Source organism: Vulpes lagopus, chromosome 16, assembly GCF_018345385.1.
Source record: "Vulpes lagopus strain Blue_001 chromosome 16, ASM1834538v1, whole genome shotgun sequence".
Lineage (NCBI taxonomy): Eukaryota > Metazoa > Chordata > Mammalia > Carnivora > Canidae > Vulpes > Vulpes lagopus.
This window is the reverse complement of record NC_054839.1, coordinates 11,051,113-11,619,610: the sequence shown is the minus strand read 5'-3', so window position 1 is coordinate 11,619,610 and position 568,498 is coordinate 11,051,113. Positions and strand designations below refer to the sequence as shown.

The 568,498-nt window shown below is 40.1% G+C and overlaps 5 protein-coding genes, 1 non-coding gene and 4 pseudogenes across 11 annotated transcripts; 3 read left to right on the top strand and 7 right to left on the bottom strand.

Moving 5' to 3' along the window:
- Positions 1 to 28,179: 28,179 nt before the first annotated feature.
- On the bottom strand, positions 28,180 to 36,321 carry ZIC5 (Zic family member 5). The gene is made up of 2 exons (XM_041731219.1): positions 34,797 to 36,321; positions 28,180 to 30,550 (listed from the first exon to the last, which is right to left on the bottom strand). Exons 1-2 carry the CDS (start codon positions 36,280 to 36,282, stop codon positions 30,108 to 30,110), a joined length of 1,929 nt encoding a protein of 642 aa, XP_041587153.1. The 5' UTR covers positions 36,283 to 36,321; the 3' UTR covers positions 28,180 to 30,107.
- A 10,651-nt stretch (positions 36,322 to 46,972) lies between these two features.
- Positions 46,973 to 50,777, top strand: ZIC2 (Zic family member 2). 2 transcript variants are annotated; one of them, XM_041731237.1, is made up of 3 exons: positions 46,973 to 48,052; positions 49,871 to 50,034; positions 50,244 to 50,777. In XM_041731237.1, the coding sequence occupies exons 1-3, from the start codon at positions 46,981 to 46,983 to the stop codon at positions 50,589 to 50,591; spliced, it is 1,584 nt and encodes a 527-aa protein (XP_041587171.1). In that variant the 5' UTR covers positions 46,973 to 46,980; the 3' UTR covers positions 50,592 to 50,777. The 2 variants fall into 2 exon arrangements, with proteins under 2 accessions (XP_041587171.1, XP_041587172.1); XM_041731238.1 differs by having other exon boundaries at positions 50,207 to 50,275.
- Positions 50,778 to 95,737: 44,960 nt separating this feature from the next.
- Positions 95,738 to 105,111, bottom strand: LOC121476747 (annotated as a pseudogene).
- Positions 105,112 to 109,570: 4,459 nt separating this feature from the next.
- On the bottom strand, positions 109,571 to 110,188 carry LOC121477125 (annotated as a pseudogene).
- Positions 110,189 to 120,467: 10,279 nt separating this feature from the next.
- On the top strand, positions 120,468 to 515,127 carry PCCA (propionyl-CoA carboxylase subunit alpha). Its single transcript, XM_041731155.1, has 24 exons — positions 120,468 to 120,624; positions 130,659 to 130,736; positions 140,595 to 140,642; positions 140,749 to 140,817; positions 182,293 to 182,406; positions 184,634 to 184,687; positions 227,778 to 227,909; positions 245,447 to 245,483; positions 267,653 to 267,731; positions 271,800 to 271,902; positions 280,570 to 280,664; positions 284,286 to 284,436; positions 305,365 to 305,508; positions 306,925 to 306,999; positions 311,189 to 311,257; positions 312,734 to 312,809; positions 328,290 to 328,400; positions 340,076 to 340,184; positions 374,116 to 374,221; positions 420,091 to 420,189; positions 441,479 to 441,532; positions 500,509 to 500,649; positions 512,048 to 512,125; positions 514,783 to 515,127. The coding sequence occupies exons 1-24, from the start codon at positions 120,520 to 120,522 to the stop codon at positions 514,849 to 514,851; spliced, it is 2,196 nt and encodes a 731-aa protein (XP_041587089.1). The 5' UTR covers positions 120,468 to 120,519; the 3' UTR covers positions 514,852 to 515,127.
- LOC121477218 lies at positions 194,202 to 194,306 on the bottom strand. The gene has a single exon (XR_005984147.1). It is a non-coding gene; the product is annotated as a U6 spliceosomal RNA (small nuclear RNA).
- Positions 246,935 to 247,067, top strand: LOC121477194 (annotated as a pseudogene).
- On the bottom strand, positions 440,210 to 441,363 carry LOC121477168 (annotated as a pseudogene).
- Positions 515,128 to 516,519: 1,392 nt separating the features above from the next.
- On the bottom strand, positions 516,520 to 559,781 carry GGACT (gamma-glutamylamine cyclotransferase). 5 transcript variants are annotated; one of them, XM_041731151.1, is made up of 4 exons: positions 559,658 to 559,727; positions 558,592 to 558,769; positions 555,408 to 555,590; positions 516,520 to 517,492 (listed from the first exon to the last, which is right to left on the bottom strand). In XM_041731151.1, exons 3-4 carry the CDS (start codon positions 555,415 to 555,417, stop codon positions 517,008 to 517,010), a joined length of 495 nt encoding a protein of 164 aa, XP_041587085.1. In that variant the 5' UTR covers positions 555,418 to 555,590; positions 558,592 to 558,769; positions 559,658 to 559,727; the 3' UTR covers positions 516,520 to 517,007. The 5 variants fall into 5 exon arrangements, with proteins under 5 accessions (XP_041587085.1, XP_041587087.1, XP_041587084.1 ...); XM_041731153.1 differs by lacking the exon at positions 559,658 to 559,727 and adding an exon at positions 530,460 to 530,511 and having other exon boundaries at positions 558,592 to 558,987; XM_041731150.1 differs by lacking the exon at positions 558,592 to 558,769 and having other exon boundaries at positions 559,658 to 559,781.
- LOC121476986 (heterogeneous nuclear ribonucleoprotein D-like) lies at positions 517,499 to 527,548 on the bottom strand. The gene is made up of 3 exons (XM_041731154.1): positions 523,649 to 527,548; positions 523,190 to 523,445; positions 517,499 to 522,998 (listed from the first exon to the last, which is right to left on the bottom strand). Exons 1-3 carry the CDS (start codon positions 524,169 to 524,171, stop codon positions 522,851 to 522,853), a joined length of 927 nt encoding a protein of 308 aa, XP_041587088.1. The 5' UTR covers positions 524,172 to 527,548; the 3' UTR covers positions 517,499 to 522,850.
- Positions 559,782 to 568,498: the final 8,717 nt, after the last annotated feature.

Here is a 568,498-nt window from a genome sequence, read left to right as displayed (position 1 = left end):
CACCACGCACACATTCACACAAGCGCACACACACACCATGAAAAAATTAAATGGCACCTCACTCCCTGATAACACCCAAGCAAGGCAGAGACGGTGACACGCAGCCAGACCTGAAAGGACTCTTCCCAGTGACTCAGTTGTTCTGCGCTGACTTCTAGTTCCCAGAGTAATTTATTTGGGAAAGGGGGCCGTTTATTGTTGATATTTTATGAATGGGCCAGAATCATACAGACAATAGTGAACAATACAAACTGGATTTTGCAAAGTCTGAAAAACACTCCTCGGCTGCCCCTCTTTAGGATTCTCCTTTCTCCTCACCCAGAGTTGTTCTGTCTTTTATTGATTAGCATGCACGAGCCCCTTCTTAAGACGAGGGACTACATCTTTTTTTTTTTTTAAGATTTTATTTATTTATTCATGAGAAACACAGAGAGAGGCAGAGACACAAGCAGAGGGAGAAGCAGGTTCCCCGGAAGAAGACTGATGTGGGACTCGATCCCAGATCCGAGGATCACGCCCTAAGCCAAAGGCAGACGCTCAACCGCTGAGCCACCCAGGTGCCCCGTAGGGACTAAATCTAACAAAGATATCATGTTATTTTCATTCCCCTAGAATTTTTTTTAGGATTTTATTTATTCATGAGAGACGCAGAGAGAGAAGCAGGCTCCATACAGGGAGCCCGATGTGGGACTCGATCCCGGGCCTCCAGGATCACGCCCTGGGCCGAAGGCAGGCGCTAAACCACTGAGCCACCCAGGGATCCCCCCGTTAGGATTTTACAGGCAGGTTTGGGAGGCATCAATTCCCTATGGTGTGCCAGGCAGGAGCCATGACTGTCTTCCTAAGTGGTGGAAGACATTCCAGAAGCTTGTGCTGTTCACTGACTCTTACCCTTCCAGCACCGAGTCGTTCACTCATATTTTACCTAATCAGTGCCAACGTCAGTAACACACCTTGTAGGGAGCCTGTAAAACCGAGGGTCCTTTCAGACCCCTGGGTGAACATGGGATAAATCAACTATTAGGATAAAAAATATCTGGATGGTAAGGGGCACCTGCCTGGCTCAGCTGGTAGAGCATATGGCTCTTGATGTCAGGGTCATGAGTTTGAGCCCCGTGTTGGGCATAGACTCTACTTTTTTAAAAAGGATCTGGATGGTATGTGAGGTATATGTGTCTTCGAGTAGTATCACTGATCATCATCTCTTCTGAATGCTAATCTTTGTTAAAAGGCACAGTTATACTCTGACCAGCCTGTAACACAGGAGTGTTTGACGTAGTCATAATTTCAAAAGCAACCTGCTAGACTAGCAGGGCAGAATGGTCATCTTGTTAGGAAACTGAACTGCCCTCTGAAAAATTAAATGATGAAGGTGGTAACCAGAGCTCCAGGGACAGGGGAGCAGCTGTTCAGTAGGTGGAATTTCAGATTGCAAGGTACAAAGTTCTGGAGATCCGTTTCACAACAATGTGAATGCACTTAACACTAGTGAAATACACATTTAAAAGTGGTGAAGTTGGGAAATGTCATCTGTGTTTTTGCTGTAAAATAAATGCAGATAGTTTTAAAAATTAATGATGAAGATTACCACATGGAAACAAGTGTGGGATAAAGTGGAAATGGCTACAGGACAGCTTTGTTTGTTTGTTTTCATGGACAATGTTTGACACCTGTGAACTCGTGCCAACAAAACTCAGGAGTACTTTCATAAGAGAGGGGTTCTAGGGCAGCCCTGGTGGCCCAGCGGTTTAGCACCACCTTCAGCCCAGGGTGTGATCCTGGAGGCTCGGGATTGAGTCCCACGTTGGGCTCCCTGCATGGAGCCTGCTTCTCCCTCTGCCTGTGTCTCTGCCTCTCTCTCTCTCTCTCTCTCTCTCTCTCTCTCTGTGTGTGTGTGTGTGTGTCTCTCATGAATAAATAAATAAAAATCTTTAAAGATAAAAATCTTTAAAAAAAAAAAAGAAAGGGGTTCTAAAGAAAGGGTGCTTTCACTAGCGGTGTCCCCATAAATAAAGATAAGTGCCTTTCCTGACGGATGGCTATTGCCTGGCTATCCCTAAGCCAGGGCTCCCCAGCACGGCATCACTGTGATCCCCTATCAGAAATATCCATAGGAGAGGGAGAGGAAGGAAAGACTGGAAGGAAATACCAGTCACGCAGGCTGGTATTTATGAAGGGGCAGTTCTAGCTGCTTTATATAAACAACTGCATTTGTTTATTTATAAAGATTAATTTATTTATTTTAGATAGTGAACAGGGAAAGGCAGAGGGAGAGGGAGAGAGAAACTCAAGCAGACTCCATGCTGGGCATAGAATCCAACATGGGGCTTGATCTCACAATCCTGAGATCACAACCCTAGCTGAAACCAAGAGTTGGGTGCTTAACCAGCTGCACCACCCAGGCGCCCTGTAAACTACTGCATTTAATACAACAAACTTATGAAGTGTCTTCTCATTCTGGCCTTTTTAACTGTAAAGAAATTGAGCCGCAGAGCTAGCAAATACTTTGGCCAAGGTCACGTGACAAAGACCTGCTTTATGTGTTTTCAGAGCCCATGATTTTTTACAATCCTTTTGCCCCTTGACCTACAAAACTACAAAACAGAGAATCAACTATCCGGAACCCTAAAGGGAGCATTTTTTCCTGCATCCCATTTGAGAGTTTAATTGTAATGTAACCAGAATTTGGCTGAAAAGTGACCTCAAGTGTATTCCCTAGAGCTGAAGTCCACCTGTCCCCCAGGTGTGCTGTGGAAGTGAGTCACAGGTGTGCCAAGACCCTGAGAAGGCCCTCAGCCATCAGGGTGGCCAGGGTACCTCCTGGGACACAGCAGTCCCTGGGCTGAGGCCCTTCAGATTGTAAGCATCTGAGGCATTTACCCTATTGTGTCATAAAATGTCACTGCCTATGAGTGCCCTCTGGGACAAAAGTTGGGAGGCACTCTGCCTTGTGCTCTGAAGCAAACTGCCTGGATTAAATCCCAGTTCCAGCATTTCGTACCAGCACATGCTAACCTCTGTGTGCTTCAGTATCCTCATCTCACCATGAGAATGGAAATAGAATTTACCTCATGGGGTAAAGAAGTAAGTCAGATTAAAAGGCGCCTGGGTGGCTCAGTCGGTTAAGTATCTGACTCTTGATCTCACGGTTATGAGTTCAAGCCCCACACTGGACTCCACACTGGGCGTGGAGCCTACTTTTAAAAAAAATAAGTAAAATAAAATAAACAGAGCTGTCAGTGTACCTTCCAGAAGTGATCCCTCAACAACCATGAACTGAGCCAACAGGTAGAGTCCCATAGGCTGTGCGTGCCATGACACTGTGGTACCATTCACTCAGGCTAGGCTACCAACAGTGCCCCCCAGAGTTGTGTGACCATGCATCCCTCACTTTAGTCTCGCATTTTAACCTATAAGTGTCCTTCATGGTCAAACTCTAATTTATTTCCCAGCCTCATTACCTCCACTAGTTCTCAACCCTCTTCCCCACAGAACGTCAAACACAACAGCCCACTTACAACCCTGTGGATTTTCATGAATGTCCCTGCTGCCTGGAACATTCCCTCTACTCTTGCTTGCTTCCATTCTTATTCATCCTTTAACACCCAGCCTAGTCACCTCCTCTCTCAAGCTTTCTCTGACGTCCCCCACAGAGTTGGCCCACCTCCAGCGTCCCCAGAGCACATTGCAAATACCATAATAGAAGGATCATTTTGTTTTCGTGTGGCTCACACAGTTTACCTGCATACAGTCCTCCTCACTGAGCCATGAGTTCCTTGCGATCAGACAGTCTTACTCCCCTTAGCATGGACTGGAACTATCTGCCTGTCCGGTTGCCTGCATCTCTATCCACCTCACTCAGTAGAAGACAGGTCTGAGTGGGACCCAATATTGTCAAAGAAAGTTTGGAATACCAAGCACACAGACCCACTTCAGGATACAGAAGATACCCTTGACCATGTCTGAGTGGGGCCAAGTTCCCCTAAGTAAGGGCCTGAATACACCAAAAGGGAACGGGGCCTCCGAAGGCCTCCCGGCACCAGTGCGCAAGGTCCCTTGACAGAGCGAGATGGCAGACTGGCAGCGGCTTTGACAGGTGGGCTTTGTTTGATATGTGAGAGTAAAAACCAGGAAGCGTGGCCCACTTGCTCTTTCGAAATCCCTCCCTTCATTATATTTGAACCTCATGTCTCTATGCTTTGTTTCAAACTAAATTTCAAAAGTCTTTTGTTTCTGTTATCTCCCTGACAGTTCTTCAATATACTGTATCAAAAACTCTCCGAGGACCCCAAAATGCACTTTTCAAGTGATGTTTAAGAGCTTGCCACCCCGTCCCCCATCTGTCTTCATTTCTGAATCTCTGGGATACTGCATAAAACAAAGGAGAATGCACCAAAATGTGCTTCTGGACTATTTTAAATACTTTGAGAGATCTCCTCTGTCTTATAGAGAAAACAGTGCAGACTCAGATGTCTCGAAAGTCATATAATTCATACCTCATGCTGACGGGCCACTAACCATATCTGCACAAACTCTATCCCACATGGTACATGCAATCTCTGTGCATGGTGATTAAAGAAAATGGCCTGCTTCTTGTCAAAATGCCCTCTCCTTACCTGCCCACTCTACCAAACTGGGTAGCTACACGGCTTGAACTTTATTTTTTAAAGATTTTATTTATTTATTTATTTATTTATTTATTTATTTATTTATTTGAGAGAGAAAGAAAGCATGAGCAGGGAAGGAGGGGCAGAAGGAGAGGGAGAAGCAGACTCCCCACTGAGTGCAGAGCACAACCCAGCGCTCCATCCCAGGACCCCAGGATAATGACCTGAGCCTAAGGCAGACACCTATCCAGCTGAGCCACCCAGGCTCCCCAGGACTTTAATTTTATTAGAAAATGTTTTCTTTTGCTTTTCTCTGTGTATATAAACTCTGCCTGGGTTATCCAAATGCTTCACTGGTAAGTGTTCATTTGCTGAATATTTATTATCTACTGTGTACACCACATGATCATTGATTAAGGAAAGTCCGTATTCTGTGCCGTGTAGGGTATTTAGCGGCATCCCTGGCCTCTATCCATGAGATGCCAGTATCATCCTAACCCCTCAGTTATGATAATTAAAAATGTCACCAAAAATCAGTGAAAAGAGGAGCGGTCACCAGGAGTTAATGAGGATGGAGGGATGGAAAGGTAGGCATGGAGGGTTTCTCAGGCAGTGAAACTATGCTGAATAAGACCATAATGGTAGATACATGTCCCTATATAATCGTCAAAATCTACAGAATATACAACACCAAGAGTGAACCCTCTTCTTTTTAAAGATTTGTTTATTTTAGAGAAAAAGGAAGCAGGGAAGAGGGAGAGGAAGAGAGAATCTCCAGCAGACTTTGTACTGAGCACAGAGCCTGACAGGGGACTCGATCCTGCAACCGAGACCATGGCCAGAGCTGAAATCAAAGGTCAGACACTTAACAGACTGAGCCACCCAGGTGCCCTTTGTTAGATAAAATATTTTAAAAAGATTTTATGTATTTATTCCTAAGAGATACACAGAGAGAGGCAAAGACACAGGCAGAGGGAGAAGCAGGCTCCATGCAGGGAGCCCGAAGTGGGACTCGATCCCGGGTCTCTGCGACCACGACCTGGGCTGAAGGCGGCACTAAACCGCTGAGCCACCCGAGCTGCCCACTCCTAGATACTTTTAAATGCGATACTTTCCAGATCACTTCTTATGAGAGAACATGAGGTCACCGTGAATTATTCACGTTATGGTTATTCAGATTCCTAACACTCACAGCCAAAGACAATCATGATCTCTTAGATACCGAGTAAATCTAATTAAAATGATGTTATCTTACTTGAAAAGCTTGTAACTGATTAGTATGTCGATACTTCCTTTTCGGCCTGTCCCCTGTCACTCACTGCCTTGGGGAAGTGGCCCAGCTGCCTTACACATGTTTCCTGCTGTATTGGAAAGAGGATGATGAACACAGGCCCACCTCCCTGGCCTGTGAGTGAGAAATGAGGCACAGAGTTCGTGGATGGCCTGCACAGGCAGTGAAACTATGGTGGCGGTCCCATTGGCGCGGTCCCATTGGCACGGGCGTGAAGGAGTCACAGCGACAGACAGTCGCGGCCCAGGCAAGAGGCCCTGGCACTGGGGTGGCTCGGGCGGGCTGGACACGCTGCTGCCCAAAGGCTCATCCCCTCCCCTCTTCTCTTTTACTGAATCCCCACTGGGCTCAAGGGGCCACCTGCCCAATAAAACACTCCCCTCCCACATGCCCTGGCAGCTGGCAGTGGCTGTGCCCATGCCACTCAAGTCTAACCAAGGAACTGAAAGAGAAACTGGGTGAGGTTGCTCTTATCAACCACTTCTATATGTGAGGGTTAGGAAATCAGGCCTTTACGTATTTGAAAGTCAAGAGGGATGTCACCCCCACCCATCCCAGCCTTGTTCCCTTCCTCCTCTAGTCCTATTGTTTCTTTTTCCTGTGTCTCCCTTGCAAGTATGAGCAAGTCCGTGGGTGTGTGCACACAAAAGGATGCATATCAACACTATCTACGTTGATGTCTTCACTGTTCTTTATTTCCTATTCTTGTATCTTGGCGACTACCCCGTGGCTATATGTGTAGTACTTCCTCTTTTTTACTGCACAATATTATTGTGTCTACTATGACTTATCCAAACAGTCCCTCGTTGATGGACACTTGGGTTATTTCCAGGGTTTGTTTGTTGTTGTCGTTTTTTAATCACCAGTAATGCCACAGTAAGTAATCTTACCCATGAGTCATTTTGTATTATGCCTGATACCATTCGGGACAGATTCCTAGAAGTGGGATTGCTGGTTGAAGGGCATAGCGTGAGTAATTGTGCTGTAGCTTGCCAACTTTTGTGCCACGGGAGTTGTACCATATATTTTTAAAGGTTTTCTTTCTTTCTTTCTTTCTTTCTTTCTTTCTTTCTTTCTTTCTTTCTTTCCTTCTTTCCTTCACAGAGAGAAAGAGTGCGAGCAAGCAAGCCGGAGAGCACAAGAAGGGGGACTAGCAGTGGGAGAAGCAGAGTCCCCACTGAGCTGGGAGCCCGACCCCCAGAGGGGGTGGGACGACTTGATCCCAGGACCCTGAGATCATAACCTGAGCCAAAGGCAGACTCTTCCCCAACTGAGTCACCCAGGGGCCCGGAAGTTGTACCATTTTGATTTGCAAAGCTTTTGGTTTGCCTTCTGCTTTTTTTTTTTTTTTCTATCTTCCTTTTTTCCTGTCTAGGATCCAGAGCTGATTCTAAAAAGAACAGAAGCCTTCTCATAACCTTGAAGATGAAAGTCACACCACAAGGATAGTAAAACTAGAAGGTGAAAGAGTTCTGCAAGGCCCATCCTACCCACTGGTCCAGTCCTTCACTGCCCACCACTGCCCTTCCTGCCGTGGGAGAATATGAACCCACCTGCATGGCCCTGGTTATTCAGATTCCTAACACTCACAGCCAAAGACAATCATGATCTCTTAGATACCGAGTAAATCTAATTAAAGTGATGTTATCTTACTTGAAAAGCTTGTAACTGATTAGCATGTCGGTACTTCCTACAAGCTCCACTCCCGTATGGCAGCTACTAGTCTCATGTGGCCACTTAAATTCAAGTTAAATTGGGGGATCCCTGGGTGGCTCAGCAGTTTAGCGCCTGCCTTCAGCCTGGGGTGTGATCCTGGAGACCCAAGATCGAGTCCCACGTCAGGCTCCCTGCATGGAGCCTGCTTCTCCCTCTGCCCCCCCCCCTCTCTCTCATGAATAAACAAATAAAATCTTTAAAAATAATAATAAATTCAAGTTAAATAAAATTAGAATGTCAGTGCCTTGATTGCACTAGCCATGTTCCAAGAGTTCAGCAGGCACAGGACCCTAGTGGCTGCCACACGAGACAGCACAGTATGGAACATTGCCATTATTACAGAATGTTCTGCATCGTTGATACGAAATTTGACGTAGCCCTACAGGGTCTCTGTAGTGCCATTCTGATGCCCTCCTAGGTCTTCTAAAGTATTCCTGGAAACATTATTCATGTGAGATTAGGTTTGTCTATGAATCGCTTAATCCAGTGCCATGGTATCAGGTGACCTTCTTCAGCTTCTCCCATTGTGGAACAGCCCACCCCCTGTGTCTTTCTGCCTCCTCGTCAAGGGCATCTGGGTTATGGGACTGGCCTTCTCAGGTGTGGCCTTCTCAGGTGTAGCCTTCAACACAGTGCAAGTGCATCTTCCAGGAACAAAATCTGTAGGCCAAAAATATATATACATAGGCAACATCAGAAAACTCGGTCACCAGAAAGGTTGATTGGTGTATTGGAAAGAAGAGATTATTTCAGTCAACAATGCAGAAAACAGCCCAGGGCGTGAGAAGCATGGAAGAGGTGAGGTGTGAGGAGATGTCAGAGCAGAAAGCCCATAGAGTTTGAGAAAGGGCCTTTCTACCTCCACTTCAGTCTTGAGGGGAAAAGCATAGGGCGGAGATGCAGAAAGCAAGAAGGACGTTTGCAAGTTCCTGAAGCTTTGGGGGTTTTCACACAGTGCGGATGCCCATATTGTGTGATCAGATAAAGTGGAATCATCTGTCAGCCTGTCTGTTCACATAGCTATGCTATTCATAGAAAATGTACCTCTTTCCCCAAATAAACCCCGTATGTGTCTTCTCCTACCTAATTGGGTGCATGTGTCCTAGGGGAGGTGATGCTGGGTGCCTCAAGCGGCTACTTCGGGCTCTTGTGTGGAACATTCTTCAGGGGTGTCGAGCAATAGGGAACCATGTTAATTAATCAATTTGAAATGAGTTTTGACTCCTGCCATCTACGGCATCACAAGAAAGGAAAGGAAAGACGACAGCACCATCTTTTGGACTCCAAAGACATCATCGGTCACCTCTTCCCACCCTCTCAGCCTGGGCTTACACAGCCTGATGTACATGGTCCACCCCTGGCACCCCTGCCTCGCAAACCCCTATAACTCCCCTGCTCCCTTCTACCTCCCCAGCACGCCAGGTCACTCGGCTGGGCGCCCAAGCATGTCTGCACCCCAACATGCTGGGTAGGAAACATGTGCCTGCGGTTCCCAGGAGCTTTGGGGGGTGGGGGTTGGGGTTACTATTTAATGGCTGCAGAGTGTCGGCATGGGACAACGAGGCGAATCTGGAGAAGGACGGTGGTGACAGTTGCACACCAGTGTGAATATACCTAATACCGCGGAACTGGTTAACGTGGTAAATTCTTGTCACATATATTTCACCACAATAATGAAAGAGTTTAAAAACTGCTCAGTGTTGCTGGCTGGTGTCACTTTATTTTTCTTTAAGATTTATTTGTTTGACAGAGAGAGAGAGAGCTAGAGAAAAGAAGGGGCAACAGCAGAAGGAGAGGGAGAAGCAGACTCCCCACTGAGCAGGGAGCCTGACATGGGACTCCATCCGGAGACCCTGGGACCATGACCTGAGCCGAAGGCAGACGGTAAACTGACGGCCACCCAGGCACCGGCTGGTGTCACTTTAATTCAAAGAGACGAACAGCAAATGGACACGTGACATGGCCAACAACATAGTCTTTAGTTTTGCACTTTCCCACTCTTCAGATGACTCTGCACACTTTCTTCCATCTCTTCCTACACTCTTACCCCTGTGCTCACTCTCCAGCCTCAATGAGAAAATGTGAGCAATCCCCAGAGCCTCTCTTATCTGCCCGTTGACAAGACCACCAGCCTACCCTACCTCAGCCATAGTCCGTGCCTTCCCTCTTGTTATTAGGGCTAAGATGTCCTGCTTTTATCAAAACCTCTCTGGCCTTTTGGCTCACTGCTTCCGAGAGAGCAAGGTAGGTGACCAGCGGCTCTTCCTCTCCTCAGGAAGCCATCTGAGGAAATGTGACCAGGGTTGTCGTTCCTGCTGCCGCTGCTCAAACCATACGGTGTGAGGTCTGCGAATACGGCCTCAGGGCCTGGGTACTGGAACTCTGGGGGTTCTCAGCAGTGTATGGAGGATACAGGCTGCAGTAGTGAGACCAGGTCAACTTCCTTGAATAGGTCACCCAGGGCACCTGCCTTAACTGCGGATACCCAGGCTACCTACCTTAGTGTAACTCTTTGTACACAACATAAAAATACTTCAACTAATTAAAAACTCTCTTGGGGCACCTGGCTGGCACAGTCGGTTAGCGGCAGCCTCTTGGTTTCTGCTCAGGTCGTGATCCCGGGGATCTGGGATCGAGCCCCACGTCGGGCTCCCTGCTCAATGGAGTCTGCTTCTCCCTCTCCTTCTGCTGTTGCCCCTTCTTTTAAAGGCCTCACCTTCCTCATGGCACTGCTGCTTGCCCTGTTGCTGGATTCAAATCCTTGATGCTTCTCTCCATCATCTCCACCTCTTTCTGCTGGTTCAGCAAGTGCTACCAATTTGTCATCTGAGACATACCCTGGAGATAGCCGTCTCCATTCCCCCATTGCCCGGGCCATTGCAATGCTTGCTCCCCTCTTGCCCCCAGCATAATAGCCAGTCCTCCTACTGGGGACTCAGTTCCCAGAAAGTTACATCATTCCAGGCCGCAGCTTAAACCTTTGCACTGAACCTCTGGTAACATCTAAACATCTAAACTCCTCACCTGATCTGAGCCCAGCCTCTCTCTCCAAGCTCGTCTTGAACCACACCCATCTTCTTTTTTTTTTTTTTTTTTTTAAGATTTATTTATTCATGAGAGAGAAAGAGACGCAGAGACAAGGCAGAGAGAGAAGCAGGCTCCTCTCAGGGAGCCTGATGTGGGACTCAGACCTGGGAATCACGCCCTGAGCCAAAGGCAGACGCTCAACTGCTGAGCCACCCAGGCATCCCTACACACCCATTTTCCTAACCATACTCTAGCCACTTCAGCCGCCCTCCTGTCCTCTAACTTGGTGGTTCTTATTGAGCATGATTTTGTCTTCAGGGGACATTTGGCAAAGTCTAAAGATATTGCTTGATTTCTACAGTTTAGAGGGCAGTGGATTGCTCCTAGCATCTGATGTATAGATCAGAGGGAGGGAACAGTGCTAAATGTCCTACAAGGCACAGGAACCACCCCACCACCACCACCCACACACAAAGAATTACCCGGCCCAGAGGTCAATAGTGCTACCATGGGCTAAATATTTGCGTGCCCCCAAATTCATTTGCTGAAGTCCTAATGCCCAGGGTGATATTTGGAGGTAGGGCCACAGGGAAATAATTAGATTTAAGTGAGGTCACAAAGGTGGGGCTCCCTTGATGGAATGAGTGCCCTTAAAGAAGAGGAGGAGACTCTCGGCCATGGAAAGACACAGCAAAAAGGCAACTATCTCCAAAACAGGAAGAGGCTTTCACTAGACACCAGCTTTGCTAGAGCCTTGATCTTAGACCTCCAGCCTCCGAACTATAAGAAAATAATGTCTGGGGTGCCTGGGTGGCTCAGTCAGTTAGTGTCCGGCTCTTGATTTCAGCTCAGGTCATGATCCTGCAGTCCTGGGATTGAGCCCCACATTGGGGTCTGCCCCCAGGGGGGTGTCTGCTTCTCTCCCTCTCCCTCTACCCCTATCCCCACCCCATGCTCTCTCTCAAAAATAAATAAATAAATATTTTTTAAAAATGTCTGTTGTTTAAATCACCTAGTCCATAGTAATTTGTTATGGCAGTTCAAGCTAAGACACGTACTGAGGTTGGGAAATCCTGCAAATTGCTAAAGAAATTGGACAGCAATCTCCCTGCCTCAGGGCCTTTGCCTGAACTATTCCTTTATCTAGAATTGCCCTTTCTCTACTCTCTGCCTGTCTCACTCCTTCTAGTCATTCATAGCCTGCCTTAGATCTTATTTTCCTAGAGAAGTCCTTTCTCATCCCCATTCTGAAGTATCACTATCATATCCTATTTTAATTTTCCAATGTATTAGCTGATAGTTTTCTTGTTTTATCTGTTTATCATGTTTCTCTTCCTAAAATTAAGTTTCTTAATAGCAGAAATCTTATCTAACTTGCTCACCAGGGCCTAATAAGTGCTTGTTGCATAGTTGGTACTCATTGAATCCCTGAGGGACAGATGATTTTTCTAGCTGATTTAGCATGATTCTAAAAATATGTGTGAGTATCTATTATTACATTGTATAAGCAATAGGTACCTCAGGACATTTAAAGCTGATTAGCACAGTCTCCACTCTCAAGCAGCTTACAATTGCTTAAGAAGGATAAAAACGTGTTTTTACACATCTTGGGCAGAACAGTCAGTACATGCACTATACAGAGACAGTGTGGTGTCATGTGGGGAAGGGCGCTCACTGAGTTGTGAGATACTGCGTGTGAGATGCCAGCAGGAGGGGCACCTGGGCGGCTCAGTCAGTCAAGCATCTGACTCTCAGTTTAGGCTCAGGTCATGATCTCAGGGTCATGAGATCAAGCCCTACGCTGGGCTCTGTGCTCATCGCAGAGTCTGCTTGAGGATTCTCTCCCTCTCCCTCTGCCCCTCCCCTGAGCTCCTACCCCCTCCCAATCTCTCTGAAAAATAAATAAATAGATCTTTTAAAAAATACACAAAGATGCTAGCAGGGTAAGAGCTGAGAGGCAGCATTGTGCAGGATCAGGAGTATGGAGTGTGGAGCCCAGACTAGTGAGGCTCCAATCCCAGCTCAGCCACTTCCAGATGTGTAACCTTGAACTGGATTTTTCACTTCTCTATGCTTCGGTTTCCTCATCTGCAACACGGACGTAATGAAAGTACCTGCTTCCCAGTCTTGTTGTAGAATCAAGTGAGTTACAGTCGGTAGAGTGCATGGCTCCAGAGGACACACCAGCCTGGCCTCTGGGACTAGACAGAGATGGTTAAAGGGCTGACTTCTGAGAGAAGGTGAAGTTCAATGGAAAGGATAATGAGGGGCTTCTCCGTGGAAAAGTTATGTTCTACATCAGAGAAGACGCACCACGGCCTGGAGCGTTGCTTACAAATCGGGTCAAGCAAACATCCGTTTTCCCCATTCACTCATCTGTTTATTTTTTGAAGGAGAGATGATAATAGGATGCTGGTCATCTGCTGATCCTATTATATCAGAAAACATGACAGAGCTGGTCACCAAACCACAATATCACTTTCTACCTTATTCTTTTTTTAAATTTCTGTCCATTATGCTTTGGTTTATTTTTTTTAAGATTTTATTTATTTATTCATGATAGAGAGAGAGAGAGGCAGAGAGAGAAGCAGACTCCATGCAGGGAGCCCGACGTGGGACTCAATCCTGGGTCTCCAGGATGATGCCCTGGGCCAAAGGCAGGAGCTAAACCGCTGAGCTACCCAGGGATCCCTATGTTTTGGTTTAAAAAAAAAAAAGATTTGAACTCATTTGGTCCTACCCTTTCTACCATGTGAGTCCATCCACTCGCCCCTAAAATGATAAAGCCCGCCCACTGTCCTCTGGAGGGCTAGTGCCTGGGTTAGAACATGAGCAAAATGCCAAGGTTTGGGGAGATACCACATAGATGTCAGATGGATTTATTACTGTGGTCTTTTCCTAAAAACCCCACCCAGGGTTTTACTCAGAAATATCATATGCAGGGGCACCTGGGTGGCTCATTTGGTTGGGCGGCTGCCTTCAGCTCAGGTCATGGTTCTGGAGTCGTCTGGGCTCCTTGCTTGGTGAGGAGACCACTTCTCCCTCTCCATCTGCTGTTCCCCCTGCTTGTGCTCTCTTTCTCTCTCTCTCTCTCTCTCACTCACTTTTTCTCTCTCAAATTAATAAATAAAATACTTTTAAAAAGAGAAATGCAAAGCATTTTAACGTAGAGGAAAGAAATCAAAGAACTTGAAGAGAACTTTCTCTAGCTCTATGTTTCAGAGAAGAGGAGAGAAACCAGGACCCCACCTAAGAGCCCAGCTCCAGGGCTGGAGGCAGAGCAGCAACACCAGTGTCAAAGACCAGCCAGCACTGCTCCTGCCTCCCCAACTCGGGAGCATCTGCATCTACTCTTCTCCAAGGCAGAGCCAAACACAGGATCCATCCCCAGAAGGAAATACCAACAACACAGCCTCTCCTCATTTCTTGAAAGGAACAACTGATTTCCTTCCACTGTTTAGTCTATCGTGCAGGAATCTGGGAACCCCTAGGAAAATCCTGCAGGACTCGCAAGCCATCAAAGTAAAAATTGAGGGCAGCCCGGGTGGCTCAGCGGTTTAGCGCCACCTTCTGCCCAGGGCCTGATCCTGGAGGCCCCGGATCGAGTCCCATGTCGGGCTCCCGGCATGGAGCCTGCTTCTCCCTCTGCCTGTGTCTCTGCCTCTCTCTTTCTCTCTCTGTCTCTGTCTCTGTCTCTCTCTCTGTGTGTGTGTCTCATGAATAAATAAAATCTTAAAAAAAAAAGTCAAACTTGAGAGGAGGCATGACCCAGAATTTCTTTAAGTTGCAGAGACATTTCAGGACACATCAGTCCATCTATTTTGAGCCTCCCCGTCCTTACTTTTCTCTCGCCCCAAGGTCAGGACTAAAGGGCCACCACAATGCTCTCCCAAAAGAACAGGTGTAGGGGGTGGGCAGTGAAGGTGAGAGCAGCGACCATGGGAGGGGCTCCAGCCTCTCCAGCAGCGCTGTCCCTCCCAGAGAGGCAGAGGCGGCCCAGCAGAGACTGGTGCCTTCTCCCCTGGGTGTGGGGAGCACCCCACACGCTCTCCAACTTCCATTCCTGGCAGGGGCACTCGATAGAGTTCCCAAGTAAAGGGCCAAGGGCTCTGGGGCCACAGGGGGACCAAAGGCCATGGAAGACAGTGGGGCTCAGTGGGAAGGAAGGAGGGCCTTTGGGCCCCCAGGGTGGACCGGCCACGAGAGGCCAGGCTCCTGGGGTCTCATCAAGAACGAGATCAGAAAAAGGCATACGGTCCCATTTCTCCCAGCCCTGGGAGGTTGAGGGGGCGGGGTGTCCCTTCAGGGAAAGCTCCTCAAAAAGATGGGGGTAGTTCGAGAAAGTGTTGCAAAAACCAGAAACCAAAAAATCGAAAAACCCAGAGCAGGGAAGGGACAAAGAGAGAAGCCAAGATGGGATGGATGGGGAGTGAGGGGGCTGCAGAGGCCTAGGGGAGCGCAGGGGCAGGGAGGGCAGACAGGAGAGCAACCACTCTGCTCAAGGGGGTGGGGGCAGGCTGGCAGGGGGACGCTGCCCAGAAACCTCAGCTCAAAAGACTCCTTTGGGTTTAACCGTCCCCTAGGACTGTGGAAAGGGGAGAAAGGAAGGGAGAAACAAGTCAGAAGTCTCAGGAGGATGGAGCTTTGTGCTGTAAGGACTACCCCTTGGGCCTGTCCCCAATTTTCTGGTTTTTGTTCCTGGTTTAAAGGAGGTTTTATGTCACCCATGAGAGTCTGCATTTTTGTGGGATTCAAATATTCCTTAATTAGGTGTTGTCTCTTTACAGAAAGAAAAGACGCCTTTTATTTCATTTTACTTTGCCATTTTAATTTACTCCCTTTCGTGTTTAATAACTAGGTAGGGAAATGTTAAACAGCTGCTGTAAAATATTACAAACCCTGCTCCCTGAGAACGTTGAGAAGGAACTTTCTAGAGCTATCTCCCTCCCAGAGAGGAGCCCTGAGAGTGGACCCACAAATCCCAGCCTGGGTGGGGGGAAAGGTAGAAGAAGGGGAGGTGCGCTCTTTCCCCCTTCCACCAGGAGTCCCCCTACCCTGTCAGCCAGACCCCACCCCCACCCCCCAGACCCCCATCTCTGAGGTCTGAATGCAGAGGGAGTGAGAGGGAAGCTGAGAAACACACACATCCACCTCTTCCAGGTGCCCCGGCTGATAGGACCCATCCAGAGCTAGAGGATCTGCCCTGGGAAGCTCTGGAAATTCAAGAAAGAAAAAAAAAAAACCACAACAGAAAAGCAAAAGTGTCCAAGAAAACGTCTCTGTTTGGCCTTGGTCTACTGGATACTGGCTTTCTTATTCTGTCCTTATTGAGTCTGAGGACGACCACATACACTGGACCAGGCTCTAGTTTTTATACAGCTAGAAAAGTAAGGGGGGTGGACTCCCCATTTCTGGTGGGTAGACCCTTTGGCCAAGGGTCAGTAGCTGTCTGCAAACTGCCAAAGCTTCCCAAGGGATCTGGAACACAAATTTGTAGGGCAGCACAGGGCACCAGTTTCCATCGACTGAGCTGTGTATGATGCTTATACGCTCATTTTGCTGGTAAAAGAGCCTGTCATAAAATGTAATACTGACTATAAAACAAATCAGCGCTTTGAAACGACTTGCTTCAGATGTTTTCATAAATCCCTAATGACTCAGGCACTGCCTGCTATTGATAATATTAATGTGTTAATAGTTCCTCTGAAGCAGCAGCACTGGGTAGGCCTGGACACACACACACACACACACACACACACACACACACACACACAGAATACCACACTGGAAAACACAATGCTTTGGCTCTCCCTCGAATTCCAGCTGCACTTGATTGACCTCAGAAAGCCAGATCCAAGTGAGAAATCTGAGATTTCAATTATTGGCTGGAGCTCCCCTTTAGTTTAAAGTGTTTTACATCGGTTCATAAAAAGGTATATTTTTTATGCAAAAATATGCAAACATATAAAAGCATGCAGGCACACATCCCAGCAGCATTAGTCACAGCAGCCAAAATGTGGAAACAACCCAATGTCCATTGACAGATGAACAGATAAACAAAATAGCATATATCCAGGTGCTGGAGTATCACTCAGCCATAAAAAGGAATGGAGTTCTAACGCGTGCTACAACTCGGATGCACCTTGAGGACATCCCACTCGGTGAAATAAGCCAGTCCCAGAAGCCGTACGCATACTGCAGGGCTCCACTTACACAAGGAACCTGGAGCCCTTAGGTTCACGGAGGCAGAAAGTGGAAGAGGTTCTCAGGGGCCAGAGGAAGGGGACATATATCTGTTTGGGAAGATGACAAAGTTCCAGGGGGCGGGTGCTGATGGGTGCACAACATTGTGAATCCCCTAACGCCACAGAACCGTATACTTAAAGGTTCACATGCTAAATTTCATGTTACATTTACTTTACCAGAACTTTTTTTTTTTTGCAAATTCATTTTTTTAAAGATTTATTTATTTATTCATGATAGACATAGACAGAGAGGCAGAGACACAGGCAGAGGGAGAAGCAGGCTCCATGCAGGGAGCCTGACGTGGGACTGGATCCCGGGTCTCCAGGATCGCGCCCTGGGCCAAAGGCAGGCGCTAAGCCACTGAGCCACCCAGGGATCCCTACCAGAACTTTTTAAATGGGAGAAGAAAAGCGTGTAAGGGACATGAGGGTTTTCAACAACCTTCCACACTCTCCCTCCCCTGCTTGTATTCCTCTGCAGAGCCTGCAGTCTGTCCCCAGGCCCTGGAGCTCCCAGCACCACCCACGCCTGAACCAGCCACGTCTGGCATCCTTTGCCCTTAAGAAAATGGCAAGTTTTGGGGCACCTGACTGGCTCAGTCAATGGAACATGTGACTTTCGGTCTTGACGTTGTGAGTTTGAGCCCCACGTCGGGTGTAGAGATTACTTAAAAATAAAATCTTTAAAAGAGAGAGAGAAGGAGAGGTTTTGTGTCTACACTTCCCAAACGCCCAAGCAGCTCAGGGAAGCCTCTCCAGGAAAACCCAGTTCCAACCTGAAAAGGGAGCTTAAGGAATCAAGAATGACATTTTCATGATGCAATTTCTCTGTTCCTAACTGGCAGCATTCAGGTCGGAGGAATCTCAGAAAATCAATGCTCCAATCTCCCTGCCTGTGGCCACAGACACTAAAGTTTTCTCGAGGTATGTTTCTGTGGCTGGACCACCTCAGCCCCCTGTTTCCCGGGATGGACAGGAAGGGTCTAGAGAGCCAGAGTGACAAATAACACGGGGGGGGGGGGGGGGGGGGGGCGGGAGGGGAGGCGCTGGCTAGATGGCAGTGTTTTCCTAGACTCGCCTGTCTTTTGGGGATCCTCATTCCTGAGAAGCTCTTGCCTAGAATCATTTTGTGATTTTGCCCCCACACAGGTCCAAGAAGGGGAACCTGGGAACCCCCAAAGGTTGGATCTGAAGGCAGAAAGGGGAGGCCCAATCTGAGGCCGGCACCTACCTAGAAGTTCTCTCAGTAACATGGTAGACACTGGACGCAGACCACAGGTTTTTCTAACTTGTTCTTTGGGGTCAGTTTATTTAAGAAAAGGCCAGAGCATGGTGTGGCTCAGTCGGTAGACTATGTGACTCTCTCTCTCTCTCTTTTTTTTTTTTTTTAAGCAAAGACAGATCTTTTTCTTTTTCTTTTTCTTTTTTTAAGATTTTTTTATTTATTCACGAGAGACACAGAGAGAGAGGTAGAGACACAGACAGAGGGAGAAGCAGGCTCCCTACAGGGAGCCCGATGCGGGACTCGATCCTGGGACTCCAGGATCATGCCCTGGGCCTAAGGCAGGCACTAAACCGCTGAGCCACCCAGGCGCCCCGACCATGTGACTCTTGATCTTGGGGTTGTGAGTTTGAGCCTCGCACTGGGTGTAAAGATTACTTAAAAATAAGTCTTAGGAAAAAAGATGGCCAGGGCAGTCAAACCCTTGGCCCTCTCCCCCTGAAAGGAGAAAAATATTAGCATAATCCTTCCCATTCCAAGTCTCCCTGGGCCTTCCTTTCAATTTTCCCTACGCTCCATTACCCCAAGCCAGGCAGCCAAGAGCTCCTGGGTCCCCTCACACAGGCTTTGGCCCAGTTTTGCATCTACGACGCATCAGAGCCAGTCTTCTCCCTGCAAGTCAGAAAGATGACCCCCACAGCTGGTATGAGAAGCATGTTCAAAGCCCTCCATAGAGATGAGGACAGAACAGAACACGGTGCCTGTGAATTTTCAGGCTGATGGGCCCAAAGTTAAGGACCCCCTACAAAAAAGGGGAGCCCACCAGAAGGGCCCCACACAGTCTATAGGAGGAGCCCCACTGGAAGGAGGTGGCAAGCAGAGCATAGGGCTCCCAATATGGAGGGAGGGCCTCAGGTGGGATGGCCCCAGGGTGCAGCCAGTTCAGAGCCTGAGATGTGAGCCAGCTACTAAGTCAAACACTGTTAGGACTTGGAGCTGTCAGGACTTGGAGCCAGGAGAGATGCATCGTCTAAGTATCACTAAGAAAACTTCACAGCCAGCATCCAGATTTTCTAAATCCGCCACTTCACCAAATTACCTGCCAGCTCATAAAATGCTTGCCTGACTTGCCTTCCTTTCTCCAAATGATTTTATTAACCAGTGTGGGGGGTGTGGTGGGAGCAGAGAGAAAACTCAGGGGTGAATTACATTTTAATTTTATTTTAGGGAAGCCTGGGTGGCTCAGGGGCTGGGCGTCTGCCTTCAGCTCAGGGTGTGATCCCGCATGGGGGATGGAGTCCCACATCCGGCTCCCTGTGGGGAGCCTGCTTCTCCCTCTGCCTGTGTCTCTACCTCTCTGTGTGTCTCTCATGAATAAATAAATAAATCTTTTAAAAAAATTTTATTTTAAATGCAGTCTTTCTCAGTTTTGTTTCTTTCAAGGCTTTGCTAAATTTGGTTAAGTCCAGGATGTGTAGGCTCTGAGAATTTGCCAGCTTGGATTTAAATGTGACGTAATTGTGTGTGTGTGTGTGTGTGTAGACTTCTCTGATCCTGACCAAACATACACTTAATATGAACAGGTACTCATTTTAACAGAGCAGAAACATGTCAATTTCAAGAAGTGTTTATGCTTACAGTATTTGGAGATACATTTTTTAAAAATCGTATTTCGCTTTGTGCATACATATTTGCTTTTGCTTGTAATTCTTCTAGAAACCTGTAATTCTTCTGGAAGCCTGATTGTTTCAACTACTTCAGCATGGACTCACTGGAGGAGCAGGGAGGGTATGCAAAGCTGCAAAGTGCTTTCATATTTAAAAGGGCCTTCTCCAGGATTGCAGACCAGTGGGTCGATGGTTTTTCTCTGGATACATTTCCTGTTTTTCAGGCTGACCCAAGTTCTCAGACTTTCCGGGGTGGGTCGAAGCAGCTGGGGGGCTCAGCGGGATCTCTGCAATTCAAGGGGGCCTATTCCGGGCCAGGATCTGAGCCACCGCCTCTTTCTCATCCTCTGTCCAGCAGGCACTAGGCTGCCAAAGACCCTGGGGGTTGAGGGCCAAGTGACCTGTAAGTCAACTTTACAAAAGGGAGGCTGGAGAAAACAACAGGATGAGTTTAGGATCCTGAGACTGGAGGAAAGGAGGAGAAAAATGGAAGACTGAGGAAGCTGGACACCTAAGACACCCTCCTAGGAGCCCAAAGAAGGAGTTGTCATGGGTTTGGGCTCAGCAGACTGCAGGCCTCAGGAGAGCCCATGTCTGGGTCCCTGACAAGCTAGGCCTCCAGCCCCAGGAGCACAACCACAGCCAGCTGAATCCAGAGGCCCTGGGGCCACTCCCCCCAGGACAGACCCTGTCACCGTGCAGCCACCCACTGATGCACTCTTTGGGCCTGCTAGAGCACAAACTCCACACAACTGATTGAGTCTGTATTGAAACCACAGGTCAGAAGATCACCAACAAGGCAACAGCTACCTTTACACACTCACTACCTCCAAACAGTTAACGGGATCACACACGCCTGGCCACACAAACCAGTGGAGAAATCGAAGGCCTCCTTCTCACAAACACAGATCCACGGGGTCCACCTAGCAGAGCAACCTCCAGGCCCCCCAGCGGCTGGCTTCCCGGGGCCCAGAGGCGGGCTGTACTCCCTGGGCCTCTTCCTAACCTCGCGGCTGTCCCCACTCGCAGGCTCCTGGGAGACCCGGATCATCGGGGGCCCGCCTCTCCCCGGCCCTCGGTGGCCTCGCCATTTCCTGGGCTGGGAGCTCCCGCAGCAGGAGCGCGTTGCCCGTGCTGGAGGGACTTCAACTTGGAGCGCAAACCGGGCCCGGGGCAGGGGCGCGGGGGCGCAGGGGGGCGCCCACACCCCCAGGGGCCGCACCGCACTGGGCCGGCGCCGCGGCCTGCGGGGGGGGGGGGGGCGAGGCGGGGTCACGACCCCCCGCGGAGCCGCGGCGCGGGGCGCTCGGGGTCTGGCGGGGCCTGCAGCCGCTCCCCCTCCTCTCCCAGCGCGCTCGCAGGTTGTGGGCCGCCGCGGAGCTGCGCCCGGGGCTACAGCCCCCAGATGAAAGCGCTTCCGCGGCCTGGACACACGCCGCCCGCGCCCGCCCGCGCCCCCGCCCCGCAGCGGGGACGGAGGCGAGTCCACGCGCAGCCGCGCACACCCACGTGCGCACACACGCGCGAGCCTGGGCGCTTTCCCTTTGTGCCCGCCTCGCGGGAGATGCCTCCCGGCCCGGCCTCCGCCTTGGCCCTGGGCGGCCCCCGGGCCTGGCTCCTGCCGCCCGGGCCCGGCTCCCGTGCGCCCGCTCGGCCCGGGAGGAGAGCGGCCGCGCAGCCGCCCCGCGCGCCCTGCACCGCCGGGGCTGCGGGCAGCTGGGGCCGCAGGGCTGGCCTCGGGCCTGCGCCCTGTGTGTTTTCCCTTCGCCCCGTGAACGCTAGATTAAGACGTAAAGATTACCCGCGCCGAATAATGCCGGGAGTCAACACTCGAGCAAACAAAAGTGCTTGCACAAGTCGCCAACCCCGCTGGGACCCGGGCCGCGGGCTGGGGGAGAGAACGCGCTCCTCGCTGCTAATTACAAATAAATGATGATGTGCTCACTAAGTAATTGATTTAATGAAGTTCCTATGAAACTATTAAACCCGGGTGGAGGTCAGGCTGGAGGCGCCCCAGAGCGCCCATTGTGGGCTGTTTAACTCCACCAGGCTCCTCGGAAAGACATCGGGGCTAATAGGTGAAGTCACAGCTGCTCGCGCTGACTTCTCGGAGCGCCCGGCCGGCCGCGGGCACCCCCGCGCCCTCCTCCCGCCGCGCCCGCGCGCCCCGCCGCCCGCACCCCGCGCCGGCCAGCTTACCCACGCCACTCCCAGCCCCGCCGCCGGCTCCCGAGGGCCTCTCCAAAGGGATCCCTGGTCTCGTTAAGAGCGGGAAGTTGAGCGCTGAACTTGTGCGCACCGCCAGCAGTTGGCGGCGTCCACCGCGCCCACCCCTCCCTCCTCACCCCACCCCCGCCACTCCGTGCAGGAACTGCAGCCAGTGTGCCACGCAGGGTGCTCGCGCGCTCTTGGCAAGGTGCCTGGAGCCCAAGCGTGTGCCCAGTGCACTGGCTAGGGCGGGGGGGAGGGGGTTGAGTTGTACATGGGTGTGTGTGTGTGCGTGTGTGTGAGAGAGAGAGTTGTGTGTGCGTGTGTGCGCGCGCCCTTGCGTTTCAGACCTAGAGGCCACGTTTTTACATCCCTTACCCTGGCCTGCGGCCTGTGTGTGCCAAAAAGTAGTAGAGGCAGGGAGAAGGGGACCAAAGAAAAAGGTGCAAAAAAGATCACCCATGGGGGCAGTTGGGCATGGGAAGCCTAGTCTCGGGTCTTGCAGACCCGCCGCTGGAGGAGGGGGCTGTTCTGGCACAGCGCCCCGACCCGGCCTGAGGGTTCCGCCCTAGAGCAACGCCTCCAGCTCCCAGTGGGGCTGCCGTGTAGGCCGCAGGCCGAGGCTCCCGCTGAGAGATCCCAGCTCCCTCCCCAGGCCCGGCGCGCAGAGCCCAGACCCCGCGGGAAGGTGGCAACTGCTTCTGCTGCGGGATTGCTCTGGAGGGAAATGTAACCGCCCCTTAAACTGGAGCCCGAGGGGACCCCTGAGGGGACACAGGCCCTAGGTGGAGAAGCCGACATTGCAAACGGATCTAACGTTAAGGATGCTAACCCCCTGCCCTCTGCAGCAAGGGCACGAGATACTGCATCTCCCTTCACCTTCCGGGTACCTAGTAATGAAGGAGAGGGCCCATGTCCCTCTGGAACTCCACGCCAGGAGCCAGAGCCTCCAGTGGGGGTTCTGGCTGCAAAAGTCAATCTGCCAGGGTACCCTGCACACCCGCCCCCCCCGCCTCCGCCCCCCCAGCCAGCCAGGTCTTGTCTGTCCTGGTCAAGAACTGAGAGTTCACAAAGTTTCTTAAAGTACTCATTTCATGTATGTCACAGTTAGTTAGCAATAAGCTCCATTCCTTTTTTTTTTTTTTAAACGTTAGTAATTTCCAGCTGCTGAAATACACTTCCATTTGATTTTGAGTCAAATGATTGGCAGCGGGGAGGAGAGAGGTGTATTGGCTCGGTTCTTGGGGCCCTTAAAGAGAACTCCCTCTGTCTGGGTCTTCCCTTGCCTGGAAGGAATCCTGACAAACATCTTCCCTTGAGGCTTGCTTGAGGTCTCAGTTTCACCGTCTGTAAAATTGGAGTGGAGGAGGTCCTTGGAAAAGCTCCTTTGTGCTCTGGGAGAGGAGGAAGTCAGTAAAGATGCCTGTTTGCATCAAGCTTTCGGTTTTCCAGCTCCTTTGTAAAATAACACCTGGCCAGACTGCCTCGTGGATTTTTGCAAGGCTGGGGTTTTAATGTTCCCCACGCGAGCCAATGACAGAGAGCGGGTGTGCCAACTCGGCCGGTCCCCGCACGGCCCTGGTCCGCTGAACTGCACTCTCCCACCTGTGCCCAAAGCGGTGCCCGCCGGCGCCCTCACCTCCCGGCCGGGGCAGATGTTCCCAAGTTGTTCCCGCCTCCCCTCAGCCGAGCCCTCGGATTCCTTTAACGCCTGCTGAGGGCTGCATCCCTGCCGCCCTTAATGTAGGATGGGCCCTTCTCTTCAGCCTCCAAATGAGAAGTGACATTTGCACTCGGCTCAGCCACCGCGTGAGCACAGCGCGGGGACACAGGCCCATTGACCTAGTGGGGCCAAGGGGCCGGCGGGCTCGGCGGCATCCGAAGCTGCCTTAATTAATACCATCTTAAATAGTCCAGCAGCCACCGAAGACAAAGTTGAAGAAAGACTTTAAGGCTGAGTGCCCCTCGACAAGCTCTTTTTCCCCGTGTCATTCAATATTTAATGCGCCCGCTTCTAATGCTACTACTGGTGTTCCTTTCTCAGCGAGGACATTATTTTTTCACGGTGCCCATAGCCAGGGAAAGCCCTTTAGGCAAAGAAAATCAAAATGTTTGTTGTTTTGGATGACTTATAACTCTTGTTTAACACAAGCACTTTCAGCAAAGTATAACAGGCGCAGCCTCCAAAGCAAACAACACAATCCTTGTGACAGAGTCAGACACAAAAAGCGCATTGTCTTGCGGACTACCCCTTTTCTCTGGTGCTAGATGGGGGCCTGTCTCCGAGTGAACACCACGATGCCATTTCACTTTTGAACTATTGTTTTTGAGTTATGCCATGTGGTCAAAAGGAGCGAGAAGGGGGTTGTTTCCAGGCTCATAAGACAAACGAGTTGCCTTTTCATTGAAATCCCCCCGCGATCCTTGAAAACGGAGTTTAAATGTCACCTCCGCCTTTCTAATGGGCACAGGGCTGGAGGCGACCCTTCAAAGCGCCCGGGTGATAAACGACCCTTATTAAATATAGCCGGGACCGCTGGGAAAGTCCTGCGCCCGGCCAGCACGTGGGAGAGCGCCCCTCGCTGGAGCGCCCCAGGCAGGCCGGGCCTCCCTGCAACCGAGCGGCCCGCGGCCGGCCGTGGCCCAAGCCCAGGCTCGGGGTCGGGGTGGGGAGACCGGGGTGAGAGGGGCCGGTTGTAATACAACTTCTTATCTGCCGCCCCCAACACGCCGGTGCGCCCCCATCCCCAGAGGCTCGGCGTGAACGCTCCGAGCATTTCCCCCTGACTTCTTTTTGTCCGTTGCCGAGTGGCGTCTGCAAGTCTGAGCTGCAAAGTTACTGATTTGCAGGCTGCATGTTAAGGCAGTCCATGTAAGTAATTTCTGCGGGCACCCCGGCAAAGGAGAACAAATCGCTGACAAAGGCGAGCGCTTTCGATTCAGCGGCGTCGTTAAGGCAACCCCAAAGTATTCCTCCTATAATAAGTTCCACTTCAAAGGGTTTCTCATTCAGCGGTGACTGCTTCGCACTTTTATTAAGTCCGGGCTTTTTCACTCGGAGGAATCATCTGTTTGGTTATTTTTCATCGTGTTTATTTTTCACCATTCACACAGTACTTGTATTAAATAAACAAAGAACAATCGCTCTGCAAATAAAAGTACTTAGGTGGGGAGAGAAGGAAGAGGAACTGGAGCCCGGGCGCCCCTTGCTCTGTCCCCTCCTCTAACTGCACCCACCCCACCCCCACCCGGCTTTCCCTCCTCCTCTCCTATCTCCCTCTCCCTTTTCCGGCGAGCTCGGAGGTTCTATGGGCCACGTAACAAGTGGGTGGAAAGACCTAGGTTATTATAGGTCGTGCGTGTCATATTATATGGGTAATATTACGTGTAATACCTATATTTCCGGTGAGGTGAAAATTGAGTGAGCTACGTGGGCATGAAAGTGCAGGTCACTGCAACTGTATCTTAATAGAGTGTCTCGAATGGCTGTGGACCCTCTGCCAGAGACTCCCCTGGCCCAGCCCATTGCCATAGCAATTCTGAACACTCGGTGTGGGTGTACCATAAAAGCAGTAGTTTGAATTTCAAAGAACATGCCTTTGAACTTCTCCCTGCCTGATTAGGCACTTGTGCCCTGTGTGAATGCGTGTGCCCAGGAGTGTTTAGGCGTGGGCATGTGGGGGGTGATCTGTGAGTTTTTGTTCAGGTAGGGAAAGTGGTGTGCTGGCAACCCCAGGGCGGTGTCACTGTGGGTCTCCTTAGCCATCCCTCCAGCTCTGGAGGGTGGGTTTTCCTGGCCATGTGTCTATTTTGGTAGATGATGGGTCCTGTGATGTAACAGGCTGAAAGTATTAATAAGTGTCTAGATTGTTTGTTTCTCTTGTATTCAGCTATCTTTTCCTCTGACTCAAATGATCTCTCTAGAAATCAGGTTCTCTCCTCTCTCCCCCATTTTCTATTTCCTAACTGAACTGGGCTAAAAAATACTTCTGGGGGAACATCTCATCCCATTTCAGAGAGAAAGAGAGGATAGGTACATAGATGATAGATAAATAGATGATAGAAAGATAGAAAATAGAGAAATAGCTAGCTAGATTAGTTGCCAGGTAGGTAGGTAGGTAGGTAGGTAGGTAGGTAGGTGGGTGGGTAGGCAGAACAAACCACTCTTGTCTCAAAAAACTTCCACAAAATGCCGGATGTAAAAGACAAGAGTGCAGTACAAACATGTCTGCAGATAGTTGGGCCTTGCCTTCAAGGACTTTGGGCCCCCTCTGTTCCTGTCCCCCAGCACTATCCCTCTTGTGTGGCCATCTCCAACTCCTTAAAAGAATATAATTCCCACCCTCAAGCTATTCCCGGTGCTTTAGATTTTTGGAGCATTAGTTCTACCAAAGAATCATGAATGCGGGTAAAGATAAACATAAACCACAAATAACCATGTGTTTGAAGATTCTCCTAGCCTGGAAAACAAAGGTAGATGATTTAAAATGTTTGTGAGGGCCACAAGGGCCACGCTTTGCCTAGAAGAGATGAAGTCTTTGATGATAGCCAACTTAGTGTCAATAAGTGGCTTTCTTTGAGACATATTCAGATGGGAACGTCTTGCTTGCCAATTGCCATAGAAATCTTAACACACCATGAAGATTGTCCAAGCGCCAAGCCTTCCGTTCTGGACTAAATTACTTTGAAGTGGCGCAGGACGAGCAGTGGTCAATTTTAACTCTATAGACTGGACAGAGAACTCTGGGAGTGGGAGATTGTGCGTTTTAAAGCAGAAAATAAGAAGGGGAAACTTGTTTTATACACTCTATACAAGGTTCTGCTCATTGTCAGATATCTTTTATCTTTTATATTTCCCATGAATGATTCATGTCTTGGTGGCTTTGTGTCACCCCTTTCACGAGAAACTTCATTAGAGAGCTATAAGTTTTCCCATTGATTGGGGCCCTCAGCTATGAGTGTTTTTCTCCTTCGTGTGGTGGTTATTGTCTTCTGGCTTAAAACAACTCTTTGCAACGTGTTTCACCTTTACTACATTTAACAAATCTTTTAAAAACCGCCATAACCTTATGGAGAACTGCTTGTTGACATTACTACCAATTGTTTTCTTCTTCTTTTTTTTTTTTTAAACTATTTGCCTTTTATCCCTTTTGTATCAGCTAACCGAAAAACAAGCAGAGGATCAAGTGGACAGCCAATTACATCAGTTTGAGCTACTTGGATATTTTGTTGCCATTGAATCTAATTTCTAGCTAAGACATGCCTACTAAAAAAGCTGAGCTAGGCTTCCTAGATCAGCTCAACTTGCAAATAACCACAATCCAACTGGATGCTGCCTGCCCTCCCCCCTTCCCCAATACCTGATGGGAAGAGGTATCTGATGCCCACTATTCCTTCACCAGGTGTTTTTAACCCCACACCCATGCCAGCTCCTGATTTCACCTTCTTGTCTGGTAACCTATCACTGTCCCTCTAGCTTTTCCTCAGTCTTTTTACCCTTTTACGTCAGAAGCTAGGCACCAAAGAAATGCTCAAATTCACTTACCAGATTTTCACTGATTATGATCACTAAGGATATTAACAAATGGACGCAGTAACCCCTAAGACTTATGCTAGTGTTACACGCAATCTATAGGGCTTAGTATTCATAAGTACATTGTATTTTCTAGATTAGATTGTAAATTAAACCAAGCTGTAAAAATATTTTATTGCTTGGGAGAGGCTAAGAATAAAGAGCTCAAGAGAACCCAATGTTCACTAGTCAGCAACCTGTTCTGTTTGTAAAAGAATGGCAGAAAAATGCCATTAGGTAAAACATAAGCAATACATAGGAAGAATACCTTTATTAAATTTTTTACTTCATAATCATTCTTGCTTTCTTTCTATTGGAGGTACACATTTTAAGTTTTTATTTTAGGTGTATCAGGAACCAATAAATCTGTGGCAGAGTAAACCTATGCATGGCAAAATACATAAAATACATATTCCTTTGTTTCATAATAAATAAACCTGTAGCATAATAAAGAATAGTGCAAACTACCATTGAAAAAGTTGTATAAATAAAACAACTCATTATAAATCAGGAATATTTTGTTCTAATAAGTTTACGATACATAAATTATCCCCCCAAAGTTCATACCTATTTTATCCATTTGAAAGAGCTTTGAAAGTGAATAATATGAAAATCAAATAAACTTTAAAAATGTAGAATTATTTTATATTCAAGTTTTATGGTCTTTTTCTTTATAAAGGAGGGTCTGCATGTTTCATATTCACTGTAACAATCTGAAGACAACATTGAAAGGCTTTCAAAGTGACAGCACCATGCACTGTACTAGTAATATAATATATCTATAAACTATATAGAATCTTGTCAACACAATGCAAAAAAGACATGCAGGAAGAGTCCTGGTTTTCACATTACGTTGTTCATTCAAGTAAGCTTAAAAATATATTCCCCCATTTTCTTTCCTTTTTTTTTTTTTAAATAAACCGTGTGTCATAAACAATCCTTCACCAAAATGTATAATATAATTCTTTGGTGTGCTTTGAACTCTTCCAGGAAAAACAAAGGATGATGTCTGAAAATAAATTAATTCAACTGTACAAATAATAGTGTTCACATACAAGTTATTAACAATGACAAGACTACATCAACCACTCACAGCACACAAAACAAATTTCTACAAACCCTGGGGAGGGGGTGTCTTCAGGGTCTCTGAGGATAAATTAGTGCTCTTTAGTATATTTGTAAGATGTTTATGATGAGCTATATTTTGCATGAGATGTGTTGCACGAACTGAAAATAAATTGACTAAGAGTTATTGTCCTAGGTCCTTGACCTTTTTTATCCTAGCATGACAGCTCTGGCAAAGGTCACACATTCAACAATGTTTGGTGGTAACTATAAACCCTTAAAAAATTTTAATATGTATAGCAACTCCCTCCCCTCTTTTAATGTAAATCATACACTTCACACACTGTCATTTTTAAATGGGATCCAGTTGCGTGTGCTCAGTGCTCAGGTGGGAAAAAACTCATGAAAAATGCAGTTTCGGGCATTGAAAAATAAACACTTTTTTAAAAGGCTGATACAACAGTATAAAAGAGGGCTTGGCCTGTTTTAAAAACAACAGCTTTTCCCAAAAATAGGCATGTTGCCAACATCACACCTCCTTAGACTTGCCTGTTAATTTTGGCATCCCCAAAAACTTATCTAAGACTTATCTCTTTATTACACGAGAAGTTTGCACACAGTAAAGAGGCAGCATCTGAGATTTCAGATTAAAAAAAAGAGAGAGGAAAGGAAAGCACTTGAATTTCTTCTATTTCACAAAATATCACAGTTTCACAGTTGTCTACACAGCAGCCTTTTCTGTTCTCCACTTTTGCTGAAACAATCACAGTAGCACAATAAATGGAGACGTCTTAAGGCTGCTGCATCTTTTTCGTTTTAAATCATACAAGCGGGGTACCAAGGAAATAATCCTGTATAAAAATAGTGTGTTAGGATGAGATCAGTAAGAAAAGAGTGGAAATTTAAAATTACAATTATTAGAACTTAAAGGGTTTTTACAAATATTTTTGGACACATGTACAGTCTAAGATCTGTTGGCAATGCAGCAAGTGTGTGGTTTACAATCAAGGGGCCTTTTTTTGGAATTCGGGCCCAAGGAGGAGGCAAGGGGGCTCTAAAGAAGCCCACGTTATGGTGTTAAAGGCATTCTGGAGGCACTGCAGGAAATGCAGAGGGCCTTGTTGCTCTGTGGAGTTGACTTCAAGCTTTTTCTCACTCCTCTCAAAGTATACATATATTGCATTGGCAGTGTGTATCTCGATTAACCCTTGGTACATTTTGCTCCTAGCCCTGTCCCCCTGCAACATACAAGTCCAGCTTGGTTGGTTTTTTGTTTGTTTTCTAAGGAAAAAAAAAAAAGCCCAAATATCTTAATTAAATTAATTAAATGTACAAACACCATAGGGTTTCATACTGAATAAATAGGGCTAATTAGACCCGGTGGCAAGTCTGAGTCAAGGGTTTGTCTCAGGCTCGGCATTGTCCCAGGTTAGGATATGGTCCAAGGACTCCCACTTATGACTTATTTTTATTATGACTAGTAAATTCTAATGTATCGTCCGTGCAACTTCAGAGTTCCCATATATCTCCTCATCTTCAGACTCCGAAGTGGTTCCATTACTGGAAGGTGTGTGAAGGTGGCTGGGGGCTCCACTGGCCTGGCAAACGTACCACTCATTGAGGTTGGTCACCTGAGGGGATAGAGTGCTCGAGCGACTCCTGGTTGGGTCCAGCACAGGAGAAACGGGGGCACCCACTGGAGTCCCCACTGATGAGTAACCAAGGGCTCCTGGAGAAGGTGGTGGGGACTTGCAATGAATCTTCATGTGTTTCCTCAGAGAGCTGGGGTGAGTGTAGGACTTGTCACAGCCTCGGATCTTGCAGTAATAGGGCTTGTCGCTGGTATGGACATGGGAATGCTTCTTCCGATCACTGCTGTTGGCAAACTTCCTGTCACAGCCATCAAATTCACATTTGAAAGGCTTTTCCCCTGCAACAAAATGGAGGGAAGGTCAACAATTGCTTTTCAGAGACCCCTCACTTGATAAGAGAAATCCTGGAGCAGAAATGTGAATGCATCTTCCCATTCTCTTGAAGACCAACCCCAGGCCTGGCTTCTCTTCCTAATCCCTATGTTCCAGAAGGCAAAGGGGAAGGGATACTCCAGGGATGGGCCTGTCAGTCCCTGGGTTACCACAGGGCTCAGGGGCAGGAGAGCCAGAGTGTTGAACCAGCCAGTGTGCTTTGAACTCTTGGTCCAAGAAGCCACACTGAAACCCTACAAGTACCCAAATAACCGATCCTCACTGCCCTCAGGGTCTGTACCTGCAAAAACACAAGCAGATCCCCTGTCAAAATAAATGCTGATAAAATGATTCTTCTAAAGCTACAGCTTGAGTGAAGGATATTAAAAAAAAAAAAAAAAAAAAAAAAGTAAGCACATCCACTAAATTAAAAGTGAAGTGGGGGTAGTGCCATAAAATTACAATAATGGCATTTTGTGTCAGAACGGCCCCAGGATTCTACCGATTGGAAAAGAAATGAAATAACGCAAAATATCATTCTCTTCAGAAACAAAGGCACCTGTGAAACACACAATCCCATCACTAGATTTTGTATAAGCCTGGCAGGGCAGAGACTAGGCTGACGGCCTCTTCATTCTACCACCTTCCCTCCCAACTTGCAGGGCAATTGAGAGCCTCTGGAATAGAACCTTAGCATGTTAATAAGAAACCTCCACCAGAACCAAGCCCATACCTGATGCCCTGCAGGAACAGATGCTGACAGCTTCCTACCTTATTTAATAGTCAGAAAAAGGACCAGTCTTTGGCCCACTGCCCCTTGAAGCTGCTCTAACCACCCCAGGAACACAGTGTCTTTAAACACAAGGCCCCTAGAGCAGGAAGCGGAAATGCTTAATAAGACAACTAGAAATTCAGCCACCATATATTGGTATTAAAAAGGAAAAAAGGAAGACTGCAGGTAACAGTATGAATTTTCCCTCTCACTAAGTATCTATGAACTTGATGTATTTGAGTAATGATTGAACAAGTCATCTCATACATATTACTGTTTAATAATATTTCCCTCATATTTACAGGATTTTAAAAAATAAAGTTGAATTTCTCTACATTACCGCAGCTACTGGTGGCTTGCGAGGTATGGCTTTTTCCTTGGTTTGGGATAATATATTTTTAAAAAAAACGAACAACTTCTAAAACAGCTTAGCGTATATAAATTTTTGTGGTGAATTTTCTTCTGCAAATATTTCAGTGCAGGGTTTTCGGTGTTTTTTTTAATTTCACCAATGATAACTGCTTCAATGCCAGAGCATATTAACACAATCTGAAAGTATTCAGATGGCTGCAATATTACTTATCCTACCTAGAAAGACTGTTTAAACATGAAATTAGATATTACTCAAATATAGGTCCTGCACTGATCCAGAGAGGAGAAAAACACAACAAAACACAATAATCACAACCTTCTCTGCAGATGAGCTGCAACAACAAAAAACGTTAATTGTTTTTTATCAAAACATCAGTTATCTGTCCTGACTTGTGTTCTACTTTAACTCGAAGATAATACTAATTTAATACAACATAATTTCAAAAATTGTCATCATCAGCCTTTCTTCAATTGGTAGGCCTAAGTGGTTTTATTCACCCTATGTAAATGTGCAGTGTTGTTTTCTAGGCTGGCTATATATCCCGGGTTGTGAAGAACACACACAGCTTAGACACTGCTGCCCTGCCACTGCCCACGATAAAGAGAATTAGGCCCAGTGAAGGGAGATATGGAATGGGGGGGGGGGGGGAGGAGTAGAAAAGGAGGGCCAGAGGAGAGGTAGAGGAAGAAAGTAGAAGCAGGGGGAAAAAGTGGGGGGAAAAGTGAGGATGAAAGAATTGCCTGATTTATTCAGGGGGCCTAAGAGGGCAGTGAGCAAATTCTAGCTAACTGGAGAGGGTGAGACCCCAGTGTTTACATTTCAGATGCGGACAGAGGGGTCAATCAGAACTCAGCTCCTTGCAGAGTCTGAGGGAGTAAGGGGCGCTACGTGAGACACCCTCAGGTCTACCAGTTGCCTCTCCCAGGCAGAACTCGAGTCCGGCCCGGAGGAAGGCTACAAACCGAACTGGGGGCACGTGGGCCAGGAAATGGGCCTTCGGGAGCGACCGGGGGAGGACTCCCTTTGATCAATCTGTTCCGGAATCTCGGATAACCCCCAAAAGGGAGAGTGCCCGGATGGCCCTTCTCCGCACACAGCGCCCCGGGGCTAAGCGGCAGGGCCGCCAAAACGCCCAGGCGCGGGCTGGAGCACGACCGTGAGGGCCCGGAGAACCACGCGGCCCCGGGGAGCCGGGCTGGCGGTGCACCCCCGGCCCGGGCCCGGCGTCCCGGCGTCCCGGATCTCCGCCCGCCGCGCGCGCCCCTCCCCGGGGGCCTCCGACCGCAGGGCCGACCTGGGAGCCGGCGCTGCTCCCGCGCCAGCAGCTCCTGCCGCCGCGAAGGCAACGTCCGCGCCCTCGGAGGCCTGGAAAGGCGGGAGGCCCGAGGGCGCAGGCTCAGCTTTCAGGGCGCCCGCAGGGGAGCGCGCTGCGGAAAGCCTCGCCCCCTGCCCCGCGCGCCCCGCCGTCCCGGCCCCGGGTCCCTGCCCTGGCGGCGAGCGCCGGCCACGGGGGCGGGCCGCGGGCTCAGCGGGCCGGGGAGGTTTTCCAAGAGCCTCAGGGGGAGTTTCCTTTTGGAGAACTCTTGAGGGCGGTCTGCCCCGACCAGAAGAACGCGGCCGGCCACGGCAGCTCCAGGGGAGACTTCCTCCCAGGCCATCATCGGTCCCCACGCGGCGGCCGGGCGTTGGCCGACAGGCGCCAGGCCCCGGGCCCCCTTGGCCGCCCTGCCCCGGCCTCCCCCCAGGAGCCCCCGGTGCCCCCGGCCCCGGCTGCCAGCCAGGCGTTGGGCCCACGCGCGGCGGCTGCCTCCTCGCCGCCCAGCGCCGATAAATCAGCTAAGTAATTACTGAATGTAAACTCCAGTTACTTAAGTGTCCTCCGAGGGGTAATATTGTCTGTCCCTATAAATCCCGACTGCTCGCGCTCACCAGCGCTCCCCACCAACCCGCTCACCCGTTCCACCGAGGCACACGCCGCACAGGAAACACCCCACGGTCCCACGCCGCAGCCGCCCCCCCTGGGGGGTGGGTAGGGTGGGGAGCTGGGATGGGAGGGGTCGCCACCGCGCCGGGGGCGGCCCCCACGTTCCTGGGGGGGGCAGGCACCAACGACGGCAGGAGACTGGGCTCACCCAGTCCTCCTCCACCGAGGGCCTTTTTTGAAAGGACAGAGTAAATTTCTCGAGCAGCTTCTAGGACACGTGTGAATGTGTGACAGAGCTGTGTGCTGGCGCATGGGTGCGTATGAGTGTGCCTAAGTACAGGGGCAGGTGGAAGATGAGGGTGTCAGAGCAGACGGGTGTTCCCGGAATGCGGCAGAGGTGGGCAGTCTGAGACGCAGATGTGTGAAGTTGTCTGCGGGCGTGTGCACGTGAAGAGGCACCTGTGGGGTGCGTGAGTGTGTCTGTGTGTGTAGAAGGCCGGGGGGGGGGTGCTGCCCAAAGGCGCATTCCTTTGGCATTTCGCACCACGCCCCGGAGACCCCGAACCCCTCCCCTCCTGTTAGGGCCACACCGAGCCTGGCCTAGTGGCCCCAATACCGGAGTGAATCCCACGTGCCCCCTTGCACGCCTGCTCTTCCGCGTACGGCGACCGCGCGGGGTCCGCCACCGGGTGCGGAGGGAAGAGCCACCGGGGCGGCTTCGGCTCCAGCCCTCCTTCCCCAGCGCCCTCCCCAAGTTCCCGGGGCCGGGCGAACGTGGGCTGCCGACCGTCCTGGGCGCCTTCCTGCTCCGACTGCTGCTGCTTCTGCTCCGGGGCGGCGGCGGCGGCGGCTGGAGCGCGTTGCCGGTCCCGGCGAAGGGGCTGTGGACGCGCTGGAGACTCCACCGTGTGGGAACCCAGCGCGGGGCCTGTGTGTGCTATCGAATTACTTATTCATAGAAAAAAAAAGGGGGGGAGAGAAAAAAAAGAAGTCACATGTCCGGGTTATACGTATGCGAAGAGAAGCAGCAGAAGTAGGGAAAATTTAAGGCGAGCAAGAGGAGGAGGAGGAGGAGAAGCAGCGGCGGAAGCGGCGGCGGCGCGGGAGGCGGCGGCGGCGGCGCGGCCGGGGACAGACACCCACCTGTATGAGTGCGCTTGTGGATCTTGAGGTTCTCGGAGCGCGCGAAGACCTTGCCGCAGCCCGGGAACGGGCAGGGGAAGGGCTTCTCGCCCGTGTGCACGCGGATGTGGTTGATGAGCTTGTATTTGGCCTTGAAGGGCTTGCCCTCGCGCGGACAGTCCTCCCAGAAGCAGACGTGGTTGCTCTGCTCGGGGCCGCCCACGTGCTCCACGGTGACGTGGTTCACCAGCTCGTGCATGGTGCCGAAAGTTTTGGAGCAGGGCTTGGCGCCGCCGGCCGGGGGCGGTGGCGGCGGCGGCGGCGGCGGCGGCGGCGGCGGCCCGGCCAGCTCTTCGGGGTCGATCCACTTGCAGATGAGCTCCTGCTTGATTGGCTGCCGCATGTAGCGCAGGAAGGCCCCGGCCGCCCCTGGGAGGTGGGGGTGGTGCTGGTGCGGGTGCTGCGCGGGCGCCGGCGGCGGCGGCGGCGCCGGGGGCGGCGCGTGGTGCTGCAGGTGGGGGCCCGGCCCGGCCGCCGCGGCAGCAGCCGCGGCCGCCAGGTTCAGGTTTAAGTTCACGGCTCCGTAGCCGTGCAGGGCGGCGGCTGCAGCGGCCGCCACCGCCCCGTAGTGCGCATCCCCGGAGCGCGGCGCGAAGGGCGGCTCGGTGCGGCCGTACAGCTCAGCTGCCGCGGCTGCCGCTGCCGCCGCCAGCCCCAGGCGCATCTGGCCGTTGAGCGGGTGCGGGTGGCCGCCGGGGGCTCCCGGAGCGTCGTGCAGCGCAGGGAAGAGCGCCGGGCCCCCGCCGCCGCTGCTGTCCGGGCCCGCGTAGGTGCCGCTGGCCGAGATGAACATGCCGGCCGAGTGGGGAGGCGGGGCCGAGTGCTGGGGGGAGCCCGTGCCAGACCGCTGCTCCCCTCCGAGCGGGACCCCGTGCATGGCCGCCGCGGGGGCCGTGGCGAAAAGGTCCCTCCGGAGGACGAAGTCCCTGCTGTGGCCTTTGCCGCTGCTGCCGCCGCCGCCACTGTCGGTGGTGGTGTAGCCCGAGAGGGCAGGAGGAGGGGGAGGGGGAGGAGGAGAAGGAGGGGGAGGGGGCGAAGGGGAGGGAGGAAGAGGAGGGGCTGGGGGCGGGGGCGCGGAGGGCTGCGCGCGGCTGCTGCCCCCGCCACCCGGGTAGGTGCAGGCGCCGGGGTGCGTGTCCGAGGCTGCAGTACGGGCGGCGGCCGCCGGCGCCTCGGGCTGTGCGGGGAGAGCCTGGGAGGGAGAGCTGAGGCCGAGCGCGCTCGCCTGAGCCATGTGCTCGGGTCCGAGCGGAGTGATGGCCACGCCGGGGTCAGCGCTCAGGTCCCGAGGGCGGAGGTGCGTGGCTGTGGCGCGGCCTTGGGAGTGGGCGGGCGGGCTGGCCAGCGCCGGGAAGCCTGTCATATTCTGAAGCGGCCTGGCCTGAGCCGTTGCCAAATCCGCTAATCTCAGCGCTGGCGGGTTCCTCTTGCTCAAAGGGGGCTCCATCAGAACTACACAATCAGACCCACAGACCCTCACTGGGGGGACTTTTTTTTCCCTCTGCCCACCTTCAAAAACATGTATATATTAGGCTCTCTTTAACTTCTTTGTCCTGGCCTCCTAACTCTGCTTATTCCTGTTCCCACTCTGTCCTCCAGCGATTGGCAGAGCCAACACCACATTTGAGCTGCACAGTGGGACCGAGATTTTGGAAATGGCACGGGTGGGATTGGAGGGAACAGCGTGATTGGCAGCAGCCACGGCTGCCGGATTGGCTCCCGTTCAGGCCTCCGGCCCAGCGGGGATCCGCCCCCGTGCTCGCCGCCGCCTTCGCTTTCGCTTCGCGCCCCCTCCTCCCCTGGAGCCCTGCGTCCCCGCCTTCCAGCGGGATGCCCAAGTTGCACTTGCAGAAAGTTTGCGCTGGGCCTGCGCGCGCAGCGCCCCGCGTTCCCATGACGCTCCTTTCGGAGACCGTGCGCCGGCACGCGGCCGGAGGGAGCGGGGTGGGTGGGGGCTGGGAACCCCCCCACCCCGGGACAAAAGATGGAAGGGGGGATACCCCCAACTTCAAAAACCTCCGCCTCGCCGCACGCAGCGTCTCCACCAGCGTGCAAACACTTTCTACCTCCTCCATTGGAAGAGCACTGGGCTGCTCTCTGGAGGAGGAAGGTGAACAGAGTATAACCCGTCGTCGTACTTCTAGAGGTGATGCTAGAAACTTCTTATTTGGGAATGACACCCAATCTGCCGAGCGCTCACGTAGGGCGCAGAGACAGGCCCTCTCTGAGGACGTCCTATTGGTTGCAAAACAATTTAGGTGATTTGGCTCCGCAAGACACCAGGTGAAGTCAAAATAAATATTTCCGGAAAAGGAACCGTTTTACCTCGACTTTTTCGCTCATGCAGTCCTTTTCAACGTGGTTCAAAGGAGTTGGCTCGAAGTGTAATCTCACTGCTTGTCAGTTCTAGATCTGCCACTTCCAATTAGATCTACCGGACGGAGGGAGTTTGGGGGGGAACATCGGGTAGCGATTCTAACTTTTGCCTTTCTGAGATACAGTGGCAGGGCAGGCCAAACAGCATCTCTCCGGAGGGAAGTGGCTAAGTAAACAATATCCTTTACGCAGAATTTCTTTCCATCCCAGAAAGTACTCCATATGTGTGCCTCAGTTTCTTTGAAAGGACCATAAAATAAAATTGATCCAATAAAGTGAATATTTTAAAGTCAAGCTATTTATTAATAGAATACCTTTTACCTTGTCATCATTTTATAATAAACTGATATAGTAGGCGAGATGTCTTATTTGAAAACTATAAACTGGCCCTTTTTTTTAAGTGAGCCCCATTCTTTCCAAGCGATTTGTTACCACACCTCTTTAAAAAGAGAACTAGGTTCCTGCATCACTTTTGAGGGGGTGGAGAAATGTGGCATTCCCAAACTTTAGGGTTATTGCTGCCCAAGTGTCACTTCAGCTCTTAACAAGAAAATTTTGTGATGTTCTAAGATACTCAAAAATTAACGTCAGGGTTTTTAATTTTTATTTTGTTGCCCTGTATAAAATTACTTGTAAATAAAAAAAAAGGTGATAATGACTTAAATATGACCCCCCCCCTTGGAGATACAAAAAAAAAAAAAAGTTATCAGGTTAATTCGTTTGCAGTCCAAGTAAAAATAGACTGCGTAGAGCCATCATCTTTATGGTCCTGGGAGATAGATGGTCCTGAAAAGTGGTAAGAAATATTTTCAAAAGAACTGATTTGATAGCCCCATTTACGTCGGTGTGAGCAATGTTTAACAGGGAACTTCCCCGCGAGCCTTGGGAATGTCATTCCTCTTATAAAACTGACAAGCAAACAAAGAAAATACTACAATCAAATTTCAAATGGTTTTTTTCTTTAATTTCAGTGAAGTTCATATATGGGGAAATAAGAAAGGCATGAGTGCAAACACAACGAAAAAATTTAATAAACAACAGAGACTAAATCCGCATCTGTATTTGGAGAGGATGAGTCCTTTCACAATTTTCCTTTCAGAGACTTAAAACGTCTCTAGCCAACCAGGCAAAAGTGGAGCGAGGACTGCCATCTCTTTGGATGGTTTATGGGGGAAGCATCATATTTGGAATTGTCACCACTGTCTTCATCCTCTCTCAGAACATTTCAAAGGAGTTTCCCTTATTTGAATTCCTTGGCAATGAGCATCATTACTTCGATAATAGCTTTGCATTCAATCCTGCAGGTTATAAGTAAAAACAAACCCCAAAAAAATGAACGACTAAAGAAGAAAATAAACACAACCTACCTTTTAATATGGACTATTGAGCATTTTTATTGTGCAATAAAACGGGTACCTCCACCCCCTTCAAAATAGCTTTTCCTCAAAATTATAACTGCTTTGTTTTATTGAATTGCTGAAATTTAATGGTTTAATGGGTGAAGGCATGAAGGAAAGGCTGTAAAAATGTGAATAATAGTGCAGCAGAGCCGTGCGGAATCTGGAACCCGCCTCCTTGTACAACTCTTGTTAAACACAGCATGATATGTATCTGTCATCGATTTAATATGTCTTAATTCAAATATAGCTCCCTGATCAATTTCTTTTTATGGAAGCCTTAAAAAAAAACAAGACTTTCTTAGGAAATAATAGAGGTTTGGGTGGTGATTGGAAAGAGGGATATTTACAAAGTGCGTTTAATGAATATTTGCAAATTTATGGCCAAACCCAGACTCTAAAAAGATAATTGACTCAGGTAAATCGACTTGAGATGCTAATTCTTAAGAGAAAGAACTGAGAGCAAAATTTCAATCAACACCAATAAGGCGCCAATAAACCGCCTGCCAATTAAACCTGAGAATAGGCCTAGCTAGATGGTCACCAGGAAGGCTCGCAGTGGATTTCCGGGATTGCCTTTCTTTATAAAAGGGCTTTTTATTTTGTAGACGCGCTTTTTGTTATTGTGATGACCCGCCTGACCCCAGGTGCGCTGTTTCTTTTTCAAGCCATTTGTGAGCCAAATCAAACCCCTTAAATCCCGAGTTTCTAAGGACCCAATAACTGTGTCACACTTCCTAAATAAACACCAGCAATTTCCAGGGCGTTCAAGAAAATAATAATAATGGTTTCAAAAAAAAAAAAAAAAGAGAGAGAGAGAGGATAGAAGTCAGTTCCCATCTGTGGATTCAGCCCCATGTTTCCGAGGTGGTGCTGGCTGTCAGGGCCGACCCTAAAACTCGTGCCCTTGTCTGCGCTTTTGCAGCAAAGGTGCTGTGTAGGGGGGCAGCGATGTGGCAATCTATCGAAATGCCCTTTCTGGGGTCAACAGGTGCTCTTGGGGAGCATCGATTTTCAGACTTCCCTGTTGCACCCGGAATCCCAACCTCCCTCCAGAGCCAAACAAAGGCTTGAGGAGGCTGGGGAGGTACCGTAAACGCCGAGCTGGCCCGAACCCGGCGGCCCCGCCGCGCTCAGCTGCCTTGAGGCTATGGGACCGGGTCTTGGGGATGCCCAGGCTGGCCTGCTGGCTTCCCGCTGCGCAGGGGCGGGGGGGGGGTGGTGGTGGTGGTGGTGGTGACTGAGGCTCCCCGGAGCCCTCCCTCCGTTCGTCTCTGAGCAGAGCCAAGTTTCCTTGTGATGGGTGTGGGCGATTAATAAACTCTAAGGGAAGTGAATTGGACATTTCCTGGCTTTTGAGCCTTTGTTTGATTGTTTCTGCAGGCGGAGGGAGGGCATAAGCCGGGGACGGTGAGGTGGACAAGAAAGGATCTGGGGGACCCACTGAGCTGCCTTTTATTGCCTTTGCAATTGCTGTACCGCTGGCCAGTCCCGCGTGGTTTCCGCGAGGGCGGCCTCCTTGCAGACGGACTGGGTGCCTGGCGGGTTTGAAGCACCTCGTGCCATTTGGGCCGCGCCAGAGGCACGTTCAAGGGCGAACAGGGTGCCCGGAATTACTCCAGGGATCAAAGGACTTTCGGAGCCCGGCCCCAGGGCGCCAGTGGGACTCAACCGGGAGGGGGAGTCACTAGCCGCACCGGGAGAAGGTGGGGGAGGAGTACACTCAGACCCCTCGGAAGCCCAGGCAAAGTGGGCTCAGGAGCCCATAGAGGTTCCTCTTCATTGAGCTTTGTCACGCCGGAAGTGGTGAGGACTTTGGGTTCAAGGCTTTTCTCAACTCAGGCTCGCTAGGCGTCTAGGCAGTGAGGCACTCGGCCACTTCTCTTCGGCCCCTTGCCCGGCTTGGTCTCGGCAAATACCAGCTCCCCGCCCTCCCCGCCCTCCCGCCTTCACCACTCGCGGTGCAACCTCCTGGGAGCTCCGAGCCAGCCCTGGGCCTTGGGTGCTCCCCGACGCTGGGCGATTCTCAGCCCTCTAAGCGTCCCTCCGGGGCGGCTCTCCTTCTGCACTTCTGAGCTCGCCCTCTCAGGCTTCACAGATACCTGCCGGGCTAGGAGTAACCTAAAAATGTGCTTCTTGCTAAAGTTCATGATCCCTGTCCCATGTACCTGGACTTAATGAGGATTTTCTCTCCCTCCCTCTCTCTCTCTTTCTAAGGCACAAGACCGAGATTCTGTAGCTGTGCCTGAAAGGTTGGATTTGGGGTTTATTTTGAATAGTAAGAAGGGGGGGACCCATCCCATGTCTACCTGACCTTGGTGCTTAAAAGCCCTTGAAAAATTATGGCTCTCTTTACTTCCCCATTACTAAAAAAATAAGTTGGGTAAAAATGGCCTGTCATCAAATATTCTCATTTGGTTATCAATCATGTTTACCCTCTGAGATAGGGGTTGTAGGAGAATGGCCTTTGACCCACATTTAACCATTAGGTTTGGTAATTTCGTGGGAAACGCCTAATTGTTGCGCTAGAAAATATGCTTAGAAGGTCAAAACAGGAACCACAAAACCCCCTTACGTGTTCACGGTACCTATACCCACCCACGATTTATGTTGGATCCAAGATGTGCCTCTCTTCCCTTCCATTCTTTATCTTTTAGGATGTCTTTGGATGGGAGATAAAGGAGGAGTAGAGTTTGCATGGAGTTTATTGTTTTTTGATCCCAAATTATTGTGGGCACTTCCCCCTGTTCCACACCCCTTCCAATAACTATACTTCAATATTTGAAGAAGCTGTTGAGGCAAATCAAATAGTGACACGTTGACGGATTTACTTGTGGAAGCAATATGGTTGACATATGGCATTGTTATTTATGAATGACAGCATAAATTGTATTACAAAGTCTATTGCAATAATACTGCAGTTTATTGGAAAGCTGCTCCCCTGTCACCAGTATTCAACCTCCCTGGATGTAGTTCATTTAGGAGCCCAAAGGATAACGGTCCTCAAAATAATTAAACACATTCTTGTAAGCTAATGCCTCCCATTTTCTATTTTGTTTTTGTTTTGCTTTGTTTTGCAGCCGTAGAAAACACTCCCATCAGGAAAGAGGGGATGAAGTCAGGACAATTAGTTAGTTGTCTTCCTTTTTGCAAAACCACAATCATTGTCACGTAGAAGTGTTGACTTTTTTTTTTTTCCCCGAGTCCCTAGTGACAAATAGACAAACATTTGTATTCCTATCACTAAACTACTGGTGAGCATATATTTTATATAGAGACTTTTTATAAGTCCAGTTACAGAACAGTAAATTTTAACAGTAGGAAGAAGAGAAGAGTTTTTTTTAGCAGACTGGAGAGGGCCCTGTCCTATGATACCTCCCCACCTCCACTCAACCTCCCCCTTCTAAAAATGGCATTTAAAAGTTACAACACAGGCTGAGATTTTCATCATTTCCCCTTCTTTTACATTACAAATTTTCTCTCTCTCTCTCTCTTTTTACATTATGCTTCTCTAAAGCTCTGACAAAGAACTTTTGTTCGAGGTAGGTTTTAGAGAGGGGGCTTCCCCACCACACATGTGGTCCTTCAGGGTCAGGGGTCACCCAGCCCAGGAGAGGCTGAGAGGGCTAAATCAAAGGTATTCTGCAACTTAATATCCTGTTGATGATCTTGTTGAATTTATGAGTCTGTGATACAGAGGATGGTGCTAAAATCCTCTTTTTTTTGGGGGGGGGGAGGTATGGTGTGTATAGACAGTTGATTCCACATTTGTTTCTCCCATCTTTACCCCATTCCCATTTTTTTCCCTAAGAGGAAATTAAAAATTTAAATGATATGGCCACTGAGTGTTTCAGCTTTCCAATTCAAAGGTCAGTTTTGTTTGCTTGTTTGTTTTTTACTTCTTCTGGTCAGCAAGACACACCTATGTGTGTGTGAGAATGTGTTGTGTGTACATACACACTGTTTTTATATTTCGTGTGTATGTACACACAAAATACTGGTCATGCTACAAAAGAAGTCAGTCAACCGTTCAGAGGCCCTTAAACCGCAATGAGGTGCTCAAGAGTGCCCGGGTGTTTGAAGGGATTTGCCGTTTTTTGAAGACAACCTGAATTCTCTCTGGCACTGCGGGGTAAGGGGACACCAGCCCGTGCGCCGGGGCCAGCTATGCAGGGCCGTCCACAGACAGCAAAGCTCCGACTCTCGCCAGCCCCAGGCACCAGACCTGGCAGGGTCCATGAGATTATCAAAGAACAATTTTGGAAAATTTACAAAGAGGGGACATATTTGCCCGATGGAGACAGTCCTGAGTCCCCTGGGTCTGACATCGCCAAGGCGGGCCCTTCCAAAAACCTGTTGAAAAATTGATCACAAACAAGGTGCAGAACAATCTTAGCCGCTTTTTTCCCTTCGGCCAAGGAGCCCAAATCTACTTTTGAGGCAATGACTCTGAAAGCCTTTGCAGGGAACCCCCCCCCCAACCTTGCTTTCTTGCGTGCGCTCTCTCTCTCTTCCCTTTTTCTTCCTTAAAACAAAACAAAAAAACAACAAAAAACCGTGTCATGGGAGAAAGGCGTTTTGCGGTTTGTAGAGAAATAAAGCACTTCGAAGAGGGGGGACTGCGACATGACTTTGAACTTGGCTCAGCTCTTCTGTGTCCTGCAGAGAGAGGAGAACTGGAGCTGGGGAAGAGTAGCCAGGAGGGCCCAGCCTGCGGGCTCTCCGGCGGGAATTAAGGAGCCTGCCCACTACCCGGCCGCTCGCGGCCCCCTGAATCCAGCCTGAGCGAGCGCCCAGCCGCGCCAGCCTGAACGCGCGGACGCTGCAAAAGGGGAATCAGAGCGAAAAGGAGAGAATGGGGCAAAGAGAAGACTGAGGCGGAGGACGGGAGGGAAGGAGGCGACAAAGTGTGAAAGGAGGAAAACTTGAAGTCTGGTGCCTTGATAAAAGGGGGGAAATGAGGGTTTTAGATGTGCAGGTCTGCTATTTTCACGACCAATCTCTAAGAAAATTCTTTATTTAGTAAATATTTTCGGAGTAGGCTTTTCCAATTACTCCCACCCCCATAGAAATTGATGAAGAAAGTAAGCAAGTGTAAAGGCTGTGCTGTGGGCGATCTTTTTATTGATTCAATGTCCAGAGGCAGCCTTTCTCCTTGGAGATCTCTCTCTCTTTCTCTCAATGCCCTCTCTGCTTAGGGGGCAGTTTAGCATCTGCTTCCCCTCCCTCCAACAGAGAGGTGTGTGGAAATGAGGAACATTTCCTCCTTTCAGGTAAGGCGAGGATCTCCAGCTTTCAGACAAAAATCTCCGGCTTTCAGACAAGATGACCCAGCCTCCCTCCTTCTTGCCCCCCTCCAACCGCACGCAATTGGGTGGGGACAGCGGGAGGGGACAGGACATCTTTAAGCAAGGGGCTTCGGCCAGCTCCGACCTTCAGAGACCCGCTGAAGCCGGGAGGGGCTGGCTGCCGGCGGCGCCCGCGGTAGAGAGACCAGGTTTTCCCGGCAATAGCGAGCCTGAGTTGTCTTCCCGCGTTTTTGTTGATTCCATTTCACCATGAAAATTGTAAATGCATGTCGATTCTTCTCTATTCTTTGAATTTTATTTGAACTCTCAGAGATTTGTAAATAAAAGCAGTTCTCTAGCGAGCTGGGCGAAGAAAGGCGCTGGCTTGAGGCCTTTCATGCACACCTCTGCAGCCTCGCGGCCCGGCCAACCCTCTCCGGTTACCTCTGAGAGCGCAAGCGTTCCCCGGCGGGACGGGAAAGTCCCCAGCGGCCGACCAGGAGCCCGGGGGGCGGCTGCAGCCCCAGGGCCGCTGGGCAGGCCTGGAAGGGCCCTGGGTCCCGCCGGGTCGCGCCGGGTCCCGCCACAGCCCGAAGGTGGGGTCGGGCGTTCCCAGCTCCCGCAGGAGTGATAAATATCTTCCAGGAGGTTTGAGCCCTACAGTCTGGAGGCTTCTTCTCTGGGGGCCCTGAGCCTGACCCTCAGCCAAGCTCCAGCCTGAGCCCTGCCTCGCGCGCGCCTCCGGCGTCCCCACACTTCCCACCCCACCCACCGCAGCAGGCCGGGGCATCTGGGCATCCACCTCCAGGACAACACTGTCCTTAAAGGACTTCCAGTCCACCCCTCCGTCTCGGGGCCGCTGCCCAGTGTTCACTGCTGTAACCGGAGCAGGACGCGAGCCGCGGGGGGAGCGAAGCGCGCGGAGCCGCGAGCGGGGCCACCGCCAGGGCGGGGGGCGGTGTCTGGGTGAGGGTCCGGAGAGCGGGAGGCCGGGGCAAGTCTGGCCTCACCTAGGCCCGCCATCCGGCCCCCGTGCTTCCGAGGCCACAGAGTACGTTTAAAGGAGGGAGGGCGCGGGCAGGGCGTGCCCCTCGATCCCGGGGCCGTCCCCGGGCCGCTCCCGCCGCGAGCTCCCGACCGGGCCCGGGGCCCGTCGGATCCCGGCTCCTGCCACCTCCCGCCCGGCGCACCCGGTCGCCAGCCGCGTGCGCGAGTGACCGCGGCCGCCCTGTCGGTGCCCGCCGGGGCTGGCTCGGGTACCCGGGGAGCCGGTGGCCTCTGCAGCAGGGCGCGAGCGCGGGGGCGGTCTCCTCCGGACCCAGCCAAGGGCACGGTGACCCCGCGGCGCGGACCAGCAGCACGCGGCCCTCCCGGCTCCGGGGAGAGCCGCAGCGGCCGCGAAGGGGAGGCGCGGCGCCGGGCGCGCGGGCGAGGAGCCGCGGGCAGGCCGGGCGGGCGGCGACGGTCCGCGGGAGCCGCGGCTGCGGGGGCAGCGGGGAGCTCCGGGAGAGCCGCGGAGGAGGGGCAGGCCAGCCGCGGGGCGGGGGCGCCGGATTGACGGGGCCTCGGCGGCCAATGGCGGCGGCGGAAGGGCGGGCGGGGCGGGAGCCGCCGTTAAAGGGGCGGTGTGACCGGGAGTCCCGGCCTGGAGCGGGAGGGAGAGCGGGCGGGAGAGGGGGGGGAGAGCGGGGGGCAGGGGGAGGGGGCGGGAGGGGAGGGGGGCCGGGGCGGGGGAGCGGGGGCAAGCGGGGGAGAGGAGAGGAAAAGGAGGAGACAAAAAATCAAAAATAAATAAATAAATAAAAGGCTGCGGCGCCTGCTGCGGCGCCCACCGAAATAAGCAGGCGGAGGTGGACGGCGGAGCCCGGCGCAGCCCCAGAGTGGGGCGGGACCCGCTCTGGCCTCTTCGCACTCGCTCGGGTCTCGGACTCCGGTCGGTCCTCGAGAGCGCGGCGGCCCGCTCGGGGCCCGGCGCCTGGGGCCGACCGGCGAGCGGCAGCGAGGGCAGCGCGAGAGCTGGAGATTACTTTTTTATTGTTGTTATTGTTTTTCAGCCTAGCCTCCCCTCCTCCCCTCCCTCTGCAAGCTTCTCCCCTCCCACATCCCCCAGCTCTCCTCCTCCCCCGCCTCCTCCTCCCGCACAACTTAAAGAAAGAGGGAGCGGCGCGGCCGCTTCCTTCATCTGGGGGAATTCGTGGCTGCTGCAAGTTTACTACGCGAGGCACAGCCAATGCCAAGCGCGGAGGACGCGGAGGGCTAAACACCGCGGCCGCCGCGCGGAACAATACCCGCCGCGCGCGGGCGGCGCGAGCAGGGCCGCGGGGGAGGGAGCGGCCGGCCCGGCGCGCTGGGAGAGGGCGCCCGGCCTCCGCCCGCCGCCCCGGTGCCCCGCCGCCGTCAGGTGGAGCCGTGGGCGCGCTGGGCCGGGGCGCCCCGCGCGGAGCGCGCCCGCGTCCCCTCCTCGCCCGCCTGCCTGGCCGGGGCTCGGCCGCCGCGCTCGGGCCCCGTGGCCCCGCCGCTGCTGTGATTTCCTTCTGCGGGCGCCGCTCGGCGCTGCCGGGCCCCGGGTCCGCGGGGCTTGCGAGCGAGTGAGTGTGTGCGTGCGCGCGCGGGTGCGCGCTGGGGTGGGGGCCGCGGCGCTGCGCTCGCCCCCCTTTGGCCCCCCTCTCCACGCTGCTCCCCACACCTCCCTCCCGCTCCCTCCTCCCGCCCGCCCTCCCCTGCCCTGCCCGCCCGCCCCCGCCGCAGCTCCTTTAATACACTTTGGTTCTCCGCCTGGCTTTGGACTCTTCTCCTCCTCCACCTCCTCCTCCTCCTCCTCCCGCGCCTCCTCTGCCGCCGCCTCCTCCTCCTCTTCCTCTCCGCGCCTTCGCTCCGCGCCCGGCCGCCCGAGGCAGATCCAGGCGGCGGCGGCGGCGGAGGCGGCGGGCGCAGGAGCGCGGCTCCGCGGGCTGAAGGCGCCACCGACTCCGCCGCCTGCGCTCGGAGCCGGGCGGCCGCCGGGCGCGCCGCGCGCGGGGCGGGAGTGGGAGCGAGGAGGCGCGGGGCTCGCCGGGGCCGGCGGGGCGGGCGGGCGCGCTGGCCATGCTCTTGGACGCGGGGCCGCAGTTCCCGGCCATCGGGGTGGGCAGCTTCGCGCGCCACCATCACCACTCGGCCGCGGCGGCGGCGGCGGCGGCTGCCGAGATGCAGGACCGCGAGCTGAGCCTGGCTGCGGCGCAGAACGGCTTCGTGGACTCGGCGGCCGCGCACATGGGCGCCTTCAAGCTCAACCCAGGCGCGCACGAGCTGTCCCCCGGCCAGAGCTCGGCGTTCACGTCGCAGGGCCCCGGCGCCTACCCCGGCTCTGCCGCGGCTGCCGCCGCAGCCGCCGCTCTTGGGCCCCATGCGGCGCACGTCGGCTCCTACTCTGGGCCGCCTTTCAACTCCACCCGGGACTTCCTGTTCCGCAGCCGCGGCTTCGGGGACTCGGCGCCGGGCGGCGGGCAGCACGGGCTGTTTGGGCCAGGAGCGAGCGGCCTGCACCACGCGCACTCGGACGCGCAGGGCCACCTCCTCTTCCCCGGCCTCCCGGAGCAGCACGGGCCGCACGGCTCGCAGAATGTGCTCAACGGGCAGATGCGCCTGGGGCTGCCCGGCGAGGTGTTCGGGCGCTCGGAGCAGTACCGCCAGGTGGCCAGCCCGCGGACCGACCCCTACTCGGCGGCGCAGCTCCACAACCAGTATGGCCCCATGAATATGAACATGGGTATGAACATGGCAGCGGCCGCGGCCCACCACCACCACCACCACCACCACCCCGGTGCCTTTTTCCGCTACATGCGGCAGCAGTGCATCAAGCAGGAGCTCATCTGCAAGTGGATCGACCCCGAGCAGCTGAGCAACCCCAAGAAGAGCTGCAACAAAACTTTCAGCACCATGCACGAGCTGGTGACCCACGTTTCCGTGGAGCACGTCGGCGGCCCGGAGCAGAGCAACCACGTCTGCTTCTGGGAGGAGTGTCCGCGCGAGGGCAAGCCCTTCAAGGCCAAATACAAACTGGTCAACCACATCCGCGTGCACACGGGCGAGAAGCCCTTCCCCTGCCCGTTCCCGGGCTGCGGCAAGGTCTTCGCGCGCTCCGAGAACCTCAAGATCCACAAAAGGACCCACACAGGTAACTGCGGGCTGGGACGGGGATGGGGCGCAGAGAGGAGAGGCTGTGGTTGGTTGGCTGGGAGAAACGCGCAGACCGCCAGCTCCTGCTCTGGGATAGGAGGTGTTTTTGTGTGTGCGAGACAGCCAGCGGCTTGTTTTTGTTGGAGAATGAAAGAGTATTATCGGGCTGGGTTTTTCCACGTACGGAAATTGCGTTTAAAATGATCGGTGTAACATCAAATGTACGCTTTGGGTGATGCAATTGCTTCGTTTGCTCAGCCCCAGTTAATAATTTCCGATCTGAATAGAACGTACAAAATAAAACTGCTCTCCAACTCGGTGCCCGGGAATTGAGCCTAGAGAGGATTTTGCCAGCTTGTCTGGATGTGCTTTTCTGCTCCGGCTGTGTGTCTGTGTTTGGGTGGCTTGTGTGTTTTCCCACTTCTTTTACTCGCGGTCCAAAAGTCCTTCCAGGGACTCTTCCCATTAAATTAATCTGGTGTGAGCCGAAGCATTTCTCTTTAAAAAAAAAAAAAAGAAAAAAAAAAGAAAGAAAAGAAAGTTTTTTTTTTTTTTTTTTTTTTAAAGCCCATTTCGAGGTAGGTCGCAGGGCTTTACGGTGGGTTCGCAGTAGTTTGTGAAATTCTCTAATGGGCACCAGAGGGTTTTCAATTCCAAACTTGGACCAACAACCCGGTCAGAGAAAAAACCCTGGGGCAGCAGAGCCTCGGGGCGTAATCGCGTGAGATGAGGGAGCTGCAGAACGCGCCTCTCGACTCATAGATTATTCATCTCTGACCAGGTCCCAGCCAAAATCGTGCCAGACGATTTCCTAAAAGAAAGCCAAATGTTTTAGCAACTTCCCCCGTCAATATTTACTCCGAAGTGGGGATGAGCCAGCGGCCTATTGTTCTCTTCCGGGAAGGGAGGGAGCCGAGGTGCGAGACAAGCTTTTAACAAGGTTTAAAATTTGAGAAATTTATTTGCATGAAATGCTTTCGAGTCCTGTGTCTGAGCGGATGTCTTTAAAAAACAATTTAGGTGTTAATGGAATTTAACGTTAAATGGTCCCCTTTCCAAGAGGAATGATGTTTGAGTTCTCACACCTCTAAATGACTCCAAGCATTTGGAATTCTGGCAACAGGATGCAGGGACCGCCAGAAAATTAAACAGGGAGATTTTGAAAGGCTTTGCTGACGCCCCCCCACCCCCCACTGCCCAGCCTGTGCCTCTGCCATCGCTAGATGCTTGTCTTATCCCTAATATTTACCTTCCCCCCAACCCTCGACTTCTTTTTAAATGACTAGAAGAGAGACTAGAATAATGGTTTATTTAATTTGCAGAATTTTGGATGAAAAATACTGGCTCAGTTACGATCCACAGCCCCGTCCCCAAACAACATAGCAACTCCAAATGTAATTGCCTACTGGCTCCAGAGACAAACCGACAGCAGCCCAGCCGCCTGTGTGATTTTGATAATGCCCTAAATATTTTGTCATAATAACAGCTTCTCCATGGCGAGACCAATTTGTTAGAAGCTGCGAATCCAAGGAGTCCTATAGAAAGGTGGGCAGGGCCGGGTTCTACCCCAAATTCATTACAAATCTGAGGAAATGGTGTCAGTCTGGAATAAAATTAAAATATGAAGTAAATGAGCAGGACTGTCAGGTGGGAAGGCCGTTAATTTCATCTTAGTTCTGTGGCAGAGGCGATCCGACCTGTTAAGGGACCCAGGCCCTTCTGGTTCGCCTTGCAGCGGCCTTGCTCCCTCCGGGGTGGGTGGGGGCTCTGGGAAGCCCTGGGTGTGGGCAGCTAGCGCCAGTGTTTCTATCCACAGGGGAGAAGCCGTTCCAGTGTGAGTTCGAGGGCTGTGACCGGCGCTTCGCCAACAGCAGCGACAGGAAGAAGCACATGCACGTCCACACCTCCGACAAGCCCTATCTGTGCAAGATGTGCGACAAGTCCTACACGCACCCCAGCTCACTGCGGAAACACATGAAGGTACCACCGGGGAGGCCGGGAGGAGTGCGAGGTGGCTGGCCCGCGGTGCCGGGCCGGCCTGGACAACCCTTACCAGCCTGGGCAGGCCAGGGTTCCCGGTGCCGGGAGGAGGGCGTTTCTGGGCGTGCTCCCCCCGGGAGCCCGGCCCCACAGCAGCTGCACTCACACCCAGTCCCCTTTGGTCTCCCCTCCCGGCTTTTGTCTTGCAGGTCCATGAGTCCTCCCCGCAGGGCTCCGAGTCCTCCCCGGCCGCCAGCTCCGGCTACGAGTCGTCCACGCCCCCGGGGCTGGTGTCCCCCAGCGCCGAGCCCCAGAGCAGCTCTAACCTCTCCCCGGCTGCGGCGGCGGCAGCGGCGGCGGCGGCGGCGGCGGCGGCCGTGTCCGCGGTGCACCGGGGCGCAGGAGGATCGGGCGGCGGCGGCGCGGGCGGCGGCTCCGGCGGCGGGGGCGGCGGCGGCGGGGCGGGCGGCGGGGGCGGCGGCGGCTCCGGCGGGGGCAGCGGGACGGCCGGGGGCCACAGCGGCCTCTCCTCCAACTTCAATGAATGGTACGTGTGAGAGGCGGGGGGCCTCTCTCCCTCCCCCAGTCCCCTACCCTGGCGCAGCCCTCCCTCCCGGTGGCCAGCGCCAAGGGCACCCTGTCATGTGTTGTTAAAATTATGAATCTGATTTTTATGATGATGAAAATGATTTTACCAGCAGAAGGATTTTTAAACTTTTTTTTTTTTTTTTAAATAATCTAGGCATGAAAAGCAAAAATATCCCTTCCGGAGTCTCAGATGCTGAAAACAAAATAAAAAAATAAAAAATAAAAAACCCCATAAAAAATATTGAACCAAACCCCCATCCTCTCCCCCCTGCCCCCGTGTCCTCTTTCCTTCTCACCCAGTTCCCAGTCTTCTGACAAACTGTACATAGTGAACTCCTTCCTTCTCCAAGGTGGTTTTAATGGCTTCTTGGTGTATAGAAGTTTGTCCATTTGTAACTCTCCGGACTGCGTTCCTTCCTGCCTTTCTTCCCTTCCCTTCCTCAAGTGATGGGCTATTTCTTTTCTCTTTTTAGTTTACCCGGTTTCTTTTTAAGTAATGTGGAAGAAAATGGTTTATTTTGTATTGTGGTATTGAATATTGTGTTCCTTTTCATGAGGCAACTTGATTGTAAACTTCATGCAACTATAGACTGGAAAAAACCGAGCCGTGCCAAAGTCTCCCTTCTGTTTCTTCAACACGTTGATCCACAGCACACACGTACACCACCACCACCACCACCACCACCACCACCACCACCACCAATGCTTGTGAATGTATTTTTTCTGTTAGCTGGGTTTACATGTGATGTTTTAGTGCTTTTGCAAGTTCAATTCGTTAGTTCCTGTATGAAAGATTGTGGGGGAAAATAAACGTTGTGCCGTTAGCTTTTCCGTCATAACACCCTTCCTTCTGTAAATACCCGTTACCATATTTATCCATTTGTAATTAAATTATGGTATTAACTTGCTACAGAGGAAACAATATTTATAAAGAATGTTTCTTAACTATAAATATGTACAATTGTGGGCATAAACTGTTTCAGATTTTTTATTTGAAGGTTTTAAGTGGTTTGATCATTTCTCGTGATATGTTTTGAGAGTAATGCATACAGAAATATAATAAAATGTGTTGAAACTGCATGAACATACTATTTTTTTTTTCTAGCAAAGTTATTAAAGACAAGGGGACAGCTGAGGGTTGATGTGGGTATGGCTCAGCTGCCTAAATGAATGGGAGGTACCACCTTGCATCCTGGGGAGGAAGGTGTATGTATGCATAGAAACCAGGCCAAACTGCCCCTTTGGCAGAAAGTCTCAAAATTATTTTCTACGTCCTTTGTTTGTGGCTGAGAGTGAATTAAATTTTTGGAAAGGCCCTGTGAGGAATGGCGGCAGGAACCTTCAGAGTTTCTAATGGCTCCATTATCTGAGGGAATGCCTTTCTTTCAGCTATTTGGACTGGATTTAAGAGCACTAAACATTTCCTTATTCTTTGTTTCCCCCTCTTCCCTGCCCCCTTTCCTCTCCCTCCCTCTGAAAAGCTGAGGTACAGTTATTTTTAATTGCACATTTAAAACTGAGTTGAGTACTTTGTTTTTGAACTTGGTCCAGTGATTGTAGTTTAAGGGCCCTTTTCTACCAAGTTTTTTTTCTTGAAATTTTAGAGAGCCAGCTCAAGAAATTCCGCTTATCTGCACAACTGCTGCACCACCCATAACTAGGATGTTCAGGAAAAGAAGGAGATAGTACATTTGAATTTCAGAAAGCAACAAACTATTGGCCCCAAACAAGAGAATCTCTTTAAGAATTCAGTAAAACCGAATAAGATAAAGACTCAAATGGTCAGGTGGAAGTGAGGCAGAGCCCCAACCACCAGTTTGTGTATAAGGTTTGCAGCTTCACTCCCCTCCCCTGAAAACAATTGATCAAATTTCAAAGATGCTCTAAGGAAGAAGGTAAAGATAATTTTAATAATCAAAGGGTGGGAACGGGGGAAATTATTTTGAAATCCCTGAGACCTCAAAAACCTCTCCCATCTCTTCCTGACTATCCTCGAGAGTCCCTGGCAGACCCTGAGTCACCACCCCCCCCCCCACACACACACACCACCCAGTACTGAGTAGATATTCTGAGAGAGTACCGGCAGCGGCAGCGGCAGCGACACCTCCCGAGGATGGCCCAGTGGGCTCTCCAGACTCTGCGGGGGGAGACCCAGGGCGCGGGTGGCTGCTTCAGAGACAGCTGCTTCAGTCTCCTTCTTTCCGCAGTCCACTGAGCTGCAGGGCCAGGCAGGCTAGGCCAGAGGGCCGTTTGAAGAGAAGGGCAACCCTGACCTCCCAGAGACCACCTATCCAAAGGGGAGGGAAAGACTCCAGCCTGGTGTGTGTGTGTGTGTGTGTGTGTGTGTGTGTGTGTGTCCCAGAGGGTGACAGACACCTGGCTAGCCCTCTCCAGTGGCCCAACCAACTGCCCAAACACCAGCTCCTGAAGCAATCAGCCCCCTATTAAAGTCAAATTTATAACCCCTAATAATATTAAGGAGAATTATTAAAATAATTGGCATATGTTACTGATCCTTGGAAGATTTCATTGAACACATTATAAGCTATGAGGAAAGTGTTTAGTTTTTCAACCCCAACCCCCCACCCCCCACCTGGGGGGACCCCCCTCCGGGGGAAGGGTGAAGGAATTGGATGAAATATTTATCATCACTTGGGCAAGAATGAGATAGTCTATCCTAAATGTGTTAAACTTTTTTTTTTTTTTTTTTTGGTGGAGATTATTGGCTTTGAGACATCTTCCCAAATCTAAAGAGAAGGGTGGAATGGAGGGAGGTAGGCAACTTTTAGTATCAAGTCAAGGCTTGGGGCTTTTGCCCAACCAGAGGCAGTGGCTCTCTGTCTTGAGTGGGCTGGCTGGCTTTCCAGCGCGGAATGCCGGAGAGCTCCCGGAGGGCCCTGCAGGCCCAGGGGCGCTCATCCTAGTTTTCAGCAGATCAAAATGGGAAGGCTGCTGGCGTGAGAAGGGAGATCGCAGCCTGGGAGCGGGTACCTGGTCCTCCCTAGGACGCGAGGAGCGAGTGGGAGCGGCTCTCCCGCAAAATGGCTCCCGGTCCCCAGGGCCTGGCGTCCCGGCGCTTTGTCCACACTAGGCACCGACCCGATGGTGTGCTCCACTCCACGCCTCTCGCTCCGGCCCTCGAAGCCCGGGGACAGGATGGCTGGGGGGGGGGGGGGCGGGGGGCGGAGATGGCAAAAGTGGTCAGAGGCGTCAGAATAGCTCAAGTTGGAAAGCGCGAGGGGGGCTGGCGGTGCAAGATTCTGCATCGCAAACGGCGCCAGGCCCGGGGGTGGGGGTCGCGCGCGGGTCTGCCCACTGCCTGCACCGACCTGAATTCTAACCTGCCCTCTCCTGGACTCCAGGGCTACAAAACCGAGGCCCATCTTCGCTTCCCTCAGGGAGCCAGAGTTGCGGGAGGCTCGGCTGCCTGCGCCGCCCGAGGACTGTTTGCGCCGGTCACTGCCATCAACTTGAACTTCAGGGCGCCCAAGCTCGCTCCAGATGCGCGCCGCTCCATCCACCACCAAATAACTGCCCTCATGCTAGAGCCGCTTTATCCGGAGGCAGCTGGAGCCCCCTTGGGAGGCCCATCATTATTATTATTAATTATCACGATCCTCACTGCATTATTAATGATCACAATGATAACTGGCATCGGTATCAGCTCCTCCCGGTTCAGTGAAGTCCCCCAAGTCCCAGGCGGGGAGGAGGTCACTCCTGGAGCAGAGGCCGTGTTGATTCTGCTCTGGGCCTGAGCAAGGGGAGGCTGCTAAGGTCGAGGCCCGGTGGGACGGAGGAGAGGAAACAGGTCTCAGGCCCTGCACACCCTGGCCCGCTGTCACAGCCTCTTTCCTTTTGCGGGCACCTTCTCTCTTCCTCCTCCTCCCTACCCCCTGCCCCTTTTGTCTTTTTCAGACGGATGTTTTCAGTATTAAATGGTGCATTTTCTGCACAAAACTGTGAGATTAGGGCAGATTACAGGCTGGACTGGACTTTCAGGGTTTCCCTGTACATCCCCGCTGTTCTCTCGAATTCCAGGTGTGACCAGGAAGGCCTGGGTTTTCCAAGGGATCAGTGGCCGGCTGAGTAGGCAGGGCTGGTGGGGGGAGGTGGGGAGGTGTGCTCTGGTGGGTCCCTGGTGAGCGCACCAGTAGTACACCTGGACACGCAGGGGCCCACCAAGTACTCGTTTGGGACTGGGGTCCAACCCTCCCCTCTATCACTCCCCGGATATAACCCAAAGGGCGCCCTAGGCCTGTGTCCAAAAGCTAAGCAATAGAGGCCTCAAAATAATATCTCATCAAGACTTGGTTGAACCCTTGGATGCCTTTTTACTTAAACAGACCGGAAAGCGATGCACAATATGCGTTCAATAAATACTTGAGGATTGATTATATAGTCTGATATCGCTTTGGTTCCATAGAAACTTGGAGCTCCTTGCCAACTGCTACCCCTAGCAGAACGCAATAAACGGTTTCTATTTTTAACTGGCAGCTTAAAACAGGGCTGGAGACGCGTTGCCCTCCTCGCTCACCCCCCTCTCTAAGCTCCCAACAGATTGCTGGGGGGGGGGGGGTTTATTTTAGGGAAGAATCTAGATCCTTCTAGACTGGGTCCAGTGATGGGGCATAAACCCTCAGGTCGTCCCTCTGGGCTCCTGTGAAAGTAAAGGCAGGCTTGGCATTTTGAACAGGGTGTTGCGAATGAGAACTGTAAACCATAACCCGGGCAGCCCGAGGGTTGGAGTTGGGTTGGAGTTCACGGTCAAGGCTGTGGGGCTACTGGGGCCGCAGAGTCCACGCCCGGCTCCGCCCCTGCTCCTCCGCGGTCGAGATCGCCCTCAGGGCGCGCGGAGCCAGGGTCCTCCCACTCCCGCCCCGCCCCTCAGGGCCGGGTCCCCTGGACGGTGGGTCCTGGGGCCACTCCTCGCACTTGCACCTTTCCTTTTGTTCCCAGGGCTCAACGAGGGTTTTTTTTGTTTTTGTTTTTGTTTTTTGTTTTTTGTTTTTTTTTTTAAGATTTTACTTATTTATTCATGAGATACACACACACACACACACACACACACACACAGAGGCACAGGCACAGGCAAAGGACGAAGCAGGCTCCATGCAGGGACCCCGATGCAGGACTCGATCCTGAGACTCCAGGATCACTCCCTGGGCTGAAGGCAGACTAAACCGCTGAGCCACCCAGGGATCCCCTCAACGAGCTTTTCAAGAGGTGACACCTCGCTTCGTCTCCGGGGGACCTTGCATCCTGTCCTGGTCCCGCATCCCGCATCCTGCCTGCCGGGTCATTCGGGTTAAGGCTCAGCGCAGCCACCAGGCCAGAGCTGGGGGCACCGCATTCACTTGAGTGCTGCACACAGACACACATGCCCCCCCCCCCCCCGCCCCATCCACACAGTTCTCTCTCACAATCTCTCTCCACGGTCAACATACACACATACACACATGCACTCACATGCTCCTCTCCTTCGGCATCCCCCAGCCACCCACTCTCGGGCATGGGATAGACCGGAGCTGCAGAGATTGGGGGCGCATGGAAGCAATCCCAGCAAGAGATGATCCTCTCACCCGTCCACTCTTTCTCAGCTACCCCACCCCCTAAGGCCTCCCTCCTAAAGGGCCCGGCCTGCCCTGAACTCTCCATCCAACTTGGGTTTTGAGAGTCTTACTGCCTGGGCCTTAATTCCGAGACCCAGGCCCACAATTCCAAGTTGGGTGGGGGATCCCCCGCACACAGGCCGGATCCTTCAGGCTCACTCCCCGGGGAAGGTGATAGGCCCGACTGTCCGCCCCCCGCCACCCCATCCCCGGTGTGTGCGGGCGGGAAGGTCGCTTCCTCACCTCTCAGCTAAACCAGAAGGGAGGGAAAGAGTTTTCTAACCCTCGCTCCTTTCCAACCTCCGCCTTTATTTAGCCTCTTCTTTTCCTAACCCCCTGAAGCCAGTATTTTTCTGTCCCCGAGGCCAAACCTGGTGGCCCAGGGGAGCAGAACAGGGCTCAACGCCGCCAGAGAGGTTGGGGGTAGAAATAATAATAATGTTAATAATGTCAAAGATAATCATCCTAGTTAACGCTCCCTGACTGGGTTGCTCCTCAGAGGCCGACGGAGGCCTGGGGCGGATACAGACCGCGCCGGGCTGGGAGTGGGCGTGGGGTCCTTCATGGGGGAGGGTGCGGAAGGGGTTCTTAGGTTGTCTCCCCCCATCCCCCCATCCTGGGTCTGGAACCACGCCGAGCCAGCGACTGCTTGGCCAGGAGCCGCGCTGGGCCTCTCGCAGCAAACGCGCACGGTTCGTTCTTTTTCTTTTCTTTCTCTTGGCCCACTGGGCCCACAGTGGTTGGTGTGGCGGAGTGTGGTTTCTCGAAACTCTTTGGAGTCGTCTGAGTCTGTTTGCCCGACGCCCCCACCCCATCCCCCCAGCCCAGGCCTGCTCCCCCTCCCCCTCCCCGCCGGCAGATGAATGGTGGCTTTAATGATCCTGGGCGCGGCGTTGGCCCGGCGGTTCTGAAGATGCTCTGACCTGTAGGGAGGGCGCGAGAGGTCAGGCGCACGCAGGGCCGGGCTTGGGCTCCTCCCAGGCCCGCGCTGCCCCGATATTGATCTCGGGAGAAAGATAAACAGAAAAGCTGGACATTCGGTCATGAATACTAATGAGCCAGGGTAGGAGTTTTAATTGCTGTCGACTTCCTTTTTCCAGTTAATCTTTACTGCAGACTTCGGAGTCGTCTTTTCGAGCTTCGTTTTGTCTCCTTCTCTCCCCGCCCTCCTTCTTATACTTGCATTTGAAATGCCCAGGCGAAGGAGACCCGCGTCAACCTGACTTCATCCCTTCCCCTGTGCCCGTGTGTGCGCGAGAGCCCACAGCCCGCGTTCCCAGCAGGGCGCTTCTTCTGCTCACTAATTCTGGAAATGTAGGGGATCCTATAAAATAAATTGTTTCAATGTGGCTTTGGCGAGTCTGCTTCTTGACTTCCTCACCCTTATTGTTTCCAAGACTTCGTGTATTCTTGGCCTTTAAACTTCCTCTTGACGATCGCATCTTTTCTCCAGGCACTGAGCTCCTTTCTACTCCAGACGGGTGTATTCCATCCCCAAACGTTCCCGTTTCTCGAGTCTCCAGGATTTGACACTGGCTTTGCCAACCGCAGTGTCTAAGCGTTTCAATCTAGCAGTGAATTCTCAGGCAGGCTAATTCATCAGTTTACATAATTGCAGTGTTTTCTTTGGTACCTGTAAGCAACAGTGAAATCTGAGACAGGAACCTGAGGGAATTTCCAGAAACATTTCTGCCTCCATTCTTAATATGCATTTGATAACTTGGTTATACTGTCTTTCTTAAAATAGATTCATTCTTGATTTTTCTCTTGAAAATATATAAATTGACTGTAAATCCCCTAAAAGAGTTTCGGCTGTATGATCAGGAGAGAGAGAGAGAAAAAAAAAGCAAACCCGGTTTCTGCAACAGATTATGCAACTCAAGGCAAAACCAAAACCAGCCAAAACAACACACACACACACACACACAAACCCCAGCTGTATTAGAATAATTTCCAGTATTATTTTGATCTTCAAAGTTTGGTACAAAATAAACTGTATTTTACATCATTGTCAATAGCTCCCAGCATTGAAGTCTCCTGAGGATTCTGTTTCACTTACACTTTTCAGTTCAAACTTTTTTTCTTCACACAATGATTTATTATGTAGGTAATTTTAGGGGATACAGTTTACAGCTTGAATTATTAGACTGAACACCTCTGGCTGACACCACGACGCCTTTTTTTTCAGCCTGCAGCTGTGAGTCACAACCCCATTTTCATACCCAACCATTGCACATTCCTCCACAATGTATATTTCCTTCTTGCAAAGATCAAACATGCTTTGGTCAAAGTGTTTATTTTAAAATACAGGAAAATTAAAACTAAACACAGCTCTACCGAAAAATCCCCCAATGGATCATATTTTTCCTCCTTCTGTGCCCACAAAAAAGTAACAAGTTGTAGCACTTTCAGGAATAAAATTTCAAATCGAAGGGGAACACACAGGCACATACAGACTCGATTTTCATTTTATTATTGAAACACATCAGGAAACTTCCCACTTCTCTTCATATTTGAATCCTGTTTGGATGTCTTTAGTTTTTCCTATAAAAATATCAGAAGCAACAACAGCAACGGATCTTCAAGAAGATACTGGTAGGCATCTATTTTAGTCACAAACCTACACATTCATTATTTCTAGGATGTTTTTCTATCTCAGTATCTTTCTTTTAATTGTATCATCCAGAATATAACTTAAAGGAGAGGATATTTTGAAGTATTTGCCAACAGGAAGGAGGGAAAAAAAAAGTAACTCAGAAACATTTCACAAGCATCTGTGTAGGTTTTTGGTGTGTGCATGCGTTTCCTTTTTCCCTTAAAATTAAGGTGAAAAATTACAAGGTAAAATCACTGTTTTTCAGCACCTAAATCGTGTGAAGCGGATTTTAACTGCAGATTTTGATGGACAAGTTGTCCTTCTGCAGCTCACTATCTGCTGCTTTTTTCAAGCTTCTCTGAATTCCCATCTGACAGGGATATAGACCTCAGCCACTCCTCTCCCAGGCAGTTTACTCAGCTTCTCAAGCCACGCAGTTCTTTAACGGGGCAGAAACTGGTAGGCTGTTTTTAATCAAGTTTGGAAGCAGAATCTTTTCCCTCTGATGACTGTGCCCAGGGGTGGATCCGGCTGAATGTCTGGCACTGCGGGCTGCAGGCTCGGCCACCCCTTTTTCAGACACAACATCAGAGAAGGGTATTGAAATAATTGCGTGTGGCAGAAATGTTTAAAAAATAGTATTTAACCTCTCTTACTTCCCATACTTCTGAACTAAAAGGCAAAAGAAGCCAAGAGGAAATCTGAAATGATATTCATTTACCTGCCTAAGGCAGACAAGAAACTTGTAAGAACTTGATGTTTTGAAAATGTACTCTACAGAATCTTTCAGATTAGGTGCTGCTTAAGATCAACGGCAGTAAAAAAATGTTTAATGATTTGATTGGTTAAAACTTTTCTAGATATCAGTGATAATGAGTTAGGCTAGAAGTCTCTTTCTAGAAATAATTTGGAGGGCATATAGAAAATAATCTATATGTGATCCTCTTCTTCCTGTTCTTTAAGGCAAGATAAATTACAGTACATACTACTTGGACTTTTTTTAACTTTAGAGAAATAATAAAAATATCTAGCCCTCACATATTATACTATTGAGAATTCTTCGCAAGAGTGGAGAAACAAGGATTTTCAAGATGAAGAACAAAACAAGGAATCAGATTACAATCTTTCTCTAAAATACATGTCTTCCTCTGCTGGGTTTTCAAATGATATCTTTGGTGATTGTTTATCTGAACTATCTGTTCAAATTAAAATGAACTGAATATTTTCCCCTTGACAGTTTAACTGCTGACACACAAAATATTTCTAAAAGTTCTAAATGAAATTCAAAGATTTTTTTATTAAAAAAATAAAGCCTTAGTAACAACATTTCTTATCATGACCAAACCAATTTATCATGAACTTCCTTTCATCCTAGGTAAATCATCTGATACATCAAAATAAAAATCTCACCTTGAAAATATCAATTGTTCTGTCAATGTTATGAGGAGTTATTTTCATGATATGCAATTGGGATCTTTTATTTCATTTCCTTTTTTTTTTTTTTTTTGTTTTTTGTTTTTTTAGATCCAAAAGAATTAAGTCAAAAACTGATTTGCACTAGGGAGAAGGTATTATCAATGAAAAGTCCTAAAGTATAAATCAGACACATCTCAGCTATCTCCTACTACATACATACACACACCCTTCCTGAGAAAAGAAAATGTTTTAACTGAAGAGAGCAGTCATACCGTTGATCATCTGACTTCAAATGCCTTCTGGAAAAGTCTATCATAGTTATTTTACAATAGAGCAAAACTGTCATCTAAAGTTTCAGGGTGACATTTTTCTAAATCTTTACATGCTAATTTACTAATTCAGACATGTAAAAAATAATTGATTTTATCGGGCAAAGTATTGCATCATCTATCTGTTAACATAGATATCGCCCATAGAGTGCTATTGTAATTTATGTAAGTTCTCTTATTTTTGACAATTGAGTTCACTTGTAGTCTACTATTCACTTATGTCCCCAACATTTTTGCAGTTGAAAGTTAAATGCTGGGCACTCTGAGGTTGGAAACCCTACCAAATGCTTTCTGTGGAAGCAAAAGTATCTTCCTCTGACAGATGCTACTTTAGGTGTGTTTGCTGTCAAGCGGATCTCGGAATTAAATTAGCGTCATCACTTGCTACTATTTTTCCAAGGTTTGCGGTCCAAGTGGCAGCCCTCTCTGAAACATGCCGTAGGTTCTGTCACATGTGGCTCAGAGTCTCCTATTTCTTTGCTTCAAATTTCGTTTTGTGTTTAAAATATAATAAAGTCAGTGTGAAAATAATCTTTAAGAGAGCACTTTCAAGAAGCATTTCCTTTCCTACTGCCAGACAACGCTGCTCCCCAACCTCTTGGCTGGAACCCTTGCTTTCGATTTGTTTGTTTCACGCATTTCCCTAAAGAACCAGGCTCTTTGCGCTATTTAATTCTGCTTAAAAAAAAATGCGTAGAAACTTGTGCCTTGAATCCTAGTATGAAACAAATTGCTATCGAAAATGTGTCAGATTCGTTCCAAATATGTGATTTAAATCAATATTCCCATGCTAGAATATTTTTGAATTTAAGGAATATTTTTAAAATTGTCATTAGAATCCGCACTTTTGCAATGTATTTTCAATTGAAGAAGGCTTGCCTGCATTTCTCATGATAAACAAACAAAAGATAACGATTACCGTCTGCTTAGACCTTCCTTTATTATTATTTTTAGCCCGAGTATCATTACCTAACTGGTATGTGTTATTCTGTCCAGCTCTTGATGATCTAGTTGAATTCTAGACATTGTGCCAAGAAGTGTATTTGAAGCAGATAAGTACATATAATACAAATGCGTTTTGTTAGACCTGATGGATGCTATTTTTCTTTTAATAGGTTTGTAGCAAACTAACACAATAACACAATGTATTCCTTTTCAAGGTACATTGTTGAAACAGGTCTATTAAGAGCGCGTTGAGCTATTTCTCGCTTCTATTGAACAGTCTGTTGCTCAAACACAACAGCCAACAAACGCCAGCTGCCTCAACAAAAGTAGAAACCTAACCCTTTTATGTAATGTTTTAACAGAAAGGGTAGCTCTGTTTAATTAAAAACATTGATGATTCAGTGAAACAATGGAAACTCAAGTTCAAGTGGTGCTCTATTGATTTAAGATGATTTTTACTAGCAATGGGTATAATTCATTTTTTTTTTCCCCTGGCTCTCTCTTGTGTAAAGGGGTTCCTTCTTGTGGCATTATTTGGGTGAATAGGAAAAGACAGAGATGGCTATTGCCTTAGAAACCTGATTAACGCACGTCGCTTTGAGGCTAAGGTGTTTAATTTATAAGTGCACCCCATATTTTTTGTCAGTTTATTCGCTGTGGGGAAGCTTTGAAAGTAGCTCCTCTCAGCAGGTTAAAAAGTGAAGTCTGCGTCCTGGCATTTAAATGTCTTTGTTATTGTGTCAAGCAAGTTGTTGAAAACCGCATGCCCGGAATACTAAGGTTGGGCGGCTAGATGAGGCAAGTTGTGTGTGTGTGTGTGCGCGCGCGTGTGTGTGCGCGTGTGTGTGCGCGCGCGCCCACACGCGCCCCTGGGCTCGGGGCCGTGTGCGCTGGGACAATTATTTTCATCAGCTGCTTGCTGGCCCGCGCCCGACCGCTCCTCTTTGCAGAACCGACGGCCTCCGGGCTTGCAAGTCTGAAAGCGAGGCAAGAGGAATTCCTCCGAGGAGACCCCCTCCTTGGGAGCGTCGAACTCTCAGCTCCCCGGGGAGCGGGCCTCGGTCAAGGGTTTCCGGGTGCCCCGCCCGCCCCGGCAGAGGACACTCGAAGACCGCGACGTTCCGGGTTTGGCCCTCCGGGGACCTCCGCGAGGGCCGCCCGGGAGCTCGGGGCGGCGGCCGGGGGGAGGGAGGGGGGGTCAAGGTGGGCGGAGGCAGGTGCTTCCCTCCCGCCCCGCAGCCCGGCAGCCGGCGCCGTTCCGGCCGCGCTCGGCGGCCGCCCTTCTCATCCTTCCTCCCGGTCCTCCCCGGCCCCGCAGGCTGAGCTTCTCCATCCTCGGACCCCCCCCCGAGTGCGAGGGATTTGGGGACGCAGCTCCCATCCACATCCCTCCCCCAAAACAAGCGGCACGAGGCTCGGATGTCCGCAAAGCCGACCCACGTAGAGGCCACCCCCAGGGCCTCAGCGCGGGTCGCTACCCATAGGACGGCCTTGTCCGCAGCCCAGGGAGGGCGCGGGTGGGCCCCGGGTCGGGAGCTACTAGGTCCCATCCAGGGGTCGTACAAGTCCCCGGGGTAGGGCCTGCGAAAGAGCGCCTCGGCCACCGTTTGCTTGACGCGGCCGCTACCCTCGTCCGGGGCGGCGTCCTTAGAGCCGCTGCCTCCGGGCCAGGTCAGGCCGCGACAGGCCGCGACGGGCCTCGACAGGCCTCGCGCTGTCCTTCCGGCCGCTCCCGGCGTCCTGTGCGCTCGGGGGGTCAAAGGGCCCGGGCCCCTTCCGGCGCCGGGCCTCGCGCGCGTGCGCGGGCGCCTCGGGCCACGCGCCCCCTCCCCCAGCAGGCGGAGGACTGGTGGCGACGTGGCCTTGAGGCCGCAGGTGGCAGCCCGTCGGGGCCTCCTTCCCAGGTGAACCCCGGGGAGAACGTGGCCAGGAAGGGAACGGGGAGAGGGAAACATCCACATGGGCCCCGCAGGCCTAGACTGAATTATTTAAGCCGTTCCCGGTGTTTAAAGAGGTTTTTCAGTTTTTAAAGAATGTTGTAAAAAAATATCAGCCCTTGTTAACTCCCTCATTATATGCTTTTTTCTCCTCCGCTGAACAAGCCATATTTCCTGAAACTGAGGAGTTCTGTGTTTAAACACGTGTCAAGTGTCTTATAAATCATACGAATTCATAAAGAAGAGGAGGAAGTTTAAGGGATACCTGGAGGACTTGGCGTGGCGGCGTGTCCCTGTTGGGTTATTTTTGGCCGTGGGAGTGTCGTGAGGGGGCCCCTTAGGAGCCCGTCCCTTAGCTCAGCTCCCTCACCTCCAGTCCCTACCTTCCCGCTTCCCTCGGAGCAATGCCTTTGTCCCTTCGGTGAAAGACGTTAGAGCGCTCCGCGGAAGTCTGGAAAATAGAGAGGTGATACTTCACTCGGTACTTGGAGGTCACCTCCCTGCCTTTGCCTCTCAGCTCCCTCTCCCTCGGAGTGTCCAGTGTCCGCTGCTGTGACATTGCCATGATAGCCCGCACCCCTTGTTAGAATGAAGGTTAGGGCTGCTTCTGGGGGGGCAAAAGGCAGTAAGACAGATGAGATCTGACCTTTATTTATTTTGTTTTTATTTATTTTTGTTTAAAGATCTTATTTATTCATGAGAGACACACGGAGAGAGGCAGACACATAGGCAGAGAGAGAAGCAGGCTCCTCACAGGGAGCCTGACACAGGACTCGGTCCCCGCATGGGGATCACACCCTGAGCCAAAGGCAGACACTCAACCTCTGAGCCACCCAGGCGTCCCTATTTCATTTTTTTTTTAAAGAATTTTTAAACAACATTTATTCATGAAAGAGAGAGAGAGAGAGAGGCAGAGACATAGGCAGAAGGAGAAGCAGGCTCCCTACAGGGACCTGGGATCACTACCTGAGCCAAAGGCAGATGCTCAACCACTGAGCCACCCAAGGTGCCCCAAGTTCTGGGCTTTCATTTGGGATCTGGGCTAGGCTAGTGCATCATTTAAGTGTTTGTATTCATTCTCTTGCCTAGGAAAGCCGAAAAAAAGAGACTGCCCTAACACGATTTGAGATCCTCTGAGTAACACCTAAGTACAGAGTATTATTTCACAGTAAAATGACATATGTTGTTTTAGAATTAGATTGAACTTTAGAGTTACATCCATACTTCAGATCATCATTCCAGGAAAGATGTCTGTGGGCATTCTATTTCTAGCCATTTTCGAATGTCTTAACGCTGATCAGGCATCTCTTCTGTGTGCATTGTTGCTACTGCTTCTGGATATAGCAGGTGATGAATGTAATGATCATATGGAGATGCCAGAGCGCTGCAGTGTTCATTGTTGGCTATCCGTGATATATGTTGTCAGAGGTTCCCAAATGGTCTGCCAAAAATGGTTTTAATATAAAGAGCTATTTCATTGTTATTTATAGCCCCCTCTCTCCTTAGAACCTCACTTTGAATCTAAGGTGGTCTGAGCTGGGAATAATGCCTAGTCTCAGGAACTAAGATACATTAAAAATTCCTCATCTCCTCTAAGCACCAACTAAGCACTTTGTTTTAAGATCAAGCTACCTAACCTTCTCTTTGCTTAAGATAATGAGTTTACTCTCAGGAGGTTTCTAAGGCACTCATGTAAATAGATTTCAGATGGTCGTCTTACTGTTCTTTCAGAATTGCTCAGACATCTACGAACCTCAATGATGGAAACAGCTTAGACTGTATAGTTGGGGAATAGTTGGGGCTACTCCCCTTCCCAATAAATTCACTCAGAATCAGCTCTATATGCATACTGATAAATTCCCAGGTTGGCAGATGAAGACTTTGCTGAGCTTAACAAATACCTTTTTGATGTTTAAACAGCCTCTAATAAGAATGCCAACCATCTGTTGAAAGCCAAACAATAAATAGTGAGCAGAATAGTCAATGCATAGATAATTTACTCATTTGTTGTTTGTTCTTAAACATTAGCCAATTGTCAACAAATTGATATTCAGGCACTCTTTGAGCCAAGCCTCTGTTGCTAAACTCAGATAGGACATTTTGATCTTTTTCTTTGTGTGCCACTCCCCATTCCATAAGAGAACAGGGTGCCTCTTTAAAGGAAAAGATGTACAGCAGTTACTACAGTATCAAGTAGCTTGTTCTCTAATGGTAGAATTAAGACAATTATGTAAAATGACTAAATAATACAAAGTAAATAATACTGGAATATGGAGAATGACTAAATAAAGCACAATGAGTGAGTATTTTTTTAAAAAGATTTTATTTATGAGAGACACACACACACACAGAGGCAGACACAGGCAGAAGAAGAAGCAGGCTCCATGCAGGAAGCCCGACGTGGGACTCGTTCCCAGGTCTCCAGGATCACGCCCTGGGATGAAGGCTCAACTAAACCGCTGAGCCACCCGGGCTGCCCATGAGTGAGTGCCTTAAAAGAAATATTTATACATTGTCACAGAGTGTTCAAAGATGGATAAAATAACATCAGAAACTGTAAAAGGAACAACATTTAGGCTAGCAATATACTTCCCAACATCAAGAAGAGATGTCGAAGACAAAGGAAAGGTCTGAGAGAAAAATAAATGTAACCCAGAATGCCATACTCAGCTAAGCTGTTATTTAAAAATAAAAGCTAAATAAATATGTTTTCGGGGCACCTGGGAGACTCAGTTGGGTAAGCATCTGCCTTTGGCTGAAGTCATCCCAGGGTTGTGGGATTGAGCCCCACATTAAGCAGGGAGTCTGCTTCTCCCTCTTTCTCTGCCCCTCCCCACCCAGCTTGTGCTCACTTTAACTCTCTCTCAAATAAATAAATAAACAAACAAATAAATAAATAATATATTTTTTAGATTTTCATTTATTCACGAGAGACACACACAGAGAGGCAGAGACATAGGCAGAGGGAGAAGCAGGCTCTGTGCAGGAAGCTCCATGTGGGGCTCGATCTCGGGACTCCAGGATCATGCCCAAGCCAAAGGCAGACGCTCAACTGCTGAGCCACCCAGGTGTCCCTAAATAAAAATCTTTTTTAAAAATCCATTTTCAGGGCAGCCCAGTGGCTCAGCGGTTTAGCGCTGCCTTCAGCCCAGGGCCTGATTCTGGGGACTGGGGATCGAGTCCCACGTCGGGCTCCCTGCATGGAGCCTGCTTCTCCCTCTGCCTGTGTCTCTGCCTGCCACCTCCCCCCCCTCCCCCATGTCTCTCATGAATAAATAAATAAAATCTTTTTTAAAAAAGTCCATTTTCAGACCCAAATAGTGGGAATTTACCACTCACCTTTGGTAACAATTATAGGAAGTTGTAGGAGGTGCAGGAGGAAAAGAGTCTAAATCCAGAAGGAGAGAGTGGGCTGCAGCAGGAAATGGTACAAAGAAGTTGTTCATTGACATGCAGGAAATTGAATAGTTACTGCATGTATAAAATAATATGATGAGAACTAGTTCAGGTTGTTTCAAAACATGATGGCAACACAACTTACCCAAACTGAGAGAATCTGATATAGCAGTTCATGTAGGAACTCTTAGCAGACTAAGACCAGAAGGCATCTTCCTCTGCTAGATAAAGAGCATCTACAAAACCCACAGCTCACTTAATACTCAAAGGAAAAAACTGAATACTTTTCCCCCTCAAACTGGGAACAGCTGAAGGATGTTAGCTCTTGCCACTTCTATTCAACATTATACTGGAAGGCCTAGCCTTGTAGCTAGTTGCAGTAAGTCAGGAAAAAAGGAAAGGCATAAGGATTGATAAAGAAGAAATCAAATTTATTTGTGGAGAATGAGCCTGCATTGGTAGAAGATCTAAATGAGTCTACAAACTTTCAGAAGTAATAAGTGCATTTAGCAAGAATAAGTAGATACAAGGTCAAAATGCAAAATATCACTTGGACTTCTGTATGGCAGAAAGACACAAATGGGAAAGGAAATTTTAAAAATGCTTTTACAATGATATAAAAAAAAAGCTAGAGGAAAAAATCTAACACAGCTATGAGGAGGGAATTAAGTAATGATAATGAGTACAGAAGTGAACGCACTGGAAATAAAAGAAGCAATTGGGAGGCTCAAGAAAGTGAAAGTTGGTTCTCTTTATTAAATCTTTAATTTTTATTAAAAGATTAATAAAGTAGACAAACTTTTTTTTTTTTTTTTTTTTAAGATTTTATTTGTTTGGGGAAGCCTGGGTGGCTCAGTGGTTGAGTGTCTACCTTCGGCTCAGGGCGTGATCCCAGAGTCCCAGGATTGAGTCCTGTATCGGGCTCCCTGTGGGGAGCCTGCTTCTCCATCTGTCTATGTCTCTGCCTCTTTATCTGTGTCTCTCATGAATTAATAAATAAAATCTTAAAAAAAATTGGGGGGATCCCTGGGTAGCTCAGCGGTTTAGCGCCGCCTTCAGCCCAGGGCGTGATCCTGGATAGGATCAAGACCAACATCAGGCTCCCTGCATGGAATCTGCTTCTCCCTCTGCCTGTGTCTCTGCCTCTCTCTCTCCCTGTGTTTCTCATGAATGAATAAATAAAAATGTTTTTTTAAAAAAATTGGGCCATCTGAATGTGCCATAGGTTGGGCATCCAACTCTTAGTTTTAGCTCAGGTTGTGATCTTGGAGTCTTGGGATCAAGCCCTGCATCGAGAGCTCCACACTTGACCTGGGGTCTGCTTGGGATTCTTTCTCCCTCTACCCCTCCTCTCATGCTCTCTCTCTCTAAAATAAATAAATCTTTAAAAAATTAATTTTATTTTATTATTTTTTTTTAAATTTTATTTATTTATTCATGAGAGACACACACACACACAGAGAGAGAGAGAGAGAGAGAGAGGCAGAGACACAGGCAGAGGGAGAAGCAGGATCCAAGCAGGGAGCAGACGTGGGACTCAATCCCAGGTCTCCAGGATCCCACCCTGGGCTGAAGGTGGCACTAAACCACTGAGCCACCTGGGCTGCCCTAAAAATTTAATTTTAGAAGGCACAAGTGCACAATGCTAGGAATTTTTAGAGGTGACAAACTATAGATATAGCAGAGATGTTTTTCAAAATGATAAGAGAATTTAGGAACTTAGGTGGTATGGATAATTTCCTAGGATAATGTAACTTATTCAAAGTGAGTACAGCAGATACCAATTGACAATTCAAAATCCAGCCTTCTTCTTTATTAACCTAGTTCTGATTTTGTTTAGAGTAATGTGCCCAAATAAAAATACTTCCCTAAAATTCTTTGTGGCTAGATGAGCTTTGTGATATAGTTTTGGACAATGAGATGAAAGCTTTTTATTTCCCGATATGGGTGTTACTTCTTTCTGCTTCAGTTTCTTTTTCTTTCTTTCTTTCTTTCTTTCTTTCTTTCTTTCTTTCTTTCTTTTCTTTTCTTTTCTTTTCTTTTCTTTTCGATTTTATTTATTTATTCATGAAAGACAGAATGAGAGAAAGAGAGAGACAGAGACAGAGACATAGGCAGAAGGGGAAGCAGGCTCCATGCAGGAAGCCTGATGTGGGACCAGGATTCTGGGATCATGCCCTGAGCCAAAGGCAGATGCTCAACCACTGAGCCACCCAGGCATCCCTGCTTCAGTTTCTTTCTTACCTAAAAAAAGTGAGAACTGGAAATATAAGCAGCTATTCTGAGCCCAAAGTGTACCAAGCATGAGGTGCAGACCTCTAAGCTAAGGGTAGTGGAATGGAAGGTTAGAGGCTACTTTCCTGACAGCATCATTAAGGAGCTGTGTCTTCTCTGAACAGACTTTATCTAGGGGGAAAAAAGAAAAACTAAATGTTTTTTTTTGTTGTTGTTTTGTTTTGTTTTGTTTTTACAGAAAGTCAGTTTTTCTCTTATTTCTAGCCTAATGTATTCTTTTTAAAAAAGATTTTATTCATCCATTCATGAAAGACACAGAGAGAGAGAGGCAGAGACACAGGCAGAGGGAGAAGCAGGCTCCATGCAGGGAGCCTGACATGGGACTCGATCCTGGGTCTCCAGGATCATGCCCCAGGCCGAAGGCAGGCACTAAACTAATGAGCCACCTGGGCTGCCCTAGCTAAATGTATTCTTTACTTGAGGTATTACTTTAAGAGGAAATAGAAAACCCATGTGAACATATAACCGTTAAAAAAATGGAATTATTTGTTTTAAAATTTTCCACAGTAAAACATACCAGGCCCATAATACATGCATGTGTGTGTGTGTCTGTGTGTGTATGTATGTATGTATGTATTTCTCATAATGCTTTTAAACCTTTAAGGCTCATAATGACTTTTAACCTGCAAAGAACAGATAATGCCTATTGTATATCGACAATTTGCGTGTTTGTTTATTTTAAGTAAGCTCTGTGCTGAATGTGGGGCTTGAACTCATGACCCTGAGAGGAAGTCACATGCTCTACACTTTGAGCCAGCCAGGCATCCCATCAATTTAATCAGTTTTTATAAAAGAAGGAAAGTTTTCCAATTTATTTCATGAGTGTGGTAAAAGCTAATAAAGTATTAAGAAAAGAAAAAATTATTGTCCAGTTTCACTTATACACTTTATGTTTATAATTTAAAAATCCTAAATAAAACATGAGCAGATTAAATGTGGCATGTATAAAAAAATGCAATCTTGGTTAAGGAGGAATTTATTCCAGGAGTTCAAGGATGGTCTACAGTAGAAAACTTACTGATAACTGGTATAATCCACTATGTTTACAAGTTAAATAAAATGGTAAGATCATCTCAAAAAATTCAGAAAAAGTTTTGGTAAAATTCAAAACATATTTGTAATGCAAACTTATCTATGTAGGAATAATAAAGGAATTTCTTTTTTAAAAATACTTTATTTATTTATTCATGAAAAAGAGAGAGAGAGAGAGAGAGAGAAAGAGAGAATGGTAGGCAGAGACACAGGCAGAGGGAGAAGCAGGCTCCATGCAGGGAGCCTGACACGGGACTTGATCCCGAGTCTCCAGGATCAGGCCCTGGGCTGAAGGCGGTGCTAAACCGCTGAGCTACCCAGGCTGCCCGAATTTCTTTCTTTTTAGGAAAGATTTCAATCTATTTATTTGACAAAGAGAGCAAAAGAGCACAAGTAGGGGAAGCAGCAGGCAGAGTGAGAGAGAGAAGCAAGCACCTGCTGATCAGAGAGTTCGACAACGAGAGGCTTGATCCGAGGACCCTGAGATCATGACCTGTGCTGGAGGCAGATGCTTAACTGACTGAGCCACGTAGGCACCCCCTAAATTGTTGTTTTAATTAATTAATTAATTAAATTTTAAAAGATTTTATTTATTCATGAGAGACCGAGAGAGAGAGAGGGAGAGAGAGGCAGAGACACAGGCAGAGGGAGAAGCTGGCTCCATGCAGGAAGCCTGATGTGGGACTTGATCCTGGGACTCCAGGATTACACCCTGGGCCGAAGGCAGGTGCTAAACCTCTGAGTCACCCAGGGATCCCCGTAAATTGTTCTTTTAAATCCTATATAGAAAATCTAAGAAAGCCAAACCACTAAAATTAATAAGAGAATTCAGCAAAATTATAGGTTACAGGATTAGTATGCAGAGAACCAACAATATTCCTGTGTGTGAACAACAAATTGAAAATCCAGTTAAAAAAATACTTTATGAAAAAAAAAATACTTTATGAAGGGGCACCTGGCTGGTGCAGTTGGTAGAGCATGTGACTTCTGATCTTGAGATTATGAGTTTGAGCCCCACATTGAGTGTAGAGATTTTTTTGTTTGTTTTCTTTTTAAAAAGATTTATTTATTTATTTGAGAGAGAGTGAGAGTATGAGCAGGAGAGGCAGAGGGAGAGGTAGAGAGAATCTGAAGTAGACTCTGTGCTCAGCACAGAGCCCAACACAGGGGCTGATCTCAGCACCTTGAAATCACTAACTGAGCTTAAACCAAGAGTTGGACAGTTAACTGACTGGGCCACCCTGGCGCCCCTAGAGGTTACATTAAAAAAATTTTTTTAAATAAAAATTAAAAAATAACATATTAAATAGTGAAAAAGCTATAAGGGACCTTGGAATATATCTAACAAAAGATGTTGAAGATTTCTATGGAGAAAATTATAAGAATTTATTTAAGTACATAATGTATACACGTAACATGCTATTGAGTGGGAAGACTTGATTTTGTAAAGATGTAATTTGTTCCTGTATTAACTCATGCATTCCCTACAGTTCCACTATAAGTCCTAATACTTGTGTATGTGTGTAATTTGATAGGTGGATGTTAAAATTTATTTATTTATTTAAAGATTTTATTTATTTATTCATTAGAGACACAGAGAGAGAGAGAGGCAGAGACACAGGCAGAGGGAGAAGCAGGCTTCGTGCAGGGAGCCCGACATGGGACTCAATCCCAGGTCTCCAGGATCATGCCCTGAGCTGAAGGCGGCGCTAAACCGCTGAGCCACCGGGGCTGCCCAGATGTTAAAATTTAAATGGAAAAGTAAAATGTTGGGCAGCCCTGGTGGCTTAGCGGTTTAGCGCCTGCCTTCAGCCTGGGGTGTGATCCTAGAGTCCCGGCATCAAGTCCCACATCGGGCTCCCTGCGTGGAGCCTGCTTCTCCCTCTGCCTCTCTCTCTCTCTCTGGTCTCTCATGAATAAATAAATAAAATCTTAAAAAAAATTTTTAGTAATGATAGTGTTGTGACATTTTCACAAGCTTATAAGCAATGGAACAGAGGAGAGTCATGTACCTATAGTAATTTGGTATGACACAGGGGATATCATAAATCAATGGGATGGTATATTCAATAAATAGTGCTGAAACAATCAGCTAACTGCATATAAAAACTATAAATCTTTACCCTAACTGTATACAAACCATGTTCTAGTATTAAAACCTTAATCTTAAAAGCAAAACTTATGGGACGCCTGGGTGGTTCAGTGGTTGAGCGTCTGCCTTTGGCCCAGGGCATTATCCTGAAGTCCCAGGATTGAGTCCCGCATCAGGCTCCCTGTGTGGAGCCTGCTTCTCTCTCTGCCTATGTCTCTGCCTCTCTCTCTCTGTGTGTCTCTCATGAATAAATAAGTAAAACCTTTAAAAAAATAAAAGCAAAAGTTAAACATTTTCAGAAAAAAAAAGTAAGAGAATATCTTTATTATCTCAAGAGGGACTTCCTACTAGACATAGATCACCCTAAAATAACTATTTGTGTGTTATCTAAGAAATTCTTTTTTTAAAAAAGATTTATTTATTTATTTCAGAGAGAGAGAAAGAGAAAGAGAGAGAGAGAGAGAGTGCACTAGTGGGAGGGCCCAAGGGAGAGGGAGAGAGAATCCCAAGCGGATTCTGCATTGAAAGCAGAGCCTGATGCAGGGCTTGATCTAATAATCCTGAGATTATGACATTAGCTGAAATCAAGAGTTGGACACCTAACTGAATCACCCAGGTGCCCCATCTAAGAAATTATTATTTTTAAAAAATATATTTTATTTATTTATTCATGAGAGACACACAGAGAGAGAGAGGGAGAGACATAAGCAAAGGGAAAAGCAGGTCCCTGCAGGGAGCCTGATGCGGGACTCAATCTCGGGACTCTAGGATCATGCCCTGAGCCGAAGGCAGACACTCAACCACTGAGCCACCCAGGTGTCTCTAAGAAATTCTTCTTCTTCTTCTTTTTTTTTAAATTTTGTTTATTTGTTCATGAGAGACAGAGAGATAGAGGCAGAGACATAGGCAGAGGGAGAAGCAGGCTCCATGCAAGGAGGCCAATGTGGGACTCAATCCCAGGACTCTGGGATCACACTCTTAGCCAAAGGCAGATGCTCAACTGCTGAGCCACCCAGGCAGCCCCCTAAGAAATTATTCTTAATCATATTTGGCATTTTGGTTTAGTTTCTGTTAAAAAAAAAAGATGCCCAAATGCAGTAGCCAATTAGATAGCAATTTAACTCTCTTTCATGTAATAGTTCAGGGTAGATAGATGGACTTTGCTCCATGAAGCCATCCTAGAGATCTAGACTAGTTAGCTGACTAGACAGCTTTGTTATCTTCAACATATAGCTTGCAAGGTGCTCTAGTTTTAATATTTAACATGACAATGTGAAGGAAGATGAAGAAACAGCAATTGAACACGTGTGCCTAATATCTGAAGGCTTTTACCCAGAAGCAGTATACATTATTTCCAGTTTTTCCAGGCACATTCTGTTATTGGCAACTGAGTCCCACCAAGCTGCAAGGGAGACTGGGAAATGTAGCTTAGCTCAGTAGACCTATGTCTGGCTCCAGCTGTTACTGTGGAAGAAGAGGAAAATAGCTGTTGACGTCACTGGAGTGGATGAAATGCTCGCTGTGGCTTGTTATGATCTGGATAAGGCCTCCCTTTCTGGTCTCAGTGCTTGGTGGCCAATACTCAGTAGAATCTAAGGAGTAAAAATAGGCCCCAATGCAAGGTCTAATGTAGGCTTACCCTCAAGAACAACATAAAGAGCTTTTTTCTCTCCATACATAGGTATATAACTTTATGACCAAATAACATTTAAAAAAAACTAACAATTCTGGGATGCCTGGGTGGCTCAGTGGTTGAATGTCTGCCTTTGGCTCATGGCTCAGGGCATGATCTGAGTCCTGAGATCGAGATCTGCATCAGGCTCCCTGCAGGGAGCCTGCTTTTCCTTCTGCCTAGGTCTCTACCTCTCTCTCTGTGTCTCTCATGAATAAATAAATAAAATCTTAAAAAAACCCTAACAATCCCAACACTTATATAAACATTCTTTGGAAAAGTTAAGAAAAAGTTAAACTTGAAAGCAACACACTATAAAAAAAGTAAACACAGGGACACTTGGGTGGTTCAGTTGGGTAAGCATCTAACTTTGGCTCATGTCATGATTTTTTTTTTAAATTTTTATTTATGATAGGCACACAGTGAGAGAGAGGCAGAGACACAGGCAGAGGGAGAAGCAGGCTCCATGCACCAGGAGCCCGACGTGGGATTCGATCCCGGGTCTCCAGGATTATGCATGCCCTGGGCCAAAGGCAGGTGCTAAACCACTGCGCCACCCAGGGATCCCTCATGTGATGATTTTAAATTCCTGGGATTGAGCTCCCCACTTAGTTGGAAGTCTGCTTGTCCCTCTCTCTATGCCTCTGCCCCTGTTCCCACTCATGCTCTTTTTCTCTCTTTCTCAAATAAATAAAATCTTTAAAAAGTTTATAAATATTTTCCCACTACCAACAGTATTTAAATTATAATCTAAGTTAAAATAGTTTTGATGACGTATATTAGCAAAATTTTCTAGGCTATACAACTTCATTTTTGAGTTGCTTAAATTTCTGTCCTAATTAGTAGTAACACAATTAAATATTTATTTAAAAAAATTATTCTTAAGTAATCTCTACACCCATTGCATGGGGTTGAACTTAAAACCCTGAGATCAAGAACCACATGCTCTACCAACTGAGCCATGCCCCTGTTAAATGTTTCTTTATTGTGATCCTGAAGTTGTCTTAGTTCATTTTTAAAAAAAAATATTTTATTTATTTATTTAAGAAAGACACAGGTAGAGAGAGAGGCAGAGACACAGGCAGAGGGAGAAGCAGGCTCCATGCAGGGAGCCTGATGTGGGACTCGATCCCGGGTCTCCAGGATCACACCCTGGGCTGAAAGTGGCACTAAACCACTGAGCCACCCGGGCTGCTAGGTCTTAGTTCTTTTTAACTAAGAGAAAGAATGTATTTTTTTTCTTTTAATTCCAGTATAATAGTGTTATGTTACCTTTGGGTATTCAACAATTCCATACATCACCCAGTGCTCATAAAGACGAGTATAATCCTTAATCTCCATCACCTATTTCTTTTTTAAAAAAAGAGTTTTGTTTATTTGAGAGCAAGAGTGAGAGGAAAAGAGAGAGAGAGAGAGAAAGAGAGAGAGAGAAATATCACAAGTAGGGGGGAAGGATGGAGGGAGAAGTAGATCCCCTGCTGAGTAGGGAGCCTGATGCAGGACTTGATTCCAGAACCTGGGGATCATGACCTGAGCCAAATGTAAACACTTAGCCAACTGAGACACTCAGGCACCAACCCCCATCACCAGTTCACCCATCCTCCCACCCACCTCCCCTCTGGTAACCATCAGTGTTTTCTTAATAGTTAAGAGTCTGTTTCTTGGTCTGTCTGTCTGTCTGTCTGTCTCTCTCTCTCTCCTGTGCTCATTTGTTCTGTTTTTAAAATTTCACATATGAGTAAAATCATATGGCATTTGTCTCTTTCTGACTGACTTATTTTACTTAGCATTATATTCTTTAGCTCCATGTTGTTGCAAATGGCAAGATTTCATCCTATTTTATGGCTGAATACTATTCCATTGTATATGTATACTACATCTTCTTTATCCATTCATCTGTTTTTAAATTTTTATTTATTTTTTTAAAAGATTTTATTTATTTATTCATGAGAGACACAGAAAGAGAGGCAGAGACATTGGCAGAGGGAGAAGCAAGCTCCCCACAGAGACCCCGATTTGGGACTTGATCCCAGGACCCTGGAATCATGACCTGAGCCAAAGGTAGTCACTTAACTGACTGAGCTACACAGCCGCCCTTCATTCATCTATTGATGGACACTCGGGCTACTTCCATCATTCACTATTATAAATAACACTGCTAGGAGAATGTTTTGCCATAGATATACAAATAGGCTTCTCAAAAATAAAATTTAAAAGAATACATTTCAGGGATCCCTGGGTGGCGCAGTGGTTTGGTGCCTGCCTTTGGCCCAGAGCACGATCCTGGAGACCCCGGATCGAATCCCACGTCGGGCTCCCGGTGCATGGAGCCTTCTTCTCCCTCTGCCGGTGTCTTTGCCTCTCTCTCTCTCTCTCTGTGTGACTATCATAATTTAAATACATACATACATACATACATACATACATTTCGGTAAAAAACATACTCTTATAGGAGCACCTGGGTAGCCCAGTTGATTGAGCATCTGACTGGTGGTTTCTGCTTGGGTCGTGATCTCATGGGTTATGGGATCGAGCCCTGAGCAGGGCTCCAAGCTCAGTGCAGAGTCAGCTTGAGATTCTCTCTATTCCTCTCCTTCTGCCCCTCTCCCATCTTCATGTTTGTGCACCTGTGTGCTCTCTCTCTCAAATAAATAGATCTTTAAAAAATTTTTTTAAAATATTTATTTATTTATTCATGAAAGACACAGAGAGAGAGAGAGAGGCAGAGACACAGGCAAAAGGAGAAGCAGGCTCCTCACAGGGAGCCCGATGCGGGACTCGATTCTGAATCCTGGGATCAGGCCCTGAGCTGAAGGCAGGCGCTCAACCGCTGAGCCACCCAGGCGTCCCTATGAGGACAATTTTAAACATAAACTAAAAATAAATACAAATAATGAAAATTTATGCATAGCAATACATGCCACATGCAATGTGAAAAGACGAATGACTAAGTGGGAAAATATTTGTAATTCATATTACAAAGGGATAAGATCCCTAAAATATAAAGAGCTTTTAGAAATAAATCAAGACCAGAGCAACAACCCAGTCGAAAAGTGTAGAACATATTTTAACAGTTCAGAAAAAGAAATCCTTTATATTTTTTATTTTTAAATTTTTATTTATTTATTTTAAGATTTTTATTTATTTATTCATGAAAGACACAGAGAGAGAGAGAGGCAGAGACACAGGCAGAGGGAGAAGCAGGCCCCACGCAGGGAGCCTGATGTGGGACTATATCTCGGGACTCCAAGATTGCGCCCTGGGCCAAAGGCAGGCACCAAACTGCTGAGCCACCCAGGGATCCCCAAAAGAAATCTTTTGTTTTGTTTTGTTTTGTTTTGTTTTGTTTTTAGAAATCTTTTAAATATGTGAAAAGATGTTCAGTCTCACACATGAGTTAAAACCTTACTGAGATAAATACTTTCTCATCTAGGATATGGGCAAAAATTCAAAAGTTTGATAACACTCTTTGTTGGAGAGATGGTGGGAAAATATGCACATTGCTGGTAGAAGTACAAAAAGGTACAAACTTTATGGCGGGAAATTTGGCAATACACAGAAAGCTTACATTTGATTTACCCTTTGTTTCCTATTGCTGCTTAACACATTACCACAAACATAGTGGCTTACCCAACACAAATTTATTATATTTCTGGAGGTCAGAAGTCTAAGATGTGTCTGCAGGCCTGCATTCTTTCTGGCGACTCTAGGAGAGTATAAATGTTTATCCCTTCATGGCCAGGGATTATATAACTTTGAATCTCTCATGTGCATTGAGTATAAACTCAATAAATACTTATTATTGGTAATGATATAAATGCTAGTGATCCTTTAAATTAAATACTTTTATCTTTTGTTTTTCCCTAATTTTCTATTTTGGAACTTTTTTTTCTGTTTTCTTTTTCCTTTTTTTTTTTTTTTTAAGATTTTATTTATTCATTCATGAGAGACACACACAGAGAGGCAGACACACAGGGAGAGGGAGAACCAGACTCCCAGTGGGGAGCCAGATACAGGACTCCATCCCAGGACTCTGGGATCACGACCTCAGCCAGAGGCAGACACTCAAACACTGAGCCACCCAGGCATCCCTGGAACTTTTTTCTTAAGTAGCCTCTACACCAAATGTGGGGTTCAAGCTCATGATCCTTAGATCAAGAGTCTCATACTCCATCAACTGAGCCAACCAGATGCCCCTATTTTAAAACTTTTCAAACACAGTTGCATGAGTAATTTACCATCATGAAACTTCACCCCAACATGCACATGCTGAGATTTAAGGACATTCTCCAATATAGTACTATTATCACAACTTAGATACCATCTAATACCTAGTTCATGTTCAAATTTCTCCAATTGCAGTATGCCTGGGTGGCTCAGTGGTTAAGAGTCTGCCTTCAGCTCAAGGCGTGATCCTAGAGACCTGGGATCAAGTCCCATATCAGGCTCCTGCATGGAGCCTGCTTCTCCCTCTGCCTATGTCTCTGCCTATCTTCCTGTGTCTCTCATGAATAAATAAATAAATAAAATCTTTAAAAAAATTTCTCCAATTGTTTTTTTTTTTAAGATTTTATTTATTTATTCATGAGAGACACACACACACACAGAGAAAGAGACAGAGAGAGAGAGAGGCAGAGAACACAGGCAGAGGGAGAAGCAGACTCCATGCAGGGGGCCCGACGTGGGACTCGATCCCGGGACTCCAGAATCACACCCTGAGTCCAAGGCTGGTGCCCAACCGCTGAGCCACCCAGGGATCCCCTCTTTTTTATTTTTAAGATTTATTTATTTATTCATGAGAGATAGAATGAGAAACAGAGACATAGGACAGGAAGAAGCAGGCTCCCTGCAGGGAGCCCCATGCAGGATTGAATCCCAAACCCTAGGATCACACCTTGAGCCAAAGGCAGACACTCTACCACTGAGCCACCCAGGCGTCCCTTTCTAATTGTTTCAACAGATACCTTTTATAGGTTAAAAATCATACAAAGTTTTCTACACTGTTATATTCTTAGTCTTTTTTGGTCTAAAAAAGTCCTTCACAGGATGCCTGGGTGGCTCAGTGGTTGAAGGTCTGCCTTTTGCTGAGTGTGATCCTGGAGTCTGGGGATTGAGTCCCACATTGGGCTCCCTGCATATAGCCTGCCTCTCTCTCTGCCTGTGTCTTTGCCTCTCTCTCTCTCTCTCTGTGTGTATGTCTCTCATGAATTAATAAATAAGATCTTTAAAAAGAAAAGTCCATCACTTTTTTTTTTAAAGATTTTATTTATTTATTTGACAGAGCAAGAGCGCACAAGCCAGGGGAGACGCAGAGGGAGAGGGAGAATCAGGTTCCTCGCTGAGCAGGGAGCCCGATGTGGGACTCGATCCTAGGACCCCAGGATCACGACCCAAGCAAAAGGCAGATGCTTAACCAACTGAGCCACCCAGGCACCCAAAGTCCTTCACTTTTAATTTTCTTTTTATGACATTAATAGTAAATGTTTTTGAAAGGTCCAATCTACTTTTTTTTATTTTAAAGATTTTTATTTATTTGTTTGTGAGAGATACACACACAGAGAGAGAGAGAGAGAGAGAGGCAGAGACACAGGCAGAGGGAGAAGCAGACTCCACGCAGGGAGCAGGACTCTATCCCTGGACTGCAAGATCATGCCCTGGGCTAAAGGCAGGCGCTAAACCGCTGAGCCACCCAGGGATCCCCTCTACTTTTCTAATAGTGTATATCTCACATTCTGTGTTTGATTATTTCCTCATGGTGTCATTTAACCCGTTCTATCCCTTCTCTCTTCTATAAACCTAGAGGGTTTTTTTTTTCTTTTAAGATTTTATTTATTTATTTGAGAGGGAGAGAAGGACATTCTTCAATATACTACCATTAGTATTCATAAGCAGGGGGAGGGGCGAAGGGAGAGGTACAAGCAGACTCCTGCTGAGTAGAGAGCTTGATGTGGGGCTCAATCCCAGGACCCCGAGATCAGGGCCTGAGCTGAAGTCAGATACTTAATCGACTGAGCCACCTGGGCACCCCAAGTCTAGAGGTTTGATTAGACTCAGGTTGAATTCATGATGTCATTTAGTTCCATTATTAGTGATGCTACATTTGGTCACTTTGTTAAGGTGGTAACTGTCAGTTCTTTCTATGATAAAGGTACGTTTTCTTCTTTGGAGTTAAAAATAATATATAGAGTGATACTTCAGTATAGAGTGAAAATATCCCTTCACTCAATGAACAAACATTTACCTGTCTTATTTAGTTTGCTATGATGTAGGGTTGATTCATATTCATAGGCTCAAGATCAGAAGATACTTCCAATTAGAACAGTACTCACCTGGAGGTGATTTTGCCCCTCAGAGAACATTTGTCCAAAATGTCTGAGATGTATTTGGTTGTCACAACTGAGAGGGGGTGCATACTACAGGCATCTAGTGGGTAGAGGCCAAAGATGCTTTGCATATCCTGCAATGCACAGGAAAGCCCTCCTAGCAAAGAACTATTCAGCCCAGGATGTCAGTATTTCTACTGTTGAGAAACCTTGTCTAACCTAGATATAGAATTAAGCTGCTTTTTCATACACAGTTTATTTCAGAGACACTAGTAAAGTTTTAGACCCTATCTTCAGCAGTGGTAGAAACCAAGCAGATATTAGAGTCCATCATAATATTATCATGTTTCTTTCAAACTAGGCAGATTTTTACTGCCCACCTGTTCTGTCTTTCCTTTCCTTTATAGGTTATCTTCTCAAGAAGGATTTAAATTGCTTTTCTTTACTTTTTTAAAGGATTTTATTTTTAAATAGTCTCCACACCCATTATGGAGCCTAAACCCGCAACTCCAAGACCAAGAGTCACCTGCTCCACCAACTGAGCCAGCCAGTTGCCCTGCTTTTCTCTACTATTAATAAACTAACAACATAAGGATGGAAAGAAAAAAATACTATAATTAATACATTGAGGGATTTTTGTCTGCTTTTGTGTTTCCTAGAAGATTTTGTAATGTCATCTTAAAAGCCTCAGAACCAGAGAAGAGAAAATAGAAAAAGAGAAATATCAGGTTAGGAATTCACTGTTACAAAAATGGTCCAAAGAGAGTAACCGGAGTTCAAGAAGGGGCAGGAGAGTGCAGAGGGCATTTCCACTCTCACACCTGTAAGTTATTAATGACCTTTGAAGTGATTGTTGATGGAAGCACTTGTACATTTGAGCTGCTTCATATGTATACTTAGTGTATTCAGAGAACTGCCTAGCTCTGGAGCCCTGAAATACCTTCAAGCTGCATTAGAGATCAAACGGCAAAATCCATGACTTGGGAATATCATATAGCCATGTGACATGTGGAAGGGTCCAGAGTATGAGAATCAATGCATAAACAATCACACTGTATATTTTTAACTCTGAGAGATTTAGCATTGCTTCCATAACTTTTAAAATTGCAATCTCAGAAAATAATGTCCCATAGTTTCAAGATAAGGTGGTAAGAGGAAAAGTGTTTATACATTTATTTTGGGTTCCTATTCTTAAAAGGTTAGAATGTAAGTGCCTTGTTTTCATTCAGGTTGTCATTGGATACCTTGTACAGCATTTGCTTGTCTTAGGTTTTGAACTCCTGGGACAAGGCATTGCCTTTCCCTATTGAGGGCTGAGTCAGCAGTTTTGTTTGCACTTAACAAATAAGGAATCACTCAAGTCTGACTTTTCTGTGCCATGGAGTGAGCACATGAATGCATTCAGCAGCTACAGTTAAACTTTTGGAGAAATCAGCAAAATATCTAGGTCTGTGGTTTTATTTTGTTTTCCCTCAGTATTTCTTAAAATTATTTTTCATGATTTTTTACCACATACTTTCCAACTAGAATAACATAGCAATTGTCGGCCTGACATAGGATTAAGAAATAATCCTAGGGCACCTGGGTGGCTCAGTCAGTTAAGTGTCTGCATTTGGCTCAGGTCATGATCTCAGATCGAGTCCCACATTGGGGTCACTGCTTTAAAATCTTAAAAAAAGAAAAATCATCCCAAAGAACTCCATGGAAAATTACAGAACATGATTTACTTCTCAATTTATACTTTTTTTTTTTTTAAGATTTTATTTATTCATGACAGACACAGGGAGAGAGAGGCAGAGAAACAGGCAGAGAGAGAAGCAGGTTCCATGCAGGGAGCCTGTTGTAGGACTTGATCCCTGGACTCCAGAATCACACCCTGGGGCTGAAGGCAGACACTCAACCCACTGAGCCACCCAGGTGTCCTTACTTTTTTTTTTTTTTAAGATTTTATTTATTTGTTCACGAGAGACTCAGAGAAATAGGCAGAAACATAGGCAGAGGGAAAAGGAGGCCCCCTACAGGGGAGCCTGATGCGGGACTCAATCCCAGGACCCCCAGACCTGAGCCAAAGGCAGCTGCTCAACCACTGAGGCACCCAGGCATCCCTCAATTTCTGCTTCTTAATGAATAGGCAAGTTTTTCAGGTGAACAGTTTCATTAGAAATTAGGAATTAGGGGATCCCTGGGTGGCTCAGCGGTTTAGCCTGCCTTTGGCCCAGGGTATGACCCTGGAGTCCAGGGATCAAGTCCTACAACAGGCTCCCTGCATGGAGCCTGCTTCTCCCTCTGCCCGTGTCTCTGCCTCTCTCTCTCTGTGTCTCTAATGAATAAATAAGTAAAATCTTAAAAAAAAAAAGAAATTAGGAATTAAAATTTAAGAATCTAAATCCATTTATCATTTTTAATATTTTTTCCTGTATTTGCTCAATTTCTGCAAAATACACAAAATTGAAGAAATAGATGACATAGTATATGTTGTTATTCTTTTTTTTTTTAAATATTTTTAATTTTTTTAAACTTATTTATTTATGATAGTCACACAGAGAGAGAGAGGCAGAGACACAGGCAGAGGGAGAAGCAGGCTCCATTCACCAGGAGCCTGATGTGGGATTCGATCCCAGGTCTCCAGGATCATGCCCTGGGCCAAAGGCAGGCGCCAAACCGCTGCGCCACCCAGGGATCCCTGTCGTTATTCTTTTATATCATTCTCTGTAAGTGGGAAGAGGGAATAAGAAAGGAGGCATAGGGGATGCCTGTCTGGGTCAGTCAGTAGAGCATGTGACTCTTGACCTCAGGATTGTGAGTTCAAGCCCATGTTGGGTGTAGAGATTACTTAAAATCATAAAATGGTGCCTGGCTGGCTCAGTCTATGGAGCTTGTAACTCTTGGTCTTGGGGTTGTGGGTTTGAGTTCCACACTGGTTATAGAGATTACTTTTATTTTTATTTTTATTTTTATTTTTTTTAGAGATTACTTTTAAAAAATAAAATCTTTATTTAGAAAAATGAAGAAATAAGATCTTAAAAATATTTTATTTTATTTTTTTAAAGATTTTATTTATTTATTCATGAGAGAAAGAGAGAGGGGCAGAGACACAGGCAGAAGGAGAAACAGGTTCCATGTAGGGAGCCCAACATGGGACTCGATCCTGGGTCTCCAGGATCACGACTTGGGCTGAAGGCAGGCACTAAACCGCTGAGCCACCCAGGCTGCCTTTTAAAAAATATTTTAAAAAGAAAAGAAAAAAGGAATAGGAAGATGGTCAGAATAATTATTCTAATATCTGGGGTCTTATCTTTTGTCATTGTCAGTACCTTTACTTCTCTTTGAAATTCTCATTATCTTTATGATTAATTAATTAATTCATTAATTTAGAGAAACACCAAAGCTAACAAGGATAGTATAAGAAAATAAATTATAGGCCTATGTCATTCATAAATCCTAAGTAAATCTAAGCAAACTAAATCCATCAATGAGTAAAAGTGATGAAATACATCCTGACCAAATTGGATTCATCCCAGAAATGCAAGTTAGTTTAACATTTGAAAGTTGATTTTATTACAATTAATATATACAATTTACTAGATTAAGAGGCTAAAGGGTAAAAACCATATGGTCATCTTTTTTTTTTTAAGATTTTATTTATTTATTCATGAGAAACATGGAGAGAGAGAGTCAGAGACATAAGCAGAGGGAGAAGCAGGCTCCATGCAGGGAGCCTGACGTGGGACTCGATCCCAGACTCGATCCCACGTCTCCAGGATCACACCCTGGGCTGAAGGCAGGTGCCCAACCACTGAGCCATCCAGGGATCCCCTGGTCATTTTTTTAAAAAAAGATATTTATTTATTTATTTATTTATTTATTTATTTATTTATTTTTATTTATTTATTTATTTATTTATTTATTTATTTATTTATTTATGAGAACCACGCAGAGAGAGGCAGAGACAGAGCATAGACAGAGGGAGAAGCAGGTTCCTCACAGGGAAACCAATGTGGGACTCGATCCCTCCACCCATGTTGTTGTTCAAGAGTCAATGGTATATTTGCCATGAATTTTTCTAAGGTGGGCTTTATCGGGTATGGGAGTTCATTTATATTCCTAACTTGTTTAGAGTGTTCTCATTTTATTTTTCTGCATTTATTAAGATGATCATATGGGGTGGGGAGACACCTTAGTGGTTCAGTCAGTTAAGCATCTGCCTTTGTCTCAAGTTGTGATCCCAGAGTTCTGAGTTGGTCCTGAGATTCCCCCCCCACCCCTATCCTCAGTACCCCACCCCCCACATCCAGCTCCTTGCTTAGCAGGGAGCCTGCTTCTCTGTCTCCCTACTACTCCTTCTGTCTGTGCTTTCTCTCTGTCAAATAAATAAAAAAAGGGATGCCTGGGTGGTTGAGTGGTTGTGTCTGCCTTTGACTCAGGGCCTGATCCTGGGATCTAGGATTGAGTTCCACATCCCGCTCCTTGTGAGGAGCCTGCTTCTCCCTCTGCCTATGTCTCTGACTCTCTCTCTCTCTCTGTCTCTCATGAATAAATAAATAAAATCTTAAATAAATAAATAATATCTTTTAAAAAAAAAGGATGAGGGACCCCTGGGTGGCTCAGCAGTTGAGTGTCTGTTTTTGGCTCAGGATGTCATCCCAGGGTCCGGGATCAAGTCCCACATAGGGCTCCCTGCGAGCTGCCTATGTCTCTGCCTCTCTCTCTTTCATGAATAAATAAATAAAATTCTTTAAAACATAAAATAAAACCACCATTACATTTAAACATCATGAAAAATCTGTTAGAAATATATATATTTTTAAAAATTCCATTTGTTAGGGGTGCCTGGCTTGCTCAGTTGGTGGAACATGTGATTCTTGATCCCAGGATTGTAAGTTTGAGTCCCATATTGGGTGTAGAGATTACTTTTAAAAAATCGGTAAAAATTCCATTTATTATAGTACCGAAACTTTTGCGATACTTTAGAAAAATGTAACAAAAAGAATTTATTTTCAAGAGATCTAAATAAATGTAGAGCTACTTTATGTGAATAGGTGAGATTCAATATTTTAGGAATGCTAATTCTGCCTCAAGAGTTATTGGAATTCCAGTGTCCCCAACAGAGTTATTCTTTGAATTTAAGATGCTGAATCTATAATTGATATGAAGAAGCAAAGGTCCAATAGTATCTAAGACACTTCTAATGAAAAACAGTAAGGTTGCTAGAAGGTCTTAGAATTTTACTTTACAGATATAGTAATTGAGAGTGTTGAACTGACTCAGAAATAGAGAAATAGACCAGTGGAACAGAAGAGAGAATCAGACCCCTCCCTCCCCCCCCAGATATGACCATATTGGGACAGTAAGTATACTGGAAATCTGAGGGTAAAAAAGATGATTATTGAAAAAATGATCCAAGTACCATCCAATTAAAAGAAAAACAAAGTCTGGTTCCTACCTCAAACCATAAACAAAAATTAATTCTGAGTAAATTAAAGATTTAAATATGAAGGCAAAGCTATAAAATTTTAAAAAGGTGATAGGTTTATCACCTCAGGATAAGAAAGGATTCTGTTAACAAAACAAAATTTTCAAACCAAAATTGAAAGATTAATCAATTAGATTACATCAAAATTAAAGTTCTGTTTCTTTTTTAAAGATTTACTTATTTATTTTAGAGAGAGAGAGCATGCACAGGGGGGAGGGCAGAGGAAGAGAGGGAAGAGAGAGAGAAAATTCCAAGCAGACTCCCTGCTGAGCACTGAGTTCGACATGGGACTCTGTCTCATAACCCTGAGATCATGGTCTGAGTTGAAATCAAGAATTGGCACTTAACTGACTGAGCAACCCAGGTGACCCTTGTTTTGTTTTGTTAAAGATTTTATTTTTAAGTAATCTCTACACCCAATGTAGGGCTTGAACTCACAACCCTGAGATCAGAAAAAGTTCCGTTTAAAAAAGACATAAAAAAGAGCGAGAATATAAACTACAAACCAGGAGAATATAATTCTAACATATATAATTGAAAAATGAGGGGATCCCTAGATGGCTCAGCAGTTCAGTGCCTGCCTTTGGCCCAGGGCGTAGTCCTGGAGTCCTGGGATCGAGTCCCTCATGGGGCTCCCAGCATGGAGCCTGCTTCTCTCTCTGCCTGTGTCTCTGCCTCTCTCTCTCTAGTGAATAAATAAATAAGTCTTTAAAAAAAAAAAGAAAAAGAAAAAGAAAAATATATGAACAGGCATTTCATAGAAGAGAAAGACAAATAGCCCATAAGTATATGCAAAGACATCAAGCTCATTAGTAGTACAGGAAATGCAAATTAAACCATAATATCTCATTCATATTTACTAGAATGGAAAATGTTAAAGTTGGATAATAACAAATACTGACCAAGGTTATGGAACAAACATTTCTCATTGTAACATTGTAAATTGCTACAATCACAATCAATTGCTAAAACCATTTTAGCATTATCTAGTAGTAGTTAATAGTACTAGTCAGCAGTAAAGTTGAACCCTGGTGCATACCAGCAATTTCATTCCTAGGAATGTATCCTAGAGAAAGCTCATACATATGTTTATTAAGATACAAGTGCACAGGGGCACTTGGGTGGCTCAGTTGGTTGGGCATCCTTTGGGTTTAGGTCATGATCCTGGGATCCTGGGATCAAGCCCCAAGTTGGGTTGCCTGCTCAGCGGGAATCTGCTTCTCCCTCTCCCTTTGCCCTTCCCCATCTCATGCTTTCTCATTCTCTCTCAAAATAAATAAATAAAATCTTTAAAAAAAACTTTTAAAAAATGTAATATTGAGCAAAAAAAAGCATGTCGGAAAAATAAACATTATATCATTTTTAGTGCATTAAGCCTGCTGTAGCAGAATACCATAGAGTGGTTTAAAAACAGCAGAAAATATATTACTCACAATTCTAGAGGCTGAAAGTCCAGAATCAGGGTACTATTATGGCTGGGTGAAAGCCTATTTCAGGTTACATACTTCTTGTATCCTCACATGGCAGAAGAGTTCAGGGAGCTCCATGGAGCTCTTTTATATGGGCATTAATCCCATTCATTAGCATGGTTTATATGCCCATGTCCTAATACCATCACCTTGGCAGTTAGGTTTCAACAGATGAATTTGAGGGGGACACAAACATTCAGACCATAGCACATTTATTTGTTTAAAATGTAAAAGAAAAAAAAATGTAAAAGAGACACATTAATTATTTTTAAAGATTTACTTATTTGAGAGAGAGAGAGCACAGAGGGAGAGGGAGAAGCAGACTCCCTGTTGAGCAGGGAGTCTGACTTGGTGCTTGATCCCAGGATCCTGGGATCACAACTTGAGACAAAGGCAGATGTTTAACCAACTGAGCCACCCAGGTATCCCTAAAAGAGACTTACTTATTTATTTATTTTGATTTTATTTATTTGAGAGAGAGAAAGAGAGAGAGAGGTGTTGGGAGGGGCAGAGAGAGAGAGAGAGAAGCAGACTCCTTGCTGAGCAGGAAGCCTGATGCAGGGCTTGATCATAGTACCCAAAGATCATGACCTAAGCTGAAGACAGACACTTTAATCGACTGAATCACCCAGGCACCCTGAAACACATTTAAATTATACTTTTTTAAGTTCTACATAAATACGTGATAAAAACGTGTAGCAAAGGATTGAATGATTATAAAAGTCAGGATTGTGATTATTTAGGGTGGAGTAATGGAGTGTTTGAGAAAAGGCATTGTATGGGTAGGGGCTTCAAGGATACTGATAGTGTTCTTTTTTATAAGCTACATCCTGAGTACGCAGGTATTTGTGTTATTGTTTTTCAGACTGTGTTTATAATATACACTTGTCCATTTGTGTGGTATTTTCATATTAAAATAATTAAAAAGAAGAAGAATTTGTTAAAAAAATCAGATATATGACTCTCAGTCCCTTTACCTTTAGCAAGGATATAAATGAGTCATGTTTTTGGAGAAGACAGAGTTTTTTTTTTAAGATTATTTATTTATTTATTTATAGAGACACAGAGAGAGAGAGAGAGAGAGAGGCACAGAGACATAGGCAGAGGGAGAAGCAGGTACCATGCAGAGAGCCTGACGTGGGACTCGATCCAGGGTCTTCAGGATCACACCCTAGGCTGCAGGCGGCGCTAAACCGCTGCACCACTGGGGCTGCCCAAAGACAGAGATTTTTATTATTTATTTATTTTTTAAATTTATTTTTAATTAATTAATTTATTTTTTAAAGATTTTATTTATTCATGAAAGACAGGCAGAGGGAGAAGTAGGCTCCATGCAGGGAGCCCGATGTATGACTCGATCCCTGGGACTCCACTATCATGTCCTGGGCTGAAGGCAGGTGCTAAACCGCTGCTGAGCCACCCAGGCATCCCTATTTATTTATTTTTAAATATTTTATTTTTAGGTAATCTCTGCATCCAACATGGGCTCAAACTTAAACCTTGAGATCAAGAGGCACATGCTCCACCAACTTGGCCAGCTGGGTGCCCCTTAGGACAGATTTTCATTTATTTTTAAAGATTTTATTTATTTAATCATGAGATTAACGAGAGAGAGAGAGGCAGAGACATAGGCAGAAGGAGAAGCAGGCTCCTCGAGGGGAGCCAGATGTGGGACTCAATCCTGAGACTCCAGGATCACCCCCTGAGCCAAAGGCAGATGCTCAACCATTGAGCCATCCAGACGTCCTAGGCTAGATTTTTTAAATTAAAAGGGTTTTACTTGGAAATAATTTCAAACTCACAGAAAAGTTGCAAGAGTGATACAAAAGTACTTGTTTGGCTTTTACTCAGATTCTTTTATTGTTAACAATTTGTCATAAATTGCTTTTTTGTTAGAGGTTTCTCATTCCTCTTTCTCTATTTTTTCTAAATTAGTTAAGAATAAGCTGCATGCATTATTTCTCTTTGTCTCTGAATTCTTTATTGTATTTTTCCTAAGAAAAAGGACATTGTGTTCCGTGACCACAGGGCCGTTATTAACTTCAGGAAATGTTAACAGTAAAACAGTACCTTTGAAAGACTTATGGTCCACATTCCTGTTTGTCAATTGAATGGCATCCTTCACAGCATTTGTTTCCCTCCACTAGAGGTTGCAGTGTACATACTGCATTCAGCTGTTTTCTTTAGTCTCTTTCATTTGGAACAGTTTTGGTGCTTTTCTTTGTCTTTTATCACAATGATAGTTTTGAAGAATACTGAAAAAAAGTTTTTAAAAGAACTGTTCTTTTTAGTTTGCTTGCTATTTTCTCATGATTAGATTTAACTTATGACCCTAGTCAAAATGCTACATAAATGATGTATTTTTCTCAGAGTATCACATCTTGAGGTGTATAATATCTATCTGCCTTTCATTGGTTACGCTAATTTTTTTTTAAAGTAGGCTCCATGCCCAGCATGGAACCCAATGTGGGGCTTGAACTTTATGACCATGAGATTGAGACCTGAGCTGAGATCAAGAGTCGGACGTTCAACTGACTGAGACACCAGGAGCCCCTGGTTACAGCAATTTTGATAATTTGGCCAGGGTTTTGCAATTTCTCCACTATAAGGGAGAGGAATTTTTTAAAGGATTTCTTTGGAGAGAGCTGTTGGTAGGCTTTGAACCTTGCTCCCCTCTGATAAGGAGAAGTAGGTATGTGGTTTCCTTCTTACCTCAAGTCAAAAGTGAGCAGCTTCCACTTGGAAAGCCTAATGTATGTCCTCTGAATTTATCAGGTCACAGTTCACTGAGATCTGACTCTTTTTCAGAAAATCTAGAGATCAAGAGAAGAGCTGGCTTGCTACTTAGAAGTAGAGCAGGGGGGACTATCTAGTAGATTGGAATCAGCCCATTCTTCCAGAGTTTGTTAAGTAATCAGTGCATGAGTGTTTCCCATGAACCATATGTGAAAGAGAGGCTCTTTGGGGTCATTGCATAATCTGACTCAAAGGCCATGTAAATGAGGAGAAGCTAGAAGAGTCTCATTGAATTCCCAGTGTTTTGGAGTGAGTAAGGGACTTGGGATAGAGTGTATCCTTTCAGGTCAAAGGAACAGCAGCTCAGTCCAACAATGACTTGTAGGGTGTATCTCTTAAGAATCCACGAAGAGCCCCAAAAGAGAAAGGGTTGGCTTAAAATATCTGCAAGCACAGAAGTTATACAACCATCTTATGGTCCTACCAGTAAAGTAGGAACATTTCTTTCCTCCTGTTGGTGGAGGATGATGGGTCGGAAAGAGTAGTGGGGCACCTGGGTAGCTCAGTGGTTGAGTATCTGCCTTTGGCTCAGGTTGTGATCCCAGGGTTCTGGAATTGAGTCCCACATCAGGCTATCCACAGAGAACCTGCTTTTCCCTCTGCCTAGGTCTCTGCCTCTCTCTCTGTGATTCTCATGAATGAATAAATAAAATATATATATTTTAATAAATAAAATCTTAAAAAAAAAAAAGGGAAGAGCAGTAAAATGCCATTAAGGAATGGTAGAAGTTTGGAGAGGAGAAAGATGACTATGCTCCCTTCTGCCATTGATAGGAGTTAACTCACTGCAGAGCCCATCTGCAGGACAGGACAAGAGCTAGCATTAAATTAACCTTGAAGCTTTCATTCTTTTATGGGATCAAACATTTTTATTTATTTATTTTATTTAAAATGGAATTGAGGGGCACTTGAGTTTCTCAATATCTACCTTTGGCTCAGGTCATGATCTCAGGGTCCTGGTGCAGCCCCACATCCAGCTCCCTGCTCAGTGGGGAGTCTGCTTCTCCCTCACTCCCCCATTTGTGCTCTCTTGCTCTCTCTCAAATAAATAAATAAAATCTTTAAAAAATATAAAATGGAATTGAGTCTGTGTTTATTTAAAGTAACTATGTGACCTTTAATTATGTAAGAATGATTTAAAAAAGCAAGTGACTGGGATGCCTGGATGGCTCAGCAGTTAAGCTCTGCTTTTGGCTCAGGGCCTGATGCTGCTGGAGTTCAGGGATCGAGTACCACATCAGGCTCCCTGAGGGGAGCCTGCTTCTCCCTCCATCTATGTCTCTGCCTCTCTCTATGTCTTTCATGAATGAATAAATAAAATATTTTTAAAAATTAAAAAGAAAATAAAAAAGCAAGTGACTGCTTTAGTCAGAGAAAAGCCATATCTGAGTAAATGTTATTGAGTTGTTTGAAACATCTATTCATTTTTGAATAGGTAGTATATTACATGATTTAAATAAAAATGATATGAAGAGTGTACATGGAGTAATCTCACATCTGTGTCCATCCACACCATTCTCTTACAGGTAAACATTCATATATGTTTATTGTTTAGTATTTCTTTATGCAAATATAAACAAATATGAATGTTATGCCCCTATTTCTTACACAAAAGATAGAATACCTTTCAAAAGTTTTTTTAAAATTGTGGTTAAAATATACATAACATAAAATTTAGTCCCCCTCCCCTTTTTAAAGAGGATCATGGAAGGGGAGGGGGTTTGGGGGTGGACTAACTGGGTGATAGGCATTAAGGAGGACACATGATGGGGTGAGTGCTGGGTGTTCTACACAACTGATGAATTATTGCAAACTACATCTGAAACTAATGATGTACTATATGTTGGCAAATTGAATTAATTAATTAATTAAGAGAGGCAGAGACACACAGGCAGAGGGAGAAGCAGGCTCCATGCAGGGAGCCTAACATGGGACTCGATCCTGGGTCTCCAGGATCACGCCCCAAGCTGAAGGCGGCGCTAAACCGCTGAGCTACCTGGCTTTCCTGCAAATTGAATTTAAATTAAAAAAAAGGAAAAAGGAAAAGGAGTGGATGTGCTCTAAGCCTCAAAAGGAAGCAAGGCAGGAGGCAGCTACAGGAAAGGTGGCACCAACCATGTGGCCACAGGGAGACTGTGGTTAGAGGGTATACAGGCTCACAGAGAAGCCAAATAGTTGAGGGAGTTTGTAACTCCAGAGTCACCACAGAACAACTCTTAATGGCAGAGGCATCATGGTCAAGATTAAGAGAGTGAGAGCCCAGAAAAAAGCTCTGAGGCAAGGAAACTCCAGGAGGGCTGTGGAGGTGCTCGTGCCCCACCTGGGTCTCTGATGGGTACCCAGCACCAACAGGGTCAGGGAGAATGGCAGCCCTGAAATATCAAATCCCTGAAAGATTGGCTTCACTTTTTGTCTGGACCTTCTTTTGCCTCTGTCCCCATGTCCCTGTACTGGTCAAATGGATTCTGTTCCCTATGGTTTTATCTCAGTAGGATCCTTTATTCTGTTCTATTACTGATTTTGCCATTTTCATTTCTTCATGTTCATCTTCTATCTGCTTCCTCCCTCACAAATGCTAATATTATGTAGATCTTGTGGCCTTTCATCTTTTTTTTTTTTTTCCTACACACTTCTGTTTTGGCATTTTTGTAATATATGTCATTATATGATAAATGTCATAAGAGAGATCTTACCAGAATGAAGAGGAAGTAATAATTAATTCTGGCCCGAGAAATCTAATAAGGTTTTATAGAATAGATAACAGCTAATGTAGGTTTTGAACAACAGTAAGATATGCAAAATAACTTATTCAAAGAAACTATTGTAGAGCAGTTCCCTTGAGATTGGTTCATTTTTTCCTTCCCATGGCAATATTTCCCTATAATACAGCAACATATATTGATTTTAATTTTCTTATAATCACATATTAATGTAAATATAACTAATAGTAGTCAGGGGAGTATATAGTTTTACTGCTGGGAGTGATCAGTAGATTAAAAAGAGTAAATTAAGGGACTCCTGGGTGGCTCAGTGGTTGAGCGTCTGCCTTGGGCTCAGGGCGTGATCCTAGAGTTCCAGGATGGAGTCCCACATCGGGCTCCCTGCAGGAGCCTGCTTCTCCCTCTGCCTTGTCTCTGACTCTCTCTCTCTCTCTCTCTCTCTCTCTGTGTCTCTCGTGAATAAATGGATAAAATCATTTAAAAAAAATGAACTATCTCCTAGTTCCTGTGCAAATGTTTTAAAAAAAGTAAATTAAGAATGGAACTATCTAGGGGCACCTGGCTGGCTCAGTTGGTGGAGTGTGCAACTCTTGATATGCAGGTTTTAAGTTTGAGCCCTGCATTGGGTGTAGAAATTACTTAAAAAAAAAAAAAGAAAAAGAAAGAAAGAAAGAGGAAATGAGAACTACCTAGAACATGCAGTTTTTTTTTGTTTTTGTTTTTGTTTTTTTTTAGATTTTATTTATTAGAGAGCATGAGTGAGCTCGAGCGGAGAGGAGCAGAGGGAAAGGGACAAGCAGACTCTGTTCTGAGTGTGGAACTCTACTAGGGGCTCAATATGGGGTTGGGTCTCATGACCCCAAGAATATGACCTCATTTGAAACCAAGAGTCAGGTGCCTAATTGACTGAGCCACCCAGGCACCCCAAGAGCATGTAGCTCCTTTTTTTTTTTAAGACTTATTTATTTATTTATGATAGAGAGAGAGAGAGAGAGAGAGAGAGGCAGGCAGAGACACAGGAGGAGGGAGAAGCAGGCTTTTATTCATGAGAGACACAGAGAGAGAGAGGCAGAGACACAGGCAGTGGGAGAAGCAGGCTCCATGCTGGGGGCCCGACGCGGTACTCGATCCCGGGACTCCAGGATCGCACCCTGGGCCAAAGGCAGGCGCTAAACCACTGAGCCACCCAGGGATCCCCGCATGTAGCTCTTGATCTCAGGATTGTGAGTTCAAATCCCATGTTGGGCATGGAGCCTACTTAAAAAGGTGGGGTTAGGCACCTTGCTGGCTCAGTCAGTAGAGCATGAGACTCTTGATCTCACAGTTGTGAGTTTGAGCCCCATGTTGGGTGCAGAGATTTCTTAAAAATAAAATCTTAAAAAAGAAAAAAAAAAAAAGAATGGGAACTACTTATATTAAAGGCATAGGTAGGGATCCCTGGGTGGTGCAGCAGTTTAGCGCCTGCCTTTGGCCCAGGGCGCGATCCTGGAGACCCGGGATCGAATCCCACATCGGGCTCCTGGTGCATGGAAAAAAAAACTTTTAAAAAAATAAAAAATCCGGGATCGAATCCCACGTCGGGCTCCTGGTGCATGGAAAAAAAACTTTTAAAAAAATAAAAAATAAATAAAGGCATAGGTAGAAGATGGCCCTGTGAAGGATACTAAGAAGTGAAATCAGAGATTTATCAAGTAAACCAGGAAAGAGTGGTCTCAGAAAAGCCAAGGAGGGAGAGAATTTTTTTAAAATTTTTTTTAAAAAAATTTTTTTTAAAAAATTTTTAAAAAATTTTTTAAAATTTAAAAAAAAATTTTTTTTTAAATTCCCTGGGATCTCCCAGGGATCCCAAGGGAGAGAATTTTAATGTTGAGTCAATGGGGATGACTGAGTGGCTCAGCGGTTGAGCGTTTACTTTTGGCTCAGGGTATGATCCTGGGATCCGGGATCAAGTCCTGCATCGGGCTCCTTGCACGGAGCCTGCTTCTCCCACTGCCTGTGTCTCTGCCTCTCTCTCTCTCTCTTTGTCTCTCATGAATAAATGGGTAAAATCTTAAAAAAAAAAAAAAAAAAAGAGTCAGTGATCAACAATGTCAAATTATATAGACAGGTTAAGTGGAACGTGCCCTCAAGCAAGGCATCGGATTTAGTAGTTAGGTCATTAAGGATTCTTAGTGAGTTCATTTGCTTCATTTTCCTTTTGATATTTAGAAGTTGCTAAAATTTCATCTTGTTTTAGGCCTATGTAAAGTATTTACGTGGTTTCAAATTCAAGTATACAAAACATGTCTGGCTTTTATCACTGTCATCTCTATCCTGTTCTTCCTCCAACCTCATTAGTAACAACTTTTAAAAATTTTTATGATTTATTTTCCCTTTGTTTTTTAGATTTGAGACTTTTTTTTTCATGCTCAAGTATGTATGGGTGGATGTCCCCACCTGCCCCGAGTCTCACCACCCTTGACAGAAGGAACTTTTACTTTTGATCTGTACTTTAGAGAGTGCCTCAGCTTTGGTAGCTTGTAAGGGATCAGTGGCATTGATCCACTTGAGCATCCAATAACTGGTCAGCAGGTCAGCCTGGTCTGGGTAGCAGCATTCAAAGATTGGGGATCCCTGGGTGGCGCAGTGGTTTGGTGCCTGCCTTTGGCCCAGGGTGCGATCCTGGAGTCCCGGGATCAAATCCCACGCCAGGCTCCCAGTGCATGGAGCCTGCTTCTCCCTTTGCCTGTGTCTCTGCCTCTCTCTCTCTCTCTCTCTGTGTGACTATTATAAATAAATAAAAAAAAAAAATCAAAGATTAATGGTAATAATCATCTTTGTAAATTTGAGGAGTACTGAAGGAAATTTTTGTCTTGAAGTTACCATCATAGCATCATCAACCTGCTGTCAATATATTCCTGTAAAATCTTTTTGTAAATATTTTATTTTTAAGTAAAATAAACCCAACATGGGGCTTGAACTCACAACCCCGAGATCAAAAGTCATATGCTCACAGTCTGAACCAGCCAGGTGCCCCTATTCCTGTAAAATTTTAAACCAGAAATTATTGACTGAGGTTACCCCATCACTGAAGGCTCTGTTGGTCACCAGAGACTCTTTTAAAGGATTAGATTAGAGTCTTTGAATATCATCTCTCAGGAGATGTTTTTCTATCCCATTCTTTGGAATTTTCATTGCTGGTAGCAGAGACAAATAATAGGAAGAAAATCAATGATCCAAGAAAGGGACTCTCATTTCAAGTCCATAGGTAGCAATAGTTTGATCTATGTGGAGAACAACATCAAACAAACAGTTCCTTCAGAAGTTTCTCGCCCAAGTTGGATTTTTTAGAAAAAGAAGTTTTCAGAATGCCTGGGTAGCTCAGTAGTTGAGCGTCTGCCTTCAGTTCAGGGCGTGATCCTAGGTCCGGGGATCGAGTCCTGTTTTGGGCTCCCTGTGAGGAACCTGCTTCTCTCTCTATGTCTCTGCCTCTCTGTCTCTCATGAATGAATGAATGAATGAATGAATGAATAAATAAATAAATAAATAAATCTATCTTTAAAAAAAACAACAGAAAAATAAGTTTCCGTGAGAATATGTGTAACTCTATAGAAGTATATCTGAACCTTCTCCAGAGATCACCATGCTGTGTTCTTCCACATGTACTTGGAAGTTAAATACATATCTACTGAAGTGTGAACGGTTGTAAGGTCATAAGTTTCTAAGGAAAATATGACTTCATTCAGTATCTGAATGCTTTCCTCAGAGTTAAAAAAGACTTCATGATGTTCATTCCCAAAGTGATTTGCTACCTTTTCAGCAGCCAGTAAATGGGGACTGTCTTCCATGCCAGTTGCAAATGATTGGAGAACATACTGTACCAAAGCTTACTTTTTTTTTTTTTTTTAAGATTTTATCTTTTATTCATGAGAGGCACAGAGGGGCAGAAGCACAGGCAGAGGGAGAAGCAGGCTCCATGCAGGGAGCTGGATGTGGGACTCAATCCTGGGACTCCAGGATCACTCCCTGAGCTGAAGGCAAGCCCTAAACCGCTGAGCCACCCAGGGATCCCCAGTACCAGAGCTTCTTTTAGCTACTTCAACAGGGTGACAGCAACCAAGCTGGAATCCAAGCCCCATGATAAAAGGCATCCAGTCCTTCTGTCTATCATGTAATGTTTGTTTGTTTGTTTGTTTCTTTTTTTTTAAATCTTTTTTTTTTAATTTTTATTTATTTATGATAGTCACAGAGAGATAGAGAGAGGCAGAGACACAGGCAGAGGGAGAAGCAGGCTCCATGCACTGGGAGCCCGACGTGGGATTCGATCCCGGGTCTCCAGGATCGCGCCCTGGGCCAAAGGCAGGCGCCAAACCGCTGCGCCACCCAGGGATCCCTCTTTCTTTCTTTTTTTAATATTATTTATTTATTCATGTGATTGAGAGAGAGAGAGAGATTGAGAGAGAGGCAGAGACACAGGCAGAGGGAGAAGCAGGCTCCATGCAGGGAACCTGACATAGGACTCAATCCCAGGTCTCCAGGTCAGGCCCTGGGCCAAGGTGGCACTAAACTGCTGAGCCACCCGGGCTGCCCTGTAACATTTCTTAATAGCATTGTTAAAAAGGATCTGAAAAAAAAAAGAAAAAAAAAAAAAAAGAAAGAGGATCCAAAAGTAGGCATGTACATGAAGAGGAAAAAGAACATAAAAAGAACATGAATAAATCTGCTTCCCCAGGCAAACATTAATTACTTTACCACAGCGGAATTATAACAGGTTTGCCTTGAGTTTCAGTTTTAAGGATTGTTCCTCTTGTCTCATGCATCATCAGTTTGTCCTCTCTGCTGGACCATTGATAACATGTGCAAATCCACAGACACTGTACTATCTCTCATCTTGCATCTATCTCTCTCCTTTATAGCAAAAGTTCTTAAAAGAGTTGTCTATACTTGGGGTGCCTGGGTGGCTCAGTCAGTTAGGTATATGCCTCCCGCTTAGGTCATGATCCCAGAGTGCCGGGATAGAGCCCCATATCAAGCTCCCTGCTCTGCAAGGAGCCTGCTTCTTCTTCCTCTTCCTCTGCTATTCTTCCTGCTTGTTCTCTCTGTCTCTGTCTCTGTCTCTGTCTCTCTCTCTCTCTCTGTGTGTGTCAAAGAAATAAAATCTCAAAAAAAAAATTGTCTATACTTGCTGTCTCTAATTCTACTCACCTTTTCTCTACAAGTTCTTTGTCAATACCTGGGAGTAGGGGAGTCTACACTGCTGTAGAGGGCACGCAGATATTCATCTCTACAGTGATGATATTTAACCATTTTCACTGATGCAACTTTGTCACTTGACTTTAAGTCCAAAATTTGATAGTGTCCTAAAAGAAAAGCTCCACTATTTTTTTTGAAAAGGCTCTATTTTTTTTTTAAGGCTCTATGTTTTAAAAAAAGATTGTAGAGGCACCTGGGTAGCTCAGTGGTTGGGGTCTGCCTTTGGCTCAGGTCGTGATCCCGGAGTCCTGGGATCAAGTCCCACATCAGGCTCCTTGCAGGGAGCCTGCTTCTCCCTCTGCCTGTGTCTCTGCCTCTCTCTGTGCGTCTCTCATGAATAAATAAATAAAATATTTTAAAATAAATAAATAAACATTTTACTTATTTATTTGACAGAGAGAGAAAGAGCATGCACAAGCAGGAGGAGCTGCAGAGGGAAAAGGAGAAGCAGGCTCCCACTGAGCAGGGAGCCCAATGTGGGGCTTGATCTCTGGACCCTGGGATCATGACCTGAGCTGAAGGCAGACACGCAACTGACTGAGCCATGCAGGTATCCAGAAATGCTCCATTTTGATAAAGAAGTTGTGATGTACTTCAGGTTAACAAGACCTTTAGTTTCTAAATATACAGTCAAAAAATTGATCTTCTGTCATGGCTTTATACAAAGGCCTGACTCGACAGGTGTCTGTGCCCAGGAACACTTTCTAATTGGTGTAAAATATTTATAAAATAAATGCAAGCACCCCATCCAACATACAGATTATTTGCTCTGTTCCTCCTTTGTCATAACAATGAGGGATGATCTCACCATTAATTTTGATATAGTAATTAAATTCAAAATAAATTCAAAAGGAGAATTAAAGGGTAATTAAATTCAAAAGGAGATGTGTTTCATCTCCTTGTGGTTATAGATTTCACCATTGTAACAGAGCCACAAGTAAGGATGTTTCTTTGCCTAAATTGGCTGCATTCCAAACATTTGGTCAACCACTGCCAACCAGTAAAATCCAAAGCAGCAGTTCATGTACCTGTTGACATTCTGAAGATGAGATGAATCTGGACCTCTGTGTGTGATTTCAAAGCACTCTAACGCTGATCGGAGAGTCAATTGTCACTGCCAAAAGGGGCACAAATGCCACATATGGCACAGTAGAGCTACTGGCTCTCTGGACATGAGCAGGTCAGACTGACAGCAGGAATGGAGGCAAGGGCTATGGATTATCTCCATTGTTTTTAATATAAGCATTATCTATGTATTTATAGATAGTCCTCCTTTCTTAGATAAATGGTAGCATACTATACATTCTACCTTGATTTATTCCTTTTTAAAAATCATTTATTCATTTATTTATTTTAAATATTTTATTTATTTATTTGTGAGAGACACAGAAAGAGAGACAAAGACATAGGCAGAGGGAGAAGCAGGCTCCCTGTGGAGAGCTCGATATAGGACTTGATCACAGGACCCCAGGATCATGCCCTGAGCCAAAGGTAGACTCTCAACCACTGAGCCACATAGGCACCCCTCTTTTTTTTTTTAAAGAAGGCTCTATAGGGGGATTCCTCGGTGGCTCAGTGGTTTAGCAACTGCCTTTGGCCCAGGGAGTGATCCTGGAGTCCCAGGATTAAGTCCCACATCAGGCTCCCTGCATGGAGCCTGCTTCTATCTCTTTGTCTCTGCCTCTCTCTCTCTCTGTCTCTCATTAATAAATAAATAAAATCTCTTTTTTATTTTTTATTTTTATTTTTTATTTTTTTTTAATTTTTATTTATTTATGATAGTCACACACAGAGGGAGAGAGAGGCAGACACACAGGCAGAGGGAGAAACAGGCTCCATGCACCGGGAGCCCGACGTGGGACCCGATCCTGGGTCTCCAGGATCGCGCCCTAGGCCAAAGGCAGGTGCCAAACGGCTGCGCCACCCAGGGATCCCCAAAATTTTTTTTTTTTTAAAAAAGAAGGCTCTATACCTAATGTGGGGCTTGTACTCAAAACCTCCAGATGTAAGAGTTGCAGGCTCTACCAACCAATCAGCCATGCACCTCTGTCTTGATTTCTTTCTCTCAACAATATAGCCTGTTAATCACTCCATTGTTGTATATAGAGATTTTCCTTATTTCTTTTATAGGTATAGTACCCTATTATATGGATACATTTTAAGAATAAGGGTACTAGGTTAAATTTTGGAAGAGGAACTGTGGTAATTTTGCTAATTTATTTTTTATTTTGCTAATATTTTGCTAATCTGTGGTAACTCAAGAGTCCCAGAAGAGGCTTAGATGATGGTGCCAACAGAGAGATGGCTGAGCATTATTAACATAAGATTGCTGCTGGTCCTACATAGTCTCTTTGTTCTCTGAGCTGAAGAGAAACTGGAAGGGTTTGAAAAAAGAAATAAGCGTTTCCTCTTCTCCTATACTTCCTTTATTTATATACTATGTTATTCCATTTGGTTTATATACTCTGTTATTCCAAGCCTCGAGTTAACCTGGAGTATAGCTATCTCCCGCAGCAGAGGTATCTAACAGAGTACCAAGGAAGTCCTGCTTTCACCTTTGTGAAACCACTTTCCTGATAATTGTTATTTCCCCTCTGACTCTTTCAGAGTCAACTCATTGGGCAGATGAGGTGTTCCATTACAAGCCTTGACTTGAATAAAAAATGGAATAACTTAAGTCCAAAGCCCTGTTATATACTAGGTTCCTATATTCAATCTCTAGTCTTTTTCCCATCCCACATTATACTCAGCCATACTGTCTAGTAAAGCTTACGAAAGACAGTGTTTCAATGAGTGCTATATAGTAGCATAACTACCAACATACATGTAAGTAAAATCCTCAGTGGGGCTAACAGAACAAAACTCAGAGAGAGTAGAACATAGAAGATATTAGCTCTTCTGTTTCCCTCTCTCTCAGCTCACTTCCTAATCTCTCCTCAAAGAGAAGAGCTGCTACTATGGTTGACCATACTCTGTTGATCTAGTTACATAGATAATGGGAAACTCTGTGTTTTAAGAGATTATGGATCAGGCCTATATGAGGAAGATTTTGAAAGAGTCCTGAAAAATCACAAAAGTATGATTAAACAAAAATAGAAACACATTCCTTGTTCTTGGATAGGACCAATTAGCATCATAAATATTTTAAGTCTTTCCAAGTTAATGTATAAACTTAGGATAATTCCCCAAAAAGATGCCAGCAGAATTTTTCCTGGCATTGGATCCTAAACTTCATATGGAAAAATAAATAAGAATACTCATGAATGTCTTCAAAAGGAAGAGCAATTAGAGAGTTTTGTTTTACCACATATTAAAAATTATGGTAGAGACCCTATAATTAAAACAATGTGGTGTTGATGCCTGCTAACAGAGAAACCAATGGAAACAATTTCAAGTGTATGTGGAGATTTAGCATTTGACAAAGGAATCATCTTAAATCATCGAGGGGAAGATTAACTTTAAAAAAAAACAGGTATTAGTACAACTGGAGAGTCATTTGAAAAAATGCATATCTAGATTTATGTCCCTTACTTTACATTAAAATATACTCCAAATAGATCAGTTATTTCAATATATAAAAAAAAGAAAAGATACATTCAAGAATAAAATGTCAATTTCTTTATTACATGGACATGAGGAAAGCCATTCTATTATAATTGAAATTCTAGAAGCCATGGAGAGAGATTGGTACATTAAAGCCTATCTCTATCTATCTAATATCTTATGTATCTATCTAAATATACATACACATAGAAAGATAAAAACTTTTACTTGGCAAAATCATCATAATAAAAGTGAAAAGAAAAATGGAAAACTGGCAGAAAATATTTTCAGTTTAAATTACACAAAATAGTTAATTTCTATCAATAGGTAACAAAGGGGGTGCCTGGGTGGCTCAGTTGGTCAAGCCTCTGCCTTCTGCTCAGGTCATGATCCCAGAGTCCTAAGATGGAGTCATATTAGGCTCCCTGCTCATAGGGAGTCTGCTTCTTCCTCTCCTTCTTCCCATCCACCCATTCATGCGCTCTCTCTCTGTCTCTTAAATAAATAAATAAAATCTTCAAAAAATACATAAAGAATAAAGAAGAGTATTGATAGATGCTACAACATGGATGAACCTCAAAAGCATGCTAAGCCAAAGAAGCCAGTCACAAAAGATCACATACTGTGTGATACCATTTATATGAAACCTATACCTGTATAGAGTAGGTAAATCCATAGATATGGAGAATAGATTCATGGTCACCTAGAACTGGATGGGGCAGGGGTGGGGGTTCAGGATGAGGGATGACTACTAGTGGATAAGAGAATTTTTAGGGGGTATTAAAGATGTTCCAAAGTTGTATTATGGTGATGGTTGTATATCTGTAAATATACTACTGATTGAATGGTACTCTTTATTTATTTTTTTAAAGATTTTATTTTTTTGATGGGACACCTGGGTGGCTCAGCAGTTAAACGTCTGCCTTCGGCTCAGGGCATGATCCCGGGGTCCTGGGATTGAGTCCCACATCGGGTTCCCTGCACGGAGCCTGCTTCTCCCTCTGCCTGTCTCTGTCTCTCTCTGTGTGTGTCTCTCATGAATAAATAAATAAAATATTTTTTTAAAAAGATTTTATTTGAGAGAGTGAGAGAGAGAGAGCACAGGTGGGGGGGGGGTTGGTTGGGGAGGAAAGGGAGAAGCAGACTTCCAGCTGATGGGGAGCCTGATGTGGGACTCGATCTGAGGACCCTGAGATCATGACCTGAGCTGAAGGCAGATACTTAACCAACTGAGCCACCCAGGTGCCCTTGAATGGTACTCTTTAAATGGGTGAGCATCATGCTATGTAAATTATAGTATAATACAACTGTTTTTGTTTTTGTTTTTTTAAATTTTTATTTATTTATGATAGTCATAGAGAGAGAGAGAGAGAGAGAGAGAGAGAGAGAGAGGCAGAGACACAGGCGGAGGGAGAAGCAGGCTCCATGCACGGGGAGCCTGATGTGGGATTCGATCCCGGGTCTCCAGGATCGCGCCCTGGGCCAAAGGCAGGCGCCAAACCGCTGCGCCACCCAGGGATCCCCTCTGGCAATTTTCCTACCAGGTTTTTGTCTTTGTCTTTTTCTTTTAACAGTTGTATTATTAAAAAACAAAAACAAGGGATCCCTGGGTGGCGCAGCGGTTTGGCGCCTGCCTTTGGCCCAGGGCGCGATCCTGGAGACCCGGGATCGAATCCCACGTCGGGCTCCCAGTGTATGGAGCCTGCTTCTCCCTCTGCCTGTGTCTCTGCCTCTCTCTCTCTGTATGACTATCATAAATAAAAAAAAAAAAAAATAAAAAAAAAAAAAAAAGAAAATTGCCAGAAATGTTGAGATGGTTCACAGGAAATGAAAGGCAATTGCTTTTGAAACATTTGAAAAAGTGCTCAGCATCATTCTTCATGAAAGCAATGCAAATGCAATGGAGGGCAGATTTGTTTTCTGACTAGGATAATAATATCTTCCTTGGGAGTTAAGATTGGGTGGGTTTTTTAGCAGCTCCCTTATATAAGTTTGGTGGTTTCCTAGGCTCACTGTTCCTCTGGTATGATACACACTTACCTGGGCACAGCATCTACCTAGGCTGCTCCTCATCATCCCCATGGGACTTGAGGGGCAAGATGAAACAATGCCAACATGCAGCTCAGGCTCCTGCTCTACCATAAATAATAGATTCTCCTGTTTTTGACCTAAGAGTCTAAGGTTTTCTGGCAACACTCACTAAGGCTATCTTGTTATCATGCAAGGAAGGTAAAATCTCACACTCTTTCCACTTCTAGACTGCAAGAAGTCCCAAAGCTTGACATCACACTATGTTGGTAATCTTAGGGATAAACAGGTATTCTTTTTTTAAAGAAAGACTTTATTTTGGGGGTACCTGGGTGGCTCAGTTGGTTAAGCAGCTGACTCTTGATCTCAACTCAATCTTAATCTCAGGATTGTGAGTTTAAGCCGTGTGTTGGGGCTCTGTGCTGGCTTGGAACCTACTTAAAAAGATAATAGTAGGGCAGTCCAGATGGCTCAGTGGTTTAGCGCAGCCTTCGGCCCAGGGCTTGCTCCTGGAGACCCAGGATCAAGTCCCATGGCGGGCTCCCTGCATGGAGCCTGCTTCTCCCTCTGCCTGTGTCTCTGCCTCTCTGTCTCTCTGTGTCTCTCATGAATAAATGAATAAAATATTATTAAAAAATAAATAAAAAAAGGAAAATCTCTGTGATGATAACTTTGAGTCAGAATTGTCAATATCAACTCATTATATATAGTGCCTAGTATGTGAGCCAGGCATAGGAGATACAACAGTAAATAATCAAGGTAGAGACCCTACTGCAATAGAATTTATGGGAGATACATACATTAAATGAATAATTGCACAAATAATTAGTGGAATTAAGCCTGGCATTTCACAGGAGCTTAAACTATCACCGTTCAGCACATGAAGTTCCTCAGCCTGAAAAGTAGCCCAGCCTGAAATGAAGCATTCTTTTTAAGACAAAATACTCAGGGTCTGCTTTTTTTCCTTTTTTTTTTTTTTTTAAGATTTTATTAATTTATTCATGAAAGACATAGAGGGAGAGAGAGAGGCAGAGACATAGGCACAGGGAGAAGCAGGCTCCATGCAGGAAACCCGATGTGGTGGGACTCAATCCTGGGACTCCAGGATCATGCCCTGAGCCAAAGACAGACGCTCAACCACCCAGGCCTCCCTCAGTGTCTGCTTTAAGAAAGAATGTAAGTGCTCAGAGTGAGAGCAGCTTGTGCCAAAAGTGAAGAGTTTGGATCACTCCACATGTGTGGGTAGTTTTAGTTTTCTGTTGGCAGGAATGAAACAGGGCAATGCTGAGTTGTCTGGGCTTGTACTGACAAGCAGTGGTGCTTGCCCTTCTCAGACAAGATTGAGAAATACTCTATATCTTCTCATCTCTCTCTAGTAAGGAACATCTTGCCTTGAGCCAAACAAGGTCTGAAAGGAACTGGCAGCTAGTTTTCAGTGCAGCCCCCAATTTTTGTGGGCAAAGATGTCCTGTGGCACTTTGAGCGATTGTGTCACTCATCAAGATGAGTGCAGCATCAGTGACTGAATTTAGAGTGGAGAAATCAGGAGCTAGATCTAAAGTGAGAGCTCCAGGTTGAGCCTTCATGGCGTGCCATCTTGTAAGGTGTGCAGAGATGGGATGACCCCTGAGTGTACACCATCTGTTTCCAACTTTGTAAAGATCTGTGGCTGTGAAAGTTTCCTTGCAAAGACTAGCACTCCTGGAAGATTTATAAGTGAATATAGGACTCTTCCTTTCCAGTACAATGTGATAAGGAGTTTCAGATTCCTGGTTGCCTGGCCTATGAGGTGTTTGCCATCCAAAAAGTTGCTTCATGACTGCATCCAGTTACCTAGGGAACCAACCCAGACTGAAGGAATGGTCCCAAATGAAGCTGGGTGGTCTCCCAAAGGAAAGTGAATACAAATTCAGCAGTTTGACAGTGTATGTTAGCCATATCATCAGCAAACTGTCATCAGTTGGACATATGTGTGGGAGTGACTAAGGATGCAAAGGACAATATTAAAGGACAGGGACCTTCTAGGAAGTGGTGTGCTGGTAAATATTTAACGATAGATTCTCTGGGAGAGCAGGAGTCGGGGAGGCCCTGGTATGTAGTTTTCTGTTTTCCATGGCATAAATGTTTCCACAGGCTGATTTCTTTCAAGAATTTAACCAGCGAGGCTCCTGACAACTCAACAATTGATTCCCCTTAGCTGATTCTATTTGGCTCCAGCAAACCATTGCTTCTAGGTACCATAGTTAAGAGGTAACAAGCTGTCAACAATTCAGAACCTTAAACCCAAAGAGGTAAAGGAAAATACCTAGGAAAATTAAAACATGCATACAGATTGAAGCGTGACCATGTGTGGTGCCAGTACCCTCACTTCCCATGTTCTCTGGGTCTTGGGTGGTTGCCTTTGTGCAGTCATTAGTTTTTTCTGATAGTCTAGAGTGGAAGCTGTTTTCTTGCAGTTTTTGGCTTCTGGAGGACTCCTAAGAATTCTCCGGTTGAGGTCTATAGCAGGAACAGTCTTTCTGAGTCAAGGAGGGCGTCTTTCTCCTTCATTAACACACAGGAAGCAAGGATCAACATACTAGGGTGTAGGTGCTGTGTTAGTTATTAAGAATAGTGCCTGTAAGGCACAATTTCTACTGAGCTCAAGGGCAGTGTTTTTCTCATGTCTTTTTAAGATGACACCTCTGGGTTTTATTTTATTTTTATTCTTTAAAAGATATTATTTACTTATTTGAGAGGGAGAGCAAGACAGAGAGAGTGAGCAGGGAGCATGAGCCAGGTGGTGGGGAGCAGGGAGTGGGAGGGCAGAGGGAGGAGAAGAAGCAGGCTCCCCGCTGAGGAGGGTGCCCTATGCAGGGACTCATGGGTTTATGACCAGAGCCAAAGGCAGATGCCCAACCAACTGAGCCACGCAGTTGCCCTCCTCTGGGTTTTATTTATTTATTTATTTATTTATTTATTTATTTATTTTTAAAATTTTTTCCTCTGGGTTTTAAATGGTGAATAGGGTTGTTTTGAAGGATTATTTATTTATTTATTAAAATATTTTTATTTATTTATTCATGATAGACATAGAGAGAGAGAGGCAGAGATACAGGCAGAGGGAGAAGCAGGCTCCATGCCGGGAGCCTGATACAGGACTCGATCCCGGGACTCCAGGATTGCACCCTGGGCCAAAGGCAGGTGCTAAACTGCTGAGCCACCCAGTGATCCCCTTGAAGGATGTTTTAGATAAGCAACTCATATCTGTTGATAAAATTGTGCATTGATTCCATTTACATGAGCTACCTCGCATAGTTAAATTCATAGAGACAGATAGTAGAATAATGGTGGCTGGGGTTTAGGGGAAGAGGAAAAGGGGCAGTTTAATGAAAATGGAATTTCAATTTTGCAAGATGAGAAAAGTTCTAGCAATCGTAGAACTTTTGGTGGTGATGGTGGTGATGGTTTATACAATATCAATATACTTAATACCACTGAACTTAAAAATGGTTAAAATGGTAAATCTTACATTAATTATAATTGACCATAACTTTAAAAAAGTTAACTGAATATATCATGTAAGTCATTTGTAATATCTGGCTCTATCAGCCTGTAATAAGGCAAAGTGTATAACTAGGGACATTTACAGGTAGGTAAGATGCCTAACTTTAAATAGGTTGAGAGTCAATGGGCCAGCTATGCAGTTGATTTCATTGTCATTAGGACCAAAGGCAACAATTTAGGCCAAGTTCCAGAGTTTCTAAAAATTAAACTAGAGTTGAGAATTCTATTTGTCTTTTCTGTATTATCTGAGGATTGAGGATGATATGGGCAGTGAAGTATTGAGCCTTACAAAACTCATTAATGAAAATTTCTTTTTTTTTTTTAATGAAAATTTCAATGAAATTAATGTTTCTTCCCTGGAGAGAGAGGATGTTAAGATTCTTTAAGTAGGAAAGTCTATGCTGCTGGTAAAGTTGTGGCTCTCTGAAAAGAGAGAACTTGATTCCGATAATAAACACACAGTTACCAAAACACATTCATTTCCCGATGTTGGGGCAATTTTTTACCATGCATTTGGAGGTGCTCAAAGAAGCTTTGTTCAGGGCAGCCCAGGTGGCCCAACGGTTTAGTGCTGCCTTCGGGCCAGGGTGTGATCCTGGAGACCGGGGATCCAGTCCCACGTTGGGCTCCCTGAATGGGCCTGCTTTTTTCTCTGCCTTTCTCTGTGTGTGTCTCTAATGAATAAATAAAATCTTTTTTTTTTTTAAAGAAGAAGCTTTGGTTCTATTCTCTTTTCTGTTTTTAGTTTTGCCAGGATTTTGTTGCAAGCAGGTTAGAATATGTACTTTAAACATCCTTGATTATGCTTTGAAGTGTTTCCACATCCATTGTTGGAGTAAGGTGGTCACCAAACTGTCTTTGCTGTGGTAATAAGACTGAAGAGCTTGCCTACTAGGTTAATTACTAAGGATGGAAGAGGGTGGGATCCTCTCTTGACGTATGACATATTAATTTAGAAGAATGTAATCAATAGTTACTTTGGGAGAGAACATGTTATGGTCTGTAAGGACATCGATAAACCTCCAGCGCCTTTTAAGTCATAAGGTATACTATGATTGGTCTTTTTTTTTTTTTAAAGACTTTATTTCTTTTTTATATATTCATTAGAGACACACAGGGAGAGAGAGAGGCAGGCTCCATGCCAGGAGCCTGATGTAGGACTCGATCCCGGGACTCCAGGATCACGCCCTGGGCCCAAGGCAGGCGGCTTAACTGCTGAGCCACCCAGGCGTCCCTACTATGATTGGTCTTGATTGATAATGGTATTTAATCCTAGAAACAATAATTTATGTAAAACTGTACCAGTTTTAGTGCTTAGCCATTGGATATCTCAGCAATCTTTTTTTTTTTTTTAAATATTTATTTATTCATGAGAGGCACAGAGAGAGAGAGAGAGAGGCAGAGACATAGGCAGAGAGAGAAGCAGGCTCCATGCCGCGAGCCCAATGCAGGATTCGATCCAGGGACTCCAGGATCTCACCCTGGGCAGAAGGCAGGTACCTCTGAGCCACCCAGGGATCCCTTAGCGATCTTTAATAAGGAAGTAAGAGCAATGAAGCAGAGCTGAGGGGGTCATTGGTAAGTGTGCAGAAGAGAGTTAACACAGCAAGCCTGAAGTGATACTTAAAAGGGCCTGCTTGCATAGTTAGCCCTTGGCTGGATTTTGGGAGTGTTCCCACTGTTCCCCACTGGTTAGAGTGGCTCACTGTGCTCAGACTGTGCAAACAACGTGGCTTATGCTGAACACCTGCTTTCCTTCTGGGTATCTGGAGTTTTGGCACATGCTGAGCAGACGGTGGTTACATGACTAGCCCCTAATAGAAACATTGGTCACTGCATCTCTAATAGTCTTCCCTGGGCAGAAACATTAGAAGCATTCAGAATGTCAACAAAACAGCTGCAGCTTTTTTTTTTTTTTTTTTGCAATTACAGAGTGGTATTCAGTTAACAGAACAACAATTATTTTGTAGAAGCTGCATCAGAGACAACCAAAGATGAAAAGCTACCATCCTCTTATATAACTAATTTGTGCTGTGCACCAATAAGAACCTGCTTTAAATTTCCACGCCAATTTACAACCCCCATACTGTACCAGGCAAAGTTAGTGGCTATTGAAAATACCACCAGGACAGGCTATCTAAAGACACATTAGGTAGTGTGTTAACTATACAAAAAAAAGACACTGTATAGTTTAAAAACAAATCTTAGGGGCACCTGGGTGGCTCAGTGGTTGAGCATCTGACTTGGACTCAGGTCGTGATCCCAGGGTCCTGGGATCAAGTCCCATATCAGGCTTCTTGCAGGGAGCCTGCTTCTCCCTCTGCCTCTCTCTGTGTCTCTCATGAATGAATAAATAAAATCTTAAAAAAAATAAAAACAAATAAAAACAAATCTTACACAGCCTTACATTTCAATTTTCTTCTTTAAAAGGAGTGAGTTGTGTATAGGAGGGTTAAATGCTTTATAGACATGAAAAAAAAAAACTGCACTAGAACCTACTTATTCATCATCTTCTTCATTTTCATCTTCCTTCTCCTCCTCTTCATCTTCCTCTTCTTTTTCTTGCTCTTTTCAGCCTTGACAACTCCCTTTTTTTTTTTTTTCTGTGTTAGGCTTTCCTTTAACTTGGTATGGAGCAATATCCTTTTTGTATTTTTCCTTCAGCTTAGGAGCTTTCTTTTCATAAGTAGCTGCTTGTCATCTGCAGCAGTGTTATTCCATATCTGTCCAGTTTCTTTGCAACATCACCAATGGATAGGCCGGTATGCTCTCCTTTGATTTTTGGGTGATACTCAGAACAACACAAAAAGGCCGAGGGAGGCTTCTTGGGCACATTGGGATCATTGAACTTCTTTTTTGTTTCCCTTTATGGGAGATACATTCAAGAGTTTTCATTTCTCTTTCATGATGGGCCTTGTCTGCCTTAGCCATGTCTTCAACTTTTCCTCTCTCGTTAGCAGACACGGTCTTCCACCTTTCTGAGCACTTCTTAGAAAACTCTGAGAAGTTGACTGAAGCATCTGGGTGCTTCTTCTTGTGCTCCTCTCAGCAAGTTTGCACAAAGAATGCATATAATGACATTTTGCCTGTTGGCTTCTTAGGCTCTCCTTGGCTCATGTTTAATTATCTTCCTCAACAGAGTTGCCCAGTACCTGTCTGGCTCTCATTTGCCCCGGTGCTGTCTCTTTGGAGCTCTATGGAGCTCAATGGCTGTGAGAGCGGGAGCCAGATGCCACACATGTGAATTTTCATTGATGGGCAAAGAGGGTACTCTGTGTGACCCTTAATGGGACAGTGTTATGGGCTGAACGTATCCCCCATCCCATTCATATGTTGAACCCCTAACCCCCAATGTTACTGTATTTGGAGATAGGACCTTTATGGAAGTAATTAAAAGTTAAATGAGGTTATTAGGTCAGACTCTGAAATGACAGGATTAGTGACTTTAGAAGATCTCTTTCTTTTTTTTTTAAGGAGATCTCTTTCCCTCTACAAACACACAGAGGAAAGAGCATGTGAAGACACAATGAGAAGGCAGCTGTCTACAAGACAGGGAGAATTCTCACCAGAAATGGAATGGCCAGCACTTTGGTCTTAGATTTCTAGCTTCCAGAACTGTGAGAAAATAAATCTTTGTTGTCTAAGCTACCCAGTGTGTGGTATTTTGTTATGGCAGCTCTAGGAAACAAACACAGACTCCCTCAGGAAGGGCAACTTGTCTTTCAAAATTAAGACTAGTATTCCCATACACTGTTTCGTCCCTTTATTACTTACGTATGTGTTCTCCAATAATATGAGATTGTTTCACATATGTTAAAGCTTTTGTGAAAATAGTGTCCAAATATATATATTCTTCAGCAATTTGTTATTTATTTATGCATGCTGCATCTTATATTTGTGTGATTTATCTTGCACTAGTTCTAGAATAGTGTACTTTTTTTTTTTTTTTTTAGAGAGGGAGAGGGAGGAGAGGGGAAGAGGGAGAGAAGGAATCCTAAGTAGGCTTCAGGCCAGCATGGAGCCAGATGTAGGGCTCCATCTTACAACCCTGAAGTCATGACCTGAGCCAAAATCAAGAGTTGGACGCTTAACAGATTGAGCCACCCAGGTGCCCCAACTTTCTAAAATGCAAATACAGTATTGCTTCCTGGATTAAGATGCTTCAGGTTTTCCACCTCAAAAAACAGGGATGTAGAACACAAGCATCTAAACAGAACAAATAAAGGGCTGAGTGTGGCACACGGAGATGCCTTTGAATGTTTTCAGGTGGGAATCACTCCCTGCATTGTTAAATCTTTCAGTATCTCAAGAGAAGTAGAAAATTTGGAATTTCATTCGAAAGCTGCCATATTTTGAATATAGCTAACTAATTTTTAAAAAAGATTTTATTTATTTATTCATGAGAGACAGAGAGCACAAGAGAGTGAGGCAGAGACAGGCAGAGGGAGAAGCAGGCTCCATGCAGGAGCCCAATGTGGGACTCGATCCTGGGACTCCAGGATCATGCCCTGAGCCAAAAGCAGATGCTTAACTGCTGAGCCACCCAGGCGTCCCTAGTTAACTAATTTAATTTAACAAGCACACCCGTGTACACAGGTGTGCACAACACACACACACACACACACACACACACACACACAGAGGGCTAAAACCAAATATAGCCTTGTACCATATGTGGCCCACATTTTGCTCCATTGTGATTTCTGACCTTGAAGATGAAGACCCCAAACTCCATAGCATAATACATGCTTTCAGGATCTGGCCTTTCCTCTTCCTTCATCTTTGTCTCAAAACACCCTTTTGCTCAGAACAGTCTCTGGCATAGAGTGAGCATTCAGAACTTGCTTCCTCTTTCTCTGCTCTCCACTGTGTGAGGATAAAAGAAGATGGGCATCTACACACCAGAAAGTAGCCCCCAGCAGAACATGAACTTCTAGAATCCTGAACTTCCCAACCTCCAGAATTGTGAGAAATAGTTATTGCTTAAGCCACACAGTCTATGGTATATCTGTTACAGCATCCTGAACAAATACACCATAGACTGTGTATTGGGATATATACTTGAATCATTAGAAGATATCACAGAACTGTCATAGAACTCTCCCATGGTTGGCCAATTGGCACTGGTTCCTGGAGTGCACTTAGTATAGCACTCCTCTGTAGCAGAGCATACCCCAGGACAAATTCAGCCTCCTTTCTGTTTTTATAAGGATTACAAACTAAGACTTTAATTTAAAAATTTTTACATTTCAAAGGGCTGTTAAAGAAAGAAAAAAAAAAGAATATGCAACAGAGACTTATGTGCCTCTCAAAGCCTGAAATATTTGTTTTTACTTACACAGAAAAAGGCAACTCCTTCTCTAGAGCCTACTCTAATACTGAATTCTTTAAGATATCCTTGCCACATTTTTAGATACCTTGGTTATTATTCATAGGATTGATACTGTTCTTGATATTGTTAATGTATATTTTATTCTGACAAGTTTTTTTTTTTAAAGATTTATTTATTTATTTGATGGAGTTGCAGAGGGAAAAGGATGGAGACACAATCTGAAGTAGATGCCTCACTGAGCACAGAGCCCCTTACAGGGCTTAATTGCATGACCCTGAGATCATGACCTGAGCTGAAATCAAGAGATGGATGCCCAACCAACTGACCCACCCAGGCACCCCTTATTCTGACAGTTTTTTAAAATTTAAATTCAATTAATTAACATATAATGTATTATTAGTTTCAGAGGTAGAGTTCAGTGATTCATCAGTCTTATATAATATCTAATGCTCATTACATCACAAGTCCACCTTCATGTCCATCATTGAGTTACCCCATACCCCCACCCCACTTCCCCTAAGCAACCCTCAGTTTGTTTCCTATGATTTAAAAAAAAATATTTATTTATTCATGAGAGACACAGAGCACAAGAGAGTGAGGCAGAGACAGCAGAGGGAGAAGCAGGCTCCATGCAGGGAGCCAGACGTGGGACTCGATCCCAGGTCTCCAGGATCACAACCTGGGCTGAAGGTGGCACTAAACCGCTGAGCCACCCGGGCTGCCCCCTATGATTTTTTTTTTAAGATTTTATTTATTTGTTCATGAGAGACAGAGAGAGAGAGAGAGAGAAAGAGAGAGAGGCAGAGACACAGGCAGAGGGAGAAGCAGGCTCCCCACCAGGAGCCCAATGTGGGATTCCATCCAGGACCCTGGGATTGTGACCCAAGCCGAAGGCAGACATTCAACCATTGAGCCACCCAGGCGCCCCTGTTTCCTATGATTAAGAAGAGTCTCTTATGGTTTGTCTCTTTCTCTGATTTCATCTTGCTTTATTTTTCCCTCCCTTTCACTATGATCTTGTTTTGTTTCTTAGGTATTACATATGAGTAGGAGCATATGATAATTTTGTTTCTCTGATTGATTTACTTTGCTTAGCATAATACCCTGTAGTTCCATCCACATTGTTACAAATGTCAAGATTTCTTTCTTTTTTTTCTTTTTTTGGCTGAGTAAGTATTCCATTGTGTGTGTGTGTGTGTGTGTGTGTATATATATATATATATACATATATATATATGGTATATATATATATATATACCACCTCTTCTTAATCCATTCATCTGTTGGTGGACATGTGGACTCTTTCCATAGTTTGGCTATTGTGGACATTGCTGTAAACATTGGGGTACAGGTGCCTTTGGATCATTACATGTGTATCTTTGGGGTAAATACCCAGTAGTGCAATTGCTGGGTCATAGGGTACCTCTATTTTCAACTTATTTTTTAAAAAAATATTTTATTTACCTATTCATGAGAGACACAGAGAGAGAGAGAGGCAGAGACACAGGCAGAGAGAGAAGCAGGCTCCATGCAGGGAGCCTGACGTGGGACTTGATCCAGGGTCTCCAGGATCACGCCCTGGGCCAAAGGTGGCACTAAACCTCTGGGCTACCAGGGCTGCCCTATTTTCAACTTTTTGAGGAACCTACATACTTTTTTTAGAGTGGCTGCACCAGCTTTCATTCCCACCAACAGTGTACAAGGGTTCCCCTTTCTCCACATTCCTGCTGACATCTGTCATTCTGATAGGTGTGAGGTGGTATCTCATTGTGGATTTGATTTGTATTTCCCTGATGCTGAGTGATGTTATGCATTTTTTCATGTGTCTGTTGCCTCATTTGTATGTCTTCTTCTTCTTCTTTTTTTTTTAAGATTTTATTTATTCACGAGAGACACACAGAGAGAGGCAGAGACACAGGTAGAGGGAGAAGCAGGCTCCATGCAGGGAGCCTGATGTGGGACTCAATCCCAGGTCTTCGAAGATCATGCCCTGGGCTGAAGGCAACGCTAAACCTCTGAGCCACCGAGGCTGCACCCTGTATGTCTTCTTTGGAGAAATGTCTGTTTCATGTCTTCTGCCCATTTCTTGAATGGATTATTTGTTCTTTGGGTATTGAGTTTGATAAGTTCTTTATAGATTTTGGATATTACCCCTTTATCTGATAAGACATTTACAAGTATCTTCTCCCATTTTGTCGGTTGTGTTTTGGTTTTGTCGACTGTTTCCTTGCTGTGCAAAAACTTTTTATCTTGATAAAATCCCAATAGTTATTTTTTGCCTTTGTTTCCTTTGCCTTTGGAGATGTGTCTAGCAAGAAATTGCCATGGCTGAGGTCACAGAGGTTGCTGCCTGTCTTCTCCTCTAGGATTTTGATGGATTCCGTTTTACATTTAGGTCTTTTATGAACTTTGAGTCTAATTTTGTGTATGGTGTGAGGAAATGGTCTAGTTTCACTCTAGACCAATGTGGCTGTCCAATTTTCCCAATTCCATTTGTTAAAGAGACTATCTTTTTTGCATTGGATATTCTTTCCTCCTTTGTTGAAGATTAGTTGACAGTAGAGTTGAGGGTCCATTTCTGGGTTCTTTGTTCTGTTCCATTGATCTATGTGTCTATTTTTGTGCCAATTCTAACAGTTTTTAAGCAGTGGTCTACTTCATTGAGAGTAATGGTGAAAAAATATTTTCAGTACTTTGATTTTGAATAATTCTTGTCAAAATTAATGAAGTATATAATTTAGTATTAACTATTCTTTTTTAAAAATATTTTATTTATTTATTCATGAGAGACACACAGAGAGAGCAGAGACATAGGCAGAGGGAGAAGCAGACTCCCTGTGGGGAGCGCAATGTGGGACTCAATCCCAGGACCCCAGGAACATGACCTGAGCCAAAGGCAGATACTCAACCCCTGAGCCACCCAGGTGTCCCAGTATTAGCTATCCTTTTATTCCATTTTTGGAAAAGAAAATCTACTTTGCTTTTAAATATTACCTTTTCCCTTCTGATGTGTACAAAAGTCTTTTTTAGTCTATTTTATTTACTTCTATTAATGCTGTATTAGGCTGCGTAGACTAACTGTTCTAGTAATCCCCAAATCTCAGTGGCTTAAGTGAATAAAAAATTATTTCTTGGTCATGTCACAGTTTCGTGTGGGACAGCAAGAAAAATCCTAAAATAAAAATAACTTAGTTATTGAGATATCAGTGCTCCTTCTATCTAGCGCCTTCCAGCAGTCTCAGCAGATGAGAGGAGAAAGGGTGTGAAGGAATGCATGGAAGTTATGACTCTAGCCTGGAAGTTGGTATATCTCACTTTCACTCACATTCCACTGGCCAGAATGCAAGTATCTCACTGCATCTATCTGTAAAGGAGGCTAGGAAATGTTGCCTAGTAGTGTGCTCAGGAATAATGAACATATTTGGAGAGCAGTTAGTCAGTTTCTGCCATCTCCTCAACTCTCTTTTGCCTGCATTCTGGCAAGCTGGGAAGAAAAGAAGGGAAAGTGGAAGACATGCCTCTTCCTTTGAAGGACATAACCCAAAAGTTGTCCATGTCACTTTTGCTTACATCCCATTAGGCAAAACTTAGTAACCTGGCCACTCTTGCTGCCATGGAAGTCCTTACTTAAGGAAATGTAGTTCTGGGATCCCTGGGTGGCGCAGTGGTTTGGCGCCTGCCTTTGGCCCAGGGTGTGATCCTGGAGACCCGGGATCGAATCCCACGTTGGGCTCCTGGTGCATGGAGCCTGCTTCTCCCTCTGCCTGTGTCTCTGCCTCTCTCTCTCTCTGTGGGACTATCATAAATAAATAAAAATTAAAAAAAAAAAAAGGAAATGTAGTTCTTACCATGTACCCAGTTAAATTGTGAGAGTTCTTTTACTAATGAGAGTAAGATAGATATCAGGGGACAATGAGCTGTCCCTGTCACAGTCCACCCCTTCATCACTCAAATAGTTGTGCTGGATGCCTGGGTGGGTCAATTAGTTGAATGGCCGACTGTTGATTTCAGCTGGGCTCATGATCTCAGGGTCCTGGCACTGAGCCTGGGTCTCCACACTCAACAGGGAGTCTGCTGGAGATTCTCTCTCTCCCTCTTCTCCTCCCCTCTGCTCTCTCTTTCTCAAATGAATAAATAAATCTTAAAAAAACAAAACCAAAACAGTTGTGTCAAATTCTCTACTTTCAGTGGTGGGATACAATGGCATGTTGTGTCTCTATGAATTAGTATCACTTCAGAGCCAGCAATTCCTGAAAACTCTGGTTATTTTTCCTTCCTTTGGTGCATTTTCACATTAGTCAATGGCTATAGGCTCCTTCCAGAAGATCAGAGAAAGAGATAGGAAAATAATTTGCCTGATACATTGGCAAGGTAGACAAGTTGGAGCTAGAGGGATAGCTGAGAAGCCAAACATACCTGGTTGCCAAATGGAAATGAGAAGGATCCCCTGGAGGGGTCAATAAGAAGCAGTTACGTCTGAGAGTGCCTAGGTGGCTCAGTCAGTTAGGTGTCCAAATCTTGGTTTTGGCTCAGGTCATGGTCTTGGGTTCATGAGATGGAGCCCTGCTTCAGGTTCTGCACTCAGTGCAGAATCTGCTTGAGATTCTCTGTCTCTTCCTCCCTCTCTGTCCCTTCCCCTGCTCTCTCTTTCTCTCTCTCAAATAAATAAAGTTTTATTTTTTTATTTTTTTTTTTTTAATAAAGTTTTAAAGAAAAAAGCAATAGTTACCTCTGGATAGTTACTCATCTGTGGGTCTGCAGTCAAGCATCCAGTGGTGGGCCTTGAGTTGCTGGGGGTCATCAGGGATTAGCAGTTGGGAAGAACAAAGTGGATATAGGGTTGTGTCTGAGGACAAACTGAAACTTTGGAAAAGGAAACTTTCCAGGAAACTGTTCCTTATCTTACAAAGGAGATGGCTTCTGCTTTACTCCTCCCTTCTACGTATTTTACAAGTTCTTCTTTTGGTTAAATCTAACCAGGAACCATACAGGGAAGATGGTTTCAGGAAACATAGTTTCCAATCCAATATACCTGATCTACAGAGATACTCACTCAAAGAGAGCCAAATATGTGTAGCTCAAAGGTCAGGGTCTCTTGGTAGAGTAGAGACTTGCTATTTGTTGTGCATATTGGCTGCTCATGATTACATCATTTGCAACCCCGACTTATTCTCTATTCCATACCCACCACACAAGGCATAGGGGCCAGGTAACTGTAAGAAGGAAGATACATTGCATCAAGAATAAGAGCAACTCTGGAAGCTAGAAAATGATGTAAGGATACTTTCAAAATTCTGAGTAAAAGACACGCTTCTGGCCATTATGGGGTAACTGACTCCAGGCTGCTTCTGGATTGAATAACCATCACTATGGATAAAGTGGACAAAATATATGGAACAACTGTTTTCAGACATTTCAGCCAGGAAGTGGATTTTGGAGATCAGAAACATCCCAGATGTGTGGCACAGCTCAGAGAGGGTAGAACTATCTAACTTAAAATGCCACTGTTCCTTTGAAAACACCTTGTAAGAAGTACAGGTTGTATCAGCGATAGTGATAGCGAGATTGTCCAAAAGTTTGAAGTAACCATTTTACCAATGAGGTACCGTGGCAATAAGAGTGATCAGTTTTCAGCTTCTGCTTTGCTTTTGGGGGGTTGTCACTGTTATTACCATTCATTTCAGGTTTCATTATGTCAGCACCTCACTTCTAGATACTAAATTATGATCTGGTTAAGATACAGTTTTGGCTGCTATTGTAAAGCCAGAAATAAGTTCTTTAAACAAGATAAAACTTTATTTCTGTCCTAGAACCTTCTATGCATTATGGTAAGATGACTCCACAGTGTCAGGGTCCTGGGCTCCCCCCATCTTTTGTTCTGCTGTCTTCAGGATCCTGTCTTGGAGTTAAGATGGCTGCTCCAGGGCAGCCGGGTGGCTCAGCGGTTTGGTGCCGCCTTCAGCCCAGGGTGTGATCCTGGAGACCTGGGATCAAGTCCCACGTCAGGCTCCCTGCATGGAGCCTGCTTCTCCCTCTGCCTGTGTCTCTGCCTCTCTCTCTCCCTCTCTGTGTGTCTGTCATGAATAAATAAATAAAATCTTAAAAAAAAAAAAAAAAGATGACTGCTCCAGCACTCACCAGCATGTGTAATTTCAAGGAGAGCAGAGGAAATGGAGGGCATGCCTCTACTCTTTAAGGGCACAACCCTTACATTCCATAAGCCAGCCCTTAGTCACATGGCCACATCTTGTGTAAAGGAGGCTAGATATTGTAGCCTTTGGCTGGGTTGCTTGTGTATAGCTAAAATTTAGGAATTCTTATTAAAGGAATGAGTAGCAAATAGATAAGGGACAAGTAGTTTCTGCCACAAATGACTTTCATGAAAAGAACTTCTATAAGACAAAGCAGATAGGATCTAAGGTGAACCAATCCAAAGGTTAAAAATGGGAGAAAGAAAAAGAAAAAAAGAGAAGCAGATTTTTTGGTAGGAAATGATTCCAGGCTTAGATAAATTCAATGAGAACTACTGTGAAACTGATACTCCTTTTTGTCTGTCATGAAAGTTCCTACTTAATTTTACAGTTCCATTAAATGTCATGTCTCTGATATCCCCGAATATTTTGATTGTATCTTTAGGCATTTGCCATGCTGTAACATACTCTAGGTCATACCTAGCTTTGTAACTCTCTCAAGGTGACTCAGAAGGAGTATCAAAATAGTTAAGATCAGAGCCCCTGTTACTGGCCTATATGAAGGCAAGGTGACCTGATGTCTGAGATTTGCTTTAAAACACTCTAGCAAAAGATGAAAGAGGGGGAATTGATGGAGCATGATTTACAAAATGTTGATTTGTTGGAGCTGTGTAACGAGGGCCTGGGTGGTCATAATACTGTTTCTCTCTTGTGTATGTTAATAAATATTTCTTTTAAAAAGATTTATTTATCTATTCATGAGAGACACACACACAGAGGCAGAGACACAGGCAGAAGGAGAAGCAGGCTCAATGCAGGGAGCATGATACTCCAGGATCACACCCTTAGGCAAAAGCAGAAGCTCAATGGCTGAGCCACCCAAGCGTCCCGACAAATTTGTAATATGACAAAGCATAAGACCAGTCCCTGGAGATAGCTAGCTGCAGGTTTAAACCCTAGTGTCACCATTTACTATCTAAATGACTTGAACTCTATAAATTCAGTTTTTCGAAGTGGGAATAATGTATGGGCCTTTAGGATTCTTTTTCTTTTTTTTAAGATTTTATTTATTTATTCATGAGAGACACACACACACACACACACACACAGAGGCTGAGACTGAGGGAGAAGCAGGCTCCACGCAGGGAGCCCGAAGTGGGACTCAATCCCATGTCTCCAGGATCACGCCCCAGGCTGAAGGCGGCGCTCAACCGCTGAGCCGCCCAGGGATCCCCGGCCTTTAGGATTCTTGTAAAGATTAAATGAGACAGAATCTGAGACATCTAGCACAAGGTTTGGCCCTTTGTAGTTGCACTAATAAGGATGCCTGCTAGTAAGCAGAAACTGTCCCTGATTTTGGCTAATTCCCGACATGGACATGCAGATATTACCAGGCAGTGGGAGAACTTGAGCTCTGATTTCTGATCTCTAGACCTAGAGCGTATTCTCTTACCACACTCCTTCAACACCGTGCCTTGACTTGGTACATTGCAATTTATGCCTTCGAAGAAAAGGAATATAGTTTGGGCGCATATCTGGAATTTGGGACACTGGGCCCTGGGGTGGTGGGGGTGGGGTGGCTGCGGGGCTTAGGTGACTAAGTGCCGCAGAGTGGCCTGGCCCCGGGCTGGTAGCTCGGTGGACGCTGGTAAACTGGACCGGGTTTACCCCGAGCAGGCGCGGGCCGACTGCCTCCAGAACTCCTGCGCGCCCGCCCCGCCCCGCTCCCCCCGGGGCCCCGGCACGCGCCCGGCCGCCGGGCTACGGGTTTCCTGGGTTCGACTGGTCGCTCCTTCCTCCCCTCCTGCGCGGCAGGGGGCGGGGCCGCGGGTCCCGGCGCGTGATTGGCGAAAGCGCTGGCGCTCCCTTCTCCGCCCCTTAGGCGGGGTGAGAGGTCAGCGGAGCGCCGGTCTGCAGGGGCGACAATGGCGGGGCTCCGGGTGGGGATGGCGGCGCTCGTCGCGGCCGGACGGCGTGAGCGGCGATGGCCGCAGCCGCTGATGCGGAGCGCAGCGCTGTGGACCCTGAAGGTGAGGAGCGACCGGGCTCCCCGCGGACCTGGGCTTCGCTGGGCTCGCAGCCCCGCACCGCCTGGGGGTTGGCCGGCGCGGCGGGGAGCGGTGCGGCGGGGAGCACCGCGGGGGTCCCGGCCGTCCGCGCCCCTCGTCCCTCTCCCACCCAGGCCGCGCTGCAGCGCGCCGGAGCGGGCGCCACCCGCCGCAGCCCTTGCCGCGAGGCTCGCGGAGGGCAGGGGGCCCGCCGAGCCGGCGGCGTGCGCTTTCGGCGGGCCTGCCCGGGAGCGGCTGACAGCCCTGGGGCCGCTTTGGACGTGCATTCCCCACGCTCACGCTCACGCTCACGCTCGCGCTCGCGCCCGGCGGCCCTGGCTCGGCCGTCCGCTTCCTAGGGTGAATTTTTAAGGGTCCTTACAGTTTCCATTTTCTCTTGCCTCTTTCCTAATTTGCCTCTTGCCTCTTTCCTGACCGAATTGCTGCTGAAGTACAGCTAGGTTGTGAGTTCATCTCAACTTTTAAAGTATCTGCGATGCCAGGATTGCTACTGCCTTTTACGTTTTGGTTGAGAGCCTAGTTTAAATGATTACATAGCAGTATACTGTATATTCTGTGAATTTATTTTTCTTTTCTACGTAGTGGTTAGAAAGGTTAAAAAACCTTTTTGTACTGTTCTAAACACATTTTGCCACTGTTTGTGTATGCCCCAAGGTTTCATGGTGGCAGCCTTGGCACATATAGTTGGAGTGTTTCTGGGTGGCTGTTAACACTTTCTCTTGAAAATGGAGTCTCTTGCAGTTTCTGAACAGAGATAACCTTACTTTGTTAATAGGATTTATTATGTTATTTGAACAAATTCTTTAAAATAAAGATCTCCCTGGAAAATCACCTGCCATCTGGTTCAGTCTGCTTGTTAAACTTACCTAAAAAAAACTTTTTTTAAAATTGTCACATAATATGATTTATTGTCATTGAACTCTAGAATTGGAAGACATTTCAGAGATGATCTGGCCCATCCAACTCTTTTAAAGAGGAGGGAACTGAGGCCCAGGTAAGCATTGGAGCTGGAGCTGGAAATGGAAGTAAGCCTGCACCTGTACTAGCTTAGCGTCAACTTTGGAATGCCACTCTTAAAGCACACGATATTATGTTGCCACAAAATTTATTGTTTTTAAATGTTTTGTGTTTGTAATCATTTTTTGGCCACATCAACTGCAGTTTCCACAACTCTTAGCATTTACATAGGAGTCTGGAACTTGGGGTAGTGGAAAGGAATGGTCTGTGGAGTCACACAGATGAAGTTTTGTAGGGTATTAGATAAGTCACTTTGCTGGGCCTCAGCTTCTTCCTTTCAGCTACTTTTTTTTTTTTTTTTTTCAGCTACTTTTTTATTCAACACATCTTTATTGGATTATTCCTGTGTTCCATTGACAGGGAACAAGTATAGTTTCTGCTCTTTTAGACATTTTTGTCTGTTAGGGAGAGACAGATAAATGTAAAATGGTATTAGGTGAGAAGTCTTGGTGCTATAAGAAAATAAAATGGAAGGATTTGAGCAAATCAAGATTTTGAGCTCTGTGTCATAAATATTGTGGTGTTTACTTGAATTAATTTATTAAATCCTCACAACAGCTATATAATCTGTTTATACATGAAGAAATTGCACAAAGTGTTTTGTGACCTGCTCAAAGCTATGGAATTAGTAAATGGCAGAACTAGGATTTAGAACTCCAGAATTGGTGTCCTTAATCATGCTATACTGCTTAAGAGAAAGGAATGTTTTCCTTTGGAAGTGAAAACTAAAACAAATTTTGAAGGGTAAAGTGACCTTTTTGTAGGCAAAGAGAAGAGATGAGTGTTAAATGTGCAAGAACATCACATCCAAAGGTCCTATGGCCAGAGGGAATGACAAGATAGAAGCACTGGGAAAACCTGCTGAGGTGGTTTGTGCAGATATTAGATGGTGCTAGGAAGGTAGGTGTGAATCATATCATGCTGTGCTTTGTAGATCAAGCTATTAGTTTTGGTCTTTTTTTTTTTTTTTAAAGATTTTATTTATTTTTAGAGCGAGAGGTCAAGGAGCATGAACCAGGGTAGGGTATGGGGTGGGGAGAGGCAGAAGGGGAGGGAGAAGCAAACTCCCCGCTGAGCTGGGAGGCTTATGTGGGGCTCTGTCCCACAACCCTGGGATCATGACTTGAGCCGAAGGCAGATGCTTAACCAACTGAGCCACCCATGTGCCCCTTAGTTTTTGTCTTTATCTTTTAGTAATGTGAAGCCATTCATGTTGGAGGCAAGGGGGATTACACTGACATTTTAGATTGGTGAAGGTGAAAGATGTTACAGTATTTACTGCTAGATATTAATTATACACTGTTGTGTAATATGTAAACTTTGAATTTTTCTTTCCTGCTTTCTTTCAGTGTGTTGGCAGAGACTGCGAGACTGCATCTTGTCTATTTCTGTGTTTTGTTTTTTTTTTTTTAAAGATTTTATTTATTTATTCATGAGAGACACAGAGGGAGAGAGGCAGAGACACAGGTAGAGGGAGAAGCAGGCTCCATGCAGGGAGCCCGACGTGGGACTCGATCCCGGGTCTCCAGGATCACACCCTGAGCCAAAGGCAGGCACTACACCGCTGAGCCATCCAGGGATCCCCCTATTTCTGTGTTCTTAGCCCAGTATTTGATACAATAGATGCTGTATGTGTGATAGTACTGACTGGAGTAGAGTTATGTTTGTGACAGTAAGGAATTCCTTTTGCAGGTGGGAGGAATGTCCGGAGTTCACTGTCACTTCTGGGAAAGAGCTTGGAAGAACTTGAATAGCTGCTTAGCTTCTCTCTGTGCTTCTCTTTCATGAATTTGAAATGTGCTCCACTGAATCTGCATCTGAGGTAGAAGCATTTGAAGATTTTTTTTTTTTTTAAAGAATTTATTTATTTATTCATGAGAGACCCACAAAGAGAGGCAGAGACATAGGCAGAGGGAGAAGCAGGCTCCCTGCGGGGGAGCCCAACTCAGAACTCAATCCCAGGACCCCAGGATCACACCCTGAGCCAAAGGCGGACACACTCAACCACTGAGCCACCCAGGCTTTCCTCATTTGAAGATTTTATTCCTCTCATTCCTCTTTCCACTCCTGTAACCATTTGGTTGGTTAGAAAGCAGTCTGGCAACTTTAGACCCTAGTGTCCCCGTTCTTTTAGCCAGTTAACAGAATTTGTTTGCTTTTAGGGTACATGTTGAGTTTACCTTTTAGTCTTATTTGTTTTGTGTATTAGCTTTTTAAACACGTTCTGTTTAAATACCTAGTTTTTTCTCCTGTCTACATTTTCAGTGGCTCCAGGTTTTATGGTAATTGCTACAGTTGATTGAACTTCTGTGTGTCTTATATGGTTTTCATGTATTACATCTTATCCATCTGACAACTAGTTAAAAAGTTGCAGTTTTATGGATGAGGAAACAAAGCTCAGCAGTTAAGTGACTTGCTTTAGGGCACCATTGAGGTGGAATTTAAATCTTGGGTGGCATGATTCCCAAACCTTGCTTTTACAATTACAAATTGTCTTCATTTGAGTGATATTATATGGTGAATTCACCGAACTTAAATACTCAAGCTTTATGTTCCTTAAAATCTAAGAATTTCTTGTCTAGTCTTGAAAAAAGATGTTTAAACCTTTCTGAATGCTTTAGAATTGCATGGAGGTATATCTTTCCAATGTGCTAATAGATTTCTGACCATCACTTGGGAAGAACAGTTTCTAAGATTATTACAGATATCAGTTTCTGGTAGAATAAAATACTTCTGGACGTTTGTATAGTTATATATATATATATGCTTTTTGGATTTTATTCTGTTCTTAAGAGCTTTAGGGGGCACCTCAGTGGTGTAGTTGATTAAGCCTCAAACTCTTGCTTTCGGCTCAGATTGTGATCTTGGGGTTGTGAGATCGAGCCCCTTGTCAGGCTCAGTGTGGAGTCTGCTTGAGTTTCTCTCTCCCACTCTCTCTGACCCTACCCACCTCCTATCTCTCTCTCAAGTAAATAAATAAATCTTATGAAAAAAGAGGTTTAGAACCGAGGAATGATTAGTAAAAGGCTTTTCTAAATAAGGAGGAAAGTTAGGGGACAGTTTGATCAAAAGAGTGAGGGAAAAGGAGTTGTTCAAATGATTCCAGTTTTTTTTAAAAGATTTTTTATTTTTAAATTTTAGTTATTTTTTTTAAAGATTTTATTTATTTATTCATGAGAGACAGGGAGAGAGAGGCAGAGGGAAAAATAGGCTCCATGCAGGGAGCCTGACGTGGGACTTGATCCTGGGTCCCCAGGATCACACCCTGGGCCGAAAGCAGGCATTTAACCACTGAGCCACCCAGGTGTCCCGAGACTCAGGATTCAAACTAAAATCTGACTTCAGTGCTTTTATTATACCATATTAACAAACTTAATAAAGAGGATAAAGGGCATATTTATACATCCTGGGCACGAAAGCTAGTTTGAACACCATAGTAGCCATAGAGAAGAGGGAAGCAGTAGACCTTAGAGCTGTCCGTGTCTTAACAGTAAGGAACATTCCTTCATCGGGATGAATAAACTTTGTTCTAGCGTTGACTGCATAGAATACATTATATAAGGGCAACTAGCAATCCAGTAAATAACTGTGATACTTGTTTTACAAAAAATGCAGCACTTTCTCATCTCATAGTTGCCACTGATCTGACACTTTGTGAAGGCTGTAGTTGTGGAAAAACAGTTCTGTTGGAAGTGGGATGGTTAGTTTTTTTAGAAGCACAGAAAAGGGATTTTGTGCAGGTGGTGGTCAATAGATGTGTGAAGAAAGCAGGGTAGCACAGGGGATAAAAAGCTAAGCAAGGAAGGGACCCCAGCTAGAGACTAGCTTTAGTCTCACCCCACAGGGGAGGTCTGGAGCAGTGGTTCTCAAAGTGGGGACTCAGTTTACAGTAGAAGTAGCATTACCTGGGAACCTGTTAGAAATGCAGATTTTGTAGTTGTACCCCAGAAGAATGTCCAGTTAGAAGCTGGGGATAGAGCCCAGCAATGCTTTCTGAAGCCCTCCAGGTCATGTTGATGCACAGGAAAGTGAGAAGCGCTGCTCTAGATTAGTTCTGTCCAATAGAAATGTAATGTGAGCTGCGAATATAATTTAAAGCTTTCTAGCACTCACATTAAAAAGTAAAACAAGGGCTTGCCTGGGTGGTGCAGTCGCTTGAGCATCCAACTCTTGGTTTTGGCTCTGGTCATGAGATTGAGCCCTGTGGGGGCTCCACATTCAGTGCAGAGTCTGCTTGAGACTCTTTCCCTCTCCCTCTGTCCCTACCCACTATGCCCTTTCTCACTCTTTCTCTCTCTCAAATAAATAAGTAAATCTTAAAAAAAAAAGTAAAACAAGGTGAAATTAATATTAGTGTATTTTTAAAAATTCAATATATTCAAAATATTTCAATATATAAATGTAAAAAATATTAATGGAGACTTTTGCATTGTTTTGGTATTAAAGCTCCAGATTTGGAGTGTATTTTATATTTGGACTACATTGGAATTTGGACTGGTGTATTTCATTTCAAGTGCTCAGTTAGCTATATGTGGCTAGTGGCTGCCATATTGGACAGCCAGTTCTTAAAAACCAGATTGCAACACTGCCCCATATGGAGGTGAGTGGGGATGGCCTTTTGAACCCTCTTTGCCTACTCAATCATTGACTGTGGGCTGAGAAGTGGTAGCCTCCTGGCTTGATGGAGAACTGTCTGGTAAAGGCAAATTGGTCAGACTAGGGAGCAGGTGTGAACTGTGAGTAGTCAACACAGCAGCTGGGGATGCTGCGCTGCCTGCTGAAGAGGATCTGTATGAGCTCTAACAACATCTGCTACGGCTGGGGTGGCAAGAATGGCTTGGTAGGGGAGCTGGGTGGGATGATAAAATTTTAGAGTTGATGTATATAGTTTTCTGGTGCTCTGACTTTGTGGAGGTAGGGCCAGAGAATCTTGAGACTCGATCATTTCAAAAAAAATCTTTTTGATTTTTTTGTATGATCCTTTTGACAACTGTAGGGAAGCCAGGAGGTGTTTTCGTATTTTATTAAAAGGAAACAAGTCCAGAGAAATGATTTGCCCAGTGGTACATAACTGTGAGGCAGTGGAGCTAAGAGCTGACCCAAGTCTTGTGACTCTGAAGGTTCTATTGACTTGTCATGTGCCACACTATAAGCCATTTCTTTTCTAAGTGTGAAAAATATAGGAAATCTTTATCTTGAAGAAAAGAACCAATGGTAAGAGGTTTCTGAGAAGTCATTTTGTACATGTTGACCTTTCTCCTTTTGGCTGTGATAGGCTAAATGGTCTTTATAATTGGAGTTGATTTAGGTTTTTCCCCTAGAACTCCTGGTTTTAGGAAGTACCTTAAAAGATTTTGGACTGGGAGTGCCTCTTAGCTCAAGCTCAGCTCAAGGTCTTGATCTCATGGTTGTGAGTTCAAGCCCCTAGTGTGGAGCCTACTTAAATTTTCTTTCTTTCTTTCATTCTTTCTTTTCTTCCTTTTCTTTCTTTTCTTTCTTTCCCTTTCCCTTTCCTTTTCCTTTTCCCTTTCCCTTTCCATTTCCCTTTCCCTTTCCTTTTTGTGGTGGGCTTGTAGCCAGTGTAACAAAATATGCTTAACAAAAATGATAAAATTCTGTGTAGAGGTGCAAATAAGCAGGTTTCTACTAACTGTTGTCTGTATTTAAAAAAAAATTTAGGGGCACCTGGCTGGCTCAGTCCTTGATTGGAGCATGCAACTTTTGATCTTCGGATTGAGAGTTCCAACCCCATGTTGGGTATAGAGATTACAAAAATGAATTAAAATAGAAAAGAAATTTTATCTTGTATCTCTACAAAAATCTTCTGATTTTTGACCTATATTCTTTATAACTTTGACCTTTCATGAAGGTCTGCCAGGAGTAAACAGGAACAGAGAAAGCCTTTATGGGGCCAACTACGAACCAGTTCAGCCTCGCTGTGGAAATGGCCCAAACACTTGTTTCTTCTTTATAGTTCTGCTGTTGTAGTTCTGCTTGAGTCATTTCTACTTCTAGTTATTTGGCTAACCGGGGGAATCCATGCTTTTCAAAATTTTGCGCCACATTATCACAAATTCACATGTGTACAAGCTGTGTGTGTGTGTGTTTATATACTGGTGGTAAAATATAGTCTTAGATCTTCAGAATTAAGTATTTTAAATAGTAATAAAAAGATTCCCCAAAACCAGCTCGATCACAGTGCTATAGCTTTTACATTTTGGCCAGGTGTAACTTGTAATAGAGTGGATTTAGTTTTAGGAACTGTAACATAGACTTACTTTATTCTAGTTTTAGGCTACTGATAGTTTCCTGAAGGTAAGTATAGTTCATTTGAGTTAGCAGACCCAAATATTGCTCAGAGCTTGGCCACGAGATTTCTGAATGGTTCTGGGATAGAAACTCTTTTCTTTTGGGGTAAGTTTAGCTTATTCCTCATGGGCTCATCTAATGAAATAGAGTCCTGAGGTTTTTATTCCCAGAGGTAGCCTAGCAGCTTAATGCATAATTCATATTTATTAAAATCTATGAAATTGACTCTTACTTCCACCAAGTATCTGCATGTTTGTTACTCTCAGAGTAGTTCAGCAGTAAGATCTGGGTCACTACCTTCTTGGCCTGCTTGTTGACTTTGGATTTACTGCATATCCGCCCATGATCATCAGAGGTTTGTGCATGTTAGATATATTGTACTAAGCTCTTATTTTTTGGATAATAGTGGTTTAGGTTGGTAAGAGACCTTATAGGGGGAAGTCATCCAAGCTCTCATTTCTTAGCAGAGAGCAGGGTCATAGTGGTTTGCTCAAGTCCTAGAGTGAGGGGTGGAATTTAGATCTCCTGCTATCATAGTTCTTTGCTGGGTGGTAAGTTGCTTTTTGAAGTGTTCCCTTCCCCAGACATACACATCACTGTTGTTCTCACTCACCAAAGCTAATTAGAATACCTAAAATGTCTATCCCAGATTGTGTTTTGTCTCTGCAAGATGCAAATTTGGTTTTTGCCAGCAGGAATCAGTTATAGCCTTTATTTGTTAGTGATGAAAGACACATGTTTGATTTTTGTCTTTTGTAAAAGGATTATGTTGATTTGTTCATGCAACAGACCATTATGTACCTTACAGTATTAGGGAGAATTTGTAAAAATGTAAACTATTTTGTTGTTACATTTTATAAAATGGATAGGAAGCTGGTGTGCTATTTACTTTGTGTAAATATCCTAGTACTGCCTTGCAGCAAAATAAATATAAGAAATTCCCAGGGAGCTTTTGGTTTTCTTTATTCTCAGAATTTGTTTTCTTAGTTTGTCTTCTGCTTCGGCTGAGGCTTGTAAACACAAGATCTGATTTTCCCAGGGAAGAAGTATTACCTTTATCCTATTAAATCTGATGTAGGAGTAAAGTTGCTAAATTATAATTCTTCTGCTGAAGGCAGTAGAAGACTAAATTTTTGGGCACATAGAGTGGTTAAACACTCTTGGTAAAGTTTTTTTTTTTTTTCTTTCTCCCCAAGTCATATCTTTGCAGACACATTGGTGTTAATGTGAGGTGCCATTATCTTTTTATTCTCGAAATAAACTACAGAGTGCTTTGAATGATCTGTGCTTAAATTTTGCAACCATTGCATCCTAGCCCAAGGACGTTTGACCAACTAAAATTCTTGAGACTCTGTTTTTTGATTTTTAAAATTGGGCTAAAAACTCTTGAATTTACTGGGATGTCTGAAGTTGTGAAAGAGTGAGTTTTGGTCTTTAAAAGGGATGGAATACAGAGTGTTTCTCAGTCTTAGACCATTATCTTCACTAGTCTTTTACATGATAGTGTAGGCTTCGTTGTATAAAGTGTATCTTATCTATTACCTTTGCTTTTGTATTAAGATTACATTTTGTAATTTGGGGCTTGATGCTTTACAAAAATTATATGAATCTTTGAGTTTATTTAAGAATGGTGCTATAAAAACATTTGCTTATTTGTGTTGTCTTAGAAAGTTCTAAGAGGTATTACTGAAAAAAAAAAAAGAGGTATTACTGATTGCCTGATTGCCTTATTTTCTGGTCTCTTAAAATGGAAACTCTTTGAAGACCAAGACTCTTGTTTTATGTTGTATAAAGTTCTGTGTGGGATGTATCCTTATGATTTTGCCATGTCAGTCTGCATAATTAGACCTTTCTTCAAATTTTGACTCATTGGCTTTGTTTTTTAAAGTTTTAATTAATTCCAGTTAACATACAGTGTTATTAGTTTCAGGTGTACAGTATGGTGCGATTCAACAATCCCATGCATCACCTGGTGCTCATCACTGCTTAATTTTCCTTGCCTTTGGTAACCATCATTTCACTATAATTAAGATTGACCCATTGACTCTTACTTTACTTTCCTAGAGATCCTTCCGATGCCTTTTGGTTTCTTTTGTGCGCCAAAGGAAATGTCTGTGGTTATGATTTATCTTCCACAGTTATGGCATGTGGCTTAGAACTACATCTGTTTTTTTTTTTAAGCTTTTATTTTTTTAAAGATTTTATTTTTTATTTATTCATGAGAGACACAGAGCAAGTGAGCGAGGCAGAGACATAGGCAGAGGGAGAAGCAGGCCCCATGCAGGGAGCCTGATGTGGGACTCGATCCTGGGTCTCCAGGATCACACCCCGGGCTGCAGGCAGCAGTAAACTGCTGCGCCACCGGGGCTGCCCAGAACTACATCTGTTGATTGGTAAAATATTTTAGGTATTACATACTGGAAGAATTACCCTGAAAAAATATATTTTAAAGATTTTATTTATTTATTCATGAGAGACACAGGCAGAGGGAGAAGGAGGCTCCATGCAGGGTGCCCCATGTGGGACTCAATCCCAGGTCTCTAGGATCACGCCCGGGGCTGAAGGAGGAGTTAAACTGCTGAGCCACCCGGGCTGCCCAGAGAAAAATATTTTTAAAACCCATTCAAGTATCTGTAACTTTCTTTCTTTTCTTTCTTTCTTTTTTGTAGTATGTTCCACACTACTCAAGACAGCACTTAATGGTGACCCGTAGTTTCTGTTCAGCAGGATATGATTCCAATGAAAAAGTAAGTATTTAAATACTTTGAATAGCAAAGTTATAATGGTTTCACTTTCTTGTCCTCATGCTGTGTTCACTGGACAGATTAAATTTTATTAATGCTATATAATTACTGATCTAACATCATAGGTTTTTTCATTGTGGGCCACAATCTGAGTCATAAATTTTGTTATCTGTACCAAAAAGTTGAATACATTTTAGTATGTTTCCCTTGTTTTTAGCAGAATAACATAATATTGGGCATTTGAGAGATTTTGACTATTGATTTTTTTTTCACTTAATATTTGTGGGATTTTTTTTTCTTCTCAAAGATTTTATTACTAATTTGAGAGAGAGATAGTGAGAGAGAGAGAGAGAAAGAGAGAGCATGAGCACTCTTAACCGACTGAGCCATGCAGGCACCCCTATAGGATTAATTTCGAAAACTTATTTTTTAATTAATTAATTAATTTATAAGAAGATTTTATTTATTCATGAGAGAAACAAAGACAGAGAGAGACACAGGCAGAGGGAGAAGCAGGCTCCATGCAGGGAGCCTGATGTGGAACTCGATCTGGGGACTCCAGGATCATGCCCTGAGCCAAAGGCAGATGCTTAACTGCTGAGCCATGCAGGTGTCCCGAAAGCAATTTTATATATTGGAAATTTGGGGATAAGAGAATTCCAGTGAAAATCCTGATATAATAGCATAATGGTTGGGGCTTGTAATAGGAGAAAGAGCAGACCTAGAAGTGGCGATTGTGGAGATAATATGTAATTTGTGACAATGAAGGCCTCTAATAGGGCAGGAAGGAGTTTTGGTTAAGAGATGGTTCAGTTTGAATGTCATGAAGTTAAACTGGTGAATGGTTATTTGAGAATGAAGTAGCTGATGATCTAATAAATCATCTCTTGAAGTATATAAAACTCCTCAAAACAACAACAACAACAACAACAACAACAAATAAAACTCCTCAAAGGAATCTGGAGGTTTGGAGAAAGGATCTATACCATTGTAGTTGAATATTAATAAAATGTGGACACAATTGCAGAACATAGATCATTTTAAATTTTCTAATAGCCACATTTAAAAAAAACAGAAGAGGGGGATCCCTGGGTGGCTCAGCGGTTTAGCGCCTGCCTTCAGCCCAGGGTGTGATCCTGGAGTCCCAGGATTGAGTCCCACATCGGGCTCCCTGCATGGAGCCTGCTTCTCCCTCTGCCTGTGTCTCTGCCTCTCTCTCTCTCATGAGTAAATAAATAAAACCTTAAAAACAGAATAAATTAATTTTAGTAGTGTATTTTAACTATTATTTAAAGTGTTATTTCAATATATAGTCATCATAAAAAGTATCAGGGCACCTGGATGGTTTAGTTGTTTAAGCATCTGCCTTCGACTTAGCTCATGAGCTTAGGGTTCTTTTTTTTTTTTTTTTTTAAATATTTTATTTATTCATGAGAGACAGAGAGAGGGAGAGGCAGAGACACAGGTGGAGGGAGAAGCAGGCTCCATGCAGGGAGCCCGATGTGGGACTCGATCCCGGGTCTCCAGGATCACACTCTGGGCTGAAGGTGGCACTAAACCGCTGGGCCACCACCAGGGCTGCCCAATCTTAGGGTTCTGGGGTTGAGACCTGCTTCGGGCTCCCTGCTTGGTGGGGAGCCTGCTTTTTCCTCTACCTTTGGGCCTCCCTCCCCCTCCCAACTCATGCTCTCTTTCTCTCAAATAAATAAATAAAATCTTAAAATAAGAAGTATCAATGAGATACTTTTCTTCTTCTTTTTGTTTTTTTGTACCAAACTTCCTAAATCCAATGTATAATTTACAATTCTGGCATCCTGATTTGATTAGCCACATTTAAAGAGCTCAGTAACCTTATGTGGCTAGTGGTTATTTTATTGGACAGCAGTAGTCCAGATGAATTAGCTATAATACACTTCTGTTATGAAATCCATGATTTTAAAAAAGATTTATTTATTAGAGTGTAGGGGGAGGGGTAGAGGGTAAGAATCTCAAGCAAACTCTCTGCTGGGCATGGAGCCCTACATGGAGCTAATCCCAAGAATCATAAAATCACCATCTGAGCTGAAACCAAGAGTCAGATGCTTAACCAACTGAGTTACCCAGGTGCCCTGAAATCCTGGTTTATTTTATTTTATTATCATTATTTTTAAAGATTTTATTTATTCATGAGAGACACACACACACACACACACACACACAGAGAGAGAGAGAGAGAGAGAGAGAGAGAGGGAGGCAGAGACACGGCAGAGGGAGAAGCAGGCTCCATGCAGGGAGCTGGACGTGGGACTCGATCCAGGGTCTCCAGGATCACACCCTGGGCTGAAGGTGGTGCTAAACTGCTCAGCCACCCAGGCTGCCCAAATCCATAGTTTAATATGAAACTTCAGCATAGACAGTATACCTTGAGGTACATATAAGTCTGTGTGTTTCTATACACATGTGTTGAGTTCAATCTAGATGTAGTGAGCTGTGCTAACTAGAAACATTCTAGGGCATGGTTAGCTAGTATTTGTACTATAGGTCACGTTCCAGAGTGGGGGCAGTGTAGAACACTACAAAGAGTTCAGCTGTCTTTCTCCCTGTTAACTCTGGGAGCCTTTCTCATTAGCATAATAGGTGTTAGAAATGGGTTGTCATTGATGAAGTTAGTGGTATGCAAGATAGGTGTTCTGGCTATTACTTCATATCAGTTCTTAGCCACTGAATTAGCAGAATGTAACAGTCTGGTTGGCCTTCCATTCTTTACCTTTAAGGATAGAACCTAAGCTTGATCCCTAAATGAAGTCCTGTGTGCAGCTGCTTGTCTGAGGGTTCACCAAGCTTGAGTCTGACAGTATGGTTAACTAAATCAGAATATCAGTGTATTTGCCTCAGGTGAACCTTTCATGCAGGCTATTGGAGCATTACAGAGTGAAGGAAGTTGAGACTTCACTGAGCTTATCCAGCAGATTTTAAGATCCTCTCTATGTCTGTTTATAAATGTGTGTATGTGTGGCAGAGTTGGGTCTGAAATTTGTTTTTGCCATAACCTCATAGTGAGCTTAAAGTAATAGCTGATTCACCCCTCACATTGGTGGCCATTGCTAATTACTAAAAAATAAATGTGTATAACTATTTTGGTTTAGGAGACACCCCCTCTCTCCCCCCAGTCCACAAAGGTACATGTTTTGTTGTAAATGTCTGAAATCAGATCTGCCTACTATCCCTGCTGATGTGAGATTTCGGGGTCTGGGAGCGAATGGTCAATAAAGAATTACTGAGAAGTCTTCACTGCAAAAAAGATGGTTTTATTAAAGAACGGGGACAGGACCTGTGGGCAGAAAAAGCTGTAGTGGGGTTGTGAGGAGGGACTGATCAAGTTGAAAGTTGAGAGAGGGTCAGGGATAGCGCAAGTGCCTAAGGAATTTAGAAGCGAGGTTTTCTGGACCTTGAAGGGTCATTTATTACTGTCTAGTGTAACCTTAGTCAGAAGACCCTTCAGATGGATATCAGTGGGCGCTAAGTTTGGAGGATGATTGCTAACCTGTATCTTGGTGTGGGAGTAGTGATAAAGGAGGTTTCCAAAGAAGACTTACGGGATCCTGGAGGTGGGGTTCATGTTAAGCTGAGGTTGCCTTTTGCCTCTAGCAAAGTATTAATATTAACATAAAGGCTGTTGAGTCCTGGAGAAAGGTCCCTCTGTCCAGAGTACTTGTCAGTGGGACATAAGTTGTAAGGAAGTTTAATTTTTTCGATACTTTTGCCTTTCTTTGTTCCCCACATCATTTGCTTGAGGTAATTGTAGAGAAACTGTATCATGTTTCAGTTATGAAAAAGTCTGTGATACTTTTTGGCACCTAATGGTGGTTACAGGTGTTGGGTTTTGGGCCAAATTGAAGGCTTGCCCTTCACTTGAGGGCAGCATTTTTTTTTTTAAGATTTTATTTATTTTTATTTTAATTTTTATTTATTTTATTTATTTATTTTATTTATTTTATTTTATTTTATTTTATTTTATTTTATTTATTTATTATTTTTTTATTTATGATAGTCACACAGAGAGAGAGAGAGAGCAGCAGAGATACAGGCAGAGGGAGAAGCAGGCTCCATGCACCAGGAGCCCGACCTGGGATTTGATCCCGGGTCTCCAGGATCGCGCCCTGGGCCAAAGGCAGGTGCTAAACCGCTGCGCCACCCAGGGATCCCTTATTTTTTATTTTTAAAGATTTTATGTATTTATTCATGAGAGAGAGAGGCAGAGACACAGGCAGAGAGAGAAGTAGATTCCATGCAGGGAGCCCGATGTGGGATTCGATCCCAGAGACTCCAGGATCATGCCCTCGGCTGATGGCAGGCGCTTAGCTTAACTGCTGAGCCACCCATGTGTCCCAAAGATTTTATTTACTTGTTCATGAGAGACAGAGGGAGAAGCAGGCTCCCTGAGAAGCAGGGAGCCTGACAGGGCTTGATTCCAGGACCCTGAGATTACTACTGAGCCAGCCAGGCACTGAGGGCAGCATTTAATTGAGCCTTTCAACTTCTAGGAATTCTTTCTTATAGCCATTCATTAAATACTGTACTTTTTGTTGTTGTTTATTGTTCCTGTCTTAAGTACAGGTAATGTGATCTTTGATAAAATGTATTTGTTAAATAAATTGATTTAAAAAAAATTGATTCTCATCTGAACTTGCCTTTGACTCCTTTCTTACTCCACATTTTACCAGTGACTCACATTAGGTTGAAGTCAGGTAAAATTTAATCATTACTAAAAATACTGTTTTTTTGACTTGTTTTATAAAGCATGTCACCTTGTCTCAGGAATGTTCACAAGAATAGGGAAGGTTTAAAAGTAACCTGCTTAGAAAAAGACTAGGAGGTTTTAGTAGGCCTTAAGTAAGTGTGAGCCAGTATAGTACTATGGCATGCCTGGCATGGCAAATTTGATCTTATTTATTTATTTATTTATAATTATTAATGCAGTGTTTAAAGCTTGCACCATTATATTTTTATCATGTTACATCGTGGTGTGTTTTGACATGAATAGGTCTGTGAACTCTGGCTTTCCCCCTGTGAACTTTGTAAGTGACTTAGGCAAGTGATTTGGCCTCATCAAGCCTCAGCTTTCTCATTTGTAAATTGAGGATGTTCTCAACTGAACTCCTAGGACTATTGTGAGGATGAAATGGAAGAGTACACAGAAGGGATTTGTCCTGGTATCTGGCATAGAGAAAGTATGTGTCCTAAATATTAGCTACTTAATATTAGTCTTTTTAGGGGTGCCTGGGAAGCTCAGTGGTTGAGTGTTTGCCTTTGGCTTAGGGCATGATCCTGGAGTTCTGGGATCGAGTCCTGCATCAGGCTCCCCACAGGGAGCCTGCTGCTTCCTCTGCCTATGTCTCTACTCTCTCTCTCTGTGTCTCTCCTAGATAAATAAATAAAATCTTAAAAAAAAAGTTAGTCTTTTTTTTTTTTTTTTAAGATTTTATTTATTTATTATCCAGGAGAGACACACAGAGAAAGAGAGAGAGAAAAGCAGAGACATAGGCAGAGGGAGAAGCGGGCTCCATGCAGGGAGTCCGATGAGGGACTTGATCCCAGGTCTCCAGGATCACACCACCTGTGCTGCCCAAAGAATTAGTCTTTAAAAATTTTTTTTAAGTAGCTCCATGCCCAGTATAGAGCCCAGTGTGGGGCTTGAACTGACAACAGTGAGATCAAGATCTGAGCTGAGGATAGCCCGGGTGGTTCAGCCGTTTAGCACAGCCTTCAGCCCAGGGCATGGTCCTGGAGACCCAGGATCGAGTCCCATGTCGGGCTCCCTGCATGGAGCCTGCTTCTCCCTCTGCCTGTGTCTCTGCGCCCCCCCCCCCCCCCCCCCGCAAGTAAATAAAATCTTAAAAAAAAAAAAAAAAAAAGACATGATCTGAGATCAAGAGTTGGACACTTAATCGACTGAGCCAGCCAGGCACCCCTGCTTCATATTAGTCTTTACAACTTGGTTTTATACATTTGAAACAGGCTTAAAATCCACAGATAGTAAATGTAAGTGGGGTATAAACTCAAGCCTAGGCTTCTCCTGAGGCAGTGGATTTATCCACTGTGCTGGACCCCTTCTCAGAAGTGTTGGTAAGTGACTACTACCGTTTGGTGTTCTATGATTGTTCCTTCAAGTACCCAAGGGAATGGGCCAGCCTAGCCCTTCTCTCAGGCTCTGAACAGAGTAAAATGTCCTTGGTGGTTTTAGACACCAGCTGTGAAGATCTAAATATGTGGAAGGGAAAGAAGGAAGGAGGATAGAGAATGGAATAAAAGGAGAGAATTAAAGAATTACCTCCATGAAATCTCTAGTGTGTTTCTTACCCTGGGTGACATCATTAGCACACTTATAAAACAACTGCTGCAAAAATCCCTTCTTTATCTTGCATGGTACTTGATAGCCTCCTGATTTAAGGGTGGTTTTGTTTGTTTCCCTTAGAGTATCTTTAGAGTGTCTTATATGTTGTGGCTTTCCACATACAAGATAAAGTCCAGTTCCTTAATGGCATATAAATCCTTTCATAATCTGGCCCCTTTTACCCTTGTTTTGTTTGCTACAACTCCCCTGCACGTATTTTGTGCTTCAGCTATATTAGAAATTACTTGTTGGGGCACTGGGTGGCTCAGTTGATTAAGCAACTGCCTCTTGATTTCAGCTCAGGTCATAATCTCAGGGTTGTGATATCGAGCCTCATGTCAGGCTCTGCATCAGGGGAGTCTGCCTGGGATTCTTTCTTTCCCTCTCCGACCCCGCCCCCCTCAAATTACTTTGTGAAAAAAATTACTTGTTTTTCAGTGCCATCTTCTGCTTTCAGTGTCCCAGCCTTTGTAGAGAACTCTGTGCACATTCTTCTCTGCAAAGGCTGTATGTAGCCTTCTGGATGTAGTCATATTATAGCAATTACCACACTTTGTTGTGATTGTGCCATATTTGTACACTGACATTGTCAAATGCACTTGATGTTTCCCTGTAATTTTTGATGCAGAGGGGAATTTTAAAGTTGGTATAAATTTATTTGTATATTCTTTTATATGTAGAGCTTATCTGAAAGAATATATAGGAAATGGGTAATAGCAGTTGCCTTTGGGGCAAAGACCTAGGTGTCTCCAAAGTATATCACCTTTTGTACCTTTTTTTTTTTTTTTAAGATTTTATTTATTCATTTGACAGAGAGCACAAGCAAGGGGAACAGCAGAGGGAGAGGGAGAAGCAGGCTCTCTGCTGAGCAGGGAGCCCAATGCAGGGCTCGATCCCAGGACCCTAGGATCATGACCCGAGCCGAAGGCAGATGCTTCACCGACTGAGCCACCCAGGCTCCCCTCCCTTTTGTACCTTTTATTTATTTTATTTTTATTTTTTTTTCCTTTTGTACCTTTTAAACCCTGAACCACATACATGTGTTTATTTACAAGAATGTCTTATGTATGGAAAGTTGATATCATTAGCTTTATTTAGCTTGTGCACTAATTGGTATTAATAGTCCTGTATTAGTTAGGGTTCTTCAGAGAAAAAGAACCAGTAGGAGATATATAGAGATCTACTGGCTCACAATTATGGAGGCCTCATTTCATGCTCTGCCCCCTGCAAGCTAGAGACACAGGAAAGCTGGTGGTGTAATTCTAGTCTAGGTCCAAAGCCCTGAGGACATGGAAGCCAGTGGTGCCCCCAGGTAAGAGAAGACCCATGTCCCAACTCAATCAGGAGAGCAGAACAAACACTCCCTTCCTCTACTTTTTATCTTTGGGTCTGTTAATGGATGGGATAATGCTCACCCACATTGGGGAGGGCAGTGCATGGGGCTGAGTCCACCGATGCACATATTAGACTCATCTGGAAACACCCTCACAGACACACTCAGAAATAATGTTTCATCTGGGCACCCTGTGGCCCAGTCAAGTTGCACATAAGATTTACCATTATAAGCTCTGCACAGAGAAGGTGTGTTAGGTCAGATATTGGTTTTGATATAGATTTTTTCCTGTTAGGTTCACTCACACACCTAGATTTGTTACAGCTGGTGTGGTGTGTGGCCCAAAGGAGTGAATAATAATAGCTAACACCTCTTCAGAATATATTGTGTGCGAGGTACTATTTTAAACACTTTTGAGTGTTAATTCGTGTCCTTGCAGCCTCTTGTGGCAAGTGCTGTTATTACTCTCATTTTACATACCAGGAAATGAGGGTCATGAAGGGTAGCTTGCCCTGTTGTGATGAGCACTGGGTGTTAGATTAAGGGATGAATCACTAAATTCTCCTGAAACCAGTACTACACTATATGTTAACTAACTTGAATTTAAATAAAAACTTGGAAGGAGAAAAAAAAAGGCGACCTCCTCATACAAGAAACATGGTAGTGTTGAGATCCCAAACTGGGTACTTTGATTCCAGACTGGCTCTTAATCATATTCTTCCACTCAGATAAAAATTAGGATGGAGTTCTTTATCCCTATGATGTTATAATTTGTTATATTTGCTGTAACAGTTGCTGAATGTGTAACTTCATTGTTCTGTTTTTATCAGATGTCATCGCTTAATACCTATAAAAATGCACATTTTAAAATGCAGTTCAAAGAAGTATAAATACTGAAAAAAAAAAAAAACCCCAAAAGTATAAATACTTTTTTCTTCATATATTTTTACTGTTCAACAGGGATTTACCATGACCATTTGGGTATAGAATGGCAGATGATTTTGCAGTCTCAGGCTTGAGGTGAGATTAGGATATTTTAAGGGCCCATCTGCTCAAGGCTCTGAATGACTCAGGTTTCTATCAGATTAGGAGTTTACCCATTTTTAAGACAGAGGTTTGTCTCAATTTGGTGGAATAAGCCATATGTGACATAAAGGTTAAACCAAGACTTTGAAAGCCTTTTCTAATTCTGAGATTGTGACTCCGTGTTGGGTTAAAATATTGCTTTCAGTTACAGAAGAGTACTTTTAAGGTCATATATAGCTTTAACTTTCTTTTAGAAATATAACTAAAACTATTTCTATAGTTCTATTTAACTTATAACAGTTCACTTACCCAGAAATAATTCTGTACTAAAATGTCCAGATTACTTATAATGTGTGTTTCTTTAAAAGGATTTAGCCTGTATAATTTTGGAATAGAGAACCTTATGAAATAGTTTCCCCTTAGAATGCTATCAATTTATATGTGGGAGGGAAGACCTACAGAGATTGATTTGCTTCAACTCAGATAGGTATGGTTAGTGGGAAAGCTGGGCTTGGAATTGAGGTTTCTAGCTCCCCACAGAATGGAACTACTCTATTATGAGGCCTCAGCTGCTTCAAAATGTGGTTATTCAAACTTAACAGTGTATTCAAATAGCATAACCTGCGTGGTCTGGGAATCTTTAGATATAAGCATATTTAATTTTTATTCTGAATTACTGAAAGTATCATTTAATGCCCAACAGAGATGGCATAAAAATTGTATCAGACTTTCCTTTGATAATCAACTCATGACATTTAGAATTTCCCTGAATTTAGAATATAAATTATTGAGTAAGTGGCCAAGGAATTCTGTCTAAAGTATTTTAGCATTCGGAAATATCATTTGAAGTTTATCTTTGGGAAAGAGAATTTATAAATCAAATTTACAAATTTAGTCCACTTATGATTTACTAAACTTAATTTGTTGATGCTTTAACAGAGTAATTATAGGGATCCTACCAGATGAGTTTAGTAGCAACCTGGTTGTGGATGAACATATGTATGATGTTTAATACTACTGTAAGAAGAAATGTTTTTTTAAGGATAATGTCCAGTGTTGTGGGAAAACTTGTTTTCTGGTTCCAAAGTGAGAGTAACAATTTCTTATATGTGTTTTTTTCTCTCTTTAGACTTTTGATAAAATTCTTATTGCTAATAGAGGAGAAATTGCATGTAGGGTAAGTAGATTTTAATCTTTCATTTTACTTTGTGAAGTTTATTATTAGGAAATCCCTTTAAATCCGAATCTCTGTTAATAGATAACATTTATATATTTTAAAATAGGTTATTAAAACTTGTAAGAAGATGGGCATTAAGACGGTCGCCATCCACAGTGATGTTGATGCTAGTTCTGTAAGTATATTTTTGCTTTATTTGGATCAGGACTTATTTGGAGTAAAAAAAAAAAAAAGTAAAAATGTGGGTGTCCCCTCCCCCACCCAACTGTGTGGGTGTGCACAATTACAAAAAAATCTAATCATTCACTTGTATATTAAGCAAAATGGAAGTATCATAATGTCTTTATATGTCTTTTTTCTTCCCCCTGAGGTTTTAAAAACCTAGAGTTTAAAAGTTGCTGGACTGATTGCTGACCACCAAGTAGATTTGAGCAAAGCTGGAGGAAGTTTGATTCAGAGATCGATGAAATGTTTATATACTATGCTGCCTTATGAGAGCACATTTTCCCACAGATGAATTCTAATATTACTAAGGGAATGCTATAATTGTTTAAACTTCCTAAATGCTTTGTCATGTTCAGTGGATAGTTTGATAAATGAAAGATAGGCAAATAATAACTGGACATGAACACAAGGAATAGTATAAAGCAATGAGTGATACATAGTTTTATTGGGGATTTTTACCACAGCAGGCATTTTTAGCAGTAATAAACTATGAAAGAATAGAGAAAAATCCCATGAGAAAAGAATGTAAATTATTGGAACTTTAGGGGAGGAAATTAGTAGCTGTACTTTAATGTAAGTTACTGTTTTTCATTCTTGCTTTTGGTAACAACCTAATGGTAATGGCAACTTTTATTGTATAGTAATATACAGAAGATTTCCAATATTTGTGATTACTTGTTTTATCTAGAACTGTTGTTCATTTAGCTTTATTGTGACTTTCTTTTTTTTAAAAAAAAAAAGAACTGTTGCAAGCTACTCTAATTTCCTGAAAATAAAGGTTAAGTATTTATCTTTTTTATTTGACGGATATATTTAAAATCATTATCTTTTACTTAAAAGCAATTAAATCAAGCAATTAAACAAATTTATTTTGTGTCTGTAGTTTTTTCTTTTTTTTTTTAATATTCGTTTCTGGCCTTTAGTATTACTAATAATTTGTTTTAACTGACAGCTTCAATAGTAGTTTATATTCCTTACAAGATACTCATGAAGGGCAGCCCCGGTGGCTCAGCGGTTTAGCATCGCCTTCAGCCCAGGGTGTGATCCTGGAGACCCGGGATCAAGTCCCACATCAGGCTCCCTGCATGGAGCCTGCTTCTCCCTCTGTCTGTGTCTCTGCCTCTCTCTCTCTGTCTCTCATGAATAAATAAATAAAATCTTAAAAAAAAAAGATACTCATGAAATAATAAGAAAACTATTTAATCTCTTTCTTGTTTGGTAAACTAAGGCATTTATCAACACCAAACTCCTTTGCAGAAAAGTTTGTGTTGCATCAGACTAATAAGAGATTTAAAATTCTTTCTTTGGATGCCTGGCTGGCTCAGTCAGTGGAGTGTGCAACTCTTGATTTTGGGGCTGTGAGTTTGAGTCCCACGTTGGGTGGAAAGATTACTTAAAAAAAGAAAAAATCTTAAGCCCCTCTTTATTTTTATTTTTTAAGCCCCTCTTTTTGTCGTATTGTGTTTTCATTGTGTTAGCTCACGAAGTGTTTTCATTCATGGATAAATTGAGAGAGAAAAAGATTTGAATTGTGGACAATCGCTGTTTTTAGATCAAGTCTGATAATAACCTTTCACTTATTTTTCTTATATCAAAATAGTTAATTCTCTATTCTGTGTTCTCATGAAGATGACTGTTGGCGTGGATAGTCCAGAATTATTTGTATTTTGTTTTTTTTTCACATTTATATTTCAGTGTTGGTATTTTAACTCCCAATAGCATGACTGTCTCTTCCCATTCTTAAGTTTGAAGCTTTGTATTCTTGTTAGGTAGAAGCTAGACATGGCCAGTGGATGGAGAGCTCTGAGGCAGAGTCCCAGATTCTTCAAGAGGAATGATAGAGACAGGAGCTGCTGGAGGCAAGGATGGGGATCAAATGAGCTACACATTAAAAGTCCAAGAGTGGGATGTCTGAGTGGCTCAGTGATTGAGTATCTGCCTTTGGCTCTGGGTGTGATCCTGGGGCCCTGGAGTTGAGTCGCACATCGGACTCCTTGCAGGGGGTCTGCTTCTCCCTCTGCGTATATCTCTGCGTCTCTCTATGTTTCTCATAAATAAATAAATAAATAAATAATAAATAAATAAATAAATAAATAAATAAATAAATAATCTTAAAAAAAAAAGTCCAGGAGCACAACATCCTGACCTTGTGGCTTCCCCAAGACCTTGGGACTGACAGACCAAAGAGCCTCAGGTGGAGAACATGTGTTCTCCTCTTCCACTTCTGCTCCACGGTAACCCCATTATAACCTCATTATAATATATTTGCATTGTGGGTAGAGTGGCCCCTCCCCCCCAATGGAGAAAGGCTGCCTTGTTATATCAGGTACTAACCTTGTAGGGTCAAAAACTCCCTCTCCCAACTGCCCCCACCCATTAGAGACCATCCCACTGTCCATCACAGCTCCTCCCAGCCCAGAGGGACCCAATAATATCCAACCCAAAACAGCCTAGAGGCCGCTGGACCTCTGGGAGCCTGCCTGCTCTCCCACCTTGAGAGTGTACTTGCTGTTTAATAAACCAATTTGTGCTTGCTACTTTCTGTCTCTGTTTGAATGCAGATTCTCAGATGCAGGTGTTCACATAAATCTTTCTTGTGGGGAATCCAAGTACTGATGCATTCTCAGATGCAGGTGCTCACATAAATCTTTCTCTTGGGGGAATCCAAGTACCTCTATTCACAGAACACAGACTGTCACCCATAACATTCAGATCTGTAGGTGGACTGTTACTTTCCAGGCTTGGAAAAAGCTAGTTTTAAAAAGAGTTGGTCTAAGTTTTTTATTTTATTTTATTTTATTTTATTTTTATTTTTATTTTTATTTATTTATTTTGGTCTAAGTTTTAAGATGGTCATTCATATCTTTCTAAAGCAGGGATGGTTTAGTTTTATATTTTAAAGACTTCTAGTTACTTTTTTGGCGGCAATGGAAAAGAGTCTACAAGATACTAGGGTACGTAATTTAGATTAAGGTTTCCCAGGTCCCACAATTGAAGCAATGCAAGCTCAGAACTTCCTCTAAGTATGACCTGCTTTAAGTCCTTTACTAGAAAGGTACAGTTTTGGATGATAATGATAGTTGGAATATCCAAAGTTTAATTTAGGCCTCAGCAGTAGAGCCAAATCTGTTATTTGCTGTCTGTGTCAGCCTCGAGAAAGGGTGAATTCTTCTAACAGTTTATTTTGCTTCCTTAATATGTGATCAGAAAGATTACTATCTTATTCGTTTATTTATTTATTTATTTATTTATTTATTTATTTATTTATTTATTTATTATCATATTTAATCAGCTTTACAATATGAATAATATGAACCAGATGTGGTATTCAGATGTCTTGTTAATGTCGTAGTGTTTATTTTCAGGAGGCAAGCATCTATAATGTAACTTGTAGGGAAATCTTTTGTGCTTCATAGGTTAATTTCATAAATGGAAATGTAAATACTGCAGTAGGAAATTATTGTAACAGTTGTTTTTAAATGGCAAGTTAATAATTTTCACAACTAATTTTTTTAACAGTTAAGCAGGGGAAAAAGGCTAACAGTTACTCCAACTATTAAGTGATAAGTCACACAAATCTAACTACCTTGCAAACGATTAATGTGTAATGGAAAAAAATTGGCTTTTGAAGATAATTATGCTGTTTTATCACTGGTACCCTTTCGGCCCTGTCCTGTTCTTCAGTATTATCTTCAGTATTCTTTTTTTGCTCTTCTGTGTTAATCTTGGGATAATCTTATCAAATAATTAGACACATCCACTCACGAGTTTTTAGCTATTGTGAACAAGACTTCTTTAAACAATCTAGTACAAGTCTTTGTGTAAACATATACTTTCATTTCTCTTGGATAAATACCTAGGAGTGGAATTGCTAGGTCATAGGGTAGATGAGAGGCAAAGCAGCCTTTTCCTGTTTGGATAGTAAATCTGTTTGTCTAGAGAGTAAATATATTTTAGACTTTGCAGGTCTCCTTTGTATGATCTCCTTTGTATGTTCTTTTTTTTTAATGACCTTCCCTCTTTTTTTAAAAAAAGGATTTTATTTATTTGAGAGAGAGATAGCAAGAGGGACAAGTGGAGTACAGGGGCCCAGGGAGAAGTAGAAGCAGACTCCCTGCAGAGTTGGGAGTCCTTTGCAGGGCTCCATCCCATGACCCTGACCCTGGAATCATGACCTGAGCGGAGGCAGATTCTTAACTCACTGAGCCACCAAGGTGCCCCTTTTATGACCATTTAGAAATGTAAAAACCATTCTTAACTGTGGGCTATAAAAAACCTGTCCTTAGATTGGATTTGGCCTGTAGGTCGGTGGTATTTTGCTGATTCCTGGCACAGATAGATGCATGTTTAACTATAAGAAGCTACCAAACAATTACTCAGCCATTAGAAACGACAGATACCCACCATTTGCTTCAACATGGATGGAACTGGAGGGTATAATGCTGAGTGAAGTAAGTCAATCGGAAAAGGACAAACAGTGTATGTTCTCATTCATTTGGGGAATATAAATAATAGTGAAAGGGAATATAAGGGAAGGGAGAAGAAATGTGTGGGAAATATCAGGAAGGGAGACAGAACATAAAGACTCCTAACTCTGGGAAATGAACTAGGGGTGGTGGAAGGGGAGGAGGGCGGGGGGTGGGGGGGAATGGGTGATGGGCACTGAGGGGGGCACTTGACGGGATGAGCACTGGGTGTTATTCTGTATGTTGGTAAATTGAACACCAATAAAAATTAATTTATTAAAAAAAAATAAAAAGAAGCTACCAAACAGTTGCCCTTCATGGTCATGCCGTATTATGTTCACACCAATAACGTGTAAGTGTTCATTTTGCTCCATGTCCTTGCTATACTTGGTCTTATCAGTCCTTTTGATTTTTACTATTCTATTGGTCATTATGTGTTATTTTATTGTAGTTTAAATTCTCTGATGAATATTGATGTTGAGTATCTTTTCATATTAATGGACATTTATATTCCTGTGTTTGTTCAAATATATAATTAGGAGAGCAATACAGTGATACTTGTGTACCCTTTGCCTGGATTCACCAGTTGTTAACATTTTGATACATTTCCTAATATCTGTATCTCTCTCTCTCTCTCTATATATATATATATATGAGTATAAATAACTATTACGTTTCTTCTTTTTTCTTTGCTTTTAATTTTGCTAAAGAATTTGAAAGTAAGATATAGACATTGTGGCATTTCACCCCTAAATACTTCAGTATTTATTTCTAGGAAAAGGATATTTTCTTACATATACCTTATCAAAGCTAGGAAAATTACCAGTTCTATAGAATATTCTGATATGCAAACTATATTCACATTTCCCCACTTGTCTCCAAATGTCTTTTTTACTTTATTATTATTTTTTTAAATGTAAGCTCTACACCCAACATGGGGCTTGAACTCATGACCCCAAGATGAAGGTGCTCTAACAACTAGGCCAGCTATGTGCCCCTCCAAATGTCTTCAATATTTTTCTTTGATTCATAGTTCACTTAAGGTTCACGAATTATATTTGGTTATTATGCCTCTTTAGTATCTTAATCTGAAATAGTTTTCCTATCTTTCCTCCTTTCTTTGATTTTCATGGTACTGATATTTTGAGGAATCCAGGCTAATTGGCTTATAGATATTCTGGATTTGTTGGATTCTTTCCTCATGAGTAGATTTGGTTTAAATATATTTTTTAAAGGTTTTATTTATTTATTTGAGAGAGAGAGATACTGAAAGAGCATGAACAGGGGTTACAGGATAGGAGGGTGAGGAGAGGGGGAGGCAAGGTGCCTGACCTGGGGCTTGATCCCAGGACCCTGGGATCATGACCCGAGCTGAAGGCAGACGCTTTACCGACTAAGCCACCCAGGTGCCTCCAGTTTAAATATATATATATTTTTTGACAACAATACTCCGTAGGTGTTCTTATTATTCTTGTATCATATCAAGAGTTTCATAATGTTGGGTGTTTCTGCACTAAATTTGGTCACTTGGTTGAGGTAGCTGTTATCAGGTTTCTCCATTATAATGGTACCTTTTTCCTTCTTCTTCTTTTTTTTTTTTTTTTTTTTAAAGATTTATTTATTTATTAGAGAGTCAGAGACACAGGCAGAGGGAGAAACAGGTTCCATGCAGGGAGCCTGACGCGGGACTCGATCCTGGGACTCCAGGATCACATCCTGGGCCAAAGGCAGGTGCTGAACCGCTGAGCCACCCAGGGACCCCCCCCCCCCCTTTTTTAAAAATCTTTTTTCTTTTTTTTTTTTTTTTTTAAGATTTATTTATTTATTTATTTATTCATGATAGACAGAGAGAGAGGCAGAGACACAGGCAGAGGGAGAAGCAGGCTCCATGCAGGGAGCCCGACTTGGGACTTGATCCCAGGATTCCAGGATAACGCCCTGGGCCAAAGGCAGGCACCAAACTGCTGAGCCACCCAGGGATCCCCTTTTTTCTTCTTTTGATACTAATTTTTGGAGGGTGAATCTTTGAATCCATGGGAATATTTGTCCCCCATCAACCTCTCATCTAATATTTTTGCATCCACTGATAAACATGATCTGACAATAATTACTTTGGTTACATTTGTCTTGTGCTGTTGTTGAGAAAACTGTCAAGTCTACTCCATTTTGAATCTGTTTTTTTTTTTTTGTATTTTCTTTTTTTATGTATTTGAGGCCTCCTTTCATGTCTTATTTTTAATGACTTATTTTGAAGCTTCTATCGTACTGCTCTGTTATTCCAAGTTTCTAGGTGTCTGTTTCTGACTTTTCTTCACAATGGATGATCTTTTCATGTGTGTGGTTTTGGCTGTGACCTCCTATTTGAAATCTCTGTGTTGAATCCCAGTGTGGTGTGGGTTGCAGATATGGCCTGGCTGGGTATGTGCTATATTTGTTTCTACCAGGCTCTCCACGGTATCCTTGATCAGGGACTAAGTTTTATATTAACTTATTGGCACAAAGGTTGCTCAGCAGTTTTTACTTTGAACCACAGCAAGTAATTTAAAATATTTCTCTTCCATGTATCTAGTAGATTGATATTTTTCCCCCCTTCTCACTTAGGATGTAGTCTTTGAGAAACCTGGCCTTATTAGGGAGTTTTCCTTTTGATCTTCAATTCCTTTCTCTTAGAATTAAAACTCAGTTCTTTAGGTTCTTTTTTTTTTTCCTTACAAGATTATCATTTTTTAAAATTAATTTATTTTTAAAAATTTTTATTTATTTATGATAGTCACACAGAGAGAGAGAGAGAGAGAGAGAGGCAAAGACATAAGCAGAGGGAGAAGCAGGCTCCATGCACCGGGAGCCCAACCTGGGATTTGATCCTGGGTCTCCAGGATCACGCCCTGGGCCAATGGCAGGCGCCAAACCGCTGTGCCACCCAGGGATCCCGATTATCATTTTTATTATAAAAGGATATAGCCTTTAGCAGTAGCCAGATGGAAGACCTGAAGGCAAAGTATGGGGAAAGGGCAGGAAGCTTGTATACCTCCTTAGGCACACCACTCTCTCCAAATCTCCATGTGTTCACCAACCCCCATTCTTTAGATTCTTCAGATGCTCACTTCATTCTCCATGATTAGCTGTGATATCGGCTCTGGGGGTACTGTCTGGCTTTCAACTTCCTCTGTTTTTGATCCCTGGGGATTGCTTGTAGTTGCTTGTAAGCCAAGTTGTTCATTTAAAGATGTTTGTTAAATTTAATCTAGGGTTTTAGGTGCTTGTAGGGAGGATTTGCAGGTTATCTAGTTGGTTTATTCTTGAGTGTGATATCCTATTCTCTTTTGAGGAAGTTGTCCTGCTTTTGTTAAGAAGTGAAGACTGATAGAAAGCAGTATCAAAATTGGATTTAGGAAGGCAGTTCACATATACTGATGAGATTACTGCAACTGCATCCAGAGAATAAGGCCAGAGTCCACAAGCAGTATAATGCGCTGCAGTGGGAAATGGTCAGGGCAGGAGAGAGAAAATGGGAATTATGCCTTCTACCAAGTCATGAATTGTCTTTTATATATTCACCAGGCCCTTATTATTCTTTGGAAAGAGTTTTAGGGAATAGTTTATGAAGGGAAGATAGTCCTAGTAGAAGACTGTATCCTGCTGGAATTTTGGATTGTGTTGTATCTGCAGATCAATTTGGGAAGTGTTACTATCGCAACATTTTTAAGTCCTCCTTTCTACAGTTGTGGATATTCCACTTGATGTTGTTCCACTTAGGTTGCTTTAATTTCATCAATGTTTTGTAGTTTTCAGAGTTTAAATTTTGCACTTAGTTACGTTTATTAGTAAGTATTTTTGATATTAGGATTGTAATTTTTTAAATTTCAATTTTTATTAATTGCAAGCTAATAGAAATACAATGAGCTTTTGTATAGTGATGGTGTATGTCCAGCAACCTTGCTGAACTTATTATTTCATATATATATATATATATATATATATATATATATATACATGCATGTTTTTTTAAACAGATCCTTAGGGTTATCTCTATTTTTTTTAAATTTTTATTTATTTATGATAGTCACAGAGAGAGAGAGAGAGAGAGAGAGAGAGAGAGAGAGAGGCAGAGACACAGGCAGAGGGAGAAGCAGGCTCCATGCACCGGGAGCCCGACTTGGGATTCGATCCCCGGTCTCCAGGATCGCGCCCTGGGCCAAAGGCAGGCGCCAAACCACTGCGCCACCCAGGGATCCCCTTAGGGTTATCTCTAGAAGAACATGTGCAAATAGAGAGTTTTACTTCCTTCATTTCAATCTGGGTGCTTTTTATTTCATATTCTTGCTTAATTTCCCTGGCTTTAACCTTTAGAATGCTATTGAAGTAGTGAGAATAAGCATCTTGTTTTGTTTCTCATCTTTGCGGGAAAGCATTCAGTATTCCACAATTAAGTTTGATTTAGGCTGTGGGATTTTCATAAATTCCCATTATCAGGTTGAGGAAGTACCCTGGTATTTCTAAATTATTGAGTGTTTTTTCATGATTGGGTATTGGATTATTTCAAATACTTTTTCTGTGTCTACTGAGATGATGTGGCTTTTGTCCATTATTCTGTTGATATGGTGTATTACATTAATTTTTGGATATTAGACCAGCCTTGCATTTTTGGGATATATCACACTTGGTCATCATGGTGTATAGTTTTTTATATATGTTGCTGGATGCATTTATTAGTGTTTTGTTGAATTTTTCATCTGTGGTTATGAGAGCTATTGGTTTGCAGTTTTCTTCTGACGGCTTTGTTTTGGATATCAGAGTGGTCTTGACCTCATAAGTTGGAAGTGTTCCCTCATCTCCTGTTGTTTTGGAAGAGTCTGTGAAGAATTGGCATTAATTGTTCCTTAAATGTTTGTTAGAATTCATCAGTGAAGCCTTCTGGGCCTGGGCTTTTCTCCATGGGAAGTTATATGTGTTTTGTTTTGTTTTGTTTTTTCTTAAAGATTTTACTTTTACGTGATCTCTACACTCAACATGAGACTCAAACCCACAACTCCAGGATCAAGGGTTGCAGGCCCTACTGACTGAGTCAGGCAGGTGTCCCGTTGTGGTTAGTTTTTCAATTATTCAATCTCTTATTAAAGGTTTATTTGAGGGGTAGCCCAGGTGGCTCAGCGGTTTAGCACCACCTTGGTCCCCGGTCGTGGTCCTGGAGACCTGGGATCGAGTCCCACATCGGGCTCACTGCATGGAGCCTGCTTCTCCCTCTGCCTGTGTCTCTACCTCTGTGTGTGTGTGTGTGTGTGTGTGTGTGTGTGTGTGTCTCTCATGAATAAGTAAATTAAATTAAAAAAAATAAAGGTTTATTCGATTTTGTTTCTCCTTGAGTCTGTGTCTGTAGTTTGTGGCTTTCTAGGAATTTGTCTATTTCATCTAAGTTATCTAGTTTATTGATAAGATTGTAATATTTCCTTATTTTTATTTCTGTAAGTTTGGTAATAATTTCTTTCATTACTGATTTTAAGCATTTGAGTTTTTTTTTCTTGGTCATTTTAAAGGCTTTCAATTTTATTGATCTTTTCAAAGAGCCAACTTTTGATCTCATTGATCTTTTTTTAATTCTCTGCCTCATTTACATGTAGTCTTTATTATTTCCTTTATTCTGCTAGCTCCTGGGTTTTTTGCTCTTTCTAAAAGTTTCCTTCTTTCCTTTTTTTTTTTCTTTTTCTTCTTCTTCTTCTTCTTCTTCTTCTTCTTCTTCTTCTTCTTCTTCTTCTTCTTTTAAAGATTTACCCATTTGCTTGACAGAGAAAGAGGGAGAGAAGGAGAGAGAGAGAGAGAGGCAGAGGGAGAGCAAGGCAAAAAACTAGACTCTGCGCTGGCATGGAGTCCAGCATGGGGCTCCATCCCATGACCCTGAGATCAATACCTGAGCTGAAATCAATAGTTGGAGGCTTAACTGACTCTGCGGCATCTCTTAAAAGTTTAAGGTAGAAGATTAGGTTGTTGACTTGAGGTATGTATGTATGTATTTATTTATTTATGTTTCTTTATTTATTTATTTATTTATATTTCTAAAAAGATTTATTCAGTTGAGAGAGAGAAAGTATGAATACGCAAGAGCACAAGCAGGGGAAGAGTCAGGGAGAGGGAGAAGCAGACTCTCGCTAGGTAGGAGCCCCATGTGGGGCTTGATCCCAGGACCCTGGAAATCATGACTTGAGCTGAAGGCAGATGGTTAACTGACTTAGCCACCCAGATGCCCCTTGAGGTCTTTTTTAGGCTTGAGCTATATACATTTTTCTTTGTTGTTTAGCTGTAATTCAGATGTTTTGGTATTTTGTTCTTCATTTTTATTTTGAAAATATTTTCTGATTTTCCTTGTGATATCTTTTTTGACCTACTAGTTCTTTTTATTTTTTTATTTTTTTATTTTTTATTTTTTAATTTTTATTCATTTATGATAGTCACAGAGAGAGAGAGAGAGAGGCAGAGACACAGGCAGAGGGAGAAGCAGGCTCCATGCACCGGGAGCCCGACGTGGGATTCGATCCCGGGTCTCCAGGATCGCGCCCCGGGGCAAAGGCAGGCGCTAAACCGCTGCGCCACCCAGGGATCCCTTGACCTACTAGTTCTTAAGAGTGTGGTGTTTAATCCACATTCTTTGTGAGCTTCCCAAGTTTGTTTTCATTCCTTGTTTCTAGTTTTCTTCCATTTTGGCTAGACAACATGCTTTATATTTCTACCTTTTAAAATTGCTTGGTGTTTGTTTTATGGCATAGTGTATGTTCCATCCTGGAGAGTGTTCCATGTGAACTTAAGAAGAATGACCATTCTGCTGTTTTGTGTAGTGTCCTCTAGATGCTTGGTTGGTTCATATAAATATTTATGTCTTTTGTTTCCTTTCTTTTTTTTTTTTTTTGTTTTCTTTTGTTTTTTTTTTTTTGTTTCCTTTCTGATCTTCTGGTTGTACTATCCATTATTGAAAGTAGGGTTTAACATGCTTTTTTTAATCTTTTAAAAAATGTTAGTATTTATTTTGTTTTGCTCAGAATACAAAATGGGTGACAATTATACGCCTATAACTATGTGCATGAAAGAGCCTAAGTAAGAGATCATTGACTAAGGGACTCTCAGTATTTTTATTTTAAGATTTTATTTATTTATTCATGAGAGACAGAGAGAGAGAGAGAGAGAGAGAGAGAGAGGCAGAGACATAGGCAGAGGGAGAAGCAGGCTCCATGCAAGGAGCCTGATGTGGGACTCCATCCCGGGACTCCAGGACTACGCCCTGGGCCGAAGGCAGGTGCTAAACCACTGGGCCACCCAGGGATCCCCTGGACTCTCAGTTGTTATAGAAGGATTAGAGTAGGGAGTCCAGATAGAGATTCTCACAAGAATTTTTTGCAGTTTTCAGAAAGCAAGAAATTTTGACACTACTTAAATTGCTGTAGACTTAGAGAAAGAAAAATAGATTTCATTAAAAAAATATTTTTATGAAGCCACTATAATAACTCAGCAATAAGCAAAAAATAAAATTACAATGAGGGTCATATATTGATAGAAGAATCCTAATAGGAAATAGGGTAACATAATTTACTTAATTATAATATGCTGCAGTCATATGGAATGTAATCATGACATTTCAGTATGGTTCAATATTAGAGACTATTAATTTAATTGAATATACTAATAAGTTAGCAGAGGAAAACTAGATGATCATCTTGATAGAAGCCTAAATGTCATTTAAAAGAAATTCACTGTCTTCTTGTAAAATCCTTAGTAAGACAGGATTAGTTGCATGCTGCCTTCCCTTAATACAAAGGTTATACCTCATAGGACGCATTCTCATGAAATTCAGGATGAAGACTGATAAATTTACTATCACTGCTATTATTTAACAGCATTCTAGAAGTGCTAGGTAATGCAGTTAGGCAAGAGTTGTAAAATGGTAGGCGGGAAAGGCAGAAATAGTAAGATTGTATTGAGTTTCTAATTACACAATTAACCGAATAACTCTTTAGAAACAGTAAAAACAATATCTATGGTAGTTAAATAAATCTAAAGGTTTCCTACAAGGTAGAAAACACAGTTTAAGGAATAAAGCTTTGTAGAAATAGCAGAAGAGCTGAAACACTTTGATATGAAATTTGTAGGACTTATATGAGGACTTCTTATTTTCATATAGGGAAATTGAATAGTATAAATATTATTTGAAAGTTAATGTGCATTTTTCTATTAAATCCTAATATACTGTAATCACACATACCAAATTATGTGTGCGGGGGCATTCACAAAGGACTAAATTTGTAGAATGGCCTAGTCAATTCTAGGCCAATTCTGTGGAAAATTGAAGAGGGGACTATTCTGACAGATACTAAAATACATTTTAATACCTTATCATGCAGAAATAATTAGGGCAACTCCATATAACTTTGGAGCAAGAAGAGACAGGTCTTTGGAGTAAATTCATTGGATTTTAGGCAAAGGGCTGATAAAGGAGAACTTCTTAATTTGTCAAAGATGGCCTTATTATTATATTGACTTAGAAGGCAGGAGAGGTAGATTCTAGGGTTTTATGCCATTAATCTGTGATTTAGGTAGTCTCAAAGAAGTTAAGAAATATAAAAGATGAGAAATGTTTGGGTTTAGTGACTAGGACTTTGTAAATGAGAAGGCAGATCTTAACTTCTTTAGTTTGGTGGATAATGAGAACCAAGAATGGGTGAACCTAAAAGTTGTACTCAAAATGCATGCTGGATAACTATTTACTTTTACAGCTTTGTTTTTAAGTAAAAAGACTAATATGCTTTCCCATGCAAAATATTGTTATATCAAACCTCTGAAGTTATGGTTTTGATTTTTCTTAAAATGGATTAAATAATTCTGTATTTTAATCTTTGACAGTATTTTCTATTTACGCTCCTAAATTGAATGTATCAATATTTTATTGCTTTGTGTACAATAATACTGGCTTTGAATGAGAAATACCTGATATTGACTGCTTTAAAACCAAAACTTAAAATCAGAGGAGTTGTCATTGTGACTCACATCTTGGTCAGGCAGTTAGCCTGCTGTTTGAAGTATGATTCCTGGTGGGTATTGTAGTCTTACCCTTAGGATTCAGTAATGAGATTGAGCGGGGTTTCCTATGAGCACTCTGGGATGATTGACAGTGAGGTGAGGGGAATCATCACTTAGCATGCCTACCCTTGATAATATTTCCCTGCTGTCTGGGGAGGTACTGAGGACAAATAGGACTTCGTGATGTCTATGTAATTAGTGTATGTTGGTTCCAGTTGAACAAACTGGAGGGTAATGATCAGGTAAATGAAGAAGGAATACATTAATGTAGGCTAAGGTATAAAAGACCTTTGGGAAAACCTTATAAAAATTTTATAGGGAAAAAAAAAAAAATTTTATAGGGTTGTTAGAATATCTTTATTTTTTATCTTTGCATATTTTTTGTGTCTTTATATATTTATTATTAATATATCTGTTAGAATATCTTTAGTTTTATTTTAGGTGTATAGAGATGAAAGCATCTCTATGCTTTATGCTTTATGCTCTATGCTTTAAAGGTGAAAGCACCTTTAAAAAGGCAAAAACCTCATGATTTTTTTATCATTTATAGGATTTTTTTTGGAATGTTTTTCAACCTTTTAATATTTGGAAAAGAGTTAAAGTTCTTGAGTTAAAAATATGTTTCACAATCTGTTAAGGACTTATTTACAACCAGTGTAATCATTGATCCTCAAATAGGAATAAGCAACTAGGGGCAGGTTTGGAAAACTTCGGTGGTGGTAACTGAATTCACATTTATTATAAGTGTGTAGAGTTGAGATGGTGTATTTAAATGACATTTTCTTAAATTGCTTTTATTACTGCAGAGTAATTTAAGATGATGGCCATGAGGTCCATGTTTCCCAGTTGGTCATAATTCATTCAGAAACATTGCCAGTCATTTAGATTACAATAGAAAAGCTAAGGATTTCTAATTCATTTATTAATTGTCATTGTTCCACATGAAATTTTCTTATCAGTAACATCAAGTTGCACAGCAAAGCCTTTGAAGTTACTGCAATACTACATTTAATGGGAAGAGAGGATTTGATTTCATTAATGTGATTTTTGGACCTTGGGATTCTGGTAACTAGGTAACTAAAGTGTTTTTAAATGGTATACTTGCTTTAAAACTTGTTATTGCTCAATTTTCTTGTAAAACTTGGTGCTTTCAGTAATCTTTTTGAATTAATACAAAAAAAAAGAATTAAGAATACAGTATCTACCTATGCAAATTCAAAACACTAGACTTTACAGTGAAGAACTAATCAGGAGTAGAAAGTAAAAGAGATGTTTAGACATTTTCCATTTTTGCTTTTATTGTCCTTGGAAAAAAAACATTTTGCAGAAACATTATACTACATCAACTTAGAATATTTTGATTATCTTTGGCTTGGATAAATTACTTTCTCTATGTTTTTGGGTAAAATGGAATAGGTTAGGATTCCTGGTAGGGATTTGTTCACATTAATATGGCTCATCAGGGACATTATATTTAATTGGAGATCCTGCAGAATAGTAGCAGGAGGCTGAAGAGAATTATTTAGCATTAGCAATGGCTCGTCTGGGAGTTGTGCACTAATCAAGGAGCTTGAGTGTTAGCAGTGGGGATGATGGGAATTATGACGATTATGACATGTAAGCATGTCTGTGTGAGAACTGGACAGGCAATGAGTTAATCAAGAAGTATATTAAATGGCTCCCATGCTGATTCATTATTATCTACCATAGTGCCTGTCAGGTTGTGTATTTAAAAAATACAATTATTGCTGAATTCAGTATGTATAAATTCAGCCACCATTCTTTGCTTTTCAATAAAATAACCTCAGATTACCTAATACATATAAAAATAGAAAAATGAACCAACCCTGCTGACTGTGTGATTTGTGTATTATAGTCTCTCTCTCTCTCTCTCTCTCTCTTTTTTTTAACACTTTAGAGTGAACCCTTAATTTTAGATTCATTTAAAAATGTTTGCTTTGCACTTCCATATATTAGTTTAAATACTCTGGTTTATCTCTATTTCATAAAAAATTTGGATTCAAAAGTGAAATTTTTATATCTTAATTTTTTGAGATGAACAGTAATTCCATTATTTCAAAAAGATATCAATATTTAACATATGAAGCTGCAGACAAATCAAAGTGTTAATCTTTTCCACCATCAAAATGCTCTAAAATCAGGGGGTGGGTGTGGTGGTAGTAGAATTTTCTTTGCTCTAGTGGGTGGTCTCTTTGTGCCAGGTAGACCCATTCTGTGCCCAGCATGGTTAGAGCCATCTGTCATGAAACTGTCAGTTAGAAATGCTAGAAATGTACATATTTTAGGGGAAATGAAACTAATAAATTGAATTCCTTTTAGAAAATAAATTGAAATACAGCGTAAATCCATGAGCAAACTGGATTATATCTATAGGCAAATTTATGGAGTTACTGTACAGATGAACACACAGAGTTTCTTTTGTTGTAAGCACTGCCAAATTTAGTAAAACTTTCTACCAAACTGTGACCTTCATGTATTAACTTAATTAAAGCAATATTATGGGTACTACTAAAAGTGTTAACCTGTGGGTGGTTGTTATTGAAATCCATTATCTGTGAAGTCTGTATTAGTGGTCAGCTGCATCAGAAATAAAACTTGTAAGCAAGACCCTCCCTTGGGTGCTGTGAGCTCAGCAGGTTAAATCGTCAAAACCTGTCAAAGCTTCTTAAAAGACTGATCATTTAAGCTCCCTGGAGTTAAAGGTAAACCAATCATTCCAGTTAGGAAGGACTGTGACTTTCTTTAGCAGCATATAAAAATTAGGTTTGGACAGGAAAAAGGATTTATATTAATATCATGTATGAATTATTTTTTTGACATACGTGTTTGCATACTTGCTATTTAACTTTAAAAAATTCCAACTTTAAATATGTGGAAAGTAACTTGTGAAGATTTTCCTTTGTAAATTGGAAAAGAGTATCCCCAGATCTTAATTTTGTTCAAACAAAACTTTGAACTTTTACCAATACTAAAATTTTAAGACCAAAACACAGTGAAATATTGAGTATATTTTGTTTTTGTGTATTTCAACATTTCTGGCAAAATTTAAACAGCATAGTTGGAAAAAGAACATTGTGTTTCAATGTAGTTAAAGCCTGATGGCAGGAAAAAGTACTTAATCATGGACTTTTTTTTCAAGCATCTATTCAAGAAGGTTTAGAAATTCTGTAGTTTTACTGAAAAATCTTACATCAAAAATATTTGAAAATATAGCTTGCCTTTATAAATGTAATATTTATTTTTATTTTGTTAAATTCCAGTACAGTTAACATACAGTTATATTAATTTCAGGTGTATAATAAATCAACAATTCTGTACATTACTCAGTGCTCATCACATTAAGTGTATTCTTAATCACTTTCACCTATTTCACCTACTACTCTACCCACCTCCCCACCCACCTTCATCCACTAGTTCATTTTCTATATTTAAGATTCAGGTTTTTTGCTTCATTTGTTTCTTAAATTACACATATGAGTGAAATTATATGGTATTTGTCTTTCTCTGTGACTTCTTTCACTTAGATTCACTTAGATTCACTTAGATACTCTCTAGAGCCATCCATATTGTTGGAAATGGCAAGATTTCATTTTCTATGGCTGAATAATATTCCACTCTGTGTGTGTGTACACATACGTACATGTACCACATCATCTTTACCCATTCATCTATTGATGGACAGTTTGGCTGCTTCCATAATTTGGCTATTATTACAAATAATGCTGCAGTAAACATAGTGGTGCAAATATCCTTTAAATTAGTGTTTTTGTATACTTTGGGTAAATACCCAGTAGTGGAAATACTGGATCATACGGTAATTCTATTTAATTTTTTTTCCAAAAGATTTTATTTATTTATTCACGAGAGACAAAGAGTGAGGCAGAGACATCAGCAGAGGGAGAAGCAGGCTTCCCACAGGGAGCCTGATGTGGGATTCAATCCCAGGACCCTGGGATCACCACCTCAGTCAAAGCAGACACTCAACCACTGAGCCACCCAGGCAGTGGGTGGCTCTATTTATTTTTTTGAGGTACCGCCATACTGTTTTCCACAGTGGCCAAAACCAGTTTGCATTTCCTCCAATAGTGCATGAAGGTTCCTTTTTTCCTACATCCCTGCTAATACTTGTTGTTTCTTGTTTTCTTTTTTTTTTCTTAAGAATTTAAGTAATCTCTACGCTCCATGTGGAGTCAAACTCATAACCCCAAGATCAAGAGCTGCATGCTCCACTGACTCAGCCAGCACCTCTTCACTTCTTGATTCTAGCCAGTCTGACAGATGTGAGGTGTTATCTCATCGTGGTTTTCATTTGCACTTCTCTGATGATGGGTGATGTTGAGCATCTTTTCACGTCTGTTGACCATTTGTATGTCTTCTTTGGAGAAATGTCTGTTCATGTTTTCTGTCCATTTTTAATTGGATTATGTGGGAGATTTTGGTGTTGGATAAGATCTTTATATATTTTTGGATTATTGACCTCTCTTGTTACTTTTGAAATTCTCTCTTTATCACTACTTTTTGTCACTTTAATTACTATGTGTCCTGATGTGAAACTCCTTGAGTTGATTTTGTTGGGAACTCTCTGTGCCTCCTGGATCTGGATTTCTTGTTTCCCTCCCCAGATTCAGGAAGTTTTCAGCTTCAAATATATTCTTTGAATTTTCTGTTCCTGTTTCTCTCTCTTCTTCTTCTGGGATCCCTAATATGTGAACGTTATTAATGCTTGATAATGCTGTTGAGTTCCCTTGGTCGGTTTTCATTTTAAATTTTTTTCTCTTTCCTGTTTAGCTTGATTATTTATTTATTTTTTTTTAGCTTGATTATTTTTTTACTACTCTTCATAGGTTGCTGATCCATTCTTCTGCTTCCTCTAGTCTAGTATTTATCCCATCTAGTGTATTTTTAAGAGAGAGAGCACATACTAGCTGATGGAGTGGGCAGAGGGAGATAGAGAGAGAGAATATGAGTGGGGCTTAGTATCACGACCCTGAGATCATGAGCTGAAATCGAGAGTTGGGTGCCTAATCAACTGAGCCACCCAAGCATTCCTCTGTCTAATGTATTTTTAATTTCATTTACTGAATTCTTCATCTCTGATTCTTTTTCTGTTTTCTTTGTCTTTGTTGAGGTCTGACTGAAGTCCTCCACTCATAAGTCCAGTATCTTTATGACCATTACTTTAAGTTCTCTATCAGGCATATTACTTATTTCTGTTTAATTTACCTCTCATGCTGTGATTTTTGTCCTGCTATTTCATTTGGGACATATTCTTCTCCTCATTTTGTCTAACTCTCTGTTTCTGTTTCTCTGTGTTAGGAAGGTCACCTGTGTTTCCTGCTCTTGAAAGTAGTGGCCTTATAAAAAAGAGGTCCTGCAGGGCAATGTACCCTGTTCACCAAAATCTAGCACTTGAGATGTCTCCTGTGTTTTTTGTGTATGCCCTGCTATTGTGACTGAGCCATGTTTATCTTCAGTCATATTCAACTCAAGTGAATACATCAGATATAAATCTACTGTTGCTCCCTCCAGTCATTTATCTGTTCAGTATGTTTACTGCAAAGCCCTGTCTAAATCAGGAATGGGGTGTGGTCTGTCTAATGGAGATTTTGTAGTCTTGGGACACAGGGCTGTGTTTATATTATTTTCTTCACGCTGTTTGTTTTAGGCTTATTTTGCTCTTCTTTTTCTAGTTTGTCAATGTGGGAGCTTAGATTATTGATTTGAGGTATATCTTAATATTTGCTACTATAACTTTCTCTATAAGCAGTGCTTTAAGTGGTGCATCTATTATTATTTTTTTCTATATTGTATTTTCATTTCTTTTCAGTTCAAAATATTTTCTAATTTTCCTCTCTTATCCATAGGTTATTTACAATTTTTCAATTTCCAAGTGTTTGGAGATTTTTTTTTTTTCTTTTTTAATAAGTAAGCTCAGTGCCCAGTGTGGGGCTTGAACTCCTGACTCCAAGATCAAAAGTCTCATGCTCCACTGCTCTGCTGACTGAGCTAGCCAGGCACCCTGGAAATTTTTTTGTCACTGAGTTCCACTTTAATTTGTTTATGGTCATAGAACATATTTTATGTGTTTTGTTTCTTTTTTTATGTGTTAAATTTATTTCATGACGCCTCTCTGGTGTATCTTGGTGACTGTTTCATGTGTACTTGTAAAGACTTTCATCATCTATTGGATGGATTAAATGTCAGTTAGATGCAGCTGATTCATAGTGTAATTCCTCTCTATTTGTGCTGACCTGATTCTCTCTACTGCTAGTTTGTTGCCTTTTATTGAGAGAAGAGTGTTAGATTCACCAACCAATATAATTAGATATTTGTTGCTCTTCAGTTCTGATTTTGCTTTACAAAGCACTGTTGTTGGGTGCTTACATGTTAAGAATTTGTACATCGTTTTGTTAAAGTGACTCTCTTATTATGTAATGGTCTTCTTTATGCTTTGTAAATTTCTTTGCTTCAGAGTTTGCTTTGTCTGATAGTAATAAAGGCATTCCAGTCTTCTTTCATTGAATATTTGCATGGTATTCTCTCTCTCTTTCATTTTACTTTTAACCTATGGATTTTAATATACATTAAAAACTCCATTAGACAATGTATTTTGCTTTCAACAGGCAAACACGTTTTAAAGTACTCAAGAGGATAAGAATTATTATATTCACCCAGATGGTTGCCATTAGTGTTCCTTCTTCACTCCTGATGTTCCAGGTTTCCTTCCTATATCATTTCCCTTCTACCTGAAGAACTTCCTTTAGCCCACCACCTCTTTTTTAGAACTGATCTGACAATTAATTCTCTTCATTTTTTTCCTTCCTCTGAGAATCTCTTTATTTTGCTTATATTCTTGGAGGTAGATATAGAATTCTGAGTTGATAGTTTTTTTTTTAACCCCAGCAGTTTAAAAATATTTAAAAATATTTTGCTACTTCTGTAGAGAAGTTTAATCACTATGTTGTACATTGAAATAAATATAACAATGTGTGTCAACTATACTAAAAAAATTAAAGGGTCATCTGGCCATCTCGGTCAATAGAACATATGACTTTTCATCTTGGAGTCATTTGAGTGCCACATTTTGGGGGCAGGGTTACTTACATTTTTTTTTTAATAAAGATTTTATTTATTCATGAGAGACAGAGAGAGACGTAGAGACATAGGCAAAAGGAGGAACAGGCTCCATGCAAAGAGCCTGATGCAGGACTTGATCCTGGACCCTGGGATCATACCCTGAGCTGAAGGCAGTTGCTCAACCACTGAGCCACCCAGGCATCCACCCCCCAAAATTTTTTAATTACTTAAAAAATTAAATTTTTGTTCTAAAATAATAAAAATACTGTGCCACCTCTTTTTTGGCTTCTCTGGCTTCTGATGTGAAACCTAGTTCCTTTTTAAAAAAAATGGTATCTATAATTCTTTGAGTAATTATTCCTGTATAATTAATGTGTTGTTTTTCCTTTTTGTTTTTAGGTTTGTTTTGTCTTTAATTTTCAGTGGTTTGGTTAGATGTGTTTGATCATTGATTTCTTTTTGTTATCCTTCTTGGGATTTGTTAAGTTTCTAGAATCTGTAGTTTTATGTCTTTCACAAACTTGAGGCATTTTCAGCCATTTTAATTTCAAATATTTTCTTAGCACTGTGTTGTTTTTCTTCTTGTTCTGTGGTAACCTGTATGTTAGACTTATCATTATTCCATAGTTCTCTGAAGCTTTGTTAGTTTTTTCCAATCCTTCTTCTCTTTGACTCTGATTGTATAATAGATTTCTTTTACTTTATTGACTCTTCCCTCTGCTATTGAGCTCATCCATTAAGTTAAAAAATTTTTTGGTTATTATATATTTCAGTTAAAGTTTCCATGTGTTCCTTTTTGCAAATTCTGTTTCTTTCTCATTTGTTTCTAGAGTGTGTGCTCTTGATTTTTGGAGTATTTTTATAATAGCTTCCTTAATAGCTTCCTTAATCTTTGTTAGATAATTTCACCAGTTGTCATCTTGGCTTTGTTGTCTATTGATTATCTTTTTTTTTTTTTTATAGATTTTATTTATTTAATCAGTAGAGACACACAGAGAGAGAGAGAGAGGCAGAGGCACAGGGAGAGGGAGAAGCAGGCTCCATGCAGGGGGCCTGACATGGGACTCGATCCTGGGTCTCCAGGATCACGCCATGGGCTGAAGGAGGTGCTAGACCACTGAGCCACCCGGGCTGCTCTGATTATCTTTCTAAGTGTTGAAATTTACCTTGTTCTTGGTATGCTAAGCAATTTTGGATTGTGCAGTTGACCCTTAAGCAACATAGGGGTTAGAGGCACCAAACATCTGTGCATTCAAAAATCCATATATAACCATATATAATCCATATATAATATAATCCATATAATCCATATATAACCTTTGACTTCTCCAAATCTAATAGTCTACTATTTGACTTACCAGTAACTTACAGTCAATTAACACACACACACACACACACACACACACACACACACACACACTTCAACTTTTAGAAACTATTTATTTTCCACCAACCTTATTTCCTTTTTTTTTTTTTTTTTTTTTTTTTGTGGAAGAGCAGCCTAAGACTCAGTGGTTGTTCCTATCCATTCATTGGCCTGAGCAGTGGGAGCTGTAGCCTAGTCTTCAGTGGCAGACTGAGAGCTTCAGTAGAGGGCCCCTGCATATCTTCAGACCAGTCTGTGACTTCAGGTTGAGTTATCAGTAGACCCAGGAGTTGGAGCAGTCCATTGCCCCTGAAATTCCTCCTTGGCTCCTCTTGGTTTTCAGTCTCCTGAGGATCTCTCTATCTCTGTAGAAGTAGGAGATTAGGCATGACTTCCCAGATTAATACATATTTTGTATCTTGTATATGTTATATGCTATATTCCTAACAATAAGCAAGAGAAAAGAAAATGTTACTAAGAAAATTATAAGAGAAAATACATTCACAATATTGGTTATATAAGTGGACCTGTGCAGTTCAAACCAGGTTTGTTCAGAGATGCAACTGTCTTTGGGATATTTTATGTATTATGAAATTGAAATTTAAATTCTTTAAAGAATTTTTTTTTTTTTATCAGCAGCAATCAACATGGTTGGCTTCAGAGCCAATGTTGTCATCCCTTTTCTGTGCGCTTTAGGCCTTTGTGATACTGTTTTTGTGTCTCACAGGTGTACTACCATCTAGTCAGTCTGAGATCTGTGGTCTGTTGAGTTTTAAAATATTCTTGATATGCCTATTAGGATTATATCTATACATGTCCATCCAACCAAGGAATGGGTGCAGGAGTTGATAAATTTATTGGGTCACTTCTCTTTACTAGCTTTTCCTTTGTTAACTGTGCTTCCCTTTTTATTTCTCTTATTGGGGAAGCTGGGATTTTGGTTACTTTGCATTTATATATCTGTTTATGGCCGGGTGTTGAGAGTACAGAGGGAGACTAAGGAAAACTACTTTTTTACTCATAGCACTTCTGACACTAAATGTGTGGGGTTTTTCCCCTCGCACCAAAAACCAGTTCTCCAGCTCTCTGGATGCCAGCTGGATGTTGTACAATTTAATTCAGCTCTAATACCAATTACCTGGAGTTTGATTCCACAGATGAGGTCTTGTGAGACTGCCCCCACTTTAGATGCTTTTCTCAAGTCCTGGGTTATTACTTGAACTTTTCCACAAGTCGCTATAAATTAGGGGTTTCCACAGCCCCCTCCTCAGGTTTGATAATTTGCTTTGATAACTCACAGAACTCAGCCAAATACTTGACTTAACATTTATTGGTGGGTTGCCTGGGTGGCTCAGAGGTTGGGTGCCTGCCTTCAGCTCAGTTCCTGATCCTGTGATCTGGGATCGAGTCCCTCATTGGGCTCCCAGCAAGGAGCCTGCTTCTCCCTCTGCCTGTGTCTCTGGTTTTCTCAATCTGTGTCTCTCATGAATAAATAAATCTTTTAAATAAAAAACATTTACTGGCTTACTTTAAATGGTATCATAAAAGATACAAATGGATGGCTAGGGGAAGAGTTACATCAGGCGACATCTGGAAGGGTCTTGAGTACAGGAGCTCTAGTCCATGGAGTTAAGGTGTGCCACCTTTCTAGCACGTGGCTGTGCTCACCAACTCAGAAGCTCACCGAATCCCTGTTGGCTAGGAAGGTTCCATTATGTAGGTGTGATTGATTAAATTGTTGGTCATTGCTGATTACCTCACTCCTTAGTCCCTCTCTTCTCCCCTGGGGTCAGGGGAAGGGAGTTGAAAGTTCCATCCCCCTGATTGTGTCTTCGTTAATCTGGTGACTGGCCCCCTCCCTGAAGCTATCTAGCCTCCCACCCCCAGTCAGCTTATTAGCATACAAAAAGACACTCTTATCACTCCGGAGATTCCAAGGATCTTAGAAGCTCTTGTGTCAGGAACTGGGGTCAAAGACCAAATATTAGAACAAAAGATGCTCTTAACACCCCTATTTATCAGGAAATAACAAGGGTTTTAGAAGTTCTGTGTCAGGAACCGGGGGCAGAGACCAAATATATATTTCTTCTTCAGTCAGAAAGAAAAAAGGCAGTGGGAATTCATGAACCCTCATGGGACTGCAGTTTCACTGATGGGAGAAGAATGTTCCTTCTCTGTTTTGGCTCCTGCAAGCTCCCATTTTGTCTCTTGGCTCCTGTTGCAGTAGTAGAGTTACCTGATGGCTGGGGCACCAAAAAATCAAGTTTAAACCAAAACAAAAATCCCTGGGAAATTTCTAAGTCTTAGGAGCTCCCTTTTCTACTTTTTGAGTCAGAAATCTAGGGCTTCTCCTGGAGGAGCTCTGTCAGCATACCAGTACCTACTTTGGGGATTACATTTTGTTCATCAGCCCGGGGGTGGGGGAGAACTTGGAAAATGTGAAAACTCACCACTGGTTGAGGTTTCTTCTTCCTCTTGATCTGCCTGCTACTTCTCAGGGTTCACACATAGTGGATTCATGTATTCATGTTCAGATTTCTTAGCTGCATTTAGCGGGACAGACAGAAGACCACATTTACTAATGTTTTACTTGCAAGTAGAGTGATCAGTGGGGTTTCTTAAAGGTCATTTAAAAACAAGTGTGGGAAGGAATTCAGTGTAGCTGAATAGGTGTTTGTGTCTGATACTATTATGCTGTATATGGGAAAAGTTTGGTTAGATAACATTAGAGGAAAAGCAAGAGATTTTCATTGTGTGATTAAGAGTACTGCCTGTTAAGTTTGTCTGAGATTTGTGGGAGAGAAAGGAAGTTATAGTTAGCTTATAGCTAACTGCTTGGAATGGCCCTACTGCCGCAACCTCTAGTAAGCTGCTGTTTGTGATGGAGTATAACATTCCTCACATGAACATTATTTTCTTTTCACAGGAGATAAATGTTGAGAGCCGCCAGTCCCGGTTAAAGCCTAAACTCTTTACTAGGACATTGAAAATTGTTTTCATGGTGGTTTCCCTTCTAAGTCTTTATGTCTTTATCTTCCCCCATACTCACCCATCAGTACATCTTGCTTTCAGGCTGTTTTACGGATGTCTGGGTAGGCTGGGGCCTTTCCCATTTCCATGACTTTGAGTACAGAAGTTGCCTGTTAGTTACTCTTTTCACTTTTTTTCCATTTATTAGAAACTCCCTTTTATACTTAAAAAATGGATTCTTCATGAAATCAGTTTCTGTATTAGCAGTGTGTCCTGCTCTCATTTATTATTCCTGATTGCTGTTGGTTGTATTAAGTCTGTTTTTGGTTCTAGCCTGAACTCCTGGAAGGGAGAGGACTATGATGTACCATTTCTTTATGTAGCAGAGTGCCCATGATAAATGTCAGAATGAGTCAGGGAAGGGAGAGGGAAGTGTTCAGGGTCTATTTAATGGTAATGATATATGGTGGGTGGAGCATAAAGTAGTTGAATTAGAAAAGAGAGTGAAAAGCAGACCCAGTAGTCTATAAATGGAATTAGGAACTTATGTTTAGGGCAAAATGTTTTATTACTTTGGGTTTTGGGAATAATGCTCAGGTAGTCCTATTCTTTGTCTATTTGTTATAGTTTTTCTTTTGGAGGGGCAGCTTTTTCTCTTGTTCTTTCTGTCCATAGAGCCATCCGCCATCTCCCTGTTCAGAGAGGGAGCTGCCGATTTTTCTACCGTGTGTTGTCCAGATGTTCCTCTTCATTTGAATACATTTATTTACTCTCTTATACAAAAGCGGCCTGTGGACAGCTGCACCAAGTATTCTTTCTTAACCCAGCCAGACATTTGGATTTGAAAAAAAGTTAGATTTTTCAAAGAAAGACAAGTAGCTTGTGCCATTAAACTATTTATGTCTTCCTTCCCCATTGCTGTTGCAATTTTACCTTTTACCTCTGTCCTTACAGTATGTCCCGTGACAAATCTATTTCCCAATGTAAGGAACTAATTGATCCTGAAATCTGAAATTCCCTGAGCTGTCCTACAGACTAGAGTCTATACCTGGGTTCTCCAGTGCTTTTGGGAAGCTCACTGAAGTCCTGCATTCTTGGGCTTTTATCTGGCCACTTTCAGCTGTGACCTTGCTGAGTGGACCAGGCTCCTTGTGGGAGGCAGTACCGTGCGAGGTGGGTCATGCTTCAAGCTATCAGGTAACTTGATCTCTCCGGACATTTTTGAGTTCTTCCCCCATTTTGACTCCTGTTCTTTACCTTCTGTGTTGTTTATAATTCCTAGGAAGGTGAGAGTCCTGTCTTGGCCTCAGGCTTGATTCCAAGTTCTGTTTATCTGACTGTGTGTTGCTCAGTCTCCAGGCTAAGTCCTCATAGAAGTACCACTCAGCTCTTATTCTGTTCCTGGTGGCTAGGCCCAGGCATAGAGCCTCAGGTAAATTCAATGGATGGCAAAAATCACTTTGGATTTAATTATTGAAATTAATTATTAGGCCTGGGGCTCATTCAAAGTACTCATCCTGTCCTCTGCTGGAGAAGAAATTTTCTTGTTTGGAAGATGGTGAGAAAAAAAGATTTATTTTTAGAGAATAAAAACATTTCCCAGATGTTTTTGGTGACTTCGTGTATCCTCTCCCTGCTCACTGAGATTGAGTGTGCTGACAAAGACAAAATCTTTTTGAACTCCATAACTGCTTTTTATGATTGTTGCTTTAAGTAAGGGAGCTAACTGTAGAGTGCCAGGATTTTGTTTTAAAGATTGTATTTATTTATTTATTTGAGACAGAGGGAGAGAGGATGAGCAAGGAGGCGGGCAGAGGGAATGCCTTGGTATCTGGGAGAGTAGCTGCTTTGAGAAGGATATCTGTTAAGCTGCACTAATGGAATAATGGTAGGTAACAGGTATTCCTTAAAGCTAGGTTGCATTTGTGGCTGTGGTAATTTAGGAACTATATGATGATTTTCATATAACCATTTTGATACCAGATTAGATTTTCAGTAAAGGTTTGTAGATATTTTTCATGACCATCTTTAAAAAGCTTTTTTTTTTTTTTTTTAAGATTTTATTTATTTATGTATTTGACAGAGAATGAGAGAGAAACAGAGTGAGCGAGCACAAGCACAAGCAAGCAGAGGGAGAGGGGAGAATCAGGCTCCCTGTTGAGCAGAGGACCTAACTTTTGGCTCTATCCCAGGTTACTGGGATCATGACCTGAGCCAAAGGTAGACGCTTAACCGATGGAGCCACCCAGGCAACCCCCCCCCCATCTTCAAAAGTTTTAACTGCTTCATTTAAAAAATAATATTCACAATTTTTGATTTTTAAAGTAAAATAAAAATATACATGCTGTATTTCCTGTGGTAAGAAATACAAAATTTTAGAGTCCCGACATCTAATTTAAGCTGGTGGGATAAATCAGACCTCATCTTCCTGTTCCAAATTCCCAGGAAAGAGAAGCACTTAAAAAACCGAAAGAAAATAACCAGGATTTTGGTGCAAAAATATGGGAAATACGGTCTTGAAAACAGTGAAGAATTTCTGAAGGATAGATAGCAAATGTATTTATTCATTCAACAGAAAGTTCTGGTCAATACACAGGAGGAAATGGCTACAAAAGGTGGAACAGTTTCAGAAGAGAAAGATCCAGAGCAGGAAAGGGAACCTGGAACAAGTAACAAGATGTCTGGTTCAGAAACCTCATTGTGGTCATCCAGCTGGGTGATTCCTCCATGCTGTGTGTCTGTCAGGGGAATGGTTGGTGAACTGGAGTGCCATGTCTTGAAATTTTTTATTTGTCAAAAAAGAATGAGGTATATCTCTAGATTTTGACAGAACATCTCTAAGACATTAGAGGGTGAAAAAGAACAAGTAAAATGGCACTAGAATAATACTGTTGATGTTTAAAAAAACTCCATGTGAAAAGATTTTATAATGTTGTAGGTCACATACATTACATAAAAGCATAGACGGGGTGGGGGGCGGTGGTGCTCTGCAGTGGCAGTATTGGTAATTGCTTTTAAGGTGGGAAGTTGGAGTTCTTTAAGGGAGTGAGGAGCAGTGGTTATCATTATTGCTTAAACTCTTTATTTATTTTTTAAAATTTATTTATTCATGAGAGACAGAGAGAGGCAGAGACGCAGGCTGAGGGAGAAGCAGGCTCCATGCAAGGAGCCTGACGTAGGACCCAATCCTGGATCCTGGGATCATGCCCTGAGCCGAAGGCAGACACTCAACCGCTGAGCCACCCAGGCGTCCCAAATTCTTTGTTTTAAAAATTGAAGTAGTATATTCACATGTTACTTGGGTGATTAAAGGAAAATAAAACTTTAATAACATCTAGATGATTCATTTTTATAGTGTTGTCAATTAGTGGCACATGTTGAGCAATGGTACTGATGATGGGGCTCCAGTAGTTTTTTGAGATCTCATGACTTTGTTGACTATCTGTATTTTAAATGACTAGAACTGACATGTAGCTATTCATATGCTCTGGAAATACTTTTTAAAAATACCCTGAATGGGGCATCTGGGTGGCTCAGTCAGTTGGATGTTGAACTCTTGGTTTTGGCTTAGGTCATGAGTCCATCTTAGGGACTTCTGGTCAGGTTTATGAGGTACCCATGCTCACATGTTTTAGGTGTTTCTCTGTGGTGGGGCAATCTCTTTGAAAAGCTGTGTCAATCTGCAATTAGAAAGATATATCGATTACCTTGTGTGTGTACCGAGCTTTCCCAAAAGTTATAGAGAAAAGAAAATGTCCTGCATTTCCAAGCATTACAGTTACGCCACATGAAAGACTAGTCTTCAGTTTTTCTTTCTTACTTGACATTTGCCCTTCAACTGAGGGAAGCCAGGCTTCTATTTGTTGTTCTTCTGAATTGGTCCTCAAGGTCACCAGAGATTTGATATTTTAGATTCTGTAGCTACTTCTGAATCTTCATCTTAGTTGGTCTGCCTGAGGCATGCAGCACTGATGACTCTCCCACCATTTTGATGACTTTCTTCTCCCTCACCATCCTCTGGTCTCTAAGGGCTCTGTGCATCTGCTGCTGGAGTGCCATTCTGAAGTGCTTTCTGTCGCCAGAGTCCTCTTTGTCAGGTTAATTCCAACTCTTTCTTTACTGGCTGCAGTTATTAATCAAACATTTATAGTATGTGTCACTGTGCTATGTGCCAGAAATTCCTCACCTAGCAGAACTCACAGCAGAGTGTATTAAAAAAATGAATATGAAACTTGCTGATTTTTTTTAACAGTGTTATTGAGGTACACTTAGCATATCATAAAGCTTACCCATTTTAAGGGTATAGTTCAGTGAGTTATACCAGTTGCTGGGCATTTGGGTTGCTTCTAGTTTTTAATTAGTATGAATAATGCTGTTATGAATATGTGTCTGCATGTTTTTGAGTGAACATGTATTACCCTTTCTTTTGCATGTATACTTAGGATTGGAATTGCTGGGTCATTTGGTAACTATACTTAAACTTTTCGGTGTTACTAGACTGTTTTCCAAGGCAGCTGCATCATTTTACATTCCTATCAGTAGCCTATGAGGGTTCAAATCTCTCTTCATTCATGCCAGTGCTATGCCAGTCCTCCTAGTCAGTGGGAATTGGTATTGCATTGTGATTAACAATGTTTTTTGAAGAGCAAAAACTTTAACTTTTGATGAACTCTAGTTTCTCGGATTTCTTTTTTTATGGATCAGTCTGCATCTGTAGAGTATGTCACTTGAATTTCTTTGCCCTGTGTTTCTGCTTAGCTCTTTGAAGATATCTAGAAGATCAGATTGCTTATCCCATCTTTACTCCCCTGCCTTGCCTCAGTTTTGATAGTGCTCACATTGTTCTAGGGCTGGGGCAGTGGTTGGGCGCGCATGTTCCCTAGTTCTACTTATGTTCTTCCTGGCCCGAGCACTTTCAGGACTAGGGTGATCATAGCTTCCCACTCTTGCTAGTCCCTTGAAAACCTTCTTCTTCTTCTTTTTTTTTTTCCTTGAAAACCTTCTGTTGGGTTTCCTAGCCCCACTCACATGTGTTATTTTCAGGTAAACATGTTTGATCATGTCACTTTATTCTTGGAGAATCCTGACCTAATTTGGACTGAAAGCATTTCTGAGATGGGGGTTGGAAAATGATGGCCTGTGAGCTAAATTGGCCCACCACATAGTTTTTGTAAATAAACCTTTATTGAAACACAGCCATACCCATTTGATTTTGTATTGTGTATGGCTGCTTTTGTGCTGCAAAAGCAGATTTGAGGGGTTTGATGGAGTCTGTGCTCTACAAAACCTAAAATATTTACTCTGTGGTTCTTCACAGAAAAAGTTTGTTGACCCTGGTTCTTTTGCATTTAAGGTGGCTCGCAGAATCCACAGGAGGGCCAGAAGATAGACAACCCAGTCAGGTGAAATGAGTCTGTTAGAGAACAGATCCATCTTCCACTACTGACCATTCTTGCCAGTTGTGATGTTCTGGGATAGAATCAAAAGTTTCTCTAAAGCTGTCCTAGAAGAACTGACTCTTTTACTTCTGTGCCTGGTATGATATGTAATCTGCTTGCTGGGGTACCACTTCATATTACTCTTATTTCTTTGGGTGTGCCTGATTGGTGGAACTGGGATCGTGTACATGCCCCCTAATTGCAAGGAAGTCTGGGAAATCTTCTTTTTGTTTGTTTTTGTTTTTTACGGATTTTATTTCTAAGTAATGTCAACATCTAATGTGAGGCTCAAACTCAAAATCCTGAGATCAAAAGTTGCATGCTTTACTGACTCTGCCACCCTTGGGAAATGTTCTCTTTTGCTTTTTGCCCTTGATAGAAGAGGGAAGCAAGTTAGAGAGGAGTGTTGGAATGGTCATTTAGTCAGTCTTCCTGCAGCATGAGAAGTTATCAATCACTATCAATGCTTCTTTCTTTTTAACATCCCTTGTTAAAAATTTATTCTTATTTTCTTCTCCCCCTTCCTGCTCCTAAACACAAAGAAAAAAACCCCTAAAACAGGGAAGTAACCCATGTCCTAGAAGATGGCAAGCGTGATATCTCCCACAATACTGTCAGTGCCAAAAGTAGACAACAGTCCATCCAAACAACATTTGGAGTGTCTGCATGGTGACATTGGCCGTTGGCTCAGAAGTCCCACAGGGGGATGTCATCCTTCTGTTGAGTGGCAGCAAATGAAGTGGGTTGTGTCACAGCTAAGGAACACAGGCCTGTCAAGAACTGTGTTTTACTCTAATCTTTACTGTGAAATTTTCCTTTCAGGCTAACAAGTTTGCCTCTTTCCTTTCAGGCTAACAAGTTTGCTCTCACATTTTCATGGTGCTGCTAGAAGATAAAAGGCAGCTCCGTCAGAGATGAAGGACCGTTTATTCCTCACTAGCCATGGCAGTGGTCAGGATATCAGCATTTTTGCTCTCATTCCCCAAGTCCCAATTCCCAGAAGGTGATGTGAAGAGGATCAGATGATACCTGTATGAAATAGTTTGAGCTTAGACTTCTTCTCACATAGTGAATCTTTTATAATGGACTATTAGCATCTCTGCACTTTGCCCCAGAGTCTGACAGTATCCTTCTCTTCTCAGGCTGTTGGTTATTCAAACACTTGTGCAAATACACTTTGAGACAAAAGGCAGTTGGTGCCTTGCTCATATGATGTGCAGAAATACAAAATACTCAGGGAAAGTTTGTGCCAACTAGGATCAGGGTAAGTTTAGCATGTTTTGTAGCAAGCAACAAACTAACAAGGGCCCCTCCATCAGGGAGCAAGTAGTTCTTTAATAGTCACACTATGAGTGCTTGTTTTACTTAGTTGCCTAGCTTATATGACTAGCTGCAGACACTGCTCAAGATCAGATTTTGCCATTTGGAACACTCAGTAAGGATGCTTGGGGTGGTCCAATCCCATGGTGAACTGCCTATACCAAAAGTATGTAATTACCAGTTACTTCCCTTTCTGACTAGGAACCTCTAAGGTTGACCTGGTCGTATTCTAATGAAATCTCTACATCCAGTTCACTAATCTGGTCTTCTTGTTAAGAAGAATTGAGTTGGTACTTATGGCGGTGATTGTATTTGAGATATTATTATAAGTAATAGTTACTGATACTACAAAATATGATGTTTTAGGCACCTGGGTGGCTCAATTGGTTAAGCATCTGATTCTTGATCTCAACTCAGGTCTTCGAACTCAGGGTCGTGAGTTCAAGCCCTGCTTTGGGCTCCATGCTGAGTGTGGAGCCTACTTAAAACAAAAGCAAAATACTGTGATTTAAATAGTATGACTTTCAAATGTTCTCCCACAAAACATCTAAACATCTTTTTAATTTTAGATTAGGGATGCCAGTGTATCTAAGGATATCCAGAAATTTTGGTTATTGTTTTTGCCATCCCTTAGGGCACAGATAGGCAAACTTTGCCTATAAAGACTCAGAGTAAATATTTTAGGTGTCTGTCCCAACTACCCAACTTTGTAGTTATAGCACAAAAGATGTCATTGAGAGTAAGTAAATGAATAGGTAGCTGTGCTCTCATAATTTTTTTTTTTTTTTTTTAAACAAAAGCAGACATTGGGCTGGATTTGGCTGTCACTATAATTTGTTGTCCCTTTCCCTGGGAAGTTATCTTTATTTTGCATAGTTGAACTTGGCTACTACAACATCTGTGTTCCAGATTAAGGGAAAGCACATAGCCAAAATTCAGAAAATATGCTTCTGTTTAAGTTGTAGGGGATTTCCAAGTTGTACATTTCACTTTCTGATCCCAGTGACTCAAACTTAAAAGACTCTTCTTAGTCTAATAAACCTGGTCTCTACCTAGTCAGTCATATGCCATGGGAGCAGGGAAATGAAGGTTTTGGGGCACAGTAGTGGTCTGCTACCATGGTGTGATGTCTATAATTTATTTACTTTTTAAAAAGATTTTATTTATTTATTCATGAGAGACACAGAGGCAGAGAGGCAGAGATACACAGACAGAGGGAGAAGCAGTTTCCCCTCAGGGAGCCTGATTGGGTGGGACTCCATCCCTGAACTCCAGGATCACGCCCTGAGCTGAAAGCAGAGATTAACTTCTGAGCCATCCAGGTGTCCCTATAATTTATTTTAAACCCCTTCAGAACGGAGAGGCATAAATCCCTGTGTTCATTTAAACTACATTGTAGGTCCTTTCAGTTCCTCTTACTGACAATCAGCAATCTAGGGATGGCTTTTAAAAGCATTTACAACTTTCCACATCTCAGTCAAGACTAAGTTTATAAGTAAATGGGTTTTCTTTGGTGACATTAGTGGTTTAATATTTAGCAGTATGGATATTAGAAACTGATGCTTATTAGTGAAATTAACACTATCCAAGATACTTGGATTGGCTGAAACATTTCCAAGACCTCTCACCCTTGAATGGACATGATACAAGAATTAATAAGGCATTTACCTCTATGGATGGTGCCTTGCACTTGAGTTCCTTGTTTTTGGTATCCCACCATCAGAGAGGAGGATTTCTGGTTGCCTTTATAGCAACTGTAAAGATCAAATCTTGCATTTGGAATTTTATTATGTCTCTCTTGGTGACTCTTTTATGCAAGCTGAGAATTTGACAAGAGTTGGGATTTTATGCAGCATGTGGAGCAAGCTGTATGCTCTTTTTAATTTTTAAAAAAAAGATTTATCAGAAAATACATGAGTAGGGGGAGGGGCAGTAGGAAAGGGAGAGAGTCTTCAAGCAGACTCCCTACTTGAGTGTTTGATCTCAGGACCTTGATGTTGTGGCCTGAGCCAAAACTGAGAGTCAGGTACTCTATGCTGTATGCTGTTTTGCTGAGAAATGTTTGCTTATTAAATGTATGTGTGGTGGACTTTGGACTGAGAATTGCTTTTATTATAAACTTTTTAGCAACATAGATTTAACTAGTAGATAATCCTTACCCAGTTTTTCCTGTTCAGCTTTTTGGTGTCCACCATTATATCCATCTCCAGAAATAACTTGTGTATGGCCAATATGGCCTAAATTTTTTCATTATTTTCTTTTCAGATTTTGTGGTAAGAACATTCACCATGAGATCTAGCCTCTTAACAGATTATAAATGCACAATACATTATGCCTGTTTATAACTCCCCATTTCCTCCTCCCCTTATCCCTGATAACTACCATTCCAGTCTTTGATTTTATGCATTTGACTATTTCAGGTGCTTCCTGTAAGTGGAGACCTGAAGTATTTTGTCTATGTCTGTCTTATTTTACTTGGCATAATGTCCTCAAATTCATCCGTGTTGTCACATATTGCAGAATTTCCTTTTCTTAAAGACACTGAATAGTATTCAGTTGTAAGTGTATACCACACTTGGTTTATCTATTTAGCTGTCAGTGGACATTTAGATTGTTTCTAAACACATTTTAACTATTACGGATAGTTCTGCAATGAACCTGGGAGCGCTAACAGCTCTTTGAGATCCTGATTTCATTTTTTTTTTTCCAAATACATACCCTGAAGTAGAATTGCTAGAGCATATGGTAGTTCTTTTTTTTTTTTCTTTTTTTTTTTAAAGTAAACTCTACCCTCAGCTTGGGGCTCAAACTCACAACCCCAAGATCAGAAGTCACATGCTCCACAGACTGAACCAGTGAGGCACTCCATGGTATTTTTTTTTTTTAAAGATTTTTATTTATTTATTCATGAGAGACACACAGAGAGAGGCAGAGACACAGGCAGAGGGAGAAGCAGGCTCCATGCAGGGAGCCCAACGTGGGACTCGATCCCGGGACTCCAGGATCACACCCTAGGCTGAAGGCAGGCGCTAAACCACTGAGCCATGGTAGTTTTTTAAAAAAAATTTTGAGGAACTTTGTACTGTTTGACATAGAGCCTGTGCCATTTTGTTGGCCTAAAGTTCTTCCGCAACAAGGATTTTGAAATTTATGAATGCCATCAATATCTGGTGGTCTTACTAGATTTAGATTTCTCTTGATAGTTTGCTTTCTCAGGCTCTCATTTCCAGCCCTTTTTATATTCTCATACCACCAGTGACTCTTTTGGTAATCTTATCTCTTGATTTGCACACCAAATAGAAACTGCCAAAGGCCGGAGCCTTCAATTTCTGCCAATAGATTTATGAATCTACCTGTATTTATGCCTATTCTTGGTATCTTCCGACTACTGAGAAGGAAAGACACGTTCCTGATCTTATTCCTGCTGCTTTCTCTGCAGTGGTGGCTGGAGAATGTCTATGGAGAAGGACTTTTAGGCAGCACAGCTGAGGAGTGGGTGCTTTGGGAGCTTGTCTTGGACTGCTTAACAAGCTGTCTGTCTGTCCTTCTGTCTTTACTGTTTGTCTTTCCTGTCTGATTTTCCTTTATCTTGTTTCATTTTTTTAAAGATTCATTTACTTAAGAGAGAGAGCAAGAGAGGGAGAGTGTGCAGAGGGAGAGAAAGAGAGGCAGGCTTCCTGCTGAGCAGAGAGAGCCAATGTGGGGCTTGATCCTAGGGCCCCAAAAATCATCACCTGAACCAAAGGCAGATGCTTAACCACCTGAGCCACCCAGGTGCCCTCTCTTTCATCTTTTTTCTTTTTAATTCCTGGCTTATATTTTTGTGTGTGTTAGAAATGAGCTCTATCCCTTTGTCCCTGTCTCCTGCTTCCCCATGTCTCCTAGCTCTGCCACTTGATTGTCAATTTGAATTGTTTCATCTCCCAGATGTTTTTAAGCTCCTTACTTTCCAGAGAGTCCTACTCAAGTGGATTTGTTCAAATTTTCCTAAGCTAAAAAAAAAATCTCACTTCAAACTTTTTCTCAGCTATATCTCTGCCTCTCCCAACCTTTACAACCAAACATATAAGTAACCCCTGTCCCACCCCTTCATACTTCTCTCTGCACCCCCTCCTCCCATTCCACGGTCTCTTTCATTGTGGTCTTGGTACATTGACATTGCTTTTGCTAAGGTTTTGCTTTCATACTTGGTCTCTCCTCTCCCCTACTCCATCCATCCCATCGTTCCCTGATGCTTCTACCAGGGATTAGTGTTAAAAGTATATGGTTCTAGTCATGCTGGTTTTCATTCTTTTTTTGTTTACCATGTTCTTAGAAATGCCTCCCTGCCAAATAAAGACTCAGCAAACCCACTGGTTCCGGATCAGAACCCTTTACTGATAGGAAAACAGGATTTTTAAAAACTTAAATTCTTTATTTAAATTCAACTTAGTTAACATATAGTGTATTATTAATTTCAGGGGTAGAATTTAGTGATCCATTAGTTGCATATACACTCAATGCTTGTTACATCAAGTGCCCTCCTTAATGCCCATCGACCAACTATCTCTTCCCCTAACCCACCTCCCCTCCAGCAACCCTCAGTTTCTTTCCTAGAGTTTAATGTCTCTTATGGTTTGTCTCCCTCTCTATTTTCATTTTATTTTTCCTTTCCTTCCCCTATGTTCATCTGTTTTGTTTCTTAAATTCCACATATGAGTGAAATCATATGGTATTTGTCTTTCTTTGACTTACTTTGCTTAGCATAACACTCTCCTAGTTCTGTCCACATCCTTGGAAATGGCAAGATTTCATTCTTTTTGATGACTGAGTAATATTCCATTATATATATATATATATATATATATATTATATATTATATATATCCCACATCTTTATGCATTCCTCTGTCAGTGGACATCTGGGCTCTTTCCATAGTTTGGCTGTTGTGAACATTGCTGCTATAAACATTGGAGTGCATGTGGCCCTTTGAATCACTATGTTTTTAACTTTTTGAGGAACCTCCATACTGCGAAAACAGGAATTTAGAAAATAGATTGGGAGTTTTGCAACTAACAAAAACCTAATCTCTTTTCCCTGTAACTTTTAATTTGTGGTTTTACCACTCTGAAAATTATGTAAGTTGTAACAGAAGAATAATAGTAAAGTCACTAACTCTGGTATCTAAAAATCATGAATAGGGATGTCGAGGTCGTTCAGTGGTTGAGCATCTGCCTTCGGCTCAGGGAGTGATCCCGAAGTCCCAGGATTGAGTCCCACATCAGGCTCCTTGCAGAGAGCCTGCTTCTCCCCTGCCTATGTCTCTGCCTCTCTTTCTTTTTTATTTTATTTTATTTATTTATTTATTTTTTAATTTATGATAGGCACACAGTGAGAGAGAGAGAGGCAGAGACACAGGCAGAGGGAGAAGCAGGCTCCATGCACCGGGAGCCTGACGTGGGATTCGATCCCGGATCTCCAGGATCGCGCCCTGGGCCAAAGGCAGGCGCCAAACCGCTGCGCCACCCAGGGATCCCTCTGCCTCTCTTTCTGTGTCTCTCAAGAATAAATAAGATTTTAAAAAAACAAAGAAATGCTTAAAAAAATCATGAATAAATGTGTCATGGTGCTACACATGTAGTTTTACAAAATGGAATCAAAACAAATACAATATATAATGATTTTGAAAAATCATTCTTGGGACGCCTGGGTGGTTCAGTGGTTGAGCATCTGCCTTTGGCCCAGCGTGTTATCCCAGAGTCCAAGGATCGAGTCCCACATTGGACTCCCTGCATGGAGCCTGCTTTTCCCTTTGCCTGTGTCTCTACCTCTCTCTCTCTCTGTGTCTCTCATGAATAAATAAAATATTTAAAAAAAAAAAAAAAAGAAAAATCATTCTTTATCTTCTAGAAATAAATTGCCTTTCTAGAAGGATATTCCAGAATGCTAGTCTGTTGACATTTGTGTGTAAGTCTCTTTAGACACATTGTAGGGAATAGAGAGAAAGGTTCTTTTTTTTCCCCTCTGAGAAATAGGATTTTATTTCATTTTTAAAAATGATCTTTCTGAGGGCACCTGGCTGGCTCATTTGGTGGAGTGTGTGACTCTTGGTCTTAGGGTTGTGAGTTTGAACCCTATGTTGGGTATAGAGATTAGTTAAAAAAAATCTTTTAAAAATGGTTTTTTTCTTTGGGTTCTCAAATTAAGATTGACGTAGTTGGCATTCTTTTCTTTACCTTTTCAGTCTTTAAGGGTGGCTTTTGCTTGTTGATAAAGAATTGGGTTAGATTTGGTGGATACTAAAGTCTGGACAGATTGTATGAGGCATTGCTGTTCTTGGTCAATGAGCACATCTAATCTACATTCTGTCGTCTTGGCAGTATCCCACCTTGGCTGTGTTCCCATGATGTCCTAAGGAAGACTCAAGTATTCATGAACATGGTAAAGAGTGCCCACCTGACTACAAATCTTGAGTGATAAGTTTCAAAGAAAACCTCCCAGCATGAGGAAGCATCCAAAGCTGTTTGTTTTCTCTATCTTTTTAAATCTGTATTAGGTTAGAAGGTATTTAGAAGCTTTCACTCAGATCTGATCTAGTGTACTTTGTAATACTAACATGCAGTGTTTTTGACCAAGCAGAATATCTTTTCTAAACATTTGTTAGGCATCTAATGGGCTAATATGAAATTTTCTATTAACTCAGTTTTAAAATTCAGACCACAATTTTTAATCTATCTATATCCAAGTATTTACAGTCCTTTAAAAGAAAAATCAACGAAGGTGATTTTTTTTCTTCTGTAAGTTGAAAAACACACTTTGTTTTGTTAGATTATTATTTGGAAAATAAAAGGCTGGTTCAAGTAATTTTTTCTATTCAAATAATAAAATTTAAAATATAAATTCCCCCTAAATGCTTGAGGGGGAAATTAATAATCTTTAAAAACTTACTGGAAAAGTTTCTGAAGACTACTTCATACTTAATTTTTTTTCTTTTTGAAACTTGTAGCCAGCAATATCCTAGTTAACTGATTAGTCCAGTTTAAACTTTTCCATGATTATTACATATCAAAGTATATAAAAAGGAATTTATATTTTTCAAGATTTTGAAATTCTTGAAACATAAATCCATCTAGTCAGTTTAGGCAGTGATAAGTTGCTCTTCAGAAGAGCCACCTACATGGCTTGAATGCAGTTGGTTTTGTATTAGTAACCCAGTGAAATCACCTCAGGCATTTAGTACAATAATAACAACAAAATTGAAATTTGAGTTTTCAGAGTTTTTAGAAGTATTCTTTCCAGGTTGACTCATAAGTATTTCCTTGGGGACCAAAGCAACAGAGGCTTCTAGTTTTTTCTTTTAAATAGCTTTGCCACGGATTTTTGCTAGTACTGACCTTGGACTTCACTGTGGTTTTGTTGAGATGCTAGTAAAGGCACCTTAAAGAAAGATTTGTTTCTGAGAAACAGAAGAAAAGAAATCAATCATTTAGAAACAGCATGTTTTGCCTTTCTTTGTAAAGCCTTGATCTTTTGACATATAATTTATCTGTTAAAATATGTTAGACTCTGAGCTAGATTCTCTGCATGTTTATAAACAGTTTGTGATAACAGGAAACATGTCTGTTAAGATGTTGTAAAACAAAAGGATGCAAACATATATGCAGTATGGTTACAAAGTGTATTTAGAAAAAAAGATTGGAAGTAATAAAATACTATTTAATCTCTTACTTTTTGATGCATGTTTATGATAAAAAATTTGGACATATAAATGTACACACGTGTGTGTATGTATTTTTGAATTTCTTCCCATTCAACCTTCAGTTCCTTTATGTATTGCTAAGTATGATTGTAGAATTTTTAATTTGCTGTAAACTTTCACCACAAAGAGAATGATTTATCAGTGAAAGTTATTAAATCAACTGCCAGCCATGTATATCTGTGAGATAAGTTTTTAGTACATAACGTTGTGCTGGGAGTGATTTAAAAAAAAAAAAAAAGAATTTAAGGCAACCTCTGCCTTGCTGGACTTTCTGATCTGGTGGAGCAAGGTGTCTAAATTGTAGTAGTCCTAATCCGTGAAGCAGTCAGAATAACTTTGCTCGGCAGGATGCAATTAAATGCCAGATTTTGTACTAAGTACTATAAGAGTTCAGATTAAAGGCGATTCATCTGAAGCTGAAGTACCTGGGAAAGACCTGGTGGTAAAAGTGAAACTTTAAGTGTATCTTTAATAGTCGTTAGTACCAGGAGGTGAATAAAATACACAGAATAAATGTGGATTTAACTTTACTTTATTCCCACCTGGCTAATGTGTCCATTTTAAAGGATTGCTCAGTGTTCAGTTCCTTTCTTATAGAAAAAAAGCACAGCCACAATTATAATGACAAAATTGCTAGTAATAGGGACCCAACTGGGAAGAGCACAGTAGAGGAGGAGCAACTTGAGGTTAAGGGGGGGAAGCAAGGCAGAAATAACCACAAGGAGAGCCTTGCTTTGAACATGGAAATATTTAGGATCCCTTTGCAGGATTGACTGCTTTTTCCTTGCAGGGGCATTATCATTAAAGAGATTACAGAGTGTATATATTTGAGTATTTTCTATTAAGATACTGATGTGTAAATCTCTTGGGCACAATATAATTTTTTACTTATTGGAAAATATTGAATTGATTAAGAGAACTCTGAACTTTCTAAAAGATGACTTAATTGGTTTCATTTTTTTGTAGATTTCATTTAAAACAATGTGCTTCTTAAAAATTCATGGGTGAAGAGTAGAACTTAGCAATACTCAGAAGTGTTTTCTATCTTAGACTTTTGGGGAGGTAGGGTCATAAATATCCAGGTAGATGTAGGTGCTCTAGTTTTTATGTCTGCCTTGTAAAATAAATTTAAACACAGTAGAAGTTCCTTAAGCTGGAAAATTTAGGGAAGGCCATTTCAAAGATATATGAATTCCTTTATCATTTTAAAAGAATAGATTTTTGTTTTTTTAGAAATAAGTTATTCTTTTCAGTAGTGAAAGACTTACCTCAATTAAGCAAAAAGTAGATTTAGAATGGAAAATGAGTAGTCTTAAAAATGGAGCATATATTTCTAAGTTTTGAGTAGACTCAGAACTTAATCTGCATATCAGCTGTTTTAGGAATAAAGGTAAAATCGTTGAGGATCAGATGTGAGAGTATTTAGATGATTGTCAAGATTTTCTGGCTCATGTGTAGTGATATTGAACTCTTTACTTGTCGACTTTAATTTGTGCTTGGTGCTGACCTGATGCTGTGCAGGGACACTCACTACATCCCTTCATTCAGTTTCTCTATTTATCCCCACTTCCTGGGGAGCTTGCTTAGAACGGGGCATGAGTGCTTGTTAGGAAAATATTGGGCTAGCCTGGCTACATGTAAGAGGGTAGTTTTTGATATAAGGTTTATGTATAGATGAATCAAATAAGGGGTCAACATTGTTTGCAGGGGTTTTATTTAATCAAATTGGTACGGAATATTATGAAAGTTATCTGGCTAGACATGACTCGGCTTGTAATAAATGGAAGTCATGGTTAATATAGTTCTGAGTTGATTTGTTGCACTGTTCTTTTTTTAGTGCACTTTCAAAAAGAATCTGACTACTAAATGATATGTGAAACAATCACATTTGCAATTCTGCGTATATTAGCAGATGATGGGAGTTCTTTTTGCTGGGAGCATCTGTTAATGCAGAGATTTGTCTCTTCAGGTTCATGTGAAAATGGCGGATGAGGCTGTCTGTGTTGGCCCAGCTCCCACCAGTAAAAGCTACCTCAACATGGATGCCATCATGGAAGCCATTAAGAAAACCAGGGCCCAAGCTGTGAGTCTGAATGAATCTATCTACTGCAGCTGTTTCATATATAGTGAGCAGAAAGCTAGAGTTTGTATTCAGAAAAAAGAAAAATAAGAAAGAATGATTGAAAATGCTATTGCAGTTAGTTCATGTCACATGAATTAAATGTGGCCGAATTCGCTACTGGAAATCAAAGGCTTTGTAGCATCTGGCAGTGTTGGTTGCTGATCCTGCAGGTGGCTGTTGGATTCAGCTTTCACACCAGGGAGCAGTTTCAGTTCATTTCCAAATTTGTTAGGGAAGAAAAAAAGAAATCCCAATTAGTTTTGAGTATTAACCCTTTGAGTGTAATAAAAATCTTAAAAAACATCTCTTATAAATAGGATCCACAAGATTCTTGTTTAAATTGTTTTAGTCATTTAAAGTTATGTATACCTGGTTACACTTCCAGATATAAAAACTATACAATTGGTAATTATTTTAATTTGATAATGTCAGTAGAATGCACTTCACTTACATGGAGAAGTCAGTAATTCTTCCCATCTCTAATTCTGTTTGAATGTTGAAGCCAGGAAAAAAAAAACTCGTTTCTGACATCAAGAATAGTGTTTTGCTGGTACTGTGTGTGTGTGTGTGTGTGTGTGTGTGTGTGTGTGTTAGATCAGAGAACTTATTATATAATGTTACAAACTATGCAGAGTTATCTCTAAAATTGGATGGAAACAGCCAATACCAGCAATTAGCCTGGAGTGCTTCAATTAGTGCTCACATATTTTGTGAAAGAAATGGTTTAGTAAGATGTATGTTTAAATAAGTAACTAAATTCATGAACCCATATTATAAGTGTTTACAGTTTATTATCAGAATTAATGAAGGTAGAATTCTTAACCCTTTAATGATAGCTTGTTAGAATATAAACTTTCGTTAAATGTTTCTGTAAAATGTGATTGGTGGAGTGAAACTCTTTTTTTTTTTAATTTATTTATGATAGGCACACAGTGAGAGAGAGAGAGGCAGAGACACAGGCAGAGGGAGAAGCAGGCTCCATGCACCGGGAGCCCGATGTGGGATTCGATCCCGGGTCTCCAGGATCGCGCCCTGGGCCAAAGGCAGGCGCCAAACCGCTGCGCCACCCAGGGATCCCAGGTGGAGTGAAACTCTTTTCCTGTGATGCAGTTTTTTGAATTCTGTACCATGTTCATAAAGCGTAGTTCAACATTTAAACATCTTGGATGTGTAGCTACTTCTACATTATGATATTGGCTCCTTCCAAAATTTGGCGTTCCTTATAGCAGAATTGTTCTCCTGGAAATAGGTTTAATACTCACTGATAATAGAGCATCTAAATTTGTTGGGCCAGTGTGATAGAACAGGACAATTGAACTTAAATCATAGCGACATGGTTTGTGAGAGAAGCTAGCATAAAGTGTTGTGAAATGCTAAGTGGGACAAGGGGGGGAAAGAAGAGTAAATATTAACGGAAAAAAATTCAATGTATACAGAAAAAGTAAAACCAGACTTCCATTTTAGTTTTGATAAAAACTGCTCATTAGGGGATCCTTGGGTGGTGCAGCGGTTTAGCGCCTGCCTTTGGCCCAGGGCGCGATCCTGGAGACCCGGGATCGAATCCCACGTCGGGCTCCCGGTGCATGGAGCCTGCTTCTCCCTCTGCCTGTGTCTCTGCCTCTCTCTCTCTCTCTCTCTCTGTGTGACTATCATAAATAAAAAAAAAAAAAAACAAGAAAAAAAAAACTGCTCATTAAGTGGCTGGTGTATTCATGTTGTCAGGAATAAAATATGTTAGCTGGCTTAGCCAGGGTTTTGGAAAGCAGCATTTCCGGAGACAGTAAAGAAAGGGGGAATCAGGAGTTTTTCATTCATCTCACAAATGGTTTCTTATAACCTTGGTCTTTGACCCACCAGCCATTAGAAAATTCTCCATGCTTGTGGCCAAAATTAGCCTCAGAAAAAAGTAGGGAGAGTTCAGGTTGTGTTGAAATAGATGTAGGTGGACAGACAGATTTATAGGTCAATGGTTCTGTTTATGGTTAGGACAAAGGTAGTGTGCTGCGAGTGAGTGTTCCATATGCAGTTTCTTGAATTTGGGTCTGTACTCGGGAATGTGAGTTGGAACTGTAGGAAAAGTAACCTTACTCAAGGCTCTTGAAATATAAACACATTCATGCACAATGTTGCTTATAAAAGTTTTGTGATGTGATAAAATTGAAAGTGCTTTTTATTTTTCATTTCTAAGGTACATCCAGGTTATGGATTCCTTTCAGAAAACAAAGAATTTGCCAAATGTCTGGTAAGTTTGTAATGAACCAGAATCTGTTTATTTATATTTCAGAAAGCAGTATAATGGTGTTACTTTTATAAATGTGGGTAGTGATGAATTACAGATTTTTAAAAAAAATGATTCTATTTATTTGTTTGAGAGAGAGCGGAGTGAGAAAGAGAATGAGTGGTGGGGAGGGGCAGAAGGAGAGGAAGAAGAGAGGCCCCATCCCAGGACCCTGGGATCATGACCTGAGCTGAAGGCAGATGCTGACTTACCCGGCTGAGCCACCCAGGCGTCCCTGAATTATATAGTTTTAATTGACCTGTTAATTCTTTGAAAATCATTTGTGAAAAGTGAAGAATTTTTATTCTGTAACCCAGGTCTTAGTTTGAGAATAAAAGTGGAGAAGTTCCAAAATCAGCTTTATACCTAATGAGTGATACCAAGTTTGTTATATATTGTATGGACTTTTAAAAAATTCAGCTTTTCAGATTCGTAGCTATGTCAAGGAGTCCAGTGATTTATTATTATACAACAGCATTATTTCCCTTTTCATCACTAATTATGGCATTTAAGATCAAATCTTACTATTTTGTCTATTTTGGGGAAAGATTTTTGATGATCTGAGTCTCTTTCAGATATTACCACCCTGATTGGGTGAATTGAACTGATTTCCCAGGTGTACTTATAACTACATTCAACAAGGTACTGAAACCTTAGTTTTCAGGTGCTAAAATAGAATTTTGAATGTTTTGTACACCAGTTATCCCAGATGATATCTTAATTTATTATTTAATATGTTTTACTTTGTTTCTGTGAAATGCTTGTATTTTGTTCTTTCATAGGTTCAAAATTATTTATGAATGTAATTTTCTAGATGACATTTCCACTTAAAATCAGTAATTTTAATTTGGACAGTTTTTAAGATCCTAGAGTTCTAGTTTAGAATGATCTATTTTAACCAATTGAAAGATTAAAAAGTAGAGCCTAAGGATGAAAAACTGAGGCCTGCAGAAATTGTGATGTAAGGTGACACAGATAGCTAATGTGTCTGGAGAGGGCAAATTAGGTGGAAACAGCCAAAGGTCCAGGTTTATAGATTGTATAGTATAGCCACATTTTCCCATTTATATTCTTTTTTGTTATCTTCTTTGAAACTTTGGCTGAGTTCTGTCCTTGTGTCAGAAAGTGACTTGAATGTGCCTGTACAATATAAAGTACTAAATTTAAGTTGTATAGATGAAGAGTCTAAACCATGGTCAGTGGGCCAAATGTGACCTGCTGCCTTTTTTGTAAGTTAAATTTTATTGGCACATAGTCAAGCTCATTCACTTATCTGTTGTCTGGGGCTGCTTTTGCTCTATAACAACAGAATTGTGTAGCTATAGTAGAGACCAAATAACCTGCAAAGCCTAAAATATTTATTGTGTGGCCCTGCCAATTCCTGGTATAGAAGGATATCTGGGTCTCCTCAGAGAAGCTAAATGACATGGTCATTATGTTCATTCATGTATTCATTTGATCATTAAAAAATGTTATCTGTGTTTAAGGTATTTGAGAAAGATATAAAAATGAATCAGATGTGTGTCCTGCTCATGAGGAGCTCACAGTCAAGTAAATCAAGTACACAGATGACTTCAATTCAGAAAATATTATGAAGAAGTTCCCATTCTCCTTAAATGGAGAGTATTTCCATCAGGGGTTTCATGTTAGAAGAGTGCAGAATATATAAATGACTACTTTCCTTTCTCATGAATTTTCTTATATCCGCTCCTCCATTTCCCTTTCTTAGAGCTGTCCCTCAGCCATGCCAGAACACCATGCTGTTCTCAAACATGACTTGTTCTTTGTGTGGTCCATCCTTTTTGTGACTCTGCTCAGGGAACATACTTGTCCTCTCCCACATTTCCAACTACTGCCTGTCTTGAAAGGCACAGTTCACATGTTATTTCTATCAGGATAGTTTCTCTATCCCTCTGGTGAGAAATAATGTCTTTCCTCTGTTTTCTAGAGACTTTTTTTTTTTTTTTTTAGATTTCTTATTTGATATACTACTTTACATATTATGTTAAAATTCTGTATTTTTATTTCCTTGTGAGGCAAGAGACTTGGCCTTATCAGTCTTTCTTTCCCTTTTGTTTTATAGTCTAATGATTTCTACATATTAGATTCAATGAATGTTATAGAAAGAATAATTATTAAATTAAGAATTATAAAACAATAACATGCAAGAAAATTTTCCTCATATCACAAAAAGGACTATTTTTTTTAAAGATTTTATTTATTAATAGTCCCAGAAAGGACTGTTTTATAGCCAGAAGGCATTATTGCCATGTTTTGGTTCTCTATGAAAACATGTAGTTCGTGATAACTAGCCTCTCTCTCTCTCTCTCTTTTTTTTTTGGGCATCATGGCAAGATTCCTTTTGGGATATAATTTTCGTAGCATTAAAGTCTTTGCCCATTGGAGTATGCCATTTAAAACTCTCCTTTTGGAATATCTGGTTATAGGTGGTAAGTTCCATTAAAAAAATAAATAAATAACAGGGATCCTGGGTGGCTAAGTGGTTGAGTGTCTGGCTCAAGGCATGATTCTGCAGTCTCGGAATGGAGTCCCACATTGGGCTCCCTGCATGGAGCCTGCTTCTCCCTCTGCCTATGTCTCTGCTTCTCTTTCTCTCTGTGTCTTATGAATAAATAAACAAAATCTTAAAAAAACCCCACAACAGCACTGAAATGAAATTGCCTACTGATTTTTGTTAGGCCCTATAAATGTGTGGTTGGTGACTAGCCATTGAAATTCAATACTTATTATCACAAACTGAGTTATTTTTAGAAATCTGATTTCCAGTGTAGTGGTGATAGATTACCATGTTGATGGTGACTTTGACCATGAGAAGATGGAATTTTTTTTTTTTAAGTTGAATACTGTGGACTTCCATTTATTGTAATACTGTATCCTTTGTTTGAGATATATAATCAAATATGGAGAGGGAGAGAGAGATCAGGGGAGGGGCAAAGGTAAAGGGAGAAAGAATCTTTTAATTTTCTTTTTTTTTTTTTATAAAGATTTTATTTATTCATTCATGAGAGATAGAGAGAGAGAGAGAGAGGGAGAGAGGCAGAGACATAGGCAGAGGGAGAAGTAGGCTCCACGCACAAAGCCCGATATGGAACTCAATCCCGGGTCTCCAGGTTCACACCCTGGGCTGAAGGCCTCAGTGCTGAGCCACCCAGGTGTCCCTGGGAGAAGGAATCTTAGGTAAACTCTCACTGAGTCTGGAGCCCAACCCAGGGCTCCATCTCAACACCCAGGCCAAAACTAAGAGTTGGCTGCTTAACCAGCTGTGTCACCTAGGCGCCCCTGTTCTGTGTGCTTTTTGTTTGTTTTGTTTTTGTTTTTAGATTTTGTTTATTTGAGAGGGAGAGACCATGAACATGGGAGGGGAGGGGGCAGGGAGAAGTAGACTCCTTGCTTAGCAAGGACACTCCCTCCACCTGCCCTGCCCTCCCCTATCTGGGGCTCGATCCCAGGACCCTGAGATCATGACTCGAGCCAAAGGCAGATGCTTAACTAACTGACTGAACCACCCAGATACTCCTGGTTCTGTGGTTTTTAAATTGCTATTCAAAAACATGCATATTTCTAGAAAAACTGTGCTTTATGTGATACATTGTTGTTTTTAGTTAACAACTATGAATAACTTCTTGATTTTTTCCCCCCTGCATTTATGCTATATATTTGCATTAGAAAGTATACAATAAACTTAAAAAAAAAATAACAGCCTTCACTTGGGGCTTTGTGTGGGGTTATTTGTGGGTGCTGGTGACTACTATTCTTTATACTTAATTTACATGCAATGGGATCAGATTATACAATCTGTACTGTACCTGATTTAAACATCATACTTAGGGGATCCCTGGGTGGCGCATTGGTTTGGTGCCTGCCTTTGGCCCAGGGCGCGATCCTGGAGACCCGGGATCGAGTCCCACGTCGGGCTCCCGGTGCTTGGAGCCTGCTTCTCCCTGTGTCTTTGCCTCTCTCCCTCTCTCTCTGTGTGACTATCATAAAAAAAAAAAAAAAAAATTAAACATCATACTTAAAAAAAAAATAAACATCATACTTTGTTTTTGCTTAAGTCATAGAAAAATAACAAAGCTACAAATGACGCTTGTGAAGAAATTTCAGTAATTTTAATGTGCTGAGCCAACAGATTTTATTTCTAGACTGTTTTTCATTCTGTATTTATCCTCTGGGCTCCTCGTATTCTTAGCAGTAAAAGCAGAGTGATAGGAGGCTATGAGGACTGTTAGAATTAAGAAATATTTTTAGTTTAGGAATAATGAGCTTTGGGAAGGACAACTACCTGTTCCTGGAAAGAGGAAGTATTGGTTTAAAGAGATTTCATAGGGGTGCCTGGGTGGCTCAGTCAGTTAAGCGCCTGCCTTTGGCTAAAGTCATGATCTCAGGTTCTTGGGATCAAGCCCGGCTTTGGGCTCCCTGCTCAGTAGAGAGTCTGCTTCTCCCTCTCCCTCTGCCTCTCACCCTGCTTGTGTGCATACACTCTCAAATAAATAGATAAAAATCTTTAAAAATTTTTTAAAAATATTTTTTTATTTATTCATGAGAGACACAGAAGGAGAGAGACAGAGACACAGGCAGAAGGAGAAGCAGGCTCTATACAGGGAACCTGACATGGGACTGGATCCCTGGTCTCCAGAATCACACCCTGGGCTGAAGGTGGCGCTAAACCGCTGAGCCACCCGGGCCGCCCCAAAAATAAAATCTTTAAAAAATAAATAAATACTTATAAAAAAAGATTTCATAGTGTTCCAAGTTACTTTTTGAGCTTATCTATACACACATATTTTCATAATATTTCATGTTTTAGTGATACATAGCATTATAAGTTATGGTAATTAGCTTTATGGGAAATTTGTTATATTAAATAACTTCTATTTCACATTTGGGCCTTACCCATGTATATATCACTTATAGATGGTGAGTTCTATCCACAATGCTCAGCATTGGGAATATAGAGAACAGCAAGCAGGTTAGATTTGATGATTGTATTCTTTTATCTCCTTTCATTGGATACTTTTTAACAGGATAAGGATTATAATAGTAATTAGGTATAATTTTTCTATCCTAAATGTATTAACCAAAAATTGAAAAAAAATAGGTATAACATCCAGTGTAGGCAAGTGTACAGGACAACTGTCTTGTTCTTTGGAGTGTAAATTATTTTAGGGTTTGAGGAGGGTGCCAGAAATTTGCTAGTATCTATCAAAATTTAAAATGTATGTACTCTTTGATCTGACAGGTATAGTCTTAGGAACTTCACCTGCAAAGATAAACTTTAAAAAATGTTCACTGTAAGTTTGCTTATAATAGCAGAATTTGGAAATAAATTAAAAATTTTTCATCTATAAAGTGAAAAGAATGACCTCTATCTGCAGGGTTGTTGTAAAGATGGGAAATCAACATACATAGAGAACTTACCACACAGTCTGACACTGCTAGGCAAATCATCTTAAGCATTACAGTTGTTAATAATTACTTCATTTATTTATTTATTTATTAAAAATTATGTATTTACTTTTTAGATTTATTTATTCATGAGAGAGGCACACACAGAGAGGCAGAGCCACAGGCAGAGGGAGAAGCAGGCACTTCGCTGGGAGCCTGATGTGGGACTTGATCCCGGATCCCAGGATCAGGACCTGAACCCAACCGCTGAGCCACCCAGGCATCCATAATAATTACTTTAGTAGAAAGAGACCTATTGAAGAGTTTTTAGGACAATGAGATGGTTGAAATTAGTACTTTTGCATAATTAATCTGATAGTTTCTTTTGTGAATTTTGTGAATTTAGATTTTTTTCCTGTTGAGATTAATAGTTTGGTAGAATTATACTGCTATATGCATGTCCATGATACTGTAGTTTATGAACTACTTTGATGCATGATTTCTTTCACTCATGCAGCCACTGAAGCTGGATATTATGAACTCTGTATAACAAAAGGAAAACAGTGACTCAGGTGCAGTGACCTCCCAATAGTCACACTATGCTAGTAAGTAACAGAGTCAGGACTTGACACAGGTTAGCTGACTTTTGGGGAGAGAACACTTGAAAAAATAAAACAAAAAACTGTACCCTACTTGGCTAAGTTGGAAAGAGAGAGCATTTAAAGAGAAGCCAAAAGTGAAGACCAAAATAATGTTAGCCAACTTAGGCAAAGTTCATAGAAACCTTTTCCTTCACTTTGTTGTAGTACAGGTAGCACATGGGTAGATTGTAGGAAAAGAACTTATGTAGGTAGAAACTGGAAGACAGCATGTTGCTAGGTTTTCTTCAGTTATGGGGTTGTAATCCATAGTGTCTTATCAGAGTTTGGAAGTATGTTAGAAGTGCTTTGTAACTAATACAATAATTTTGAAGTTAGGAAGTTGGCCAGTGGTTTCATTTAACAATATTTTTGTTCTTAAAATAGTATAGAGTAATTTAAAGGGATTCATATGATACCTATTCACTTGTAGTTGTAAAAAAATTTTTTTTTTTTTAAAGTAGGACCTTGCAAGTCCAGAATTGTATATAACTCTGATTTTATTTATGTGGGCTGTGATCTAGGTAACTCACAGAAGTTTTTTGTCCATGGCTATTGAAATTTATTTGTATTATGGCTTAAGAGAGTTGAGAAATATGGGGCACCTGGGTGGCTTAGTTGGTTGTGTGTCTGTCTCTTGATTTTAGCTCAGGTCATGATCTCAGGGTTGTGAGATTGAGCCCTGCCTCTGGCTCCGAGCTGGACATGGAGCCTGCTTAAGTTACTATCTCTTTCTCTGTCTCTTCCCTCTACCCCTTCCCTTTACTGCTGCCACCCCCTCTTCCACCCTTGCACACTTTCTCTCTCTATTAAAAAAAAATTGAGAAATGTTATTAATACTAGTGTATTTTATAGATACATTTTTGTATGTGTTAGTAGAGTTCACATTTTGGATACAGGTCTTTGATTTTATTATGTTAAAATTAAAAAATTTTGAAAGTGTAAAATCTTAAATTTAAGTCACATGTATATGTTGAAAGAGGTTTCCTTCATCTGTGAAACTCTGACCCCAGCTTCCAGTTTAAATCCCTGGAGGCTACCACTGTACCACTGCAACCATATTTATATCCTTTTGGAGTGAGGGAGTGTGTGTTATAATTTTGCTATAGATTTGTTATGTAGGGTACTCTTATTTGCCGAAGTAGGATTTTTGTGTATAAGAAAAAAAGTGGCACAGAATATTTCTTGCTTTCCACTGGCTCTTAAATATAGGTATAGGGATATGAACCTTCAGATATGCTAGTACCATTCTTATTTTATCTTCCTGACAGTCTGTGATGTATTATTCTCATCCTGGGTTTTAAGAAGAGAGAATAAGCTCAGAAATAAATGCCTTGCCCAGTATCACATAGCTAGTAAATGAGAGTATAGTTTCTAACAAAAGTATAAATTCCATACCCAGTAAATGTTACAAGCTGCTTCAAAGATGAATTGAAATGAGATCAGGTTGTTAGTGTTTTCTGTTTTATTTTTTTAAAAGATAGCTTTGGATGGTTCCTATTTTTGCTCTTGGAGGCTTTTATCTTTTTGCTCACTGTCCCCTCTATTGGTGTGCCATTTTTAAGGTCTAAAAACAATTATTGTTGTTTTTCTGATCTTTGATCTTGGACACCAGTGAAAGTAAGTGTCTTCACTTGGATTTGCTGACTTTGTAAGTAAAGTATTTGAGTGAACTGATAGAGCTACAGAATAGTCATTGATACGTTTTACTGCTTTGTGATATACTTATGTTGAATTAATCTGGTCTCTATGGATTTAGAAGAAAAAGTTCAGTGACTCTTTCCTTCTGACAATTTTATATTTGTAATTGTGACTCTTAAATGTCATGTTCAGCAGAATTGATGAAAACCAGTGCAAGTAGCTTCACAAAACCATTGTTGTAACAGAATGTGCTTTGAAATGTTTGAGAGCATGTTTCATTTCCTGCATGTTGGATGAGGGTTAACTTCTAGAATATTTATTGAAGAATTTGAAGATGATGTTGAGTAGAATGCTCTCCCAACATGGATACTTGAAAAATCCTCTTTTATTTCTAGGGAGTGTAGGATTGTTGGGTTGGGGGCGACTTCAGTAGGAAGGTTAAGAATCTGGAATTTCATGGAAAAAAAAAAAAAAGTGATTCAGTGAGGGATTTTCTAAACTTTGCTTAAAGTTCAAATAGCTTGAATTTACTCAAGCTTTCCTTCTCTTGCTCCTTACTGTTCCCTTGCACTTATTAGGCTAGTCTGGAATCAGAGTTAAAATTCTTGCTCTGCCATGTGTAGCTATAGGATCTTAGACAAGTTGCTTAATGTTGAACTCTCAAGACTCTCAAGAGTCTTATGCTTACAGTATGCACAGTATGCATTTCTCCATCTGACTCTTTATATTGAAAACATATTTCTTGCAGCCAGCTTGTAGATGGGTTGTACTTTTTAAATCATTCTCATAATCTGCACCTTTCATTGTAATGTTTAGTCTGTTTATTGGTTTGTCTTATTTTCATTAATAACGGCTTTACTGAGGTATAATTCCTGTGTACTACTACTCACCCTTTTGTGATAAGTAGTTCAGTGCTTTTTAGTATTGTCATGCATCTGTGTACACTCACCGATATGCAGTTTCAGTAAGATAGGTTAGCATTTACTTATATGACTGGGTTTATGGCTACCATTTTCTTTTTCTGGTTATCTCATTACTTCTTTTCTGTTTTCCTTTCTTATCTTATTTGGATTATCTTAATTTTTGGAATTCCATTTAAATTTACTTATTAAGACCTTTTACATTTTTTAAAAAAGATTTTTAAAAATTTATATAACAGAGAGAGAGAGAGAGTGAGAGAGCCAGCATGAGCATGGGGGAGGGTAGAGAGAGAGGGAGAAACAGACTCCCTGCTGAGTGGGGAGCACCACCTGTGAGGCTTGATCCCAGGACCCCAGATCATGACCAAAGCAGGAGGCAGGCACTTAACTGACTGAGCCACCCAGGCACCTCAGACCTTTTATTTCTTAGTGGTTTTTCTAAGTATTGCAATATACATCTTAACTTTATAGTCTATTTAGAATTAATATTATACCATTTTTAGGTGAAATGTAGAAATGTTAAAATTTGTATAGTCCTCTTCCCCTGTCTTTCCATCAGCATTCTCTGAAATACCATTCTCTGAAATACCACTGTCATGTGTATTTCATCTGCATAGATTATACATTCCATAGGATAATGTCATAATTTTTGCTTTAAATATGTTTGAGGTGAGTTAGGACATTTCCTTCATTAATGACCCAAACGTCAGTCTCTTGAAATTAAGAGTGATTTTCATTTTGGCCTATTTTTAGGGTACCTTGAAGAAATTATGTTTTGTTTTTATTTCTTTTATTATATACATATTTAATTGTGGTATATCATGTATAACATAGAATTACCTATTTTACCATTTAAAAATATGGAAAAAAATAAAAAATATGGAATGCTTCATGAATTTGCATGTCATCTTTGTGTGGGGGCCATGCTAATAATCTTCTCTATCCTTCCAATTTTAGTATATATGGGGCCCTTTTCATCATTATTAAAAAAAATTTGAGAGAGAATGAGTGAGCAAATGAGCAAGGAGAGGGGTAGAGGAAGAGGGGGAGAGAATCCCATGCTGGCTCTCTGTTGCTGAGCATGGAGCCCGACACGGGGATTGATCCCAGGACCCTGAGCTGTATGGACCAGAACATATGGTTGGTGAAGGTTTGTGATAGCCAGCAGCAGTCTCAGCTGGATGAGGACAACCATAGAAATGGAAGAAGTTTTTCAGAACTCATGTCTGGGATTACTGAGACATGATGCAGAGAGTTAAGTGGCAGGAAAACAGGTGGATACAGTAACTGGCAGCTTGACATGTGCATGCAGAGAGAAGGGGTGTTGCTTCGGTGCTCAGGCAGTGGAGACTGAAAGAACTTGAATTTTATTTGGCGGGAGTTTAATCTGAAGATTTTCTTTGTGACAATTTGACTCCATTATCTCTTCCCCATAAATTCTAGTAAAAAAAAAAAAAAAATGAGGTCATGACCTAAGCTGAAATCAGGATTTGGATGCACAACTGATTGAGCAACCCAGGCGCCCCACATTTTCACCATTTTTAAGTGTACAATTCAGTTGCATTAAGTACATTTACAGTGTATAACTATCACCACTATTTATGTCTAGAAATTTTTCATCATCTGAAAATGAAACTTTGCAGCCATTAAACAATAACTCCCTCTCACTCCCACCAGTGCCCTTGGTAAGGTCTGTTTTACTTGCTGTCTGAATTTGCCTATTCTAGGTGACTCTTATAAGTGGAATCATAGAATATTTTACCTTTTGTGTCTGGCTTATTTGACTGAGCATAATGTCTTTAAGCTTCATCCTTGTTGTAGCGTGTGTCACAATTTCATTGCATTCTAACTCTGTTAAAATCCATGGTATGGCTGTAGCACATTTCCATCTGCCATCTGTTGATCGTCCCAACTTTTATGTGAGTAAAAGGCTGATCATGCTTTTTAATACTCGTGTATCACTGAAGCTTTCAGGAAGTGCTTTTTTTTTTTTTTAAAGATTTTATTTATTTATTCATGAGAGACAAACAGAGAGGGAGGCAGAGACACAATCAGAGGGAGGAGCAGGCTCCAGGCCGGGAGCCTGATGTGGGACTCGATCCTGGGTCTCCAGGATCACGCCCTGGGCCAAAGGTGGCGCTAAACTGCTGAGCCACCCAGGCTGCCCAGTAAATGCTTGTTAACTATTTGATAGGTGAGAGAAGTTGCTGAATTAAAACTTGGAATTCTAGAAATAAATAGAGAAAGACACTTGGAGAAACTTCTCTGTGTTTTTAGGTTGTAATGCTCTTTTTAACTTTCACTAACTTAGTGATCTCTTAAAGTTGAATTTCAACTATTTATTTGTATATAACCCCTAAACTTGGAATTCAATAGGAAAGATTTTTTGTTGCTCTAGTGAACATAATAGATTGAAGATTTTGTCAGATTTAATAAAGTACATTATCACCGTTACATATAGTTAATGATGCTTAATGCCTCAAATACATTCTAAAATTAAGCTTTTAAGTGCATGTTTTCTAAAATGGACTGAGGCAGAAATAATGAGATGATTGCTGGGGTTTTGTTTTTGGACTGGACCTTATCTAAAGATATTGTTAAAAAGTTCCTGAGGCACCATATTGAAGCACAGTGTGTGATATGCTAATTTGCTAAGCAAAGAATATTCTATTCTTAAGTATGCACAATTCCCAACAGACTTATGGCATATTTGTTTGAACCTCTGAGTATGTGCGCCCATTTATATTTTCTTAGCTTTTTATTTAGTTCTTCACATGCTCATTGTTTGGATCTGAGCTCCCCAAATTTGAGAAATGCTGTGCCAAAAGGTAACTGGGTGACCTCTTTAGAGAAGGTGGCAGCAAAAAACCTCTCTGAGAGGATGACCTTTAAGCTGAAATGTCATGGGAGAAGAGCTTTCTTTCTTTCTTTTTTTAAAAAGATTTTATTTATTTATTCATGAGAGACAGAGAGGGGGAGAGAGAAAGAGAGAGAAAGAGAGAGGCAGAGACACAGGCAGAGGGGGAAGCAGGCTCCATGCAGGGAGCCTGATGTGGGACTCAATCCCAGGAATCAGGGATCACGCCCTGGGCTGAAGGCAGATGCTTAACCGCTGAGCCACCCAGGTGTCTCAAGGGAGAAGAGCTTTCTAGTTTGAAAGAGCAAGATTTCTTTGAGTACACTTCCCCTCCTCATTTTGGCATCTTTTTTGGCCTTATTTATAATTACATGTCAAGGGCAGCCCCGGTGGCACAGCGGTTTAGCGCCGCCTGCAGCCCAGGGCATGATCCTGGAGACCCTGGATCGAGTCCCACGTCAGGCTCTCTGTATGGTGCCTGCTTCTCCCTCTGCCTGTGTCTCTGCCTCTCTCTCTCTGTCTCTATGAATAAATAAATAAAATCTTAAAAAAAATTACATGTCAAATCAAGGACCTTTACTTATTTATCTCCGAATTCCTGTTGTTTATTTCTTTACATACTAGTCATAGATATATTGTTTGCCAATTTAAATGGAATTGTTTATATAACTTTACAAATATGAGATAAACTTTGGAAAGGGGATTTATCTCCTTGCTGTTTACACTAAGCTCATTTGAAATACATTTTTATTTTTAGAAATAACAAATATTTGTTAGGACCTATTTCCTATGTATTTTACATGAAAAAAATCTTATATTGGATGTCTATATATGACTGTTAGTATAATATTCATATTTGTTAATGGTGAATTAGTTTTGCAATCTTTATGCTTTGGAGTTATAACTTGGGCCCATATTTATTAGTGAAGTATATAAAGACTGTGGTTTTTTTTTTTTTTTTTTTAAAGATTTTATTTATTTATTTGTGAGAGAGAGACAGAGAGAGAGGCAGAGACACTGGCAGAGGGAGAAGCAGGCTCTTTGCAGGAGCCTGATGCAGAACTCAATCCCGGATCCCAGGATCATGACCTGAGCTGAAAGCAGCTGCCCAACTGCTGAGCCACCCAGGCATCCAGGACTGTGGTTTTTGTAATCATTCCTGCTATTACTATCCTTTATCACACCATTTAAAAGTAAAAGTAATTTATTTATTTATAAAATATTTATTTATTTTTTTAGAGAGAGTGAATGAGCTAGTGCAAGAGCGAGTGAGGTATGTGAGCAGCAGGAAAGAAACTCAAGCAGACTTCCCACTGAATGTGGAACCTGATGTGGGGCTTGATTTCATGACTCTGAGAGATCATGACCTGAGCAGAAACCAAGAATTGGATACTTCAACAACTGAGCCACCTAGGTTCTCCAAAGCAAAAGCAATTTTAAAAGTGAATGGTAGAGCAAGATGAAAGGAAATAAGGCATTTAGATAAAGCAAGAGTTTAGGCAACAAGATTGATTGTGAGCATGATACAAGTGGATGATATTTCTCCAAAGGATGAAATTTCTACCTTTAGTAGATTGTTAAATTGTTGAGTACTTATTGTGTGCCAGATGCTATGCTAAGTACTTGTACTAACTCCATTAGCTTTTTATTTTTTAATTAAATTTTTTAGAGAGAGAGGTGGGGAGGAGCAGCAGGAGAGGGAGAGAAAAAAATGTAAGTAGGCTCCATGCCCAGTGTGGAGGTGGATACAGGGCTCTATCTTACAACCTTGAGATCATGATCTGAGTCAAAATCAAGAATCAGACACTTAACCAACTGAGCCACCCAGGCGCTCCTCTATTTGCTTTTTATAACTGTTCTGCAGGTGGATAGTAATGTGTTCACTTTATAAGTATAAGAAGTAGAAGGAAGGTGAGTGTAAGCAAGTTGCTCAAGGTCGTACAGCTGTTAGTGCCAGGGTAAAAAGATTGGAATGGAGGCTCACCTACTCTCTGTTACTCTCTACTGTTACTGGGCTATATATGCCCTCTGAAAGAGAGATTCTGCAACTTTTTGCAGCAAAAAACAGAATCTTAAACTGTTTTCAACTTTTTTCCTCACCCGTGATTATGTTTTCCCTGTAAGACCATAATTTTATAATTTGTTATAGCTTTATGACAAGTTAAGCCTCTTGGTATCTTCGGATTGCTGAACATTTAGATACCTAAAGGGACTATATAAAGAATTGTCTGTAAAAGTTCAGGTTTCCTCCCTAAAAGCTAGAATTTTGGAATTTGGAAAAAGTAGCAGATGAAATAAGAAAAGCACAAAGAAGAAGGAAGAAAACAGTGGAAGCAATAATGGTGGTTTGTAGTAGAGCCTTTGTTTTATTTTTTATTTATTTTTAAAAAAGATTTTTTTATTCATTCATGAGAGAGAGAGAGAGAGAGAGAGAGAGAGAGGCAGAGACACAGGCAGAGGGAGAAGCAGGTTCCATGAGGGAGCCCATTGTGGGACTTGATCCCAGGAGTCCAGGATCATGCCCCAAGACGAAGGCAGATGCCCAATCACTGAGCCACCCAGGCGTACCTGTAGTAGAGTCTTTAGTGTAGTAGTTCTGGTTACAGTCTGTGGCAGCTACAGCACAGTCCAGAACACACTTGGTGGAGGACTCAGTTTCTAGATGCCTTGGCCAGTGTAGTTTTAATAAATGGGGGTATAGAGGCTGTAATAGCCTTAACAGAATTTGGTAGAGGTTAAAAACAGCAACGTGGATGATCTGTGGATATTAAAAGATATGAAATAAGGAATAAGAAGAGCCAGAAGATAAAACAGTTACCCGAGGTGCCAAAAAGGTGACCAGTAATGCAGAAATTCGTATCCTATGGAAGGTGGACAAATGTGTTTACCCCTGAGCAAATTATTTGGATCAGTGTACATTTTCATTAAGGTAAAAGAATGTCAAGAGTGCTGGACTTGTGATGCATAGGCAGGTAAACTTCTGAGTAAGACTCGACCTTGCTAAATGGGACTCTGATAGGAGGAGGAGGAGGATTTGGGTTCTTAGTGAACTAATTATTCTGTTTTGGGGGGATTGTCTGATAATAATGAAAAGTATTTCATATGTGCTTTTTAAAATCTTTATGTGCTCTTGTGTTATCATTACCTCTAACTTATAGATGAAGGAATTGAACCAAATAAAATAATTTTCCTAGGGCTCCTGGGTAGATCAGCCAGTTAAGTGTCTGACTCTTGGTTTCAGCTCAGGTTGTGATGTTAGGGTCATGAAATTGAGCCCAACCTCAGGCTCTGCACTGAGCAGGGAGCCTACTTGAGATTCTTTCCCTCTCTGTCTCTGTCTCTCTCTAATAAAATAATTAAAATCTTTTAAAAATGAGATGTGTGTGTGTGCCTGGGTATCTCAGTCAAGGTTAAACATCTGACTTTGACTCAGGTCATGTTCTCAGGGTCCGGGGATGGAACCCTTTGTCTGGCTCCCTGCTCAGCAGGGAGTCTACTTCTCCCTCTCCCTCTGCCCCTCTCCCTGCTCATGCTCTCACTCTCTCTCAAATTAAAAAAAAAAAATAATAATAATAATTTTCCTAAACACATAATAGTAGATGATCACTTCTTTTGATTGAAGTCTATTATTTCAATCCTTGAGGGTTCTAAAAAGCTGGTTTAACTGCATATATTGTGTGGAAAATTAAGATTTACTCAGCATCCATAAAGAGAAAATAGATTTTTAATGTGTTATTTGTGATACTTATTGGATTAATTTTGAGGGGAACTTTAAGAAGCTAGCATGCTTTTTAGGTCATCAGAGAATGATAAACTTATATTCAAAAAGGAGCACCTGGGTGGCTCAGTCAGTTGAGCATCTGCCTTTGGCTCAGGTGATGATCCTTGGGTCTTAGGATAGAGCCCCGTAGGGGGCTCCCTGCTCAGTGGGGAGTCTGCTTCTCTCTCTCCCTCTGCTGTTCCCCATGCTTGTGCTCTCTTGCTCTCTCTGTCAAAAGAATAAATGAAATTAAAAAAAAAAACATACATATATTGAAACATGTTAATATTATAGGTGCTTACATATAGTATTCTTTAGACAAATGTCACATAGTAACTCAAAATAGTAAATTAATATATTAATGATACCTTCATTCCATTGCTCCATATTTTGAAATTTTCATTAAAAATATTTTATTTAGGTCCCTCAGTGGCTCAGTCTGTTGGGTGTCTGCCTTCTGCTCAGGTCCTGATCTCCGGCTCAGGTCCTGATCTCCGGCTTCAGGGATTGAGCAGGGAGTCTGCTTCTGTTCTCTTCAGCGCCTCCCCCTCCCCCTGCTTGTGCACACACATCCTCTCTCTTCTCTCTCTGTCAAATAAATCTTAAAAAAATATTCTATTTATGAAAACCATAATTTATTTTTTTAAAGTAAGTTCTAGGGGTGCCTGAGTGACTCAGTTGGTTAAACATCTTGCCTTTGGCTTAGGTCATGATCTGGCTCCCCACTCAGAAAGGAGACAGTTTCTCTCTCTGCCCCTACCTCTGCTCATGCTTTCTCTTTTTCACTCTCACTCTCTCTTTCAAATAAGTAAATCTTTAAAAAAAAAAAAAAGTTCTACATCTAATATGGGGCTCAAACTCATGACCCCAGGATCAAGAGCCCCATTCTGGGGCATCTGCCTTCAGTTCAGGCCCTCATCCTGGGGTTCTGGGATTGAACCCCAAATTGGGCTCCCTGCTAAGCAGGAAGCCTGCTTCTCTCCCTCTGCCATTCCCTCCCTTGTGCTCTCTGGCTCTATCTCTCTGTCAAATACATAAATAAAATCTTAAACAAAACAAAACTATCCTCTTACCAACTGAGCCAGCCTGACACCCCTGAAAATCATAATTTATTTCAAAAGTTAATAAGAGATACTAGATGTCTGTACACATTTCATTTTAGGTTTTCCTACTGTAAATTGCAGATGATATTATAGTGAATAGGCTAACATTTTTAGCGCCAATAAATGAAGCCCTGCTTATATAAAGCAAATATTTTATTTTGAGATCTAAATCATTAGTTTATATGATAATTTTTTCTTTTTCTTTTTTTTAAAAGATTTTATAATTTATTTATTTATGAGAGGGAGAGAGAGAGAGGCAGAGAGAGAAGCAGAGAGGCAGAGACCTAGGCAGAATGAGAAGCTGGCTCCATGCAGGGAGCCCAGTGTGGGACTCAATCCCTGGACTCCAGGATCATGCCCTAGGCCAAAGGCAGGCCCTAAACTGTGAGCCACCCAGGGATCCCTGATAATTTTTTTCTTAACAAACTTCTACAGTTCTCAGTCTTTTCAAGTTCTAGGTGAGCTTTATATAACTAAGTCTGAATTTGTTGACTGATTAATGAAAAAATCAATAATTTAGTATGTTTTTTTTTTTTTTTTTCTTTTTAGATAACTAGAGATCTTATTTTCACTCTTAGGAAATTGTTTGAAGTCATGACAACTTTGAAACAGGTCACACAAATCTTAACTAAAGCTGACCATGTTGACAGTCAGGTTTTGCACAATATTTTTAGTTGAGGAAGTGTAGAAATTTCATGTTTGTCTTAGCTTTTCTGTCTCTGAGGTATTTTAAGTGGTGACAGGGCTGCTCTGTTACTGTTTGGCAGCTAGCTCTTTTAATTGATGTTGAATTGTGGCTTTCCGTGCACACAGGGTTAAGTAAAAGGGCTGCAGTCATCTAGTGAGCATTTTCCTTTAATGTGCTCATTAGTGGTGGCAAGTCCAGGTTTCAGCACATGCCAGTAATTTACATTTCATTGCCGAGTGGCTACCCTTGTTCAAGAGTTGTTTCTAAGCCTGAAGAATATATATTGGGAATAAACAGAGTAGAAGAATTGAAAGCCAAATACCCTGCCAGGCTTTTCAGTTGGTTCTGAAGCTTCCAGTGGATCTCTGATTAGCAATGCATGAAGCAGGATGAAAATGCAAAGATGAGGCCTACAAATGTAGTCCCAGGTAGGCTCTCCCCTTAAACCTACTCTTTTTGTGACTACTTTTCCATTTAATTTTCCCCAGATTCTTCTCCCAAGGCCAACTTTCTGTTAAAGTGAAAATATTCTATAGACCTAGGAAGTAAACAATAGAGGATCAATCTGCTTCCTTTACCCCTTCTAAGTATGAAGCGAAGTCTGATTGTTATGCAATGAATCCACAGAGGCAAAGGGCTTGATCGGCTTTATGGCTCCTAGGGACCCCATTATTGTGATTGGGGTCTCTGTGGTGATTCCTTCTGGGATTCATTTTTCCCCCTTTGCCTGATTGGTACCAGCTTGTTCTGGCTTTTGAAAGCTTGCATAGATCATTAAAGGGTAATCTATGGAGGCCGTGGTCAGTGTTCCTGGACATAGCGACAGGAATTGTGTTAATGTTGTCTTTGAAATTGGGGTGTTGGGAAAGATCCAGAAGTTTTCTGTTTGTAGAAAAATTTGATATATTAAAATGAAGCATTTTTAGAACTCGGCATTTTATTACAGGTTACTTTGTGCGTAGAGGAAATACTAGCCTAGCTATCTTTAAAAGATTAAAAATGTGCTGCTAATTCTACATTTTGAGTTCACTTTCATATATATGGAAATTTGAGTTGTAAAAATCTAGGTATTGCAAGTTGTGTGTGTTTATCTACTTATTTATTTTTGTGCTGCTTTCCAAAATGTTGAATTTAAGAAGTTTTTTCGTAGTTAATGGTTAGAATCAAAAGTGAATGAATTTATGACTGCAGTATAAAAAGACATTAAAAACCATGAGTACTAAAAAAAAAAAAAAAAAAAAAAAAAAAAAAAAACCCATGAGTACTCAAGTCAGATTATTATTACTTCATGTTAAATTCAGGTTAGATATGATTTAGCTTTTGAATCATTTGACCATGAAGGTATATTAGCCACGGTTTATTAAACCTTTAATTTTTTTTAGCTAGAGTTTTAATAGAGGAGCAACATAGTTTTGGAGTTCTTTATATGTATGAAAGTAAAGATGGGACTTTGAGAATATTAGTTTAGTGATGTTCGGATCAGTACTTGAGGCCTTTGCAAAAATGTAACAATAAATTTACCTTCTAGATGACTACTTGAAACTATTCTTTCTGGATGCTTGCCAGATAAAACCCCATGAGATTAAGTTCTGGAAAATCACTTGCAAATTTGTGGGGGGCTATCAGTGACTTTGAATATTTAACTGTCCAAACTGTCATCTATGTGTGTTCTCTAAGTGCTTTGGGTAAAAAAAAAAAAACTAGAAGTTTGTCAGCCAGTTAGAATTAAAGGTGACATCTGCTTTTAATTGGTGTTTTATTTTCTTCCAAGTCAGTAAAAATTCAGTAAGACATGAATGATCAAATTTTGCAATGCTAAGCAACTTGTCAAGCAACGGTAAGCACTACCTTGAGCGTTTGTACAGATGGGAAATGTTAAAATGTTGATTAATCATCCCAGCTCTGATTATGGTTTTAGAAGGCTAAAGCTTGAGTAACCATTGCCAGCTTTCTAGTGTCAGAATAGCATTCATTTGTTAATTTTGTAGGCTTTTTTCAATTACTGGCAAATTGCCTCTTGTATAATGTGTGTTTAGTTTTAGTGATACATGGTTAGTAGACTTGGGGTCAGATAAAGAAATGTAGGATTCTTCTGTTTCTCAAGTCCATTATTTATTTAGTAAACACCTTTAATTCCATTCTTTGTAGTAAAAAAAAAAAAAAAAAAGTCCCAAAGTGAGCTTTAAGATAGTATTCTTTTCTACACACTCATGATGTGTTGAGAAGGGTGTATCTGTTTGAATTTTGGCAAAGGAAACCTTGCCTTGGCCCCCCGTTGAAAGAGAAAATTGATCATTTCTGTTTTTACCATTTCCAAACCATTTTAACATATAAGATGTAAGGAAATTGTTCCTTCAAGAAGAGCATGTAAAAATAGCTCAAGACTTTAGACATTCTTTTTTAAATTTATTTATTCAGAGAGAGAGAGAGACTGAGAGGCAGAGACACAGGCAGAGGGAGAAGCGGGCTCCACGCAGGGAGCCTGATGCGGGACTTGATCCTGGGTCTCCAGGATCAGACCCTGGGCTGCAGGCGGCGCTAAACTGCTGCGCCACCGGGGGTGCCCGACTTTAGACATTCTTAAAGCTAAAAAAGACCCAAGGAAATATTCCCATCATACTGATTACACTTTAATTTTCTTGTTACTGAAAACTTGAGCATGGTACTAAGTGGTCTCTTTATATAAAGTGTGTCTTTAAAAATTTCACTTTGGGGACACCTGGGTGACTCAGTGGTTGAGCGACTGCCTTTGGCTCAGGGTGTGATCCTGGTGTCCTGGGATTGAGTCCCACATCAGACTGCCTGTGTGGAGTCTGCTTCTCCCCCTGCCTATCTATGTCTGTCTGTCTCTCTCTGTGTCTCTCATGAATAAATAAAGTCTAAAAAAAAAATTTCACTGTGAAGGATATTTTTTCCCCTTGCTAATTACTAAATAAAAGTAGAGATTTCCCTTTTCCTATTTGAATAAATCTGTATTTTAGAGGTAGAATTCTGTTTTAAAAGTGGTTAGGACTTGAAGCAACATATCTTAGATTACTTTAATATTACTAGACTTCGGTTGATTTCAGGTCTTCTTTTTTGTTGTCCACTTCTGAATATCTTTTTTTTTTTTTTAATTTTATTTATTTATGATAGTCACAGAGAGAGAGAGAGAGAGAGAGAGAGAGAGGCAGAGACATAGGCAGAGGGAGAAGCAGGCTCCATGCACCAGGAGCCCGATGTGGGATTCGATCCCGGGTCTCCAGGATCGCGCCCCTAGGCCAAAGGCAGGCGCCAAACCGCTGCGCCACCCAGGGATCCCGACTTCTGAATATCTGATAAATATTCTATGTAGTAATATATTTTTCCTACAGAAAACATTGGGTTATTTGATTGATAAAAATTTCCTGCCCAGTTACTTGGATATTGTATAGATTTTATTTCAACTTAAAAAGTAGACAAGATGCATATGTAAATTCACCTAATAGTTGATAAGTGGCATCTTAAACCCAGGAGCCAAATTTAGCAGTTTTTACATGTTTTTAGAATATAGTTGAAAAGCAGAAAATTTAGATTTTCCAGCTTAACTATAGAAAACATATTGATGTCTGATAACTTCAGGATTCATTGCCCCTGTACATTTTCAAGTTATTATGATTATTTTTAAAGATTGCATTTATTTATTCATGAGAGACAGAGAGAGGCAGAGACATAGGCAGAGGGAGAAGCAGGCTCCACAGAGGGAGCCCAGTGTGGATAATGCCCTGAGCCCAAGGCAGATGCTTAACTGCTGAGCCACCTAGGCATCTCCATTTTTCAGGTTATTTGCTTTTCAATGCATAAGGCTTTAATTTACCTCCTACTGACAACTCCCAAGTGGGTTTTTCAGAATTTTTAAAGTGGACTACTAGAGCTGCTCTACAGCACTGGCTTGGGTTGCTGGTACAGACTCTCCCAAATCTAGAATGATGGGAGGTTCTGGCAACACCTACTGGCAAATGTTTTTCTTTTTAAAAATTTAATTATTTGTGTGAGAAAGAAAGCTAGCACAAGCAGGGGGAGGGGTATAGTGGGAAGGATAAGCAGACTCCCCTCTGAGCAGGAAGCTTGAGATCAAGACCTGAGCTGAAGACAGATGCTTAACCAACTGAGCCACCCAGGCACCCCTAGGCAAAAGTTTTTAGATATTTTCCCAGATACAGCATTAAAATTTTCTATATTAATTTTGCTTCTTTGAATCTTGTTTTAATGTCTGTTTATTTTAAGAAATTACTTAGATATAAACATAAGGTTTTTTTTTCACTTGTTAACAAATTTTTTTCTGTATGGTCTTTTTTTTAACCTTGTATTTTACATAATAATCATAAAGTTAAATATTTATAGCTTGAAGTAATTATTACTTCTGTAAATAACTGATTTTATAAGGTAGAATTTATATGCTGATAAAAGCTGTTATATATATCTTTTAATTTAAATTTTGTTAGTTAACATATAGTGCAATATTGGTTTCTGGAGTAGAGTTCAGTGATTCATTGTGTACATACCACACCCAGTGCTCATCACAACTAAGTACCCTCCTTAATATCCATCACCCATCTAGCACCCACCAGAAACTATTGTTGAATAGTATCTCATGTGCATTCTTTTAGAGATGCTCAGTGACTTTCATGTCCTCCTTCTCTGCTTGCTGTGTTTTTAAGGAATGAGAAACTGTTCAATCTGTATTTTACTGAAAAGAAGACTAAAACCTATAGCTGATATTTGAATTGGGACAAATAATTTACTTTTTTTGGCCCCACATGCTCTCATGATCTTTTAGGAAATGGAGATCAAGATAGATTTGGCTGGTTAATCATTTTTACGTTCAGTTTGGTCATATACAAATACACATAAACATACATATACATATACAAACAGTTATGATAAGTAGAAAAATTAAAACTTCACACTGAATATGACAAGAAACAATGCTCTAGAAGTAGGTAAAGTCTCATTCCTGCCCACCTGCAGGACATAGCTCTGTGAAATGAAGCTATCTTCTAATTTATACTTAGCAAATCATAGACTTTTTAGTAAACCCCATTTTTACTGTGAAAGATTAATACCAAGAATTATTCCTCTTCCCACAATGGTTTATTTTTCCAAATCCAGATTATTCAATCTTGAAAAACCCTCTAGTAAGTCAGTTTATGGGAACATTTTACCTTCAAGTCTCAAGAACAGTTAGTAGATGGATGTGGATACAAGGAGAATATATGGTATTCCAGTTTAAAGTGGCCACTTGAAGTTCTGTATCCTTTGATATCTTCCACCAGTGTTAATTACTGATACACTTCTTTAACTTTCTGTCTGGCTAGGAGGTGATGGTTATACTACACAGACATGCTTAAATGAATGCTTGTGTATGTCAGGTGTGCAGGTGAGCATGCTGCACTCTCACACATTTTAGTGGATGGCTTACTTGTCCAACACTGTTTCTATGATGGTGATTTATTTAAGCCAGTCAGTGATCACTTTATCTTTCCTGACGATTACTGATTTAGGGATGAGTTGGTTGAAGGCCTATGTCAGTTTGGCTCAATGGAACATGAGAAGATTTTTTGAGATTCCTAGAAGAGAAACTTTGTCATTCTTAGGAGAGAGTTGCATTGGTACTAAAGCCTTCTCCTCCTCTCCCCTTTCTCCTCCCACACTTTTTGTGAATGAGAGGGCTTGGTGCTGCTGGCAGCCATATTGTGATTGTGAGGATAGCTAGCCTAAGGATAAAGTTGGCTTACAGAATGGGGGTAGATCCAAGAGAATGGCAGAGAAATCAAGAACTGTGAGATGTACTTTTAGAAGAATTTCTGTCTAGAAGGTTGGTGGGGTATGTGTTGGGGGAGGGGAGAGTTGGGATGTTTCATGGGTTAATAGCATGTTGTATTTGATTAGATATTTATTGAAAAGTTTTCCTATCTCATTGTGCTAGACGTTGAGGAATTAAGTTAAAAAATAGAGCACAGAACTTGCTTTTCTAGGAAACTTTTTTTATGGGCATTGGCTTTTGATTTGTTTTAAGACTATTTTTGCATTGGGTTTGGGGACTGAAAAAAAATACTCCATTATTAATATTTAGTGAAAATTGTAGAAACTCAGAGCTTTAAGGCATAAACTCTTACTTATTAGGTAACCAGTCTCAGGACTGTGAGTTGCTTCAAGGATGTTGCCAGACAGCCAACTATTTACATATCTATCATACATGGGTGTGTTGACAGATCCAAGAATTAGAAGATAGGTAGGCTTGAGCTAAGTATTAGAAACAGACTATCCAGACTATCTTTGCTTCTCTCTGTTTTTGCTTCTTTCTTTAAAATCTCTGCATGCCTGTCTACTTTCATCCTCTGCTTCCTTGCTTGTGTGGCCCCGTGGAACACCTGGAGCTTAGGTGTTTGAGGTCTTGCATCTTGAAAAGAAGAAAGCCTCTTCTTTCTGTTCTTACCTAGGAAAGGGACTATGATAGATGTAGTTTGGGTTAGCTGCTTTTTGCTCCAATTGTCTATGTTCAGGGGGCAAGAATATATCATTCAAAAGGGATCTTTTGCTGTGTTTGGGAAGTTGAGGGATCTTTTGCTGTGTTTGGGAAGAGGACAGTTCAGCAAAGTTGTGAGCTGGGTAACTGTGCCACAAAATGTGTTCTACCCCTTGATTATAGGACAGTGTGATAATTTCAGCTAAGTATGTCTAGTGTAGGTGTTGCATGAAAGTAGAAGTTAATTCTGATAGGTTTGGGATTGGGTTTGCTGGAGAGAAAATTGTCAAACTTTATATGAGGGGTGTATGTGTGTGTAAGGATTAGTGAAGAGTATTTTTATAGTTCCTGGTTTCCTCCCTAGGAATTGACACCTGTCATTAAAGCCATGTGCCCCTATAAAGCTATGTTTCATGACTGTAGCTTTTTCAGAGTTACAAAGTATACATGTAGAAGACCATCATGGACTTCTTGAGCAAGGAGAAACTTAGAACTTAACTAATTTGATTGTTTGGCATGTATCTGATTATTTGGCATGCATCTTTTGGTGTGACAGTGCTGATGAATACAAAGATGGAGGTTCACTACATTGAAGAAGTTTGTGGAGAAGAGATGGAACAGGGAGGAGGTTAGCTCATCAGGTTGTTACAGATGGCCTGTGGGGAAATCAGATGAAGAGATTAATTTTTTTTTTTCAAGATTTTATTTATGTATTCATGAGAGACAGAGGCACAGGCAGAGGGAGAAGCAGGCTCCCCGTAGGCAGCCTGATGCAGAACTCCATCCTAGTACCCCAGGATCTTGACCTGAGCCAAAGGCACTCACTCAACCACTGAGCCACCAAGTGCCTCGGAGGGATTACTTTTGATCGGGGAAGAGTGTGTTGGAAAGTCTCATAAAGAGGGTAGCATGTAGGAAAGTCTCATAAAGAGGGGAGCATATAAACTAGGACTTGAAGACAGGTAGCATTTAGAGGAAAAGCATGGACATACAAAAGGGGAAAGGACATTTCAGGCAGGGGATTGATTTTCTTGGCTCTCCTTTTTTTTTTTTTTTTTTGGCTCTCCTTTTGAAATAAGCTTGGAATCTGAGCACTTTTCACTATTTCCTGCACTACCATCTATTCCAGTCACTAGCATCTCTCGTCTGCATCACTGCATTAGCCTCCTAATTGCTCTCCAGGTTTCCATGCTTACCTCCCTCTAGGGTTTACTCAAAAACCAGTCAGAATAATCTGTCAACATTCAAGTCAGATATCAGAGCATTTCTTGGCTAAAAACCAAACCACAAAATACCTTTAATTGGTTCCAATTTCATTCAGAATCAGAGCCAAAGTCCTTCAAGACACTCACCACCCTCCCTATACTGTTCTGACATAACTATTTTACTCTTACTCATCTCCTTTGCTTTAGTACTCTTTTGAGAGAAGATATACTTAACAATCTCAGTGTCTTTTCACTTGCTAGTTTCTTTGCTTAGAACACCGTGCCTCCAGATAGATCTTCTTTAGGCCATGATCCAAAGTTATTTTCTCAAGTGTACCTTTAAAATTTCAGGTTACCATTCTCCTACCACCTCATACTCTTAATTCCCATTTCTTTTTTTTTAAAATTTATTTATGATAGTCACACACACACACACAGAGAGAGAGAGAGAGAGAGAGAGAGAGAGAGAGAGAGGCAGAGACACAGGCAGAGGGAGAAGCAGGCTCCATGCACCGGGAGCCCGATGTGGGATTCGATCCTGGGTCTCCAGGATCGCGCCCTGGGCCAAAGGCAGGCGCTAAACCGCTGTGCCACCCAGGGATCCCTTAATTCCCATTTCTTGATTTATTTTCCTCTGAAGTATGTATTGCTGCCTGATACGTATTTAGTAAACCACACAACCGCAGGAGTTTTTTGTTTGTTTTGATCATCACTATTCTCTCAGTGCCTAGAACTGTATCTGGTTTATATACATTTGTTTAAAGAGCAAGTAAATGAGTAAGAGGTGGATTGTCTACCTTTGTGTGTAAATTCCTTCTTAAGTAGGTAGATATTTATAAATGCAGAACTCACTTGTAACTCATCTGTGCAAGGTGGTTTATTCAGCTGGTGCTCATGATTATAATCACTGGAATTTTAAACCCTTTTATCATATAAGCCAGTGTTTGGCAAACTTCATCTGTAAAGGGCCAGATAATAAATATTTTAGACTTGTAGGCCATAATGTCACAACTGTTTAACTCAGTTGTAACTGCACAAATCTACAGTTGTAGTGTGAAAGTAGTCCTAGACGATAGGTAAATGAATGGGTATGGTTGTGTTCTAACAAACTTTATGGACATGAAAGGTAGAATATTATATATTTTAACATGTCATGAAATACTGTTTTTAATTTTTTTTCCAATTACTTAAAAATGTCTCTTTTTAGTTGGATGGGAATTGACTACTGGGTACTCTGAGTGTGGTGTTTGAAACAGCTGCGTATCTATACAAATATATTTAATCTAGTGCACATTCACTATTTTGTTGGTAAGCACATACTTAGTTACAGCCATTAGAAAGAGACTCTGGGTGAATCAAAAAGCAAATGGTACAGTTAATCTGTACTAGTGGATGGGGAGTAGAGAATGATAGGGAAAATTTAAAAAACAGGGATGATATAGAGGTAATCTTAATCTTAACATGTGTTGTGTAGTTTGAATGTATGGGGCCCAGTAGTCCTTTTCAGTAACTTTGGATTTACATTCTCTTCAGTGCACATCAGTTGAGAATGTGAACAATGAATTCAGAATGCTGTGGAGGAATTATTTTCAGAATTAAACATCTTCCGTGGATTGAGAATTAACTGCATTGATAAAATGTATGTAAAGTATAGTAGCTTATGTAAACATTACTGTGAGAGTTATAAAATGTATGGTTTCCCCAGAAGATTTGAATTATGTTCTTGAAGAGGCCAAAGATTCACCCTCCCAGCCCCAGATAGAGTGGGGCAGAATCTGGCAACCTACCAGATGTGGGATTGAAGCATTAGAGGTATAAATACACTCCATTCTATGGCTACTTGATAATTCATACCTGCTGATTGTTAATGTTTAAATTTATGGATTAGGTATTATTCTCTCTGATGAAAAAATTGGAGAAACAGGGTAAGCATGTAAGAGGGAACCAGAATTATGTCTTAGCATGTTGAGACTAACATGGGGAAAAGGAATTCTTGGAAGTAAAAGTCAAATGGGATCTGTGAAAGAAATGAGATTTTTAGGCAGATAGATGGATTAATGTTAATTTGAGCCTGTTTTCGTGAAGCTGACCACAAAGTGGAGATGTATTTTGTGTGATCTCTGGATGACCTGTGATCTTCATCCCACGTTGTTGCAATAGGAAGACTTACATTATTTTGAGTAGCTTTTTAAAGTTTTATTTAGAAACTTACAGATGAATAGTTTGAAACAATTATTTTATAGATATATCTTGACTTTGAGCAGTACAAACAATGGTTATAATTTTTTTTGTTTCCTAATAGTGTAAGATGCTTATTTTAAACCCATAAGGTCACACCTTTCCAGGCTAAGGTAATTTCTATGCTATCTTCTCATCAAAAAAAAAAAAGCCTCAAATCAATTTATATGTGGTTAATTGGAAAATTCTTCATAGATTGTACAAACATATTGGAAAAGGACTCTTTTGAGGGCTTTATTATAGGTAGCCTAAAGAATTGACAGAAAACTAGTTTAAATTACTTGCATTTCATGAGGTGTTGGCCTTTATTTCCTATTAGGTCTTAACTAGGGTCTAGCCTCCTCTTATAATCACCGGAAATTGCTGGTGACTGATGACTCCTCTGTCATCTGAGCACTGTTTTCTGATTGGCATGGTGGGTGGACCTTAGTGTTCTATGGAAATGCCTTGGCATGTCATCCCAGTTTATGGATTTCATCCCTGATGGCAGTTTATATGTTCTGCTCACTTGTCACATTCTCGCTGTTCAACTTCTTGTGTGGATATTGACGCCAAGAATTGAAAAAGACTTTTGAAGTATTTGTAATTAAATAACATTGTTAAACCAGAGTTGAAGTCTTGGTTAGTAGAATAACTGCAGTGTCAAAATTGAGCTTCTAAAACAGAAAAACATCCTAAACCGCAGAACTTTATAACATGAACAGTAGTACTCCAAAAACACCCTTTTTGTTTTCAAAGTGAGATATTAAAGGTGATAATAACATGAGTAAACTGTTTATAGTCTGTTAGAAGTATTAGTACATGACAGTAGAGATTATATAGGTACATGTGAGATTTTAAGTGCAGAGTAGTTTATCACAAGAGATTATATGATTGGTTTGGATCTGATCTACTGAAGATAACTCTAGGTCCAGGTACAAAATGTCTTCCCTTGGAGGGTCACCCTGGTTGTTCTACTAATAAGCCCCTACTAGGCAGAATGAATCCTATTGTCCATGTAACCAAGCCTGCTTTTTGGTTCCGTATTGCAGTGGAGTTTTCTGGTCTGAAAAGCCTTCTAGTTATCTTTGTCTATTCCCCTCTCTTCCTCATTGATTCATTCTCCCGAAATCCATTGCCAGATCTCCTGTTAGTATCGCTGCTGCATTTCTTGCCTCTTTCCTTCCACTGGATCCCACTGCTGCTCCAGAACCTTCTCATTTTCTCCTTTTTTACCTGGGCCACTTCAGTCTTTCCTCTTTGAAGCCATCTCAGTGCTGCTGCCATGCTGATCTTCTGAAGTGCTTCAGAACTCTCTGGAACTTCTGCATTCATTCCTCACGTGGGCCATTCACAACACTGATTTCTGTTGGTCTAGCAATACCATTTGTGTTTCCCTTCTCTGCAATTTCTGTTACCAGGGGAGATCTGCTGCTGTGTTGTGATAGTCATTTCAAAGAACTTTTGTCTGTAGAATATCTTTTCCTCTTGGAGGACGGTGTCTTGCTCTTTTTTTGGAAGAAGACTCACCTCTATTTTAGTTACATCTTGGAAGGGCATGCAACTATCCAAGCAAGCAGGGTTTTTGGCTGAGAGGAAGGAGCCAATTGAGAGGAAGAGCTAAAAGGTGTCGGGGAAAGGTCAGTTTAGCCTCTTCAGGAAGTGTCTGAATTAGTTGGGGCTCAGGGGCTAACAGCAGTAGGACTTGTTCTCTGGAACAAGGCTCCCAGAGTGTGTTAAACATATGTACCCAGGAAGGCAGGCAGGAATTCCTCACCAGCTAACAGTTGGACTTATAATGGACTTCCATAGCCCTTTGTATTTATATGTAGCAGCTTACTCTGGGGCCCCTTTGTTTGTTTGTTTGTTTGTTTAAGATTTTATTTATTCATGAGAGACACAGACAGGCAGAGACACAACACAGGCAGACGGAGAAGCTGGTTCCATGCAGGGAGCCTGATGTGGGACTTGATCCCAGGACCCTGGGATCATGACCTGAGCCAAAGGCAGACACTCAACCACTGAGCCACCCAGGTGCCCGTGAGGCCCCTTTGTCCTATGTACCTTACATTTATCAATTTTTTGAATCCTCACAGGTTCAGAAACAGGCACATAGTGGTTAAGTAATTCGTCAAAGGCCAACCAGGTAGTTTATGGTACAATTGGAGTTCAGGCAGGCTCCACAGTCCCTGCACCAACTATTATACTCTATTGCTTTTAACTACTGCCTTTCTTTCAAGAAAATGATTAAAAACTTTACCTGACAATTTTTTTTTATGATTCAAGTGGCATGGGAGGTGAGGAGTATATAGATAGTGTCTGTTGAAACCTTAGAACTTCAAAAGGCTATGTCAGGGTGGTGATCACGTACATTTGAAGAGAGTCACATTGCTGGTAAAACATTTTAAGAATATCATTTTGCTGGGATTTATGTTTATGCATAGTGGATGTTGATGTAAAATGAAGCTTAGCCTATTATATATGATGTTCATTTTCTCCCTCCTCACTTGCAAGCTTGACTTCAATAAAGGGAGAAGATTGGATTCTCAAATCTCATTTATCAGAAGTTAGGAAGGCCCTGGTCGGACTTTCTGAGAAAGACAGAAATATCAAGTAATCTGAGCATGTTAAAATCGTAGCATATCTGACATTAACTGAAGAGAGAAATTTTCTGAAGCAAAGGGCAGGGAATTTTTGAAATATTGCACTCCATGTATGATAAATTTACATTAAGTTGGCTCACAAAGTCTCTTACTCATGTTTGCTTTATTCCAATTACCATTGTGAGTTTCCCAGAATATTTTAGACTCACTCACTCTATTAGAGTACTCATTCTGGATTGTGATTTTTTTTAGGAAAAAAAAAAAAGATCTTTAAATTTTATTTACTTGAGAGAGAGTGAGAGAGATAGAATGTGTGTGTGTGTGTGTGTGTGTGCACAGAGCCAGAGGGAGAAGCAGACGCCCTGCTGAACAGGGAGCCTGACTCTAGGCTCAATCCCAGGACCTCAGGATCATGACCTGAGCCAAAGGCAGATGCTTAACTGACTGACCTACCTGGATTGTGATTTTAATTGCTTGTTATTTTACATCTTCCTAGTTGCTGCCTCATCTAAGAGGGTGATACAGTTCCTCTTATCTGTTATTTTATCCCTAGACTTAGAACAGTGCCTCACACAATAGGTAGGTACTTGGGAGGTGTTTGTGGAATGAATGTATGATTAGCTGTTGAGTTGGATACCAGAGAAGTCTATAACTGAGATCTGGTTGTTGTTGACCTTAAGAAAAAGAGGAGACCCTTCTGGATGAGCACTGGTTGCATGTGATCTCGTCGTCCTTCTCTGATGACCACTTGGCCCTTTACAGGCCAGTGAGAGATGTTTTCCTATGGACTTAAATGTTTGCTTTCCCGTGCTGCTTTTCTAAATCCTAGTTGTCTTTTTCCCTCAAATGCTTCCCTTTTTTTGAAGCCTTCCTTGATTTCTACATTGCATGGACTCTGTTCCTAATAAGTGCTTTATTTATTACTTTTTTTTTTCCAGTGTCTTTACTATTCTCTGCCACGTATTGCTCCTTTTGTTTGGCACATATTTTCTACTAGACTGTAAACTCCTTGTGGGTAAAAACCAGGTCTGTCCAAACCATCATGCTTCTTCTGTGAGTTGAGAGGGTGCACAAATCAGGTGGATGCTGGGGTAATGGTCCTGTCTCAGGACTCTTTTGGGCACACCTTATGTGTGATGGGTGTTGAGTAGTCAGTGTATGGTCTTTGACTTGGCGAGTAAGTACGGGCTGCCTGAACCTGTTCACAGTGTGAGACAACAGGAGAAGGTAGTAAGGTTGGAAGCTTCTTCCTGGCACTTTACCTGTTTATTAGTGACAGTGGGCAGTTTATTAGTGACAGTTGGACAATCTCTTGGATTCTTGGATCCTCATTTTACTAACATGCTCAGTAGAGGGGATGATTTATGTCCTCTGGTTTCTTGGCCTATCACCCCACCCCCACCCCCATCCTGAGAAACAGATATTAAAAAGAATTTGAAATGTCCTACCACACTGTAAGATACCACTCTGGAATTCTAGAATAAAGTAAAGAAAGACTTTCTAGTTTTGTAAACAAACTAGAAGCTGAAGACTGAAGTGTTTATCTACGAAGTGGGTTTTAGGATAAAGTAAGCCTTAATATGATGCCCTGTAAACAGTGTTAAATAAGTAAATTTAAAAAATATATTATTGTTAGTGAGTTCCTTTTTCTTTTACTCTTTTTAAACTTAAAAAACAAAAGAAAGTTTTCCACCTAGAGATAAATTAACCTCTACTTGGGTCATTCCTCTACATCTTATTGTCATTTTCGCCTCATTGCATCTTCGTTAATGACCAAACAGAAGGGTGAAAGTAGCAGGTTGGTGGGTTAGACTATGCTGAGTAGTGTGAGGAATTCCCCAGTTGTTCTCGGCAATTAATTGGAAATCATGATCTCTGCTTTTTTAGCATCCCATTCAGTATTTGAAATAAGCCTTATAATGTCAGTGATCTTAGAGCACGGCAATTAAATATGCCAACAGAAAAGCATATCCCAACTGTAGGTGGAGCATGCTTTATTCAAACCATATGACTTACCGAGAACTTGATGTATTCCAGAAAGCAGTAAATTGAGTGAGTGCGGAAGGACTTCTACTTGTAAATTTTTAAAGAAATTGACAAATATTTTCAAAAGAAATAGAAACAGTACATAATTCAGATCATATCCCAGAGCAATTTTTAAAAAAGTAAATTAAATTTGATATCTAATATTTAGACTAAACAAAAGCTTTCAAGCCTTTCACCAGCTTAACACCTGACTCTTTTTACTCACTCCTGGCAGTAAATATTAGTGGACTGTGAAGAATAGGAAGGTATCTTCATTAACATCCTCTCATACTAACTGAAGTATTATTAAATCTTAAATTTTTTTACTGACACTGTAAAGTTGCTCATCTAATTTCATAGTTACTATACGGTATATTCCAAAATTGAACTGGGAAAGTATTTGTTTTTAAAAGTACTAATTAGTTTTAGTGTTCATGAAACATTAAAAATAATTGGATCAAGGAGAAATGAAGGCAACTCATTTTTAATGTCCAGACTGTAGGGATATAAAATATTTTATGTGAAGTGCAAAAGAAGATGATTACAACTTCATAACTAATTTCTCTGGCCAGTTTACATAAGGAGAACCTTAACAATACATATACATTTAAATGTGAAGCTTCTTACTTTGTCCTTTTAAAGTATGCATTCTAAAAGAAAAACTTTAAAATTTGTACCTGCATCGTTAATGAAAGCATTATTACTATATAAATTAAATTCTTGAAAATTCCAGGTAGCTGAGTGATAAATTTAACAATTTCGTCTGAGAAAACTGTCATTCAACTGATCATCAGTATTTTGCCAATGTATATTTTTTAATGTTCTAAATATTAAAACTAGAATTTCTTTAAAGGAGGGAGGCTGAACTTTATCCCAATGTCCGACTTTTTAGTTAACTTTAATTTTCTTAATGTGTTGCTAAGGAAATTATTGAATTCATTTTCTCTGGGTGTCGTCACTTTGCTTTTCTTTGATTCTTGCCATTGCAACCAGTCTTGAGATTTTACATGATAAAGGAGATCTGTGGAACTAATCCTAGAAACGTCTTTCTGTTTTCTCACATAACACCTCCAGGCACAGAAAAGACAGAAAACTTCATTTGCATTTTTAAACATTAGGAACTTAGAATGAGTGTTATAGCTGGAAATGTTAATGCATCTACATTTCCCTCGAAGAAAAAACAGGGTTAACAGCCCTCTCAGGTTTATGTGAACTCTTCTCTTTTTAGTATCCTGGTGGGCACTAACTCAGAGCGTAGACCTGTAAAGCTTAAGTGCCCGGTGTCTTTCTTCTTTACAATCAGTTAGACTCTGGAAATAGGTATCAGTGCTGATTACAAGGAAATAAAAAGAAGAAATTAGATATGCACAAAAGAGATGGCAAACACTGACAAACTTTAATCTGAGTCTTCTAAAATGGACAATTGCATTCCTGGGGATTTACCCCAAAGGTACAGATGCAGTGAAAAACCGAGACACCTGCACCCCAGTGTCAATAGCAGCAATGTCCACAATAGCCAAACTGTGGAAGGAGCCTCGGTGTCCATTGACAGATGAATGGATAAAAAAGATGTCTATAAATATATATGTGTACAGACACACACACACACACACACACACACACACACACACACTGGAATATTACTCAGTAATCAGAAAGGACGAATACCCACCATTTGCTTCGACATGGATGGGACTGGAGGGTATTATGCTGAGTGAAGTAAGTCAGTCGGAGAAGGACAAACATCATATGGTTTCACTCATACGGGGAATACAAAAAATAGTGAAAGGGATTATAGGGTAAAGGAGAGAAAATGAATGGGAAAAATTAGAGAGAGTGACAGAACATAAGAGACTCCTAACTGGGAAATGAACAAGGGGTAGTGGAAGGGGAGGTGGGCGGGGGATTGGGGTGACTGGGTGATGGACACTGAGGGGGGCACTTGACGGGATGAGCAATTGAATTCCAATAAAAAAAATACAAAAAATAAAATGGAAAGAACATTTCCAAAAATAATATGGAATATAGTAATGAGAATTTTAAAAAATAGACTGTCTTCCTTAAGAACTTGAAAAGCTTATCCCCAAAGTACAAAGATAGTCAAAGATTTATAGTTTATTTCAATGTCTTTTATTAAATGAAAAAGTACCCTAAACTTCTTGTATGCTCTAAGTACCTTTGTCAGAAACCCAGAACATTTGATAAAGGAAATTTAACCATTTTCTGACTTAGTAATAGCTGAAAAGTAGAAATGGACATCATTCCACTGTCAAATATTAGAAGTAGAGTTTTCTGTTGCTGTAATGCTCACTTCCTGTGAATGAAAAACAAGGTTTAATATGTAACTATAGTCTTCAACTAGAAAACCTGACTTCTGCCAATTGTTAAAGTGGGGACAGTTACCATTACTCCATTTCCCTAACTAAATATTGTACATGGCTATCATCTGGAAGTAATAATATTGCACTGTGCCAGGTAGACGCTTAATACAAAACATACAATAGACCGAATGAAGTCTAGATACTGGGAATATTGAAATAGACAAATTTCTTTGGTTAAACTAAGTCACAGCACACACAGTGTACTAGAAGGTAAATACAGTATGCAAGTAAGTATGTCATTAGATTTCAGTTGATCTTGAAGTTAGCATCCAAAACAAATAAAAAAACTGTATTGGTTTATAAGTTTATATTTAGAATTTAAAAATAGAACCTTTGTCTCCCCTCTGCTACCCATCCCCATAACAATCAAATGCCTTAAAGTTCTTTTCCCAGTGAGTCACATAAATTGGGTTCTAAATTCACGGTGAGCTGACTGGCACTTCAAAGAAAATGATTCCTGTAAATGTAGGGTTGGAGGCTGCTGGCACCCTCTTCTAGGGTGGTTCTGTGCCTCTCTTGATTGATACCCACTGTCTGTGTGGAGGAAGAAGAATTAGGATTCAGTTAGCAGTCTTCTCTAATCTCGCACTGTCACACTGCACTGCCTGGGGCCTGCATTAGAATGGTAGTGGTGGGACTTGCTCATCCACACCTTGTTCCTGTCTGCTCTGGTCCAGCTAGTGGTTTCATTCCTATGAGCTGGTGTCGCCACTCTGAAATCACTTTTGAAATGTTTATTGTAAAATAAAAGGAAAATACGCAGAACAAATGTGTGGCTTACTTAAGGTAAATAATCTTGTAATCGCTGCATAGGTCTAGATATTAGATGTTTGCCCTGAATCTTGTCCATGTGACTCATCTCAGTCCTTCCCTCCAGTCACTCTCTATTCATACCCACTGCTTGACTTTTACAGTAATCCTTTTCTTGCATTTTAAAATAATTTTATTGTCCAGATGTGCATCCCTAGACACTATGCGTTGTCTGGCCCCTTTATTTTCAACTTTGATGCCTTTTAGGTTTCTCTTAAACCACAGGGTTGCTTTTCATACCTTTCTTTTCCTTTCAGTTTTGTTGAAGAACCCTGGGTTATTGACTTGTAGAATTTCTGTCCGTCTTGACTTAGTTGATTGTGTGCTCATGGTACAGGTCAGGATTTTCCTCCATTCTTGGCATTTTCTGCAGTTGGATTCCTACATCTGAATTCAGAGATGGAATCAGATTTGGGTTTGGATGCCTTTGGCCAAGACTGTGAGAGGCACATAGGGTCTTGTTAGCACTGTTTATAATCTAAGCAGCCTTTGATGCTTACTGTCGATATCTAATATTTCACTGGATTGCAAAATGGTGATATTTTGACTCTGACATCTTTTTTCATCAATTAATTGGAATATATTTAGGGGTACCTGGGTGGCTCAGTTGGCTAAGCATCTGACTCTTGATTTCTGCTTGGGTCATTATCTCATAGTTGTGAAATTGAGCCCTGCACTGGACTTAGGATTCTCTCACCCTTTCCCTCTGTACCTCTCCCCACCCTCCAACCACTTGTACTCTTTCTCTCTCAAGTATATTTTATTTATTTATAAATATATTACAATTTATAAAGAGACCTTTTGCCACATTTATTGTTTGGTTACTTAGAGGTACTATTCCTATAGAAAGAACAAGATAAATGCATAATTCTTTACCTTTGTTTACTAGTTTTCAAGGTAATGAATGGTTTCCTTATCCTTCAAAGTTGACCCAATTCTTTAAAAAAGTGTCATTATGAAGTCATAGATTGAAACATATTTTGTAGGTTTAAATCTATTGGAATTCTCAGTGAAGCCCAACTTGTTTCTCTAGGCCAGTGGGGCCTAACTAAGTTGGCTCATGGTCTCTTTGACTTGATCTCTTAATCTTTTACAGCTTCCTGGTTCTCTAGTCTGACAAGACATTCTAGGCTCTTGTTTTATGTTTCTTGCTCCAGGCCTTTAATCCGCTATCTTACCAAGATGCACTGTTTTTTTAAAAAATGGTATTAGAGACCAGAGGGTGCGAGGCATGGTCATTGCTTCTAGGCCTTTTTAAAAAGTTCATAGGGCTAGGAGGATATGTGTATTAACAGGTTTTTAAACATAGGTTTATTACATGATGTGTGTATTAACTGTGTTCTGCTAGTAGAAATATAACATGCTAATGTATTTCATATGTATATTAAGGTATAATGCTATCCCCGAACACAAATAGGGTGTATATAATATAAATGTATAATACAGATATTGCATAATACACATACTATATTACAAATACAGTTCATATTATATATAATCTATAATAAATGTAAAATTTAATATAGCCTTTTAGACTGCTCGGCCACACTATCAGCTACGTGCAAATATAGCCTTTTAAGTATTTAAATTATAAATTATAATTTAAAATATAAATTAATATAGCCTTACTTGATGTGAGATTAAAAATACCCCTGTAAAAAAAAAAATACCCCCTGTATTCATAGTGATACTTTCAATTATATTCAAGATTGCAGAACTTTTACTTAACCTCTTCTTTTTTACCTCTGTATCTTTGCTTTCATATTTAGAATTCTGACTCTCTGGGACAGGAGAGATGACAAAATTAGAATACCTCATAATTCCTTGTCATAATAGTCAGTAGTACACATATAGTAATCTCAGGATATCAGTATCAATACTAGTATGATATTACAATCATTAAAGAAGTTTTACATGTCCTCTTGCTGTTCTTCCCCCACTTGAAAAATAGTTGTACTATATATGTGCTGTCAGAAAATACAGTTAGCATGAGGAGCCTGGGTCAGTTAAGCATAGGACTCTTAATTTTGGCTCTGGTCATGATCTCATACTTGTGAGAGTGAGTCCTTTGTCTGGCCATGCACTGGGCATGAAGCCTGCTTAAGATTCTCTCTCTCCTTCTCCTTTTGCACCTCTCCTTTCTCTAAAAATTGAAAAAAAAAAAAAAGAAAAAAAAAAGAAAGCAAAAAAGATAATAGAGCTGGTATAAAGTATATTCTCTCCATAGCCTTAATTTGGTTTTAGTCCTACAAATAATCACAGGTCCTTTATGTTGACCTCTTTTTAGTCATTTTGTTTTTCTGAAGATCATTTTTTAGAAAGGAGTGGGTAAACTCTTTTGTAAAGGGTCGGCTAGATAGCAAATATTTTAGGCTTCGCAAAACAGTCTGTTGCAATTATTCAGTCTTACTCTGGTACTGAGAAAGCAGACACACAACATGTAAACTAATAGCATGGCTACTTTCCAATGAAACTCTTAGTTTCATGTAATTTTCACATGTCAGGATATAGTATTCTTTTTTTAAAGTGCATTTTTAGATTTTATTTATGTATTTGAGAGAGAGACAGAAAGAGAGAAAGAGAGCAAGAATGAGCAGGGGGAGGGGGAGGGAGAGAAGACAGAATCCCAAGCAGATTCTGATCCTAGATCAAGAGTTGGATGCTTAACCTTCTGAGCCATCCAGGTGCCCCAGGATACAGTGTTCTTAATTTTTTCCCCCAAAATCTTTGTTTTCCCTAAAATCCATTTTACATATACACATATATATTATTTTTAAGTAATTTCTACACCCAATGTGGGGCTCAAACTCATAACCCTGTGATCAAGAGTTGCATGTTTCACTGACTAAGCCAACCAGATGCTCCTGCCAAAATTCATTTAGAATGTGGATTGTACAGAAACAGGTAGCAGGCCAGATTAGGCTCACAGCCTGTAGTTTGCAAACTACAGGTTTGTTTGATTCCTCAGAAAGAGGCCCTGAGTTCTTGTTTGTTGTTATGTTTTCTCTATACTTTATTCTTGGATGTCGGTTTTGTTGGATTTAGAATCCTTGGCTCATACTTTTTCTTGACTATGTTATTCCATTTTCTTTTGCATGGATTACTGTCAGAGTCTTGTGATAAATGAAGCTTCTCTTTTATATAAGTCATATATTCTTTTTCTCTTAAGCATTATTACTAGAGTGTATCATGATCATTCTGGATGGAATTTCTCAGTTTTACTGTAGTATATGTCTTTTTGCTATTTCTAGTTTTAAGACCATTTTCTTGGAATATAGTTTTTGGTATTCTTTCTTTGCTTTATTTTCTTGAAAGACACCTCTTATCCATATATTGGATGTTGTTATTCTTCAGTTTTGTCATTTTCTTTTATACCTTAAAAATAATTTCATTTTTTGATCTTTAAGAAAAGTTTCCTCTATTTCTTATAAGGCATTATCTGTTTTCTTTATTCACTCTTGAATTCCCTCTGGGTTAGTCTTAATTTCTAGAGTGATATTTCTTTTTCATTTCTTTTTTTTTTTTAAAGATTTTATTTATTTATTCATCGAGATGCAGAGAGAGAGCGAGAGAGAGGCAGAGACACAGGCAGAGGGAGAAGTAGGCTCCATGCAGAGAGCCTGACGTGGGACTGGATCCAGGGTCTCCAGGATCACGCCCTGGGCTGCAGGCGGCGCTAAACCGCTGCGCCACCGGGGCTGCCCTTCATTTCTGGTTTTATCTTGAGGTCTGTCACCTCATTTCTGAACATTTCTAATTCTAATTTATGTTATTTCATGTTTTCTATAACTTTAAGAAATGTTTTTTAGCTTGTTTTGAAAGAGTAGATAACAGTTTTGATCTGTTTTGTGTTGGTATGTTTTTCTCTTTTGCTTTTTTTTTAATTCTAGTATTGTTTTTTTCCTTGTAAAACCATTGTAAGGGATTTTATCCTGATCCTTTCATTTTACTTACGTTTATCTGTGAAGTTAGTTTTTCTATATATTGCTTTTTAAAGAGCTGTATATATTTTTTAAATGAGTGATACATGTCTAAGAAGTTTAAGTAATTGAATAGAGATAGAAAAAGGTTTTTCCTGAGGTCTTGAAAAGATGAATTAACTTGTAATCTCCCTATTATGTTTGATGTTCATACTGTTATCATCATATTCAGGGAGTAGCCTTTCTATCTGTTACTATGTACTTTTTGACATAATCATATTAATTTTTGAAAGCTTTCTCACTGGATCACTTTTTAATCTCATGTACTGAGTTCCCCAAACCAATCCTAAACTGACCTTTTATACCAGAAATTCTTTTTCCTTTTTTAGCAAGGAATACATTAAAGCCTAGAACCTGAGTCTTTGGGTAGTTCAGCAGTTTTTTTCATGGCTGTATCTCTTGTCTGACCCTGATTTTACAGTTACCCAAGTAGTATCTTAGCCTGAAGTATATGAATTTAAAAGTAATCTGAATTCATAGTATAGCAGTTTACTAACTGTTGTATTTCTGAAAACGAATTATGTATCGTACTGTTTTCACAAATGACTATATCTATTCTTCATTCACAACATAAAGCTTGTTGTAAGCTAAATCTCATTATTCCCCATACATGCTGTTCAAAATGAACTCTTGTTCTCATTCTTCTATGAAAATTTGACCAGAACCATAAAAATCACAGAAGTTAGATAATGAAAGGAATCTTTAGAGCAGTGATTTCAACTTTTTGTGATTTTAACTTTTTATGGTTTGCTTCCTATGTATCACAAAGTGGTTTCCTGTGCTTCTTAAAAAACACCCACTTAAAATGAAGATTTATTTATTTTGGAGAGAGAGAGAGAGAGACAGAGGGCATCTGCAAGAGGGGGATGAAGGACAGAGGGAGAGGGAGAGAGAGTCTTAAGCAGACTCCCTGCTGAGCATGGAGCCTGATGCAGTGCATGACCTCATGACTCTGAGGTCACCACTGGAGCCAAAAATCAAAAGTCGGATGCTCAACCGACTGAGCCACCCACATGCCCTCATAATGCTTACTTTTTTTCATGACTGTAAGACATTTAGCTGCCTTCAAGTATAATACTTACCATCATTATAAATTTACAAAGACCTTAAAAAGCATATATTTAGGAGTACATTTTATTGCTATACAATGTCAAAAAGACTTACTGGTGATTAAGGGAGATGGAGAATTGGATGGATGACAAAAGATCTAGGGTGAACAAAAGATTATCAGAAGGGTACTAGTGATAAATTCTGGCCTTCTAAATCACATTGATGACTGGTCAAAATCTCAGAACTTTTAAAACATGCCCTATCACTTTTGCCGTTTTACCCTGACCTCATCCTTGCTCTTTTGGTCAAAGAATTATGGGAGTTAGGAACTAGAATACTGCATTCTCATTTTGCTTTAATGACATTTACAGACTAACCCAGGGAATGCTCCCAAACATCTGGATAAACATCTGTCTGAGTAGTTATCCAGCTTACCACTGGCTTTTTTTCTTTTCTGTTGGGTGGGCCAAAAAGAATAGTCACTAAATTCTTGATGTGAGCTTTTTTTCTTGGCAATTTTGCATTTTGGGGTAATTTGTCTCAAATCAGAATGTATGAGAAAAATCTAGTTAATCAGTGGTTCCTCGTTGTTGGGCTCCTGTTAATCAGAAGTTTTACTGTATAATCATAATGTATTTTGGATGTTTTCATTTATGTTATTTCTTCAACTGTCTACATGGGTATTCTGATTACTTGATTACATCTGTGTAGCATAGTGGTATTTAAAATAGCATTTATAATTAAAAAAAATCCTTCTATCTTAGCAAGTAAAATGAGAATATGGAAAGACAATTGGTAGTTGAAACAATCATGTTTCCTCTTGTCGTGACTTGGCATTTAGTGGGTTGCAGGTTTTGGGTGAGAAGAAATGAATATGATAATTGCTGTGGTCCAAAATGACTAGTTGATCAAGCTGGAGACATGTGGAGTATGTAGAAATGTAAACCTACAACCACTTTCTCCCCTTACAGAGCAGTTCCACTTTTCATGTGTTTACATTTTGGGAGTTTTCACAAAAGATTTTTTTAATTAAGAAGATAAAATTCTGCTGTTAAAATTAAATACAAACATTTGATGGGGAGAGACTTCATGAGACTTTGTTTTGGCTGAAGAGAATTCTTATCTAGCATTCTGCCATTTATAACTGGTACTTGGAGGTATTTGGTCTCCTGTAATGTATTTTGGGGTCTCTGGACCTAACCATCTTACTGTTCTAGTGTTCTCTTTTTATGAAGACTTCTGATTAAGACATACGAACTAACAGTTGTGGCACTCAGCTTTGTACTATTTTATTTAATCCTTCAATCAAACTTGAAAGGTGCTTATTATTCTCATTGTCCGACAAAGGAAAGGAGGTTATTAATTCAGAATCTAAAAAAATTCCCTTTTCTTCTGTGTTGCTTTTTGGGCATAATGAAAAGTATTGGGTTTTCTATACATTTTATCTGAGTGATTTCAGCTACAACTTTTAATTTCCTCCTATATTTAATGCCTTTGAAAATCCCTATCTCAGCCTGGACTCCTCTTAGAACCTCTAGACATCTCTGTCAGCTTCCTGAGCACTATCCCATAGACATCTCAATTTAGCATGTGCAAAGTTTAAGTCATCATCTCATCCCCCAATTATTTATCTCACATTCCTTTTGTTGATTCCCTGTTCTCCTTCCACCTTCTGCTTCTAGGTGCGTTTAATCCTCTTGATTTATAATGGCTGAGAGGCCAATCCAAGCAACATACTGTAGTAGCTACTCTGGATAATATACCTATAAGGAGATTGAAGCTCTTTTCCCAAGCCAAAAGTCTTTTTGGCACCAATGCCCATAGACAGAGTATGAAGCATAAAATACACGACTTATTCTTTTTTTTTTTTTTTTTAATGATAATCACACACACACACACAGAGAGGCAGAGACATAGGCAGAGGGAGAAGCAGGCTCCATGCACCGGGAGCCTGACGTGGGATTCGATCCCGGGTCTCCAGGATCGCGCCCTGGGCCAAAGGCAGGCGCCAAACCTCTGCGCCTCCCAGGGATCCCGTGACTTATTCTTTATAACACCTGATCAAAGGTGCTGGGAGAATCAGCAGTTGGGCTCCTGACTCTGATGGTGCCCTGCGTACATTTTGATTTTTCTTTTTTCATACTTAGCCTCCATTGTTTACCCAGTAACGTCATCCTTTACTTTAGTATAATCCTCACCTTGACTTCTGTAGACCATGCCCTATGGTGGCACTAATTACATCATATTTTGTTCTGTCCCTGATTAGTTCATTGGCAAAATTCATTAGCATTTTGTTCATTATAATACCATAAACACAGGGGCAGATCCATTGCTGGGGAACTAAATGTGATTAATATAGAATCATATATATATATACACACACACACACACATATATATAAATCACATTTATATAGTTATATTTATATAGTTTTTGTTGAAACTATAATCGACCTGGTAAATTCCCACTGTATTCTTGACTCATTTCTTATAGTTACAAGGATGTAAACATTCTGTACTTTCTTTTGTCTATTTCCCTGAGGTATCAGTAATCACATTTCCTTGAATTAGTAGATATCCTGTGGTTTTCATCCACGTCCCCTATATTTATCTCAAAGCCTGGCACAGAGTTGGTATTTAATAAAAAAGGACATTTGTGTTGAACTAGGCAGTGTGCTGTAGGGTATGGAGAATACAAAGATTTATAAAGTGTTTTTATTTTATTATTTTTTTGTAAGATGTTTTAAAGGTGAACCTACTGTTTAGGTTAGGTGACAGGATACTTTATATAAATATAACACTACAGAAGTCGTTTTCCCAAAGAATATTGTTAATATCAAACAGGAATCCTTCTTTTGTTATTTTTCTTTAGCCTGACTTTGTTTCTATATCTTTGTGCACTTGTGCTATATACAATACTACATATTTTAATGTATTGGCCTGAATGCTTTGCTTTTTTTTTTTCAGATTTTATTTTAAATTTATTTATTCATGAGAGATACAGAGAGAGAGAGAGAGGCAGAGACACTGGTAGAGGGAGAAATAGGCTCCATGCAGGGAGCCTGACGTGGGACTCGATCCTGGGTCTCCAGGATCAGGCCCTGGGCTGAAGGCAGTGCTAAACTGCTGAGCCACCGGGTTGCCCAAATGCTTTGCTTTTAAGTTGTTTTTGGTATGTAAATAATTAGTAAATATACTTATGATTTTTTGTTTTTATAAAATTGTGACTCTGTGTCAAGCACGATACTGTTTTTGTTAAAATTTCTACTTGTGTTTCTCCACAGGCAGCAGAAGATGTGGTTTTCATTGGACCTGACACACATGCTATTCACGCCATGGGTGACAAGATTGAAAGCAAATTATTAGCTAAGAAAGCAAAGGTTAACACAATCCCTGGCTTTGATGGAGTAGTCAAGGTGAGAAACTATTTTACTGTAATATACGTGTCCTTAAGTCAAACATTTTGTGAGAAGCGTAAGATAAAATGCAATTACTGCTTTTACAAAATATACATGCATAGGTTAAAATAAATCATTACTGTTTACACTGGATTAACTAATTAAGATTTTATTTATTTATTCACGAGAGATGCAGAGAGAGAGGCAGAGACATATGCAGAGGGAGAAGGAGGCTCCCCAGAGGGAGCCAGGTGTGGGACTGCATCCCAGGACCCCAGGATCACGACTTGAGCCGAAGGCAGACGCTCAACCAGTGAGCCACGCAGGTGTCCCAGATTATTTTATTTTTTAAAAGATTTTATTTTTAAGTAATCTCTAAACCCAATATGGAGCCTGAATTTACAGCCCCAAGATCAGGAATTACCTGCTTTAGTGACTGAGCCAAGCAAACACCCCTGGATTATTTTAAATGATATAAGTTAAAAGGAGCAAGAAATCACTTAAGCATTTTATTTCATGGTTAGTTTTTTTAATTGAAGTATCATTGATGTGTACAATGTCTCATTAGTTTCAGGTTTATGACATAGTGATTCTACAACTCTATGCATTATGCTATGTTCCCCACAAGTGTAGCTGTCATCTCTCATCATACAATCCTATTACAGTACTGTTGACTATATCCCCTGTGCTGTACCTTATTATCCCTGTGATTTACTCTGTAAGTGGAAGCCTGTACTTCCCACTCTCCTTCAACCATTTACCCATCCCTGAACCCCCCAGTCCCTTTTGGACACATCAGTTTGTTCCTCATGTTTATGAATGTATGATTCTGTTTATTTGTTTTTCAGATTCCACATATAAATGAAATAGGTATTTGTCTTTCTCTGATTTATTTCACTTATATAATACCCTCTAGGTCTACGCATGTTGTCCTAAATGTCAAGATCTCAGTCTTTGTTAAGGCTGAATAATATTCCCTGTGTGTGTGTGTGTGTGTGTGTGTGTGTGTGTGTGTGTGTGTGTTTCACCTCTTCATCCATTCATCTATGGGTTAACACTTGGGCTGCTTACATATCTTGGTTGTTGTAAATAATGCTGCAATAAACATAGTGGTACATATATTTGAATTCATGTTCTTGTTCTCTTTGGATAAATACACAGTAGTAGAATCACTGTATGGTATGTTTTTTTTTTTATGGTATGGTATTTCTATTTTTAATATTTAAAGGAACTTCCATACTGTTTTCTGCAGTGGCTGCACCAGTTTGCACTCCCACCAACAGTACATGAGGGTTCTTTTTCCTCCACATCCTCACCAACACCTGTTATTTCTAGTCTTTTTGATTCTGGCCATTCTTATAGGTATAAGGTGATTATCTCATCATGGTTTTGATTTGCATGTCCCTGATGATTAGTGATGTTGAGCATCTTTTCATGTGTCTGTTGGTCATCTGTATTTTTTTTTTTTGAAAAGTGTCTATTCAGGTTCTTCTGCCCATTTTTAATCAGATTATTTTATTATATTTATATATATTTATTATATTATATTATTATATATATTATTATATTATTATTATTATTTGGTGGTGTTGTATAAGTTCTTTATACATTTTGGATTTTAAACCCTTTTTGGATAGGTCATTTGCAAATATCTTCTCCCATTCAGTCATAATTAGTATTGACTCCTACTTTCATAGGAAAAACTTGGTGTTTTAAAAATACTCTCTTAGCTCTCTGGACTTCATTTAAATGATGGTATGTATTTAACATTTGAAACATTATGATGTTCTCTGTATTCTCTGTATGTATCTTTGTGTTGAGCTTCTATCCAGATGCATAAAACATAAATTATTATTATTTTTTAAAAAATATTTTATTTATTTATTCATGAGAGACAGAGAGAGAGAGAGAGACAGAGACAGAGGTAGAGACACAGGCAGAGGGAGAAGCAGGCTCCCTGCAGGGAGGCTGATGTGGGACTCCCATCTCGGACTCGGGATCATGCCCTGAGCCAAAGGCAGACGCTCAACCACTGAGCCCAGGTATCCCTAAAACATAAATCATAAATGTGTTTCTGGTGGAAAGTGGTGTAGCTATAGATGATTATAGATTTCAGCTATAGGTCCTCAGCAAGTACGCAGTTTTAGCAGCTGAAGGTTTCTAGGAAAGAAATGCAGAAAATGAAGTGTGTGTGTATGTGTCTGTGCTTGTGTGTTTCCCAGGAAAAGTTCTGTTTTTTTTTCTTCATTAGAGAAGAGTGTCCCTATGTAGACTTTAACTTTGTGATTTGGGTTAGTCTGCAAAAACTTTTCATTTCACTGTCAATTATTGTTAGTTTTGGGCTGGGTGATTCTTGACTGTGTATCTTTCATGTGTTATAGGACAGTTAGCAAGCTTGGCCTCTACTAATATCCTCAGTTTCTTGCCTATGTTTACTTTAATATATATATATATTTTTAAATTTTTTATTTATTTATGATAGTCACACACAGAGAGAGAGGCATAGACATAGGCAGAGGGAGAAGCAGGCTCCATGCACCGAGAGCCCGACGTGGGATTCGATCCCGGGTCTCCAGGATCGCGCCCTGGGCCAAAGGCAGGCGCTAAACCGCTTGGCGACCCAGGGATCCCCCTATGTTTACTTTAATCTCTATTCATGTTCTTCCCCTGCCCCCTCTCTCCTGTTAACAAGAAAAAGATCCTCCCATCCTCAGTTGAGCCAGTTCATGTTAGGTTCCAGATGTACCCCTGGTAACCTTCATGTTCTACAGTCTTTACTAATTATTTTTTTTCTTTTCTATATCTGAAAACATATCTTTCAGTCTTTTCCATTACCCTTGTTATGAAAAATCCTTAGTCAAAAGTGTACTGATCCCTGGGCTAAGTGGGAAGGATGTGGTGATAAACAGCAAGGATGCCCGTGATCCCTCACCACATGGCGCTTCCAGTTTAGTGGAAAGAAATATGATTGTTCTCTTCCTAGAGCACAGTAACCCCTCATCACTTCATAGCTGTCACCTTAGTCTTTCCATTTTCTTTGAAGAATTGTCCTTACCTGTCCTTAATCATTAATCTATGATTGGCCGGTTTCTTTCCTCATTTCCGTGATAATTTCTTTTGCAAAGGCTACCAGCAACCTTTCCTTCTCACTAAATTCATTACCTAGTTTGTCCTGCCCTTTATCTCTTCGGAACATTTGAGTCTCTTGGTCACTTTTTCCTTCTTGAAATATCTACTTCTGGCACACTACTGCGTTCTAGTCTTGTTTTTGTGTTTTTTGGCTTGTTTTGAATGCTCATTCTTAGTTTTCATGCTGATTGTTCTTCCTATCTTTGTTCTGTAAATGGTGGTTTTATTTTGGGTTCCGAGTAGGAAATTTTTTCTTATTGTACACTCTCACCCTAGGGCAGCCTTATTTATTCTTACAGCTCATATCTTAAATCTATGTCTATATCTATATGCATATCTGTGCTAGATCTCAAACTTCAGAACTGCACATGTAAGTGCTTAAGCAGTTCTGCTTGATGCCCCTGAGACACCTTGAAAGTAACAAGTTAAAAACTAAGCTCATAATTTTCTTTCTAATTGATTGGCAAACTATGGCTCCATGCTCACCTGATTTGTGAATAAAGTATTATTGGTACACAGCCATGTTCTTTCCTTTATGTATTGCTGAATGCTGCCTTTTCATTAACAGTGACTGAGTTGGGAAATTGTGATAGACTGTGTCACGCAACAAACCTAAAATATTTATTACCTGGGCCATTCAGAAAATGTTTACTGACTCTTGCTATAAACTTCTCAATCTGATTCTTTTCCTGCCTGAGAAAGTGGTGGTATTTTCTACATCGTTTCTCAAGCTAGAAACTTAGAGTTATTCTTGAAAAATATTGCTAGAGAGAAGTCACCTATAGATCTTTCTGATCCATTTGCTTTCTTTGCTCATGCTAGCACCCAAGTTCCAGCTACCATCATTAATTTGTATTACTTTGTCAACCTTCTAATTGATCTCTTTGTAGCTAGTCTTGGTCCCATCTAACTAACTTAGTCTTCTTTTTTGAAAGTTTTATTTATTTTTGAGAGTGAGAGCACAAGCAGGAAGAGGGGTACAGAGAGAGAGAGAATTCCCAGCATATTCCCCTGGGAGCTGGGCATAGGGCTCAGTCCAACAACCCTGAGATCTTTACCTGACCTGAAACCAAGAGTCAGCTGCTTAACTGGTTGAGCTACCCAGACGCCCCCCAATTAACTTTCAACACTAGCTTGAGTGACCTTTCAGAAATCCAATTTCAATTCTATGCCTGTGTTTAAAAACTCTTGAATGGCTACTCATTTAAATCCTTTAAATAGCTAGCCTTTGTTTTTCTCTTCAAAATGATAAGGTGCCAGTTTACCCTTTACATTGTGTATACCAGTCATATATGACATTTTCAGATTCTTGAAACTTCTATACTAAATTTTGTCATATGTGTTGATTCTGCTTCTGTCTTCATTCCTGAATGTCTCTCATTGTTTAGGTAGCTTCAACATACATTTCTTCCAGAGGCATTCCTTGACTGTCTAGATTAGATTAGGCCCTCTGCTGTATTCTCCCTTAGTACCCTACACTTTGCCCATCACATTTTAAATCATTCATTCCTTCATCTACTAAGTAAATATTTAAGTGCATACTGTTTATCCAATGCTGTTTGTAGTGCTATGGGTGTAGTAATGAACAACACTAATAAAAACATTCCTGTCCTCATAGAGCTTATACTATAGAAGAAGGAGAGACAATAAACAAATAATCAAATGTATAGTACATACAATGGTGATATATAAGACAGGGAATGGGGAAGGGGAATGCTGGGAGGGTGGGGGACTCCATTCAAAATATTATTTATTTATTTATTTATTTATTTATTTATTTATTTTTAAATGCATTTGTTTTCTTTTTTTTTTTTAAAGACTTTTTAAAAATTTTTATTTATTTATGATAGTCACAGAGAGAGAGAGAGAGAGAGAGAGAGAGAGAGGCAGAGGGAGAAGCAGGCTCCATGCACCGAGAGCCCGACGTGGGATTCGATCCCGGGTCTCCAGGATTGCGCCCTGAGTCAAAGGCAGGCGCTAAGCCGCTGCACTACCCAGGGATCCCTTATTTATTTATTTTTAAAGATTTTATTTATTCATGAGAGAAGGGGGGTGCGGGGGGTGACACAGAGAAGCAGGCTCCATGCAGGGAGCCTGATGTGGACTCTATCCCGGGACTCTAGGATCACGCCCTGGGCCGAAGGCAGGCTCTAAACCATTGAGCCACCCGGGGATCCCCTCTATTCACAATTTTAAATAGTTTTAGCAAGCCATCTAAAGACGTGACAGGACAGGTCATGGGGGTATCAGGAGGAAAAGCAAAGCATACTAGGCAGGAAGAATAACAGGTATAAAGGTGTTGAGATTGAAGTGTACTTGATGTTCAAAACAACCAGGAATCATGTGGCTTCTGTGATTGAGGGAGAGAAAAGTCAGAGATGAGATAATTAAAGTGAGATGTAGTAGGGAGCTCAGATTTTTGTAGGCCTTTTTGCCCATTTTAATGATGGATTAAATGTCTACTTGCACTGGATTGTAAACTTGTTGGAGGGATTGTATTCTTTTTGTAACTGCATCACTTACACATGATGCCTGGCACATAGTCATAGTCAGTGTTCACTAAATACTTGTTGGGTGAATAATCTTTTAGGAGATAAATTTTTACACATAGAACCATGATATACATGTTATCTGCCATTTAGTACATATTATTCGACATACCAAAGAAAGGGAAGCATACTGAGAAAACCAAGAGAAAAAGTAAAACAGAAAACAGAAATAGACCCACATATGGTGTAGATACTGAAAAATAGGTATGATTGATAAGTCAAAAATTTTTTTGAAGAAAATGTGGAGAAAATAGATGAGCATATAAAGAATTTCGCCAGGGGTGCCTGGGTGGTTCTGTGAGTTAAGTAGCTGACTCTTGATTTTGGCTTAGGTCGTAATCTCAGAGTGATGGAATTGAGTCCCGCATCAGGCTCTGTGCTCAATGTGGAGTCTGCTTGTCCCTTTCCCTTTGCTTATCCCACTGCTTGCATGTTCTCTCTCTCTCTCTCTCTCTGTCTCTCAAATAAATAAATTAAAAAGCACTTAAAGAATCTCGCCAGGGAGTTTGAATCTCTAATAAAATTAAATGGAAATTATATAACTATAAATTATAGAAATAAAGACTTTATATAGGTTTAATAATAAACTCAGCAGAATTTGGGGTCTATGTGTAGTGTATATCAGTATTTCATTCCTTTTTATGGCTGGGTAATATTCCATAGTAGGACTATACCACTTTTCTTTTTTTTAAACCCATTCATTAGTTGATGAATGAGTTATTTCCATTTTTTTGGTGATTGTGAGTAGTGCTGCTATAAACATTTGTCTGCAAGTGTTTATTTGAGTATCTGTTTTGAGTTCTCTGGGGTAAATACCCAAGAGTGGAATAGTAGGGTCATATGATAATTCCATGTTTAACTTTTTGAGGAACTGTCAGGCATCCAGGCCTTAATGTAATCTTCTCTTCAGTTTGGGTAAATAAAGCCTGTGATTTGGGTAAATAAAGCCTGTGATTTGTTTCTCTGACTGTTAGAATATGGCAGAGGGTGACAGCATGTCACTCCCTGAACTAGGTTATGTTATAGGGCAAAGGTAATTGGATATCACTACATTCAGTTGCATGATAGGGGAAAGTAATTAATTGAGTGTTACTGTTGTGATTATGTTTCATTATATTAGACTCCATCTTAGGAGACTAGAGAACAGATTCTAGTTTTTGGCTTGATGAAGGAAGCTGCCATATTGAGAAAGTCCACATGGCAATAAACTATAGGCAGCTTCTAAGGATCTGAGTTAGGGTAGTTTTGAATCTAGGGTCTTCAATAGAACAACTTATTGGAACCTCCCAGATTGCCTCAAGGTGATGGTATCTTTAACTGTAGTTGGTATAATAAAGTTGGTTTTGCTTGTTCAATGTGGTCGTCTTTTCAGGGAGCCTGTGTTTGACAGCCTGCATTTGAATTTGCAACTGCTATTAATTTGGAAAGGGATAAGTAGCAAGTAGAAGAAAAATCCACTTAACTTTTTAGTTTTGTCTCCTCCTATGCTTTAGGTGATCTTTAAGATCTAATCATACTCTAAAATAATGGCAGGTTATCATTACCTGTGTTAACTTTATATACAGTTCTTGACACCTGTTCCCTGAAGTAGGTAAGCCCCAATAGAACGTGCAGCTTATAGTTTTCAGATAAACATTTAAAAATAATGTTAGGACTGCCCTTTAGTTTCGCTTATAGGTTTTCAGGGTGGTTTTACTTGTAGCTTACTTTTAATTATTTGATATAAGAGGTTGTATATACTTTTTAAAAGCTTGGTTATTAGTTTCCTGTGTAGTAACCCTACATTCATTTGGAACTACATTGTTTTCACAATATAGTTTAGAATTTCTTAGGTACAAGATTACTTTTAAGGGTACTAATGAAGATAGAAGTTTGCTGATGCAAATAGTGTAACTTTTTTGGAATACCTTGTGGTTTTAGCAATTGCATTAGCAAAACTTTTCCATTGGGAGAATGTATGTGTTAACTCTAGATACTTCTAGAGTTTGTACAATTTTTTGTATTTGAATGAGGCTAAATTTTTTTTTCTTTGACAACTGTATTCTTTCTTTCCCCAAGTAATGTTCACCTCTAACTTGAAATTAATGTGGTTTCAATTTGTTACATTGCTTTTTAAAACCTTTCTTTCTTTCCCATTTGGATATTTAGGCTGTTATATGGAGGGTATATAGAGATGGTTTACCACATTTAAAAATTTTTTTTTTTTTTTTTTAGATTTTGCTTATTCATTCATGAGAGACACAGAGAGAGGCGTTCATGTAGGCAGATGGAGAATCAGGCACTCCCATGGGTAGCCCAATGTGGGACTTGATCCCAGGACCCCAGGATCACACCTGAATCAAAGGCAGACTCTCAACCACTGAGCCATCCAGGCACCCTAACTGCATTCTTTTAAAACCTCATGTGTAATACTAAAGAGTCTTCTGGAATGGTTTTCATTATGTTTTGTTCTTGAGTCATTCTTTTGATTAGAGAGAAATAGTTACAAGGTATGATTCCTAAGTGATTCTCATCTGGTATCAAATATTTGCCTTTAATGAGTTCTGGTCTATTCAACATCTCATTAATCTCAGGAACTTGAGCTTAGTGTAGAGTATGCATCTGAAGCTGGTGGAAGACAGGGTCTCGAAAGCCCAGCCCCCTTGTTTAGCAACGAATAATGAATTATAGGCCCTGATTTCAAAGAGCTTCAAGTCACCGTAGTTGACCTACAAGTAGGCAATTGAATACATTTTAATAATTCAAAACTCAGAGTGCAGGGGACCCATGTAGGAGGGCACCTAACCTGTGTGAGGGTGTCATGGCAGATCTTCCATTGGAAGTGCTATCTAAGTGATGCCTGAAGTTTGAGTAGTAGTGAGTTCATTAAATAAAAAGTGAAGGTGGTGATGGAGACACAACTCTAAGGTCAGTGAAAACACCTTATTGTTAAAGCTTGCAGCTGAGTGACTGCAGGAGCTTTGGAAAAGTGCAGATCTGCAGCATCTGGGGCTGTAGTAAGAGTGAGCTGGAGAAAAAATGAGGATCCAGATATGTGTGGCCTTGACTGCGATGTGCCTGGATTTGTAGGTTATTCTTATGGCATTGGGAGCCTCTGATTGGTTTCCTGTAGAAAAGTTAATGTGATAAAATTGTATAATTAGAAAACTTACTTTTATTTGTGATGTGGAAAACGGATTGGAGCAGTGCAAAACTTGAGGTTGGTCAGTAAATTAAAAGTGCTTTTCCTGGATAATGATAGAGGCCTGGGACACCTGGGTGTCTCAACAGTTAAGCGTCTGCCTTTGACTCAGGGCATGATCCTGGAGTCCCAGAATTGAGTCCCACATTGAAGCACATCGATGTGCTTCTCTCTCTCTCTCTCTCTCTCTCTCTCTCTCTCACGAATAAATTAAAAAAATCTGAAACAACAACAACAACAACAACAAAACAAAACAAAAAAAGAAATGATAGAGGCCTAAACTAAAGTATTAGGATGGAGCAGAGTGGATCATGTGGAGGGCCTGGTGGAGGCTGAATTTGTAGCTTCTCTGATCTGGTACACGTCAGGAGTGGGGCAGAGGGAGCAATCACCATTAATAAACTCACCGCCTTTCGTTGTGATACCTGTTCAGCATTCTTACTTTGGGAGAAATTCATTAAACTTCTCTGCGTTCCTGTTGTCCTTTATGTCTCAGAGCAGAGCGTGGTAATGTATTTGAATGAGGTCTGTAAATTTCAAGGACAGGCTTAAAGTAGTCATTGTTTTTGTCCCCCAATTAGCCAGATTTTAAAAACTGTACTCTTGCTTTAGCAGGAAGAGCCAAATAATAACAACACAAATTAGCATGAAGCAAATCATTTAAAAAACCAAAGTACCGAAAAAATTGAAAAGCTATGTCCTAGTAATTACAAAGTACAATATTAGACGTATACTTTTCCCCTACTAAACCAAGAATGACTCTCCCGATGATGCCTCAAAGCCTTTATTTGAAAAAAAAAAAATTCAGTTATGGTTACCATGCTGTTTTACAATTATAAAAATGTGTAGTAAAGTTTAGAAAGATTTGAGAGTGTATTCATAGTCTTCTCTTTGACTCAAAGCTGTCTGGAAAACCCAGTGAGCTGGAATCAATTTCCTGAACCCAGGACTGTTGAAAGTTTTGCTTAATTTGTACAAAAATGCAGAATAGTTTGAGGATGCTTTTTGTGTCCTGAAAAGCTTTTACCCATAGTATTTTGAACCAATGATCCCCCCCACCCCACCAACCGAAAACAGTTGCTAATTTGTTCTAGAAGCTGAGGAAAGTAAATTCTTAAGTAGCTTCCCATGTGAATGAGTGGCAGGACTCTCATCCAGTGAGTGCAGAATTCAGGGTTGGTAAGTAGGCTATACTGTAGTGAGTGAGAAAGGAGAGAAGTATGGTCTGAGTCACTGTAGGAGTGAATTGGGTATTTAGCATCAGGGATATCTGTTTAAATTTGCCTGTTTGCCTGTCCTTATTATAGTTTTTGCTTCCCATTCCCTGCTCCTCTTCCCTGCTCACCAGCGACAATGAGTGCACAGATCTTCTGATTCAGTGGCATGTGCTGGGGATGCAGGTGCACATTTTTTGCAGTATTGTAATGCCAGTATTAGTTCTGTGTTCTGTGGATTCAGAGGATGGATGGTGACCACAAGATAGACCAATTAAAGGCAGGCAGGCAAGGGACAATTGGGACTCTGGGGGCAATCTGCCCGTTTTATCACAGATTGCCAAGCCCGTTGTGTGCCGCGTATCGTTCTGGTGTATTTCAGCCCTGACTCATTTAATCCTCTCAATGACCCTATGAGATAGATACTGTCACTATCTCCATCTTACATGTGAGGAAACCGAATTCGGGAGGCTCCCTGGGAGGTGACCAGTTCACTGAGAGCAGGTGTTGGAGCCCACACCTCCTGTCTCCAGCACCTATGTTTTTGGTATTGGTTCTTACCATTTGATGCCTCTCAGGTGAGGGCTGGAGAGTAGTAGCAAACAGGCTTGTAGGAAAGGCACTTGATTTTTCTTAGCTCCTTTTGACATTTTTGTGATCTGCTTATTTGGTTATAGCAACATCGCTCAACCCTCCCATAATATTCTCTGTTAAACAGAATTTTTCACTGTTTTGCTCTTGGGTTAAGTGAGCTCTTCTAATGTAAATTGTGCTGTAAGAGGGAAGTAAAAGAAATGGTTAGTGGTTCTGGTGCTGTCTTTGCTCTTTCTCCATTTTTGGAATGTTGTGCCCAAGATTGCGAATCCGAGAAACCACCGAGGAGTCGACACCAATGCAAACACACAAGGGTTTATTTACAAGCTCGAGCTTGGGTCCAAGTATACCCGACACAGTGGAGCAGGGACTTGGACCCCGAGACTAAGAGGCATAGCAGCTTTATAGGGGCCGGTGGCCCATGGGATACACAGAAAGTTGCACAGTCATGTTGGTCCACACGCAGGTGGCCAATTGAATTACATCTTAGCCTATAGTATCCATTTGAGCTGGCCTATTACTTTGGTCAGAATTGGCACACAGTTTTGGCGGGCACAAAGCAGGGTTACATTTCCGATTAGGGTGTGCCCACCAGCTTGACTAGGGTGGGGCAGCGCCTTAAGCAATAAGCAGGTCATGTGGGGGTCATACAGGAGGTGGCAGGTGTAGCACAAAATGGAATCAGTCCTGCTCTGCTTGTCCAGGGGTAAGGGATTTTTGTTAAATTTGCTGGGTCCCACATGGAACTCCTGTTCTGTAACCTATATGATTTAATATTTACCTCATCAGTGTTCTCAAGTGGTAAGTAACTTCAGAACCAGAGTGTGGGTTCCTTTAAACTGGGATTATAGGGGATCCCTGGGTGGCACAGCGGCTTGGCGCCTGCCTTTGGCCCAGGGCATGATCCTGGAGACCCGGGATCGAATCCCACATTGGGCTCCCGGTGTATGGAGCCTGCTTCTCCCTCTGCCTCTCTCTCTCTCTCTCTCTCTCTCTGTGACTATCATAAATAAAAAAAAAAAATAAATAAATAAAAATAAACTGGGATTATAGGCTGGAATTGCAGAACAAACCACAGAGACTTGAATTGAATCATATCGTTGGACTATTCCTTTTTCCTATTTCCTGATTTGAAGCCATAGGAATAGGATTGCTAATATTTTGTTTCATTTGGTTTTATACTTTCCAGTGTTTTCTCAGTAGTATTAACATAAAAACAAATATTCTAAGTACTTCAATTGACATTTTATTTTATTTAGTTTTTAAAGATTTTATTTATTTGAGAGAGAGAGACAGAGACAGAGATAGAGAGAGAGAGCACAAGTGGGAAAGAGAGGGAGGGGACGCCTGGGTGGCCTAGTGGTTGAGCATCTGCCTTTGGCTCAGGGCATGATCCTGGAGTCCTGGGATCGAGTCCCACATTGGGCTCCCTGCATGGAGCCTGCTTCTCCTCTCTCTGCCTGTGTCTCTGCCTTTCTCTCTGTGTCTCTCATGAATAAATAAATAAAATCTTAAAAAAAAAAAAAAAAAGGAAAGAGAGGGAGAAGCAGACTCCCCTGTTGAGCAGGGAGCCTGATGCGGGGTTCGATCCCATGACTCAAGTTGCAGGATGCAGTAAGAAAAGTGCTTGACTGAGGGTTAAAAGACAAGGGTACTTATTGGGCTGTTTTGCCCAGCAGCAGTGGTATTTCATTGAGTGTGCTTTGTGTTAACCTGAAGCAAAACCTAAGCCTGTTTGTTTCCTTGGCTCCTGTCTGAACTACTGTGTGGTGCTTCCTTACTGTATCACTTAAATGTGTCAATTTGAATAAGCCACTACATCTCATTGGATATAAGTTTGTTCAAACATGGATGATGGTGGAGATGAGCAGTTCTGTTGGCCCTGGAGTAGATCATTTAGGAGACTGTTATCACAGCAGACTTGTTTCTGCGGAAGCTGATGGATAGTTTATTAATTCAACAAATAACGTGTTGATGTATTGATTTGCTAAGTTCTGGGGATTTCGTAGAGAGCAGTAGACCTAGTCATTGCTGTCATAATTGAAGGACAAAGTGTTATCTGGTCACACAGCAAAGGCTTTCTGGAGAAAATGAGATTTTGGTGAAACCTGAAGACTCACCCCTGAGTTTAACAGAATATGGTCATTTTTTCTCTCCTCCAGACTGCTGCTTTCCAACCTCACATCCCTCTTGCCTCTCTCTAAATTCTGTTTGTTGGTTCATTCAGCATCAGCTATTTTATTGAATGATGACTGTGTGCCAGACAGTTCTAGGAATTTAAAACCTATTCCTGAACCATTTAGAGATTTAAATCAGCTAGAGATTTCTGCTTTTATGGAGCTTGTATTTTAATGTGGTAGGGAGATGCAGAGGGTAGACAATATTCAAAATAATAAGTAAATTATACACTCAAATTCTTCAAAATACAGCCATAGTGAGTACTGTTTTCTTGCTCTTAGGCTGAAGTTCAGCAGCCTCTTTATTGTGGCCTGTGCAGCCATGCCTCACTCTCTGGTTGGCTTGCTGTTCAGGCCTTGCCCCCCGACTTTGTTGTATGCTTTCATTTGTCAAGTCTCTTGCATAGGAGCTCTGTTCTTGAATTAGAGTGTCTCTGTTGTCACGTGCCCTCTTTACTTTTCCTGCGTAACATGCATCTTGGTAATGGTTTCTTAGCTGCTGTGTAGTCATTTAAGGGCCTACCTTTCCCACTAGACTATAAATTACATGAAGACTGGGATGGTGCCTTTTTTATTCCCTCCTATCTTCAGGGTCTGGTACATGGCATATAGGCTAGGGAGCTGGAGAATGCCTGTGTGGGCTTGAGGGTGGGAAGGAAAGCCAAAGTAGGGAGGGGCTGGAGACCAGACTGGTACTTAGGCAGGCAGGATCTAGTACTGACACCATGGAAAGGATTTGAATCTTGGTTCTAAGGCAGTGGGGAGTCCTGAAAAGTTTAAACAGATTTTGGCAATACTATTTTGTCTTGATAATGTTTTATGCCCTAGAAATAATTAATTAGTTTGACACCTTCAAGTGTGGCTGATTTAATTTTTTTAAATTGTGAAAATAGTATGAAGTATGAAGTTTTTATCTTAATGGTAAAAAAGTTAAATATGTATGTGTCTGCAGCACTAAGTCAAAGTTCCCTCTTCCCTACCTCTTATCCTACTTTCAAGCAGTAACTCAAGCTGAGGTTTTTGTATATGTCCATGCATAAGCTTTTATGAGCATTCCAAGGTGTTTTTCTGTCTAATAAAGATAAGGTCATACTATAAATATTCTGCTACAACTTGCTTCCCCCCACATTGTGCACTGCATTTGACATATTCTTAGAGTGGAGGCGTTACCTTCCTGAACCCCAGTCCTCATTACTCGGCATAGAGCCAAGGCATTTGGAACTCTGCTGAGTCCCGAAAGTCCTACCAGAATAGGCCATGCCTTCCCCTGGACTTCATGCTGTCCTTTTCTGCCTCTTGCTTTCTGTCTTCTGTTTTCACCTTGTGTCCTTGGTTTCTAGAACATATGAAATAACTTCTGAATTTGGATTTTTGTTCCTTGTTGTTCTTTCTACTTAGACTTCTTTTGCCTTAATTTTCCTGTAGTAGTGATGGTTCTCTTTAGGCATTCGTTTACATTTTACTTCAAAAGAATCCTTTCTGTTTTTTTTTCTTTCTTAAAAAAGAAAATTATTAAGTAACCTTTACTGCCTGTGTGGAGCTTGAACTCGCAACCCCAAGATCGGGGGTCATATGCTCGACTGACTGCACCAGCCAGGTGCTCCCAGAAGGAGCCTTTCTGAGCAGTGTTCTCCCTGTCTCCCTCAGTACTATTTGTTTTCTTGTAACATTTATTTCAATTCTCAGTTGATTTGTTTGCTCCCTTTCAGTTTCCCTTATTAAAGAAGACTGTAAGTTCCATGAGTGCAAGAACTATTTCATCTAGTATTATATTTGAATTAACCTCATCGTTTTAGACTGTGGCTTATTGTTTCATGTATGTATCCTTTTTGGTACCAATCCCTTATTGAAGACCTTTAAATTGGTTTTCTGATTTTCCTACCGAAATACCAGCAACAAATTAAAAATTATTTATTTATATCTCTCTCCATGTGCATGCTTGTGCATATATCTATAGGACAGCTTCCAAAAAATGAAAAATGTAGGTCTCCAAATTTTTGATGGATACTAGACAATTCTTTTCAAAAAAGATCACACCATTTCATATGAAATCAGTAGTGAGAGTCATGTCTGCTTACCTTCAGGTCTTCACTCCTGACTAATGGCAGACTTTGGCAGATCGAACGTGGTGTCTCATTGTTTTAGCTTAAATGCCTATAATTATGACTCAAGCTGAACATATTTCATATATTCTTTTGGATTTCATTTTACAGAAACTTATCACTTAATATTTTGGCCATTTTTCCTGACAATTGTTGGTCTTTTTCTTGTTGATTCAGGGGTTTTAATTAAAAAATGTTTTTCTGTCTGTAGTCTTAAAGGAAAGATAATGTGTGATATGTCATTGCCATTGAATTTGGAGCTATATGGGGCTTTTTAATCTCTTTATATTGCCTGATGATAGCTAAATAAATGTACTAAAAGAACATATTAGAGATGAGTGTATTTAATAGTTTCTTGTTGGAACTGGTAATAGTTTTTAAATGTCCATTATATAATATGTCCTGAATAAAATATCTTGGGATAAATGAATAACAAATTAAAACCTAATTTTTAAGGCGATTTGATTTTACTTGGAAGTTCATTGAGTAAAATTTGCTTTTCATAGTAGGAAATATTCTTAAGAGTTGACAGCTGAAAACACAGGTTGCCCAGTTAAATCTGAATCTTAGATAAACAATGATTTTTTAAAAAAAGTGCGTCCCAAATCTTGCATCATAGTAAGGAAACATATCTGTTAGTTAAAAGAAAAGATTGTTTTGTGGCAGTATATTGAAGTTATGAATTATGACAGTCAAAAAATTTTTAGAAGTTTTGGTTTGTGTAAACAGATATATGTATGTACACACATATATCTGTAATGTGTATATAATAAATATAACTAATGAATTCTGTGAATTATCTTTTAACATTTGCCTGTTTGTCAGTTCTCTCAAGCTAACGGACTTTTGTGACAGCAGTTTATTTTCTCTCCAAATATATTTTGCAAATATGCTGTTACACATTTGAAATAAAAGACATGTTAAAACTTTCCTTTTAGGCTTCTTATAATCCAGTCTCCATCAGCCAGCGCTCTTCCTGTATTTTGTTCGCGAGGCACTAATTGTCCGCATTTGGCAGGTTTAACACTTCCTGACAGAGAGGCTATTAAGGGGAAGTATTCTCCAATAACTGTCACTGACTTGAACAAAGAACCTTCAAACTCAATGTGTGGAAACCACTAACATTCTTAAATGACCCTTTTCATGGATTTTTGTCCCTTTAAGCTAAAATTTGGAGAATGTAGGGCCAGCAAAAACAGCAAGGTGTCATAAAGCAGTAATCCTTGATTTTTGGGAGAGTAGAGTGGGAGGTATAGATTTATCTCTGACTTGAGAACAATTGTTATTTGGAAAATCTCATTAGCAGATGTGACTGCTTGGAGTAGAAAAAAAAAGACTTAAAACTGATGTCGCTTTCAGGACTGCTTTGAACTTAACAAGCACCTATTTGTGGAGCAGACTGGCTAATGAAAGGAAATTAAATTTTTCTGACAACTTCCCCTGCCAACCTCCTTATTCAGGGGATGTTATTAGGTACTGAAGACTTTTAAGGAAGATTTTTTTTTTTTATTAGACATAAATGAACCAGTTATAAACATCCCCTGCCCCTCCGTTTGGGGGAAGATTCTGACATGGTGTTACTCTACATTTTTAAATTGCTGGCTTAAAGGCTTACAAAATACCAGCCTTCACTTTAGTATTTTAAAGTTATTTTTTTTTGAAAATTCATGCATTCTCACTAGCTAATGGTTTCAAAATATTGTCATTCCTTGTGATTAGTTTATATCCCTGAGTTGTAAAGAAAAGCCACATTTTAGCTTTCTCCATATTGTTCATGGGGAAGTGTATCAGGAGTATCCTATGCTAGGTAAGAGTTAGTGATCAATGAAATGGTTTAGACCTGAGGAAACTTTTTCTTCTCTCGGTTGCATTGGTTGATATTTAGCAATAATTAATCCTTACATCATCAACTCTTACCTTGTACTGTTTTGGAAAGCATTTGCTTTCCTTGGCTTTATCAGAGTTTCCTCCCACAAGTTGGCCCATGGAATTTAAGGTTTTAAATTACATAACAAGATGTGCCTAATAAAGATAAAATATGTACCTGAGAGAAAAGGACAAGAAGGAAAGGAAAAAGTAATGGAGACTACTAAAGGAATTATTTGGGGGGACAGTTGGCAGTTTCTGTACATACTGGAACTTTACCTTTTATTTCTGGAAAATCTTGAACCTCTCCCAAACAATAGAGAATCAACTCCCCCTGCTGACAGAATCCAGGAAAACATGACATATAAATATCAGAGGGACAGAAACAAGCTGGCTGTAGACAAGCTTTAATGATCTGATTTATGATTCAGTATTGATTGTAAACATCTAAATTCTGCTGTTAAATTCCAGCAACTGCAGCAAGTCATTTGGCAATTCTAGTAGTGCTTCCTGCCAGCTCATTTCGAACTGCTTTGAGTTTCTTAATATAATAATGATGAGGTAGAATTTACATTCCACTTATGGTATTAATTTTACATTTCTCTGAATGAAAAGAGTTAGAAGGTTGTAAAATTGAACATTAAATGAATCATTGGAGACAGTAGTGCAATATATGACTGCCCTAAAGACATTGTGCAATGGCTGATGGGATTAATGTTGGGTCTCATTTCCTGCTTTTACAGGATGCAGATGAAGCTGTCAGAATTGCAAGGGAAATTGGTAAGTTCTTAAATTAACTTTGGTAGAGTTTCTAGGTCTTTCAGCAGCAGATATGGTTGAGTAAACATGTAATAAGTAACCCCATAGAGCAAATAATATTTTAATACTTTTGGATTTTGATTACTTGTCCCTTTGGAAAAATTTATCAGGTGAATTACTGTGTTCTATTATGAAAGTGAACTTTAAAGAGTAATTTGACTTTAATTATAGCCCTTTTGTAAGTTGAAAATCACTTGCTAGTTAAAAGAAGAAATTGTCTTAACACTTGAGCTTCAATGTGATATAAATTTTATGTACTAGTTGAATATAACTTCTTAAAGTTTAAAGAAATGAAAGGTTAAAATGAAGATTTCCTATTTGACAAGACTCTTGGAGTTTTTACCTTTTCTTAAGATGTTAAATATCGACTTTTAATGATCTTGCTAGGAAAAAGAATATGAGAAATCAGAATGGAATATTCTAAAAACTGTCCCTATTGCTCATGACAATGATTCTATTTTCAGTATCTACTAACTTAAAAAAATGTATGAGGGCATATTGTTATCAGGGATTAGTAATGCTACTCAATAACTATAATTGTATTAATCTGATTACTATTTATATACATTTGACAGAACATTGTAGGTATGTGAGAGAATCAGTGCCTGGCAATCAGGAAATCTCAGCATCTTAGCTTTCCTACATGCGTAGGACTAAACTTTTCAGCATCCTACTTTAACATTCTTTAGTCTTGTTTTCTCATTAAGATCGATTATTTAGAATTATTTTATTCACTGGGAGAGCATTTGATTTGGCAAAATTTACATAGTTGTGATATATATCTTATTTCTGAAAGTAATTGAGTTAGTAAATACATTCTTCACAGTCAGCTCTGGCTAGCTTAACAGGTCTGCAGTGACCTGGAAAGTTGTTTGGTTTCTGGGTTCCTGTGTCTAGTTGGGTCTGGCTAAATTATTTTGGTTTGGCTCATGGTTAAGTGTGTTTTGTTCTTTGTTTTGCAAACATTGCTGCTACCGATGGAGATTTGGACTTAAGACCAGGTCTTAGAAAATTTTACTTTATCTTATAACTATGTCTCTTCCTTAATCATTTCTTCAGACATATCAACATTTTCAAAAAGCATTTTACTACTTCACAGGAAGATTTGCTAGATTGCTGAATAAGCTGGACTACATGGAAATGATTTGTGGTTTATTCTTTGAGAAAATCAAAAGCTGCCTCTGAGGTTTGAAAAGGTTGCATTCCTCGCAGCCTAAGAGGCATGTAGGGTACCTGCTGGCTTTTGGGGAGACTTTTTTTTTAAAGTAATTTCATTTTATTCTATTATATACTCTTAGATTTAAAAAGTCATCTTTTTGGTTCTAGTTTAGACAGTATTGTTATCCATAATAAGATAGATTAATGCTATTAGCACAACAGTATCTACATAGAAAGGACAGACTATTTGGAGGAGCTTTGTGCAGTGGCAGTATTGTAGCCAATGAGGTTTATCTGAGGCGCGATCATTGCTAATTGAAAGACTATTTGGAGGAATTTAGAGAAATGAAAGAGATTAGAAGAAAATCTTGAATTACATTGGCATGCCATATTTTGAATTATGACTCTTCCACTCTTGAGCATTTCTTTTGTATGAATGGCAGGCTGCAGATTGCTTGCTTTCATGTCTTTTACCTTTTTTTTTTTTTTTTAAATAATCTGTGACCTTTAAAATAAATTAGTTAATCATAATGGGACTCTGAATAGTTTCATCATTTGGCTTTCCTCCCTTAATATTTTAATGCTGTGCTTCCCTTTGAGCTTACTCCTGAGGTTACCTAATTTGATCTCAGGCTCTTTTCTTTATATTGAGGCATAACCTTTATGACTCCTTCCTCTTTCCTATCTTCTAATTCTTCTCCAATTACACCTTCTCATTTGTGAAATAAATGATCGTAATCATGGCTGTTAAGTGTAGGAGTGCTGGAGTTTTGCTTATGCTGAAAGAAAGGGAAGCTGTAAAACTTGACGTGAAATAAAACATAATAGAGAACTAAGGTCATCAGCTTTATAAAGCATTTGGAATTTCCCTGAAAACCTTTCTGAATCACCTCAGAAGCCTCCCATAAAACCTCTTCTCTCAAGTGCCAGCTTCTAAAATAAATGAAATTACATATTATTAGTCTCTTGGTATTCTGTTTTGTTTGGTGATTCATCAGTTTTGTTTTCTACTAATTTTATTGAGATATATCACATTTTAACTACATTATGATTTTGATGGGCTTTTGTGAATTCATCCAAGAGTTGAATTAAACATTGATTTCATAGGAAAATGTGCTCCTAGTTCTAGACAACTGAATTATAATCAAACCTTTGAACTTGTCCATTTATAGGTAGCAAATTATCCATGTCATAAATATCTATTCACAGATTTCTCTACTTCTTTCTGTGTTACATGGAGAAAATTAAATTGACCATCTTTTTGTGGTTTCCTTCTCTCTTGTGTCTTCTCTCCTGGAAACTGGAATCTTTGAGGACAAAGGAGGAAGCTAGCTGCCTTAAGCACTGATGAATTAGGTGTCTTTTACATAATAGTAGCTTTTGTTTATGGAGTATATTTTCCATGAATCAGGCACTTTGTGAATGTTATTTTTAATGCAAATTTTTGGGTTAATTATTTTTTACATTTAAGAAACTAAGGATTAGAAATGGTAAGTACTTTGCTCAAGGTCATAGACCTACTGAGTGGTGGACCTGCTTTAAATTTAGATTCATTTAGCTCCAAAGACTATCGAGTTTTCATTATACTTTTGCTAAACTAATGAGATTATGTGATGAGAGCTAAAATTTGAGTTACCACTTTGTGTAAGGTACTGTAAGGCACTTACACATGTGATATGTGGAATTGAAGAAACCTTCTCTTATCAGTGACAGGGTGAGAGACTGTTAAGGCTTAATATGTTACTTCTGTGTGCTTGTTTTTTGGTCTTCTTCATCTCTCATTCTCACTCCTGATTTTTTTTTCCTTTGACCTAAGTTTAGAGATACAGGGCTATTGATCCCCAGTTTATCTTTAACCCCAGAGATTGACAATGGTAATCAGTGAGCTTGATTTGCATTAAAGTTTGATCTTTTTACTTAACCAAAGGCCCGAATAGATTTGTAAAAAAAAACCCAACTCCCCACCCCAAAACCCATAGATATATTGTAAATATAAAACTTGTCCTTTAAAGACTTTTGGATAATTCTGATTCTTTTACCTGTTTTTCTTATAGCCACAAATCATGCCCGATTTAAATAATATATTATTTTTGATCCTCAGATTCACCATACTCTAAGCCTGCTTCACCCAAAGTTTCTACATCTTGGTAAATGTCACTCCATTTACTCAGTGGCTAAAGCTAAAACCCAAGATCTATCCTGGTGTCGTTGCCCTGTCGTCCTCTGGTCAAAAATCAATAGATACTGTCAATCCTTCATTCAGAATACTTCCCATATTCACTACTCACTATCTTTTTACTACCAGTACTCTCTTGCAAACTACCATTGTCCTTGGAGGGACTGTGACAATAGTTTCTCTACTTCTTTTCTTGAATACTTCAAAGTCATTCTTCACATAACTGTCAGTGTGATATTTTAAAACTCTAAGTAATAAGGACACACCCCCATCTCATCCTACACCGTATCTGCTTTAAGCCCTCTAATGGCTTTTCCTTGCATTTAGATAAAATCAAAATTCCTTACCCTGACTACAAACCCCAAATGATTTGGCATCTGCCTTTCTCTTCAATCTCATTTTATACTACTCCCTTCATCGCCTGCTGTGCTTTAGTTACACTGGCTTTCTTGAATACACCAGACTTCAGAGCCTTAGAATTAGGCTTTTTTGGGCGTGGGGTGGGGTGGGAGTCTTGAGTACTCTAGCTGATGTTTTCACATAGATGGCTCCTTTTTTTTTTTTTTTTTTTTTAAAGATTTTATTTGTTTATTCATGAGAAACAGAGAGAGAGGCAGAGACACAGGCAGAGGGAGAAGGAGGCTCCTCGCAGCGAGCCCGATGCTGGACTGCTGGACTCGATTCCCAGACCGAGGATCACGTCCTGAGCCAAAGGCAGATGCCCAACCACTGAGCCACCCAGGCGTCCCTAGATGGCTCCTTATAGCCATTCATATCTTGGCTGACATGTCATTTCTTCAACAGAAGATACTCTGATATTGCCACTCAATCATTCCTCTTATAACCGTATTCTCCGTCTCTGCAATGATATTTCTCTTGTTCATTACTTTTTCCCTCAATATAGTATTTTGAAATTTTTCTATCATACAACATTTTGAAATCATACATTTTCAATCATACAGCATTTCAAAGTACAGTTGCAGATATGTATCCCACTAAATACTTTAACATAGAAGTCATTAACTGATTTCAACATCTATATACAGTTTTGTGGTTTTTTTTGACTTTTTATTTTTTTATTATTTTTTAAAAAGTTTTGTTATTTAAAAAAAAAAGATTTTATTTATTTATTCATGAGAGACACACAGAGAGAGGCAGAGACATAGGCAGAGGGAGAAGCAGGCTCCCCACAGGCAGCCTGATGTGGGACTTGATCCTAGGACCCTCGGATCATGACCTGGGCCAAAGGCAGAAGCTCAACCACTGAGCCACCAGGTGCCCCCAGTTTTGTTATTCTGAGACAAAATTTATATACAGTAACATGAACTAATCTTAATTATATATTTGCTGATTTCGATGTATGCATACATCTGTGTGTCCTAAAATTTCACCGAGGTATTGGACATGACTGTCACCCCAGAGAGTTCCCTCATGTTCTTTCCACATTAGTTCTCACCATCCTCCCCAGGTCTAGAGGCAACTAGTTCTAAATTTTTATACTAAAGATTTGATTTTTAAAAATTGAGACAAAATTTAAATACTATAAAAGTCAATCTTTCCAAGTGTACAATAAGTTGGTTTTTGTATATTCACAATGTTGTGCGACCACCACCACTGTCTGATTCCAGTACATTTTTATTACCCCTAACAGAATCTCTACTCCTTAGTACTCATCTGCTTATGCCCCTCCAGCCCTGGTCAACCACTAATTTACTTTCTGATTCTATGGATTTGCTTATTCTGATTGTTTTGTAAAAATGGCACCTTTTGTGTCTGGCTTTTTTCACTTAGAGTTGTTTTCAAAGTTCATCCATGGTTTACTGTGTATTGGGGCTTCATTCCTTTTTATGACTGAGTAATATTCTATTCCATGTGTATACCACTTTATGTTTATCTATTCACCTGTGGATAAACAGTTGGGTCATTTCCTCCTTTGACTATGGTGAACATGCATCTACATGTATTTGGATACCCGGCTTTAATTCTTCAGGGTGTATACCTGTTTGTGGAATTGCTGGGTTACATGGTAATTCTATGTTTAACTTTTTAAGGAACTGCCAAACTCTTTCCTCAGTGGCTGGACCATTTTTACATTCCTACCAGCAATGTTCCAGTTTCTTGACATCTTTGCCAACATTTGTTATGTTCAGTTTTTTTTTTTTTTTTTTTTTTAAATAATGGCCATCACAGTGTGTGTGAAGTGATATCTCACTAGGCCAGACATTGACAGAATGGATAAAAAATACAACCCAACTATATGTTGTTGACAAGACACTTACTTAGATCCAGAGACAGAAATAAATCAAAAGTAGAAGGATGGAAAAAGATATCCCATGCAAATAGTAACCAAAATATCTATACAGTTTCCCTGCATTATACAGATTCTGTTTATCTTTGCAAATGATTGTTTTATGTTCACTTAGTTACGGTTTTATAGATAGTGACCATGTAGGTTACTTTCCTTTTCGTATTTCTAGTACTTAACACAATGCTTATCCCATAGTATGTATTCAGCAAGTGGTTATTCAGTGAACGAATCTAAATAAAAATGTTGTATCAGTATACAAATGAATTAAATAATCATGTATGTAGAAATTATTTTCTACAATATTTACAGACCATAATTTGACAGTAATTTCTTATTTCTTTTCCTTTAATCTTTAATTTTGTAATGGATATACCTGGGAAGAACAGGAATATTAAGTAATCCATTATAAACTCTCTGTAAATAGGTAATTAAAAAATAATTTGATTTTTCAAGTAAATTTAGTTTGTGCTTATTAACGACTACTACCCAGCAATTCTTGTAGGTTGTTCTTGGATTCATTAGACTGGGCTAATGGAAATTTTTAGGAATCTAAGATTCAGATGTATAAGATTATGTGACTGAACTTTATTGCCTTGTCCTTGTCTCTGGTGACGTCTTACATTCTTTGCAAGATAGATTCTATGTCTTTTTCTTTCTTCCTTCCCTCCCTTCCTCCCTTCCCCCCTCCCTCTATACCCAATGTGGGGCTCTAAATTATAACCCTGAGATCAAGAGTCCTATGTTCTACTGACTGAGCCAGACAGGTGCCCCCTTCTATTTGTTTCTTTTTGATAGTAGTCTTTATAAGCCTTGGCCTCTGTCTCTCATGAGTATGTAAGGGCTTTGGTCATCCTTTCTTCTCTGCCTCGGCTGTTTTCCTTGGTCTCTTCTTCCCATCTTCCTTTTGACTTGGCATTACATAAAAAACATTGCTCATATTTGTTTGTTTGTGTTTTTTTTTAAATAAATAAAGACAAATTGCTTGTACTCAAGAGGGATAAAAATACTTGGCTAAGCCACCAAATCTTTTATTTCTTCTCTTTCATCCCACTTAGAAAATTTTTCACATGTGGTATACAACTGTGTGGTTGAAGATATATTAAAAAAATATTATAATTTAGACCATCACAATCTCACATCCTGTTAATTTATTTTCCAGTTTGATTCTCGGTATGTTTAATATGCTAAGGAGATTTAATAAATGCCTAAGGAGAAGTTATGTTGAAGATAATAATTTTAAAGTATTCTTTGTGAAATCCGTTAAAAAGTGAGGTATTTTACTTCACTGTTTTCCCATTGTTGAAGTAATGTGGTGATTGAGGTCAGGATGATAATCCCTGGGAGATGGAAACTGGAGATCTTCATCCCCTCTCTCCCCCCACCCCCACCCCAGCCCCACAATTGTCACTTAGGGTATTTACTTACATTTTCTTTTATTACTCCAGTATACACCTTTTGAATTTAAGCATGATTTTACAAGTTCTCTCTCTGTATTTTTACCATATTCATTCCCACTGCCTTTTTTTTTTCTCAGCCCTTAATCATATTTTTTTTGTTTTATTGTTATTCTTTCTTGAATTCCTTTTCTTTTCTTTTTTTTTTCTATTACTCTATTGCAAAAGACTCTGCATAATGTTCCGACAATAATATGAAAACAAGGAACGTTTGGTTTTTGTTGGGAAACTTCCTGTCTGTGAACTCCTTTTGCGTTAATCTATCAATACTTTGAAATGTGCTTGATTTTTGTTCCTGGAAATAGAGTTAGGATCTAATTTTTTGTTTGCCTGAGTAGAGGGAGAGAGATAGACAAGATTAGTTTTTCTAAAGAGAATGATTGCCTTTCTGTCAAACAAATAAATAAAATCTTAACAACCAAAAAAAAAAGAATAATTGCTTTTCTTTCCAAATCAAAACAAGTAATGTTGTTATTGGTTTACTTTAGCTTGTAATATATCTTGATTATAGCTGCATATGTACAATATTGGTTCATTCTTACTTAAACTAAAATTGTTGTTTGTTTATGTGTGTGGATGGTCAACTTAGGAAAGGCAAAATATCCTGTGTCCACTTCACACTTTGTTTTTCCATGGGAAAAATACAGTGATAAAAGGATGACCTGAGATATATACAGGTGATATATACACCTGTATATATCTCTAGTAGTAGCAGAGATATGAATAATTCATAGTTGGACTGCAGTATATAACATGTTTATATTCTAGTTACTGGATGAGTATAGATCCCAGATAGTACTGACGCATATGAATATCACTTTAGTCTGAAATGTGTGAACCCATACAGTATAGCAAAACTAAGTTGATAATGTTGAAACTAACTATAGCTAATTTGTAATTAAAAGAAAAATAAGATTAGGAGAAAATTATGAACAAACATACACAAAGTGGGTAATGCATTTGCTAATGGTATTCATTTCCTCAAATTTCTTGAATTTAAACTACCTCTTTGTATATATGATAGGAATTTTTCCATGTAGCCAAGTGTTGTATGGCAGCCATGTTTCCCAGTATATTCTGAATTGTGTTTCCTTGGAAAATTCTAGTAATATGCTAATATTTGAGTTCATGTAGATGTCATTAATTCATAAGAGCACTAGTATTCCACATTTGTATTGCTCTTTCTTGTGATCGTAAGCAGAGAAGGGTTTTTCTTCATCCTATGTGTTTACTTCCCATCGGTCACGTTGTGGGATAGGAAGGAGTTCTGCTGTCTTGCTAACCTCATGCAAAGAGTGAAGCTGATGGAAGTTCTGCCATTTGCAATGTCATGGATCACAGAGGCAGGAATTAGAGAGGGCTCAGTTGGGCTTTTCCCATGATTCAGTGTTCACTGTTGTATTTCATTATGTGGTTTCACTATTTATGCATGATAGTCATCATTTCCCAAATCTTGAATTCATCAACTTCTCTCCATTTCTCTACTGATCTCTTTCTGTTTAAGCTAATGACATCTCTTCTCCTCTCTCTCTCTCTCTCTCTTTTTCATCTCTTGTCTTAATCACTCTAATAGCCTTTCAAATGTATTCCTCTGTCACAGGTGGGATTCTTTTGGAAACAGATTCTGGAATTTTACTGGGGAAATACTCTTGGGACCAACATGTGTGAGGGAGTGAAAGAAACTAGACTGAAGGAGAAATTGAATTGAGTTGAGATGCAGACTCAACAAAGGCCTTAGCCTGCAAAGAGCTCTGGTCTTTTATAGTTGTTTCAAATTAGGGCCATGGGATTGAGCCTTATACACCCATATCAGCTTACCACTGGATGTGGGCTGCCCCGAAAAAGGGGCAAGATCATAGGCAGAAAATTGAGGACCAAGACTTCAGTAGCTGGGGGAATGGCTGATAGATAGAAATCACTATTTCACAATTTTGATATATATTTTTCATGATTGTTCATTTCTGAGTACTTTCAGATTTTAAAAAAGATTTTAGTTTTTTTTTAAGATTTTAGATTTTAAATTTTATTTATTTAAAAAGATTTTAGTTTTAAATAATCTCTATACCCCAAATGGGGCTTGAACCCACAACCCTGAGATCAAGAGTCTCATGTTCTACCATCTGTGCCAGCCAGGTGCCCCAGATTTCTATTAGGTTTTTTGACTCATGATTCTTAGGAATGCATTTTAAAATAACTGAACATTTTCTACTTTTTATTCTATTAATTTCTAAATTGCTTTCTGGTAAGTGAATATGATCTTTTTAAATTTAGAAACTTTCTGAGTTGTTGAGAATTATTTTACAGCCAAGGAGTAAGTCACTTTACATATTACATGTGTACCTGAAAAGAATGTATATTCTCAAATTATTGTGTGATATATTTTATAGATAACCAGCAGGTCAAAGCTACCTATTAGGATGTTGAAATCTTGTAATGACTTTTTGGCTATTTATTTGATCAATTTTTGAAAGAGTGAATTTCCCAATTCTCCCTTGCTTGTTAGGTTTTGCCTCTGTATATTCTTAAGATAAGTTAATGGGTAATATTACAGTGTAATGTGTCATCTTGGCTAATTTTGCTTTTAATCAATGTGTAGCGAATTTTTGCTTTTTAATCTGATTTTATGTGATGATAATATGTCTACACCAGCTCATTTATCTTTTTTCCTTGTATGTTCTTACAACTTTTAAATCAACCAGTGAACCATTGTTTTAGGTGAATCTCTTGTAAGTATATTACCTGGTGTTTCGTTTCTATTCAGAGTATTTGTCTTTTAACCAGAGTGTAGTCCATGTATACTCATTGTATTTACTACCGTATTTTGATTTATTTATATTGTCTGCTTTTTTAAATTTATTATTATTATTTTTTTATTATCTGTTTCTTATTTTTGTTCCTTTTCTGGATTCTGTTTTCTCTCTTTTCTTGACTTCTTGATGTGACTTTAAAAATTTCTCTTGTTCTGTTTTATTTCATTTCCCCTCCACCCCTCTTCACCATAATGGAAATTTTACACTCATGTTTCTAGTCTTTCAGTGTTTACTATAGAAATTTCAACTTTGGACACCTGGGTGGCTAAGTGATTGTCTGCCTTTGCTCAGGTCGTGATCCTGGGGTTCCGAGATCGAATTCTGCATCTGGCTCCTTGTAGGGAGCCCGCTTCTTCCTTTGCCTATGTCTCTGCCACTCTCTCTGTGTCTCTCATGAATAAATAAATAAAATCTTAAAAAAAAATTAAATTTCAGAGATATTCCTTCAGGTGTCCTTTATTCTCCTATATTAAACTTTTTAAAACATTCACTTATTTTAAATTTCAGTCTAAAGTTTATCCTACTACCAAAGAAGTACTTTAATGCTGATTACCATTTATATGCTTTTTAATATTTTATTTCCTTATTTTTTTGCTTCACTAATAAAACTTTATTATAGGGTGAAATCATCCATTGTTTATTTAGCTTTACCCAAATGCTTATTTTCTTTGTTCATTGTTCCTTTCATCTTTGATTCTTTCTGTTTTTCCTGGAAGTTACTCTTTAGAAGTTAGTATGGTTAGTTAATTCAGTTTTTGTTTGCATGAACTGTCTTTCATTCTTTCTTGAAAGATAGTTTTGCCGTATATGCAAATTTAGATTGATAGTAGTCCTCTATCAGCAAAGTGCTGGAATGTTGGTATTGTGTTACATAGCTATTGAAGACATAGCTCTAATTTTTGTTTCTTTGTAGGCAGTCTGATCTTTTTTGTCTGCTTCATAAAATCATTTTTATTGATGTACACTTTATGAAGAATGAAATCTAGCTGTTTGAAATGTATAGTTTAGTGAATTTTAATAAATGTAACAATTAAGATATAAAACATTTCTATCCTTTTTTTTTTTTTAATTTTTATTTATTAATGATAGTCACAGAGAGAGAGAGAGAGAGAGGCAGAGACACAGGCAGAGGGAGAAGCAGGCTCCATGCACTGGGAGCCCGATGTGGGATTCGATCCCGGGTCTCCAGGATCGCGCCCTGGGCCAAAGGCAGGCGCCAAACCACTGCGCCACCCAGGGATCCCAACATTTCTATCCTTTTTGAAATGTCCCTTCCCCCATTTTAATTTCCACTAGCAGCGTTTGAGAGTTCCAGTTATTCCAGCAAAACACTTAACATTGCTTGTCTTTTTAGTTTTAGTTATTCTAATGGTGTGTAGTTTTATTTCTTTGTTATTTAAAATTCTCTTTCCTTAATACCAAAATACTGTTGAGCATATTTTCACATGCTTAATGCTTTCACATTCATTAATCTTCTTTTGTAAACTGTCTTCAAATTTTCAGCCCCCCTTAAATGATTAATAATATTTTTTTAGCACAGTTTTAGATTTAGTGAATAATGGAACAGTTCATTAAGTAGATAGAGTTCCATGTACATTCCCAACCAAAGCCTTCTGCAGTTTTCTAAATGTTAAAACTTTGTGTTAGCGTAGTGCACTTGTTAAACCAACATTGATACATTAACTGTAGTCCAGAATTTACATTATTTCCCTGTTGGTATTGTATAGTTCTAGGTGTTTTGACAAATGCATGATGACATGTATCTACCATTATAGTTTCATTCACAATAGTTTGCCTTGTGCTTTACCTTTCAACCCTCTTTTCCCTTCCTCCACATACTGCTTATTATAATTCTATGCTCTTGCCTTTCCGGAATGTTACATACTTAGAATCATACAGTATGTAACCTTTTCAGATGGGCTTTTTTCACTTAGCTACATGCATTTAAAAGTTCCTTCATGGGGGCGCCTGGTTGGCTCGGTCAGTTAAGCATCTGCCTTTGGCTCAGGTCTTGATCTCAGGTTCCTGGGATCAAGCTCTGTATCAGGCTCCCTGCTCAGTGGAAAGTCTGCTTCTCCCTCTCCCTCTTTGATCTCTCTCTCATAAATAAAAATCTTAAAAAAAAAAAAAAAGTCCCTTCATGTCTTTTTGTGGCTTGATTTCTCATTTTTTAAAATTGTTGAGGGGTGCCTGGGTGCCTCGGATGGTTAAGTATGTCTTCAGCTGAGGTCATAATCTCTGGGTCCTGGGATTGAGCCCCACATCAGGCTCCTGGCTCAGCAGAGAGCGTGCCTCTGCCTCTTCCCTCACTTGTGCACTTAACTCTATCTCTCTGTCTCGAATACATAAAATCTTTAAAAAATAATTGTTGAGTAATATTCCTTTGTATGGATATACAACAGATTGTTTATCCATTTGCCTTTTGAAAGATATACCTTGGTTGTTTCTGGTTCTTGGCAATCATTAGCAAAGTTGATATAAGCATTTTTATGTGTAGGTTTTGTGTGGACATAAATTTTCAACTCAGTTGGATAAATACCTCGGAGTATGGCTGCTGAGGCCTAGGGTAAGGTTATTTTGCATTCCCACCAGCAGTGAATAAGCATTTTTGTTGCTCTCCTATTGCTCTGCATCCTTAATAGCTTTTGGTATTGTGAATGTTTTGGATATTAGCCTTTCCAAGAAGCATATAGTAGTATCTTGTTTTAATTTGCATTTCCCTGAAGACAAAGATGTGGAGCACCTTTTTTTTTTTTTTTAAAAGATTTTATTGATTCATTCATGAGAGACACACACAGAGAGAAAAAGAGGCAGAGACACAGGTAGAGGGAGAAGCAGGCTCCTACAAGGAGCCCAATATGGGGCTCGATCCTGCATCCCAGGATCACGCCCTGAGCCACAGGCAGACACTCAACCACTGCAGAGCCACCCAGGTGTCCTGAGCATCTTTACATTTGCTTATTTGCCATCCTGTATCTTCTTTATAGAGGAGTCTCTTTAAATCTTTTACTGATTTTTTAAATTGGGTTTTCTTATTGTTGAGTTTTAAGAGCTCTCTTTTAAATACAGGTTCTTTATCAGATATATGTTTTGCAAATGTTTTCTTTTAGTCTTGACTCTTGCTTACATTCTCTTATTTTTTTGTTTTTGTTTTTACAGAGAAGTGTTTCATTTTAATAAAACTCAGTTATCAATGTTTTTCTTTTATGAATTGTACTTTTGGTATCATATCTAAAAACTAATTATCAAACCTAAGGTCATCTAAATTTTCTCCTATTTATTTTCTAGAACTTTGTTTTTATATTCGGGTCTCAGATCCACTGAATTAACTTTTAAGGATTGTGTCTAGATCCACTTTTTGTGTCTGAATGTCCACTTCTAGCACCATTTGTTGAAGAGATTATCCTTTCTCTATTGAATTGCTTTTGTTTCTTTGTCAGAGATCAGTTGACTATATTTGTGTGTGTCTGTTTTTGGTTTCTCTATTCCATTGATTAATTTGTATGCTCTTTTATCAATTCTGTGTTGACTGTAGCTTTTCTAATACATTTTGAAGTTGAGTAGTACCAATCTTTTGAAATTGCTATTCTCCTCTAACATTAGCTATTTGGGTGTATTGCTTTTCTGTATAAATGTTAAGATCAGTTTGTTGATATCCACAAAATAATTTGCTGGGATTTTGATTGGGATTGCATTGCATCTATAGATCAGGTTGAGGAGAATTGGTGTCTTACACATGAATATTTCTCCATTTACTTAGATATTCCTTAATTTCATAGTTTTCCTCATATAGATATCATACATATTTTGTTAGATTTATGCCTAAGTTTTTTTAGGGGGCGTGGCTAATGTAAATGGTATTGTGTTTTTAATTTCAAATATGAAGTTTTCATTGCTGGTACATAGGAATACAATTATCTTTTTTACATTGACCCTGTATCCTGCAGGCTTATTAGTTCTAGTTTTTTTGGTGGTGGTGATTCTTGATTCTTTGAGGTTTTCATTATAGAAATCATATTACCTGCTAATGAAGAATTTTATTTATTATGTGTTTACTTTTTTTTTTTTAACCTTTTTCTTGTCTTATTGCATAAAATCGAACTTGTATAGGATGTTGAAAAGGAGTGGTGAGAAGGGATATTCTTACTTTGTTCCTCATTTTGGGGGAAAGTTTCTATGATCTCACCATTAAGTATAAGGGTAGGTGTAGGTGTAGATGTTCTTTAGGAAGTTTAAGGACTTTCCTTCTATTCATAGTTTGCTGAACTCAATGGGGGTGAATTTTGTCATGCTTTTTCTCCATCTGCTAATAGGGTCATGTCAGATTTTTTTTTCCTTAGCCTGTTGATGTGAAGGATTACATTAATTGGTTTTTGAGTGTTGAACTAACATTGCATAATGGGAATAAATCCCACTTGGTCATGGTATAATTCTTTTTATACATTGGGATTTTTTCCTTTCAGTTATTTTTATATCTAGGAATTCAAATTTTAATTCTTTCTATATTTCCATTTCTCTCACCATGATCATTTTTTCTTTTTAGAAAGATTTTAAAAAAGATTTATTTAGGGACGCCTGGGTGGCTCAGTGGTTGCGCGTCTGCCTTTGGCTCAGGGCGCGATCCCAGAGTCTCTGGATCAAGTCCCACATCGGGCTTTGTGCATGGAGCCTGCTTCTCCCTCTGCCTGTGTCTCTGCCTCTCTCTCTCTTTGTGTCTCTCATGAATAAATGAATAAAATCTTTAAGAAAAAAGATTTATTTATTTTAGGGGATCCCTGGGTGGCTCAGCAGTTTAGTGCCTGCCTTTGTCCCAGGGTGTGATCCTGGAGTTCTGGGATCGAGTCCCACATAAGGCTCCCTACATGGAGTCTGCTTTTCCTTCTTTCTGTGTCTCTGCCTCTCTCTCTGTCTCTCATGAATAAATAAATAAAAATCTTTATAAAAAATAAAGATTTACTTATTTTATTTATTTGTTTATTTATTTATTATTATTATTATTTTTTAGATTTAGTTATTTTAGAGACAGAGAGTAAGTGTTAGGAATGGGCAGAGGGAAAGGGAGAGGGAGAGAGAGAAAATCCTGAAGCAGACACCCCACTGATTGTGGATCTCACCATGGGGCTCTATCTAGCCCAGGACTCTGTGATCATGACCTGAGCTGAAATCAAAGTCAGCCACTTAACTGACTGAGGCTCCCAGTTGCCCCAGAAAAAAATTTTTGCTTGAAGTATAGTTGATAAAGTTTTCTTGAAATCCTTTTCCATATTTACAGTGTTTATAATAGCTGTAATTTATAATAGCTGTTTTAAGGTTCTTCATTTCTGGGTTTGTTTCTGTTGACTCTTTCTCCTGAAGTGCATTACATTTTACCTCTTTTCACATGTCTGTTTCTCTCTCTCTTTTTAAAATAATCACTATGCCCGATGTGGGGCTCAAACTCATGACCCAGAGATTAAGAATCACATAGTCTGCAGGCTGAGCCAGCCAGGCATCCCTTTTCACACGTCTCTTAATTTTTTAAAAAGATTTATTTATTTACTTGAGAGCGAGCGAGCAAGTGAGCTTGCATGTGAGTGAGCCCCTCAAGGGATTGGGGGGGGGGAATAGAGGCAGGGGGAGAGGGGTAGAGTCTTAAGCAGACTCTTCACAGAGCCTGAGGGAGGGGCTTCCTCTCAGGACTCTGAGATCATGACCTGAGTTGAAACCAAGAGTCTTTGCTTAACTGACTATACCACCCAGGTGCTCCCATATGTCTCTTAATTTTTAATTGGATTATAAACACTGTGAATGTTATATTGTGTATTTGGATTTTGTTATCTTTGTGTAAAAGGTGTTAAAGTTTATTTTGTTTGATAGATCAGTTAATTGCTGTTCATATTAATACGTTTTAGGCTTTTTATTTATTATTTATTATTTATTATTTTCTTGGCTTAAGTCAAGCATAGATTTACCTGGTATTGTGATTCAGTAAGTATGTGGCAGGCCATCTTTCTGTACCTTCCATGCTTCCTGTCCCTGAGTTCATAATTTCTATTTCATTAAACATCTATGGTTTCTTTTCTTTCTTTCTTTCTTTCTTTTTTTTAAACATCTATGGTTTCTTGGTACAATATAAACTCTTATAAAACATAATGTTTTAGGCAGGAGAGAGGTGATCTTACATATATTTGAAGAATTCCAGTGACTGCTGTATAGTTTGAGGGGACCAAATGTAGTGGTAGGGAGTTGTGTTAGGACGCTACTGCAAGCAATCTATGGAGAAGTAGGTGATGGTTGTTTGTATAAGTGTTGTGGTCATGGAGATGAAAAATAGTCAAGAAATTGGATTTTTTAATAGACTTTATAGCCGTTGCATACTATCCAACAGTTAGAGTTCTAGACATAAACTCGGGGAACTCTTACATAGGGTTCCAAGCAACACATTCAGAAATATTCATGGGAGCATTGTATGTATAAATCTGAATGTCTATGCATACTAGAATGGATAATGCTTCAGTATATTTATACAGTGAATTATATTAGAGTAGTAAAAATAAATGATTTGCTACTACTGAAATTATAAATTAATACATTTACTTATGGGCACCTGGGTGGCTCAGTGATTGTCTGCCTTTGGCTCCGAGGAGTGTAAAAATTCTATAAAGCAAGAATCATTCATGTTTATTATTATCATTGAGTGGAATATTGTATGAGTATAGGATATTCACAGTTTACAAGTGTCGATCTATAGATCATTTGCTAATTATAAACACAAAATGGCATATTTTTCATGAGGAAATTTAATGAACACCATTTTAAGTAAGCAAACTTCATAAGGAAATGGACAAATGGTTTTTTTTTCTTCCTTCTTTTTTTTTTTTTTTTTTTTTTGCTTTCTGGTGTCACAAAAGGATTAGGGTATGATATCAGTTATGTAGTATTTAAAATTTTTTTATAATTCTGAATCTAATAACAAGGAAGCAATCAGGTAAATTTAAATTGTGGATTTTTGTTTTTAAAGATTTTATTTATTTATTCACGAGAGACATATACAGAGAAAGGCAGAGACATAGGCAGAGGGAGAAGGAGGGTCCCTGCAAGGAGCCTAATGTGAGACTTGATGCCAGACCCTGGGATCACGCCCTGAACCAAAGGTAGATGCTTAACCCATGAGCCACCCAGGTGTCCCCAAATTGTGGAATATTGTATGCAATCGCCACGTTGGATTTTTCAAAATTATTACTTTCAGGAAGGATCCCCCTCTCTCCCACATAAACACAAACTCCAAACCAAAATGGTAACTGAACTATTTTACATTAAAGGAGAAGAAAAGATTCCAACAATTGCAATGCATAATACTTGATTTCTCTGTAATTGTAATGTTAAACTTCTGTCTGGAGATTTTTTTTCTGGCTTTCTTGGAACTCCCTCTCCTACCCAGGTTCTTCTGTTCTTTCTTTTGAGGTCCCATTATCAGATCCTGTTCTATCCATGTGGAAGATTATCCTGCTCTTTAAAATAGCTTTCATTTCTTTTAACTTGGAACCTTTTAGGAAATAAAAGCCTTGCAATTAATTATAAGTGTTTTCCTACTGTTTTTAAAAGAAGATAAGGGGTGCCTAGGTGGTTCAGTCCGATGGGCATCTGACTCTTGATTTCGGCTCAGGTCATGATCTCCGGGTCCTGGGATCGAGCCCTGGGTCAGACTCCTCACTAAGCAGGAGTCTGCTAGAGATTCTGTCTCTCCCTCTGCCCCTCCCCACTTCACTGTTCCTCTCTCTTTTTCTCTAAAATAAATACGTCTTAAAAAAAATAAAAGAAGACTACCACCACCACCACCAACAACAAAAACCATACTCTGACTCTAAAGAGATTTCTGATTTGTACACCAAATTAGGAGTAGGAGATTTCTCAAGAAATAATTCACTTTCATTAAAAAAAAAAAAAAACTTTTTGTCTCTGTCATTAATGAAATCTTAATTTAAGACACCATAGATGAAAAACTATATAAAATTATATATTTTATGACAATTGCATCATTAAGGTGTCATTTATTTTATTGGTTTTATGTTATCAGGTTATGTTATCATGTATGGGGACAGGTTTTGCCTGAAGCAGAAAGCTTATATATTATGTCTTGTATGGGACAACATTATGCTGTCAGTTGGTAAAAAGAAATAGTTCCTTTAGACTTGCCATCCATAACAAAATGAGAAAGTGCTGAATCTCCTAGACTCTTTTTCATGTTCTTATCATCCGTATCCAAATTGCCAACAATTCTTTCTGACTCTGTCTCTAAAGCCAACTGTCAGCCTGAGTCCTGGTCACAGCTGGCTCTCCCTTGGAACACTGCAGAAGCTTCCTACTCAGTCTCCCTATGTCCACCTTTGCCCTTCTACAATTCGTACCTTGCAGAGTAGCCAAAGAGATTGTCATAAACCTGACCGTATAACTTCCCAACTTATTCCGTCTGTCAGTAATGTCCTTCCCTTACTGTTATTCAGGGGGCTGGCTCCAGCTCATGCAGGCCTCACCTTCAGTATCCATTTTCTTAGAGAAGCCTTCAAGGAAAAGTAACCCTAAACACCTTCAATCACGTCCTTCTGTTGTCTCCATTTGGAACTCCTCAGCATTTCACCTGTTGTGTGTGTATTAATACATGTATGTGTTCTGGATGTATATGCGTATTTAGGTGCCTGTGTCCTCACACATCTTTTTTCCACTAGATGATGGTAGGTGCCTTGAGAGCAAAGAACTTTCTGAATTGTTTATCTTTGTTTCCCCCAGAGCCAGATCAGTGCTTATTAGCACATAGTGTTATACTGAGTGTATATGTTTGATTTGATGAACAAAAATGTGATGGAGAGTTAGAAGGAAAGACGATTGATGCTTTATGGTGAAAAGTAAGACCTGCTGTTTGCTGGGGGGACAGGAGACCAGACCTGTCCTTGAGGTTTGAGGACAGAAACGTAGGAATGGTGAATGCTTTGGTAACCTGAGTTTCTGTATTTTCCTAAATATCTAATTTTTTTCTCATGTAGTATTTAGTTAGTTTCTTTTTGGAAGCATTAGTTGGAAGGTAAATAGAAAACGGAGAGTCCATGCCTGTTGGAGTTGGAGTGTTAGTAGGAGCATCACATGAATCTCTGGTCTGGGTTATGAGATCAGGTAGTGGGAGTAGGCAACCAGTGAGAGGATAAGAAGCATGAAGAACTCGCCAATAGGGCGTGCGGTATCTTTTTTAAAGCAATCTTTTCGTGCCAAGAGATTTTCTCCTTTTAAAAAACTTGGAGAATTTTGTTTTGTTTGTTTTAAGAAGATTGGCCTGTTTAAAACCTATGGCAACTGAAGAATAGAAAATTAAAGGACTGCATCATAGACAAAAGCTGAACCCAGGAGTAAGTACTCCAATGGATAATAAATTGGGACAGAACATTAATGGAAATTTTGTGTCTAGACTAGGTAAAGTAAAGGAGTGGTGATAGTCATCAAATTGATTATTTTGGATTTTTCCAGGAATGTCAACTTTTGGCTCTTTTTAACCTTTTTCTTCCAGTTCCTGGCACCCCAAGATTTATCCTAATCAGAGTTGCAGAGACACAATAAGAAAGTAGGGGTGAAGGACTGGGCTTTTTGATATTATTTAACATCATCTTTGTGGAATATTCTTCCCCTCTTCAAATGGCTAGGTCTAGTTTCTACATGGCATGGTGACAACTTAAAGATATGTTCTATCTGAGATTTAATGACTAACTTGGCATAGCAAGTTGAGTAGAAAATCTTAGCTTTATATTATTTTCAATTATAGTTCAGAAATTAGATTGAGTTTGTGACTATAATGTCACTAGCTTATGGCCGTTTCTTCCTCTCTCCCAATTGTGTTATATTGGGTTTGTTTTGTCAAGGAATCTTGTCTTTCTGGGTAATATGTATTGACAGATCTAATGCTGCATTACTTCCTTTTGGGGAGACATTTTATAATTGCTTTAGTACATACTGCCCTGTTGCCTAACAATATCCCACCTTGGCTAAACATAAAATCTCTCATTGACAAATTACTTTTTGTGTTTTGTCTCTCCATCTAGTTTCTTGTGATCAAGGACAATTTCCCAGTCTTATTTTGAACCTCACAAATCACTGTGTAGTCTAGGGTCTATAGTAAATAACTAAGATGAGATAATACTGGAATCAGAATAACTGCAAATTTCCTAATCCTCAAAGGGAACTGAAAACCAGGATAAGGGATGTAGGTATCTTACCTCCTGTGGTTTCCTGTTTCCTGTTTATATGGATAAATAGTTTTGGGTGGTAAGATGATAGGAACCCCCTCCCCCATGGATCCATTTGTTTAAATTTTTGTAAAAATGTTTTCTTAGGCATGCCATGTTTAATGACATGTTTTCTAATTTTTAGATATTATTTCTTCACTGCTCCAAAACAGGCTACAATCTGATTCCTTTATGTGACAATTATTGTGAGGCTATAGCACTGAAGGAGACAAATACTCTTCATTCTCATGTAGGATCTTTGGCATACAAAAGTGAGAAGCGTACATTCTTCCTAATTTATATTTTCATTTCTGTTTTTCTTCTACCATCTCACAGATACACTCTAGCTGGATTATTTCAGTCATTTTTTTAAACTAATCCATGCTATTCCTGCCTAAAATGTTGAAATCCTTCTCATCCTTCATAGCCTCATGTAGATGGCTCTTGCTGTAATATGCTTTCCTTAATCCCTTTTCTGTTACCTTCCTATGATACTTTTCTCCTTGCAGTTTCCAGTGATAGAATTATTTGGGTGCTTTTCCCTTTTTCTCCCAAGATTCTAAGGCTCCCAGTGAGAAAAAGTATGTTAATCTTTCTTCTCACTACACTTAGCATTGCTTTTATTTTTTTTAAATATTTTTTTTTAATTTTTATTTATTTTTGATAGTCACAGAGAGAGAGAGAGAGAGGCAGAGACACAGGCAGAGGGAGAAGCAGGCTCCATGCACCGGGAGCCCGATGTGGGATTCGATCCCGGGTCTCCAGGATCGCGCCCTGGGCCAAAGGCAGGCGCCAAACCGCTGCGCCACCCAGGGATCCCTAGCATTGCTTTTAAAACGCTGTCCCACATAAATATAATCAACATCAGAACTTTAAAAATTGAATTAATTAGCAAACAGAAAGCAAATGGTATTTTAACTAAGTTGAAGTTAAGAGTGATATTTTGTGGTTTAGAGGTTGAAGATCTATGACATTTGGCCCTCTCTTCCTTTTCCTCTAAGGTCCTATGGTTAGAATGTAGTGCTGTTAGAGCATCACAGGCCTGGAAGAGTCTTTAAAGCACTCACTTCAGAAAAGATCATAAACAAGTGTCTCAGGCATGGGTGTATCCACCTTGTTTGCAGAAAACCTCTAAGCAAGGAGATTTTTACAGCATTTCTTGGTAAATTGGTGGAGGTGACTTAAGTTGTCAAAATTTTTACTTTATAATAATCTAAATACTTATCAACTAACAATTTTATGATTTAATTTTCTCTTATAAAACTTTAGCTGGAGATATTATTTGTTCTGGCCTTACTTTGTGTTTTAATCTTACTTGCTATCATACACATTCCCTGTTGGATGAGTGGAAATAGTGGCGTTAGCCTCTTCATGGATAATAGCGAGTCCTGGAGCTTCTGTTTCCTCCCATAATACAATAACTGTGTGGCTTGATTCCCTCCCTCCTCCCCCTCCATATCATTGTGTCAGTTCTTGATAATAAAAGCTGTAGGGGTTCCCTGTGACTTTTCAGATGAAAATACCTCAAATGCCTGTGAATCATTACTTTTAGAAAAAGGAGTTTAGTTTGTTATGCACGCAAAAGGACACTTTTGGGGAATGTTATATGTGTTTATTTCCTTAATATTATATAAAAGTTGCTTCTTATCTTTGGTTAGTTAATACTATATCTACGTCCATTTTTGGAATCCATGGTCAAATAACTTATTTATGTTTCCTTAGTTTTTTATTTCATTAATGGAGAAAATGTTATATTTATTGATACAAATAGTCTTTTTCTTTTAAAATGATCATACACTCATTTTTAAAATATATATGAGATTACCACGCTGGTGTTATTTTCCTGACTCTAAAGAAAGGAACTTTTAAATAAATTAGTTATTGTCTTCTGTGTTATTGAACATGTGGTCAGTTGTCATGTTCATGCATCCAGATGATCAAAGTCTGAACTTCTGTCTAATTCTTCCCTGCTGTTAGGCTACCCTGTCATGATCAAGGCCTCAGCAGGTGGTGGTGGGAAAGGCATGCGAATCGCCTGGGATGATGAAGAGACCAGGTGAGGTGCTGTCCAAAATATACTTTTGATGAAAATTGCAGTTACTGGAGTTTTATTAAACTGTCAAGTAAACAGATACCAAAAGTGTAATGGAATAATTATAATAAGCATCTCATTTTTACTCTTTTAGATGGGAAAAAATGGAAATTATGCAGAAAACTTCATTGTTTATATTTTGATGATGGTTATTCTCTTATAGAAAGGTTTTTTTACTTTCTTAAGCATAAGAAAGAGTTGTCGTTTTGTTTTTACAGTGTATTTTTTTAAAAGATTTTATTTATTTATTCATGAGAGATACACAGAGAGAGAGAGGCAGAGACATAAGCAGAGGGAGAATCAGGCTCTATGCAGGGAGCCCAATGTGGGACTTGATCCCAGGACCCTGGGATCATGATGTGAGCCAAAGGCAGACACTCAACCACTGAGCCACCCAGGTGCCCCCAAAAGGGCCTATTTCTTTCACTAGCCTCTAACTGGGATTTAGTGTTTTCTCCAAATAGGCAACAACCTACAGTAGTGGTATTATCTTTGGAAATCACATATCTTTGGAAACTACCACTTTGGAAATCACATATCTTCAACAACTATAGTGTGATAATATATCTCTAAGTAGCAGTGATTATTAGATTTGTTGTTGGAGCTTATTATGAGTAAAGAACCCCACATGTTATATCCCAAATTTGTTCTTAGAAAATATTCTGTATTTTTTTTTTTTCTTTAAAGATTTTATTTATTCATGAGAGAGAGAGAGAGAGAGGCAGGCAGAGACAGAGGCAGAAGGAGAAGCAGGCTCCATGCAGGGAGCCTGACGTGGGACTTGATCCCAGCTCTCCAGGATCGGGCCCTGGGCTGAAGGTGGCGCTAAACTGCTGAGCCACCTGGGCTGCTCCACGAATCCTGTATTTCAACGTAATTTGTTTCCTGTACAGTCCTATGCATTTTCTTCTCTCTCTCTCTCTCTCTTTGCACTTAAAGCCTTATTTTGCAAAAAAGATTCGTGTACTGTAGAATTGGGAAAAGAGATCTACAGCATAAACACATTGAATGGGAGATAGCCCTGTTACCATCTTTGGGAAGGACAGTCCGCTATAGCCTTTGGGAAGGAAAGAATGATGTAACAAAGATATTAAACACAACCTCATGGTTTTGTGAGAGATACATGTTTTAGAAACTTTAACTTTTTTCTCATGAGGTGGCCCCCTTTGTATGGCACTTACATAGCAATTTCCTTGAAAGCCTTAGCACTTATTAGCAACATATTCTCTTATGGTGAAGATTACTCTTCACTTTGTGGCATTGCGATTTCCTGTGTGCTGTTAACACAATGGATTTTAATGTAGTGTTCTGTATTTTCAGAAATCGCTATAACCATACAGAGAGTGGAGATCTTTTTCGGGTGTAAATAACTCTTTAAATGCATATTGATTCAAAATATGCTAATAAAACTAATAAAAAGACATACACAAATAATTTGCTATCTAAAATATTCTCAACTTGATCAAAGTATGATACTATTTGATTTAATGATACATGCTCCTCATTTAAAATAATTGCTCTGTATCCCCTGTTAATTTGGAAAAATCTAAACTACAGAAAAATTGAGAGAACAGTCCAGAACATGCTCAGTAGTTTTCTTTTAGAGTCACCAGTTGTTAATATGCCAAATTGCATGTGCTCCCTCTTTTTTTCCCTTCTTGAGGGGGAATTTTTTTTCTTTTTTAAAAATGCACGTAAGTTTTAGCCTTCTTTGGAAGGCTTAGCAACCATTAATTGCCTTATTATTTTATTCTGGGGAATGTCTCCCTTTTGTAACATCTTTCCTAAGTGTTTCAGGGAAGTAGCATCTATGGCTTATCTTAGAATCTTTAGAACATCTGAAAGTTTTTTTTTTTAAATGGTGTTTGTTGTTATTGTATATTAAATTAGGGTGAGGATTGTGAAGGTTGTTAAAAGTAGATTCATAGCTTCATATTAACTTCTGGCTTTCTTTTCCCCATTCACATTTCAATGAAATATGGCACAATGGAAAATTGACCACATCTGCATTTTGGAATACCCCTGTTAGACTTTAGGTGATGTGAGGCAGTTGTGGCTTTATTTTTGTATTCCCATCACCTAAACATGCAGCAGACACATGAGTTCATGATGAGTAAATATTTGTTGAATGAATATGTAACTGAGTGTAACAAATGTTTTTAAAATAGTTTTCTGTGAGCTCCCAAATACTCTGGTGATGCTTTCAAATGTGATAATTTATTTGGGTGATTTTGATTTTTTTTCCCTCTAGCATGTTTGGGTTAAGTGCAAAATGAAAGTTCTTAGTCATTAGAATAGAGATAAATTGTAAAGTACTTTGTTTTTTCTTTGCAAATCCTCATACTCCATCTGATAAAAAGTTGGTCATATGGTACTGAAAACAATAATTCATTGTGTTTTAGTTTCTTTGAGGTTTGCAGTCTCCAGAGATCTAAAAACTCCATTCCTCTAAATCAAAGAAGTAATAGAGGACTAAGAAAACCTGATACCTTTTCCTTGAGAACTCTGAGAAACAGGAATTGTTGCAATATGTTTTGAATTTATCATCTGGTCATTGTTTACTTGATATGTTGTGTTTTTTAAGCACAAAAGCAAATGTATTCATTTCTAATGCCAGATGGAGTGTTTGCAAAATTAAAAGATTGGAAGAATTTTAATGTTGTATTTAAGTACTTATATTTAATCTGAAGATTAAGAAACTATTAGTGACATGTAAAAAGAATTAAACTTTATATTCTCAATATATCAGTGAGTGTAAAATAATATACTCAATTAGTTTTAGGTGAACAAATGTGTGTTTTTAATAGACCAAATGAGCCCATTTCATAGTGTATGAATTTAGTGAGCACATTTTAATTACAACAATTTAAATTATTATCTTTGGAGAGTAAAACATGTAAAGCAATAATCATATTGGTATTTTTATTTTCAAAAATTGTTTTCTCTTTTAATGATTAATTTAGAAAGAGTCCAAAGTCGGTAAAGTTGTAGTAATTTGTATGGGTGTGCGAAGGGCAGTTACATTTAAATATGTATACTTAAAATATCATTATATGTTCATAACATATGAAGAACATAAAATGTTCTTGAGAATCCTCCTCTTGTATGTTCTTTTTTTTTATTTTTTATTTTTTTTAATTATTTATTTATGATAGTCATACAGAGAGAGAGAGAGAGAGGCAGAGACACAGGCAGAGGGAGAAGCAGGCTCCATGCACCGGGAGCCTGACATGGGATTCGATCCCTGGTCTCCAGGATCGCGCCCTGGGCCAAAGGCAGGCGCCAAACCGCTGCGCCACCCAGGGATCCCTCCTCTTGTATGTTCATTCTCACTTGAGTATTTTGCTCCAGTTGTGACGTTGGCCAGATTGGCTCTTTGTATTTTTGTGTGCATATTCTGACTCTTAAGTCAAATGAATATGCATTTTTAATTTTTTTAATTAGTGGAATTAAGGTATTGAGGAAATGGAATTTTATATGTTTCGTGTGGTTTATTTTTTTTTTTTATTTTTTATTTTTTTAATTTTTTACTTATTTATGATAGTCACACAGAGAGAGAGAGAGGCAGAGACACAGGCGGAGGGAGAAGCAGGCTCCATGCACCGGGAGCCTGATGTGGGATTCGATCCCGGGTCTCCAGGATCGCGCCCTGGGCCAAAGGCAGGCGCCAAACCGCTGCGCCACCCAGGGATCCTTTCGTGTGGTTTATTAAAAATATCTAATTTCACAGTTGGTGAACTATGTAGTGGTATTCCTATTTGATTATAAATTGATTATAAATATATTTGATTATAAATATATTCCCCCAGAATTGGGGAAGTTACATCACTGATTCCAGGTGACAAAGCTGGTAAGTATAAGAGTTATGGGTCCACTAAGTCAATTTAGTTATTTGTGCATTAAGTGAATTTTTCTTTGCTTTGTTTATCAGTAAAGCAAAATAAGTATTTAATTGCTTTGTTATCTTTTATATTGTGGGCTGTATTTGTTTAGCTAGTTTGATTGTCCCCCCCCCCTTTTTTTTTTAAATAGGGATGGTTTTAGATTTTCGTCTCAAGAAGCTGCTTCTAGTTTTGGTGATGATAGGCTACTAATAGAAAAATTTATTGATAACCCTCGTCATATAGAAATCCAGGTTGGTACATTTTAAGATGTTTTCTAATTATTATGACTTTAATAAAACACCATTTATTCCTATTGGAAACCTCCTTTCTCGCATTTAGAATGATTGTGAATTGTTCTGATACACTTGAATAACTTCAAAATAGAGAATGTACATAAATTGATCCCTTCCTTTTGGAATTTGGTATACTTCGATCAAAGCACCAGCATGTTGGTCAACATAGGGAATGATATAAAAATCCTGCTGTAGAAAGAAGCTGTCCCAACCTATCTAACCAAACTAAATACATTGCACCTAAAGACTCATTCCTTCCCATTCTGAGACTGGGCCATAACAAGGCTTATTATTTTTTTTTAAGTGCTTAATCTGGACTCATTATTTCAATTCACCAAATGTCTGTGTGGCTCACTGAGACAGGCATTCTTCTAGGAGCTACTAGTATAGAGATGAATAAATAATTTCTTCTACTCAGGTTAAGATTTTAATCCAACTGCTAAAGCAATTTGCGAGGATATGGATTTCAGCAAGACAAAAGTTGATTTTCTGAAATAATACACAGAAGAAGACAACATCTCCTGAAGTTTCATTTCTATTAAGAATGTCTTCGTGCTATTTTACACGTTATGACTATGAATTGAATTAAAACTGATAAAATACAAATCAAATTTGAAATCATGCTTAAGTTTAAGTATTTTTTTCCTTATTTTGGTGTGAATAGAGAACCAGAAAACTAAAGAATAGTTCTTTGTTGCCCTTGCCTGCCCCTTCTGATTATGTGTAATACAAGTTCTAAATTCTGTCATTGTGGGGCTTTTTCAAGTTTAATTATTTTACATAGATATTTCTTATGGGTAGAAAATCTTCATCTAGATCCTCCAGTTTTCCAGAGTGGGAAGAAATGTGCAAATATATATAATCAGTGAGGGTTTTTTTTTTTTTTAAGATTTATTTATTTGACAGCAAGAGAGCACAAGCAGGGGGAGCAGCAGAGGGAGAGGAGGAAGCAGACTGCCTGCTGAGTAGGGGCCCTGAGATCATTGCCTGAGCTGAATGAAGGCAGATGCCCAATAGACTGAGCCACTTAAGGCTCTCCAATCAGAGTAGTCTTAAAACATTGAACGTAGTGTATTTCTTTCTAACGTCAGCAGGATTTTTTGTTGTCATTGGGTTTTTTGTTTTTAGACATTCTAAACTGAGATATCACATCTCTTCAGCAAAGTCCACAAATCTTGAGTGTCCAACTCAATAAAATTCTTATGTACACATGTGTAGCTGTATAGCAACCACCCAGATCTGTGTATAGCACATTTCTGTGCCATCAGATTTCTTCATACAACTTTCCATTCAGTCCCTCCACTTGGCCACCAAAATATCTACTGTTCTGACTTCTCACACCCCAGAATGTTTCTGTCTTCTTAAACTGCATATAAATGAAATACAGTATATACTTGGTTATGCCTGGCTTCTTTCACACAACATGTCTTTGAGATTCTTCCATGAAGCTGTGTGTTACTATTAACTCTAAAAAATTGCTCTGATACTTCATTGTTTGAATAACTTCCAATTTATCCATTTTCCTGTTGGTAGATCTTCAGGTTGTTTCTAGCTTTTTGATATATATATATATTTTTAAAGATTTTATTTATTTATTCATGAGAGACACAGAGAACGAGACAGAAGACATAGGCAGAGGGAGAAGCAGGCTCCCTGTGGGGAACCTGATGCGGGACTCAATTCCAGAACCTTGGGATCATGACCTGAGCCAAAGGCATGTGCTCAGTCACTGAGCCACCCAGGTGCCCCTCCAGCTTTTTGATATTATGAATAAATTGCCATGTCTTTTTATGGACATACACATTCTTTCAGATATACTGAGGAGAGAAATATTACTGGATTATATGATAATGTTATATTTAGGTCTAGTAAATAGCATAGTTGCTCTTTATATGTGTATATATATATATGTGTGTGTGTGTGTGTGTGTGTGTATTTTCTTTTATTATTAGTTTTTTAAGTAAGCCTCATACCCAACATGGGGTTGGAACTTGAGACCATGAGATATGCTCCACTGATTGAGCCAGCTAGGTGCCCCTGTCCTTTATATATTTTGGATATTAACCCCTTATTAAATATATCATTTGCAAAATCTCTTCCCATATTGCCTTTTTTCTTGTTGATGGTTTTCTTTGCTGTGCAGAAGCCTTTTATTTTGGTATAGTCCCAACAGTTTATTTTTGCTTTTGTTTCCCCTGCCTTAGGGGATATATCTAGAAAAATGTTGGTGTGGCTAATGTCAGAGAAATTATTGCCTGTCCTTTCTTCTAGAATTTTTATGGTTTTAGCTCTCCATTTAGGTCTTTAATTCATTTGAAGTTATTTTTTGTGTATGGTGTTAAAAAGTGGTCTAGTGTCATTCTTTCACATGTAACTGTCCAGTTTTTCCAGCACCATTAACTGAAGAGACCATCTTTTCCCCATTGTATATTCTTGCTTTCTTTGTTATAGATTACTTCACCATAAAATCATGGGTTTATTTCTGGTCACTCTATGTGTTCTGTTGATGTAAGTGTCTGTTTTTCTGCCAGCACCATACTATTTTGATGACTGTAGCTTTGTAGTATATCTTGAAATCTAGGATTGTGATACCTTGAGCTTTGTTGTTCTTAAAATTGCCTTGGCTATTTGCGATCTTTTGTGAGTCCATACAAATTTTAGGATTATTTGTTTTAGGTCTGTGAAGAATGCTGTTGGTAATTGGTAGGTATTGCATTAAATCTGTAAATGGCTTTGAGTTCTGTGGATATCTTAACAAAATTCTTTTCAATTCCATGAGCATGGAATAGCTTTATATTTGTGTCATCTTCAGTTTCTTTCATCAGTGTTTTATAGTTTCCTGAAAATAGATATTTTATCTCCTTGGTCAGTTTTGTTCCTAGGTGTTTTATTCTTTTTAGTGTACGTGGAATTGTTTTCTTAATTTCTCTTTCTTCTACTTCATTATTGTATGAAAATATGGCTGATTTCTGTATATTAATTTTATTGAATAAGTTTATTACTTCTAATAGTTTATTACTTCTGAATAAGTTTATTACTTCTAATAGTTTTTTTTGTTGGAGTCTTCAGAGTTTTCTATGTATAGTGCTATGTCATCTGCAAATAGTGACAATTTAACTTCTTCCTTACCAGTTTGGATGCCTTTTTTCTTGTCTGACTATTGTGGTTAGGACTTCCAGTACTTTGTTCAAGAAAGTGTTAGGAGTGGGCATCTTCATATTGTTACTGATTTTAGAAAAAAGCACTTAGTTTTTCACCATTGAGTATGATGTTAGCTGTGGGTTTATTGAGGTATATTCCCTCTAAACCTACTTTGTGAAGAGTTTTTATCATGAATGGATGTTGAATTTTGTCAAATGCTTTTTCTGTATCTACTGAGTTGATCATATGATTTTTTCCTTCATTTTGTTAATATGGTGTATCACATTGATTGTGAATATTGAACCATCCTTGCATCCCTGCAAGAGATAAATTCCACGTGATTGAGGTATATGATTTTTTTAATGTATTGTTGAATGTGGGGGCCGTCTTTAGATGAGCTACCACAACCCATCCTCCAGCCCCAGTGATCATGTCCTTCCATAAGTAGAATATAAACACCTTCCTTCCAAGACCAGAATTTCATCTTCATACTTGGTCCAGCTATGGATATGACTTACTGTAAATGGTCCTATAAAGACAGTTCTTCTGATGCAAAGACTTTTGTATTTGAAGACAGTGTGACACCTGCTCATCAAACTCACAGGGATCAGAAGAGGATATGACACTGCAATAAATAGCTCCATTCAACAAGGTTTTATTTATTTTTTTATTTTTTTTATTTTTTATTTTTTATTTTTTATTTTTTATTTTTTTTAAAGATTTTATTTATTTATTCATGATAGTCAGACAGAGAGAGAGAGAGAGAGAGAGGCAGAGACACAGGCAGAGGGAGAAGCAGGCTCCATGCACCGGGAGCCCGACGTGGGATTCTATCCCGGGTCTCCAGGATCGCGCCCTGGGCCAAAGGCAGGCGCCAAACCGCTGCGCCACCCAGGGATCCCTCAACAAGGTTAAAAGAAAAAAAAAAGCACACAGTATTCATTGGCTCTTAGTATTTGAAGACTATCAGTTGAAGCTGAGAAATCTCATAGGAGACTTTTTTTGCTGGAATTCTTGCGAGAGATGATGGCAGCTTAGGCCTGAGTGTTGGTAGTAGAGATGGTAAGATGTGATTGAATTCTGGATATTCTGTGAAGGTAGATCAGATTTCCTAAGAGATCAGATATGATATATAGGAAAAAAGGCATGAAAGATCGCTTTCAGTTTGGGGCCTGAGGAATTAGAAGACTAGGACTGTCTTTTACTGAGGTGAGAAAAACTGTGAGAGGTGCGTGTTTTGGGGAGGAGATCAGGGTGTGATGTTGGAGAAATCAAGGTTGTGATATCAAAGTATCAGTGTTGAGTAGATTGGATATTTAAGTCTGTAGCTTATGGGAGATATTTTGGCTGCCTTTCTAAGATCTTACAGGCAAAATTAATTTTCCTCTTCCTGTATTCCCTGTCATGTAGAACATATACATAGCACAGCTATTAGAAGACCATTGATTTTTTTTTTTTAATTTTTTTTTTTATTTATTTATGATAGTCACAGAGAGAGAGAGAGAGGCAGAGACACAGGCGGAGGGAGAAGCAGGCTCCATGCACCGGGAGCCTGATGTGGGATTCGATCCCGGGTCTCCAGGATCGCGCCCTGGGCCAAAGGCAGGCGCCAAACCGCTGCGCCACCCAGGGATCCCAAGACCATTGATTTTTATCTTGAGTTGTCTAACTTTTCAAATAGATCAAGAAGTACCTACTAACCAATAAGACCTACTAAGGTCTTATTCATTTGTTGGTCTTACTCATTTGTTGGTTCCAGCAACCAGGCGGATGTCTTTCACATTACTAATACTCAAAAAATGTGTGTCAAATTGTGTTAAGTAATTATATATTTACATCAACTTTTAGTTTATTTTCATTAGCCACAGCATATAATGTAGGTGATAATTTTAAACATAGGTAAAAGTATTTCCTAGTAACTTGAATAGGTAACACAGATGTTTGCTGTATCTGATCATCTGCACTTGGAAGTTTTAAAAATGATTTTCCTCAATTTGCATGTATATAATTATATGAGGTAATTTATGCACATAACAAAGGATATCTGATGAAAAATTAACATTTACTTTTGTTTCCAAGTTCCTTGGTTTCTGTCCCTGGGAGCAGGCTCCAAAACTCTTTTTTGAATATCCTGCTGTGGACTGTGAATTATATATGTGAATTACCTATTTTTTTAGACAGACTTTCGTATACTGTGTCCTTTCTTATGCTGAAACTGTACTGGTAGTGGCAGCATTCTGTGTGGTTTAAATCCTTTTTTTCTCACCCTGGACACTACTGGCATTTTTTGGGTTGGATCCAGGGCTTCAAAATGGCTTGCATTATGTGGACACTCTTGTTGTCATGAAGCTTTTTTCAGTAAGCAGTGTATCTGGGAGATTTTTCCACATTGAGTATCTGCTGATTGATAAAGGGCTATATTAAAGCTTTAAAAAAGAAAAACTCATGATGGGGTTATCTAGCTGGCTCAGTCAGTGTTGCATGCAACTCTTGACCTTGGGGTTGTGAATTCAAGTGCCACATTGGGTATAGAGATTACTTAAAAAATGAAATCTTAAGGACCCCCCCCCCCCCCAAATCCCAAAACTCCTAAGGGATTTAGGATTAACTTTCTTTCCAGGCACTCTTTATATTGTCTGGTATTCTAGTCTCTTCATTTATTAGTGTCACACTATCATTGTCAAATTATTTTTGTTGAGGAACACCTGAGTGGGTCATTTGATTAAGGGCTATTTATTAATATTTTTAAAAATTTGAGAGTGAGCAAGCATGAGCTGGGAGAGGGGTGAAGGGAGAAGGACAAGCAGATTCTCTGCTGAGTGGGGAGCTCGACTGGGAGCTACTCTTATCTCTGGACTCTGAGATCATGACCTTAGCCAAAGTCAGATGCTTAACTGAGCCACTCAGATGACCCCAAGCAGCTGACGCTTGATTTCCCCTCAGGTCATGCTCACAGGGTCCTGGGATTGAGCCCCAGGTCATGCTGTGTGCTCAGCAAGGAGTGGACCTGAGGATCCTCTATCACCGTCTCATTCTGGCTTTCCCCCCACTTGCTCTTTTTCTTTTTGTAAAGTAAATCTTTAAAAAAAATTATTTTTGTTGCATGCTTAGGAAATAACAAAACTTTTTTTTTTTTTTAAGATTTATTTATTTATTCAGGGATTCCTGGGTGGCGCAGCGGTTTGGCGCCTGCCTTTGGCCCAGGGCGCGATCCTGGAGACCCGGGATCGAATCCCACATCGGGCTCCCGGTGCATGGAGCCTGCTTCTCCCTCTGCCTGTGTCTCTGCCTCTCTCTCTCTCTCTCTCCTGTCTGTGTGACTATCATAAATAAATAAAAATTAAAAATAAATAAATAAATAAAAGATTTATTTATTCATGAGATACACAGAAAGACAGGCAGAGACACAGGCAGAGGGAGAAGCAGGCTTCATGCAGGAAGCCAGACGTGGGACTCGATCCCGGGTCTCTAGGATCACGCCTTGGGTTGAAAGTGGCACTAAACCGCTGAGCCACCCAGGCTGCCGAAAACTTTTTTTTTAAAGAGAGAAAGTTAGCTGTCAAAGGGAGGGTAGAGGGAGAGGGAGAATCTTTTTGTTGTTGTTATTAAGATTTTATTTATTTATTCATGAGAGACACAGAGAGAGGCAGAGACGTAGGCAGAGGGAGAAGCAGGCTCCTCTCAGTGAGCCCAATTCAGGACTTGATTTCCTGGACCCCAGGATTATGACCTAGCTGAAGGCAGATGCTCAACCTGGCTGGTACCTGGAGAGGGAGAATCTTAAGTAGGCTCCACAGCTGTTGTGAGCTCAGTCTTAGAACCCCAAGATCCTGACCCAAGCCAAAATCAAGTTATTTGCCTAATTGACTGAGCCCCCCTCTCCCTCAAGACTTTTTAAAAAGAACTATGCAGACTTTAGGGAAAAACAAATGTGATTGTATATGTGAATATAATATTTTACAGTTAGAAATATTTCTGAGAAGTCTTGGTTATTGTGGCTTTATTTCTTGGACACAAAATATTTTACTTCTTTGTCAACTAGAATGAAAAGAATTAGAATAAATTTAGTGTTAAAATATTTTTTAGTGTTAAATTTTTCTTAGGGTGTACTTCATGCAGCCACCTCTGAGACTAAAAAACTAAATTCCAACTATTGTCATTTCACTATTGCAGTATTTTCCTTTGCTTGTAATTGTTCTTATGGTTTAGATAGGTTTTATTACTAAAAATTAAGTTTGCATTTATATGTTAACTACTCATTTTATAGTTTATTCTATTGCTATAACCATGATCTTTATTGATTTTATATTTTCAGCAGCCATATAAAACATTGAGATGATACTATTTGATATTAATAATATATAAGGAGAAAAGTGACTTGCCCTGGAGAAATTGCATAGTACAGAGTTAAAATGAATGTCTACGCTTTTGGCTTCTAGAATAGCTTTTACTTCTGTGAACTTAATAATATATGCATTCAGTAATACGTATTTACTCTTAATCATAAAAATAGATTATTAATCTGTTCCTAAAAACAAACATTCTATGCAAAAATGCTAACCAATAGCATGTCTTAGGGTTTAGCTGATAAGATTTAGCTGTTAAGACATGTTAAATTTGAATTTCAGGTAGTATATTTTTGGAAGTGAAATTTGGGACCTATTATTATTAAGATTTTTTTGTTGTTTATTTGAGATTCAAATTCAGGGGTGCCAGGGTGGCTCCGTTGGTTAAGCGTCCCACTCTTGGTTTCAAATAAGGTCACGATTTCAGGGTCCTGAGATAGAGCCCTGAAGTCTGTGTGTTCAGTGGGGAATCTACTGGAGATTCTCTCCTCCTGCCCTGCTCCTCCACTCATGAGTGCACTCTCTCTCTTAAAATAAATAAATCTTTGAAATTCAAATTCATATCGGTGTCCTGTTATTTTATGTGGCAACTCTAGCTTATTTTTCAGTATTACAAATGAGAAAAATCATAATGTGTTACATTTAACCCCAGGCCTTTCATCAGTTTCTATAACAAAAATAAAGCTCAGTAAAGACATCCATATATAAGTAACAGACTAAATGTAAATAAAATAGCATTTCTTGATCAACAGACATTTAATTATGTTAAAAACAAACGTTTGTAATAACAGTGGTTTTTCTAAAGCACCACTCGTATCTAGAATGTGTATTTCCTTTATTGATACTCAGTGTCCTTCACAAAATTTGTACAATTGATGTGATATCTTATCCAGTGCATTGGAAATATAACAAGAGAATTTTTTCCTCAAGTTTTAAAAAACATTTTAGTGAGTTTCAGGGTTGTAAATAAAGTTTTCCTCTATTAACATCAACCAAAAGAGGGACATAATGGAGAGGTAGATGTGTTTATGAGGTATGAGTGGTAAAAACCAAGGAGTGTTGCATGATGACAATGTTAATGGGGCACATACTCTATAGGTATGACTATATAAGTTTTCAAGTGGTGTTGCTCTATCAGGTTTTAGGTGACAAGCATGGGAATGCTTTGTGGCTCAATGAAAGAGAGTGCTCAATTCAGCGAAGAAATCAGAAAGTGGTGGAGGAAGCACCAAGGTAAGAGTTTTTCTCAATGAATTTTCATAATAGACTGTTTTGTTTATTTAGTATATTTCTTTCCCATTTTATTGGCTAAAATTGCTTCAGTAGCAACTTGTTGGAATTGTCATGGTAGAATCTGTTAGTGTATATTTTTATAATTAAGAATTTGTCACTCAGTTTTCCTCAATATGTCAGTGTGTGACACGTGAGAGAATACTTGGGAAAATATAGGTGGGGTTTTGTTAGAGGAGAGAGTTGGCTGGATGGCCAAGTAGGACTTCCATGAGCTTCTAGGTAATAGAGACCCTGTTGGTGTTTCTGGTCATGTGGAATGCCTAGGGATACAGGCCTTCTAGGATCTTCTGTTGGTGAAGGTTTCATAAAGTTGATCCTGAAGTTTTTGAATTTATCCTACCATCAAAAGGCTTCTGGAACATGATTTTTAGAAATCCCTTGATCATCAGAACTATTTTGAGCACGAAAAGTGGTGCTTTAGATACAAATCATCTTTAGATATGTTTAGTTTAGCAATTTCATAGAACCTCATTTCTAATTTGCTAGGTTAGTATTTGTATATATTCTAATTGTCTCTGAGTCCTTAAAAATCCCTCAGTTGAGTGTATGTTGTCATTTTTAATAGCCAAGCAATAAGGAATATAACCAGTTGTAACTTTGTCCTAGCCAGTGTGCCTTGATATGTGTGTATGGTGTGTATAAAGAATACGGGTGAATATGAGTGAATTTTTGATTACAGGGTAATGGGAAAAGGCAAGTCCTACTTTAATTATTATTAGGTTTTAAGCATATGATATGGTGTGATGATTTTAAGACATTGTTCCCAAGTTTTTTCCACTTCTCTTGTTGACCAGAGGAGGTAGGGATCTTTGACCATCTCCTTGATTCTGTGCTCTGTGACTGCTTGAGAATAGACTGCATAGAAGTGATGGAGGCCTTAGGAAACTGCCAGATTCCATTTCCTGCTTGTTGGGACACTTAGCTTAAAAACCAGGCACCCTGCTGTGAAGAACTGCCCATTGCAGCCTACACAGGGTTATGGCCTTATCTCATGGGCCAGGACTGGGATGTAAGAGGGAAGGAAGAACAAAAGGCAAAAGAAATGATCTACCTGTATCTTAATGGAAAGGCCCCAGAACCTACTAGCCCTGATTGCTTGGTGGTGATCTGAAGTTAGGGACTTTGCTAGGGAAGTTGGAAACTGCCTTTTTAAAATTAAGTAACCAGGGATCCCTGGGTGGCGCAGCAGTTTGGCGCCTGCCTTTGGCCCAGGGCATGGTCCTGGAGACCTGGGATCGAATCCCACGTCGGGCTCCCAGTGCATGGAGCCTGCTTCTCCCTCTGCCTATGTCTGCCTCTCTCTCTGTGTGTGACTATCATAAATAAATAAAAAAAATTTTAAAATTAAGTAACCATATTGCTCTGCTAAGATTCTAGTTGTGTGGAAGAAGGGTACAGGGTTGCTGGTAGAATGATAATAGCCTTTATAATTTTGTGTTGTTCTCTTCTTATTGCTTCCAATATAATGAACCTTTCTTTTTTTTTTAAAAAAAAAAAAACCCACTCAGGTTTTACCTGGGATAAAAATCTTTCACAGACTAGGAACCTTGAATCATTATTTTTGTTTCATCTCGCTTTTTCTAGGAATGTAAGTTTTTCATGTGAACTCATCTGTTAATTGAGGGAAAAAGGAAAATTTAAAGCAATAGAAATGCCACCAACCAAAAAGAAACCCCAAAATGAGAACTGATCATTAATAGTGACTTGATAGGTGTTTGTCTGTTATTATTTGTGAAATATTAAATAAGAGAAATACATAGTTTTCAGTTTCTAGAGTATGAATTTACTGCTGTGTTTTGAGTGCAGTGGTAAGGTTGCTTATGGCTCTGAGTGTTAGTAGCAGAGTTTATGACAAAAGAAAGGACAAGACCAGGTACGACAAAAATAGTTTTATTCTGCTGTCTTTGAGATTCTCCAAATGTTATGATGTTAATTTGGGTGTTCTTTCTTTTTTGTATTAATTTTGTCAGCGAGTTATCATTGAAATGTAATTGATGCAGAAATGTTCATAATAGGCAAATAAGACTCATATTGCCTAAATTCAGTGATTAATCCTAAACACCAAAAGAAAGACATAAGGAGGTACACTTCCAGTCTTTGAAGTTTTCTTGTCTCCTACTCTTCCAGTCTAATCTGAAATCTGTTCAAGGTTCTAGATCTAACCAGCAATTTATAAGAAATATAAATATAATGCAGATATTAAAATGCACTGTGGGGCTGCATCCACTTGAACCCAGATTATTAGAAATGAGACGGGAAAATGAGCAGATTCTTGTTTGCCTTAGGAAAATGTGAAGAGAGCATTGCAAGTTAAAAGAACTGCAAAGATGTAAAAATGGAGTAAAAATGTAAATGGAGTGGCTGGGCCTTATTTGAATTCTGATTCAAAGATATTACCTGAAAAAAATAGGATTAATCAGGGAAATTTGAATACTAACTGGATATTAAATGCTATTAAGAAATTCTTGTTAATGTCTTAAGTGTGATTATGTTACAACTTTTATAGAAACAGATACGGAAGTCTCTATAGATGAAATGATACCTAATTTGGGATTTGATTTAAAATAAAATTTGTACAAAATGGGTAGGCCTGGTAGGAAAGTAGATATGCGGTATAGACGTTAAACAGATGGGATACATATTAATGATTGTTCCATATGGGGAGCAGGTGCATAGAAGTTCAATATCTTCTTCCATAATAAAATGTTATAAAAACCACCTAAATCTTGATACACAAATTTTAATCCACAAATAGGAAAGTAATCGATGTTCTATTTCTTGCATGAAGCAAAATATGTGAAAATACACAAATGATTTTATAATATTCTTTTTTTTAGGGCTTATTGAAAACATTTCAGCTTTATTTGCCTGCTGAAGGGTAGTTTTGGTATTGTGAAATAAAAATTTTGAGGATTTATTACATGTGTAGTCAATTGTTATTTGTGGTAGTTAGGTTTTACAGAGTCACTATGAACACTGAATTAGCAATTACTGAAGCATTGTCCCTAGGGAAGTTCAGAGTTAGGTTCTGTGAACTTCCAATTAGGACATTTTAATCAATATGTAACCTTGATGAAAATATCCTGACATAACCTTGTTTTATGTCTGTTTCTGTTGAAGGCTACCTTATTTAATACACGTTGTTGATTCATTAATATTGAACTCACAGTCCTGGCCAGCAGTGCTGTAACACTTGCCTGAAGGAAGCTCATCCAGCACACATGTGTTCTCTGTAAGGCACATCTCCCAGTTTTAGCTTAGGAAAGTTCTGAATATATTAAGTTTTACTGGTTGTAAACAACTACTAGTGCTAAAATTGATGGAAGTTGCACTGTAATGTGGGAAGTTCAAATGTCAGTTTTATAAAAATCTGAAGCTGACTTAAACATGTTAGCCTTACTAATGCAAAAAGCATATTTTCTAAACCTATAAAGCATATAATATAAAATCTTAAATTGATACACATGATCATATCTGAGTAAAGTTTAAGAAAAATTTTATATGGTGTATGCAGAATATTACTTTTGTTCAAAATGTTGATTACTCTTTCTGTATTTGTAGCATTTTTCTGGATTCTAAGACCCGAAGAGCAATGGGAGAACAAGCTGTAGCTCTTGCCAAAGCAGTAAAGTATTCCTCTGCTGGAACTGTAGAATTCCTTGTGGATTCTAAGAAGAATTTTTATTTCTTGGAAATGAATACAAGGCTGCAGGTAACTCTGCCCTTCCTTTCCCACTGCTTTTTGTTTTTATAAAAGTCAAAAGTCAACTTCATAAAATATTAAAGATTTCATTTTTATGCTTGTGCTAAGACATCTGTTGGGAATGACAGATTAGTATCAGGTTAATTTAATGGTCAGTGTCTAGCTCTTCTTCATTACTGTTAATGCTACATATTGGAAATCCAGCTTTTTTTTTTTTTTTTTTGAACTTCTCTTGATGACTTATATTAATTAGGGTTCATGTGCTGTTAAGAGAACTGCTGTTAGATATGATAAACAGAAAGGACATAAGTGCTTACAGATCTTTGGAAGGGATGGAGGAAGGAGGAGTACCTAGAGTAACTTTCAAGAATGACACTCAGAACTGTACCATTCAGCCTGGCTTCTAGAGGAACTGCCACCACAGCCGCTGTGACGGTATTTAGAAGTCACTGCCTATTCAGAGCTAAACTGTTGACGTTAGGGATATACTTCCTCTGTTCCTATCAAGGTCTTAGGAGGACTAGTGGCTTTCCTTCTTCCCTTTTTCTTTTTTAAGTTGTAAACTAAAATATACATACAGAAGAGTACATAAAATACATAGTTGAAAAATTATTATAGCAAAAATCCATGTAAGCATCAAGTGGGTCTACATGGGTAACAAAATGCCAGCATTTCTTACCAGCCCACCTCTCACTAGCTTCCTCTCCTTCTAGGTATTCCTCATCCCTCTTCTACAGCTGTTTACTGTTCTGTATTCTAAACACTTTATTTCATTTCTGTATAATTTTTCCTTTTAATTATGCACACCTAAGCAATATATAATTAATTGTACCTCTTTTTTAAACTTGAAATCAGTGAGATCATGTAATATGTAATTTTCCATACCTTGCTTCTTTATTCAACATTATGCTTATAAGATTATGCTGTGGGACTGGTTTTCGTTTATTATGGCAGAACTTATGGTATCTGGATGCATTTGAAATCAGTATCGTAAATATTTGTAGAGTTTGTATAAGTCTTACCTTAGTGTTGTTGTTCAAAACTTATGATACTTGTGTTTGAAATCACAAGTAATTTATGATTTTTTAGCCTGTAATTTATTGGTGTGACTATCTTTAGGAGTGACAGAATTTTGCCTTTTAGAGATTAATTTGATTTTGATTAAAAATATGCCTTTATAACAAAGTATATCTAATTAGATAATTAGCTAGGAAATCATGTTCTTTTATTAAAATGGAGAGACTTTACTATGCCATGATGGGAATACTAGTTTGTAATACAATTCTGAAGACAATTTAAAGTGACTACTTTAAATTTGTAGTTTATTCCAGACAAAAGAGCTATTAGATTGTTTAGTCAGGGTACTTAACAGAATTTACAGAATTAATAACCAGTGCTATCTTTAGTTCACTTTATTGCTATGTTCTTGTGTGTGTGTGTGTGTGTGTGTGTGTGTGTGTGTGTGTGTTTTATTTGTTTCTGGCTCATTTATCTCAACCCATAAGTTTTTCTGAGTTTGTCCCATTGTTGGTTTTGGTATTAGACCTCTGGAAGTTGGTATTTATATCAAATAATGCTATGCAGTTGCTCAAAATCATTATGTACTTAGGTTTACATTTTGTATCTTGGATGACTTGTCAGCAAGTTATATTCTGTTCTCTCAAAAAAAGATTATAAATTAACTTAAAATTAATTTCATGAAGAGTTTCATCTTACTACATCTGATAGTGCCTAATTTTTTTAAAAAAGTATTTATTTATTCATGAGAGTCAGAGAGAGAAAGAGAGAGAGAGAGAGGCAGAGACACAGGCAGAGGGAGAAGCAGGCTCCATGCAGGGAGCCTGATGTGGGACTCGATCCTGGAACTCCAGGATCACGCCTTGGCTGAAGGCAGGCGCTAAACCTCTGAGCCACCCAGGGATCCCCTGATGGTACCTAATTTTATGCTATTTATTATCACACTTGGATTCATATGTGTCTCTCAATGTTTTAATATTTCTTTACTGTGGATTTACTTCCAGTGACCATAATCCTATCGGTTACCAGATAAATTAATTTTGATTTTTCAAAAGCATCTGTGTGATGGAGGGATATTGGTGGTAGAGGCTGGGACTGAATGGGAGCATGAATAAAGAACTTTGTATTTTATTGTATTCAGAAAGTCAATCTTACATATTTTGGGGACTTCCTTCTGATATTTAAACAATTCAGATATTCTTTTAATAGATTTTCTTTTTCAAATTTCTTTACTAACCTAAAATTATAATACTTAAGGCACATTTGCCAAATCCTTCATCTTCTAAGATAAATGTTATCTCTAATTAGTGTTTCATTTTGAGTCTGGAGAGCTATAATTTTATGTGGGTTTTTTTTTTTTCCTTGAAATATCTTGATTGAACTGTTACTTTTTCCAGCTTCAGAAGTTAGATGCTTTTTTTCTGGTAACAGAAGTGTGAGTAGCCTCTTTACTTTGTTTGATTTTTTTTTTAAGGGCAAAATTTAAAATAAATACAGTTTCTCCTTAAAGAGATGTAATACTGAGAGATGCCTGAGTGACTCAGTGGTTGAGCATCTGCCTTTGGCTCATAGCGTGATCCCGGGATCCTGGGATCAAGTCCCATATCAGGCTCCCTGAAGGGAGCCTGCTTCTCCCTCTGCCTCTGTCTCTGCTTCTCTCTCTGTGTCTCTCATGAATAAATAAATAAAAATCTTTAAGGAAAAAAAGAAGAGATGTAACATTGAGAAAGTCTTACAGGTTTGGTGTCAGTCACCAAACTTATAGATTTAAAAACATAAATACTTGGTTGAACTGACTGGTTTTGTTCTCAGTCTGGTCAAAATTTCTGTATCAGAATTATGTATGCTATCCTTATATACATTTGTTTGATTGTGTTTACAGTTGTTAGTCTTCTGTTTCTTAATGGTAAAATTCAAGTGTTTCTGCCTTAAAAGTCCCTTTTCAGTATATCCTTCATCTTCCCTCAGAGTCGTCTTTCCTGCCAGTGCCATTCTCAATGTACTTGCTAGGAGACACTCCTTTCTTTCCCGAGTATGCCATTCAGTTTGACCTGTGTTTGTCTTTCCACATAACTCCTTTTGCTTGAAAATGGTCACTTCATTCTCTGCGGTAGAAGCTCACGTACGTGTCCACTCACACACACACATATCTGTGTGTGTGTATGTGTATGTATATATATATATATATAACCTGTTTCCTTCTTTTTGCTTATGAAAGGTGAGTAGAGAGTTGGAGAAATACTCTACCAAAAACCATAATTTTGTTAAAATGCTGTTTTAATTAACTAAATTATATATAATTTTGCTTGAATGATTTAGTTTCTTATCAAATGATAAGACTAAGAATTGGCAGTATTTGGTTAAAAAAAACACAAATGGTTCAAAAAGAGTATATGCATAAAAAAAGTAACACTGTATACTATGTTTTTATCACAACCATTTGATTTTCCTCTGGAGGCAGCCTTTGTTTTACTTAAAAAAGTGTGCCTTTGGTAATGTTCCATATCTAACTTAAAACATATTCTTCAAAAAAAAAAAAATATTCTTCATTTTTATGATTTTCAATATTCAGATATAGATGTAGTCATGTAATTTCCCCAGTTTCCTGATGGTAGTTTTCCTAGTATTTTGCTTTCACAAATATTGGTAATTATGAATGATCCATTGTATCATCATTTGGCACATGTGAAAGTAGAATTTCTGAGAAACAAGAATTTTAATAATTTAGTTAAGTATTATCAGTGTCTTTTACTCCCTGATTTAAAGGATTTTTGACTTTTGGTCTTTTTCTGATAGTGAAAAATAGTAAATTATTTTTATTTTCCTTATTATGAGTGGGGTTGAATTTTTCTTCATAGATTAACATTTGTTTTTCTTTGAATTGACCATTAGCTCCTTTGTCCTTTGGGTTTTCTTATTTTAAGTGTCCCTTAGTTTTTTTTTAAGGCAATTAGCCACTTATTGTATCATGAAGAAGCAGTGCTTCATGAATATTTTTCACATTTCTACAGAGTGAGGGTCTTTAACCAAGGACCTTTGGCACCAAGTTTAAGATAGAGAGTACTTGAGAGAAAGTCTTATTTTTCCTCAGAGTCATTTGTTGGCTTGCCCTTCTCTCCTCAGAAAGATAGCTGTCCATTGCAGAACCAAGTTTGTGCTGTCTCCTTCCCCCACCCCGCATTGAGGAAGGGCAGAAGAGACAGCAACTCTTACATCAGCTCTGAGTGTAATAGTTTTAGGGTTATTCTCCTGTGCTACTTACCAATCTGCCTACACAGGGCAATCAGGCCTTTATCACACACAGTGCTCTCTATGTGGGATTGAGGTGTGTGTTGGTAATAATGCAAAGATGTTCTGTGAGTACGTAATTGGTTTCTTCTCCCATTCACAAACTGTTTTCTAGGAAGATTATCAAATAAATGTAGATTTAAAAAAAACAAACAAACCCAGATGTGATTTATTTTTCCTTTATCTGTTTCCTTTTTGATTTGTGTGTGTGTGTGTGTATTCTGTGTAGAAATGTTTTTTTTTTTTTTTATTTTTTTTTTTTTGTGTAGAAATGTTTTTAAATCTTACAGTTGAATTTTAAGTCTCTTATCATTTCTGGTGTTAGAACATACTTAGGCTTTTACTGTTCATTCATAAATTAAACATTTTTCTTCTATGTTTTCTTTTAGTACTTATTTCATCATTCTTGGTAAAATTTTCACTCCATCTGGAATTTATTTGATTTGAGTTTTTTATTTTAAAAATGGCTACCTGACTGTCACAACCAATATTGAATAATCATTCTTTTATGTAGTAATCAGAAGTCATCCTAAATCCTAAATTCTCATATGTATGCAGATATGTTTACTTGACTGTTTTGTTTTTAACCTGTTTAATCATGTGCTAGTACCACATTATTTCAGATGTTGTATCTCTCTATTATAACACAGTATCTAGCAGGGCTATTCTTTTCTTATTACTCTTCTTTTTCTATATGGTGTGATAGAATGAACTTATTTCATTTATATTTAACCAAAGAAAAAGATTAAAATGATGAAATTGCCAAACTATTATATAAATGTTTGTAATTTTCCAGAGATATTAATTCCTTAAAAATGTTCTTAATTATAAAAAATGGTTATTAAACCACTTATATTTTTGTCATCATATTTCTTCATACTCCAATTTGAAAGAATGTATTGTTTCCTTTTACAAAAATGAATAGAAATTAGCATATTTAATCCTACTGTCTTTCCCCCTAATTCTCCATTTTTACTATTTTTATTATTAGTTTTGTATTATTGTAACATTACTTTTCTTTAGGCATGGCTCTTTAGTGTATTCCCCTTTTGTATTTTAAATTGTTTCATCATCACCATCTGCATCTTACCATTGCTTTGTGATTTAGTCAGTTCTTCATTTTGATTCATCTCTTGGTTAAGTTCTTCTTCTGTTTCTTCTTAAAATCAAGAATTTATTTTTGAGAGGTATCCATGGGTACTGTATCTTCTGAGTTCTTAGATGGGTGATAAGGTTATCTTTATAATTGATGAATTTTCACCTGGGTATATATAAAATTATGGGATTTAAAACAGCTGATTGACATGTTTCTGGCTTTTTTGATCCAATATCAACCTTTGAGTAATCACTAAAACCCAAAAATCACTAAATCACAAAAAAGAAAAAAAAAAACAGAATAAGGAGAAATGAGAAATCACTTAAAAGAGGGACGCTCTTTAAACTGCTGTGTGTGGGTAACTACTGCTTTGGGCAGGGAATAGCCAGTGCTGCTTGGGGAGAGAAAAGCAGGAGGAAAGCTCTTGTTTGTCAACTGCCATTGTTTAGGAACAATCCCTTCCTCCCCTCACAGGGGAGCCTAGTATGGATGGCTCTGACCAATTTTAATTAACTTAGTTGATACTTCTAATATTTTTATATCTTTTTCATCAGTGCATGTGTATAGGTCTTTCTTGATTTTCCATTTTCTTCAGCCAGCTTCCCACCTTGCCATACCCACAGCACAAATGCACACTTCTCATCTTCGTACCACCACTCTATCATGATTTGGGTTAGCTCAGTATTTGGGATTTTGTTATGATCACAGTGTGAACGCTATTCACAGCAGTCCTGTTGTCACCTAAGATTACTTTCACTTTCCTGCACCATTTTTTCTCTACTACTAAAAATTTGCTTAGTTTTCTGTGTGTCCATTACTAATTTATCCACAAATTTGTCCCATGTTTGAATATATTCAGGCACATGGAGTTTTCCGTCAATTTAATCTTTTTTGTAGAAATATTTGGTTCTTTTAACTTTTTGTTGTCTATACTGATTGCCTTCTACATCTGTCTTTGGCTTTTTAGCTGAGATTTCCCTACTTTGTCCTGAAGATACCTTTATACTTCTCATTTTTGGATCTCTTTACTCTCAGATTTTTGTTAAACACTTGGTTTATTCTCTTTTCCCCCTGGAATACATCTTTAACTTTCTGAGAACCAGAGCATAGGAGCTAAATTGTATGAAAATTTGCATGAGGGATCCCTGGGTGGCGCAGGGGTTTGGCGCCTGCCTTTGGCCCGGGGCGCGATCCTGGAGACCCGGGATCGAATCCCACATCAGGCTCCCGGTGCATGGAGCCTGCTTCTTCCTCCGCCTGTGTCTCTGCCTCTCTCTCTCTCTGTGACTATCATAAATAAATAAAAATTAAAAAAAAAAAAAGAATTTGCATGAGTGTAGATAGACTCTGTATTAACTTATTGGGGAGAAAACCCAACAATTTTTCTTGTGGTTTAATTTGCAAATCATAACATTCATCCATTTAGTTAGTTAATTAATTGACTTACTTAGTTTTGGTTGAATCTTTCCTTTTTTTAAGGATTTACTTTAGAGAGAGAGAGAGTGGGAGTGAAAGGAGGGGCAGAGGGAAAAGGAGAGATAGAATCTCAGACTCCCTGCTGACCGTGGAGCTGAATAGGGGGCTTGATCCCAGGATCTTGTGGTTATGACCTGAGGTGAAACCAGGCTCAACTGACTGAGCCTCTTAGGCACCCTAACACTCATCCATTTAAATCTTACAAATGCAATATAGACTGAATGTTTGTATCCCTCTAAAACTCATATGTTAAAACATAACTTCCAAGATGATGGAACTGGGAGGTAGGGCTTTGGGAAGGTGATTAGGTCATGAGGATAGAGCCCTAATGAGTAGGATTTATGACCTCATAAAAGATATCCCAAAGAGAAACCTGCCCCCTTCTGTTATGTGATGACACAGTGAGAAGACTGCCACCTGTGAACTAGGAAGTGACTCCCATAAGACATTGAGTTGGCTGGCACCTTGATTTTGGACTTCCCAGCCTGAGAACTGCAAGAAATAAAATTCCGTTTTTTTTTTTTTCCTTTAAAATTTTTTTAAATTAAACTAATTAACATATAATGTATTATTAGTTTCAGAGGTAGAGTTCAGTGATTCATCAGTCTTATATATAGCCAATACTCATTATATTACAAGTCTTCCTTCCTGCTGATCATCCATCCATTTACCCCAACCCTCCACCCTCTTCCCCTCCATATACCCCCAGTTTGTTTCCTATGATTAAGAGTCTTTTAGAGTTTTTCTCCCTCTCTGTTTTCCTTGTGTTTTATTTTTCCCTCCCTTCCCCTATGATCCTGTTTTATTTCTTAAATTCCACATATGAGTGAGATCCTATAATAATTGTCTTTTTTGGATTGACTTTTTTGCTTAGCATAATACCCTCTAGTTCCATCTATATCTTTGCAAATGTCAAGATTTCATTTTTTGATGGCTGAGTAGTATTCTAATACATATATATATAGTAGTATTGCATTATATATATTCTTTATCCATTCATCTGTCGATGGACATGTGAGCTCTTTCCATAGTTTGGCTATTGTGGATGTTGCTGCTATAAACATTGGGGTACATGTGCCCCTTTGGATCACTACATTTGTATCTTTGGGGTAAATACCCAGTACAAATATAGTAGTGCAATTGCTGGGTCATAGGGTACCTCTATTTTCAACTTTTCGAGGAACCTCCATAATGTTTTCCAGAGTGGCTGCATCAGCTTGCATTCCCACTAACAGTGTATGAGGATTCCCCTTTCTCCCCATCCTCACCAACATTTGTTGTTTCCTGACTTGTTAATTTCAGCCATTCTGATAGGTGTGAGGTGGTATCTCACTGTGATTTTGATTTGTATTTCCCTGATGCCGAATGATGTTATGCATTTTTTCATGTTTCTGTTGGCCATTTTTATGTCTTCTTTGGAGAAATGTCTGTTCATGTCAGCTGCCCATTTCTTGATTGGATTATTTGTTCTTTGGATGTTGAGGTTGATAAGTTCTTTATAGATTTTGATTACTAGCCCTTTATCTTATGTGTCATTTGCAAATGTCTTCTCTCATTTTGTCAGTTGTCTTTTGAATTTGTCCACTGTTTATTTGTTTGCTGTGCAGAAACTTTATATCTTGATGAAGTCCCAATAGTTCATTTTTATCTTTATTTCTCTGCCTTTGGAAATGTGTTTAGCAAGAAGTTGCTCTGGCCGAGGTCACAGAGGTTGCTGCCTCTGTTATCCTCTAGGATTTTGATGGATTCCTGTCTCACATTTAGGTCTTTCATCCCCTTCAAATTTAATTTTGTGTATGGTGTGAGGACATGGGCCAGTTTCATTCTTCTACATGTGGCTGTCCAATTTTCCCAATTCCATTTTGTTGAAGAGACTGTCTTTTTTCCATCGGATATTCTTTCCTGCTTTGTTGAAGATTAGTTCTCCATAGGATTGAGGGTCCATTTCTGGGTTCTCCGTTCTATTCCACTGATCTATGTGTCTGTTTATGTGCCAATACCATACTTTTTTGATGAGTACCACTTTGTAATACAGCTTCAAGTCTGGGATGATGATGCTACCAGTTTTGGTCTTGTTTTCAACATTCATTTGGCTATTCAAGCTCTTTTCTGGTTCTATACAGAGTTTAGGATTACTTGCTCCAGCTCTGTGAAAAAAGCTGATGGTATTTTGGTAGGGAATTGATTGAATGTATAGATTGCTCTAGGTAGGGCAGCCCCGGTGGTGCAGTGGTTTAGCGCCACCTGCAGCCCGGTGTGTGATCCTGGAGACCCGGGATCAAGTCCCATGTCCGTCTCCCTGCATCGAGCCTGCTTCTCCCTCTGCCTGTGTGTCTCTGCCTCTCTCTCTGTGTGTGTCTCTATGAATAAATAAATAAATAAAAATCTTAAAAAAAATAGATTCTCTAGGTAGCATAGACATTTTAATGATATTTGTTCTAATCCATGAGTATGGAATGTTTTACCATTTCTTTGTGTCTTCCTCAGTTTCTTGAGTGTTCGATAGTCTTCTTGAGTACAGATTCTTTGCCTCTTTGGTTAGGTTTATTCTTAGGTATCTTCTGGTTTTTGGTGCAGTTGTAAATGGGATCAACTCTTAATTTCTCTTTCTTCTGTCTCATTATATATAGAAATGCAGCTGATTCCTGTGTATTGATTTTATATCTTGCCACTTTGCTGAATTCCTGTATGAGTTATAGCAATTTTGGGATGAAATCTTTGGGTTTTCCACACAGAGTATCATGTTATCTGTGAAGAGTGAGTTTGACTTCTTTGCTCATTTGGATGCATTTTATTTCTTTTTGTTGTCTGATTGCTGAGGATAGGACTTCTAGTACTGTGTTGAACAACAGTGATGATAGTGGACATCCGTCCCATGTTCCTGACCTTAGGGGAAAAGGTCTCAGTTTTTCCCCATTGAGAATGATATTTGCTATGGGTTTTTCATATATGGCTTTTATGATCCTTCTATCCCAACACTGTGAAGAGTTTTAATCAAGAACGGATGGTGTACTTTGTCAAATGCTTTTTCTGCATCTATTGGGAGGATCATATGGTTCTTGTCCTTTTTTTTATTAATGTAGTGTATCATGTTGATTGAGTTGTAGATGTTGAACCGCCCTTTCAGCCCAGGAATAAACCTCACTTGATTGTGGTAAATAATCCTTTAAATGTACTGTTAAATCGTATTGGCTAGTATCTTGGTGAGAATTTTGGCATCCATCTTCATCAGGGATATTGGTCTGTAAATTCTCCTTTTTTGTAAGGTCTTTGTCTGGTGTTGGGATCAAGGTAATGATGGCCTCATAGAGTTTGAAAGTTTTCCTTCTGTTTCTATTTTTATTTTTTAAATAGCTTCCGAAGAATAGATATTAATTCTTCTTTAAGTATTTGATAGATTTCCCCTGGGAAGCCATTTGGCCCTGGCCTCTTCTTTATTGGGAGATTTTTGATTACTTTTTCAATTTCCTTGTTGGTTATGGATTGTTCAGGTTTTTTTTCTTTCTTCCTGTTTCAGTTTTGGTAGTTTATACGTCTCTAGGAATGCATCCATTTCTTCACGATTGCCTAATGTGTTGATAATATAGTTACTCATAATATCTTTTTAAAATTGTTTATTTCTTTGGTGTTAGTTGTGATCTCTCTTCTTTCATTCATAATTTTATTAATTAGTATCCTTTCTCTTTTTGGTAAGTCTGGCCAGCGGTTTAGCAATCTTACTATTTCTTTTCTTTTTTCTTTTTAAAAAATATTTTGTTTATTCATGAGAGATACAGAGAGATGCAGAGACATAGGCAGAGGGAGAAGCAGGCTCCCTGAGCTACCTAGGCATCCCCAATCTTACTATTTCTTTCAGAGAACCAGTTCCTAGTTTCGTTGATCTGCTGTGTTGTTCTTTTGGTTTCTATTCCATTGATTTCTGCTCTAATCTTTATTAATTCTCTTTTCCTGCTGCATTTAGGCTTTATTTGCTGTTCCTTCTCTAGCTCCTTTCAGTGTAAGATTAGATTGTACATTTGAGACATTTCTTATTTCTTGAGAAAGGCTGGTATTGCTGCATACTTCCCTCTTAGGACCACCTTTGCTGGTGGTTCAAAGATTTTGAACAGTTATGTTTTCATTTTGATTCCTTTCCATGTATTTTTAAAATTCTTCTTTAATTTCCTGGTTCACCCATTCATTCTTTGTAGGATGCTCATTAGTCTCCATGTATTTGAGTTCTATCCAAATTTCCTCTTGTTATTGAATTCCATTTTCAAAGCATTGTGGCCTGAAAATATGCAGGGAGTCAGTCCAATCTTTTGGTACCAGTTGAGACCTAATTTGTGACTCAATATGTGATCTCTTCTGGAAAATGTTCCATGTGTACCTGAGAAGAATATGTATTCTGTTGCTTTAGAATAGAATACTCTGAATATATATCTATATAGTCCATGTGGTCCAATGTGTCATTCAAGGCCCTTGTTTCCTCATTGATCTCCTTGGATGATCTGTCCATTGCAGTGTGAGGTGTTAAAGTCCCTTACTATTATTATATCATTATCCATGTATTTCTTTAATTTTTTTATGTATTTGTTTATATAATTGGCTGCTCCCATGTTAGGGGCATAAATATTTACAATTGTTAAATTTTCTTGTTGAATAGACCCTATAATTATGATATAGTGTCCTTCTCCATCTCTTATTATAGTCTTTGGCTTAAAATCTAAATAGTCTATTATAAAGATTACCATTTTAACTTTCTTGTGATTTTTTATCCAATCTGATACCCTGCGTCTTTTGATTGGGCCATTTAGCCCACTTACATTCAGAGTAATTATTGAAAGATATGAATTTAGTGCTATCATATTACTTGTGAAGTCACTGGTTCTGTGTATTGTCTCTGTTCCTTTCTGGTTTGTGTTACTTTTGGGCTGTCTCTTTGCTTAAAGGATCCTTTTTAATATTTCTTGCAGAGCTGGTTTAGTGATGACGAATTCTTTTAGTTTCTGTTTGTCTTGGAATCATTTTTTAAAACATATTTAATTAATTTATTCATGAGAGACACACAGAGAAAGGCAGAGACATAGGCAGAGAGAGAAGCAGGCTCCCTGCAGGTCACCTGATGTGGTACTCGATCCCAGGACTCCAGGATCACAACCTGAGCCAAAGGTAGATCCTTAGCCACTGAGCCACTCAGGTGCTCCTGTCCTGGAAGGGTTTTTGTTTTGTTTTGTTTTTAAATCTCTCTATTTTAAGATTTTATTTATTTATTTGACAGAGAGAGAGAGAGCGCACAAACAGGAGTAGCATAGGGAGAGGGAGAAGCAGGCTTCCCACTGAACAGGGAGCCTGAAGTGAGGCTCTATCCCAGGACCTGGGATCATGACCTGAGCCAAAGGCAGATGCCTAACCTACTGAGCCATGCAGGTGCCCTTCTCCTTCTATTTTTTTTTTTTTTCTTTTCCTTCTATTTTGAATGTCATCCTAGCTGGTTAAAGTATTCTTGGCTGCATATTTTTCTTATTTAGCTCCCTGAATATACAATGCCAGTTCTTTCTGGCCTGCCAGGTCTCTGTGGATAGACTTGCTGCAAGTCTAGTGTTTATGCCCTTGTAGGTTACAGACCTCTTGTCCTGAGCTGTTTTCAGGAGTTTCTCTTTGTCTCTGGGATTTGCAGCTTTCACTATTATATGTAGGGTGTTGACCTATTTTTATTGATTTTGAGGGGAGTCCTCTGTGCTTCCCGGACTTGAATGCCTGTTTCATTCCCCAGATTAGGGAATTTCCCTACTATAATTTGCTCTGATATACTTTCTGCCTCCTCTCTCTTTCTTCTTGTTCTTGGCTCCCAATTATTCTAATATTGTTTTGCTTTGTGATATCACTTATCTGTTGAATTCTCCCCTTGTCATCCAGTTGTTTATCTGTTTTTCTCAGCTTCTTTATTCATCTTCGTTTTTGTCTTCTATATCACTAATTTTCTCTTCTGCCTCATTTATCCCAGCAGTTAGAATCTCCATTTTTTATTGCATCTTTTTACTATACTTTTTTATTTTAGCTTGATTAGATTTCAGTTCTTTTGTTTCCCCAGAAGGGGATTCTCTAGTATCTTCTATGCTTTTCTAAAGCCCATCTAGTATCTTTATAATCGTTAGTCTGAACTCTAATTCTGACATCTTTCTTATGTTTATACTGATTAGTCCCTTGCAGTCATTACTGCCTCTTAATCTCTTTTTTGAGGTTTTTTCTGTCTTGTCATTCTGTTCAGAGTAGAATAGGTGAATGAGAGAACAAAATACTAATGTAGCCACAGTGACCCCAGAGAAATATACAGTAAACAAATCAGAAGAGACCTCAAACTGAAAACAAAAAAGAATATAATCAGACAGGTGGACAGAACAATCCACTGGATCCTGTCTGTATTTTGGACTGGTTGTTAGAAAACTAGATCCCAGAATTGTAAAGAAAGAAAAACTTATATATGTATAAAAATATAATTAAATATAATGAAAAGATAGAATATAACTGCAAAAATGAAAATTAAAAGTCAAAAAGCGGGGAATATAAACAGTCAAAAAGAGGGGAATGATATTTTGAGTCTAGGATTCTTGGATTTCCATAATAAATACCCTGTGCTGTTGTCTGGTTTCTGGTATTAAGTCTGAAGTCATTCTGATTTGTCTTCCATTATATGTAATATAATCTTGCTGTCTGAAAGGTAGCCCAGTTTCCTCTTGATCATTGGAACTGGGAATTTTTTTTTTCCTCCACCAGAACATGCCTAGATATGTATTTATGTCCATAGATTCTGCCTTTTACTCTGAGTGTTCTTTGAAGTGTACAGATTTAAGTGTTTCTTCATTCCAGAGAAAGTTTCTTCTGTTAAATGTTTCCTTTTCTCACCTACTCATTTTCTCCTTTGGGAGACTCTCTTGGGAACTCCTTTTATTGTGGGCTAGGTGTATTGGGCATACACTGAAGCTTGAGTCTTTTTCCTCATGATTACTCTCATTTTTTATTTGTGTTCTTTTTTTTGCTATTCATTCTTTATGTTGCTCTTCCAGGCTACTAATTTGAGTTCTATTGGCGATCATCTTTTCCTTAAAGTACTAAATCTGCATAATTGGGAAATCATGTTATTTTATCCTGGAAAGACTCCTTCTGTGTGGGGGTATGTGTGTATGTATTGCTGCTCTTGAAGTTTTCAGGTGCCCTATTGCTTTTTGGATGTTTTGTGTGTTGTGTCTCCCCCACCCCATTCCTCAACTGCTCTGTTTCTCTTCATGTCTATAGTCATTATTCTGAATGCTTGCCCTCTCTGGGGGTAAGCCACCTGCCTTGGTTTTACTGTAGTTGATTTTGGGATCAGTACTAAGTGCTGTTTGTTGTAATGTTCAGTGGCAGCAGTCCCTCGAGTGGTTGCAGATGTAACCGTATCTACTCCTGAAGTCAGGAAGAGCATGTATCTCCTTGCACGGCCTTCATCTCAAGGGTAGAACCTAGCTAATATTTATTGACTCCTTGAACTTCTTAGGAACGTGACCAGGGACTCTTTTGAGCCTTTAGTGAGTTTGTTTTCAGGCTGCATGGATCTCTGCAGGCCAGGGTGTCTCCCTGACCTCTTCTTTCACACCTTTCCCTGGAGATATCTGAAGCTAGCCTCTGGGTTCCCCCAGCCCATGAGAGACAAGAGCCCATTACTTGCTATTGGCTCTCACTTTTCCCCAGATGTCACTATTTGCAATATCCTGTGGTGCTCACAGATTCTGGGGGATAGAGACTGTGGGATTTGGATTGGAGAGGTGGTGAACCATACTAGTTTTGCCATTTTCCCAGAGCAGAAATATTTAACCAGGTTTATCTGGATTGCATTAATGAGCTTCGGGCAAGTCTGTGGACCCTCTGAAATTGGATACGTGCTTTTCTAGGGAGAAATTTAGTGAAGTTCTAGACCCTAGAATGGTTCAGAACAACTAGAGCTGACTAAAACAGAACTTTTTTATTTTTAATTTATTTTTTTAAGACAGAACTTTTGTAGTCATTGTTTTAGTTAATTGCGACCATCCACTATTTTGACTTAATGCAAGTAAATCCTAGCTCTGTGCCTTCCTAGTTGTATGACTGTATGGAAATTCTTAAACCTCGCTATGCTTCATTGTCTTTATCAATAAAGACAGTAATTTTTAATAGGATTGTGAGCATTAACTGAGTTATTAATACATTTAAAATGCTCAGAAAAGTGCCTGGTTTAGACTAAGCACTCATTCTTCTTCCTGACTATGAGCATGTCACCATTAATATTCCACATGCTATGTTTGTTAAATATTGTTTAACATGTTAACTGTACTGATGTCATTAGTGAAGCTTGTCAGTAGTCAATTTTTTTCAGATGGCAAACTGAGCTACAAATTAATAACTTTATTCTTCTGTCGGTTAACTGCAAAATTATTGTTATAAATGAACAAACATGCTTGCAATAAACCACTTTAAAAGCCATTTTTTATCGTAAGAGTGTTTGTGTAAGAGTCTAGAGAAAAATGGAGATGGAAATCTCCTAAAAATGAAACGGATGGGAGAAGTATTAAATTCATAAGCTATTTCTGCTTAGTCTCTTGTACTGAGATTAATGTTAAGACCCTGAATATACCTTTCCAAGTTTGTGTGTATAATTATTAATTTCTAAATGTAGGTTATGACTAGGTTTTAATTCTTTGGAAAAACAGCCTTTATGTAGTCTACAAAGATTATAAGAGTTGGAACACTTTTATTTATTTATTTATTTATTTTTAATTTTTATTTATTTATGATAGTCACAGAGAGATAGAGAGAGAGGCAGAGACACAGGCAGAGGGAGAAGCAGGCTCCATGCACCGAGAGCCCGATGTGGGATTCGATCCCGGATCTCCAGGATCGCGCCCTGGGCCGAAGGCAGGCGCCAAACCGCTGCGCCACCCAGGGATCCCTGGAACACTTTTAAGTAGAAAGAAATAACCTAGTAGTTAATGCCGAAGCATGGTCAGCCATATCCTTAAGAACAGAGGTCTAAATTTCCCACTTTTGTTAGACTATAGTCAGTTGCTTATATATGATTGCTACAGTGAAGAAAGAATGTGCTTTTGCAATGGGATGACAGAAAAAGTGCAATGGAATTGTTGAAATTCTATGGAGACCAGATGCCCCCATCTCCTATGAGATAATCCTGTACCATGTGGGATCTTTATATTCCAGGGAGATTTAAGAAACTCTTACCTTTTACTATTTCATTTTTTTAAAAATTAAGAATTATTGCAACCTAAATTCTGGTTTCTAAGAGTTGACTGTAACTGAAAAAATATCATGTTCGAATTTCAGAGCAGTTTTGGATTTTAAAAATATTCAGGATTATCCATAGTAAAAGAGTTTGGTCTTTTTTGGAGTTGGAATACTAATTGAAAGAATAATTGGTGGAATTAGGAAAAATTACAGGGAAATGGAATTGTGGCTAATTTGTAAAACCACCTTATTGCCAAAAGGGACATTTTTAGATTTAGGTAGAAGTTGACCTTTTTGATTATTTTTAACATCCTAGAGGCTAAGATTCTCAAAATGGCTTAAGTAAGCCAGAACTGGGGTGTTCTGGAATATTTGAAATTAGTCTCCTAAGAAACTGAGAATATAAAGTAGGGTGTATTATACTTTCCCTTAATATTTATTGAGTCTAATTAGAAAGTTAAAGGAAAGAAGTTTTTATTACACAGACGTGAAGAGGTAAACTTGTCAGTTAGGTTTTTGTTTTAAAGCGTGTTTAAAGCATGTTATAAACTATTTTGGTATCTTTGAGTTCTAGACTCTTCCCTAGATTTTAATTTTACAAATTTGTTCCTGTATTAGTTTCCTATAGCTGTCCTAATAGCATACCACAGACAGAGTGGCTTAACCAACAGAAATTTATTTTCTCACAGTTCTGGAGACTAGGATAAGTCTAAAATGAAGATGTTTGCAGAGTTGGTTTCTCCTGGAGGCCTCTCATTTTGGCCTGCAGATGGCCATTATATCTCCCTGTATCTTCTCATGGTCTGTCTTCTCTGCTGTGTGTTGTCTATGTCCTAATCTCTTCTTTTAAGGATATTGGTCATGTTGGGTTAGGGCCCATCCTAATGACCTCATTTTAATTTAATTGCCTCTTTAAAGACCCCATCTTCAAATACAGTCATATTCTGAGGTACTAAGGGGTTAGGGCTTAAACATATGTATTAGAGGGCACAGTTCAGCCCGTAACAGTTCCCTTGTCCTTTCTTCATCTGGTATTTGTGTTGTGGTCAACAGGGAAGCTCTATAATAGAATCTATTCAGTTTTCACTGCCACGCTTGAACATGGCCATTATTTTCAAGGTGAGTTTACAGGAGTTGTGTGTTGGGGCCTATTTCCCAACGTGCTTTTTATCTTTGAGTCCTGTGGATCAAAATCTAATAACTTTAGATCTTTATTTTGAAATCCTGTATTCTCAGGAGGTAGAGCTTCAGAATTTTAATAGATATATGTTAGATTCTGTTCTGGACAAAGCAGCTCTTTGAACCGTAAGAGCAGAACCAAAAATAATGGCATCAGTTATCCTTTTAGGCTGGAGTAACAACAAACTGAATCTAGACCTGTTATGCCAAAAACTATTATGAAACTCAATTTCCTCCTAATTCAACAGGTAATCACACCTAAACTGCTTTGTTGAGTTGAACAAGTTCTGCTCATCAAAGATAGCTTTGACAAACCAAGCCTTGTAATATTTGTTATTTAGACTTGATGTATTTAAGATGTTCCCTAGAATTATATGAATTTAAAATAACATTATTTGAATATTAGATTTTCTTAATTTTCACTCACTGTATACCTCTTGTTTGTATCTCATATGCCTTCTTTATAAAATGGCAGTGGAGTATTGAGGAACAAGTTCGTGCATATGGAAGGATTTTGTAAGTTTCAGTGTTATTTAGGTGTTACAGCATGTTTGTTGGGTTTTCTACCTTTGGGGACAGCTTCTGCTTTCATTAGGCAATTGGGCCACCATTCACCAGCTGACAGTTACAGCCAAATATTCCTCCATTTAAGGAATCTCAAATATCTCATTGCTCTCCTTCTGTCAGTGGCCAAGTTTAAACATACGTGTTCCATCTGACTTCTCTCTACACTTTCTGTGCCTTTTTTTCTTTGGAACTTCCCTCAGTGTTAACTTTCATTTGAAGATAACTTAAGTGTATAATAAGAATTTGCCTGCATCTCACTCACCTGGAGGAAAACTTGCCTGTCATCTAGTTACTTGTGCCTAAAATCTTAGGAACTATTGGTAAATAGACACATAATATGTAAAAGTTTAGGTCAGAGAAAACCTATTGAACAACCTATGTGCTGCTGATTATTATTATTATTTTTTTTTATAAAATTTTTATTTATTTATGATAGTCACAGAGAGAGAGAGAGGGGCAGAGACACAGGCAGAGGAAGAAGCAGGCTCCATGCACCGGGAGCCCGATGTGGGATTCGATCCCGGGTCTCCAGGATCGCGCCCTGGGCCAAAGGCAGGCGCCAAACTGCTGCGCCACCCAGGGATCCCTGCTGCTGATTATTTTTATTTAACACAGTGAATTTTGATTATAGAGAAGATGTTGATCAAATCAGAAATCTTTATTTTAATAATATTTTATTATTTAAAAACAAACTCTAGTGATGTTGCTTTAATTTCTGTTAACTTTTATGTGAGGGATCCCTGGGTGGCGCAGCAGTTTGGCACCTGCCTTTGGCCCAGGGCGCAATCCTGGAGACCCGGGATCGAATCCCACGTCGGGCTCCCGGTGCATGGAGCCTGCTTCTCCCTCTGCCTGTGTCTCTGCCTCTCTCTCTCTCTCTCTCTCTGTGACTATCATAAATAAATAAATTAAAAAAAAAATCTGCAAGTAATTATTTTGCCTTTGGCAGCTAGTTATTATTCTAGTTATTTACTTAATTATTTTAGTTTGAAATGCTTGTAGCTTACTAATTTAGTAAAATGGGCTGTTTCTGTTTTATAATTCTAAGTTGCAGTAAAGTGGGTCCATTTTTGGATTCCATTCAGTATGGGTCGAATGTACTTTTTTCTTACACATTTAGTTACAGAGAAGACTTCCAAGGTAAAACAGAGCCTAAATGAATTCATATCTTTAAAATTTCATAATACTGTGGTTTATAGAAGACAACGGCTCATAATTATGTAGTTGTTTATGTTTTACTACACTTTTTTAACTAATCTCTACACCTTATGTGGGGCTTGAACTCATGACCCCAAGATCAAGAGTCACATGCTCCACTGACTGAGTCAGCCAGGCACCCTCATTTACTACATGTTTTTATATACATTTTTCCATGAAGAGAATAGGAAGGTCGTACCATCCCTGGAGTGACCCAAATTCCAACCCTGCCTCTGCCATTTACTCTAGATGTGGCTCTGGATTTGCTGCTTATTTATTCATACAACATTTATTTATTTGCCTAGTATATAGTGTTTACTTTCCTGGGGACTAGACATAGAAGGAGGAAGTTAAATCATTCACTTAACTTTTAAAATTGTTTTCTCACCTAACAAGGTATGTGAATAGTATTGGTTTAAAGCCCTTGGCACACAGTAGGCTCACTTTGACTAGAGTGGTAAGTTGGTTTCTCAAATGAAATTCGTTTCTAACAAGAGATGGGCTTTACACTTGTTCCTTTCTTGTTATATTTGTCATATAGAATCTTGTTTCTCAAAAAAACCATAGTTTGCTTTCAAAAATTTATTTTTTGAACGATCTAGTAAGATCTTTATTTAGTGTCACATTTATTTTACAAAGGGTAGATGCTTATTTTAGTGATGATTTGTCATTAAAATTATGTCAAAATGTCTTAAAATGTTGTTGAAACTGTAAACAAACTCATAACACACAGAGAGCTAATTATGGATGCCATCTGTTTATTTTTACAGAGCTTTTTTTTTTTTTAAGACCATGGCATTGTCTGCTTATGATAAGCTTCAAGATTATTATAATGACTTAAGTCCTGTCCTTCAATTAGTGTAGTTGAAGATGGGAAGACAATTCGTTTGTTCGTTGACCTTTTCCCGTGTCAGAGTGTATGAAATTAGACATGTCATGATAAAGGAACTATTATGAAGTGCATTTAGAACATGCTTAATTTTTATGAGAAAAGAAATTGGCATTAAAGCAGCAGATGTGGCCAAACTTCTATTTACATTTCTAAAACTTATTCAGGGATTTCGATGAAAGAGAGATCATCTGCTCTTTATCAGTGCCATGAGTGGTTTATCTTAGCTTTGTTAAGTTTAGGAAATTGCATATGACCAAATTCATAATGATGTGTATCTCTGTTAATATCCCTATATGTTGGTGCGTGTTTTTGTGCATGTGTATCTCGTGTGTGAGTGTGGAAGGCCAGGGATCCCCATGACAGCATCATCCAAAGTAGTTATCAGCAATTTGCTGAGAGAGCAGAGTGATTTCACTGGCTCAGGTTTGCTATTGTGCATGCTAAGCACTCCTCATGTAAGTCTGAAGGGAAAACAACCTGCAGGATCCATCTGCTCCTTTCTGCTACACTGCATTGATGTAAGAGTACGCTAATCTGGTTGCTTGTCAGGACAGGTTAGTGAAAGCATGAGAGTGGGTGAGACTAGGCTAGCCTAGTGCTTTGGAAAATCATAAGCTGCCTCTGTGGATGCCATGCTAAGTGTAGCAGAATAGGTTGATTATCAGCCATACGGAGGATTGCAGCTAAATATGTAATTTTCAGATGAGAAGTTGTTTCTAAATTGAAAGTGTTAAACATTGCTTGATGACATCTAATTAAAACAGAGACAAGTAATATAGATAGTTTACAAATACTTTTTAGGTATTTAAAAAAAATCGTACCTTATATGAGATTGTGTTTAATTTTATTCTCTTAGTTTCTTAGTTAAAAGTGATTTAATGTTAAATATAATTGACCTCATTTTACTCAGAAGTTATTGAACTTGTTCTTGCTTATTGCTGTTTATTTTCCTTTTCCTACACCTATTGATTGGCACATATTGGTCTTGCAGGTTGAGCATCCTGTCACAGAATGTATTACCGGCCTGGACCTAGTCCAAGAAATGATCCGTGTTGCCAAGGGTTACCCTCTCAGGCACAGACAAGCTGATATTCCCATCAATGGCTGGGCAGTTGAATGTCGGGTTTATGCTGAGGTAAAATGAATGATGTTGAGAGGAAGGATGGTGATTGTGTCCCCAAGTCATGGGACCAGGTAGAGCTAAACAGAAGGTAAAGTTAGGATTTCATAACCAGTGTCGAGTGTATGCTTATGTAATACAGAATTCAACATGAACAAAAATTAGACAATTTTGATGTAATTCAAGTTAGTGTTAAAAGATTGAGTCAAATTAAGTTCCATGTTTTTGTTTTTTTCTTGTTTTTTTTTGGATGGGAAAAATAGCTACCAATCAGTTTAAGGGGAAACAAAGCATTCGTTAATTTTTCCTGCTTTTGTTAAATATTCAATATGCTTGAATGGACCATGGTTTTCGTTTTGTTTGCTTGTTTTCAAATCATATTTGAAATAAACAGAAGCACTTATTTCTGTGTTTTTGTTTGTTTTGTGCTTTTTTTTAGAGCCTATCCTGAGTACACATGAGTTGTTAATTTGATACTTAAATTTTTTGCTAGTTTATTTTCTAATAATTTTATCTCTTAGGCTTATATGAAAGTAGGAATTAAAATTTAAATTGCAAAGCTTTCATTCATAATTTTAATCATGGATCTTATTCCTAAAGTATCAGTCTGTTACTTTTGTACTATTTTATAACTATATTAATCAGATAATAAAGCAGTCAACATCTGAAAATGCTTTTTTTGAATGACTAAAACAATTAAAAAAAAATAAACAATTCAAGGAAACATTTATACTATCTTTTACTTTTGACATTTCAAGTTTGTCGAAACAAAAAGTAAATTAAAAATACCTGTTTAAAAAAAAAAAAATACCTGTTTAAGAATACTGGAAGTTGTTTTGAAATGTTTTAAGGATCTTAAGAATATACTTGGCTTGGTTAATTTTGCTTTTTATTATATTTTAAGTGGTATTGTTATAACACTGAACTTATTTAGTATTTATTCTGATGATCTAAGATATTTACAAATAGAGCACATATCTAATAGCACATAAAGTTTCTTTCAGGTCTTTATTTGAAGAGCCACAATTCTCCAATTTTACCATATGTGTACTGTTTTTTGAGAGTAAGAAAAATATCTTTAGTGCACTACAGTTGTTGTTCTGAACTTGAGGATGTTTTGATGTAGTGCCTAGGTTATTTTATTTTTGTTCAAGGCATTCTAAGAAGATTTATAAAATGTTGGAATTTTACCAATTTCAATAAAGTATGACTAAGGTCAGGCTAAATTCTGCTTACAGTTCTGTTTGATTTTTAAATACTTTTCTAAGTAGTCTAGAGTGAGTATACAACAATAATTTCTGAAATATGTGATTTGGTAAATATTGTATGTTGAAAATAGATCTATAAATGCTTTTTCATTGTATAAATATTTGACCTTAGTTTGCTGATTTATATTTCAAAGACTGTGCTTCCTTTCCTTTGAACTTCCAGGACCCCTACAAGTCTTTTGGTTTACCATCCATTGGGAGATTGTCTCAGTACCAAGAACCGATACATCTACCTGGTGTAAGTCATTAAGCTGTAATACCAAGTGAGGGGTTAAAACCTTGATTTATGTCATACTTTTATGTTATGCATATCAACACTAAAGGGTGTAAATTGAAGGACAAGCTAAATTCCTGGGGAATGACAGGGTTTTGGTTTTGTTTTATTTAATATTTTGTACTTTGTGATACGTAGGAAAGTCAGAATTTACTCAATAGGGGGAGTCCAGAGACATGTGACTTGTAAATAAATAATAGTTTACAATGTTCCCAATTCTTTTGAAAATTCTAATGAAAAAGATCACAGAACTCTAAGAATGGGAAGTGATTTTACTGTATTACACTTAAATATTTTCAGTAAATCTAACCCAGAGTCCCTGTATAGTCAGATGTTAAAAATTCAAGCACAAAGTCAGCCCCTTAATTGAAACAGATTAAGAAAAACAAAGTGTGCCTCATTCTATCAAGCGTCGCGGACTTTAAGAAGTACATATTTCCACCAGTTAAAGAAAAGTAATCACTGTCCACTTAGTTCATAGTTCTTCTGTATTTAATAGCTGTTCTTTAAATAGTTTTTACTGCATAAAAGAACAAGGACATACCCTTTTTCTTAATCAAGGTAATAAGTGCATATATATATGACATTATGTTAACTAGTGGATGACAAGGCTGTACCATCTGTGAATATGATTATTCAGTTTGATTACTGGCATGAAGATGATGAAAGATTACAGGAAGAATTCTAAATTCGAAGATGTTATTGGATATATGATTTATTTCACTTTTTAAATTGTTTTTGCCCATATGCGTTCTGAAGAGACTTGACCCTTTCTAGGCTGGGAGACCCCATGCTGTGTTCAAAGCCTGAAGGCAGAAAAAAGATTGTAAAGATTTAACAGGCATTATGTGACGTTAAATAGCAGATGAGAAAACAAGTGTCATAGGGACATATCTAAACATTTTTTTAATCAAACAAAAAAGTATTAAATAAGAATTCATAATGATTACTCTAGTTGTTAGAAGTTTTCACCATGTTGTAATAGCTAACAGGATGTCAAATATTTTGCCCTCGCAAGTTTTTGCAATTTGCAATTTACAAACGTGAGACCTGTTGAAAGTACAAGTGATAATGGACAAACTATACCCCCTACAGTCTTTGTCCCACCAAATCTTTCTTCAATTAATGCTGCAGCAGGAGTTTTATGTAATAACATTTGCGGTTGTGAGCCATCCACAGAAAGAAAAAACAATTAAAATGCCTTAAATGTTCTACTTACTGCTGTTATTTGCTTGTGTGAATGTTGCATGTCAGCTAAATGGACCAAGGAATAGATAAAGTGATTGGGTGCAGGAGAGTGCACACCAAGCTTTGTCTATCATTATTGCTGGGAGCAATCAAATTGATGTCAGCAGGACAGTAGATGCGTTGACAGCTGTAATTATGTATCTCCATGGTGATCACTTTTGGCCTGTCATGGAGGCCCACGAGTCCCCTCCCTTGGAAGCATTTAATCAGATTGGGCTGTCACTTGTCAGGTAGACATGGCGGGCTGGGAGTTGGACTGAGGGGGAGAGGCGAATAGAGCATGAAGGGTGGGAGATGGCTGATATTTTCACACAGTCCACTGTTGATAAAGAAGAAAGACATTTAAATTATGCCAGAGGTTTCTGAGCAATGGCTTGAGATCCTCATACACAGGTGCCTGGGTGGTAATGGTGGTGGTGGTTTTTCCTCCTTGCCTCTTTAACTAGATCAGTCAGTTTTAACTTGGGAAACTCTTTTTGGCTATTACTGTTTTTGGTCACAAGATACATACTTGAGGATTAATTTACAGGCTGTACTTCTCACATGCTTCCTTAAGCCTAAAATTTACTTATATGGTATAGATGAAGATTTTTTAAAATCTTTGAGTACCACATTTTATCAATTTGTTATTTTTAGACGGCAATTTTGTTCTCAGAAATTTGGTTACATTTCCATTTGACTTTATTCTTAAAGCGTTTTGTGCAAAAGCTAAAATGTATTCTTTTATGTAGCCTTTGTTTCCATAAAGAAGTGGCGACTTATTTTGACTTTTAATTCATTGTTTAAAAAAAGCCAATGAGTATTTGAAATGAGCTACATAAGCAGGAAATTATAAGTCATAGTCTTCATGCTTTGTTACAGTTTTAAATTGGAAATGTTGATTTACTAATGAAACGTATTTGCTTAGAGATGTATGTTGATTATGCATAATACATCCTGATTTTATCCTATGTATTTTTAAATTAAAATGATATACCTTCTATGACCATAATTTTAGTAGATGACATAGTTATATTTAAGAACCCTAGGCAACTTAAATTTTAGGATGGTGGTGTTCAAGGTAACTAAAATTTTAAATTATGAACTATAGAAGAATGTAATAATCTTTATTGTCTATGCTATTTGACCAGTGAGTTAGACATCAGAGTTCCGCACTAGCCTTGTAGCAGTTTATGTAGCAAATAGGATATTTAAAGTCAAACATGTTAGAATTTGTACCAGTCTCAATTTGAAACATAGCTTTAGCAAGTGTGATCTGGTTTTAAATAATAATACATGGTGGTAAAAATAAGCTCTTTAACTTTTTTACTAAAATTAAGAAAATGCAAGTTCAGAAGGTTCTTTTCTGTTATGTAAGTTGGTTGCCAGCTGCCATTTGGGAGCTCTTTAAATGTGAGGAGAGGGTAGATTATGGTTTTATTGCTTTCACAGCTGTCCCATTAATTCTTTTCTAGTTTTTATAAACACTGAATTTCATAGTACTGAAGTATGTTTCCAGAAAATAGAAAGCCAAGATGTGTTTAAATGTGATGAGTGACTTTCATTTAAAATTAAGATTTTCATATATGAATGTGAACGTAAATACAAATATCCATACTTTTGTGTTTGTAAATAGAGAAATAAAAGCACTCTGGGTATGTTACAATGTTATCTTCTAAAACCTTACAAAGAGAATAATAGTAGTTTGATTTTTTTTTTAAGAGAACGAAACTATGCTTTATCTTTTGATGTCACCATATAATAAAGCCATCATCATACCCTCATGTGGATATTCTAGACAAGAGGTTCTACATGTGGTCCCTTGATAATTGCCTAAATTAAAATATTAAAGGCCTAACAGCCGATGTGTTGACCTTTTTCTGCCTTGCTGCAGACAGATGAGCTGCTGTTTATTAGGAAGCCTTCTTCCCACAGGTGAGGAGCTATGTAAGCCTCCGCTCTTCTCTTCCCAACCCTTTACAATGTTGGGCATCAAAGTCCTGCTGTTCTAGCAGCTTCGATTAAATTCTCTATCTTCAAGATCCCTAGGACATGCTTGACGTCTTAAGTATTTTGATTAGCTTTTAAGTACTTCAGATTCCAAAACTTAGGCACAATAATTTAATAAATATTTCATCCTCAGGAACTGCTCATTTTTAAAGTTTTACATGGCTAACCTCTGTGCCTTACTGCTGGTATCAAACTGGGAGATGAAAACAAGAATCAGCGATGTACTAACTAACTTGTTGGCTGGTTAACAGCAATCAGGCTCTTCAAAAGAATATTTTGAACTTGTGCTATTTTTTTTCCCCATGAAAATCACAAAATCAGAACTCTAATTGGGACTGTGTCCTTACAAAGCAAAGCAATGAGAAAAGCTGTGTAAACATTAAAGTCTCAGAGGACTAACAGTAACAGAGAAAAAACGCTATACAGTTGAGAGGGTAAGGCAGAAAAGGAAAGTGTTACAGACATGAAAGCCACAGGACCAGTGTTCCTGTAGAGCTGATGAGCAGAACTCCCGAGTCCTGCTGCATAGCTTGACTGTGGTCCTCCCTAGAGCTCTTGAAAGGGTACAGTGGGGAGTGTGCCTAGAAGGGGCATCATTCATGCCATGCTTCAGTTGGAAGACACCATCAAATAGCTACAAATGCATCCCAGGATAGTGATGTATAAAGTATTACTATTGTTACTTTTTGAGGTTTCTTAGTTCCTTTGTTTAGTGGAAGAATAAAAAATACTTTATACTACATACAAACAGATCAAGATAATTTGGTCTCTATATAGTTTAGATCATTTTTCTGTTTTCTGGAAGCTGAAATGTTACTTGAAATTAAATTATCCATCTGGTCCTTGGAAATTAAAATTGTTGTGAGAAAAATATCTTCACAATATGAAGTCACTTTCATTTCTTTCTTTTTTCTAGGTCCGGGTTGACAGCGGCATCCAGCCAGGAAGTGATATTAGCATCTATTATGATCCAATGATTTCAAAAGTTAGTTCGATTTCTTAATGGCTTTGTTCACTTTTCTTCTGAAGAGACAGTGGAAGTATTTAATTAAAAAAATCTGAAGTTGAGCTTTTCTCTGAATTGTGCTATAATTGAACAAGTAATTATGCTTTGATGGAAAAGTGAAAAGGAGCAAATTTTCTTCCTCTTGAGACATTTCAATACCGTGTTACTTTGTAACACTCCCTAAGGGAGTCAGTAGTGGCTCTTCCCCAGTCAAATCCAATGATGATCTCTTTTCCCAACAGTAACAAAGATACCTAACCAGTGGCTCCAATGCAGCCCATGTAGTGAGGATGAATTAAGTTATTTGTTCATTCCTGAAAATTGCCTGAGATGGAAGTGTGAATGGCAGGCCACATCATGGAGTCAGGGTGTTACATCATGTTTTTTGGGTACTCTTTACTATTTCTCTTCAATTTTATGAATCACTAATTATTTGTGGGGATTGCACAATAATTAAATCTTAGGTAAGAGTATGTCTTTTTGCTCACTTGTCTTTTTGAAATTTGACTTTCCGGAATACAATGCTGCTTAAATTTTTAGATCTTTTAAAAGCTTTAGAATTGTAAGATTTCATATGTAAGATTTCTTATGTACTTGAAGCAAGCAAACCATTTTTCTTTTTTCACTTAAGTTTTTACAGTAATGTTATTAAAATGAACTTCAGGTATTTTGTCAGAGAAGCACAATTTCATTTAAAAATAAAACCCAAAAATATTATAGATTGATTTTAACAGATGTGGTTCCATTTTTGATTAGTACATTTCTGTTCAGAAATGTGGCCTGCAAATTAATTTTCAACCTGACTTGATACTGAGGAACTGATGAAATGTACTAAAGTAATTGCAAACTACAGATTGACCAATGTAATAACCAGGAAAATATTTTATGAGTACTTAAGGTCTTATTAGCAAGCAAATTAGTAATAAAATGTTGCTTATTGCTTATATTTATTTGTCAGTTTGTTTAAGATTCCTATAAATAGTCACAAAATCATATAGAACAGAAAGACCCTTTTGATTTTCTAATCAAAATTAGATTTGCTTCTGTGCTGTGTTATGTGTAAAAGCTAGCTAAGCAGAGTGTCAGACTTAGAAATGACATTCTTGTAAGGAGAGAAAAACCAAACCTTGCTTAATCCTTTATCTCAAATAATGTTCACATTTGATATCTTTCCTTTTTTTTTTTTTTTGTTATTTTTTTGCTTGGTTATCTCAAGTAGCTCTTTTCTGTGATAGCAAAAGTAGGAGAAAAGTCTTAAAAAGCTTGATTTTCGTATTGAGTTTTAAAAATATGAATTGTCGTGCTTTATATTATAAACTGAACCACTGTGAAGTTTCAAAAGATGTTCTAGGAAATCTGTTAGGAATTATTCTGATTTTTATTAGGATGAATTGTGTGACTTTTAGATTGATAGATACTATCTATGTAAATTGTTTTTTGTTTGTTTACTTTTAGCTGATCACATATGGTTCTGATAGAACTGAAGCACTGAAGAGAATGGAAGATGCACTGGATAACTATGTTATACGAGGTAAAAACACACATTTAGAGTCTTGTTATTCGTCATTGGACATGATGTCCAATTCTGGAAAACAGCTTGAAGATATGCTAGAGGATTCAGTAGAAAATGTGCTTACTGTGTATTTAGATAGAAATCAGAAAAAACTTGAACTAAACTGACATACTAATTAAGAATAGGTATTTTTTTTTCTTTTTTGATTCATGAGCCTTCCTAGATGAGCGCTTAGTATTTTACATACTCTATGAAAAATGGTTCTGTATTTTGAAGCTTTTTATTAACGAGCACAGAAAATTAACTATTGTCTTTGTCCTTGTTGATGATATTTTGAAGTGTGAAATTTGAAAATGTATGGAGATATAAAATATAGTGACCTATAATTGACTAATTTGAGAGTAGAGGGAATAGCTCTTTGTGCCTATAAGAGCAAATTATAAAATATCTTCTAGCAAATGCAATTTTGTTACCACACGTATATACAGGTCAGTTCTAATGCTAAACAAAGTGTGATCCTATAAGCCTTTAGAATGTAAAGCAATAACTGAATTAGAAACAACCCAGTTTATTTTTATATGTATATATAAAAGATTTTATTTTTAAGTAGTCTGTGTACCCAATGTGAGCTTGAACTTATAACCCCAAGATCAAGAGTTGCATGCTTCACCAATTGAGCCAGCCAGGTGCCCCACAGCCATTTTATTTAAATAATTGAAGCAAAGTTTAGTTACTCCCCTTAAGGAGTAAATTATGTTATAAATTGTATTAGCAACTTTTCATTAGTCATGAAAAGATTTCATTTTAGTTTAACAAATTATCATCAACTTCAGAATAAACATTGAATTTAAAGTGTAAGATGTAAGTTCACTTTGAGTTATGAGTCAATAGTGTGGGTCTAAAAACATTCCATAGGAAGGACTGCCCTGCATAGTTTTTCTCTTTTCTCATGGCTTAGTAAAACAGTGAAGCTGGGAGGCTAAAGTTTCGAGGCTGAGGGGGTAGAACAGTGGGTGGAATATGATTACATAGTCTCCATCAAGCCCATACAGAGCTTTATGCAATTTCAGAAGGATTCCCTTCAAGTGGACACAGCCTGTAGGTCAGAAGACTTGGCAAGACAAATTTGTTTGAAATAGAAAGTGCTCTGTTCTCAGGGTGCATCCAGCCCTAAGACAGCCCAGCTTAGTAATGGAGCATGTCAAACCCTTACTCTGTACCCTTGACCCAGTGCCTTTGTGCAGTAAACAGTTCATATAACTGTACAGCAGTGGTTTAGGACAATTTAGTGAAATTTACAAAAAAAAATTTTTTTTTTAAAGCAAGAGCGTGAGTGGTGGGGATTGGGGGGTTGGGTGGGCTGGGGGAAGAAGTAGAGGAGGAGGGAGAGAGAGTCCCAAGCAGGCTCTTTGCTGGGCTTGGTCTAATGAGCCTGAGATCACCACCTGAGCCAAAATCAAGAGTCAGATGCCTAACTGGCTGAGCCATGCAGGGGCCTCAGTGACTATTTTTACATATCTTCCTTTTCCTGCTCATTTTCATCTAGTCATCTAGTCCTCACTTTTTTCTCTTGTTAGATCTGGAGAAATTTCTTCCCTCTATTTCCTTTTATTTCTCTTCTTAACATTTGTTCACTAACAAGTAACAGTGATTGTATCTAATCTTATGTGCTAATGATTTACCATTGTCAGTGAAAGGAAAACAGAAGCTCTCAAATGAACTCAGATGTAATAAAAATCAGTTATATCAGTATCCAAAGCATATATACATTTGAAAAATCCCCTTTATATTCTTTCTAGTTAATTCTCTAGTTATTTTGTAGCCTTAGTTGTGGAGTATTTACTTTTTTTTTTCTTAAACTCTGCCATGTTCCACCATAAGCGGCAAGTACATATTTTTTCTATATATTGGTTAAGTAGGCCTGGAGGTGTCTGTTTTCCTTAGAAATAATATTCCTCACATATTACTTTAGTGTGTGTTTGGAATAGACCTAATTTGGGTATGTGTTTGTCTCTGTGTGTTTACACACACACATAGACATAAACAAAGCACTTAGGATATTATTCCCAGAGGCCTTTAAAGTATTTATAAGAGTTTTCTCGATTCTCCCCCCCTCCAGTATCTTTGTAATTTTTATTGTGGTTGTTGAATTATTAGATTTTGGTTAATTTGAGTTTGGCTCTAATGAGCTTGAGTAGTAAATTCATGAATTTGAGTAAGAATATTTTGTCAAATCACATCTCTATTTAAACTTTGATGTAACATAGTGGCATGGCATATGGGCAGTTTGTCAAAATATTAGTGTTGTATTCTACTCTGGCTTCTGAAAGGAATATTCTTTCATATTTATAGAATACGCTTTCATATTTTATATTTAAATGAATGTTTACCACTTTACTTACTATATATATTTACTAGTTAAGACATTTTTATTTTACTTTTTCAAGATTTTATTCATTTATTTGAGATGGGTGGAAAGGGAGCACAACAGTCACCTGTAAGTCCTAAGGCAGTGCTCACATTACTTCCAAAGAATCAAATGCAGAGGTGAGGAAAGAAAAATATCCCCTCCCCCAGTGTATCCCTGGGAGGGGATACATTGCTCTCAGGCCTTTTATTTTATTTATCTTAATCAATTAATCTATTTGTTTTTTGAGAAAAGCCAATAAAACTCTTTTATTGCAATAATAAAACTTGAAACTCATATGTAGTACAATTAGTTGGGAGTAGAGGGTAGGCAACAGTAATTTCTCTTACCAAATCACTACACAGGACAGCAAAGGGGTGAGAGGGGGAGGAAGAAAACCTAGGAAACTCAGATCAGCCAGGAGAGCCGAACATCAAAAACAAGGAGATGCGGGATCCCTGGGTGGCGCAGCGGTTTGGCGCCTGCCTTTGGCCCAGGGCACAATCCTGGAGACCCAGGATCAAATCCCACGTCGGGCTCCCGGTGCATGGAGCCTGCTTCTCCCTCTGCCTGTGTCTCTGCCTCTCTCTCTCTCTCTCTCTCTCTCTCTCTCTCTCTCTCTCTGTGTGACTATCATAAATAAATAAAAATTAAAAAAAAAAAAGTAAAACAAAACAAAAACAAGGAGATGCTGAAGCTGTGATGACCAGCATCATTTTCTCAAGACAACATTCAAGGGTTTGTCATGATGGCTGGGCTTTCATTGGGTGTTATGTGTTCAGGTGTTCTCAACTAGAGAAGAGTTGAATGAATGGTACATTGCACACCTGTATGCTCTTCACCTAAATTGCTAAGCTTTTTCCCTCTGTCCCTTTCTTCCTTTTCCTTCCTCCTCCTCTTTGCTCTTCCTCCATTCTCTCCTTGCTTTTTTCCTCAACTATTAAAAAAAAAAAGTTGCAGGACGTTATGACACACGACTCCTAAATATTTCATTATGGATCTTAAGAGTAAGATTGTTTTCTACAAAACTACAACACCCTTATGGCACTAAAGAAAATTAACAGGATCTCATAATATCATTTAGTATATTGTCCATATTCAAGTTTCCCTAGCTCTGCCAAGTGTGTTGTTGTTTTTTTTTTTAAATCTCATTTTTTAATCTCACAGTACGGTCAGAGTTTACACATTGCTTTTATTTGTGTCTCTTTATTATCTTGCTCCTTTTCTTTTTGGATTATGTATCATTAACTGTTCAGCAGATTCCAGGGCAGCTGACTTAGAATGTCTCATATTCCAGATAGGAAGTTTCAGTTTTGGTCCAATCAAGGCACTTGGGAAATGAGTTAAAGAAATGGGGGTGTGCAGTTGGAAAGCAATTTATTTTGAATTGGTAATTTTGAATATGGTGCAGCTAGTGAACCTTAGATGATTTCAGGGCTCTGGCACTAGATGGATAAAATAAGAGATTATTTGAAATGAGACCCTTAAGAGCTGAGTAGTGAGGGTGTTGCCTGAGTCATCCACACAAGGTGACAGCAGTTAGAATCAGAAGGAAGGCCATGAGTCAGGTGACAAATTCTGCAGCAAATAGTGTGTTGTGATGAGGATGTTCATAGATGACAGGGAATTGTAGGAGATTTTTTGACCAGATAAAATAAACCTTAAGGAAATAGAAGTTTCTCCAAAGATTAGAAGAGCTAATGTTCTAGAAGTGGCTGTGGATTTCAAGGAGGTATGTGAAGGTTGTTGGAAAAATGAGGTCTTTTAGGGCACTGAGGTTTTCAGGTGAGGCAAGGTTCTAGATGGAATGTTCCATAAAAATACTGACCCTTCACTAGACCTGGAGATGATCATGGAGCAACAATCTCAGAAAATATTATAGAGCGCTTGGAAAAGAATTGCCTGAGGTGTTTTGGGGAGGTGGCAGTAGTTAGATGAGCTGATGTTCCAAGATAAGGGATGGCCAGAGAAGCTAATCCTTCTGATGATAGATGCAGAGTCCCTGAAGTACCTGATAGGAAGGTGAGCCCTTGGGCTCAGAAAAGTGGTCTCAAAGGCATTGTGAAGGGGCTGGGTCTGTCCATTTCATCTCAGTAACCTCTGTCTCGATTTCCTTTTCTTTGGCTCTGCCATCCCATGCTACTTCTGTGTATGTCATGGCCCAGGGTAATAGCTTTCTGAATGGGTTCTCTGTGGATACTCTGCACCCGCACCAACCCATTCTTCATTATGGACAGAGTAAATGTTAAAGTATAATCCCAGTGATCCTTTCCCTGCTTAACAACCTGTAATGTCTCCTGATTGTCTTCCTGTAACTCTATGGTCATTTGCACTACTTTGTCTTATCCCTCTCCCCCTTTGTGTTTCCTACTTCACTGTTTTCATTTCTGGGATGGTCTGTCCTCTTCTTACCTGAGGGCATTCATAGTCAGAGTGTAGTCTAAGTGGTTATAACAGAATGAAAAATATAGTGACCTAAGAAAGATACAGTTTAATTTCTCTGCCATATCATAGTCTCAAAGGGAGATTGTCAGGGTCTGGTAGGGAGACTCTTAGATTCCCAGTGGATCATTTTCATTTGGGGGCCTCAAAGTGGCTGCTTTTATGCCTATCATCTAGCCTCAGCAGGAAGATGGCAGGGAGAGTTCACACCCATTTATTTTCAGGGCATAACCTAGAAAGCACTATTTAAAAAAAAAGATTTTATTTATTTATTCATGAGAGACATACTGAGAGAGGCAGAGACATAGGCAGAGGGAAAAGCAGGCTCCCTGCAGGGAGCCCAGTGTCCAACTTGATCCCTGAACTCCGAGATCATGCCCTGAGCCAAAGGCTCAACCGCTGAGCCACCCAGGTGTCCCAAGAAAGCACTCTTATTTCTGCTCCTATTCTATTGGCATTTAATCATGTGATCTTACATAGCTGCTAGGAAAACAGGAAAAATGTAATGGATATCAAGGGGTCCATAAACTAAGCTAAAAAGTAGTATTTCTCATATTTAAAAAGAAGAGATATTGGTGGATGACTAGGAGAAGTAAGAATATATACATGTATCTGCTCATTTGTGGAAATACATATACACACACAAGAGCAGAACTAATAAGATGGTGTACTTACAGGGCATAGAGGGAGGATAGGATGGAAATGTTTATGGGATAGGAAAGAAAACACATGGGATGAAAGAGAGAGACTTTTTTGATTTACTTTTTGATTTCTGACATTAATATCTCAAAATTGTTAGCATTCTGGGGAGAAACTAAAAATGGAATACAAACAGAAACCAATGGATTGTACTGTATGAATAATCATGGTGATGGGGGTGGGAAGGAGAGAAAGAAAATAAAAACCTAGCCTTAAATAACTTCTAACCATATTTTGACTGGATACTCTCAAGCTAAGAACAATATGTATAAACAAACATTAAACTCTGGTTAATAGATTTGTTTTTCCTAGTTCATGGGTTAGTGGTTCTAAAACCAGTTTATGTATATTCTGGGATTGAGGAAATACATGGATTGTGGATAAGATGAGCAACATTTCTCATTGTCAGAGAAAGAAGTTACAGATGTGGAAATAGTTGAGGATACGTTGAACCCTGTGGTGTTGAGTTGAAACTGGAGGTATCAGTGTAAACTCGTGATTTTTAACACAGATTAAAAAATAAGTGTATAAATATGTTACTGTGTGCATGTGTGTTTGTGGGTACCTACATACACCTATTCTGTAGCTCACAGTTTCTCTACTTTAGCACTATTGATATTTTGGGGTAGTTAATTTTTTTTGTTATGGTGGGGCTGTCCTTCACATTGTAAGATGTTTATCACCACCCTTGGCCTCTACTCAGTAAATGACAGTAGCATCCTCTCAGTTGTGACAACCAACTATTTCCAGACATTGCCATATGTCATGAGGGAGGGGGGCAAATCATCCTCGATTGAGAACCACCAGCCTGCTGAGAGGTCATGGAAACATTGACACCCATAGCAACGAGCATACCAAGAACCCAGATCTTGTTTTTAAAATACCATTGTCTCATAAATGGAAACAGTACTCTGTGGTAAAATGGCTGGTTTCTGGAAGAGTATAAGATGAGCCTGGAACATCTTGTATAAGAAAATTATCCAGTGCTCAGAGATGATGATGATCTGTCAAAAAGATACAGGAATCTGCTCTCAGGGGTTTCCCACTGGCCAATCTGGGAAAACTTCAGCAACAAAATAAACAATGTTAGCAATGGATTAAAGCCCAGGGAATAAGATGAGTCTGTGGATTCATACTGACTTAAATAGGTAAGAAAGATAAAAGAGGGAAGAGGCACAGCTCTTTCCTACAGTAGAATTTTAATTAATAAATGTAGAAAAATCCCCATTTGTGCCAAATTGTTTCAGTAAGAATCATCAGGGACAGATGTTAAAGTTAGTGGGTGAAAATACGATGAGAAACAGGTATTTGCATAGTTTCATAGTATATCCCCAGGATACACTGATTAATTACAGTGGGAAATAAAATAATTTTAAAATGGATGGACCTAGCAGTTTCCCCAATGATCACAATTAACATCACTGGTAATGGGACATAGCAATATTACATGCCTCTTGAGGTATGGTGCACCGACAAGAACACAAGAACATCGTTCTGTGATGTTCTTTCCCAAGATGTGTAACGTGGGTATAATCATTGAGGAAACCGCAGAGAAACCAAATTTGAAGACAGTGTACAAAATAAATGGCTTGTACTCTTCAAAAGTGTCAAGGTCAAGAAACACAAAAGTGGATCAATTTACCTAGATCAAAGGAAACTAAGGATATATAACAACTCAATGCAGGATTAATTCCTGGACCAGAAACTAATAGTCCAATGAGACAATTGGTGAAATCTGAATAAGATTTGCATATTAGATAAAGATACTGTTATCAGTGTTAATTTTCAGATCTGGTCATTGTACTGTGATTACATGAGTTATTTGTGTGCTTTTCCTGAAGTTACTTAGGTTTTAGGAAATACTGAAGTATGTAAAGTGCATCCTGTTTTCGACTTACTCCCAGATGTTTAAGGAAAAGAAGTCTGTGTGTGTATGTGTGTATGTATAAAGAGAAAAAAAATGAATGATAAATACATATGTTAACAGATATTAACATTTGGTGAATCTGGGTGAGGGATTTTGATCATTCTTCATGCTATTTTTATGAATTTTGTATAATTCTGAAATTATTCTAAAAAAGTTAAAAAATAGGTGAAGAGGAGCATGTGCCTCCTCCCCCCAAAGCTGAGGAATTTTATTTAAGGAATAAAAACAGATGAATTTGTGATTAATATATTATTCATTTGATGACTTCTAAAGGGTAGGGGGCTTAAAGAAATTGTTTTGTAAAGAACAGAAAAGGAAGGACAATTCATGCTGTCTTGTTGGATAACTGCTTAGTTCAAATAGTATTTTTTTTGTAAGCTGATTGTGAGCTTTTGTTAAAATAAAAAATCTTGAGAGTAAAAATGTAATTTGGTTAAAGTTAATTTCTGAGTCCCCATGAAATAAGCAGTGGCTTTTGGCCTCTGTTTGATCCTGGCAGTGTGTGCAGCTCATGTCTGGCCAGTGTTTTGGAAACAGCAGGTAGTCAGGAGAAAGCTGCTCCTAGGGGTCCTCTCTTCTGTGGCCTGGTCATGATTTCCCATACAGATGGGACCCTGTGAACTTTGGCTGAGGTCATTTTCAATTCCCTGTCTAAAACTCAGAGTCATAATTTCTATGAGTATGTGATTAATAATATCATTGAAGTTATAAACTACGCCTCAGAGTACTTTTACAACTGACTTCTTGTTTGAACAAGGATCAGTTTAAAGAGCATTGTCTTTCCTGGGACATGGAAAGAAAGTAAACTTTGTACAAAATGATAACTTTCAGATGTGTAGGATATCTCTTAACAGTTGCCTGATTTTTCCCATCTATCTGGTACTTGGAGCTTTTAGGAAAAGAAAATAGGTTTTTGATTATTCCTCCATTTGGCTTTAGAACTAATTGCTGCACAGTAGTCTTTGGAGCTGTCAGTAGAGGCACCTATAGTTTGGTTGTCTGCCATTAGCCACTGTTTGATCTTCTAGTTCTTTGGAAAGAGAAACAGATAATGATTGGATTCTGCATAGTAATATGTGATATTTTATTCAGAGAAGACTTAAAGAGAAAATGCTTTTGTGTAGTAATTTTATTCCTGAAACATCATTTAGCAAGATAAAAGTCTGTTTTCATGCTCTATTTACTATTCAAGTAGAAAGATTGTTTTTGAGAGTCTGGGCTTCATTTGTGTGCTTGAATGGCTCTGCTCTTTGATATCCAAAATGTAAATTAATATTTGCTTATAATTCCTTTGACTTAGATTTTCAAAAATCACTCCTTTTTCAACTTTGAATATGTAATAAAAGTACAACAGATCATTTATCTTGTAAAACTACATACATTTTAATTTTTTGATGTTCTCAGTCACAAATAGATTACTGGGTAACAATCTTATTTTTGTTCAGATGATCATTATTTCTGAAATCTGTGTTGGAGCTTCCTGAAGAGTTTGATGCCAACTATTTTGGCATCAGCCTCAGACCTCAGAAGAACAAGAAAATTTATACTATAACTGAGCCTGAGAGTTAGATTACCTTTCTAAGTTATTTACTGTTTATACATAAACTTATAAATTGAAACATTCTGAAATATTAATTTGCACATAAGAATACTCTTTTGGGGGCACCTGGGTGGCTCAGAGGTTGAGCGTCTGCCCTTGGCTCAGGTCATGATCCCGGGGTTCTGGGATCAAGTCCCACATTGGGCTCCCTGCTTCTCCGCCTACATCTCTGTCTTTCTCTTTCTGTCTCTCATGAATAAATAAATAAAATCTTTTTCCAAAAAAAAAAAAAATTTTTTTTTTTTTTTTTTTTGGAAATGAAAGTCCGTCTGCCCCTTGATTTTCTAATTTTTATCCTTTTCAGCTCTTTTGTTGGGATCTTACTTTTTCAAAACTTCAGTTACATAGGAATAAGTTACATACTGCTGGCTTTGTCCTGCGTTGCTGTCTCCCACTCTGGGCTCTACAATGTGGACAGTGGACATCTGCCTCCATGCTTTCTATGCTCTGGGTGGAATTGCATTCTAATTGGCCTGCTGTTCTGAATTCTTACCTCTCGGACACCATCAGTCGTCTCTCCCAGGGGTCTCCAGTTTAACTTGTCCACAATGAATCAGATGTTTTCCTTTCAACCTGTTTCTTTTTTGTAAAGCAGCTTCTTCTGTCATTTAGTGTGCCAGAGCCAGAAGTGTGCATGTTTGTTGACTCGTCTCCCACATTCTGGTTTTTTTTTTAAGTAAAAGATTTTATTTTTAAGCACTCTCTGCACCCAACGTGGGGCTCAAACCGACTGAGCCAGCCAGGCACCTGCGTCTCCCCCATTCTTGACATCCACTAAGTCATCATGCCCTCTCTGTCTGGTAACTCTCTCTTCGTCTGTATTGCCCACACCCTTGCTGTGGTCGGAGGCCTTGCCCTTGTTCAGCAAGTCTCCTGCAGTTGTCAGCTAATGCGTTTTTCCATCTTCACAAACCCTCACCCTAGTCCCTTTTTCAGTAGCAGCCTGCATGATTCATGGGCACAAATCTAGTCGTACTTGCCCTGCTTCACTCATTCTGGTTGGCTCCAAGGAGAGGTAAAATCTTTGCAGGGCTTTCAGACCTGAACACCCTGTTGGATTTTTTAGGTCCACCATTCTCTCCTTTGCTCATGCTGTTTGGTCATGGTATCCTTCTTTCTGTTCTCTTCACAGAAATACCTGGTGGTATCAATTTGCTTTGACAACACTGAGAATTTTTTTTTTAAGTATTTTACTTATTTAGAGGGTGAGCACCCACGTGTGTATGTGAGAAGAGGGGAAGGGGCAGAGGGGGGAAGGAGGGAGAAAGTCCCATGCAGACTCAGCACCCTGAGTGTGGAGCCTCTATGGGGCTGATCCCAGGACTCTGAGTCATAACCTGAACCAAAACCAAGTGTCCTACATTGAACTGACTAAGCCACCCAGCTGTCTCAACAACAGTGAGAATTCTTCAGTACTTTAAATTATTCCCTACTATTACCCATCTTCGTGTCCTTTTGTATCTTTCTTTATTTCTTCCCCCAACCAGGAAGATTTACCTTAAGTCACGGCTACTTTCCTCTTCCTGGAATGCCACATCATTTTCTATGCATAGAAATCTCCCTGGCAGGCCATACCCTTTTCTTCTTCAAAAGTGCTTTTAGTTTTGTCTGTTTGTAAAACATACAACAAAAGGATTCTGTTCCCTTTCATAGCCTGACCTCTTTCAAGGAGTCTTTTATTTTAAATTCTTACCTACCGAGTTTATCTTTGTAAAGATAAACTTTCTAAGCACTCATAGCACATTGCTTTCAATTGCTCTTCATTTTCGTCTACTCAAATATCACCTATAATTTAGGCAGATGTCACATTTTTGCAATGATTTGTTAGGTACATTTGTGTCATCACAAGTTTCTTACACCTTTTTATACTTTCCTCATAGAAATATACATAAATAGAATAGCCCTTCTAACCATTAGTTGTTGAATATTGTTTAAGTTATTATCCACTGAACAAGGTTCGGATAACTGTGCATTTGTCCTGGGCATGTGCTATGATAGACATTTATTAGGTTATTGTCTCTATGTGATAACTTCTTCCATGGAAATTTAGCTAAAGGGATGCATTAATATTTTCATTTGGAACTATCTCTGAATGTTTTGAGGTAGTTTGAATAGATTGAAAATTTTAAAAAAAATTTTAGTTACATGGTATCTTCTGAGTCAGGAACAAAGATGTTCAGATTTTCGCACGTGGCTTCTAGCATGGTCTAGTATGCAGAGATGCATAGAGCAATGCCTAGTTGGATATATTAAGTTGCATGGCTCAGAGATAGGAAATCCTATTAAAAGATATGCCTTTCTCTCCCATATATATGTGTATATATATTAGAATGTGTATATATATATATATATTAGAGTATATATTTCTCTCCTATATATATGTGTGTGTGTGTATATATATATGTATATATATATTTTAGAGTACAGTGTAACCTGCTGTAACAAAGATTCTTAAATACAGTGGTATAACTAAGATAGAAATTATTTACTACTACTTCCTTTCTTTTCGGGGGCGGGGTGGGAGGAAGGGTTTGAAGGAGAGGGGCAGCAGGAAAGGAGAGAGAATCTCGAGCAGATTCCACTCCTAGCACGGAGCCTGATGTGCGGCTCGATCTCACATCCCTGAGAGATCATGACCTGAGCTGAAATCAAGAGTCAGATGCTTAACTGACTGAGCCACCCAGGCACCCTGAAATTTATTTACTTCTCAGTAAATAAATAAATTTTAATTGTCTGGCTTGTCTGTGCTGATGGGGCAAGTTAGTGTCTTGTGGTCATTCCAGGAGATACATCCCTTTCCCCTTCTACACCCCCATCATGTTTCTCTGCTTCACCTTCATTTCCAAAGTTCAGTTCCTTCCATATCAGGAAGCTCATAGGAAGAAGGAGGAACAGAAGTCCAAGCAATTCTTTTCAACTAAATGAAACAGGAGTTGGATGTGTTGCTCTACCTCCCAGCAGCTCGTCTAGGAATTAGTCTGTCAGGTCCAGCTGTAAGACAGATGGGAAGATAGAGTCTGTGTCTGTGGGATCTTTGTTCTGCTAAGGCTCCATTAACTGTGGAAAAGATGAAAAGCATATTTTAGGGGAAACCCGCAGTCTGTCATATTTTTAAACCTATATTGCTGTTATAATTTCTATTTTACTAAATTTTAGATAAATGATTCAGTCCCGCTGGATCACAGTTTTCTTATTTTTAATCTTTTTTTCCTTGTAATTTTCTTATGCTATGACTGGTCACTGAAAGTTCATCCAGAGCAGGCACCATATTGTCATACAGCGTTGGCTCTCATCCCCTTTCCTGTGATACCTAATTGCACACGAGCAGCAGGTGTAGGGTAAATGTTGCTAGGTAGAGATTAATTTGCTCAGCGTTTCAACATTGTTGAAAACCTTATAGCAAGGTCAACAACCCTTTTCAGGGAAGGGCTGGAGAGTAAGTAGCTTAGATTTTGTGGGTCACATGGTCACTTACAACTACTTGACTCTTGTAGCACATACACCATATGTAAACACTGTTGTATTCAGAACAAAACTTGATTTACAGAAATAGGGGGTGGTTAGATTTGCAGGCCAAGTTTGTTCACTTTCCGATGTTAACTGCATGCTTCTGCTGGTATGAAAGGATAATGAGCATGATGTTGATTAACTGCATGTCTTCTCGTATGAAAGGGTAATGAGTATGACATGAGTGCACCTTCCTGAGTGCCTGGCATTGCCTTAAGCATTATCTCAATTTATATCTCATGACAGTAATGCAGAATAGGTTCTGTTGTGATCACCATTTTACGAATGAAGGAACTAAATCTTTAGGAGGCAAAATACCTTACCCAAGGTAAGTGGTAGACCTGGTACTTGAGCCTGAGGGTCTGATTCTTTGCTTACTTTAGAATTATTTTTGTAAAAGTGAGAACTCTATAAGACTGAATAGCAAGATCAGAACCAAGCTTTCTAGGTTTGTTATGCAGCAGAATGGTATAGATGAGAATGTAAGGAAGTGGGTTGAAGAAATTGGAAGGACTTAGCAAACCTTTCATCACTTCAATTCTGTCCTGTTCCTCTTGTGGAAGCCTCATCGAGTTCTCACTTCCCCTAGATTTGACATGCCTCTCATTCTTCCTTTTTTAGTCGTCTTGATATCTTTGTAATGTGAGTGACCAGATCAAATATTCCCTTCCTAAAGTCCTTCTATCTCACAGAACTCACCCAGTACCATTCGAATCCTTATTGTGGTGGTTACCTATTTTAACTTTGTAGGAGTCTTTGTGTTCTAGGCTCAGTGTTTCCTCCTGGATCACAAGCTTTCCCTTCTTTCCTTCCCTCCTTTCTTCCTTTTTCTTTTCCTCTCTCTCCCTCTCCCTTCCTCCTTCCCTCCCTTCTTGCCTTTCTTCCTCTTCTCTTTTTCTCCTCCTCCTCTACTACTGATTGAAGTATACTTGACATAAAATGAACTTATCATATTTAGAATGTTCAGTTTGATGAGTCTTGATGTATATATCCATCTTTGAAACCATCACCACAGTCATGACACTGAACATTTCTATCACCTCCAAGTTTCCTCATTGTCTTTGTAGTCCACCATCTGTCTGTCCCTGTCCCAGTGCGACCAGGTGATCTGCTCTGTGTCACTGTAGGTTGTCGAGGCTTTTCTGAAATTTTATGTTCAGGGACTCCTACAGTAGTCTTGTTAAATTCAGCATAATTATTTTGAGATGCATCCTCGTGTATCTTTTTATTACTAAATAGAATTCCATTAAATGGACACATCACATTTTGCTAATTCATCTGTTGATGGACATTTAAATTATTTTCAGTTTTGACTGTTGCAAATAAAGCCAAAACCTTTGTTTATGTTTGTATAGATATATGCTTTTATTTAACTTGGGCAAATATTTAGGAGTGACTTGTCTGAATCATATGTGTGAGTATATGTTTAGCTTTTTAAAAACCTGCCAAGCAGTTCTAAAGTATTTGTGCTATTTATATCACACCCACCACAGGGTGTGACACTTATACTGTCCCATGTCCTCACTGACATGTGCTATTTCTGTCTTTTAGCCTTTATCTATCTATCTATCTATCTATCTATCTATCATCTATCTATCTAATTTTAAAAGCAAAGACTTTTTATTTTATTTATTTATTCATGAAAGAGGGATCCCTGGGTGGCGCAGCGGTTTGGCGCCTGCCTTTGGCCCAGGGCGCGATCCTGGAGACCCGGGATCGAATCCCACATCAGGCTCCCGGTGCATGGAGCCTGCTTCTCCCTCCACCTGTGTCTCTGCCTCTCTCTCTCTCTCTGTGACTATCATAAATAAATAAAAAATTAAAAAAAAAAAAAAGGATTATTTATTCATGAAAGAGAGAGAGAGAGAGAGGCAGAGACACAGAGGGAGAAACAGGCTCTATGCAGGGAGCCTGACATGGGTCTTGATCCCAGGTCTCCAGGATCTCGTCCTGGGCTGAAGGTGGCGCTAAACCGCTGAGCCACCCAGGCTGCCCTCTTTTAGCCTTTAGCCACTAAGTTGGGGGTGTTTGGGGGGCATCTCGTTGTATTTCCTTGATGATAGTGATGTGCAACAACTTTTCATTTGTATATCTTCTTTTGTAAATGTATTTATTTATTCTGTCATCTTACTGTGTTTTAAGCATTCTTTATATATTTATATATTCCAAATGCAAGTTTTTTGTCTGATATATATGTTGTGAACATTTTCTTTCAGTCTGTGGCTTGCTTTTTCACTTGCTTAACCGTATTCTTTGAAGCAGACTTTTAAATTTTGACGAAGTACACTTTTTTTTTTTGTGGCTCAGTTTCTGTTGCCTACCTCAAGATAATCAGAATTTTCTTCTCTATTTTCCATAACTTACAGTTTTAGGTTTTACATTTAAGTTTGTTGATTCAGTTTGAATCAAATTTAGTTTATGGTGTGAGTTAGGGTAGAAGTTTGTTTTCTTTTATCCTAAATAGATATCTACTTGTTTCAGTACCATTTACTGAACAGACATTAATTTCCCTATTGAGGGGCGCCCTGGGTAGCTCAGTGGTTGAGCATCTGCCTTCAGCTCAGGTCGTGATCCCAGGATCCTGGGATAGAGTCCCTCATCGAACTTCCCACAGGGAGCCTGCTTTTCCTTCTGCCTATTGTCTCTGCCTCTCTCTCTCTGTCTCTCATGAATAAATAAATTATATATATAATTTCCCTATTGAATTGATTTGGCAGTACAAGCTTAAGTTTGCATTTGGTGTTTTATTACTACCATAACTTTAGACATGTTTTGCTGTTACTTGAAGTCCAGGAGGTGAATAATCTTTCCTTGGTTCTTGCTTAGTCATAAGACACAGATGATAAAATTTTCTAGATAGTAAGAGACTTTTAACTGACACGTTCTCTAATTCAGTCTGATAACATTTTATTTTAGGTGTTACACATAATATTGCGTTACTCCGAGAGGTGATAATCAACTCACGCTTCATAGAAGGAGACATCAACACTAAATTTCTTTCTGATGTATATCCTGATGGCTTTAAAGGTTTGTATGCATTGAAGTATTTTACTGTATTAAAGTTGTTACTTTATGCTTTATTATAACGCATAATTTTTCTATTTTGAAATTAAGGCCTTTAGCCCATACTATATTTGATTTATTAACATGAGTATCCTAGATTATTGACATTCGTGATTTTAGTATTCATGAGTGACTCATGAATGTGCAATAATCCATAATTTTGTTGAGTGAGGAATTCAAGTATGTGGAATGTTCTGCAAATCTAGTTTTGATGCAAAACATGGAGACAAAGAATTAGCCTTCCTGAGCATTCTGGCTTCTGAAAGCCAATTCAAATTTGTACTCCCTGCTGGTATATTATATGAGTATATACAGGAACTCTAATGATTAAAACTTTATGAAAATTAGTACTAAAAATTTCAGAATACCACATGCTATCTCTGTTAACGAAAGTGAGGATGTTAAAGAAGATTATTATTTTTATTCATAAAAGTGAAGCTTTTAATAAAATAATGAGGAGAATGTGAACTTTAGCACTGTGAAGTTACCAGTGAGTGTTTCTGGTAGTAGAAAAATTGCTCAAGTGAGAAACAGAGAAAATCCTTTAGTGAGGATTAAAAACATGGTCCATATGTGAGATAAAGGAACCAACAGGACTTACATGTGATTTAATAGAAATGTTATTCAGGAAAAAAAAAAGAAATGTTATTTAGGTGAAAGCCAGAAGTATCTACATATGTTCCTGATGAATTTGACAATATATGAAGATGAGATTTTACTCTCACAAATGGCAAGTGTTCTTTATATCCATTTAGAGTGTTTTATTATGTAAGATGACGCAGTCATATGAGGAGCTGTGTAGAGATTTAGGTCAACTTCATGTATTGAGCTTTTGAATATCTTTATAAAGCAGTTTCTTAGATTTTACAATACAGAGTTCTCATAAGACTAACTGGAAATTACTAGTTTGATTATTGTTTTAAAACTTAAATGTTATAGAGTTTTATCATTAGTACCAAGAGAAATTAAAAATGTTTTTTATTTGGGATCTTAGAAGAAAAACTAATGAGTCATATGGTTCTTTTTCCTCAACTTTTGAATTTTTAAAAAATATAACCCATGGGCAGCCCCGGTGGCTCAGGGTTTAAGTGCTGCCTTCAGCCCGGGGTATGATCCTGGAGATCTGGGATTGAGTCCCATGTCAGGCTCCCTGCATGGAGCGTGCTTCTCCCCCTGCCTGTGTCTCTGCCTCTCTCTCTCTCTGTGTCTCTCATGAATAAATAAATAAAATCTTAAAAAAAAAAAAATATATATATATATATATATATATATATATATATATATATATATATATATATTACCCTAACATGAACTGCAGTTTTACACTTGTTCATTCAGATGTCTATTGCTGGTTCATGAAGCCAGGAACCACTTATGTTACTGTTGTTAATTGTATATCTAGCAACTATAATATAATAGATACTAAGTAAACATTAAGAATCTTATTGATAGTATTGATGAGAAGGAGTGACCTTGGGTATTTTCAACTGTACATGTATCCACATTACCAGTGTATTGTATTTGATCCTAACATTTTGGCCTCTTGTCCTTTCTAAAGTTTTACTTAAAAGTTGTAGTAAGTTGTGACGTAGACTCAGGATTTCCATATGCTTTTATGTCTGCATGGCTCAGGCATCTGTGAAGGGGATGTGTCATGAAATAGTAGGCAGAAGGAGACAACAGGTGAAAACCTCAGAGAACTTCTAAACAAACATGTATACATACATACATTTACGTGTATGTCTGTATGTATACATATATGGTGTTAGATCTCATTACCAAAAATAGGCATTTAAAATTTCTAATTGGGGGATCCCTGGGTGGCGCAGCGGTTTAACGCCTGCCTTTGGCCCGGGGTGTGATCCTGGAGTCCTGGGATCGAGTCCCACGTCAGGCTCCCTACATGGAGCCTGCTTCTCCCTCTGCCTGTGTCTCTGCCTCTCTCTCTCTCTCTCTCTCTCATGAATAAATAAAACCTTTAAAAAAATTTCTAATTGTAATTGATTACAATGTACTGTACATTTGGCATTAGTAGAAAGTGTTCTGCATTCTCAGGCGAACTCAGAAATTTACTTAGAAACTAACATTGCCATTTTCTAGAATACATTTAATATATTACACTTTTTTTTTTAAAGGTTTTATTTACTTATTCATGATAGACATAGAGAGAGAGAGAGAGACAGAGACACAGGCAGAGGGAGATGCAGGCTCCATGCCAGGAGCCTGATGCGGGAGTCAATCCCGGGACTCCAGGATCACGCCCTGGGCCAAAGGCAGGCACCAAACTGCTGAGCCACCCAGGGATCCCCTACACTTCTGTTTTGATAGGGCATCATCAGCATGGATATTATAATTCTATTAATGCTCGTATAAGATAGGAACATAGTCTTAAAAATTGTTGTAAGTTGTTAGGACGATTATTTAATCTCAGCCTTTATTTTACATGTGAGGAGACCAAAGCCCAGAGAACTTGATAAGGCTAAATGATCAGTAATAGAATAAAGCCAGTAATTGAACTTAGAGTTTCTATCTCCTGTTTCAGTACTCATTCAATTGTGCTAGGATTCAAAAATCATAAATCATACAGATTTTAAGAGTATGATATCTGTTGTTGTAGAATGGCCATAAGCACTTTAAAAGTACACACTTAGCTTTGCCATTTTTAGTGTGGACCTCTTACTGTCTTCCCTCCTATTATTTTCATGTTGGTTCTTCTCTGAGTGGCTACTATCTCTTGTTTTTCTTATAACTCTATTTCCCTCTCCCTCTTTTTCCCTAGAGCAGATATTTGATATATTAAACTATCATTTTTGATTGTTTGATATATGTGCCTGGAAGAGACAGCAGGAAGTGGCCACTGAAGTTAATCCAGGGTCTTCTCCATATGTTTCAGGCCAGGTCATTATGCCCCTTTGGGATTACCCGTCTGCTTCCCATCTGTCCAGCTCTCCTAGGCACTGTTCATAGGCAAGTGCCTGTTTTTATGACTGATTTAAATTTTTCTAGTATATATGTTTATCATCCCAAATTTATTTGCAGAGTAGGAAAGTGTTACTAATGGAATGGAATGACTGTGCTTAAAACTAAAACAGGTTACATAGGAAGGTATTCTTCATGTATACTTATTAGATTATGATGTTGAAAAGCTATTGGCCTTTGATTCTGAAACATAAATGAAAAATAGGGAAGATGATATTTTGATTCTGGAAGAAAGAGAGGTAGAAGATTTTTTAAGAACTGTCATTTCAGGGTAGCCCAGGTGGCTCAGTGGTTTAGGGTCACCTTCGGCCCAGGGTGTGATCCTGGAGATCCGGGATTGAGTCCCATGTCAGGCTCCCTGCATGGAGCCTGCTTCTCCCTCTGCCTGTGTCTCTGCCTCTCTCTCTCTCTCTCTCTCTCTCTCTGTATTCTCATGAATAAATAAGTAAAAAAATCTTTAAAAAAAAAAAAAAGAACTGTCAATTCAGTTGGCCTGTAATGAACATTTTGGACTCCTTTCTCTGCTGCCTTGCTGCAGTTAAACCTCTAGCCCCATCAAAGGAAATGATCAGAATTTTTTTTGTGCTCTGGAAAGTGACATCTCTTTAATAAAAATTTGATTAAACACAAGTAATATACCATTTATTATGCTTCTCTCTTTTCCATTAAATTTAGTCAAGTATTTCTAAACCTTTAAAAGTGGTGTAACCAGATCAGTGTGAATTTGCTCCTTGGTGAGTCACAGATAGAAACCACACCAGGTGGAGTTGTCACACAAAAGAAACTTTATTTGCAGCAAATAAGGATATTGCCGGGTGAGGGGAGCTTCCAAAGCTGTGACACTTTGGGCAAGGCTGAATGGGTTCCTATTATTTAGGATTAGGATGTATATTTAGTTGGGGGCCTTGTTATAGTATGTAAAGGCAGGTATAAGGCCTCACATGTGCTGTAAGGAAACATGCCTATATATACATTGTATATTATGTAAACGAGGCTTTTTTTCTCCTTTGGTAGAGATTTGAATATAAAGAGTAAAGATAACTGTCAATCATGCTATTGTCTATATATACAGGTGTGCGTCAGGGGTTAATTTCAGACTGGTCTGGGTGGTCTGCCATGTGGAACTCTTTGGGGCAGTCATTAGTGCTTTAGGGGTAGTTTCAGTTATCCATCGCAGGATATTATGCCTGTAGGGTCTTTTGTTTGAATTAAGAGAGAAACTGGAGAGAAGAATGTAAGGAAAAATTGGGGACAGAAGATGGTGAGTCCAAGCAGGTGAGCAGTAAAGGTCATGTCTTGGGGTCCAGCTGACCCCAAGACATGGTGGTACTCTGATACTTGGACACTTGTATTGCCTTTGAGAATTCAGTCATTAAGTCATTCAGCAAATAATTGGTATAGGCTCTTGAAGAAATTGAAAAATGAGTAGTGTATTTTCCTTGCCCTTAAGGAGCTTATATCACAAGAGAAATAAATATGTAAAGAACTAGCTACATCACAGGTCAAAATAAGGGCTAAGTGAAGATAGAAGCCAAGTGACCAGCACCAAGAAAAAAGTAACCAGTTTTGATTGAGGGACTCAAGGATGACTTCAAGGATGAGGTAGCATTTGTACCATTGTAGCACCTCTCCAAGGACTATTCTGGGGTGCTGCTTATCTCTGCCTAATTTTCCCTTGGGAAATTCCTAGAGGTAGGACTGTTGGTCTAAAATCTCTGGAAGAATTTCTTTATATTCCCTCCCTTACTCTGTAGAGGAGGGTGGCTTGCTCTCCTCCACCCTGGCAATAGCTTTGAGATTCTTCTTTATAGAGAATAAGATGCCCTCTATACCAGTGGACACCAGGCACGTTGGACAGAGGATTGGGTAAATGTGGACATACTGAATGTGGTGATGTCTCTCTGCCAACTGTTGTTCTCTTAGCTCCCAAGTACTGGCTTGGGAGACAGGCACTCTCAGTCACAATAGGAGAATATCCTTCTCTGAGAAACCTAACCAGCCATAGACAGATTACCTATAGGTGCCACAACACATGAAGCCTACACATGAAGCGAATCATCAGCAAAGCCACATCCCACAGACTGAGAACATGCCTGGCTCAGAATCAGGACATCTGTTAGCATCATTAATGATGACACTAGATTGGAAGGAAGGCACCAGATAACTGTTAAAAATAGATGATAGAACTAAAGCCACTTAAGAGAACACAGATCAGGCTTCTTAAAAACTGGGTCATGGACATGGGTGTGTTTATAGCACAAAGTTTACAGAGGTGTATCACAGATCTTGTGGTGCTACTATGTAATTTGACCTCCACGTAGTAACCACCAACTTAATGAGTAAGGGTGAGAGAACCTAAATATTATTTGAGGGTTGGGGCTTTTGTTTAAAATTCCATCCCCCACATACACACCCCAATCTGTAAGAAGGTTAAGAAGATGAGGACATATTGTGAGGAGGAAGTTTTTCTCTTTTATTTCATAAATATTTACTGAATCTATTAGGTTAAAGGTAGTTATTTAGGGTCTCAGGATACTGAAAACTATTATAAAAAGACTAAGGGTTTTAAAATCAAGAGTTGTATCTTTTTCTAGCCTGTCTTCACTAAAGAGTGCAGTAGAGATTTCAAGCTTTAATACTGGAGGTTTCAAAAAATGGGTTTGAGAAACTCTTAGAATTCCTCCCAGGCTAGGGTTCTAACTTTTAAGTGGAAATGACTTGCTGCTACTGAAGACATCTGCCCTAGAGTGTGTGAGGCTGTGTCTGTCCTGTGTGCCAAGCTGGAGGTTCTCAGTTTGTGTTGCCTCACTATTCAGGTCTCACAGACTTCTAGGATCATGTTTATGAGTCTTCTCAGTCAGGGTTGGCAGAGGTGAAAACCAAGTGTCAGATCGCAGTGCTCTCTTAGTTTACCTTCACACTTGACAAAGGGATAAAAAGAATCTAGAAGTACTTGAATATACTTTATCTATATCCAAAAGTTCTAGGTGCTTAGGATTCCTTGGTAAGCAGAAAGACCTGCTGCCCTTGGGGCTTTTTGTTGTTAGCAGGCAGCAGGTGTTCTCAACCCCCCTCAGAGCAACTTTACAGGTTTTTCCTGCTCACAAAGCTCAGTCCAGTGCACTAGCCCTTGCTTGTTCATGGAGAGCTGGGAATTGAATACAGGCATGTCTCCATTCAACACCAAACTAGCACACCACTCCCAGTCCCAGCTGCTTCCCTCCTGCCTGGACTCTGAACAGCCTCTCACTGACCTCCTTCCAGCCACCATCGTACTTAGCAGTTCATCTTCACTCAGCAGCTGGAGTTCACTTTTAGAACCAAATCACATCTTCCCTCTTACATTGAAAGCCCTCAGGGAATGAATGGCTATACGAATTGTAATATATCCATGCTATAGAATACTTCTTAATGCTAAAATGTTAGAAACTGTCAGTTCATTCAAAAACATGGATGAATCTAAAAAATATTATCTACAAAAGAAGCCAGACACGAAAGAGTACTTACTATCTGGTTCCATTTATATGAAACTAGAAAAGGATTTAGTTGCTTGTGGCTAGGGAGGGAAAGCTGATGTAGAGGTCTTGATTGGAAAGAGATGCAAGCAAGCATTTTGGAGTAGTGGAAAATTCTAAATAGATGGTTGTGGTGTTTATATGGGTGTACACATTTATCAAACTCTTGAATTGCACATTTAAAATGGACGTATTTTGTATGCAGATGGTGCCTTACAAATGGCACCTCAAGGTTAAATGGTACCCCTAATCTTGTTAATAAAATTAGAATAAAATAAAAAGTGATGGCTTACAAAAAAATAGTAGAAAAATAGTTGTTATAAATTCAGTTGCCTTTTCTAATTAAAACACTCTAAAATACAAAATTAAACTAAGTTTGATTGGGGATGCCTGGGTGGCTTAGTGGTTGAGCGTCTGCCTTTGGCTCAGAGTGTGATCTCAGGGTCCGCAATTGAGTCCTGCATTGGGCTCCTGGGGGGGAGCCTACTTCTCCCTCTGCCAATGTCTCTGCCTCTCTCTGTGTTCTCTTCTAAATAAATAAATAAATAAAAATCTTTTTAAAAAGCTAAGTTTGATTAAAAGCCTATGTAATGAAAAAAATAAAAAATAAAAGCCTATGTAATGAAAACTAATAACATAATTTTAAATGAAATGCTAAACAAAAATTTCACTTAAAATCAGGAACCAATGAATTCTGTGAAATGACCTTTATTATAAATCATTATTTTAGAAGATCAAAAAGCCACCTACCCCCCCCCCCCAAAAAAAGCTGGTTTAAATATTTTAAAAAGAGGAGAAAAATTTTTCTTTTTCTGTATGTATTTATGTCCCTAGAAAACCCAGAAAATATTACTAAAAATTTCTAGACTTAATAAAAACACATTTGGCAAGGTAGCTGACTGCAACAAGATAAGCATTCAAAGTTAGTGTCTCTTCTTTTTGTCAGTGAGAGCCAGCTTAAAATGAAAATGGAAAAAAAGCCAATCCTGCTCATATTAACTGGAGTATCTTGCAAAATAGTGGAGAGAAATTTAATAGGGAAGACATAAAACCTATATAATTCTGTAAACTGTAAAATCTTGTTGAGGAAAAAGAAATAAGATGTGAACATATGGAAAAACATGTCAGTTATTGTTTGGGGACTTAATGTTATAGGAGTGCCAATCCTTCCCCAAATGATACACAGGTTTTGTCATCTCAGATTCACAAAGGTCCACTACATTAAGTGATTAAAAAGTTCGTACATTTCTGAAAATAGCCAAGAAAATTATGAAAAATGAACGAAAAATAGACCTGTGCATTAAAATCTATTGCCGAGCCCCTCTAACTAAACAATGTGTTATAAATGATAGGAATGGAAGTACTTGAAAACAGAAAATAGAAAAAAATGAATAAATATATCAGTGTAATGGAATAGGGAGCTCATAAACAGAAATTAGTATATGTGGGAATTTTTCCTCTTACTATTTATGAAATGTTAGACCCTTAATTTATGCCAAATAGAAAAATGAATCCCAGGTAAAATTTAATTGTAAAACATAAAACACAAAAATAATTAGAATGAAATTGAGGAGTCTAGTCACTACCTAGAGATTGAAGTGATTTTTTTTTATTTTTTAAAAAATGATTTTATGTATGTATTTATGAGAATGAGTGTGGGGGTGGTGGGGCAGAAGGAGAAGCAGACTTCTCACAGAGTAGGGAGTACAATATAGGGCTTGATTCCAGAACCCTGAGATCATGACCTGAGCCGAAGGCAGACACTCAACCACTGAGCCATCCAGGTATCCCTCTTTTTAAACTATTATTGATTGGTCAGTGTCCATTAAATGGCTAGAATATAGTGGGGTTTTTTTTTTTTGTTTGTTTGTTTTTTAGATTTTGTATGTCAGTAGTAAATTACTTATTGAAATTTTGCATTTGGGCTTTTTGTAATTTAAAAAAATTACTGTCTATATTATACCTTGGAAACTACAAAAATAGCATATATAAATATTTTTTGAAATTAAAATAAGTTTTTTATATATTAATACTATTGTATAATATACTATATTAGTCTATATTAGACTATATGTATAGTCTAATAATATCTTGTATTGAGCCATAGTATGATTATATAACCTCTAGTCACAGACTACCTCAACATGGTTGTGATATTAGGCAAAGCCATTTACATTTTAATGTCTATTATTTCACAATTTGTAAACATTACCATTGTTAGTAAAGAACTAAAAAAACTTCCATTTTTATGTGCATGCAAAAGAAAGTGATTATGATGAAGATCATAATCTCTTATTAGAGATGGTATGATGGTGTGGAGAACATTGAAGGAACTGTAGGTAGTTAGCTTGGAGAATTGGGAGACTCATTATTAACGAATAATGCCGCTGTCGTTAGTTTGACCTAATGTCATTTTAGTTTGACCCAGTTGAGCCCTAGATGCTGATTTGTGTGTATTTGTTGACTGTGTCTAACACAAAAGGGATCACTTTTGTAGTTGGTAGGGCGTACCATATATTGATCCCTCTGATGAAAGAGCCAGATAATGAACTAATCCTCAGGTCAAACCAGAGATTCAATCAGTGTCCCTTTCTGCATTTGACCAGCTTTCAGGTCCAAGTGATAGGATGGATTTGAGTCTAATCTAGTTAGAAAAATATTTGGAACATGTATTACCAGCCATCAGGACCAGCTGGGCCAGAGATTTCAGCAAGGGAGAAACCAGGGGGCATAGTAATAAACATTCGGAAGGAATGCAAAATCAGGGCCAGGGCAGACATGTCATGGGCGTCAGGTCCTAAGAGGACAACAGGAATCAAGGCCCCTTCGATCTGTGATCAGTAGTAGCCTTAGGTTAAAGCCATTATCATGAGAATAGTCACGGTGGAATCTCTTCTACACTTCCAGTTTAGACCTGAATACCCTCTTTTCAGGTGGCTGGATACCGCAAGAATGGTCAAGATAAACCCTTTTTTGAGTTGTAGGGTATCTAACTGCAGTGTTATCCTTCAAGATTGTTAATATACAAGTGTAAGAAAGAATAGAATTAGATTAGAATTATTTATTTATTTATTTAATTTTTTAATTTTTTATTTTTTAGATTAGAATTATTTAATGTTACTCTAGTTTGGAAGAGTTGGGTGGAAGTCACAAACAGTCTAACTCAGTATGAGAAGTTAACAATCTAATGATTTAGAAATCTTTGAAAGAGTTTGTCAGTTTCCAAGTGTTGAAGTTTTATAGATCCTAGATAACCATCTGTCAATCATGCCATAGAAGAGATATTTGCACTGCATAGAAGTTGAAGAAGATCATCTCTGCACCACTTATTTGTGAAAATTGCCAGAGAGACTTAAACAGGTTCTAGAAACAGATATAAATTGTAGAAATAGATGAGTCTTCTGCAGTCAGATGGAAATTTACTGGGAATTAGTCATTGGTAAAACTTGTAAATCCTTTCCAGTATCAATAAAAGGATTAAAATTGCTATGGTGCCTGAGTGGTTCAGTGGCTTAAGCGCCCAACTCTTGATTTTGGCTCAGGTTGTGATCCCCAGGTTGTGAGATTGAGGCTCACATTGGGCCCCATGCTCAGCGCAGAGTCTTTTAGGGATTCTCTCCCTCTCCCTCTGCCTCTTTCCCCTGCCAATCCTGCTTGCTTGCTTGCTTGCTCTTTCTCTCTCAAATAAAATCTTTAAAAAAGAAAATTGATATGCATTATGTCTATTTCTCTGTGAGATGTGATAAATGGTGGTGACTCTTATTTGGGAACTTCCTTCCTCACTATTAGTACAGCTAGCAGTTTATTAGATCAAATGAAACACTGATTCTGTGTCTTACAGTTGAAAGGATTCTCATAATGCATTGTCTTTTTCTCTGCTGCTGACATATGATGTGTAAATGTGTCCAGAGAAATGACTGAACCACTGTAAGAAATCTATTCTGCATCATGATTTAGTGTACACACAAAAAAGATTTGGTGTTCAAAATGTTCACACAATTTGTCTTTCTGATCATGACCTACTAAAAGGGTTTCATGGACTATGTAAGTGGTTTGTATTACACAGTTTGATAAATGTCTCTAAAATAGTTCTATTCAAAGTGAGCTCTGTAGACATGCAGCATCAGCACCACTCTGAAGCTTGTTAGAAATACAAGTTCTTGGGCTGCACTCCAGACATATGACCGGTCTGTTTCTGCAGGTAGAGCACAGGGTTCTCTGCTTTAATGCAGGTGATCTGATGCACAGTAAAGTTTGAGATCATTTTACTGGTCCTCTTTGTGCTCCAAAGAGCTTTTGTGTTATATCCATAGATAGTTGCCATTCTATAAATTAAAACTTATGAGCTTTAAAAATATTTATTACTTCATTTTTAAAGTCCCCAAAATAGATCCATTATATGTTGACATCAGAGCAGTGATGTCATCATACATAGATCTTTTGAATCAGTATATACCTGAAAAAAATGAGGGGAAAACAAATAAATCTTAGTATAATTAGGAAAGGAGGTTTTGCTCCCTTTTTTCTTTTTCTTTTTTTTTTAAGAGAGAGCATATGCATGCAAGCTGGAGGGATAAGGGAGTTGGAGGGGCGGAGGGAAAGGGAGAGAGAGAGAATCTTAAGCAGGCTCCATGCCCAGTGCAGAGCTCAGTATGGGGCTTGATTATGAAAGTAGTTTTGACTGGGCAGGCCCCAAAAGTTCTTGGAGACTCCCCATAGTCCCCAGGCCACACTTTGAGAATTGCTTGTGTAGACTGTATATTTTGAGAAGATAGACCAAATTTTTGTAATCCCCATATAGAGTAACCATGGAATCATATGAGATGTTTTTATCATTAAAGTGTTGGGGAAATCAGGAACTTCTCAGAGCCTCTAGTAGAGGTTTAATCAGGCTATTGAGAGATCTATTCTGAATTTCCAGAGCTAGTCGATAGATTTCACTTGGATTTTTTGGTCTTATTTGAGCAATCTTGCTCCCACCCCTCTCCCCACTGCATGCCCCAGTGCCTGGTATAATACTAGCTCTGTAATAAAGGTTTGATAAAATATGATTTGCCTGACTAAATAGTTCTAAAAGATTGAAGTGCTAGATGTTAACATGATGTATATGATTGATTGATTGATCAATTGATTGATTTCCCTTAGGACACAAGTTAACAGAGAATGAGAGAAACCAGTTATTGGCAATAGCATCATCATTGTTTGTGGCATTCCAATTAAGAGCACAACATTTTCAAGAACATGAAAATTCAAGGTATGTTAGATCATCTAAAACCGTATAAATGAGAGAAAAATACTAATAATCGAGTCAGCATAGGAAATAACTAATAAAAGATCTGACTTAGTGACTGATCTTAGTTTAAATCTTGTGTTTGAAGAAGTATAATACAATTGCACTGTTTAAAAATGGTATTGTTTCTATTTTGTTCAAATGATTTTTTTAAATTCAAACAAAAAGGATCTTGGCCTCTCTAATTTGGACATTATTAGAGGTAAGAAGATACTCTGAAACCTTATGGAGTATTTGTTTAAGTAATTTTTATTTATTGTTTCTATTTTATAGCTTTGTTAATTTCCAACAAAGTTTTAAAAAGTGTTACCTTACAAAAAATTAGGATTGAATCTGAGCAGTAAAAATATATATATATATATATATATATATATATATATACATAATATACATAATATATATATGAAACTCATGAGATTCCAGAAGGAACTAACACCAGGTTGAGTTAGTTACTTGTGAGCCCTAAGTATACTTTTGAGCTTCCTAGTAACACTAGTGAAAGAAAAAACATGCTTTATACCAGGGCAAACAAAAGCAAAATCATCATGACATTAATGCCTCTACATGACGGGATAACTTTTTATGAATGTCTGTGTCCTTGCTAGTGTAATCGTGCTTTAGCAAGTAGAGTCTGTTATGTACTAGAATGATGTTGTTGATAAAATTGTGTCACTTCAACTTCGTTTCCACTCTTTTTGCTTTTCCACAAGAGGAAGAACAAAGATGAAAAAAAGATGGCAGGTGACTAAACACAGATCAGAAACTCAGATTACCCCTGAAGAATTAGGTAGAATAAAAGTAAATTGGGTTTGGGCTATATCTTAATGGCTAACTGATTTTAGTCAGGAAATCTTAGTCACTGGTACTCTTCATTTGTTCTCATTCTCAAGAGAACATACAGGAACCTTAATGTATGATTTTTTTCCCTTTTTTTTTTTATTAAAGTATAGTTGACACACAATTTTACATTAGTTTCTGATGTACAACATAGTAATTTGACAGACAGCTCTTTTGCTCACCATAAGCATAGTTAACATCTGCCATTATATAACACTATTACAGTACCAATGACTATAATTTATATGCTGTTTAATTCATATGGACTTATCCATTCCATGACTGGAAGCCTATACCTCCTCCTCCCCTTCATCCATTTTGCCTAGCCACACCACCCACCCCATCAACCCCTGCCCTGTGGCAACTGTCTGCTCTCTACGTTTATGGGTTTGTTTCTGCTTTGTTTGTTTTGTTTTTTAGATCCATATATAAGTGAAATCATATGACAATGGATTTGTCTTTCTCAGACTTATTTTACTTAGCATAATCCCTAATAGGTCCATCCATGTTCTTGCAGATGGCAAGATCTCATTCTTTCTTATGGCTGAGTAATATTCTCTTTCCCCCTCTCTATATGTATATAATGAAGAAAATGGCCGTTGTAAATAATGATTCCATAAATACAGGGATTCATACATCTTTTTGAATTAGTGTGTTCATTTCCCTTGGGTAAATACCCATTAGTGGAATAACGTATGATCTTTTTTTAAGTTATGATTTGATGTCCAGAGAGAGATGACAGGTTATTGAATACCAGTAAATTACTGAGTGACTGGAAGGAGGAGAAAAATGGGCAATAGAGCCATGAATCTGGTTGACTTTTCCCCCCCAAAGTTCTGCTAACCAGTGTGGTAGCCGCTGGCCATGTCTACCTACTTGAATTAAAATTAGATTAAAATTTCAGTTTCTCAGTCATGTTGCAGTGCCACTTTAAGTACTCACTGGCCATATTTTCCATGGTACTGTGGTTAGTGGTTACTGAATTCAGCAGTAGAAAAGAACCTTCCATCATTATAGTTCGTTTCCATCAAGCTCTGTTGGTACAGGGATGTTTTGGAGGTATCTGTGTGTCTAGCTTTTGTTTTATTTATTTATTTTTTTAAATAGATACCTCATAGGTTCTTTTTTTTTTTTAAGATTTTATTTATTCATGAGAGAATCACACACACACACACACACACACACACACACACACACGGGAAGAGAGAGAGAGAGAAAGAGAAAGAGAGAGAGGCAGAGACAGAAGCAGGCTCCATGCAGGGAGCCTGACATGGGACTCGATCCCGGGTCTCCAGGATCAAGGACTAGACTGAAGGCGGCGCTAAACCACTGGGGCTGTCCCTAGCTTTTGTTTTAAAACCGGAATCATACCTTGTTTTATTTTTTATTTTTTTGATAAATACAGGATTCATATCCTGATTGTGTTCAGATGTTATTTAGACCTTGATCATTTCTGAAGTCCTGAGGATAGCTAATGATGAACTGGTTTGATCTTTAAGAAATGTATTCAAGTTGTTTTCAGAGAGTGCTGACTTGCCATTGGTAAGAATCTGGAAAAAGGTTTGAAAAGGAAAAGAATAGGGGCCTTGGGTGGCTCAGTTGGTTAAGCCTTTGCCTTTGGCTCAAGTTGTGATCCCAGGGTCCTGGGATGGAGCCCCACATCCAGATTCCTGCTAGGTGAGGAACCTGCTTCTCCCTTTCCCTCTGCCCCCACTTGTGCTTGCCCTGTCTCTCTACTGTTCTCTGTCTCTCAAATAAATAAATAAATATTTTTTAAAAGGAAAAGAATAAAAATTATCTGTAATCCTACAAACTCTTCAGTAAACACTTTTTTCACATTTTGTTGTATTCCCTTCTGTGTGTGTGTGTGTGTGTGTGTGTGTACACACACACACCTTACATAGAGGTAGAGGTCCGCGATTCATCAGATTCATCAGTCTTCTATCATTCAACGCTCATCACATCACGTGCCCTCCTTAGTGCCCATAACCCAGTTACCCCACCCCTCATCTACTCCCTCCAGCAACCCTCAGTTTGTTTCCTGCAGTTAAGAGTCTCTTATGGTTTGTCTCCCTCTCTGATTTCATCTTGTTTTATTTTTTCCTCTATTGAACTTATTAAAGAAGTTCTATGAATAACAAGTTCAGGAAAATGTTGTTCAGCATCATCAGTCACTAGGGAAATGCAAATTAAAATCACAATGGGGGATCCCTGGGTAGCCCAGTGGTTTGGCGCTTGCCTTTGGCCCAGGGCGGGATCCTGGAGACCCGGGATCGAATCCCACATCAGGCTCCCGGTGCATGGAGCCTGCTTCTCCCTCTGCCTATGTCTCTGCCTCTCTCTCTCTCTCTCTCTCTCTCTCTCTGTAACTATCATAAAAAAAAAAATTAAAATCACAATGCTACACTAATACACACCAACTAAAATGTACATTAGGTGGTAAGTGGATAAATAACTGATTTATCCATATAATGGAATACTATTTAGCAGTAAAATAGGAAGAAGTACTGATACATGCATCACCATAAAAAATTTCAAATATAAGTCATGCTAAGAGAGAGAAACCAGTTCAAGAAGACTATGTAATCTATAATTTTATTTGAAGTTTCTAGTAAAGGCAAAGGTATAAAGACAGGAAGAAGATCATTGGTTCCCTAGGTTGATGTTGATGTCACAGAATTACATCTTTATACATTCTGTGCCCCAAACCATAAACCAGTAATTACTTTTAATGTATTAGTTTCTTAAGCTATATAGTAAACAAAATGTGGAGTTTGAAACCAAAGTTAAAATAATACTAGCTTTTATAATTGCTTGTGTGTTTACCTTTACTGAAGAACTTATTTATTCATGTGACTTCCTGGGTACTGTCTAGTGTCCTTTCATTTCAACCTTGCAAGACTATTTATTGCCTTTACCATTTATCGTACGGCAGGTCTAGTGGTCACAGACTGCCTCAGCTTTTGTTTCCCTGGTAATGTCTTAATTTCCAGTTTTTTTGTCTTGATCCAGTTTTGTTGGTTTTAGGATTCTTGGTTAACAGTTTATTTTTGGTTTCTTTTTTTCCTTTTAGCACTTTGAATATATCAGCCTCTGGCCCCCACAGTTTCTGATGAAAATCTAGCTATCTCTTGAGAATCCCTTCTATGTGATGATTAGCTTCTCTCTTGCTACTTTCAAGATTTTCTCTTTATCTTTGGCTTTTGAAAATTTGATTATAATATGTCTTGGTGTGAGTGTATGAGTTCATCTGACTTGGAGTCCATTGAGCTTCTTGAATTTTTGTTTTAAGATTTATTTATTTATATGAGAGAGAGAGAGAGAGAGAGAATGAACATGAGTGGGAATGGCAGAGGGAGAGAGAATATGAAGCCGACTGTGCTGAGCACAGAGCCTGACACAGGGCTTGATCTCAAGACCCTGACATGACCTGAGCTGAAACCAAGAGTTGGCCACTTAACTACTGCACCACCCAGGTGTCTCAAGCTTCTAAAATGTTTATATTCATACCTATCACCAAATTTGGGAAGTTTCCAGCCATTCATTATTCATATATTTTCTCTACCCTCTCCTCTCTCTCCTTCTGGGACTCCCATGACATGTACATTAGTCATCTTGATGGTATCACAAAGGACCCTTAGGTTCTGTTCATATTTCTTCAATCTTCCTCTTATTTATGCTTGAGAATTTCTCTTGTCTTCAAATTGGCTGATTCTTCTGCGTGCTCAAATCTGCTTTTCAATCCTGAGTTTTTCATGTCAATTGTTATGCTGTTCAGCTCTTGAATTTTTCAATTTCCTTGTGGGTTTTTAATCTCTTTATTAATATTTTCATTTGTTTACATATTGTTTTCTTGACTATCTCCACATCTTCCTTTAGTTTTTTGAGCATCTTTAAGAGAGTTGTTTTAATGTCTTTGTCTACCATATCTGCCTTTAGGTCTTTTTCATGGTCATATTCTGCTAATTTTTTTTCTTTGAGAAGGCCATGCTTTTCTCTTTTTGTCTATGATTTGTGATTTTTTGTTGTTGAACGCTGGACATTTGAATCTAATAATGTAATAACTTTGGAAATCAGATTCTCCTCCTTCCCTAAAGTTTACTCTTATGATGTTGTTGTTATTTCTGTTTATTTGTTGAGGGCTGTCTCTGTGTCAAGAATCAGCCTGAGATGTATATCTAAGGTCTTCTCAGGTATTTTCTGAGCATTCTTCTGCACATGTGTGGTCGCTGTCCAATTTTCCTCATAAATGTGGTCATTTTTGAATGTAATAGTCTTTAGTGTCTGGCTCTTGAAAGTGAAAAAAGCAACAAATGGAGGAAAAAGGAGGTACTTACCTTTAAGTCCCCTGGAACTCACTTTAGCCAGAGAAGCAGGGCTCACATTGGGAGGAGGTGCAGTAACAATGTCTACCCACCTTTTTTTCTGGACCTCTGTGATCAGAAGAGCAGTCAGTTATCATAGCACAGATCCCCAGTATTTGGAGGGACACTGTCCTTCTTTTGCCCACCCTGGCTTCCACAGACTGTGTGTAAGCTGCTCCAGGAACACTTGCACAATTTCCTGCTGCTGACTGGGGATGAGGGGGATGAGTAGCTGCTACTGGAGACAGTCCTGAGGTTGATGAAAATTGGTTGCAGTTTGTCATCCAACTTTTCCCCTGAAATTTGTGAGCCTTTGACTGGACTGGAGTTCTAAACTAGTTATCAGAGATATCCTGCCAATGTAATTGTCATCTAGGTGGGGAGACAGATTCCTGGAACTTCATAGTCTACCATCATCCCAGAATCCTCCTCCTCTATACATTACTGTTGAATTCATTACCCCCTTTCTTTTTAAAATTTAAAAAGATTTATTTATTTATTTATCCTAGAGAGGACACATGAGCAGGAGGGGCAGAGGGAGAGGGAGAAGGAGAGGAAGAGGAGGGTGAATCTCAAGCAGACTCTTCACTGAGTGCAGAGCCCGTCTTGGAACTTGATATGGGGCTTAATCTCATGACCTTGACATCACAACCTGAGCTGAAACTAAGAGTCCTATGCTTAACTGACTGTGCCACCCAGGTGGCCCTAATTACCCTTTAAAAGTTGGAAAAAATTATTTAATGAAATATATAGGCCAGAAGTTCAGTTATATAGATAATTGTGCATGTCTTACCTATATAACAATGATTTAGATTTGGTGAGTTTATTTTCTCTGAAACTTATTTATGTGTAAGCCAGCTTATTGTGAAATAGGTACTAGCCATGACAACAGAGATCTGTAATATCAAGCAAAATATATTGATTTATTTGACAGAGTATGATCTTGCTTAGGCAAAGTGAATCTGAGTTATTTTTGCTTGTTTGCTTGAAAGGGTCTCTGACATCAAAGCTGATGTTAGGTGATTGAATCTTTACATTTTGGCTTAGGAGGCCTGTTTTCATTATTGGTTTGGGGTTGGAGTCTAAGAGTCAGCCTCCAGGTGTGGCTGCACATTGCTCAGTCATGGGTGTGCTCATGTAATGTTTATGCTTTCAAATCCAGTAGCCCACAGCCCTTCCTTTGTGTGGCTTGTTTTGGCTGCCGATCTTATTTTCCCAGTATCTCTATGGATTTTGCTCTTTCATCATTTATGACTTGGAAAAAGACACTGACAATATGTACTCATAGTATTTGGATAGTAAGAAGATAGTGCATTTTAAGGGCAAAAAAGTTAACATCAGAAACAATAGTGATTTTTCTTTGGATGACCATAAATAAATTTGGTAAACAGAATTTAAGTTTTTACATAAGTACATAATAATTATTCTAAAACACTTATATTGACAGGAATGAATCCTTGAAAGTTGTATCAGACAATCACTTCATGTTATTTGAAGCTAAAGTGATTTTGTCAGCATTGTGGACAATAATTTGTTGCACTAACAGATGATGATGAGAGGAAAAATTTTGAAGGAAACAATTCAGTCCTTTTCAGTAATATTTCATTTAGTTTTGCTCAAGATGCCTGTAGAACCAAATGCTGTTCACAGGTCAGGATTCACTTTTCTGAGTGAGGCCCTATTGGTCCTTTACTCTGGTTGGGGTCCACCTCTGCCATCCTAAGCTTCTTAGGTGCTAGTGAGAACACCATGTGCTTTCTCTAAATTTCTGTATGTCTACCATCCCCACTGTTATTTCTGCACCTTTTGTTAGATCTGATACCTAAGTAAGTAGTCTTCCAGCCTTTCTTAAGCTTTATCACTTACATTTCCTAATTCCATAATTACTCTTTGTTAAGCTGTCTAATTTATCATGTAATGATTAGTTCTAGAGAGAGCTGCACCAACTTTCCTGGTGGTAGAATGGCTGGTGATCAAATCTCCTCCTTACTAGAGGGCTGTTTTGCATTTACTTACCTTGTATATTATAAGAAGTTGTCAGAGGGTGTGGCTCAGAGTTAAGCCCTGGACTCCTATTTAGATGTCAGTCTTCAAGGCTAAGCTACATTGAGGTGGATGTGGGAAGTGCTCTCTGTTTTTATGTATTAAAGCTGTTTTAAGGTGTTTCAAAGTAAACGTTGATTCCATGGATTTTACAAAAGTTTTTTTTTTTTTCTTTCTGCAGATATATAGTAAATTAATCAAATCTTCTTGGCTTCTTTTTGCTTGTTTCATTTTCTTTCTTTCTTTGTACTTTTCACCATTTCCCAGAGAATGTGTTCATCAAATTCCTAAACATTTATGGGGCACCTGGGTGGCTTAGTTGATCGAGTGGCCAAGTAGATTTCGGCTGGGGTCATGATTTTTGGGGTCTTGGGATCAAGCCCCATGTTGGGCTCTGCCTTCAGTGGGGAGTCTGCTCAAGGATTCTCTCCTCCTTCTCTCTGCTCCTGTTATCTCTTTTTCTTTCTCAAATAAAGAAAGAAATCTTTAAAAAAAATTCCTAAATACTTACATGTGAACTATTGGGAAAATCAGGAATATCTAACTCTTTAATTCATTTCGAGTTCACTTATGTGTAGGTTATAAGTGGGTTTCTTCATTGTGATTTGGCAGCCTTTTCTTTATAAAATATTCCAACCTATTTCTCAAAGTAGTATGCCTTTATATGTCCAACGATAGCAAGACAAATATACATGAGTATCTCAGTATGAGCCACTCTCACAAATTACCATAGACTGAGTGGCTTAGATAACAAACATTTATTTGTCACGGCCTTGGAGGCTGGAAGCCTGAAATCAGGGTGCAGCCATGGCTGGGTTCTGGTGAAAAACTACTTTTTATACCTTCATATGGTAGAAAGCAGGCAAGCTAGCTCTCTGGCCTCCTCTTATAAAGGCATAATCCCATTCATGAGTGCTCTATTCTCATGACCTAATATCTTCAGAAGCCCCCTCCTCCAAATACCATCACAATATGTGTTAGACTTCAACATAGGAGTTTTTGGAGTGAGGACACTAATATTCAGTTAACAGCAGTGAGTGTATGCTTATGCACCCATGCCTTCTCTCTCCCCGCTCCTCCCGCCTCCCCTCCCTTCCCTTTCCTTCCTCTTTCCTTTTTTCTTTCACCTGTGTGGTTCCTGCATGCACAACCTCCACCCCCCACCATTTCATTAGGTATGCATATGTTACATAAATACATTCTGCTTTAGTGGAAAAAACTAGAACTTAGAAGTCTGGTATTTAGTAATAACTATACAACTTATTAGTAATGTGACCTTAGGAATGCTTGGGTGGCTCAGTGGTTGAGGGTCTGCATTGGGCTCAGCTCGTGATCCCTGAGTCCTGGGATCAAGTGCCACATCGGGCTTCCTGCAAGGAGTCTGCTTCTCCCTCTGCTTATGTCTCTGTGTCTCTCATGAATCACTAAATAAAATCTTAACAAAAAAAAAGGTAATGTGACTTTATGTATGTTACTTTAAGCTTAAGTTTACCAGTAAATGGGAATCATGTGTATTCTGTACTGTTTCATAAAGTTTTTATTAGAGTAATTGATCCTGTGTAATTATGTTTCAGTACCAAAATTCTTTTACCCAATTTGTTATAAAGAAATAAAAAATGAATTCTATATTGTAGTATAAAACTAAGGAAATACCTTAAGCAAAATCCATAAAGAATGAGAAATGCCTTTTTTGTTTATATCAGGTAACTATTATATGACAAGAAAGTAGAATTTGGGGTCTAATTCTCTTCATTGAAATAACTAAGATGTCTTGTCTTACAGTCCAGCAAATGGGATACCAGTAGGGTGTGTTTTTAATGTTACTTAGATCATTCTTTTTCTTTGTGGTTTTTTAGTTTGCTTCTTTTCTTAAAAGGACCTAGGATTATATCAATATATCACTTATTGTATTCTATTTCCTTTCTTTTGTAGTTTATTACACTGGTATTTCATATTTCAAATTTATTTTGTAGGCTGAAATGAAGTTGAGATCAAATTTTACTTTTTCATATAGTTAACCAGTAGAATCAGTTACATTGTTTTAAATTTTAATTCCTGTATAGTTAACATATATTGTTATATGTTTCAAATGTGCAATATAATAATTCAACATTTCCATACATTCCTCAGTGCTCATAATGTTAAGTGTGCTTTTCATCCCCATCACCTCCGTAACCACTGGTTTGTTCTCTGTAGTTAAGAGTCCATTTTGTGGTTTGTCTTTTTTTCTTTGTTTTATTAGAATTAGTTCCATGTATTCACACGTCTGTCCTTTCCTTATTAATTATAAATGTTACCTTGATCCTATGCAAAATTCTTAAGATATATTATGATCTGATTTCTAAATTTTTCTCTTTATTTTCATTTGTCCCTCTATTCTTTTTATTTTTTTGTCCTTCTATTCTTATGTTAATAATTTATTATGTTCTTCTCCTAAAATTTGTTGATCATTCTTCTAGTTGAGCTTTGAAGGCACTTTGATATTGAAATTACCTTAAAATTATAGTAAGTTTGGGTAGGATAAACATCATATGTTAAAGTTTTACCTAAAATATATGGCTTTGTATTCATCAGAGTCTCTTTGATTCCCTCATTAAAGCTTTATAATTTTTTATTATAAGGGTTAATTTCTTGTTATTCTTAGTTTATGTTTTTGTGTCATTATTCTTAAGTTATTATATTATGGATGAGATATTTTTCTCATTTTAAAAATGATGATTGATTTGGTAAAGAGAAGCTAATTATATTTGTGTATCTTTTTCAAATTGTAAAAAAAATCAGAATTTACCATCTTAATCATTTTTAAGTATACAATACATATGTGTTAACTATATGCATAGACAGATCTCTAGAAAGTTTTCATCTTGTAGAACTGAAATTCCACCCTCATTGAATGCCTTGTTTCTTCTCCCCTCAAGCCCTTGGGCAACCACCATTTGTTGCTGTCATGAGTTTGATTACCTTATTATTTGTATTTCTTTTGTAATAATTCTTCTTCCTAAACTTAAAACATCTATTATAATACCTTTGTACTTGATCTTAAGAGGGACAATCCTGTAACTGTCTGAATCATTCGAGATGATTTCGGGTACAGGTAACAGAAACTCCGCTTCAGACTGACACTGGTTCTCCCTTCATAGTGAGCAGGATGGTCAGAGGAGAGAAAAGACAGAGCTCAGTATGTTCATCTGCTGATGCCACGTTCTTTTAGGCTCACTTTCTTCTTTCTGTGACTTTTTCATAAGGCTTTGGTAACAGGATAGCTGTAGAAGTTTCAGGAATCAAATCTAGATAAGGTTCTGAGGGTTATGTCTGTCTCTAAGTAAGGACAGCTTTCCCAGCTATTCCCCAACCAGCTACTTCTCGGTTCTTATTGACCAGAAGCAAAACTCCTGCCCATTCCTGAGCCAGTCACTGCAAAGGGAACTGAGTTATTATGATTGTCTTGGACTAATTTTCTGGTGTGAAATAGATGTTTGAGTAATCAACTAAAGTGACCACCACTTAATTTAGTCTTCCATGCCTTCCTTTCCGTTAGAACTTCCAGTATAGTTTCATGTTTAAGAGCAAAAGTTTTTGTGCCAGAGACTTGGATTTCCCCTGGTTCTGCCAGTCCCTAGCTATTATCTTAGTATAAATTATTTAATCTGTTTTGAACTCCATTTTCTCATCTGTAATGTGGAGATAATAGTAGGTCTTAAAAGAGTTTTTGTCAATGTCAAATGAGATATAAAATACTTAACATGCCCATTTAATTTTATCTATCCTTGCCTAATTTTCTTTCTTAAAATTCCATTTCAATTGTAATGGCCATGATGCATGCTTGTTTTATTTTTTACTAACTGAAATGCCTTGAGTGTTTCAACATCAATATTAGCAATTGATAAGAAAATTTTCTTCTTGCATTAAGAATGTGTTCTTCCATTCCGTTTTAAGTAACAGAATCATATACATATATTAAATATAATCACATTTCTTATAATATCCTCAATTGGTCATTGCAAGAGTTGAGTTAGAAAATTTAGATAAGTTAGCAGGGAACAGGGACTTCTGGGTGGCTCAGCTGTTGAGCGTCTCCCTTTGGCTTGGGGCTTGGTCCTGCAGTCCTGTGATTGAGTCCCACATCAGGCACCCTGCAGGGAGCCTGCTTCTCCCTCTGTCTATGTTTCTGCCTCTCTCTCTCTCTCTCTGTGTGTCTCTCATGAATGAATGAATAAAATCTTTAAAAAAATAGCAGGGATCAAAATTATTAAAAAAAAATCCTACCCCCATTGAGCATACATTTAAGCAGATGGTAAATAGACAAAACAGGTCAATAAACTGTGATATTATAATGATAATGATGATAAAAATTTTGGTGATAAAACAAGAAGGGCTATAAATTTCCTAGAGGTGGATGGTGGGGTAGTTAGAATTTTAATTTGGATCACAGGGTAGTATAAGGCAGGAAGGATGAGCAGGATGAGAAGATTGACTTTATTTTTAAAAATTTTTTTAAATTATTATTATTATTATTATTATTATTATTATTATTATTATTATTATTATTTTTGAGAAGATTGACTTTAAAGCTGAGACCTAATGGAGGAAGGGAGCAAATCACATGAGTATCAGAAGAAGAACCTTCCCATCAGAGGAGACACCAAATGCAAAGCCCCTGAGGTCAGGGTGCCTGGCTGGCTCAGTCAATAGAGTGTGCAACTCTTGATCTCAGGGTTAATAAGTTTGAGCCTCATGTTAAGTGTAGAAATTACTTAAAAATAAAATCTTAAAACAAATAAACAAACCCAAAGCCCCTGAGGTCAAAGTATGCCCGGCTTCTTTGACAATTAGCAAGGAGGCCAATGTAACAAGAGGAGTAAGCAAGCTATGCAGTGGTAGAGCAGGAGTTAGTGTGGATAAGGACTTTGGCTTTCACTGAGTGAAATGGGGAAGTCATTGCAGAGTCTTCAGCAAAGAAGAACTTGTACTGTATGTAGTAACAAGGGCATTGTGATCACAATGTTTTGTTTTTTTGAAGATTTTATATATTTATTCATGAGAGACAGAGAGAGAGAGAGAGAGAGAGACACATAGGCAGAGGGAGAAGCAGGCTCCCAGCGGAGCCCGATGCAGGATTCGATACCAGGACCCTGGGATCATGAGTTGAGCCCAAGGCAGATGCTCAACCACTAGGCCACCCAAGTGCCCCCTGTAATTTCAGTATTGTAAACAACTATAAGGGGGGAATAAGGGGAAGCCAGAACACTGTTAGGCCTAAAAGTCCTAGGCCTGAGCCCCGTGACACTCCTCAGTAACAGATTGGGAAGGTGAGGCAGATCCAGCAAGGAAGGCTGAGAAGAAACAGCAGAGGAGATAGGTGGGAAAAATAGTTCAGAGAGCCAAGTGCAGAAAGGGTTCAAGGAGGCATAAATATTCAACTGAAATACATCACATTTGAAGAGTGCCTATTGACCATTGAATTTAACAATATGGAGGTTCTAGGAGACCTTGATGAGGGCAGTATTCATGAATGTTGTGTGGAAGTGGTGGTTCGAGGTAGATTGAAGGGAATTTGAGATGAGTGGGAAGAGAGAAATTGCGATTGTGTAAATTCCAGCAACTCTAAATTTACCTTTTTAAACTATATGTACATGTAATTTCTTATTTTGATTTTATAGAAAGTGGGCCATTCTTAACATTGTAGAAGTTATGGCAGCTCCTCTGTTCAGTCATTTTGGCTAGGGAAAAATGGTTCCTTTGGCTCCTTCAGCTATCACTGAAATGTCAGTGCTTGGCATGGTGCAGTGGAGCCAGCTTTGAATGAGGTGGCTGGACTCAGGATTTTGGTCTCAGCACCACTGCCAAGTAAGTATACAGGTGGCCCAAGTCTCTGTACAAATGCTTCAACTTTTGACTCAGCTTTTTCTTCTGAGAAATGGCAGTGTTGAATTGAATGATTCCTGACATTTTTTTCCAACACTGATCCTACGTGGATTGCATGTGGTCAGACAAGACCCTTTCACTTTCTGGTTTCTACTTAAAGCTTCTAGTGCCTCTCTTGAGATTCAAGTGGAGGTGGAAGACTCAGTAAAAGGAACTCCTTCGCTGTGGCCAACGATAACACTGATGAAAAGACTTTAGCTTGAAAGGTTTTAAAGCATGTTGTGTTCACTTCGGGGGAGATGACTTTGGGTGTGTGGAGTCAGTGTATGGTCACCCCTGGGAGCTGATCCTTGGTAGAATGTATCAGTGACATTGGCCACAGAGCCTGCCCTGGCTTTATTGTTAGCCAGAGTTGTGTAATGGAAAGTTATATTCACTTAAATCACACTCATGTTGTATTTTCTTTCCTCCTCTGGCTTCCTGATAAAATAGAGAATCAATTTTTTAGTGATTTTTACCTGACATATGCAATTATCTGGGTTTTTTTTTTCCCCCTTGCTTCCTTCCTTTCCTGGTTGTAGATTTATAATTCACTTACCCATTATTAAGTTTTCAATTAGGTAATAAGGGTTTGAGGTTTTAAAATATTGTAAGAATTGAAAGATAATTTGGGAAAGAAGCAGAATAAAGCAACCATGTGAAAATAGTTGCCAAGGAGAAGCAGGTATTGCTGTACAGTTGCAGTTGGTTGTTATGCTTAAATGTCTCTGAATTTAAAAGGACGTGTCAAGTTGTTAACACACTTAACACCATCCAGGACAATAAAATACAACTTTATATCATACTTGTTACATATTTACCCTCAGCTAAGCTACTTCATTATGACAATGGAGTTGATGTTCTCCTGATTATATAATTTAAAAAAAACACTATTCTGGGTATATGTGGTATATGTTCACAGACATACATAGCCATACTATTTCTTTGGAAATACCTTCTTTCATTTGAGCAAATAAGTCTCCTAAAAGCAGCAAAAGGGAGAAAATGTTAATTCAGTCATTAGCCTTTAAGTGTGGTTACTTTTTACTATCTGTTATGATATTTTTATACTTGGTATGAGTATGTCCTGAATGATTTAGAAATGTATGTGAGGTTAAGCACACAATACTAAGTGGCTAAGATGTCCCATTTATACAATTTTTGCTGAATATTGCATTTAAAAATATTTTTTTCTTTTATTCCACTATAACAGCTGAACCGAAGACAGAATAGCCTCATTATTGTAGGAGAATTTCTCTGTTCCCTGCAATGATTCCAAGAGCTCTTGCACACTTCATCAGTATTATTGTAATTCTTTGGCTGCAGGATATTTGGCAGCTGTTGCACCCCACTGGCAAATCCTATTCATACTTCTTTTCCATTCACTACTGCCATTGGAGAATTGATTTCTCTCTCCTCTACTCTAACCTTTCCCAATTCATTTTGGATTGTTCAATGTGAAACATTTTAATTTCATATCATACAGCTATTCAGCTCACAATCCCTTTTTTAACCTGTCACCAGGGTAACAGCATAGCATGCTTTCTTTAGGCAATCAAGTTTTTATTTCACATGCTTAATGTTGCATTAAATGTTTGCATTTTGTTTAACCCCCCTTAAATACTTTGAACTCTGGATATGTTTTATAGGATAATGAAATCCTTGATTTTTGAATTGAAACTAAATCAACACCATCACTACATTCATAGTAAAATGTCAGATAATTAATTTACATAATTCAAAAATTTATAAAATCCAAGTTAGCCGATCTGTGTAAAGCAATTTTCTGTAGGTAATGGAGGAATATTTGTATATATTTATGTTTAGCCTTGTCCCAAAAGAGGATATAAAGGGGAGTTAGATTTGTCAGAGAAGTATACATTTAAAAGAGCAATGGAATTAGTTCAAATAGAAAAATATATCTTTTGAAGATAAGACTTGATTTTTCAGTATAATGCTCTTTTCTCTGTGTATGTGTGTACTTAAAAATATAATTTATGTATTTGATGATAGATGAAATAATCTACCAGAATGAGATTAAAAGTCTCTTCTGGGAGATTGATTTGGGCACTATCTTCATTAACAGCTATTTATACATTTACTTGTATACAGGCATAGCTCATTGATATTGTGAGTTTGGTTCTAGACTTTCACAATAAAGTAAATCTCACAGTAAAGCTGGTCAAATGAATTTTTTGATTTCCCAGCTCAAGTAAACATTACATTTACATTTTACTGTAGTCTGTTAAGTGCGCAAAGCATTGTGTCTAAAAAAATCATGTACACATCTTACTTTAAATTACTTTATTGTCAAATAGGGGATCCCTGGGTGGCTCAGTGGTTTAGAGCCTGCCTTTGGCCCAGGGAGTGATCCTGGAGTCCTGGGATCGAGTCCTGCATCAGGCTCCCTGCATGGAGCCTGCTTCTCCCTCTTCCTGTGTCTCTGCCTCTCTGTTCTGTGTCTCTCATGAATAAATAAATAAAATCTTTAAAAACAAACCAATAAATAACTTTATTGTCGAATAAATGCTCACAATCATCTGAACTTTCAATGAGCCATATAAACACTGACCACAAATCACTATATAAAGTTCTGATAATTAAAAAGTTTGAAATAATGTGATAATTACCAAAATGCAACAGAGACACAAAGTGAACAAATGGAAAAATGGTATTGGTAGACTTGCTTGAAGTAGGGTTGCTATAAACCTTCAATTTATTTTTGAAAAATGAGTATCTGTGAAGTGTAGTAAAACAGCACAATAAAACAAAGTATGCCTGTACTACTTTAAAAAAAAAAAATCCAGTAATAATGATAGATTAGTGAAGATGAAAATGAATGTGTTTAGATCTTGTCTTTGAATTTCATAGACTTGAGTTTCTCTTTATAGAACTACTTTCCATCTTTATTCTAAATAACAGATTTGGTGAAATTTTTTCTGTGAATAAATTTTATGAAATTTGGGATATTCTAAGAAATACAAAGAAATATATACAAAAAAGAGCAGAGATTAGTAATCCATGTTGTTTGAAAGCACTGTTAATTAAAAAAAAATTAGCATAGTAGCTCTTTATCCTAATATTCCCTTATATAATCACTAAAGTTCTTGCATTAATCTATAGGCTAAACTCTGAATTAAGCTGCCCATCTTTTTCTTTTATACTATCTTTTTTATTTTACTTTTGAAAAAAAGGTATCATTAGTACTCTTTGGAATTTCTGGCTTCTCACAGTGTATCAGACCAATATCATACCTTGAGTGCTCATGTGTAATGAATGGCCTTGAATCAAGGTAACATTGGTCTAGATGACCAGTGTCCTGACCTTCCACCTCACAAAGGCTACTTTCTTTTGGTAGAATAAATTCCTGAATATATATTTTAATGATAAATAACATTTTACCTTTAAAATTGGAGTTACTAGATTATTCTAAAAATAACAACTAGCACTTCTTGTGATAAGTTGCTTGGGCTTAGAGTAATAACAGTTCCTGCCCGCTAGGAAGCCTAAAATGGAATCAGATAGGCAGACATTAAACAAAAAATTATCAATTCTGAAGACTGCTAGAGGAGAAGTGCAGCTTATCCTGGTGAGGGAAAGGAATCTCATTTGCAGGTTAGCCACACTATGTCAATGTCTCGTTTTCAGTAAGATGTTACAGGACATACAAAGAAATATAGAAGTATGTTCCTTTTACAGGTTAAAAAAATCAATAGAAACTGCCCAGGGAGGGAGTCCAAATGCTGTATTTTGTTATGCAATAATATGTTCAAAGGACTAAAGGAAACCAGATGTAAAGAATTAAAGAACAGAATGGCAGCCATGTCGCACTAAAAGAAAATGTTGATAAAAATTCTAGAGAGGAAAATACAATGCCTACAATGAAAAAATACACCGGAGAGAACTCAACAATAGGTTTGAACTGGCAAAAGAAACCATCAACAATTTTGAAAATATGTTAATTGAGATTATCTAGTGTGTGGAATAGGAAGAAAAATGAATAGAGCATCAGAGACCCATGGGGCACCATCACATATACCAACATACATGCTGAGTCCCAGAAGGAGAGGGGAAAAAGATGAAAGGATGGAAACAATAAAGAAATCATAGCCGAGTATACCTGGCTGGCTCATAGGTAAAGCACATGACTCTTGATCTTAGGGTCATGAGTTTGAGTTCTACTTTGGGTGTATTGCTTACTTACAAAAAGAGCAAAAAGCATCCCAAATTTTGTGAAAAACGTTAATCTGTACATTCAAGAAGCTTGGTAAACTAGAAGCACAGAAAGATCTGTATCTATACACATCATTGTCACACTGTCAAAAACCAAGCAATCCTTTTTTTTTTTTTTTTTAAGATTTTATTTATTTATTCATGAGAGGCACACACACAGAGAGAGAGAGAGAGAGAGAGGGGCAGAGACATAGGCAGAGGGAGAAGCAGGCTCAATGCAGGGAGCTTGATGTGGGACTCGATCCCAGGACTCCAGGATAACGTTCTGGGCCAAAGGCAGGTGTTAAACCGATCCCCAGCGATCGGCGATCCCCAGGACAAAATAATTTTAAGACAAAAATTGTTATTGGAGACAAAGAGAAATTTTATGATACAGGTGTCTGTCCATCAGAAAGCTATAATCGTGATGAATATTTATGTACCAAATAACACAATTGTTGGAGATTGTAGGTACCTCACTTTCAGTAATGGATATAGGGCAATTGGACAAGATCAACAAGGAAGTAGAGGACCTGAAAAACAATATAAACCAGATAAATCCAATACATTAACAGTAGCACCCAATAATAGTAGAAAAGGCAACTGTGGGAAATTTACGAATATGTGAAAATTACACCTAAATAACCAGTGGGTTAAAGGAGAAATTATAAAAAAAAATTTAGAAAAGATTTTGAAATGATGAAAATGAAAACACAGCATTCAAAAATTATGGACGCATTGAAAGTAGTGTTTAGAGGAAAATTTAGGGCTATAAACACTTATGTTTAAAAAAAAAGATACCAATCACTTCATTTTCTGCTTTAATAAAATAGGAAAAGAGCAAACTAAACCAAAGCAAGCAGAGGGAAGGAAATACTAAAGATTGGAATGGAAATAAATGAAAAAGACCATTGTTTTTCTACAATAAATTAGTAAAAGTAGAATTTGGTTCTTGGGCAGATAGGCAGAAATGCAAACCCTTAGGTAGACTGTCCAAGAGAAAAAGACTCCAGTTGTTAAAATTGGTAATGAAAGAGGAGGTGTACATGTGGACCTTACAGAAATTAAAAGGATTATATGGGAATAACCTGAACAGTTGTATGCCAACAAATTAGGTAACTTATAAAATGGAGAAATTTCTGAAAAGATGCAGGCTCTGGGCTCAGACTCAATAAGAAATCGAAAATCTGCAAAGATCTGGAAGAGACTGAATCAGTCATCACAAAACTTCTTGGAAGGAAGAGCCTGGGACTAGAAGGCTTCACGGGTGAAGTCAGTGAAATATTTAGAAGGGAATTAATGCCATTTCCTTACAAACTCTTCCAAAGATAGAAAAGGGAAAAATTTGCAACTCATTCTATGAGAGCAGTATTATCACGATACTAAAATTGGATAAAGATGTTATGAGAAATGGAAACTAGAGACCAAAATCCCTCATAAATGTTAATGCAACAGTCTTCCACAAAATACAAATAAATGGAACCCAGGAATATATAGAATGATTATGCACTGTAACCAGGTGAGATTTGTTTTAGGAATACATAGTTGGCTCAACATCCAAAAATCAATGTAATAAACCATATTAATAAAGGACAGAAATCACAGAATTATTTCAATAAATGCAGTAAAAAAAAAAATTGACAGAATCCAACAGCCTTTCACGGTAATTACCACTCACTGGGGGTGCCTGGGTGGCTCAGTCAGTTAAGCCTCTGCCTTTGGCTCAGATAATGATCCCAGGGGCCTGGGGATCAAGCCTCACATCACACTCCTTGTTCAGTGGGGAGCCTATTTCTCCCTCTCCTCCCCGTTCCTGCTCTCTCACTCTCTCAAATAAATAAATTTTTAAAAATTCTTGGGGAAAAAAACCCCAAAATACTCACCTGATAAGGAATAGAAGGGAACTTCCTCATGAAATGAGGAAGATTTAGAAAGATTTAGAAATGATAAAGGCCATTTCTAAATAACCTACAGCTAACGGTATATTTAATGATATATGACTGAATGTTTTCTTCCTAAGATCAGGAATAAGAAAAGGATGTCAATTTTTTTTTTTTAATCATTTTACTGGAGTTCCTAGGCCAGTTTGGCAAGAAAAATGGAAAGTGTTAAGATGGGAAAACAAAGTGATATTTTCAAATGACTTGATCTTGTATCTAGAAAATCTTGAGGAATTCACACACACACAAAAATCATCTTTTTATTTTATTTTTTCCATTTAAGACAAGGAATACTTTAAGCTCATCAAAGAAATAGAAAGCATGGGTCTGTAACACAGCACTGTGTTTTAAAGCTTAGGTCAGTAATTGTATATGAAAATATACACTGCTACATACAAATTAACTAATCAGAGCACAAACTGCCAGTGTTCAAAATAGAATAAACTTCCCTGTTGAAGCAGTGCCTTTGTAACATTTTTAACTTTTAGTATTCCTCTGTTCCTTCACTCCTTCAACAGATCCACACCAACCTCCTCATAATCCTTCTCAGGGGCAGCCATGTCCTCAAGGGCAGCCATCTCCTCAGGGGCCTTAGAAAACTCTTTTTCCTCCCTGCCCTCACCCACATACCAGTGAACAAAGGCATGCCTGGTATATATCAAGTCAAATTTGTGGTCCAGGGAAGCCCAGGCCTCAGTAATGGCTGTGGTGTTACTCACCATGTACACAGCTTAGTGTATTTTGGCCATGTCTCCATCAACTACCACAGTGTGAGGCTGGTGATTAATGCCAACTTTGAAGCCAGTGGGGCATAGGTCCACAAAATGGACAGTATGCTTGGTCTTGATGGTGGAAACAGTAGCATTGACATTCTTTGGAACCGTGTTGCTATGGTACAGCAGGCAGTAAGCCATGTATTTACTGTGGTGAGGATCCCATTTCACTGGTTGGCTGGGTTAAAGCATACAGAAGTGATCTCTGCTTCAGAAAGCTGTTTGTGGTAGGCTTTCTCAGCAGAGATAACAGGGGCATATGTGACTAGAGGGAATTGGATATAAGGATAGACCCACCCACCAGGTGGGTCTGGTAGTGTAGGTTGGATATTCAATATTGAGTTTTCTGTGACATGTCATAGATGGCCTCGTTGTCTACCATGAAGGTACAATCAGAGTACTCCAGGGTGGTGTGGTTAGTGAGGATGGTATTGTAGGGCTCAACTATGGCTGTGGAAACCTGGGGGTGGGTGGTGAGGGCTGGGTAAATGAAGAACTCCAGCTCGGACTTCTTGCCATAAATGAGATAGGGAGATGTTGGTTCACCTTCAGAATGGAGGTGAACCCAGATCCAGTTCCCCCTCCAAAGCTGTGGAAAACCAGGAAGCCCTGAAGACCTATGCACTGGTCAGCCAGTTTCTGTATTTGGTCCAAGATAAGGTCAGTGATATTCTTGCCAATGGTGTAGTGCCCTTGGGCATAGTTATAGGCAGCATCGTCCTTGCCTGTGATGAGCAGCTCAGAGTGGAAGAGCTGGAGGTAGGTGCCAGTGCAAACTTTATCGATGACTATGGTTTCCAAGTCTATAAAAACTGCCTCAAGTGCATGCTTGCCAGCACCTGTCTCCCCCTGAAGAAGGTGTTGAAGGAGTCCTCTTCTCCCCCATTGGTCTTGTCACTTGGCATCTGACCATTGGGTTAAATGCTGTATTTTAGGCAATAGAGCTCCTAGCAGGCATTGCCCATCTGGACACCAGCCTGGCCTACATGGATGGAGATGCATTCAGGCATGGTTGCTACTTTGCAACTGACTAGTAGATGGTGAAGAGGACGAGGAAAGGTGACAGCTTCTTACAGTGTGACTCTTAGGTGGTTGATATAAGAGAACCTCACGAATTCACAAAAAAAAATCTATTAGAACTAATGACTGGGGGATCCCTGGGTGGTGCAGCGGTTTGGCGCCTGCCTTTGGCCCAGGGCGCGATCCTGGAGACCCGGGATCGAATCCCACGTCGGGCTCCCGGTGCATGGAGCCTGCTTCTCCCTCTGCCTGTGTCTCTGGCTCTGTCTCTGCCTGTCTTTGGCTCTGTCTCTCCTTCTATCTCTCAAGAATAAATAAATAAAATCTTTAAAAAAAAAAAAAAAGAACTAATGACTTTTGCAAGGTTGCAAGATACAGGAATGATATGCAGTTTAGTTTTGTACCGTACCAGTGTACAAACTGAAAAGGCAATTAACAAAACAATTTTGGGGGATCCCTGGGTGGCGCAGCGGTTTGGCGCCTGCCTTTGGCCCAGGGCGCGATCCTGGAGACCCGGGATCGAATCCCACATCAGGCTCCCGGTGCATGGAGCCTGCTTCTCCCTCTGCCTGTGTCTCTGCCTCTCTCTCTCTCTCTGTGACTATCATAAATAAATAAATAAAAAAAAAAATTTAAAAAAAAAAAAAACAAAACAATTTTGTTTATGGTAGCACTAAAAAGAATACAGTACTTAAGCTTAAATTTTTTAATAGAAGCATAAGATTTGTGTGCTGAAAACTACAAAACAGTTGATATAAATTTTTTTTGCATGAATTATTTTTTTTAAGATTTTATTTATTTCATGAGAGACAGAGAGAGAGAATGGCAGAGACACAGGCAGAGGGAGAAGCAGGCTCCATGCAGGGAGCCCGACGTGGGACTCGATCCCAGGATTCCAGGATCACGCCCCGGGCCGAAGGCAGGCGCCCAACCACTGAGCCACCCAGGGATCCCCAAATTGTTGATATAAATTAAAGGCAGCTTAAATGAATAAACTTCCCACATTCATGGATCAGAACACCTAATACTAATTTGACAGTATTCACCAACATGACATACAAATTTTGTGCAGTCCCTCTCACAGGCTCAGCTGTGTTTTTTTTTTTTTGCAGAAATGGCCACCTGATTACAAAATTTATATGAAAGTGCAAGGGACTCAGCATAGCCAAAATAGTCTTGAAAAAGAACAAAGTCTGGGGACTTCTACTTCCCAATTACAAAACTTGTTACAAAGCTACAGTAATCAAGACATGTTGTACTGGCCTAAGGATAGATATGTTGATAAATGGAATAAATAGATTGGGGGGTCCAAACGTAGTTACATTATGGTCAGTTGATTTCACCAAGTGTATGAAGACAATTTAGAGTATTTACATATAATCTTTTCAATAAATGCTACTGGGGCAATTGGATATCTTTTTTTTTTTTAATTTTTATTTATTTATGATAGTCACACAGAGAGAGAGAGAGAGGCAGAGACACAGGCAGAGGGAGAAGCAGGCTCCATGCACCGGGAGCCCGACGTGGGATTCGATCCCGGGTCTCCAGGACCGCGCCCTGGGCCAAAGGCAGGCGCCAAACCGCTGCGCCACCCAGGGATCCCCGCAATTGGATATCTTCATGCAAAAGATCAAAGTTGTTCTCCTCCCTATACCGTATACAAAAATGAACCTAAAAAGAAAAAAAAAGTCATAGTCCTAAAAGTAAGAGCTTTCTAACCTTTGGTTAAGTGATGACTTCTTATGTAGGATGCCAAATGCACAAGAAACAAAAGGAAAAAAACATAATGTGCTCTCAAGGGCACCAACTAGAAAGTGAAAAGACAGAAAATACTTGCAAATCATGTATTTGTTGTTAGGACACTTTTGTTTAGAATATGTAAAGAACTCTTACAACTCAATAATAAAAAGTCCAATTTTAAAAAGGTCTAAGGACATGAATAGAAATTTTTCCAAAGATGATACACAGACAACCAACAAGCCCATGAAAAAAGGCTCAGCAGTATTAGTCCTTAGGAAAATGCAAATCAAAACCACAATGAGTTACTGATTTATGCCCACTGGGGTGGCTGTAATAAAAACGATGGACAATATCAAAGTGTGGTGAGGATGTGGAGAAATTGGAACCCTCATACATTCCTGGTAGGAATTTGAGTAAAATGGTGCAAACCTGGAAATGATTTGGCAGTTTCTCAAAAGGTATGCCATTACCACATGACCCAGCTAGCTATTCTACCTCCAGGGTTATACTCAAGGGAAATGAAATCCTATGTCCATACAAATGTTGTATATAAGTGTTCATACTGACATTTTTCATGAGTGAACAGAAACAAGCCTAATATTCATGATGAATATGTAATATTAAATAAAATGCGGTGTATTTATAGAATGGGATGTTATGCAATTATAATAAAGTATTAACACTACAGCATGGGTGAAATTTGAAGACACTATACTAAATGAAAGAAGGCATCATGATAGACCACAAATTCTTTGGTTCCATTTATATGAAATATCTAGAATAAGCAAAGCTGTAGAAATAGAAGGTACATTAGTAGTGGTGTAGGGCTGTGGGGGCTGGGGGAGGAGATCATGGAGTGACTTGCTAATGGGTCCAAATTTTCCTTTTTGGGATTACAAAAATGTTTTAAAGTTGCCTAAAATTGCCTGGAGTGATGGGTACACAACCCTGAATATACTAATCACTGTTGGATTATGCAGTTTAGATGGGTTAAATTTATGATGTGTCAATAAAACAACTAACATTTTTAAAACAATGTATTTTATATTCAAGAATTTACTTTCCTATTGGTATAATAGCTTAAATTTTAGAAATTAAAGTCAAATGATATTGTATTTTCTAGCATGATGAAGTCTTCTTTAAGATTATTTCTTCTCGGGACGCCTGGGTGGCTCAGCGGTTGAGCGTCTGCCTTCGGCCCAGGGCATGATCCTGGAGACCCGGGATCGAGTCCCACATTGGGCTCCCTGCATGGAGCCTGCTCCCTCTGCCTGTGTCTCTGTCTCTCTGCCTCCCCCTCCTGTAGTGTCTCTCGTGGATAAATAAATAAAATCTTTTTTAAAAAAAGATTATTTCTTCTCATAAAATGTTTATATGACTGCTCTCGATTTAGTTACATGAATAAACTTGACAAGTACAAATGTCAGGTGTTCGTAGGCTACTACCTGGTGGGTAAGAATGGTACATATATGTGATCCAGAGTATTTTTCCATTCTTTATTTCCTCTTCTGCCTTTCAATGTGAGGGATATAAAGTTAAATCAACATAGAGAATTTTTAGTTTCTGTAATGCTGGTGTAGCTTACTTATTTCCAACTAACCTCCTTCAAATAACAATTAGAAGCTCCAGAGAAGATCTACAACGATTTGAAAGCTCTGGATAATAACTAAAACCAGTCAGAATTCAAATGGATTTTGAGCATTTATAGAAGGAAAGCACATTGGATGAGCTCCAAATGTGTATGACATTATCCCTGAAGGCAGTCACCATTGCACGCATGTATCAGAGCATGGCCAGAGCTCAGGAGTTAGCCACTATCTTAGTGACTTGAGGTCGTGAAGAGTGATGCTCAGAATTTTAAGAACCGCTGAAAATTGAGCAGAGATATCATGGCAAAAGAGAGCAACAGAGTGAGGATTTCTGTATCTGAATTTAGCTTCCATCAAATAGATGGTTGACTCCTGAAATGTGCATGCCTGAAGACTTCAGGAATCCCAGCATATGAATCCCGCTGGAATGCTGAATGAACAGAGCTGAAATTTCAGTTGCTGCCCTCCAAGGAGATGGTAATGTTTGGAATTTGAGCATCACTATTTGAGAGGCTTGTAAACACCTTGAGTTTTTTATAAAAACCCCAGAGGGACCATGTCTTAGAAGAAACACTATGTTTCTGGAATAAGGACTTTTAATAACTTCTGGATTTGGACTTCTAAGTTCCTAAAAGCAAAACCAGGTAGACATCCTATCACAGCACAAAGATGAATCTTCATGATTTCAGAGTGATCAGCCAGTAATTTAACTGCCTACTGTAATAAAAATCAGTCCTTTTCAGGGGAAGATAACAGAAAAATAGCCAACATTTCCACAATTGAGGATACAAAAACAATTTCCTTGGCATACAGTTTAAGAATTAAATTTGACCCAGAGTCAAGTGAAAAAGCAGTCCGTAGAAAACAACTGTGAGACTACTAAGATGTAGATCATGGATAAGATTTTAACACAGTTATTGAAATTATTTTCAAATATTAAAGATCAAAATGAGGGAGTTAATAGGGCATATATGCATGTACCTGGAAACTAACAAATTGCCAACTAGAAATTCTAGATCTAAAATGGTACTAACTATCCTCTGCAGTGGAAAACCTACAGGCTAGGTTGAAAAGTATAATGGTGCTGGCAGAGGGAAAGAGTTGGCAAACTTAGAAGCATAGAGACTATATTGTGTGAAGAGAAACCGTATTTTACAAGTCTCAGTGACCTAAGTTGATAGGATTAGGAAGTTTAACTTATATGTATTTGGAGATACAATAGAAAGAGAAGACAAAATGGGGAAAAATATTTGAAAAATATTTTGTTATCCTCTTTAGATTGGAAACAGGACAGAGTTGTCTGTATTTGTCACTTATACTCAACATTATACTAGAGATCCTGGCTAGTACAATAGAAAATAAAAAAGTCATGGAGATCAGAAAGGAAGAAATAAAGTTGTTTCTGTTCACAGAGGAATTTTGTTTACATAGAAAACTTTAAGGAATCTAAAACAATTACTGGAATAAATTTAGCAGAGTTGCAAGATAAAAAGTCACTCAAATATAAATTGTGTTCTAATAATGAAAACTTAGGCAAATACTTTAACAAAATCTAGACTTGTCAGAGTATTAAGGCTTGGAAAAATAGTGAAGCATAAGGATTGGGGAAAGGAAGCTTTCCAGGACAACTTAATAGGCTACTTAAGAAAACTCTATGGAATCTGTGATACAACTAATAAAACTGAAACAAAAATAGGTATAATTTTAACAAAGTAGATTCAAGACTGCCACACTTTGTTGGGAGAAATTAAAAATGTGTAAAGTAGGTGAGAGCTATTATTATTCTTATAGATAGGATAAAATACTGATAAAGTGTCAGCTCTCCCTCTTAATGAAGAGATTCAGTGCAAGCTAAAACATAATCACACTAGGGTTGTTTTGGGGAGGATGGAGAAGAAATTGCCTGTTGATTTTGAAATTTTTGTGAAAGTGCAAAGAATAGCCAGTGTTATCTTACTGATGGACAGACCTGCAGAACTTGGTCTGCAGATTATCTTTCAACAACTAGATGAACCTCTTCCTCTTTCTCATCATACTAGAAAAAGATGAATCATAGGTCTACATGTAAAACCTCTAAAGGAAAATGTGAATATTTCTTCTGGGCCTTGCTATAGTCAAAACACTTCTTAGCAAAGACATAAAAGCACTGAACATAAAAGGGAAAATTCATATGTTTTTATTAGTATTAAAAATTTCCATTAAACAGCAGAGATACATGTTTGTTAGAAAGATTAAAATCCTAAACACTGACAGTACCAAATGCTTGTGAGACTGTGGGACCACAGGAACTCTCATTCATTGCAAATGGGAATGCAAATGGCATAGCCATTTTGGAAGACAGTTTAGCAGTTTTTGTACAAAACTAAACATCCTTTTACCATATGATCCCGTAGTTGTACTACTTGGTATCTATCCAAATGAAAATGTTTCTGCACTGAAAGTTGCATATGAATGTTTGTTTATAGTAGCTTTACTCATCATTGCCAAACCTAGAAGTAACCAAGGTGTCTCCTTCAGTAGGTAAATGGATAAGTAAAATGTGGTATATCTAGATAATGGACTTTTTAATTCAGCAGTGAAAAGGTATTAACCATTAAGCCACAAAATGACATGGAGAAACTTTAAATGCATAATGCTAAGTGAGAGACGCCAATCTGAAAAGGTTTACATTCTAGCTGTACAACATTCTGGAAAAGAATGTTGGGAGGCAGTAAAGGTCAGTGGTTGCCAATGATCTGGGGGGGTAGAAGAAGGATTAAAATAGGTAGAGCACAGGGAAGTTTTAGGGTGAAACTGTTATATATGGAATCTTAATGGTAGAGACATATCATACATTTGTTTAAACCTGTAGAATATACAGCTCAGAGAGTGATTCCTAATGTAAACTGTGGACTTCAGTTAATACTAATGTATCAACATTTGCTCATCTATTTTAACAAATGTACCACAGCAATGCAAAATATTAATAATAGGGACGCTGTATCCAGGGTGAGGTGAATGAGGGTATATAAAGGAACTCTACTTCCTTCTCTATTTTTCTGAACACCTAAAACTGCTCTAAAAAAAATTAAGTCTATTAATGAAAACAAACTGCTAAAGTAAGACATTTTAAAGGAAATTTATAAGCCACAGAGGGGGAGAAAATATTCACAACACGTAAATCTGACAGAGGCTTTCTAAAAGATAAAGAACTCCCACAAATCAGTAAGACCAACATCTTAGTAAAAAATGGGCAATTTTTTAATACAAGTGACCAATAAACTCTAATCCTGAGGTGTCCAACATAATTTGTCATAAGACAAATGCACATTAAATTATAATGAGAGTTTCTCAGCCACTAGCCTTGCTAGAAGTAGAAACACAATATGAACTAGTGGCAAGGTTATAGAACAAGCTCCATTGCTGGAGGCAGTATAGATATATTTTAATATCTTGTGAAAGAAGTTGGCAGTTTTTATAAAATTAAACATGTTTACCCTCATATTTCCAATCCTAGAGTTTTTACCCACAAGAAATCAAAGAGTCATACAAAGAATGTTTATAGCAGTTTTGTTCCTAAGAGCCCAAACCGGACACAACCCATAAGTGCATCAGCCAAAGGATGAACTAATTTCTGTATGCTTGTACAATAGAGTACTACTTGACAATACAAAATGAATGAACTGTTCAACATGCATGAGCCTCAAAAATATCCCATTGGGCAAAAAGAAGCCACACATCGGAGCACATGTTTTGGTGTCTGTTTATGTGGAGCTTTAGTCTAATTTATAGTTGAACTACTGGGGAAAGGGGTAGATTTCCTGAAAGGATACTGATGAAACTTATATTTGTGAATTTCACTGTCTATTAATTGTAGGTTAATATATTTAAAAAATAACAGGTTTTTGAAATAATTGAGGATTTCAGATGTTTGTACCAAATTATGGTAACGATTGATGATATTGACTCTTACCTGGCATTCTTTACCATACACCAATCTGAGCATGCTATACCTTTTATCTTCTTTAATGAACATATGGATAAAGTGTTCTTACTATCTTGGCCTCACTGATCAGGAAAGAGACACAAGGAGGATAAGTGACTTGGAAGGTCACATGGTTTTTGGGGTCAGTGGTCAGTCCAACCCCAGGGCTTGTAGGGGTGATGGCTAAACTCCATTGCCTTTCCGGACTAGTCATGGCCAGTGTTTCAATTGAGAACATGAAGCTTTTATTGGTGGCAGAAGAAATAGAGTTTGCATAATATTAAACTCTATAAAATTATAAGTAACATCAGTATTTGTTTCCTGATTCAGGTGTCATATGTATTATTATTTGTAATGCTAATGATATCAAACTTGGGTATCTCATAACCCTTTCTAGGCAGTATTTTGTGATACACACTCTTCTACACAGCCTCCTCTATTTGAATGTACACATTTTAAATTGCATATAGGCAGGATTCTGTTCCTCTACTATGACAATTTCTTGCTTTGAAGAGGTTCTCTGAAAAATGCTGCTTTTATCTTTTTTTCTACAGTGATGAACTTTAATGTTGGAGTGTTGTAAGTTCTCACATAATAAGGCTTAGATTTTTGTTTGCTTTGGCAGTAGACTTCTGTTTAAAATTCCTTTAATCTGTTCATTCCATGCTTTTTATATTCATTTGATAGCTGATGGCTCTGTGAAGAATTTTATATAAATTTATTGAACTAATAAAACTTGTAAATTCTTCCTCTATCCCAACTTGCTGAAAGTGAGTTTTTCAGCAAATCGCTGAATTTTTGTCATCTTTAGATTTTTTTTTTCCTGGAGGAAATAAGAAACAATTCATATGTTAGATCTAAAGTTTCATTAAAATTGCTTATGCCCTGTCTCAGGCATTTTAAGTGGGCCATCTGTCTAAACATCTCTCTCTCTTTTTTTTTCTGATCATTTCCTCGACTTATTCATGAACCATGGGAGGGCTCCTTTGTAGTCGCCATGTAGCTGGTTCTGTCTACCCCCACTGAATACATCTATGTGCTTGCATAACATATCTTTTCACCATGCTGGAAATTCTCTGAACTTGGTTCAGATGAATGGCCCACTTTTCTGAAGGCCTTTTTCTTCCTGCGAAGATTTGTATGCAGAAGCTGACCTCTGTGGCTATGGAATGCAGCGTATTATTCTTGATCATTTTACAGACCACCCACTGTGAAAGTTATGATCAAGGATTGCTTAATGATTCTTTGACCACTAACATTGTTTTAACTCAGTATTTCACTCCTTAATAGGTAATGGCACAGTTGAAAACCAGCTTTTCTGAGTGTCTCATAATATGGTTTTGAGATGCTTATTAATCCTTGATAACAAAGATTTCTGTGAGTTATGTTTACATAAAATCTGCCTTAAACACAACACTTAATAGCAATGTATTTGGGTTAGTATTATTTACACTTTTTTGAGTAAAGTATTCTAGTAAATTAAATGGATTAGCAATAGCATTTGTGATAATGAGCTGTTTTTACTATAAAATACAGAAAAATTTAGTTTTATTGAGCATATTCATTCTCGTTGGCTGATGATAATCAGAGTGGACAGGTCTGGATAAGAGCTATTATTTGACTTGCTTTGTGAGTAGCTGTTTATGTGAATTCCCTTTTCCTGGGTTTTGTTTGTTTTTTGAAGCAGTAACTTAAATGATATCAGCTTTTTAAGTAACTAATAAGCTGCACAGATGAAATTTTTGATCAGAGGGCATCCTCTTTCACTAGGATGTAGTTCAGTAAAAAGCTGTTTTCTGTGTACCATTACTGTAGTAAGTTGTGTGAAACTCCAGGATTTTTTTTCTCCCTTTCCAGAAGAGTTATTTGTAAAAATCTTTGAGACTATTTTAGATTTAATGAATAAATATAGCTCTTTTCTAAAATTAAAATATAACTATAAAATGTAACTGGTTTATAATGATAAACATATTTGTGCTAGTGAGATTGATACCAGTGTTTCAAAGTAATTATTGTTACTGTAGTTTCAGTGGTTTTGCAGAAATAGAGCACATGTACTTTCAGGTTGGTGTGTGTTACTATCTTTATTTATAGTTTATTATAGTTTATTTCTACTGCAGAGTTTATGGATCTTTATACTGGGCACATATGCCCAAACCCATCCATTTTATTTTAAAACAAAACTATTTTCAAACTCACATAAAGCCAGAAGGGATTTTAACAAGTTGTATTTGTGAAAGAATTGAATGCATAAAGAGATTGCACAGTGTGACCATTTTTTTTTTCATATCTCATGGGCTTACTTCCACAGGAAATCCTCTTAGTAACTCGTCATCTAAAAAGATATTGTTTGGAAAGTACCATCTCAGAGTTGTATGCTCAGAAGAAAGAACAGCTTTCCTTTTGCATTCCCAGCACTGCGCTAGCTGTATTTCACATGTGTAGAAATTTTGATTCCAAGGGACTGAAAGAGTCCTTGGTACATCGTTAGGAAGAGAATGGTCTAAGATAAAACCTCAGGATTTCAACTCAAAAGAGACTATGCTCTTTGCACAAGGTTCCTCTTGGGGTAGGTTATAACATATATGAAACAGATGTGGATCAAAATAAAACAATGGAAAAATAAATAGTAGTTAGGTTCTGAAGGGTGGCAACTGTATCTCGCCACCATCTATAGGATTGCTTTCTGTGGGAAAATGCAGTCTGGGTTCCAGCAGGATGTCAGGATTAACTTCCCAGCTCCTCTGGAAACAGAGGCTTGTTGCATAACTAAGAGTGGTCTCCAGGTTTACTGGAAGAGTTACCTTCTCTGATCTACTGAGTTGTGAAAAGTACTAAGCATATAATAAAGTTTAAGCGGAAGGGAGATGAATGAGGTTGTACTCTGATCAGTACCTATAATTAGAGAACGTTTATGAGAGAGATGATATTCATGAAGAATTTGTGGAGCAGAAGGAATCCAGAGTTTGGGATCCCTGGGTGGCGCAGTGGTTTAGCGCCTGCCTTTGGCCCAGGGCGCGATCCTGGAGACCTGGGATCGAATCCCACGTCTGGCTTCTGGTGCATGGAGCCTGCTTCTCCCTCTGCCTGTGTCCCTGCCTCTCTCTCTCTCTCTCTCTCTCTCTCTCTCTGTATGACTATCATAAACAAAATTAAAAAAAAAAACTTAAAAAAAAAAAAGGAATCCAGAGTTTCCTTTAAGGGGTTTCAGTTATTGGGGGGGGGGGGGCGAGGGGCCATGAGTATAGGTCTAGGGTTGGGACTAATCAAAGTAATAAAAGTTACCATTTATGTGCATTATTTAACCTTTGGTATATCACTATGATATATTTCTGGTTTGATACTTAAAGATACAGAGACCTAACAGTTGGCCCAAAGTCAGAACTAATGAATGGCAGAGCTGTGTTTCATAGCTATTTCTGTGAGTCACCAGAGTCTGAGTTTGTGATCACTGGGTTTAGTTCTTCTGCAGGTTTTATTTTGGTTTTTTATTTGTGAAGTAACTTAAGGGTTTGGCACTACTGGCTATACAAATCAGAGAATAATCAGAAATAAAACCAGATACAAGAGTGGGGTGTTATTTATAAGAAACTTGAATGGTAGGTAAGTTAGCTAAGATTTCAGTAGCCAAGATTTAAGAAAGCTATGTTGTCAGTAATATTAGCTGCCAGGTTATTTCTGTTATCACAGTATCCCTGAAGAGGTCAGGTGTTAACCCTGTTTGAAGGTAAACCGGGCAAAGTCTAGAGAGGTCATCTGTATAGCCTAAGAACATTCAGCTTGGGGTCCATGCTCCTTTTGGAGTGTACTCTGCCCCTTGGGTGACACGGCCTCCCCTTTGCAGTCATTGGCACATTGCAGGTGCTCCTCAAATTCCTTCCGGCTGCTGCCCACCCCAGCCCTTTCTCCTCAACGTGCAGTGGGACCTGGGGATGCAAAAATAAGGCATGATCTTGGTCCTTTAGGAGGTCACAGGCCAGTCGGGGAGATAAACAGATGCCTGCCCCATGGAATGGCATGGCCAATTAGAGGTGGGCTTGGCACACAGGAGCACTGTACCCCATGCTGCTCTTCCTCTCTCTTCTCCTCCTCTGCCTCCTGTATGCTTCCCTGTTGTTCTTTCCAGCTCTCCTATGTGAAGCTCTGTCCACTGAAACCATCCTCTTTAAACTGCCAAAAGAGAATCCTCCATGTCTCTGCCATGTGCATTAGTATTGGTTTGTTGAGGCATTTTTAAACTTTTCTTTAATTTTAACTAAATCCTATAGTATTTAAAACATTTCTTCATCTTCAGAAAATAAACAGTGGGCCAGATACAAATGTTCACCTAAATCATCCATAATCCTCCATTAGACATTGTGTCTATAGATGATTTGATTATAATCATAGTTTTTGTGACTGAATTTTTTTTTAATAGAATACACAGAGAATCCTTTTGAAGTTTGAGGGAGGGGATATTAAAACATAACCTGCAACATCATTTCAGAGTTATGACATAAGACAAAATCTGGATGCTACCTGTTTAGTAGTTCATAAATATTACTTTGCAACTATAAAAATTGAAAACACTTAATATTTAAATTAGGTTAATTCAGAAATCATTAAAATTTTGTTACTTTAAAATTTGTGAGAAATACTTATATTCTAAAAATGTTTTTGTCTCTGGCTGTTTGACCCAGTTTTTCTGGATCATGTAATGTGGATCATGGGCAGGAAAAGACCTGTGTGTTAAGACTAGCATCACTGATGTTGTATTCTTATCCAAACAAACAAAAAACCAAAACAAAAGGAAAGGATACAAGAAACTTTTTGGATGTGGTGGATAGGTTTATTACTTTAATTATGGTGATAGAAACACAATTGAATACCTATTTGTATGTTAATTATATGCAGTTTTTAAAAAAATATTTTGTTTATTCATGAGAGACACAGAGAGGCATAGACACAGGCAGAGGGAGAAGCAGGCTCCTCACAGGGTGCCCGATGTGGGACTTGATCCTGGACTGGGACCACACCCTGAGCCAAAGGCAGATGCCCAACCACTGAACATCTCAGGCGTCCCATTTTATATGCAGTTTTTTGATACCAAGTATAACTCGATAAAACCAGAAAAATAAGAGACCAAAATTGTAAATTTTTGAAAACAGTCTGGAACAGTAACCAAATAGTGAAAAGAAATTAATATTGCATAAAATTGATTTTTGAAAGACTGTCACAATGAAGCAACTCAAATACACAGAATAGGTGAAGGTGCTTTGAGTAGATGGAGGAACCACAATTATCCCAGAATGATCTCTGTTGTCCTTGGAATGTCTGTGTGTTTTTTGTTTATTTTTAATTGCTCTAGTTTAAACCTGAAAGCTTTTTTCAAGGATAGAACCTTTTAAAATAATGTGCTGAAGTACAATCTTTGGCAGTTTTACCCAGCACACTTAATGTCAAAGGAAAATCAGTTAACTAAGAGAATCCTATAAGATTAACTATATTTTTTTCTTTTTTTCTACTTCAGAGTGCCTATTATTAAACCACAAGTGGCTAACTGGGAGCTCTCAATAAAATTGCATGATGAAGTTCATACTGTCATAGTGTCAAACAGTGGGCCAACAACGTTCTCTGTGAGTTTTCTTTCTTTCCTTTTTTTTTTGTCAATCTTGAAATTATCTGTGAATATTTAAAGCAGTTTTTAACCTATTCAGTGACTGTCGTCTTTTGAATCTGTGACAAAGCTATGTGTTTGACTCATCTTCTTTAGGAAGCTGAATGTAAATGGCAATTTTTGTTGTCTCACGTTAATTAGGAAATATATTCTGAGATTTAGCCACATTCTAAACTCACTTCCTGACACCTGATTCATTTTCCTTTTGTTATTGAGAAGTAATACGTTTGTTTTTGTCACAGAGAAGAGCATCTTTAGGTATAATTCCAAACATATGATAGCTGTGGTAGGTAATCATTGTTTTAAACAAGTAATCTGAAACCTATATAACATTTTCTTGAGACTTCAGGTTGTGTGAGACATTCTTGAGGCTAAATTTACCTTCTGGTGACATTCCTTTTGTTTTGAAGGAACTTAAAACTTGAACTTGGATAGTATCCATGCTAGAACTGTTTTAGTTTAATTCCGGTCTATACTGAACAATGTTACATTAAGATTTAGTGTTTATACTGTGGTACGAATGATATGTTTTAAGTTCTGTGATTTGAGATTGCCAGAAGAATATCATGGAAGGTTAACTTGCGTCCTTTTTTGCTTTTAGCATGAACCCACAGAAGCTGTTGTCTAGTTAGTACAATGAATATTTTATTAAGCTACATTTCTTTTCTTGTGGCTAAGTTGCAATGAAATGTCATTTTATTGTATGGAAAAATGACTTTTTTAATAAAAAGATTTGAATAGGATATGAAAATCAAAATAATACAACTTCACAGAAATAAAACCTGGTGAGGCTGAGATATTTAGTGGTAGTTTTGTTTGTATGTTTGTTTTTACATAACCTCTACCCCTGGCTTGGGGCTCAAACTCCAGACCCCTAGGTCAAGAGATTCCTGCTCTACAGACTCCAGCCAAGCAGGCACTCCCTTGTGGCAGTTTCCTGATGATAGAAAATAACACAAGTCAGGAGTTAAGGAGAATTCATTTATGCACCATATCCTTATTACATCCCTACTGTGTGCTTGGTGAGTGTTACACTGGAGAAACTGACATTTTTATGTAGTAGTCAGTCACAAGTAAATGAGATTAATCCATGAATTAAGTGTAGTCTCCTGGTTGTCTATAAATTTTGTGATTCATTCTATATGCCAAAATTGTTAAAGCATTTGTTCCTAAAAGGTATTTAGTCACCTCTCTTAAAATGAAAACTATGTTGGAGCTAAGCAATTGTCTTATGATATGTTTTTTGATGGTCTTATGTGATTCATTACTTTCCTCCTTTCTATATGATCATTTTAAAAAGTAGTTTTATAAGTGGAAACTTAAGTGGACATCAGGTTGGGTAGCAAGTTATATGTATTGAAGTAAAGACTATAAACATTATAGTATAGCATTTTCCTCGGGGAAGGTTAACTTTACAAAAATGTAAACTTAGCATAATTTTCAGTTCTGTACTGAGTCACCACTGAAGTGTTACTGTTCATCTGATACTCCAATATGCTGTTTTTCTAAGCAGTGCCTTTAATAAGAAAACTGCTCAGATTACTTCTTAAAGCTGTTATTTCTTTGCACTTATTTCAGATTCCATGTTGAAAAACTAGAGACCATCAACTCAAGTGGTGTCTTTGACTTTTTCCTGAAGAATTACTCCTTGTTTTACCTTTTAGATCATGAGAAAAGTAGGGCTGTTTGAAAAAACACATCAAAGTTATTCTATTAAAAATTTCCCTGGAAAATATCCATCATGATATATAGTATCATAACCACTGCCCCTATTTATTGGCTTTGCTACTGTCAGACATATCAAACCTAATGAAAAGTAAGTACTCCTGATGGTGTGTACTTTTTTCCTAAGCATATTTGGACTGAGCTTCATCTAGCATTAGTCTTTTTGAAAAGTGTCAAGGTGAATAATGTAGAGTAAGTAAAGGCTCGTTGGAATGAAATCTTTAATAGTGTGGAACCTCTGCTTTTAGGTTCTCGGAAGGAAGAACTGTGACTATTGGTTTTCTAGATTGCCCAGCGCCACATCAAGAAAAAATTGTCCTGGGGTGACAGTCTAGGTCAATGGTCCCAGAAGTAGTACCAGGAAAATGTTTAGATACAAATGTTCTATACAGGTCTCATTAAAAAAACAAAACATTCATAGTTACAGCTAAATACCTTCTTTATGCTGTCTCATTCTGCCCTCTTCCTCTCCAGAGGTGATAGCTATCCTAAAGATGCTATGTGTCCTCCTTGTACATATTGTTGTTGTTGTTGTTTTTTAAAGATCTTATTTATTTATTTATTCATGAGAGACATAGAGACAGAGACACAGGCGGAGGGAGAAGCAAGCTCCATGCAGGGAGCCTGATGTGGGACTCGATCCCGGGTCTCCAGGATCAGGCTCTGGGCTGAAGGCAGACGCTAAACCGCTGAGCCACCCAGGGATCCCCTTGTACATATTGTTATACCTATAATATGTGGATATGTACTATAATAATAGTAAAAAATGAAGTTGTGAAAATATAAGTACTTAATGATACAATTTATATAAAATTTTGAAACACGTAGAGCAAAAACAGTACCATTTACAACAGCATAAAAAAGAATAAGATACTTAGAAATAAAATTAACCATGGATGAAAAAGACATATATATGAGTTACTACAAAATGTTACTGAAAGAAATTAAGGAAGGCACAAATATATGGAAAGTCTTCTTGTGTTCATTGATTGGAATACTTAATGTTGTTATGATGTCAATATTACCCAAAGCAATCTACAGATTCAATACTGTCCCTATAAAAATCCCAACCGAATTTTTGCAGAGAGAGAGAAATCCATCCTAAAATTTATATGAAATCTTAAGGGAGGGACCCCAATAGCCAAAACAATTTTGAAAAAGAAGAACAAAGTTGGAAAGCTCACACTTTTTGATTTTATTTATTTTATTTATTTTTTTTTTATGATAGTCACAGAGAGAGAGAGAGAGAGAGAGAGGGGCAGAGGGAGAAACAGGCTCCATGCACCGGGAGCCCGACGTGGGATTCGATTCCGGGTCTCCAGGATCGCGCCCTGGGTCAAAGGCAGGCGCCAAACCGCTGCGCCACCCAGGGATCCCCACTTTTTGATTTTAAAACTTATTACAAAACATAATGGTCAAAATGGTGTCATACTGGCATAAGACAGACACGTAGACCAGTAGAATAATTGCGAGCCCATGAGCCCAGAAATAAACCCTTGAATATATGATCAAATGATTTTTGATAGGAGTACTACGGCAATTCAATGGGGGAGAGCATAGTCTTTTTAATAAATAGTAGTGGAAACATTTTTATCCTCATGCAAAAGAAAAAAGTTGGATTCTTGCCTTACCTTATACAAGAGTAACTCAAAATGTATCAAAGACCTAAATGTAAGAGATAGAACTATAAAACTCTTAGAAAAACAAGGGAAAAGGCTTATGACATTGGATTGATGATAATTTCTTGGACGTGATTTTAAAAGCCCAGGCAACAACAACAACAAAAATAAATTAGATTCCAGTGCATCAATGACCCACAGTCAACAGAATGAAAAGGCAATTCCCAAACTGGGAGAAAATATTGGCGTATATCTGAGAAAGAGTTATTTCTCAGAATATATACAGAACTCCAGTAACTCAACAGCAATAAAACCAAACAACCTGATTTTAAAATGGGCAAAGAACTTTAATAGACATTTATCCAAAGAAGATATAGATATAGAGATGGCCAGTAAGCAAAATATGCTCAGCATCACTAATCATTAGGGAAATGCAAATCAAAACCATAATTGGACACCAACTCACAGTTCTTAAGATAGCTATTATAAAAAAGGACTAATAAGTGTTGGTAAGGCTGTAGAGAATTTGGAATCCCCATGCAGCCATTGGTCGGAGTGTTAAATGGTGCTGCTGCCATAGAAAACAATTTGGTGGTTCCTCAAAAATGAAAAGTAGAGGGCAGCCCCAGTGGCGCAACAGTTTAGCACTGCCTGCAGCCCACGGCATGATCCTGGAGACCTGGGATCGAGTCCCTCGTCAGGCTCCCTGCATGGAGCCCGCTTCTTCCTCTGCCTATGTCTCTGCCTCTCTCTCTCTGTCTCTGTCTCTGTCTCTGTCTCTGTCTCTGTCTCTATGAATAAATAAATAAAGTCTTTTTTTAAAAAAATGAAAAGTAGAATTCCCATATGACATAGCAGTGGTATTGCTGGGTATTTACTGCCTCCAAAAATCAGAATCAGGGTCTTGAAGAGATATTTGCACACCCATGTTCAGCATAGCTAAGAAGTAGAAGCAACCAAATGTCCATTGATGGATAAATGGATAAACAAAATGTGGTATATACATATCATGGAATATTATTCAGCCTCAAAAAAGAAGAAATTGTGGCACGTGCTACATGGCTGAACCTTGAGGACATGTGTTCAGTAAAATCAGCCAGACACAAAAGGACAGACACTGCCTGATTCCAAATCCTACATTACACAAAGTAGTTAAATCCGTAGACAGAAAACAGGATGGTGTTTGCCAGAGGCTGGGAGGAGTGGGGAATAGGGAGTTACTGTGTAAAGGATGTAGAGTTTCAGATCTGTAAGGTGAAAAGTGATGGAGAGGGCCAGTGGTGATTGATGCACAGCATGGTGTATTATGTATGTATTTTTTTAAAAGATTTTATTTATTTATTTGAGAGAGCACACACAAGCAGGAGGGACAGAGAGAGAGGGAAAAGCAGACTCTCTGCTGAGCAGGGAGCCTGATGTGGGGCTCGATCCCAGGACCCTGAGATCATGACCTGAGCCGAAGGCAAACGCTTAACTGACTGAGCCATCCAGGTGCCCCAAGGTGTATGTATTTAATACCACTAAACTGTATACTTTAAAATCATTAAGATAGTAAATTTTCTCTTCTGTAAAATTTTAAAAATACGCAGACCAGCATAGATTAGTATTTTTGATTAAAAAATGTAAAAGCAAGAAGGATGAAATTTTGGGGAAACAAAGGGAAACATGGTTGAGGGAAAAGTGAAGTGAAGAGGTAATAGTAGATGGGGTAAAATTTTATGTTTTAGGTCTTTGATTCTAAATATAAAGGTCAGAATGAATAGCAGAATTAAGTATAAAATGTGCTCAATACAAAGTTCAAATATTATCTTGCATATTATGATGATAAACTTAAAAATTAAAAAAACTAAGTTTCACTTATGTTTAATTCATGATTCTCTTCTGGATTCTGAAGATATTTTCCACTCTGAGTCTTTTACTCTGTGTAATGTGGAACTGGTCAAAATAGTTCATGATTAAAAAAAAGATTAATACATTTGTTATCTTAAAGATGATGGCCTACTTCCATTTATTTATTTATTTATTTATTTATTTATTTATTTATTTTTATTTATTATTTATTTATTTATTTATTTATTTATTTATTTATTTATTTAGAGACCCAGAGAGAGAGAGGTAGAGAAATAGGCAGAAGGAGAAGCAGGCTCCCTGTGAGGAGCCTGATGCAGCACTCGATCCCACGATTCTGGGATCACGCCCTGAGCCAAAGGCAGTTGCTCAACCATTGAGCCAAACAGGTGCCCCGATGGCTTATTTTCATATTGAAAACAATTCACTTGGAAGAAAAATTTTGATGCGAAGAAAATTAGCTCACGAATTCAGACTTCTTAAATCATGGGAAAATGAGCACTCTGTATGCACTTAACTTTCTTTTTGCATGATATTTATGTTAACTACTAATAAGCAGAAATAATAGAGAACAGTTATATGATCGTTGATATTAATTTATATATTTTTTTGTTACAGTGAGCCACTGATAAATTTTTCTAAAGATCCTATTAACTACCTCTTAAGAATAACCAGAATCCTTTTTTTTTCTTTTTTAAAGATTTTATTTATTCATGAGAGAGAGGCAGAGACAGGCAGAGGGAGAAGCAGGCTCCATGCAGGGATCCCAATGTGGGACTCAATCTCAGGAATCTGGGATTACACCCTGAGCCAAAGGCCGATGCTCAACTGCTGAGCCACGCAGGAGTCCCTAATCAGAATCCTTAAGCTAGTGAATTTTGGTATAGCAATGTAATTTTTGTTAATAGTTGAAAAATCTAAATGATCAAAAGTAACATTTAGCAAGGTCAAGGAAAATGAAAATTATTTTCAATTTTAGTATATGTGCTACCAAAGTGAGCATTAAAAATTGTTTTCATTAAAAAAAAAAAAACAAAAAACAAAAACTTTTCTGTTCATTTTCCTGAATGAAATTCTTTCTATCTATCGATTGATCGATCGATCTATTTTGCTTCTTATGGAAAGGTCAAAATTTTACTTTTGGTAGTCATAAAATTTTGCTGCAGTTCTGAGTTAAAATCAGAATCTCTCCATTCTTCCAATTTAAAGTAAGTTATATATTGACAAATTTTGTATTAAAAGTTAAATGGTAGAGATCCACTTCTGAAAGAGCAATTTTGTGCAGTAAAGCAGCTACACTGGTGAAAATTATAAAAATCTTATTGTAGATGATATGTTGTTATATGTAGAAAATCCTAAGAAATCCATTAAGGAACTTCTACAAATAAGAAACAAGTTTCCGAGAGTGTAGGTTACAAAATAAGTATATAAAAATCAGTTGCATTTCTACTTACTTACAATGAATAATCAAAAAATAATATTATGAAAACAGTTTCACTAATAAGAGTATCAAAGGAATGAAGAAAAAAGAGGTACAAATGTATACGTGAGAACCACAAACTATTGAAAAAAAAAAAGAATGGAAATCCAAATATAAATAATAGAAAGCATCTCATATCCCTGGATTGAAAGACTTAATGTTATGATGGCAATATTTACAAAATTTATCTACACATGCAATGCAATTCCTTCCAAAATCCAAACTTTTTTCCCCAGAAATTGACAAACTGATACCAAAACTGCGTTGCTCTCTGTGCTAGGCATAGAGCCTGCTTAAGATTTTCTCTCCTCTCCCTCTGCCTTCCCCTGCTCTGCTTGTACTCTCTCTCTAAAAAACAAAACATAAAAAGAAAACTTATAACTTAATAGTTTAAAAACTAATATTTTTATATTAGGTGCAAAGTGTCTGAATAAGCATTTCTCAAAAAAATATATACAATTGCCAATAAGCATACACAAAGATGCTCAATGTCATTATTTTTTTAAAAGATTTTATTTATTTGAGAGAGCGAGAAAGCACAAGTGGGGGGGGGGGGCAGAGGGAGAAGCAGACTCCCCATTGAGCAGGGAGCCTAACATGGGACTCCATCCCAGGTCAGTGGTATCATTATCTGAGCCAAAGGCATATGCTTAACTAGCTGAGCCACCCACGGGCTCTCCCCTACCTCATTGCTCATCAGGGAAATGCAAATCCAAACCACACTGAGAGAGCACCTCATACACTAGGATAACTATAATAAAATAGATAATATGTGTTTTGGAAGATGCATAGAAATTGGAGCCCTCACACACTCTTCGTGGAAATATAAAATGGTACAGCTTGGCATTTCCTGAAAAGCTTAAACATCTGGGTTATCCAGAGCCTTCTTGGTTTTTTGTTTTGTTTTGTTTTTTGAGAGTGAGAGAGAGCAGAGGGAGGGGGTGGGAAGGGGGGAGAGACAGAATCTTAAGCAGACTCTACACCCAGCACAGAGTCTGTGGGGATTAGGGGGGGCTCAATCTCAAGACTGTGAGAATATGACTTGAGACAAAAGAGTTGGATGCTTAACAGATTAAATATTTAAACAAGTATCTTTAGATTGAATTATATCCTTGTTACTATAGTAGATATGTTTTACCTTCTAAATATATTTTCAAATAATAATTTTTTCCAAATAGTAGTTGCTGAGCTTTCAGCATCTCAGAGGTGAATTAAATAGCAATATGTATCCCTTATCCTTTCTACAAATTAATTTGATAACATTCACTCAAAGACCTTTAAAATTTGGTGTACTGACTCTACTTCTAGAAATCCATCCCAAGGAAACAATAAAAAATTGCTAATATGAACATGATATTATGTTGAAAAAGATGAATTAAAGACGGCTTGCCCTGGAGATATCCATGTGAAAATCTCTACTTACGATGGTAAAGGGAGACGTGGAAGTAATTAAAATGCAGTGGTAAATGCTGTAATAGAGGTGCCTTCATCCAATTAAGTCTGTGAGAAAGATAAAAGAAAGAGCACTGAGCTGGCTGGGGGAAAGGAAGGATCTAGGCAAAGAAGTTCTACTTGACAGAGATGACTAAATGAGTAATAGCTTAGAACGTGATTTATTTATGTCACAACTTGCTTTGGAACTCATGCTATACATAGACAAGGAAAAGCACAGGCATGTGGTAGCAAGCTGAGTTCACTGAAAAATCAGACATCCTCTGTAGATAACTTCAATTTCTTATGGAAGTATGTGCTTCCTTAATATTTTAATTATTTGTTTTTCACAGAGTGAGGAAAGGGTTTCGCGGTCTGGTTCTAGTTGCATTGTTGTTTTTAATGCTGAGTTTTAGCCTTTTTAAAGGTATTTTCCTGAAGCAGCTGTCTCTAGTATTGAAGTATTGAAGACAGATACTGTCCCAGGCACTGTATATACTTGTTTTTGTTTTGGTTGATGTAAAATTGTCCCATTTTTAGATGCCTGTGGTAGAGGGAGGGAAATGTTTTGTAGTATTCATATCATTGAAATTACCATCCTATAGTTTTCTTCCCAGAGAAAATGGTGATGAACATAAGAATAAAAAATAATAATTACATATGGATGCATAAGAAATAATTACATACACATTGTCTGAGTTTCTTACTGTAATATAGCTAACCGTTTTCCATTTGTTCTACTGCCATGTATTTTGCTCTAAACTTCATGACTAAGAAAATATTCCACCAGTTATTTATTTTTTAAAAGATTTTATTATTAAGTACTCTTTACACCCAACATGGGGCTCAAACTCAAAACTCCAAGTTCAAGAGTCACACACTCTGAGGACTGAGCCAGCCAGGCGCCCTCAGTCAGGGCTTAGAGAGCACTGTGAAAATGTGGTTTTAAGTAGAGCTAGTAAAGTATTTTTATGTAATATTTTCATAAAGATTAAGGATTAAATGAAGTTAGCATTTGTCAATAAATTTGTGCACTGAATATTTTCTTTTTTTTCTTCTTTGTTTTCAGTAAGAATTTAGACTTATTTCACATCACAGTCTCTGTTCCTTTTATCCTATTGTAATGCCAAGTCATGTAGTTTCATGGAATTTTTATAGAGACGTGGTAAGATCATGGTTCTTTTAAAGAAATAATTTTCAAATAACCCTTCCTAGAATAAAATACAATATTATTCTATCTGTCCTCTTGACTCTGTAGTCAATTTTTAGAGTAGACTCTTCTTTTTGAATGTGAGAAAGACATCAGCAAACATGGTTGGTTCACTTTTACACATGTGCCTACTGTAGGCTCTTTATTAAAAAAATATCTATGGCTTAAGTGCACAATAGGCAGACAGAAAACAGAACATTTTGGAAGTAGCATTTTAAGATGAATACCATAGTATTCTTAGGTGCTTTTAATAAAGCACTTTAATCCTATTTAGAAAATTGACATATGTGTACATGATAAATGACAGAAAAGTGAGGTAAGCTTTTGATATTATGCAGTATTTTATATTTAAAACTTAAAAATTGGGTACCTAGATGGCTCAGTCATTTCAGCAGCTGCCTTCAGCTCAGGTCATGATCTCAGGGTCCTGGGATTGAGCCCTGTGTGGGGCTCCCTGCTCAGGGGGGAGCCTGTTTCTCCATCTCCCTCTACCCATCTCCCCTGCTCATTCTCTCATAAATAAATAAATAAATAAATAAATAAATAAATAAATAAATAAATAAATAAAGTCTTTAAGAAAAACCTTAAAAATCTTTTTCTTTTAATAACAACTCAATGTTATGATCATGTAAACTCCTTTTTTTCCTGTTAGGTAGTTTTTTCACTTAGATTTTCCTCCCACCCAGTTTTAAAAACTATGCTAGACAAAGTGGCAAAAATATTATCCTATTTGAGGAACATATTTTCTGTTAATGAATTTTTTTTCCAGAAAACATAATATTGTGTAAACATGAAGTTCTTTCACCGTGGCCAAAGTATTTGTTTTCTTCATAAACATTTTTCCATCTGTGAAAAAATTGCTAGCAAAATAAGTTTATGCTTAAAAAATATTAACTATTTCTGCAAAAAATATAAAACTATCTTAAGTGAAGCCAATAGAGAAACTAACAGACCTGAGGAGAAATTTGCCACTCGTTTTAATGACAAAAGGGAAATGTTCTTGATATATAAAGAACTCTTACAGCTCAATATATAAAAGACCAACCTTCTAGCTGAAAAATGCTCAGATGGTTTATAGCAAAGGAAATATAAACGACTCCTACACATATGAGAAATGTGCTAACAATACACAGAGAAATTCAAGTTAAAATTATCACATAACCTTTTCCCACTTGCATTTTGGCAAAGATAAAAAGTTTGATAATTCTCTCATTATTTAAGGTATAGAGAAATAGCCCCATGTATGTTTACTGGTGGGTGTACAAATTGATACAACCTCTAGGGAGAGCAATTTGACAAAATGAATTTATACTACAGGATATGTTCACATGTATAGGAGATGTACAGATATGTTGGTGGCAGTATTGTTCATAATAGCAGAGGCCTGGGGAGAACTGAAATATCCATCAAAATGGGATAATTAAATAAAGCCCTATCATTGAACTACTGAATAGCCATTTAAAAGGATCTGAACTGGGCAGCTCCAGTGGCTCAGCGGTTTAGTGCTGCCTGCAGCCCAGGGTGTGATCCTGGAGACCCTGGGTCGAGTCCCACATCAGGCTCCCTGCATGGAGCCTGCTTCTCCCTCTGCCTGTGTCTCTGTTTCTCTCTCTCCTCTCTGTGTATTCTCATGAATAAATAAATAAAATCTTAAAAAAAAAATAAAAGGATCTGAACTTTCTCTACATGCTGATATATTAAGTGACAGAAGTATTATATTTTCATTGTGTAAAAAGAACATTAAGCGTTTGCTGTGTGTATAGAATATCTTTGGAAGGAGCCACAAGAAATTGATAACCATGGTTGCCTTTGCACTGAGGAGCTGGATAGCTGATCCCATGACAGAAGTGAGGATACATACCTTGTACTAGATGTCTCTTTAATACTTTTTGGATTTTAAATCTATTTTGTGTTACCTGTGTCCCCACCCCTACTTCTCCCAAAAAAGATACTTCAAAATTATGCAGTGGAAAGGTCAGGAAGATGTGAGACTATTGAAATAATGAAATTTTAATAACCTGTCAAGAAACTATTGTAATGCCTGTGGCATCCAGGGAAGTAGTCATATGAGCAGCTGGCTCATTGAATAAAGAGCTCTTTACACATAAGTACACAAGGTACAATTACTGAAACTCCTTCTGCTAGCACTCTGAATTTGAAGGTAATTGCTGGAGATCACTTAGTAGGCTATGTTAAGAGGTTGACCTAATGTGAATTAAGAGACTGGAAAAAGCAAAGGAAGGATGGTAACATGGGTCAGAGGAAGGAAATTGAATCAGATAGATTTGGACAGCCCCTCCAACAGCTTCCTATTTTTTTCCTTCTTTAGGTGTGTAAACTATGCAAAGAGGTTACTATATAGAAGAGCTAGAAAAACGTATATCTTGCTAACAGCAAAAGTAGTAAGAACTCACTGCACAAAGTTTGCTCAGGGTCCCAGAATTCATAGTAATTTCATTGGTCCTAAAATATCAGTGGTAGAATGAAATTATTCTCTGCTGCTCTTGGTTTAGGGAAGAAGGCTCCAAAGTAACTTGCTCTTCAACATGACTTCTTTACCGCAAGTTAAAGAATATCCTTTCAAAGCCAACTCCTCCAAATCAGCTTGACATCTATTAGGAGGGGGTCAGATAAATGGGGTTGTAGACAAATCAAGTCCGAAGAGTAACCTTGCACAGCTTGACCTATTTACTTTTCAAATGCACCCTTGTTAATTGGATATGGTACTGTACTTCTGAACCATAAGACTGAATTTTCATAAAAAGGTGAGGCTCCTGCCCATGTAATCTGGAAAATTGCTTGTCTAATTGGCTGCACAGTTGCACCTGTACCCTCTTGAATGACTGTCATGTTGTGCTCAAGAGTCAAGGAACTTGTTATGCGACTAAATGAAGAAAAAAAATTAGTTATGAAATCCAGTTTCTTTGGAAATGGAAAACACTGAATGGTATTGGTTGTTACCATATTAGAGTCGGCAAATACTATAATTAAGGCTTTAAGTGATTTTTTATTATTAGCCACTGGTTTCAGCCACTTTCTGAAGCATTTTATTAGAATAAAACTTTGTTTTATTTCAGACACCCAGGCATTCAGGTTGAGTCAGTTCAGCTTTATAAGCCCTTGTAAATAATTCACTGTAGTCTAGTAGTTTGTTAAGGGAACTGCTAAAATTTTTTCCACAGCAACTTACTAAAAGTTATTTTATTCATTCTATTAAATTACTGGCCCCTCAAACTTATTTATAAATGAACAGTGAAGCAAACCATTAAACATGCCTTTGCTGAGTGACTCAACCATTAGATGAATTCTGATCTATTTTAAGTCATTATACATTTATCATTTCAGTTGTAATATAGCTTAATAGCTTTTATCCAGTATCTCCTACAACATAGGTCCTGCCTGGAGAACCAACAGTAATCAAGAGAAATGGTGTTTCACTCCTCATAGAACTTGCCATCTGTTGAGCATGGCAAAGACAAAGGCTGTGTCAGTCAAGTAGAACAGGTGAGATAGGAATTTGAATTTTGGGCATGTTGTTGAGTGCTTGAGATAGACAAGTGGAGATGTTTGCTAAGCCTCTGTATTAAGATTGTGTGTTTTAAGAAAGTATCTTAAGAAGGTGGAAAGGTCAGTGATGCCAATGAATATTAAGAAGTCACAAAAAAAGAAGAAAACCGAAGTGCGCCTCTTGGATTTAGCAGAAATAATTGATCGGGGAGACAGCAGTACCAGAGCAGGGCTTGGCAGGAAGAGGGCTAGGAAGTTAACAGTGAGCAAAGCGGACACGCACAGTTCCCAGAGGGCCTTTTAAACCATGAGTTTTTACTCTGATGTTCATTATCTCACCAGCTCTTGTTGGAGCATTTTATAAAGTATGTTCTAGAGAAGACTCTTGATCAATCAAGATTTTTGAAAGTGTATATGTTCAAATTGATGTCTTATGAATTAATAGACTATGTACTTTGATCACCATTAGGAATGAATAAATTTGTCATACTTTTAGTAAATCATATTTTGTATCAGTTTCTTTTACTCTCTAATTCTGGTATGAGAAGACCAGAATTCTGGTTATCCTTTTGTTTTGTCTTCATTCTTGTTTTTACGCAAGGAAGCAGGAACAATGCTTAGGCCACTTAAGTGAACCGTATGGTTTCTGGCTATCAGATCACAGTGGTTATTTTCTTTGTTGCACTTATCATAAACTTTAATTCTTTGCCCCCTTGTGTAATTTCAGTCTCTTTACACTAAAGTATAAGCTTTATAAGGATGAGGGCCATGCCTTGTTTACCATTTGTACTTCTCAGGAAATTTTCAGTGGGGTGGGAGGGATGGGAGGAGGGAAGGAAGGAAAAGGGGGTAGAGAGTTGAAAAATCACTTCCTGATGGCAGGCCAAGGCTTTAGCTGATAAATTAGAATGTTAATCTATTACTTGCAGGGTGATCTGCATTGCCAGTTGCCTTTTGTTTGCTCTCCAACAAATTAGTTACAAAACAGGATATCAAATTCAGCCATTGTGTTTGCTGCTATAATTTGTTGTGATTAAAGAAAACAATAATTTTGTTTGTTATAAATCCAGCACCTAGGAAATATAATTCCAGATATAAAATTTAAGCTTTCTTCCTTCATTTCAAAACTGAAAGTCATTCAGACTAGATTTATATGTGTAGGTAGGAGTGTGATTAAAAGTACCCAATCACTGTAAGTATCATTAAAGGGGAGATGATTCTTTTTATTTATTAATGGAATGTTCTGAGGTTTAAAACTTAAGAGATTTTTATTTGTCTTCAGATAATATTGTTCCAGTTACTAGATCAAATGAAATGGATTTTGGCCTTTCTTGTGATAACCTGGCAAGCATGTAGTCTTTTGTTGATCTGCAAAAAGCACCTCAGAAATGGGATGGGCCTAGAATAAGTGATAGCCTTTACAAAGAAGTCTAAGGGAAGGTTAGGGTATCAGGTCTTGGTAGGAAAAAAACAAAAAAAAAACACCCTAGGGCACCTGGGTGGCACAGTCAGTTCAGTAGTGGACTCCTGGTCTTGGCTCAGGTCATGATCTCAGAGTGGTAAGATTGAGCCCCCCTTGCTAAGGACTCCCCACTCAGCACACAGTCTGCTTAAGACTCTCTCTGCCCCTCTCCACCACATGTGTTCTCTCTCTCTCTCTCTCTCTCTCAAATAAATAAATCTTTTAAAAAAATACTTAAATCCCCCCTGCCGTCCCAGTTCAGCTGTGACATCATTTGGTGAGGCTCATCTTGGTTCCCACTAAGGTTGGCCTGGGCTTACCTGGTTTGACCAGGCTCACCTGGGTTTTGGTCTAGCCTGCAGGGCAAGCTCATTTTCATAAAATGGGGCAGGAGAATGGGAGGGCAAGTCATACCGTGTAAACACGTGTGTAAACACATGTATAGTCTAATCTCCACCATGCAGTAAATTTATCTGCCCAGAGCAAAATATGTGGTGAAGCTCAGCATCATTGTTGAGAAGTGTATGCCTGCCATAGTGGGACAGACAGGAGAATGAGCTGAGTGAGAAGTCCGCCCACCTTCATGAGCTGGCTTGTCAAGAATATGGTGTCCCTGCACTCTGGAACTCAAAGAACATAGTGAAGAAATTTAGGTATGGGGCACCTGGGTGGCTCAGTGGTTGACTGTCTGCCTTTGACTCAGGGTGTGATCCCAGAGGCCCAGGTTCATGTCCCACATCAGGCTCCCTGCAGGGAGGCTGCTTCTCCCTCTACCTGTGTCTCTGCCTCTCTCTCTCTCTCTGTGTGTCTCTCCTGAAGAAATAAAATCTTAAAAAAAAATAAAAAAGAAATTTGGGTTTGAATTTTTAAAAAGAAAATCCGTTATGTTTTTCTTTTCTTTTTTAAAGATTTTACTTATTTATTCATGAGAGACACAGAGAGACAGAGACACAGGCAGAGGGAGAAGCAGACTCCCTGCAGGGAGCCTCAGGTGGGATTCAGTCCCGGGGATCATGACCCAAGCCAAAGGCACACACTCAATCAGTGAGCCATCCAGGCATCCCCCATTTTATTTTTCTTGTTTATTATACTCATGTATATAGTAAATAGGCAGAAAAATCTTTTTAAAAAATTTTATCAGCAACAAAAGTGAATATTTGTTTTCTATACTAAGTTTTAACTGCCAAGATTCAACCTGCCCTTTGGGCTAAGAATGATGGGTTGTTTTCTAAAAGATCATTTTCTAAAGGACCATTTTAATGTTACTGACACTTGTTACAGATTCAGATAAATCTTAATATACCATTAGGTGGCTCTTGTTTGCTTTTGTTGTCTTATATTGGACTTTGCTGGAAACCAAAAAAGAAAAATACACATTACTGATGCAACATCACTCAGAATATAGCTTTATGTATCTGTTAGGATCAGCTGGACTATCACCCTACATTAACAACCACCCTAAAATTATGGAACTTGGACTTGTTTTTTATGCATATCAGATGTCCATTCTGTGTCTGCTGGGAGTGCATCCTCACTGTGAGACTCAAGATGCCATGTTGTTAGTTGCTCCAACAAAGGAAAAAAAGGAGCATGGGAATCATGGACTAGTTCTTGTAATTTCAGCCTACATCCTTTTGCTCATTCTATTGGCAAAAGCAAATCATGTGACTCTTCCCTCGGCTTTAGTTGATGGGAGGTATGGTCCTACTGTATGCCCACATGAAGGAGAACGGACTTGACACTACTTCACAAGATACCAGTTGGGAGGAAAAACATTTAGTTTTGTTGAAAAGAAAGTTGCTTACTATACCATAGTGTGCTTTTGAAGAAATAAAACATTTTTATGAGTAGGTTAGATGCAGGAAAAATATCCATTGCATATTTTGATTGACAGTTTTGAAAATCTTAGGAAAGTATATATATCTTTGACTTTTATATTTCATTATATTTTCAGTGAAGTCATTAGCAAAGGTCATTGCAACATAAGAGGTTAACTTTTGATAAGTGTTGTATTCTGACTTTACCAATATGGAGGACATTTTTACAGAATGTTATATAATCATTTTTAGGACAAATCAAAAAATGAAATATATTTAGATTTATAAAATTGCTAAGAAAATGTTTAGGATACAAAGAGTTTGATTAATATATTCTGATAATACTTCAAATTTCCTCAGGGTCTCAGGAAAAGCAAAATAATATGAAGTTTTTTTTTTTTTAAGCAACAAAAACAATTTATTTATTTATTTAGAAAAGATTTTATTTATTCATGAGAGAGGCAGAGATGTAGGCAGAGGGAGTAACAGGCTCCCTGCTGGGAGCCTGATGTGGGACTCTATCCTGGGACTCCAAGATTATGCCCTGGGCCAAAGGTGGGCCCTCAACCGCTGAGCCACCCAGGTGTCCCAGAACAAAAGCAATTTATTTATTTTTATTTAAAAAAAAAAAAGCAATTTAAAAGATATTTGCCATTCACCAGGAAGAACATGGTTCTTAATTTCTCTCCTCTCCTCTCCTCTCCTCTCCTCTCCTCTCCTCTCCTCTCCTCTCCTCTCCTCTCCTCCTCTTTCTTTCTTTCTTTCATAAAGATTTTATTTATTCATGAGAGAAAGCAGCAGGTAGAGAAGCAGGCTCAATGCGGACTCGATTCCAGGACCTTGGGATCACAACCTCAGCCAAAGGCAGATGCTCAACCACTGAGCCACCCAGGCATCCCTGATTTCAGTTTCTTACAAAGCAAATTTAGGGAACATTCAAGCTGATTAGTTTCAACTTTGTGATTAGAAAAGAATAAGCATTAAAACAAGCTCAAATTAATATTTGGACATCGATAAAAATCAATAGCTTGAATGATACCAAGAGATTAATCGACAGTGGAAGCTGCAGAGCCCAGGATATGGCTTCATGTGAGAAAGAAGAAATCATGTCAAGTGTCATGTTACTATAACAGGAGGGCAGCTGGCCCACTCAGATATGTCTGTCACCTGACTACCTAAATTCTGTAGCCTACTGAGTGATATTCCCAACTTCTAACAACTCTTATAACCACATTTGTTTACTAATTTTGCATACCTCATTAATTTAGTTATAAATGATTAATAACATTGAATACATTTAAAGCTGTGCAATGAGCATGTTAGTACATTGTATCATGCTTTATTGTTTGGAATTTAGTAAGTCATTTTAAATTTGATTTTCATTCAGCTATTCTAAATTTTATACCTAATATTTTCCAGCACTATAAGTGGTACCCATATGAATTAAATTTATACTTTCTCCTGTAACTGACATTTTTTTCCAAGTTTTTATTTAAATTCCAGTTAATATTACACACCCAGTGTAATAGTAGTTTCAGGTGTACTTAAATATACTTGACAAGTGGGCTCCTAAAGCCCCATCATTAGCCCATCCCCTCACCCACCTCCCCTCTGGTAAGCCTTAGTAAGGGTTTGTGTAACTGATGTTTTTTAATACTAGGATCAGTGCTGTTTGTGGGTGATAACTATTACTGAATGCAAATTCTTAAGTATACAATTCCAGGTAGTATTTTAAATTGGATAATAATGTCAGTATTTAGATACTATTAAAAAAATTTTTTTTTCTTTAATAGTTTTTTCTTTCAGTAATAATAGCAGTATGTATTTGTTTCCAGAAATTTATTCTCTGCTATGTAATGTCCTTTGACTTGAAGTCTTACAGTTAAACTGTCATGGTATGCCCCAAATTTTCTTGGGGCAAAGAAGGTAGTGCAGAAGTGGGGCATTAGTATTTTTCTGTTATGTAAACAGCTATAAGTAGGATTCTCAACAATCCGTTTAGTGTTTGCATGGGTTCGTATTTGAAGAAAAAAAATCACAGAATTTTAGAGGTTATAAGAATTTCTTGGCTTTTCTGAAATGTTATTATGCTGGAGTCTTAAAGATCCTATCTCCAACTGAGATTTCAGATATAAAAAAATAAAGTAACTGCATAATATTTCATAAAACTTCTTACTGTTTTTCCAGAAACCAGCTTACATGGTCTTTATTGTGATTATTCTTAAAATTCAGAGACTTGTAATAAACTAGCATGCTTATTCTTAGTGTCTGTGGACTGAGATGCAGTAAATCAAAGCATGGCATTAGCTGATTTCCCTCAGACTGGTGTGGAGGGCCACACTGTTCTGCGGGCTAGCTTTGCTCTGTTCAGCTCACTATACAATGACTGCCTTTCCCCTTATTCCTGTGGACAGAAGTATTCTTTTCCCTCTGCTTATCTTCACTGCCTAACTTCAGATAATTCTGGATTGGGATGCTGGGGTGGTTCAGCAGTTGAGCATCTGCCTTTGGCTTAGGGCATAATCCTGGGATCCTGGGACTGAGTCACAGGTTAGGCTCCCCACGGGGAGCCTGCTTCTCCCTCTGCCTGTGTCTCTGCCTCTCTCTCTCTCTCTCTCTCTCTCTCTCTGTGTCTCTCATAAATGCATACATACAGGGCAGCCTGGGTGGCTCAGCGGTTTAGCGCCGCCTTCAGCCCAGAGCATGATCTTGGAGACCCGGGATTGAGTCCTATGTCAGGCTACCTGCATGGGGCTTGCTTCTCCCTCTGCTTGTGTCTCTGCCTCTCTCTCTCTCTGTGTCTCTCATGAATAAATAAATAAAATCTTAAAAAAAAAAACATACATACATACATACTTATAAATAAAAATTCTGGATTGAGCATGGAATTTATTTGTTTTAATTGCTTTTTGAGATATAATTGACATTACTTTCTGGTATATAACAATGATTCCATTTTTGTGTATACTAATGTGAAGTGATCACAATAGTAAGTCTAGTTAACATCTATCATCATACGTAATTACAGTTTTTTTTCTTGTGCAACTTGAAATGTGGTACAGTATTAACTGTAGTCACTATGCTGTACATTGCATCCCCATAGCTTATTTATTTTACAACTGCAAGTTATTACCTTTTGACCCCCTTCTCCCATTTCACCTACCTCTGGCAAGCACCCATCCATTTTTTGTATCTATGAGTTTGTGTATGTGGTATTTTGTCTTGTTTCACTTTGTTAAGTTCCACATATAAGTGAGATCTGATAGTATTTGCCTTTCTCTGATTTATTTCATTTAGCATAATGCATCAAGGTCTATACATGTCATGGCAAATAGCAGGATTTACCTCTTTTTTATGGGTGAATAATATTCTTCTCTGCATGTGCGTGCATGCTTCACACTTTCTTTATCCACTCACCCGTTGGTGAACACTTAGGTTGTTTCCATATCTTGGTTATTGTGAATGATGCTATAATGAACATGGAAGTACAGGTTTTTTGAGTTATTGTTTTCATTTTCTTCAGATAAATACCTATAAGTGAAGTTGCTAGATCATGTGGTAGTTCTATTTTCTTAAAATTTTTTTTTATTTATTTATGATAGTCACACAGAGAGAGAAAGAGAGAGAGAGGCAGAGACACAGGCAGAGGGAGAAGCAGGCTCCATGCACCGGGAGCCTGACATGGGACTCGATCCCGGGTCTCCAGGATCGCACCCTGGGCCAAAGGGAGGCACTAAACCGCTGCGCCACCCAGGGATCCCGGTAGTTCTATTTTTAATTTTTTGAGGAACCTCCATACTGTTTTCCAGAAGTTATAAGTCTTTGACTCCCCTAGGCCACCTCCTTGTCTATATCAGAGTGCATATCAAGCCCAGAAGAGTGAGTGCCTTACCCAAGATTATTACATGAGCAAAGTCAGAAGCCCCAGGTCTCCTAATGGCTAGTCCTTCTCTTTATATTGGGTTCTCTATAGTGAGAAGAAACTCAAGTTCAATGAATATGAGGATGGCATTAGTTTTGAGAAAACTAACAAAAGAAGTTGAAGTACTGAATTTTTTCTATTTAGAGAGGTTGTTGCCTACCATTACATTCTATAGTGTTCCTTAAGAAAAAGGTGTGATTGCTTAATAGGATTATATGAGCTCACCATAACCAAGTACAGAAAGTTAAAAAAGCTTGGTAGGATAGACACTGAGACTGCTTTATTCTGTTGGGATAATATTCCTAATCTGAATATAACTTTCTTCTACCACTTTGTAGTCCAAATTATGGCTGTTAAATGGAATATTTTTGTCAAACCAACAAGTGTTTAAACTTTTGAGCTGCTTCTGCTGGCTTTTATTAACTATTCAATAGTATTAACATCAAAAGCCTGTTTTTTCCCCAGTAAAAAAGTTAACTGTGCAGCTATGGCTAATTTTTTAATGAACTTTTTAACTACTTCCAGCCCACAAATATTTGAAACACTTGAAATATTGATGTATCTCCTCTGTTTTTGAGGTCTTGTGAAAGATGTACAAAAATAGAGTCAGAGGCCAGAAAGAAATTTCAGATAGAAATAAAATATTCTGCCTTAACTCTGATTTTTCAGTAATGAAATCATGTAAACTCGTAACATTACTTTTATGGAGCTTTGTAGTCCATAAAAATAATATTGTCATAGAGTCCCGATGTGCGTCATTTGTGACTGAGGGTTTTGATGTCTCTGCAGAAGGCAGACTGGTGCCTGCCTTTGAAATGTGTGAGGCAGTTTTAGACGTGCTTCTCAGATGGATCTAATTAGCCCTTCCTGGGACTGGGTGTCCGCTGGTTGCAACTGAATTCTCATTTCATTCACCCATAACTAGAAACACCTCGCTTCAAACAGGCTTCTTCAAAGACAGAGGGCTTTAGGGTTCTATGTTTTACTGCTGTTTGATGTTGGTTTCCCTTTAACTGAGAAGACCTTCTGTTTATACAACTGTTATTATTAAGAAAACATAGCTTTCTTCACTAAGATTCCTTTTATATCAGTGCTGGTTATTGGTAGAAGTCTGGGATCTGTGGAATAGATGTTGTTCAGCCAGACTATTTGAGCAGCTGTGTGTTTGCATATTTTGCTTACGGGAGGCATGAACCAAAATTATGGTGTAAACTTGGAGAATAATTCTCTAAGCCTGAAATTTGAATGCCAGCATAAGGTGAGAACCAGTAAATGTGTTAACAGGGCATTTGTTTCAGAAGCTTATAATATGAACCACAAGAGCAGAGCAAATCAAACTAATAAGGGTTGCTATAATTCAAATAGCGTTTTGATTTACTTTCCCTACAGTGCATGGCTCATGATATACTTTCAGTAAATCTGCTGAGAGGATCAAAACATATTTTCCATAGTATAATTATATACTTAAAAAACTATATCCTACTAGTACCATTTGGGGGTCTTTAAAAAATTATCCCTAAATCTTTACATTTTCATTAGACTAGCTACTTGGATTTCCCCTGAAAATGATGGTCTTTCTTCTCTTTCTTCAGCTCGTGTGTCTAGGGTCTGGCATGCTTCATCATCAAGGCAGCTTTTATCTTCTGTGCCCACAATTCTAATTACATTTCAGGGGTTTGTGACCCCTCCCAGAATCCTGGTCATTCATTGTATCTAGGATGAAATGCTTCAGGGAGTTTTGGGCTGTTCACTCATGGGCACAAGTTTGCGTCTCTAAAAGTTTTTCTTCATATAACAAACATCCTGATTTGTTAGAAAAAAAATCCTAAGAAAAAAAACAACTCTGTAACTTCTTACTACTTTTTTCTTTTTATGGAAAGATAATTAATTTAGATGATTCAAGCTTAAAATTGTCCCATAGCCTCAGATCACACTGAAAAATACATAGCAGTATATCCCACAAATTCTTTTGGTGTCTTGTTTCAGTATTCCACCCAAGAATCTGTAGATCTCAGGCTTGTATTTCTGCCTAGTTGCTTTGCCGTAACTGATCTTTCCCATGTTATTCACTGGACTTAGCTGTACATAACTGCTAGTTTTTAACACTAATGGTCAGAGATGTATCACTGTTGAAGATGTGAAAAAAAGATTTAAAAAGCCTTTAACAAACAATTTAAAAAAAATTTTTTTGAGCTATGCTGGCATAAGTCAGAAAGGGACTTCACCAAAGGGCTAACAATATTGTTGGGAATTGATCTCTGTGTTCTTCGTTACATGTTTTGTGACTTGTCACTATGTTGAGGGAAATCCTAGTATTCGAATTATGGACATGTGGATCAGGAATATATCATTAAATTTAGTAAATTTAATAATGTTTAAAATTTTTATTGATATAATTTATTTAAGGTGTTCTTTTAATTGTTCTGCCTTAGTACAGTGTTACCTCATTTCACAGTCTTTATTTCCTACAAATGTTCTAAAAATCTTGGTAAGAATATAAAATGTCAAACACAAGGGACAGAGCATTGTGAATTTTCTTTTATATCAATTTGCAAGACAACTTGTTAGGGGATCCTGTATGTAACATTTGAAGTTAATAAGTAATCACGTTTTCTCATCTGCATACTGGGCCATCTTATAAAAAAGAAATATCAGGAAAAAAAAAAAAGAAAAATCAGTCACGTTGGATATAGGGAAACAGGCAATCATATTCTTTCTCCATTATCTTCAGTTATAAAAATTAACTGTCAGTATTTACTAACAGGTTTAGTTTGGGGCTAGGTAGGTAGGTGGGTGGTGGAGGATTAATAATGTAACATTGCATTTAAAGCAACAGTTTTTGAAGACAGATAAACCTTATTACTAGCCACTTAGCAGTTGTGTAACCTTGGGAAGACTCAGGGAGTATCCCTCACCCACTCTGAGATAGGCCCTGGTACTCAGGAAAACATAAAGGCCAAAAGTCAGATAGACTTTAGTATGAACTCAGTTCTGGAACTGCTGGCTATAAAATCAGTGGAAGTAACTTCTCTTTTCTGAGCCTTTGTTTTCTCATGTATAGCATAGGGTTAATGTTCTCCAGGGTTTTGTAAAAATCAAATGAAATAAATGTATGTAAAGTTTCTAGTACAGTGTCTGGCATGTAGTAGGCACTTGAGAAACCATCTCCCTCCTCCTCCCAAATATACAGTATGTGCTATTGAAAAGAATCTAAAGTAACTTTTACATTACAGCAGTTCTTTTCCTTTGTATGAGAAATGTGTGAAAAGCTTTAATAATAAGACTAAAAATAATTGTACACTCACATTGGCAAGACTTGTTCATATTCTAAGATTCTAATATTCTTGGTTGGAATTATATTATTCATTTGTTTTATGAAGCTCTTTTTGAGGCTAGAATACCTGGAGCGTTGTTATAGAGGTAATCCCTCACTGCTTGGTGAATCATCTGGGGGAAATTTTGTCAAGTATGGCTCATGAGCTGCTGGCTGTGGTCCCCACCCTCCCTCCAGTCACTTTGTGGTTTGAAATCACATGAATCCTGCAGTTCCTCCCTCCCTCCCATCCCCCCCCTGGGGGGGGGGCATGCCTATACTGTTAAATTGCAGGGCTGAAGGGACCAGACTCTTTGGGAAATCTCTACCTTCTCCATGTAGAGCTGTTTTCTCTCAAGTAGACACTATACTGATGTTTGTTTAAAACTCCAGACATCATGGAATTACCATACCAAAGAATTGTTATAGTAACCATTCTTTGCAGAAAAAAAAAAAATCGACTCTTGCTGTTGCATTGTCCCTCCAAATGAATTTATCTACAAATTCCTAAATGGGCTCAGGTGAGATGTAATCAGATCATCCTAGGTTTGGATATGCTACTTAGCTAGTTTGAAGCCCTGAGCAGTTATTTTAACTTCTCCAAGCCTGAGGTTTGTCTTCTATAAAATATGATTAAAAACCTCTCTGTTGTAGGATTGATTACTCTGAGAATTCAGTGAGTTTAGTGTTTATTAAAATATCTAATTGATAGTGGGCACTCATTGTGTGTTCCCTTTAATTTAATCTTAATTTTTGTGAACAAGTAACAAATGTTAGACCGCTACAAAGATAGCCAAGGGGGATTCATAATCTGGGTATTCCCACCATTGGAGTTTCTATTCCGATCCAGTGTTTTGTTTTGTTTTGTTTTAAGGTATTTTACTTCTAAGAAGGAAATTATAAAATAAACCATGCTTTTTTAAAATTTTTTTATGACAGTCACACAGAGAGAGAGAGAGAGAGAGAGAGAGAGAGAGAGAGAGAGAGAGAGGCAGAGACACAGGCAGAGGAGAAGCAGGCTCCATGCACCGGGAGCCCGACGTGGGACTCGATCCTGGGTCTCCAGGATCACACCCTGGGCCAAAGGCAGGCGCCAAACCGCTGCGCCACCCAGGGATCCCATGCTTTTTGTTTTTAACTAGTCTTTGAATCCCCTCCAAAATAGATACTGCTTGAAATCTTAAAATTTAGTGTAAATGACTGAGCATGACTCCTCATGGATCTAATTGCTCTCAGCCATATTTATCATGCCAGTATGATGATAGTTATGTATTGCTGTTGCCCTATTTTGTTACTTGGCTTTTTATAAAAACCGCTGACTGTGTTTAGATGTGTGATGCGTGGTCATCATATGGAACAAGAGCAAGGGAACCAGCTGGAGATTAAACATAGCACAATGCTCTGTTGTAAATAACCATAGACAAATTTGTATTTAGTTACCAAATTTACCCAGTTGGACGAAAATGCTTATGTTTAGCTTTTAAAATCTGGGGATGGTTACTTGAGAACTAGCTTCAATGTATCTCTTTAAGTATACAGGTTCAGCATTATTAATAGAAGAGTTGTTGCTTGCTGTTTTTGTGATCAGATTTGAAACAGAATTTATAGAAATTTATGATTTGGTTTATAGCCAGCTACTAAAAACACCAAGGAAGTCTGAGAGCTGATAGTGATTGGCAAGATTGCTGGCAGTGAGTGTGGTGTTCCATTAGTTTATCAAAGATTGAGGAAAGGTCTGTTCTGTTTAAGTTCACACTACTGGTTGGATTTTTCCATCCATTAATGGATGTTTTAACTAAAAGTTTAATCTAAATCAAATCTCCTAGGTTTATTCTATTCCATTGATTTTAAATGGTCCTATATCCCTATCACACCACACTGTACCACACCTTGAGAATTTTATCTCAATGGGGGAAGTGTTTCCTTTTTGTTGAGTATAGCATACTAGCTTGGAATTCAGCCACAGTAGAAGACATATACTAACTTATGGGAGGGAGGATATTCTTGCTAGCATTCTTGTATCATTTGCTTATTCAACCATGTAAAACTTCAACAAGAGGAGGTAATTGCTTAGATTTCTTGATTTGAATTGTTCTACTATTTGGCACTGGGTGGAAAAAGGGAAAAAATCATATTGAAAGCATTGTTCTGTTAATGAAGTTGCGTGTCCCTTTTTGTGCCAAATTTGGCAGGTAAAATTACCATTTATTTTACTTGCTAGAGCTGGAGAATAGATTGTTGAGGAAAAGTAACAATTTAAGTAATGACACTAGATAGAATGTGCTACACTATAAACATCTCCCATACTTTTAGATATTGACATGCAATTTTTATTTCTCTTTAGTAATGCACTTTGTCTTTAACCACTCTATTACTTCCAGTAGCTTTCATCAGCTACATGCAATTTGTGAAATTTTTAAAAATACTATGAAATCAGTTGTGAAATTTTTAAAAATACTATGTTATTAATTATAACAAACCAAAGTGAAGCATTTTGATCTGAGGATAAAATAACGATTATATTTTGTTCTGGATATTTCAGAAGTATTGCATGCGTTTAAATTATGAACAATTAAAATTTACAAAGGATAGATGAAATATATACTTTAATTAATATGACGATATATATCAGATTTCAGAAGTTCATGCTTTCTTCCATGTTAATTACACTTTGCTCTTTTATATGTGCTTTAATATTTGACAAATTTATTTATTTATTTAAAATTTTTTTCTTTTATTTATTATTTATGATAGTCACACACACAGAGAGAGAGAGAGAGAGAGAGAGAGGCAGAGACATAGGCAGAGGGAGAAGCAGGCTCCATGCACTGGGAGCCTGACGTGGGACTCGATTCCGGGTTTCCAGGATCGCACCCTGGGCCAAAGGCAGGCGCCAAACCACTGCGCCACCAAGGGATCCCAAAATTTGACAAATTTAAAAAGACAAATTTGAATTCAAAAATCTTGTTCTAAAGTGAGAATACTCATTTAAGATATGAATAGGTGATTTAAAAAAAAATAACCACTTGTTTAAATGATGTGCATTAACTTAGCATTTGTGAAATTTTGAAATAAATATATAATTCACTAGATTTATTATAAATTAGATTCTCCCTAGTTATGAAACTGCAGGCTTTTAAAAAATTATTACTGTTATAGTTTAAAATATAATGGCTAAACCTACTCTCCTTCCAAAAATACGAGAAATCCTCTATAGAAGCTAATCTGCCAGGTATATGTTTAAAAAAAAAAAAAAAGCCGAATGGTGAATTTGTAGAGCTGCCAGTGTTCATGAAGAAACAGAGAGTTTAGTGTTGCTGAAACTTGTAATCACTGGTCACTTCTTTTTGCTTACTAAAGCTAACTGGTAGGCAGGTGCGGATGCTATAAAATCTAACATCGCAATTGACACTAATTGGCATAGTTGTTGGCAGTCTTATCAAAAAGCAAAGGGCTGAATGGTTGAATGAGTTTAGAGAACTTGAATGATAATAAGCATTTTTATATGCATCTTGAATTACTTTTGTGACCCAGGCTAATGGGAACACTCATTCTGACCTCATCCTTCAGTGAATAAAAATTATAGAAAGCACAATATGCAGTGTGTGTGATTACTGATTATTTTTCAGGTAACCTTTTACAGCTGTCTGCTCCACTGCCCGCTGTCCACCTCTCCCTCCCTTCTCAGGCTCAAAGAAACCAAAATGGATGTGTGGAAGGAAAAGGAGTTAACTGTTGTTACTGAATATTAAATTATTTTTTTGATTGATTTGTTGCCAAAAACTTCATGCATGTCATAGTACTTTAGACTCAACTTAAGAAAAAATACTCATTGAATTTATGGATGAAAGAACAAGAAGCCTGGGATTTGCTTCTAAATAGTCATGGAGCAGGCTAGGGGAATCAGTGGGGATATATGCGAGACAAGATTGGTTTAATAAGTGGATAAGTTTTGAACTAAGGTGCTGGAACTATGAGGGTTATTAAGCTGTTCTTGCTGTTGATGTATATATTTGAAATTTTCCATAACGGGATTGTTGTTTTCTTTCTTTAATATGCTTGTGACCTCACCCTCTACTTTTGTAAAGACTTCTGTACTTCCCAGTTCCTTCCCAGTACCTGCTTTTAAAAAATTATCCCCCCCAAAAAAAAAAAATTTCCCAGATCCTTTTATCAAAAATGACTCCTCTAAAGTGAAAGTTGCATAACCTAATGAACTAATATGTGTGCTCGTGTACAAATGAGTTAATTTCGAGGCCATGTGGATTTTAATAGGAGCTTTCTAAAGACAGTTTCTTCATTGAAAGCAATGACTGTGGGAGGTGGGTGGGGGAATGGGGTGACTGGGTGACGGGCACTGACGGGGGCATTTGATGGGATGAGCACTGAGTGTTATGCTATATGTTGGAAAATTGAACTCCAATAAAAAATATACAGAAAAAAAAAAAAGAAAGGAATGATTGTGTAGAATTTGTAGTTACTGGACTGGATCTTTATGCCTGTTCCTACTTCACCCCTCACAGAAGGGTTAATAATTTTAGTTTTTCTGTAATGATTGATCTTAGCTTTTTTACACTAGAGTTAATGATGTGTGTTTTTTTCTGTAGAAATATTTTCCATAGAGAAAGTATTTTTCTTTAGTTGAGTTAGGAGAAGGCATGACTATACTCTTTAGCTTATGTTTGGTTATGTAGATATTTCTCTGTATTTTTGGTCTACTCCCCACCCATAATAATTTACAATTACCTGTATTAAAAAATCAAGTCCAATCTCATTTGGTTCGAAGGGCCCTTTTCCAAAGGGATGTTTAGGAAGGGATGCCAGCTCGAGGCTTCTGCTGGGGAGTTCAGTACTGCAAACAGTTACTGTAACCCTTCTGTCTACTGGTTAACAGATAAGTACTTTATGTAAATTTTGTACTCTGCTATTGATCCAAGTCCCCTTGAGATTTATTATGATCCAGTTATAGTAAACTTTTAGAAGCTGTTTGAAATGTCAATCCTTGGCTATAAGAGGTAGAGAAACCAAGATTTTTCATACTCTTGTGGCTTTTTTCCATGCATCTGATCTGTCCTGAGAATTGATTTGAGTTGATCCTTGTTTCAAAGTATCATTGCTTGAAATGTTTCGGATTTTTTTTTTATTTTTTTAAAAATAAATTTATTTTTTATTGGTGTTCAATTTGTCAACATATAGAATAACACCCAGTGCTCATCCCGTCAAGTGCCCACCTCAGTGCCTGTCACCTAGTCACCCCCACCCCCGCCCACCTCCCCCTCCACCACCCCTAGTTTGTTTCCCAGAGTTAGGAGTCTTTCATGTTCTGTCTCCCTTTCTGATATATCTCACTTATTTTTTTCTCCTTTCCCCTTTATTCCCTTTCACTATTTTTTATATTCCCCAAATGAAGGAGACCATATAATGTTTGTCCTTCTCCAATTGACTTATTTCACTCAGCATAATACCCTCTAGTTCCATCCATGTCGAAGCAAATGGTGGGTATTTGTCGTTTCTAATGGCTGAGTAATATTCCATTGTATACATAGACCACATCTTCTTTATCCATTCATCTTTCGATGGACACTGAAGGTCCTTCCACAGTTTGGCTATTGTGGACATTGCTGCCATAAACATTGGGGTGCAGGTGTCCCGGCGTTTCACTGCATCAGTATCTTTGGGGTAAATCCCAAGCAGTGCAATTGCTGGGTCGTAGGGCAGATCTATTTCTACCTCTTTGAGGAACCTCCACACAGTTTTCCAGAGTGGCTGCACCAGTTCTGTTTCAGATTTTTTATAGCTTTCTAAGAAATTAAAATATAAATACATCACTATTTCTGTTTCAGTTTGTATCTCTGGAGGTCTTCAAGAATGAATACAGTTTGCTCATTAATTACTTGTGCTATTCCTCATCAGTGTACAGTCTTCTTTACTTGTTAGCTTTCTCTCTGGCCATGATAGGTATGTTATTTCTGGTAACTGCTACCCAAACTGATATATTACATTAGCCATGCCCCTTTTCAAGGCTCCTGGAAAAGTGCCAGTTTTCTTCTCCTTTCAGTTTGGGAGCAGTTTTAGAAATAATAGAATGGTCTTACTTTGTTCGCAGTCATCAGAATGAAAAGGATTAATCTAACAACTTGAATAGATAATTTTATTTGTATGGACATGAAAGTGAAACCCTAGAAATGGGATAGAATTTTAAGTGGCATTTTTTAAGTGGCATTTTTAATTTCATTTGAAATTCTTTCTCACTTTTTGTAAATGAGCTATGTTAAATGTATGTGTATGTGTGTGTGGGGAATGGGTTGTTCATTCTGATATACTAGTTCCTGTGTAGATTTTGTATCCTAAAAGGACGTAATGGAGTTTTTTTATATAGTTGTAACAACTTTAATCTGCTACTCTAAGCACATGAGAACTTTTAAATACAAGTATTATCAACACTTCATAGGACATTATGACTAAAAATGTCTTTTAAATTTTTTATTTAAATTTAATTTAGTTAACATATAGTGTATTATTAGTTTCAAGGGTGGAATTTAGTGATTCATCCATTGCATATAACACCTAGTGCTCATGACATCAAGTGCCTACCTTAGCGCCCATTTCCCAGTTACCCCTTCCCCCCACCTACCTCCCTTCCAGCAACCCTCAGTTTGTCCCGTGTAGTTAAGAGTGTCTTGTGGTTTGCCTCCCTCTCTCTTTTTATCTTATTTTATTTTTCCTTTCCTTCCCATTTTCATCTGTTCTGTTTCTTAAATTATGCATGTGAGTGAAATCATGTGGTATTTGTCTTTCTCTGACTGACTGATTTCACTTTGCATAATACCCTCTAGTTCCATCCACATCGTTGCATATAAAAATACTTAAAAGTTGCTTTATTAGTCTTACCAAAAGCTGTCCTGGGGAGTTTTGAATTAGCACTATGTTGTCAGTGATCAGCAATCTAAGATAAAAGCTGTTTATCTGAATAACATGCATTAAGACTATATGAAATCGGGCAGCCTGGGTGGCTCAGCGGTTTAGTGCCACCTTTGGCCCAGGGAGTGATCCTGGAGTTCCGGGATCGAGTCCCATATTGGGCTCCCTGCAGGAATCTTTAAAAAAAAAAAATGAATCAGTATTAATGCACTGATTTTGCTTGTTGTACTGTACAGAAGGGTACTGTACAGAGGGCATCTCTGTACTTAGGAATGGGGGCAGTGGAACATCATAACTAGCAAAATTATTAACTGGCAAAAATTAATAACAAATAGGGAATCTGAACTTGATGTACTGTTGCTGCAGTTTTTCTGTACATTTTTTAAAAAGATTTTATTTTTAGAGAGAGAAAACTAGTGGGGGAAGGGGCAAAGAGGGAGGGAGAAAGAGAATCTCCAGCAGACTCCCTGTTGAGTATAGAGTCTGATGTGGGGCTCGATCTCACTACCCTGAGATTATTTTTTTTTAAGATTTTATTTATTTATTCATGAGAGACACACAGAGAGAGAGAGAGAGAGAGAGAGAGAGGGGCAGAGACACAGGCAGAGGGAGAAGCAGGCTGCATGCAGGGAGTCTGACGTGGGACTTGATCCTGGGACTCCAGGATCACGCCCTGGGCCGAAGGCAGGCGCTCAACCGCTGAGCCACCTAGGGATCCCCACTACCCTGAGATTGTGACAAGAGCTGAAATCAAGATCAGATGCTTAACTGACTGAGCTACCCAGGCGCCCCAGTTTTTATATACATTCGAAATTACTTCACAAAAAAAGGAACAGGGTAAAAGGAAATATTTTCCCAGACCATTCATTAAAATGATAGAAACTGACTTTACCATTTTGCCATTAGAAGCAATGAAAAAATACTGGTAACTGGTAAACCTTATCTCATACTAGTGCAGTTATGTCAGTTTGTTATAAGCTATCCTATCAACTCTTTCCAAGTGTGTTTTTAAAAAAATTATGATCAACTTAATGAATAGATTTACTAGGGTTTTTCTTGAGATATAATTTGGTCTTAAAGAGTATAAGATTGGTTGTTAATTTATTCACTGGATGGATGTGGTGAATAGTTCTTGGGCATTAATTCCAGTATCTCACTCTTTACCATGACAAAATGTATTCTTTTTTTTAAGATTTTTATTTATCTATTCATGAGAGACACAGCGAGAGAGAGAGGCAGAGACATAGGCTGAGGGAGAAGCAGGCTCCCTGGGAGGAGCCTGATGTGGGACTCCATCCTGGATTCTGGGATCACACCCTGGGCCAAAGGCAGATGGTCAACCACTGAGCCACCCAGGCATCCCAACAAATGTTTTCTTGTTCATGCTTATAAAATATTCTATTATTAGATCTATAATTCACATGAAGTTTTAAGGACATAAAATACATACTAATTTTTTGGCAGTAAATTTGGTACTACAGTTTTAAAATTCAAACATAAGACTATCATATATATGTTATTGGTATTACAGTACAAGAAAGACATAATAAATATCTTTATAATGTATTAGGAATAATATTATCAATGGCCACAGAAGTTAAGAAGAGAGTGCAGAACCAGGAGTAATCCTTGGTAGGTAGGAACATAGAATATCAAATATATTTGTTATTGGCCTCGAGAAATGAGCTATTAGGGTAGCTTGTGTGCCTAAAGCTAGAACCAGAATGTATAGTGCCGGGTAGGCTAGATAAAGGAGGTGGGATTAGGAAATGGCACGTCGCAGTTGCAGCATATGGGAATGTAGGAGGAAGGAGGACTTAGAGGTTACTGTGAAGGTAGTGTAGCCCACTTAGGTCTTGTGTGGGTGAACCAGCATCTAAGGTTCTGGGATTTCATTGTGGGGGGGCTGTGGTAGTGAAATACAGAGGAAAAGCAAAAGAGATGCTAGTAGAAATGAGATGAAATTAAAAGGATAAAAATGGAGGAGGTATTAATGGAAGAACAAGCAAAAGCAGGCCTGTTGAAAAATAGATCCAGAACAGTCATCATTGTGGGGGGAGGACATAGTATCACTCTACTGAAAGTTCACCAACAGCCAGCATTTGCTGAGGGCTAATTACACACCTGGTACTGTTCTGAGTGCTTGACTTTGTTCCTCATAACCACTCTGTGAGCACAGATCTAAAATGTGAGAACAGAGGCACAAGTAGTTAGGCAGCTTGTGAACCTGAGGTTCAAATATAGACATACTGACTGTTGAAAAAACTACAGAGAAAACGCAAGATTCCATCTTGATTTGGTAGATTTGGTAGGAGAAGTAAAGGCAATTTTGCTTGCTCATTATGTTAAACCCATCTACTTACAGTTATTCCTTAAGCGTGATATAATTTACAGTATTATCTGCAGAGAATGACCTTATCACACCAATCCAAAAAAACTACTACTATAATTAAAGTGTAAGCAAAATAATGCAGGATTTTTTTTAAACCATATGACTGAAATTACAGTTGTGACTGATCAATTAATGAGGTGATAATTAAAGAGAAACTAGTTAACCTGGCTGATTGTAGATGAGTACCTAAAATTCGTTTTTGCAATTCACATCCTTTGAGATATATTTAATTACATTTATAACACATGCATATTTAATATAATCTTTTGTGACAGATTAACAGATCTTCACCATCATGGTGTCTAATCCCTTTGATGTTTTTGTCATTATTACATATCTTTTTGGGAGAGAAGTAAAAGACTGTTTCCAAGGCGATGGTGGTAAGGAGAAACTTAAGAAAAATGGTTGTTTCCTTTTGTTTTCAGAAAACTAGCATCTCATTTCCCTCTGGAAGGGGAGTAGAGGTATCATGACTATATTTTGGAAGAAGTATTTTAGTAAATAGGAAAGCAGGATAAAGAAAACCTACACTTTTTATATCATATTAAGAACTAATTAAGATTGTGCTGTAGTTTATATTAGAATGTTAGGAATTATTATTATAATTTAATAAAAATGTCTGAGTTATTTTTATCATGTTTTACCTGAGAAATTAAAGCAAGTAAGTTAGCAAAGTTAATAGACCTAAATTTTAGGAAAGTTATGTTTCTTATTGTCAACATTGCAACTACAAAATTGAAAAAAAAAAACTTGTTTGTGTTTCACATATTTAGACTCGGTGTATGTAGAAGAAGTCAGTGAGCTATGATGATGGTAGATGGTGGTAATATCCCCATGTAGTTAACTGCATGGCCTATAGATTCCTTTGTTATTAGGGGATGTTGGACATACCTCATCAATTTGATATACAGTTAAATAATCATATTTTTGTTAGCAGTAATTAAGAGATAAAAACCAAAAAGAATCAATAAGCATCTTTATCTCTAGAGTAGTCTTATTTCAAGGTACAAATAAGTAGGGAGTATCTATCTGCCATAGAGAAGCATTATACCTTAGTATTTAGATTACAAGTGTTACTTTTGCTTTTGACATGTGGATTTCAGTGAAATACTCTGAGAATTGTAGGATAATTGCCTCTCTTGCTTCCATAATTTATATGTTTCTTTAATTTCCTTATACGTGCAATAGGAGGAGGAGAGGGTTGGGTTGGAATATGCTTTTCTAGGATCCTCTCCAGCCTAGTCAAATCAGAAAACTGCATATCTTTTTCCATATTTTGTGCAAACTGATAATTTTTAAGATGTGCTATGAAAGTCTAATGAGCAAACACTAGTTATTCTTTTCTGAAAAGTAGTTATAGCTTGATCAACAGATCTTTTTTATCCTTCATATTGTTTTCAGAAATAGAAGCAAAATATGTGATAAAAGTCTTTTTAAAGTAGTGGAATGAATACCTTGATTTTTATCTTAGATCTAATTCTGCACAATGCTAATTTTAACACTTTATGACAAAAGATAATTTGTGTATAACAAAATAAGAAGAATTGTATGGTGAATCAGAAACTCTTTTTACAGCCTGTATCTTCCCAAATTTTTATTATTTCTGGAAAACCTTTTTGGCAAATACTTTGTTTTGTAAGTTTTACATTCCTACTGTTGAAAAAACTCATTTAGCAGGTGGTTATTGCAAATGGAGTTACAACATTTTAACCGTGTCATGAGGCACCTCTGAGGAAGTGCCTTTTTTTGTTTTTTAATGGTAAAGGATGTAAGTAATCTCTCTCAAATGTCAAATTAATTTTGGGTGTGCACTTTCTTTTTCCCTTATGGTTACGTAGATAGGAAAATTGAATGTTCCAAACAACTCATGGAAAATATTCCACATCAACATTATTTGTACCACAAATGCAATTAAATGCTTTTAATGAAGTACAAAGTTACCAGTAGATTGTTATATATGAGAAAATGCTTTCTTGAAGTAAGAAAGAATCATGTTTTTGGAGGGTGGTTTTAAACATCATAAACATTCTTATGAGTAACTTAAGTAATCCTCTTTAGGTGGGGGCATCTTTGCAGAAAATGGTGTGTTAAGATGGGCTGCATAGCCTTTCTCTGTTTATTTATTTATTTATTTATTTTTTTGCCTTTCTCTGTTTAATTTGAACTTTAAATATCAATACTTTAAATAGAGTGTATTCTTTAATGATTATAGAATGCTGAGATGATGTTCACATACTGAAGGTTGCAGTATTACACATCTTTTTTGGAGTTTACACTTTCCAAAAGCAGTCAGGACCTTTATTTGGTCATTCTCATAGTTTTTACCCCCTTTCTTTCTAATTTTGTAAGTGATCAGGTTTATGTTTACCAGAGACTATTCTGCCTGTAGTGAGAAGAACCAATTGGAGGTCCAGAAAAATACACTTGTTTATTGCAGTAGTCCAGGTGAGAGGGAGGAGCAGGTGCAAGTGGGATTGTTGTGGAGGGAAGCTGGGCCATTGGAAAGCCTCCCCAGTCATCCACACTCTTCAACATCATCTGTCCCCTTCCTCTCTACCCTTCCCACTGTGCCCTCTGTCTCTTGCCTTGTTGTCAACAAACTGCCCTGTATTCTCAGACATTTTCTCTGAATATTCTGCCACTTACTTGCCTCCACAGAAACCTGGTGGTTGTTTTTCTCCCATAATACATGCCCCTCTGAGATGGGAAGTGAGACTGTTTTTCCCTCTAGTACCGTTCTAGGCCATGTTCCCCTCCCTCTTGGAAAACCCTTGTTCTTTGAAGTTCATATCACCTGGCTATATCACTACCTCCCTTCCCTCTTGGCAACTTCTAAGGTCCCTCCTCCTGTGCATTTGAAGGCCAGCAACCAGTTCATGGTCTATCTCTCTGCCTCAGTATAACCATTAGTCCTTATATTTTCTCTCCATCCATGGATCCCATTCCTGTTTTTTCTATTCTTTATCCAGCTTAGATACCCTGGCCTATAATTGTAGTATTTTGCTTACATATACCCTCAACTTCCTCAACCCCTTTGTTCTTCCGTTATTCTCAAACTTAGATGAACTTAGCCAGTTTCTTTATGGCTACAACACGCAAGGTACCTGAGCATTGCTGGGGAAAACTGTACACCAGAAGCAGATTGTGCATGACGTCCTGCTGTGGCTGAGCATTCAACACTGGGTGGTAGTTTTTCTGGTTTTCTGATAAGCTCATCTCTCTTTTCTTCATGACTATTTCATGACGTCTGTATTCACACTTTTTACTTTCCTTCCCCAATTTATACTACTCCTGAGTATCCTGCTTCTCCCCACTACCAGCTGACTAGACTACTATAGTTTTCATTCTTGTTTCGTCTCATTCATTCATTCTCCAAGCTGTAGCCTGACCGATCTTTAAAAAAGACCAAGTTGATGATGTTACTCTCAAATTGGAATCCTTCAGTTTTCCCATTTCCCCCCCCACTGGCTACCATGCTTACCTTGGTTTTCTGTCCTTGGCACCTTGGTTACAGGAGTAAACTCTTTTTTGCCTCTGGGACTTTTTACATGAAATTCCCTCTGGATATTACCGCCCACCCACTGCTACCAACTAATTTCTACTCATCTTCAGACCTTGTCATAAATATCACCTCCTCCCGAGAGTTCTTTCTTCCTGTGAGGAGTAAACAGTAATGAGAATTAAGAAGAGACTATATAATTGCTAAAGAAGATTTGTGAACTTTCAGAATACCGTTTTAGCAGCCAGATTGTAGAAGGTTATGAGAAAAAGTTACACAGTAGGAAAAAAGGTACCGAACACTTGTTCTAGAGCCTATCAGAGAAAAGAAGGAAAGAAGCAGTTTGGTGGTTGGAGGGCATAGTGGGTCAACTCCCCATCTGTGAAAATATAGGAGTCCTGTATGTGCGCAGAGGCAGAGGAAGCAGTCAGTGTGTGAGATATCAGTAAAGGAAAGATGGTTCAATGATGCCAAAAAATAAGAGGACTGATGTCTTGTGGCTTCAATTTGGGTAAAGAAAAGAGGGGGTCATCTGCCAAGAGTGTGGGTCAGAATTCATGTGATAATTAATGTAGATTTGATGCACTTGAGTCCTAGGTCTATTTAAACTAAATACATGAAATCTGTATATCTGGGTAAGGGTTTCTAAACAAAGATGTTGTGTCTTTGGGTTGTTTTTTTTTTTTTAATTTTTTTATTTATTTATGATAGTCACACACAGAGAGAGAGAGAGGCAGAGACACAGGCAGAGGGAGAAGCAGGCTCCATGCACTGGGAGCCCGACGTGGGATTCGATCCCGGGTCTCCAGGATCGCGCCCTGGGCCAAAGGCAGGCGCCAAACCGCTGCGCCACCCAGGGATCCCTTTGGGTTGTTTTTTAAATAGAGTTTTAAAATAATTTAAAGTAGTGTAGTATTTTCATAGTGCTTAGAACATTTCCGTGATACTGTCTGACTCAAAAGGTATGAAATTTTATTTGTACCCCAGAGTATTATGTCATTTGTCATTTTATTATTGGTCTGTTTTTTTAAATTCCCACACAGAATTTGAATTAATTTGTTAGTTTTTATTGTTTGTCAAAGGAAAGGTCTTAAAAATTTCCTACCCCTGAGCAAAACAAAGTTCCTTTCAAATCTTGGAATTTGCCATATCAGAAATAGTAAGTGTATCTTAAATAAAAGGGCTTTGCAACCATAAAACCATAGAGTTTTAGCCTAAATGAGATCTTTAGCATTGTTCATGCAGGTGCCTCATTTTCAGATTAGGAAGAGTTGATACAGAGGGTTTGTCCAAAATACATTCCAAAATTGGGTGCTGGAAATGAAATCAAGACATCTATGACCAGAGAAATTGAAATGAATATTTGTGTCTTAACCAAAATGAAGTTTTAAAAGAATAGCTGTTATGTGTTGTGTGCCCATTAGTGAAAGGTATAAAGTACATGTTGACTTCATGATACCATGAGAGAGGAAAATAGATCCTTATACTTCTCCTCACCTTTATAGTTTTTTTTTTAATTTTTATTTATTTATGATAGTCACAGAGAGAGAGAGAGAGAGAGAGAGAGAGAGAGAGAGGCAGAGACACAGGCAGAGGGAGAAGCAGGCTCCATGCACCGGGAGCCCGATGTGGGATTCGATCCCGGGTCTCCAGGATCGCGCCCTGGGCCAAAGGCAGGCGCCAAACCGCTGCGCCACCCAGGGATCCCCACCTTTATAGTTTTTAATACATAACATATACAGAACAAAGTTTAAATAGTATGAATAGATTTACAGTAAAAAGCAAGCCTCCCTTCCATCCCTGTCCCTCAACCCCTCCTCTCCTCTTATATATTTTCCTAGAGATATTCTATACATTTACAAAATGCACTTAGAGGTTTTTTTTTTTTTCCTTAACAAATGATTAATGCCATCAATTTCTTGGGTGTGGTTTCATACCAATTTGTAGACAGATGCCTCCTTTTTAAAGAAAGGGTGCTAAGTTCTTCTATATGCTACAAGATGTATTTATATGATATACTTTAAGGACATCTTGGCTGGGTATAAAATTGGGGGGCAACATTTTTCTTTTTAGTACTTGAACCACATTCCTCTGTGGTCTTATGTATCAGTTTTGTCCTTGAGAAATAAGGCTGACCTGAGGTTTTTGCTTGCTTGTGCCTGATTTCTTAATTTTGCCTAAATCTCCACATAACTCTCTTTATTCTTAAAGTTCTGTAAACAACATCATTCTACAAATTCAAGGTTTTATTCATTTTGAAAAGTTTTACTCTGTCATGTCTTTGAATTTGTATTTATTCTTTCTTCTTTATAAACCTTTTTGAAAACATCTTTTGTATATTATTTGAATCCCATTTCTCCCTCCTCCATGTTTGTTGTCTTCTTTATAAATTTTTATATTGCTAGTCTTTTCTGTTTTATTTTATATGATTTCTCTATGTCTTTGTCTGTCTTTGTAGTCTCATTGATTCTATTTTTGGTTGCTTCTTAAGGTGGCTTTTATCTTTATAACGTTATTTTTCTCTTCATTTTTTTTCTGAGTTCTACCAGCTTGATTTTCATTTCCTTCTGTTGTTGTATGATCTCTTCTTTGAACCTTTGTTTTTCTTCTTTGAGCTCATTTTTTAAAAGAGGAGTCATGTTTCCTATGGTTATCTTTGAGACTTTGCAGAATTATTTATCTGATCTCTTCCTGTGTTTCCTTGAGTAGTTCTTCTTGTGTTATAATACTCTGAATTTACCTTTTTTCTTGGTAAAAATGTCTTGCAAATTGTATCCGAAGATCCAGTATTGCTTATTTCCTGATCATTATGTGCAGTTGGGTAGTTGGTTGGGTGTAAGCATGGGCAGCCTACAACTTTGTTAGGCCTATTACTCTAAAACCCTCTCATCAAATCTGTGATTTCCATTGTCCTAGATTTCACTTCCCATTAGTTTTTGGCATGGAAAAGATAGGGTGGTACTTTATGTCAGGTTCTCAGTGTTGTAATAGTGAAACGCCACTTCCACTCCACATCTGCTGTTTCAGTCCCCTTTGGCTAAAGAATTAGGTGTAAACAATGTGTATATGGCATAGTAACAAGAATCCATCTATAGTATTATAATGTTCAAATTCCCTGCTCTCCTCATGCCCTATACTTACATCCAGATTTTGCTTATCTAATGAAAGCATCAATAGAATCATTGCATCTGCTATTGTGAATTACGCTTCTTGGTGAAATCTGTTTACAGCTTGAGGACTGAGAAGGCATCTGATGGTTTTCAGTGTGTTTTCTTCCCTCATTTTAATTTGCAGATATGCTTCATAGTTTATGATTTGGAGCTATGATAACTTCCTTGCTTCAGTTATAAAGTGAGGTTGCAAAATTATGCTCCTTACTTCTTGGGTTTACAAGGAGATGTTTCTGCATGTCTGTCACATCCTCTTCCTCACAAGCCCTCTCCCTTCTACCTTTAGTAAAGGGAGAGGGGGAGGAAACACTTCAGTGTAAGCAGTGTCATTCCAATACCATGGTGCTTTAGGTTTCTTTCCCTTACTCCGGCCGTCACTGCTGGATGGAGTTTGGGTGCAGGCAAAAAGGGTCTTTAGGCACGTGGTTGGACTCACCTCATAACTATAGAGGTGGGAAAGAGAGTGCAGACCCACGGTGTCTTTATAAGGCTTTGCTGCAAGGACCTGGACCTGTGACTGACTGTCAGGTGATGATTTATCCTCTTTGTCACTGAAGAAGCCTATGCTACCCATAGTTCTGGTTACTACTTGCCTGTAGTCATGGAGTTCTCTGTACTATGTTGTCTTTATCCTGGCCCAGACTTTGTTATCTCACTAAGATAGGTAGAAACTTCTGGATTCCTATCATGGTGTGCTTGCGTCATCTATCCAGCTTCTTCCACTGTCAGTGCTGTGCTTTTGGTTACACACCACATTAGGAATGCCATGACATCAAGTACTGGGCTTTAGTAGAAGCCTACTGCCTCTCCAGACTATGGACCAGAAGTAGACCTCCAGCTCAGATATTTTTAGGGTACCTGATACTTGTCAGAATGTTTTCACACATTTCTTTCCATTTCTACCTCCTACCCAATGGAGATGGGGATGTCTCTGATCTTTGATTTCTGATACTCTCATCTGCCCTCTGTGTCTTTCTTTCATGTAATCCATAGAACTTGAAAAGGACTTTTCCCCCTGGTTTTCTGTCTAGAAGAAACTTTCCTTCTGTCTTTCTTCCCAAATTAACATTCATGTTCACTCATCCAGTAGCAGAGGATGCAGGTAAATAAATTATTAGTAAGGGAAGATAAAGGTGGTTCAAACATAACTATTTTCAGTTTTTGAAGAAGTAGACTTTCCTCCCTGTTTTTGTTTTTAAAATCATTTTATTTTATTAAAGACTTTTTATTTATTTGAGAGCGAGTGAGCAGGGAGGGAGGGGAAGAGAGAGAGAGAGAATTTCAGGCAGACTCCTCACTAGGTGCAGAGCCTGACATGGGGCTTTATCTCAAGACTCTGAGATCACAACCTGAGCTGAAATCAAGTCAAACGCTTAACCGACTCAGCCACCCAGGCAACTCTGTTTTTGTTTTTAAAAGTCAGATTTCTTGGGACCCCTGGGTGGCTCAGAGGTTAAGCGTCTGCCTTCAGCCCAGGGCATAATGCTAGAGTCCTGGGACTGAGTCCCACATCGGGCTCCCTGCATGGAGCCTGCTTTTCTCTCTGCCTGTGTCTCTGCCTCTTTCTCTCTGTGCCTCTCATGAATAAATAAATAAAATATTTTTTTAAAAAAATCAGATTTGTTGAGATATAATTAATAAAAAAATTTACTCTTTAATTGTATGGTTTGATTGAGTTTTGACAAATCTGTACAGTCATATAATCACCACCAAAATCAAGATTTAGAACATTTCACCGCATAGAGTTCACTTATGCCCTTTGCTAGTCAAGCTTATCCTCATACACCCGTAGCCCCTAGCAATAGCTGACCTGGTTTCTGCTTTTTCTCAAATGTTCTATAGATGGAATCATACTTATGTTCCATATACTCTTTTGCGTCAGCCTTCTTTCACTTAGCAGAATACTTTTGAGATGCTTATTGCTCATTTTCTGTTGTGTGGATATACTGTTTTTGTCCATTATATTTGGTTCATTGGACTTTTGAGGCCTTTCCAGTATGAGGTAGATGTAAACTTTCTGTGTATATATTCTATCATAAACAAGCTTCTGTGAACGTTCATGCACACTCTATGTGTACATATGTCTCCAATCCTCTGGGGTTTTCTAAAGCAGGTCTACTATTCTGCATTCCTGCCTGCAATGTATGAAAGTTTCAGTTACTTCACATGTTTGTCAGCTCTTAGTATTATCACTCCTTTGCATTTTAGCCATTCTTGTGGATGGGCAGTGCTATTTCATTATAATTTTGTTTTTCCCTAATGACCACTCAGTGATGTGCTTATCGTCCATTTCTCTATCGTCCATTTTTGTTGTTGTTGTTGTTTTTTAAAGATTTTATTTACTTATTCATGAGAGACACACACAGAGAGGCAGAGACATAGAGGGAGAAGCAGGCTCCATGCAGGGAGTCTGACATGGGACTCGATCCCAGGTCTCTAGGATTGCGCCCTGGGCCAAAGGCAGCACTAAACCACTGAGCCACCTGGGCTGCCCCATTTCTCTTCTTTGATGAAGTGTCTGGTCAAATCTTTTGCCCATTTTTAAAGAAATTCAGTTTTTTTATTGTATTATGAAAGAGAATTCTTTTTTAAAAAATTATTTATTTATTCATGAGAGACACAGAGAGAGAGAGAGAGGCAGAGACACAGGCAAAGGGAGAAGCAGGCTCCATGCAGGGAGCCTGATGTGGGACTCAATTCCAGAACCCCAGGATCAAGCCCTGGGCTGAAGGCAGATGCTTAACTGCTGGGCCACCCAGGCATCCACCTGAGATTTTGGACTCAGTTCCTTTATTTGTTTTGCAAATATTCTCCCCCAACCTGGGGCTCAACTGCCCTTTCCTTAACAGTGTCTTTCAAGGGATCCCTGGGTGGCACAGCGGTTTGGCGCCTGCCTTTGGCCCAGGGCGCGATCCTGGAGACCCGGGATCGAATCCCACATCGGGCTCCCAGTGCATGGAGCCTGCTTCTCCCTCTGCCTGTGTCTCTGCCTCTCTCTCTCTCTCTCTGTGACTATCATAAATAAATAAAAATTTAAAAAAAATTAAAAAAAAAACAGTGTCTTTCAAATAAATTTATAATTTTGATGAAGTCTAATTCATCTGTTTTTAGTTGTAAGATTTATATTTCTTTTTTTTTTTTAAATTTTTAATTTATTTATGATAGTCACACACACAGAGAGAGGAGAGAGAGAGGCAGAGACATAGGCAGAGGGAGAAGCAGGCTCCATGCACCGGGAGCCCGACGTGGGATTCGATCCCAGATTTCCAGGATCGCGCCCTGGGCCAAAGGCAGGTGCCAAACCGCTGCGCCACTCAGGGATCCCAAGATTTATATTTCTTAAAAAAAAAAGATTTATATTTCTTATGTCCTAAGACATCTTTGCCTGGATCAAGATCATTAAGGTTTTCTCTTAGGAGTTTTTTATTTTTACACTTTATATTTAGTTTTCATGGTTTTGAATTGATTTTTTTTAAATTGTGGGATAAAGTCAGGTTTATTTGTTTGAATATGGATGTTTAATTGTTTCAGTGTTATTTGTTCATAAACTGTTTTTGCCATTTAATATCTTAACACTTTAAAAAAATCCATTAACCCTTTACATATAGGTCTTTGAACTCTCATTTTTTTCTATTAATGACTATGTCTATTCTTACACCAGTGTCTTGATTAGTGTAGCTTAATGAGAAGTCTTTTTTTAAAAAAATATTTTATTTAAATTCAATTTACCAACATATAGTATAACACCCAGTGCTCATCTCATCAAGTGATTGAGAAGTCTTAAAGTCAGGGGACATAAGTTCTCCAAATTTGTTAATTTTTCAAAATTATCTTTATTCTATATCCTTGCTTTTCCATGTATTTTAGAATTTGCTACCCAAACAAAACAAAACAAAACAAGCCTGCTGGGATATTGTTTGGAATTACAATGAATATATAAATTGGTTTGGGAGAGAACTTATATCTTAATAATACTAAAACTTCTATTTCATGAACATGGTGTATGTGTATGTGTGTGTGTGTGTATCCATTTTTTAGGTCTTTAATTTCTCACAAAATATTGCTTCTGATTTTTGAAAAAGTAAAACCCCTCCTTTCTATTTTCATTTGTTACTTATTTTTTAACAGCCTTATTGAGATATAATTCACATACCATACAATTTGTATGAATTGTACAACTCAGTAGCTTGTGGTATATATTCCCAGAGCTGTGCAGCCATCACCACATTTTAGAACATTTTCGTAGTGTCAAATAAGAAAGCCCATACCCCATAACAGTCACCCTTCAATCCTTCCATCTATCCCCACACCCCCAACCCAAGGCAACCACTAATCTATTTTATGTCTGTATGGATTTTTCTCTTCTGAACATTTCATTCTAAATGGAACTATGTAATGTGTGATCCTCTATAAGTGGCTTTTCAGTTAGTATGTTTTCAGGCTTCGTCCACATAGTAGCATCTATCAGCATTTCATTCCTTTTTACTATCAAATGATATTCTATTATATGAGTATGATACATTTTGTTTGAACATTCATAAAAATAGTTTTCTTTAGGCAGTGGTAAATTGATTCTTCCTCTACAGAAGTTGAATAGATTGGATTCTTTTCTCAGTTCCCCCTCATAAGTCCTAAAAATGACAATTACAATTTCATTCTGTCACCTCTGTTGATTTAAAATGAATATCAAATACAAATTTTTAAATGCTTGCCATTAAAAATTTTTCCTTATAGCTTCTAACTTTCCTTTTTGACAAATAAAACTTTTATAACTGAACATTGGCCTTTTAAAATCTTTTTAAATTTAGAAGCCATGTCAAAGCAAATATTTTTTTCAGTTTTAAAAGGTATCTTTAGCATTTAATATTTGTAAAAACTATTAGGAGCTTCTTTTGGAAATCTTTCATAACATAAGGATATATTTAATTTGGGGAGAGGTGCTAAATAGATAATTTTAAAATGTATTATTGCTGCTTCACAGATCTTTCTCATCTAGTGTTTTAATAGTAAATAATTTATGAGGTAGTATGATTATCTGACCTTATTTTTAAAACTCATTCAAGGATAGTGGAACCATTAGGGATGGGAGAAAGGAGAAAATACTTAGTACCTACCATGACAGGAATGTTGGTAGAGGGTTTTATATGTTAACTTCTTTAATCTTACAGTACCCTTTTGGATAGATATTTTTACTCTATTTTAGTTTGGCAGCTAAGGTTCAGAGATGTCAAATGCTCCAGCTTAGTTAAGTAGCTCTAACTTAGTAAAATAGCAATGTCAGGTGAGACCCAAGCCAATGTTCCTTCTTCCCACTATCTAAAGTCCGTATAGATGTATAAGAACACACTAAACACACTAAACAGTAACGTCTCCACCATCTTTTATTTTACTAAGTATTGTTTAAGAGAAGAGAGAGGGAAGGAATCGTTAGGGATCATGTGTCTTGACTTTGCTACAGGGTTATTCTGAACCCTGAACAAACTTAAATATCCCTTTGTTAGGTTGTTTACTGTAGAGTTAAAATATTAGTTATTGCTTTCTTAGCACTCATATACACGAGTTGGGTAATCCGTGAGTGAAAAGGAAGCAATAACTAACAATACTAATTATTTTATTTTTTTAAGATTTCATTTATTTATTTATGAGAGACACAGAGGGAGAGAGGCAGAGGCACAACACAGGCAGAGAAGAAGCAGGCTCCACGCAGGGAGCCCGATGTGGGACTCGATCCCAGGTCTCCAGGATCAGGCCCTGGGCTGAAGGCAACACTAAACCGCTGAGCCAATATACTTGCCAATACTTGGGTGAAGTATTTCACCCAATACTTATTATTTTAATTTAACATTGCTTTTTTTTTCTTTCAGTTACTTTTATATTATTTACTTGGAAATTAGAATTTTTCTCTTGAAAGTATCTGTTTTAAAAGATTATGAAGGTTTTCTTACATCTTCATAAATGATGACTTGATGAAATTAGTCATTTATGATCGACAAAAATATGACAGAACTTTTGCAAAGTTCAAATGGACTTTTAATATTCAACACTAAAGAATTTTGCCTAATTAAAGCTTCTGTTTAATTAAGATAACAATGCATAGTCCTTCATTAAAATTAACACAGAAAAAGTTCTTTCTTGGTCCTTGGAGAGGATATTATATGCAAGCCCTGATGTTGGGTTGCAAAATGTCACTGGAATTTATATGCATTACTTGTCTAATTGCAGTAAATGTAGCATGTCCAGATAGGTTTAGAGTTAGAAGGCTGTTTGTTACTTACTGGAAATCACTTGAAACCTCAGTACCCAGAGGCAGCTGTGCCCAGGTCCTTCACCTCTCCCCAGAGATGGCTGAGAAGACTCTTGTTGGACCCTGTCTTTCATGGAGGGAGCAGTAAACATGACAGGTTGTTTGGGAGCCATCTGTTTAAAATGGCTGCTGCTTTGTATGCAGCAATGAACTTGAGATCAGTTTTCTGTCTTTCTTCATGGTAACCATCTTACTGGTGTCACAACAGGTGGAAGTTGATGGGTCGAAACTAAATGTGACCAGCACGTGGAACCTGGCTTCCCCCTTATTGTCTGTCAGCGTCGATGGCACTCAGAGGACAATACAGGTAAGTACTCCTATAATTTACTTTGAGGAGTCCGGCAAGTCTAGAATCCTGACTAGCACCTGGGTGGTTAATACTGACAGATACAGTTGTGAGAAGCCACATTTATTCATCTCCTACATTTTATGGTTGAAAACATTTTTCCTACTTTGGAGGATCTTGAGGCAAGTCTTATTCCGAGGAATCAATATTTCTTTTTTTCAGGCCATCCAGGAAAGTTAGTGTATGTTACCATACTTTGTCCTAAATAAAGTATCCTGTGTGCTTTGCTAAAAATTTTTGTTGCCATTTTGGGTTTGTAGTTATAAAATATGACTTCATTACCTTTCTTTTCTGTGTAATTGAGATTGTGTAGCATTAGATCAGCAGAAAGGTGAGCTATGTTCAGCTTGACTTGCTAGAACACATTGATGCCTTTTAAAAATTGAATGGTCTTAATTTTTTAACCTATATTTTCCCTCCAAAGTATGATTTCTTGCATTGAGAAAATGACTTGAAATCCAGAATTGATTGAATGTTCTTTGTCATCAGTAACCTCCATTTTAAAGTAGACAGCCATTGAAAGAGATTCTGCCCAAATTCCTTCAGCTCACCTTAGTTAAGGTTTAGGGCTCCAGGGAAAAGAAAACAAAGAACACCATGTAACATGTGATGGTCACATGCAAATAAAAAATCATAACCTTCTCCCCATAGTACTAAATACTTATTTTTTTAGTTTTTTTTTTAACATGAAAATATTTTTATGCTTCCTTAACTTGATTTTGCACAGGAAACTGAATTTTATACAGGAAAATGATTTTTAAAACATAGAGAAATCAAGAGAATCACAGATAAAAACTCTATACCAGATTCACATATACCTCTATTAGAGATAGAAGCCTCCACTAAATATTTGATAACTAAATTGATTTCTAAGTAGGCCATTGGGTATATTTTCTTTATGGTTCTAAGAAGTCTTAACTCTTAGTTAATGAGCTGTATATTTTGACTTTGATTTTGTAGCTTGCTATAGTTATTTTATTCTCTCATATTTTCTTATAAATTCTAACTATGAGGTGAAACACTTTAAGATCCTTGGAAAAAATATCAGTGCATAATTTCACATTACTTAAGATCCATTTATTGTGTCTTCAAAAAACATGGGTCTATAATACTTGTGTTCCATTGAATGTACTCTGCACTGAATGTACTGTGGCCAGTGACACCTGTTCTGGTTGGGGACATAGAGTAACCTCCCAGGAGCGGGTATAGAGAGGGGAAGGAACTGCTCCCGAAAGTGGCATATCAGGATATTTTCAGTTTCCTTCTCAATGACTGCAGGTAGGTAACTTGATGGCCCTTTCATATGGAGAGTTCCTAGCTATGTTAATGCTGGATATGTATTTAGAATAATTCCCAGAAATATTTTTTTTATCATAAGGATACTGTTCAGTAAATTCCTTTTTATTCTTGTTAAGTTCTTTGCTTTAAAAAAAAGTCATTAATCTGAAATCAATTACCCCTTAAGGCAAACCCCCTGACTCTTTAGAGGAGGTCATTGCTTCCCGTTAAATACTATCTCATTGGAAGGAAATAAACTCAGAGAGGTCTAATTGGTATACTGGATAAAAACCAAACAAACTTAATTACTCTAAATAAAGGTGAGGAAAGTTTTTCTTTACCGGAATAGGTGAGCTTTATACACTTGTTATGGTCATTAGCATTCAGTGTTGACATTTTTTATCTCCAAAATGTAATGTGGTCCCCATGAAATTAATAACATAATGAGAATAAATAATATATAATATTTACTCTGTATCAGATATAGTTCTGAGCACAGTGCATATATATATTGATTTCATCTTCATGGCAACTGTATGAAGTAGGTATTATAATGTATGCTTTCATAAATGAAGCACCTGAGGCTCAGAGAAAGTAAGTGACTTGCTCAAGGTCACATGGCTGATAGCAGGTATAACCAGGATTTATATCCAAGCAGGCTCGCTATGGGACCTATGCTGTTAGGTATCACACTCTGCTGAAGCAGTCTAGGCAACTGTTCTGAGATTACAAATCTAGGAGGAAACTGAGCAGAAATTTGAATGCTGGCATCATAACCCCAGAGTGTGTGCTACATAGTACTATCTTATTTTCTTCTTCAGAGTTCTTCAAATAATATTTTACCTTTCATGCTTTAAGCCAATGATACTCAAACTCTGACATGCTTCAGAATTACCCAGATGGCTGGATCTACCCCTAGAGTTTACTGCAGTGTAGTAGGTCTGGGCTAGGTGTACATTTCTTTTTTTCTTTTTTTTTTTTTTTAAGGTTTTTTTTTTTTTTAAGAGATCTTATTTATTTATTCATGATAGACAGAGAGAGAGAGAGAGAGAGAGAGAGAGAGGCAGAGACACAGGCAGAGGGAGAAGCTGGCTCCCTACCAGGAGCCCGACGTGGGACTCGATCCCAGGACTCCAGGATCACGCCCTAGGTTTGCATTTCTGATAAGTTCTCCAGTCATGCCAATGCTGCTAGTCCAGGGGGAACAGTTTGAGAATCATTGCTTCAGAGAATAAGCTGGGTGTGATGAGCAAAAGTGAAGCAAGTAGGAACCAAGTCATTTGAAGCCTTGCTAATTAATTACATACTGTGGCCTCTGCCTTATCCGTGCGTGGCCAGTGGGACCCGTGGATGAGTGTTCAAAAAGGAAATGGTGTGGAGAGCATTGGAGTTTAGGAAGAGTTTGGTTCTGGTTGCATTGTAGAAAGAGGATGCAAGGAAAATGAGACTGGATGCAGAGAGAGAAGTTAGGATGAGCTTCAAAAACAGAGGAGGGAAATCATCTTGTCTCAGTCTTTTCAGTCAAGACAAGAGCATTGTGTGGTTAAGGGATTTGAAAAGACAGGAGAACGAATACTAGCTTCACAGTGTTCTTTGTGGCTTTCTCTTCCACCTGCCTTAAGCATAGGCAGATCTTCAGGGTTGGTGCCCAGCTGCCTTTTCTCTGTGTTGACTTCCTGGGCTGAGTTGCCCAAGACTTTCAGTTCAATACTTCTAAATAGCTGTGGAAATGCTACTGTGTGTTTCAAAGAAGAATTCTGGGGTGGATATGACCACAGTGTTTTTAAAGTGATTTTATAGTAATAATGACTGGGTTTTTTCCCCCTGGTTTTTTGTGCCTACATTTAAACTTTTTATTATTAAGTATTCTATATACACAAATATGTATTAATCTGTATATAAACTAAAGAATACAGCAAAAACCCAATTACTTACCATCTAGATTAAAAAATACTCCTGACTTTCTCTGTGCTCTTGCTTAATTAAATTATTCCTCCTGCTCCCCTTGGTGGGTAACTACCATCCCAATTTTTAATTTCATTTTTAAATGCATCCCTTACTTCCTCTTCTTTAGGGATATTATATATACAGTGCAACTGTAAACAATATGTTGTTTAGTTTTTGATGTCTTTGAGCTTTATGTCATTGGCACCATACTCTCTCTTTGCTTCTCCGAGTTGCCTTTTCCTCTAGTATTATGTTTGTGAGATTGGTCATGGGGATGCATGTAGCTTTATTTATTTCCATGCTATATGTTATTAAGTCATGTAAATATACCATGATTTATTCTTTCTCCCCTAAGTAGATATTTGTGTTACTTATTTTGTTTTCAGAACATTTCTCTGTATGTTTCTTCTTGAAATAAGAGTTTTCCCAAGGAATATGCCAGTAGAACAGCTTGGTTGTAGGGACTATGTATTCTTAATCTTACACAGTAATGCCAAATGGTTTTTCCGATGTGGCTGTACCAATATATATGTCTATCAGTGCTGCTGGTATCAACAATATGAATAATAAGAAAACCTTATTGTATACTTACATACAACATATTACATACAAAACATATTGTATACTATGTCAGGCGCTGACTATTCTATATGCTTCATTTGTATTAAAGTATTTAATCCCCACACCAATCCAATGTACTGATGTTATCCTGCATTTTGCAGTTGGGGAACTGAGGCCTTCTAGATACTAAATTGCTTGCCCAAGTCATTCTGCTAATAAATGGAAGAGCTAGGATTTGAACCCAGGAATCTGTGCCTTTAACAATTTTGCTTCACATCCTAGATAACTCTTGGTATCCAGACTATGTAAGTTTTTCCTGACTGGTGGGTTTAAATGGTATCTCTTTGTGGTTTTAATATATATTGGTTAGTAATGACAATGAGCATTTGAAAAATATATTTATTGAAAAAAAGTTTAAAAATATATTTATTGATACTGCTTTTTCTCTTTTGCAAACTGCCTCTTCATGGCTTTTGCCCATTTTTTTTTTTTTATTGGAGTGTTTATCTTTTTCTTATTGATTCATAAAACTTCATATTTTATGAAATCTTGATCCTCTGTTAGTGGCTCATATAGTAATTCTATGTTTAATTTTTAAGGAACCACTATACTGTTACCACAGTAGCTGTACCATTTTAAATTCCCACCAGCAATGCACAAGGATTCTAATTTCTGCACATTTTCACTTATTTTCTAGTGATTTTTTTCTTTTATAACAGTTATCCTAATGGGTTGAAGTGGTACCTCATTATAGAACAAAATTCATTTAGATATTAAGAAAACATTCTGAGTACTTCCTAATACTTGGCCTTCCTTTATTTTTTTTACCATGTAACCACTTTACTGCACAAATGGAACTTTTTTAGTGCAAGTAGAAGGAACCTTTTTTTTTAAAAAAAAAAAAAAAGATTTTTTAAAAAAATTTATTTGGGAGAGAGAGAGAGAGCATGTGAGTGGGGGAAGGGGCAGAGGGAGAGAGAGAGAGAGAGAGAGAGAGAGAGAATCTCAAACACTTCCACCTCAGACTGAGAAATTTCTGTGGGGAGATGCGAGTGTTGTTTCTTTCTTCTCCCTTGCTTTATATACTCTCCCACTTCTTACTTGCATTCCGAGTTCTCTCCAAAGTTGAAGTTTGGGGTAAAGAGAGGAGGAACATGGTAAGAACTAGGGTGACCCAGGCTAATGTAACCTGTCATTCATTATTTTGGGGGCATGGCAAGCATCCAAAGTTGGCTCTTGTCTTTAAGGACACTTCTGTGGATTTGGGAGAATTTCTCACCTGCCAACTCTTAAAGTCTGCTCGTTTTTTTTTCAATTGCCTTTACCCTCCCGTTTCACATCCCTCCAGGTTTTCCTGTTGAACAAGATCTCTCATAATGACCTAGCTTGAGTTTCTTCTGCATGATCTATATCTAGGCCACAAGAAATAATTATAAATGCATGCCTCATCAAACTCTTTTCTTCCTGCTTTGTCACCAAAACAATTGCTGATCTTACCTAGGTGTCCTTCAAAACCAGGAGATATATGGAAAACCAAGTGATTCTTATAAAATCCCTTTCACTTAGCTTAAAGTATTCAACCTTGAACCCAAAGTATTGGGTTCTTAGCTTAAGAACTCACCTCCACTGATTAATTTTTCATATTCTCTTAAGGTGGGAGATGGGCAATTGTTAGTTTTGCAGTTCCTAGCATGTTCTACTAGGTAGCTAGTCTAGCATCCTAAGGTTATGTGAGTACTTAACACCTATTTAGTTTTTTTTTTTTTTTAAGATTTTATTTATTTATTCATGAGAGACACAGAGAGAGTCAGAGACATAGGCAGAAAGAGAAGCAGACTCGGAAGCCTGAGGTGGGACTCGATCCCAGGACTCCAGGATCACGCTCTGAGCCAAAGGCAGAGGCTTAACCGCTGAGCCACCCAGGCGTCCCAACACCTATTTAGTTTTATAACTGAATCCCTGTGACTACATGAAAAGTAGCAATTAACATCTTTATCTGATTAGATGATAAAATAATTGGGGAAGAAGCATACCCTTTCTTTAGGAATTAGCTCCTTATTCATCCAGTGAAATTCAGTCATATCACATTATCTCTTTTCCTGGTTTTCATTGGTAAACCTCATAAGCTTAATATTAACCATGAATTTCTTTAAAAATAAATGGTAATTTGGCATGTACCATCACTTGGATAATGAATTTCATAGGTTACTAACTTTTTAATTGATCAAAAATTTCAGTTTTGATTTGACCTTTAATTATTATTGTTGTGCTGAATTCCTGGCAAATGTAAAGTCTCAGTAACTGGACAAATGGATGAGGAGATGAATGCATGGATAGCCCTCTTGCATTTTGTAATTTCAGAAATTAAATCTGTCTTGGGGCACCTGGGTAGTTCAGTCTGTTGAGCATTCGTTCGGATTCTTGGTTTCAGCTCAGGTTGTGACTCAAGGTTGTGGGATTGGGCCCTGTCGGGCTCCACTTAGTGTGGAGTCTGCTTCTGTTCCTGTCCCTGCTCAATGTGCTCACTCTTGTGCTCTTGCTCTTCTGCACGTGTGCACTCTCTCAAATAAATAAATATATAACTAAATAACTACCTAAATAAATAAAATCTTCAAAACAAAAAACAAAACAAAGAAATCTGTCTTATCTACACTTTTAAGATTTAGATTTTATTTCTTCTAAGAAGTCATCAAATTAAGCTATGTTCATATGGCAGCCTTCTTAGTTGTTTTATCAATTTTCTTTAATTTCCAAACATCTGACATTCACAGATTCTTTTTTTTTAAGATTTTAATTTTTCTTTTTTTTTTAGATTTTAATTTTTTATTCATAAGAGACACAGATAGAGGCAGAGACACAGGCAGAGGGAGAAGCAGACTCCCTGCGGGGAGCGGGATGCAGTACTCATCCTAGGACCACAGGATCACACCCTGAGCCAAAGGCAGACACCCAACTGCTGAGCTACCCAGGCATCCCCAAATAAATAAAATCTTAAAAAAAAAAAAAAAGTAGGTCTAAGTGGTATAATCTGAGACTATACAGTCATTTCTCATTTCTATTGTGGGAAGGTATCGTCTCATTTTCAAATTACCAAATTAAAAAGTGATAAAATGGAGCAGCATTTTCCAATAGAAATCTAATGAACCATATACACACAGTTTTACGTTTCTGAGTAGCCACATTAAGAAGGTAAAAACAAGGGGCACCTGGATGGCTCAGTTGTTGTGTGTCTACCTTTGGCTTGGGTTGTGATCCTGGGGTCCTGGGATCCAGTCCCGCATTGAGCTCTCCGCAGGGAGCCTGCTTCTCCCTCTGCCTGTGTCTCTTCCTCTCTGTGTGTCTCTCATGAATAAATAAATAAGGTAAAAACAAGTGAGATTAATTTCACTAATCCATTTCGTTTAACTCCGTATATTCAAAATGTTAGCATTTCAAGACAAAATAATATAAAAAATTATTAATGTGGTATCAGGAACAACACGCCTGACATGCATGTAAGAATATACTGATAACAGTTCAAGCAACAGAATGATGAATGTGAAATATAGTCGTACCAGAACAGTGAAATCATATGTAAAGAAAAGTGTATTCCACAGCTTCTATTTTTAAATTACTTACTATTAAATAAAATGGGAAATTTAGTTTCTTAATTGCACTAGTCACATTTCAAGTCCCCAGTAGACACATGTGGCTAGTGGTTAACTCATAAACAAAACCTTTCCTAAATAAGACTGATTGTAGAAGAAAAATGTATTGTTTTTTTCATGCTTCCCTGTGTCAACGACAGTTTGGGTTTTTATCATTTAAAATTAGGAGTAGATGAACTAAATTCACTTTTCAGCAGAAGATGAATTTATCATCTAGTTAATGAACTTTTCACATTTTATTTTAGAACTTTAACAAAAATTAGGACTGTTTTTAATACACAGAATGATTTCTTCCCTACAGCATATAATTAAGTATTGGATCAAATGATTTTCTGTGTTCTGTACATGTAGAGCTTACTGAACGTCTTCATACACCCTAGCACCTTTCTAGCATGAAACAAATAGAACTTTCTTTCTCTTTTTAATTTCTGTGACTACACTCTATTCCTGTGAAGCATTCTTTTTTTACCTCGAAAGAGGCTCTTCAGTTTTACTTTGAACAACTCAAATAGTCTTCCGTTTCTTACAGTGTAATTTGTCTGCTGGGATTTAATGTGTTGTTTCTTGTTAGCATTTTACATACTAGATTTTCATTTTACGTAGTCACGTAGTTTAAACATTTGGAAGCAGAGCTGCCGACTAACTGCTATTGGCCTGTTTCTTTGTGTGGCATGATTTCTTCTATCCACCTGCTCACAGCAGGTTGTCTACAGGCCTGAAGAGTAGCTAAATACTTTTGAAAATATCTTGAGGTCCTGCTAAGGTCTAACAATCTCTGCATTTGTGTGAGGTGAAGCTATTCATGATGTAGCTTTGAAGGCTTTTTTTCTTTTTATTTCTCATATTCTTGGTTAAATATTTTCAGGAGAAGATAAATTTATGATAAGTAACAGTACAAAGCTGACTGCGGTACCAGTGCATTCTACATTGAATGGTTTATTGATACTCAACTATGTGGAACTAATTTTCTATGTAAAGCAGACACATTTGGAATAGTGCCACATGAATGTCATGTTATTTACTACAGAATCCCAGATTAAATGGATTATTTGTGAACTGATTGCAATGTTAAATAGATTATATAACATGATAACTTAAAATTCTCAGTGGGCCGGTATAATATAGAATATTATATATAAACACATAAATATGAGAGAAGATATGTAATGGTGTTTGTGGATTAACTGTGATATGTTTGCAAATGCTTGTCTGCATAGAGTTTGAATAATTTTTAAATTTTAAACCTATTTTTCTCTTTTTGAAGAAAATGAATTGATTCTTATACCTCTTGAGTAAGGGAAGTTAAAAATAAGTTATTTCCTTTTTTTTAGGGTTTTTTTTTTTTAGATTTTTAGATGAAAGTAACTGTCACAACTTCTGGGCACCAACTTTTGTTATAATCCTAATAAATGTGTATAGGTGCTAAAGTAAATGTTTTAATTATATTTTAATTCAAAAATTAAATGGAGTAACTTATGTGTTTCCTTATTCTTTGCCAGTGCCAAAAAAAAAGTGGATTTGGGAAGTGATCATCTTCTTATTTTTTTGAAAGTGATTACCTTCTGTTTTTAGTCCCAAAATAAATGTTTTCCATGTTTTCAGCTGTTTCTCCTCATCCCCTTAGAAGTAATTAGTTGTTATTTTGTACTATATGCATGTGATTACCCTAGAGTTATCAAATGTAATATGAAACCATTTATTTAGGATGTATAGGATATATAAATATATAACTTAGTAAGTGGGGTTTGGTATTTTTTCCCAAAGAAATGGGAAATGAGAGAGTAATTATTAACCATCTCCTTTTCACATTCCTGAAAACATCAATTACAGTTACACATCTTAGAAACAAGCCCACCAGGAGAACAGAAATAACTCCTTTAACTATGCTTTGAAAAATTTAATCACAATTTAACAGCTGGGATGTATTTACAACTATAATTTGAAATATTAATTTTGACACATCTACCTGCTTTTGTAATGGAGTCCCAGAAGCTTAGCAGTTTTCTTGTCTCTAGTGGCATTGGTTTTATGATTTGGAGTTGCTTTTAGAAATTTACTGTAATGGGAAAATGTCATTCTGCGTCTCCCCTGCTCCTCCCCCCACATATTTTTTTTATCCTCTACTGTTTACTAGAAAATTATATCTTAGTAGCTGCCAGAAGAGAATTTTGAATAGTATAAACACTGATTGTAGTAAACGTGGAAAAGAATACAAGGAGCTACGTTGGAGAGTGATAAGACAAATCCCATAGTAATGGCCTTTACAACACATTATCATGTTGGAAATCAGTGAGGGGAAAAAGAAAACTATTACTATTTCTTCCTCTGACTTTTCAGTGAGATTACTTTTAAAGGTTAAATTGCCTATGATTTTATTGTCCCAGAAAGATATTTTTGGAGCATTTATTATTTTGTGGATGTCCTACTTTTTTTGAGTGAACAGCCTTTCCTAATTTTGTATGAACTTGATTCTCACAAATGTTGAAGTCGTTTCAATCATCAAAGCCTTACTTCTTGAATATACTTTTCTTTACAGAAAAAAAAGGTATATATTTTGTGCATGTTGGAGCAGAGTATCAAAATAAGAACAGAAGAAAGTTTTTATCTAGCTCTGAAGTGCCACTCAAAATAGGAAAAGGTGTAAAAAACACTTGGAGAAAATATTTTAATAAGGCTGGGATACGTTTCATGAAAATAAAAGTCTTAATTTTTATTTTATTTTACTTTCTGTTACTAGCTTATCAAATGGTCAGTTCCTATTTGTTTTGGCATGTCTCAGACTCTTTGTAAGCTCTGATACTTTGTTCTTTGTGAATTCTAAAACCTAATTGTCTTAATCATAAACTGTGGGAAAATTGTATATTCCTGTTTTTTGTATAGAGGTAAATTCCAGTTTGAATGAAATTTTATTTCCCTATTTTTTTTATGTCAGTCCTTACTGCTGAGCTGTGTCAGGTTTGGGCACTTCTGTCTTTCTCTTCCTCCCACTTCACCTCCTTGCTTTGATATCCCCCTCCCCCTCACAACATGTACAACATTTACAACAGAGATGTAGATATCAAATGTAAGCACATAAGTAAGGTAATTTGAGTATGAAGAAGGTTAATAAAGGCTATAAAACAGTATAACTCATAGAAAGTACCTGTAGGAGGCGATTTTAGCTAGAGTGGCTAGAAAGTTGTTTCTGAATAGCTTACATGGAGTTGAGACCTGTGAGGAGAAGGGGGCAGCCATGCGAAAATTTAGAGGGTGAAAGTCCCAAGTCGCAGGAATGGCAAGTGCAAAGGCTCTGAGACAGGAACTGCCTTGGTTTGTGTAGAGGCCTGAGGGAAGGCCAGTGTCTTGAGTATAGCTTAGGAGAGTGGAAGAAGATAGGCAGGGATTAGATTGTACAGAATCTTGGTAGGCCAAAGTTTGGGTTTTATTCAGTTCCCACTGTGGAGCTTTTGAGGGGTTTTGAATAGAATGATAGGATATGATTTAAAAGCACTGCTGTGAGGGGGTTGGACCACAGGAAATAAAGGAGCCATTTATACGATCATTGTAGTTGTATAGCTGAGAGTTGCTGACGGCTGAGGCCAGGAGTAGGCCAAGTCTAGTCAAGGGCCTGTGTTTGGATGGCTCACAAGTTGAGTGGTTATCACATTTTTAAATGGTTGGAAAAAATTAAAAGTAGAATAGAATTTCATGACACATGGAAAGTATGTGAGATTTAGATTTCAGTGTCCATAAATACAGCTTTACTGGAATACAACTACATTGATTTAAAAAAAAGAAAAACAAAAAAATAAATAAATAAATAAAAATAAAAAAAAGAAAAACAACTACATTGATTTGTTTTTATTTGCTATGAGTACTTTTGGAATTTTTGTTAAATGGAACCTTAATACCCCAGTTTTCCCTATCACACAGAAATTCAGTGGCTTAGTAGTAGTAAAGTTTATTGTGATTTATTTTGAGCTCAGAATGAAGATTTAAATTTTTCCGAACAAGAAGAACCACTCTCAGCCAGTGTTTTCCAACATTGAATAGCTGTGAGGAGATTTAGCTTATGCTGCAGATTTGATGTTTATCAACAAATTCAGCCTAAAATTGCAAGACAAAACAGTGCTTACATGCAAAATTTATACTGTGGTAGTAACATTTTGACAACAATTAATGTTTGAATCACAACTAATGTCAAGCTGCTTTTTATACTTCCCAGGCTGTCAAAAGGTTAAAACAAGAAGTGAACTATAGTTTCAGCAGCACTTTTTCAAACCTCAATGCAAAAGCAAAGGAAATTGCCATATTTTAAAATCCATTTCACTGTACAATTGAAGATCTTCCACCTAGCCTAAAATTGGAAGTGATCAAACAACAATGTAATGTTAGGCTAAAGGCAAATACCAGGAGAGTAATCTAACAAAATTCTATAAATACCTTCCAAACAATGAATATGCTTGAGTAAAATCCTGTGTCTATGGATTGTCATCAGTATTTGGCAGTAACTATCTGTGGGAAAAGGTATTATCAAAGATGAAATAGTGGGATATCTGGATGGCTCATTCAGTTAAGCGTCTACCTTCGGCTCAGGTTATGATCCTTGGGTCCTGGGATTGAGCCCCACGTTGGGCTCCTTGCTGAGCACGGAGCTTGCTTCTCCCTTTCCCTCTGCCACTTTCCCTTGCTTGTGCTTTCTCTCTCTCTCTCTCTCTCTCTCTCTCTCTGTCAAGTAAATAAAATCTTTTTTTAAAAAGATGAAATAGGTAAAATCTCATTGTAGATCAGCATTAACAGATACATATTTGCCATTGATTTTGATGATAGAGAACACTAACTTTGAGCCCCAATTAAAACAATTTTATCCCTAGATAAGAGAATTCCATTTTCCTTACTGTACTATTATCAAAAAATTGTGCTTAGGCATTATATCATGAATATTGCCCCAAAATATTGTGAAAATCTGTTTTCTCTCTTGTTCCGTAACTAACTACATAATATTCTCAATTTTGCCTCACAAAGTCTAAAATGTTTACTATATGGCCCTTTACAGAAAGAGTTTGCCAAGCCTTGGCTTAGACTAAGGTGGTAGTGGTGAAGATGGCAAAATAATTTGACATATATTTGGGCAAAATGGCAGGAGAAATCGACAGATCAGATACCAGGTGTGAAAGAAGTTAAAGAGTGAAGGGTAAGCAACTGAGTGAAGGAGAGTGGTATTTGCTGAGATAGGAGTTAGGTGGAACAGGTTTGGAGAGGCAAATCAATAATTCTCTTTGACTTTGAACTCATAGGACAAATGGGAATTGAAAACATAAATCCCATAGTCATAAGCCTGTAGATTTTCTCTCAAAGCATGGGTCTGCCACATACAAAAGATCTTACGCCATACACAAAAATGAACTCAAGTGGATTAAAGACCTAAAGAAGATAATGGAGACCAAAAGCTTCATGACACTAGACTTAAGAAAGATTTCTTAGATATAACACCAGAGTCATAGGCAACAAAGTCAAACATAAATAGGATTATATCAAACTTAAAAATGTCTGTACATCAAAGGAGACAAACAATAGAGTGAATGGGAGAAAATATTTGCAAATCATATATTTGATAAGGGGTTAATATCTAGAATGTAGAAAGAATTAGCACTTAACAAGAAGATGAACCTTATTTATTTATTTATTTATTTAGATTTATTAGGGGCACGTGGGTGGCTCAGATGGGTAAGTCTCTGCCTTCAGCTTAGGTCATAATCTTGGGGTCCTCACATTGGGCCTTTTTTCAGGCTCTCTGCACAGCAGGGAGTCTGCTTCTCCTTTTCCCTCTGTCTCTCCCCCACTGTTCATGCTCTTTCTCTCCCCCTCAAATGAATAAATAAAATCTTAAAAAAAAAAAAGATTTATTTATTTATTTTAGAGAGAGAATGTGTGAGTGGGGAGGGTGGAAGGTCAGAAGGAAAGGGAGAGAGAGTGAATACCCAGAAGACTCTCTGGTGATCAAGGAGCCTCAGTTTGGGGCTCAATCCCAGAACCCTGAGATCTGACCTGAGCTGAAATCAAGAGTCAAATGCTTAACTGACTGAGTGACCCAGGCACCCCAAAAACTAACCTGACTTGAAAATGATCAAAGGACTTAAATAGACATTTCTCTAATGATTATATACAAACAAACAATAAACATAGGGAAATTTGCTAAATATCACTCATCATCATAAAAATATAAATGAAACTGACAATGAGATGTCATCTCACATTAGGATGGCTACTACCCCCAAAAAAGGCCAACAGAAAATAACAAGTGTTGGTGAGAATATAAAGAAATTGGAATCCTTGTGCACTGTTGGCAAAATTGTAAAATGGCACAGCTTGTATGGAAAACAGTAGGAGAGTTCTTCAAAAAATTAAAAAATAGTACTACTAAATGGTCCAGTAGTCTCACTTCTAGATATATATCTGAAAGAATTGAAAACAGGGTCTTTTTTTAAAAAAGATTTTCTTTATTTATTCATTAGAGACAGAGAGAGAGAGAGAGAGAGAGAGAGAGAGAGAGAGGCAGAGACACAGGCAGAGGGAGAAGCAGGTTCCATGCAGAGAGCCCGATGTGGGACTTGATCCTGTGACTCCAGGATCATACCCTGGGTCAAAGGCAGATGCTCAACCGCCGAGCTATCTAGGCTTCCTGAAAGCAGGGTCTTAAAGGGGTATTTGAACACCCCAGTTCATTGCAGCATTATTTAGAATAGCCAGGAGGTAGAAGCAACCAAAATGTCCACCAACAGATGAATGGATAAACAAAATGTGGTATATGCATACACTGGAGTAGTATTCAGCTGTAAAAAGGAAAGAAATCCTGTCACATGCTACAACATGGTTAAACCATGAGGACATTATGCTAAGTGAAGTAAATCAGACAAATACTGTATACATCCACTTATTTGAGGCACCTAAAGCCATCAGGTTCATTGAAACAGAAAGTAGAATGGTGGTTACCAGGGTCTATGGGGAGGGAGGGAATGGGAAGTTGTTGTTCAGTGGGTGTAGAATTTCAGATTTGCAGGATGAGAAAGTTATGATGATCTGTTTCTCATCATCATAAATATATTTAATACACAGAACTGTGTACCTATGAATGGTTAAAATGGTAAATTTTATTATATTGCTTACCACCAAAAAAATTGTTAGTTGAAAAGTCGTAGGAGCCAAAACAATTTTTAAAAAGAAACACAAAGTTGGAAGAAATATATAACTTGATTTCAAGATTAATTATGAAACAGCAGTATCAGGACAGTATGATATTGGTAGATAGATAGATAGAAGAGAATAAAGTATAGACATAGATCCAGTTACAGGTGATCAGTTGATTATTGGCAAAGATGCTAAGAAATTTTAATGTGAAATTCTCTTAAATAGTGTTGAAACAATATCCATTTGGTGAATAAAATGAACTCATTTATTAGACAGATCAGTGATTGCCTAGGGGTAAGGACCAAGGTTGGACTGTGAAAGGGCAGGAAGAACATTTTGGAGGTGGTGGGAATGTTCTGTGTGTTGACTGTAGTGATGGTTTCTTATAGTTGTAGAAAGTCATTGAATTCTATACTTTAAATGGAATGTAGTCTTCTGTACATAAGTTATATTTCATTAAAGTTGATTTGTTTTAAGATGGGGATTGGAACTGTAGGGGAGCATGGATGTCGATGAGATGACACAGGGAAAGAAAGTAGATGGAAAAGAGAAGAGAGCCTAGGTCTGGGCCCTGGGGACCTCCTGCAGGTGGAAATTGCACGAGGCTAAGAAGGAGCTTTCAGGGAGGTAGGAGAAAACTTGAAGTCCATGAAAGAATTATATTTGGGAGAGAGAATAATTGACAGTTCATAGCATTGCTGGATGAGGACAAAGCCAACTTATCGATAGGTAAGGCAACATGGATACCGTGGGTGATCTTGATGAAGGACTGCAGATGAACAGTGGGGAAAAAAACACATGGGAGCAGGTTCAGAGGAGAATGGAAAGGGACAAGGTAGAGACCATGAAGAGAAACAGCTTTTTACAGAGTTTGGCTGTAAAGGACAAAGGGAACAGTAGCTAGAGGGACATGTCTATAGAATTTTTTAAAATTATTTTTTGCATTTTTTTTGTTGAAGGAACAGGATTGTTTGTCCTGTACAGTTTTCCATTGTCAGAACTGAGCTGATTGCTTCTCAGTGGTGTGGTTTTACATGTCCTCCCTCCTTTGTTTTCTATAAATTGATATTTGGCTCCAGAGATGTAATCAGATTCCAATGCCATTATCTTTGGCAAGATTGGGTCATAAAATGGTGTGGCACACCTCATACAGAGGTCTGGTCACCTCTCCATTGATACTCAGCTTCGGTCAATAAATTCATTAAGGTTTACAAAATGGTGATGTCTCGATGTTGTCTTTTTTTTTTTTTTTTTTTCATTTATTACCAGGATTGATTCTTTAAAGAGAAACTGTATCTCAACTGTTTCTTGGGTTATCCAGGACTACAGCATTCATAGAAAAGACGTAAGATAAATGCTGGATCCTTTCCTTTTACTTTCCAGTCCCAAAGAGTTGGTTCCCTGTCATTCTTCAAAAGTGACTAAATTAGACTGTTATTTTGTTTCTGGTATCCATTTTGAACTCATGGCTTCAAACATAGTTGGTCTGCTTTAATCCATTGCAGTTATAATCCTTATTCGTGGTCAGATTTTGCCAGCTTTGGCCAGGGAATTTCCTGAGCCCTGAGTCTTTGTAACTTGCCCCAATCTATGATAGCTCCCTTGCTTTCTGATGTGATGAGATGTAGCAGCTTTATCTCTGCCCCCAAACCCCGGGATCAGCCATTCTGCTGAGAAGCCTTGATTTCTTGGAGTGGGAAATGGTATTTGTAGATAACATCTGGGGTGCTAGTGATGTTTATTGCTGCTGGGTCTCTTCAGTGTTTCTGCAGAAGATTCAGAAACCATGCCACCACTGCCATCTTCCCAGAATCTAGTAGCTACACTTTTCAATCAGAAAATTTCTCTTTCTGCACAGCTGTTAGGATTAAGTGTGTTGCTGCATGACACAGGTGGTCAGTTGTGCTCACTCTGTGCTGGTAAATATAGACTGGATTCTGGATCTCTGCCTCAGGCTTTTGAGGAGAGAAAACTGCTGAGGCTTGGGTTTGTAGGAATGGTGATACTTTCACTGAGTATTTTCCTCACTACTCCTAGAATTACAGCATATCATTGAACTGCCTATCCTTAGTCTACATAATTCTATAGCTTTCCTTTCCCTAAATTTTTGACAGCTACACCTCTAGCTCTGCCCAGCTAAAACTTCTGCTAGACAATTGAAGATTGAGAGAGATATGTAGGTCACTCTTGTCCCTCTTGGTATGGAAAAGCTTCAGAATTCTTGGTGAAAATTGATTTTTTTCATTTCCATTTTGTGGCACTGATACGCATGCTGTTGGGATTAAGGAGGAAGTGCAAGAAATGGTCCTTGTCCTAAGTGATGACCTAGTACATTATTGTAGAGATATTCCATCCTACACAGTAGAGATAGCCCAGCCCTGCACAACTGCTTGAATTGGAATTCTTATTCTTCTACTGTAGTGTAGGCAAATTACTTTTATATCCCTGCACCTTTATTCCTCATGAGTAAAACAAAATGTAGATTTTGAGATCTGTTTGCCCTCCAAATTATAAGTTTCTGGGAATGAAACAGGCTTAGCTCTACTTTTGGGTTTACTTCTAGCCTTTGAGTCCTCCTTTCTTGAGTGATTGCTACCTGCTGCATTTTTCTTGGGCTCCCCGCCCACCTCCTCCCTCATTCCTGTGTATCCTCAACCTTACATCAGACTTCAATCTTTCTTTTTTTTTTTTTTTTTTTTTTTTTTTTATTTTTTATTTTTTTTTTATTTTTTTTTTTTTTTAGACTTCAATCTTTCTAAAGCAACCACGTTACTCCCCAATTTTTAAATGGTAATACTTTGTAAAGTATGAACTCTGCAAGATGGGACCTGGCTCTGTTCTGTAATTCCTTCTTGGTTTTCCTTTCATGCCCCTTTACTCCAGCAGCCAAACCTATCTCTGGCCGTATGGAACCATTCACCACACCTTAAACTCACCAGGCTTTTTCTTAATCTGAAATTCACGCACACTGTCCCATCCAACCAAAGTGTTTCATTTATTTCCTTTTTGGAGAATGCCTGCTAATTTTTTAGTCCCCAGCTCTAATGTGTATCTGCAAATCTTCCTTGACCTTTCTGGGCATTTAGCTGGTTTGCCTCTTATCCGTAATACTTTGTATGTTTTGTACTGTGGATTTATCATATTGAATTATAATTTATTTTGTTTCCTTTTTTAATGCAATCACTATCCCCAATGTGAGGCTTGAACTCACAGTCCCAGATCAAGAGTCCCATGCTCTACTGATTAAGCCAGCCAGATGCCCCTATAATTTATTGTAGAATTCTCTTTTTTCCTTCAGTCTCCCAGAGGGTGAATTTTAATTCAGCTAGCAGTGCTCAACTCAATATAGTTAATGGACAGATGAATGGATAGATGGATGGATGGATGGATGGATCGATGGATCGATGGATGGATCGATGGATGGATGACCAAAGTAGAAGTGCTAGTGTCAGAACCCAGGATTCAAGACTTAGTTCTTAATCCCTTAGGACATTGAGGGAGATAATTGATTTTGTTCCATTCTGTACCATTTCTCTTTTTGCCTTTATGAAATTATATATGTACATTTGGAAGAATAGGAATAATAGGTAAGCCAAAAAAAAAAAAAAAGCCAACTAATATCTTCCACCCAGAAATAATAGTTAACTGTTTTATGTGCTTTATTTATGCTAGAATTTTATCTTTAACATATACAAGTTTTTAACATGATGTATTCCCGACCTATTGTTTTGTTCCTTATTTTTGCACTTAGAAATATACTATAAACATTTTTAGTGTCTCAAATTTTTTAATGGATGCATGGATTATACCATAATTTGTTTAACCACTTTAACCATTTAACCTGCTTGAAGATTTTAGAATCTGTAAACTGCAACTGTGATGTCATTTTTGTAGCTATGGGTGTCTTTTGTTTTTGTTGTTTTTGCCTACTCATGACTTTTTCCCTTAGGTTAAATTCTTAAAAGTGAAATTAATAGATAAAAATACTGATTTTGAGTTTTCTGCACTATACCACACTATGTTGAGTGTGCTGGTCAGTTTACTATTGTGTTGGGTCACTGGGGGCAATATTTGCGGGGGGGGGGGGAGCTAACCATTTTGTCATTGTGCATTAATCTACTTTCCTTCTGACTGGCATAACTTCCCTCAATCAGGAACCAGGGGCTTAGCTGGAATTCTGGAGATTTGTTCTGGGTTCTATGATTTGAGTGATCTTAAAGATTGGGGTTAGTAAACCTACACTTTTTATTATTTTTTAATATTTTAATTTTTTAAAAGATTTTATTTATTCATGAGAGGCAGAGACATAGGCAGAGGAAGAAGCAGGCTCCCTGCAGGGAGCCTCATTCGGGACTTGATCCCAGGACTTCGGGATCACGACCTGAGCCAAAGGCAGACACTCAACCACTGAGCCATCCGGGTGCCCCAACCTACACTTTTTTAAAAAGGAACAAAATAAGAATATATCTGTGATAGCTCATGGCATGCAGTTGAGTGCAGGCTACTGCTCCCTCCAGAGTTACATCTGGGAACTTAAAAAACAAACAAACAAACCATATAGCTACTTAGTTAGAACTGCTTTATTTTTTGTGGAATCTTTGAAGTCATTGGGCCTTTTCTGAGGAACACAAGAAAGAATTTTGAAGAACAGGTTAGGAATAAATAAAGCAATTTTACAGGTGAGAATTTTCTGGAAAAAAAGTATAATTTACTTCCAATGAACTATTTAGTTATCCATTTCTTGCAAACTAAAATTAAAACAAGATATGCATAAATCATATTGTATTACTCTGAACTTACTTTATTTACAAATACATGCATAACATGGGGCTATGTCTATTTTCACTGCCCTCTGGACATAGAAGAATTGTGTTGTCCCTCTTGTTACTTTAAACAAATGCTAACTTTCTATGACAGGTTTATTGAGATAGAATTCACACATCATAGTTCACCCAGAATGCACAAGTCAGCATGTTTTAGTCTCTTCACGGAGTTGTTCAGTCATCACCACAATCACTTGTAGAACATCTTCACCAACACAAAAATTTGAAACCCCATACTAATTAGCAGTCATTTCTCATTTCCTCCCAGCCCTGCTCCCTTGGCAGCCACCTTTTCTTCCTCCCGTCTTCCCTTATCTTTCTTCTCTTTTTCCTCCCTCTCCCCTCCTTTCTTTCCTTTCTAAAAGGAGTTTGATATGTGCTTTATATACCTGATTTTTTTCAAAGTTTGGTAGAAGCACAACCACTTCTAGAATTAGCATGACATATTAACACTTGGACCAAATCGATAAGTAAATTGTCACAAGTTCTTTCCGAAACCACTTAACATATATTTACTTTTGTATATAGACTATTATCCAAGAAGAACAAAATAGAAAGTTAAGAGTTCAGAACTTTTCTGAAAGTAAAGTGGAAACTCTTTCCACTTTCAGAAAGATGTGGAAACATCTTTTTACTTTCAGAAAGATGTGGAAACTCTTTCTGAAGAAATTTTTCTTACTTTTTCCCCTAAACTTTTCTTATTGGCTTTAATGTGGGCTTGCTTCTCTAGTCTCAGTCTGACAAAATGCCCCATGTAAGGCATGGCAAGGAATCATTTCTTGTAACTGTTACTTAGATACCAAGGTGTAGCCACTTCTTGAACTTGTGCCAGATGGATCTTCCAAAGATGTCTCTTAAAAAAAAAACAAAGATGTCTCTTATCCAAGCATGAGGTCTAGCTTTTTCTTGAGCAGTCTGAAGAAGCCTTAAGGCATCTTCTCTTTCCTGGACAACTTTATCTAATGTACCTCTGGAATCTGCTACCCTTTCCAACTGTTCCAGACTTGGCATTGGCAATCTCTGCCGCTTGGTATCCTGCTCTAGAGTTAGGAGCATATTTGTTTGTTTTTAAAGATTTTATTTATTTATTCATGAGACAAACAGAGAGAAAGAGAGAGAGGCAGAGACACAGGCAGAGGAAGAAACAGGCTCCATGCAGGGAGCCCGATGTGGGACTTGATCCCTGGACTGCGGGATCACACCCTGAGCTGAAGTCAGATACTCAATTGCTGAGCCACCCAGGCATCCCGCATGTTTCTTTTTTCAGTAGGACAACCAGAGTTTATGTATATTTTCATTACTTTCATTCCTAATTGTTGACAGGTCCATGAAGCTCCAAGTTTCATTCCCCCCACCCTAATTTCTTAGGGAATCAAAATTTTTTTTCAATACATTCCTTGACCAGTGGAATAAAGTAATCTACACTAATGAAAAGATGTGACATTTGGTGGATTTTTAGGCAATCTGTGCTAGCCCAAGAAATTGTGACAACCAGGAAGTCTCCAGGGCAGCTATGAGTCTTCTGTAAAGAACAGCCAAACTGTACTAATCTACTTCCTATCTCTGTAAATTTGCCCATTCTGGACATTTCATGTTAAACAGAATCGTATAATATGTGGTCCTTTGTGATGACCTTCTATGTCAGTACTGCATTCCTTTTAATAGCCAAATAATATTGCATCATATAAGCATACCATATTTTGTTTATCCATCTACCACTTGATGGACATTTAGGTTATTTGGCTATTAATAATACTGCTATGAACATTCATGTACACATTTTTGTGTGGATATGAATTCATTTTATACTTCTTTTTTTTCCCCCAGTGTCTTTCTCGAGAAGCGGGTGGAAACATGAGCATTCAGTTTCTTGGTACAGTGGTAAGCATGACGGGATTATTATTTTGTATATTCACTAAATTTACAGAGGGGGCATAAAAGTGTTCAACTAGCTTTAGCGCATGTATTTGAACTTGTCTTCATCAAGGTTTTACTTTGCTATTAAATGAGATGCCTTTGTTTATAAATGCATTCTTAATGTTCAAGAGGTTTCCATGATAGAATAATTTTAGCTATTTCTCATTAGAGAGAAAATAGGTTTTTAAAAATTATTTGCATGTTGTTGAGTATTTTAAGTGCTTTTTTTTTCAATTGGAGGTTTTCGGCCTGTTTTTTAATAATAAAAATAAGAAACATATTATTTAAGATGCTTTTCCTGTCAGTTTTCCTTGTAACTTTGTCTATTAAGTTTTTTTCAAGTACGCATTTCTAAGGAAATGGAGTCATAATTTTGTATCTTGATTTTTTTTTCACTTAAGATCCTACTAATCATTTTCCATATTGCTAGAATATATTTATCAGCATCATTTTAGTGGAGCTGTGTTTAACATTCTGGTGAGTGGATATGACATATTTTATTATCTATGAATCCCAGTTGTTAGGTATTTAAGTGACCCCTCATTTTTGCCATTATGAATGGTGTTCTAATGAACAACTTTATGGTTTTGCTTTTTTGATATTTTGAATTATTCAAACATGGATATTTTCAAAAATGTATAAGATATATTTCATTCAAAGTAGAATGAAGACCATCAATAATTTTATGGCTTAGTATGTCTTACTAGTTATTTCCTGTCTTTTTACAATGCCCTTTGTCACGTATTAGAATACTGCTTTGCATTCTTATTAGCAGTAGTTACAGTTTTCAAAATTATTTAACTTTAGCTGGTGAAAAGAAGTTTACTTTACAGTTATTATTTTTCTTTTAATGTGAAGGTAGTGGTCATAGTAATGATCATATTCATGAGGTATGATCAGATAATAAGGTGCCTTAATGTTTTAATTAGCATTTCTCTGTATATGGGGAGAGAGAGAGAGAGAGAGAGAGAGAGAGAGAGAAGGCAAGTCCAAAATATTCATGGTAGGCCTGGGAAGACTTGGAGTTCAAGTCCAAAGACCATGTACTTGGAGGATTCCTTCTTACTTGGGAGGTCATTCCTTTTTCTTCATTTAATTGAATTATGCCCACCCATATTAGGGGGAGTAATCTGCTTTACTCCAAGTCTGCTGATTTAAATTTTAATCTAAAAAATACCTTCATAAAAACATCTAGAATAATGTTTGGCCAAAAATCTGGATACTGTAGCCTAGCCAAGTTGATACATAAAATTCACCATCACTGAAGTATACACATCCCATCCCTTAGTGGCAGTTACATTATTATCAATAGATATGTGGGCACACCTTGGAGATATTGTGAGTTTGGTTCCAGACCTCAGCAAGAAAGCCTATGTTGCAATAAAATGAGTAAAAAATACTGTATTGCTGGGGGGGCCTGGCTGCCTCAGAGAAAGTATGACTCTTGATTTCAGGGTTGCAATTTTGAGCTCCATGTTGGGTGTAGAGATTAATAAAAATAAATTATGAAAAAATAAAAATAAATAAGAATACTATATTGCTTTAAAATGTTAATCGTCATTAGAGCTTTTTTTTTTTTTTTTTAAGATTTTATTTAATCAGGAGAGACACACACAGAGAGAGAGGCAGAGACACAGGCAGAGGGAGAAGCAGGCTCCATGCAGGGAGCCCCACATGGGATTCCATCCTGGGTCTCCATGATCAGGGCTTGGGCCGAAGGAGGTGTTAAACTGCTGAGCCACCTGGGCTGCCCCATCATCAGAGCTTTCAGTGAGTTATAACCACTGATCCCAGGTCACAATAAAACAGTAATAATGAAATACAGTCATAATGTAAAAGTTTGAAATATTGTAAGGATTATTAAAAAGTGACACAGACATAGCAAGTGAGCAAATGCTATTGGAAAATGGCACCAGTAGATTTGCTTGATGCAGCGTTGCCACAAATGTTCAATCGGTTTAAAAAAAAAAAAAACCACAGTATCTGCAACGCATAATAAAACAAAGCACCCATAGAATGCAGTGTACCTGTGATCTTCTGGAAAGAGAATTACACATCTTCCTAGAATGATCTTATGTGGAAGTCTCTCTGTACTTCAGCACTTGTGCTAGAAAGGACTTGTTTTTCTGGATTCTAGCAGAACAGTGTGTTGTCCTTGCTTCCCCTTCTACTACTTCCACCACCCCACCCTGACCCAACGCCTTTGTCATCTCTTGTCTTCCCCTAAATGCAATTCATTTACCAGTTAACATGATCCTTAGAGTATAAATCAAGTCTATTGTTCTTGTTACTTTTCTTCAGCTGCGTTGGGTGCAGACACCTCTTCACCTACCTTTCCTCTGCCAAGACTATTTGCCCCCAGGCAACTGTGCAGAAGGTTCCCTCACTTTCTTCAAGCCTTTGGCCACCACCTCAGGGATGACTTCCTGGTCACATTGTTTAAAATTTTTACCACCTTTCCTCTACTTTGTTCTGTTTCTTTAGCAGTTAATCACTATCTGACATGTTTTAATGTTTGACATATTTTACTTTTTTTTTTTTTTTTTTTTTTATATTTTACTTTTTTTTAAAACTTGTTTATTGTCCATCTCTCCCACTTGGGTAAACTAAGCTCCATGAGCACAGGGCTCGTGACTGTCCTGTCCACCGCTCTCACCCAGCACTCAGAACAGGGCCTTCATACCATAGGCACTCCATGAATGCTTATCGAGTGGATCAATGACATCCGTAAGTATGGGACCTAAAGATTCCACTTAAAGAAGAGGAAAGCAAATACAGAAACAAAGGAGAAGGAAGAGCCTAGGGGACTGTTTGGGACCTTAGCAATGAATCCCTCTTGCCCAAGTGAGGAACTTGAGTCAGAAAAGACAACTCTCTTGGCCAAGGGTTCACAGATAGTGGAACTCACACAAGGGAGCTCCAGTTTGTCTGCTCAGCCCAGTGCTCTTCCCATCAGCAAATGCCCTTTACCTTATTTCTTTTCATCTACTCCAGGCCCCTAAAATACAGCAGGAAACATACATAAACACACCCTAAACAGCCATAAAAACTGGACCTGTTTAGGGCACCTGGGTGGCTCAGTGGTTGAGCATCTACCTTTGGCTCAGGTTGTGATCTCAGGGTCCTGGGATCAAGTCCTGCATTGGGCTCCCTGCATGGAGCCTGCTTCTCCCTCTGCCTATGTCTCTGCCTCTCTCTCTGTGGTGTCTTTCATAAATAAATAAATAAAATCTTTATTAAAAAAAAAAGTGAACCTGTTTATGTAGCTGATTCCACTGTCTTCCTCCAGGAAAAAAGAGGTGACTTGCTAGTGATTCCTAACTATTTGTCCGCATTGTTTATACACTTTGTACAGAGAAGAAATGTCAGTGTCTAGAGTAATTTTGAAGTACTCTAAAATTCTACATCACAGCCATTGAGATGGCCATTGTAGTTTGTTACAGTGCATTTTTCTATGTGTACTATTGGCAGTAATAATAGATCAGTAAGAAAGAAAAGGTCTTGAGATAGTGGGACTGCTAAGACAGATGCAGAGTAATTTCTAGCGAGCGTGTACTGCTTCACTTCTAATTTCCTAAAGCAGATGCAGTCAGGAAGAGCACTGGTAGGTCACATGGTTAAGGGAAGACTTCTGAAATACAAATTTTCTTTGTGAGAATATTGTAGAATTTTGAATGTTGATAAACATACCTTCATGTTCAAAGAGTTGAATTTTAGACTAAGAAGGACTCTTGTAAAAAAAAAAAAAAAAAAGAAGAAGGAGGAGGAGGAGGAGGAGAGGGAGAGGGAGAGGGAGAAGGAGAAGGAGGGAAAGAAGGAGAAGGACGACTTTTATGGGGCAGCCTGGGTGGCTCAGCAGTTTGGCGCTGCCTTCTGCCCAGGGGATGATCCTGGAGACCCAGGATCGAGTTCTACGTCGGGCTCCCTGCATGGAGTCTGCTTCCCCCTCTGCCTGTGTCTCTGCCTCTCTCTCTCTGTCTCTAAAATAAATTTTTTTTTTAAAGAAGGACTTTTGTTGCATTGATAAAGTTCAAAAATGTTCTGTCAGTTCAGAGAAGGTACAGACTTCAAAATAATTTCATTTGTTATTTTACACAATTTGAACTTTAAAAAATACAATTTTGTTATTTCTCACTAACATAAATCTCATTTTTTAAAAAGATTTTATTTATTCATGAGAGACAGAGACAGAGAGAGATGCAGAGACACAGGCAGAGGGAGAAACAGGTTCCATGCTGGGAGCCTGATGTGGGACTCATTCCAGGCATTCCAGGATCATGCCCTGAGCTGAAGGCAGATGCCCAACTGCTGAGCCACCCATGTGTCCCTAAATCTCATTATTAAAATTAGATTGCTACATATATAAATACTAAATATTATATAAAATGTTATAAATATACTTTACACATTTATAATATGTATAAAAGAACATTTATAAAATACTTATAAGTTACAAAGACTAATGATAAAACAAAGACCTGTATACCCACCAGAGTTTTTCTAAAAAGCACAAAAATTATCATTACCTTTGAAGTTCACTGTGTATTCCTTCTCAATCCTATCAGATCTCCTTTCTCCTCCTTCCTAATTTTTATCACACCTTTTCTTTATAACTTTTCCATATAAATACATCCTTAAATATTAAACAATTAAGTTTTACATGTTTTTAAGCTCGACATGCATGGGATTATATTCTGTTATTGTCTGACTTTGTTATTTGGCTCTGTGTTGTTTGTGAGGTCCACCTCTACAGTTGATGGACCCCTGGGTGGTCTGTAGTGTCTTTGTTATAACTCTGTGCTGCTCTAAGCATATGTACATGAGTACATATATCCTGATTGCATGTATGCCAGAGTTTTGTTAGGGTTGATGTGCACAGAGTATGCAGTGAATGAGTTCACTTTGTTCCACATTTTCACTAGTAGCTGATATTATCAGACTTGTTAAGTTTTGCCAGTGTCAGTAGTGTCCTCATTGTGGTTTTAATTAACATCTTGATTATTAATGAAGTAGAACATATTTTTCTGCATTTATGTTTATTGACCATTGAGTCTAATCCTCTGTAAAGTACCTCTTCACACCTTCTGCCCATCTTTCATTGGAGTGAGACTGTATATATGCATGAATTTAGTCTATTTATGTAATTTGCATTTTTAATAAGGCAAGGAGGACTGGGTTGGATCACCTGACTAGTCTGGATTGTGAGCTGTGAATGGAAGTGACTGTCAAGAACTGTGGAGGCTCTGAGATTTTACCTTCCTTGAAGCTGACAAATTAGCCCACTACAGTCATGGATGCTGGTAGAAGAGGTGAGACTCCAGGGTCAGAGATGAAGGATGGTTTATTACAGCGATAGCAGTGGCCAGAATATCATTATTTTTGCATCATTTCCCTGAGCTCCAGTTCCCACTGTGTGGTGTGAAGAGGGCAGGAGGACATGTGCTCACACAGTGGGTTCTGTTATAGTAGGGGAACCTGAGTTTAGTTCAGAGAACTCTGAGTTTCTCTATGGGCAGTGAACATGCCTTCCCTTTGTTCCAAGGGTGTCTCTGTCTTACAAGGCTGTTTGTATAGTCCAGAACAAAGGATAGTCAGTGCCACACTCACAGGAAGTAGAGAAGCACGAGAGACCCATGGAGAATTGTCTCCTTACAGTGATGTCTTTCACTTCTGGTCAGGGACAGCCATGAGCAGGCATGCGCTCTCTAGGTCCCTCCCATGTCTGCTGGGGAAACAACATGCTTGGCTGTTGAGTTCCTAGCAGCATGGGTTCCTGGGGAAGGCTGGAGCTGGGGCACTGTACCCCCAACTTTCTGTGGACTGAGATTTCAGAGCTATTTCTGAAGCCTAACCTAGCTTATCCTAACACACAGCCTTGGAATATAAAGGACTCTTCTTGCTGATAGAGTTCCATATCCATTTACATATATAGAAAAGATGTAGACATTGGAGAGTCAGTGGATTAAGTCGATCTACTGTAAAATCTTTGGCTCTTTAATTTTAAATCTAAGTGTAAGGTATTTCCGTTCTGTTACTCTGTTTGAACTTGATTTAAAAATTGTTAAGTTAGTAAGTATTTTTATATAATGAAAGGCAAACTCTTCTACTAAAGACATTGAGATCAGGACACCTGGGTGGCTCAGTGATTGAGCGTCTGCCTTTGGCTCAGGTCACGATCCCAGGGTCCTAGGATCGAGTCCCACATTGGGCTCCCTGCAGGGACTCTGCTTCTCACTCTATGTCTCTGCCTGTGTATGTATCTCATGAATAAATAAATAAAATCTTTACAAAAAATAAAGGCATTGAGATGAAATTTGCGCCTCTGTGATTCAGAGGAGCATATTTTACTTGGATGTACCTACAAATTCAGGCCATCCATGTTTTAACCTTTAGTATCTATCAACTTCATGACCACTCCCAACATGGAGGACATAGGACTGTACTCGTTTCTTAGGGTTGCCACAACAAATGACCACAAACTGGGTGGCTTCACTCAGAACACAGAAATGTATTCCCTAAGAGTTTAGGAGATAAGACATCTGAAATTAAGGTGTGGGCAATGTTGGCTCCTTCTGGAGGCTCTCACAGAGAATCTGTTTCATGCCTCTCTCACAGCTTCTGGTATAGTTGGAGCAGTACTTACTGTTCCGTGACTTGTAGCTGCATCATTCTGAACTCTGCTTCGTTCCTCACATGGCTTTCCTTCCCAGGTCTGTGTATATTCAGTCACAGAAATCTAAGCACACAAGTCACTGGCTTTAGGAACCATCCTTATATAGTAAGACCTTGTCTTAGCTAATTACATTTGGAAAGACCTTCTTTACAACGGAGTCACATTCTGAAATATTGGCTGGATGTGAATTTTTGGATGGCAGGGCTCAACCTAGTATACACCCAACATAGATAGGCATGAAAGCATTTATTTGACATGTATGAAAATTTGAAAACTAACTCAGGCAGTTTACCTAAAAGTATATTTCATAATCAGAGCATTGTTCCTCATTAATACCTGACTTGAGCACTGCCATTTATTTTCCAAAATATTTTCTTACCTTTTATCATCACATATATCCTATACTCAAACATGCAAAACACCAATTAAAGGGTATGCCTAATTTTCAGAAGACAAAGTGAGCATAGTCAGTTTAAATGACTATTCTGTGCTAATAACTGGCAGAAGGAGGATGCAAAATCAGATCTCTGACTTTCAAATTAAGCTGTTCACCATCAGAGTGTCTTAGAAACAGCTTTATTGTGTGATCCAGTTATTGCTATAACTGCTATTAAGTACAAGTATTTTAGCTTAGGTGCTATGCCATAGATGGGGTGGCTTAAACAGCAGACATTTATTTCTCACAGTTCTAGTGGCTTCTGAGTTCAGGGTCAAGCAGATTTGACTCCTGGTGAGGGTCTTCCTCCTAGCTGATAACTCTATCTTCACATGGCAAAGAGAAAATTCTGGTCTTCTTATCTTTTACTTTTTGTTTCTTTTTTTTTTTTTAAAACAATTTTTATTTATTTATGATAGTCACAGAGAGAGAGAGAGAGAGAGAGAGAGAGAGAGAGGCAGAGACACAGGCAGAGGGAGAAGCAGGCTCCATGCACCGGGAACCCGACGTGGGATTCGATCCCGGGTCTCCAGGATCGCGCCCTGGGCCAAAGGCAGGCGCTAAACCGCTGCGCCACCCAGGGATCCCCTACTTTTTATTTCTTTATAAGCTTTTATTTTAATTCCAGTTAACTAACATACAGTGTTACATTAGTTTCAGGTGTACCATATAGTAATTGGTCTTTCTTCCTTTTTATAAACACTAATCCCATCACGAAAGCCTTATTCCCTTGACCTCATCTAAACCTAACTGCCTCCCAAAGGACCCACAACCAAATAACATTATACTGGGGATTATTAGAGCTTCAACATAGGGATTTAGGGAGGGACACAAACATATAATCCATAACATACACTTGGTTGGTGAGTTACATATCCCAGAATTTTTCCAAGATATATATGCGTATCTCAGATTGTAAGTTGTCTGAGTTTTGTTTTATGTGCATGTTTTTGGTGCAGCTGTGAGTTTGTGTACATCAGATAGTATAAGCTTAAGAAGAAATGGAAGAAGTCCAGTGTTTTACTGAACCAGAATTACTTACTTGAACTATGCTTTGCAATAAGGATGAATATTTCGTTACTGCTTTTAAGAATGTAGAAGTTACCAATTTATTCCAAAGTTTTGTTTTGTAATCATTGTTTATGTTTAATTTTTAAAGTACTATTATTTTTTAATACTATAATATTAAGTCAAACATATCTCACCAAGACTAATTTTTTTTCTTGTGAAAACAATGCATATTGCCCCAAAGCGAAAATAAGCATAGAGTACAATAAACAGCTCCTTCGTAGCTGCGCTTTTGGCATTTACCCAAGGACTCTTGAGGAACTATCAGATTATATGTCTTTGAAGCTTAGCCAGATCTCTTAATGAAACCAAATCATGCTGAAGTTCTTAAAGCTAATTTAAATCTCAAATTGTACATTTTAAATTAAGTTTTTATTGATAATAAATATACTTTATTTCTTATTAGCCTTGAAAGCTTGAGTGATAATATCAGTAGAATAAACATGTTTTACAAAGATTTACCATTAAGATGCTATTAATATGACCCTTGATACACCAGCACAATTAGATTTCAAAGTAAACGTTTACGGAGTAACAGCGATTAATGACAACCATCGAAAACAATTTTGAACTCCATCAGTTTAACTCAGGAGGGTAAACTTAATATGATAATTCATCTAGTTGAATTGTATCAGCTTAGCAGGAAAGTATGTAAATATGTGACCCTTACCTAGTTTCTAAATGGATGCTGTGCTGATAGATTTATCAGTTCCATTAAAGAACTTTGGGGAACTTTGGAATTTCAGCAATTGTTCCCCTGGAAGCTGAGAACCCAACCTGATCTCATACTGGGACCATTCTGGTCTGCATATTTCCATAATTTGCCTTTGCTACTAATATGACAGCAAGACACAAATAACTGTTTCTAATAATATCAGATGGAGTTGTGGAGGACAGCATTTTAATGTAGTAAAAGACCTCCCCGTGGGGTTGTTATTGCTACTATAGAACAGCAGCTACACAGTTGCAACTGTAGTCTCTTAATTGATTCGTTTAATTAGCAAGAGCTGAAGCTTAGGCTGTATCTTGTCATCTGATATCATAGGATCCAAAATCTGCATTATTCATATTTATAGATAGATGTATAAACATCATCAAAAAGTTCTCTTTCTTCTGAAAACTCACATATGGATATTGAATTTTGATAGAGTAAACTCCTATTTGTTTGAACTCCAAATAATTGGAAAATGAAAGGAACTATGTTTGTTATTGTTCTTCTGAGTCAGTACTCTTGAGAAGTAAATGATGTCATATAGTTTTGGGTTATTATTGTCTTCCAAAAATAAACTTCCAGGGAACTTGTTCAGTCTTGTATACCTTACAGATTCGTAAGCAGCCCTTCTATTTACATCGTGTCTGGCTCCTCTAATCTCCATCTGCCGTCTCTCCCTTCTGTAGCCCATCCCTTTCCCTGTATTAGTAAGGTTTGAGGAGTAAATGACGGCTTATTGGGATTTCTGGCATGGTCATCCGTGTCCCATCCTGCCTTTGCAGTCATCCTGAGTGCTTCTGCTTTAGGCTTTCCATGTGTGCCCACCCCTTGACTGAATTGCCTCTATGGGATTTGCTCACCCCCACCTACCTGTGCTGGTCTTGGTTTCCTTGGATGGGGAAAACTGGCGTAAAATCCTACAGCCTTCAGCAGAGACCCACTTCCACCCCATCCACGCAGGGCTCTATCCCCACTTGGGGCATGTTCTCTTTATTCCTGATCCTTTTCCTGTCCAGCCATAGACATCAGGATGAAAGCCACAGAGCAGACATTTTGTGGAAGAGTGATGAGTCTTTCTGTTTTTGTTTTTGTTTTTAGAAAGGGAGAGACAGAGACAGGGAGAGGGGAAATGGGAGAGAAATAATCCTAAGCAGGTTCCACCCCCAGTGCAGAGCCCAATATAGGACTTGATCTCACAACCCTAAGACCATGACCTAAACTGAAGTCAAGAGTCCAGCCTTAACCCACTGAGTCACTCAGGCACCCCCAAGTCTTTCTGTTCTTTAGATACATTTTATAATACTAAGAAAAAGTAATTCTATAGCATTCTTCTGTCTTGCCTTTCCCCCACATAATGCGAAATTTCAACCAAAATGTCACTAAAATAAGGTTTTAGGAAATGGACTTTAAATGCCTTCCTACTCTTGAACATTGTTTTTTGGTAACATGTTCTGTGTACCATGTAACCAACCCAGGAACAAACTTTTGGGAGGTAACTGAGTTTACTTTTCTAGCCTTGTGAAATTGGCATTTTGTATATCATATGAAACTGCAATTATTAATATCCCATTATGTGATGCATTTTGAACAAAACATTTAAAAGAAATTACAGACTGCCTGCTGTACTATGTGCTAGGAAGTGTCCTGGATGAATGTGATTTGGTCTCTGCCCTTAAACAGTGTACTGGGTCCAGGTGACACAGACTGGTATCATGAGTACATGGTAAGTGTGAGAAGGGTTATGTATAGGGCAATGAGATAGCAGAGGAAATTATAGATTAGTTTATTTCTTCTTCTGATACAAAGCCCAAGACCATATGTTCAGAAGCTGTGCTCTGTGACGATAGTAGAGAAACAAAGGAAATAAAATAAATGGAGGTACAGAGGCTTGTGGGTGCCCAGATGTTTAAAGAAGAGTAGGTTGCCTAGTGAGGGTAGCAAGCCAGTGGCCAAGGTCTGTGTTGAAGGTGAAACTGGAAGAGTGGGAGCTGGATGATGCAGAGCCATGCCAGGGAGATTGGACCCTATTCTCTAGACTTTGAAGGATTTGAAAGAAGAGAGGTGTGATTTGTTTTATGTTGATTTTAAAGAGAACTTGTGGGAACAAACGAAGAGGGGTGCACTTGTGAGCCTCCTTGAGGACCCAGGGTCCAGTGATATGTGTTAGACAGATTCAAAGATGATTCTGAGATTTCCAGATGTGATAACTAAGTTACCCAAAGGAGAAAAACAGGAAGAGGAGAAGAATTATACCAGAGAAAAGGTGGGATAGGTAATGACTTAGATTTTTGACTGTTTTCAGTTTGAAATACCAGGGAGACATCTCTGCTGTCAGGGACATTTCTAGTCTGGAGATCAGGAAAAAGATTAAGGATGAGCATGTTATTTGGCACTTGGTCAACATGCAGAGATGAGATCTGAGGCTTGCAGTAGCTGAGATTGTCCATGGGGACGGGATGGTGAAGAAGAGGAAAGGCCCAGATCAGACCCCTGAGAAAGTCCACATCTGAGGAGGAGGCTCTGAGTCTCTATAATATCATTGTTAAAATGGCATTACCTATTGTCCAAATAATTTATATTATATGTGGCTATTAGAAGTTAACTTAATGTAACCTCAGTCATGATTTCACATTATCCTAGGGTATCACTAATTATTTTAAAGTGTCTCAAAATCCTGCTGCCATCTGCCAGAGATCCTTAAAATAAAATTAATTTTAATAAATAACATCATGTCTTACATTTGTATGATGCTTTAGGGTTTTAGAATGCTTATTTGAATCTATTCACTTTCTGAAACAAGGCATATGGCAGCTTAGACTTTGTTGTAAAAATAAGGCACACAGCACTCTGAAATGTCAGTGATAAATATTTGCAATTATTGAGTTACATGTTCACAAGAAATTTCCAGAAACCACTCCCAAGATGTTCATGGATGTTGAGGTGGGCTACTAAATAAAGCTTGATTCTCTGAGTCTGAATCTCCTACACGCCAACTTTGTGAATTTGACCAAGTTACTTAACCTCCCTGGTCCTCAGTATTTTTTTTATCAGCAGAACATCTACTTCTACAGAAGTTGTGAGGGTTTAATAAGAAAGTGTTTATAAAATGCCAAAGAATAATAGGTACTTGACATATAGTAGCTTGACACATAGTACAGCACCCCCCCAAAAAATATTTAATATTTAATACACTTTCCCTTTGCTTCATTTTGCCCTGTGGGGTTTTTTTTCTCCTTTTGCTTGCTTGCTTGGAGACCTGTTGTCATCTGAGATTGTACTCTCCATTGAGATCATACTGGGTGCTCAGTTTGCAGAAAAATTCAGAAGGAAAATATTTCTCTTTTATTTGAAAAGTCTAATTATTGTTCTTAAGTTTATGACCATTAACCTCTCACAGTTCATGTACTAATATAAAGCATGTATTTAAACCTTCAGATACTTGTGAAGGTTTGTGGCCTTCAGATGCTTAAGAACATTCACTTCCTTCAAGAGTGAGGATGTTTACCACGAACAGTCGTGACTAGGGAAATCCAGAGTTTGGAAGACAAAATACTTCTCATACATTGTTATTTTACGACAGTGCTCAGGGGCTTTCTTCCTTAGACTGGCCCCACATGGAAGGGCTGCTATTTTAGGTAGGCTCTTGAAGCCCACTGTAGTATAGTGCAATATACTGCTGATTCTGTTTTTATAAATTATTTGGTTGCTATTTAATTTATGGTAAGAATGATTCACAAATGGCAGCTCTTTTCTCCTAGAATCAAAGACTGTCAGGGGTTGTCAAACTTGAGCATGTGTAAGCACCAGCAAAGCTTGCTAAAAATGCAAATTCCTGGCTCCTTTCTCAACAAGGCTTATTCCCTACATACCAGGTGATATTGACAGATCTGCATTTGGAGAGATCAATTTAAAATACACGAGGACTGGGCAGCCCGGTGGCTCAGCGGTTTAGCACCACCCTCGACCTAGGGCGTGATCCTGGAGACCCGGGATCAAGTCCCATGTTGGGCTCCCTGCATGGAGCCTGCTTCTCCCTCTCTCTCTGTCTGTGTCTCTGCCCCCCCCCCACCATGTCTCTCATGAATGAATAAATAAAATATTTTTTAATAAAATGAAATACACCAGGACTGATATGTCATATCAGATAAAGGACTAGTATCCAAGATCTATAAAGAACTTATCAAACTCAACACCCAAGAAACAATCCAATCATGAAATGGGCAGAAGACATGAACCGAAATTTTTCCAAAGAAGACATACACATGGCCAACAAGCACATGAGGAAATGTTCCACATCACTTGCCATCAGGGAAATACAAATCAAAACCACAATGAGATACCACCTCACACCAGTGAAAATGGTGAAAATTAGCAAGACAGGAAACAACAAATGTTGGAGAGGATGTGGAGAAAGGGGAACCTTCTTACACTGTTGGCAGGAATGTGAACTGGTACAGCCCCTCTGGAAAACTGTGTGGAGGTTCCTCAAAGAGTTAAAAATAGAGCTACCCTTCAACCCAGCAATTGCACTACTGGATATTTACCCTAAAGATACAGATGCAGTGAAAAGCCAAGACACCTGCACCCCAGTGTTCACAGCAGTAATGAAAGGAGCCAAACTGTGGAAGGAGCCATGATGTCCTTCAACAGATGAATGGATAAAGAAGTTATGGTCTATATATACAATGGAATATTACTCAGCCATCAGAAAGGACAAATACCCACCATTTGCTTCAACATGGATGGAACTAGAGGGCATTATGCTGAGTGAAATAAGTCAGTAGGAGAAGGACAATCATCAGATGATTTCACTCATATGGGATATAAGAAATAGTGAAGGGATTATAAGGGAAAAGAGGGGAACTGAGTGGGGAAAATTAGGGAGGGAGACTAACCTTGAGAGTCTCCCAACTCTGGGAAACAAACAAAGGGTTGCAGAAGAGGAGGTGGGCGAGGGGTTGGGGTAACTGGGTGATGGGCACTGAGGAGGGCACATGATGAGATGAGCACTGGGTGTTATACTATATGTTGACAAATTGAACTTTTAAAAATGTAAAAAAATAAATGTATCCATTTCTGGGAAAAATAAAGATGTGAAAGGACAAAAATAATACGATACAATACACCACACCACACCACACCACACCACACCACACCACACCAGGACTGGGGCTCCTGGGTGGCTTTGTCGGTTAAGCACCTGCATTCAGCTCAGGTCATGATCTCAGAGTCCTGGGCTTGAGCTCCCCCACTGCTCATCAGGAAGTCTGCTTCTCTCCCTTGCTCATGCTCTCTCAGTCTCTGTCAAATAAATAAATAAAATCTAAAATATAATATGCCAGGATTAGGATTTAAATATATTTTTTGACTTTTTTTATTTTTTTATTTTTTGACATTTAATGGTAGAATTAGTTTCTAGTTTAGGAAATGAATACCCAAAACACATTAGATTACTGGTGTTATGAGTCAAGCATAAGAGCAATGTTCTAGATGTTTCTTATTGTAATTAGAGGGTAGGACAAACATTTGATTATTTGGATTGATTAGTGTATACATTCATAATTATTTATTTATTTTAAAATATTTTCATAGTAATTTTTTTTAACCAGGAAGGGACACGATAGGACCTGAAGTATAATTAAATCCATAGTATCAGCTATATCTCTTAATTTTTATACCCATTGGACAGTGGTTTGTTTGTTTGTTTTAAATAAGCCCTGCATGGAGTCCAAGTTGGGGCTTGCTCATGACCCTGAGATCAAGACTCAGATGCTTACCCGACTGAGCCACCCAGGCACCCCAGACAGTGATCATTTTTATTTTTGGCTTAGAATGAGGTTTTCAACCTTGGCAGTAATGACATTTAGAACCAGATAATTCTTGCTATAAGAGACTGTGCTGTGCTTTATGGGATGTTTAGCAACACCTCTCCGGATAGAACAACCCAACTGTCTCCAGACATTGCCAAATGGCCCTGGGGGTGGAAAGAGAGCAAAATCACCACACACACCCCAGTTGAGAATCACTGGCTTAAACTACATGTAATAACAATTGAAGTTCCAGAGTTTTCTTTCCCATTTCACTATAATGTTGTAGAAATTAAATCTCTAGAACAGATGAGATACTCTTCAGTGGCCTAAAGCTTACAAAATCGTACATACATCTTGACCTATTCAAATAGCTTTATGCAGAGAAAATGACAACACACTTCAGCTAACCTCATATTCCATTTGTTTTCATGACCTTTTTAAATGTTAGCTGTGGGAATGGTACAAGGGTTACTCCTTCTAGTCTTCCAAGTATTGGATCATCACCTAGATCTGCCATGGATGGCTATTCATGGAAATTCTAGTTTGCATAATTGCATTCTATTTGGGTCCTTTTAAAATTATTTACCAATAACAGTTTCCTGAAGGACTCATGTGCTGAGTCAGCAGGGAACAGGTACAGGTCATATCTCAGAAGCTGTGGCTCCTCCTTTGGTCCTCCATTTTGTAAAAGTATTGTAACCTTCCCACTGAGACATGTTACATAGAATGTTTTATAGCACCACCTCACAATGGCTGCTGCAAAGAGTAGTCTTTGTTCTCTTCTGGTTAGCATTTAATTGCAGAGCTCTTTAATATCTGTGGCACTTTCCCCCCCACGTATGGGCAGTGCATGGCAGAGTGCCCGGTAAGATGTGTGAGCATCAAATAGTAGCCAGCATGTCAGGTGTGTGTTTCTGAGGCTTCCCCTAGCTGGCGTACATTTTGTATGGTATAAATTCTCAAGATTGTGGGGGACAGCAAAGATAATTACTAAGTTTTCAGTGTTAATTACCCTAGGTAATTATCAGGCATCAGGGGACACATGAAACTATGAAGTGCCCTTGTTTGCAATAGAACCCCTGCCTCATTTAAGGGCAGGGAAATGATTAGTGCATAAGTTTTAGCAGCCACCCTGATTGTATGCTGTCTCTCAGAGCTCACCCAACCCTTTCCTTTTTTTTTTTTTTTTAAGATTTTATTTATTCATGAGAGACACAGGGAGGAGAAGCAGGCTCCATGCAGGGAGCCTGATGCAGGACTTGATCACAGCACTCTAGGATCATGCCCTGAACCAAAGACAGATGCTCAACCTCTGAGCCACCCAGGCGTCCCATCACCCAACCCTTTCTTATCTTAGCTGTTCAGTAAATCAGACCAAGGAGACAATGCTCCTTCAGTGCATACAATGCTCTCAATACTTTACACACATGGGGATCCCTGGGTGGCGCAGCGGTTTGGCGCCTGCCTTTGGCCCAGGGCACGATCCTGGAGACCCAGGATCGAATCCCACATCGGGCTCCTGGTGCGTGGAGCCTGCTTCTCCCTCCGCCTGTGCCTCTGCCTCTCTCTCTCTCTCTCTGTGACTATCATAAATAAATAAAAATTAAAAAAAAAATACTTTACACACATGATACCTCATTCAGTTCCCACTACTGTTTGAGACCATCAGCAGAACCCCTATTTTACAGATGAGGTCATGCCTCCATTGTAATATTATGGACATTAAGTGATTTGCTCAGATTGGCTCCTATACTAAAGGCAGTAATAGGGGATTCAAACCCAGATCTGCTGACAGACCTGGCTTCCTTCACAGTTGCTTCTGAGTTAGGATTTAGGTCTTCTAGTGGCCCTTTACACATGCTAATTACTTCTGACTGCCTGGTGGAGAGCAGCTAGCTTTGGTGGGAGCAGGGCCTGGAGGTGGGGACATACTAACCCTCCTCCTCTGGGTTTGAACCAGCCATTTAATGGGGTAGAGTGCTAAAGGTTCAGATTCCTGGGCTTCCTCATGTGAGTTATTTTGTATCCAGGGAGGGAATTTTTTTTTAAAGATAATATTTACCAGGTAATCATTCCAGATATTAAAAATAGATTAAAATTACAATTTGATTTAAAGTCTTTGAGTTAGAATGTGAGAAAACCTTAGCTATTATTTAGGGTGAGTAGGTTGTTAAAGTGTGTTGTGAAAGGCTAATTGTTCTTATCCAAGTATTTAACCCCTCTCCACTCTTCACTTCCTTATACAACCAAAGTGTAATCCCCCTTGAAGGATTTTATGAATACCTTGGGTAGTTTTTGAAATCGAAGTTCCTGATGGTATTTGTGTAGGTATTTTAAGTCTAGATTAGTAGTTCTCAACCCTGGGCAGTTTTGCTTCTCAAGGGATGCTTGGTAATGTCTGGAGACATTTTGGCTGTTACAAGTAGTGGGCTGCTACTGGAATCCACTGGGTGGATTTCCTAAAACTTCTTGCAAGGATCATCAGGGATATTTCTGAACATCCTCCAGTAAACAAGACTGCTCCTTACAAGAGAATTATCCAACCTAAAATGTCAGTGGTGTGGAGGTTGAGAGTCTGAGTCTAGACAATAATTTTGGACGGGCACAAAAGTATCTGTTCCATCTCCTTAACTTTTCACAAAGCTCTCTGATGCTCTGCAAACTTAGGTGTCCTCTGGATAAGTAGTCCACAGCTGTCCCACCTTATTCATTCATCCCACCTTACCCAGCTTTAATTTGTAAATTGAAGGAACTGCTGGTATCTTGATCATATTAAGAAAGAACTGAGCCCCATGTCCATATATGTCACGTGTATTGTTTTGCTGTCTTGCCCTCACTTGATGATTCTGTGTGTGCATTTTTGTCTTCACAGACTTTCAACCAACATGTCATTCCTCTAAGATTTCCTCTTAATCAGTGTCTGCAATTATGATCCAAAGGACTTTGATATTGTTTTTTGTATTCTTGATTGTATCTACATTTCATTTCAAAAAAAAACAAATGTTTTACATTTCAAGCTTGTCCATCAACGATTTCTTGTTGAATGATCTCTGTTAATGCCATAGCTACTCAGAGTAAAAGATAAATTAGATGTTGTGGTATCAATTTATCAATTTGTTGAAGATAAACCTATATAAATACATGCTGTGTGCTCCATGTGTGCACACAGCATGTGTAAGGTTTCCATAGAGCCTGTGTCTTCCTCACAGCAGCTCTTGTGATTTGAAGGCAGGGCTGCGAGCAGGTGAGAGTGGGGCCTAGGCGGGAGCTTCCTGGCCTTGCACCTCAAGTGACCTTGCACCGTGTGGCCTGCATTCTGGCCTTCAGTGATTCTGCAGATTTGCTCTTGCCTTTGCAGGGTGTTCTGAAATGTACCTGCAGGTTTTTAATTTATGGAGGTAATGAGTGTCAACACCAAGGTTAATGCCATTGAAGGAATTACTTATACTTCTAACGAGGAGGGAGCACCCCACACCACACAGGGCTACTGGAAAAGCACCAGGGTTTGTCAGGAGGCAAAAAGGAGCTACGGGGAAAGCATGGTTGGGAGCCTTTATTGGGGTTTCCACAGGAAGGTAGAGTAGGGCAGGGTAAATGACTTAAGACTGCTAGTTTGAATGTCAGTGTGGGCTTTGGATGCAACCGGAGGTCTCTAACTGTCTGATACCTGGTCCTAGGCTGATAGAGGGCTGGGAAATAATGGCTTGGTGTGTAAGCTAGATAAAAGGAGTACTTAGCTTGCATATGAAAGGCATATTCCCAAGGTCTTCCCTATCTTTGGGTGGGGGGTGGTTTAGCCAGCCCTGGGAGAGGCTGGCTCTCCTCAGGTCTGTAAGGCCTCCAAGAGGTCATGTGTATAAGGAATAGGAGGGGGGAAAAACACCACTGATTAAATGCACAGAGAACCTGGAAATAATCAGGTCCAAAGGAACTGACATAACAGTAACTAAACCCACAAGACTGACATCTAATCCAGAATATGAGTAATTTTTTTTCTCAGAAAGATTTGGTCATGGGAATGTTAAGAATATTTATTAAGAATATTTATTAAGAATATTTCTCCCATGACCAAATCTTCAAGTCTATCCTCTGGAACATCAACTGAATGATGATATCAGAATAATTAGGAAGGCTGGTTAGAATTTTTTTTTTTAAGATTTTATTTATTTATTTGAAAGAGACAGTGAGAGCATGAGCAGGAGGAGGGGGAGAGGCAGAGGTAGAGGAAGAAGCAGACTCCCTCCTGAGCAGGGAGCCTGATGTGGGCTCGATCCCAGGACACAGAATCATGACCTGAGTCGAAGGCAGATGCTTAACCCACTGAGCCACCCAGCACCCCTAGGCAGAATTATTTCAAAACTAGGCTAGGCTATCAGGACAAAGAGAGACCTAGTGTACCTATGTTATGCTAAAGTCTGGCAAATTCCAGCAAGAACACTCTTCAGTGTCCCCCTCTTTGTCTTCTCTGCCTCAGTGCTGCTGCTGATCCTCCCACCAGGGCTCAAGCAGTTACCAGTTTGCAGCTACTGAAACTGTAGTCATGGACTCGAACTCTAGAACCATAGTCTTGCTTCCCTTAGGCTGACACACAGATCACTTTGCTGGGAATTGTGAGTGTCCCCAAACTCTTAGGTGATGCACTTTCACATTTGGTTAGTTATAGCACTTCTGTGTGGAGTTTTATACATGCAGCTCTCAGAAGTTCCTAAGAATTTTCCATGTCTTAGGTAAGCAGCTCTCTCACCCCACCAGGGAGTACATAGAAAAAATATTGCATGGAAAGAGCCCTTGAAAGGTCTCATTTTAGCCCCAGTAATGCTTTAAACTGATTATGTGACCTTCCTAAACCTCTGTTTTCTTTGTTGTAAAATGAAAGGTTGGGGTTCGTGACCCCTGAGGTCTTCCCCAGCACTGGCTTGCTCTGAGAATGATTACATTTGTCACAATATGGGGTTTGCTTCACTACAGTAGCAAAACATCACACATGCAACTTATTATCATTGTCTTTTGATTTTCTTGAGTTTTTCAGCCTCATTTGGGGAAACCTCAGTAGCTGCTCGCACAATGATACTGTGTCCTGTCACATAATTTCAGGGGACAGTACATTGTGCTGGCACAGACTCAGTGCTCATAATCAAGATTATATGTTCTGCTTACTGTGACTTTTTTGTGGCTTCTGGGGAAAAAATGCAGATGCTTTTCAATTATTCTGAGGGAATTTTGATTAACCCCCTGGGTAGACTTCTCTGTACCACCTGCCATGGAGAAGCAAGTTTTATTGAACAGAAGGTATAGAATTGAATTGCTCATATTTGTTTTCTTTCTGGTGCCTATAGCGTTATTTCAAACTAAAGCATTTTAATAAATATTTAATAAATATCTGTATAAAATAGGTTGAAACTATTAGAAACTAAACCTCTTTTGTTCTTCAATTTCAAATGCAAATAAGCTAATTGACTTTTAAGTAGAATCTTCAAATTAGAGGCTCATTTTTCCTTTACGTATGTACAAAGTAGTTATTTTTGACTGAGATAGTGTCCTGCTTACTTCATAATTCCAAGTATTAGCCCTTGGAAACAATTGTTTAGGTTTATTGCAGTGTCACTATTTTTGTGTTTCTTGTAGCTATTTTGCATGTTTACTACTTGCTTCTCTTTGCATTCCCATTTTTACCTTTTGCCTCTGGTCAGAAGATGTCAAGTTCTCCATTCATAGAGCATTTTAAATGGCTGACTATCAGGCCTTTTAAAAAAAGTTTTATTGAAGGGCACCTGGCTGGCTCACTTGGTAGAGCATTTGATTCTTGATTTTGGGGTTGGGAGTTTGAGCCCCATGTTGGGTATGGAGTTGATGTAAAAAAAAAAAAAGTTTTATTGGGATGCCTGGGTAGCTCAGCGGTTGAGCATCTGCCTTTGGCTCAGGGCCTGATCCCAAATCCTGGGATCAAGTCCCACATCAGGCTCCTTGCATGGAGCCTGCTTCTCCTCCCTCTGCCTGTGTCTCTGTGTCTCTCATGAATAAATAAAATCTTAAAAAAAGTTTTACTGAGATATAATTCACATTCTACACAAGTTACCCATTTAATGTGTAGAATTCAGTGGTTTTTAGTGTGTTCACAGGGCTGTGCATCCCTTAGTCCATTTGAGAGCATTTCATCACCCCAAAAAGAAGCCTCTTTCCCTTTAGGAGTTAATACCCTATTCTCCTTCAGCCCTGCCAGCCCCTGGCAGCCACTAATCTTTCTACCTGTATATGTTTGCTTATTCTGGACATTGTGTATAAACAAAACCATTTATGTGATCTTTTGTGACTGGCTTCTTTCACTTGGCATCATATTCTCAATGACTCATCTCTCTTATACCTTCAGTAGTTCATTCACTCTTTGCTGAATAACGTTCCAGTGTATGCATATACCACAGTTTGCTTATCTGTTCCTCAGGATGGGTGTTGAATTGTTTGTTTTTTTAGCTATTATAAATAATATTGCTGTGAACATGCCTATACATGTTTTTGTGGGACATATGTCTTCATTTTTCTTGAGTGAATATCTATAAGGGAATTTTGAGTCATATGGCAGCTCTATGTTTAAGTTCTTTTTGAGGAACTGCCAGGCTGTTTTCTGAAGCACCTGCACCATCTTACATTCCCACCAGCAATATGTGAGTCATTTATTTTCTCCACATCCTTGCCAGCATGTCTCTATCGTTTTTATTATTGAGGTATAATTGACAGCACTGTGTTCGGTTCAGGGATTCGGTATTTGTATGTATTGTGAAATGATCACCGTAAGTCTAGTTAACATCCGATGTCTATCTATCTTTTTTATTTCTAGCCACCTCGCAGGTGTAAAGATAGGACTTGTTTTTAAATACTCTCTACGTAGGATTCCTTCTATTCTCTAGAGCTCCTAATTCAAAAACAGCCCAAATGGCATATTATTGTGTTTTGTTTTTTAAAACAAACTTAACCCTAATGAAACAACAAAGCACATGCATTTTAATTATTGTGTATTTCCTATTGCATTGTTAGTCTCTTCCTTCTGCAAATAAAATGTTTTTGATATTAAGCAAGCAGTTCCTTTCATTTTCCCTAGGCTTTTTTTTTTTTTTTTTAAATGGTAGCACATACTGTGCAGGAAGGTCATTACACTGAGAGGAAAAAAGAATAATCAGCCTTGAAGAGAAAGTTAATGCTGTTTGTATAATTTTTAAATAGGTATCTTGTAACATTTTGAGATTTAAACCAACTAATAATATTTTTTGCACATTACTGGGAGTTTGTTTTTGTTGCCTGTGAATTGATATTTTGCTTTGGGAACTATGATAGTGAAAATATCAAGCTTCAAATACTTTGATTCCTTAGTCATTTAATTCCTTAGTCATTTAGGTAGTAATTCTGTTCTGCAGACCACCTACAAGTGTTTGTAAGGGATATAATAACTGACACTGTATTTAATTAGCACTAATATTGTGTAGAAGGAAAAACATATTAAGTATCTTTACGAGTCACTAGTTCAAAATTAGCAGAAACTAGGAAGGGAAAGTCCTTGTCTGCACTTTTATTTTGCCTAGCCATGGAAGTTTGTGACTCGTTTGTTCATTCATTCCTTCATTCATTCATTCAACAAGTATTTGTTGGGTTCATATTATGTGCCAAATAATGTTCCACATCCTGGGGAAAGGGACTAATTGATACAGGACAGAGTATAAATCACAAATATCCAGAAGCAACCAGCTGATGTATATAAATATACAACAAGCTGATGTAATAAAAACGGACCTTCCTCTGTTTAGGACGGGGTTATATGCTGATAAACACATAATCTTTGAAAATGCACTTAATACAACTAACCTTCTGAACACCGTAGCTTTGCCTGTTCTATATTAAATTAGCTCAGAACACTTACATTAACCTGCATTTGGGCAAAATCATCTAACACAAGGTTTGTTTTATAATAAAGCATTGAATATCTTATGTAATTTATTTAATGCTGTACTGAAAGTGAAAGACAGAGTGGCCATTTGGGTGCAGAAGGGTTGTCAGCATATGGTTGTTTACCCCTGTGATTGTATGATGGATAGAAGCTGTGCTGCCACTGCCTTGCATCACCAGAGAGGATCATACTGCCTGTAGTAGCCTGGGAAAGATCCAAATTCAGATTTGAAGTGTGGTTTCTTCCGTATGCATATCTACTTTCGAGCCATCATAAATCATGGGACCCTTATAGGTCAGGGACTGTCTGTATAAATTCATATGCCCACAGAATCACCTTTCTTGGGTTCTCATGGCAAAACGAAGAACACCAAGGTCAGTTCTCAGTTCCCGGTTTGAGGGTCAGGGCAGGGAAGTTTAAAGGGGGAAGGTGAAAGTTGGATTCTTAAGTTTTTCTCTTTCTTCTCCCTTTTTAAAGTAAAAGCCATTTTTTGGTTTTGTGGTCTTGTCTCTTTCCACAGATGTAAAGATCTTTCTTCCTTTCTTGAATTTCTTCTGGGTTTTATAGTTATTACTTCAATTATGTATTTCCCACCTGTTTGTATATAGAAAGCAATTTACTTGTTCAGGTCCTGCATATAGGAGGTTGGGGAGGATGCAAGAAACCCCTCTATTTTCCACTTCATTTTGCTTAAACCTAAAAAACTTCTAAAACATAACGTATTTTTAAAAAATGTAATTTGCAGAGCAATGCCTAAAGACACCTGCTCTAAAGTCAGCCAGATGCTTATTTATTGGCTGTTTGATCTTAGCCTTATTTACTTTCTCTAAGCCCAGTTTCCTGGTTTGTCAAATGAGAGCAATAATTCCATCTATTGTGAGAATTAAGTGAGAGAATGTGCATGTACCGCTTAAATAATCCTTGGCATAAAGCAGTCACTCAATAAATATAACCAGCACTGTGGAAATATATTTTACACCAAGGACTAAACGTTTATTCATCTTTATGAGAGGATCCTGGGAACTTTCTGCCATGGTGGTTTCCTAAGAACAACTACTGTAGATCTAGAAACTTTAACTCAGTGTGACTTGCTCTATTTCTTCATTGTATTATGAACATTTCTGTACCACTCTGTCTTTTCCCCTGAAATATCTAACTTGTGGATGCCTCAGATAAGCTGTCAGTGGGGCAGAGCCTTCCTGCAATAGGCCTGGTAGAAAACGGAGGTGGCCTTGGTGGAGACCAGGGGAGGAAAGATGGGGGTGAAGCAGTGAAGAGGAAGGCAGAAACTGGAGGGGATGCAGAGGCAGAGGAGAGTTTGTGTTCTTACTGAGAATGACTTAAGCTTGTTTTTAGACTGAAGACAAGGAGCCAATAGAGAGGAAAAAAAGAGTATGGTTGATGAAGCAGAGTCATAATTGATGAAGGAAGGAGTAAAGAATAGGCCAAGGGTTCAAGTGCAGTGTCTAGTGCCAAACAGGAAGAGCACCGCCTCCCTCCCTAAGGGGTGAAGCTAAGGATGGGTGCAAATTGAGAAAAGTTGGTAGAGTTGTAGGCTATCTAGGGAGTCCAGGGGGCTTTTTTCTTTGTAAAAATGTCCATCCATTCAGTAATAGTTATTCTGTTGACATAACAGACTTTTCTATTTCAAAAGACCAGTGTGAGCACAAGTTTATTTCATCTTACACTCTTTAGAATGAAAATTCAGGGGATCCCTGGGTGGCGCAGCGGTTTGGCGCCTGCCTTTGGCCCAGGGCGCGATCCTGGAGACCCGGGATCGAATCCCACATCAGGCTCCCGGCGCATGGAGCCTGCTTCTCCCTCTGCCTGTGTCTCTGCCTCTCTCTCTTTCTCTCTGTATGACTATCATAAATAAATAAAATTAAAAAAAAAAAAAAAAAAAAAGAAAATTCATATTATTTTTAAAGCCAGATACCTTGGGTATCTGGCTATTATATGTTTATTATCTAATGTTTTTAATAAAGAAATTAACAACAACAACAAAAAAAGTGACCAGATTATCCAAGTTTGACTTTATGCTGCCATCATACTTGCCTTACTCAACACTCAATGTCCCTGAAGGTCAGCAAGAGAGGAATCTGCCCTAGACTGGTCTTTTCCTGCATTCATCACTTAAAAAAAAAAAAAAAGAAAGAAAGAAAGAAAGAAAGAACAGTGAGAACAAGCCATCTTTTACTTTTATAATTTTTAATCCATCATTAAAAGTACAACTTGCTTTATCATCTAAAGAAATATCTAAGTCTTTATATTAGGAACAAAAGTGAGCCTTTCAGGAAAAAGGGAGGAGAGCTTAATATGCATTAGCCCTTTGAAGTATTTCTAGATTTTGAAAAGCTTCCCGCCGTTCCCAGCCACATTGAGAGAGACCCAGCTGTATGTCCAGCAATGACACTGCCCTTTCTCTTCTCGGCACATACCAAGCTAGAGAGTGGGCCTTTTGGGAGCTAGCCAGGCTTCTGCCATCAGTGATGTGTTACCAGGGCAGTTGGCCCATTGGGAGTTTCGCTTCTCATTATACTTCTGAGGGAAGACTCTTAAGTTAATGATTGATTTGGAAAAATAAACCATATCACCCTTTGCTCTTCTTTGGAACATTTCTTTAAAACTTGACTGTCACTGGTGGATGCAAGGAACTTTATGGAGTGAAAAGTGGAAGAATGCTGGCTGAAGTAAGGCCTATCAGTCTAGGGCTGTGAAGTAGGGGTTGCAATAGATAAGTTTGCTTTTAAAAATAAGAAGTGACATCATATCATTTGAATTCTTGCCATTTTTATTCATTTGGTTTCATTTCTTGTAACCTAGTTTTCAAATGTAGAGAAGTTGCTGAACTTTATATAGCAACTTCTTAATAAGCATGCTTTCTTGTGTGGTGGAAAGTGATGGGTTCGTGTCTCTTTTTAATGCTCTTTCTATTCATGGACATTTTTGCCAGAAGGAGTGCTTGGTGCCAGCTAGTTTCATAGATGGGGGGAAAACAATCAGGGTTTCAGTTTCACAAGAGGAAAAACAAAACCTAAGAGGAAAAGGAAACAATTCGTTAGCAGTGGACCACTGTGCAGAGGAGGATAACCTGCCTTCAAAGATTTTTGTTTCGAGCACTAATATAATGTTTAATAAATAGTTTACTTCAAAGGACCTCACTACAAGAAAATAGGCAGCTTTCCTGCTATTCTTGTTCCCTGGTTCAATTTTACTATAAGTAGCTCATATCCGGTCCTCTGTGGTCTCAGGTGGTCATTTGTGTTTATGATACTAATGTTGAAACGCTAGGAATTGGGGCCCTATTTTAAGTCAATGGCAAGTATGCAGTGTTCTACAGGAACTGAGTGAGGCCCTCCTGAAACCCTTGACCCATCTTAAGGAAAGTGCTCAGATGCTGTAAGAGGTGTGTGTGGGATTATGTCCTCCAAAAATAGAAGACAACTAAGGAATAGAGAAACCCATCAACAGGCACCTAAAGTTTTTGATGTATTGTGAGGACGCCTGTGTTCTCATTCTAAACATCTAAACAATATGTGTGTTTAGTATCCTTGAGATGAAAGCTGTGGGTTACAAAGATCACTGAAGATCTTTGAATTTTTTTCTTCCTGTGGATATATTTGGCATATGTAGACTTTGAGAGTCCATTATTAATATCAGTTTCTTCCAGATAGTACTAGACAATCAGGTAGACAGATGTAACTTGGAAGAAACTGATGGAACTTATAAAGCAACCATTATTTTTTTTTTCTACTATGAATATTAACCCATAGTGTATTGGGTCTGAGTGGAGCCTGGTTATATCCATTTTTAAATGGGTTTCCTGTGATTCTGGTGAATACCTCTATAAAACCACTATTGTAAACTCGTTAGGTACAGTTTTGTTTTGCGTATTTTTTGTTGCCAACTGTTTGATGAAGTTAAGGACCTAGGGCCATCCTAAGAAACCCAGGCTAAAGATATTTTCATACCCGCTTATGCCTCCTATTCCTATTCCTCTCATTCTCTCTCTATTCAGAACCAAAGAGACAGCATCACTCTAAGATCCAGGAGCCAAAGCAGAGAGCCTGAGGAGTGAAGGGGGGAAAAGGGAACGAGTGGGTATCTCACCCCATTGCTTTCATGATAGTGGAAAGGGTTTATGGCTTGATTGGACCTGTGTTTCTATATTAGCCACATTGTTCTTTAAAGCACTGGCTAGTAGAGCCACCTCTTTTTCTCCCACTCTTTGTATTCTTGAATATTTACCCAGAATGAACTCACTGTGGCAGCTCTGATGGGGCGTGGAGGTGCATTGTCAGCTCTGGTTGTTGTTTCTGAGACCCATATTGAACTTGAACACAGATAACCTTATTTCACAGCCATTTACATATCAAGTCATGTATACCAAGCATTTCTAGGGTTTGGGTATCATATGGGTCAATTCCTTTTTAGAAATCAATTCACACCAACATTCAGCATGAGTAACTTGTAAGAGAAATTTCTCCAAGAGAATTATATATACTATTCTTTGACTTGACCATCCCAACTCTGGAATTAATCATAAGGGATTGTTTTAGTTAGGTTCTTTTGCATGTGGGAGATTCACTCAAGTTTCCTAAACGTATTACCAGGATATGTGTACAGACACCTTTGGGAAAGTCCAATTGTCCAGGCCCTAGAGAATGCATTAACTGGAGGTTTTCTGAGCCCTGGGTAGCTCTGATCATAATGATAAGACTAATTATAAGAGCTAACATGTATTGAGTGCTCAATATATTTGAAGCTTTTTAGTTTATCTTCTCATTTAATCTTTGATGAGATAAATACTGTTATTATTCATGTTTTTGAGATGAATTAAGATGCACAGACACTAAGTAGTCTTCCCAGGGTCATGTCGCCAGAATCAGAAATCCAGCTTTACCCTTGAGGTCTCTGACAGCAAAGCTGTGATTAGAAGCCCAGCAAGAGCAACTCCTGGACCCTCCTCACTCTTGTGCACCCCCACTAACATGACTGTCTCTGCAGGGGTCTGCCTGCATCCATCCATGGCTTTCACTTCTTCTGCTGGGTACAGTTTCTGTCTTGTAACTGAGGACTATGTATGGCAGATTGACACATGCCATAGCCTCCTCAGCCATTCTCCAAATCATACTATCCTGGAATCTGCCTCATCCGGAGATAGAGACTCAAACTAGCCCATCTCATTGTGTCTCACCTAGATGTGTAGTGGATTACAGAGGTCCCACCAGCCAATACCAGGGACAGGTGATAGGGCTCACATTGCCACCTAGGAAAACTTGGATGGGACAAGTACTCAGACTGAAGTCTACCATGGGAACTGATTGGACGAGTTCCCAAAAATATGTCTGTGATATTCATCACAGTGTTGTTTATATTAGCAAAATAATTAGAGACTACCAGCCTGTCCATCAACAGGGGTTTGATTAAAGAAATCAAGGCATTCCATATGGTAGAACATTAATATGCAGCCATTAAAATTAAGATTAGGTCAGTGTTTATTAACATACAAAGATGCAATATGAACTACACTGACATGAAAAAATAAGGTTAAAATGATATATATAGGACACTATTTTATTTAAAATATGCAAACTTAGAAAGTGGAATCCAGGAATATTAATAGTTGCTTAATTTGAGTAGAATCTTCTTCATGCTCTTCTGCTAACATCTGATTTTTTTTTAAGATTTATTTATTTATTTGAGAGAGTTTGTGTAGGAAGGAGCAGAGGGAGAGAATCTTCAAGCACACTCCCCACTGACTGCAAAGCTGGACATGGGGCTTGATCCTGTGACCCTGAGAATGTGACCCGAGCTGAAATCAAGAGTCGGATGCTCAACCAGCTAAGGCACCCAGGCACCCCGATATCTGATTTTTTAAAAAAAATTATTTATTTATTCATGAGAGACACACACACACACACACACACAGAGAGAGAGAGAGAGAGAGAGAGAGAGGCAGAGACACAGGCAGAGGGAGAAGCAGGCTCCATGCAAGGAGCCCGACGTGGGACTCCATCCCAGGACTCCAGGATCTCGCCCTAGGACGAAGGCAGGCGCTGAACCACTGAGCCACCCAGGGATCCCCCAATATCTGATTTTTTAATGATGAACATACATTACATATATATTCAGCAGCATATTTGCAAAACATACCAAGGTACTAATTAAAAGTAGCTAAAATGGGGATGCTTGGGTGCCTCAGTGGTTGAGTGTCTGCCTTCCACTCAGGGTGTGGTCCCCAGTCCTGGATTGAGTCAACATTGGGCTCCCGTCCAGGAGGAGCCTGCTTCTCCCTCTGCCTATGTCTTTGCCTCTCTTTCACTTTCTCTCATGAATAAATGGATAAAATCTTTAAATATATATATATATATATATATATATATATATATATATATAATATAAAATAACTAGCTAAAATGGAAAGTATTGATTATTAAGGAGAGAACAGAGTAAGACATAGGGGCTACCAACCAAAGAGTAACTTTTACCTGTATTCTACAACAAATTAGGGAATCACACGAGGGGATTTAATAATAGAGCAGCATTATAACTCAGGAGCTGAAACAAGAAAATTATATTTCTTTAATAGGTTAACACCCCAGATTTCTGGAGGCATCTCCCCATGGATTTTTTTTTTTGACTTGGAATAACTGGAAAAAACTTGAAAGTCACTAAACAGTTGTTATTAAGTTCATGACTTCAATTTTATTAGCTCTTAATTTACATAGAATTCTAAGAATTAGCTAATTCTAATAATTTACAGCCAGTTCTAAGAATAAGTTGATCTCTGTGAGTGTATTTAGGACAATTTTGCCAACCAATGTGAATGGTAATGCTTCAAAAAATATATTCTATTTTAGATAATTTGGGAAATGGTCAGTTAAATAATTTTTTAAGGTAACCTCTACTCCCAACATGGAGTCCATACTCATTGCCTCCAAAATCAAGAGTTGCATGTTGTACCAGGTGCCCCTAAACAATGTTGCTATTGTTGTTTTTATTTTTTTTACTTTAGAACTTCTTAGTCTTTACTAGAATTACATTCATTTTTGAATCTTCAGGAGGGAATATGGAATGCAGTAGTCTCAAATTTATTTTGACCACTGATTTTCTTTTTTTCACTGAGTACTTATTAGCTTTTCCCAGAACTCGTTTTGTAGACTTAATATAGGAGATACTGCCTTGGGAACTTTTAGTTTTTGTTTTTATTTATTTTTAAGTAATCTTTACCCCCCTGACATGGGACTTGAACTCACAATCCTAAGACCAAGAGTTGCATGCTCTTTTGAATGAGTCTGCAGGTGCCCAATGCCTTGGGACCTCTTAAACTAGGAGTTAGAAAGAAGCAGGATGGTGCAGATGACTCAGAAACAGAAATAATAGCCGAAATGCCAATGATTTGGAAGAAGACCTCTCAAAAAAAAAAAAAAAATCCCCTACAAAACTGTAATCTTAGAGTAAGGATTGTAGCATGTCACTTACTAGCATGTCTGAACTAGAATAAGCTAATGTTCTCTATATTGTACCTCTATAAAGAGTACTTATATATTTTAGAAAGGTGATCCCATGCAGTTGTTTCAAATACATAGGTAGTTTTGAAATATAGTTATTATTTAAAAAAAAAACACACTGATTTACTTAATGATTTTATAGATTTAAAACATACTTGTAAGAAGCAAAAACTCTCTGACTTATACAATATGCAAGTTAACATAAACTCTGAGTTAACAGTATGATCTGTGAAACCCAAAAGATAGATTCTCTATCTGAGCTTTGTAGAAAAAGTGTGTCTACCTCTGCCCTGGATGATCAGTTGTAGCTGGTTGATGTGCAGACTAATTTTACCTTTTTTTAGTACATACACACAGGTGTGTGTATATGTGTGCACATATGTATATTCTAAAATATCGTAAAATGTCAAGTGTTTCAAATAACATTGTTAACCAAGGGTGGATAGAAATGCCAGCCAAACTTATTCATTGTATTTACTGTGTCAAGAACAAAAGGCACTGGATAATTGAGAAGACCCTTTTATTCAGGCTATTGCAAGAGAGAGAATGTTTATTAATGAGGGATGTCTTAAAGAAAAGGAAGGGCTCGGGTTGCATAGAAGCAGATACACAGGGGAGTCCTCATCAGTTAATGGGGTTTATGAGGAGAAGAAGATGGTAAATGTTATCTAAATCATGTGGGGAGAGTGGCTCTTTGTCCGTAGTCATTTACTGGACACGAGAGTGGGAGGGATCTGTAACCATTTCTGTTTTCTGGGAGCACAGCGCTCAGGGAAGGTTCAGCATTGTCAGTTGCCCACAAAATCAGTACTGTTAAATACCGACTAGTACATAGTTCTGGCACTGAAATGTAGTTGTTTGCTAAGGTTCTATCCAAGGCCATGTCTGGCTCTTCCTGTGTTTTGTCTTGCATCGCTTCTCTTGCCTGTATGCTAATCAATACAGTTTGTGACGAGTCATTCTTTATTGAAATAGATGGCAATCAGGAGGACTACTATGAATTAGAACAAAAATCCATGTTTACTGTATTTTGAAAGGAAAGTAAGTGATTATGGTAAGTGATTATGGAGCAATATAACTGGATTGGTTACATATCAGTTTGCCATTGATACATCACTCTGTGGATATCGTTTTTCCATATGTAAAATCTTCATAATAGGAATGATTGCCATAGTCCTAATTTACTTTTTGAATCAATTACAGGTTACAGCGCAGATTCCCACTCAAGACATAAGGGAGAATGTGACCCTCACACTTTAAAGGGAGATTAGTTCTTTTTTAGAACATGTACAATTTGATAAATCTATTTGAATGGCTTAAATGATAAGAGCCAATATCCGATCCTGTGAACTAGGCACTCTTCTAAACATTTTTAGGTTTTCCTGAGGTATGCTTCACGGACAGCGGTCTTCTGTATAAGTTGCAATTCAGTGATTTGTAGTAAATTTATAGACTTGTGCAGCTGCTGCTACAGTTCAGTTGTCAAACATTTACTGTCACCCCAAAAGTTCCTTTCTGCCTGTTTGCAGCTGACCCCTGCCCCATTGCCAGCACCAGACAACTGCCGTGAACACTTATGTGTTCCTCACAGTGTCTTTTAAGATAGTTTACCATTACTCCCTCTCTTTTCCTGGTGAAGAAAGTGAGACAATGGGAGCACACAGGCAGTGGATTCAAACATGAGCCCTTTTAGTCACTACACATCAGAGCCAGCATCCTGATCCCCTGAAGGGCTCATGAGAGCACAGACAGCTGGGCCCCCTTTCTTAAATCTTGGCTGGGGCCTGAAAATCAGCTCTTCTAAACAAGTTCCCATTGATGCTGCTAGTCAGGGGACCACTGGTCTACATAATCTCCAGCATTATGAGAAATATTTTGTGACGGGTCTGCTGTGTATGCTTGGTGCCGGGCATACTAACATATAGCTAATTCTAGAGGAAAGAAATACACCTTGTAAGACTAAATGCTGAACCTACCACTACCACCTGAACGGTGCTGTTTTTCAATCACCTTGAAGTGCCATGGCTGCTTATTTTCCGTGTGTGTGCGCACACACTCGTGTGTATTTAACCCATCATTGGGTGACTGATTCAAAGGAATTAACGTCTTGTGCCTCTATTAACATTTCTGCCTTTTATTTTATTTTTTTTTCATTTCTGCCTTTTAAAAAGCATATAGCTATTCACAGCAGCAAGACACAGACCCAAACTTTATTCTTAATGCCCCTAGTTACAGACATAAATGTCAAGAGTAATTTACCCAAATAGAAGAAAAAAATGAAGAAGAAAAAGAAAGAATGAAAAGAAAGTACTGACTCACTGCAAACAGCTGCAAAATATTGCCCTTGGGATAGAGGTTAACTCAGTTGTGAAATAATGGCCAAAGCTCACACTCTTAATAACTTACTCTCAGCCCTTGAGAAAGTGCCTCCATTAAAGTGAGATGTGTGGCAGAAGGTGCTGCTGTTAGTGGCTGGCTCAGCAGGAGGCCTGGATGGAAAGCTTTCCGTTTGTACCAACTCATTTGCATTTGTCATGCTTTTATTTCAAGTCTTCTCTCAATGTAAATATCTTGGTCTCTTTTTTTCTACCTTTTAAACTCAAAGTATTTTAGTGAATGAGCCTAAGTAAAGGTGGAGCAAGTGGCTTCTTGTATGCCCCAAAAGCAGTAGAGGACTCTCAAGAGTCATGTACAACTATAATCCAAAGAACCTGGTGAAGGTCAATGGGAGGGCCCATTTCAGAAGGTTTTTTGGAATGCAGTGGGAGAATTACTGAGAAGAGGTTCATTTGTACCATTGGGAGGTGGTTTGATAGGTTTCTTACAGAAGCCAGTAATTTCCTGCCCCTGAGTAACTACTCTGATAGACTGCCCTTTTTCTAAACAGCAGAAGACAACAGACTCAGCAGGAAGGTGTTTACTGTTTCTTACAGTTGAGTGCACCAGTGAAGGGGCCCCACGGCCAGTGGGTGGGAGGCACTCTTGGCATCTCAGACCTTCAGAGGACTCCGGATGGAGTTGCCTGCACTGCCAGCCAGTCTCTGTCCAGAGGAGGTGCCCTGGAAGTGGTCCTTCAGTCTCCCAAGATTCCAGCACACCTTCTGAACATGAGCCCTTCCTGAGACTTTCTGAATACACCTGGCCCCATGCCAAAGGAGACCCAGCCTGCCCTAAGGGAGCTTGGTTCTTAAGGCTGGTCCTGGCCTTGATTAAGCTCTGACCCCCAGTGATGCCACATGCCCAGTTTTCTCACATCCACATCATGACTTGGGAAAACCTTCTTGTGGTGACTTTCAGATCTATAGAACCAAACAAAATAAAGAATGAAGTATTAATCATCTCATACACTTGGAAATTCCAGACTTCTTGGCATGAGGATATTGTTTGAATATCGCAGAATGTTAACATCCTACCATCTTTCAGGAAACCTGATGTATTTCAGTCCAGTGTCTGGTGACTACTGTTCTCTTCCTCTCTTCCTACTCCCCACTTACTTGCCTTCAGCTTCTCTTCAACATGGACTTTATTTTCAATTTTTTACAGAGAGAGAGTGCTCATGTTCACCTGTGAGGTCAGGGGTAGGGTGAGTAAGGGCACACATAGGAAGAGGGAGATAGAGAATCTCAAGCAGGCTCCATGCCCAGCATGGAGCTCGATGTGGGGTTTGATCTCATGACCCTGAGATCATGACGTGAGCTGAAATAAGAGTCAGAAGCTTAACAGACTGTGCCACCCAGGTACCTCTTCCACTTGGACTTTAAAATGACAGTCACATGATGCAGCCTGGGTGGCTCAGCGGTTTAGCGCCGATCCTGGAGACCTGGGATCGAGTCCCATGTCAGGCTCCCTGCATGGAACCTGTTTCTCCCTCTGCCTGTGTCTTTGCCTCTATCTCTGTGTGTGTGTGTCTCTCATGAATAAATAAATAAAATCTTTAAAAAATAGAGTAAAATAAAATGACAGCCACAGGGATGTGGAGCCTGCTTGAGATTCTCTCCCTCTGCCCCCCCATCCCTGCTTGCACTTCCTCTCTTAAAAAAGTAAAATGAGAATCATATCTGTGTCAATCACACATAGAGAGCAATGACAGATAAGAAAGCAAGTATTTAATGTTTTTGAAAATGGAGGAGTGGTTAATACTCCATGTCACCTAACTGTCTAGCATCCCATCATTCTTCTAGAATGTGTGTCCTCCAGGACTACATTCACCTTTAATTTTCCTATGACATGGATAGGTCATGGATGCTAATCTAAGTAGCCTTGACTTCAGATTGGAAATTCCTTCAACACATTTCAACACTACATATTTTTCTAACTTTATCTACTATTGAACCCTTCTGCTTGGCCAGCTGGCTTCCTAATGATCCTCTTACAGCTTTATTCCTTCCTAACCTGTTTAACACTTGACTCGTACCATCCTTATCCAAGAAAGCTCACTGTTTCCTCTCCCTTTCTTGAGAATTATTTTTTCTCCAAGACTCCTCTCCAGTCCTGCCTTCACAAGTCCCCTGACTACATTAGCCCTCTCTGAGGTGCTGTATTATTTCATTTTCTTAACACACAGTCTCAGAAACTTGCTGTTTGGAGTATTTCAGCTGGGGACAATTTTGCTCCCACTCCCCATCACATGGCAGTGACTGGAGACATTTTTAACCATCACAACTGGGAGCAGGTGCTATCTAGGGACCAGAGGCTAGTGATGCTGGCATTGAGAAACCTGACCTTCAGTGATGGAGCCTACATGATGTAGGAATCTTAGCTTCTTTTAGGACATGAAGAGTACATCTTGGACATACTCGAATGTGTTCAGGGGTGAGGCTTACTATGTCACAAGGCCACCTATTTCATTGTTGGAGAGCTCTGCTGGAAATTGTACCTTATGTTAAGTTAAACTCTGCCTTCCTGTATGTCATCTATGGCTGGGCAATAAATCGATTCCTTTTCTACCTGGAGGTATTTATAGAGCTCCCTTGTGAGTCCTTGCAGCTTTCGGACCCCTCGTTGGTCTCCAATTATCCTGTGCTCCAACTTACCTCTACAGGTGTATTCCTCAGATGTCCTGGTAAATTTCCTGATGGCAGACACAAAGCCTCATTCTTTTTGTTTTATAGCCCTATAGCGAGTACAGTTAATTTAGTCTTGTCCTGGAAAGTGCCAGCTCTGAAATGACCAAACCCATAGGGATAATGCTGCTGCTGGCAGTGAGCATCCATCGATGACAGACTATAATCCTTGTTCAGTGTATTGTCCCTTGTCTTTTGTGTGGGGTATTTGTAGGATGATTACCTTCAAGGTGAAGCTGGGGCTTTTTTAACTTTGTAAAGGCTGTGGAAAAATATTTATTTGTAAAGCAGGTGGAGATCTCAGTATTGTTTGCAGTGTTCTTGCTTCTTACTTATGACGACACAACTAAAGAAAATTCCTTGTACTACTCTGCTGTCCAGTTTGTTGGGTTAATCTGGGAGATAGTGTCAGTGACCTGGAATTGTGCCAACTTCCAATTAGCACTCTGTGTAGCCACTGATGTCATTTTAAAAGTAATTACTGCAAGGAAGAAAGGAGTAATTACTGCAGATTTTCTCATCTACCCTGAACATAGCATATGTGTTTCTAATCCCATACATTATTCCTCTCATCTAAAAGGAAAATTTTCTGTAGGTATTTGTAATTAAAATTTTTTTAACTTACCTTGGTATAATTTGAGACTTTAGAAAAATTACAAAAATAGTACAATTATAAATGTCCATATAATTTCACTTGATTCCCCAAATTAACATTTTATTGTGGTGGCTTATATTGTGTGTCATCATCTCACCCCTGTGATTATTTTCTCTCAACCATTTTAGTAAGTTGCTAACAACTTATCTTTAAAAAAAAAAAAAAGATTGGTTGATTGATTTAAGAGAGAGAGAGAGAGAGAGAGAGAGAGACTCCAGCAAACTCCTTGTTGAGCTTGGAGCCTGATAAGGAGCTAGATCTCAAGATGGAGATCATGACCTGAGCCAAAACCAAGAGTTAGATGCTCAACCAACTGCACCCACCCAGGGGCCCCACTAACAATCTATCTTAATTTTTTAAAGATTATTTATTTATTTATTCATGAGAGACACACACACACACACACACACACACACACACACACACAGAGACACAGTCAGAGGGAGAAGCAGGCTCCATGCAGGGAGCTGGATGTGGGACTCGATCCCCCGTCTCAGGATCAGGCCCTGGGCTGAAGGCAGCACTAAACCCCTGAGCCACCCAGACGTCCCTAACAATGTATCTTAAAGACAAGGCAGCATTCCCTTATATAACCACAGTACAGGAAATTAACATTGGTATAGTACTGTTGTCTAGTCTAAAGGCCTTTCAAGTTTTGCTAGCTCTACTAGTAACGTCTTTATAGCAAAAGAAAATATTTTTTTTCTGATCTAGGCTCTAATTCCGAGTCACGTTGCGTGTAGTTTTCATGTCCTTTTATCCTACTTCAGTCTTAAAACAGTTCCTTGGTCTTTGTCTTTCGTGACCTTTACTTTTTTTTTTTTTTTTTTTTTTAAGACAGGCCTTTTATTTTGTTAAATGGGTCTCAATTTGGTTAGTCTGGTGTTTTCTCATAATCAGATTAAGATACATATTTTTTGGCAGGAATACCACAGAACTGTGTTGTGTCCTCAGTATATTCTATGGGGATGCACATGTTTCTGTTTGTCCCATTACTGGTGACATTACTTTGACTTCTTGGTTAAGGTTGGGGTTCATCTAATTTCTCTGCTATTAAAGTTACTGTGTTTCAGGGGTGTTTGCCTTCGGCTCTGGTCATGATCTCAGGGTCCTGGGATCGAGCCCCAGGCCTCCTTAGTGGAGAGCCTGCTTTTCCCTCTGCCTCTGCTTTTCCCTCGTCCCCTGCTCATTCTTTGTCTCTCAGATGAAGTAAATCTTTAAAAAAAAAAAAAAAAGGTTACTACGTTTTCTTCTTCTGTTTGTCTGGTAAAGGAAATAAACACTTAAACTGGTAATTTCAGTACAGTCTGGTAGGTAAGACATGCCAAGTACCATGGGAGCCTGTGGGGTTCCCTGACTGGATGACACCACAGTGGTGACTTAGGGAATGATTGTGAGTCAGCCAACCAAAGGAAACTGGGGAGGATATTCTAGAAGGATACAACACATAAACATAGCCATGGAGCCATGAAATGGCAGGATATGTTTAGGAAACTGCAGTGGTTGGCAACTTGAGTCCTAAGATAGAAATCTGAATGCATGAGGTTTCATGGGAAGCCAGAAGCAGAGCCCATGCTCTCTCAGGATTTGTGGAGTCTCTTTCGTCTCTGAGGTCTATAGTCTTCTCTCCTCTAAGTAACAGAGCCAAAAGTAGCAGGAAAGTGGGGCATTAGAGGGAAGTCACAGTATTTGATAGTCACAAAAGTTACATCATCAGGGGGTACAATTTATTTTATTGCACTAGAAATTGATTTCCTTCTCAAAGAAGATAATTATCTTTGCAGAAAATTATGTCACTTTTTTCCCTCAGTTTTTTGACTGTAAAAGTTATTGAAAATAAAAAGGAAAAAATGTGCAAATAAAAAGTCAACCTGAATCTGGCTTTGCAATATATTATCCAAGAAGCCTGTTATTCTTTGGCTTGAGCACCAAGTTAAAATTGTAGAATGGTGAATGAGTGTAGCCTCTCTATGCTCTTTGACACTCAGTCTATTTTAAATTTTTAGCTTAGTGGCAGCATGTTGCTAACTTACCCAGGTATGAGGTAGCAGATACATTTGGACTGGCCAGGACTTCTCTAGGCTTCTGTCAAGCAACTGCTGTAATTCTCTTGTCTTCAAATTAAATTCACATCAAGACATTTCCTTTGTTCTGTCAGTGAGGTCATCTTTGCAAGGTGAATGTTAGTGATACTGTGAGCAAGAAAAGGGTTATGAACCTCTCTAAATTTTAATGATGTCTGGGCAAAAATATATTTTCCAAAGAATTCCTTGAGGTTTCCAAGACCCGCCAAATTTCTCCCTATGAGTAATTGCCAGATTTGAGGCTCACAGAATCTCATTCTGTAGCATTGGAACTTTTTATTTTTATAGCAGATAACTCTGCTTTTTTGCAACTTCTTGCTAGGTAAATCATTATATATTCTTTTCTTTTTTGATCTACAATATTGAGTATCTTGTATGTACCAGACACTATGAACCCTACCTCATGGAGGTTATTACTGTCTGTTGGAGAAGATGGATATGTGTATATATAGTTGCCAGCCCCAAATTAATTAGCATCTCCATACTCGTAACTAAAGAGCCTTAATTAACATGAATGTTTTACAACATCCACGTGGCAAACCATATTCTTATAATTGGATTAAAATTAACATAGCCTAAAATTAACCATTAACTATTTTTAAATGTATTATGGCATTTAAAATGTACTAATCGTTGGCAGCCTGGGTGACTCAGCGGTTTAGTGCCGCCTTCAGCCCAGGGCGGGATCCTGGAGACCTGGGATCGAGTCCCACATCGGGATCCCAGTATGGAGCCTTGCTTCTCCCTCTGTGCCTTGTGTCTCTGCCTCTCTTTCTCTCTGTGTCTCTCATGAATAAATAAAATCTTTAAAAATAAATAAATAAAACGTACTAATCCTGAAGTGCCTGGGTAGCTTAGTTGGTAAAACATCTGCCTTCAGATCAGGTCATGATCTTGGGGTCCTGGATTCGAATCCTGCATTGTGCTCCCTGCTCAGCAGGGAGTCTGCTTCTCCCTCTCCCTCTGCCTTTGCCCCCCACTTGTGCTTTCTCTCTCTCTCTCTCTCAAATAAATACATTAAAAAAATAAAAATAAATAAAATGTGTAAATGGCGTTTAGTACATCCACAAAGCTGTCACCTCTCTCTAGTCCAGCACATTGTCATCACCCCATAGAGAAACTATAACTCTTAGCAGTCACTCCTCATTCCCTTCTCTCCCCAGCCTCTGGCAGCCCACTAGTCTACTTTCTGTGTCTGGATTTTCCCATTCCAGATGTTTCCTATAAATGGAATCATAGAATATGTGACTTTTTGTGTTTGGCTTCCTTCACTTAGCATAATATTTTTTTGTAGTTCTCCTGTTGTAGTAAGTTCTGTACTTGCTTCCTTCTTATGGCTGAGTAGTAATATTCCACTACCAAGTATATTCTTTAATTATGTTTGAAAACCAAATCCTCCCTGTCGAACTATTTTGGAATGATATTTCTAGGATTGGAGCAATTTCAAGAGTCAGCTCAGTTTTGTTAGCAAAATTTTTTATAGTAGAGAAAAATTTTGTATTCTGCCCACAAACCTCGCCCAACCTTTTCGCAAGGCATCAACTTAATTCTCTGGTTCTGAGAACTTGGCAGTGACAGCCAACAAGACTTGGATCAGCCTTGTGGGCAAAATCACTGCTGTCAGCTAATCCCGTCATGGAAAAGTGTGAGGTGGGGTGACAGGTGGAGGCTTTTCCACCTGTTATAGGTGGAAATCACAGGTGTGCAGTCTATGCAGAGAACAGTGTTTCCTTTCAGTGCTCAGCATGAAACTGCTTCACCTTTCCTAAATACCAACAGCCTTTACTATTCCCAAAAGAAACCTGGAAATAAGGGGTTTTTTTCCCCTTTGTCAGCATTGGTGTTCACAAACTGGTAAAACTAAGAGCTTATTGCCCTGGGAGATAAGTTTCATTCGATTGGAGTATTGGGCAGACAGAAATAGCCTATCAATCCAGTCTCTAGGATATAAGATGTTAGTGAAATATTTGTAATTCTGATGTTGATGACTTTTAATGTTTTTTTTTTAATTTTTTTTTTTTGACTTTTAATGTTTGACAAAGAAACTCTTCCCATTTTTTTCCCTCTGGGCCAGCAATCACAGTTTCTAGGCCACGTGACTTCATCCCTGCCTTCCTGGTACTGTTTGACTTCTTTTATTTGGCACAGTAATAGGCAAGCCTGTAGGGTGCCTCAAGACAGATGTTTATGTTGGGATGATGAGTAATATTTTAGTAAAGTTTCAGCTTTTCCTCTCATGCCTTCTCATGACAAAGAGCATGGATTGCCATGAAAACCAAAGCTCATGTGAACTTTGACATACTTTCTGATATAAACAAATCTTAAGTATATTTGACATTAAAGCTTTTTCTTTTACAGATGACAGTTTTCAAAACGATACAGAAAAAGCCAAGAAAAACAACATTTTGTGTTTCTGGTTCATAGGATACATGAGACTTTTCTGGAAGTGTTAGTATTTAATTGTCCCCAGCTTAAGAGTCTCGAGAGCTTTTAAGGACTATTCAGTTAAATCATGTTTCTGCCATTCAGGGAGAATGAATAAAAGATTTGTTTGTTGGTTTTTGTTTTTGTTTTTTAAGATAAGATGAACAGTATTTGAATGCCATTGTCAAGTCACTGCAGCTCTGAACTTAGTTGAAGTTAAGAAATTTGGTAAGAATGGAGTCTAACTGTCCAGGAAAGGAGCTAAAGAGTTCTAGTTCAACTCCTTTTCTCCTGGGACCATCTTCAGATTGAGGCGATTAGTTTTAAAAAGAATGGAGTTTCCAGACTCTCCATGTTCTAACAAGATTGGAGAAATGTTGAAAATCACATGGGAGTCAAACTGGTTGAGTGTATAATTTCCTCTTGCAGATGCCAGACCAAAGGCAGTAGTGATCTAGTACTCATATTTGCTGTCATTTATTGAGACTAGAATTCTCCTTTGGATATATTATAATTTCTTTAATATTAAAGTTTCTTTTCAAGGGATTTATACTTAATAAGCTTGTGTAATAACATATGCATTCCATTTGAAGTATCCTTGCCAACTTTTCTAGGACTTTTTAGCTTCCCCATAGTTTTTAATAAACCAAGAGATCAAATGAATACTCCCCCCATTGCCCAGATATTGTGTGGTTATGGCCAGTTTCAGCCCATCTACAATCTGTAAACATTTAAAGAGAACCTCTCTCCAGAAGATACTTTGAGCCCAGTGGTATTCTCCAACTTCAGAAGGTTACTTATAGAACCGGAGAAGCCTAGCCTTCAATCTATATTAACATGTTTCTTTTTTCTTTAAAAGATTTTATTTATTTATTCATGAGAGAGAGAGAGAGAGGCAGAGACATAGGCAGAGAGAGAAGCAGACTCCATGCAGGGAGCCTGATGCAGAACTAGATCCCAGGACCCCAGGATCATGTCCTGGGCTGAAGGCAGATGCTCAACCGCTGAGCCACCCAGCTGTCCCTATTAACATGTTTCTTTCCCCAGTCATACCCTTCAAATCATGTGTATGATCTCATTCGGGGACAGCAACATTGGAGCTAACAAGAGAGTAATTCCCCAAACTCAGCAAAACTGGAAGTTTTAAATTAGCTAGAAGATTGTGGAAGCTATTTTTAAGTACACATACCATACAATATAATTATTGTGAAGTTCACCTAGAGACTCTTATCCTGCTTATATCTATGTAAATTCCAGCAATGTGTAGACTACTGACAAAAGTTTCATGAGACATTAGACAGTCATCATTCCAAGCTGTTTTTCTTGCTGCCAAAATTCGCCAAGATAATAAACGTATTTAGTAAGCCTAGGTAGAATAAAAGTATTATATTGAATATTGATAACTTTAAAGACTTATTTTAATTGACCAACAAACTTGAACTAGTTTTTTGTTGTTGTTGTTGTTTTTAATATTTCATCGATTTATTCATGAGACACAGAGAGAGGCAGAGACACAGGCAGAGGGACAAGCAGGCCCCCTACAGGAGCTGATGTGGGACTCAATCCCGGACCCCGGGATCATGCCTTGAGCCCAAGGCAGACACTCAACCACTGAGCCACCTAAGCATCCCTAAACTAGTTTTAATATTGAATAATTTCCCAGACCAAGTGAACCTAGGAAGCATTTTGTTTGTTACATTTCTGAGAACTTTAGGAATACTTCATTTATAAGTGCTTAATTTTAAGCCAATTAATTTTAGAGCTGTTGACAAATTAATTTTGGTAGTACCGTCCAGAAGTAGAAAAATATGACACATCTGTAACGTATATATATAGACACACATAAACCTACAGATGCATACGGCTTTCATTTTCTTTCTTTTTTAATTTTTTTTAAAGATTTTATTTATTTATTCATGAGAATACATAGAGAGGAGAGAGAGAGGCAGAGACACAGGCAGAGGGAGAAGCAGGCTCCATGCAGGGAGCCTGACGTGGGACTCGATCCCAGGTCTCCAGGATCACACCCTGAGCTGCAGGCGGCGCTAAACCGCTGAGCCACCAGGGCTGCCCGCTTTTTTAATTTTTAAAATGTTATTTATTTATTCATGAGAGACACACAGAGAGAGGCAGGCTCCATGCAGGGAGCTGATGAGGGACTCGATCCCGGGACTCCAGGATCATGCCCTGGGCCGAAGGCAGATGCCCAACCACTAAGCCACCCAGGCATCCCAGGCTTTCATTTTCAACTTCAGCCATGAGATGGGTCTAATAATGCAAAACTTACCAACTTATAAAAGAGCATTTGAATCCAAGTTGTGTTTCTGGCACATGGAATATATTAAGGTTTCTTGCTTAGATGGCCAAAGATTTTTCTATTATTTCCTGAGAAGACATTTAAGATTTTTCAGTAACCTATTTTCCAAATACCTTCCTGTTCCCACTGTCCCCTTCCTTTTTCACCTTCTGATGAGAAACATCTCCCTAATGTTCACATTTCAAAGAATAGCTCTTACATCCTAGAGAAGATAGAGGTAGAAAATCTATATCGCAAAGGTACAGAGAAAGTATCCAACTTTTCTTCAAGGAGTTTTGGAGCTATTTCTGCCAATTATCAGAGGTCTAGAGCGATTACTATTTAAATTTCCCTTAAGTACAAGACCATGGTTTCCAATGTCCTGATCTTTTATGGCACCTAGAAGTATTTTGGGATGAATAGGGGAGGTTTGAATTGCTTCTAGAACCACATTTCTGATTTTGTAGAGATTGCTAAACAGTACAGTTGTTTCTGATGCCCCAGAGAGTTGGAGTGCAGCCTGAATATCAAGGGACTGACTTGCTCATTCAATTAAATTAACTTCAATTTGGGACACCTGGGTGGCTCAGTGGTTGAGCACCTGCCTTCAGCTCAGGGCGTGATCCTAGAGTCCTGGAATGATTGAGTCCCACATCAGGCTCCCTGCATGGAGCCTGCTTCTCCCTCTGTCTATGTGTGTTTCTCTCTCTGTTTCTCATGAATAAATAAATAAAAATTAAAAATCCCATCTCAGCTAATGATAAAAGAAGATATTGAGGCAGGGGAGTTAGTTATGGAATGTCACCAGGAAAAGCCTGATAAACAAGGGTAATGTTATGCATATCTAAGTCATTGCCTTCTCTGTTGATAAGTTGCCAGAGATTTGACCACTGTGTTGTAACCTGAAACCAATGCAATATGTCAACTATAGTTACAAAGTTTCTAGAGACTTAAAGTCATCCCCCTCTTTCTGGTACAGGGAAGGAGATGCACTTTCAAATGGAGAATTCCCTTATAAATGTGGATATTGCTTACAAAAGGGTAATAACTTCCACTTCGTTTTTAGAGCTTCACTTATGTCTGCTGTTTTTAAATAATAACCAGCTTCAAATAATCACCATGCCAAAGAGACACAATTTGGAATGGCAAATTCTGCTGTCCTTCACTCTCCTTTTTCCTGTGTTCTCTCATGGTCTTTCCTCTGTGTGCACAGACTCCTGATGTGTCTTCCTCATCTTATAAGTGCATGGTTTTGTTGCCTTAGAACCCTACTTATGACTTCACTTAATGTTAATTGCCTCTCAAAAGACCCTGTCTCCACATATAGCTACACTGGGGGTTAGAGCTACAACCTGTGAATTTCGAGGAGTCAAAATTCAGTTCATATCAACATAACAAGAGTCATGATAGTATCTCCCATTCACTGGATACTTTGTGGGCTGGGAATTATGCCAGACAGTTTACATCTTATCTCATTCAAATATTAAAATAAGTCAACAATTTGTTAACTAACTAGAATTTAAATAAAAATTTGGGAAAAAGTCTATAAGTTAGTTTTTTTTTTAACCACAGCTAAAAAAATTCTACAAGACAGCAATATTCTCCCCCATTTAACAGATGAGGAAATAGGGTAGAAAGTGAGGTAACACCATAGACCACACAAAAACGTCAGGACCTGAACCCAATTTAGAGAGTACTAACCCTCTACTCATAATTTCTTGGGCTTATCAGTGATTATCATATATGAAGAAAGACCATGTCACTCAGAAGTTTTTTCTACACAGAGGAAGAGTCAAAGAAGCATTCTTTAATAGCGTTATATTTGGCTGAGTCTAGGGAAAGAGAGACTTCTCACTTGGACATGAGCTAAAAAATCCCTGCTAGAGACAGTGTTTATATCTCCCTACCCCCAAATTCATGTGGTGAAACCTAGCTTCCTTATGGTGGTATTTGGAGGTTGAGTCTTTGGGATTAGTGCCTTTATAAAAGGGACCCCAGAAAGATTCTTTGCCCCTTTGTGGGGACAGCAAAAAGATGGCTGCTTATGAACCAGGGAGCAGGCTCTTACCAGACACTAAATCTGCCGATGCCTTAATCTTAAACTTACCAACCTTCACGACTGTGGGAAATAAATGTCTGTTGTTTAGAAGCAACCCAGCCCTGGTGTTCTGTTAGAGCAGCCCAGAGGGTCTAAGAAAGCCCCCTTGGAAAGGCTGTTCCAATAGTGGAGAAGGATGTCTTATGTCCACACTTGCACAAGTGTGGCCCCAGATCACACTTCAGCATTTCCTGAGCATTTGTTAGAAATACAAGACCCAGCCCAGGCCTGAATCAGAAACTCTGGATGTGGGGCTCAGCAATCTGTTTTAGCAAGGCCTCTGGGTAAGTTTTGATGCTTCTGGTTTAAGAATGTTCCACTGCTTATTCTATCTGAATGGAGAGCACTGCTGAAGACCATTCGATGCCCCTTCTGCTGACTCCATCGTATCAAACAACCACAGACTATAATTTGTATACCCACACTGCTACCCTTAGGGGATAGGCTACTTCCCTTTACGGATATATTTCTGATTATAAATTCATAAGATAGATTTTACACATCCATTTCTTGTGAGTTCAATGAGCAGATACATCTAAAACTGACAATGACCCAGTCTGTGCTATAGAGGAAGTCTAATTTCTAAGACTGTGAAACAGAGGCCTGATCCAGGGTGGATTCACTAAAGTGGATGCCACGGAGTGAGGTTGCCCAGCAGCAACCATTCCATCCCCCTCCCCCGGGCTCTCTCTTTCCTATACTTGCAACCCAGAGGAAAACATTACAGGTCAACAAAGAATAGCCAATAGCACTCCTGGTCTCTGGATTATGGGCACACTTGAAATGTTTCTCAGCCTTATTTCATGGACTGCTGTATATAACATCATTTAGTTGTCATTGTCAAAGTGTTAGGTGTTTTTCAGTTTGATTAGACTGCTATCACTTAGAAATAAGTCAATAGCGAAATGATCAAAACTTCTGTGACCAAAGCTTTTGGTGGTTTCTTTTGGCATTCCTTTCCTTTTAGACTCAGAAAATCACCAAGTAGTTAAAATTTATAAAGTTAAGAGAGCTTTATGTTGACTGGTATGAGTATTAGTATTTGAGTGAAGGACGACTTCTGGGGAAATTATTGTGGAATCATTGCACCCAGGCTGAGTTATCTCTTCGGTACACATAACAAGTCATGCTGTTGAGGATAGTTAGAGAAAAAGAGAACAAAATTGAGAAAAAGATAGGGAGATAGAGCAGATGGCAGAGTATGTGATTTGTCAGTGCAGCCTTGGGAAGGAGGGTTGGAGAAGCTGAGGGGAAGCATACCCAAGGCCTTCTTGCATTTACAACAGGGCTTTCTCATCCTCACAGAGAAGGGAACTGAGCCCTTGTAAAAGAAGCTGACAGGGCCATGTGGGTCTATTTTTCTACATTCTGGAGTTGTCATGGCAGAGTCTGTGTATTATGGAGGGGGGTTGGGAGCAATACACAGGTATTTTCCTCTGCTTTAGATGAGCTAAGCATGTAAAAAGAAAAATAAGTTACCTAAATTTCTTCGTGTGTTTAGAAGTTCATCCCTTTGTTTAAGAGCTTATAGTGAGTCAAGAATGTTGAATGGCAAAATTTCATGGATTTCTCCGTTTCAAAATTTCTCTTTTTTTGTTTTTTTTTTTAAATAGTTCTTTATTTTTTTTATTTTTTATTTTTTTTTATGATAGTCACAGAGAGAGAGAGAGAGGCAGAGACACAGGCAGACGGAGAAGCAGGCTCCATGCACTGGGAGCCTGATGTGGGATTCGATCCCGGGTCTCCAGGATCGCGCCCTGGGCCAAAGGCAGGCGCCAAACTGCTGCGCCACCCAGGGATCCCAAAATTTCTCTTTTTTTGAATGGCTTCCTTGTATTTTACACAGTATGGAAGCATTTGTAAAAATAGATATGTGTATTTATGTTTTTATAGATCTTTTTGAGTAGGAGGTTTATAATACAAATTATTTCATGACTTCAGGGGAATAGGGGGATTATTAGCTTGTTTTATATACTTCTTTATTGTAGTACTTGTACAAGCCTTTAACTATTGTTAACTCCATAAAATACATCTTAAATTTTATAAGAGCTTTCAAGGTTCACTTAACAAACTCAGTCCCCAGTTCTCCTCCTCTCTCTCATAAATCTCTCTATTTCCTCAAATATGAATTCTTCTGGCATGAGAAATTAGAAACATAATCTGAGGAAAGATTATGATAGATCAGCATAGATATGGCGAAGTTTCCAGCTAGGAGAACACTCATAAGAATTGAATGGAAAGGGGCAGCCCCGGTGGCGCAGTGGTTTAGCACTGCCTACAGCCCAGGGTGTGATCCTGGAGACCCTGGATCGAGTCCCACGTCAGGGTCTCTGCATGGAGCCTGTTTCTCCCTCTGCCTGTGTCTCTGCCTCTCTCTCTCTCTCTCTCTCTGCATCTCTATGAATAAATAAATAAATAATCTTAAAAAAAAGAATTGAATGGAAGGCCAAATTATTAGGCTAAGGGTATTATCAGTGAAAATTCCAAATGAGAATGAGGCATGAGAAGTAAGTTATGGGGATCCCTGGGTGGCGCAGCGGTTTGGCGCCTGCCTTTGGCCCAGGGCGCGATCCTGGAGACCCGGGATCGAATCCCACATCAGGCTCCCGGTGCATGGAGCCTGCTTCTCCCTCCGCCTGTGTCTCTGCCTCTCTCTCTCTCTCTGTGACTATCATAAATAAATAAAAAATTAAAAAAAAAAAAGAAGTAAGTTATGTGTTTACATGTACTTGAAAGAGAGATTTAGATATGTAGGCTTTGATGAATTCTAGACCCACCCAGTATGGCCTCCAGCATCTTCTCAGAGAATATGCCCAGAATTCTGGTGTCAAGAGTTTTGACTTGGTGAGATACTATGATTTGTAAAAAGAAATAAATGTTTGGTCTTTGTCTCATTCCTGGCATGCAGCTCCTAAATCCTTTAGAATTTCCTAAGTGAAATGAGTGATGAAGGCAAAAGGAGCATCTTCCATTACTTATAACAAGCCCCTTTAAACCATACCTGAGCTGTGTTGATGAGGTAACTTTTGCAAAGCCTCTAAAGATGGGGCCTAGTTGCCACGGAAGCCAAGAAGATGATTCAAGGACTAAAACTTTCAGCCCTACCTTCCTGACCTCTGGGGAGGCAATAGAGAGAGACCGGAGGTTGAACTAACCACTAATGGCCAGTGATTTAATCAATCATGTCTCCATAATGTAGCCTCCATAAAAGACTCTAATTGAAAAGATTTAGAGAGGTTCTGGATTGCTGAACACATGGAGGTGCTAGGAAGGTGCCACCGTGGAATGCACATGGAAGCTTTACACTCCTGTCACCACACTTAGCTCTACACATCTCTTTTCTGTGGCTTTTTCCCAGCTGTCTCCTTTGATAATAAATGAGTAATCTATCTTCCCTAGTTCTGTGAGCCATTCTAACAAAGTATCAAATCTGAGGAGGGGATTGTGGGAACCTCCAGTTTATAGCAGGTCAGTCAGAAGCGCAGGTGACAAACTGGACTTGTGGTTGGCATGTGATGTGGGGGCTGTCTTGTGGGCCTGAGCCTCTAACCTGTGAGGTCTGATGCTAACTATAGGTAGATAGTATAAGAACTGAAACAAACTGTAGAATACCCAGTTGGTGTCTATCAACTGGGAGAATTACTTGGTGTGGGGAAAATGCCCAGAGTTAGTGTCCAGAGTAATCGGAGTATGAAAAAGAGGTTTGATTTCCTTTCACTTAATTTCAAGAGAGGGGCTAAAATAAAAAGTCCAAATCATATTGATTGTATCCTTTGTAGGACTGATATGTATTTATATTTCTATTATTCATGATTGTCTTTTCTCTCTGGCCAGGTTATGGTGTTTGAGGTCAGGAGCCATTTTTTCCTATTTATATTTTCATATTGCTCATATATGCTTGATAAATGGTTTTTGAATGAATGAACCAAACTATTTCTCTAATTCAGTATGACAGTATCTAAGGAAAGGATGACCATAGAATCCTGCATTGCCTGATCTAGAAGCCTTCTTAATATCAGAACCAATTTCCTTTATTTGATCTTAGAGCTAAACATGGTATTTGAAAAATTTAGTCTATTCACTCCTGAATGTGGAACCATAGAACTAGAACTGTAACAAGTATAGTTGCTAATTCAAGATGTTTTACAATATGCAATGAAAAAGCAAATTGTATCTACTGTCTCTTGTCGGACATGGAGAGGTGTTTGGGAAGGAAACAAAATATTTGGTGAGTAGTTACTGTCAGGTACTTGCTAGTTACTTTGCAAATCTTTGTCAGTTTAATCCCTACATCATTTAATGCATGTCTTTTCTTGCTTTTAGAAATGAAGAGATTTGTTCTGAGAAGTTAGGTCACTGGTCTAAAGGTGACATTTGTTGGGATATCAAAATTCAAGTCATTTGGCTTCAATATCTTGTGCTTTTTCCGCCCCCCCCCCCCCACTCTTTTCTGCTGCTTCAAATATGGTGGTCACATCTCCTCTTCCCTCAGATGACCACAGGACCTTACAGGTTTCTTCTATCTTCAGTATCATATGTTCTACAGTGCATAGTTTGTGACATGCCAGAAGTCCATTAAGTGGCACAAGTTAAACTTCTAAGATATGTTAGAATTTTAAACTATAAAATTGCTAAGCAGTACCCCCTGACAGATGGCAGAGGCCAACCTCCTCCATAACTGCCTGAAAAAAAAATTTAGATAGAGGACCTGCTCCATGAAGAGAGCTGTCACCATAGATAATTACATTATACTGTGAACTAGGTCTGCTAGGGAGGAATCAGAAAGGCCTGTCTGATCAAAGTCCTCTATGTCCCATTGTTTCTGAGTGGCCCAGCAAACATTTGCCTACCATACCATTTACTGTTTTTTATTTTTTCCGAAGGTTGCATCCCTTCCCTTTGAGGTCCCAGACCCCGTTACCCACTTCTCAGTGTTCAGCATGACAGAGATACCTCATTTTGCCTGTCTTTGCAATTTCATGCCTGTGTAAACTCCTCGTAACTATGATTTTAAATTTGATTTTCTCCTGTTAATCTGTCTTATGTCCATCTGATCCTTGGTACAGCTAGAAGGAAGGACCTTGAAAGGCAGATTAAATTTCCTCGTCCCTCACATGATCATTCCCAGTACTTTGGACCACTGGCTGTTGAGTGGTGTAGGAGAGGAAAACTTCCCCCTCTGTCTTCTTAGATTTCAGTGCCTGGAGCCTTGCAAATCAAACTGACAAAGACAGATTAACAAGAGAAAAAAATAGGTAATATCATATACTTCTGCATGGGAGTTCCCAAAGAAATGTGACTTGAGACATTTAGAACTTGGGGCTATATACTATTATAACAAAGGATAATATAGTGTTGAGACAAAGGAAGGGAAGGTTGAGGGCTTCTGGGGGTAGAGGTAAATTGTGGGAAGGTAATTAGGAAACATATGATAAATAGGGTTTTATTATGCAGATAAGAGCTTTCTCAGGTGATAAGAGTAGTTCGGGAGCAGTTCTCTTCCTGTGTGTGGGAGAGAAAGAGACCTGCTTTTAGACCGGATGGGGAGGGCAGAGAATTAATTGCTTTCAGCTCAAAACCTCCTTGTGCTAAAGTACTACCCAGTAGTATTATCTGTAGTTTTGTTTGCTTTGCCTTGATATATTTTTCAGATTTCTGACCAATACAAGCCAACATTTGGGCTTATTGGGTTCTGAATTTCTGTAGTGAATTCGTAATAGTAAAAAAATATTTCGTCATTTAAAAAATCCATATAAAACCAAAAGTATCGTTGAACAGCCCCTGGCATCAGCACACTACCCTGGCCTCTGGTGTTCCATCTCAGGACTGTAGGACTTACAAGGGAAGGCCAAGCTCCCTGACTTTTCCCCCCAGAGTTCACTTATTCTGCACCCCAGAGACAACATAACTTTAACTTGAGATGCGCAAAGAATAATTCAAATAGAAGAGGAGGAAATAGAGGGGTGGGGGACCATAGCAAAATAGTACACTTCCCTATTTTATAACATTTCCTGTACTTTTCTGTAACCTGATGCTGCCCTAATTATAGATTTTCAAGAGAACATTTCATTGTACCTCAAATTATATAGTGCTTTTAAAAAGGTACCTTCTTACTGGTTTACCAAATACCTTATAAATGTGTAATTACGTAAAACAATTCAGGATACAGAATAGAAACAGCCTATACTGTTCACAGATGTTGGTATTGTTACATAATTGAGAACAAGGCTTTCAAAGATCTATAATATTTTTCTTGTATAAGAAAGAAATGACTCATTATAGTCATAATGTGTCACAGAGACTCCTGATCAAACAATGCATGGGCTCTGTTTTGTGAGTTCTGTATAGCACATTGTCAATGGACTTGCCTTTGTGGATGGGAAAGTGCCACTTATTCCAGCAAATTACCTTTGTGGCATATGTACCTGCTTGTTAGACAGCTTGTGGGCACCCCAGTGAAGCAGAGGCTGGGCTCCTTTATCGTGGCACACCTGTACCTCGTGTTCCCACCGTGCTGGGCACCAGGGACGTTACCCCTTTCACTGACTCACTCTTTGAGAAACCCACTGAGGACCTGCGATTAGCACTGGCCTGCCCGGCAGAGTGGGGGTGGGTTGGCTTCCTGTGCTTGGCTCCTTTACTTTTCCATCAGTTTTGGTTCTCTCTTAAGATACCAACGATTCAAATCATGAGGAAAGTAACGTCAGTGGAACATAACTGAGGAAATAGGATTTATGAAATACTGGGCTTAATGTTTGTCGATTTCATTTTCAGCACTGTTGTGAAAAAAGAAAAGTTGCTTATCTTAGGATATTAGAATTGGAAGGACTCGTGTGTCCAGATGAAAAAAAAAAAAGAAATTGAAAAAAAGTTCGGTTAGGTTTTATGTTATTGACCATTGTCCCCATATCTTTCCCTTCAGAGGGAATTGTCTTTTGGAAATAAGCCAGAGATACACCCACATTGACCCATTCCTCCAAAGGTTTTGATCTTAGCCTAAGATAGTTCTTTTCTCTAAGAAAACTTATTTTTCAGCAAGAACTTTGAAAGATGAGTTGCAGAAATGGGCTGCATGGATTTTTATTGTTTTGTTTTGCTGGAAATTTCTTCCCACCTCTATTTTTGTAATTCTTGCCTCAAAAACTGTCAATGAAATCGCTGTACCACTGTGACTCCTTGGGGCACATTGGTCGTTCCCCCAAAGACTGAAGTTCAAGAACCAACTTAGCAGTGAAAGAATAAAACCAGGAATATAGATTGATTCATAACCATAAGTGGGCCGGTGTTGAAAGTGGTACATTATGTCACTGCCACATATTGACATTATCAATTATGTGTCATTAAACAGCTAACCTAACTGAATGATTTACTTTGTGTTTAACTGCCTTTTTCAATTAAAGGGAGCAAATGCTGGGGAACTGGTTGCAATATCAGAAACCATATATTTTCTCCTGTTAACACCGGCATCATAAATAAGCTTGCAAGCAAGCAAGTGTGTTGGTGTTTTGCTGCGGGCTGTACTGCCCTAGTTTAAGTGGTTCAAACAAGTGATTAATGATAGGGAGCAGGCCCTTACACTGCTTCCAGATCTTTTCTCCAGTGCACTTCCATTTATGTCACCTAGCTGCATGCATGGGAGGTGTTACTTCAGGGTAGATCATGCTATTTATCTCGCTGACACTGTTTTCCATTTCAAGGACCAATGATGTTTCTTTATATACATATACATATTCTCTGTGTGTGTTTATTTAAGTATCATATGAAATATACTATAAATAATATATACATATATAAGTATTATTTAGCATAATGCCCTAAACCTTAAACTGTTGACTTTGCAGTTGCAATACAGGTGTTGAGGATATTTAAGGACCATTTGGTACCATGAAAAGCAGACTTGCCCCCCCAGGTTTCAGTGGTGATAACTGGGACCAGACATTATAGTTTCTTGGGATGTTGTTTTATTGTCTTGCAAGTTAATATGGTATTTGGATTTCACAAGGCTGAACTATATACACAGTATTTCTCAAAAGTGCATTTCCAATAGATGGATATATTAACTGTTACTCTGAAGTTGAGAATTTGAACTATTAACTGACCCACTATATTTACTCTCTGTGTAAAAGTTTGTTATAACAGTGCTAATTACTAAACAGCTGGATTTGTGAAAAAGTGCACAGCAGTAATTTGCACCTTACTGCTGCTTTGCTATGAAAAAAATTGTGAACACACACAGGATGCATGCACTTGATTTATAAACTTCCCCAGAGCACATTTATCCGTGGATCTTTGACAGTTTGACTTTTTGAGTGTAGCATTTGATTTCTATATTTGTGCTCCCAAGACACTCATTTTTACCCCACTAAGAGCTGTTGAGTGCTGAATGAGACATTTTAAAAAGAGAAGAGTAGCACTTTGTAATAAGACTGATACTTTTAAATTTCGATGTGCTTTTGTTTATTATGTTGTGCTAGTTTTAGGGGGAAACCAAAAAAGATTTCCTCTAATCCATTACTATTGATATAAAATCATGAACGGGAGTTGTCCGATTTCAGTGTTTTGGTGATGGTGTTAAAATCGTTGTTTCAATGGCAGATCAAAATGGTTCTGTTGGATTCACATCCTGAATAAATCCTTCTACGTAATTGGAGACGATAACAGACCTAGGCCAGCAGCATTTTGTGTTGTGTTTTGTTTTGGTCTAGAAGAACAACTCCAAGTCTTGGGAAAGAATTTATTTTTGCCCTGTAGATGGGTCAGAAACATCTGCTTCAGGTAGTTTACAAGTGTTCCTTATTAACCCGTGAGCCCAAAACCCAGATAGGGAGATCTGACTTTGAAAACTACACAGCCCGTGTTTTTGTAAGTGTATATTCAGATTAATTCCACATACCTCTTATTTAGATTTCTGGCAGCGAGGAACTTTTCAAAGAAGTGGGTGTTTCCAAAAAGAAATGTGAAAAATTAAATTTTCTTTACTTGCACAAGAGTTTTTCTGTACTTTTAAGAAATCCTGCTCTTGGGCAGAAAGGAAAGGTTTCAAAGGAACCTCATCTCCATATGGTTTTACTCGATAATCCTTTATCCAGCATCTTCAGCCGTCATTCCTTTGCTTTCTTGCCTGTGGCTACATTTCTATCTCTGCATCAATTAGCACAGTGATTTATACAACAAGCAAGCAGTTTAGAGGTAATGGTACACAATTAACATCTCATTCCACCATAAAGGGTATGCTAAATACCCCAGTCGTTGCTTTCTCTGCCTGGAATTGAAATAAGTGTTTGTCCTAATTCATATGCTATCTGATGTGAAGTGGGCCTGCTTTGTACTGCACTACACCATTAATCTAATTATAGATAGCTGCAAATGAAGTGCTGTCTGAGCTGGGAGAGTGAAGAAAATAGCCTTTTGTCATTTAGCCTGACTCTGTGAAGCAGGATCACACTTTACGGGGCAATACTGCAAAATGAAAATTTCCATAATATTGCTGCCTGTTGCATCTTTTCTAATTGCTACAGCATTGTAAACACAACTGGGCGCTGATATAAATAGAGCTGTAGATATGCTGTCATGTGGGTTGTCGGAGAAAGTCCTTCGAGTGCTGTTGGATTAAATGATGCGTCCTGATTGACGGCTACCTTGAGACTGTGTGGATGGAGTTGTCACAGCATTATGCTAACAGGCTGCCCCAGTGGTTGCAGCTGTACAGACACTTTAACAGCCGCTTGTTCAGTTCACCTTCATCGCCAGGGGCATCCCTCCAAGAGGAGGGCAGCTACATACTCACTGATTCTTGATGTTGGATGTTCGGAGCATTGATTCCTGGAGATTTTGGTCGATTTGGCTTTGCTGGGCCCAATGCTGAAATAGAGATGCTTGCATGTTACAGGACATCAAACCCTTGCTATGTTTGTCCTCTCGTGTTAATTGTATATCCCACAGAGAACTTAGGAAAGGGAGAAAAAAAAAAGTTGAATTAAGATTCTAATTCTACCTCAGTGTTTTAATTTCTATTTAGTGGGGTTTTTTAAAATACTTTTCCGAACTACCGATGTCTTTAGAGATGAGTCATCTTTTGCAGCTAGTCATTTCTGTCACTTCAAGAACATTGACGAATGCTCTCCAGCTCAGAGTTAGGAAAGCAGACTTTTAGGGGCATATTTGAGTGTTCGCTCTCACTGCCACACTGTGGAAATGCAGGCACAGGTGAATGTTGGAAACCCTTGGGGCTGAAAGGTGGAAAACCTTGAAGAAGAGAGCCTTGTATGTGAAGAAGTGCAGTGCTGGCCACCTTAGTGAGGGTCCATATGTCGCATGTGACCAGTGCTTCAGGATGCTGAGGGAATCAATGTAAAATAATTCCTAGTAAAGTTTATCTTTGACCCTTGGCCAAGATGACCCACAGTTGCCATGCAAAAACACGAACAGTTCATCAGCTGTACATATCCTCATTGTTTTGGAAGAACGACATAGAAACGGAAACCAGAGGTGAACTACTTTAAGAGGAAATCACAAGTGAAAAAATAGGTAAAGCAAACTGGAAGCACTCCTTTTGCAAAGAACCCATAGACCTCTGGGTCATGCAAGTGCAGGCACATGGGATGTGTCAAATTGCTGGTGGATCTAGAGGCCCTAGAGACGCAAGGAGATGCAGAGATGGGCAGCAAGGTGTTTTGTGTGACCACCTGAGTGGAGTTGTGTCCAGAGCGAGAGCTGCCCGGAGCGAGGGCTTCCCTGCCCCTCGGTGGCACATGAGCTGTGTGTATGCATGGCACCGGTCAGCATGCCTGTTCTCAGGGTGTTTTTTGTTAACGGATCTGATCAAAAACATAGATCCTTCCCAAACCCTGACCGCTCCCTCCTCCCCCAACTTCAGCAGCTCTCTGCCCTACACCTTTCCCCCTTTTGTCAGGTTAAGAGCTGCACATCAACTTTTAAAACAATTCCATTGTGTTCCTTTTAATTGTCCATCTCTGGTGGTTTTCTTCCTGGTCCTCTTACATCTGTATGATTGCCTTCTCTTCCTTCTTTCTTTTGAACTTTTTGGGAGAAATTTTCTTGTTAGACATGGTTTTACATTGCAGAAGCCAAGCAATTCATTTGCTTAGAGACCTAAACTGGGGTCATTAGATGGCACCTCTTTCCCTCCCATTATTGTCCAGCTTGGAGTCCTGGAGAGCACCTGTCCTCAGTGCTTATACCATGAGGTGTGTTTTCCAAGAACTTGATCATTCATTCAGCTGCAATTTTTGAGCACCTCCCTAAGCCCACAGTGAGGCTCCATCCATTGATGGACCCACAGCGAGTCTAGTTCAGGACCCAGGACTGAGCGGCTTCTGATCCCTCATGGCCTTGCAGGGTGAGAACCTTCTGGTCTCTTTGAGGATTTACTTCCCTGTCCTGTCAACTAACCTGTAAAATTTTGGACTCCCACCGCTAAAACATCAAGTTTGTGGTTTCAGTGCTTGCAAACAGTAACAACAACAACAACAATTTAAAGTCAAAACCCTCCAGGGAAGTTCTGCAGAACCCACTAGGAATTTTTAAATGCCTGGCATAAAACCCAACTCTGTGCCCTCAGAAGGCATTTTCATGGATTCTCTCAGCTGGTTGGCTGTTCTGCCCGTGCCTCCTCAGAATTCAGAGAAACCAATAAATAGCAGTTCTGATCATAAGCTTTGAAAGCCCTAGTGTACATTCTTAAATGACTTCTTTTCTGGGAGCATCTAGAAGCTTTTATGGTTCTCCCCTGGCAGCTTGTTCTGCAGGGCCCATGTGCTACACTTGCTCGGATGCCACCCGGGCAGGCTGTATGCCACGCTTTGCCAAGCCTGTAGCCAAGACGCAGTTTTAAGAGGCGTGTTTGTGTGGGCGCGCTCAAGGGGTCAGGACAACATCAAAGGTAATCTTAAAAAGAGAACCTTCTTGCTGCCTCCTCTTTTTATATTCAGAAAGGTCTTTTCTTAGCCAACTATTTGCACCGAGGCCTTTCCCGAGGCATTTACCCCGTTGTTATTTTTTCACTTGTGATTACAATAAGTCGCTTATCCCCCAAACAGATTTAAGAACAATAAACAAATACAAAAGGAAAAGGAACATCTCATCAATAACAAAGACTGCATCTAAAGGCGTTGAGTTTTGTGACTCTTTTACATCTCTTTCCAAGCAAAGCAGGAGTCCTACAGAGAAAGGAATTCAAGAGATATGAAAATTATAAAAATAGTAAAAGGATCCAGTTTTAGTCAGGATCTTGTAATTTCTGGGGAGAAATGGAGCTGGGTACAATCTTAGCTCTTTATTTATAATAAGACTTGTTTGTGATATAGCTAAAATTAGTTTTTAAGCCTATCCACTGTGGTGAAATGTGATAAATCATATTATCCTCAGTGTAGAAAGATAGTTTCCCTGAATTCAGACTTCACATTTTGAGGTCAAATGTATGAAAAACAGAGGGAAAAATCTCCATCTGGGTGCTGGCCAGTCACATGGAGCAGCCAAGGGTGCTGGTGGCTGGAGAAGTGACTTTCCCCGTGACTCTCCTCCTGGTGATACTGGATTTGCTTTTCTAAAGCAGATGGAGCACAGATATGAAAACCATGCAATTTGGTACAATTATATTCTCCCTTCTTTTGCTGTCCACCCCCCCATAGTTTAATGAAGGACTTTGAGGTACAATTCATCACTGATAAATAGTCCCTCTGCCCAGAATGTTTATTAGACTGACAGCAGAATGCACTCTCCTTGCTTTTCCATTGCCACTTATGACTCAGATGAATTTTAATAGGAGCAAAAAGCTTTTATTTGCACTGTAATTTCACTTAAGGATCATATCCTTCAGAAACTGGCAGACACTTGTATGTCTTGATTGCAAAACACACACTCAGGAGTAAAGAAACATGCAAAAGATGTTATTATTCAACCTGTCATGGTGGCAAATCTGCTTGGAACCTAGGCCATCAGATCTCCTCCTGGGGCTCTCCCCTACCCCTTTAGAATAGGCCCTGCAAAGAGCAGGCTTAGAGATTTCTGCCATCCCTGTCCAGAATGAAAGGGTGAGTTCTATTTTGTTTTTGCATCCCTGCCATCACAATGCCCACAGGAGGCTTTGAGTTATAGCAGCTTTTTTCGAACAAAATGGGGCTGCCTCCATGCTGCATCTGTCTTACCCCAGGGAGATGTGATCTGGTAGGAATCCAGAAATCTTCAGGTGGTGGTTTCGCCTTCACTGAGTAACACCTCCTCAAACCATTTTAGTTAGGTGGTTTTTTTGTTTTGTTTTGTTTTGTTTTTGATAGACCAAACTGTGGCTCCTATATTTGTCCACAGCGATGGAGGGTTTTTTTTCCTGCTGGACAGAAATTCTCTTTTATTGGAAATGTTTTGTTTGAACTCCCATTAATGCGCCCCTAATTAAGAGCCACCTACAGAAGTTTCCATTGAAATACTTGCTTGTGCATAATGTTTCTTTCAGTGGTTTTAAAATCTGGATATTATTGTTTTTCCTCACAGAAGATAACTCATTCTATTTCGTCTTTACCCTACTTGTCCTTGGGAAAACTACGTCACGTTGTGTCTAAAAAGAAAGCTAATTTTCTCAGGAGTGAATATAACATATTATGTCTCTAGAAAAATTTGAATTTTAAATATTATTTTGCCCAAAAGGAACACAGAAAGCCTTTGTCTTAACTTCTAGGTGGCACAGCCTCCGTGGAGGGGAGTGGGAGGCATGAGACAGCGATCTGCTGCCATCTGCTGGCAGGTGTTCGCAGGCTCACCCCTCTTCCTCAGGCTGACACAGTTCAATCTCGGAAGTCATGTTAATTGGGATAAGTTTGTAAGCGGTGAAGAGAAGACAAGGGACATTCCTACTGTTTATCAAGTTTTGAGCTGCTTCTCAGAGTGATACAGGGTGACCACCGTTTGTCATTAATTAGTTACTGGGGTCGTTCTTATTTCAAGAAGTTTCTTAAATAACTAGCTCACAACATGTGCCAGAAACAGATGAATATGTTCTGTTTCTAACTACAATTATCAAAATCCATTTGACTTCAAAGATGTTATCATTTAAATTTCAAAGCTAAAAACGTATGCCAAATGAGTGCTACATCTGAGGAAAAGTTCTTCATTTAAACTCATTGATGGTTTTCTCTCCCTCTCTTTGCCCTCCCCTTAAGTACCAGGTGCATATCTTAACCAAACTAGCTGCAGAACTGAACAGATATATGCTGGAAAAAATGGCTGAGGACACGAGCAGCATTCTGCGCTCCCCGATGCCTGGCGTGGTGGTGGCCATCTCTGTCAAGCCTGGAGACATGGTAAGGACCGTTCCTGTCTGTGGGGCGGGTGGGCTGAAGCGTGATCCTGCTCTGTGCCCGTCTTGTTTGACTCATGCTGCCCCCAGAGAACAGCAAAATAGCTTTCTTGCCTTCTCTGTCCAACTGTTGCACATTTGAATTGGGTTAGTAACAGTATCTCTTGAATACCTTCCCTCCCAAAGACCTGGGACTGGAATAGAAAGAAGGCCAGATTCATTCTGTTCTTTGGCAAATTTAGTATTTTGGAAGTATTTTATTTAATTTTTAGGTACTTTCTAGCTTTCTGTGCTTTAAGCATCCTTGAAGAACTGATACCAAGAAATAGCCCTTTGGTGAGGAACTTTCTGTATGATTTCTGAAGTAAATGGGAAGGAAAACTAAGGAAAGTTAATCCCATAAACTGTGTAGTACCAGAGCACTTCCGTAACTTGATACATATAATTTGGGATCACAGTTTGAAGCTTTTCATCTTGACCTTGTGACATTAAGGCACAAATCAAAGCTATATTAATATTTCCTCACATGTTCAGTCTCATGATAAACAGGCTATAGACAAATTGATGGGATCCGTGTGTTTCCATAGAGCATGGATAGAAATCTCCACTGATTTGCATCAAAAATAAGAAAACAAAAATGCAACCAGATTTCTAGGGGAAACTTAAAACTAGCAGTTTTACTTATGTGCTGGAAAGTAATGGCCAAACATGATCATTCCATTTTCTATGTCTGGTAAGTCACGGGAGTTTACACATTTTGCTGTAAAGAGTGCATTAAAACTGCCTCTATATTTCTGCATTAACAGAAGTAAAATAATGTTGAGAAAAACTCATGAAGTTGGCATTGGCTTCTAGAAAAATATTTACAATAAATGCATATTAAGGAAAAACAATCAGCTTCAGTTGTTTAAGTGATTAGCCCTGAAATGCTAAGTGAAGTTGGAAAACTGACTTAACAGTTGCTTTTACCTGATGATATGGAAATGGACCTCTACCTGCTTTTTCAGAAAAGCATAGAAGAGGCTCAGTATCTATGAATTGTTACCTTTACTTTAATGGCATTGATATTCCTGGAAGAAAGTACTTGTTAAGACTATCTTAAGAATTTGGGAGAGGGCAGCCTGGGTGGCTCAGTGGGTTAGTGCCACCTTCAGCCCACGGCCTGATCCTGGACACCCGGGATCAAGTCCCATGTCAGGCTCCCTGCATGGTGCCTGCTTCTCCCTCTGCCTGTGTCTCTGCCTCTCTCTCTGTGTCTCTCATGAATAAATAAATAAATAAATCTAAAAAAAAGAATTTGGGAGAAATGATACATAGAAATTACATATATGCATTTTCATTCTAAAGGGTTAGGATCATAAGATGATAGCCTGTTGGCCTTGACATTAAGAATACCTACAGCGAGATGTCAAATCACTATGTTATATGCCTGAAACTAATGTAATCTTATGTGTTAACTCTACTCAAATAAAAAATCTTGTAAAAATGCCTACATATGGGGCACCTGGGTGGCTTGGTTGAGTGGTAGACTCTTGGTTTTGGCTCCGGTCATGGTCTTCAAGTGATGAGATGGAGCCCAGCTTCCAGGTCAGGTCCTCGCTCAGCAGGGAGTCTGCCAGAGGCTCCTCTCCCTCTCCCTATACCCCTCCTCCTGTGTGTGTGTGCATGCATGCACATTCCCTAAAATAGATAAATCTTTTAAGGAAATGCCTACCCTCATACAGTGCATTATCAGAGCAGTCAGTGGAATCTTCTAGCAACTAGAAATGTAGGTTTGTAAACAACATGGTGATTATTTTGTTTGTTTTCATTTTTCTTAGCTTTCTGTAGAAGCTACATAGGCTGCCATTCTGAGCTTGTCAATCCCGATTGTGTAGTTTTCATTATAAAATCATATTTGCACTTAAAAAAAAATAAGCGTGTAACTGAAATCCTTACTTTTCCAACACCTAAGTTGAAACCTGAAGGGTGGGCAGGAGGGGGCACTAGCTTCCCTCTGGCACCAGCCTCCCTCGTACCTCTCTTGGGGCAGAGAACTGGGAGGGAGCTTGCAGCCTCCTTGTTTCCTAGGAGGAACTAGTCTAGCATCTTCTAGTCTAGCATCTCCAAGACACTGGGAGGGTTTAGTCTTCCTACTTTCCATTTCCTGGCTAATAATTTTATGTGGGAAAGCAAGGCATTTAGTAAATTGGGACAATGTGGTATTAGTTGTTGGTTCTTTGGGATAGCTCAAATATTGAAAACCACCACCCATAATTAAATGTGGGTATTCGAGAAGGGTTTAATTTGAAAACTAATTGTTCAAAATATGTTTCTGTGTAGTAATGGGACCTCTATTTTATGTAGTCCTTTCAAGTCAGATATGGGTGAATTGGCTCCTAAAATCTGTGTCGCTCACCTTAACTTAGATGCAAGTGCTCTCCGCTGCCAGCCTCAGCTGGTCGGGGAACTTGCGCTTTCTTCTTTCCACTGCCCACACCTCTTGGCCCCTGCACAACTTCCTTTCTTATTCTGTGCCATTGCGCTTTGGTAAAACAATGTTTTCTCTTGAGTTACTATTTGTGAAAAGTCTCCCCAAACCGCTAATACCTTCACCACATGCAGAGGGTGGGGACGGGGAGCAGGGGTTCATCGCAGACTCTTTACAGCAACTTGTACAATGAAATCTGCTTTGTGTAATTAAAACACAAAAAACTTTCCTTTGCCCAAAGGCACAGCACTGACTTGAGGCCATTATGAGAAATAATACTTGTAACTTTTAAGTTTTGTGGTTTGAAATTATTTTAGCACTGTGGGGCATGTTGTGTTGTTCTAGTACTAGCAATAGCTGAGCCAAAGTTCTGCTTTTATCAGTAGAAAGATAATGGAATCAATCATCTCTGTGTGTTTTCAAGGAAAAATAGGACCTAAGAAATAAGTAGGGTCCTACAACTATTCTTATTCTTTGAATTTTTTAATAGATTAAATTCCAGGTATCTGTAATTTTTATATTTAGGTTGACTAAAACTTGACAGATCTTAGAATGGTGGGCCTGGCAGTAATGTGTTTCACAAAAGCACCACATAAGTAATAAATAATAAATCTGCTTTGTGAAGTAAACAATCTTAGCAGAGTTAAAAAACAAACAAAAAAACACCTTAGGATGAAATGATATGGGGTGGTTGTTCAGAAGTAATACATGCACTCAGCTGCCTGTGGGAAGGTCTTTCCCCTCTCTGAGCACAGAAGCTGTGTGGGGTTTTTTTCTTTTTTTTTTTTTTTTTTTGGATTCACACAGCAAAAGTTTCTAAAATCTTTCAATGTCTTTTACATAGTGTTTGACATTAAATGTGGCAGTAAAACCATCTTTTTAAACAATTGTATGATAGCCTTTTTGAACATGTGTGTGGGGGGGGTGGATTCTGGTCAATAAAGCCAAATGCATACAAGCAAACAGCCCAATAACAAAGTAGGAGTTGATTATGGAAACTCAGGAGTTACACATTTAATTCAGAAAATAGTTGATAGAATGACTTCTTTTTTTAAAGATTTATTCATTCATTCATTCATTCATTCATTCATTCATTCATTCGAGACACAGAGAGGCAGAGGGAGAAGCAGGCTCCATGCAGGGAGCCTGATGTGGGACTTGATCCCGGGTCTCCAGGATCAGGCCCTGGGCTGAAGGCGGCGCTAAACCACTGAGCCACCCGGGCTGCCCCGATAGAATGACTTTGATACGCCTTTAGTCCGCTAGGTTTTTTTGTTTGTTTTGTTTTATAATCCACCCTCTGAAAATACTTTCACAACTGATTTTTCATTTCAGTTAGAAAAATACCTATTTTTATTTAGCACCATCATAAACTGAGGGCACTTTAAACAAAGACAACATTTCTTATAACTTGTTTTAATTTTTAAAATGTCTACCTTTATAGTATTCTTGAACAAAAATATTAAAAACACATATTTTCTCAATAATGGCAGAGTGTACTTGCCAGCTTTAGGCTGAGAGCTGCTGAAATGTCACACAGTTTCCATTTTGACTCTGAAGTGTAAAATAAAGTCATTAGGGGAACAGTTGTTTTGTTAGCCCTTTGATATCAGAAACAAAGCAAAAAATAAAAATAAGGCAACCCAAGGGGAGATTTTAACTGTTGCAATGAATCGAGATTTCTTCTGAGTTAGGTTCCAGTTCAGCAGACATCTCAGATTTGTATCTGAAATATCCAAACCATCCAAAAAAGAAGAAGAAGAAGAAGAAGAAGAAGAAGAAGAAATATCCAAACCATTTTAATCCAGTAACAATTGAGACATGAACCAGAAGCCGGCTGTGTCTCCTTTTACGTATCTTTCTTTCATAATTATCACTTTGTGACTTATTTGCGAGACCAGATCAAAGAATAGATTGGCAGTAAGTACCTTTTGCTGCTTTTCTTGCCACATGGCTTGTTCCATATTAGTAAGACAGGCTTGGGAGTATTTTTGTGTGGCCAAGATGGGGAAGATCCATGTGTAATGGAGCTTGGCCTTTAGCAGAAGGGAAAGTAGGTGGTTGGGACTTTGGTTCTCCTGCACAGCGTCTTGGGCAAAGAATGATATATTGTAAAGTGCATCAGTGAGAACATAAAATTTGTCATCATTAATGGGAGTACCACCCAGATTTTGCCCTGATTTTTTCCCTCCTTGCCTGTGCTCCTTCAGGGGATCTAGGGGAAGTCTCCCAAGCAGCTAGATGGCCACTGATAACTAGGCACAAGTGTGCTGTTTCAGAGCATGGTGTTCACATCTTTGCCCCAAAATCATCTATAATTGAGCCTACAGCTGATCTTGGGGAAACTGCAAATAAATTTGGCAGGAGACCGGTGATTTTCCAGTCTTGAAGAAACAGATTTGAAGGCCTCCTCCTTTGCTCTTAGGTATTCTAGATGAGGAGCATTGGAATGGGCCCTCTTGACAAGTTTGTTTGGCAGTGGCTTCTGTACCTCGTGCGGCCCAGTATCCACGTCTGCATCTTTTCCTTGTAGAGGACCTGGCCTGACAGATTGATTTTTCAACTTCAAATTACAAAATATTGCAAACAAAGTTGCAGAGAATGATACAAGTACTCATACGCTCTCTGCTCAGTTTTACCAGTTTTGCTTCCCGAGGTACTTAACAATAAAATGTAGCTTATACTGTGAAACTACCCTGGGGCTCTCCCTAATCAGATTCCTTCTTCAGAGGTGATGGCTACTCTTATTTTGGCCTTTTTGTCCTTTCCAGATAACATTAATTTTTCAATGTTAGGGTTAATTTTTGTTGGAGGTAGCAATTTGAGAATTTTAAAAATCTAATTTAATTATCCAGTATAAGATAAAATATTTTTACAGATCAAGCAATAAATTGTTTTAGGTGAGTCTTCTGCAAGTTTGGTATTTGATTTTATTTTTCAAGAAATGATCTACTTGGGGTTAGAGGCTATGTTATCTTGGTTTTAACCATTTTCATAGATGGCAGTTTGTAACCTTACCGAGATTCAGAAGATCTTTTTTCACCCTTTTGCTTAAAAAAACAAAAACCAAAAACCACATCAAGTCCCTGAGTACTTTAAAACAATGTCCTTCACAGAGGTGGAGGATCCAGATTGATTTCTTCAGATACTGTAAGTTCTCTAATTAGGGGCTCTGGCTCCAGTTCCCAGCAAATTTAGAGGGCGAGAGGGAGAAATGGTTTCCATTTTAAGGAAACGGGACCTGTTTTGTATTGGCCATGACTCTGTATTTGCTCCCTGCTTGGTTGCCCACTGCATGGAGTCAGGGAGGCTGCCAGGGCAGCAGGGGAGCGGGGCCAGGGAGGAGCAGGCAGGGAGAGTGGGGGGGGCCAGGGTGGGGAAGGGGCAGGCAGGGACCCGGAGTGTCCGGTGAGCCCGCCACCGCACCCCCCCCCCCCCCGCCCCGCCCCAGCCAGCAGCTTCAGTGGATGCGTCACTCCTCATTGCATGTGCCCTTCCCAGTGAGTCAGGCAGCTTGCGCACAAACTCATGGCAGGAGGCCTCAGACTGCAGATAAGGGGTTTGGTGGCATTTCTGTCACCTGCCTCCTCTTTCTTTGTAATTTGATGTTGGTTCCTTCCATCACTGCTTAAATAGTAGACAGTCTCCCGGGGTCTTCCTCCCTCCCCCTTTACATGACGATGTTGGGACGCGAATGCACATTTCTTCTTGGAAAATATCAGGGGATATTTACCAGCCTATCTTCCGAGCTCAGAAAGAGGAAGTTATTATAATCAGATTCTAGCAGTGCCTTTTAACCAAATCTGAGAGGCCTTTATCTTGTGGCTGTTAACTGCGTCTTTCTTCAGATCTAAGGGCCATAAAATGCATTGCATTCAGGCACCTGTGTTCTAAGTAGAACAGCCTTTAAAATGTAATTGAAGGATTTTCACTTTTGTAGAGTCGTCGGCAGGGTTGATATTGATCCACACTTTCAGGGGCCCATGCAGCAGAAGGGGAGACTGCAGCGGGCCGGTAAGCCCTCCGAGCCTTCTGTCTAATTTGGCAGAAAAACACAGAATGTAGGACAACAAAAGAAGGCTCCTTTTCCGTAAAAATTCTTGCCTCCCACCCACCCCTCTTCCCCAAAAAAGGGACTTAATTTTTCAGCTGCACACAGTGATTTGGTGCTCACTCTTGCATTGAAACAGTTGCTGTCTGAACAGGCAGGAAACAGTTTTCTTTTAATTGCTGAAATCATTCGGAAGTGCTTCATGCCCTGCTTTTCTATACAGCAGATGCTGTGCATTAATTGGCCTGCGTAGAAGTGACCCAGGGTTCCTTGCAGCGGGGCCCAATTTTAGGCAGAGGGTTTAAATAGCTTATTTATTATTTTGTATAATCTGGCGTACATTATGTACGTCCGCACGTGTCGTATTTCATGGTCTGCAATTTCTAATGTCATATGGGTTTCAAAACCTGTGTTTCTCTGGTAATGTAATAGCAGCAGGTAAGCTCAAAATACCATCCATCAGGAGCTAATTTTTTATCCAGATACCACAATGACTGATGAACCTGTCTTTTGTGTGAACGTTTAGCACAGTAGAAAGCCATATGCCACTGGCACCGTTTCCTGTACATTCTTTACAGTTGCTGGAGAGTAGGCTTCGGGCGGGGGTGGGGGGAGCGCTCCCTGACATTATGTCCTCCTTCCTCCACTTAAAGGATAACTCCTTTAAAACAGCCCTGGTCTTGGACGACAAAAGAGGGTAGGGGCCATCTTCGAGGAAATCCGACTCCCATACTCATTTTCTTGATCAGAAATAGGACTGCACACTCTTAATAGGGAACCTTGTCTTGTTACTCCCCGTCTGTTCAAAACAGACCTTCGCCCGTTAGAAGGGCCTCCCCTGTGTGGGAAGAGCACAGCTGTTACTGTAAACCTCATCCCATCACTGTATCACCCCCATTTTGTGGCTCTGAAGGATGAAATTGAGAAATGGAATACTGTGCAGTCAGCCTTTACATCTCCAATTTTAGGCCTTTGCCATCATTTTCATGCTTTTATTCCAAATCAAATAACATTAGTGGGCTACACCATCTTCTGATAAATGTCTGCTCTCGAGCACAGCTTTCAAGTCTGGACTTTTGGGGGCTTCCTTTTATGTTTGGTGGAGGTCTTTTTTCCCCCCCTTTCTCTGCTCATCCTCTCTCCGCACTTTCTTTGAGCTTTCTTCGGCATTTGCAGTCTGAACGATACAAGTTGCCAAACGTGTCCTGGTCTTAGTGTGCTTTCCAAGAGGGACATGTGCAGGAGAAGGTTCTGTGCCTTTTCATCTTTGGGGAAGGAGTGAAGCAAACTGGTAGAAGGATATTGGGGGCTTTAATCAGAAATAAGAAGGGTTTTAAATCATTAGCACAACAAAGCATACTATAAGCTTGAAGATAAAAGTCTCTGGGGGAAAGAGTCCTCTGAAAATAAATGGAACTTGATAGATTTCCATATCATTTATAACTTCCCTTAATTACACTTGGAAGACTTGCCAGTAAAACTGGAAAATTGGCAGCCTAGATCCATTAGAGTCATTTTGCCGACCATGGCAAGCAGCTGGCTTTACTGGATTTTATTTCCCATCACTCACAATTAATCATCAGCTGGAGATGTCTGAAACTCTTCAGCACAGAGCACTGCTCCCTGACATTCAGGCCTCCTAAACATACTAAAATCTGCTGAGTAAATGGGCCGGGTTTTCTGTCCAGCTTACTCATTTTGGAGTGAGGCAGGCCCTTGCTTAATGAGTGCGCCCTGATAATCGGATGCGAATGTGAACCTTGACCCCACGTCAAAGGAGAAGATGCAATAAACCGGATGAAAGATACAGGACTGGGGCCTCCAAACTTTACACCAATTAGACGGGCAGCAGAGAAGTCCCATCAGGTTGACTAGGTTTATCGAAAAGACTGGCGAGGCTTGTGACCATTTTGTAAGCCCAACGTCAGAGACCTCTTGTCACAATCAGTGAGTCTTTGTCAGATGATGCACAAAAGTGTTAGAGAAGTGTGCGCACAAACCCTTCAGAGGCTGTGCCCTCACACAGGAGCTGTCCGAGCGCTCCCTGCCCATGCGAGCACCTGGGGAAATGCGGAGGGTGTCCCCGTGCAGGGGAGGCTCTGGGATCTAGGGGGCATGGGTGGGGGAGAGGTGGGCAGGGGGACGTCTTGGGGGCAGCAAGCCCCACGTAGCTCCTCTGGCTGCAAATATGGAGGGATGAAATAGTGTGAATTTAGATCAACTCCGTGTGTGCGTAACACAATTCTGCTGACCAAGACGTTCCTCACTATTTTGTGGGGTCCCAAGGAACAACCTCCAAGAGTTTTCTCTTTTAAGGATCAGTGAGTGAAAACAGACTACAAAACCCATTGCCTAAGTAGGCAGAGAGGGAGAAACAAATTACTTAAAGTTCCATCCAGAACTAAGTAGAAATGGAGAACTGCAGACCAAGGGAGGTGACAGGAGGGGACAGCAGGCCCGGGTTGCAAGGATTGGATATGGATTCAGGGCAGTGCTGCCGGTCGGGCCCCTGTAAATCCAGAGGCACTTTCTTTGAAGTCAGAATTTTAATTAAATTGCCAGAATCACACAACAAAAAAAGTACTGTAACTTTGGGACTTTCCCACCTCTCTTGATTATCTCTAAATGAGAGGTTTTGTTTTTCTGAGTAGTGTGATTGGGGACCTGCCACTTGTGTCACCTGGAGGGCACCTCTTTGCAAATCATGCAGGGTACAGCACCCAGAGCCAGCCAGGAAGGATGGTCAGAGGGCAGCAGGCCCTGATCTAAGCACCACCATGGCCCAGGCCCCACTGCCCTTCAGCGTGGGCCCTTTGGCATCCTCGTCAGATTGGTCTGTGCCCCCTTGGTATGACCACTGGAAATCCCCTGGGTTCCTATGTGCATTAACCATGAATTCACTTAGTTGAAGATCCCATAAAGGACCAGTGGGGGGCGCTCTATGTGGCCTGCAGATTCTGGGGGGTGGGCCAAGCAGCTGAGAGGGATCACACCTGCTGCAGAGGGGGCTAGTTTGTGCCCTTCACCCCAGAAGCCCGCTGGGCCGAGGATGGGGAGACGGGAGCCTCTGAGCAAGCCCTGGGCTCTTTGATGACAGTAGAGGAAGCCCAACTGGGTGGAGGCTGGGGGGCAAGCTCACCTGGGTCCCCGCTGTGGGCACTCATCCACCCCATGAAGGAAAGAGCTACCAGAACCCAGATGTGAAGAGCTGATTACTAATTTGGGGGGAGAATTTCCATTCTGTTTTGTTGAGTTTCAGATCCATTTCCAGAAATCCACTGGGACCTGACTGGGACGTTGCCTCCTGGAGGTCAGCCCAGGCTCCCCAGCCTCTGTGAGATGGTACTATGGGTCCACCGGAGTTTTATGGGTGGAGCTAAGTGGCAGGTGCTACCCTGGGGGACTTGGCCTTCTCTTGTCTCACGGGGTCCCTGCCTGCCTCTGAAGAGTAAAAAAAAAAGCCCTGAAATGAGGACTGGAGGGGGTAGCTGTGCTGCCACCCTGCCTGCCGTCCCTCTGCCTTGTGAAGAGCAGCCCTCGAGTGTGGATTCTTCACTCTCTATGGAATGCAGATGCCAGGGGAAAATGAATCAAAACAGGCAGTGAGCACAGCGCTTCAAAGCCCAGCTCCCTAGCACAGCGTCTCTATCCTGTGCCAGCATCGAGCCTTTGGCATCCCCTCTCTTCCTAGATTTCTGTGCCAGGAAAAGGCAGCCCACCACCTGATCAGCAGAGGAAAGGAAGGCACAGGGCGCAAGCAGTCCCAACTGCCAGCAAGACAGCTTGTGCCGCGCAGGGGGCCGGAGGGGGAGCTCGGGGATCATCTGGGGATTTCAGGAAAGAATATTCTCTGGGCACTCCTGCGACCCTGAGCCAGCATAGCCGCAGTGGTGTGTGTCTAGGAGCTCCACACTGGGATGCCCACCAGCACCCCAAAACAGCCAGCCAGTTGCCCTGGGAAACTCAGCTTTACCATTTCAAGAACTGGGAGGCCCTTCTCACAAGGATAGGAGAAAAATTCGGCCCGGGTCCATGGTGCTTACCCATCTGGGGCAGCAGAAAGAGGATTCGTAGAGTGGCTTTTGGTCACAACTGCCTCCTGGGTTGAAGTCCTAGGCTTAGCCAGGGGGCTCATTCTCAGACTCCCCTGGCTTGCCTCCTGCCCCCACCCCCCTCCAAGGAAAGGCAGGTAGAGCTTGAGCCCACGCTTGTGGGGCTACGGGTCTCTATGCAAGCACTGGGTGCAGCTGGAGAAAGCATTCCCTGTGCTGGAAGACACCTTCCAGGAGCCAGCCCATTGTTCCTGGGCATGTCTTGCTGAGGTTAAGACAGTGGTCCCCCGGCTGGCCATGGTTCCCAGCTCCCCAGGACTAAGGACAGAAACACTCCATGTTTCGGTGACAGCTTTGCTGAGATAAAATTCACATCCAGGATGGCTCAGCCCCTCACAGTGTACACTTAGTGGTTCTTTTCGATTCCTGGAGTCACTCGTGCGACCATCATCACAGGTAATCTAGAACACCCCCCCCTCCCACAAGAAACCCTGTGTCCATCAGCAATGGCTCCCCTCTTCTTCCCAGCCCCTAGAAACCACAAATCTTCCAGTCTGTAGAGATGTGCCAAGTCTGGACGTTTCACATAAGAGGAGAATGTCCCATTTTTGCCATGTCTTGGTGGTGCCTGATGAAGATCGAGGGAATGGTCCTTCTCTGCTGTCCCCCAAAGATTCACTTGGAACATAAAATATTAGAGGTCATTGCTGCTGCTTTGGTAACATTTCTGAGCATGTGACAAAGAATCTCTTGATGGCTTCACTCCTGAGTGTTGCTGCAAAACTAGAATGGTTTTAAAATTTGTCTTTTTTCCTATTCGTTTTTCCAGGTAGCAGAAGGTCAGGAAATTTGTGTGATTGAAGCCATGAAAATGCAGAACAGTATGACAGCTGGGAAAACTGGCAAGGTATGTCCCCAAGTTCCCACCAGCCCTCACCGCTCTGTGACAGGAAGCAGAACTTGCACCTTTGGTCAGGCCTGGAAGGGACCGTGGGGGTGACCACTGCCAACTCCTGCCCCTGCAGTCCAGGACATTAAGATGGGGAGGTCTGTCTGAGGTGCAGGTAGTCAAAGAACAATTCTTCTTCACCTTAATGTCTTTCAAATTAAGGGGTCTTTAATTTTTAATGTTTACATCTGTCTTGGAGGCAGTTAGTGATCTGAGACTTACATGACACAGCAGGAAGTGGTTTTAGAGATGCAAGAATTAATGTTAACTCTTCAAGATAATTTCTCCACAAAGAGAACAATTCAATTTCAGATCAAGAGGAGCTGAGAACCCCGTGTACGCACGTGGGATGTAATGATTTGTGGAGAAAAAACGGACTTGTATTTGTCCTGAAACTTGCTAAAACTTCTTCCATGTATTTTCTCTTTGAAGAAAATAGAAAAGTCCTTTTAATAATAACTTCATTATCCTTCCTGCTTCTAAGAAGATGCCACACTAGCAGAATGAGCCTTTTCCGAAGGACAGCTTGGTTTGGAGGTGTCTGCATCCTGGAGTCAGGTGGGGCAGGGTGGGACAAGGAGAGGAGCTGTGGGCACCATGGCCTGCCCTTTGGCTGTAGCCGAGACCGAGCCAGGGGTATTGGGGGGTCCCTGGCAGAGAAGTACTGTCCGCTCACAGTGTCATTTGTGTCAGAGGGGTGCAGCCTTTGTCATCTCAAAAGGAAGTGAGGCTGCTGGCCCAGCCCGCAGGTCTGGCAGTGAGGACAGAGGCTGGGTTTGTGGTGGGTGGGCCTGGAGCTGCCCAGTCAGGCTGGAAGAGGCTGCCATCAGCTGGGCCCCATCTCTGTGGCGTTTGGGAGATGAGAATGGCACAATTTGGGAATCCAGTTTTGGGGAATCCTGCCCTCTACATCTGATGACTTTTCTAAAAGTGAACCAAAAATGGTATCTGTTCTTTTGGAAATTGTTGTTTTTGCTCCTGGGATTACTTAACATTTATGTGACATTAGTGTCACAAAATGTCCATGTGTGATAAGAACCTGGCCTCACTTGGGGGGTGGGGAACAGATTAAATAAATATATATGTATGTGTGTGGTGTGTGTGTGTGATGTGTGTGTGTGTGTGTGTGTGTGTGTGTGTGTGTGTGTGTATGCATGTATGCATGTCAGATGCCTGCCAGGGGCCGCCCATGTTGCTGGACTGGGGTACTGACTCACAACAAACATGGCTTTAGCTCCCTAGTCTATCATTGTGTTGTGTGGCCTCATGGTGGGTCTTGTGTGGAGGCTCAGCTGATCCCTGGCCCTCGGCAGCCCCCAGTGGCTTTCAGGGTGGTGATGGGCTCTGGGTCAACTTGTACTTTGGCCTAAGCCCTATCATCTGGATCCCTTCCTGGCCATCCCATTTCCTTCTGCCCCCAGGGGCGCCCTGGGAGTGGCTAGAGCCCTGGCCCAGAGGAGCAGACCCTGGAGAGCCTGGGGACTAGCAGTTCTTATCTGGAGAGCCATTTTTCCTCCCAGAGAAAATGTTCACAATGGAAACCGGTCCTCCGTGTAGTCCTCGCAGCATGAAAGATACGTCCTCTGCAAACATCGGAGGCTTCAGATCAGAAAGAGCAGCCAGTGCCAGTAGCACCTACCAGGCCTTTGAAGTAGTCACTGCATAGCTTCGCATGGTTCTGAAGGCTCCTGGGCTGGAATGCAAGGGAGAAAGGCCCTCCTAGGCCTCAGCTTCCTAGCGGAGCAGCAGGGACGCAGGCCAGGGCACCTGACCCGTGTGGTGCAGGACATTCTTCCTGTTTGCCAGGTCTCAGGTGGCCAGGAAGTCCTCGCCCACCGTTTGTTTTTATGCCTGAGAAAGAACCTCCCAAGAAGTCCAAAGGCTGCTTCTCTCCACTCCAGTACCTCATTTCATTTTAAAGCTGAACACAAATTCAGGAAAGCAAAACATGTCTACAACTGAGATAAATGAGTAGAACGGAAGGGCAGTGTGGCACTTCCATGGGGCTCAGCATCTGTTCCACATTAGGCCACAAGCACCGTCCATGCAGCTGCACATCTTCGGAGCGTTTCCTTTCCCTTCAGAAGGAAGTGTATGATCTCAGGCTACAGAGTTTCTCCTGTTAATTAGTGGTCCCTGTTTTGTTTGAATCTTGTAGAACTATGTGGTTGTTGTTTTTTTTTTTTAAACACTAAACCAAGTATGCATTAACTCGCAGAAACTATTTATGCCACCTGTAGCTGCAGAAGGGCTTGGGAGGGCTGGCTGTGGAGGGTTCATGGCACAAGTGCTTCTGGCTTCTAGGATGCCGTGCAGACCTTGGGGGTACCCAGGGCAGGGCCAGCGGGCAGACATCAGCACAAACTCCGTTGGTCTAGCCACTTCTGGGACAGCCAAGGAGAGGCCAGGAGGCGGGAGACAGGAGGCGGCAAGTCACAGCCCTCCACGAGGACATAGCTGTGCGTGAAGTCCCCTCTGCCGAGTGGGAGCCGACTGTGCTACCTGTGCGCAGGGCCTGCCAGGCTGTCTCTTCATTTCCAGAAGTGGATGATGAGCTGGCTCCCTCATGGTCTAGTTAATAATTCTTACTACCCCCCCCCCTTTTTTAATTCAAGGTGAAATCAGTGCATTGTAAAGCTGGAGACACAGTTGGAGAAGGAGATCTGCTCGTGGAACTGGAATGAAGTATTTATAGCCTTTCAGTCATCACCCAATTTAATTAGCCATTTGTATTATTATTATTTCACACTCAATTTATTCAAGCATTTTGCAGGAACACCCCTGTGCAGCAGATTTTACATGGTCATATTTATTCCACATATAGTCAAAACCAACATTCTGCCAAAAAATCACCAATGGAAATTTTTATTGATATAAATACTTGTACATATGATTTGTACTTCTGCTGTGAGATTTCCTAGTGTCAAAATTAAATCAATAAAGCTGAGCATTTGTCTAAATATTAGTCTGGCCTTTTTTTGAATGAAGACAATGTACATAAGAGGCGACTGGCTGTGCCAGTAGACTTTAAATACTAGTGTTTCATTGTGATCTTTAAAAAAAAATCTATATAAATCCTAGTTCTTTGCCTTAGTTTCATTAAATAATCATTTGCCACCTCATAATCTGATTACCTACCTCTCCTGGTTGAGGCCCTCACTCTGGTCTGTGGCTATACCTGACTTCCAAAAGCCTGTGCAGGACCCCCACCCAGGAGCTTGGAAACCCCCTGCCACCTGCCCCGCCTCCCCCAGGCTTTGCTGGGGCTCCCTGGCCTGAGAGTGGTGGGTGTGGCTGCCACAAACCCATCAGTTGATACCCATCCTTGCCTTTTTGTGTTTTTTGTGAAGCAAGTTTCCAATTAAGAAAAAAGGGCTAAAAATACTGATGGTGTTTTTGTGCCAGATGCAGTTAGTAATCATAGTCTACCATTAAGTTGAAGAGCAAGTGAGCTCTCCCAGCGGAGAACGAGGTTACTAAGGATCAGCAGCTGCGTCTTCACTGCTTCTGAAATTCTTGGAATACATTTCATACTTTGTTGGTAAGTAAGCAGAGGCAGAGGCGTGCGCTGATCTGAATCTACACTGACAGATTATCAGATGGAGGTGGGTAGTAATTGGTACTTCGTGCCTTGCTAAAATTATTTTAAGTGCTGTTTGTATTTGGAAGCTAAGCTTTCTGTCAGGCCTGAAGAACAAATTACTAATGTGTTGGTTTTTCTCTGAAAGGCCCCCCCGTACTCCCTAAACACCGCTCCCTCTGGGGGCAGGGACAGCACCTTGCCCCTCGGGCTCGGGTGAGCTTCTAGTTGACATCGGACTGCTCAGCAGTATCTGCCAGCAAGTAGGTGGCTTGTTAATTTTGCTAGGTTATAATGAAAAGAACCTTCTACCAAGTAACACCCCCCCCCCCCAAAAAAAACCAACAGTAGTACCAACACTTTAAAATTCGGTTTTCCAAAACATCCAGTTTAATGTTACATGATCATCCTTAGTAATCCCTTCTTTAATAAGGTTGATCTGAAAATTGTGAATAATGATGTTTTATATGCTTTAAAACTACCCCCAAAACACAGTATGTTTTTCTTGAGGTTCTTTTATTAATGCTGAGATAACCCAAATCAGTTTAAAAATTCATCTCACTGTGACAGGTTAGAATCAATACAGTGGTGTTGCTAAAATCTACCTGCTACACAAAGTCTACATTTTATTTTTTTATTTTTTTTTATATATTTTTTTATTATTTATTTATGATAGTCACAGAGAGAGAGAGAGAGAGAGGCAGAGACACAGGCAGAGGGAGAAGCAGGCTCCATGCACTGGGAGCCTGATGTGGGATTCGATCCCGGGTCTCCAGGATCGCGCCCTGGGCCAAAGGCAGGCGCCAAACCGCTGCGCCACCCAGGGATCCCCAAAGTCTACATTTTAAATGTTATCTTCAGATCAAAGCAAAGCAAAAAAGAAAGAAAGAAAAGTATGACATGAGTTCTTGAAATGTCATTTAGGGGAATTAAAATCCTGGATCTTCCTTATCCCATCCATTCAAGCCCAGGGCGTTCCTGAAGCAGCAAGCAACAAAGCGCTAGCAGAGAGATGGGCTTCAGGCATAATCTTGTGATCAGTATGTCATAATATTGGGGAAATCGGCTACAACTGAAAGAGAGATTGTTCCTTTTCCCACAGATTAAGTTTTACAACTATGTGTTTCAGGGAGCATTATTCCGCTTGTGCATTCAGTGGTGTGGTCCGAGGGGAGGCATCCGGGGCTTACCATCTGTCCACAATCTCATCATCACCAGGGCTTCCTCTGCCCCCTGGTCAAGGAGCAGTCCTGGCACTTCTCACCTGTTCTCCCGTGGATTATAGCGCAGCCCATGTTTCCCGTGGGAGTCATAGTTGTCATGGGATGGGAGGTGGACCCACTCAGGTGAGTAGGTGCCTGTGCTGTACACGAAGCACTGCAGGGTCCCGTCTGAGGCCAGTGTCTCCTCAGGGGCTCCCTGTGTGTCTTCCCACTCGAGGACGGCGATCCTCACCAGCATGCGCTGGTACATGTCGGGGCAGCCCTCAAACTCATCCAAGAAGCGCAGCATCTGCTCATCCACAGCATAGATCTCCCCGACCACACACTGCCCCTGCCCCGGGAGGTTCAGCAGACGTGGGATGTTGTGCTCGCCAGCAATCACCAAGGGGTACGGTTCCACCGTGCGGCCCCGGCCTTGGAAGGCTGCGCAGCCGTTGGTGCCATCCAGCAGGACCTTGTGGTTGGGCTGGCCTCTCTTCAGAGTCCCATACACAAACACAGGGGCCATGCGGGCCACAGAAGCTGCGGGAAAGAAAGGAAGCAGACTGTACACACTGTGTGTGGCAGAGAAGGATCTTTCCATCTTAGTGGGGGTCGGATACTTCGGGAAGGGCCCGACAGGAAGTACTCCAGGCTCTGCTGGGCCAGCAGCTGCTCACGAGCCCCGCACAGTCTAGAGCCCACTACTCTTGCCCCTTCTGTGGTGGGCCCTACGGCTCCAGGAAACACCAGCCACCCTTTAGAGTCTTCTGGGCAGAGGCACTCATTTAGGACCATACCTGTCAGAAGGAGACTGCCTGCCTTGGGATCAAGCCCTGCAGAACTGCTGTTTCTTAGGCCGGTTCATTTTCAATCTTTTTGAAAAGACTTTAAAAGTTATACCATAAATATATTTTATTAGAAAAGTTAGAAATACCAATAAGCAAATATGTGTACATACACATGTGCATACACACACGTATAAAATAGTCACATGTAGTCAGCTACAAGAGATTATTCAGGTGTCAGTACTAAATTTACATTCTGGCCCTAGCAGTAGGACCCAGCAAATTTTAACAATCACACCTTCCTTTTCAAGGTCCTAGAGGGTAATGAGGCTTCCCTGTGACTCACTGTGACTCAGCGCGGCAGCCTTGGCTCTTGTCGTGAAGGTAAATATTTATTGCTCACTGGGGTCTGGGCCACAGATTGTTACATAATTGATAAAAGTCATTTGTGTTAAAGTGACTCAAACCAAACTAGAAATGAAGTTAAAGTGGGCCTCTCCTCAGGGCCTGGCATCTCGCTGCCCTACATGCCCAGCGCTGTGTGAGGACAGAAGGAAGACACCTTGCGCAGGAATACAAGATGCATCCATGTGCTGGCAGCAGCCCGCCCCCTGCCAGGAACACCTGGAAGGTGACACCCCCTAGGTGCCAGTCACCTGGCAGGTGGCCCTTAGGGGAAGTCACATTTGGCTTACAGGAGTTGCACTTTTTGGTGTGGGGGTCTCAGCCTCGCCTCACCTCCTCAGGGCATCTGGGGAGGGTGCACGGCCCCCACAGACCCACTACCTCTATCACCAGCCTGCAGAGTGTCAAGAGTTGCACAGGTTTCAGGTAAACTGCGGTCGGACAGGCTTGGCTGTGAGAGTAGCACCAGGCTGGCCGAACATGTGCATACCAGGCAACATTGGGACACCTTGAGCAGGACAGGGGACATGGTGGGAGCTCTAGTTCTAGTGACTCCAGTGACAGGAAGGACAGATTAGAGCTGTGGGGTATGACAGGGAGGCATGCTGGGCATGAGAGTCTGGAGGTGAGTCAAGGAGAAGATAGAGTGCAGCCATAGAGGGAAAAGGACATTGTGGGCACCAAGGAGCTGAAGGTGACAGGGCTGCTGCTACAGGGGACCAGAGAGGGTGGGCAAACCTGAGCACAAAGAGGGTGTCAGGAGGAGCCACGGGGGGTGGGGGAGGCTGTGCGCCAGCCTTGGCGACAGACATTCAGGAGGAGCCTCCTGACTCCCCCAACACTTGCATCCCGTTTGCTGGTGCAATCTGGCCACAGTTCCTCCAGGGGAACCCAAGGTCCCTCTCTCACCCTGGTCGCCATCACTACCCTCACCCAAGGACTGCCCCCAACCCCAACCAGACCTGCCTTTGTGTTCCCTGCAGCCTTGGGCCCTCCGCAGGGGGCACAGAGGCCTCCTCCGGCTGGCCTGGAGCAGCACCCAGCAGCCCCGCACCACCCCGACATGCTCTCCGTGGTCCCTGCTCTCTGAGGGGCTGCTGGTCCTGGTCCCGGCCGTTAAGAGCTGGAAGGAAACATGGAAACATTGGGTCTAGCGATGCCCACGCTCAGGCTGGTGAGGATCTGAGTGTGCACAGCCAGGCAGAGCGAGTCATCACGGAGATGCGCCATCACTGCTGCCCGAGCTCTTCTCCTCTTTAAGTTTTTAAAGTAATATGTGTCCGTGATGTCAAAGTCCAATAGCTTTACTAGAACAATTAAGCCGCCTACCCTTTCCACAGTCTGGGCGGGGGGCAGTACTTTTAAGCCTTCAGGCTGTAGCATTTGGTGTTTCTCTTCATATTGTTGATGACTTGCCCTGACTTCTTGATGTTTTAAATTAAGTGTTACCTGCCAGCCCCCGAAGCAGGTGAACAGAGTGGTTTAAGGCACAGACTTTAGAACCCCATTGCCGGGGTTGTGATGTCAGGCAAACCACTTAACCTCTCTGCCTTGGCTGTAAAAGGAAGTAATGGCAACCTGCTCAGCAAGTGAGTACACCCGGGCCGTACTCCCCGCTGGCTCAGCGGACTCCCGCTGTCGCTGTTCCCGCCTGCATCTGTGCCCCAAAAGCGCACCGCTCTGCCCCGCATCCCTCCGGCTGACCCCGTCAGTTTTGGTCAAATCCATATTCATGTCAGCATTAGAAATATGTAAACACTGTTCTCAGATAAGGCACATAGCGTACTATCATTAATTTCCTTTCTTGGACAACTTTTCTGTTTTTCTTGGAATTAAAAATTGCTTGCAGCTTTTTCCCTCCTCTGCTCAAGCTTCTCTGACAGTAATTCAGCCTCTCGGTTTCAGAGAGTTTCAGAAAGCATCCTTTCAGCCTTGACCACGTTAAAGAACAAAAATCAAACTCTGTAGTGTGAAGATGTAATTGCCTTTATTACTGGATTCATGAGTCAGGCAGCATCCCACCGGGCACACGGGCACGCAGGAGTTGTACTAAAGGGAAGGCTCCAGGACAGCCCGGTGGGGCAGGCAAGTTATTAGCAAAAGAAAAGGACTGTTCTGGGCAAGGGCACCTTCCCTCGGAGGGCAGAGGACAGAGGACAGAGGACAGGAAGCCAGGCAGTCTTACTAGCAAGTTAGAACTAGCTCCGTTCCTCTGGGGATGGAGGAGGGTTTGGGTGACAGTAACTAGTAAACTAGTTACTGCATAGGTGCTCATCAGTCTAGAGAAGTTACTAAGGAAGTCTGACAGCACAAAAAGGTCAGGTATAAAGTCCTGGTTTAGTGACTTGGCCTAAAATGCAGCCATTTGGGGCCTCTTCTTTTTTAAAGTTTATTCATTTAAGTAATCTCTATACCCAATGTGGGGCTGGAACCCACGACCCCAAGATCCAGAGTTGCATGCTTTCCCGACTGAGCCAACCAGGGACCCCTGTATCTCTTTTTAACCACTACCCGCTGGTTTCCATTCATGTTCCCCTGGAGCCCATCCTGCTCCTGTCTGGGTACTGCTGCCTTCTGGGACGTTCCGTGATGCCATCCAGGGCTTCCGTGAGCCAGTGCCAGAGCCTGGCACCTGGATCCCATGGCCCCTTCTTGGTCGACTCCCTCATTTTGCTGAAGCTAATTCTTTCCCACCTTTAATTCACAGCGTGGCTCAGTAGAGAATTCTAGAAACAATTTTCTTCAGAACTTTTTTTTTGTTTAAAAAGCCTTTATTCATTTTTGCTCAGGGAAAGGACAATCTCAATGTCAACTTGTCACCTATTCATAAATTTTAACTTAACAGGATTCACTGCCCTAAAGACACTGCACCTATAGACTTTTGACAACATAACTTAAAATGAAAATCTCCCTTGTTCCCTAAGGTTGCATGTTTAAAGAATAAACAGTCCCTTGCAATAACCAACCTTGGTACTTGGCCTAACTTTAAGATCAAATAGCAAAACAAGAGCAAAAGGAGGCCAAGTGCATTGTAACTTGATAGCCAGCAAGTACAAACATCAATGAACAAAGGAAGTTGCAGGCACCAAATAAAACAAAAGGCAGGTTCATCAGCAAGAAAAATTTACAGTTTGAAGGTGAGATCAACATTCCACATGTGAACATGTAGGTCAATACTAGAGACTAATGTGGAACCACAGAAACAAAACTTCTTAGTACCAACTACACTGAACGTAAAATTCAAAACTTGAAATTACCCAGGAAATTCTCCAAAATCTAAAGCTGAAACTGCCTCTTGATGCACCAGGAAGATGTTTTAATGACTGGGTCACTTAGATTTGCACCGACATACGTAAAATTTGAAGTGTATTTCCCCCCACTACTCTTTCCTATGTCTGAATCTGGGTATGCTTAACTACTCAGCTCATGCACTAATGCATTAAAAATGATGAAACCTACTACCATGACTTCTTAAACTCACACCACCTTAACAGTTAATACCCAAAATAGCTTCCTGAAAATGTCCCAATATTAAACTTTTTGTTCAGTTTGGTGCTTGCTGTGACAATACAGAACAGAATACAATTTCCTCAGCCACTACACTTCCAAGTAACTGAATTTAACTTTTGCTCGTTTCAACCCACCTATCTGCCAAAATGCTTGTTAAAATTTAACCATCTCTGATACTTTTTTTATTAATTTTTTTTAATTTTTATTTATTTATGAGAGAGAGAGAGAGAGGCAGAGACATAGGCAGAGGGAGAAGCAGGCTCCATGTACCGGGAGCCCGACGTGGGATTCGATCCCGGGTCTCCAGGATCGCGCCCTGGGCCAAAGGCAGGCGCTAAACCGCTGCACCACCCAGGGATCCCCATCTCTGATACTCTTAAACTGCAGCTCCTATACACAGTTTAACAGTGCCTTTCCCTGTGTGTATCTGGACATTTTAATCAAGAGAATTAAAGTCATGGTATTATGATTAGCCAAAGCTCTTCCTAGCAGACTGATTCTGATTTAGCATATAATAAATGGCTTCCCAGAGATAGAAACAAACAAACCACAATCTTTTCTATTCATGAAAGGAGCTACCAACATGCCTTGTGCCAAAAAGGTGCACTTTTCCAAAAACACAGTCCAGAAGATTGATGGTCAGCTGGAAATCTTCCACTAATGACAACATTAAGACAAGCTCTCCGGATACACAGAAGAAACATTAAAAGTATCCTCAGCAGGGAAATGAAGCCTTAGAGAATAGTATACATCTAACAAAAATGGGGAACAGGGTGACACTGTAGCTGGCTATTCATAAAGGACCACAGATTTTCCTCATGACAAAAGTCCCTACAAAATAAACTGCGCCTCAATTATTGCTTATTTTAAATTACACTTTTACAGAGCTATTTAGTACCTGACACAGGAAAACAGTCACATAAGGAAGCATTTATTTGAAGTTTAACATGAAATCATACAAATAAAATTTGTATGAACACAAATCCACATCGAGTTATAACACAGATAGCAAAAGACAAAGTAAAAACAAAGGAAACTAACTGGTGGCTATATACAGTTGGACACGGTTGTGTCTTGTACACTAGCAAGTCTTTTACAAAATAATCATCTTAGATCAACAGAAGACCAATCTTCAATATTATCCTGCAAGATGGGTTAACGTTAAGCAATCTCCTCCTATTTTCTCCAATGTCCTCCTTTAGTATGGCTGGTAATTGTTTTGGTAATTGCCACCCCCTCTAGACGCCTTGCCGGAAGTGCTCTGTTGGCCACTGTAGTCTACATATCCCTGTCCATATCCATAGTTCCCATAGTTATACCCAGTATAATCATAGCCACCATAGCCACTATAGTTTTGGTTTTTTTTTAATTTTTTAAAATTTTTATTTATGATAGTCACAGAGAGACAGAGAGAGAGGCAGAGACATAGGCAGAGGGAGAAACAGGCTCCATGCACCGGGAGCCCGATGTGGGATTCGATCCCGGGTCTCCAGGATCGCGCCCTGGGCCAAAGGCAAGCGCCAAACCACTGCGCCACCCAGGGATCCCGCCACTATAGTTTTGATCACCACCATAGGCACTATTGTAATTTCCATATCCTTGATCATAATAGTTATTAAATCTTTGGTTCCAGTTTTGACCCTGACCTCGTCCACGACCCCTAGTACCACCTCGTCCACCAGCTGCAGCACCTCTTCCTCCTTTTTGTTGTTGCTGTTGCTGCCTATATACCTGTTTGGGTTGTGCAACTTTGATTTCACACTTTTCAGAACCAATTTGATGATAGCTGCTTTCTTTTTTTTTTTTTTTTTTTTAATTTTTATTTATTTATGATAGGCACACAGTGAGAGAGAGAGAGGCAGAGACACAGGCAGAGGGAGAAGCAGGCTCCATGCACCGGGAGCCTGATGTGGGATTCGATCCCGGGTCTCCAGGATCGCGCCCTGGGCCAAAGGCAGGCGCTAAACCACTGCGCCACCCAGGGATCCCTGATAGCTGCTTTCTAACAATTTCTTTACTGGCTCTTCGTCTGTATAGGTAATAAAACAAAATCCTCTTCTTTCGTTTGTTTTTGAATCCATGGGAAGTTCAATATATTCAATCTCTCCAAAGGCTCCAAAATATTCTTTAATTTGTTCTTCAGAAGTATCTGGGCTCAATCCACCCACAAAAACCTTTTTGGGGGGTTCTTTCCCTTTTAAAGCTTTGGCCCTTTTGGGGTTTATCAACTTGCCATCCAGTTTGTGTTCTTTCAGTTCCAAAACCTTATCAACACTAGCAGCATCTTTGAAAAGCACAAATCCAAATCCTCTTGGTCTTCCAGTCACTGGAACTGTTTTAATTGTACACTCTACAACTTCCCCAAATCGAGACAAATATTCAGTCAGATCTTTCTTGCTTGTATCCCAGCTCAAGCCTCCAATAAACATTTTACCGTCATCCTGCTGATTCTTGCTCGCGTTGATCTTGGATCCCTCTGCGAACTCCTCTGTGCTGCTGTACCCGTTCGTGTCCTCCATGGTGGTGGAGTTGGCGGCGGAAGAGCTCTTCAGCACTTTAAAGGCATTCCTGTTTTCTAAATTTCCCAAGATCTTGTTGAGAAGTCCAGGGCCACTGGGCTCCACTATCCTCTGTTCAGGACTTGAGCTTTCCTCCTGGAGAGTTGCGAGCTCTTCTTTTTTCCCTTTTTAAAATATTTATCCATTTGAGAGAGAGTGAGAGCACGAGCGCGGGGAGAGGCAGAGGGAGAAAATCCTCAAGCAGACTCCTTGCTGAGCGCAGAGCCCTGCTCGGGGCTCAATCCCATGAGCCCAAGATCATGACCTGAGCTGAATGAAATCAGGAGTCCGACGCTTAGCCAATGGAGCTGCCCAGGTGCCCCACTCCTTGTGGGTTTTTCATTCATTGTGCCAGGAACTTCCATCTGAAAACTCACCATCTTGGACCGTGGAAAATTTCCTTCTCATTCCTACCTTCTTGTTCTCTTTCTGATCTAATACTCACGTATTCCATATCCTGGAATAATTTTCCCGTTTTCTCTCTCTCCTCCTTTTTTTCTAGGTATTTTTCTTTTTAGTCTACTTAACTCCCAGTTCTTCTATGAGTCTGTGTCTATCTGCCATCATAGTTCTTTCCCAGCTTCAAACCGCCTCTCATCTTTGGGAAGGTATTAATTATCATAGGTTTGGGTTGTCGTTTGATGTTTTCATCTTTGCCTGCATTGACTTTGTTTTGGTGTTTCTTTACAGGTTTTCTTCCAAAGCTGGTAATCCTTGGCCGCTGGCTTTTCATATTGAGAATCTAGACATCATATAGGAAATGAAAGCTGTGTGTGCAACGTTGAGGACCTGATGGTTGGCAGGCCTCATGTGGGGATTCTGGGTGCAGGTTTGGGGGTGGCAGGTAACAGAATCTATAGGTATGCAGATTTTCCCTTGGTCTCCATTTTTAGGGTGCCACCTAACCTCACCCTCAGCTGGGCCCAGTGCCCCCAATACGAAGCCTCTCTGGACAGCATACCCTCTGCTCCCTGCTGGGAAGAGGAGACTGGGCATCTCTGCTTCCCTTTATAGACTTTTACCCTTCCCTGACCGTCATCTTCACATGCCCTTGGGTGCAGCAGAGTTTCCCGGGCGGTCTGCTGTACCAGGTGGCTAGCTGCTTGCTTCCTTTGCACCGTGCAGGGGTTTGGGTTTCTGGTTTCTCAGGCTGCTAAGGCATTTTGTCTTCCAGAATGTTGTTGCCCTCCCTGGCCTTGTCTTTATAGGTCACTGGAGTGGCATTTAGGGAGAAAGCAGGACTAGTGGAGCCTGTTCCTCTGCATCTCCTCCTTGGGGAGCCCTCCCTGACCACCCACTCCACCATTTCACAGGCCCACAGACCTTCATCTTTCCTGAGGCTCAATATGAAATGGGACACAAGTGGAGGTTTGGAAACCCCTTGCTTAGAGGGGCGCTGAGAAGAGTTTATGGCACCACTGATCTGGCTATGTTTTAGATTGCCAGTAAGGTGGCAGGTGGGCACAGGGGGCTGGCCGGGGCAGGTTGGGGGGGGCAGGTGGGGGTAGACCTGCACAGGGGAATCATCTTTGGCAGGCAAGAGCAGCCCAGGAGAGGGAAAGGCCAGCAGGGCCCTCAGGGAACTGCAGGGGTGCACACTACAGGGGAGCTGAGTTTGTCACCCCACAATATGCCTCTTTGGTGGGAGGATTACTTTAGGCTGATTATACTTTATGAAACACAGAAGCTCTGAGATAAGTAACTCTTTTAAGAAGAGTCATTTGCATTTCTAAGGGGTGTCTCCATTTGTAAGGTTGTCCTCCTACCTGTCCCAGCAAGAGGGGGATGACTTTCCATCTCTAGAAATTCTGTCTGTGCCAAAGGCAGAGAATGGGAGATGCATAACCTTACCCTGTTCACTGAGCTCTGCCTGCAAACCTCCCACAATTGGCTCCTGGGCCCCAGTGTCTCTCCTGTTTTAGCAGGAGACAGTATCTCAGGGGAGGGTGTGGCCTTTGGGGTGTTACTCCTTTTCCTGGGTTTCCCGGGGTATACAGGAGAGACACATGTTATAAAATTTTTGTGTTTCTCTCCTGTTAATCTTTTACTACAGGGAGTACTAAAGGTAGAGGGAAAATTCGGCTTCCTACATAAGGACTGAGACATAGTCTCCCCTCTCCTGTTCACAGTGAAGGTCAGGGGAAATAAACTAGTAAACAGGCAGCATCCAAAAAAAAAAAAAGTGGAGCAAGGACAGTGGGAAGGAGTGCGCCCAGGGCGTGGTGAGAGGCCCTGCCTCAGAAGGGACAGATGGGTGGCCACAGGGATGTGAAAATAGGTGATGTCATCTGTCCAGGGCGGGTGCCACCAGGGCTGAGGACCTGTAGAATGGAAAGAGGTTTAGAACAGCCCTCCTGGGAAAAGCCTGGGCTTTGGAATAAGAGCCATAGGATGCCAGAGCAGGTTCTTTGCAAAGAAAGCACCATGCTTCCATGACTCCAGGGACAGCTCACCAGGACTACACAGGCTGGCCTACTGAGGGTGACAGAAGGACAGAAATTGCGGTTAGGGAGCTGGAGAAGATGGTACATCTGCAGGGCTGATTCCTCCCAGAGATGCCCGCCAGTGCCATCTCCGCAGGTGGGGGAACCCCGCTGAGGGGAGGGGGAGGCTCAGGTGGCTGAGATGAGGCTCCAGCACTCTGCCCTTCCGGCTGACCTCAAGGCCACAGGTGAGTGCCCCTGTCAAGCACAGCCTAGGACTCAGGCCCTGCGGTGACAGCGACGGTTTACAAAGGACACTCCCGACTATATTCTTGTGTCTCTCTCACTTCTTTTCACTAAATTTTGATAAACCAATTCCTTCTCTGTATTTTCAAAATTTTAAAAATCGTGATAAAAGACACAAAATATAAAATTTACCATTCTAACCATTTTTAATTATACAGTTCAGTAGTGTTAAGTACATCCTGTCTCCAAGACTTTTTCCATCTTATAAAACTGAAACTCTATACCCCCTGCCCTGTCTCCCTACCCCTGGCAACCCCATGCCACTTTCTATTAGTTTCATTACTCTGGGTACCTCATGTAGGTGAAATTCTTCAGTGTCTGTCTTCTTGTGGCTAACTTCACAGAGCATAATGTCCTCAAGGTTCCATGAGGATCCATGCTGCAGCCTGTCAGAATTTCTTTCCTACTTAAGGCTGAATAATACTCCATCATATATATGTACACCACATTTTATTCACCCATCCTCCAGTAGATATTTGGTTGCTTCCACTTCTTGGCTATTGTGAATAATGCTGCCATGAACGTGAGATTGCTGGATCATATGGTTATTCTATTTAATTTTCTTAAGAACCTCTTTCTGTTTTTCCACTAGCAGCTGTACCATTTTTACATTCCCACCAAGTGTACAAGTGTTCCAATTTCTCCACATCTTTGTCAGCACTTGTTCCTTTTTGTTTTGCTTTTTTATTCTTTAAAGATTTTTATATTTATCCATGAGAGAGAGAGAGAGAGAGGCAGAGACACAGGCAGAGGGAGAAGCAGATTCCCTGCAGGCAGCCTGATGCAAGACTGGATCCCAGGACCCTGGAATCATGACCTGAGCCCAAGGCAGATGTTCAGCCACTGAGCCACCCAGGTGTCCATTTTGTTTGTTTGTTTGTTTTGATGGTGGCCATAACTGGTGTGAGGCAGTATCTCACTGTGGTTTTGAGGATTAGTGATGCTAAGCATCTTTTCATCTGCTTATTGGCCATTCGTATATCTTCCTTAGAGGAATGTCTCAAGTATTTGCTATTGAATTTTAATTCTCTAGCTCTTCTGGATATTAACCTCTTACCAGGCACATGATTTATAATATATTCTCTCACTCCGTAGGTTGCCTTTTCATTTTGTTGACTGTGTCCTTTGATGCACAGTTTTGAGCTTAGGTGTTGTCCAATGTATTTTTACTTTTGTTTCCCATGTTTTGGTGTCATATACAAGAAATCACTGCCAAATCCAGTGTCATGAAACTTTTGCCCCATGTTTTCTCCTAAGAGTTTTATAACATTAGCTCTTATGTTGTTGGTCCTTTTTGTTTTTTGTTTTTTAAATTTTTATTTATTTATGATAGTCACACACAGAGAGAGAGAGAGAGAGAGAGGGGCAGAGACATAGGCAGAGGGAGAAGCAGGCTCCATGCACCGGGAGCCTTGACGTGGGATTCGATCCCGGGTCTCCAGGATCGCGCCCTGGGCCAAAGGCAGGCGCCAAACCGCTGCGCCACCCAGGGATCCCATGTTGGTTCTTTTTGTATGTGACATACAGTAAGGGTCCAACGACATTCTTTTGCATACGGAGACCGAGTTTTCCAGTCGTTGTAATGATTGCTCTTTCCCCCTTGGTCTTGGCACCCTTACCAAAAATCATTCAACTATATTTGCAAGGACTGATTTCTAGACTCTCACTGTCTTTCATTGTGTCTCTATGTCAGTAATGCCCTGTTTATTTATTTTTTATTTAAAGATTTTATTTATTTATTCATGAGAGACACAGAGAGAGAGGCAGAGACACAGGCAGAGGGAGAAGCAGGCTCCATGCAGGGAGCCTGACATGGGACTCGATCCCGGGCCTCCAGGATCACGCCCAGGCGCCAAAACTGCTGCGCCAGCCAGGGATCCCCTGCCCTGTTTTTTTTATTGCTGTAGCTCTGCAGTAAGTTTTTTGAGATCAGTAAGCATGAGAGCTCCAACTTTGTTATTTTTCAAGATGACCTTGCTATTTGGGGTCCCTTGATATTCCTTATGAATTTCAGGATGGATTTTTCTATTTCTGCAAAAATGCACCTTTAGAAATTTTCATAAGAGCTACCTTAAACCTGTAGATCACTGTGGGTAGTGTTAGCATCCTAACAATAGTCTTCCAATCCATGGACATGAGCTTTCTTTCCATTTATTTGTCTTTAATGTTTTTAAGCAACATGTTGGTAATTTTCAGTGTGTAAGTCTTTCACCTCCGTGGTTATGTTTATTCCTAGGTATTTTATTATTTTTGATGTTACTGTAAGAGGAGGAATTAGTTTTTATATTTTCAGATTTTCCATTGTTAATATATAAAAATGCAACTGACTTTTTGTGCACTGATTTTGTATCCTGCAGCTTTGATGAATTCATTTATTAGTTCTAACAGTTTTCTTATAGAAATCTTAGAGCTTTCTGCATATAAGATAACATAAGCAGTGATAATTATTTTTACTTCTTCCTTTCTTTTTTTTTAAATTTTTATTTACTTATGATAGTCACAGAGAGAGAGAGAGAGAGAGAGAGGGGCAGAGACACAGGCAGAGGGAGAAGCAGGCTCCATGCACCGGGAGCCCGATGTGGGATTCGATCCCGGGTCTCCAGGATCGCGCCCTGGGCCAAAGGCAGGCGCCAAACCGCTGCGCCACCCAGGGATCCCTCTTCCTTTCTAATTTGGATCTCTCTCATTACTTTTATTTGCCTGATTGTTTCAGGTAGGACTTCTGATACTATGTTTAATAGCATCCTTATCTAATTTCTATTCTTAAAGGAAAAACATTGTCTTTTATTTTTGAGAATGAGGTTAGTTTGGGGTTTTTCATATATGGCCTCTATCATGTTGAGGTAGTTTCGTTCTATTCCTAGTTTAAGTGTTTTCACCACAAACTGGTGCTGAATTTTGTCAAACTTTTTTTCCTTCATTTTGTTAATGTGTATTACATTGATTTTCTTATGTCGAACCACCCTTGCATTCCTGAGAGAAAGTCCACTTTGTCATGGTACATAATTCTTGTAATGTGTTGAATTCTGTTTGCTAATATCTTGTTTAGAATTTTTGCATCAATCCTCAGCAGGAATATTAAAATGATAAAAATATCTACTACTATACTACTACTAGCTTATATACTTTTCAATGAAGCCTCCTAAAAAATGAATATTCTGCATAATAAATGGGAGAGGGAATCATGCCATATCAATTACTGGTTGGGCCTTAATGATTTTTCAGAGCCAAGGATACCTGGGAAGGTACTATTACATAGAAACGATTGTGGGTAGACCACAGATTAACTCTGTGGAGAATCATTCCAGCAGCTTTCTTCCACAGAAGACAAGTTCTTCTTGTGAAAGAAAACTTGACAATAAAAATTAAACTTCTTTTCTAGGTAATAATGCAGCCTGCCAAAATGACCAAATTTTAATAGTCTACATTTCATCTATTGAGTTGTATTCTTTACTACTTATGTAAGAAAAGAATTAACATTTTGCATTTCTGGCTCCTTTCATAAGAAAAACATCATTACCTTTCTGATTGTGTTTTGAACAAACAGAGATCCTGCAGGAAGAAACTCATCCCTGTGGGGATTGAGAAAGGATCAGAGTTAAGCACTGAAACAAGCAATTAATTCCCATTAGAGGATAAAGGCACTCATGTTCACTTTGAATCAGAAAAACAAATTGTGAATAAAATCATGTACAACCAAGAGGTGACTTGTCAAAGTTAATAACTTAGAGAATGGAAGGGAAACTGAATGCACAGGAGAAACTGCACGCCACAGGAAGTGCAGGCCAGTGAACTGGAGGGGGGGGTCTGTATTGTTGGGATAAGACCCACCACTCTTTAAACACCACAGTCATGTGGGGGCAGGGGGTTCTGGTGCCTGACCTTCCTCTAACAAATGCAGTCTAGGAGAAAAAGTCTCACAGTGTTTTCTGCCTGTTAGGTCACCATCCCCCAGGCATGGATTTCCCTACAAAAGCAATGAGAGAGAAGCAGGGAGACTAACATTCAACGTGGTATATGTCACTCTCAGGTAGAAAAGGCGGCTCTGAATGACCCCAAGTGCCATCTCCTCCAACGATGTGATCAATGCGCACAGGCCTGAGTGGAGGCTGTTGCTGCACCAGGGTCTCGGCACCTTCCACTTGGGAATCGAAGAGCCCCCAAACTGAACCCCTGTCCCAAACCCAACTGTTTGGGAGTGGTGTGGACAGCCGGGGGTCTGCAGGGAGCGGGGGACAGGCTCAGAGAGTCTCGAAAAGTTTTACTTCAGCAAAATGTGGCTACTTGAGTATCGTCGGTGTTTAAGAAAACAAAGCCAGTCCTGGATGTGCTGCTCGGCCTGGCGCTGCAGGAGATGCCTGTCACTTACTCAGCAGTTCTGGTCTGCAGGCGCAACCCGTCTATGGTTTCATATTTCATCGCTGAAGCAGAAATTGAAAGTGATTACAAGTCATTCCTATAATTGTTGAATTTTTCCTGCTTAATTTTTTTTTTCTTAGCCACCTGGTGGTAAGAGTGTACAAGGCAGGGTTCAGCTGAAGGGTTTATGATGCTAGTTCATACACAGCGACTACTGTGCGTGCTGAGGACCTATTCGGGAACACATGCAGACCAGGTGAGCCCAACAAGAAAGGGGCTAATACTGAGCTCTTCTTAAACTTATCCACAAAGGGACTTAAATGGACATCATTTTCTAACATGAAGACAACCTTTAAAGAAAGGCACCTCCAGAGAATACTCATCCCGCGTGGATTAAAGTGTAACGATCCAGGGAATGGCAGTTGTCTGTTTTCTTGGCCACCAGCAATGGCCACTGCCTGCCGTAAGGGGTGCAGGATGCGCGTGGCCTTGCGCTCTGGGCCCGTGGGCTCCGGGCCGCGGGGCCGCGGGCGTGTGCAGGAGCCTCCGGCAGGCCTGACCCGTGGGGCCAGATCTCGGCCGGAAGCCAGGGGGCTGTGGGCCTGCCTGCACTCCGGACCGGTCCTGCTCCACAGAGAGCCCCCCCACCCCCCTCCCAGCCCCCAGCTCAGTCCCGGGGCTGCTTCTCCCGCCCTGCTGGCCGCTACTTTCCCTGGAGACAACGCCCGAGTGTCCCATACAGTTATCCATTGATCTTCACAAGTTTCTCAGAGCTGTAGGAAACAGGTGAAAAAACAAAATCCCTTGAACCCTGCGCGGGAGCTGGGCCCGAGCCCGCAGCGCCGTGAGGCCCTGTCAGGCTCCCCTCAAGTGGCCCCCGGGGCGGGGGGCAGGGGGGCTCGGCTGCATCCTGTGGGCGCTTTGATACTGTCGCCGTGCTGCCTGCTGCTTTCTTAACAGCAGCGACAGGGCTTCCTGCCCGCCGACCCTCGCCCACCCCACTGAATACCCCAGAAACTGTTACGGCAAAACACCTTTCTTACATTAACCAAGCGGCTCCGACAAAACTGCAGTGCCTTTGAACTCATGAAGTGAGGGTCTCGGTTCACAGCTGTCCCCTCCTGCCTGCCCTATCCCTTCACGGCCATGCAACAAACAGGGGCTTTATGGGCCCTGATGCCACACTGGGGCCTCTGAACGCTGTCTCAGCCACCATCCCATGGGTTTTCACTCTTTGGCCGTGCCGGACATTTTACAAAGGAATGTTTTAATGTCATACCACCTTTAAGGCAATTCTTTTTTTTTTTTTTTTTTAAAGATTTTATTTATTTAGGGCAGCCCCAGTGGCGCAGTGGTTTAGCGCCGCCTGCAGCCTAGGGCGTGATCCTGGAGACCCTAGATCCAGTCCATGTCAGGTCTCTGCATGGTGCCTGCTTCTCCCTCTGCCTGTGTCTCTGCCTCTCTCTCTCTCTCTCTCTCTCTCTGTCTTTATGAATTAAAAAAAAAAAGATTTTATTTATTTATTCATGAGAGACAGAGAGAGGCAGAGAGATAAGCAGGCTCCATGCAGGGAGACCGACGCAGGACTTGATCCCGGTCTCCAGGATCACACCCTGGGCTGAAGGCAGCGCTAAACCGCTGAGCCACCCAGGCTGCCCATTTAAGGCAATTCTTTTACCATCTTTAAAACAAAGTGACCAACAAGGGAGATAGGACCATCCCCACACACCCCCAGGCCTACTCTGAAAGTCTGCAAAGAACAGCTGTAAACTCCCCGAACACCCAGTCAGGGAAAGGGCTCGATGGAAACAGGCTGGATGGTGAACGGGCCGGGCCTGCCGGGGCCACAGCCTGGAGTAACAGCCCCCCAACCCCACCCCCCCACCAGGCTCTGGGAGGAGGCACTGAACACTCAGGAGAGGCCTGGCCAAGCCCACCAGAGACCATGTGCTGCTGGAGGTGGAGGGAGAGCACTGGTGCCAGCGCGGGCTTGCTCACGGACAAGGTGCTGAGGCTCATCCCCACAGGGGGCCCACCTGTGGCTCAGAGGGGACAACAGGCCTCCACAATGGGATGGCATTTACGTCTTCCCCATGCAAGTTAACACTCAGTGGGAGATCTCCTTAGTCTCTAGCTTCTCCCATTTTACAGATGGAGAAACTGAGACAGAGTGACTTACCCAGTTATAGCCAACAGAGCAGATGTGTTTGCTGTCACCCAGCTTTTACTGGGTGAAAGCTCTCACCCAGCTCTGAGAGGAGACACTCCTCTCATTGCTTCTTGCCCTAAACTGCAGAACAGGGATACCTTCCTGCCTCCAGGGGGCCCAGGCGGCCAGTGGCTCGGACCATGGCTCCACACTGGGCTCCATTGATGTCCTCACCCAGAAGGCACCCACAGGTGTTTGCTGAGCACTGAGCATACATCACTGCAGCCTTCCAGGCGTGCACCATGGAATCGCGCTCAGAAGCTGCCACCATCCTGGAATTCTTAATACTTTTATCTTTGAACTTGTGTTAAGTGAAGTCTGATGGGACACTAGTGAACAGAGGAGATCCACGCAGCCACAGAGGCACAGCATTCTTGATGTTCCAGGAGCACAAAACCCCAGGGTCCCACAATGTGTGGGAGTCCGTGAGAGACTCAGAGCAAAGACAAGAGGTCTTGTCTTGTCTGTGACTGGCTTGCTCAGAGAAGCAAAACTCCATTCCCAGCAGAACTTCCTTGGAATACAGGATGGAGGTATATATATTTTTCAGAATGATCTACCAGAGGGTTCGACTTTCCAGGTGTGAATTTTCTTGTCTGTAAAATTTTATCTCAAAGAAAACTGATCTAAAGAAAAAGGCTGAGATCATAGAGGGAACACAACTGGCTGGCCTCTCAGTCTATAATTACTATTACAGGTTTATATTCTTATTTGAGTTCATGATGCTTCAGTCCCCAATCAACAGCAAAACCTTCCCATCTTTTATTTAGGATTTGTGGTGGCCTCCCTTAAACTTAGTTACTTTCTGGAACTTTGGATCTGTTCTCTGGGCTCGTGGCAGGTGAAGCAGCCCTCAGAGGTGGGGCTGTAGGTGCCATGAGCTCTGGGCATGGCTACTGAGATTTGGATCTCACAAGCTGTCATTACCCACCCAGGGCCTGTCCGCACTGCCACTGACCAAGCAGAGGTTTCTCACACTTGGCTACTAGGAAATACAGCAAATGATTTGCCCTTAAGAGGGTATTTGCAAGCCTGCTAGAGGAGAGTGCAGCTATTAACTGACATGCTGGCACTTGCTCAAAATATGTTCATTCTGCCTGGCACAAGCCCTCCGATCAAGGAGAAAAAGCCAAGAATGTGCGTTGTGTCCCAACCCGACATCCGTCTGCAGGGCATAGCAACACAGGGCCAAGCGGTCTGGTTAGAGGCAGGTGACCCCCACCCACCTTGTATCCCCCCGAGGGTCTTTGTTTTTCTTGGTGGCAACTCGAGCCAAAAGCAACAGAGGGAATGGGAATGACTATCCCTCAGTGCGCCATCTAAAAGGTTTTGTTTTGGGGCAGCCCGGGTGGCTCAGCAGTTGAGCGCCTGCCTTCAGCCTAGGGTGTGATTCCGGGGTCCCAGGATCGAGTCCCGCATCGGGCTCCTGAGGAGACTGCTTCTCCCTCTGCCTGTGTCTGCCTCTCTCTGTGTGTCTTTCATGAGTAAATAAATAAAATCATTAAAAAAAAATAAAAAATAAAAGGTTTTGTTTTTCAGAAACATTTTAAGGCTATCTTAACAAAAGTGGTTTTTATTCAGCTGTTCTGCTTTCTAAGGTGAGAAATGGGGAGCCTGGAAATACACTTAAATTTAAGTCTGAAGTAACACAAAAGCACTATTACAAAATGTCAGAAAACCATTCCTTTAGGTGGTTTGCTAACAATTCCAAGAAGAGAACACACGTGTGTTTAAACAACCCGCCGAAGTCAGGCCTACCCAAAAGTGAATAATGTTACAAATGCAGGTGAGGGCTCCTGAACCCTGCTCCCTATATTTAATATAATATTGCATAGCTTAGGGGGAAGAAGCCTCCCAGAAGGAGCACTGGACAGAGAGCCGAGAAGTAAGAGGTCAAAGCCAAGCCCCGGCTGATGGTCAGAGACACCTGCCTCACCCAGCCAAACGGGGCAAGGCCACAGTGATTGGGAGTGAGAGATGCAGGCATCTTGGACTTGGCTGCTCCTGGACCAGGGTCTGCAGAAGAGCCAGTCAAAGGCCTCCCAACGACATGGGGCAGAACAAGTTAGAGAAAAGACCCTGGAACATGACAACCAAGTACAACGACAAAGCTCCAGCACGCCATCTATGCTACAAAAGGCACCCTGAGCATTACTCAGGGACCACCAACACGTGGCTCCCACCCACTGGTCTGGTGCTAACCTGATAACCCACGCTACACTAGGGCCAGGACTGTGCTCCCCACCCAGGGCTCTGCTACTGGTTGGCACGGCCAGCCCACAGCAAGTCAGCAATAATCCAAACTCCATTTCCGGGGGCTCTGGACTTCAGGACTCATTTCTTTCGGTAACAGATTTACCTGCAGAATTACCTTTTGCTAAAACTATTGATAAACACAGTTTAGGGATCCCTGGGTGGCGCAGCGGTTTGGCGCCTGCCTTTGGCCCAGGGCGCGATCCTGGAGACCCGGGATCGAATCCCACATTGGGCTCCCGGTGCATGGAGCCTGCTTCTCCCTCTGCCTGTGTCTCTGCATCTCTCTCTCTCTCTCTGTGTCTATCATAAATAAATAAAAATTAAAAAAAAAAAGACAGTTTAAATTCTCTGCAAAGATACTGGTTACCTGGAGGTCGTTGGACAGGCAAGGGCGAGGAAGGCAAACCAGACAGACACTGCCTCTCATCAGAAGAATCACCCCACATGCACATGTGACACATGATTCTCCATTTTTAACCATTTTTTTTAAAGCTTTTGAAAAAACAAAAGCACAGAAAATTAAGCCTAATGGGGTTTTTGATTAATTATCTGTCCCCCAAGCATTCAAATCCTTCCAATGCTTTTCTCATTACCCTCAGTTCAACTCAATTAAAACAGTTAAGAGAACAGCTAAAACTCTGAATTACAAGAAAGAAGTGGGGATGAAATGAAGGCTGTGTTATGAACATGCTTTTAAATACTTTACCTAAAGTAGATCCTTCACTCACATTCCTGAGTCCTAAAACACACAGCAGGCCGCTGTCTGCCAACAGCAGCCAGGATTCTTTGGGTCCAAAAACTACTAGAAAAACATGTTGTGTTGGAGGGGTTTCAGGGGAACTGGATGCACTGAACTAACTGAATCCAATCCTTTCATATACGAAACCCCCACCAGAAAAATTTTTTTAATCCCACTTTAAAAGCTACGGTACCATTAGGGCCAGCGGCCAGCAGCTCTGAGGCTGAACACACCATTCTTTCTCAGGGTTCATGATGCTCTGGCCTCTCTAGTGTTCGGGGGTGGATCCCAGGACTCTAAATATTACTAAAAAGCACAAGTTAGTCTATACTTGGCTTTTAAAAAGCACTTAAAAGCTAACATAGAGTCTATTCCTGGAAGCGCAAAATCCAGTGAGAACCTAAAAATCCCTCGTTGCTACTTTGTGGTTATCAGAGAATAGATGCTGCTGTATTCAGTTTAAACACTTTTTCAAACATTTCAAAAACACAGTAGCTTAGTTTTTTCCATTACTAGACTTTTTTTTTAGGTTTCTTAATGTTCTTTCAATCATGATAAACAGAAGGATTCAGGGAGCTACCATTGTGTTTATTCAAACATTTTTCTAATCAAATAGCCCAAGAATTTTAGTTTTCTGGAGGAACTTTGTCATTTTTCTTGCCCCAAATGGCTTTCTTATATATATATTTAAAAACCCAAAGAAACATGTCATATATATAAACAACAAAGACAAGAAAATAAGGTCTCTCTCGTCCACCTTCCCCCATCCTGGGACAGTCTGTGGTTAGCAGCTCCTCCCCCAGTTGAGGCTGAGGTAACAGGTGTCACATGGTATCTCAGGGGTCTCCCCAGAGAGGAAACAAACAACCCCCCCCCCAACTCCCCAAGGCCCTGCTTCACAAGCCACAAACTAAGGGGTCAAGGAGAGTCCTGGTTGAAGTGGATATGTCATTTCCTACCAGTCCTTTGTTTTGGATTTTTTAAAAAAAGATTTTATTTATTTATTAGAGAGAAAGAACATGAGCAGGGGAGGGGCGGGTAGAGAAGGAGCAGCAGACTCTCCGCTGAGCAGGGAGCCCCATGTAGGGCTCGATCCCAGGACCCTGAGATCATGACTTGAGCTGCAGGCAGATGCTAAACCGACTGAGCTCCCCGGATACCCCTCCACCAGTCCTTCGAATGGGCCCTCCAACCAGGACACCTGGGCCCTGCTATCCAGCATGACCACGGCGCAGAGGCAGCAGGCAGGGGGGACCCCCGGCACCACAGTGGCCCAAAGGAGCAGATCCTTCAACATTCACGCAAACTTGGCATTATATTCCTAGAACAACAATTTCAACTATTTTTGAGTTAGGAAATTTCGCCCTCCCTCCTATTGTTCCCATTCTAGAATAAAGACCGTTCTTCAGAGAGCTGGTCTCTAGCTCATAGAAGAAGCAAGACTGATGCAGCCCAGATGGACTATACCTCCTCCCCATGGGCTAAGAATTAAAAGATGACTACAAAACAACTGTGGGGAGGCCAATGAGACATGCCTGGGGCACCAGGGCACCATGTGTCCTGAAGGATGACTATCTGAACAGCAGAGGTGGGCACAAGTCAGGGGATGGTTAGGGGACAAATGGGTAGTCAGGGCAGGGGGGATGGCCTGGCCATGCCTGGGGGTAGAGTGTGCGTGTAAGGCTAGGACCACAGGGGAGAGGCAAAGGAGGGAGGCTGGGCCCAGGTTACTAGAGACCTAACTTTCAGCCCTATGTGATGGCGGTAACTAAACGTATTAAACCTAGGAAGTGACATGGTAAGATTTCTGTTTTAAAAAATTATTTAGGGCAACCCCAGTGGAAAGCTGCTTGACAGTATCTATGGAAGCTGGGCTTGTGCCTCCCCCATGACCCTGCCATCCACTCCAGGCAGATGCTCCATAGAAATGTCAACACAAGTGTGCAAAAAGCGACAAGCATTTCTGATCAGCTCCATTTGTAATGGCCCAAAAGTAGTTCCTACCCAGATGACTACCTCCGGTAAAATGGGCTAATAAAGTGGGGTACACTGTAGGGACGAACAGCAGTGGGAATGAATGGCCAACCACGTGTAGCACCACAGATGAATCTCACCAGCAATGCCGAGTGATAGAAGTCAGGGAGAAACAGCACAAACTGTGTGACTGTATTTATATGAACATGAGTAACATAACAGCCAGACTAGTCTCTGGGGCTGGATGTCAGGACAGTAGCTGCCACTGAGGAAAGACATGAGGGCACCTGATCTAGATGCTGCTTACATGGTATGTTCCTAGTAGGAAATCCATCAGGCTACATGAACTCTACACATTCCTGATGTGTTACACTTTCATCAATTGTGCACTATAGGGAGCCTGGGTGGCTCAGTCAGTTAAGCCTTTTGATTTTGGCTCAAGTCATGATCTCAGGGTCTTGAGACTGAGCCCTCTATCGGCCTCTGTACTCAGTGAGGAGTCTGCTGGGGACTCTCTCTCCCTCTGTCCCTTCCCCAGCTTGCACTCTCTCTATAAAAATAAATCTTTTTTAAAAATGTGCATTACAATTTTTCAAAAAGATTTTGAGAGAGTGAGCATACATGCACATCTGTGGGTAGGGGGAGAGGGAGAGGGAAGAGGACAAGCAGACTCCTCACTGAGCAGGGAGTCTGACACAGGGCTCGATCCCAGGATCCTGAGACTGTGACCTAAGCCTAAATCAAGAGGCATAACCAACTGAGCCATCCAGGTGCCCCTGTGCATTACATTTTTAAGACATATATGTTAACAGAGTAGAAGACAGACATCCAGGAAGTAGGAAAAGAACAAATTACGCCTAAAGTTTGCAGAAGGAGGGAATAACAAAGATCAGAGCAGAAATAAATAGAGGTAAAAAAAAATAATAGAAGATATCAATGAAGCTTAGTAGCTTCTTAGTAGAGCTGGGTTTTTTAAAAGGTAAAACTGAGAAAACTTTAGCTAGACTAAGACAAAAAGACTCAAGCAAATAAAATCATAGATAAAAGAGGAGACATTACAATTGATACCGTGAACAGACCAATAACAAGGAGATTAAATCAGTAATCAAAAACCTCCCAGGGACTCCTGGGTGGCTCAGCAGTTGAGCATCTACCTTTGGCTCAGGGCATGATACTGGGGTCTGGGACCGAGTCCCGCATCAGGCTCCCTGCATGGAGCCTGCTTCCCCCTCTGCCTGTGTCCCTCTCTCTCTGTCTCTCATGAATAAATAAATAAAATCTTAAAAAAAAAAAAAAAAACAACCTCTTAATAAAGAAAATCCCAGGACCATATGGTTTTACTGAATTCTACAAAACATTTAAAGGAGAATTAATACCAATCCTTCTCAAATTCAGCCAAAAAATGGTAGAGATGGGAACACTCCCAAATTCATTTTACAAGTTCAATATTATCCTGATACCAAAGCCAAATAACAACACCACTAGAAGACTACAGACTCATATTCCTGATGAATACAGATGCAAATTTTTTTAAAAGAATTTATTTATTTATTCATGAGAGACACAGAAGGAGAGAGAGGCAGAGACACAGGCAGAGGGAGAAGCAGGCTCCATGCAGGGAGCTCGATGTAGGACTTGATTCCGGGTCTCCAGGATCATGCCTGGGCCAAAGGCAAGTGCTAAACTGCTAAGCCAACGGGGCTCCCAGATGCAAAAATTCTTAACAAAATACTAGCAAATGGAATGTAATAGCACATTAAAAAGATCACACATGATAATCAAGTGGAATTTATCCCTGGGATGCAAGGATGGTTTGTTATACACAAATCAACAAATATGATACACCACATTAAATAGAATGAAAGAGGGCAGCCCAGGTGGCTCAGCAGTTTAGCACTGCCTTTAGCCCAGGGCGTGATCCTGGAGACTCAGGATCGAGTCCCACATCAGGCTCCCTGCATGGAGCCTGCTTCTCCCTCTGCCTGTGTCTCTGCCATTCTCTCTGTCTCTCATGAATAAATAAAATCTTAAAAAAAAAATCTTAAAAAAAAAACTTGTATGAAACCACAAAAGTTCCCAAACAGACAAAGCAGTCCTGAGAAGGAACAAAGCTGCAGGCATCGTACTTCCTGATTTAAATCTATACTACAAAGCAATAGTAATTAAAACAGTATGGTAGTGGCATAAACATAAATACAAGGACAATGGAACAGAATTGGGAGCCCAGAAATAAATCTCAGCATATATGGTCAACTAATGTGGAGCCAAGAATACACAATGGGAAAAGGACAGTTTCTTTTTTTTTTTTTTTTAAAGATTTTATTTATTTATTCATAGACACAGAGAGAGAGAGGCAGAGACACAGGCAGAGGGAGAAGCAGGCTCATGCAGGGAGCCCGACGTGGGACTCGATCTCGGGTTTCCAGGATCACACCCCAGGCTGCAGGCGGCGCCAAACCGCTGCGCCACCAGGGCTGCCCAGGACAGTTTCTTTAATGAATGGTATCATGAAAACTGAACAGCTGCATGCAGAAAAATACAATTGAATACTCATCTTACATCACACACAAGAATTAACTTGAAATGGATTAGAAATTTAAAATAAAACTTGAAACTTAAATTCCTACAAGAAAAAAAAAATTAAATTCCTACAAGAGGGGATCCCTGGGTGGCTCAGTGGTTTAGCGCCTGCCTTCACGCCCAGGGCGTGATCCTGGAGTCCCAGGATCAAGTCCCACATGGGGTTCCCCACATGGAGCCTGCTTCTCCCTCTGCCTCTCTCTCTTTCTGTGTCTCTCATGAATAAATTTTAAAAACCTTTTAAAATAAATAAATAAATCACTACAAGAAAATACAGGGGTAAAGCTCCTTGACATTGGTCTTGGCAACAATTTTTTAGGTGTGACACCAAAAGCACAAGCAACAAAAACAAAATCAGTGAGAAAGCATTAAACTAAAGAGCTTCTGTACAACAAAAGAAATAATTAACAGAATGAAAAGCCAATCTATTGAATGGAACAAAATATTTGCAAACCATCTATCTGATAAGGGGTTAATATATAAAATATTTTTTAAAAACTCACACAACTTAATAAGGACAAAAACAAAAGCAGACTCTGCACTGAGTGTGGAGCCTGATGCGGGGCTCGATCCCACCACCCTGAGATCACGACCTGAGCCGAGACCAAGAGTCAGATGCAAAATCAACTAAGCCACCCAGGCACCTCTGTAATAGGTTAAGACTCCATAAAAGTTAGGCCTTATCTTTGCCAAACTGATTTATCCATTCCTCTCTGCTCCAATTTCAATGAAGACGGCTGAGAAATCTCTATATTCTCTTTTCCTAGCTTTTACCCAGGGGAGCTTAACTCAAATCTACATCCAGAAACAAGACAGAATTGCTCTGGGGTGAAGTTCCACCCCCACCAAGGTTACCCATATCCCAGCTGGGTGAAAAACCTCTTCCTCAGCCAGGCCCTGAGAAGACTGGATAAGGACACGGAGCACCTGGTTTGGCCTCAGGCACACAATGCCTGTTGGACAAATGCCTATTTCTACTGTTCTCACCTAATGACCCCTCTTGCTCCCCCAGTTAAGGACCCGAAACTCTACCATCATCACTTGATCTAATTCGATGCTTTTGACTTGCCTGGGTTTTTTTGTTTTGTTTTGTTATAGACGATTCCATATCTTCACATAATCTCTGTTTTCCTAGATTCTTGTCCAAGTTGTGTGTAAGTTTCTAGGACACGTTGTCCTCAAATATAGTGCAGTTGTTTTCTAAAGCACTAGGACATGTGAGCTAACAAGACTGATGTACATGTGGGGGAAATCTCTGATATCCAGAATGTCTCTGACAGCCCAGGCTGCACCCCCACCCCATCTCCTCCAGGGCTTACGACTATGGGAATCATTTGATCACAATGCCCCTAGAACACCCAACAGTCACACACTGTCTCATTTGCCCAGTCCCTGACTTCTGACTCTGCAGCCATAGGATAAGCTCTTGGCCTACTCACCTGTCTTGTTAAACAGTAATATTCCTGGAACATTTTAAACTGTTTCAGTATTTCAAGTTACATTTCTTATTAACTCGCCATTAATGATCTAAACTTTCTTGGGCTTATCATTAACTATCTAACCTTCCTGAACTCTGCTTTGTATTTCTCTTTTGTTATTTTCTCATATAAGCAAAAGTTCTATATTAGTTACAAACTTCCCCAGAGAATTGCTTATTTCTGATTGTTACTGAGAGGTAAGACCCATATTTTGCTTCATTACTCCCATTTCTTTAAAAAAAAATTTTTTTTAAAGATTTTATTTGAGACTGTGAGAGAGAGCACAAGCAGGGAAAGAGGGAGAAGCAGGCTCCCTACTGAGCAGGAACCCAACACGGGGCTCAATCCCAGCACCTGAGCCAACGGCAAAATGCTTAACCAACCGAGCCACCCAGGCACCCCTTTTACTCCCATTTCTGACCCATTTTAGAGCTTGTCTTGCTAGTGAGGGCTCTTCTGAGACACGATGCCTATTTCAAAGTATGATTTTCAAAGGCCAAACATTCTCCAAGTGGTCTCCTTTTGCTATCTTTAGAATAAAAACCTGTGCAGAAAACATTCCCTTACTTAGAACTCAGCTATGCTGAGTTCTGGGAGTGCTTTTCACCCATCTATCCAGGGCCCCAGGATGGGCAGAAGCATGCCTGTTGTGGGGACTGGCTTTGAGATCAGACCAGCCTGGACAGTGACACTGGCAAATGACCGAAACTCTGAGTCTCGGTTTCCTTCTCTGTCCAGTCGCACAGTAGCACTTCATGGAGGTAGAGTGGGCACCCCCTCAGATAACACAGGTCAAGTGCCCCAGTACAGAGTTTCATGCATGTAGGTACCCAACAAACAAGAGTCAGTTTAGGTTGTTGTAACAAAAATAACATGGACTGGGTGACTTACAGAATTCTGGGGGCACACAAACATTTGGACCGTAGCAGAGTTATTTTCAATGAAATAAATAGAAAAATATTAATTCTGCTCAAAAGATCAATCTCCAGAGGTTCCCTGCTCTGAGAAGATACAGGAAACAGAGGCTTATTTGCCTTGGAACTTCTCCCAGGCCATGTGACATAGTGGGACTCAAAAGGTCTGGATTCAGGGCAGCCTTTGGGGGACCTCACGTAGCCTCACAGGGAAGAACCGCCTGTCTTGCCTGCCTTACTGGCTTTGTCATAATGTTCAAATTACTGGATGCACATGGAAACACTGTGAAATTTTATTTTTCCATAAATGACAAGCCCTGCTTATGTGGTCCCCAGTCACATACCCTTAACAGCAAATAATAGATAATCTAGTCAACTAAGTTTAGGGGAGGCTGACATCTGGATTTCCATTCTCTCACACACACCCTTTTTAGTGTTGCAAGAAAAGTAGTATTTCCTTGGGTAATCATCACCCTCTTCAAACCTGGTGTCACTAATAGTCCCGACCAGCACTTCTGCAGTATTTACAAAGAGTCAGGTGTACTTCTAAGCACTTTACATATCTTAACTGATTTAATCCTTGCGGAAACCTGTAACTTAGGCACCTTTGTTTCCATTCTGCCTATGAAGAAGTGGAGACAGAGGGTGTAGGTCAACAGAGCTGACCTGACCAAAATCACACAGCTAACAAGTAGCAGAGCTGGTCTGATTCTGGAGTTCAAGCCCTTACCCACCTCCAAACAACTACAGTCCCAATCAGAACTCTCCTTTCTAGGAGCTCTAGCCCTGACCTTCACCCTTAAGCTGTACTGAGCTTCCTGAGGCAAGTTCAGGAGCTCTAACCCAGGTGGTGATGCTCAGGACACCCCTGCGTCCTGTCCAGCTGTGTGCAGTCCCACTTGTACTTGCAGCCTGAGCCCCGCCAACTTGTCCTGCTGTTGCTCCCTGAACCCTCCCCAGCTTCCCTCAATCCTAATCTTTTACTACCACCTGGACACTACATTTATACCTTCCTGCCCAAATCGAACCCATCCGTAAAATCTCAGCTGAGATCCTGCCTCTGTCCCAAAGCCTTCTCTGTTTGTATCTTAGTGCGCTGGTCACATTCTGTCCTACATTCTGGTTATTTGCTCTCTTACTAAATTCCTGAAGGACAGGGAGCACATTTTAACTTGTCCCCCATAATGCAGCACATGCAGAGAACATGAATGAGTATGTCTGCCTGGTTCTGGGAATTCTCAAATAGCCAATTCTTTTCTCTATTTTGATCAGAAAGAAATCAATGACAACAAAAGTTTCCAAGCAGGTATTATTATTATTATTATTATTTTTTATTATAGTCACAGAGAGAGAGAGAGAGAGAGAGAGAGGCAGAGACACAGGCAGAGGGAGAAGCAGGCTCCATGCACCGGGAGCCCGATGTGGGATTTGATCCCGGGTCTCCAGGATCGTGCCCTGGGCCAAAGGCAAGCGCCAAACCACTGCGCCACCCAGGGATCCCTCCAAGCAGGTATTAGATAAAAACTGCCTTCTCCAACAACAAGATCTACAAGGATCATTAGTTCACTGGAGACACACGTATTGTGTACTGGTGCAGATGGAGGACAGAAGAGGACACTCAGCTGCCTACACTCAGCTGCCTATACTGGGTCTGGACAGAGCCACAGCACTCAGCATCCACCCAGAGCTTGCCACACTGTGAGGACACAGATAGGAGCTCTGCCCTCAAGCTCAAAATCTAGAAGGAAGATGGGGCATGTGCTCAGAGAACTCTAATGTGGAAAATGGTGTGAAGCCTAAGTTGCAAACAAGATATACTGATTGTTATGGGCTGAATTGTGCCCACTTCTTGCCGAATTCATAAAAACCCCAAACCCCTAGCACCTCAGACTGTAGCTATATTTGGAGACAGGGTGTTTAAAGAGGGGATTAAGTTAAAATGAGGTCTTCAGAGTAAGCCTTAGTTCAGTCCAACCACTGTCCTTATAAGAGGAGGAAAGTTAGATAGCAGTGATGTTGGAACAGAGGGACGGCCATGTAAAGACACAGGGAGAAGGCGGCTGTCTGCTGGTCCAGGAGAGAGCCATCAGGAGAGATCAACCGTGCCCTGGACTTGCAGCCTCCATACACTCTGTTGTGTAAGCTCCCAGTCTGTGGAACTTCGTTACACAACAGCTGTGATACAGCTCCTAGGATAACATGATGTATGATACAAATGGATGATCCCAGAAAACATCCTAAGTGAAGGAGGCTAGACATAAGGTCACACATTGTCTGATTCCATGATATAAAATACCAGGATGGGTGAATCCAGACACGGTGGTTGCCAGGGGCTGCAGGGAATGACGGTTGGGAAGTGACTGCCGAGCCTACATGGATTTTCTTTCAGGATGATGAAAATGTGCTGGAACTAGACAGAGGTGGTCATACATCATTATGAAAGTGCTGAATGTTACTGAGTTCTTTACTTTAAAGTAGTGAATTTTAGGGCAGCCCGGTTGGCTCAATGGTTTAGCGCCACCTTCAGCCCAGGGTGTGATCCTGGGGCTCCGGGATCAAGTCCCTGTCGGGCTTTCTGGGTAGAGCCTGCTTCTCCCTCTGGCTGTGTCTCTGTCTCTGTCTCTGTCTCTCTCTCTCTCTCTCTGTTTCTCATGAATAAATAAATAAAATATTTTTTAAAAATAGTGAATTTTATGTTATGTGAATTTCATCTCAATAAAAACTCTAAAAAAAATCTTTAAAAAGATACACATATAAGAATACAAAATACTGACAGGTGAAAGTGCTTGAACAGAGGGTCATGAAGAACAGAAAGAGAGAATTGAATCCTGCTTGTGTGTGATTTGGCCATGAACTGACCCCTGAAGAGAGGGCAAAGGTCTCCTGGAAAGAAACAGAAGGGTGGCAGGGGTGGTATTCCTAGGGGGAGATGGCGGGCCCGGGGCCCCCAGGTAGGAAGGTGAGGCTGGCAGGAGCCTAGGGCACAGCCTGCCCAGGAAGATGGATGGAGGGAAGCCTGGGGTCACTGAGTAGACTCTGCTGAGCTCCTGAAACACAGAAAGTTTCATCATACCTGCTCCTGGGCCCCTTTCCCAAAGTTTTAGTAAGTCTGAAGTTGGAACAGGAACCTGTATTTATAATAAAATACAACATTAAAAAAAACCTCTCTAGTGATTAATCTTTTGGGAAACCATTTATTTCTCACTGAGCTTTCCCATCTAGGGAAGGGTCTTTCAGGGTTCCCCTCCCCCCGGATCATGTGATGGCTTGACACATGTACACATTGTGAAATGATCACCACAATCAAGCTAATTACCACACTCCTCACCTCAGTTACCACACACTCGAGTGCACTGTCTTAGCAAATTTTAAGAATACGATGTATTATAACTATACTTCACCAGGCTGCACAGTAGATCCTAGAGCGAATTCCTCTCAGCTGGAATTCTGTACCCTGTACCCAGCTCCCACGGGCAATCACCCTTTTACTCTCTGCTTCTATGAGTTCAACACTTTTAAATTCCACAAATAAGTGATATTATACAGTGTTTATCTTTCTGTGTTTGGCTAATTTCACTTAACATAACGTCCTCCAGGTCCTTCCATGTTGCTGCAAATGGCAGGATTTCCTTCTTTTCTATGACTGAATACTATAACTATATATATGATATAAATATATGTAATATGGATAATATATAAAATTCCATTATGTTATATATATATATAATTCCACATATAATGGAATATTACACACACACACACTTTATTCAACTGTTGACACTTAGATTGTTTCCATATTTTGCCTACTCTGAGTAAGGTCCTTTAGTTTTATGCTGATGCTACTACAGAATTACTAATTTTAGGGTAAAAGAGGCTTTATTATGCTCTGTATACTGTAAGAACAGGGAAGGCATATTAATTCATTTCACAAGATTTTCTAGAAAAGATTTTTGCTTAACTCTCATCTATATGGAAAGTTCAATTAACCAGAAAAGCAAAATTGTCAAATATTAAAGATTTAACACAAGTGGAAACCTGTGTCTTTAAAAATAAAACACGGGATCCCTGGGTGGCGCAGAGGTTTGGCGCCTGCCTTTGGCCCAGGGCGCGATCCTGGAGACCCGGGATCAAATCCCACATCGGGCTCCCGGTGCATGGAGCCTGCTTCTTCCTCCGCCTGTGTCTCTGCCTCTCTCACTCTCTCTGTGACTATCATAAATAAATAAAAAATTTAAAAAAATATTAAAAATAAAACACTTCAATTGTCCAAGTGACACAAAAAGGAAAATACATAAAAAATAAAGATAAAAAAGATTCTAAGTAACTAAAAGGTGGTCCCTTCCAAGTATAATACATGTTAGGCCTTTAATGTGCCCCATCATTTCACTGTGAGAGGGTTCCCTCAGCAATATCACTAACTAAATACAAATGTTCTAGGAGCATCATGTCACTAAATACAAATGTTCTAGGAGCATCATGTTTTTATTCTTACGATTTGAGGTCAGCCTTAAGGACAAATATTAAGCAACAAGAATAATCATGTTAAAAATGTGGAATAAATACATTTTTTACTTTCAACACCTGGTGTCAGCAGCATAACACAGTCCAGGGCTCTCTGCACAGGCTCTGAGCTGGGTGTGCCCTGGGGTGGCAGCAGCTGGGCCTTCAGGGGAAGGAAGCCCAGAGGCTGGGTTCACATCTTCCAGAAGCATGATTTAGCCATTGCCCCAGGTGGCTGAATTCCCAGGAATCACCCAGGGTTAATGGACAGTCTTTATGCTTGTTTTTAACTCTAACCATAATGATGTGAGGAAAAGCTAGAGTGAAGTGAACCTGAAATGCTTTCTATGTGATGCTCCACAAGTGAGATGGCCTCACCTCCCCGCTGCCCAATCCTCTGAGCCTGTCTGTCTGCTACCCAAATTCACAGGTAACCTGGTTTAGATTGGCTTCTGATGACATGCCGGAAATTAAAAATCCAAAATCTCCGTCAAAACATCATTCTTTAAAAAAAAAAAAATCATTCTTTAAAGTAACTGGGGTTCAGGTCAGACTTCAAACAAAGGGGAGACGTGAGGAAGGAGAAGCCATCCTTCCGACGTCCTGAGCAAAAATCACAGCGTTGACCTCCAAGAGGGACTGGCCAGAATTGTAAAGCCCGGTGCAGTTCAGCCTGCTCGACAACCGGGAACCTTTCCTTGCCCTTTACCAGCAGGGCGAAGTACCACATGTGAGATACTTCCTTTCTAACTTACTCATCCACACAAAAAGTCACCATATCCTAGTTTTCTAGCATGGCTGAATGGTAGCTCTTCATAATAAAGTTTAGTCTTTTATGCACAGAAAAAATTGTACAAACCCTCTCTGCATTTGTAAACACTGCATACTACAAATGATGCAGCACAGCCTTATTCACAATTGCAAAGAAGTGGAAGTAATCCAGGTGTCCATTCACAGATGAATAGATAAATAAAATGTGGTATCTATAGACAATATTCAGCTTTAAAAAGGAAAGAAATGCTGTCACATGCTACAAAATGGATAAACCTTAGGGACATTTTGCTAAATGAAGTAAGTCAGTCATGAAAAGACAAATACTGTATGATACCACTTACATGGTCAAATTCATAGAGGCAGAAAGTAGAATGTGGTTGCTAAGGACTGGAGGAAGAGAGGGGAGTTGTTTAACAGGTACACAGTTTGGTTTACAAGATGAAAGTTTTGGAGGTATGCTGTACAGCACTGTGAATATACTTAATGCTACTGAACTGTATATTTAAACATGGTTAAGGTGGTAAATTTTGTTATTTTTGTACCACAATAAAAATTAAAATATTTTTTAAATGATATAACTTGTAAGCTTTCATCATAATGCAGGATTGTCATACTGATTGATTATGGATGGTGGTACAGATACATCTATGCAGTTTGCTGTCCGTATCAAGCCTCAGGAGTTATTCTAGAGTCTGCTTTCTTAATAAATATCTGGGACTTGTTAGGATTTAGCTGTTAAAAGAGAAAGTGGAACTTAACATCTTTCGGTACATAATATGTGGTATTACCATCAGAGAATTTTAAGATGTGAAAGCTGGAAAAAACTTTCAAAATTACATTTTAAAGGTGAAGAAGTGAAATATAGGCTGTAATCAAACTAAATGATTTGCCTAAGATCATACAGATAGTAACTATGAACAGAGCCGGAAAGAGAAAACGTCTCCTCTTGCAAGGCAAGACTCAGCTCTGTGGAATGCCTCACCGCCGAATGTCACTGTTTAACACGATGCCACCAGGGGGCAGCAGGTGTATTAGTCTGGTACTCCAAAGCCCCAATTTAAGGCCCCAGGACATGTCTATTGTTCCTCCACCCCACCCCCCCACATATGTACATCTATAGGACTTTATTAGTATCAACAGGAATGAAGTTTAAAGAACATCTATACTGTTTTTAGACGAAACAAAGACTTAGGTCCAATGGAGGTAACAACCTTCCTAATCCTTCACTATTTTTTATTTATCCCAATCCTACTTGACATAAGGGTTAATTACTGTTAGGTTTAAACCAAAAATGACTTAGCCACAGGAACACATCCCATTGCTTTACATTTGAACCAAATTTTCCTAACACTTGGCCTCTCAGTCTTCATACCACAGCAACCTCAAGCCTACCAGGCAAGTTGTCCTCCATCTTGGTTTCTGTCTGGCTCCATCTTTCTTTTCTTTTCTTTCTTTTTTTTTTTTTCTTTAAGATTTTATTTATTTATTCATGAGAGACACACACAGAGAGAGAGAGGCAAAGACACAGGCAGAGGGAGAAGCAGGCTCCATGCACGGAGCCCGACGTGGGACCCAATCCTGGGTCTCCAGGATCATACCCCGGGCTGCAGGCGGCGCTAAACCACTGCGCCACCAGGACTGCCCTTCCATCTTTCTTTCTAATGCCCCTGGGATTACAAAGGAAGGTCTCCCAATTGACCTAATCCTTCAGCAACTTTTCAGAAATATTCAGAAGAATCTCAGATTCTGAATGATGGTAATTTCCATTCTGTTAAATGATACTACCAACTGGAAGCTCAAACCATAACAGCTAATGGTGAGACTTGACAGAGCTGTCCCCCAGCAGTGACCTCCACAGTTTCATCTAATTCAAGGGGAAGGACAAAAGCATTAGCAGTGACATTTAGGTAATTAAACCAGGAGGCAACTCCACACTTTCAGGCAATAGTAACCAGTGACTATGGTCCCTAAGTCATACAAAGAGATGCAGATGATCTTTATTTCACAAATGGTTTTCTTCCTTGAGCTCAATATGCTTTAATAAAGAAAAAGGTATTCAAATGCAAGCTTTCACTACAGCTTTAGACACATGGGAGTTCATTTTTAAACTACAACACTGCAGTGTTCTCTGTAGTTAAAAGGCAAATAAATTACTCTGCTTACATCCAGTTGCTCCCATGTAATTTACTATTCACAGATCTTTTTCTTTTTTAAAAAAGATTTTATTTATTTATTTGAGAGACAGTGTGTACAAGCAGTGGGGAGAGGCAGAGGGAGAGGAAGAAGAAGTCTCTCTGCTGAGCAGGGAGCCAGACCTGAGACTCGATTCTAGGACTCCGGAATCATGACCTGAGCCCAAGGCAGATGCTCAACCAACTAAGCCACCCAGGTGCCCTCTTTTTCTTTTTAAAATAAAGTTTGTTGTTTAGAGGCGGTGGGGAAGAGGGGGAGAGGGAGAGAGAATCTTAAGCAGGCTCCATGTCCAGCACAGAGCCCAACACGAGGCTTGATCTCACGTCCCTGAGATCATGACCTGAGCCGAAATCAAGAGTCGGACACTTAAACAACTGAGCCACCTGGGAGCCCCCTGATCAATCTAACATAAAACTGATGCCAAAAGCAGTTATGAAATTTCTATAAAATAGAAATGAGATAAGCACAAGATGCTTATAATGAATGGATCACTGCAAAATGCATCATGTATTCAGGTACTGTTCTGTAATCCTTTGCCAAATATGATGTGTTGACTGGTGAGACTAAAGAAAAGTCTATCTAGTGGCACCGGGGTGGCTCATCAGTTGAGCACCTGCCGTTGGCTTAGGTCGTGATCCCAGGGTCCTGCCTGGGATTGGGTCCCACATCGGGCTCCTCACAGGGAACCTGCTTTTCCCTCTGTCTATGTCTCTGCCTCTCTGTGCTCTCTGTGTCTCTCATGAATGGATGAATCTTAAAAAAAAAAAAAAAAGAAAAAAGAAAATATCCAAATAACATTCTGGTTTTGATTATTTTCTATATGGAATATTTACCGTATTTAAATACAGAATATCATCAAAAAGCCAAAAATAATTATTTTTATAATAGGTACATAAAATAAATTCAATTCAGTAATTTACTCGAGTTATTAAAAATAATTTTTTAGAATACTAAAAAAACTGAAATCAGATAATTAAAAAAAAAACAAAAACACCACCACACCTATTAGGAGAGCTTAAATAAAAAATAAAGGGATCCCTGGGTGGCGCAGCGGTTTAGCGCCTGCCTTTGGCCCAGGGCGCGATCCTGGAGACCTGGGATCGAATCCCACGTCGGGCTCCCAGTGCATGGAGCCTGCTTCTCCCTCTGCCTGTGTCTCTGCCTCTCTCTCTCTCTGTGTGACTATCATAAATAAATAAAAATTAAAAAAAAAAAAAATAAAAAAATAAAAAAATAAAAAAATAAAAAAAAACCCTGACAACATCAAGTGCTAACAAAAATATGGAGCAACTGGAACTCTCATACATTCGTGGCTGAGATGCAAAATGATGGGGTACAGCCACTCTGGAAAAGTTTGGCAGTTTCTTAAAAAGTTAAACACACACTTACCATATGACCCACCCATTTTGCTCCTGGGGATCTTCTCTATAAAGATGAAAAATTTAAATCCATAAAAACCTATCTACAAATGTTTATAGCAGCTCTATTCATAATCCCCTCAAACTGTAAAGAATCCAATGTCCTTCAACAGTGAATGGATATGTAAACTGGGGTATGCCTGTAAGATGGGCAGTAAATAAGAACACACACAGAGGAATTTCAAAGGTGTTGTCCAAGTGAAAGAAGCCAGTTCCAAGGTTGCATACTATTTAATTTCATTTATGTGACAATCTAGATAAAACATTTCAAGATAGAGATCAGTCAGGGTACCTGTGTTGCTCAGTTGGTTAGGCATCCCACTAATGATTTCAGCTCAGGTCATGTTCTTAGGATTGTGCAACTGAGCCCTGCTTTGGACTCCATGCTCAACATGGAATCTGTTTAAGGTTCTCTCTCTCTCTCCCTCTTCCTCTGCTCCTCCCCACCTTGTACATACTCACTCTTTCTCAAATAAATAAATCTTAAAAAAAAAAAAAAAAAGATGGAGACTAGATCAAGGGTGGTCAGCAACTAGGGGAAGGGGAAGGGTTTGACTTACAATGGGACAGAATGAGGGAAGCCAGTATTTTTTGGTTTTGTTTTCTGGCTTTTCTTGGTGGTGCTGTTCTGTAAAAGAATTGTGATGAGGGGCACCTGAGTGACTCAGTGGTTGAGCACCTGCCTTTGGCTCAGGTTATGATCCTGGGGTCCTGAGATCAAGTCCTGCATCAGGCTCTGTGCGAGGAGCCTGCTTCTCCCTCTGCCTATATCTCTGCCTCTCTGTCTCGCATGAATAAATAAATAAAATTATAAAAGCCTAATAAAAACTCTAAGGGGAAATCACAGTTGACCTTTGAACAACATAGGTTTGAACTTGTGAATCCACTTATATGCAGCCTTTTTTTTTTATAAAAATAGTACTATAAATATATTTTTTCTTCCTCATCCTTTTTTAAATAACATTTTTTCCCTAACTTACTTTCTTGTAAGAATACAGTATATAATGCATATAGCTTACAAAATATGCATTAGTTGACGCACACCTTATCGCTAAAGCTTCTTCTGGTCAACAGTAAGCTCTCAGTAGTTAAGTTTTTGGGGAGTCAGAAGAAGTTATACTCAGATTTTTCAAATGCAGGGTGTTGGTTCCCCAACCCAGCATTGTTCAAGAATCAACTGTAGTGCATCTTATAAATGAATAAATAACAATTAGATTGCATTTTGAGGAGTATTTACAAAGACTAAGTCACTGTTCTTTTTTTTTCCTTCTCTTAGCATTTTGTTATGAACATTTCCAGCCGTATTCAAAAGTAGAGTACAGTAGATCTTAACCATTCATGAACTGACAGCACCATCCTGGCTTTGCCATATGTGTTCCATTTGTCATTCTCCCTTTGTTTTTTGTTTTTGTTTGTTTGCTTTCTTCTGAAGAATTTTGAAGCAAATACCAGAAATCACATAATTTTATCACTAAATATTTTAGTGATAAATACTAAATATTTTACTATGATTTTTTTTAATTTTAGTTTTTGCATAACTACAGTCCTAACAATGAACAAAATTCCTTAATATCATCTAATACTATATTCAAATATCCCCATTTGCCTAAAAAGGTCTGTGCAGTTGGTTTATTCAAACCAAAGTCAAAACAAAGCCCATTCATTGTATTTGGTTTATATATGTCCTAGGTCTCTTTTAATAATCATAATTGATATGTGCCAGGCATTAGCTTAATTCAGAATTCTCTTATTCTTACTTTTACTTCTTATTTTGTTTTAGAGTAGTTACATCTCTGATACTTTCATTCATCATTACTAGAATTTATATAAAGTAAAATTGGCCTTTTTTGGTTGTATAATTCTATGTTTTAAAGTTGATTAATGTAACTTTCATCACAGTTTTTTTTTTTTAAGATTTTATTTATTTATTCATGCGAGACAGAGAGAGAGAGAGAGAGAGGCAGAGACACAGGCAGAGGGAGAAGCAGGCTCCATGCAGGGAGCCTGACATGGGACTCGATCCAGGGTCTCCAGGATCACGCCCTGGGCTGAAGGCAGCGCTAAACCTCTGAGCCACCCAGGCTGCCCTAGCCTGTGCATTTAATAACACAAACACTCCCAGTGTTCAACACAGAGGAAGCTTAATAGTTGCTGAATATGAACAAATGGGACAAAGAAGGTTTTTTCCCCTACTGTTCTTTTTTTTTTTTTTTTTTAAGAAAAACTTATTTATTATGGAAAGTCAAATATATACAGAAGTAATGATATAATGATCCCTCAAATACCCAAATTCCAACTTCAACACTTACCAACGTAGGGCCAATCTTAACACCAACATTTAATCAATTTAATGTTATCTAGCAGAAAAAGCCCACTTCAATATTCTCTCTCTTTTTAAAGATTTACTTATTTATTTTAGAGGGAGAAAGAGAAAGAGAGTGCATGCAAGTGGGGGGGAGGGGAAGAGGGAGAGGAAGAGAGAAACTCAAGCAGACTCCACGCAGAGGGTGGAATCCAAAGTAGGGCTCAATCTCACGACCCTGAGATCATGACCTGAACTGAAACCAAGAGCCAGACACTTAACCAAGTGAGCCACCCAAGTGCCCCTCAATATTCTCTTACAGAATCACATGTTCCTAGTTCTCATCACATGTTCATTTATCTGTATTATTAACACCTTAAAAAAAATCTTGAAATGGACAAGTCTTGCAAAATATAAAACAAGGGAACTGTAAAACAGAAACTGTTATTTTTCCCCCTATATAAAATTAAATTTTCTACAGAGCATAACTATTGTAAACAAAGTTTTAAAAAATGGGGGAAACAGTTGTAACACATATAACAAAAGATTAGTATCTCCAACGTATACAGAATTCTTACAAATCAGTAAGAGAAAGATCAATAACATACTATTTAGAAGAATGAGTATAGGGATGAACAGACAGTTTCATCTATTAAACAACAGAAAGACAAGGACTTCCAAGTGACACTATTTGTCAAGATGCTACCTCTGGTGGTCCAGGATTTAGGAGTAAAATGCACTCTAGAACAGAGGGGAAAACAAGAATTCTTACCTGTAAACATGTTTCTTCAAAGCTGTGTTGCTCTAGAATCCAGCACCAGAATAAGTGTATGAGCTTACAAAAGCTTTTGACTTTAGAATCCTTCTAAACGGGACAGCAGGATAAGTACTCCCACCTCACAGGGTGACCAGGAGACCATGGCATGGACCAAGTATTTCTTTCCAGCTCTCAGTCCTGTTGGGAGGATGAGGAGGAAGATGAGTGAAGAAAGTTGAGTGTTTAAGAGACAAGGGGCTTAAAAACAAAAACAAACCAAACTAGCCCTTACCAGATGGCATCTGAAACCCTGGGTCTGGGGAGGAAGATATTTCCATTCAGTGGGAAAATGTGGTCCACCAGCCAAGGGGCCACAGGGTGGGGTTTCCACTGACCTAGCAGAGGGGTTCAAAGTTCTCAACATCCTGGAGAAATAGAAGCCGTATCTTCTCCTTCAAGTAAGGAATATTAAGACAAGGGGGGAAAATGTATTTTCAGCCATAAGGCAAAGCCTATTTTAGAAATATTGAGCCATATATTTACATTAAAAAACAATTAAAAAAAAAAAAAAAAAAAAAACAATTAAAATGACCTCTGAAGTACACCTGCCAAAAACGGAGAACCTGAACCTAATTAGATCTAACTTCCTTTAGAACCTTTAGATCTAACTTTCAGTTTATAGGAAATACAAGGGATAGAGGAGCAAGCTAAATGATACTACACAAAAAGCCAAATAAATCCAGAACGTGAGGCATCTATAAGCAACCAAGTGCCACCAGTAAATCATTGGCATTAAAGAAATCCACTGGGACCATGACAGACCAGTGTCAGCAAACTATAGCTCTCAGGTAAGTCCAGCCTGCCAGTGGAATTTAAAACAAAAAGTCTTAAAACAAAATTTTATTGGGACACAGCCACGTTCATTCATGTACATATCATCTGCAGCTACTTTTTGTACGAACACAGTTGATTAGTTGCAACTGAGACCACAAGGCCTGCAAAGCCTGCAGGAGTTAGTATCTGGCCCTTTTCACAGTCTGCCAAACCCCTGTCCTAGATTAAGAGGGGCATCAGCTGCTCAACAAAGTATCATGTGTGGACCTTGTTTGAATTCCAATTCACATAAACCAACAGAAAAGTAAGTGCATTTTTGAGGCAATCAAGGAACTTTATGGACTGGGTCTTCGAAAACATTATGGAATTATTGTCAATATAATCATGACAATGAGATAACAATGGTATTATGGTTATACAAGAAAAAGACCTTTTGTTGGAAGCACATACTGCACTAAGGATGACATGATACGGTGTCTGGAATTTAAGCTGCTTCAACAAAAAAGATGAAGCAGATATGGCCAATGAAATTGTTTTAACAAACTGTTCCATCTATTTGATGGATTTGTGGAAGTTCATTGTACTACTCCCTGTGCTTTTGTGTTTGCTTTAATAAAAAAGGAAAAAAGAACCCAGAACCTTGATCAAAAAGTGTTTATAGAGGTGCCTTATAGCTCAATTGGCTAAGTTAGACTCTTGCAATTTCAGCTCAGGTCATGACCTCAGGGTTGTGAGATTGAGCCCCCCATGTCCCCATGTCCAGCTCCATGGTGGGCGTGGAGCCTGCTTAGATTCTTTACCTCTCCAAAGAACAAAAGAGGTAGAGTTTATAGCCAGACAGCCTTTCTCTTCAGGTATACCTCCGCTGCAGAGTCCAGACTCAACACACCAGTTGCTCCTGTATCTCTGAACCTGGTTACATTTTAAACTCCTTTACTCTGTTCATGGTGTCTGCCACAGGAATGCCCCATTCCACTCCTTAGCCCATTAAGTTTCCACTCTCTGCTCAAGGTCCAGCATAAATGTGACCCTAGCCAGGTCCTCCAAGGACAATTTGTCTTTCTGTGCCCCAACAGACCACTGCCACTTTGAAATTTTTTTCATCCCTTTTAACATTTTAGCTCTTTACTGTGTCTATTACCTCATAATGCCCTACAAATCCTGAGATTCCTAGTAACTGGGTCTTTCTGTAATTCCAGAGGCAGAGTATAACACCTTATGCACAGTAAGCTCTGTCTTCAGCTCTCAGGTCCAACCTAAACAAGGCTGTCTTGCCCTGAGCAGTTTCACTGACAAGAGAGAGACCTTCAAGTAAAGAATGAATTTCTGTTAAGAGGCTGGTCATGTTTAACTGATGCCCTCCTAATACATTCTTTAATTGCTAAGGTTTGCCCCTGAATAGAGAATGTTCTAGAGGGGAATGCTAAGTTTGCTTGAATGTGTCCTATTATCACCACTTCTCCTTGGGACCAGTCCCTCTGCAAACAAACACTGCAGCCCTCACCTCCACCCCAGTCAGCAGGGTGACCCGCCCCCTGGTAAAGGGCCTGGCTAACTGTGTACAAAGCCTTTCAGTGACTCCACTTAGAAGAGCTGACACAGGCTGGAACTTTCAAGAGATCTCACTAGATTTAAAAAAAAAAAAAAAAAAAAAAAAAAAGGACAGATAATTTTAAAAACAGTAACAGCTTCTGTCCCTGATCTCTTATACTTCCTGCTGCCCAATATCTAAGGCCAGCATGAATAACCACCCTCTCTAGATCTCATGCTAACAGTTGAGACCGTCGTTAGCAAGGTCAACTCGTCCAAAATATTTCTGAACCAAAATCCACCAATTAGAAATTAACAGAACTTTACAAACGCGGCTTTTGAAATACAAATGCTCTCTACCAGGGTTATCTGCTTATTCAGGAACTTCCGGCTTCTCCTGGGAGTCATTTCAGGAAAACAAGGCATTTTGGGAAAATGAGGGCAAACTGCAGGAGCTCTCCATATTAGCATTTCAATAAATTGAATGAGAGACCAGTCTTCCGTTATAGGAAAAAGTACCTAAGGACAGGGTGAGACCTACACTTTATATAGGCCAATCCAACAGATTCAGAGATGCCCTTTATTTTTTTTTAATCGGGGAGAGGGGCAGAGGCAGAGGAGAGGACGAATCTTAAGCAGATTCGTGCTTAATTTGTCTAAGATTTATGGCTTCATCACGACCCCAGTGGAAACCGAGAGGCGGAGGCTCCACCGACTGAGCCACCGGGGCCACCGTGTCCTTTAGTTTTCAATACACGATTTCTCCCTAGGGCCTTTGGCACAATGAAAGATCTGCTTTTTAAAAAGCGACTACAAGTCTCCTGCGTGTTCTTACCAGCTCAGTATTCATAAAGCCAGCTTGGAGCCAAGAAGCGGTGCTTCAAGAACCGTGCACTGATTCAGGGTTTCAAGTCCAATTACGGGTACCCTTTGGCCGACAGAGCGGAAGAGCAACAACCAGACTCGGCAGTCAAGGCCGTTCGAGAAGTTTCTCCCCGTGTTCAGACGTGTACCTAACAGCTCCAAAGAAACCTAAGGTCATACGCTGACAAACACCAGGAGTTTTTAGATTTCTTTGGCAGCTTTGGGTTTCCTCACAAACAGGAATCTCCGAAATTACACACAGATTTTCAGGGGCACCTGGGTGGCTCGGTCCGTTAAGCAACTGCCTTGGGCTCAGGTTGTGATCCCAGGGTCCGGGGCTCCAGTCCGGCATCAGGCTCCCAGCTCCGGGGGAGCCTGCTTCTCCCTCCTCTCTCTGTCTCTCATGAATAAAAAAATTTTTTAAAGATTTTATTTATTTATTCATGAGAGACAGAGAGCGCGAGAGAGGCAGAGACACGGGCAGGGGGAGAAGCAGGCTCCACGCACGGACCCGACGTGGGACTCGATCCCCGGTCTCCACAGGATCACGCCCCAGGCTGAAGGCGGCGCTAAACCGCTGAGCCACCCGGACTGTCCTCATGAATAAATTTTTTAAAATCTAAAAAAAAAAAAAAAAAAATTCTGAAAAGCGGTAGCCTGGTTCCCCTGAGAGATCCTCTTAAAACTACCTTGCGAATAACCCCCGCCCTTCCCGTGGGAGCCGGCAGCGTCCACCCCCGCAGACAGCTCCTAACTCTCCCGCCCTCGCCCGCTCCGGCGGTGGCGCCTGCGTCACGCCGCGCGCCGCGGCTCCGGGGCCCGTGTCGCCGCCGGGTGCCCCCCCCGCCCCCGCCCCCGCCCCCGCCCGGCCGCTCCCGCAGGCCGCCCGCGGCCCCTTCGCGGCCAGGCGCGCTCCCCGGCCTCCTCCTGCCCCCGCCCGCGCGGGGGGCCGCGCCCGAGTCCCCGGCGTCCCCAGAGCGCCCGCGCCGCGGCAGCGGGGACCGAGACCCCGGGTCGGCCCGCGCCCAGCGCCTCACCTGCGGCGGAGCGCGGCGCCGTCGGGACGGGCGGGCGGCCGGGCGGCGAGCGGAAACGAGGGCGAGGCGTGCGCAGCCGCCCCGGGAGGCCGCCCCCGGCGGCGCCCCCTGGAGGCGGGACGCGGCCCCGCCCGCGCGCCCGGGCCCGAGCACACCTGGGCAGGGCACACCTGGGGCCGCCCCGCAGCTAATGACACGCGCACCACCACCAGGCTTCCCGTCTGTCCCCTGGCGCCTAGGACAAACCTGGAACCCCAGAAATTACAAGAGTGAAGACCAAAAGCTGAAGGAGAATTTTTCTCTGGAAACTTTGTTCATTCTGGGTTTAAACAATGCTCCTTTTGGGACCCCGGTGACAAGAAGGGCACAGAGATAGAGGCCCACTCCTGTCACATCTCTCCAAAGACACAAATATAGAGTTACTGGAATAGAATTATCCACCTTAGTCATTTTCTGCCCCTTCCACTCTTTCATGTATGTGGACTAGGTTGTTTTTGTTTTTAAGATTTATTTATTTTTTTATAATGATTTTTTTTTTAATTTTTATTTATTCATGATAGACATAGAGAGAGAGGCAGAGACACAGGCAGAGGGAGAAGCAGGCTCCATGCACCAGGAGCCCGACGCGGGACTCGATCCCGGGGCTCGATCCCGGGGCTCCAGGACCACGCCCCCGGCCGAAGGCAGGCGCCAAACCTCTGAGCCACCCAGGGATCCCCTTTAAGATTTATTTATTAAAGAGAGAGAGAGAGAGCAGAAGTTGGGAGGAGGAGCAGAGGCAGAGGGAGGAGCAGGCTCCTCGCTGAGCAGGGAGCCTGACGCCGGGCTCCATCCCCGCACCCTGGGATCATGACCTGAGCTGAAAGCAGATGCTCAACCAATTGAGCCACTCAGATGCCCCGTATGTGGACTAGTTGAAACTTTATTACAATTTCATTTTTATCCAAACGTTCCCAATAATGCAGATGTGGCTGTGTTTTCGATGGATATAGAATTACCAAAGAAAACTAAAAGATCATATTTATAAGCCATAATTTATTTCCAAAGTTCTTTCTTGTCTTGGGAAGTTTATAATTAAATTGAAATATTAAAAAAAAAAAAACTTGTCTAACATATATTTTCAACAATATATTTAAAGAGTAGCAGTAATCATCTTAATATTTTTTTTAGTGAAGAATGATTCTTTTTTGAGGGAGGACAAATCATGTTGGCAAAAGAAAATGAGCCAAATACATGAATAAATAATTCTTCTGGTGAAGGAAAATTAAAGACGGTGACAAGGGGAGCATTCAATTGTATTTAATGCCGGGTAAGCCTGAGGAGTCTGATTCAACATAGCTCTGTGGGATAATGTCTTCAGCTAACTCTCAAGAAATAACTCATAAACAAATAGTTTATAGTAGAAGTTTTCAAAATGTGGCCCCAATCCAGTAGTATCAACAGCACCTGGCAATTTAGAAATGGCAAATCTCAGGTCACACCCCAGGTCTTCTTAATCACCAATTCCAGGAGTGGGGCCTAGCATTTTGACCCGTGTCTATGATGCACTTTCATGTTTGAGAACCATGATTTAGTGAAGATTTGCTCCAGTGCTTCTCAAACTGAAATGTGCTTGTGAATCAACTGAAGATCTGGATTAAAAATACACATTCTGGTTCCTGTGGACTGGAATAGGATCTAGATTCCCAGGATCTACTAGATGGGCACACACAGGGTGTGACCCTGTGTGAATAAACTGCCCAGCAAAGGCAAGGGTGTGGATTACTTTTAGAAAGGTGAGAGTCCCATAGTTTTTCAAGGAATCTGTGTGGTCAGTTACAAATCCATGGCCTGTCAGTTTAGGATTGGTGGGCACACAGGAGTCCTTTATAAGCCAATTGCTCTGGTTTAGGAACAGAGTTGACTCGGGAAGGCTATCTGGTTGCATCCAAATTGTGGAGGTGAGTGACTTGCCAAAAAGGGTTCAGCTTCCCATCAGCTAGCTGTTTTTGTGCTCATTCTGGTCTATTATTTTGCCATCTATAATCTCCCATATCTTCCAGGCTCAGGGTCAAGCGTACAAATGATTTACGTAGGTTTAAAGCTCAGCCGACATTTCCTTTATCAGCTCAAATGATTTAAACCAATAGATTGTCTTTAATTGGAGTTTTCTGGTTTAGCCATTGTCATTGTTTAAATCCAAGCGGGTAATTGCCAAGCTCTTGTTTTCCAGATTTCGGTGCGATAAGGTAGATAAAATAGATGCCTGATTTATATTTATATTTGACTAAATACACTACTACTTTATGCAAAACGGACGGCCCCATCTCCTTGTCACTCCTCCCACTTGCCGCCAGCATTGCAAATACCATACTGCAGATAGGAAAACATCTTCACCTCTTGAAACTGTAGTTATAATGTGAAATAAATAACAGAATGAGGAGACTATATAAGGAGCTTGGAATCTAACTAAATAACATTACAAAATCTACTGAAATGTTATCAAATTATTCTGGTAAATCATTTTAAAAAGTCATCTTTGGCCCCAAATAACCTACAAAATAAATCCAACACTTGTTTTTGTATGGCCCATGAGCTGATGAGTTTTGCATTTTAAATGCTTGAAATTAAAAAAAAAGAAAGAAAGAAAAAAGAACACTTCATGACACATGAAAATTACATGGTATTTACAGTTCAGTATTCATAAATAAACTTTTACTGAAAACATAGTCACTATCATTTAATCATGGAGTCTTTGCTTGTCATGGAGACTCTGTGACCCACAAAGCCTGAAATATTTACCAACTGCCCTCTTACAGAGTTTGTCTACCTTGCCCTGTAGTTTTTTGCTCCAGCCTCTGTTACAATACCTACCTGTCTCTTCTGTAATAGTTGATTTATATGACTGCCTCCCTCCTGGACTGAGTTTCATGAGGGCAGACTTGTATCCTTTTTATGAGTTTGCAGCATTTGCCACTATGGTACACAGAGTTAGGTATTCAATAGTATTTATTTAAGTGAAGCTTACTTTTTTATCATTTTCCTTATCTAATCTTTTTTTTTGAAGATTTATTTATTTATTCATGAGAGACACACACAGAGAGAGGCAGAAACAAGAGGGAGAAGCAGGCTCCATGCAGGGAGCCCGATGTGGGACTCGATCCTGGATCCTGGGATCAGGCCCTGAGCCAAAGGCAGACACGCTCAACTGCTGAGCCATCCAGGCATCCCTTCCCTATCCAAATCTATGTGAACTTAACAAAAAGGTTTTGCAGTTCAATACAGGATCCATTAATTAGGCTAATTTAGAAACTTTTTGTGCAGAAAGTAGAAACAAATACGTTCTCCCAATAATTGGACTCCTTATTTCCATTTCTAAACCTGGCTCTAAAAAAAAACTGTTGTTAATTTTGAAGGCAGCAGGGTTATATTTTTTTTTCCTTCTTTTCATTCTGTCAAGTTATTTTACTTATTACAAGAGATCTTACTGCTAAACAATTTCCATGGCCAAAAAATGAACGAAGAGAGAAAACCAACCTCATGAAGCTATGTTCACTCACATTAAATTCAATCCTGGTATTTCTGGAATTAATGTGGTCAGATTTTTTCTTTTTTTCTTTCTTTCTTTTTTTCTTTTTTTTTTTTTAGAGAGAAAGAGAATGCACTCAGGCAGGGTGGGGAAGGCAGAGCGAGAATCCTCAGCTACTGCAGATCCCCATGAAGGGCTCAATCTCATGACCTTGAGATCATGACCTGAGCTGAAATCAGGAGTCAGACATTCAACTGACCCAAACATCCAGGCGCCCCGGCTGTCAGATATCATTTTTAAATTTAATTAAATTCAACTTGTCAATGTATAGTATAATACCCAATGCTCATCCCATCATGTGCCCTCCTTAATGTCCATCCCTCCATCCGCCTCCTCTTTGGCAACCCTTTATTTGTTTCCCAGAGTTAAGATCTCTCATGGTTTGTCTTGCTGTCAGAGGTTTAAAAATAAGGCATTGACTTTTTCTCCACAAAAGAAATGTGGTATCTTTTCTGAAAAGTCTATGGACTTTTCCAGGCAATTGCAGTTGAAATGGTTTATGCTATTCTTGCCCATCTTCTGTATTTCTGGGGATGACAAGTAAAGACTAAAGAGATAATATATATGAGATTATTTCATTAGTTTTGTTGAATAAATCCCTAACCATGAGTAGGAGAATAATTATGAGAACTCCCAGAAAAAGTAATTTGACCAATAAAATATGTTATCCATCATAATGGAAGCTAATTACATTGCAAAGAACCATTGTTCGGCCACAAACTAATCTCTGAGTATATAATATTGCTGTCATTGTTCTTCCCAAAACCAGAATCAAGTAATTTGGTCCTGCTCTCCAAACAGTAACTTTCTAAAGGAAATAGTGCTGACCTGGTGCCTAGAAATGTAGATATTACAAAATGTAGATTGATTCCCTTGAACTATTGATGTAGGAAATGAACATATTTTGAGTGCTGTCATGTGACCAGCATATTATGACTCTTCTCTTTTTTTAATCCCTTGAATGATAGTATTCAGCAGAGGTTATCATTCCCATTTTACATATGAAATGGCTCCAAAAGGCTAAACAACTCCCTTAAAGACATGCTGCCAGTAAATAAAAGTGATAGGATTTGAACCCATATCTGGGTGAGCCCCAACCCATGCTCTTTAACATGAGGGCTAAAATAGGGAAGCTGGGTAATATACACTGAGATGTATGTCATCTGGGCTCATAGTTTCTTTTTAAGTAGGCTTTTTAAAAAAGGTTTCTTTTTTTTTTTTAATTTATTTATGAGAGACACAGAGAGACAGAGGCAGAGGGAGAAGCAAGCTCCATGCAGGGAGCCCCATATGGGACTTGATCCTGGGACCACGGGATCATGCTCTGGGCTGAAGACAGACACTCAACCGCTGAGCCACCCAGGCGTCCCAGTTTCTTTTACATTTGAACCTTGTTGTTAAAGGTACTGATTCCAATGGACAATTTCTACATGTGTACTTCTTTCCCTGAAGAGCCTTCATATACGTGATTACATTTGAGGCTTACTCTTGCACTGTATGGTAAAGACCAGTTAGAGAATTTCTTTTACTTTACAGTTGAAGAAGGGAGGTTACATAGCTTGCCCATTCTTACTGATGATTTCAAATAGCAATGTTTCTTATTGTCAGTGTTTTCCAGAACAAGGTTTCTTAGTAGGAAAGTAGCAGTCACCCAGGGAAGGGTGATATTTGACATATCACTTCAGTGTATCCATGGGAGGAATGTGGCTTCCTGTTCACTTTGCAGCCAACATAATCTGTGCTATCTTAGTCTGATGAATGGCAGAGGAGAATTTTCCTTTTTCAGTCTGAGGTACTTTTACCTTCAAAATATTTTGAAGGACTAGAAACCTTGAAAATATTTTGTTCCCACAAAAGCATTGGCATTTCAAACATTCTTACATTTCACAACAAATATTTTATTTATTTTTAATTTTAGATTTTATTTGTTTATTCGACAGACAGCACAAGTGGGGGGAGTGGCAGGCAGAGGGAGAGGGAAAAGCAGGGTCACCGCAGAGCAGGGAATGGATGCGGGGCTCCATTCCAGGACCCTGGGATCATGATCTGAGCTGAAGGCAGACTCCCCACTCTGAGCCACCCAGGTGCCCCCAACACAACAAATTTTTAAATAACCATTTATATCAGCATCCAAAGTGGCTCACTTTTATAGCTTTTTATAGAAGACTTCTGTATAAGATTTAGGTATTTTAGTAAAAAAGGGTTATGCACCTGGGGATGTTTGAAGACCCTGGCATAGCACAACCCTCTTATTTCATAGAGAGAAATTAACAACAAAGCCGCAACCACCACTACCACCATTAATTTTATTAGAAGTACCTTTGACACGCAGTAAATAATTAAGTGGCTCATTCCAGGTTTCTGGTAACTAATAGCAGTTTGGAAGTGTTTGTAACTAACTGAATTATTAAAGTTTTTAAAAAAGTGACTAATGCCTTGAACTTGGCCCTAGGATAATCTCATACTCCTGGTCTCTGTTCTTTCTACTTTATCACCTTGTTTGCTGATGTCTGCAAATTCCTAGACCAGTACTCTAAAAGCTATCATCCAATTTACTTTATCAGAAAGTTCTAGAAATGAGTAGCTTTTATTTTCTTTAAGAACAAATCTCAATTCTGGCCATCAAAATTAATGCTATAGAAATGTAGCTGCTAAGACAAATCTGCTTTTATTTTTTTTAATTTTTATTTTTTTTACAAATCTGCTTTTAAAAGATGAATAAAAGTGCAATTTAAATCTGCAGGCAAAAAATTTTCTCAAACGCTTGTCACAAGTTGGAAGCAGAAATCTTTATTGTTCCTTAAAAAATGCCACGTATTTAAAAATTATCAGAAATGCAAGATGCTCAAGATAGTCTTGATAAATAGTGTAGCAGATTTAAAGGGGGGCCCCTGGGTGGCTCAGTCAGTTGGGTGTCTGATTCTTGATGTTGGCTCAAGTCATCATCTCAGGATCATGAGATTGAGCCCCATGTCAGGCTCTGCACTTAGTGTGGAGCCTGCTTGGGATTCTCTCTTTCTCCTTTTCCTCCCTTCTCTGCCTGTCCCTCTCCTGTCTCTCCTGGATCTCTAACTGTACACATAAAAAATAAAAACAGTACTTGCTAAACGAATCAGACTCAGAACATAGTGCTAAAAATATAAATCTGAGATTGTTTCTGAGGCATTTAATTACAGGATACGAAACTTCAAGAAAAGTAAGGGTTATCCCCCTTCAATTGTTTATTGAACATTATTACATGTCAAACACTGATCTAGGGCTTTATATAACTTTTCTCATTTAAACCTGCCAATAATTCTGTGAAAAAAGGTAGTTTTATCCCGTTTTGTAGACAAGAAAGCCAAATTGCGGAAAGACTAGGTTACTTGCTGAACTAGTTTCCTGGGGCTGCCACAAATTATCAGGAACTGGGTGGCTTTAAGCAACTGAAATGTTGCTCTGGAGGCCAGAAGTTTGGACTCACTTACTTTGAAGGCTCTAGGGGGGATCCTTCCTTGTCTCTTCAGCTTCTGGTGGCTCCAGGCATTCCTTGGCTTTTGGAAGCATCCCACCAATCTCTGCTTCTTTCCTCCTATGGCCATTTTTCTCTGAGTATCTCTCTGTGACCTCTCCTCTTATTAAGACACCAGTCTTTGGACTTAGGACCCACCATAAATCCAAGATGATTTTATTTCAAAATAGTTAAGTGTATCTGTAAAGGCCTTCTTTCTAAGTGAGGTCACATTCTGAGGTTCCCAGGGGATATGAATTTTGGAGGTGACACTATTCAACCCACTACATTTGCCTAGGGTCATACAACTGGTAAGTGGAAGAATAGGATTCAAAGCCAGGTGTAACACCTTTTCCTTTCACATGCAAGCTTTATGTACCCAAAGGCTAGCTATTTCCAGACTACCACCAAGATGGTCACATAGCATCTAGAATCCAGTGAAGATATAAAGGCTTTGTTCAGAGAAGAGTCTAAATTGCACACCCGGGGTTCAGCCAATGATCTGGAAAATGCTGCCTTCCAAGTTCTTGCCACTCAGCATTGCTCTGGAGCCCCCATCTCCCCAGAACTTTCTTTTGTCTGCTGGGCAAAGCAATTTAGCAACCACCTTGGTTACCTGAGTTTCCATTATAGTGTCTCCTTCCCACCAATGCCCCTTAGCACAGCTTTATTACAAACAAATCCATGAAAACAAACAAACAAACAAACAAACAAATCCATGGCTCTCTTGAGTAAAGATTTCTCTGTGAGCTGCACATGTAGTTTCTTTATTTAGAGGGAAAAATTATATCAAATGATGCAGATATTTACAAGGTAGAAGGTGAAAAGTCTCTCATTCCCACTTCTTATTACAAAGAATTGGCCAATGTTAAGATAAACTATAATTCCTATAAAAGTTTAAAGAGATTGGAAAATGACAGAAGAGGCTGAGAGCCTTAATATTTAGTATCTTCTTTTGGCTTCTGTCCCCACCATTATCTTTCCTTGTCTCCTTCATTCCAACCACGCTATTCCACACAGGACCTTTGCTCCTTCTCCTTTGAGCTAGACACCAGCTTCCAATTTGTATTTTATGAGGAGTATTAATCTTAAAAGAGGCCATAGCCTAAATTAATGTCTTCTTGGTAGAATTTTAGAGGTGAGCGAGATCATTTAAGACAAGACTCGGTGGGGGATCCCTGGGTGGCGCAGCGGTTTGGCGCCTGCCTTTGGCCCAGGGCGCGATCCTGGAGACCCGGGATCGAATCCCACGTCGGGCTCCCGGTGCATGAAGCCTGCTTCTCCCTCTGCCTGTGTCTCTGCCTCTCTCTCTCACTGTGTGCCTATCATAAAAAAAAAAAAAAAAAAAAAAAGACTCGGTGGGATTTTATTTTTTTTTAAGATTTTATTTATTTATTCACAAGAGACACACAGAGAGGCAGAGACATAGGCAGAGGGAGAAGCAGACTCCATGCAAGGAGCCTGAAGTGGGACTCGATCTTGGGACTCCAGGATCACACCCTGGGCTGAAAGCAGGTGCTAAATTGCAGAGCCACCCAGGGATCCCCTCTGTGGGATTTTTAAAATGAGGCTATAACATTCGATAATCATTAGTATTAGTATTTATTAATGAATATTTTGAGTAATATTAAGTACCTTACTTTACTGAAAACTAGGGTTACTCAACTCTGGGGATCCCCTATTTGGGCCAAATATGGTAAATACAAACACTTATCCATGGACAATATGGCTGACCCCTTGATGGACTTTATGCCTCAATGTCCTCTTCCCCAGATGCCCAGTG

What these genes read in the sequence shown, in the direction of transcription:
- PCCA (XM_041731155.1), top strand. Translation starts at nt 120,520, where the DNA reads ATGGCGGGGCTCCGGGTGGGGATGGCGGCGCTCGTCGCGGCCGGACGG. An exon ending in ATGATCCAATGATTTCAAAA is followed by an intron (nt 311,258 to 312,733) that starts GTTAGTTCGATT and finishes GTTTACTTTTAG; the next exon opens with CTGATCACATATGGTTCTGA. An exon ending in CAAGAACATGAAAATTCAAG is followed by an intron (nt 340,185 to 374,115) that starts GTATGTTAGATC and finishes TTTCTACTTCAG; the next exon opens with AGTGCCTATTATTAAACCAC.
- ZIC2 (XM_041731237.1), top strand. Translation starts at nt 46,981, where the DNA reads ATGCTCTTGGACGCGGGGCCGCAGTTCCCGGCCATCGGGGTGGGCAGC. An exon ending in CCACAAAAGGACCCACACAG is followed by an intron (nt 48,053 to 49,870) that starts GTAACTGCGGGC and finishes TTCTATCCACAG; the next exon opens with GGGAGAAGCCGTTCCAGTGT. An exon ending in CACTGCGGAAACACATGAAG is followed by an intron (nt 50,035 to 50,243) that starts GTACCACCGGGG and finishes TTTGTCTTGCAG; the next exon opens with GTCCATGAGTCCTCCCCGCA.
- LOC121476986 (XM_041731154.1), bottom strand. Translation starts at nt 524,171, where the DNA reads ATGGAGGACACGAACGGGTACAGCAGCACAGAGGAGTTCGCAGAGGGA. An exon ending in AAAGAAATTGTTAGAAAGCA is followed by an intron (nt 523,446 to 523,648) that starts GCTATCAGGGAT and finishes AAAAAAAAAAAG; the next exon opens with AAAGCAGCTATCATCAAATT. An exon ending in TATAGTGGCGGGATCCCTGG is followed by an intron (nt 522,999 to 523,189) that starts GTGGCGCAGTGG and finishes CCAAAACTATAG; the next exon opens with TGGCTATGGTGGCTATGATT.
- ZIC5 (XM_041731219.1), bottom strand. Translation starts at nt 36,282, where the DNA reads ATGGAGCCCCCTTTGAGCAAGAGGAACCCGCCAGCGCTGAGATTAGCG. An exon ending in CCACAAGCGCACTCATACAG is followed by an intron (nt 30,551 to 34,796) that starts GTGGGTGTCTGT and finishes ATTTTGTTGCAG; the next exon opens with GGGAAAAGCCTTTCAAATGT.